Below are 570,288 nucleotides of genomic sequence, written 5' to 3'. Positions count from 1 at the left end.
AAAACTGGAACTCTAATTTACCTTTAGACCTAAACAATAAACCCTTTATACTATGCTTTTCACTTGGTTACTAGATAAAATTGAGGAAAATTAATGTAGGTAATGAATAACATTGATTCAAGGAGTAAGCATTGTTCATCTTATAAGATGGTTGATCTAAATTGTTGATTACAGTGACCTGTGATGATACTCTCTTCCTTGTAGTAAAACTGGAACTCTAATTTACCTTTATACCTAAACAATAAACACTTTAAGCAATTCACTTGGTTACTAGATAAAATTGAGGACGTTCTTTATCTTGTAACATAATTATTAATGTATGTGATGAATAACATTGATTCAAGGAATAAGCATTGTTTGTAAGATAATTAATGTAGGTGATGAATAACATTGATTCAAGGAATAAGCATGGTTTATCTTATAAGATGGTTGATCTAAATTGTTGGAACTCTAATTTACCTTTATACCTAAACAATAAACACTATATTCAATTCACTTGGTTACTGTAACATAATTAATGTAGGTGATGAATAACATTGATTCAAGGAATAAGCATTGTTTGTAAGATAATTAATGTAGGTGATGAATAACATTGATTCAAGGAATAAGCATGGTTTATCTTATAAGATGGTTATCTAAATTGTTGGAACTCTAATTTACCTTTATACCTAAACAATAAACACTTTATGCAATTCACTTGGTTACTAGATAAAATTGAGGAAGCAAGTGTTCAAAGAGTAAACGTTCTTTATCTTGTAAGATAATTAATGTAGGTGATGAATAACATTGATTCAAGGAATAAGATAATGTAGGTGATGAATAACATTGATTCAAGGAATAAGCATGGTTTATCTTATAAGATGGTTGATCTAAATTGTTGGTTAGAGTGACCTTCACTGTGATGATACTCTAAACGTTCTTTATCTTGTAAGATAATTAATGTAGGTAATGAATAACATTGATTCAAGGAATAAGCATTGTTCATCTTATAAGATGGTTGATCTAAATTGTTGGTTACAGTGACCTTCACTGTGATGATACTCTTCCTTTCCTGCGACTTGAGTTGTTTTCAAACTCAACCTTGTCATTACTTGGATGTCATTTGGATACCATACCATAAAGATGAGGCTCAGTATTTCTTGTATACAGACTTCAGATTTCTACAGTTTTAGAGTGCTTCAGATCAGCATTCTTAGATCCACAAATTTTCAAGGAAAACAGGTGCCACATAACTCGGCCAAGTTATAGGGATATAATGTCACTGATACGCATTGTCCCACGGAGATTTAGTGCCTTTGATTTCTACTCGTTCTTATAGAAGCTCTTGAGCACGGGATGTGAGAGAGAGATGTGTGTCCAATCATTACTGCTCTTGCTCTCATAGGACTCGAATGAAGGTAAAATGATCATGTTTATAGATTCAATAGATTTGAACTTTGTTTCGAAGGAGGGAGGCACGGTCAAGTTACTCATCATAGAGATATCCACAGGGAGGAACTTTGAATCATAGAGATGCTTGTAACTTGGATCTCATCACATATATCTACATACCTTATCACATACCTCATCACATAAATGTGCGTCAAATGCTTTTTATTTAAGACTGCTCTGCAATTCTTTCTAGTTCTGATACTATGTTGAAATTCTGATGTAATGTTGAATTTCATATCATGATAATTATTGGTGATTGATTTATACATATTTTTTTATCAGTTACTTCTTTTATACTTCCGTTAGGATTAAAACAGTTGTGTTTTTTGGTTTATTATTATTAGTTTTTTTTATCATGGAGTATGATGTATTGATTTGTGGAATAAAGAAATATTGAATAAAGAAAAAAATTGTTTTCGGTGGTTGGAAAATTGTGGAAGCAATAACACCGGAGTAAAGGATGCTTGCTTGAATATGAGATGAATCAGGTTCAAATTTAATTTCCTAAAATAAAATATATGGATATATATTGCACACTTGGTGGGAGATAAAGACCCAAAGACCCAGAAGAAAATCATTGCAAAAAATAAAACAGGCTTTTGCTTTTAGGGAAAAGACAAAAAAACCTATAAATCCTAGGTTAAAGAGATAAGACGCTGCCAAAAAAAAATCCTTGAGAAAGATAATCTTAAATAGACATTATCAAGGATCAGTAGAGGTTACTGAAGCCCGGCAAGATCATCATAGCTCGGGGAAGCAGAAGTGATTTAAGGTTGAGTGGATTGGTGTTGCAAGCCCAAATTTTCCAGAATCAAGCTGCTGGTGTGAGGTTACTTTCGTTTTTATTAATTGGTGTGAGGTTACTATTTTTTATATTAATTAGAGTTGTTGGTTGTAGTTATATTATTTACTTTTATTTCTGGTTAATAAGAACTATTAGTAGTAAGCATATTAATATCCATTGTTGGTTTTGTTAATTGGACTGTTAACAGTGATAACCAAATTCTAGTATTTAAGGTTTCCTGTAGCATTCAAATAAATTTCGAGTTATGATGAGCCTTAAAGGAATAAATGTGGGTTGTTTTTATATATATTAGATGCATGCATATCTTATATAACTACATTAATATGAAGGCAGAGAAGAAAAGGAAGTAACGAATGTCATGGTCAACAGAAAATAATCACTCAGAGAGCTATAATTGAAAGCAGAAAAACTGTAAAACTAGCTTCTGGAATGCACTGTCTTTCACGAAGGATAACAATAGTTTCTTTGCTTAGATCAGATTAAGAAGCAATGAATAGGAAAGAGGAAGGGGGATGTTTCGCAGGAAACCACATGCATAATCTTGCATGTCGTTGTAACTTGTTGTATGGATGGAGAGGAAGATTATAGAATAATATTCAATTTGTGGTAAATTAATGAACACTATCATGGTAGAACATCATGCAAGGAACTCAACCACAACCATCAAGTATATCCTAAACAACAGAAAATGAAATGGCTTCCACCTAATTCATCCGTATAATCATTTGATAACATGAAGAATTTCAGCACTTATGTTTATTATCTACACTAAGATTTAATATACAATGGCAGCAAACAAGATTTGTTATCTACATTAAGATTTAATATAAAATGGCAGCAAACAAGATTTGGATAAGCCAGTACCATTAAATAACCAAGAAGGATCATTCCAGATACTGTAGTTACAAAATCATAATTACTGGGTGAACCATGGTCTATTGGTAGGAGAACTCAAGTTCTTTTAAATTAAACAAGATTACCACGCTAACTATAAAAAGAATGCTTTGTTATTTATAAAAAATATATAACAACTGAAGAATGATATTCCTGTATAATCGTAATTGAGCATGCAATAATTCAAATCCGGCTATACTTAATTAGCTGAAACCACAACATGCATTGGACAAGAGAAAGACTGTCAAAACGACAACACTTACAAAACAAAACACACACACACGCATATATATATATTGAATAATTATTGCCAGGTTTGTATCAGAACACAATGTCGAACGTTTACATAGAAAAACATTTAAGCAAAAAGAGTAGGAGATCCCAACTAGTCTCAAGCAAATATACACTAAATAAAAAGACAATGAATCGATATTGTTCCACCAAACTGCAGGAAGGCACTCTGAGGCCAAGCATGAATCACTGAACAGAGCAGTATCCCCTTTTCACCTGTAGACAATGGAAACCAACATTTCAACATAACAAACCAATTCTTGAATATGGAAAATAGAAGGAAGTGGCTAGAGCGAGACAATCACTAAAGTGTCACATTCATTGCTCCTTTGCAGACTAACCAGAAGAGAAGAGGGGTATAGTGACCTTGAAGCAAAACACATACCTACGAAGGGACGAACTATACTCTGTTCGAAATAGGAATCTAAACCCCTTTCGTCTTACCCTACGGGCCCAACAAGAAAGCAAGTACCCTAGACCCCGATTTCTCAAGTGCTGGAAGGTAACCAGAAGGTAGGAACATAACCAACATGGATAGCGCTAACCGTTAGTTAGTAAATGGAAAAATAGCAGTGTAAAGTCGTCAATGAAGTATGTAATTGGTCCAACGTGTACCTGCAAGCCCACGCAGCTGAGAGGTTAAGCATAGCATAAACTTTGATAGGAATATATGAATAACCAGTTTATGAAATATGAGGAGGAGACCACGGTTAAGGAAACAAGTTCCATTACCTGAGTTTAGACAATAAAGGACCAGATGCAAGCTAAACTTGCGAGGCAAAAGTCATGAAACATGTTAACTTACATAACAAGGTAGGGGGACTGTAGAAACAAGACTAGCAGGCCAAACTCCATAAATCAGTCACTTACCGTTGTAGGATGAGGAAGGAGGCCGGAGGCACAAATTGCGAGTCCTCCGTGTGAGATTACTAGTAGGAAGAAAAAAAAATACTTGCGGACCAATAAGATAGGAGGAACGTTCAGCGTTACCTGAGGCGAAGACGAAATGTTGTCGTAGATGGCAGGTCTGTGATGGGATCTTTAGCTTAGAAGAGGGGACCAACAGATCCTCTTCTCTACAACCACGAAGGGAAGACGTCACACTTGGCCATGAACTCAATAGAAACCCCGTGGCAGTAAACCAGAATGCGAGGTCGTCCTAGGGATAGGAAAACTCGAGTGCGGGATAAACCCTAGAGCCTCTAACAGCAGTATGTTCACAACAGACCATTGAACAGTGTAGGACAGAGGTCTCGCGGTGAATGAACTGGGTTCGAGCATAGGGAGGGTCACCAACAAGGTAGCACCAAATCCCTTCTCTGCGAAAATCCAAGCAGAGGAACAACAGAGCTTCTGAGGGTCGAGATAGGGTTTTGCAAGGAGTTAGGGTTTGGAGAAGATAGTGACAACCGTTGATGAGAACGCAATACATCAGAGCCGTTGATGTCCCTTTGGGAAAGTAAATGCAGAGACCAGCGTACATAGGTATGCCATCACGTGGGCCTGGATGATGTGGAAATCGGTGTGTGGAATGAACCCAGGGGTTGGGACATTTGTCACCTTTATGTGGGCACGCAGAGTAATTGCCAGGGTGTCATAGTGGTGGCCAGAGAAGAGAGAGTTGTAGGAGCGGAGTGCCTCCAAATCACATCGATGTGGAATTAACTAACTAGAAGTAAAATGCGAAAACCAATGTGTATGAACACTAAGGCTACTATGACAGCAAATTCCTATTTCCACCTCTATAGCATTATAAATGCCCTCTGACATGTGTCCTCTGACATGCGAGGGAAATAGCGCTGGCCCTCTGAGTGACAGCATGTGAAGAGAGAGGGCGAGTGTGGAGAGAGAGGGACAGTGTGTGAAGAGAGAGGGCGAGCATGGAGAGAGAGGGCGAGCGCTATTTCCCTCGCATGTCAGAGGGCATTTATAATGTTATAGAGGTGGAAATAGGAATTGCCACTCTGACATCCCTAGAATGAAGAAAATATAAACCTTTATTTCCAAGCATAGCTCATGATAGAGTATCTACATGGGTTCATATAAATTGGTAAGGTTAGACTTGGAATAGTATAAACCATAGTAAAGTTACCCCAAAACATGTATAAATACAATGGCGCCCTACTAATGTTACACATAGATAAGAGGTAATGAAGAGTTACACAATTACAAGGTAAAGAAATTACATTATGAAACATATACAATCAAAGGGGGAGAAGGGTTGTAGGGAGAACTTGTTGTCCCTCACCATCAATAAATTATTGTAAGACAAAAAAATAAAAAAATAAAATTGGTAATATCAATGGGTTCATTACAAATGTTGTTAGAGCTCAGAGTTCTACTTTGGGCTTGAAAAGAGGCATCACCATTAACAACGATGTGCACAAGAGTAGTAGTAATTGACAAGTTTATGATATGTGTTGGGTTGTTTTGTAGGATTTTGGAGTTCTGAGCAAAGATGGAAAACCTCCAACTGTTATTGGTGGGGAGGATTTGTACACGGAGCTGGGAGAGGGTAGTACTACTCTACCGTCCCAGCTTGTGGATATGGTGAAAACTCCGCAGCAGGAAATAGTGTAGCTCCGCAATAGTAACGAGCGGATCTTGAAGGCCAGTGAGGAGCAAGAAAAGTTTATCAGGGACTGGACTGAGAAGTCCAACCATAAAAGTGTGGAGATAAAGGGAATGAGAAAGCAAAAGGAGGAGATAGAAATGGGAAAATATGAGAGCAGAGAAGAATCTGATTGTAGTTCCCCAAAAGTATGTGGGAGAAGGAAGAGAGTGGAGCTACAAGGGGAATTTAGAAAGATCAAACCCCCTACGTTTGACGGGGAAAAAAAGGAAGATGCAGAAGCATGGTCGCTGAACATGATTAAGTACTTCCAGGTATATGAATATGAAAGTAATTTAAAGGCACACCTGGCTATCTATTAGCTGCGGGGAAAATCTACTTTATGGTGGGAAGAGTTGAAAAGTGTCTAGTTGTTAGAGGAAAAGACAATTTCGTGGGAAGAATCCCAGAAATAATTCAAGTCGCGCTACCTTAGTGAATGCTATTACGATGACCGAGCTAAAGAATTTCACGAATTAAGGTTGGGATAACTGACCATGGATGAATTTGTGAATTAATTCACGAATCTACTAAGGCATGTACCATACCTTAAGGAGGAGAAAGCCAAAATACGATGGTTTTTAAATTGTTTATCAACTACATACAAGGAAATAATTAAGATCGATAACCCGAAGACCATGGATGAGGTGGTAAGGAAGACTAGGTTATGTTACCAACAATTTAAAATTAAAAGTGAAAGCGGTAAGTCCTGGAAGAGTAAGGATGGAACTAGAGTGGGAGGGGGCATGAAAAGACAGAAACCATATTACCTCAAGAACTTTGGTAAAGATCACCAAAGAAAGAAAGTGACTAAAGGAGATGCACCCCTACTTGCACAGTGATACACTGTTCGAGAATCACTAAGCATAACAACAACAACAAAATAGCAATGCGAAAGAAAGAGAACCGTTGAAATGTTGGGGCTAAGGAGAGTCGCATTTGCTGAGGGATTTCCCACACAATCCCAGGGTTTTTCAGAATATATAAGTGGTTCATGAGGCAACCACCGTAAATGACGTTGCTCGGAATATTCCCAGAATGAATGTAGCCTTAGAAAATCAACAAGCAGAGCACCAGTCTAATATGCTAGAAATTGAAGGTAATATCCTAAACCACCCCATGTCTATTTTCATTGATCCAGGAGCTAGTTTAAGTTATATCAGCCCTCGCACGGTAGAAAAGTGTAATATAAAAATAGAGAAGTTCAAGAACACATGGTTCGTTCAGTTAGCAACTGGAACCAAAAGGAAAGTTTCCAGCCAAGTGAAACAATGTTTATTAAATTTAAATGGGTATCCTATAGTGGTAGACTTAAATTTTCACCCTTTAGGATCATATGATTTATTAATAGGCAGGGATTGGTTAGAAGGTCAAGCCGTTATTATAAATTGTTTAGAAAAAACAGTTACATGTGTTAGTCCTAAGGGATCCACTATAGTGATTAAGGGAAAGCCAAAAATTGTGTCGGTTCGATAGATTTCAACCTTGCAGCTAAAAAGAAGTGCCAGAAAAGGTTGTGAAACGTATCTAGTACAGGTAAAAACCAGTGAACAATTAATGGAGAAAGAAATTTTGGAGACGATACCATTCATTAAGGAATTCCCAAATATCTTTATAGAAGAGATCCTGGGATTACCCCCACAACGAGATATAGATTTTAATATCGATTTGGTACCCGGAGTGGTCCTTGTGTCCAAAGCTCCATATCATATGAGTACCCCGAAACTACTGGAACTGAAAATGCAGTTGCAAGAATTGTTGCATAAAGGTTATATCAAACCCAACGTTTCACCGTGGGGGACACCGGTGTTGTTTGTGAAAAAGAATGATGGTACGTTCAAAATGTGTATCGACTACTGTCAATTGAACAAATTAACCGTGAAAAACGGATACCCTTTACCACGGATTGATGATCTTTTTGATCAGGTAAGGGAGGAAATTGTTTTATCCAAGATTGATCTGCGGACTTGATCCAGGTGGATATTGATGGCCACCCACCAATTCCACTTGGACCCCCACCATTGTTTCTTTCAGTTTTTCAGTTTCCTTAAATGTAGCATAGTTTACTATTTTTAGCAATTTTCAAGTCCTAAACTTACGAAGCCATTTTGAGGCCATAAACGAAATTATTTTGGAAATCTACCACTAGCAATATTTGTAAAATCAACTTTTCCGTTGTATTCCTCAGAGAGATCTTTCCAACGGGGTATCATGTGCGTCAAACAGAGATGATATGACCAAGTCACAACCCCAGGAAGTTGGTTGTCCAACTAACCCCAACAGGGCCCATAAACTCTTGGTGTTACATCTCCTCGGGTTAGGGTTTTGGTTGTTTAGGGTTTGCTCTTATTTTTAAATAATAAAAAGGCCCTTGAGCCTCATCCTAATGCAGTTTAGAGGCATGTAGCCACCACATCTCTTCTTAGAGATAAGCTACCATTGCCCGAGTTAGTTTATTTCCACTTCTGCTTGTAAGCATATTTCAGTATTTTACATTAATGAAATGAAGTATTATTTCTATTGCATTGTTGTATTTATGGTTATGTTTGTAATTTGTTGCGTTCCTATTTAAACCTGGATCAGTGGTATAAGAGCAGTCTTCTCTTTCTTTGCTTTTCTTTGCATGTCCCCAACGACGTCGAGATATAAGGAGTTAGGGCTTGAACAGGTCTAACCTTTGCAAGACCAGCCTCGCAAAACTCGATGGCCTCCCATGAAAAATGAAAAGAAAGATGAGGGGGTAGGAGATCCTATCAAAATCTTGCTCGAAGAGGCCCTTGAGCGACAAAGGAACGCAATGATGGACAACATTGCCTCGATCCTTCAGCGGCTACCCAGGGGCGACACATCTACTTCGAGTAGCTACTCTGGAAGCGCCACACCCTTTAAGGTACAACTTAATTTTGAAATCCCGTATTTGAGGGTCAGATAGATGCAGACGCTATAGATAAATGGTTAAATCTACTTGAAGGGTATTTTTCTATTCATGATTTTTCCAGGTAGGAAAAGATTACTTTTGCTCTTCTCAAAGTCGCCCCCCACGTCAAGCACTGGTGGGAAACCTACTGCGAGCAGAAGGATGAAAGTACGACCTCATTGTTTTCAACCGTATCCACTTGGAATTCATTCATAGTTGCCATTAAGGAGCAGTACTACTCTGTCAGAAGCTACGAAGATAAATACATAAAGGGGACCACGCTGCAGCAGGGAAGGGACTAAGACGTGCCGGAGTTTACCAATATTTTCCATACCCTTCGCACAAAGTTGGGTATCAAGGATTCTGAGTAGCATTTGGTACTCAAATACCATGACTGCCTACACAGGGACATCTAGGATGAGATGGAGTTCCTGAACATCTCCTCGCTCGGCACGACGTACCGATACATTGTTAAGATCGAGCAGAAGTTTAAACAGAAGAAGCGAGACTTTGGATCTACGAATCCGAAGTAAGGGAAAGGTGCCTCCAAACCGCAAGCAAAGAACAACACCGTAAAGCCGAAGAAGGACACAGGAAAGTGGTGTGAGTTCCATAAGAGCTCCACTCACAACACAAGTGAGTGTCGGGCCAAGCAGTCACTGGTGGCCGAGCTAAAGGCTTCAAAATCATATGCATGTTTCGACTCCGAGTGAGAACCTGACAAGGGGAATGACAAAGGGAAGTAGATTATCGATGCTGAACCCAACGCCACCGTCGCCACCATGAAGATCCAGAAGGAGGAACCTAAAGATCCAGAGGAGGAGGAGCGCCTATTCCACTCCGAAATGTGGGTAAAGGGTTCCCTGGTACAGTTCATTATCGATAGCGAAAGCCAAAAGAACCTCATTTCAGAAGAGGTCATGAAGCGTCTAGACCACATCACATCCCCAACCGTACACCATTGGGTGGCTTCACCAAGGACGAGATCTTCGCGCGAGCCAGCAATGTTGCCTTCCATACAACATCAAGCCCTTCACAGATGAGGTATTATGTGACGTTGCTCCCCTTGACGTTTGTGATATATTATTAGGCCAACCATACTTGTGGAAGCGACATGTCGTGTATGAGTCAAGGTCTCGTGGTGTTATTGTTACTTTGGGAAATAAGCTGTACAGGATACCGAAGGTAGCACCGCCTATCGCCATCTCTTTGGTTACTGTAAAACAATGCAGTAAACTCATTTACAAAACCGAGAAATTTGTTTTCTTGATGATACACCCTTAAGGAAAGAAGAAGATAGTGGCCACGACCTCCAGATAGGGCCCCTTCACATGACAACAACAGATGGACAAGGTCGTGGAGGAGTACGAGGACATCTTCACCTCCCCCGTAGGGGTGCCTCTGCATTGTCAGGTCAAGCACTCCATCGATTTGACCCCAGGTGCGTCGCTACCCAATGGACCAATTTATCGGCGCTCTGTTCTGGAGAACGACGAAATCAAGAGGCAGATTCAGGAGCTGTTGTAGAAAGGTCACATCTGACCATGTTCATCGCCCTGTGGGAGCCCGATCATGTTGGTACAGAAGAAGGATGGGACTTGGAGACTTTGTATTGACTATCGGGCATTGAAAAAGATCATTATCCGGAATAGGTACCCGATCCCATGGATTGATGACCTTCTAGACCAACTGAAGGGGGCAAAATATTTCAGCAAGATCGACTTGAAGTCAAGATATCAATAGGTACCAATTGAACCCTTTGATGTGTGGAAGACTGCCTTCAAAGCCAAGGAGGGCCTTTTCAAATGGTTGGTCATGCCTTTCGGGTTGACAAATGCTCTTGCAACCTTCATGAGGATGACATTTTGCAGCCATTCAACAACTCATTTGTAGTGGTATACTTGGATGACATCCTGGACTTCATCCAAAGTTGGGAAGAGCACCTCCACCACATCTAACAGGTTCTCCAAACACTGCGGCAACACAGGCTATGTGCCTATTTGGAGAAATGCACTTTTGGCATGACCCAAGTTCAGTATCTGGGATACATTATTGATGAACGGGGGTGCATGTGGATCCAGCCAAGATCTAAGTCATTTGGGATTGGCCATCTCCAATCACTCTGAGAGAGCTCCGCAGCTTTCTGGGTCTTTCCAATTTCTATCGCAAGTTCGTGTTGGGATTCTCTTATATCACTTGGCCCTTGAGTCAAGTCACCAATGGAGGAGCGAAAGAAAAATTCTTTTGGTTTGAATCTCAACATAAGGCATTCACAGAGTTGAAACATCGCCTTTGCTCAGCACCAGTGCTCGCATCACCAGACTTGGAGTAGCCATTTGAGATTGAGACAGATGCCTCTAACTATGCTATTGGGGCAGTCCTTACTCAACAATGGCATCTAGTGGCATATCACAGTGAGACACTTTCAAACATAGTCCGGAAGTATCCCACTTACAAAAAAGAGATGTATTCCATTGTGTAGGCCTGCCGACAATGGAAACATTACATTTTGGGGAAGGAAACGGTCATTCACACAGACCATCGACCCCTGCAATTCATACAGATGCAAGGGGAGTTGCAGAATGATCGCCATCAGAAGTGGTCCACATACCTACAACAGTTCCATTTGAATATCAAGTATAAGAAGGGCAACACCAATAATGTTGCAGATTTCCTCAGTCGACCACCGATCATGGCGTTAACCACCGTGCTCAACTCTTGTGGGCACGAGACTTCTGATTGGCCACTTCTCTACAAAAGCGACCCAAAATTTGGCCACACATACTAGACGCTCTTGGAGGGTCAGCATGTTCTAGATTTTCACCTCTAGGATACCCTGTTATGGCACCTGGGTCACCTTTGTTTTCCTTCAAGCGAGCGTGCCTAGATGATTTGGGAAGCGTACTACAGTCAGGTTGTTGGGCATTTTAGGGTCGAGAAAACGGTCACAGTACTGCAGAAGTATTTCTATTGGCCGAATCTTCGAAAGGATGTCGAGAAGTGCATTAGATCCTGCACTGCTTGTGCCATTGCCAAACCGACCATCAAGAAGCAAGTCCTCTATACTCTGTTGCCCACCCTTAGTCGACCTTGGGAATCTATCTCCATGGATTACATGTCGGGCCTTCCTTCTACTAAGCATGGAAACAACTGTCTTTTTGGGGTCGTTGACAGATTCTCAAAGATGGCCATTATGGCGGTTTGCAAGAAGAATATCAAAGCAGAAACCACTGCTAAACTCTTCTTTGAATGAGTGTGGGTACACTTTGGGATCCCACAGTCTATCATCTCAAATCAGGATAGCAGGTTCCTCAATACATTTTGGTCCAATCTTTGGTTGATGTTGGACACCAAACTCACTAAGTCCATAGCTTTCCATCCCCAAACTAATGGCGAGACAAAGGTCATCAACAGGATGATCATACACATTCTGCGCACGTACAACTCAAAGCATCCATGCACATGGGATGAGAGCCTCCCCTATGTTTAGTACAGCTATAACTGGGCTCTCCACAACTCGACTAACCACAACTCTTTTCAGGTGGGCTTGGGATTCCAACCACTATGTCCCATTGATGTGGCCATGCCATTTGCAGCTACTCAGGTAGATTCGGCTCATGTCTAGTCTGAAACTGATAAGGCAAACAACTTCATTGTGAACATCCAACATATCCACTAGCAGGTCGACGGAATTCTGGAGAAATCAAATGCCAAGCACAAGCAACGACATGACCAACATCGGGTGCCGCACAAGTTTCAGGTGGGAGACAATGTCCAGTTGAATTTGCCAAAGGAACACCTTACCAGAGCCTATCAGAAACTCAAACCACTCCGATATGGTCCTTACACCATTACCAAGGCTGTGGGAGACAATGCATTTGAGCTCAGCATTCCCCCATTCCTTGGCCTGCACGTAGTGTTCAATGTGGACTTCCTTCGGCCATACTTTCCACCATTACTAGACACACCCAACATTGCAAAACATCTCACACCAACAGAGTTAAATCCAGATTGCATGGAATAAGATGCAACTGATCGGATCATGGACACGTAGATCAAGCACACTCGCCAGCAGAAGATCCAACTGTATCGAGTTGTCAAAGCAGGCCAACTCCTTCACCAGGGCAAGTGGCTCACCAGGGACCAAGTTCAGCAGAAGTTTCCTCATCTCATGGAGGAACTCAACGCAATGGGGACCATTGCTTCCTAAGGGGGAATGATCCAGGTGGATATTGGTGGCCACCCACCATTTCCACTTGGACCCCCACCATTGTTTCTTTCAGTTTTTCAGTGTCCTTAATTGTAGCACAATTTACTATTTTTAGTTGTTTTTGAGTCCTAAACTTATGGAGCCGTTTTAAGGCCCTAAACGACGTATTTTTGGAAATCTACCACCAATGATGTTTTGATAAAATTGTCTTTTTGTCATAGTCCTTAGAGAGATCTTTCCAATGGGGTATCATGCGCATCAAATGGATATAATATGACCAAGTCATGACCCCAGGAAGTTTCCTGTCCAACTAACCCCAATGGGGCCCATAAACTCTTGGTGTTACATCTCCTTAGGTTAGGGTTTTGGTTTGTTTAGGGTTTGATCTTATTGTTCAATAATAAAATGTCCCTTGAGCCTCATTGTAATGCAGTTCAGAGGCATGTAGCCGCCACATCTCTTCTCAGAGATAAGCTACCATTGCTCGAGCTAGTTTATTTCCACTTCTGTTTGTAAGCATATTTCAGTATTTTACATTAATGAAATGAAGTATTATTTCTGTTGCATCGTTGTATTTATGGTTATGTCTTTAATTTGTTGCGTTCTAATTTAAACCTCGATTAGGACTGGTTATCATCAGTTACGCATAAAGGAGGAAGATATTAAAAAAAATAACATTTAGAACACAGCACAGTCATTATGAGTTTGTGGTGCTACCTTTTGGCCTCACCAATGCACCTGCAACCTTCATGTGTCTCATGAATAACGTAATCCATAAGTATCTTGATCAATTTGTATTAGTTTTCATTGATGACATTCTTGTATACTCCAAAAATGAAGAGGAGCACCAAGAGCATCTTAGACTGGTGTTGCAGACACTAAGGGAGCACAAATTGTATGCAAAAGGCAGTAAGTGCAAGTTTTACAAAACCGGAATTCAATATTTAGGCCGCATTATCTCCAAGAAGGGATTGGTGGTAGATCCAGAGAAAGTTAAAGCTATCATGGACTGGCCAATACTAAAGGATGTAGCTGCAATTGATTCATTTATGGGGATTTCTAGGTACTACAGAAGATTTGTAGAGGGATTTTCAAATCTAGCGTATCCCATTACCTCCTTATAGAAGAAAGGAGTGAAGTTTGAATGGATGGAAAAATGCCAAGTGAGCTTCGATAAGTTGAAGCAGATGTTAACAACAACTCCTATTTTAAAAATAAAAAACCCAAATAAAGAATTCACGGTAGGCACGGATGCTTGTATAGAGGGTTTGGGTGGTGTGCTACTGCAAGACAATGTTGTTATAACATACGAGTCTAGGAAATTAAAAAAAAAAACATGATCATAACTATGTTGTTTATGACCTGGAACTAGTTGCCATAATACATGCCTTAAAAATGTGGAGGCATTATTTTCTAGGGAAGAAATTTGTTTTGGTAACCGACCACATCAGCCTAAAGTATTTCTTTAGCCAACCTCATTTAAATGCAAGGCAGGCCAGATGGTTAGCCTTCCTTCACAAATTTGAATTAGAAATTAAGCATATTAAAGGGAAGGAAAATAAGATAGCATATGCATTAAGTAGGCATGCTCATTTCCTGGTGGCAGGTGTAAGGAGGAGCATAAAGATAGATTTTGAGGAGCGGGGGAAACTAGTCGGGCAACAAGATTTCCAATATCAAGAATTGTAGAGAAAAATACAAGGAGGAAACCCAGGGTATGGGGTTAACCAAGAAGGATTAATTACCTATCAGGATGGATTATTTATTCCCAATGTGGGGGCACTAAAACAAATGATTTTGGATGAACAACATAAAAGATCATATGTTGGTCACATAGGGTACCAGAAAATGATAACAACCTTGAGGAAGCATTTCTTTTGGCTAGGCATGAAAGAGGAGGTAGCCAACTATTTAGAAAAATGCTTGGAATGCCAAGAGGTGAAAGTGGAACATCAACACCGCTACCCATTTCGGAATGGAAGTGGGAGGTGATTTCTATGGATTTAATAACAGGGTTGCCAAGAACGAAGTATCAAAATGATTCCATTATGGTGGTGGTAAACACACTGACTAAGGCGACACACTTTATCCTGTACAGTCTACCTTCAGGACAACACAAATTGCAAATGTTTTTATGAAGGATATTTTTAGATTGCATGGTGTACTGAAAATGATAATTTTGGATAGAGATGCGAAGTTTACCTCCAATTTCTGGAAGGCACTGTTTGGGAGCTTTGGAACTAAATTGAACTTTAGTATTGCATACCATCCACAGACATATGGGAAAACTGAAAGGGCTAATCAAATTTTGGAGGATCTTCTCCGAATGTATGTAATGGATAGACCCACCAAATGGGAAGATTTTTTACATTCCAAGTTCTCCTATAACAACAACTATCAAGCATCCATTAAAATGAGCCCCTTTGAAGCTTTGTATGGAAGAAAATGCCATACCCCACTCAGTTGGAGCCAACCTGAGGATAAGTTGATTCTCGGGCTAGATGTGCTGTAGGAAATGGAGCAAGCTATATGGAAAATTCAACAGAATATTAGAACAGCCCAAAATGGTCAGAAGAGATATTCAGACAAAAAGAGGACCCATAAAGAGTTCTAGATTGGGGAGCATGTGTATCTAAGGGTTAAGCCTCAGAAAAGTACCCTTAGAACAAGCAGTTGTGTTAAATTAGCACCACGGTTTTGCGAGTCGTTTGAGATTTTAGACTGAGTGGGTCCAGTAACATAACAATTAGCTCTACCCTCTCATCTTAAAGTGCATAATGTATTTCATGTGTCCTTATTAAAAAAATATGTACATGATAGTTCTCACGTAATTGATTGGAATCTGTTACAGGTGGAACCCAAAGGAGATTTCCTTCCCAAACCACTCTACATCTTGGAACGGAAGGAAACTGTGATTTAGAATCAAGTCGTCACTTAGGTTAAGGTGTAAAGGAATCACTTTGCGCCTAAGGAGGACACCTGGGAAAGGGAAGGCGTTATGAAAGAAGTGTACCCAATACAATTTTGGCAGGAGTAATAAACACTGAGGACGATGTTAGTTTTAAGAGGGGGAAGATGTAATACCCCTTTTAGGATTAAAACAATTGTTTTTTTTTGTTATTATTATTAGTTCTTTTGATTATGGATTATGATGTATTGATTTTTAGAACAGAGAAATATTGAATAAAGAAAACAAATATTTTCAGTGGTTGAAAAATTGTGGAAGAAATAACACCGAAGTAAATGATGCTTGCCTGAATCTGAGATGAATCAGATTCAAATTTAATTTCCTAAAATAAAATATATGGATATATATTGCACACTCGGTGGGAGATAAAGACCGAGAAGAAAAGCACTGGAAAGCATAAAGAAGGCTTTTGATTTTAGGAAAAAGACAAAAAAAATTAAAAAGCCTAGGTTAAGGGGATACAGATTCCTAGAAGGCAGGACACTGCCAAGGAAAAATATGTGAGGAAGATAATGTTAAATAGACATTATCAAGGCTCAGTAGAGGTTACTAAAGCCTGGAAAGATCATCATAGCTCGAGGGGAATCAGAGGTGATTCAAGGTTGGGTGGATCGGTGTTGCAAGCCCAAATTTTCCATAATCAAGCTGCTGGTGTGAGGTTACTATTGTTTTTATTAATTAGAGTTGTTGGTGGTAGTTATATTATTCTCTATTGTTATTTCTGGTTAATAGGAACTGTTACTAGTAATCATATTATATCCATCGTTTTCTTCGTTAATTGGACTATTAACAGTGATAACCAAATTCTGGTATTTAAGGTTACCTGTAGCATTCAAATACATTTTGAGTTATGATGAGCCTTAAAGGCATACACGTGGGTTGTTTTTATATATATTAGATGCATGCATATCTTATATAACTACATTACTATGAAGTCAAAGTTATGATTGTTGCATTAGTTGATAGAGAAGAAAAGGAAGTAACGACTGTCATGGTCAATAGAAAATAATCACTCAGAGAGCTATAATTGAAAGCAGAAAAACTGTAAAACGAACTTAAAGAATACATTAACTCTCTTTCACGAAGGATAACAATAGTTTCTTTTCTTAGATTAGATTAAGAAGCAATGAACATGAAAGAGGAAGGGGGAGCGTTTCACAGGAAACCACATGCAGAATCTTGCATGTCGATATTGTATGGATGGAGAGGAAGATTATAGAATAATCTTCAGTTTGTGGGAAATTAATGAACACTATCATGGTAGAACATCATGCAAGGAAATCAACCACAACTATCAATTATATCCTAAACAACAGAAAATGAAATCTCTTCCACCTAATTCATCTGTATAATCATTTGATAACATGAAGAATTCTGATAATGATATTTATTATCTACTGAGTGCCATAAAATAACCAAGAAGGATCATTCTAGTAAATTTTTTAGTTACAAAATCATAATTACTGGGTGAACTATGGTCTATGAAACGCGGTGGTAGGAGAACTCAAGTTCTTTTAAATTAAACAAGATTATTGTGCTAACTATAAAAAGAATGCTCTATCACTTATAATAAATATATAACTACCGAAGAAAGATCTTCCTGTAGAATCGTAATTGAACATGAAATAATTCAAATCCGACCATACTTAATTAACTGAAATCACAACATGCATTGGACAAGAAAAGACTATAAACAAGATAACACTAACACTTGAAGGGCCAACATAACGACCATGGAGGACAACGTTTACAAAACAGAGCATATATATAGATATTGAATAATTACTACCAGGTTTGTATTAGAACACAATGTCCAACGTTCACATAACAAAACATTTAAGTAGAAAGAGTAGGAGATCCCAGCCAGTCTTAAGCAAATATACACTGAATAAAAAGACAGTGAATCGATATTGTTCCACCAAAATGCAGGAAGGCACTCTAAGGCCAAGCATAAATCAATGAACATAGCAGTATCCCCTTTTCACATGTAGACAATGGAAACCAACATTTCAACATAAAAAACCAATTCTTGAATATGGAAAATATAAGGAAGTGGCTAGGGCCAGACAATCAATTAATTGTCACATTCATTGTTCCTTTGCAGAATAATCGGAAGGGAAGAGGGGTATAGTGACCCTAAATCAAAACACTTACCTATAAAGGGATGAACTATACTATGTCCAAAACAGGAACCTAAACCCATTTCGTCTTACCCTACGGGCCCAACAAGAAAGCAAGTACCCTATACCCCAATTTCTCAAGTGCTAGAAGGTAACCGGAAGGTAGGAACATAACCAACCTAGATAGTGCTAACCATTAGTTAGTAAGTTGAAAAATAGTAGTGGCAAGTCGTCAATGAAGTATGTAATTGGTCCAACGTGTACCTGCAAGCCTAGGCAGCTGAGAGGTTAAGCATAACACAAACTTTGATCAAAATATACAAATAACCAGTTTATGAAATACGAGGAGGAGACCACGGCTAAGGAAACAAGTTCCATTACCTAAGTTTACACCATAAAGGACCAGATGCAAGATGAACCTGTGAGGTAGAAGTCATGAAACATGTTAACTTACATAATAAGGTAGGGGGACTGTAGAAACAAGACTAATAGGCCAAACTCCATTAACCAGTCACTTACCGCTATAGGATGAGGAAGGACACTAGAGGCACAGATTGCAAGTCCTCCTCTGTGCCTCTGACGAACCTAGATGCATCCCCTGCAAAATAAAAAAAAATGGGTGAGATTACTAGTAGGAAGAAAAAAACAATACTTGCAGACCAAAAAGATAGGAGGAAGGTTCATCATTACCTGAGGTGAAGAAGAAATGCTGATGTAGATGGCAGGTCTGTGTTGGGATCTTTAGCTTAGAAGAGGGGACCGATGGGGCCTCTTCTCTACAACCACGAAGGGAAAACATCACACATGGCCATGAACTCAGTAGAAACCCTGTGACAGTAAACCACAAAGCGAGGTCGTCCCAGGGATTAGAAAATCTGAGTGCGGGATAAACCCTAGAGCCTCTAACTGTAGTATGTTCACAATAGAATATCGAATAGTGTAGGATAAAGGTATTGCAGTGAATGATATGGGTTTGAGCGTGCGGAGGGTCACCAGCAAGGTAGCACCAAATCCATTCTCTTCGAAAATCCAAGCAGAGGAAAAGCATAGCTTCTGAGGGTCGAGAAAGAATTTTGCAAGGAGTTAGGGTTTGGAGAAGATAGTGACATTTGTTGATGAGAACGAAATACATTAGAGCCATTGATTTCCCTTCGGGAAAGTAAATGCAGCCATCATGTTGGCTTGGATGATGTGGAAACCAGCGTGTGGAATGAACCCAAGTGTCAGGACATTTGTCGCATGAAAACTAGGTTATGTGGGAACATAGAATAACTTCCAGGGTGTCATTGTGGTGGCCACAACAAAGAGAGTTGTAGGAGTGGAGCGCCTCCAAATCACATCAATGTGGAATGAACCAACTAGTAGTAAAATGTGAAAACCAATGTGTATGAACACTAAGGCTACAATGGCATCCCCCGAATGAAGAAAACATAAACCCTTGTTTCGAAGCATATCTCATGGTAGAGTATTTACATGGGTTCATATAAATTGGTAAGATTATAATTGCAATAGTATAAACCATAGTAAAGTTACCCCAAGAATACAATGACACCCTACTAATGTTACACATGGATAAGAGGTAATGAAGAGTTACACAATTACATGGTAAAGTAATTATATTATGAAACATATACAAATAAAGGGGGAGAAGGGGTGTAGGAAGAACTTGTTGTCCCTCACCATCAATAAATTATTGTAAGACAAATAGAAAACAAAAAAATTGGTAATATCAATGGGTTCATTACATCATTCAATTATGTCATCAAACAATTATACATTTAATTATGCAAAAAAGTAGAGATCACAATACACATGAGAAAAGGGACACAAGAAATTATGCCAACGACTAGGGAAAAACCCATAAGGAGAAAACCCAACAATCCTTTCCTTATAGAATCTTAGTCAACAAGATAGAAATCTAAGTCATAGAAAAACTGACTAGTAGATCAATCTCCCAATTGATAAGTCAACCCTTCAAAGATCTGTTGAGAAGATGTCACATGCCTATTCTTTGATGCTACATGCCATAGAGATGAGGTGCTTCAGAATCTTGCATAACCAAAGAAAAAACTCACATAACCAAATAAAGAACTCACATAACCAGAGATGAGGTGCCTCCATAATTCGCATAAGAAAAGAGAAAGAACTTTATATATCCACAGAAAAAGCTTCTACATAACTTCATATATATGCCTCAGACATGATTGTTCAAAATACTCATAAGTTAACCTCAGAAACCTCGCATTGCTATCTTAGGAATCTCGCATTACTGGCTTAGGAATCTCACATTTCTGCCTTAGGAATCTCACATTTCTTCCTCGGGAATCTTGTTCTTCATCCTCAGATCAGATCATCAAAGTGTTTGTTTGATGTAGATGAATTGGCTCTATTTATAGTTCATGCAAAGGGGCACATCTCTTGGCCAAGCCGACTTGGTCTACTTGGATACATTAAAAAATATACTTTTCAAGTTACATTTTCTTTCATTTGAATGTTCATATGGGACATGATAATTTTTTTTTCTTGTGACTCAAATAAATTCTTTCTTACTAATTACAAAATCATCATTATGAATACCGAACCTAGTTATAATTTCAACATACCCAACCAACATTTTAACCAAAATTTCATAAGAATCCTAAAGTCATGTTGTATATATATATATATATATATATAGATAGATAGATAGATAGATATATACAATAAGGAAATTTGGTCTAGTGGTCACAAACACATTGATATATGAGGTGAATCTACACAATGCTTTCCATAAGAAAAACACACACACACGCATAAAAAAGAAAAAGAAAAAAGAAAATAAAATAAAATCACATGAAGTATAAATCACATCTGTGATGTTCAGATACATGAAGAAAAACATAGAAATGTTAGAAATAACATGAATTAACTAATTGTCTAGTTTATTACAAGAGTTTGTAATCTTACTACATAAGTATGTAATCAACACTACATTAGAATTAAAAGATAATAAGAGATGCATATAGAAGTTCTCAATCCTCTCAATGATTGTGCCATACTCAAGGATTCTCCTAGAACACTTGTTTAAATGAGCACCACTAAAATATGTAATATAACTAGCTTATTCTCTTACTTAAAAATTATCATAATATCAGGGTAGTAGGATCCCTTCTACTACAACTCAAATCACTAGTAGCACTAGAGAAATGATAACATATAAATATGTACGAGGTTCCTAATCTGTAATCTATAATTGTATGCTTTTATTTATGCTAGAAGGGGAAACCTAATTGAATACTCCCAATCACTTCCTTGATCAATATTATCCTTAAAAATTTGCATTATGTTTTATGGGATCTAAACCTCCTTGTGAAAATTTATTTCTTTGAAAGAAGCTAATTCAAATTGCTTAGAGGTCATCCCTTTAGGGTTGCTCACTTGGAAAATCATGTACACATGTTATGTAAAATATCATGAAGTCCTTGGTTTGATCCCCTAATTAACCAATGTCCATGTTAGCTGCAGGTGCGCTGCACCTAGTGGTTATAGTGGTAGTAGAAGGAATTGACCCCATGTCACATAAATATGAGACCACCCCAATTGACAATTCCACTAGTCACAAAAGCAAAAAAAATCCTTAGAGGTTAACAATGTCACTTTCTGTGTTGGTATCTCCTAAAGTGGGAAAATGGAATGAGATCCCTTAAAATATGCATGATGCACTTGGTTGGCTTAAGACATAAGCGAGGAGGATTCAATTTTGACATTAGTGACTTTATTTTTGCACTCCTAACTTTTGAACTTAATAGTATTCATATGAAATACATGCAATAATACTCAAAACAATTCAAGAATAATGCATGTCACTTCATAAATAATAATTTAAGAAAATCATGTGTCATCATAACCTTAGTAATCAATAAAAAGGCATACTATTGTTCTATACGAGAGTCAAGTCTTTGGAAAAAAATGTATTAAAGGGAGTAAATAAAAGATGAAATGAAGGCACATCACCATGAATGACCTATGAGGCCCAAAATTAGTAATTTAAAAAGGAAAAACCTTGTTTTTGGCCCTAATCCATGTCTTGAGTCATGAGACGCATCCCCTCTATACCCAATCACAAAAGTTAAGTGGATAACATTCATGCAGGGAAAATATTCCTTATATATAGGTATTATATTGTGGTCTTAGCCTACCTCGGGCCATGAGATTAAAATTCATTTATTAGGGCCAAATCCCTTGTTTTCCACCTAAAATAATGACTTAGTCCATGAGACCCATCCTCATTACTCTCAATATTTAAAATATACTATTTTTCTTGTATGGAAATGTTCCCTTCATTAGGGCCTTTGTTATGGTTTAAATCCACACAAGGACCATAAGATTAAAAATGATGAATTAAGAGCCAAATCACTTAATTTCACCCTAAACAATGACTTGGGCCATAAGCCCTTCTCCTATTATGCTTAAGCCTTAAAATTGTGTTGGTTTTTATTTGTAAGTAAAATAAATTTTCAATATACTCTATTTCATAGTCCAATGCCCCATCCAAATAATCCTCTTTCTTAAGGAAATAATTTAAAAAAAAATCAATAAGAATTCAACCTTGTCACATAAGGAAAGCTTATCATTTCATAATATTTCATAAGGTAGTAACTCATTTCTAAGAAAGTCAAGTTGGCCTTCTCATTCTACCTTCGTAAATATAGTTAGGATGAACTTAGGCTTAAGAGAAATAAAAACAAATATCACAAAATAGGTATTATGTAAAATAAACCCATCCCTCTTAGGATTTCAACACAAAATCAACTTAGGAAGCATTTTCAGGTCAATATATCCTTCGTAGAATCATAAGGCACTAGATATAGGATATAAATTATCTTAGAGAAAGAGTCCATTCCCTTAGGTATGATTTCCATTACATGGTTAACATTTTTTAAAGCACTCTCAATACTTGACCTAGCATAAAGGAAATAATGAGTCCATAACATCATCTCCCATATAAGCATTACAATGTTCATCACAACTTAACTGATATTTTACACAATTAAGTATAAGTAAAATAAGTAAGATGCTCAAGAATACGGTGTTACAACAGTCACCTCCCCACCTTCCCACATAACACTCCTCACACCCCTCACACCCTCACACACAACAAAAAAGGTACGGGGGCAAGCCAAGTCATCAAAATAATAAGGATAGAGCTTTCTTATCTCCAATTCATGTTCCATGTATTGTTTTCTTTTGAGTAATGTTGCTAATGGACCTAATTAACAACTCATCTTTATAGGCGTTGCTACTTAGTGCTTATGATTATCCTGTAAGTTTTAAATATTTACAGTAAATAAATGCACAAATATATTCCTTTTAAAATAGAAAATTAAATTATTAGCATTCACACATAATACTCATATAATTACCCTAAAACCCCTTAATTAGGAAAACTAATAAATGTTTAGAACCACACCTCTCTCATTGTTTTAAATTCACCATTTAAAATACAATAAATACGATCTCCCAACATCTAAGGCTCTAACCTAGTGACTTGAATTATGTTATAACCAAAAAGAGAAAACCATGCGTTGAAAAATCGTGTGTCAAAAACTACCAAAAATGGAACAAAAAACTATGCCCATTTTTTTTTAAAAGGGATTTGGACCCTTGGCACAAGGGGGTCCTATAAGCCCCACCAACATGTCCAAATCATACATACAACACGTGGGGATAATCATGTAAAGAATATAACACAGATCCAAATTTCTCCACCTTGGTGTTTTCTTCACATACAAGGGTCCCAAGGATATCAAGGGAAACAACACCCATTTTTCTCTACACCAAGAAAATTTCTTGGTGGTAACAAAATTTGTCAATGAACTTGCAACATTCTTCAAAGTGTCCACCTTCGCCAATAACATTTTTTTTGTCTTCAATAATTTCTCTCACAAAGTGATACTTAACATAAACATGCTTTGTGTGTTGGGTGTGTTATATTCTTTTCATGACTTATATGCACAACAAACAAAAGGGGCTCAAGGGGGCGAGCGGAAACCCCCCTTGGTTGGGGGGTATGTAGGGGGGGTTTTAGTGCGCGAGGTTCAAGGTAATGGCTCAAAAGAATTTTTTTGGGCGGTTTTGCACATGGTTTTACACATGATGGTTTCGTAAATGGTTTTGTATATCTAGTCGAAGGAACTACAATTATGTTCTAATCCAAGGTTAATGGATTGGGGGTTTGTGAATGCTTCGACATTTATATAATGTATTGTAACATTGAAAGGATTATAATGAAAAATCAATCGTATTTTCCTAGTTTTGGATTCCAGGAGAAAATATCTTTGTGTATATTTTTTGTTCTCGCCATTGTATATTTTCTATTTTTAAGAATTCATTTGCAAGTATTATCTGTACAGGGTTAAAATATTCATTGTGTTAGAATGATAAGTTGGGTTATTTTTCAAAAAGATTGCACTCTAATTATCACAATTTGATCTATAGCTTGTTGTACAAACTTAATACCTAAACACAATCACTATAATCATACAAATTCCTTACTTGCAGGAGTGGCTACCATGTATTCAACATCTATAGTTGAGAGTGCAACTAACATTTTCTCCTCCAAATAAGTTAAAAATATAACCACTTGTAGATAGTCTACAATCTAGATCTCCACCCAATCTATGTCATCAAATCCATGTATGTGAAAAAAAATATCTACTGTGTGTCTTCCCTAGTATTAGATTCCATAATTTGTAGTGTCAGACAAATAACTAAAATCCCTCTTTTCATTTGTCCAAATACCTTTCCCTAGTTTTGACATATATTTTCTCAAAACTCTTGCGACATGTGTGTTCATTCTAGTATATCCCATTGAATGCATCAAGCTTTCAAGAATACTAGCTTTGTGAACATAGAACATGTCCTCTTCCTCTCCCTATGTATTGGGACACTAATCTACAGATGAATTTAGACCTATATGACTAGGGACTTTAACCAATTTATGTTCTTTCATATTAAATCTCTACAATATTGTCTCAAAATATCTCCTCTCATCCAACCAAAGTTTCATGTTTGTCTTATCTCTTTTAATTTTTGTGCCCAAAATAAAATTTACAACACTAATATCTTTCATATCAAATTTAGAGGATAACTAAATTATGACATCTTTGATATTTCATGGTTATTTCCAATCAACAACATATCATCAATACTCAAGACCACATAAATTTAATGTTTCACAAACTAATTTGAAATTCAAATACTAATCATCTTTGCTCCTTGTGAAACCAAGCCCCAACATATAAGTATCAAACTTTTGATACCACACCTTTGGACAATGTTTTAACCAATATAAGGATTTTTCCATGTTAAAACAATTTTTTTTTCCCTTCATCATTTCCCTTCATTACAAAACCTTGTGGATGTTTCATGTAGATTTATTCTTTAATATCCCCATGTAGGAATGTTGTATTTACATCCATATTCTCTAATTCAAGATCAAAAGTAGTAGCAATAGAGAAAAAATATATAATAAAGGTTAATTTAGCAATAGGAGAATTTTTATTTTACCAAATTCAATTCCCTCTACTTGGGAATATCCATTTGCTACATCTCCTCTTAACCTTTTACATTTAACTTCTTCTTAAACACCCATTTTATACCAACAAACTTTCTTCTAGTCAACAACTCAAGTTAATCCCAAATGGCTACCATATCTTCAACCATGACCTTCTTCCAGAGTTTACCATTCTCCGAATCCACTACCCCCTAACAATTCTAGGATCACCATGGGTAATAGGAAAAGAAAAACTATAATGAAAATTAGGTGGATTATACCTTTGTAGTTTCCTTCTTTACTATATTTCTCTCCTCAATACTAGAGTATGAGGTTTTTTCTCTTTTTATTCTTGTCATTCTATTGAATTAGATTTTTCATCCTTAAATTCCAATTCTATTTTGGTTGGTTCTTTTTCACTTGGCATGACTTCAATTTTGGCAACATATTTAACCTCTCTAATGACAACATCTTGATTGTGAACAACCTACTTAGTTACAGTTTCCAATGTTTATAACTTTTTCTACCATATTTATATCCAATAATGATCCACTTTTCATGTTTATTATCCACCTTACTCCTATTTTCCTTTAAAACATGTACATAAGAATCAAAACCAAAACCTATGATATGTTTAAAAGAGGGTTTTTAGCATTCGTCCCTGTGCAGAGTCTTCTCAAAAAATAATAATCAGGGTGATCGGTTTACCATATAATATGTAGTATCCACTTCGTTTACCTATAATTCCTATCATAACTCAACACCACTGAGCATGCTCCTTGTATTTTGCATCAACATCCTATTCATCCTTTTTGCAAAATCATTCTATTGAGGGGTGCACAAAGTAGTGTTCTACCTTTCTATACTGCAATTCTTACATAATTCCTCAAATTTACCCCCCTAGAACTCTTCACTATTGTCTATTCTTGACACCTTTATTTTCTTATTTGCCTAATTCTCCACAAGATCCTTAAAATCTTCAAATTTATCGAGGAATTCATATTTTTTCTATAGGGAATAAATACATGCGTTCCTTGATAAATCATTATGAATAAAACATAGTACATATATTTACATGATGATGGAATAAACACATGTCCAAAGACGTAATTGTGTACTAATGGTAAGATTCCCTTTGTTATTATCGCACTAGATGACAATATTACCTAATTCTATTTACCATAAATGAAATGTTTATAGAAATCCAAATATAATGTGCAATTAGACATTCATTCAACCATACCTTTTCCATGTCATTCTTGAAGGTCCTTTTGTCCAATACATCCCAATATTTTATGTAATAACATTGTATTTTTTTACAAAGACAATAATATTTATGACTTATTCATTTCCACCCTCAAGAACAATAGAATTGTTACACCTATCAATGGTAGTGCTTTTAAACTCCCCTTAGCATGACCATTTCTCCTCAAACCATTTTGTATGTTTCACTTTCAAACACAACTTGTACATCTACATCATTGCTCTTGCTTATAGATAGCATTTCTATAGCCAACTCTAGAATGTAAAAAGCTCGAAGGAGTGTTCTAATCCTTCTATCCTTGAGAAAAACCTTTAATTTACCTCTTCTTCATATTCTAATTATTGAGTCATATCCTAGGAAAGTATCATCTACATCAAAATTTTCATATTCAAAAAGCCATTCTTTATATGGAGTTGTATGAAAAGAAGCACACAAGTTGATCAACCATATATCATGATCTGAATGTGTACTTGAAGAAGCCAAGTAGACGTCCCCTCCTTCCTCTAAGAAAGCAGAGGTGCACAACATCTCCTTTAACAAATCTCACCACAGAGTTGTGCAGTCTCACAGAGTACCGACTCCAGAGGACCAAACATCCCCTGTACAAGTTGAAGAACAAGTGAGCGTGACTGATGTGCACAAGCATCCAACTGCTTTAGCCGATGCAACTAGAGTGTATGCCGAAGCCACTAGCTCTAGTGTTCATTTCCTCATAGCTGAGAATGAGCGAATGGTGAAGGAACTACAGGTGGCCAAGCAAGGAGGATACTTGGTGACAATGTCTGCCCGAGCTGCACTGGAGAAGGCAATACTAGATGAAGTATTGTCCCTTTACATAGTTATGTGAGCATTGTACTCCAAGTTTGGTACCGTGCACCAAGAAGTCGTCCATCTCCATGGATGGCAGCAATGATGTGCGAGAAGAGCACGGATCTTGAATAACATACATGCAAGCATGGATGATGAAGTACAAGGGAGCCTTGCTTCACTTTCCAAACATGACGAGGGCCAATGCGGTCGAGATGCAAGCACGTATCCGGAGTTAGATTCGGAACTATGAGGACCTACCGCAACTCATCACTAGCATACAAGCTTCCCGTGCACGAGTATTCAAGAGCACGGATGTGGTGGTGCACACACATGTGATCCCATCACTTGGGACTCTCACTTAGGCAAAGACAAAGAAGCAGGTCTGGCAGGAGCTTGACTCGTACTTCGACGAGTTGATGTGCATCGCCACCAGCCCAGACTTGCCTATCAATGCAAACATCATGCGCAAGTATGTCGTTGGTCTGGCCACATTGAAGAAAATGATGCACATTCTTTCAGAAGAGTTGGACAGAGGAGCCCAAGCAGTGTACCAGGATGCCATGGAGGCAAGGTTCAGGTTCCAGACAGATGTCGCAATGGAACACACGAACATTATCAAGGACTACCAAACTTGGTATCAATACGTTACCGTTGATTAGCATGAGGATGTCGATCAATTGGACTTCTATAGTTGTCTAAGTAAGAATGATGTCTACTTTGGCTTGTTCAATCCATTGTTCAGATGGGTACATGTGCATTGTAATGTTGAGTCATGTCAAGTGTAAGTCAAGTGTCACAGTGGATGTAACAGTCATAGAGTAGGTGAAGAGTCATGAGGGTAGTTGAATGGTCACAAAGGGGAATGTCAAGGGTCACCCCACCCTTTGTTATAAATAGTCCCTCATAACTCATTGTAGAGGCTTTTGGTCAGCCAAGATTCTATTGAGACTATTTTGAATAAAGCTTGGACAATATTGTAACATGCCTTGGCTTCTCCATTGCACGGAGTTAGTACATCTCTTTGGAGGATCAGGTGGATGTGGCTATAACATTTCACTAATGCGGCTAACAGGTTTACATGGATGTATTATATGATTGAAACTTACACTTCTTTATATAATAAGAACTAGCACATTTTCATGCATATGTTGTTATTGTAGTTGGAATGTTCCGGTTGCCTTAATGATGTATGTTGTTTAACTTACGTATTTGTGTATGAACTGATTCGTATGCAATTATGATAATCTTGTTGCAACTGTGTCATTGGTTTAAACATCACTTTGGATTGTCGACTGTTCTTCTTTCTAGCTTGTGATGCATCTTCGCTCGTGTGTTCCCTTCCCAGCTGAGTACTGATACAGGTTGTCATGGGGTGCACTCATCTCACCCCCTTTGTGTTAGAACCTTTCATGCATCTTCCTTGACTCATTGCAGTGGTCACACCCTTGCTAGTGACAGAGTTCTCTTACTTTCCTCTGTGTGACATCGCGGTCAAGGCATTACCTTACGACCCACCGCTGGGACTCCTATACCAAATGGTCTGAGGTCTAATTGGGACTTCTTACCGGGGAGATCCCCTTGACATGTTGGCGGGTCCATCACTGCCAACATATTGATATAACAATGGCATAATCATCATAATACAAGCCTAAAGAACCAACACATTAAGCTAATAACTCATACAGGGTATCAAAATAAATTACAAGGGTTTTATGTATCAATTTTATTATTTTATGTTGGTTGTCATATAATTTTCAAGGCCTGATTTAAAATTGTAGAGCTCTGATCTAAAAGTTTCAGGTCTAATATAATTGTTACGACAATGTATTCAGGGCATAAGCACACATAAAATAAGCCTATATTCATTAACAATCCACTTAAGGCATTGAACATTAATTTTGTGGTTAAATTGATTGCATATAAGTTATTTTTTACGACTGTTGGGCAATTTCCAGATCTAATATATTTTCTACAACCATTTATCGAGTCATATAAAGTAAATAAGAATCATCAAAATTTATTGAAGATCATCTAAAAATCACTCAAATTAATTAGCTACTCATTGAAGCTTATTTGGCATTAATATTTAGGCTCCATATTAGTTTATTAAGGACTGAATCACTGATTTTCTGAGTTATTCAAGCTGATATACATCATTTTGAGGTTTGATCTGTGCATAATAAATCTGATCTATAGTGTCTAAGCAGTCCTATAATAAAATGAATATCATTGGAAGTTGTTGTGCTATTCAACAACCCCCCATTTATTAATAGCAGTAGCTAATATTACATTAATAAGTAGGGAACATTTAAAAAATATCCTCCCAAAAATAAACTTATCATTTAGGCATTTTTCTTATTTAATTTTGGAATAAAGCAAGATATCAATCAAACCCTTTTTCAAAGGAACTACTAAATGCTTGCCTTCCCGCGTATCTCATGATTAAGCATCATCAAAAACATTGCTAACCCACCAAATCTAGTGAAAAACAATTAAAAGAGGACTCCACGCCTTATACCTCGAAGCTATCATATTTTTGATATAAATTAGGTCCTAAATCTTTTATTGCCAAAACCAAGTCTCGTATCGCATATCAATATTTATGAAGAGCTCGCCCTAAAAGGTTATTTCAAAACAAGCAAAATGCGAAACTGCGATGGCATCGTAACCTTTATCGCATTACATTTCGAGCATTTAAAAGAGTACCGCAAACTTACCATCAATTGATATTGCAAAATGAAATCAAGACCCGGACCCACTCCTTCAATACATTACGAACAAATGTTTAGGTCCACCACTTATTAAAAAAAAGGTCTTTACATAGAAAAACCTGACAAGTAGCTATGTTTTGAGGCAATAAACGAGTGGCTCACATCTCGCAGAAATGTAAGGGAGGAAAAGAAAAGCGAAAAGGCTTAATGTGATATTGCGATTTGTGATATTGCTTTGCAAATCGCACAATTGACATTATCGCAATTCAAAAGATCGCCATCCTAGAAGCTTTCTTCCCGACTTACGATGCAGACATTTATGAGCATTAAAGTTAAGAGATAACGAAGCATTAATGGGCATTTAGTAAGAGTTAACTGCACTTATGTGTGAAAATCCATTTAACGTGATATGATATCTTCTTACGTGCGTTCAAATAAAACTCCTCTTATCACCTTTACAAGTTATTCACATTATTCCATTCCACGTTTATTGTCATCTTTGTGTATCCGATAACTGTAGTTCTTCACTTTCAGGAAAAATCCACAGAGCAAATCATTGGGAGAAATGGTGAAGAAAGGTAAGGCAGTCGTCTCTGAGAAATTAGAAATGACTCCTCTATTTATGGATACTACATGCAGTAAAGAGGGAGGAACCTCTATGTGGGAAGCCATGTATAATATACTAGAAGAAGAGCAACCAAGGATTTTGGAAACGAAGGTCACAGTTGAGGGATGTGATTCCTTAGATGCCTCCATGTTTGAGACAACATGCTCATTTTTTCATCGCATAGCTGCGCGTCCAAAGATAATTCCTTATACATACATGGTTAAATGGGCTATTGATGAAGCCGACATTTCAGACAGAGAATTCAAGACCAAAAGGCAAGGGGTTATGGGATCATTTACGCCAGACAACCTGCGGCTTATGTACCACCTACCAGAGCCACAAGTCATCTACAACAAGAGGTTCATCGAGACGTTTTCCAAAGAGAAAAAGGACCCAGCAGACTTCACTTAGACCTGGTCAAATAATGAGGGAAAAATAAAAAAAGACAAGAATGGTATGTACTTGTTGTAGCCGCTGCAACAACCCCTCCAAAATTTTCAAACTCTTCTAAATTTTGGAGCCCCTCCACCTTTTCCAAAGCTACTACCTATCCTTAGAGTCTATTCAGAAGCCAGGAAACTCCAAAAAGGTCTAGAAAAGACTCACGTCTCTTTCACAAGCCAAACCAAGTCGCACAAGTTGCAAAGTCGCACAGGTCCCAAAGGTCGCACAAGTCGCATAACTCACAGGTCGTAGGTCGCATAGGTCACAGGTCACAAGTCGCATAGGTCACAGGTCGCGCAAGTCGCAGGTCGCATAGGTCGCAGGTCGCATAGGTTGCAGGTTGCATAGGTCGCAGGTCACATAGGTCGTAGATCGCATAGGTCGCAAAGATCGCACAGGTCGCAAGGTCGCAGATCGCATAGGTTGCAAGGTCGTGCAGTTGCACCTCCAACCGCTCAACTATCATGCGACCCCATGACCCCGTTACCTTCCGAGTTGCAAATTTGCAAAGTCACCTTCATTACCGTCAGTCCATCATGTGACTATGCGACTATGCAAGTCGCAAAGGTCGCATAGGTTGCATAGGTTGCATAGGTTGCAGGTCGCAGGTCGCAAGTCGCATAGGTCGTAGGTCACAAATATCGCACAGGTCACAGGTCGCATAGGTTGCAGGTCGCATTGGTCACAAGGTTGCGTAGTCACACCTCCAACTGCTCAACTATCATGTGACCCCGCGACCCCGCGACCTCCCGAGTCGCAAAGTCGCAAAGTCGCCTTCATTACCGTCAGCCCCTTGTGTGACTATGCGACTCCGCAACCCACAAAGGTCACATAGGTCGTACAATTCACAGGTCACATAGGTCGCAAGTCGCATAGGCCGTAGGTCGCATAGGTCATAAAGGTCGCAGGTCACATAGGTCGCGGGTTGCATAGGTCGCAGGTCGCAAAGATCGCATGGGTCACACAGATAGCATAGGTCGCAAAGGTTTCACAGGTTGCATAGGTCGCATGGGTCACAAAGGTCGCATACTAACCTACATCAGGCCCTGCGACCCATGTGACCCCACATGTGCGACCTAAGACTATAAATATAGGCCTCAATCGGCCATTTACTTAGTACCTTTGTAAATGTTTAAAAACAACACAATGCAACAATGCCCAACATGTATGACGAGGATGAAAAGGAGTGTCTAACCACTCAAGGAAAGAAATGATTGATGCCAAGACATGGAACGTATCAACGCATAGATTTTTGACCATGAAATTGCAAGAGATGTCAAGGCTACAAATTATGGCCCGTATTAATTGTGATATTTATATCTTATAGTTCATCAAAGTACATTTTTTCTTGATGATTAATTTATGATTTTGTACATGTGTAGGATTGAAGTGGCGAAGGTAAGTCCCTGTCATTTATGCAGACACTTGAGCCTATTTGTTGCTAAAATGACCCAAAGGATCGTTGTTGCGGAAATGCATGATCTTGGTCAACAACAGATATTGAAGTCAAGCTAGCTCCAAGGCAGAAGGAAGGTAGAGAGATATCACCATCTTTTGCAGTAGCATAGAACATTTTTGTGAATATGAAAGGTCACGTGGAATACCAAAAGTCACCAGGTAGATGGAAAGTCATGAGGAAGTTAAAGTGTCAAGGGTAGGCCAAGAGTCACTCTCACCCTATAAATATACCCTCATGCCTCATTTGTAAAGGGGAGGGCTTTTGAGAAGGACTCTTTTGGAGATATATACACATTTGTTAAGAGAATTTATGTCCTTCTAATTGATACAAGGAGTATTTGTACGTTTCCACTATTGGATTCTTCAGATCTTTTATGTTCTAATGTGATGAGTATTTTGTTCACTTGATGGATCGGATGTTCCTGAAAGCTCTTTGATGTGCGGTTTCCTCATATGCTGTCTCATACTCCAAACTTTGTGTTGCTTAGTATGAATGGTATTTGATTCACTAACTCTATGCTCATGCCAGTGAACTATTTCTTTGGTATTGGTATAATTTGTTTAACTACACCTTTGTTTATGCTCATAAATGTTTGATCATTGTGAACTAATCTACAATTAATAAGCATTTTATCTAGGCAAACATGAGTCTTATTTGAAGCCTGCTAACAGTAACTTTACATAAGATTTATGTTGTTTATAGTCTGGCTATTCATGGTTTATGTGGCATAAAATATTTGTCAATTATTTCCTTGTATTTATTGAGGTACATGCTTTCAATTGAGTTTATATTTCGCCTCCTTCCGAAGCAAGCTCAACAAAACTAAATGGCAACTAGGCCTACATACCAGAAGGGACCCCTATCACAAACAGTGCAGGCTCTAGTTGGGAACTTACACTGGGGAGGTCCCCCTTGCTGTTGGCGGAGAATTCCAGCCCGTCAACAGATTTGGTGCTAGAAGGAGGGCTATTTGACAAGCTAAGCCCTTGGAGCCTGCAGTTTAGCCTCATATCTTTTAATGGTTCTGACCAAAATCTTGCTCCCAGGGTGTTTATATGGTTTGTCTATTTTCCGATTTTCCATCCCCCAGGAGCAACTCCATCACTTGTCTCAGTTAACGTTTGATGGTGAGGATGGAACAACCTTAAACAAGCACATTTTTTATTTTCTCGAGTTTTGTGAATCTTTTGAGATCGACGATGGAGTTTGCTTGTGCATTTCTCTCCCTCACCCTTGAAGGTCATGCCAAGCAATGGTGCCACACGTTGCCAGCGGCATCCATTCATTCGTTTGAGCAACTCGTCAGTAAGCTCCAACAAGCATTTGGCAGGTACGATTTTCAAGATGTATTAAAGAGGATAAATGAGATTAGGATGAAACCTCAAGAATCTTTAGAGGATTTTTCTTTCAGATATGTGCATATTTTCTTTGAATTTCCTGAAAGTGATGTCAACTGGGTGAATTTGAATATAACTTTTCAATGATTGGTTCTCATTTCTTTACAACATTTTCAATTAGAAACAAGTCATGTTTCACATGAGTATCATCATAATTTGCATATTACAAAGTGTCCAGATTCTTCCTGTAATTTTGTTTGGCCTATCTCTTTGAATATGGAACAACCTTAGACCCTCGTGAAAGAGATTACTGTTTGTGGGATTTCTCATCCTCCTCTTGACTTGTTACATAATAATATTGTGACCGTAAATGGTTCAAATGATGAATAGTGCTTTCTGGGAAATGGATCTGATGGTCTCATCTCTAAATCCCTCATACATTCTTTTGGTTTGGAATCTGAAAATCACATAACATATGTTCCGATTGAGTCCATTCAACATACGTCGCACTATATCCTGGGATCTCATTCAACTGTGCATGATGGTGTTGGTCTTGTCTCAAGTAATGTTAACTGTCTTATCAAATCCACGGAGAATATCAGGCCTTTAAATCCGTCTTTCTCTTTAGCGAACATAAATGGGCCGAATGCGGGTCTGGGTCCTATTGGCACCCCTTCATCTGACCCTGCGCATCCATTCTACCCTAATTTAGTCCATGGGTCTACTGCACCGGCGGTTCCTTCAAATCATTCACATCTTTATCTTTCTCACATCGATTGCAATCATGTACATGGGGGTGATGTTTCACAGTCAAGGGATGCAGAGTCTAAATCCCTTATGCCTGATCTTTGTCACTCGTAGTCTTTAATAGGTGAAGGACAGGGCCATGCTTCTTGCCCAGCTCAAGTTGTTTCTCTCATTAATCCCTTTTCACTCCTAATCCAAGAAAAGTCTTATGTGTCAGATACCCAACTTGATCAAACCGGTGATTTCATAAATTATCATTTTACTGGGAATATATTCACTCACGCCTCTGGTGATTATCCTACTTATCTGTCTGTTGATCCTACGGAGCCACCAAAATTTGCTGACCCACCTTTCGAACATATAGGGACTCATCAGGAAGTTGAGGCACTTCAACTTCCGCTGATGGTTATGTCAGGTTCTCATGTTCCTGATGGGACCCCTGAACCAAGTCGAATTAGGGTTTCTAAAATTAGGGCTTTTTCACATCACACTCCTCTCAACATCACCTCGTCGGATGCAAACTCATCTTGTAAACCCTCTAATTCGAGCAATGTTTCTTTGAGAAAATCTTTCCATCACCTTTTGACCGATGCACATCAACCTCTATATCCTAATCTGTTTATTGAAGGGGGTGCTCTGGCCATTGTCACGAATATTTTTTATTACCTCCCAACCAATACATTCTGTCAACATACATAATCAAATGATGTCTTACAATCCCCTATAGGGGAAGGGGAAAATCTCCTAACCTCCCCTCTACCTGAGACTCTTTCGGTTGATTCAGTTCATTTTTGGGAATCTAAAGAATCTAATTTGTCGAGTTGTCGATCTATTCATATTTAGACGATGAATCCAATCCACAATATTTTCACTAATAGTTATCTGGTCACAACCAACAATAACCGTATACACCCATCTACAAACCTTGCGAAGCTACCAATATTGGATGGCGTGTCGTTTGAAGGTTCAGAGGTTGTCTAGGATGATGAGGTACTTCAACTTTCGCTGATGGTTATGTCAGGTCCTCACGTCCTTAATGAATTCCATGAACAATTTCAAACTAGGGTTTATGTGTTTGAATCCTCAGGGATCTCAAATACACCTGATATAGGTCCCTCTTTTTAGGGTTATCAAGTTGATCATCCTCTTCACAATGATAGGGTTGCTTATCGGATTAATCTGCAGATTCCTTCATTAGCCGGCAGCATCTTGCCTTAATTGCATTGGATTTAGGGTTAATCATAAACGGATGTATGTTATGGCTGGATGACTATAGCTTTCATGCTTGTGGTTCGGTTTACAGGATTGGGTTGCAGTTTGCCTTGAAAGATCTTCTCTGACACATTTCCTTGTAGGTGGACAAGATATTCTTGCTGTTGTGCATTCTTTATAGGTAAACATGTTATGTTTTGCACAATTCTTTCCCAAAATTATAATTGTTTTCATCTTTGTTTTTGCAGGTTGGGAACTGCTGCATTGGCTGCATTGGAAGTTTGATTTCACATAACCCGACCTATGCATTGGTTAAACTAGGATTTATGGTTTTAGACTAGCTAGGTTTTAGCTTTGCTTATTAGTTGGCTGATTAGAATTTTCTTTATGATTTAAATTTGTCATGCTTCATTTTCTTTACTGAAGGTAGTTAGTTCCCTACATGTTTATTTTCCACTCATGTTCTTGCATTTTCTTATTAGTACATGGAATCTGTGAAACCTATGCATATGCATTGCATTGGTCTTTTAATTGCAATTAGCTTATCTCTTCTGTACATAGAATTACCATGCATCATAAGCCCTGTTCGCTGCATTACATCATACATCTTTTTCTTGCTTAACCAATACTTGCCTTGGACCTAACCTGGAAATTCCCTCTATTTGGCATACCACCTGATTAAGCCTCCATGAACTTGAAGCTTTTGAACCTTTGGTACTGTGAATAATTTCTCACGCCTTTTTTTCACTTTCTCAACCCTTAAACTATGTTACTTCGACCTTTTTGCATATGTTGAAACCCTAGGAGAGTTTGCCTAGTCATTGAAACCCTAGAATTAAAACCTGAGCACTAATGATTATGTGAAGTTGTGATGGTCACGCCAAAGGGTAACTTCTCTTAGAACCAACCATCAAAGTTGCCTACTCGATATCTTTCCTACGAGTCTAATTTAATTACATGGAAGATAAGAACATATTGCTCGTGGGGAATCCTTATCAGTTTGAATGACCTATACCCTTAACCTGAACCTTGTGCTCACCATGGTCGTGACTATTTCAATGACTTGTTTTGTTTGTTCACTTGTTAACTGGAGATGAGATGAGAAAGCTTGACATGAAGGCAAACCTATATCAGGATATCTTTTAGTTTCTGCCAAACAGGAAATGACCTCTCTTGCTCATAAAATAAGTCGGGATCCCTTGTCTGCCCTAGCGCAATGAATGCCTAGTAATAAGTGTAAATTTACACATAAAAGAAAATGAAGTTAAATAAAGGGTAAAGGATCAAGAAAGGTTTCCTGCATAGAGAGGTAATGGAACGACTCCGTCAAGTTACTGTCTAGGCTCGTTGGCAGCGGAGCAACATTTGTGATTTCTTGGAGTGGCTCCACTGAGGTACTATCCAGGCCTGCTCGCAGTGGAACAACACTAGAAACTTATTTTAAAATTCTGAATATATTAAGCGCTCTGCCTCATGCTTTGCATCATCATCGACTATTGGCACGTGTGAACTCCTACGTGGATGTTTATTGACTAACATGACTTGGATGAGATACAAAGAGAAGGCATATCTATAAAGGTCAAGGTAACAGGTACCCATAGTAACTATTCAATATTCCCTTGCATTGTTATCTAGACTCGAGCTATTGTAGGGATGTGGGCTGAGATGTTGAATTCTACCAGTGAATTGCCAATTGTTGTAGCCGCTACAACAACCCCTCCAAAATTTTCAAACTCTTCTAAATTTTGGAGCCCCTCCACCTTTTCCGTAGCTACCGCCCATCCTTAGAGTCTATTTGGAAGCTGGGAAATCCCAGGAAGGTCTAGAAAAGACTCACGTCTCTTTCATAAACCAAACCAAGTCGCAGAAGTCGCAAAGTCGCACAGGTTCCAAAGGTCACACAAGTCGCATAAGTCGCAGGTCGCATAGGTCACAAGTCATGCGGGTCACAGGTCGCATAGGTTGCAGGTCGCATATGTCGCATAGGTTGCAGGTTGCATAGGTTGCAAGTCGCATTGGTCGTAGATCGCATAGGTTGCAAAGATCGAATTGGTCACACAGGTCGCATAGGTCGCAGGTTGCATAGGTCAGAGGTCCCATAGGTTGCAAGGTTGCCTAGTCGCACCTCCAACCGCTCAACTATCGTGTGACCTCGCGACCTTCTAAGTCGCAAAGTTGCAAAGTCACCTTCATTACCGTTAGTCCATTATGTGATTATGCAACTCCGCAACTCGCAAAGGTCGCATAGGTCGCAGGTTGCATAGGTGGCAGGTCGCATAGGTTGCAAAGATTGCACAAGTCACACAGGTCGCAAGGTCGTATATGTCGCAGGTCGCATAGGTCACAGGTCGCACAGGCTGTAGGTCACATAGGTCACAAGGTTGCGTAGTCACACCTCCAACTGCTCAACTATCATGCGACCCCGCGATCCTGCGACCTTCTAAGTCGCAAAGTCGCAAAGGCACAAAGTCACAAAGTCACCTTCATTATCGTCAGTCCCTCGTGCAACTATGTGACTCACAAAGGTTGCATAGGTCACACAAGTCAGAGGTCATATAGGTTGCACAAGTCACAGGTCGCATAGGTCGCAGGTCGCATAGGTCGCAAGTTGCATAGGCCATAGGTTGCATAGGTCGCAAAGGTCGCAAGTTGCATAGGTCCCAAAGATTGCACCGGTCGCACAGATAGCATAGGTCACAAAGGTTTCACAGGTCGGATAGGTCGCATGGGTCACAAAGGTTGCACACTAACCTATATCAGGCGCTGCGACCCATGCGACCCCACATGCGTGACCTAAGACTATAAATATAGACCTCAACCAGCCATTTACTTAGTACCTTTGCAAATGTTTAAAAACAACACAATGCAACAATGCCTAGCATGTACAACGAGGATGAAAAAGAGTGTCTAACCACTCAAGGAAAGAAACGATTGATGCCAAGACATGGAACGTATCAACGCATAGATTTGTGACCATGAAATTGCAAGAGATGTCAAGGCTACGAATTCTGGCTCGTATTAATTGTGATATTTATATCTTATATTTCATCAAAGTACATTTTTTCTTGATGATTAATTTATGATGAAGTGGCGAAGGCAAGTCCCTGTCATTTATGCAAACACTTGAGCCTATTTGTTGCTAAAATGACCCAAAGGATCGTTGTTGCGGAAATGCATGATCTTGGTCAACAACATAAATTGAAGTCAAGCTATCTCCAAGGTAGAAGGAAGTTCGAGAGATATTGCCATATTCTGCAGTAGCATAGAACATGTTTGTGAATATGAAAGGTCATGTGGAATACCAAAAGTCACCAAGTAGATGAAAAGTCATGAGGAAGTTCAAGTGTCAAGGGTAGGCCAAGAGTCACTCTCACCCTATAAATATACCCTCATGCCTCATTTGTAAAGGGGAGGGCTTTTGAGAAGGACTCTTTTGGAGATATATATACATTACTTAAGAGAATTTATGTCCTTCTAATTGATACAAGGAGTATTTGTACGTTTCGACTATTCGATTCTTCAAATCTTTTATGTTCTAATGCCATGAGTATTTTCTTCACTTGATGGATCGGATGTTCCTGAAAGCTCTTTGATGTTCGGTTTCCTTATATGCTGTCTCATACTCCAAACTTTGTGTTGCTTCATATGAATGGTATTTCATTCACTAACTCTATGCTCATTCTGGTGAACTATTTCTTTAGTATTGGTATAATCTGTTTAACTACACCTTTGTTTATGCTCATAAATGTTTGATCATTGTGAACTAATCTACAATTACTAAGCATTTTATCTGGGCAAACATGAGTCTTATTTGAAGTCCGCTAATAGTAACTTTACATAAGATTTATGTTGTTTATAGTATGGCTATTCATGGTTTATGTGGCATAAAATATTTGTCAATTATTTCCTTGTATATATTGAAGTACATGCTTTCAATTGAGTTTATATTTTGTCTCCTTCCGAAGCAAGCTCAACAAAACTGAACGGCAACTGGGCCTACATACTGGAAGGGAACCCTATCACAAATGGTGCAGGCTCTAGTTGGGAACTTACACCGGGGAGGTCCCCCTTGCTGTTGGCAGAGAATTCCAGGCCGTCAACAGATTTGGCGCTAGAAGGAGGGCTAGTTGACAAGCTAAGCCCTTGGAGCCTGCAGTTTAGCCTCATATCTTTTAATGGCTCCAACCAAAATCTTTCTCCCAAGGTGTTTATATGGTTTGTCTATTTTCCGATTTTCGATCCCCCAGGAGCAACTCCATCACTTGTCTCAGATAAAGTTTGATGGTGAAGATGGAACAACCTTAAACGAGCACATTTCTGATTCTCTTGAGTTTTGTGAATCTTTTGAGATCGACGATGAAGAGTTTGCTTGTGCATTTTTCTCCCTCACGCTTAAAGGTCGAGCCAAGCAATGGTGCCACACGTTGCCAGCGGTGTCCATTCATTCGTTTGAGCAACTCGTCGGTAAGCTCCAACAAGCATTTGGCAGGTAAGATTTTAAAAATGTGTTAAAGAGGATAAATCAGATTAGGATGAAACCTCAAGAATATTTAGAGGATTTTTCCTTCAGATATGTGCATCTTTGCTTTGAATTTCCTGAAAGTGATGTCGACTGGGTGTATTTGAATATAAATTTTCAACGATTAGTTCTTGTTTCTTTACAACATTTTCAATTAGAAACAAGTCATGTTTCACATGAGTATCATCATAATTTGCATATTACAAAGAGTCTAGATTCTTCCCATAATTTTGTTTGGCCTATCTCTTTGAATATGGAACAACTTCAGACCCTTGTTGAAGAAATTACTTTTTGTGGGATTTCTCATCCTCCTCTTGACTTGTTACATAGTAATATTGTGACCGTAAATGGTTCAAACGATGAACAATGTTTTTTGGGAAACGGATCTGATGGTCACATCTCTAAATCCCTCATACATTCTTTTGGTTTGGAATCTAAAAATCACATAACATATGTTCCGATCAAGTCTATTCAACATACTTCGCACTATATCCCAGGATCTCATTCAACTGTGCATGATGGCGTTGGTCTTGTCTGAAGTAATGTTAACTATCTTCTTAAATCCATGGAGAATATCAGGCCTTTAAATCCGTCTTTCGCTTTGGCGAACATAAATGGGTCGAATGCGGGTCCTGGTCCGATTGGTGCCCCTTCATCTGACCCTATGCATCCATTCTACCCTAATTTAGTCCATGGGTCTACTGCATCGGTTGTTCCTTCAGATCATTCACAACTTTATCTTGCTCACATTGATTGCAATCATGTACATGGGGGTGATGTTTCACAGTCAAGGGATGCAGAGTCTGAATCCCTTATGCTCTATCTTTGTCACTCGCAGTCTTTAACAGGTGAAGGAGAGCGCCATGCATCTTGCCCAGCTCAAGTTGTTTCTCTCATTAATCCCTTTTCACTCCTAATCCAAAAAAAGCCTTATGTGTCAGATACCCAACTTGATCAAATCAGTGATTTCGTAAATTTTCATTTTACCAGGAATATATTCACTCACGCCTCTAGTGATTATCCTACTTATCTGTCTGTTGATCCTACGAAGCCACCAAAATTTGCTGACCCACCTTTCAAATGTATAGGGACTCATCAGGAAGTTGAGGCACTTCAGCATCCGCTGATGGTTATGTCAGGCTCTCACGTTCCTGATGGGACCCCTGAACCAAGTCGAATTAGGTTTCTAAAATTAGGGCTTTTGCACATCACGCTCCTCTCAACATCACCTCGTCAGATGCAAGCTCATCTTGCAAACCCTCTGATTCAAGCAATGTCTCTTTGAGAAAATCTTTCCATCACCTTTTGACTGATGCACATTAACCTCTATATCCTAATTTGTTTGTTGAAGGGGGTGCTCTGGCCATTGTCACGAATATTTTTTATTGTCTCCCAACCAATACATTATGTCAACATACATAATCAAATGATGTCTTACAATCCCCTATAGGGGAAGGGGAAAATCTCCTAACCTCCCCTCTACCTGAGACTCTTTCGGTTGATTCAATTCATTTTTGGGAATCTAAAGAATCTGATCTGTCAAGTTGTCGATCTATTCATATTCAGACGATGAATCCAATCCACAATATTTTCACTGATAGTTATCGTTCACAACCAACAATAACCGTATACACCCATCTACAAACCTTGCGAAGCTACCAATATTGGATGGCGTGTCGTTTGAAGGTTCAGAGGTTGGCCAGGATGATGAGGCACTTCAACTTCCACTGATGGTTATGTCAGGTCCTCACGTCCTTGACGAAGTCTATGAACAATTTCAAACTAGGGTTTCTGAAATTAGGGTTTATATGTTTGAATCCTCAGGGATCTCAGTTACACCCGATAGAGGCCCCTCTTTTCAGGGTTATCAAGTTGATCATCCTCTTCATCATGATAGGGTTGCTAATCGGATTAATTTGGTAGATTCCTTTATTACCCGACAGCATCTTGCCTTACTTGCATTGGATTTAGCGTTAAGCATAAACAGATGTATGTTATGGCTGGATGACTATAAATTTCACGCTTGTGGTTTGGTTTACCAGGATTGGGTTGCAGTTTGCCTTGAAAGGTCTTCTCTGACACATTTCCTTGTAGGTGGATGAGATGTTCTTGCTGTTGTGCATGCTTTACAAGTAAACATGTTATGTTTTGCACAACTCTTTCCACAAATTCTAATTGTTGTCATATTTGTTTTTGCAGGTTGGGAATTGCTGCAGTGGCTGCATCGGAAGTTTGATTTCACATAACCCGACCTATGTTTTGGTTAAATTAAGATTTAGGGTTTTATACTAGCTAGGTTTTAACTTTGCTTATTAGTAGGCTGATTGGAATTTTCTTTGTGATTTAAATTTGTCATGCTTCATTTTCTTTACTGAAGGTAGTTAGTTCCCTGCATGTTTATTTTCCACTCATGTCCTTGCATTTGCTTATTATTACATGGAATCTGTGAAACCTATGCATATGCATTGCATTGGTCTTTTAATTGCAATTAGCTTATCTCTTTTGTACATAGAATTACCGTGCATCATAAGCCCTATCCGCTACATTACATCATACATATTTTTCTTGCTTAACAAATACTTGCCTTGGACCTAACTTGGAAATTCCCTCTATTTCGCATACCACTTGATTGAGCCTCCATGAGCCTGAAGCTTTCGAACCTTTGGTACTGTGAATATATTTCTCACACCTTTTTTTGCACTTGCTCAAACCTTAAACTACGTTACTTCGACCTCTTCGCACATGTTGAAACCCTAGGAGAGTTTCCCTAGTCATCAGAAACCCTAGAATTAAAACCTGAGCCCTAATGATTGTGTGAAGTTGTGATGGTCACGCCAATGGGTAGCTTCTCTTAGAACTAGCCATCAAAGTTTCCTCCTGGATATCTTTCCTATGAGTCTAATTTACTTACAAGGAAGATAAGAACAGATTGCTCGTGGGGAATCCTAATCATTTTGAATGACCTATACCCTTAACCTGAACCTTGTGCTCACCATGGTCGTGACTATTTGAATGACTTGTTTTGTTTGTTCACTTGTTAACTGGAGATGAGAGGAGAAAGCTTGACATGAAGGCAAACCTAAATCAGGATATCTTTAGTTTCTGTCAAACAAGAACCAACCTCTCTTGCTCGTAAAATAAGTCGGGATCCCTCGTTTGCCTTGGCACAATGAACGCCCAGTAATAAGTGTAAATTTACACATAAAAGAAAATGAAGTTAAATAAAGGGTAAAGGATAAAGAAAGGCTTCCTACGCAGAGAGGTAATGGAATGACTCCGCTAGGGTACCATCTAGGCTCACTGGTATCAGAGCAACGTTTTTGATTTCTTAGAGTGACTCCACCGAGGTACTGTTCAGGCCTGCTGGCAGTTGAGCAACACTAGAATCTTATTTAAAAATTATGAATATAATAATCCCTCTGCCTCATGATTTGCATCATCATCGACTATTGGCACGTGTGAACTCCTAATTGGATGTTTATTGACTAACAGGACCTGGATGAGACACAAAGAGAAGGCATATCTATAAAGGTCAAGGTAACAAGTATCCATAGTAACTGTTCAATATTCCCTTGCATCATTATTTGGACTCGAGCTATTATAGGGATGTGGGCCGAGATGTTGAATTCTACTAGTGAATCACTAATTGTTGTAGCTGCTGCAACAACCCCTCCAAAATTTTCAAACTCTTCTAAATTTTGGAACCCCTCCACCTTTTCCATAGCTACTGCCCATCCTTAGAGTCTATTCGCAAGCCGAGAAACCCTAGAAAGGTCTAGAAAAGAGTAACGTCTCTTTCATAAGCCAAACCAAGTCAGACAAGTCGCAAAGTCGCACAGGTCCCAAAGGTCACACAAGTCGCATAAGTTGCAGGTCGCAGGTCGTATAGGTCGCAGGTCGCATAGGTCACAGGTTGCATAGGTCGCAGGTTGGATAGGTTGCAGGTTGCATAGGTCGCAAAGATCGCATAGGTCGCAAGGTCGCAGGTCGCATAGGTCGCAGGTCACATAGGTCATAGGTTGCATAAGTTGCAGGTCCCATAGGTTGCAAGGTCGCGTAGTCGCACCTCCAACCGCTCAACTATCATACGACCTAGCGACCCTGCGACCTTCCGAGTCGCAAAGTCGCAAAGTTGCCTTCATTACTATCAGTCCCTCGTGCGACTATGCGACTCCATGACTCCAAAAGGTCGTAGGTTGCATAGGTCACAAGTCGCATAGGTCGCATGTTGCATAGGTCGCAAAGATCACACAGGTCGCAAGGTTGCATAGGTCGCAAGTCGCATAGGTCACAGGTCGCATAGTTTGCAAAGTCTCATAGCCACACCTCCAACCGCTCAACTATCATGCGACCCCCATGACCTTCCGAGTCGCAAAGTCGCAAAGTCACAAAGTCGCCTTCATTACCATCAGTCCCTTGTGCAACTATGTGACTCTGCGACTCACAAAGGTCGTATAGGTCGCACAAGTCACAGGTCGCAGGTTGCATAGGTCACATAAGTCGCATAGGTTGCATGGGTCACAAAGGTCGCACACTAACCTGTATCAAGCCCTGCGACCCATGTGACCCCACATGCGCCACCTAAGACTATAAATATAGGCCTCAACCTACCATTTACTTAGTACCTTTGCAAATGTTTAAAAACAACACAATGCAACAATGCCTAGCATGTACGACGAGGATGAAAAGGAGTCTCTAACCACTCAAGGAAAGAAACGGTTGATGCCAAGACATGGAACGTATCAACGCATAGATTTGTGACCATGAAATTGCAAGAGATGTCAAGGCTATGAATTCTGGCTCCTATTAATTGTGATATTTAAATCTTATATTTCATCAAAGTACATTTTTTCTTGATGATTAATTTATGATTTTGTATATGTGTAGGTTTGAAGTGGCGAAGGCAAGTCCCTGTCATTTATGCAAACACTTGAGCCTATTTGTTGCTAAAATGACCTAAAGGATCGTTGTTGCGGAAATGCATGATCTTGGTCAACAACATATATTGAAGTCAAGCTAGCTCCAAGGCAGAAGGAAGTTAGAGAGATATCACCATATTCTGCAGTAGCACAGAACATGTTTGTGAATATGAAAGGTCATGTGGAATACCAAAAGTCACCAGGTAGATGAAAAGTCATGAGGAAGTTCAAGTGTCAAGGGTAGGCCAAGAGTCACTCTCACCCTATAAATATACCCTCATGCCTCATTTGTAAAGGGGAGGGCTTTTGAGAAGGACTCTTTTGGAGATATATATACATTACTTAAGAGAATTTATGTCCTTCTAATTGATACAAGGAGTATTTGTATGTTTCCACTATTGGATTCTTCAGATCTTTTATGTTCTAATGCCATGAGTATTTTCTTCACTTGATGGATCAGATGTTCCTGAAAGCTCTTTGATGTGCAGTTTCCTCATATGCTGTCTCATACTCCAAACTTTGTGTTGCTTCGTATGAATGGTATTTGATTCACTAACTCTATGCTCATGCCGGTGAACTATTTCTTTGGTATTGGTATAATCTGTTTGACTGCACCTTTGTTTATGCTCATAAATGTTTGATCATTGTGAACTAATTTACAATTACTAAGCATTTTATCTAGGCAAACATGAGTCTTATTTGGAGCCTGCTAACAGTAAATTTACATAAGATTTATGTTGTTTATAGTCAGGCTATGCATGGTTTATGTGGCATAAAATATTTGTCAATTATTTCCTTGTATTTATTGAGGTACATGCTTTCAATTGAGTTTATATTTCGCCTCCTTCCGAAGCAAGCTCAACAAAACTGAATGGCAGCCGGGCCTACATACCGGAAGGGACCCCTATCACAAACGGTGCAGGCTCTAGTTGGGAACTTACACTGGGGAGGTCCCCCTTGCTGTTGGTGGAGAATACCATGCCATCAACAGATTTGGCGCTAGAAGGAGGGCTAGTTGACAAGCTAAGCCCTTGGAGCCTGCAGTTTAGCCTCATATCTTTTAATGGCTCCAACCAAAATCTTGCTCCCAGGGTGTTTATATGGTTTGTCTATTTTCTGATTTTCCATCCCCCAGGAGCAACTACATCACTTGTCTCAGTTAAAGTTTGATGGTGAGGATGAACAACCTTAAACGGGCACATTTCTGATTTTATCGAGTTTTGTGAATCTTTTGAGATCGACGATGAAGAGTTTGCTTGTGCATTTCTCTCCCTTACCCTTGAAGGTCGTGCCAAGCAATGGTGCCATATGTTGCCAACGACATCCATTCATTCGTTCGAGCAACTCGTCGGTAAGCTCCAACAAGCATTTGGTAGGTACGATTTTCAAGATGTGTTAAAGAGGATAAATGAGATTAGGATGAAACCTCAAGAATCTTTAGAGGATTTTTCTTTCAGATATGTGTATCTTTGCTTTGAATTTCCTGAAAGTGATGTCGAATGGGTGTATTTGAATATAAATTTTCAATGATTGGTTCTCGTTTCTTTACAACATTTTCAATTAGAAACAAGTCATGTTTCACATGAGTATCATCATAGTTTGCATATTACAAAGTGTCTAGATTCTTCCTGTAATTTTGTTTGGCCTATCTCTTTGAATATGGAACAGCCTCAGACCCTCGTTGAAGAGATTATTGTTTGTGGGATTTCTCATCGTCCTCTTGACTTGTTACATAATAATATTGTGACCGTAAATGGTTCAAATGATGAACAATGCTTTCTGGGAAACGGATCTGATGATAACATCTCTAAATCCCTCATACATTATTTTGGTTTAGAATCTAAAAATCACATAACATATGTTCCGATCGAGTCCATTCAACATACATCGCACTATATCCCAGGATCTCATTCAACTGTGCATGATGGCGTTGGTCTTGTTTGAAGTAATGTTAACTGTCTTATCAAATCCACGGAGAATATCAGGCCTTTAAATTCGTCTTTCTCTTTGGTGAACATAAATGGGTCGAATGCGGGTCCTGGTCCGATCGGTGCCCCTTCATCTGACCTTGCGCATCCATTCTACCTTAATTTAGTCCATGGGTCTACTGCATCGGCTGTTCCTTCAGATCATTCACATCTTTATCTTGCGCATATTGATTGCAATCATGTACATGGGGGTGATGTTTCACAGTCAAGGGATGCAGAGTTTGAATCCCTTATGCCCAATCTTTGTCACTGGTAGTCTTTAACAGGTGAAGGAGAGGGCCATGCATCTTGCCTAGCTCAAGCTATTTCTCTCATTAATCCCTTTTCGCTCCTAATCCAAGAAAAGCCTTGTGTCAGATACCCAACTTGATCAAACCGGTGATTTCGGAAATTCTCATTTTACCGGGAATATATTCACTCACGCCTCTGGTGATTATCCTACTTATCTGTCTGTTGATCCTATGAAGCCACCAAAATTCGCTGACCCACATTTCGAACGTATAGGGACTCATCAAAAAGTTAAGGCACTTCAGCTTCCGTTGATGGTTATGTCAGGTTCTCACATCCCTGATGGGACCCCTGAACCAAGTCGAATTAGGTTTCTGAAATTAGGGTTTTTTTACATCACGCTCCTCTTAACATCACCTTGTTGGATGCAAGCTCATCTTGCAAACCCTATGATTCGAGCAATGTCTCTCTGAGAAAATCTTTCCATCACCTTTCGACCGATGCACTTTAACGTCTATATCCTAATTTGTTTGTTGAAGGGGGTGCTCTGGCCATTGTCACGAATATTTTTTATTATCTCCCAACCAATACATTCTATCAACATACACAATCAAATGATGTCTTACAATCCCCTATAGAGGAAGGGGAAAATCTCCTGACCTCCCCTCTACCTGAGACTCTGTCGATTGATTAAGTTCATTTTTGAGAATCTAAAGAATTTGATCTGTCAAGTTGTCAATCTATTCATATTCAGACAATGAATCCAATCCACAATATTTTCACTAATTGTTATAAGTCACAACCAACAATAACTGTATAAACCCATCTACAAACCTTGCGAAGCTACCAATATTGGATGGCATGTTGTTTGAAGGTTCAGAGGTTGGCCAGGATGATGAGGCACTTCAACTTCTGCTGATGGTTATGTCAGGTCCTCACGTCCTTGACGAAGTCCATGAACAATTTCAAACTAGGGTTTCTGAAATTAGGGTTTATGTGTTTGAATCCTCAGGGATCTCTTTTCAGGGTTATCAAGTTGATCATCCTCTTTATAATGATAGGGTTGATAATTGGATTAATCTGGCAAATTCCTTTATTAGCCGGCAACATCTTGCCTTACTTGCATTGGATTTAGGGTTAAGCATAAACGGATGTATGTTATGGCTGGATGACTATAAATTTCACGCTTGTGGTTCGATTTACCAGGATTGATTGCAGTTTGCCTTGAAAGGTCTTCTCTAACACATTTCCTTGTAGGTGGAAGAGATGTTCTTGCTGTTGTGCATGCTTTACAGGTAAACATGTTATGTTTTGCACAACTCCTTCCACAAATTTTAATTTCTATCATCTTTGTTTTTGCAGGTTGGGAACTGCTGCAGTGGCTGCATTGGAAGTTTGATTTCACATAACGCGACCTATGCTTTGGTTAAATTAGGATTTAGGGTTTTAAACTAGCAAGGTTTTAGCTTTGCTTATTAGTTGGTTGATTGTAATTTTCTTTATGATTTAAATTTATCATGCTTCATTTTATTTACGGAAGGTAGTTAGTTCCCTGCATGTTTATTTTCCACTCATGTCCTTGCATTTGCTTATTAGTAAATGGAATCTGTGAAAGCTATGCATATGCATTGCATTCGTCTTTTAGTTGCAATTGTCTTATCTCTTATGTACATAGAATTACTGTGCATCATAAGCCTTGTCCGCTGCATTCCATCATATATCTTTTTCTTGCTTAACCAATACTTGCCTTGGACATAACCTAGAAATTCCCTCTATTTCGCATACCACTTGATTGAGTCTCCATGAGCCTGAAGCTTTCGAACCTTTGGTACTATGAATATATTTCTCACGCCTTTTTTTGCACTTACTCAACCATTAAACTATGTTACTTCGACCACTTCGCACATGTTGAAACCTTAGGAGAGTTTCCCTAGTCATCAAAAACCCTAGAACTAAAACCTGAGCCCTAATGATTGTGTGAAGTTGTGATGGTCTTGCCAATGGGTAGCTTCTCCTAGAACCAGCCATCAAAATTTCCTCCTGGATATCTTTCCTATGTGTCTAATTTACTTACAAGGAAGATAATAACAGATTGCTCGTGGGGAACCCTAATAAGTTTGAATAACCTATACCCTTAACGTGAACCTTGTGCTCACCATGGTCGTGACTATTTCAATGACTTGTTTTGTTTGTTCACTTGTTAACTGGAGATGAGATGAGAAAGCTTGACGGGAAGGAAAACCTAAATAAGGATATATTTTAGTTTCTGTCAAACAAGAACCAACCTCTCTTACTCGTAAAATAAGTTGGGATCCCTCGTTCGACCTAGCACAATGAACGCCCAGTAATAAGTGTAAATTTACACAAAAGAAAATGAAGTTAAATAAAGGGTAAATGATCGAGAAAGGCTTCCTGCGTAGAGAGGTAATGGAACGACTCAGCCGGGGCACTGTCTAGGTTCGCTAGCAGCAGAACAAGTTTTTGATTTCTTGGAGTGACTCCACCGAGGTACTGTCCAGGCCTGCTAGCAGTGGAGCAAAACTAGACACTTATTTTAAAATTCTGAATATAATAAGCTCTCTGCCTCATGCTTTGCATCATCATCGACTATTGGCACATGTGAACTCCTAATTGGATGTTTACTGACTAACAGGACCTGGATGAGACACAAAGAGAAGGAATATCTATAAAGGTCAAAGTAACAGGTACCCATAGTAACTATTCAATATTCCCTTATATCATTATTTAGACTCGAGCTATTGTAGGGATGTGGGCCGAGATGCTGAATTCTATAAGTGAATTGCCAATTTTTGTAGCTGCTGCAATGACCCCTCCAAAATTTTCAAACTCTTCTAAATTTTGGAGCCCCTCCACCTTTTCAGTAGCTACCGCCCATCCTTAGAGTATATTTGGAAGACGGGAAACCCCAGAAAGGTCTAGAAAAGACTCACGTCTCTTTCATAAGCCAAACCAAGTCACACAAGTCGCGAAGTTGCACAGGTCCCAAAGGTCGCACAAGTCGCATAAGTTGCAGGTCGCATAGATTACAGGTCACATAGGTCATAGATCATGCAAGTCGCAGGTCGCATAGGTCACAGATCACGCAGGTCGCAGGTCGCATAGGTCTCAGGTTGCATAGGTTGCATAGGTCACAGGTTGCATAGGTCGCAAGTCGCATAGGTCGCAAAGATCGCACAGGTTGTAACTTCGCATAGGTTGCAGGTCGCATAGGTCATAGGTCGCAAAATCACATAGGTCGCAGGTCGCATAGGTCACAGGTCGCAGGTTGCATAGATCGCAGGTCGCATAGGTCGCAAGGTCGCGTAGTCGCACCTCCAATTGCTTAACTATCATGTGACCCCGCGACCCCGCGACCTTTTGAATCACAAAGTCGCCTTCATTACCGTCAATCCCTCATGCGACTATGCGACTCCGCGACTCGCAAAGGTCGCATAGGTCACAGGTCACAGGTTGCATACGTCGCAGGTCGCATTGGTCGCGGGTCACATAGGTCGCAAAGATCGCACAGGTCACACAGGTCACAAGATCGCATAGGTCACATGGCCGCACCTCCAACCGCTCAACTATCATGCAACCCCGCGACCTTCCGAGTAGCAAATTCGCAAAGTCGCAAAGTCACAAAGTCGCCTTTATTATTGTCAGTCCCTTGTGTGACTATGCCACTCTGCGACTCGCAAAGGTCGCATAGGTCGCACAAGTCACAGGTCGCATAGGTTGCAGGTCGCATAAGTCACATAGGTCGCATAGGTCGCAAGTCGCATAGGTTGCAAAGGTCGCAGGTCGCATAGGTCGCAGGTTGTATAGGTCGCGGGTCACATAGGTCGTAGGTCGCATAGGTTGCAAAGATCACATAGGTCGCACAGATAGCATAGGTCGCAAAGGTTTCACAAGTCGCATAGGTCGCATGGGTCACAAAGGTCACACACTAACCTATATCAGGCCCTGCGACCCGCCATGCGCAACCTAAGACTATAAATATTGGCCTCAACTAACCATTTACTTAGTACCTTTGCAAATTTTTAAAAACAACACAATGCAACAATGCCCAACATGTACGACGAGGATGAAAAGGAGTGTCTAACCACTCAAGGAAAGAAACGATTTATGCCAAGACATGGAACATATCAACGCATAGATTTGTGACCATGAAATTGCAAGAGATGTTAAGGCTACGAATTCTATCTCGTATTAATTATGATATTTATATCTTATATTTCATCAAAGTACATTTTTTCTTGATAATAAATTTATGATTTTGTACATGTGTAGGATTGAAGTGGCGAAGGAAAGTCCTTGTCATTTATGCAGACACTTGAGCCTATTTGTTGCTAAAATGACCCAAAGGATCGTTGTTGCGGAAATGCATGATCTTGGTCAACAACAGATATTGAAGTCAAGCTAGCTCCAAGGCAGAAGGAAGGTAGAAAGATAACGCCATCTTCTACAGTAGCATAGAACATGTTTGTGAATATGAAACGTCATGTGGAATACCAAAAGTCACCAGGTAAATGAACAATCATGAGGAAGTTCAAGTGTCAAGGGTAGGCGAAGAGTCACTCTCACCCTATAAATATACCCTCATGCCTCATTTGTAAAGGGGAGGGCTTTTGAGAAGGACTCTTTTGGAGATATATATACATTACTTAAGAGAATTTATGTCCTTCTAATTGATACAAGGAGTATTTGTACGTTTCCACTATTGGATTCTTCAAATCTTTTATGTTCTAATGCCATGAGTATTTTCTTCACTTGATGGATCAGATGTTCTTGAAAGCTCTTTGATGTGCAGTTTCCTCATATGTTGTCTCATACTCCAAAATTTGTGTTGCTTCGTATGAATGGTATTTGATTCACTAACTCTATGCTCATGTTGGTGAACTATTTCTTTGGTATTAGTATAATCTGTTTAACTGCACCTTTTTTTATGCTCATAAATGTTTGATCATTGTGAACTAATCTACAATTACTAAGCATTTTATCTGGGCAAACATGAATCTTATTTGAAGCCTAACATTACATAAGATTTATGTTGTTTATAGTCAGGCTATTCATGGTTTATGTGGCATAAAATATTTGTCAATTATTTCCTTGTATTTATTGATGTACATGCTTTCAATTGAGTTTATATTTCGCCTCCTTCTGAAGCAAGCTCAACAAAACTGAACGGTAGCCGGGCCTACATACTGAAAGGTACCCCTATCACAAACGGTGCAGGCTCTAGTTGGGAACTTACACTGGGGAGGCCCCCCTTGCTATTGGCAGAGAATTCCAGCGCGTCAACAATACTCTACTACGTCTATTTGTCCCCCCATAGTTTTTCAGCTACCATGCTATGTAGAATATTTGGCAAACTCGATAGCACTAAATTCTCCCTAGAATGGTTGCCATTAATAGATGCAGCCGTAAATGCAACTATAATGAATTGGGCACAAATTTTGTCTGATAATTTAGCAAGAACAATAATGGAGTATAGAAGGAAAAGAAGTGTTGCTTCGAGGGTTTACCCTCCATTTTTTATGAGTGCCTATGTAATGGATGCAATTTGTTTTGGTTCGAAATTTCCTGTCATGGGATGGAAGTGGACTATCAAAAATCCCCTTCCCATTTACATATACCATAAAGACATGTGGGAATCTCAGTTTCAACCACATTTTTAGAAAATTTGTTATGGAGTCATGCTCCCTATCCACAAACAACTTTATAACCGATATGCCCCCAGGTTTTCTAAAGAAGCCGAGGTAGATATCCTCGCAGTGGCCAGATGGTTTGGGGAGGAAACATTCACGTAAACCCTCCATTTTTTATGAGTGCCTATGTAATGGATGCAATTTGTTTTGGTTCGAAATTTCCTATCATGGGATGGAAGTGGACTATCAAAAATCCACTTCCCATTTACATATACCATAAAGACATGTGGGAATCTCAGTTTCAACCACATTTTTACAAAATTTGTCATGGATTCATGCTCCCTATCCACAAACAACTTTATAACCGAGATGCCCCCAGGTTTTCCAAAGAAGCCGAGGTAGATATCCTCCCAGTGGCCAGATGGTTTGGGGAGGAAATATTCACGTATATCAGGGTATTTGGCAACATTACCTCCCCCCATGTCATCCCATACTATGTTTTGACAAGTTGATGGCTAGAGAGATAGCCTATCAAACAGCTAGTGAGGATGGGATGAGAAAAACATTAAAGGAAGCAAAAAAGACCATTTGGCCTACATTCCCTTCACAGTGTGGAGCATTTGCATTGCACGACTTGGGGCATGCATTCAAAGAAGCAAAGATTATTTTATCATTGCAATTACCTAAATTCCCAGGAAGGCAATATGACCCATTCGACACTGTCAAAGACTTTACCACCATGGTAAAAATAAAAATATTCAGTAATGAGGAAGATGCATTTGATTACATCTTTTTACAGAAGAACACCTTCACAGAGGTGAAGCATGTGGAAAAATTACTTTTTGACCGTGAAGATCTTGAAGCCTTTTACAAGTAGAAATAAAGGAGGCTAACGAAGGTCCCATTGGACCAATTATTAATTGAACCAATAAGGGAGCCTACTCCCAGTGTGAGTCTAGAAGGAGATTCTAAAGAAGATTCTAAAACTGATTCTGGAGTAGAATCCCAAGAGAAGTCTACCAAGGAGTCAGAGCAGTCAGAGCAACAAACACAAAATGGGAAAAGTAGAAGCAGGGAGTTGGATACAGCCCAAGCCATAAAAAAGACAACTGAGCAAACTTCAACTAACAAACAGGCTGAAATCCATTCCACCTCCACCTAGCCAATAAAATCCCTGGTGATTGATTTAGAGGAAGAATGGGAGAACTTCAATGAATAGCTCCATACCAAGGAACAAACGCCAAAGTTGAAAACTCCACAACAGAAAGAAACTCAAGAAATTACCGCAGAGGAGACTGTAAATACTCAAGAGGTAGAACACATTTCTGTCACTCCTACCTCTGAAATTGTTTTGAGGATTGAGAAGATTCCTCCTTTATATTTATTCTATAGTCCACAACACAAAGCGGTTGTTAAAAGACAAAGGAAGAAAATGAAATTGGATTCTACAGTTGTTACTAACCTTGATAATGAATCGATGGATGTTGTCTGGAAAGACTCACCCATCGACCCATCCGCCAACCTTACTAGACTGTCACAGTTTGCAGGTGCCTATGCTACAGTGGCCATCAACAAAGCAACAGAGGTGCAGATGTTGCTTAAGGAAAAAGAAGATAAATTATGTCGCTTTAACAACAATTAAGCAAGCAAAATCCAACCATCAAGAAGAAACACAGTTAGCTAAGCTTCAACAAGAGTTTGAGCAGATGCAAATAAAACATCAAGCGAGCTTAGTAGAGAAGGAAGTGCAAATACAAGGAATAAATGATCTACATAAAGATGATCCAACAATTGATCAGTTTATTACTGAAGCACTTGGCCTTAACTCCCAGCTGATGCACAAAAAGGAATTATTATGCCAGAATATTTCGCAATGGAATTCTTATTGCAAAACAAACGACAAATTGATGATTCAAGTCGTTGAAATGAGGCTTGAATATGATGAAATATTGAAAAAAATCTCCGACTTCATCACCTGGCAGAATTCAGAAGATGGGATAAAGGCTAACCTACCTAAACTAGAGGAGTCACACAAAGAAATCTTATTTGAAAACTGGGATTCTCAACTTAGAGAGGCAGAAAAGGAAACAGCAGATGCAGCAACAACAACAAATAGTGTTATCGAGAATATTAGCGAAAATTTACAATGTGCCAACCTGGTAGCAGAGTCCATTCCGGGTTTTCTTCCTAATGTAAAACAACTTGAACTACAGTGGAGGCAGGCAATAGAAGAAAAAGAAGAAGCAATTAGGAAAATGATCAAGTTAAACTGGGAAGCATATTGGCGACATTTAGTGAAACCTCACGGCCAGTGGATGACCTTGCGATGCCTAACCACTTCTACGGATAAAATGGTGCCAGCACTAATCGACGCTATGTTCACTGGGCAGTTGAAAGATGAAATCGGCTAACCGACGCAACTCAAGCCCATGACGGACATTTGTGATCTAAAAGATAAAATGCAGAACAATTAGTCACCATGCTCATTTCTATTTTTGTTTTATTTTCCATAATTTGAAGAAGGTTGTTTAAACCTCCTCAACTATTTTTTTAATAATCTATTTTTAGTTTTATAGTTTAGTATTTAAACCTCTCTCGTGCATCTAGAGAGGGGTCCTGAAATTTTATCAGAAACAATCTTCAAAACATGCACTTCTGTCCCTTTGAGGAAGTTCTAGTGAAATGAATGGAACATGATTTATTTTTATCTTATCTAACATCTTCTACTGAAATTGCACGTTTGTACTCTTAGATGGTGTTGGATGGATTGAAAGTAGATCAATATTGCTGAAGCACATGATTAGGACTTATTACAAATGGTACTTTTATCTCGTAATTCTCTTTTACTTATGTACTAAGCAATAATTTCTCTTCAAGTTGTTTATGTATGAAAGTTTGAATCTTGGTTAGCATTATTGCACTTCTGTATGATGATGGCCTATATTTTATGCTGAATACATGAATAATTTATTATGTGATATATCTTTCACAATCGTTTCGACTAACTTTTTATACGAAATGATTATTGTTAAACAATTTCACTTCTTATTGCAATTGAATGATCTTTATTACCAATTGCTTTTGGACATTATTGTAGATCACATACTTCAAATTTATTCCTAGGTATAGTCAGAATTAGATACTGTTTAAATTAGGATAAATGCATGTGATTATTAGTTTAGGTTAGATTACCCCATCAGCACAATCATAAATTAGATTGGGAAATTGGTCCCATTATCCCCAGTCGAAGCCATTAATCCAAACGGAAAAGATGCTGCTAACCAAGGTCCAGAACGGGTGGTTTTCCCCATGTTGAAGCAATGGTTTTCGAGGCTTCAACAGAAGTTAAATGCATTGATTTTATAGCTTATCTTTGGCATCACATCACTTCTTGATTGTTGGTATAAAATTTGCAGACCTATGAAAATAAGGTTGCAACAATAATAAATCACACATAAGTCTTTAAAATTGGGTAAGTAAATTTTACAATTCATAATCATTCATGGTTGAAGTGATTTGGGCTTAATTTTAGTCATTGGCATCTTGTATTGGAAATCGTTGGCTAATTAGATAAGTGCTCTAAGTTTCTGAAATTTCTATCATTGTTATCACTTGTTTGTCAATATCTTTGTGGAATTATTGTAAGAATATCTCTTATTGGTTGTTGGCACATGTATCATTGAGCACTTGGCCTTGTTTAATTTTTCTTTCAATACAATGTTAAGTACTCTTGTTATAATATAATCAACATCAAATACTTTAATCACATAAACAATCTTAACTCAAGACTCATTCATAATCCTTGCATATCATTCTAGTAATATTTTTGCATCAAATAATTTACCTCCAAGCATATGCTTGGTTGATAGAAATTTAGGACAACCTTTCTCAGCTAGCTTGAGGAGCCTAACACCTCTTTAGTGGTTAACATGGTGACGTTGTAGTCGTTAGAGCCATAGTCTTTGCAGCATCAGAGACATGTGGCGGTTAGAACACAAGGGGAGGTATCATTAATCAAGTATCTGCTTGTTTCCCGTTGGATTTTATCCCACAACCTACTCTACAGACTAATTCAAAAATAGTTAAGAGGAAGGAACTATCTAGAATAGGCATATAATTAAAAGTAACCAAGATTCTTGCATTTCACCTAAGTCTTAGGATTTTCATAACATATAGGTTAGTTAAGCATTCAAGAAGTAGTTGTTCATCCTTTCATTTAGTCCTTAATTGATATAAAGCAAGTAATTTGACTCCATAAGGCACTAGTCTCATTGATAATTAAATATAATCTCTAAAAGCTTGCTAAATGAACCAAGGGGTGTTATACAACAAATTGACCTCCTCATCAACTCAGAGGGAAAAGACATGATGACTAAAGCAAAGAACACAATTACAGGCCTTGATTCCACACTAACGCTGGTTGTACACTAACAACATGCTTTATAAATCTTGTTACCAAGCCTAAGGGTGTGTTAGTGACCCTGCTAACTCAAGTTTCTAGTCAGGGGACAACGTTAGTAAAACTTGGTGAAGTTCCAAGGGTCAAAGGAATGAATTGACTCATAAATATATAAATATTTGTTCCTAAAATTACTCAAGAAAAGCAAGGAAACATCCAAAATCGACCTATTTGGAGAATTTCTAATCTAAAAGAAGGAGGCAAATGGGAAAGAGCTGAAAAGCATGGCATGTTCATTGCTTTTTCCCTAGTGAACTCAAGGAGGAACTTGGCAACCCTAACTCAATTCCTACATAAGCAAAGTTAGGGTCATTATGAAAGAGATAAGAGCATTTAAAAGGATAGCATACTTGATTGTTGAGCATTGACTCATATCGTAAGAAGTGAGCAAGAAGGGGGAGAGAGAGAGAAGCTGGAGGGGTAAAGGAAGGCTGTTACAACAGATGGTTGTAATCACTCTTCCAACATTAATATAGAACTGCAGTTGTATTGTCTACTCGTGGTGTTGATACTATCATTCATTTAGTTGTTTGTTCAATGCCTATTAGCATGAGTAGCTTAGTTATATGCAAATAGATGTTCTTTTATATATTCATGTATTAGTTATTAGAGTTGTATGTTGTGATTACACTTGTCTCTTCTATGTGCAAGACTTGATTTGGAGCCGGCTTTGAGGGAGTTCCGCTTGGCTGCATTGTGATCTCCAAACAAATCTACATGGAGACTTGAGGTAATCTACTTCTAATGCTTTGATAGTTAGTTATTGTCTATGAACATGCATGTAACTTTGTGCAGTTGCAGATAATCTTATAGTCTGCTGAAGGTCCCGGGAAGGCCTTTGAGGGTATCTACATTCTCCATACACCGTGCATTTTACCCCATAGCAGAATTGGCGACTCCGCTAGGGACTATACATCTAGTTCCCGGTTTACCCAGACTCTTCTCTGTTTTCTCCTCCTTCTAAAAGCTCCCTATACTTCTGCAATCCCTTTTTGACCCACCAAAAATCTTGCTGCATCTTGCCTAATCTTGAAAGCCCTTTGTTTGACTGATTTCCCACACTAACGCAGGTTAGCAGGCTACACAGAGCTTTATAAAGCATTGTGCCTGTTCACAGGGAGCGTTAGTGGACCTATTAACTCTCTGTAGCCACTGTTACAGAGCGTTAGTCTCCCAATACCTTGATTTTTAGCTATGTCTGGAAGCCAAAAGGGATAGGAAGCCTTCTCATGGACTGAAAGAAGATCTGTAACTGCATTTTGCTAGCAAAATAGGTGTCCTAGAAATTTATTTTTAGGAAAAAAGTTTTGTTTTTCTTTCTTAAAAGCATTTTTTACGAAAGAAAGACTCACATTTTTTATTCATCCTTCTGTTTAGCTGGTTAAAAGCTGCTCTATTTTGGTTTCAAGTAGTTGTTAAGAAACATTGGAAAGAAGTCTTTTGGTTATGCATGTGTTAAATGACTAAGATGCATGGAACGAATATGAATATGTAGAATACAACTTGTTTTCATCGAATTGAAAATTTTTCAAAGCATTGTTTTGTGCATGATTTATCGAGTCAGAGTCTCATCACATTTCATACGTCAACTCCCCTACCGAAGATAATAATCAAGTACACATAAAATTTACCTAAAATCAATCAGTAACTCTTTATTGAGCAAACAAACATTAGTGCAGGCTAGGATCTTGGGCTAAGCAGTGTGAGTAAACTGCCCAAGGTCGAAAACCAAACTAGTGTCATTAAAAGAGAGAAAAATTCCTTCTACACTCATACTACCGGGACCACTCCAGTAAAAGCGGAGCAAAATACGAGACAACATCGGACTATAAGTGAAGGTAGCCCGCCTTCTCTTACAAATCCTTTGGGTATTCTATGTATTGGGGATCCCTTCGGGGATTTCGGAACTGAGTCGGGGACTCAGGTATCCTGCCCACACAGCGTGCTGTCTATGACTATGTCCCCCCTGGTGGTGTCTGTGATCTGAGGTATCTTTAGTGGCCAAACTTTTAGGGACTTACACAAGGTGACTGGGACGGGCTGTCCTGGTACCTAACACGGATGGATCTACTCTGTCTTCAGTTTTTGGGAGGGTGCTTGTCTTCACGAGAGTACTTGGCCCCTCAATCTGAGGTTCGGGCAAAGCTCTAGAGTAACCGTAACCATACATCTAGCCATCCTTCTCTGTTATTCATTGAGATATTGGGTTTCATCTTTGGTGATCAGTGCTTATCAGACAGGGAAATTTCCCTCTGTTTGCTAATTGATCCATTTAGCGTTTTTTTTTTTTTTTTAATTATTAGGCACTCGTGTGTTATCATTTTGAGACTTTAACAAATATCACGATAAAATTTATTGATCAAAATTAACGATCACCGTGGCTACATCTGGCCCTCGTCGTCAATCTAGATGATTGCTAGGACTTCCTCCACTCATTATGGAAGATCCGCCAAGCTCTAGTGAACCGGATTCCCCATCTTCGGGGAATCAGTCTCCTAGATCTCACTCAGGATCTATTTGGACAACCGATGATTCAAGTTTGCTAGAGAATTTCTTTACCGAAGGATTCCTTCCTCCCTTAAACCCTCCGCTTACGAATCTGTCGGACCCAATCTTGGATCCTGTGGTACCTGTACTTCCTGCTTCAGTAGTTGGAACATTTCCATCTATCCCGTCGACGACTAACGGGTTGTGGGACTTTAGGGACACTTTTGGTCCTCCACCACTTCCCCAGTCGACAATCACCACAACACTGGTAATGGCGAACCCCGCTATCCCATTTGTCCCAGGTACAACCACTCACATGACACCCTCTACGAGCGGGACCTAGCCGATGCTGGGTTCCACTCCTTTCGTGTCAAACTGCATACCTTCGACAAGTGCCACATATAACGCTCCCTATAATGCTCAATGTGGCACTATGGGCGCGGTTCCCATCTACCAACAACATGGTCGGCCGCCATTGTATAGTTCAAACCCCCAGATCCATATACCTAGGGGGGTTCCCACTATGCACATGCTGGTAGGGAACATAACAATTCCCCCTCCATTCTCAGGCATGCATGGTCAGTCGCTAATTGACATGAGAATTCCCTCTGTCAATCAAGGACAAATGGTTAGTTCTGTGTCGGGCGGGAATCCTCAAGGGGTTCCTAACCAATCCATGGGGGCACCCTACTCACATATTCAAATGAGTCAAGAGGGCATCGCTTATCTTGGGGGCAATTCTATACCCCAGTATCAAAATCCTCATGGAAATCCACTTTACAACACCATACCTCAAAGAAACTGCTACACCACGCAACCCATGTATAATATTGGGAACTAAACGATGGGAGGAGCGCAAAGCTCCTCAAGTCATCCATCATCACCATGGTCCGAGTCGAGGCACCAAACTCTATACCTTTCTTGGCAACGTTGGATATACTCGACTTATACAAGCTGACGAATGAACCCATCTATCACAACTTACAATGGCCGCCAATCCCACATAAGATACCAACGGACATCCCAAAGTTCGATGGAAAGCAAGGGGAGGATCCAGGCACCCATATCACCACCTACCATCTTTGGTGTGTTTCAAACTCTATGGTGGATGATAGTGTCCGGTTACATCTTTTTCCCTGCACCCTCACTGGAAACGCAATGAAATGGTATATTGAGTTACCACGCACGTCAGTAAATACCTTCGATGCTTTAGTGATGGAATTCCTAAAGCACTTCTAGCTACCCATCCGCTATGAGACTGGGATAGAGCTCCTCACTTCATTTCGTCAGGATACTGCCACCCACATCTCTGATCATATACATGAATGGAGATGTAGGCAGAGGTTAGTCAAAGCTCCCCTCCCAGACTTTCTCTTAATGGATTGGTTCTGCAAGTCCTTACTCCCGCAAATCACTAGAGATGTCGCTCTAGGTGGTGCGGTCACAGAAGACCAATCCATACGTCGTGCCCAACACTTAGATCTGATATATTCACAGTCTGGCACTCTTTACGACATAATCCCCAATGCCCCTGGCAACCCCAATGTTTCCGCTACTCAGCACCCCAGAGTGCACGCCAACGGGATTGTCGGTGCAACCTCTGGGGCTGCTGTAAAACAACTCAGTGGTCACATTGCCGAGATGTCGGTGGACCCCTCTACCAAATTGACTGCTCTTCCTGCCACCGTGATAAACTCTGTGCAGTCTACGCAAAAATCTGGTGGCAAGAACAAGAAGAATAAGAAAAAGACCGCTCCTTCTAAGGAGCAGTCAACAAAGCAGCCAAACCCAAAACAAAAGGTCGCTGTGCCTATTGACGAGGAAAAGGATAAACCCACCAGATATCCATGCAAACTCTGTGCTGAAGACCACATGACCTGGCATTGTCCGTGTCTTCAGGAATGCACAAAATACCTTGCCAAAAGGGATACTAGTAAGACCCCCACTATCCTTAGAAATCCTTTTCCCACTCAACAGCAACAAAATCTTATTGCAAACCAACCACAACCCCCACAAGGGGGCAACGATGGTTCGCAACATCCTTCAGCTAGTGAAGGATCTTCTACCATTTACACATTTGAAATGATAGAACTCGCCACAAGAGCCAAATCTTATGGAGCTCCTGTTGCTCATGCAGTGGAACCTTCCTCAAGTCCAAACCCACCGCCGCCCAACGATTTGCATATCGAAAGGCCGGTTGCGGACCTTGTAATTTGACCCCCAAAAGGGGCACTTCGATGCACAATGCACAATACATCTGCACGTGCCACCCAAAACTACAACATTGTAGAAGATTTGGCGCAAGCGTCGTCGGCTATGTCGGCGCTCGAAGTATTACAAACATGCCCAACACAATAGAAAGCTTTGCTTTCGGCTATTGGTGGTATCGACCCAGAGGATTCCATGCTTGCTATTTTTGACATGGACAAGTGTAAACCTCCCCTTTCTCACTAGCTTGCATTCCAGGTGCATATAACTTCGAAAGGTAAAGGTATACACAAAAATTTCATTGATGAAGGTGCTTCTACCTATGTCATGTCGGCTTCATGTTGGCTCGCCTTGGGTTCTCCAACCCTATCCCCACCGTCAAACTCCCTTAAAGCTTTCGATGGCCACACCTTTATCCCAAAAGGATACCTAGCCAATTTCCCCATCACTTTGTATGGGAAAACCGTAACGGTGGACATAGAAGTCGTAGACAAAAAACTCGACTATAATCTCTTGCTGGGTCGTAGTTGGACATATGCCATGATGACCATCGTATCTACTATCTTTCACATCATCCTATTTCCATTGGATGGAAAGGTAGTTATAGTAGATCAGTTGTCTTTCTGTACCCCTGATTATTCACCATTACGAAGTGGCTCTGTACCCCTAGTAGGAGGTGGAACTGACTCTTATATCAGTTTAGGTATAGGTCTACTGAAGGCTTCTTCCCTCATGGGTTGTTTTCCTCTTCAACCGCCCAAGGCTTCATTGACGGTCAACATGCTTTCATCTATTCCTCGTGAACAGACCGATCCATGGATCCTAATGGCTCCTTCAAACCTTGACAAATACGGAGAACAAATGTTGTTGTCACCAGCTGAATTGGCTTACCAAGCCATTCAAATTACATCCGCATCTCCGATCACATTGGTTACTGCCAATGGTACCACCACCCCTTCCATAACCCGCCTCCTTTCGATCTACTCGATCAAGTCCTAACTATGGACGAAGCTGTTAGAGAAATCATGAGTTTAAAAGAGCGACCTTGGCAGGATTGGCATCATCGTGTTTTGATATCTGATTCAGACACGATGCCTCTTAAAATACTGTCCCATGACATACCAGAAATCGTTTCCTCACCCTATACGACCATCTAGACTTTGGAGGCGGAAGGAAACATGGGCAATATTTCAAAAACATTGCTCATTGATATTTCCGTCAAGACAGGCATCGTGGAAAACATCCAGATTGGAGACGATTGCAATCCTGAGGAAATTGCAAGCTTCACTTGCCTATTTAAGGAATTATGCAATGTATTCGCCTGGTCTTATGAGGAAATGCCCGGCATAGATCCTTCTATCGTCGAGCATGAGATCAAGCTTTACGATAATGCAAAACCTATCCGTCAAAGACTTCGACTGGTCCATCCCCGCAAAATGGCAGCCATAAAAACCGAAGTGGAAAAATTGTTACATGTTGGTTTCGTCTATCCTGTTCCTTTAATGGAATGGGTTTCCAATCTGGTTCCTGTGGATAAAAAACAAGGAACCATCCGCGTATGTGTCGACTATCGAGACTTGAACGCCGCGTGTCCTAAGGATAATTATCTGACACCGTTCATCGACCAAATCAGAAAGGAGTGCTGTATCTGTGGGATGATCAAGCTCAACGATCATTTGATGCCTTGAAAAAGGCACTTATATCAACCCCACTCCTCAGCGCTCCTGATTATAACCGCGACTTTCTTCTTTACCTAGCAGCCTCACCATCCTCTCTTGGAATGGTCCTAGTTCAAACACACGATGACCAGAGTGAACATGTGATCTATTATTTGTCCAAAGGCCTAGCTGGGCCCGAGCTCAGATATTCGCATGTGGAAAAGCTGTCATTGGCAGTCGTCTTTGCTGTCAACCATTTCCGACACTACATAATGCTGCGACAGACTATTGTCATCGCCTTGGAGAATCCCATGAGACATATTTTGTCTCGTCAAGTAATTGGAGGAAAATATTCAAAATGGATCGTAATCCTCCAACAATTTGATCTGGTTTTCATAACTGCCAAGGCAAAGAACTCCTTAGTCTTTGCCGAACTTTTGTCGGAACTTCCCATCGTCGATTTGAATGAGATAGCCCATGATCCTCTCCCAGATGAGGCTATCTATCTTATCAACACCATTGATCCTTGGTATGGGGACATTCTTGTCTACCTCCAAGCACAACGGTTCTACCCCAAACTCACGACAGGCGACCGTCGTCGCATCCGTCACCAAGCGTGACACTATCTAGTGATTAACGATACGTTATATCGTCGCGGTGCAAATACAGTTCTTCGGCGTTGCCTCACTCATGAAGAGGCGGAGCATGTTTTAAATGACTGCCATGCTCGCTATTACTAGCTGACCTTGTTCAAAGATTGTGTCAAGGCCATCCGGCAATGCCATCCTTGTCAAGTATTCATAAAGAAAATGCGCGCCCCTCCAACCCTACTACACCCGGTGATCTCCATTGACCCTTTTGCCAAATGGGGGATAGACTTCATCACCTGTAATCCCGTTTCTTTTGCTAGACACAACTATATCATAGTAGCTGTGGAATATTTTACGAAATGGGCCGAAGCCCTTCCTACCTACAACATCGATGGAGAAACTGCGGCGCTATTCTTGTTTAATCAGGTTATCTGTCATTTTGGTGTACCCCACACAATCGTAAAAGACCATGGATCTCACTTCTAGAACCATATGATGTCTGATTTAACATCACTGATTGGTTTTCGTCAGGATCAAACATCCTCTTAACCCCCAGGCTAATGGTCAAGTGGAGGCCGTAAATGGCGTCTTAAACACCATGATCCATAGGTTGGTATGAAACCATAAAACCAATTGGCACCGAATGTTATATTCGGCGCTATGGGCGTACTGAACTTCAGTAAAGACTGCCACGGGCTTTACACCTTTTCAACTGGTGTACGACCTAGAAGTAGTTCTACCCATTGAGTGTCAAATCCCTTCCCTGAAACTAGCCATTGAAATATTGCCCGGCACTACTGCCGAAGAATAACGCTTACTATACCTTGATTAGCTGGACGAAACCTGTCGAGATGCCAAATTGGCACTTGAAGCTCACAAGCGCTGGGTAAAATCCCAATACGACAAAAAGGTTAAGCTTCGTTCTTACCAAGAGGGCGACCTTGTTTTGCTCTATGATCAGAAACATGATCTCTTGGGGGCAGGAACGCTCCAACCATTATGGCTAGGTCCCTATATCATCAAGAAAGTCCTCTCAAAAGGGGCATATGAACTACAGGACTGGGAAGGAGTCCCACTCAAGGAGCCCAGAAATGGGCTCTACCTGAAAAAGTATTATGCCTAGTATTGCACTAGGCATGTGCTGTGTAATTTTATGCAATTCTCAATAGAGCACTTTTTGGGATATTTTATTGCTCTTTAAAAAATAGAAACATCTCCGAGCCTTTCATCGTTGGGCTCGTTAAACATATACGACGATGGTCTGAGCAACTCTTTTTTGATCTTTTTCTAGCTCATTAAACTGAAAAAGACCAATTGAGCATTCTTTTTAGGTGCTTTTTCTCGCTCGTTAAACTGAAAAAATCCCAAGTTTTGTCTTTAGGCTCGTTAAAAACTTTATAAAGATGACCCGAGAATTCTTTTAGGTACTTTTCTCGCTCGTTAAACTGAAAAATCCCGAGTTTATGTCATGGAGCTCGTTAAAAATATACGGTAACAGCAAGAGCACTTTCTTTTTTGGGACCATTTCTCGCTCTTAAATAAAAAAATCCCTGAGTTTTTCGCCTCCTTTGGGCTTGTTAAATCTACGAAGAAGGAATGAGCAGTTCTTTTACCTCTTTTTCCTCGCTCACTAAACTGAAAAAGATACCCTGAGTTTTCTTCATTTGACTCGTTAAAATTTGATGAAGGTATTGAGTTTGTTGTCACGTGACTCATTAAAAATTCACGACGAAAAATGAGTTTAGTCCGTCTCCTCGTACTCGTAACAAAATGAGGTCAACATCTATTGAACATAGGTTTCTCTTTATCTGGATTCAATAGATTAACTCACGGAAAAGTAACTGATCCGGGTATACTATTAACATTTTGTCGCACTCGGTTAATAACTATGATAAAGGGACCACCATGGAGTTGCTCTTTATGATCTTTTCAGATTCTCTAAAAATGAAAAGACCACCGAGTTGTCTAGTCTGGACTCTTTAAATTACACAGACAAGATATAGAGTCACTCTTTTTACGATACTTTTCAGACTCTTAAAACATGAAAAAAATCGACGATTTTGCCTGTCTAGACTCATTAAACTAATCAGATAGGGCAGAGGGTCGCTCTTTTTGTGGTCCTTTTCAGACCCTTTAAATATGAAAAGATCGATGAGTTTACCCGTCTGGACTCATTAAACTAAACAACGGGGAAAGTGGACAATACAACTGTATTATGTATTAGAAAGTGTGGTTTGACAACAATCGTTCCCCTGAACATGGCACTCCCTCAGATAAACCTTCCTTGTGATGGCCTCTCAATATGAACCATACCATCCTATGAGTTTAGCCTATATACCCCGATGATTACATCTCTGTATCCTAACACTCTTTGGTGTTCATGAGTCTAGGGCTGTCTGGTTAAATCCATTGTCGTGCCTTCTATTGTTCAAGGGTTAACCTTTTGTTTCTTCCATCAACCCATCAAGCATATTATTTCATCATGCCCTCTTTTTTTTAGACCCAAATGCTCAGAAGATTCATCAAAAAACAAAATCATTCTTGTCCCGTTTCATGTCGACTGATGTAGGACACATTATTGCCTACCTTTTGAGAGGTTTTTCCTATCGACTTCAACACTCTATCTAGGAAGATAACCCAGAAACACATTCAGTGCCTTGGTACTTGTAGACATTAGTGGTAGGTTTCCTTGTGTTTGGTCAGGGGTTCTCATTATTGGCTCCTGGTTAAGCGATTCTATGGGTGTTCGACAACAAAGACATCTTTCACACTCGCTAGATTGTACTGTGCATCTTGGAGACCATCACCATTATCGGTGGCCTTCCTTGCATCTGTTAACGGTCTCCATTATTGACTGGTAATCAGATGATTTTGTGCATGTTCGACGTCAACGCATATATTCACATGTATCGATCTATGCTGTTCGGTGAAGCGGAAATCAAGACCTTGGGTAGAGGCTTGCATCATTCAGCCTTGTTTCCTCTCCCAAGCTGTGGATATTGTTTTTTGGAGACAACTGTTTCAGGATGATTCTATTATGACACCGGATCCGCATTATGCTTATCGGCGGCCAGTATTGTCATATCTCTTTGGAGAACATCACTCTGACATAGCTACTGAGCATGGGAATGCCCGACTCAGGACATGATTTTAGCAGTTTTATATATATGTGTTGTATCAGGTTTCCATTGCCGCCCGAAGCTTCGATCCTCTCTCTCTTTTTGAAAGGAAAATTATAGTTAAAGTAAAGTATTTCGGCCATCATCGCAACCTCTAATCTCATACTTTAGGGGGCATCTGTTATACAACAAATTGACCTCCTCATCAACTCAGAGGGGAAAGACATGATGACTGAAGCAAAGACCACAATTACAGGCCTTGATTCCACACTAACGCTGGTTGTACACTAACAACCTGCTTTATAAAGCTTGTTACCAAGCCTAAGGGTGCGTTAGTGACCCTGCTAACTCAAGTTTCTAGTCAAGGGACAACATTAGTGAAACTTGGTGAAGTTCCAAGGGTCAAAGGAACGAATTGACTCACAAATATCTAGATATTTGTTCCTAAAATTACTCAAGAAAAGCAAGGAAACATCCAAAATCGACCTATTTGGAGAATTTATAATTTGAAAGGAGGAGGAAAATGGGAAAGAGCTGAAAAGCATGGCAAGTTCATTAATTTTTCCCTAGTGAACTCAAGGAGGAACTTGGAAACCCTAACTCAATTGCTTCATAAGCAAAGTTAGGGTCATTGTGAAAGAGGTCAGAGCATTTGAAAGGATAGCATACTTGATTGTTAAGCATTGACTCATATCATAAGAAGTGAGCAAGAAGGGAGAGAGAGAGAGAGAAGCTGGAGGGGTAAAGGAAGGTTGATACAACAGATGGTTGTAGTCAGTCTTCCAAAATTATATATTATTGCAGTTGAACTGTCTACTCGTAGTGTTGATACTATCATTCGTTTAGTTTTTTGTTCAATGCCTATTAGCATGTGTAGCTTAGTTATATGTAAATAGATGTTATTTTATATATTCATGTATTAGTTATCAGAGTTGTATGTTGTGATTACACTTGTCTCTTCTATGTGCAGGACTTGATTTGGAGTCGGCTTTGAGGGAGTTCCGCTTAGCTGCATTGTGATCTCCAAACAAATCTACACAGAGACTTGAGGTAATCTACTTCTAATGCTTTGATAGTTAGTTATTGTCTATGAACATGAATGTAACTTTGTGCAGCTGCAGATAATCTTACAGTCCGCTGAAGGTCCTAGGAAGGCCTTTGAGGGTCCCTACATTCTCCATACACCGTTCATTTTACCCCATAGCAAGGGGCTAGGCCATTTAATCGTGTCTACCCGACTTTTTGGTCTCCAACTTGTCTTTCATTTCTATCTTCCATAGGGACTACCTCCAATAGACTGTTGTTGGGAGACAACTAGAATGGAGATATTAGGGATCAGAGTGACAACCCCAGACCTGAGTCGTTGTCACAATGTTCGTACAATCTGAGCGACAACATTTTTTGGCACCATTGTCGAGGACAAGTTTCTTGTTGTTGGGGCTTATGAAACTCTTCCTAATATTCATAATCTTCTAATCCATTCATCTTAGCCAACAATGCCACGACATTTTTTGGCTCCTTTCTTTCATCATTCTTCATCTTTCCATCACCTTATATTTTCTCTTATCACTTATCCTTTCACCTTATTTATCTGCACCTCTAGCACCTAGATATTCCAATTGGTTTCATGTTTGGGTGGTGACTCCACTTATTCATCCATTTTTCTTAAAAAAAAATATTTCCTTGATATCCATCTACTTGATCCTTGACTAACTTTTTGGTTTTTTCTCTTTTGGATCTTGGAGCTAGATTCATGTTCAAGTGGTGCCTCCACTTCTTTCATTTCTTACAATAATTTATACTAGAAGCTCCCTTCTTGTGGATCTCTTATTTTTCTTGAACAAGGATCTCTCTCTAACATCCATTTGGCCTGTTTTCCCCTCAAGCAAGTCATAATGGATGAATTTTTCGCCCCTTTTCGTTTTACTAACATTCTTCATGATATTTTGAGAATTTCCATTGATAAATTTCCTTCTTTCACAGGTAATGATGCCATCACTACTAAATATCATCTTGAAAAGTTCACTCATTGTATGTTGAAGTTCGGTGGCCAGGCATATGACAAGCATGAAGATGTCAAGCTGTGACTCTTTGCTTTTTCTTTGGAGGGTGATGCTCAAGATTGGTATTTTGATTTGTCTGATAATTCTTTTGATTCTTTACAAGCCTTCATCAATGCCTTTAAGGATAGATATGAGGATCAAAGGATTCACCTTGTGCCTCTAATGCTATGAAGAAGGATGAAAGTGGTCTTATGAAGGACCCAAATATCATAGAAAGGTGTGAAGAAAATGTGCCATATTGCAGAAAATGTGACCATTCTCATGATGAATCCACTTGTGTCATTGTAAGAAGAATCAACGATAGTGGAAGGGTGGGGACAAGGATCAAATTAATATTGATGATGAGAAGGAAAATGTTTAGCATCTTATCAAGGAATTAAAGAAAAGGATTAAAGACATGAAATTCAGTCAAGCGCAGTTTATGAATACCATGGAACTTAATCAAGAGATATTGATAATAGATCACGCCAAGGATATGAGAGCCATGTACACCAAATTGTTAGCCATAGAAGAGAAACATGATGAGGAGCTAAAAATCAAGGAAGAAAATCATAAGGAGGAAATGAGTTCTATTCAAGAAATTCATGATAAATTGATAAAGGAAATGAAATCTAGTCAGATATCACTTTAGAACAAGTTACAAGTAATGGAAGTGACTCAGTATAATCGGAGAATCACCTTTCAGGACATGATGGGGAACATGGAGGAAAATCATACCAGGGAAATCAATGCTATAAAGGATGAACATGCTAATCAAATGAATTCCGTGATAATTACGCAGATCACTCTATAGAATAAGTGCAAGTAATAGAAAAATCATAGGTTCAGGAGCTCTAGATAAGACAAAAATATCTAGAGCATGAGCCTCCCAGCTCACTAAAGTGACCTTCATCTTATTATGAAGAAGTCATTGGTTCCATTGATAAATGGTTAAATGAAGATGATCTAGGCAAGAAGGAAGCTGAAGGAAATCAGATTGATTCTTACAAGATTTATCCAATAGCTTTGATAGAGCAAGGTCATGAAAATAAAGAAGAGCATGTCATAGAAGTCTTGGACATTCCAAATTTTCTATATGAGTGTCTTTTGGATGAAGAAGGAAGTTGTGTGCCGACCACATCATCATAAATGTCACATCCTACCGAAAGCAAACATAAAAATAGAAAGAGAAGAAAGAATAGGTTTGATGCATCCGATGGTCAAGAACAAATTGATATTCATATAAGACAGAGTCTTTCGATGTGCAAGATTGGGCATGACACATCTGAGAAGCAACCCACAAACTTGTCAGAAAGTTGATAGATGCCCAATATGCACTATGTTGAAGACATCTGATGCCATGAATAATATTTTTTATAGTATCTCTAACCCCACTCCTTTTCATTTATGTCATTAGTTAGTTTGATTTCACACATTTAAGTTATATGTTTTTTCATTTTAGTTTGTTAGAGTAGATTTTTCTATTCCAATAGATATTTTATGTATGCATGATGATTTCAATCTTGAATGGATATCTATTCAATAGACTTATGTTTTCTTGGATATAGGATTCTAGATTCTCACATTTCTACATTGAAGCAATGTGTCCTCATATGGAGCCAAATGTTGCCAGTCCTAGTGTTTTAGTCGAGTCTATTGTAAAAGTGATTTGGGAATAACTTAAGCTAATTGACTAAATTATTTTATTACAAATCACTTGGTCTATTAGATCATATTGTGTTGCAAAATTGGGTAAGTATTTTGAGGGTAAAAATATTTTAGTGCACAATCCATCATACTTAGACACCATGGCTAAAATATTTGAGGGTAGACAAATAATTATTTCCCTGATGAGTCAATTAATTAGTTTTTCTGTTAGAAATAAAATTAATTCCTATGCTACAAAATTAATTGATTTATAGTCAAAATTAAAAGGTTAGAGAATTAATTTTTCCAAGTGGAAAAATTCGTGGGTCTAAAAGAAGTTAATTTTGGAGGTCCCCCACCAAGGGAATATTGGAAATTTCAAGAAAATTTGGACCCTTGGACCTTGATGGTTAAGTCAAAGTCAAACTTTTGAGGAAATTAGTTCAAAATAATTACTTTTGAACTAATAAAAAGTGGATTTCATGAGAAATTTAAAATTTTCTCAAAAATAAATATTTTCGATGGTAGAGATTAAAAGTTGATCAAGTAGTCATCGATGGTTGAGATTATTTTAATGAGAATCAAGCCAACTAGCAATTATTTTCCAATTGGAGGAATTTATCTATAAATAGAAGATATTTTTCTTCTATTGGGATCATGATTGATCATTAGTCTGATGTAATTTTGTAAATGATAGTGTGAAGCCATTGTTCTACTAGGAATGTTTAAATCTCATAATAAAATACTTTGGGGTACATTTCATGGTGTCTTTGTCTCATTGATATGTGTTATGTGTTGGGTATGTGCTTTCATATCTTGTGCTTCAATATCATATAAATTGTTATTTCATTTGTAGATGATAGAAATATTCTATTGGTAAGTTTTGGGTCTATCTTAGGTGATCTGAATCACTGTATGATCTAACGATTTTTATTAAGAAATATATATAGAGTTTGTAAGTTCCTCGACCCTTGGTCTCCAAGTTCACATATTGTGGGCATAGATTGACCTTGTTTGGACTTCGAATATTTTATGTGATTTTATTAATTTGCTAAGGCTGTGGTTAATATCTATCTTTCCAAATATATCTAGCCATTGTCAAATATTTTATAAAAAATATTTTTCAAAAAATCTTTCAAACATTATATATTTGTATATAATTTGTAAATTATTTTTGTAGGATAAATTTTTGTAAATAAATTTTTATAACCCTTGTTTTGCAGCAACTGGGGTTTTGTTTTATTTTTATATATATTGGGGTCTTTTTGGGAAATTTTCTTTTATTTGTATAGGTGAAATCTCTCAAGGGATCAAAGAAAGGAGTAATTTTTTTAAGTTTCCAGCGCTTAAAAACCCTATACATCTTGGGTTTTTGAGCCTATTTTTGCAAGTTGCTTATTTTAAAATTGGGGAAGAAATCCATTTTCAAAAGGCCATAGCCCTTACCGAACCTAAAAGACTAGTGTTTGGGACCTATTTTCCAAGCATTAAGAAGGCCATAAACCCTACAAGGGCTAGATCTCATTGCAAACAAAGGCTTCTTCAATGGATTGGTATTTTATCTCTAATAATTTGTGATTACATCAATCATAAAGGTCCTATATTTGGGGTTTGAGCTAACAATTTGTGAGTGAAAGTGTTGAGGAGTGATTTCTCTCATATCTCCAAACTTGGCATAGGCCATTAGGCCATGGGATTTGTTTTTATTGCCTTCATCTCTCATTTTAATTCACTGCATAATTTATATAAGATATGATATATTGATATAACAGTGACATAATCATCATAATACAAGCCTAAACAACCCACACATTAAGATAATAACTCATACAAGATATCAAAATAAATTACAAGGGTTTTATTTAACAATCTTATTATTTTATGTTGGCTGTCATATAATTTTCAAGGCCTCATTTAAAATTGCAGAGGTCTGATTTGAAAGTTTTAGGTCTGATATAATTGTTATAGCTATGTATTCAGGTCATAAACACACACAAAATAAGCCTAAATTCATTAACAAGTAACTTAAGGAATTGAAAATTAATCTTGTGGTTAAATTGACTGCATATAAGTTATTTTTTAATAATGTTGGGCAATTTCCAGAGCTGATATATTTTCTCCAGCCATTTATGCAGTCATATAAACTAAATAAGAATAATCAAAATTGATTAAAGATCATCTAAAAATCACTCAAATTGATTAGATAATCATTGGAGTTTATTTGGCATTAATATTTAGGCACCTTGTTGGTTTATTAAGGACCGAATCATTGACTTTCTGAGTTATTCAAGATTTGATATACATCATTTTGAGGTATGATTTGAGCATAATAAATATGATCTATATTGTCTAAGAAGTCCTATAATCAAATGAATATCATTGGAAGTTAATTTCATTGATTTTCTAGCTTATATTTGGCATCTTGCAACCCTTCTTGACTGTTGGTATAAAAATTGCAGACCTATGAATAGAAGGTCGCAGTAATAATAAATCACACATAAGTCTCTAAAACTGGGTAAGGAAATTTTACAATTCATAATCATTCAAGGTTGAAGTGCTTTGTGCTTAATTTTAGTCATTGGTATCTTGTATTGGAAATCATTAGCTAATTAGATAAGTGTTCTAAGTTTCCTAAATTGCTATCATTATTATCCCTTGTTGGTCAATATATTTATGGAATTATTGTAAGAGGATCTCTTGTTGGTTGTTGGGACTTGTATCACTAAGCACTTGATATTGTTTAAGATTGTCTTTCAATATATTGTTAAGTACTCTTGTTATAAGATAATCAACATCAAGTACTTGAATCACATAAACAATCTTAAGTCAAGACTCACTCATAATCCTTGCATATCATTCTAGGAATATTCTTGCATCTAATAATCTACCTCCAACCATAATATTGGTTGATAGACATTTAGGACAATATTTATCACCTATATTAAAGAGCCCAACACCTCTTTAGTGGTTAACATGGTGATCTTGCAGTCATTAGAGCCATATTCTTTGTAGTGTGGGAGGCATCAGGGGGTTAGAACACAAGGGGAGGTATCGTTAATAAAACCTCTGTTTACTTCCCATTGGCTTTTATCCCACAACCAACTCTAGAGACTAGTTCCAAAATAGTTGAAAGGAAGGAACCATCTAGAACAAGAATATAATTAAAAGTAACCAACATTCTTGCATTTCACCTAAGTCTTAGGATTTTCATAGCATATAGGTTAGTTAAGCATTTAAGCAATGGTTGTTCATCCAATAATTTGGTCCCTAATTGATATAAAATAAGTAAGTTGACTCCATAAGGAACTGATCTCATTGATAATTAAATATAATCTCTCAAATCTTGCTGAATCAACCAAGTGGCTAGGCCATTCATTCATGTCTTCGGGACTCGTTGGTTGCCAACTTGTCTTTCACTTTTACCCTCCATAGGGACTACCCCCCATAGCTTGTTGTTGGGAGATAGATAGAATGGAGAGGTTTGGGATCAGAGTGAAAACTCCCGACCTCAGTCGTTTTCGCAGTCCTTGTATAATCTGAGCAACAATACTACCAAAACCCAAAAATGGTTTGACCTAGTTCAGACCCCTGAAATTACCCTCAATTTCAGTGTCCTCCTCCAACCGCTGGGTAATTCGACTCACCTGGAAATGTTGCTAATTTTTCCTCCCAAAAATGTTGAATATTTCCCCTTAAATTTCTCCTCAAATCCCCCAACCAACTCAAGTCCCAAATCACTAACCCAACCTCATGTTGAAGAATCTAGGGAAGTTAACATTAGTAAGATTGTTCTAGACTTGATAACAAATTGTGAAGTACTTTTACAATTTATCTTAGCTTGATTTTCTTCTTATTATTGGTGTGTGTGTTTTCTTCATCAAACTGCTACCAAAAACAAAGAGACAAGAAATCAAGAGGTTGGCATTCTTCTAGGGCCAAAACCTCTCCCTCTTGGAGAGGAAAATCCACATGTAATTCTTCTTATAGAGATTCCAATTGATGAATACCAAGACCATGACACTTGACCTTCTATGCCATTCCAAGACCAAGACACCACTCTTCTTCCTTATCACTGCTGAGATCATCATTATTGCTGCTCCATTGAGACCATCATTGTTGCACCACCAAAGTCTTTATTGTTACTGTAACACCATTTCTCTGCCTTTATCGAGTTTTTCACCATCACTGCTTCCTTTGATTTAGATCTTCATCTTGTGGATATGTATCTTTTAAGATTGAGATCATAGCTATGCTTGTGATTGTATCTTGAAGCATGTCAAGATAGCGTGTGCTTTACTGAGACCATAGATGAATTTTTGAGGTATGTCAATACAGAGTGTTCTTAATTGTTTTGCTTGCAATCTTATTCTTTGAAGGATGGTGCTTATCTTGGAGGGCTACTTGACACTAGGTTGAACCATGTACATTACATAAATTCTCAAGAAGATCTCTTTGACATGATTTTGATTCTTTGAATTTCCTAGACTTGTGGAATGAGCAAGAAGCTCATTCATATAATTTATGAAAATAATATTTCTTTTTCAATGGAAGTACAAAGATCAAAATTACATTGACAAATACTGAACCTAGTTACACTCTTCTTCAAAACTCCCTCTTAACTAGGGAGGTATTTACAATGGTACTTAGTTCCTCTCAATCTAAAGAATTTCTCATAAGAATAATCACATTGGTAATCCCATCTGTATGGCGTCATATCAACCAGCATTGTCATAGTGCAAGACCTTGACTAACATTTCCATCTCTCTACGAGACCATGAGCTACAATGCTGGCGAGACCAATGATTTATAGACACCTTCATCATTGTCTCTCAAGGTACATACCCACTCGGGTGTTCACTAAGTATGACCTTCTAGGACTATTCTTATCTTGGGTTCCCAACCCTCAAAGAATATCGGTCCTCTTTCCTACTCTTATCTTGGATGCCCTACATATCCTCAAAGAGTATTGGATGCCATATGATTACCCAACCCTCCATTCTCTATTCCTAGGAGAAGACAAGAATGTTGTGTCTATCATGTGTCTACATTTCCATTTATGGCCCTTAGTCCCGGTCTAGTGCATGACACACGAAATAGAAAAACACAATTTTCACTCCTTTGTAATTAGGGGTGATATAATTCAAGCTCCGTCTTGATCAGGGACCGGTCAGAGCTCCTTCTTAACAAGGGACTCTTCTTTTCATTATCAACTTCTTCTTCGTGGGTCCTTCATATGCTTGATCAACTTCTTTCCTTGATTTCATATAGTTAAGTTGAGCTTCTTCCTTGTAGGGCATCAGTCATCGATCACTCCCTTCTTATTCTGTCATTTCATTCCTTTCTTCATGGAAAATGACCTTCTTGGTACATTTTTGGAACCTTTTTCATATGGCTACTTCTTTTCTCTCTGTGCTTCTTTCTGGAGTCCTCATCCACCACATCAATGCTACTTGTACTTACAATTCTTGTTCTAGTAGGCCTGCATGAACTCATCCAGATATTATTCAAGAAATCAAAATATCATATTAAATTAAATCATACCTTACGAGATGGATCTTCATCATGAAATCTTCTTGTAGGTATCATCATCTTGCACACATATTGTCACATCTCCAAAAGATATTCATTGTCAAGGGTCTTCATATTTTTCAGACTTTCATCAGAGTCTTCATATCTTTCTGGGATATTTTCTAGTCAAATATTCTTGGTCTTTTGGATATTGATTGCATTCATCGTGGTTTCATATCTCACGATATCTTCCTCACACATTCCATTCCCAATGTCTTTCATTCATAGTTTCTTCGTTGTAGTCAATCACCTCATACTTCATATGAGGACATATTATGTTGATTTCATCTAATGTGACTTATGCCTTCATGCATCCTTTCAGAGGAGGAGATCCTTTTTATTTGTTACCTACAACCATATGACATGAAATTATAATATTAAACACAATCATACATACCTTAGTTTCCATTTTGTTCATCGAGGCTTCTTCCAGTAGCTTCCTTGATTGAGAAGATCTTCAATCCCTTGATCTTCTTTATGTCATCACATCATTATCTCATGGATGCCATAAGTTGGAATTCTTGTTAAAATACTTGCTTCCTCTATAGATTAGTGAACCCTTCGATGAGGATTCCATCAAAGAATTTTGAGGTCTTGTATATTCCCAACTAGAATATATTTCCTTTATGAATTGATATATGATGAGCCTTGTCCCATATGATTCCTTCCTTTTCATCAATGTGCACTGAGGTTCCCAATAGCTATATTCTTCATGTTTGTTTGCAATGGGTTTCATCCTTCATGATTCCCATGGTGATGTCACGAGATCTTGTTTCTAATGCTTCCATGATGCCATGATGCATCTTATTATCTTGGTCATATCTATAACACAAGATTTAGGAGCTTATGATAGGATCCTTTAATGAGGGATAACATCTTACTCATAGGAGAGATTTGTTACTCCCTCTTTCCTTGGTCCCTTTCTTCAACTTCCTCCATCTTTCCAATGATATGAGCTTCTTTCTATAAAATTTCCATAGCATTAAATCTTAGTTATACTTATTCGGTCTGCTTGAGGACCAAACTTGTCTTTCCTTTCTGCACATGTTTGAGTTCTTTTAACCTTCAATATTTTTTCCATCAACTTTCCTTTCTCTATCTAGCATAGAGACCACAAATTGTTGAATGAGGTAACCTTCTTGTTCATGGAAAATTGTTACCTTGCTTATCAGTTAGAACGATGATGATTATCTTCCTTCCTAGATCTTGTAGATGGGATCTTATGAAGATATCCTACATCCTTTGATACCTTTACTTTCATGAAGATTAGATTTCATGTGACCTTCTTTATTGCACCTTCAGAGAATGACAGGGGAATTTTGAGGTCTAAAATGGGCCTCCTAAGGAAATTATAAAATTATAGTGGAAATAATAAAATAAGATTATATTACATCATCAAATTTTAGAGGGAAAAAAGAAAAAACTACTTTTTCAACTCGTATTTTCAACTCATCTCCCTATGGGCTCACTCAAATTTCGAGCAGGAGCACTCATTGGATGCAAAATTTGATTTCTCGTCCAAGGTGTACCCATGTTGCATACTTTTGATTGACCCTGCTACATGAAAAATGATAAATACATGGAAAACATGATTTCAATCACGATTTTTCATATATTTCTCATTTTTTGTGTAGATTGAAAGTATGCCACACGGGTACTGTTGGAAATAATATTGAGAGAGGGGGTGAATCAGTATTATCAAGTCAATTATTTTTCATTTCATAATCATATTTGCATACGCTACTTCAGTTAGTGAAAATGGCGTATATACGCAACTGCAGTTAAGGAAACTCGCGTATAACTTGCAGACTTATAATTTAATTTATTCTTCAGATGTTGATCATTAATCTGTGTGTCAGAACCATATAAACAGTAACCAGGAACAGTAAAATAGAACAGATAGTCACACACAAGAACAAAATATATAAGGTGGAAACCCAATGTGGGTGAAAACCACCTGCTGCAATTCGTCTCTATCTTCTTTCAATTAGAAACTTCTTTTTACAATGTTTCTGTACTGGTGCAATCCTATACCAGTATGAAGGCTTCTACCTGCAGAAGGCTACAACCTTCTCTCGTTTTCTAGTTTCTCATGGAAGGGAGCTACAACACCCTTAGCTCTTGTACTAGCTAATGTACTAGTATGTAGGAGTTGACCTACAGAAGGCTACAACCTTCTCTTTTCTTCCAGGGACCACGTTTCATAAATTTTCAAACTGGATCCATCAATAACAATAATCAAACATCAAATACATCTGCATCAATCAATCTCCTTTGCTCCAATCAAAACTAAATCAAACAATTACTTCTCTGAAATCTGTAACCAGAATACAGTAACAGTAACCAGAAACTAATCCTGAACCCAGAACACTGCAACAATAAAAAGAAGTAGCTAAAACATATTTCATGAGACGTACGCTACTTCAATATGTATAACTGGTGTGTATACGCTGCTGTATTAAGGCCAACCTACGTATACGCTATTTTGAATTACCGAACCAGTGTGTATACGCGCCTTTGCTTCGTTGAACCTACGTACAGATCTATAAAAGATAATCTTACCCTTTTCAGTTATTCAGACATTAGTAATACCCAGACCATCAGATTTATAGATCAAGTAATGCACCAAATATAACAGATCAAATCACACAAATATACTTCTCTTCAAGCCTTAAGATCTTGACCCATCAATAGAACTTATCCTTCTTCTTAAGCTTAGGTTCCTCCTTGATTTAGATCCAGCTATGCACCATAACCCAATGACCAGTATTCTAGATCTTGCTCTTCATAAGATATTCAATGCTTGAGTGAATGCCTTTGCTTAATGATCTCCTTCCCCTTTTATAGTCTTAGGCGTTACTCAATACCATGGTCCAAAACCATAGAGAATCAATACCATGGACCCAATACCTGGGTTTAACACTTCGGATGAAATACCATGTCCAAAACCATAGGTTCAAATACCAAGGACAAAATACCATGGAACAAAAATAAGTTTTTCCACATGTACGCGCTTTTCCTTGAATGAAAGTGTTTGCATACATATACGTGCCTTTTGATCGTCGATCCCGCATGTATACGAGACTTGGTTAAGAGGAACCTGCGTATATCACTTTTTCCTTCATTCTGAGAGCCTGAACTATGATCTGTCATTTGAGTGAGTTTCCATCAAGGACAACACCTGTGTCATAGCGCCAAAACTGTGTCATAATGCCAACAATCTCCCCCTTTGGACTTGAGGGCAACCCCAAGTCACTCATAGTCATTCTCCCCCTTTGTCATCAAGGGCAAAGGGTTATGCTCCCCCTAAGTACATGCCGAAATCTCTGCTTTGCTGCGCTGTCCATGCTCCCCCTGACTGTAGGAAAGGTCTGCAAGAAGATGTTTTACAAGAAGAAACATGACTTTATACATCATAAATTACCTTCCTATCACCAAAGACACATACATACATCCATCTCCCAACCAAGTGGGGATATACCAATATTGACTTATCCGCCCAACCAAGTGGGGATACACCAAAAGTTTACACATGATAAAACAAGAACATTACATCATCCATCCCAAGCATAGTGGGGAAACCAACATAGGCCGTTACATGACCTTGATAATATAAGAAATACATGATATAGAGACTAAATATCTAAGACAAGACTATGATAGTCATCAACAACTAATCATCAACAACATCTGTCAATCATCATTTAGACTGGCAACAATGATCTTCCTCTGCACTTGTTCCACCTGAACAAAAAAAAACAGCTGTGAAATTGAACCAAGATCTTCTAAGATAATGCCAAAAATGCATTATTAGAAGTATATGCTCCCCCTGAACCTGTGCCAGATGATCTCTGTCACACCCATATCAGACTCTTTTCATCCTGAGTCTGGCTCCACTGCTTGTCTTCAATCCAACATATACGTGACTGTATCCACAGAAATCAGCATATGTACGCAGATATGCTTCATCAAACTCGCGTACAACCATTTGTATCTGAAACAGATAATTTCAACAGCAAGATGATGCATCAACTACTCCCAGCTTCTGTCTGAGGTATTCAAATGTCTCCCTGGGCAGTGGTTTGGTGAATGTATCAGCAACCTGTTCCTTGGAGGGAACATACTCTAACTTGACCTTTTGTTCAAGCACTTGTTCCCGGAGAAAATGATATTTGATAGGTATGTGCTTGGTCTTCGAATGCATTATTGGATTCTTTGAAATACTGATTACACTTGTATTATCACAAAAAATGGAGATAGGTGGAGTACAAGTGATTTGAATGTCCTGCAAAGTTTGCATCATCCAAAGGAGTTGAGTGCAGCAAGATGCAACAGCCACATATTCTGCTTCAGCTATAGATAAAGCTATTGAGCTTTGTTTCTTGCTGAACCAAGATACTAATCTGGAACCCATAAAGAATGCACCACCACTAGTGCTTTTTCTGTCATCCATGCTTCCTGCCCAATCTGCATCTATATATCCATGAAGTGCGAGATCTGTATCTCTAGGATACCATAAGCCATAATTTTGTGTTCCTTGAAGATATTTGAAAATCCTTTTAACTGCCTAAAGATGAGTTTCCTTTGGATTTGCTTGAAATCTTCCGACTATTCCAACTGCATGCATGATGTCTGGTTAGATACCTGTTAGATAGAGCAGACTACCAATCATGGATCTATAGGTTGGTTGATGTACTTCTGTTGATTCATCATTTGCGCTGAGGCTGCATCCTGTTACCATAGGGGTACATACTGGTTTTGAATCTTCCATGCCATATTTCTTCAAGATCTGCTTGAGGTACTTGGTTTGTGATAGAAAGATGCCATCTTTGTTTTGTTGGACTTGTAAACCAAGAAAGTATGTAAGCTCACCAAGCAGGGACATTTCAAATTCTTTTTGCATCACCAAGGCAAAGTTTTGATTCATGTTTTCTTCATTGCTACCAAAGATGATGTCATCAACATACACAACAAGTATTAGCTATTTATCATTCTCTATTTTTATATAACGATTGCTATCTGCTGATCCTTTTGAAAAACCTTGTTGATGAAGGTATGTGTCCAGACAATGATACCAAGCCCTTGGAGCCTGTTTAAGACCATAGAGAGCCTCTTTGAGTTTGCATACAATTTTTGGATCATTTCCAAGGATAAATCCATCTGGTTGCTCAATATACACTTCTTCTTCTAAGTCTCCATTTAGAAAGGTAGATTTCACATCCATTTGATATACTTTGAACTTCTGAAAACTAGAAAGAGAAAAAAACATTCTTATGGCTTCAAGTCTGGCAACCGGTGCAAAAGTTTCTTCAAAGTCTATACCTTCTTGTTGAGCATAACCTTTGCAAACAAGTTTGGCCTTGTTTCTAATAACATCTCCATTCTCATTCAGCTTGTTTTTGAATATCCATTTTGTCCCTATGACATTCTTATCATTTGGTCTAGGAACCAACTCCCAAGTGTTATTCTTTTCAATCTGCTCAAGTTCTTCATTCATGGCCTTGACCCAGCATTCATCTTTGCATGCTTCACTTACATTTTGTGGTTCAGTGGAGGAGAGCAATGCTAGATAGCTTGAAGCTTCTGAAATAGTTCTTCTTGTTTGTACACCTGCCTCTTTCTGTCCCAAAATTTGAGTCTCTGGATGATTCTTCTGGACATACCTAGATGGAGTCTTTTCTTCTACCCTTATCTGTTCTTCTGGTGCCTCATAGGTTTCTTCTTCATCATTAGTCTGATTTGATGTTGAAGGATAGTCCTCATCATCTTCGAAATCTTCAGATTTTACCTGCCTTGGATTGTTTCCTTCTTCATCAACCACTACATCAATACTTTCAACAATTTTTCCAAGTCTTTTATTGTAACACTTATATCCTTTGCTTTGGGAAGAGTAACCAAGGAGAATGCCTTCATCTACTCTAGGTTCAAACTTGCCAAGGTTTTCATCAGTCCTTTTGATGTAACATTTGCTTCCAAAAAATTTGAAGTATTTTACTGTAGGAGTCTTACCATACCAAAGTTCATGAGGAGTTTGAGTGCTGTTCACCTGAACGTTTGTCTTGTTGAGAATAGTAACGACAACAAATGCAGCTCCCCAGAAGGTTGCAGGAGTTCCAGATTCATCAAGCATAGCTCGAGCCATTTGTTGAACCGTTCTGTTCATCCTTTCTACTACTCCATTTTTCTGAGGAGTCCTTGCAGTAGAGAATTCCCTTCTTATTCCATGTTCTTCACAAAAATCGAAAAATTCATCTGAGGTAAATTCCCCTCCTCGATTAGACTCGAGGCATTTGATTCTGCAATCTGATTCGTTTTCAACCAAGGCTTTGAATGCTTTGAACTTTTCGAAAGCTTCATATTTATGCTTTAGAAGTCCTATCCAACACATCCTGGAAAAGTCGTCAATGAACAATATGAAGTATTCTTCTCCTCGAGGTGACCTTTTCCTGGATGGACCACATACATCAGTACGGACAAGTTCAAGTGGCCTAGTAGCTGATCCTTCCTTCTCAGAGAAATTAGTTATGGTTTGCTTACCAAACTGACATGATTTGCATATTGTATTTTCTGGAATTTTGATGTCAGGGAGATCATGAACCGCCTGATATTTGCATGCTTTCCTTATCTGAGAGAAGCTTAGATGCCCCAATCTTCTGTGCCATAGCCAATGTTCATCATTCTTGCGTAGATAGCATTGTTGTTGTCCTCCATTGAGTATGTATAAATTATTTGGAGTTCTTATGCCTTTGATCAATGTTTCTCCTATATCAAGTTCACGAACAATACATCCATTTGATCGAAATATTACCTCATTTCCTTGATCACGCATTTGACTGACACTCAATAGATTATGCCTTAAGCCATCAACATACATAACATTTCCATCTTTGACCTTTTCTTTCAAAAGAACAGAACCTTTACCTTTTATGAGTGCAGGGGTGTCATTTCCAAATGAGACCTTTCTTTCCTTTTCTAAGGCATTATATGACTGAAGTATTTCTTTATCACTTGTCATTTCATAATCAGATTTGCATACGCTACTTCAGTTAGTGAAAACGGCGTATATACACAACTGTAGTTACTGAAACTTGTGTATAACTTGCAGACTTATAATTTAATTTATTCTTCAGATGTTGATAATTAATCTGTGTGTCAGAACCATATAAACAGTAACCAGGAATAGTAAAAAAGAATAGACAGTCACACACAAGAACACAAGATATAAGGTGGAAACCCAATGTGGGTGAAAACCACCTGCTGCAATTCGTCTCTTTCTTCTTTCAACTAGAAATTTCTTTTTACAATGTTTTTGTACTAGTGCAATCTTATACCAGTATGCAGGTTTCTACCTATAGAAGGCTACAACCTTCTCTCGTTTTCCAGCTTCTCCTGGAAGGGAGCTACAACCCCCTTAGCTCTTGTACTAGCTGATGTACTAGTATGTAGGTGCTGACCTACAGAAGGCTACAACCTTCTCTTTTCTTCCAGGGACCACATTTCATAAATTTTCAGACTGGATCCATCAATAACAATAATCAAACATCAAATACATCTGCATCAATCAATCTCTTTTGCTCCAATCAAAGCTGAATCAAACAATTACTTCTCTAAAAGTTGTAACCAAAACATAGTGACAGTAACAAGAAACCAATCCTGAACCCAAAACACTACAACAGTAAATAGAAGTAGCTAAAACATATTTCATGAGACGTACGCTACTTCAATATGTATAATCGGCGTGCATACGCTGCTATATTAAGGCCAACCTGCGTATACGCTATTTTAAATTACCGAACCAGTGTGTATACGTGCCTTTACTTCGCTGAACCTTCTTACAGATCTATAAAAGATAATCTTACCCTTTTCAGTTATTCAGACATTAGTAATACCTAGACCATCAGATTTATAGATCAAGTCATGTGCCAAATATAACAGATCAAATCACACAAAGATACTTCTCTTCAAGCCTTAAGATCTTGACCCATCAATATAACTTATCCTTCTTCTTGCGCTCAGGTTCCTCCTTGATTCAGATCCAGCTATGCAACATAACTCAATGACTAGTATTCCAGATCTTGCTCTTCATAAGATATTCAATGCTTGAGTGAATGCCTTTGCCTAATGATCTCCTTCCCCTTTTATAGTCTTAGGCCTTAATACCATGGTCCAAAACCATAGAGAATCAATACCATGGACCCAATACCTGGGTTTAACACTTTGGATGAAATACCATGGTCCAAAACCATAGGTTCAAATACCAAGGACTAAATACCATGGAACAAAAATAAGTTTTTCCACATGTACACACTTTTCCTTGCATGAAAGTGCGTGCATACATATACACACCTTTTGATCGTCGATCCCACATGTATACGCGACTTGGTTGAGAGGAACCTGCGTATATCGCTTTTTCCTTCATTCTGAGAGCCTGAACTGCGATCTATCATTTGACTGAGTTGCCATCAAGGAAAACACCTGTGTCATAGCGCCAAACCTGTGTCATAAGGCCAATAGTTACTCCTTGGATGAGGAATTAAATTTTGCATCCAACGAGTAATCCCGCTCGAAATTTGAGTAAAACCTTAGAGAGATAAGTTGACAATACAAGTTGAAAATTTAGTTTTATTATTTTATTTATTTTTAATCTTTTTACCCTTTTACCCCAAAAATGGTGAATCATCCGCCATGGTTGACATCATCATATTGAATCCTATTGGTTCTTATAAAGTTTATTTTTGTTGTAGATTTTCTTAGGAGACCCATTTTAGACCTCAAAAATTCTCTAATGGTTTATCATCTACAACACTTAGATGTCTCCAATATTTCTATGTGAGGGGATCTTTCATAAGCATCCCTTTCCATAAATTCAGAGGATACCTATTGATATGTTTAATGACTTCACCTTCTTAGAGGACTATGACTATCCTCTTTCTTCATGCAAGGAATCTTGACGACCCATCCAACCTATAGATGTCCTGGAAATCATGAAGTCATTTAACCAAACTTAATTATATAATGAAAATATACTTGTCATGTGAAGATGAAATCTTCACCTTGATCATGTTGGAAGTGGTTGAAGCAGATGCATTGATGCTTCCTCTAGATGAGATCCTTATTGTACTGATATGAAGATTGCCTTCTTTTCCTTCGAGTTACTTCGACTTATACATCTGACAAATTGTTGATGTACTTGGGATGGCACTACATTTCTATCTCATAAGTAGACCATGGAACCTTGTAGTATGTAACATTGTGTAGAGTCATAGGGTCTTGATGTTGCTTGTTATAATGATCATTGAGACCTATCAACAGACACCTTCATTTTATATTGAGATCACTGTGGTATGACATAGACTAGGACTATGAGAGGGATTGAGACTGTTGTCATGAACTTGTAATCTAACATCGAAACTTCATTATTTGACTGAGATTGCTTATCTTATTGTGGCACCAAGATCTTAATAGCATAGCACCAAGACTGTGGGTAGTATATACTGTTGAAGGTTATCTCCTTGATTACATAGACAAAAATCCTTTACTATTGTAGGCTGATATTTCAATTCCTTCAACTTGCTTTGATGCCCTTCTTGAAGACTGGTCCTTGTATGTTTCTTTTGCTTCCCTTCCTTTGACTTCAACACCTTAGCTATGATACCATGTTGAAGAATCTAGGGCATTTAGCATCAGTAATGTTATTCTAGACTTGATAACAATTTGTGAAGTTCTTTTACAATTTATCTTAGCTTGATTTTCTTCTTATTATTAGTGTGTGTGTTTTCTTCATAAAACTTCTACCAAAAACAAAGAGACAAGAACTCAAGAGGTTGGCATTCTTCCAAGGCCAAAAACTCTCCCTCTTGGAGAGAAAAACCCACACATAATTCTTCTTATAGAGATTCCAATTGACGAACACCAAGACCATGACACTTGACCTTCTATGCCACTCCAAGACCAAGACACCACTCTTCTTCCTTGTCACTACTAAGATCATCATTATTACTACTCCATTGAGACCATTAATGTTGCACCACCGAAGTCTTTATTGTTGCTGTAACACCATTGCTCCACCTTCATCGAGGTTTGCACCATTGCTTCTTCCTTTGATTTAGACCTTCATCTTGTGGTTATGTCTCTTTTAAGATTGAGATCATAGCTATGCTTGTGACTATATCTTGAAGCATGTCAAGATAGTGTGTGCTTTACTAAGACCATAGATGAACTCTGGAGGTATGTCAAGACAAAGTGTTCTTTAATATATATATATGCTGAAACCTTTACTGTATTTCCTTACTACACCGAGATCTTCATGTAGTTGTTCACTATGCTGAAATTGTGATCATTAAGAGGCTTTACCCATAGGACTATTGTACTTATCAAAGTACTGAACCATTTCTCTTTGACCGAGGTCCTGAAACAATGTAATTTCCTCTGAGAATCCAAGTTTTGTGTGATTGTAATTCTCCAAAGTTTCAAATAGAACTGAGGTTACGGCTCCTCATTCGATGTTATAATTCTAGTCCAAATTTTTGTTCTCAATGTGCCATTCGAGATCCTGTAGTAGACTTGCAAAATCTCAGACAGGTCTGAGATTCTTCCTGTGCTTTTGTGGATACCCTAGCTAGGTATATATAGGTGTTATGTCTTCATTTTGAGCCGACTTGTCCAGGTGAACTATCGTGTCTTTTATATGAGCTGACATGACATCAATATATATATTTTGAGGTCGACATGATGTTCTCTTCATTGTTTTGCTTGTAGTCTTATTCTTTCAAGGATGGTGCTTTTCTTGGAGGGCTACTTGACACTAGGTTGACCCATGTACATTACATAAATTCTCAAGAAAAACTCTTTGACATGATTTTAACTATTTTACTTTCCTAGACCTATGGAATGAGCAAGAAACTCATTCATATAATTTATGAAAGTAATATTTCTTTTTTCTTGACAAGTACAAAGATCAAAATTACATTGACAAATACCGAACCTAGTTACACTTTTCTTCAACACCTCCATAATGAGCAACCTCCACTAAGGACTACACAAGCCCTAGACAAGAAACCTATGTGCTTCCCCGGAAGAAATAAATTCGGCCTGAAGTGTGGCCTTTCCAAAGATCTAGCAAAACCCCGCAAAATGGATGCTAATTCACCTTAGTGATGACCCATCAAAGCCTGGAAAGATAGTTGCAATGTCACTCGCTTTCCCTGGGAAAGCGTATCTCTTTTTTGCACCCTCACTGCTCCAGATAGCCACGAATCTGCCTGAAAAATCACCTTTGGAACACTCCACCACACAACAATAGCTCTCCTAGGATGGCACTCAGAGTCCATCGAAGAAGAGTTGAGATTTCTCCTTAAAAACCTCTTGTTCTAAACAACACTTGCAGACTTGGCTCAACAACTCAAGCGTGTTAAGTGAGTGAGTTGTCTAAGTGTCAAAAAGTCCCAAAATGATGTGTGCTTCCTCTATTTATCCTTGGGCTGCCTCCTCCACATGTGGGACCCATGCATCGAACTCCTTCATCCAAAAAACATGAATTTCCCAAGGGGTGCGTATTTCCCTCTTGGGTGGCCCCCACAACCCACTAAGTATTTGATTTGCCTCTTTCTCCCTATGTGAGTGCCTTCCTTGGAAAAAAATTGAGAGTGGGGTCCTCCAACCCACTTCTCCTAAGTTGGAGATCCAAAATTATAAAAAATTGAACAAAATTGTATTCTCACCTAGCAATAGTTGCTAAGCGGGAATATCACAGTCCTCCCCTCCCAAATGTTGCTTGTCCCCAAACAACTGCAATGTCGAATGTTGTAGTATGTGCTCACCCTCCCATGTGGCATCCTCATCTGGAAAATTATTCCACTAGACCAAATACTCTCTGATAATCTTACTCCTCAACATTCTCTCCCTCGTCTCCAGAATGGCCTTCGACTCAAGTACTAAATGTCCCTCATTGTCCAATGGGGGTAACTCAGTGACTGTTGTCACATGTTATCCCAATACCTTTTTGAGGCATGAGACATGAAAAACGTTATGAACCTTGCTCCCAGGTGGAAGCTACAACTCATAGGCTACCTATCCAATATGCCTAACCACCCTGTAGGGCCCATATAAATGTGGTTGTAGCTTCTCGGCCCCCTTTTTCTTTGGTGTGGACTGTCTATATGGTTGGAGATGCAAAAACACAAAGTCTCCCACCACAAAGTGCCTCTCGAACCCATGTATGTCTGTGTACATTTTCTGTTGATTCTAGGCAATCTGGAGGCTGTCTTTGAGGGCCTTAAGTATGTATTGGTTCTCCTAAACCCAATTCTTGGCCTTTGGGGCCCGACTATCTCCAAAAACAAGGTCAACAAAAGACAAAGCATCATACCCATATAAAGCATGAAAGGGGGACATATTGATGGACATATGGTAAGTCGTGTTATAGAAATACTCCCCCAAGTGCAACCATCTCATCCAATCTCGTTGCTGCCCTGTCACATAGTTCCTCAAATATCCCTCCAACCACTTGTTGACTATCTCAGTCTGCCCATCCATCTCAGGGTGGTAGCCAGTACTGGGAGTGAGCTCAATTCCCACCAACTTGAAGAGCTCCTTCCATAATGCCCCTTTTAAAAAGTTGTCCCTGATGCTAACTATGTTTTGGGGAGACAATGCAAATGAAAAACCTCCCTGAAAAATAGCTTTGCAACTTGAGAAGTACAGTACTTCAAGGGGATAGCAAAGAAATGAGCATACTTTGTCAATCTGTCCACCACCACGTATATGCAGTCATGACCCTACACCATGGGTAGTCCCGTGAGGAAGTCCATCGAGATGCTATCCCATTTCCCCTCTAGAATGGGAAGCGGCTGTAGTAACTGGGAAGGATGGATCAACTCCCCCTTGTTCCTCTGGTAGGCCTCACACTCTTACAGATGCCCCAAAATGTTCCCCTTGAGTCCCTTCCATGTGACACACTCTCTGACTTCCATGTAATTCTTCAAGAACCCCTAGTGCCCTAATAGTGGTGAAACATGTGCTGCATGGAGAATCCTCTCCCTCAACTGCGAGCTTGGTACCAAGAATATGCGACCCTTATCGTAAATGACATCATCCATCACCCTGTAATCCTTGGAGTATTCTACCAACAACTATGCCTTCCAATCTGGGTAGATGCTCATGAGTGAAAGTGTCCTTGTACTCTTGGATAGGGCATCTGTCACCACGTTATGCTTTCCTTTGACATACTTTATGTCAAAGTCATAGCCATAGATCCTGCTAACTCACTTCTATTATCTATCATTAAGGCCCTTTTGCCCCAGAAAGTGGTGAATATTTTTGTGACCAGTCTTCACTCTGACCCTGTTGCCCACCAAGTACTATCAGTGATCCAAAATGGATTTTGGATAGACTCCTAAGTCTAAGTGTTCCTCACTGAGGAAAATGAAAATCCAAGGAAGTTCCTGGACATAGCCCCATTGCAGAGATCTTTTCATTCTGAATATACTACAACTTGAATGGGCAAAAATGGACTTAGGATGCAGAAGTTATCACCAAAAGAAGATGCCTTATGTTCTATAGGAAAAGAGGAAACATCCTCTAAAATGAGCAAAAACCCTTATAAAGGGAAATCACATTGGAGGCAGGCCTGCACATATAACATAATGTAAGGACCCCCCAGGCCGTTGTCAAAATTGGCAGATCGACATCAGCGATGGCATGGGACTTAAGGTGGGACCCCGGGCCGAGTGACATTGCGATCACCAAAATAGGAAGATCGGGAGATCGGCTGTCCCCAATACACAGGGCCGATGCGATGAGCGATGCCGATAAAAAGGTGGACCCGATAAGTTTTCAGAGCCGGATTGTATAAAATTTCAGATCCGGGAATTCAGATTTTCACGTATTTCCCATGTATTTAGGATTTTAACCAAACACATATGCGATGCGATAAGCGATAAAACTGGACCCGAAGGGGAATTTAGGCACGATCTATATAATTTGAGTTCCGTAAAGGCAAATTTTGGGTGGGCCTTAAGCGGTAAATGGTTTTGGGTTGGCTCCGCCCGATCCCACACAATGAACGATGCGTGGCTTGACGAAGGAACAGGGAAACCGTGGCTGGGCAGGTGGGTAACCCCCATACTCCTAAGCCGCCCGAAAATGCATGGTGACCGTTGGATCAGAGATCCCGTAGATCGATGGTGGAGAGCACGATAACGGCCAAAGGTGGACCCGATGCAATATTAGGGTGGATGTGATATAATTTGAAGTCTGATAGGCTGCGTTTTGGTAGATTTTCCCGTGTTTTACAGTGTTTCTCTGTGTAAACAAGGAACTATTGTTTCCGGGGATTTCAAGTGTCAATGGTTCCTTCCGTTACATAACAGGTGACCACCATACCTGAAGGCGTTTAGCAATGATTGCTAACGCTCAAAAGGGGATTTGAGCAGACAGAGGCCGGGAACCAGAGAGCCTAGAAGAGGAAAATGAACAGACAACGTCGATTGGCTTAAAAGCCACAGAATAACAGGGACAAAAAAGGTAGGGGCTAAGACAGGAGTGCAGAAAGCTAAGCCAAAGCAAGAAGCCAAAGCCAAACCCAAAGAGAAAGAACCAGAGCCAAGAGCTAGAGCTGAAGATCCAGAACAAGAGCCAGAGCCAAAGAGCTAGAGCCAGAGCCAAGAGCCAGAGCCAAGAGCCAGAGCCGAAGAGCCGGAGCCAGAGCTAGAGCCAGGAGCCAGAGCCAAGAGCCGGAGCCAGAGCCAAGACCTAGAGCCAGAGACGAGAGTCAGAAAGCCGAGAGCTTCAAGAGCCAGGGATAAAATGGTGTCTAAACCCATTGTTTCTGTGTAAAACAGTGGAGTTGAGCCAAGATCTTGTAAAAGAACTTAGACCATAATCCCAGAGAGCCTAGTTGAGTTGACTAGAGCTCAAGGAGACGTATCCCAAGAGTTTTGGGTGAACTCCATATTAAATTGTTGTCTTATGTGTTTGCTTATTGCTGCATTTGTCTACTGTCATATGTATTTACATATTAGCACAAACAACAAAATTTTAAAGGCACATAAACAATTTAAAACAAACATAAGCATACACCTATATTTTCAAGCATATTATCAATTCTGCATTGGTTAATCATAAAGACTTGGGAATAAATAAGCTTTTGAAGTGGGAGAGGTTCTTGTAGGTTAGACAAGAAGCCTAAGTGCCCCATTTTCAGATAGGTGGTATCAGAGCCTGAGATTGATTAACCACACCTTCAAAGAAGGTTATATCAGAATGCTTGATTGACAGGGCAAAGATTGCTTGTCTGAAAGGTGTTTAAACAGACAGAGATTGATTGTATGCTTGTTTTGCAGACTGACTATTGTTTAAGTTTGCAGAGGTGAAGGGAAAGCTATTGATAGCTCAGTCCAGGAAGGGCAAGAAGGAAGAAGGGCTGAAGGCATTCTTCTATCCCAAAGGACCTCAAGGCAATCATTGGAGCACAAAAGGTTTGTTGCAAAAGGTTGTTGAATAAGCTCTTTGTTAATCTTGTTTGAAGTTCTTTTGTTCATTGGTATAATCACGACTTCTACAAGTGAATCTTCAAATTCCTCCTTCATCACAAGACTCTATGATGGAGACTTTAAACAAGACTTGTTAATCATGATGGACAAGGTGAGAGAAATGTATGAGGATGGAAGAAAGAGTATCATACTTAGAGAGTAGCTGAATTCCAAGAAGGAAGAGAAGCAGATGCTTACTAACAAATTGCAAGAAATGGAGAGGCAAATTCATATTGCAAATATGAACCTAAGAAGGATGCATGAGTTGGAGACACAACTCTTTGTTTCCCAAGAAGCCTTAGTCAAGTATCAGCTTGAAGAAGAGGTAAACCATTCCAGTTTGTCTTCAAATTCCTCTAAGAATGCTCTTATTGGTTCTTTTGAAAAACATACCAAAGGCATAGGTTCCAAGCTAATGTCCAAGATGGGCTATGAAGGAAAAGGCTTGGATAGACATGCACAAGGTATTGTTGAGTCAATAATGATTGAGGAAAGGCCTAAGTATTTGGGTCTTGGCTATGAACAAGCTTATGGAGAAAGTTCCAAAGTTTCCATGAAGGCCATTAAAACAACTCCAAGAAGGGGTTGCATTGCAGAGTGTGAAGATTGTATTCAAGAGGAATGCAATGGCTTGAAACATCATTTGCAGGATGCAGGTGTTCAAAAGCACACACTTGAACCAGAGAGTTGTGGAAACTCTAACAGCCTTGAAGAGAGTGATGATGTTCCAAAGGGAGCCACTTCTTCATTTGCTTCACCTCCTCATGAAGGCAATAAAGGTGAAAGAGGCAGGTATAAATCTGGTTCTAAACATTTTCCTTTTGATTGTGCAAAGCATGATAAATTTCCCCATATGTATGGGAAAAGAATTGCATGTTCCTTTTGTGGGTTGGATAACCATAATGTTTCTAGATGTTGGAAGAGAATGGCCACATACAGGAAACTTTTGAAGGAAAAGAAGCAAGAAGCCAAAGGTCCATTGGACAAGGCAAATCATGTTGTCAAGAGGATGCACATGCAGTGCACTTACTGCCATAAGCAAGGACATCTTGCTGCAAAATGTTGGACTCTGAATCTAGCAATGCTTCCACAAAAGTTGAAGAAAGTGGAAAGAGAAGATGGTAGAAATGGAAAGGAATATTCCATGAATGATGTGTCTCAAGATGATTCACATGATGATGCTGATGTGCAGAAAAAGGTAGTACCTTTGAAAATGATTGGTAAGAAACGGTTAGAGTTTTTATCAGATTAAGATTGCATGTCTATTGATGCATCCACATTATATTTCATTTCAGCTTCGAAAGTACAGTGTGCTTAAGTGAAAGTTGAAGGATGAACTGCATGGATACAGGGATGTTGATGTTTTCCTTGTTTTGAACATGTATGTGTAATTACCTTGTAGGGTTGATTGCTTTGACATGCATGTGATGCAATGTTGACTTGGGAGAAGTTAACTTGGTCTCCAAGATGGAGATAATAATGAAGTGTTTCATCTTTTGAAAAGAGTCCTAATGGTCTTTTTCTACATGCTTGACTTGAAGAGTCATTTGTTTAAAGACATGTTTTATGGGCTTGTTATCTAGTCTATCATTTGTATGAAGATGTAAGACATGGAGGTGTTCACAAGCTGTGAAATCTGTTTCTTTGGTTGAAGCAGGAGTTTAGGCCATCCAGTTGTTGTCTGTATTTCTGTTGTTGTTAACAATTGTTGTTGACAGCTTGTCAAACAGATACAAATGAAAGTTTTGTGGAGTAGATGAACTTCACATTTATTTGAGCCACCTTGGATCAATGATCAAGGCAAAGAAGTTCAAACCACCTTCTATGACCATTTTAGCAAAACTTCTGTAGGAAGGCAAGGAGGAAGACATTTCTTCCCAGGAAGACTAGCCCATCAGGGAAGGGAAGTAGTTAGAGACTTTGGTTCAGAGGCACTATGCAAGGCAAGTGTGTGGAGGCTGAAAGAAGAGGGTGATGTTACTTTTAGGTACTGTTCAAATCAGTATATAAGTCTTTTGGAGACCAAAAGTTCTTTTAGTGGGAATGCGTGATCCAAAATGGATTTTGGATAGACTCCTAAGTCTAAGTGTTCCTCACTGAGGAAAATGAAAGTCCAAGGAAGTTTCTGGACATAGCCCCATTGCAGAGATATTTTCATTATGAATCTACTGCAACTTGAATGGGAAAAAACGGACTTAGGATGCAAAAGTTATCACCAAAAGAAGATGCCTTATGTTCCTTAGGAAAAGAGGAAAAATCTTCTAAAATGAGAAAAAACCCTTATAAAGGGAAATCGCATCGGAGGTAGGCCTGCGCATATAACATAAGGTAAGGACCCCCTGGGCCGATGCGATATGCTGACCGTCGAAATCGGCAGATCGACATCGACGATGGCATGGGCCTTAAGGCGGGACCCCGGGCCGAGTGACATTGCGATCACTGAAATCAGGAGATCAGCCGTCCCTGATACACAGGGCCGCTGCGATGAGAAATGCCGATAAAAAGGCGGACCCAATAAGTTTTCGAAGCCCGATTGTATAAAATTCAGGTTCGGGAATTTAGATTTTCACATATTTCCCGTGTATTTGGGATTTTACCCAAAACACATATGCGATGTGATAAACGATCAAACAAGACCCAAAGGGGAATTTAGGCGTGATATATATAATTTGAGTTTCGTAAAGGCAGATTTTGGGCGAGCCTCAAGTGGTAAATGGTTTTGGGCTAGCTCCACCTGATCCCACACAATGAATGACGCGTGGCTTGGCGGAGGAACAGGGAAACTGCCTTTTCGGGCAGGTAACCCCCGTACTCCTAAGCCACCCGAAAATGTATGGTGACTGTTCGATCAGAGATCTCATAAATCGACGGTGGAGAGCGCGAAAGTGGCCAAAGGTAGACCCGATCCAATATTAGGGTGGATGCGATATAATTTGAAGTCCAATAGGCTGCATTTTGGCGGATTTTCCGTGTTTTACAGTGTTTCTCTGTGTAAACAGGGAATGACTGTTTCTGGGGATTTCAAGCGCTGATGGTTCCTTTCGTTACAGAATAGGTGGCCACCATCCCTGAAGGTGTTTAGCAATGATTGCTAATGCTCAGAAGGGGATTTGAGCGGACAGAGGCCAGGAGCCAGAGAGCCCAGAAGAGGAAAACGAACAGACAACACCGATTAGCTTAAAAGCCACAGAATGACAGAGACAGAAAAGGCAGGGGCTGAGACAGGAGCACAGAAAGCTAAGCCAAAGCAAGAAGCCAGAGCCAAAGAGCCAGAGCCAGAGCTAAAGAGCCAGAGCCAGAGCCAGAGCCAAAGCCAAAGAGCCAGAGCCAGAGCTAGAGCCAAAGAGCCAGAGCCAAAGAGCCAGAGCCAAAGCTAAGAGCCAAAGCCAAGAGCCAGAGCCAGAGCTGAAGAGCCAGAGCCAGAGCTAAGAGCCAGAGCCAGAGCTAAGAGCCAGAGCCAGAGCCAAGAGCCAGAGCAAAAACTGAGAGCCAGAAAGCCGAGAGCTTCAAGATCCAGGGATAAAATGGTGTCTAAACCCATTGTTTCTATGTAAAACAGTGGAGTTGAGACAAGATCTTGTAAAAGAACTTAGACCATAATCCCAGAGAGCCTAGTTGAGTTGACTAGAGCTCAAGGAGACATAGCCCAAGAGTTTTGGGTGAACTCCATATTAAATTATTGTCTTATGTGTTTGCTTATTACTGCATTTGTCTACTGTCATATGTATTTACATATCAACACAAACAACAGAATTTTAAAGGCACATAAATAGTTTAAAACAAACATAAGCATACACTTATATTTTCAAGCATATTATCAATTCCACATTGGTTAATCATAAAGACTTGAGCATAAATAAGCTTTGGAAGTGGGAGAGGTTCTTGTAAGTTAGACAAGAAGCCTAAGTGCCCCATTTTCAGATCAATCAAAATTTGGCCAATGCATGCATGATGGCCAACATCTCCTTATCATAGATCGAGTAGATCCTCTCATGACTAAGAAGCTTTTGACTCTCGAAAGCTATCGGGTGGCCTCCCTGTGACAAAACAACGCTAATTCCTTCAACTGATGCATCACACTCCAAGATGAAAGGTTGTATAAAATCAAGTAGCGCCAACACCAGACAATTACTCATCACCTCCTTGAGGTGCTAAAACGTTCCCTGTGCCCTTTCCGTCCATGCAAACGCCCCCTTCTTGGTAAAATATGTGAGGGGGGACGCTAGTTGTGAGAATCCCTTAAATAAATTCTTGTAATACGTGCAGATACCCACAAATCCCCTCAACTCAGTTACATTCTGGGGAACTAGCCAATCTCGGATGGCTCTGATCTTCTCCTCATGCACCTACACTCCATCCTCTCCAATAATATACCCCAAGCATACCATCTTTGTTAGCCCAAACTCACACTTGGATAGCTTCGCAGAGAACTAATACCCATCCAAAATACTAAGCACCTCTTATAGGTGTTGCAGGTGCTCCTCCCATGTCTCATTATAGATCAAGATATCATCGAAGAACACCAACACAAATATGCGTAACTGCTTGTGGAACACCTGGTTCAAGAAAGACTAGAAGGTGGAAGGAGCGTTGGTCATCCCAAAGGGCATAATCAACAACTTGAAGTGGCCATAGTGACATATTAATGTTGTCTTGGGGATATCTTGATCCCTCACCCGAATTTGGTGGTACCTCGAACGTAGATCTATCTTAGAAAAGTACTTGGCTCCTCTAAGCTAAGCTCATCCATTAGCTCATCTATCCAGGGAATGGAGTAATCATTCTTTAAATTCTTCTTATTGAGGGCCTTGTAATCAATGCACATCCTCAACATACCATCCTTCTTCTTCACCAGGAAAACTAATGAAGCAAAGGGGCTAGAATTGGGCCTAATGTGCCCCAATGCTAACAAATCTTGAATGGCTTGCTCAATCTCATCTCGATAGGCCTTGGGATATTTGTAAGGGGATGTGATGAATTCCTAGACCCTTGGATATAGCTCAATTGTGTGCTCAAACCCTCTGTCAGGTGGTCGTCCTGGTGGGATGTCCCCAAACACTACAAGGTTCATGTCTAAGATGGCTTGAATATCTAGATGGGGTCGTTGGGGTTGGCTCCTAACCCAAAAAATCCTCAAATCCATCTCCCACTCAATTTTCCCATGCATCAAGTCGCCCTCCTTATGGTGTGCTGATACTGTCTGAGGTGGGTATGAGTGCATACCCTGCAAGACAACTGAATTCCCATCTGGCCCCATGAACTCCATCTCTGACTTTTGCCAATGATTAGTCACTCGTACAAGAGAGTAGAGCCATTGGACACTCATCACCACGTTGGTGTTTGGCACATCCACCACGAAAAAGTGGTTGGTCACTGAGTAATTCTCCATGTTCACCATCAAAGAGGGAAAATATCAGGTGCAATGCATGGTCCTATCCCCCGACATAAGGACAAAAAACCATTTCAAATCCTTTGTAGTAATGCCCTTCCTCTATCCCATTTGTGCATCAATGAAGTTGTGGGTATCCCTGTTGTCTACCAAAAATTAAGACATGTTTCCCTTGCACTATGCTTTAGATCCTCTAGGTCAAAAATTTGGTAACCCCACGCAATGAAGCAATCACTCCCCCAACAAGTGTGAAATGTTATCCCCCAGGTAGTGGAGGTGGAGGTGGTCCCCTTGCTGCATGTGTCTCACTGTCACCCCCATCTAAATCATGCTCTATGTTATCCTCCTGGTCACTATCAGAGAAGAACTCAATTTAATGGGCCTTGCCCATGGTGCATCTTTGGCCTGGTACCCAAGGCCCCTCGCAAGTGAAACATAGCTTCCTCCTTCGTATATCTCTCCTAGTCTCCTCATCCAACTATACATTCCCCTAGTTAGTTCTCGGTGGTGGAGCCTTGGTGTCACAACCCTTGGGAGGAAAAGGAGCTCATGGTGGAATCGGTGCCTTAGTCTTGGGAATTGTGTCCTTTGAATCCCGGGTACAAATCACGGCCTCTTGCAGCATGGTTGGTTTGTGATATCTCACCAACCCACGTAAAGGCTCAAGAAAACCCTCTAAAAAAGTGTAGACCCTCTTAGACTAAGAAAGGTCTGACACCATCACAGATATCCTAAAAATCTATGATATGCAATGCTCGGGGCTACCAATTTGTTTGAGTTGTGTGAGCTCTCTAAAGTGCGCCTCTAGGTCTCTCCTATCAAAATGCCCCACAACCCTCCATGTGAAATCCTCATAAGAAGTTATGCTTGCATGTCCATGTGTAGTTAGCCTGTGGAACCACCAATCGTGGGCTTCTCCCTCCAAGCGTAAAGTAGCCATCTTAATGGCCTCCACCTTTGTCATATGGTTGAGCTGGAAATATGTGTCCATCTTCTCCACCCAAGCGCTAGTTGTGAACTTGGAAGACCCATCAAATGTGGGGAGGTACATCCTCCCTATGGTGCATTGTAGCTCCATGTTTTTCAAGTTGGAACCCCCTGTGCCCCTTCCCTTCTCGTTCTACTTGAGCTGGAAAAAATCTCTGAAGGAGAATGTAGCTCGAAAATCATCACCCATAGACTGCCACTCTCGGAAATAGTCTACCATGGGCATCTCGTCTTATCCACCCTACTTGCATGGTAATAAGGGAAAAAATGTGGGAAAAGTGGTCCTGGTCATCCCACTAAAGGCATGTGGGTGAGTCATTGGTGAATGGTGGTCGTATTGGTGGGAAGACCCCAAAGTTTCCCCAAACAATAATTCTTGATGCATGCCCTTATCAAGATTATGTTGTTTGATTTCTTCCAACATCTCCTTCTACCCTTTGGCCAAGTTATTTAGGGCCTTTAATATGCTATCAAACATTGCCTCCTCTTCTCTTTTCGGCTCCCCCATATCTACCTCCTCCACTGCGAGCTTTGGGGTCTCAGTGTCAAGGGTGAATTATAGCTCTCTTTCCCTACTTTGGTATCTCTGCCTCTGGTAAGTCACGTTTTTCTTGTCCTCCAAGATGATAGAAATAATCCCATAGCTGAGCGATCAAAGCTCTGATACCACTGTAATATTCCTAATGGAAAATCAACAATGATGAACAAAGAATATAATGGTACATGCAATACAGAAACACATACAAAATTAAACGTCTAGAAATGCACCAGAAAATTGCACTAGCTGAGTCATTTTATTATAAATCAATAGGGGTACATATAAGCATGAAATGAGTGCACCTGGGCTTGCCCAAGGCAAGATAAACAAGTCCCAAGTGGAAAATATGTGTGCCTAAATGTTGTAGCTTCAATCCCCTCTGAGTTTTGCGCTGACCCAGTAAAACTACATTGTTGGCTGAAGTAGAAATGATGTTTGACCCACTTCTAGTGCTCAGAAAATTTTGGGAAATTAACCTCAGACTCCTCTCAAATAACCCACCAAAATGAAAAAAGGGTTTGACCTAGTTCATACCCTTGAAATTACCCCTAATTTAAACATCCTCCTCCAACACAGGGTAATTCAACCCACCTAGAAATGCTGCTATTTATGCCTCCAAAAAATGCTGAATATTTCCCCTTAAATTTTTCCTCAAAAACCCGAACCAATGTAGCTCCCAAATCACCGATCCAACCTCCACAATGAGAAGCCTCCACCAAGGATTGTGCAGACCCTAAACGAGACACCTCTACATTGCCTAGAAGAAAGAAATTTGGCCTAAAGTGTGGCCTCTCCAAAGACCCAAAAAAACCTTCAAAATGGTCACTAATTCACCTTAGTGACGACCCCTCAAAGCTTGGAAAGATAGCTGCAATGTCACTTGCTTTCCCCATGAAATCTTAGCTCTTTTCTGTGCCCTCACTGCTCCAAATAGCCATGAATTTACCTAAAACATCACCTCCAAACACAACTCCACCATACAACAATAACTCTCCTAGGGTGACACTCGAAGTCCATCGAAGAAGATTTGAGATTTCTCCCTAGAAACCCCTTGTGTTGAACAAAAAAATTGGCTCAATAGCTCAAGCGTGCTAGGTGAGTGAGTTTGTCTAAGTATCAAAAAGTCCCAAAATGATGTGTTCTTCCTCTATTTATCCTTGGGCTTCCTCCTCCACATGTGGGACCCATGCATCAAAATCCTTCATCCAAAAAGCACGAATTACCGAAGGGGTGTGTATTTCCCTCTTGGGTTGCTCCCACAACCCACTAAGTATTCGATTTTTCTTTTTCTCCCTATGTGAGTTCCTTAGCTAAAAATTGGCTATTAGCTGCTTGTAGGCCTTTTCCTTTTAGCGTCATCATGTCATGTATGAACTTCAAATTCTTCATCATGGAGCCAATTTCTTCCAGAACTTCTTCGTAGGGCTTCGACCCTCTTCCTTGTCACTTCCCTTCAACAAAGTATAGTTTTGAACCAATAGTCATGTCATCCTTCTCTTCATCGAAAATTAACCTTCTTTGTCATCATCTGGCTATCCTTCATACAACTACCTCTTCCAAGTCATGTTCCTTTCAAGATTTTTCCATCCAAGTTTATGTGTACTAGTTGTAGGTGAATTTCTACAACCCTCTTACGGTAGCCCTATTTCAACCTAACCAGATGCTTTCTTTCAAAAATGAAAAAGCAAACTTCAAAAAAATATAGTTACCTCTTCATGATGGCCTTTTGACATAATATCAGCTCCTCCAACATCAACATGCCACATATTGTACAAATCCATCTCCAAAACATTTACTATAAAGATTCTCCTTCATCATACTTATCAAGGTCTTTCATACCTTCTCCATGGAGATGTCATAAGTAATCCTTCTAATCATATGTTGATCAATCTTCTAAGTGAACTATTCTTTCAACTTCATCATATAATGCTTCCATAGGATCTCAATGCATAGTCCCTTCATCATAGGAACGATAGTTACTAACCACCTCATATTCTCCATGAGATCATGTAATGTTGATTTCATCATGTCATTATATAAAAGAGTTCAAGGCATATGATATCTATGACTTCATGTATCATTCATAAGGAAGAGTCCCTTCTTCTTCAATCGTGCTCATGAGATAAAACATTCTAACTATTCTATTTGCAACTAAGTCATGGCATGACTTCGTTTATATTTCAAAGTTAACAAATTGATACCTCTTCCTTTGTGCGGTCACCTAGGATTCCTTCAACATCTTCCTTTCCCTTGCTTGAAGGTGAAATTATTCAACTAAAATGTCATGTTGCACTTCTCTGTCACCATACCTTCATCCTTCTAAACTATGGATCCCACACTAGGTGGAATATAGACTATCTATGTGACACTTTCTTATTCTAAGTAGAGGTGAACCTTTTTAACAAAGATTCCAATGGAGGATCTTGATGATCCTTATTCTACAAATGCTTCTTCCTAAAGATGATGAATCATGACAAACTCTTATCTTCGTATCTTGCTAGATGAATTTTTTTGAACATACAAACTGTTACTTCAGTTATCCTTCTATGATTCTAATGATGATGTCATGAGCTACTTCCTTTCTATCTTTTCCATGTTTCTAACACGATACCATCTCAATCATTGTTGTTGGAAACTAGATCACTACTAGGGTGGGTGAATCAGTAGTGATCACACATATAAACCTTTTCTGCAAATTATTATTCTTTTACCATGCACAAACTGAAACACGAAACCATAGATTAGAGCATCAAAATAAACATGAAACCATAAAATCAATCACCACAATAGACATAAGTGTTTATGGTGGAAAACACTTCACCGGGAAAAAAACCACCCTGATACTATTGTGTTGCTCAATATTTTATTATATGTTGAAAAAATTTTACATGGATAAGATTACATCCATAAGCCATAAGACTCGACTTCTTTCATAGTATGTTGACCCTTTCAGACGGGAAATTGTTTCTCTCTTAGATCGACAAACTACCATCTGTTGAAAGCTCCAACAACCAACAATCCTTGCCCAACTACCATTAGATTGTCTAAATCCTATTGGATGGAGAAAACTCTTCCTACTACTGAATTCCAAACCATTGTCTATACCGAAGCCTCCATGCCTTCACTTCCTCCATGCGAACCACATTTCATATATTTTCAAACTGGGTTCTCAATTCGCTCAACATGAGAAACCTAACAACTTTAACATTTTGCACATAAAATCTAAATTAAAACTTTTCCCACAAAGGGATTTTTCTTCTCTTCTACTCACACCAAAAATACTACTCACAAACACACAATAAGCTGTCAATTCTTCTCTACTCTACAACACATAAGATCTTAAATATACATACACACTCTCTACAATACAATGTGAGTAGCTTCAACAATTTCTACTCACTCACAATGCCCCCACAATAGAATACTCTCACACTCTCACAACAACCAACCCAATAGACTCAATTCCTTCCTCTATTTATCTTTTTTTTTTTGTGTTGATTCACTTAGTAAATGCTACAGGTTATGGATCACTCAATAATCATTTTCACATTATTTAGATTTGGTTGAAATAGGCTTCTTGACAAAATCAACCACTAACTAAACTAGCCCTTTGATATCTTCAACATTGATCAACTTCTAGAGGGCCCACGAACTTTTCTGACCATATGTGAAAAAAATTCGATCAATAACATCGCCACAACACCAAAATTAACTGAGCATAGTGAGGAATGTGGATCAAAACTCGTGAAAAACCTCAGACGCTCCCACAACACAACCTCCATGTGAATGGAAGTCCTAAATCTCTCCCATAGGCTTGGCTCCATGTAACTGGAGCTTTTCATTCGCTCCCATGACTCACCATGCATGCGACTGGGGCTAAGGATGGTCAAAGCTCATTCAACTCTGCTAAAAAATGCTCAAACTTCTTCCAGAGTTTGGCAAGCCTCTGTAGGACCTCTGGAAGTCTATGGCCCCTCTTCAACACTTCATCAAGTCACTACAATATCACCAACATCATCACAAGTCAAATTAGGTTAACTGGGATGCCAACCAACAACCAAACTAAACATCTGAGCCATCAAACTTCTCCACAACATCTATGCCAATAGTATGTAGCTTCCGAATATGTTAGACATCCTCCTACACCTATAAAATCATCTCAAACATCCACTAACACATGTAGATCCTCTCCAAGCCCAAAAAATAACATCATCAACATGAGAGACCTAATTTGGGACATGGAGACCAATCAACAAGGATCCTCAACTCTAGCTCCTGTAGCAGCCACTAAAATTTGTATGCAACGACATGATCAAGGAGATCATCATCATCACCAAGCTAGTTCAAGCTAGTAGACATGCCAAGGACCATCAATCACATCTCCAAGCTAGTCCAGACTAGTAGACATGCCAAGGACTGTCCATCACATATCCAAGCTAGTCCAGGCTAGTAGACATGCCAAGGACCATCCATCACATATCCAAGCTAGTCCAGGCTAGTAGACATGCTAAGACCATCTACACCTCAACCATACACAAGTTGTCTACAACCACCTATACACATGCATATCCAACACACTTGCAACCCAAGCAACCAGATTGACATTAATGCCAACCAACAACATATCTGCAACATTGCAACACACATCAATGCCAACAATTGCTACAATGCATCTTTATCATAATTGTCACGACCGTTATCTTAGTCATAGTAAAGGTCTTTCACTTCCTCCTTTGTCTTCTTCTTTTCTTGTTCTTCTACTTCTTCGGTCACATGGGATTCATTTCTTTCCCTTATTTTCTTGTTGTCCTTCTTGAGTTTAGGACAATTCCTTCTGAAATGCCCATATTCATTACATTCATAGAACTAAATTTTAGACATGTCAATTTTATTTTGAAATTTCTTTCAAGGCTCAAACTTTCAAAACTTCCCTTTCTTCCTTGTCGTATCTGCATAGGTTTGTTTTTCCTCATACGATCCAACATCATTCTTCACCTTCAATCTGGTTTCTTCAATCTTGCATAATGACCAAAAATCATTGAATGGAGTTGCTTCCTTCTTTCCATAAATTCTTGACACAAAGTTGCCCCATTCATCTAGTAGTGCATTGAGTACAAGAGTGGTCATCTCAGGATCTGAAATTATTTCTCCAAGCTCTTGTAGTTGATCTCTTATTTGAGATACATTCATGAGATATGAGGTTACCCCTTCTTCCTCCAATACTTTCATCTTGTATAGTTCAGTTCTTAATGATATTATTTCTCCTGCAATACTTACAAGAAACAACTCTACCGATTTTTCATAGATCTCTTTTGATGTCTTCAACTTTTCTACATAGGGAATGAGGGAATCCTTGATTGACTCAATGAGGATCCTTTGAGCCCTTATTTCTTCTTTCATATAGTTTGATAGTGATTGAGATTTCTCTTGTGGAGGTTTAGAGATTGAGCCCTTGAAATATTAAATAAATTCATTTTACATGAGAGTTAAATCTATTCTCTTCTTCCATGCAAGGCAGTTCGAGGTCCCAACAAGCTTATTGTTCTCCTTGCAAAAAGAAGTCATTTGGCATGTAGATTGAGACATAAAATGTAGTACTTGTCAAATGAAGATACCTCCTTGATGGTGTCTTCCTCTAGATGCTTCCATGATGATGATGTCTTCAATTAGATGTCTTTCTTGATGATGATCTTCCTTCTTCAAGAATGGAAATGCTTCTACTTCAATATAAAGAGATACATTCCTCTTCCTTCAAAGATGATTGAGATGTGATCCTTTCTTCAATGTGAGGGAGATCACTTTTATTTTGATGATGAAGTGCTCTTCTTGCTTCCTTTAGTTAATGATTGTAGAATTTTGAGGCTTCCAAGAGTACTTCAACTGTATAGAGTCCTTCTTTCTTTGAGTGGAGGTAGGGTATTTGAGGTATTCTTCTTCTTCCAAGAGTTGTGAGGATATGATCCTTGTGAGTGATGGATAGTCCTCCTTGATGATTTGATTTCCTTGATGCTCTTCTTATGCTTGACCCTTATGTATCCTTCTTCAATTGGATGATCTTCAAGTTGTCTTTCCTTGTAACCTTAACTTTGATACCACGTTGAGAAATCAAGGGAAACTAGATTAGGGTGATTTCCCTTACTTTGATAATTGCTTGTGATGTTCTTTTACTTAACTTGATGTACTTTGCAGTTAGCTTCTTCTTTACGTGATTATTATAGTGTTCTTATCATAAAACAAATACCAAACTATGAAGATCAATATAACAATAGGACACAAGGTATAGGCCACTAGCCAGGGCCAAAACCTCTCCCTTTGAGAGGAAAACCCATAATAATTCTTCTATTCTTATAAAATCTTTAAATGACGAATTCCAAGACCTAAGACCCAAGACAAAGACCCCTCTAAGACCAAGTCAACCTCTCCTTTGATGAACCTTCTCTTCCTCAAAGTCAACCCAAGTCAAATTGCTTGAAAACTTCAGATTTCGACCTCTACTCTATATTTTCAGCCACTACTTCAGCTCTCTATTTTTTGGCCTCTACTGCAAAAATCCTAACTTTCATGAGTGAGAAAAAGATGGTGAAATTGAACTTCTCTCTCCTTTGCTTGGATTGCTTCTTTCTTCTTGGAAATCATCTTGCAATCTTGACTTTATGGCACCAAAATTTGGCTTCTTTAGAGTACTGAAAGTTCAAGCTTGTAGTTGTAATATGTGCCCTAGTATCTTTGCACATGTGGAGTTATGTAGCCCAAAAACAAACTTCATAATTTCGCTTCTTTCTTTCTTTTATTCTCATTCTTCTTCGCTCCTTTTAGGTATCTTTTCATCCTTGATCAAACTTGTTGGATTGTCTCTTAATGAGGTCGAGTGTCATCTTATATATAGGCTCATCTTGGAGCTCGAACAATCATCATGAGGTCGGATTGATCCTTGCAAACCGACTTTCCTTCTTGTAGGCCGACTTGGTCTTGTAGGGATACTTTCGACTCAATATTTTTTTTTCTTAATACATGATGCCCAATATGGTCTTTTACATATTATAATGACTCTTTGACTTCTTTGACTCTTTGACAACTTCCTAGAAGCACAAAATGGGTGCTTGACCTAAAAAAAAATAGCCTAGAGCATAAAACCCATGCTAATAATAATAATAATTTTTCTTTCTCATTTACATCAAATACAAAATTCAAGATTACATAAGACATTATGAAGACCAAACCTAGTTACATATTTCAACATGAAGAAGGGTATTGAGATTACATACATGTGACATCTTCACTACTACTTATCGTATTTAAGTAGCTCAAGCTCAAATACCAAAGCATGTATTCATCTCCCAAAAGAAGTACATTGGTGAATTGTTGCACAAATTTGGCATAGCTAATTGTAATCCTCTCTTCACTCCAATGGAGCAAAATCTAAACCTTACACCAAAAGAAGGGAATGAATTTAAGGATGCAACTAAATATACACAATTTGGGGAGAATCTTATATACTTTACTACTACCAAACTTGATATTTCATTTGCAGTTGGTATTCTTTCAAAATTCATGCAAAAACCTTATGAAGGGCATAGGTGTGCTACAAAGAGAGTTCTAAGTTATTTGAAGGGAACTCAAGACTTTGGGCTCAAAAATTGTAGGGTGGATGACTTCAAACCAATTGGACATTCAAATCCAGACTTAAGGGGAATGAAGTGTTAGCTTTAGGATACCTCATGAATCATGGATCAATTACTATCTCTTAGTGATCACAGAAACAATTTGTTCAAGTAGATTCGACACTACAAAGGAAGAGTATGTGGTTTTTGTAGAGGCAAAAAAAAGATCTTGTGGCCTAGGAAGATATTAGAGAATCTGTAGGAGAACTAGGTGAATGTTATTCAACTTCTAATTGATAACACATCTACAATCAAGTTGGTCAAGAATCCTAGATTCCATTACTGATCCAAGCACATCAACTCAAAGTACCATTTCATTTGGCATCATTTTGAGGCCAATATTATTCAACTAATTCATTATTCCATAAGTTAGCAAATTGTAGACATCTTCACCAACATGCTTGGAAGAGAAAAGTATGAATAGTTCAAAAAGATGATTGGAATTACAAACACCCATTTGGAATGCAGGGCGAGGATATTAGATACCTAATCTTTGGGCTTATGGTATATTGTGAATATTGTTGTAAATATTAATTTAGGAGAAATATGAAGAGTAGTTGGTGAATATCAAAAATCATCGGACCTCTTGAAAGATGAAACCCACAGTTTGTTAAATCTCTTAATACCAAACCAATTTTTTTTTAATAACAATTTTTATTCCAAGAAACTTATTTATTTTACCAAATAAATTCTAAATTGTTGAAAAATAAAATCACTAGTAATTTTAACTCTAGAAAATTAAATATGCAACAAAAATGAAACAAAGAGAACAATCACACATTACAATAGATAAACAACCACAACAATTATCCTTCATCTATTGATTTGGAAAATCAGGGTTTCAACACATAGAGAATTTACAAAGAAAAATATCAATGATTGGAACCTACAACTTAGCCCCACTAGAATAATTCAACCCAAGGAAATTCAGTTAACTAGAAACTAGCCACTAAATAAATTTAGCCAAGAGAAAATTGTCTCACCTCTCAATAGTAAATTTACCCTGCAATTGCACTCGCTTAGCCTCTATGAACTCAAAAATCATCCCTTGAAAATCGGCCTCTCCAACAATTGTTCCTCCTTCTGGCTTCAAAAATTCGACCTCTCTAATCTATAGCAAATCGGCCTCCAAGAAACACTCATGAAATTATCCATGAATTCTCCTTCCTTCTCCTCAATCTAACTGAGCCTCTCGCTCTAGAGAATTCATTCTATCCTTGATAACATTGTTTTGCCAAAAATGTTTGTATTGCCTCTCTTCTTTGTTTTTTTCTTCACTCTTCCTTAGGTTTTCATTTATAACCTTCATTAAGCCCAAATCCCTAACCCTAATCTCCCTTCTAGAAGATCTAGAAAATCAACAGTTGACCTTCTTTCCAAGTCATTTAAATAATTTTATTATTCATCTTTAGAAAATGAAATAATAGTCCACAATAATTAATTGACTTTAATTATAGTACTTTTCCTAAGTTAGAGTTAGGAAAGAAGACATAAATACCTAAAGAGGCAATAAATCATCTCCTATCGAGACCCCAAACCTATTCAAAAGAATTTTTGAAGCTACCACTGGCTTCAACAGAGTCATCTCTCAATGCATTTATGTATAGCTCACACTGATAATATAGTTGTGGAGTTACTCATCCCTTACTTGATATTGACACATATAAAAGAATGTCAAAGGCTTTCCATCCTCCCTAGCCTCATAGGCCAAATGTCCCTATCAATTTTCTTTCTATGAACCAAAGGGCACAATTATCGCCACTAAGGACATAACTTCATGATTTTGACTAAGAGAAGGAAGGAGGTGTTGTGGGATAACTTCAATCAGGATAATATGGCCATTTGGTGGTGAACGTGGCTTTTCTTGAAGAAAGAAAAGTCCCCCTATGGTAGTATCCATGAGGATGAAATTTTTTCCAAGCCTTATGATGAGATCCATGAAAATGACAAAAAGGAAATGAAAGTTGGAATGAGATCCCAAGAACGTGCACAACCCAAATGGAATATTAAGGAAAAGCACCCTAAAGCTCAACAACCCAATCCCTTAGCCTTGGAGGGAGAAAAGAAAGGGTCATTTATCTTAAGGGCTTCCCAATATTTGAAAACATGGGAACTATCAGATAGGGAGGATAAATCAAAGAGGGGCAATGAATAACTAAGGTACCTAAAGTAAAAGAGAGCCATAAAGGATTAGGACTACGAGTTACTCATGATGCATCAATTTTATCATAATATAGAGTTGTAGTCCACTTCACTCCTTCAATAGATAATAAAGTAGAATCATGGAAGCCAAAATAATATTTGAGAAAGGGTACATTAGTCAGTGTCCCTATGGATCCTCCTCCCTAGTAGTAGTAATGCATCCACAATGGCTAGCAAACCCTTGGAAAGGAAGGTAATATGGGAGACAAGGCCAAAGAGGAGAGAATAGAAATATAATAGGAAACCCAAAGAAAGATGGAATAGGATACAAAGATGTCCATAAATAAATATGCAAGGAAATCAACAAAGGGGGCTATTAAGAACATTTCCATGGAAGAAGAAAAAGGAAAATTGAGGAGGACTAAGGAGGCCATAAAAGAAAGAGAGAAATTGATAAAACTATGGAGATTTCAAGAGAAAAAAAACTAAGATGGATGGGTTTGGAGGAGTGATAGAAGGGCAAGATAAGAATATCCATACAAAGATAAATTACTAGAATTGGTTGGAGGTTCCTATCAAGAATCTAATCTACTCAATTCCCTTCCCCACCCTACCTCACTCACCCTCCATCTAAATATTTAGATATGATCTTCTTAGCAATACTAAGAGGGGTCCCCAACACAACACACAGTGTTATGGCATCTCAAGAAGCCAATTCCACTCCTTCCTAGTCCGATTTTCTCCATCCTTATAATCAATTGGTCAATTTGACTTACTTAGGAAGACAACAGAAAAGATGAGGCCCAACAAATATTTTTCATCTACTCTGGAGCTTGTTGACCCCATTTCCAAGCCTAGATTGTTCCCTACCTATGAGCTCACCCTAACTACTTTAGAAACCCTGGCCTTGAAATCTTATTCAAAGATGAGGGCAGAAGATTAGAGAACCACATAAGTCAGTGTCAAGGACTCTAAAATACCCTTGATTAATAATATCAATTTTGCAAAGGGTGTAAGAAATATGGTCTATGATAAATATATGAGGGATACTTATGAGAATGAGAACTTCAAAAGGAATTCTAGATCTATGAATAATGAGAATCAATATTTGATGGCAAAGGTAAGATTTTGTTGATAGTGCTAGAAATCCGTCAACCAAGGGAGTCTCCCCGATGTGAAGCCCCAATTAGACCTCACATCGTTTGGAATAGGAGCCCCATCCGGAGTATCGGCCTGGTCCATTTATTCTTATAGATTTTCCTTGGCTCTAGTTGTTAACAAGAAAGAGGAATGCAAATGTTCCTTCGAAAAGCAAGTGAGTGTGTCTAGTGAGTGTTTAGTTGTAAGTGTGTCAAGGTTCTTCTACTCCGGAGGGAGAAAGAAAAGTGAGCCTCTAAGAGAGAGGTAATAGTACCATCCTAATAGAGACACACACAACCAAGAAATATTTGTCTAACATCTAGTGGAATAGTCCACAAAGATGCGACGGTCATTACAACCAATCAACAAGAAAAATTTGTCCAATATCCAGCGGAATAGTCCACAAGGATGTGACAACAATAGCAACCATTACAGCACATCTCAATATGATAAGTACTAAAATAACCGAAACAGTTCAAATACTTTAGCATAGATGAAATCAAATATGAATTACAAACATCCATAGAATAGTCTTACAAATATTCATAAACCATGCATGAAGAATGTGTTGGCCATGAGGCTTCTAATATTAAGTAAAAGTTCCAAGACACATGTATACAATGAAGACCACTAACTCCCGTAGTGGAGCGTTGGAACCACTACTTGCTCCCCAAAAGAACTAGCTTGTCTCTCTAATGCATTGTGGGAGGGGCCAAGGTGAAAAGTCCTTTGCTCATACAATGAGGGTGTATATATAACCAATGGGGTGATGCTTCACCTCCCTTGTGACTCTTTGACTACCCTCATGACTGTTTGAGTTCCCATGTCTTTTCAATTTTACATGACTCTTCATCTTTTATACGTGTCCTTTGGACTTCTACTTTACAATACATTTTCGAATAAGAAATTATATAATCCACAAGAATAATGTGGCATATGACGACTCATGACATGACACTGCTGAAAAGGACTTCTTGATGACATGGCAATGCCAAGCCATTCTTTCTGATCCTTTGCCTTCAACATAGATGTGAAATGCTTCATCTTCATGAGAGATATGATTTTTCTTCATATCCACCCTCCAAAGGGTTGTGAATTAGATTGAGTCTTCATGTGGTCTTGATCTTTGATCTTTTGTTGTAATTTAGTGTTCCTTCATCTTCTCACATGATGATCATCTAATCTATTCAACTCCATATGTGTCTTATAGCATGTCCTTCTCCATCTTCTTCATCATCATCTTACCATAGCATGACAGAGTTCCTACATCTACAATCCACTCATGATAAGATGACATCAATCCAATAAACCCCCAGTCTAAGATGTTGCATGATGATCCACTGATTGAGTTGGAACCATGTGGCAGGCTGAGGGAGAGGCTCAGTGACTGTGCAATTGCGTAGCTCAGACACTCAAGGGTCAAGCTTGAGACTTGAGACTACGTAATGCATAGTTCAGGCTTGGACAAAGAAAAAATATTGCGTAGTTGGGGAGCTCAGGGAGCCAGGTTGAGGTCTTGAACACTAATTTTTCCCATTGCGCAATTCTAGAAGACAAAGGAGCCCAGGTGATTGCACAATTACGCAGTTCAAGAGCTCAAGGTTGAGGCTTGAGCCTCAATACTGTGCAATGTGCAGTTCAGGTTGGACTGTGCCGGAAGATTGCGTAGTTTTGAGGCTCAATGAGTCAGGCTGTAGGGTTTTGCACTATTTTTGTCATATGTGAAAGTTTGGTAGGCAAAGCAGACTTGGTGATTACAAAGTTGCGCAGTTCAAGAGCTCAGGGTTTGGGCTTGAGTTCAAATACTACACAATGCGCAGTTGAGGCTAGGCTGGAGGGCTGAATTGCGTAATTTTGGAGGCCAAGGCTCAAGCTTGAGCACTAAAACTACGCAGTGCGTAGTCCTGAAGGAAGGAACTATGTATTGCGCAATGTCAAGAGGCAGGGTTGCAGCTTGAGGGTTGGGACTATGCAATGCACAGTTCAGGAAGGCCAGATGAGGCTAAGTTGCTGGGAATTTTCCGAAATTTGGCTAAGTGTGGGATCAATGAAACTGATGTGAATAGTGATAGGACTTGACTGTGATCACACACTTAGAGTGATTAATGACACAAAATAGATCATCTGGAACACATTAACAACATACTTCCCTTGGTGTGACAACCTTTACAACAACTTACGACAAGTGCGGCGCTAAAGATATACTTTGCGATGACCGTGACGACACTAGTGCGATAGTGCTTAAAACTTTGTAAATGAGTGCAATGGAGGTTTACATGGTAAGATTGAATCATCTACACAAGGATAACCTCTTGAAACTGTTGAAAAGTGTATCTAGGTTCGGTTTTCATAATGACATGTAATTGTGATTTTTATGTAAAAGATGTAAAGAAGAAAAATAAAATTATTGTAATGCTTGCATTATGGGTTTCATGAGAAAGATATTTTATTTTAGTTAAGGCTCCTATTGAGAGCCCTTAGGTATATTTTCATCTAGCCATAAAAGTTTAAAGAGTCATTATCATGTAATGAAGGCATGTTACACATTGTAAAGAGTAATTTTTTTTTTGTAAGTTACCCTCCAAAACCTTGTCACTAGCCCTCACTCAAGTCGGCCTACAACGAAGGGACAAATCTAGAAGATGAAGTCGGCCCGCTCCAAGGGATCATGTTAGCCTAAACAATCATGACCAATGTGTCATGCAATCAGCTCAAAAAATAGAAGAAAAGATAGATCAATGACTTCAAAATCATCCTCTTCGAGTGGGCAACCTCCTTTACATTACACAAATGAACAATTCTTGGATGATACAAATGACAAGACCTCCTTTCTATATATAGGAATCTAAGGGGTCCCAATACAATTAGAGCCTACATAACAATAATATTGTAGGGGCACAACAATAACAATAGTGGGCTTCTACGGGGCACAATAATACAATAAGGGGGTTGCACTAATAAAAATAAGGGGTTACACTAGTAGTATAGGGACCTAACATGCCCCTCTCCTTCAAAAAGTGTTGTCCTCAACGCTTGATTTGTTTTGGATGCTTCTGTATAAAATTCTCATCCTCCCATGTGGAATCCTCAGCGGGTAAGTTCTTCCACTTGACGAGATACTCTGAAATTGATCGATTTCGTAGATGTTGATTTCTTGTTTCTGTGACTTCTTCAGGTTCCAATATGATTTTTCCTTCATTTTCAAGTTCTAGCAATAATTTTTGAACTGGGATCTTCTCACCTATAACCTTCTTTAAGCATGGAACATGGCAAACTGGGTGCACTCGGGAAGATGAAGGAAGCTCCAATTTGTATGCCATAGTACTAATCTTTTGTAGCACCTTGTACGGACCATAATACTTTGGTGATAATTTATTATCCTTATTAGCTTACTTGAGGGACATTTGTTTGTATGGTTGTAGTCGTAGAAATACCCAGTCATCTACATCAAAACTTCTTTCGTTGTGATGTTGATATGCTTGTTGTTTCTTTCCATTATGTGCTAAAGTGAGGTTATCCTTTAAGAGTTTGAGAACTTATTGTTGATGCTCGATGTGATCTTCCACTTCTTGAACTTTAGAATTTTATTTTACAGATGATGTGATGGATGGTGGATGATATCCATAAAGTGCCATAAATGGGGTCATTTTTGCTGCAGTACGGAATTAAGTGTCATACCACCATTCAGCCAGAGGCAACCACTTGAACCATTATGTCTGTTTATCAGATACAAAGCAACGAAGATATGCTTCCAAACATTTGTTCACTATCTCAATTTTCCCATCAGATTGATGATGATAAGATGAGCTATGAGCTAACTGAGTACCTAGACAAGAAAATAATTCTGTCCAAAAATTTCCAGTGAAAATGAGATCTCTATCGCTTACAATAATCTTTGGGTTTCCATGTAGCTTTTGAATTGTTTCCATAAATGAAGTAGAAAATGTATTGGCTTTAAATGGATGAGATAATGTACAAAAATGTGCATAGTTGATAAGTCTATCAACTACCACCATGATGACACTCTTTCCTTCGGACTTGGGTAAACCTGTGATAAAATACATTGAAACCTCCTCCCAATGTTGACCTGGAATGGATAAAGGTTGTAACAGACCCGGGGTCTTAACTATCTCAACTTTATTTTGTTGGCAAACCAAATATTCTGCCACAAACTTTTGAATATCATATTTAAGGCCATCCCAAAAAAATTCTTTGTTAACCCTGTGGTAAGTTTTTAAAAATCCTGAGTGCCCTCCTAAAGGAGAGGTGTGCAATTCCAGGAGAATATTTTGTTTGAGTTGGGAATTCTTACAGAGGTATAAGTGATTTTTGTACCATAACAAATCATTTTTCCAACTAAATGTATCAGATGTACTATGATCTTGCTACAACTTTTGAATGAGTGTGCACACTTCTTCGTTATTCCTCCATTCATCCCTTGCTTCGTTTATCCAATCTAGTTGGATAATAGAAATGGCACAAACTAATGCTTCCACATCCTCATCCTTTCTTGAGAGTGCATCTACAAATTTATTTTGTTTCCCTTTTTTTTAGATGATTTCAAAGTCATAACCCAACATCTTTGTCACCCATTTTTGTTGCTCTTTTGAAGATAATCTTTGTTCTAAAAAGTATTTAAGACTTATCATGATCATTTTTTACCTTGAAGTGTCTTCCCATTAGGTAAGGTCGTCATTTCTTAAGTGCATGTAGTATTGCCAACATTTCCTTCTCATAAATAGCTTTGTGTAAATACTTTCCTTTGATTGGACAACTTTCGAAAGAAATGGGCATTTCTTCTTGCATTAAAACAACACCAATTCCATTTCCTGAGGCATCAAATTCCACAATAAAGGTTTTTGTGAATTTTGGCGTAGCTAAGATTAGTGCTTGGCACATTGCCTCTTTAAGATGTTCAAAGGCCTTCGTTGCTTATGGAGTCCAAGAAAATGCATTTTTCTTTAGTAATGTTGTTAGAGGTGCTGCTATTCTCTGATAATTCTTAGCAAACTTGCGATAATACCATGTCAACTTGAGAAATCCTCATAGAAGCTTTATGGATGTGGGAATTTTCCATTCCTTAATGGCTTTAATTTTGCTAAGGTATACCTTAACACCTTCATGAAATACAATATGACCCAAATATTCCACCTCTTCTACGCCAAAGAAACATTTGGAGCTTTTTGCATATAATTGTTTCTCCTCCAATAGTTCGAGCACCCTCTCTACATGTTGAACATGATCCTTCCAAAACTTGATATAGATTAGTTTATCATCAAAAAATACTAACACAATTTTTCTAAGGAAGGGTTTGAAAATAGAATTCATCAAACCTTGAAATATAGAAGGTGCATTAGTAAGGCCAAAAGACATGACCAAAATTCATAATGACCCTCATGAGTTCTAAATGTTGTTTTTGGAATGTCTTCAGTCTTCATTCTGATTATATGATATCATGAACGAAGATCCAACTTGGTGAAGTAAATTGCTCCATGTAATTCATCCAATAATTCATCAATGACATGAAGGGGCAATTTATCTTTAATAGTAAGCTTGTTGAGCTCCCCATAATCTGAAAACATGTGCCATGATCCATCCTTCTTGTGTACCAATACCATTGGAGCAGAGAAAGAACTTTGACTAGGTTGAATTATACCAACCTCTAGCATTGCTACAACCATACGTTCAATTTCACTCTTTTGGGCATATGGATATTGTTAGAGTCGGTCTAGTAGCCCTCCACCAGAGATCAAAGCTCTTTGCATTTCATGATTAGGTGTCCCATCAGTGTGATCATGTTGCATTCCGTTAGGCATGCCATAATCTTGGTGGAGGGAGTTTGTGTCGTTATTCCCCTCTTGTTTGGCACTGCTGGATCATGTTTTCTTGAGTAAATAAAATCTTCACAAGGTCATTTCCCTGTTTTAAATGTCAAGGTCTTAGGTCTAGGGTTGAGTCAAGCTTTGTCTTGAGATGTCATAAAGGACCAGCAGGCCAGAGGGATGTCCGTCATAAAGCATCATTTTAATAACTCTTATCATTGTACAACTAATTTTTACCTTGTTTTCAAAAACCCTGTTTTTGAAGACAAAGGTCATTATCTCATTTTTGTAAAAATTTGTAAAAAGTTCAAATTCTTCGAAAGTTGGCATGCAGCCTTGGTCTCCTTTGCCAAGACATCTCAGAAGCTATCCCTGCAAAAATTTTCAAGAGAAATCATCATTTCAACCAATTTATTTTGAAAAAAGGAAACCAGAAGTCAGCAACAATTAATTCAAAAAAGTGTCATTTCAAAAACATTATAAAGTGGGTTTTGGGCAAATTAAATTCAAAAGTGAGCCTATAAAAGCCCCTCCCTCCTCATTGGTAACTCATTTGCCTCTCAACACTTCAAGAGAATACTTGTCAAGTCGATTTCAAAGTTCATTGGGCGAATTGGGCAATTACAACGGCGCGCTACGCATCAGAGGAGGCGCGCTACGCGTTGGGGGCGCGCTACGCATCAGCGCGCATTTTCCAGTGCAAATTAACTCAGGCGCTACGCGTTGGAGGCGCGCTACGCATCAGGCTGGGCGCGCTACGCGTAGGGTTTCTTGCTCAGGAAATCGCCAGCAAGCCACCAAAACTACTTCTCTCTCAAAATCTTTTCAGGTAGGCCTCTAATCCATGGTGATTTTGGTTTGGCTAAGATGAATGAGCAATGAACATGCAAAAAATGCCATGCTAATATGGAGTAAAAACCCTACCTTGCTGTGTCAAAATTTAAAAATGTAAATGTGCTAGGGTTTCATTGAAATTTGCTGCCCAAGGTTACCCATTTTCCATTCCTCTTTCCCCATATTTTCATCACCATTTTCCTTGACATTTTTCCATGCAATCATATAATTTCCCTATTAAAAATCATTAAAATCCCTAAACTCTACTAATTCCTAAAACCCCATGTAATTTTCCTAAACCCTACTTCCCATTAAAATCCCACAAATTATGATTGTATATGTTCCATGTTCCTTTCCTAAAATTTCCTTTCACATTTGTTTTCCCTAATCCCCTCAATGTTCCCTTTTCCCTAACATTTCCCATGTGTGTTTTTCCCCTTGGTAACAGCATTTAAACAAGTCAAAACAACAGTCCATTGGGTGCACAGTCAGCATTATTTTTCAGTCACTTGCCTCCAAAACCATGTCAGAAACAGAGTCAGATTATGAGCAGAGCTATGACAGTGATACATCACCAGAGGTAGAAGTGCCAAGGAGGCATCATAAGGGTGGTAAGGGTGGTCGGCATGTCAGGGAGGAGCCCACCTCTTTGGCTTATCTATAAGCTTGTCCACTTGTAGTGACATGTTTCCGATACCAATCATGTTATGAATATTGCGAGAGAATCTCCCAAATTCAACACCACAGGGAATTGGTCCGCTTGTTTGTCCTACATTTGCATAATGGGCATGTGAATCTTGCAGGAGTGGACTTCACATTGTCACCCGAGATTGTTGCTCAAGCAACAAGGATACCCAATATTGGAGAAGAGTGGAACAAGCGCCAACAGTTGGACATATTTCATTATGAGCCATATATCAAACCTGTATATATGAGGCACCTAACTGCTGTTTTTCCCTTCAGATTCTTAAGAGACGAGTATGCACCTTTGATGAGGATCATCATTCGCTATTTCACTTGCGAGGGAAGATTTTCACGTTTATATTCGTACCATATCTGTTTGTTGATGCATTTCACACGGGTACGAATGATGAACATTCCATTCTTCATGTGCCGAAATATAGAGAGGATGGTGCCCTTGGTGCAAAGAAAGAGCCCAGCACAGCAACACAAGAGAATCTATCATTATGCACTGATCAAGCTTGTGGTCATGCATCAGTTGGCACAACAGGGTATTCCATGGGAGGATTTCATTTCTCGTGACTTGTTCACAGTGCCACAACCACCTCCTGAGGTTGTCCGTGATGAGGGAGGGCCTTCACATCAGTTTGACATTCCAGAGCCTGAGCATGTCAGCACTCCTCCTTATGTTACATATCAGAGAGGCCACAGGGTCTTATTTGCATCTGCACGGCGAGTATTATCTCCACATCAGGTGGAAGGGGTGTCGCCTTCTTCATCAGCACAACGAGTGTTATCTCCACATCAGGTGGAAGGGGCCTTGCTTTCGACAGCAGCACAGGTACCAGAGAGAGGCAAGTAGCCCAAGATTGATGAGGGGCCATCAGGTGTTCCAGGCATAGATGTTGTTGACCTTGATATCATTTCTCCTAGCCTAGAGTCAAAGGAGATCATCCAGCAACTAAGGGCTGAAAATGACTTGTTGCAGCAAAAGTTGGAGATGAAAAATTGGAAAATTACTTATTTAGAGCAGCGGAACAAGCAATTAGAGGATGAACACTCTCTTGATGAGTTGCGGAGGATCCGAGAAGACCCGAACTTGGCTCGCAAGAGACCCGGTGATTTGACACCTAAGGAGCAAAGCTCTATGCTCATTCAGGTGAACACACATTTAGAGAGGTTGATAGCAAAGGAAAACAGGGACAAAGACATGCTCCACCACATGAAGAACCATTATTGGGCCCGCATGCATGTATGCAAAGCAAAAATGAAGGTACTTAAAGCACGTTTGGCTAAGGCACTAAAACGGAGGAAACGGTCCGATCCGCTTCATATTTTGGCTGAGGCTTCCTTGAAGGAGCATGGCACTAAATGACACACCTTCAGCTCAAATTTCAGAGAATTTGGAGCAATTTTGGTCATTTTTGAATTTTTTTGGTCAAAAAACAGGTTTTTGCCCTCAACGCGTAGCGCGCCGCGCGCTACCCTGAAGATGGGCAAGTCCATTTCTCAAAAACTCAGCATTTTTGGATTTGTCATGACAAATTACACTTGCTCAGCAATTGCCAAGACATTTCATCAGGTTTTGAGCCCTCAGAAGGTCAAAAAACATGCAAAAAATGACTTTCTGCCACTTTTTGGACACACAGGAAGCAGTCTTGGGAGATTGAAATTTTGGAGGGGCAAATGGACACCAAATTGAGAAATTCCACTTGGGTTGGAAAGTAGACATCCAGACCTTTCCAACAAGCCTACTTTTGCCTCATTTGGATGCTGGGAAGTGCCTCAAAAGTTGGCTCAAAGGCGCGCTACGCGTAGAGAATTTGGGCGCTACGCATCAGGGAAATTTGCCAGATTTTCACCTACAGCTCAGCAAAACGCAGATTTGACTAGTTTTGACTTTTTGGAGTGATTTTTCATCCTCCTTGATATAATTGATGTAATTTTATTATGTCATGGCACTTATTTATCTCTTCTAGAAGATTCATTCATAAAAAGTCAAAAATTTAATGAATGAATTAGTTTCCTAGCTTATAGAGGCAAGTTGTTTTGACTGCCTAGATTTTAGTGCTCAGTTTAGAATTGGTTGAAATATCTCCTAGAAGGATGAGCTCGACCCCTAGAGGCAAGCAAAGGTGTTAGCTTGCCTATATTATGTATTTTCTTAGTCATTTTCAGGGTTGGACTCTTGAGGGATAAGCTTAGACTGTTTTATACTTTGTATCTCTGCAATTTTGGCAAAGGAAAGACCAGGGTTTTGCTACACTATTTGGGATTCTTGTGGTTATTTGTGTTGATGGTGTGTTTCTCTCTTGTACTTGTAAGTGTGTTATGTGTATCATTTTCCAACTTCTCTTTTCTGCACATTAAGTAAATGAAGTGTTAAGGTAGAATTCATAATTTATATGCTCTGCCTTTAAGTTTGCTTAATATCTATGTTTTCCTCTGTCTAAAGAGAACTCTCGAAAGTTTCTTGCTCTCTTTAGCTCCTCACCGGTCATTTCTATCCATTCACTTAATTCAAAGGCATCAAGACAATCTCCTACCTTGCCCCAAAAAGACCTCTGCAAAAACTGTGTCTCATCCCCGCACCCAAAATTGTTGTGCTCAGTTTTCCACCAAAACTCTAAAAATTTAAAATCAAACTTTCCCTATCAGTTTACTAGCCTAAAATCAGTGTTCTTAATTGGTCATCTCCGCCCTTTGAAGACCTTTCGCCGAGATAGACCCGGAGAGAGCCCTCTCCTGCCCCGTAGGGCTAGCTACGAGGCTAAGTGGTTTGATGTTGCCTTGGATTTTGTCTTTTTCAGCCTGAGGCCAAATTCAAGCGCTAACAGATATCTGTAAAGCATGATGTTTGGGGAAACACTTCCTGGAATCAAATGAATAGCATGATCATGATCAAGAATAGGTGGGAGGCCTTTGGGAGTCTCAAATACCTTGGAATGATTGTCCAAAACTTCTTGGATATCTAGAGAAATAGATGATTTCGATGTGGGAACCTCCAGTGAACATAATTGTGCAATTACGCCTCGTTGTCATTTCATTAGCAGCTTGTCATGTTGTTAGAGCTGATTATCTTTCCTGGTTTCCCTGCGACACCCCTTAATTCAACTTCCTTTTCTCCCAAAAAAAAAATTCAAGAAAAGTTTTTGAAAATTAAAAGCTATCGTACCCAAAGATTGTAGCCATTGGACTCCTAATACAACATCAGCACTACCCACTGGAATGGAAATAATTCAACTATTCATTACATATTATCCCATGTATAGCTTGATATTATGGCACTTTCCAGAGAAATTTATGGTTCCTCCATTTTCAACCATCACTTGACATGATGGTGCTAGATATAGGAAGAAATTCAATTCCTTGGCTATCTTACAATGAATAAAATTATGGGCACTACCCGAATCAATCAACACTATTACATATTTCTTCTTGATATGTCCTTCTATCTTGAGAGTTTGAGGAGTGGTAATTCCTGCCAATGCATTACAAGATATGGTTGTATTCATTTCTTCTTTCTCTAGGTTTGGTTATTGGTGTATATCCTCTTCTTTCCTTTTCTTCCTCCTCTTCACAATCTATGTAAAATAATTTCTTCCCAACACACTTATGAGCTTTAGTGTATTTTCTATCACAACTGTAACAAATCCCTTTTGCTATTTTTTCTTCCAATTGTTGTGGTGTCAACGTTGTAGGTTGTGGAAGGCTAGGGGGAGCAACACTTCCGTATTTATAGTTGTGAGTGGTAGGCTTTCTTGTTGCAATAATTTTGCTTTCAATTTTTCTTGCCAACCTGGGTGCCTTCTCCAATGAATCAGGTTCCCAAAGGCGAACCTCATGTTGGATGTTATCCTTTAAAGTCCCTATGAACACATCAATTATATGCTCCTCAAAAATATCTTTTACCGTTATATTTAGTTTTTGGAATTTCTCAATGTGCTCCATCATTGAACCCTTTTGTTTAAGATTTATCAATTTGCTAAAGAAGGTGTTTCTTTTTGTATACTCATAATGTGCTATCATTTCCTCCATAAAAATTGACCAAGTGACAATTTGTTTATAAGAGCAAACCCATATGATTGGGTTCTAAATATAAAGTTGCAATGCATACCTTTTGTGTGTTTTGCACATTATGGAGATCGAAATATTGCTCCATCTGTAGTATCCATGTTACGAGATCCTTGCCATCAAACTTCTTCATATCGATCTTTGGAACATGGTGGGTCTTGAATCCAACATTAGATTCTATGGAATTACGATTAACGTTTATTTTGTTCTCATCATGAGTTTCCTCTACTACCTTTTCGCCATTAGGAAGCATTTCTTGAAGCAACTTTGCCAAACCTCCTTTCAAACCTTCCATGTCTTTCTTCAAATCTTCAATGTTTACTTCTAAACCATCCATATTAGATTCCACACCATCAATATTAGCTTCCACACCATTCATCTTAGCTTCCACGCCTTTATTTAAACCATCCATCTTAGCTTCTGTTACTTTTTGTGAGAGTGAAATTTGCTGCACTTGGTCTCGTAATTTTTCTATATCATGTTGCATTTCTTCCTCTTCTTCATGAGTCATGCTAAAGATTTCAAGTTGTTTACTAGGTGTTTCCATTTTCTTTCTTCGAGGCATCAATTAATGATAATTATGCTTCACTATGCCCTTTGAATTACTTCAAACTAATTTTTCAAACCAAACTTATGCAAAATTTTAAAAAGACTACATACTTTTTTTCGCTTTGTAGGAGTTCGATATTGAATCTGTTGTATCTCCATAAGTTCGGATCTCCAAGGTCTAAAATTTCATCCTATGGTAGCCCTCTAAGTCCTCTTTCCAAACCCACAAGTTTGATCAAGATAGTATTCTCCAAGAAAGAGCTATTTCAAATATCCCACGATGGCTTGATTATAGACTTGTTCAGTAGAGCAAACTTGTACAAAGTTCCACGTGTCATTATTTCGACCTTCGGACCTGAAAACGATATACAGAAAACTACAGTCCGTCCTCTTTTTGTAAAATTTTATGAAATTTAAATCTGATGCTCCGAGAGAAAGTTATGACGATTTTTCCCAGGTCACCTATTTGAGATATAATTCAGGAGCTTGCAAAAAACCATAACTTCCTTTGATCATATCTCTGAAAATATAGCACGAAAAGATCTGAAATTTAGACCCAAGGTTCATCAAGATTTTGGCTCAAATGGGTTTTAATTTCAGATTCTGAAACATCGTAGAATTTTTTTTTTATAGCGGAAATGCTATGATGGCCTGTTTGAAGTAGCGAAACCCTAGAATCCAAAGCCCTGATACCAAATGTTATGCAACCAGCTCACAAAATAGAAGAAAAGATAGATCAACGACTTCAAAATTAGTCTCTTCGAGGGGGAAACCTCCTTTACATTACACAAATGAACAATTCTTGGATGATACAAATGAAAAGACCTCATTTCTATATATTGTCTAAGGGGTCCCAATATAATCAGAGCCTACATAACAATAATATTGTAGGGGCACAACAATAACAATAGTGAGCTTCTATGGGGCACAATAATAACAACATGGGGACTATATGGGCACAATAATGCTATAAGGGGGTTGAACTAATAATAGTAAGGGGTTACACTAGTAGTATAGGGACCTAACACAATGATTATATATACCAGTACTCGGCCTCATTTGGAGGCAATCAAATTCGGTGAAGAAAGTCTCCAACATCAAGTGCGCAAATCATCTTAGAAAAATCCTTAAAGCCAACAAAGAAGGAAGGAAGGATAGCGAAGGAGAGGATCATCATTGGAGGACTGTTTTCGGCTAAGTTTACCCTCTCACGTGCGAAGGTAGCAAATATGAAGTTGTCAAGAAGAGGCTGAAAGATTGCAGTCACCTAGAAGTGATCTTGTTTGGGTGGAAGTCTTCACTTAAGGAAGCCAAGTTAGAGAGAGAAGAGTCTCTCTCAAGGATGAGATTATTTTAAGAGCCAAAACAGATCTATGGTCTCTGTTGTGAAGATAAAGGGTTACATACCTATAAGAAGAGGCTGAGAATATGAAGGAAGTCGAGAAGAGGAAGAGGAAGAGCAACATTGATCTAGGGGAGAAGAGGAGGCTTGTGACTTGGTCCTGGAACGACTCTAGTGTCAAGGGTCTTTGTCATGGTCTTGGTATTCATCAATTGAAGGTTATATAAGAAGAATTTAGTTTGGGTTTTCCTCTCAAAGAGAGAGGTTTTGGGCCTCACTGATAGCCTATATACTATGTCTCTTGTCTCTTTATTGTTCATGATTTGTAATTATCTTGATTAAAAGAACACAATAATAACTCAAGAAGAGAAGATCGTAATCAAGAAGTAAAAATACTATCATAAGCAATTATCATAAGTAGAGAAATCACCTAACTATTGATGCCCTAGATTTCTCAACATGGTACCAAAGCTAAGGTGGCAAAGTCAAGAAGGGGCATCTAATCAAGAAGACACACAAGGATCGATTTTCAAGAAAGGGATCAAAGTGAGTCAGAGAATACCAAAGCGAAAGTTCAAGATCTACTGTTGGATGGTGTTGTCATTGATGTCAACCCATGGAGTTGAATGGGTTTGTCTTTGACCAAAAACACCAATCATTGATGTCAAATGGTTAATGAACGCTTCTTAGTAATTTTCAGATTACATCAAGATAGAAATTATATTGTTGGATGGTTGAAAACCCCAAGCCTTATGGTTTGGGTTCCTTGGACTAAGGATGTACCCTGACCTTGTCAAGGGTTTTTGAAGGGTAAAATCATTGAGTTTGTGTTGAATATATAGGTCATTAGATTCTCCTCGAAGAGATGTTTCTGTTGATATGTAGTATGCCCCATGGTTCCTTATGGTTTGAGATAAAATTGAGTTTAAAGTTGAAGACCCAGTTTTGTGGGCTAAAACCCCAGGGGGTAGAGACATGACACCTTATTCACCAATGGTTGTCAATATATGATAGGGATTCTCACCATAATCTCACCCCGTATAAGTTACATAACTTCAAAAACCAAAGACAATAAATCAATCATTGACTTAATACACTCATGTGTCACCTACAAAACACACCAAAGAGGGTTAGTGTACAATTACTTAGAGTTTAATAAACAAGTTATTAACAATTACTAAACTAAATTAAATTTATTAAACATCTAACTTAAGGTTTGAAAATAACAATTATATTAAGAAATGGCATCAAACTACCTTCACTCACAAGGAGTGTCCCTTTCTTGATTTACAAGTCTAATCTAATTTTTTTAATGGAAGTGGCTCTCTTGATTAAGTTACAAGGCTTACAAAATCATTTTTTAATAACTAAATCCCTCTAACGTCTACCTTAAAACCCTCTAATGTTTTGTGCCTAAGTATCCTCCAACAAGTACATCATAAGAAGCCCCTACCATACACTATAAAAAGAACTTTAAGATAAGCTCACAAATCATAACTCAAAACACTCTCTTGTGCATCAACTCTGTGATTTTTGTCTTAGATAATAGATTCCTGAGGCAAGATATTTTGGCCTGCTTGAGGCACAATCCAACAAATATTTAGGGATCTCTCTTAGTGAAACTCAGAGGTAAGGTCTCTCTTTGTTTGACATTTTTCTCATTGCTTTTATGGCATAATTCCTCCTCCAAGACAACAAATTTTTTTCTTGATATATGTATGTTTGAATCATTTTTTTTACGCTTATGAGACAATAAAATGTTGGCTAGGGAATCTATGTTTCCGGCCTCCTTCCTTCATTATTTCAGACCCTCAAATCAGTAATAATTTCTTATTGTATGTATTGCCTCCTTTAGTTTTTTTTTTTAAACACTGTGATTAGGGCTACTCCTTGTGGCCTTATCATGATAACTTGAAGTTGACCTAGAACTGTTTAGGAAACTATTCCAAAAAAAGTATTTGGTCTCTCTTCTAATGGTTGGTGACCTGCAAGTTATTTTAACAATCATGACTTAGTGTGACAATCTATTGATTCTTATATTGGAACATTGACTTTACACTTAGAAAATAAGTATCATGACCTTGACCTATACACAATGACTTGATATATAGAAAGTTGTATAATGGCCTTGTAATACAAGTGCGACAGTGAATGTGTTTTAATTTGAGACAAACTTCTTTACAACAGAGGTTGTGAATCTAATACTAACAAATAGGCAGTGTGATAATGTTATGATACAATGACTTGTTGCCTTCATTGATATATTGACAATGATCTTATGATAATAGCATATGTGTACAGAGAATTCATTGTATTATCTTTAGATTGAAGCAACTAGATAAGGACATTGACAAGACAATTTCTATATGATAGTAAAATGCTTTGAATCTCATGACAACTGCAGATGATGACACATTTGTGATATTGCATGACACCTTGACATTAACCTGACTATGAGATAAGTGACATTTTAATGACAATACCTTGATAATGAAGTAAAACACTAATTGATAAAATGACCTTTCTATGATGATATGCTTAACATGTGGGAAACAAAGTAGACAAGTTCATAAATTCAATCACTATCTAGGTGTTGTGTATTAGGAGTAAAAAAGAAGACTTGTATTTCCATGGACACAGAATTTGCACAACGAAACAACACCACTAGAACAATACAGACAAGAAGGCCATAACAATAGGCACCCAAATTGTCACTTTCATGAGCAATATGGAATCTCTAGTGGACTATGTTGAAGAATCTAGGGCAATTAGTATTAGTAGGATTCTTCGAACTTGATAACAATTTGTGAAGTGCTTTTACAATTTATCTTAGCTTGATCTTCTTCTTATTATTAGTGTGTGTGTTTAGTTCATCAAACTGCTACCAAAACAAAGAGACAAGAACACAAGACGTTTGGCTTTCTGCCGTGGCCAAAACCTCTCCCTCCTAGAGAGGAAAACCCGCACAAAATTATTCTTATAGATATTCCAATTGACGAACACCAAGACCATAACCCTTGACCTACTAGGCCACTCCAAGACCAAGTCACCAATCCTTCTTCTTACTGTTGATATTATCATCAACACTGCTGCTTCACTGAGTTCATCATTCATGCACCTTCACTAAGATATTCATCACAATAAGGAGAACATATCTGCGACACCATATCTCCATCTTCTCTTAGATAATTATTGCACTTCTCACTGAGATCATCATCATGTTGATGAGACTTCCATACTGAGATATGTGAATGCTTCAATGATGTCTAGTGTGTATAGCTGAGAGCTTCTTGTACTAGGATCCTTATCATGATATATATGCCAAGACTGTCCTAGTATGCCGAAACTGTAATCATGATGATCATCTGAAATGCTCAACCAAAATTGTAATTATGATGCTCAACCGAGATGCTATACTCCTGTACCCTGTCCGAGATATTGCCCTTTCTAGGCCATCCGAGATTTTGTACTACACCTCCAAAATTTCAGACAAGTCCGAGATACTATTTGAGTTTTTGCGGACACCCCAACTGGGTATAGATAGTGGTTATGTCTCCATTTTTTAGCCGAATTTAACAAGTGAATTGTTGTATCTTTTATATGAGTCGACATGACATTTTTATATATATTTTAAGTTGACATGATCTTCTCCTTACCGTTTTACTTGCAAACTTCTTTGTGCTTGTTTTGGAGGATTATGTTTGGTCTTGGAGGGCTGCTCTAGGCTTGTATACATTTTACATAGGCTCATGAAGAGATCCTTATTCATGACTTTGACTCTTTAACCTTAAATATAAATCCTAAGGCTCTCAATGGGAGCCATCTATAAAACTTCTTGCTCATGAAACCCATGCAACAAAGAAAAATAAATTTATTTTCTTGTTTTACAAAAACCATAATTACAATGTCATGGAAACTGAACCTAGTTACATTTTCTTCAACACTTCCTCTTAACTATCTATGTAAACTTTGAAACGGGAACTATAAACTCAAAACGGGAACTTTGGCCAAAAAACCCCGAAAAAACATTAAAAACAATGCTAAAAATGAAAAGTGTGTATACTGGAACGATGATTTTATTTTTTAGGGGTCAATTTTGAACATGTTTTAAAAATGGCAGTGACTACGAAATTTACTACGAAATTTTCATGCAAAATATAACTTCAAAACGAAAGTGATGATACTAGAACAATGATTTTTTTTTTGGGTCAATTTTCAAACTTTTTAAAAAATGTTAGTAAAACCAAATTTTTATGTGCCAAACAAAGTTGTTTATGAGGAAAAAAACACATTAATGTTTCTGGTAGAATATCATTTTTCTTTCCTAAGTATAAATTCAACATGTTTTCAACCATAACATGTTAGATACAAAAGAAATTGAATTTTTTTCAACTATAAAATTAAAAAACCATGACATTATGAACGAATTACATCACTAAATGAATTCAAAAGTCATTATTTGTATATTGAATAAAACATACATTATATCTCTAATTTAATATTGCATTGTAGATATTTTAAATAATAAAAATTATCATAACGAAGACATATAATCCAACAATATAAAAATGCCTCATAACTTCTCATTTAACACCATATGGAAATCATTAATTTTATTTCAAGATACGATGCATACATCAGTTATATAAACTGTCTTAAACAATTATTCAAAATCACTCATATTTTCTTGCACACCATCAGAATTCACATCTTCAGATGAGTGACTAGATGTTGACGAAGATGTTCCATATTCTTCTCTTTCATCAACTAGTGCCCCATCTGAGTCCACATGCATGCCCAACACTTCAGGTTTCAAAATTCTTCTAGATCTACAACTGGTTTCAGCAGACTCCCATCTCAGCACTGTTCCTTCTGGTAACAACCTTTTCAAAATCTCTATCGTCTTGAAGCGAAGAGTTCCTCTCTTTGTTAAATTGAAGTCATAAATAAGTATGTTAACATCCTCCAATTTTAATATGTCTGTGCGGCGACGATTTATATTTGTACCCTTTCTTTTTCTCTTTCCGCCATTTTTTTTGTCAACTACCATCTCTGGCTTATACACACCATTGAATGGGTGTGTATTTGTGGCATACCAATGTACTTCAACACTTGTAACATCCTCATTTTCTGTAAAGACCTTTATAACTTTAGCAACCCAAAATGGATAGCCATTGGGATCTCCATCTGCTAGCACTGCAATCATGCAACCCTCCTTAATATCCTATACTGAACCCCTATAAAGGTCTTCCATGGCTGCACGTTGTGCACGAGATCTTCTGGAACCAATATACATCTCTCTTTCCACTGCCTGTGAAGAATTAATAATACCTTGAGATTGTTGCTGTTCAACAATGTTTACTTTCTCATGTTCATTCGACACATTTTGTGACGAAATAAATGGATTTTTCAAAGGTATATCTTCATTTGTTGTTGTTGAAATGATATCACTTTGATTATTGAAAAATGACTCCCACCAAACTGAATCAACAATGTCAAAGTACTCATATGTATATCTAATACATTTTTTAATTTCTTCCAGGCAATCAAAATAATTTATATCTCTATTTTGTCTGCGTGCATTCTAAACTTCACCAACTGATTGTAATAACAATATTTTTGATGCAAATATTGAATGATCTGGAATGAACTTCAAAAATTGCAAACTTGATGATGGTGCCCATTCTGTAGTAGTTGAATACTTCTTGCCCCATATTAGTGTTTTCCCATCAATTTTTTTGATACGAAATTGATGTTGGACGCTAATGTCATTAAGTTGTTCAATGCATTTCCCGTCACCATATGATCCCAGAATAAACCTTCGCATGTCAACAGTTTCTTCCAACACATCAAAAGTAGGCTCTGGCATGTATGATTTCTTAAGACATTCAATTAGTGATGGCAAGCTCCCAACTTTCTTCCTCCTCAATTTGACTGAAAAACGAATGAGCATCTGATCAATATGGTCATGAGTGTGCCCAACAAAAAGGAAACCAACCTTTACCTTTTAAAAAATTCTCAATTCAACAAGCATGTTTAGGTATCCAAAAACAACATGATTTTTGTTTTCACGACAAGTGTTGTCCAAATGTAGATACACAACTTCAGGAAGAGTACCAGACCAATGAGAAATCACATCATGAATTATGGTTATGGTCAGATTTGCATCATTATGAATATTTGGAGCTGTGAAGTACACCCTTGGCAACATTTTCCCATTGAAGACCATACAACCGACAAAGTGAAACTGAATAAAATTTTCCTCCTGTAAATTTTTGGGTGTGCGAACAAAATGTGGTAAAAGTGTTTTCTTCTGGTCCATACCATCAATTATCAAACCCAAATATTTATTTGGATTATCATAACACTTTTTTTGATGCTTGTACAACTTATTCCTTTCGTTTGTTTGTTGTTCACGATGATCCTGAAGTTCTTTGAAAATTAGATCTACACAACATAAAAGAAATTCATTAAGAAATATGTTTTCATAGTTGATGATTATACAATTTTAAAAGTTAAAGTTATGAATTCTTACATCTTTCTGACCCTTCACATTTGTCCCTTTTTTATTTTAGAGAAGCACATGTACTGCAAATCCCCATCCTTGTCTTCTTAGGAATACAGACATTGTTGAATTCTTTCTTCCATACTTTCACAAAATATTGATATGTAATAAACTGGCCATGTCCCTCAGCACCTTCTGCATATTCTTTTTATAAGTTGTAGATTTCTCGTCTTGAAAAATTATCTGGAATATGTATTGTCTCTCTATTTGGCATACACTCTCCATGCTTTGAAAAGAAATCTTTCATCCATGACATTGCAGTGTTTGATAATGGCCCAAACTGTCTTTTATGACGTACTTCTGAATAAAATGTGGGATCCTTTTCCAAATTTTCTTGAATTCTCAAGAGAAGAAAATTCTCAATCGAATGAAACATTTTGAAAGCTTTTCTACAGATGAATAAAGTCCCAATATGATAATCATAACCTGACAATGTAGATTGCATGCACCCAACTAAATATAAATTTTGCATGCTTTTATTCATTGACAAATATCTCTTCCTGCTTTCTAATGCAAATTTGAAATCCATATGTTTCAAGCAATCTTTTTGGCAACATTCACTTGAAATGAGAGCACTGATAGAACTTCTTCTCATCAGATATTCTGCTCTACCCCTTGTATAACTAGAACAACTTGCATTGATACGAAAAGGTCTGCTCCTACTCCTCGATACAATATTTCTTGGCAACATCTCCATCATTGGATCATGCAACATCTCCATCATTGGATCATCATTTGTATAAGGCTTTTCATCATCATTAAGAAGAATGTTATCCACACTATGATCAGCTCTGCTTTTCAAATATTGACTTGGAGGATATTCTAAGTCATCTTCCGCTTCTTCAATGCTACTATTATAGTCCTTAGAATTCGGACTGAATGGAAAATCTGACTCGATGTTTAATGGATATTCTTCTTCATGTGCATTGTCAGTGCTACTCTCATAGTCCATAGAATTAGGACTACGTTGAAAATGTGACTGTTTACTTATTGAAGATGCTACATCTTGTCCTTTGTCACTGCTACCTTTATACTCATTAGAATTAGGACTAAGTGCATCATCCTGTCCTTCATCACTGTTGCTCTCATAGTCCTTAGAATTAGGACTAAGAGGACACAGTGACACTCCATTCTTTTGAAATTCATCATCATGCTCTTCAAAACTGCTGCTCTCATAGTCCTCAGAATTAGGACTAAGTGGACACTGTGACACTCCATTCTTTTGAACTTCACCATCATGCTCTTCAAAACTGCTACTCTCATAGTCCTCAGAATTAGGACTAAGTGGACATCGTGACACTCCATTCTTTTGAACTTCACCATCATGCTCTTCATCACTGTTGCTTTCATAGTCCTTAGAATTATGATTAAGTGGACACTTTGACACTCCATTATTTTGAAATTCGTTATCACACTCTTCATTACTGCTGCTCTTATAGTCCTTAGAATTAGGACTAAGTGGATATCGTGACACTCCATTCTTTTGAAATTCGCCATCATGCTCTTCAAAACTGCTGCTCTCATAGTCCTCAGAATTAGGACTAAGTGGACACCGTTACACTCCATTCTTTTGAACTTCACCATCATGTTCTTCAAAACTGCTACTCTCATAGTCCTTAGAATTAGGACTAAGTGGACATCGTGACACTCCATTCTTTTGAACATCACCACCATGCTCTTCATCACTGCTGCGTTCATAGTCCTTAGAATTAGGACTAAGTGGAATCTGTGACTCTTTATTTATTTGAAATTCTCCATCCCCTCTTTCATCAGTGCTGCTCTCATAGTCTTTAGAATCAAGACTAAGTGGAAGAATTGACTTTCTATTCATAGTGGAAGAATTCCCACTATATCCATCAATATGAATAGAGTTGTTACGCGATGAAGATGTTGATGGTGTATAAATCGAAACTTCACTATCAGAACAATCCATCCCTTTCAAATAGAAGATGTTGAATGATACAAATGGAGTCTCCTAAGGATATTATATAGCTTAAAGAATGAAATTTTCCCTCCAAAATATTTCCCTCCAAAAATTTTCGCGAAAATATTTCCCTCCAAAAAGTTTGTTAGATTTATTTACCTTCATTATTTTATTCTACAATTTATTGAAAAATGTAAACTAAATTTTTTTATGAAATAAATCACTAAAATTAAAATTGTAAACTACAATTTCTAGATTAAGTATTCTAATAGTTAAAGTATATAATATTTACTAAACAATTGATTTTTTTTTTTTAATTTTTATAATATATTCTAAAACAAATTATCCCACATCAACCCGTTGTAAAACAATTCTACAATATTCGCTTTATAATATTTTAAAACAAATTATCCCACATTCAACCCGTTGTAAAACAATTCTACAATATTCGCTTTATAATATTTTAAAACAAATTATCCCATATTAACCGTACGGTAAAACATCTCCGTAATTTCACTTATATATTAAAATTTCATTATCACTATTACTCACATCACATCCAGGCTTTCTGAAAATCGTTGAAAGACTCGTGAATTTGTGGAGCAGCTACATCGCTATCAACAACATATTCACCGAAGAATTCTCGCAATTGAAAGGTAAGTTAAATTTTTCCTTGAAAATTTTCATATTAAATTAGTTTAATATATATATATATATATATATATATATATATATATATATTTTAAATTAATAAATTTTTTGAGCCAAAATAACAATTACATCCGTCGTGAGCATGGTGGGCCTGATCAAACTCAATCGCTCAATACCTGTGGGTGGGCCGCTATGGTGTCGCGGGGTGGGCTCCTTCCCTTACTAGCCCCTTCACCTCCCCTTCCCCCCTCAACCTCCTGCGCCCATCCGCCCCTCACTCCCCTCTCACCTCCCCCCACCCCACTGGGCGCCCTCGCCCCTCCTGCACCCATCTTTCCCTCAGCCCCCTCTCTCACCACCCCCAACCCCTCGTGGGCCCCCCGCATCTGCCCCCCCTCCTCCCCGGGGCGCCCTCCATCTCCTTCACCCACCCCCCGGCGCCCGCCCCCCAACCCCCCCCCCCCCCCCAACCAAACCCCCAAGCGCCTGCCCCCCATCCCCCCCCGGGCGCCCTGCCCAACCGAACTCCCCGGCCCCTTGAGCGCCTGCCCCCCAACCCCCCTAAGGCGCCCCACACCCCCCACACCAAACCCACTAGCGCTCCCACCCGGGCGCCCGGCCCGCCCCCCCCCCCCCCACTCGCCCCCCATTCCCCCCCGGGCGCCCCACAACCCTCGCCCCCCAAACCCCCCCCCCGACGCCCTGCCCAACTTAACCCCCCCTCCCAACCGGTGCCCGCCCGCCCGCCCACCACCCCAATCCCCCACCCCCGGCGGGCGCCCCATCCCTTCCTCCCGCCCGAGCGCCCGCCCCCTGCCTCGGCCACCAGCGCCTTCCCTCCCTCCCCCGGGCCGCATCCTTCCCCTGCCCCACCCACCAGCACCCAACCACCGACACCCCCCCGGGGCGCCGCCCCCCCTGCCCCCCACTCCTCCCTCGGATGCCGCCCCCCCCTGCCCCCCACTCCTCCCTCCCCCCTCCCTCCGCTTCCCTCCTCCTCTCCCTTCAGCGGCCCGCCCCCGGCTGGCGCCCGGCTGGGGCGTGGGTCGCTAGGGTGGCGCTTGCCTCGGCTGCGCCACACCAGCAGCCCACGCCCCCGCCCGACAGGCGACAGGGCGATTTCGGGAATTGCCATGCCGCCTGCCGGGCGGGGGCGCGGGCCGCCGGGGTGGCACGTGCCTCGGGAATCGCCCTGTCGCCTGCCGGGAAGGGGCGCAGGCCGTAGGGGTGGCGCGGTCGAGGCACGCGCCACCCCGGCAGCTTGGGAATCACCCTGCCTCCTGCCGTCGGGGTGGCGCCTGCCTCAGCCGCGCCACCCCGGCGGCCCGCGGCCCCGCCTGGCAGGTGGCAGGGCGATCCCTGGAATTGCCCTGCGGCTTGTCGAGCGGGGGCGCGGGCCGCGGGTCGGGGGCGGGCCACAGGAGGGAGAGGAGGAGGGCGGCGGAGGGAGGGGGGAGGGAGGAGTGGGGGGCGGGGGACGGGCGCCTAGGGTGGTTGCCGGTGGGTGGGGTGGGGCGCATGGGCGGGGGAAGGGTGTGGCTTAGGGGAGGGAGGGAAGGCGCCGGTGGCCGGGGTAGGGGGCGACCGCCCGGGGGGGGTGGCGGTGGGTGGGGAGGGGCACCTGGGCGAAGGGAAGGGGTGGGGCACCCGGGCGGGGGGAAGGGGTGGGTGCGGGTCGGGGGTTGGGGTGGGCGGCGGGCAGGTGCCCAGGGGGGGTTAGGGGGTGGCGCCGGTGTGGGGGGGGGGGGGGGGGTTGGGGGGCGTCCGAGGGTGGGGGGGTGGTGTTGTGGGGCGGGCGCCCAGGGGGCCGGGGGGTTGGGTTGGGCAGGGTGCTAGGGGGGGTTTGGGGGGCGAGGGTTGTGGGGCACCCGGGGGGCGGGCGCCGAGGGGTAGATGGGGTAGGGCGTCAGGGGTGGGTTGAGAGGCGAGTGCCCTCGGCGCCCGAGTGGGGGCGCCAGTGGGTTTGGTTGGGAGGGGGGGTGTGAGGGTGTCCGCGGGGGGCAGATGGGGTAGGGCGCCGGTGGGTGTGGTGGGGCGCCAGTGGGTTTGGTTGGGAGGGGGGGTGTGAGGGTGTCCGCGGGGGGCAGATGGGGTAGGGCGCCGGTGGGTGTGGTGGGGCGCCATTACATATATTTTTTTTGTACTTATTAAAAAAATCAGACATTTCATATAATATATACATAGTTAATTTTGGAATGTTTTATTCGTGATTTACTTTTTTTACACTAGAATGTTAATGCATACCCTTTTAGAATGTGAGGGGCGGTGGGTGAGGGAAGGGGCATGGGCAGGTGGAAGGGTGGTCGCAAGGCAGGCGAGTGAGGGGGGCGACGTTGGCGGGGGCGATTCTGATCATACAAAAAAAATTATGATATATTTTCGTTCTTAATTTAAGTTAATATGTTTTTATTATTTACTGATTTATGTGTTTCTATTTTTCAGGAAAATGGCATCAAAGAAAATTTCAGTGAATCTTTCTGGACCAAAGACTCTTAAACGTGCATCTTCAAGAAACATTGGTGAACGAACTCCACTTGAGCTCATGGCTACAAATCTTTCAAGTGCCTCAAGTGATAAGAAGATGATTTCACACTGGAAGAATTCGAAAGATGTGAAATTTCTATCAAGAATCTGGTATGTGAAAGAAAAAGAAAGCACAAATATGAATATATATCTATATATTGATATACCGAATGATAATGGAATTTTTGAAGTGATGGGAAGAGTCGTAGATATGTGTTCGGTACCGGACACTGAAGTTGTTTACATACTTAAAGAAGCTCCCAAGTCACATGACATGATTAAATACCGACTATCATATTCATTGTATGACACGAGAGAGGCATCTACAAAGTTATGTAAACAAATCGTAAATGAGATGACACAAAACATCGTAAGTATTGTTATTTATATTTGTATTTTGTGTTCTTCAAAGTGTCTCACTATATTTTTTAGCTTTGTTTTTTATTGACATATGATATTTTGTTTGGCAGAATTTTGTTGAAAGTTGTTCAATTAGGTTGGGAGGCATTCATTTCATAGAGCATGATATCATGAAAGTTGTCAGCAGTTTTTACTCAGTGTCAGAAGAAGATATGGAAAATAAGAAAAATATAGTAATTGATGATGCTACAAAACTACATCCAAAGAATCAGAAAAAAAGGCCATTGGTGAATAAATCTAGCAAGGGTAAACATGTTACTTTTGAGGACGATGAAGTAGAAATTGACAGTGAAGCATATGTTGCCATTACTGAAGATGACATTGGAACTGAGAAGAGCCATAAAAGACCAAAAGTAACAATGCCCAAGAATAAATCTGTTGGGAATGTTATGACCAAGAAAAGTAAAGTTGAAGATTTTGTAGCAGTCATTACTAGTAGTCAAGAACCTAGTGAAACTTTAAAAGAAAGCAGAGAAATCATTACAACATGAGCTGATTTAGAGGATGGCATTATCAAAACAAAACAAAATGCCATTCGAGAGAATTTGACAAAGAGAAACTTAATTGATGGTGGTCGTACATTTCAGCTTAATGTCAGGCAAACCTATAAAGCAAGTGAAGGACAATGTTAATATCAAGTTAGAAAGCCACATCATCTGCATGTTCACAACTTGAAAACATTGATGAGGTACAATCCATATGCTCATGTGGTTAGTTATGTGCTTCTTGTTGATCCACTTTAAGTTCCCAACAAAGAAGCATTTGATAAGTCAAAATGTTTTGAATACAATTATTATGTGCTTAGGGGGAACCATTCTGTAGAAGCTCAAAGACAATTGATGGAGGAATATCCTAATAACCCACGTTTTGAAACAATGAAATGTATCATTTACGCCGATTTATTAGATACAGAAGCAAAGTTAGTGGCATGGGATCATAATTCAGATAATGAATATAGGATGTCTATGACTTTCATCCAAAGGGTTAGATTTATTCATAGTGAATTTGAAGAAAAATGTGGCGGGGATAGGATAAATGTTACTGTAAATTTCCAAAAAGAATGTTGTATGGAAATAGGCTATCAAATTGAAGAGAAATCCAATTCAAAAGGTGGAAAAGGCAACAAAAATAGTGATTTATTCAGAGATGTTGATAACATTTTCCAATTGGCATTTAGAACTGGAGATGTTTGGAAGTTGATTGATGAGATTTTTAGCACGTGGGAAGACATTGCCATTAAAACTAGAGGGTCAAAAAGTCTAAGCCATTGATATGTGGCAACACTAAATCAGCTCCTGAAATGAAGCAGCTTTCAGACGATATGACTATCACACATTGGAGGGCGATGCAAGGAGTGAAAGATGAAAAAATTGTCAAAACAATATTATCTCGTGTGAGGTCAGGGCAATTATCATTGGAGAAAATGTCTGAAGAATTTCAAAAGTAAGTTTGTTGAATTATTTTTATTTATTTCTAGATTATAATTATATTTTAAATAAAACATGTTGTTCTTGGTAGTATTTGTTATACATATCACTATATTAACTTTTTGTTACTTTATCTATGCAGTCACAAAGTTTACATGAAAATTCAATAACAAATGGTTAGATTGTTGAATGAAGATAGTTGGGATGATGTTGTACGCAACTATCCAAATTCAAGTTCTACATCAACATTAAAATCTTTTTATCTTGCATTTAAAAAGGTATCTTGATTTATACATTCATTTTTATTCACCTGTGTACTATTTTTAATTTATAACTTACACATATTTGTTTATTTTATAGAAGATGAAGAAGGATGATAATGGAGCGCCAGATAGTTTCAAAACCTTTATTGAAAAAATAAAGATCGAAAGACTGAGGGAGCAATGTATTAAGAATGTTCAACTTGATCCAACTCTTAATCATTTCATTTGAAATGGGCTAGACACCATTCAATATCAAGTAATACAAGGCGACTGTGAAAACATTGCTAAACTTATACCTAAAAGGGATTATGCCCTAGTCATTGCAGATATTCCCCATGGTTTCAATATTCCAAACATTGACTATGATAGTGACCCTTATACTTATCAAACTCTTAGTAAACTGGTTGCGGGATTTGTAGAAGTCATGTCATCACCATTATGGAGATTTGTGACATTTCATTCAGACACACAATTGGCAATGATATTGTCAAGCTTCAAGGGGAAAACAAATTCAAGGATGCAGCTTACATGGTAAGACGTTTAAAATGTATATTTGATTAATGTTGAAAAATTTATCTATGTACAAGTTAATTGAACTTTTACTATTTCATGTTACAGGAAAAAGTAAAATCTTTTTAACAATGAAGATCAACAATTTATAAATGATTGTGAGTTCATTCATATTGATAGTTGGACAAAAGATGATAGCCATATGTTTATGATTTTTAATCGGGTAGACGGAAAGAGTCATAGCCAAATACTGACTTATGATGCTGTTGCGAGAAAACTAACATATGAAGACAAAGAAGCAAAAGGAGAGATAGTTAACATTTATCAAAAACCACAATTATTGATTAACTATCTTATAGACATTTGTTCAAATGAAGGAGATTGGGTTCTGAATTTATTTTCTGGCTCAGGTAAGTTTTATTATATGGAATTGAATTTCATTATGTTATTTTTTAATTAGTATGTCATTGTATTAATTTAATTCATTATTTCTTTTGTGCTTGATAATTAGGTACAACACTAGCATGTTGCCTTCAAAAAAGAAGAAATTGCATTGCAATTGAAAAATATCTAGTACAGTGCAATTTCATTCAGCAAAGAATTAATGCTCTTAAATTTCTTCCAGATGCAATGCAAGAAATTAGGTTGAAGAAAGGGGACTTTAGTGAATCACGTGTGGCAAAAAAGGCAAAGGAACGCCAACCACCATTACATGAAATGTTTGGAAAGACATACGTTGGGAGATTTACAGACATCAAAGATCCATTAGAAGAGGAAAATGAGCAAAAGGAAACAAAAAATATTGTGGAAGAAGACAATGATGAAACTCTAGAGGACAAAGAGTTTGGATTACATGACATTGTTGATTAAATTTAAGTTATGCTTGTAAATCAAGCTTTGCAATGTTTTGACTTTGACATTTTATGAGAAGAATAAACACTCAATTAGGGTTGTTATACGTTCAATATTTGTAATATGTGATTTTCGCATTGATTTTTAAGTTAATCATTATTTTTTGAAAAAAAAGTGATTATTATTATTTTTTGACATGAAATTCATAAAAAAAACTATTATTTAACCATTTTTAGTTAAAATTATCGTATAAAAATTGTGATTTTGACATGTCAATTCTAGCAAAAAATTATCAAAACGTGTAGTTTTTTAGTTATATTTATGTTAAAAATGGTTATTTTTATGTCCATTGTTAAAAAATATTGTTTTTTAGAAACAATTATTTCATGTGGATTGAAAAATTAATTAAGGATGTATAAATATGTAGAATATCGAAAATTCTAAATATTGACCTTCTAATTTAAAAATACAAAACAATAAAAACTTCACTAAAAAAAATAAAATAAAATAAAAAACAAGAAAATGTGAAGAAAATAACCACTTCAAAAATTATCAAATTTACAAAATAATTATTTACATTTTATATATTAGAAAATTTAAAGCCAAAAACAGGGTTTTTAAAAAAAGGGTGTGATGCAGAATACTCACTTTTTAAAATCAACATGAAAATCACTACCATTCTAAAACATAATGTACATAAAAAAAATTAAAGTGCCAAAAACTATGCTTGAAAAAAACATGTGTGTTCTGCATCACCATTTTTCAAAATCAGGTCACTTTTTTGCTATCTCTACGAAACGGGTAACAATATCAGTTCCCGTTTCAAAGTTTACACAGTTTAACTAGGGAGGTATTCATGATGGTACTTGGTCATTCTCAATCTGAATAGTTTCTCTTAAGAAGAATCAAATTGGTAATCCCATCTATATAACATCATATCAATCAACATTGTCATAGTGCAAGGCCTTGATTAACAACTCCATCTCTCTAAGAGACCATGAGCTATAATGTTGGCGAGACCAATGATTTATAGACACCTTCATCATCGTCTCTCAAGGTTCATACCCACCCGAGTGTTCACTGAGTATGACCTTCTAGGACTATTCTTATCTCGGGTTCCCAACCCTCAAAGAATATTGTTCCTCTTGCCTACTCTTATCTTGGATGCGCTACACATCCCCAAAGAGTATCAGATGCCAGATCATTACCTAACCCTCCATTCTTTCTTCCTAGGTGAAGACAAGAATGATGTGTCTACATTTCCATTCATGGCCTTCATCTAGACTTATGGTTGTTAGTCCTGGTCTAGTGCATGACACATGAAATAAAAACACACAATTGTCACTCCTTTGTAATCATGGTTGATTTAATTCAAACTCCCTCTTGATTAGGGACCTGTCAGAGCTCCCTCTTAGCTAGGGACTCTTCTATATATCAACAACTTCTTCTTCGTGGGTCCTTCAGCTGCTTGATCAACTTCTCTCTTTGATGTCATGAAACTTAGTTGAGCTTCTTCCTTATATGGCATTAGCCATCCATCACTTTCCTTCTTGGTTTGTTATGTCATTCCTTTCTTCATGGAAAGCGGCCTTCTTGATACATATTTGGAACCTTCGTCATATGCCTACTTCCTCATCATGTTTCTTTCATGAATTTCCATCCACCACATGAATGCTAGTTGTACTTGTACTTACAACTCTTGTGCCAGTAGCCCTGCATGAACTCATCCGTATATTATTCAAGAAATCAAAACATAGCATTAAATCAAATTGTACCTTTCGAGATGGCTCTTCATCATGACATCTTCCTATAGGTGCCAACATCCTGCATACATATTGACACATCTCCCAAAGATATCCATTGTCAAGGGTCTTCATCTTATTCAGACTTTCATTAGAGTCTTCATATCTTTCCGCAAGATTTCCTAGTCAAATCTTCTTGGTCATTTGGATGTTGATCGCCTTCATCATGGTTGCATATCTCACTATCTATTCCTTCCTCACATATTCCATTTCCAGGATCTTCCAATAAGAGTTCATAGTCAACTACCTCATACTTCATATGAGGACATATTATGTTGATTTCATCTAGTGTGACTTATGCCTTCCTGCATTCTTTCAGAGGAGAAGATCTTTTTTTCTCTTGATCATGCTTTTCATGATAGAAGTAATGATCCATGTTACCTACAACCATATGACATGACATTATAATATTAAATACAAGCATACATACCTCATTTTACCTTTAGGTCATCTAAGCTTCTTCCAGCAGCTTCCTTGATTGAAAAGATTTCCAATCCCTTGATCTGCTTCATGTCATCACACCATCATCCCATGAATTCCATAAGTTGGAGTTCCTGATGAAACACTTGCTTCCTCTCTAGATTAGTGAACCCTCTAATGAGGATTCCATCAGAGAACCTTGAGGATCTTGCATATCCCCATCTAGCAAATGTTTCCTTTTTGCCTTGATGTATGATGAGCCTTGTCCTGGATGACATATGTCTTTCCTTCAATGTTCAATGAGATTCCCAAGAGCTATATCCTTCATGTCTAGCCGCCATGGATTTTTTCCCTTTTTCCCTTCATGATTCCCATGGTGATGTCACGAGCTCTTGCTTCTAATGCTTCCATGATGCCATGATGCATCTTATTATCATTGTCATATCTTATAACACAAGATCTAGGAGCTTATGATAGGACCTTTTTGTGAGGGATATTATCTTACTCATAGGAGAGATTTGTTACTCCCTCTTTCCTTGGCCCTTTTCTTCAACTTCCTCCATATTTCAGTGATATGAGCTTCCAAAATATGTCTATAGCATTGAATCTTAACTTTACTTATTTTGTCTTGCTTGAGGACCAACCTTGCCTTCCTTTTCTGCACATGGTTGAGTTCTTTTAACCTTCAATATTTTTTCCATCAACTTGTCCTTCTCTATCTTGCATAAAGACTACAAGTTGTTGAATGAGGTAACCTTCTTGTTCATGGATATTTGTTACCTTGCTAGTGCATCAATGATGGTTGTCTTCATTCCTAGATCTTGTATATAAGACCTTGTGAAGATATCCTACATCCTTTGATGCCTTTTTACCTTCCTGTAGATCGGATTTCATTTGACCTTCTTCATTGCACCTTAAGAGAATGAGTTTATCATCTACATCACTTTGATGTCTCCAATTTTTCTATGTGAGGGAATCTTTCATAAATATCCCTTTTCATAAATTCAGAGGAGACCTTTTGATGACTTCAGCTACTTAGAGGACTATGTCTATTCTCCTTCTTCATGCAAGGAATCTTGATAACCCATACAATTCATAGATGTCCTTGCAATCATGAAGTCATTTAACCAAACTTGAATATAGAATGAAAATATACTTACTTGTCATGTGAAGATGAAATCTTCACCTTGATGCTTTCTTGAATGATCTCCTTCAATGAGATTATTTCTTGAGCTGCCTGGTACAATAGAGTTCCAAAACCTTTCTTGAGACTTCCTTGCATTGTTCAACACCAAGCACTACTACCTTTTATGATATGTTGATATTATTTGATTCCTTGACTGTGAGGGTATGGAATCGAAATCAAGAATTTTGAGAGCACTGTCATGATGTCCACCTGAGATGTGGCATTGTGTTCTCTTTCTAAAGTGATAATGTTGTAATGTATGTTGTGACTATATATCTTTGTAACCTTGTTGCAATGCTCCTTGTTGGAGTAGAACCTTGCTTGAGTTGACTAGCATGAGCAAAGATCTTTGTGGCCTTCGAGCATTGTTCAATACCAATCATCGAAACTGCTTAAGTCATTAAGATTGTTGTGGTATGACATGGGTTGTAATGACACCCAAATTTTGAGCCTAGCATCGAGACTGTGAAAAGTATTGTGTTTTCCTTTTGTTGTAGTGTAGATTAGAACTACTCAGATTTTCGGCCTTCTCCAAGATGATAATATTTGACTTTGAGTTATATGTCTTTGTAGTCATATTGATAAGGTTCTTGGTGACCTTTTTGATGATGACTGTGGAGAAAAGGTTCTTTGCTAATGTAGACTACTTGTTGTAGACTTGATCCTTGACAAAACCCTTAACCTTACTTTGATGCCCTTCTTGAGAATTGATCCTTGTATGTCTCTTTTGTTGCCCTTCCTTTGACTTCTGCACCTTAGCTGTGATACCATGTCGAAGAATCTAGGGAAATTAGTATTAGTAGGATTCTTCTAGGCTTGATAACAATTTGTGAAGTGATTTTACAATTTATCTTAGCGTGATCTTCTTCTTCTTATTAGTGTGTGTGTTTACTTAATCAAACTACTACCAAAACAAAGAGACAAGAACACAAGATGTTTGGCTTTTTGCCAGGGCCAAAACCTCTCCCTCTTGGAGAGGAAAACCTGCACAAAATTCTTCTTATAGAGATTCCAATTGACGAACACCAAGACCATAACCCTTGACCTACTAGGCCACTCCAAGACCAAGTCACCAATCCTTCTTCTTACTATTGAGATTATCATCAACATTGTTGCTTCATCGAGTTCATCATTCATGCACCTTCACTAAGATATTCATCACAATAAGGAGAACATAGTTGTTGCACCATATCTCCATCTTCTCTTAGATCATTACTGCACTTCTCACTGAGATCATCATCATGTTGATGAGACTTCCATACTGAGATATGTGAATGCTTCAATGATGTCTAGTGTGTATAACTGAGAGCTTCTTGTACTAGGATCCTTATCATGATATATATGCCAAGATTGTCCTAGTATGTCGAAACTGTAATCATGATGATCATTCAAAATGCGCAACCAAAACTGTAATTATGATGCTCAACCGAGATGCTATACTCTTGTACCCTATCTGAGATACTGTCCTTTTTGGGCCTTTCGAGATTTTGTACCACACCTCCAAAATTTCAGACAAGTCTGAGATTCTATCTAAGTTGTTGCAGATACCCCAGCTGAGTATAAATAGTGGTTATGTCTCCATTTTTTAGCCGACTTTAATAAGTGAACCATTGTCTTTTATATGAGCTGACATGACATTTGTATATAGATTTGAGGCCGACATGATGTTCTCCTTATCGTTTTTCTTGCAAACTTCTTTGTGCTTGTTTTGGAGGATTGTGCTTGGTCTTGGAGGGCTGCTCTAAGCTTGTATACATTTTACATAGGCTCATGAAGAGCTCCTTATTCATGACTTTGACTCTTTGACCTTAAATATAAATCCTAAGGCTCTCAATGGGAGCCATGTATAAAACCTCTTGCTCATGAAACCCATACAACAAGGAATAATAAATTTGTTTTCTTGTTTTACAAAAGTCATAATTACAATGTCATGAAAATCGCACCTAGTTACATTTTCTTCAACAAACTATGGCTTACCTTGTCCTTGGGACACCCAATTCACCTTACATTGCTTTAGGAGGTACACCAAGATGATGTAGTGACAGATCAATTAGGAGTAGTGGCTAGTAAAGTAAGCACACACTGATCCTTAAGCATTTTGCCTCATGTTTGTTTGTCTATCACATCTTAGACTTTAGCATGGAATTTTCATTGTAGCTTATCACCTATAGACCATATGCAAAACAAGAAGTTAGACAATATTTCTAGCTTTTGAAAAGGGGGAAGGTACTCAACAACAAGGATTGGCAAAGTGTTCTCTATGACTATGACATCAAAAGGAAAAATCCTCAAGTCTTACATCCATTAACCACAACATCATCAAGAGAACAAGCCTCATAGAAAATGAGGCTACCTACGCAAAAGGGGAATTAGTTCAAAAGAAGTATGGCAACAAAAATTGAATTTAACTATTTTGAGTTATTATTGACATGATGGACCCTAACTTTATAACAATAGAAGGAATGGTTCCCTGAATGGACCTGTTACCCACTAAAAGTGGGTGACCCCTAGGAGTAACGTTTCTCCTATTCATCTCTTCTAGCAGGTAACTAGTAGTGCCTGAGAGCCACTAGTAGCCAATAAGGACATGTCATTCACATCTCTACCACCTACATTAGTGATATGTTTCCTCACCCATTTTCCAAGAGCACGTGTTGGAATGACCATGGGCTTCTAATAAAAAAGTACTTTATTCATTTTGCAATTGGGTGCTTATGCTTGTTTTTATTTGGGAATTTTGACATCGATTATGGGGTAACTTGGAAGAATAAGAGTATTGGTCGTGATCTTGTTCCATCACTTTAAATCGAGGGCTAATTTTCAATCCTAGTCCGGTGGGACCTCCTCTAATGGCCCAACGGGTATAGGAGGGGCACTACTTGGGAAGCCATGATTGATATAATGAAGCCCCATCTCTCCTTATTCCATACTTACCACTTTCCATCTTATATTACAAGCCCCCTTACCACCTCCATTCTTCGAGTTCAACAAACACTAGTTCATTGGGACTTGGAACCCACACATCCTCATTTACCTAGGTAGGGCCTAGAAATGTGTTATGGGAGGTTGATGGAGCCAAAAAAAAAGGAGAGCATATGATGGCCACAATAAAAACAAAATGAAAAAGATGGTCGGGACCATTCAAATGAGCATGTGGGAAAAAGCCAAGCATGAACTCTACCTCACTCAGTTATGGCCTTCACCCAGTTCTTGGGTCAATATTTCCCTATCATATTAATGAAATTGAACCATTGCATGTTCCAACCCCTGCTGGGCAATGAACTACCACACCCTAAAGGGGGGTAATAACTGCAAGCTCTCATTCGTCGAACTATGAGCAGTAATACAAACAAGAATAAAGAAAGAACAAAAGGCATAAGAGGGGTTGAAAAACAAAGGCTGAATCGGTAACTCCTGCATCCATGATTTCTCCTTCCTCACATCTATACACCCAAGATGAGGTGATCCACCATAGTTGGTCCCTTTCACCATGACACTAGGCCATGAAGTCTTTTCCCCCTCCATTCCATCATTATTCACATGGAACCTATCGATTGAAGGGTGGACCTAGGACATGTCACTTCCCCTTGGGGGTTGAGAACACCTAATAGGGCTTTCTATTAACCACTCCTACCTTGGGAGGTAACACCATTACGTGACTAACGCCACAATTTTGGAAGGAAATCCTTGTATGAAGTGTTAATTTTCCAAATTATTTCAAGCTTGGTTCACTTAGATACAATAATGATTAAATGTACCTAATGGTGAAATTTACAGCACTAGATATTGCGTAATTGGTGGGTGATTCCATCTATAGGTCTAGGAAACTTAACTGCGGTACAGGTCCTCTAGAGGGGCAAATTGACACCCCCAAGAGAGGTGTTGAGAGACATAGGCCTCCAAACAGTTGTAGAGCATCACTCGTATCCATTGGTACCTTCAACACTGACAACATTCCTACACTTCGCCCTACATCATTTACTTTTATGGGATGATGCACCTGGACTAGCATGACCCCAACTGACTTAACAATGATCTTAGAGGCAGGCAGTTGATCTAGGGCGCAAATGAGGATGATCTCATACCGTGAGACAGGGAGGGCTAACACCATCTTGAGATCCCCCAACATTAGAGCAGAGTTAGGCATGCCCATGAGACCCATTTTGTGCCCCAAACCAAAAACTATAGTCCAAAAGGTGTTTATGGCAGAGATCTCGGGGCCAACCCCTAGACCATGATTTTAGAGAGCCTCTACACTTGCTAAGACACATATTGCCCTCAATGGTTTCCCTAAGCAAGCTTACGCTAGCAGGATGTCGGCATTTCGACATGCATATGTAGAGTTTTACTCAATTTGTCAAAGGCTACTAAGTTGGCTTATGACCTACACATTGTTTTCATGTTTAGAGGGGCTTGTAGGTTAAATAGGCATTTGTATGCCTCATAAATTTAGAAACATGTCATTGTGATCTCTCATCATCACAACTCTTGATATTTCCAACTTAAATAGTTGAATTTGAACTTTCTCTCTTGTGGAAGATTTGGATGTTGTGGATGCATTTTGATATTTGGAGTTGATCTTGGTTATCTTTGGAGCTATTCTTTGGTCTAATGGATGGAAATCTTGCATGTTATCTTGTAAGTTGCACCTAATTGTTGAATATTTATTTCTCTATGTCTAATGTATGGAATAATTGATTCTAGGTTATGCTAAATTGTGCCCTAATTTGTTGAAGATTAATTGAATTGTTATCTAGATGAATATTGCATGCATTACTCATACATAACATGTAATGAATTGTCCTAGTGGTGAACTCCTAGAAGCTCTCCCATGAAAAACTATTTTTCCATTGCATAGGTAAATGCTTGAAATCTTGTTGCTAGGGCATCAAATTTCGACCTCCTTGGAAACACTATTGGTTGATCTATCTCATCCTAAAGTCCATTCCCCCAAGGAACAAGGGAACAGTCTACTTGGTTGGTGATCACACCTTACTTTTATCCATAAAATTTTCTCTTGCAATTTTAGCCCCTTTAAGGCTTGGTGTGAATTCCTAGGGAGAGAAAATTTAGGGGACTGGAGAGCCTAAACATCAAGGGGATATCATTTTCCACAAAATCTATGCTTTTGGTGGGAATCCACTTCAATCTTAACGATATATTTTCTTACCCTAGTTTTTTCCCTAAGGTCAAATCTTAAGCTAGTCTTACCTCAACTTGGGCGGCTTATTGAGAGTTCATGAGCCTTGCATTTGTAATATCATCTAACAATAAACTCTTTCTCTTTGGCCTTGATCTTTGGATACTCCAACACACATCAAAATCATTAAACCCTAAGTCTTGTCCCTTATCTTATAGGACTCTCCCTTTAGAAAGTGAATTGCTTCTTTGTGAAGCTTTGAACCTAAATTGTGCCTTTCTTATTGAGATCTTACTTAGGTCACATTGTTCATCAAGATTAGAATACCAATCTCAGGGGACCTCTCTCATATCGAGACTCCTCCCATTGATGAAATTTCGTAAAGAGAATGGGATATTGGTGGTGGTGATAGTGGGCCACTATCCCATTGTCGACACTTGGTTAACTATAGCTTTATAGGGTCTCCTCTCCAAGGCCTACTAGATTTTGTGGCAACAAAACCCACTAGCCCTACAGGTGTTGAAATGGTTAAGCAACCCTAACATGAGGCAATTTTGATAGCCCAAGACCTTTCATTATATAATTGTAATAACTTCAGGTTGGGAGGATGTCACACTGGGTCTAATTTTTCCTTTCCTCTCATTCTCTTGCCTTTTGTAAACATATTTGTAAGCCCCTAATTTTGGGAATAAAGTAATAAAGGCTATTGATTGATATTTCATCGTCCCTCTCCATTGCCCTCATTATAACAAAAAGAACTATTGAATTTATTCTACAGTTAAGACTAAAGCACATTTGCATTGATAAAATTATAAATTTTAAGCAAGTTATGCTAGTTTTATTTCACTTTTTGTCTTGTTCTTATGTTGAATGAACAAATCTACATCTACTTGCCTGTATCTTTTCTCTTGTGAACATGTTAAGTGGGAAAGCAATGTTGAACTTCCTCTTATGATGTATGTTCATGTTTTCCTACATTATGTCTTCCAAAGATACGATGGAATTGTGATTCAGACATCCTTCTATATTGGGTTGATGAAATTTATGTCTAGCAATCTCTAGTAATATTTTCACTTTCATTATTTATAGCATAAGCAAAATATTTGTCACTTGTCGAGACTACTTTCCTACACCACCTACTCTTTGCAATAATGTAGCCAAATCTTCATAGATAATTGTTCTCTTGTATGACATGTACAAATAATAAATTTAGGAAAAATGAGGGTAGTCCCCTCTAGCACAAGGGCTAGAATGAAGACCTAGAGTGGTGCAAAAAGTTACTCCTGCACATTATGCCACTACATTGAGCCTTGTGAGAGAGGAAACAACCTAGGGGTCAACACATACAACCAAGGATAACCACCAATTGAGAAGCAATAGGTCACATGTACATATCTTATCAAGTACCTTAGGGTTATAAATGGTTATTGTGGCTAGCGGTTAAACCACCCACCATCTTAGATATTTTGGGGAAAAGAAGAGATCTAATAAGATTTCCCTCCATCATTGTAGATATTCTGAAGAAAAGAAAGGGTCCAACAAGTGATGAGATTTTCACTCATAGGTAATGTTCAATTTCTCACGAGGTTAATCCTAGAGCCACAAGGTAACCTTGGGGTAGTGGTCTAATCTTTGCTTGCCCGTAAAGAGAGACTATATTATCTGATCTTGTGACTCATACAGACAAAGTGGATCAAAGCCCATGCTCATGCCCATGTCTGTCAGGCCCCTATACTACCAGTGTAACCCCTTATTGTTATTAGTACAATCCACTTATTATATTGATGTACCCATGTAGTACCCATATTGTTACTATTGTGCCCCATAGAAGCCCACTATTGTTATTATTGTGCCCTTACATTATTATTGTTATGTCGGCTCTGATTATGTTATGACCCCTTAGACTCCTATATATAGAAAGGAGGTATTTTCATTTGTATCATCGAAGAATTGTTCATTTATGTAATGTAAAGGAGGTTGCCCCCTCGAAGAGGTTGAATTCTAAGGCGTTGATCTATCTTTCCTATCTTTTCTTGAGCTGGTTCCATAACATTTGGTATCAGAGCTTTGGATTCTAGGGTTTCGCTACTCCAAACAGGTCATCGTGGCATTTTCGCTATAACTTTTTTCTGTGACGTTTCAGAAGTCGCAAAAAAAACCCATTTGAGAAGAAATCACGCTGAACCTTGGGTCCGAATTTCAGAGCTTTTCACGCGATATTTGCGGAGATATGATCTGAGGAAGTTGGTCTTTTTGCAGACTCCTGAATTACATTCAAAACAGGTGACCTGGGGAAAATCGTCATAACTCTCTCTGGGGATCGGATTGAAATTTCGTAATAAGGTAAAGAAAGAGGACGGACTGTAGTTTCTTGTATACATTTTTCAGATCCAAATGTTGAAACAGTGACTCGTGGCACGTCGTACAAGTTCGCTCTACTGAACTAGTCTATACTCAAGTCATCTTGGGAGATTGTGCATAACTCTTTCTTGGAGAATCCAATTTGGATCATACTGGTGGCATTGGAAAGAGGACACAAAGGGCTACTACAGGTCACAATTTCAGAACTTAAAGATCCGAAAGTACAGAGTTACAGTCGTTTCAAGGTCTAGCTCCTAAAATCAAGAAAAAGCAAGATGAAGAAGTTTGATGGCAAGGATCCGGTAAATTGGATACTTCAGATGGAACAATATTTTGATCTACATGGTGTACAACTGTTACAAAAGGTATGTATTGCATCTTCATATTTAGAACCAGATCAAATTTTATGGTACAAAGGGCTTTGTTCTCGTAAACAACTTGTTACGTGGTCAATTTTCACGGAGGAAATGATAGCACATTATGAGGATACAAAGAGCAACACCTTCTTTAGAGCAACACCACAACAATTGGAAAGAGTAAAAGGGCTTTGTGACATAGTGGAAAGCAAAATTATGGAAACCAGGAAGTGTACCCCTCACAACTATAAAGATGGAAGTGTTGTTTCTCCTAGCCTTCCACAACCTACAAGGGTTACACCACAACAATTAGAAGAAAAAAGAGAAAAAGGGCTTTGTTACAATTGTGATAGAAAATGCACTAAAGGTCATAAGTGTGCTGAGAAGAAATTATTTTACATAGAATATGAAGAAGAGGAAGAAAATGATCAAGAAACAACAAAAGAAGAAGATATACGCCAGGACCCCACCCCAGAGAAAGAAGAAATGAATCAGATGATATCTTGTAAAGCATTGGCAAGAATTACCACTCCTCAAACTCTCAAGATAGAAGGACATATCAAGAAGAAAAAGGTGCAAGAAGTGAAAGATCACATCGAGAAAGAAGAAATGAATCCAACCATATCTTGTAATTCATTGTTCGAAATTACCACTCTTCAAACTATCAAGATAGAAGGACATAAAAAGAAGAAAAATGTTCAAGAAGTGAAAGATCACATCGAGCATCAAGAAATGAATCCGATCATATCTTGTAAAGGATTGGAAGAAATTACCACTCCTCAAACTCTAGAGATAGAAGGACATATCAAGAAGAAAAAGGTTCAAGCAGTGAAGGATCACATCGAGCATCAACAACAAGTTCTCCAACTTTTAAAGGATAACGCCACTTCGGTGCAAAATCAAAGGAAACAACAGGTAGATCAACATCGTAGTGAAAAATGTTTTGATGTAGGTGATTGGGTATTTTTACTGCTACATCTCAAGCAAACTATTTATGAGAAGGAAATGTTGGCAATACTACATGCACTTAAAAAATGGCAACCTTACCGAATGGGAAGACTCTTCAAGGATGAGGATGTGGAAGCATTGTTTTGTGCTATTTATATTATCCAACCAGATTGGATAAACGAAGCAAGGGATGAATGGAAGAAGGACGAAGAAGTATGGCCACTTATTCAAAAGTTTCAAAAGATCCCAATTCAAACAATATTGCCAAAAATTGAAGAAGAAAGAAAAATCATATTGGAACCAGGAGCAGTCACAGAAACAAGAACCCGACAGCTACGAAATCGATCAATTTCAGAGTATCTCATCAAGTGGAAGAACTTACCCGCTGAATATTCCACATGGGAGGACAAGAATTTTACACAGAAGCATCAAGAACTACTCAAGCGTTGAGGACAACGCTTTTTGAAGGAGAGGGGCATGTTAGGCCCCTATACTACCAGTGTAACCCCTTATTGTTATTAGTACAACCCACTTATTATATTGATGTACCCATGTAGTGCCCATATTGTTACTATTGTGCCCCATAGAAGCCCACTATTGTTATTATTGTGCCCTTACTTTATTATTGTTATGTCGACTCTGATTATGTTATGACCCCTTAGACTCCTATATATAGAAAGGAGGTCTGTTCATTTGTATCATCAAAGAATTGTTCATTTATGTAATGTAAAGGAGGTTGCCCCCTCGAAGAGGTTGAATTCTAAGGCATTGATCTATCTTTTCTTGAGCTGGTTTCATAACATTTGGTATCAGAGCTTTGGATTCTAGGGTTTCGCTGCTCCAAACAGGTCATCGTGGCATTTTCGCTATAACTTTTTTTCTGTGACGTTTCAGAAGTCGCAAAAAAAATCCATTTGAGAAGAAATTGCGCTGAACCTTGGGTTCAAATTTCAGAGCTTTTCGCGTGACATTTGCGGAGATATGATCTGAGGAAGTTGGTCCTTTTACAGACTCCTGAATTACATTCAAAACAGGTGACCTGGGGAAAATCGTCATAACTTTCTCTCTGGGGATCGGATTGAAATTTCGTAAGAAGGTACAGAAAGAGGACGGACTGTAGTTTCTTGTATATCGTTTTCAGAGCCAAAGGTCGAAAAATTGACACGTGGCACTTCATACAAGTTCGCTCTTCTGGAAAGGTCTATAATCAGGTCATCTTGGGAGATTGTGCATAACTCTTTTTTGGAGAATCCAATTTGGATCAGACTGGTGGCATTGGAAAGAGGACACAGAGGGCTACTACAAGTAGCAATTTCAGAACTTAAATATCCGCAAGTATAGAGTTACAGTCGTTTCAAGTTTGAGGTCCTAAAATCAAGAAAAAACAAGATGAGGAAGTTTGATGACAAGGATCCGGTAAATTGGATACTTCAGATGGAGCAATATTTTGATCTACATGGTGTGCCACTGTTACGAAAGGTATGTATTGCATCTTCATATTTAGAATCGGATCAATTTTTATGGTATAAAGGGCTTTGTTCTCGTAAAAAACTTGTTACATGGTCAATTCTCACGGAGGAAATGATAGCACATTATGAGGATACAAAGAGCAACACCTTCTCTAGAGCAACACCACAACAATTGGAAAGAGTAAAAGGGCTTTGTGACATACTGGAAAGCAAAATTATGGAAACCAGAAAGCATACCCCTCACAACTATAAAGATGAAAGTGTTGTTTCTCCTAGCCTTCCACAACCTACAAGGGTTACACCACAACAATTGGAAGAAAAAAGAGAAAAAGGGCTTTGTTACAATTGTGATAGCAAATGCACTAAAGGTCATAAGTGTGCTGAGAAGAAATTATTTTACATAGAATATGAAGAGGAGGAAGAAAAGGATCATGAAACATCAAAGGAAGAAGATATACGCCAGGACCCCACCCCAGAGAAAGAAGAAATGAATCAGATGATATCTTGTAAAGCATTGGCAGGAATTACCACTCCTCAAACTCTCAAGATAGAAGGACATATCAAGAAGAAAAAGGTGCAAGAAGTGAAAGATCACATCGAGAAAGAAGAAATGAATCCAACCATATCTTGTAATTCATTGGTCGAAATTACCACTCCTCAAACTATCAAGATAGAAGGACATATCAAGAAGAAAAATGTTCAGGAAGTGAAATATCACATCGAGCATCAAGAAATGAATCCGACCATATCTTGTAAAGGATTGGAAGAAATTACCACTCCTCAAACTCTAGAGATAGAAGGACATATCAAGAAGAAAAAGGTTCAAGCAATGAAAGATCACATCGAGCATCAACAACAAGTTCTCCAACTTTTAAAGGATAACACCACTTCGGTGCAAAATCAAACGAAACAACGGGTAGATCAACATTGTAGTGAAAAATGCTTTGATGTAGGTGATTGGGTATTTTTACTGCTACATCTCAAGCAAGCTATTTATGAGAATGAAATGTTGGCAATACTACATTCACTTAAAAAATCGCGACCTTACCGAATGGGAAGACTCTTCAAGGATGAGGATGTGGAAGCATTGTTTTGTGTTATTTCTATTATCCAACCAGATTGGATAAACAAAGCAACGGATGAATGGAAGAAGGACGAAGAAGTATGGCCACTTATTCAAAAGTTGCAAAAGATCCCAATTCAAACAATATTGCCAGAAATTGAAGAGGAAGGAAAAATCATATTGGAACCTGAAGCAGTCACAGAAACAAGACCTCGACAGCTACGAAATCAATCAATTTCAAAGTATCTCATCAAGTGGAAGAACTTACCCGCTGAAGATTCCACATGGGGAGGACAAGAATTTTATACAGAAGCATCAAGAACTACTCAAGTGTTGAGGACAACGCTTTTTGAAGGAGAGGGGCATGTTAGGCCCCTATACTACTAGTGTAACCCCTTATTATTATTAGTACAACCCACTTATTATATTGATGTACCCATGTAGTGCCCATATTGTTACTATTGTGCCCCATAGAAGCCCACTATTGTTATTATTGTGCCCTTACTTTATTATTGTTATGTCGGCTCTGATTATGTTATGACCCCTTAGACTCCTATATATAGAAAGAAGGTCTGTTCATTTGTATCATCAAAGAATTGTTCATTTATGTAATATAAAGGAGGTTGCCCCCTCAAAGAGGCTGAATTCTAAGGCGTTGATCTATCTTTTCTACCTTTTCTTGAGCTGGTTTCATAACAATGTCCTTCAAACTTGTTTTTCACTGATGGACAAGATTTAATTCCTATGAGGGCTTTTCTTAGAGCCATGGTCACATTAATGTAGTGGTCAAACATGTGGTTGCACATAGAAATATAATATTAAATGTTTTTGTGACCTATGCACATATAAGTGAACCAATAGCAATCCCCATGTCCTTCAAATTTAGAATCCCGAAGGATTAGCCTAAGCAATCTTGAGCCAAACATGAGATCTCTACCCACAAAGTAGGGGAGGCCATCGAATCGAGTATGTGGATCCCCTTAGGGTTAGGCTCTATAACCAAGGCTCGCAATTTACCTTGGTTACAACACATTGACAATTGTGAAGTCTTCAAGGGTCGCACCCCCTCCCGCACACACACAGATTATATATATATATATATATATATATATATATATATATATAGATAACAAGCACGAGATGAGAATACTTCAAAAATGGAGGATATTATTACATCCTCTTATTTTCATGTTGAGTTTAATGGTGATAAGAATGATGATGATTAAATAAGAATGATAATAATCCCTCCTCTCATTGAGAAAATTTATACAACTATGGACTAGGCTATGACTTATTCGCCATTGTTCCCCACACACAGAGTCATGATAGGGGAAAGGAGAGTTTCAATCCCTACTCATATATTAGTGCAAAACACCATAATGATATTGCAATAATACTGGGTAATTCCTTTTTAAAAACCAATGGTCTTAGTGCAAAAATCTATTATGATAGTTGCAATAATACTAGAGCACTGCCTTTTTGAAAATTGAAGTTCTCCAAATTTCATTGATTAAATGACTACCTTTCACTATTTGAACATTTCAATTTCAAAAAAGTACAAAATGTCAAAAACCATTAATTTCTTTACTTTGATAATTTAGATATCTCTATAGCACGATAAAATAATGTTTTCAAAAATGTATCAACTTTGATGTCATTTATAAGGTTTTTATAAGAAGTCATTGGTTTTCAAAAAAAAATTATTAACCTATGGAATTTTAATAATAATAATAATAATTTTTGAAACTAAAATATGAAATAAACACGAGTTTTCAAAAAGACACTCACATTTTTTTTATGTCAATGTCATTTTAATTTTACAAGAGAAAGCATCCACCTTTCTCTATGCCGAAAATTTGTGATTAGTTTTTAGGAGAGGGGATCCCTTTAGGGGATTATATATATATATATATAGCGAGAGAGAGAGATTTCTCTCATATGTATGGTCTACATATAAAAGAAAAAGTGGTGTTATTGGCAAAATTCACAATACACTACAATGAAATTCTTCTTCAAAAATACCATCATGTTGATATCCAGTTTTTATTGAAATATATATATAGAAAGAGAGATTTTCCTATCATATGTATGGTCTACATATAAAAGCAAAAGTGGTGTTATTGGCAAAATTCACTATACACTACAATGAGATTCTTCTTCAAAAATACCACATGTTGATATCCAATTTTAATTGAATTTTTTTATACAAGAGGGTGGTTTTGTTCCATCTAATATTTGAGCTTAGCTTATTTTATTTGTGTACACTATCTATGAGTAAAGAACTATCATCTATCTCAACACCATTCTGTAAAGGTTGTCATAATGTTATTCTTGCAAGAATGAACATGACATCCTAAATGGCATGGATCCATTGTATGTCATCAAGATCAATCTCTTACAGCTGAGCAAAGGTTGTCTCAGTGCTATTAATGCAAGAATGAACAATATGGCATCATAAATACCGTGAGTTCATTGTATGTGGTCATTCTCATTTTGGGTATTACAATTTCATTCTTAATATATTATGCTTTTCCATGCAGATTTTCTCTTGAGTTCACTATGTGCCACACCCCGCAAGGGAATGCCATGATTGGTAGGGGGAACACGTCCCTGGTGAAAGAGAAGGAAGACCCCCTACCCTTCTTTAAAAAAAATACCTTTATTTATTTCACTATTAAAGAATGGCTTCCCTTCCAAAAATATCAACATGTTTATGAACTTTTAAGGGAATAGGAGACTTGCCTCCCTTCTCATCTCCCGGATTTTAGCGGTAATATAAATACTCTATGGCTAAGAGTGGAGATGTAATATTTGTTGGGTCACTTTAGCACTCAGTTTTAAGTTTTAACGCTCCTACCTAAAAATGTTATATTCCTTTCTTCTTCCTTAAATAAACTTTAAAGAAATGCAAATTGAAATCTAGCATCACCATTAGCCCTTTGCTTGGTCTATAAGGAATTCAGGCAACCAAAACAAAACTGAATGGTCTAAAAGAAATTTAAACCAAAACTACAACAAAAGAAAAAAGTATAAAATAATGCCTATGTAGTTATTAATTAGAGGTGGACGGGTTATAAGAGTCAAGCTAGCCCAATTTAAGATATTCTACAATTGTGCCTTACGTGGAATTAAAGAAGCCATTGCCCTTACATTTTGGAATTGTCATCATATGAAAGCCCTTACAAGGTACTTGGAGGTTCATGTTCTACCTCCTCTCTTCAAGCTTCCAACATGGAAAACGGTTGCTTTGGCAATATGGCTTATTGATTTCTTTCACGCCATTTGAATTTGAGTTTTGTGGGTCATATGGAAACATAAAATGTAAAATTGCTAGAGATTCCTCTGTTCAGCTTCGAACATGGAATATGGCTGTTTTGGGCAATATTTAGGACCAGTGGATGTGGGTCTTAAATGATTTCTTTCACACTATTTCAATCAAAGAATTGTGGGCTATATGGAAATTTAGAAATGTAAAATTGCTAAAGATATTTCTAGCCTTACTGTTACAGTTGTGCTACTTTATTTTTTCAACTTCTCATGCAAATCAGAGAAGTAATGGATCACGTGATGTCCTAGATGATTTGGTCAAACTCTTACTCACCAAATGTCTACCTCTTTCACTGCATCGAATCACCCAACGCATTACAGTTGTCATGTGACTTTCCCTCCTCGTGATATTGACTACCCATAGCTCTTACCTTCAGCGATCCGAAGGTCTCTGCCCATACTAACTCTATAATCTCTTTACAATATTTTCAATGTCTTTGTAAAATTCTATGTTTCTCTATGCTGGGTATTCATATTTCGTTGTTCACGTCTTCTCTTGTTTACACCCCTTCGTCTTGAGGATGTAATTTATGCTACATTTCAAGGGCTATTATGCAGCCATGTGATAGATATTAACAAACAATTTATTTTTTTCTAAGAATCCTTTCTAACAAATATAAACTTGTAACCCTTGGGTACCATCAAGATAAATTTTCTGTTTTATTGGTAGGAAAAGAAGATTTATTTTGACACGCATCATTTTCCTGTTGAGACTCGAGAGGATTGATCCAGAATGAGGCCCCGCTTGATAACGGTTTACATCACAATTTCAAATGACGAAAATTGTCCTAGCATAACTCAGCCAACTATAAAAAGACTGCACTATGCTTTGCTGAAGTACCTATTCTTGATATTTTCAAAGTTTTTCATCGAGCACAAGGCAGCTATCAAAGCAGCCTGTTACATCATAGGGTTTCAATGAGAATATGAATATTTTTTCTTCATTTTGATGGCCGTAACAATAGCTTTACAGAGCAACCCTCCAACTGCGGTAACTTCATTCTGGATTTACAAAAACCTGTACAGACATAAAGAAATCAATGCCACTCCAAATGACCATAAACTAGATTGAAAATGGCTAGAAATATCATTTACAAACATCTTGTATAAGGCTCAACAAATCTGTAAGAACAAAAGGGAAACAGTTTATTGTAGTTTAACCCTCCTGTATAACGCACCAACACTTCTTTACCTAAAGCTGATTTTCTTTATAGTGGGATAGACCTGACTACCTACATTGCATATGCTTGGTCTTGGGAACTTTCAACCGTACTTAATTAACTTCCACAAAACTTCTGCCTCTGCTAATCCACCCTAAAATCCATATATGCAATGTATCCCATAGGGATTCAAACACTTTTTAGTCCACTGAAATCTGCAGAAAATTTCAGTGCTCTAAAATTTCTGCCTCTGCTAATCCACCCTAAAATCCATACACGCCTTAGGGATTAAAACGCTTTTTAGTCCTCTGATCAAGTAAATTTCAAATATCAAGCAGCTAGAGTGAAAAACTGGCATGCAGTTTAGGTCTCTATGGGTGCTGGCTTGTGTTCCCTAGTAGAACGTGGGGAATATTCTACTATGTTAAATATGTCTCCCTCTATGATCAAGCTTGCATAATCAGTCTACCCGAAGCATTATTTGGCAGGTCCAGATTATAATCTACCAAAAGATCAATCTTTTGAACTACAAAGATTAAAGAGTGAAAAACTGGCATGCAGTTTAGGTCTCTATGGGTGCTGACTTGTGTTCCCTAGTAGAACGTGGGGAATATTCTACTATATATGTCTCCCTCTATGATCAAGCTTGCATAATCAGTCTACCCGAAGCATTATTTGGCAGGTCCAGATTATAATCTACCAAAAGATCAATCTTTTGAACTACAAAGATTAAAGAGTCCCAACATTTCTAATTATAGAAGATAGTTGCACGTAAAAAATGTTACAAAACCTGTTTGATAAGGAAGAAAATATCCAATTTAGATTAGATAAAATAGAAGAATTCACAAGGATATAATATAATTGATAATAATGAATGTGATGATTGAGACACCTAGTTACTCATGACATAGGAAACAGGACACATCCCCTAGCACCTATAAGTCAACATCCCACATCTCAAGCATATGACACACTATGACACATGTCCTAAAATAGGACATGTGTCAAACATGTGTCCAACACATACCCTAGCAGCATCCCTACATGTAAAACACCAATGTGCTTTACTAAATGAGGACCAAGTGGCTGAAAGGAAACTTAAAGATGTGGGATGTAGTACTTAATGATATCAGTTTGGACAGAAGTATTGAGTTGGCATTAGCTAACTTGGATCTTAATGAACCAATGCTAGAGCTGGTCACTTTCATGATGGTTATCTTCTTGACGATTCATCTTCCACACCAACAAATAGAGATCTTAGATTGGATATAGAGAATGGAGGAGAGAGCAATGGCAGTGGTGGTAATCTTGATCATCCTAACATGTGATGATTGAGACACCTAGTTACTCATGACATAGGAAACAGGACATGTCCCCTAGGACCTATAAGTCAACATCACCCACATCTCAAGCATATGACACACTATGACACAAGTCCTAAAATAGGACATGTGTCAAACATGTGTCCAACACATACCCTAGCCGCATCCCTACATGTAAAACACCAATGTGCTTTACTAAATGAGGACCAAGTGGCTGAAAGGAAAGTCAAAGATCTGGGATGTAGTTCTTAATGATATCATTTTGGACAGAAGTATTGAGTTCACATTAGCTAACTTGGATCTTAGTGAACCAATGCTAGAGCTGGTCACTTTAATGATGGTTATCTTCTTGACGATTCATCTTCCACACCAACAAATAGAGATCTTAGATTGGATATAGAGCATGGAGGAGAGAGCAATGGCAGTGGTGGTGATCTTGATCATTCTAACATGAGGAGGATGACTAATCATATGTGAGATTCTTCCATCTATGGTTCTAGTATCTACGCCTATTTGTATTTTCCATTGGCACTCCAGTCCATAGTATCGGCGATTCAGTATTTATATAATACATTTTGATTTTGATGACATTAAGCAACTCAATGAGAAAATTGCAGTTCATGCTCTAACTTTTATACCTCTATTTTATGTGTATTGAATTCTCTTTTAAGTCTGATCATCATTGATGCAATAACTAGTTGTATCAATATTTTGTAAATGTAACAAAAAAAAATGAATCATTATCTCTACACACACATAAGATCATCATTTTTGTATTTTTGTAGTAACTAGTTGTATCAATATTTTGTAAATGTACAAAAAAATTGGATCATTGTCTATATTTCATTTTATATTTGTAATATGTGGGTGTGCCGCTTGTCTTGTGTTTTGAGGGCTAATGTGTCCTATTACCCACCATTTTGTGGGTAATATCCCAAGGAGATTTCCTTTTTCTCCAAGATGGTTCTTAGCCAGCAGCCACCAACTAGCTCATTGTGCCATTTCTCCGCCACCTAAGCCAGCCATGTGGTCCCTCGCCCATATGCTATGATCATATGTTTGAAGGTGGGCCTCCCGAACCGAAAGGTATGCCTTGTCATTTGGAAATTGAGAAGTGTAGTTTGCTTATCATGAACACTTCTGGGCATGGATTAATGGGGAGATTTGGCGGAAAGAATGGGCTAGGTCTATGCTCTTGTCCCCTAAACCTGTTTTGGGTATTAACCTTGGATTTTAGTCCCGTGGCATCTCTTTCATTGACCATTTGGCTCTAGGGATGATATTTCACGGGAAACCCTGATTTTGGTTGCGCGGTCCCGCTCCCTTATCCGCTTATATCACCCTCTTTTCATTCATTATCACCCTATTCATCATTTCTCCCACCTGGGTCCACATTCCTCCACTGGGACCGCATAGGGTTAGCATGCCCCTTCCCCTTGCCCACACCGTGGGTCATGGCCTGGAATGAAGCCCGAAGGTTGATGCAGCTAAAAAGAAAGGTAAAAGCATACATGGACACATTCAACAGGAAAATGTACCACAAAATGCAAAAGATGGCCGAGACAAACACATTTAGCACGTAGGCAAAAGCCAATACATGAACTCTACCCCATCATCATGGCCATCACCCTGGTTCCTACAGGTTCTATGAACCTCCCTCATCATATAGGAACCCATGATTGTCCCAATTCCTTAAGGGCAATGAACCGCCCTACCATAAAAGAGGGGTATTCACTGCTTTACCTTATGCATCATGCTCTTACCCCTTGAGCCCCGAGCAGTTAATCAAAGAAAATCATGAAAAGGCAAAAGGTATAAAAAGAAAGGTGGAAAAATCAAGGTCAGGGCATCTCATGTACCATGATTGCTCCCTCCTATACATTATAAACCCAAGTGTGGGCTTCCTTCCATTAGCTACCCTTGTACCCCAGCATGTGGCCCACAGCTACCTCTTCTCATCCCCTACTTCATTCACCCATTTGTCACATGCCACCACCTTTTAAAGGATGTACATTTAATATATTATCCCCTTTAGAAGTAGAAACCACCTAATAGGATACCTGGTTAATGCCATTTGGAGTTTAGGAGACATTGGCACATCTCAAAGCCCATTACGGAAGGGCAGGCCATTATGAAGTCCCCACCTGTGGTCCATGATTAGTAAACTCATTTACTTGATTTCTCTAATGACTTGTTGTATTGGAAGGCCAGGGAACACATTGAATCTTATGTAGGATTAAAGATGGTCTCCATTTTGGGTTTGGTCTCCCTGTATGAGGTCCTAATCCTCTAGAGGGCTACATTGGCACATGTAGGGTGTGTTGAGAGCCATGGGCCTCCATAGCAACAAACAACACTCCATGGATCCCCACAGCTAGTCAAAGAATGCTTGTGGTTCACTTATTGGATGAGGAAGATGCACCTGATCCATCATGCCCAGATGGCCCCAGTTTTACACCATACACTTGGTAATTGATCCAGACCTTGCACAATGATGTGGCACCACCTACACCATCATCCTAGCCCTTGCAAGTGATCTACAGGCATCTTCGATTTGTTTGGAGACACATGAGGACACTTGTGTGCCTCCACATGTCATTTGAAGCACCACAGGTTATTAAAAATGGAAAAACCCCTTCTCCACTGCTTTTGAGGGCCCTATTCTTCATTGTGGCACCCATCAACCTCATTAGACCTCTTAGAGGGCCCTACAACATGCATAGATTATTACTTGACCTCTTGAGAGGCTTACCTTTTCATTTATGAGCTAGTTTGGTGGGCTTGTCACCAAAAGTTGAATTATTAGAACATTATTTTATTTTTGGGGCTTATGTAGGCCAAGGAGGCTAATTCAAACTCATAAGTTGTGTATAAATACAAGTGAGATGAGGTCATTTGCTCATCATCACTTTTGGTTTGGATCTCTTATCTCTCTTCAGATTTTCACACTTTTTCTAAAGGATGAATTGGATCTTTATGGATGAATTTTGATGTGTGGATATTCGTCTTTATTCTCTTGGAGCTTCTCTATTGTCAATTGTGAATGGTTGGATATACTCTGTTACATATAAGTACATGATTTTAATGTTATTCTTGTTTACTTTTGCCATATACGTTGGACTAGGATTTTCGTTGTTCTAGGGCTAATTACTGCATGCATTTACTGCTTAAATTTGTGGAATTCTGAATTTGTCTCTATTATAGCATCTCTCAATGCATGGGCCATGTAATATGAGCGAAATCTCCTAGGAGTAATTATATCAAAGAATTTGACCTTGATAAAACATTCCTTTTGCACATTGAAGTATAAAAGCTGCAAGGTTGCTTCTTCTTGACCTAGAAGGAAAATGAAGTGATCTTGAGGCCTCCTTGACTGGGAACTAAGAAATCCTACTCATATTCATCATAGACTCCATTCTCCCAAGGATTAAAGCACCGACCTACCAAGGGTGGTCACTAAAAAGCATATTCTTTCACCTCCTTCCAGGTCTAGCCAAATTAGGGTACCTAGGGCATCAATTTCCTGACAAGCTAGCCACCAAAAAAGTTTGATCTCCTAGGGTCTTTTGCGCTGGCGTTTCCTCAATATCTCCAATTTTGAAGCCATTCCAATGGTGGAATTGGGAGAAAAGCCAAGCCCTAGCTCCAACATCAAATCTTGCCCTGCCATCCCCAAGGCTAGCACCTTATAGGGTCAAAACAACATCTTCAAGTGAAATTATTTCTTTGATCCTTTCTCCCACCTTGTCTAGGGTCAAAATATCATTGGTTGCTACAAACTTTCCTCATACCCTAGACTGAGTCCACTTGGCCCCGTGTGGTCCCGCTCCTTTGAAAGATCATTCTTCGAGAACCATCCAGGATACCATTTCTAACAAGGATTAAGGGATTGGGGAACTCCTTCACAAGTCATATCCCATAAACCTAACCCTCAAATCCTCTCTCTCTTTCCCTATAATACATAGTACCTTTCTTAGAAAGCAAGCAAGATCCATCCTTCAAAATCCTCTGGGAAAGGGTTTATTTGGGTTGTTGAAAAGTGTAACTAGGTTCGGTCTTCATAATGACATGTAATTCTGATTTTTGTAAATGATGAAAAGAAGAAAATAAAATTATCATTGTAATACTTGCTTAATGGGTTTCATGAGCAAGAGATTTTATTTTTGGGTGGCTCCCATTGAGAGCCTTAAAGATTTGTAATTAAAGTCAAAGAGTCAATTGTCATGTATGAAGAACATGACAAGCACAAGTGTTCCTCTTCATGTCGGCCTCAAGATGAAGTAAAAGATCATGTCGACTCACCTAAATGAAGACACACCTATTCGATGCACATGTCGACTTATTATATAGGATAAACTACTATAGATACGTGGTTGGGGTCTTCACAATTCGATAGTTAGAAGTTCGGACATATCTCTAAGATTTCGAGTCACAATTACAGTAAAGCAGGTCGGATCACTTTTGAAATTCGAATGACCATTTCAGGAGGAAATTTTGGTGTCACATAGTTTGGTGAAGGCTACAGTTTGGATCTCTCTTAAGTGTGAATAGGATCATAGTCAAGAGGAGTTCAGATCTCTCTGAATTCGGTGACAAAGTGCAAAGATAAGTTCAAATAGGTGATGAAGGAATAGCGAAGAAGGGCTAACCACATGAACAACAATTTGGATTTCAAAGGGAAAGTCTTAGTGTCAGTAGAAGATCACAGATCGAACAAGGGTATAATGATACCACAGCTCGGTGCTGTGTATAAGCTACAATTCAGTGCTTTGATTCAGTTTAAGATCCCTCACAGTTTCAGTGCTATCTCCTCGATGCAATCCTTAGTTTTTGGTGTCATCACAGTAAGATGATCTCGGTGATAATGATTAGATCTTAGTGGTGAAAATGTTTCAGTGCTAAGAAGATCGAAAGGGAAGATGAGTCGAGAAGAGGAAAAGAGCAAAAGACAATCAAGAGAACTTGTGTCTTGGTCTTGGAGTGGCAACTAAGTCAACGGTCTTGGTCGTATTCGTCAATTGGAATCTCTATAAGAAGAATTTGTGTGAATTTTCCTCTCAAAGAGTGAGAGGTTTTGGCTCTAGCTCATAGCCTACATTTTGTGTCTCTTGTCTATTTATGTTCATGCATTGGTAGTTGTTTGATGAAGAAGAACATTAATAACTTAAGTAAAGAAGATCCTAATCTAAAGTTGTAAAAAGCACTCATAAGCAGTTACTAATTGAAGAGAAATCACCTAACTGTTGATGCCCTAGATTTCTCAACATGGGTTACTCATATTCATTGATTTATCCTTCATTAGGTACTCCATACATACCGGGACGCCTCCCATCAGTGAAAGTCCATAAATAGAAGGGAGCCTTAGCTGAGGTGATAGTAGCCTAAGTCTCCCTTTGTTGCCCTTGGCCTAGCATTCGCCCTTTAGGGATCCCCGTTAGGTCCCCTGCTAGTTTGAGCGGTAACATTTTGGCATCGTTGCTAGGGACACGAAACATGTGCTTTGTTCCCCATACGACATTATTGATATATCATTTGGCGACTCCATTGGAGGAACGAATTCCTAGTTCCTCATTGAACTTCAAAGTCAATGCTTGTAGGGTGAAGCAAGCATTTGTGACGGCACTTTAATTCATCCCGGCAACTCCATTTTCACATTATATCCAAGATCATGAAAAATGGTTAAAGAAAGTATCCACGACATTAGCCCTAAAGAAGAACATGATATTAGGGAAAGATTGGATTCGTGGTCTAAGCTTTGTGATCATCTGATAGAGCACAAGAACGAGGACTTCATACTCAATTTTTATAACAAGAGCAGGTCAAACCTCAACAACATAAGGAAGGAGTATGAAGAAGGGCCCACAGATTATCTCTTCTTGGAGCTTGCCTATTATACTGGTGCATTTAATTCCTTGTCTCACAAGATCAAGGAAAAATTTGGCTCATTACCAGATGAGGATTTGGATGACCAGGATGACCAAGAAAATGAGGATGATGAGAAAATAACAGTTATGGAATTGGACGCGAATAGCAGTGAAGCAAAAGACATCTCCTCTAAGAAGGAGGAGGAGTTGGATCTTCAAAGCCTCCAAATCACGCAAGAAAGAATGGATGAATATAGTAGGTCATGCAGGGGGTTAGTAAGGGAATGTAATTCTAATGAAGTATTCTCCCGTTTATATGATGAAGAGGTGAAGCTTCATAAGATGAAATGTGAATATAAAGAGAACCCCACTAATGCTCTCCTCCTAGAAGCATATTACCAAAATCATGTAACAAATACCTTAGCCATTGTTCTTCAAGAGAAAAGATAAGAAGATGGGTCTTGCTTGTCAACCAACCAAGATGAAGATCACCTTGAGAATCTTGAAGATGAGCCCTTGTTGGGCCCGTAGGATGGACAGGATGATTCTGAGAGCACATGTGTTGAGGAGAATGAGGCTATGGAAAGTAAGGCTGAGACTGAACTTACCTTTCTCAAGGGTATCACTCCTGATGACTCTCCTTTTGAGAACCTTGAGGAAGGTGATCCCATGAGCTCCTTGGAAGATGACATTGGAGATTATTTCCACATTGAAAAGGACAAATGGGAGATTTTTGGGCCTCAATTTGATCGTGCTGCCATTTATGATACTAACAAAGAAGATGAGATTGGGATTGGATTTTCCTTTATCTCGGGCATTACTTGTGATGACATCTCCATCGATACCCTTGGGAAGGAGAATTATTATTTTCCCTTGCATAAAGAAGGACAATCTTTGATGGAAGTGATTGACTCTCCTTTTAATGAAAGCCCAATATTTGATGCTTATAATGAGGAAAGCAACGAGGCTCTTACCTACCCACCTTATGATTATGTATTCGAGTCACTTGAGCCTTTAGATTGTGGGGAAGGAAAACCTGTTGAATATGACACTTCACCCTCCTCTTTGCCTTTGCCTCTTGTCCATGACCTTGAGTCATCCCTTTGGTATAACTTCGAGTGACCATGCCCCTTTTCCCCTTTCTGAATATGCTGTCAAGAAAGAAACCTTCATTGGATATACTTTATCCCCTTTGACCCATCCTCAGGATTATGATCACTCCACGACCTCCCCTCTCTGATGTGACCATCACATTGAGAGACCTATTTGATGCATTCCTTCTTTCTCTCACCCTTCATTCCCCTCTCATCACAAGCTTGTGATATCTTCAAAGCATGATATTACAAACAGGGATTGTGATGAGAAGTTCTTGAGAGTGATCATTCATTCAACCATTGTGCACCTAGAAGGAAAGTCCGGGACCTTTAGATTGACATGTTTTCTTTCTCCTAGGACTTCCCTTTACCTCGGATGGAGATCATATTTTCCCGCCTCCCACCCGCTTCATCTGCCATGTGACTATGTCCACATTCGACTTGGGAGTTGCTGCATGAGTAATCATACTGACAAGCATATGTATATTGATGTGATGATATGTTGGTTGCATTGGCATTATGATTACACTTAGTATCAACCTTACTATATGCATGTTAGAGTAGGATGCATTGCATGTTGATTTCCACATTAGAACTAACATCATATGATATTTCTCATGGTAGATAGATGCATATTTGCATATTTTATTTTCTTTTGATTTTATGGCCTAACATATAGCATGTGTGATCATCAGACACCGTGAAAGCATCATGCCTCGTTTTTTCCATATATTGTATCTGCAGGTGACATGTCTACGATAACCAACAGATTGTTGGAGTTCTCGTGACCTCCCATTCGAGTAGCTTCATCCACTTCTTCGAGAGATCACGTCCCAGTTGGGGCTAGATGCTACCCACCATTTGTGGGTAATATCCCAAGGAGAATTTTTTTTCTCCAACATGGTCCTTAGCCAGCAGCCAGCAACCCCTTGCAGCCACCAACTAGCCTATTGTGCCATTTCCCCGCCACCTGAGCCATCCATGTGCTCCCTCGCCCATATGCCAAGGTCATATGTGTGAAGGCGGGCCTCCCAAACCTAAAGGTATGCCTTGTCATTTGGAAATTGAGTAGTGTAGTTTGCTTATCATGGACACTTCTGGGCATGGATTAATGGGGGGATTTGGTGGAAAGAATGGGCTAGGTCTATGCTCTTGTCCCCTAGACCCCTTTTGGGTATTAACCTTGGATTCTAGTCCTGTGGGATCTCTTTTACTGACCATTTGGCTTTAGGGATGGTATTTCATAGGAAACCCTGATTTTGGTTGTGTGTTCCCGCTCCCTTATCTGCTTATATTACCCTCTATTCATTCATTATGGCCACATTCATCATTTCTCCCACTTGGGTCCACATTCCTCCATTGGGTCCACATAGGGTTAGCATGCCCCTTCCCTTTGCCCACACCTTAGGTCATGGCCTGGAATGAAGCCCGAAGATTGATGCAACTAAAAAGAAAGGTAAAAGCATACATGGCCACATTCAACAAGAAAATGTACCACAAAATGTAAAATATGGTTGGGACAAACACATTTAACACGTGGGCAAGAGCCAACACATGAGCTCTACCCCATCATCATGGCCATCACCCTGGTTCCTACAAGTTCTATGAACCTCCCTCATCATATAGGAACCCATGATTGTCCCAACCCTTGGTGGGCAAGGAACCGCCCTACCATTAAAGAGCGATGTTCAATGTTATATCTTATGCATCATTCTCTCACCCCTTGGGCCGCAAGCAGTTAATTAAAGAAAATCATAAAAATGCAAAAGGCATATAAAGAAGGGTGGAAAAATCAAGGTCGAGACACCTCATGTACCACGATTGCTCCCTCCTATACATTATAAACCCAAGTGTGATCTTCCCTTTTATTAACTACCCTTGTACCCCAGCATGTGGCCCAGGGCTGCCCCTTCTCATCCCCTACTTCATTCACCCATTTTTCACATGCCACCACCGTTTGAAGGATGTACCTTTAATATATTATCCCCTTTAGAAATAGAAACCACCTAATAGGATACTTGGTTAACCCCATTTGGAGTTTAGGAGACATTGGCACATCCCGAAGCCCATTATGGAAGGGCAGACCATTATGAAGTCTCCACTTGTGGTCCATGATTGGTAAGTTCATTTACTTGATTTCTCTAATGACTTGTTGTACCAGAAGGCTAGGGGATGCATTGGATCTTATGCAAGATTGCATATGGTCTCCATTTTGGGTTTGGTCTCCCTATACGAGGTCCCAATCCTCCAGAGGGCTACATTGGCCCATGTAGGGGGTGCATTGAGAGCCATGGGCCTCTACAGCAGCAGACAACACTCGATGGATCCCCACATCCATTCAAAGTTTGCTCGTGGTTCACTTATTGGACGAGGAAGATTCACTTGATCCATCATGCTCAGATGACCCTAGTTTTACACCATACAGTTGGCAGATGATACAAGCCTTGCACGATGATGTGGCACCACCTACACCATCATCCTAGCCCTTGTAGGCAATCTACAGGCATCTTCAATTTGTTTGGAGACCCATGAGGACACTTGTGTGCCCCCACGTCATTTGGAGCACCACATGTTATTACAAGGGGCCAACCCCTTGTCCACTGCTTTTGAGGGTCTTATTCTTCATTGTGGCACCCATGGACCTCATTAGGCCTCTTACAGGACCCTAAGACATGCATAGATTATTAATTGACCTCTTGAGAGGCTTACATTTTCGTTTATGAGCTAGTTTGGTGGCCTTGTCACCAAAAGTTGAATTATTAGAACATTATTTTATTTTTGGGGCTTATGTAGGCCAAGGAGGCTAATTCGAACTCCTAAGTTGTGTATAAATACAAGCGAGATGAGGTCATTTGCTCATCATCACTTTTGGTTTGGATCTCTTATCTCTCTTGAGATTTTCACACTTTTTCTAGAGGATGAAATGGAGCTTTATGGATGAATTTTGATGTGTGGATATTGGTCTTTATACTCTTGGAGCTTCTCTATTGTTAATTGTGAATGGTTGGATATACTCTGTTACCTGTAAGTACATGTTTTTAATGTTATTCTTGTTTACTTTTGTCATATACGTTGGACTAGGATTTTGATTGTTCTAGGGCTAATTACTGCATGCATTTATTGCTTAAATTTATGGAATTTGTCTCTATTATAGCATCTCTCAATGTATGGGCCATGTAATATGAGTGAAATATCCTAGGAGTAATTATATCAAAGAATTTGACCTTGATAAGCCATTCCTTTTGCACATCGAAGTATAAAAGCTGCAAGGTTGCTTCTTCTTGACCTAGAAGGCAAACGAAGTGATCTTGAGGCCTCTATGACTGGGAACCAAGAAATCCTACTCATTTCATCATAGACTCCATTCTCCCAAGGATTAAGGCACTGATCTACCAAAAGTGGTCACTGAAAATCATATTCTTTCACCTCCTTCCAGGTCTAGCCAAGTTGGGGTACCTAGGGCATCAATTTCCCAACAAGCTATCCATCAGAAAAGTTCGATCACCTAGGGTCTCCTGCGCTGGCCTTTCCTCAAACTCTCCTCCAATTTTGAAGCCATTCCAACGGTGGAATTAGGAGAAAAGCGAAGTCGTAGCGCCGGGATCAAATCTTGCCTGCCATCCCCAAGGCTAGTACGTTATAGGGTCAAAACAACATCTTCAAGTGAAATTATTTCTTTGATCCTTTCTCCCACCTTGTCTAGGGTCAGAATATCATTGGTTGCTACATATTTTCCTCATACTCTAGACCGGGTCCACTTGGCACCATTTGGTCCCGCTCCTTTGAAAGATCATTCTTCAAGAACCATCCAAGATACCATTTCTAACAAGGATTTAGGGATTGGAGAACTCCTTCACAAGTCTTATCCCATAAGCCTAATCCTCAAATCCTCTCTTCATTTCCCTAGAATACATAGTACCTTGCTTAGAAAGCAAGCAAGCTCCATCCTTTAAACTCCTTTAGGAAAGGGTTTATTTGGGTCACTCATATCCATTGATTTATCCTACATTAGTGACTCCATATATACTGGGTCTCCTCCCATCGGTGAAAGTTCGTAAATATAAGGGAGCCTTAGCTGAGGTGACAGTGGACTGAGTCTCCATTTGTTGCCCTTGACCTAGCATTCGCCCTTTAGGGATCCCCCTTAGGTCCCCTGCTAGTTTGAGTGGTAACATGTCCAATGTTAGAAATTCACATCCACATATCCTATGGATCCTATTATGCATATTCCATGTCCCCCTGTCATATGAATTAGCTCATGACATTATAAATACCATTTAATGGAAATCTGAAAGGACACCACTATTGGGGAATTAGTGCATATATTATATATTATATATTCATATGTTTATATGAGTATTAGTGATATCAATTATTTTCATTACATTTCACCCATTTAAGATGTTTTGTCCTCAAAGTAAAACCAAGGACAAATGTTAGCAATTTTGATCGCCAGTCAACAACAGAGCATATTCTTGGTATAGGAAGTGAAAACCTTTATCCATTATAAAGATGGGTAACTAAGCTCCTCAAGCAACCAAAAAGGATGTTGTACATACTACATGGATTTGAGAAATAGAGAGGAAGATAATGCAACAACAATAACACAATATGGAAATCAATCCAGGAATTTAGTAGTTGAGATAGAATTCCAATGAATGTTGTCTCGGTTAGTTGAAACTTATCATGAATATCCAACGGAGTGATTGATAATTCCTCCCTGATTCTTGATTTTAGCATCAAGAATATTCATCAAATCAACTCATTGTCTTTGTGCAGTTGGTGTCGAATGATCTGTGGAAAGAAAATCAATAGTTCAACTAATGTGCATGGAAGAGGAACCTTTGTAACTAACTCTTTGGACAAGGCCCATAACAACATGGACGACTAGAGATTGAAGTTTGGTAGAAGTTTGCTAAAGAGAATGTTGTAGAAGCAATGCAGAGGTTGACACAGATTGGTAGCAAGCAGAAGTTGAGTAGAATCTATAACCAAACCAATATTGTTTTGGTTAGCATGTGGAATCCATGGAGAAGCCAACATAAGAATCCATATCATAGGTTGGAGATTAAACGATCAAATTGTGGAAGTCAATTGAAGGATCATGATTGACAAAGTGTTTTATCATGCAACCTTGAACTATTAGATATTTTGAATGTCACCCAATGGGCAAGACAAATTCTCGAATAAGAAACTTCAAACAATTGACAGTTAAGCAATTTCTCTAGAAGATTAGTCGTGCAAGGAATTTGTCTATGCAACATTGTGAATGTAGAATTTGAGGGATGCAAATTTGCATTTGTAAACACTTACTGGTCGACTTAATTAGACCGAAGAATATGTTGGAGTTTCCTCCCTATGAGGGTTGTCCTTCCAACATCAATTCCTTGTGAATAAATGGCATGTGAATTTTGTCCATCTCTTGTCATGTTGAATGCTTAATAATAATCTAGACCAAAACAATTCTTGCAAGGACATTATTTTGTTTTAAATTGAAATCCAATTTGATTGTCGTTGGGAGATTTTGACTTGCCCACTAAGCTACCATTCAATTTGGTATCAAAAAAGAAGATCTTTGAGTATGTGAGTTGCAGGAAGGCAATATGAAAAAAGATCTCAAGAGAGGAAGCCTTCAGGAACTGCACAAGATAACTTTGCAAATCCAAGAGGATAATGATAAATCAACAACTCCAAGAGGATAATGAACTACCGAGCAAGGTAGTACGGTTGGAGGAGAATGAAACATTGTAGAGATCTCTAGAAAATCATGTGAAGCTTTGTTGAAGCTTGTGGTAGCTTCGGAAGGTCTTCTACATGAGCTTGGTGTCTTAGCATGTAGGAGATGGTTAATTGCCTCTTTAGGTGCTTGCTTGGTGGAGTAAGTGATTTATGACTTCTTTCCTAAGTCTAACTTAGGAAAAGTACAATAATTAAAGTCAATTAATTATTGTGGATTATTAAGCCAAAGTACTAAGGATAAATAATTAAATTATTTAAGTGACTTAGATATGATCTCAATCGTTGATCTCAAGTGAGGTGAGATCTAATCTCAACCGTCAATCACTTAGGAGATTAGGGTTAGGGATTTGGCTTAATGAAGATTATAAAGAGAAGCCTAAGGGAGAGGTGAAGACACAAGACAAGAGGTAGCTACTGCATTTTGAGAAAGTGATTTTCTCAAAGAGGGAGAGAATGATTTTCTCCAGAGCAAGAGGCTCATCTAGACTAAGGAGAAAAACAAAGAGTACAAGGTGACTCAAGAATATATCCAAGAGGCCAAGATTTGGGGATCAAGGGAGGCTGAATTGTTGAAGCATGAAGGAGGTTGCAAATTAGAGTGGTTGATTTATCCAAGGTTGAATTGTTGGTGAGAGGCAGGCTGAATTCTCCAAACCGAATTTCTTCAGGGGTTAATTCGAAGGGGTTGAAATTCCTTAGGCCGAATTATTCCCAGTGAGGCTTGTTACCACAAAATCCAACAAGCCTTGGAGAGGGAAACCCTACAAGACAAAGAGCTAGACCTGTTGAAAATTGGCAGCTGAGGGAGCAATTTCCCGGTTGGGGAAACCCAACAAACCCTAAAGGGACCCGTCTTCCACTTGGGAAAAATATTATTTTTATGTTGGTCCAAGTCAACATGAAAAGTACAAGTCGACCTAGAGAGAGATTGACCTTCCATCACATATAAATTGACTATCATTGACTTCACTTGGAGGCATCACACCACACATCTCTTCTTGATCATTTGGTTTGTACACTTCTGAAAATTGCGGGTTGACTTCACACGTGCGAAAGGAGGACTTTTATTTGACTATCGTTGACTTTCTATTTTGGGCATCTTTGACTTCGCTTAACTTGGACTTGGTTTGACCAAATTTTGATCTATTTTGCAAGGCCACATTGACTAAGGCGTTGACCTAACTATTCTAGTCACTTTGACCGAAGGTCTGAAGCTAGGGTTTGACCAAACTGTTGGCAGATTTGTGGATCGTTTTGACTGGGTTTGACTAAGGAAGCAAAGCCAAATTCACTACTAATCAAAGTGAACTTTTCTAAGTTCTTCTGACCATTGACTTTGACTAGTTAGTGTTGTCGTTGATTGTTGTTGACTGCACTTTGACAGGGCCGAAAATTGTAGGATTGGTACTTTCACCAAAGTTGACTTTGTCTAAATCATTGATTGGTTATTGGATTGTTGCCTTGGATAGTCAAGGCTTTGACCTTTGACTTGTTGATGAATGTACTTGGATTATGTATCTTTGTTGAACATTTGATCTAATAGAAGAAGAATCTAGTTGGGTTTTTCCCCTTGTTGGGTTTTTCCCTGGTCTCTGACCTAAATCTTTGTGTCTCATTGATCTTGGTTGTCTTCTATTATGCATATTGTTTAATGTTCTATCTAAAATTGTTTACTATTATTGGGTGATTGAAAATAAAAATAAAATAAAATAAAATAAAATAAAAAAAAGTGATTGCTATTGATAGGAAAAATTGTTTAAGTGATTGTTACAGCATAGAACATTGTGATAATTAACAAGACCAAGTACTTACAATGGGGACAATGGCCCACTGTCACCACAACCAAGGCCCATTGCTCTTTATGGATTTTTACCAATGGGAAGAGTGTCGGTAAGCTGGGATCACCTATGAAAGGTATTCTAAGGTTGAGGTATAAGATGATAGGATAGAATCTCTCAAGAAAGACTTCAATTTTAGGTATAAAGCTTCACTAAGAAGCAATATCCTTTCTATGAGATACCTAGGAATAAAATGCACAAGACCTAGGGTTTGTTGATTTTTCTTAAGTATAGGAGCTTCGAAGATCAAGGCAATGGAGAGAAAAGGCTTCTTAAGATATACTTCAACAAGTACTAAGTTCATATCACCTTCAAGAAAGTCCTCAAATTGAGGAAAAGAAGCTAGCGTTTCCCTCTTAGGGAAACACCTAGGGCAAGAGATTTTACGAAGGAAACTTAAGTGGATGCCCACCAAAGTTGAAGGTCAAGTAGCCAAGACCCTTCACTTGATGATTAGGGTCTTAAGTTTCCACAAAACTTCTCCCTACGGATTTTGCTCTAAGCCATAGTATGATGTACTAGCCTTAAACGGGCCAAAATTTTAAGGGAAGAATTTATGGATGAAAAGTAAGAATGATCACCAAGGACTTGGACTAGTGCCTTGTCCTTTGGGCATATAAAGTCAAGGATGTGCTAGATAAGCTAAATTTGTCTTTAAGGAAGCCAAGAGTTGATGCCCTAGGTATCGATTCCCAACAATTACCCACTTCTAAGGAGAATGGAATTTGATGGAGAATTATTAAGAATTCCTCCACTAGGAACATTCATTACATTTTATACAATGAGTGACATATGCAACTCTCAACTAGATAGCTTTTAAAACTTATCTTTAACAAATTAGGGCACAAATAAGCATAATCTAGAAGCAGCAATTCCATACATTAGACAATTTCAAAATAGAAAATATTCAACAATAGGCACTTACAAGATAACATGTAGTATACCCATCCATTCACCAAAGTAATAGCTCCAAAGGTAATCAAAAACAGCTTCCAAACATCAAAATACATCCAAGAAACTCCAATAGCCCAAAAGGTAACAAGTACAAACTCTTCTAAGAGGACCGAATTCTCCAAGTGATGATGATGAGAGATGAAATGATCTCTCTCTAATTTATACATGTCCAATGATCTCTAATTTTAGCCTAAAAGCCCCTCAAGTCATAAAATAATGGGCAAATATTAAATGAGGTTACAAGCCAACCTCATAGCCAATGTAAAAACATAACAATTAACCCACTAGGAGGTCGAAATGTTGACGTCATGTATGCATAGGCCCTTCTAGGGAATGCAATGGGCTCCTCTAGTGCCAAAGTGACTATAGAGGGCTCCAAAAATCATGACATAGGGGTTGGCCCTTAAATCTCCATGCAAATCATCCTGTGGACCCTAGTTTTGGATTTGGGGCACAAAATGGGTCTCATGGATCTCCTGGTGATAGAATAGCTTGGTTTTGCTCCAATGTTGAGGGATTTGAGGATGGTGCTAGCCCTCCCATGTCTCAAGGAGTGAGACAAACATCATTTCGGCCTTGGATCAATTGCCAAACAATGTGATCATTGTTAGCCGACTAAGGCACACTAGTCCAAGTACATCATCTCATGAATAATGTGGGTAAAAGTGCAGATTGTTGGGTGTTGTAGGTGCCCATGGAATGGAATGATACTTTGCAAGTGGTAGGAGTCCCATGGCTCTTAATGCTTCACCTATATGGTGTCATAATGCTCCTCTAGTGGACTTGGGCCCCAATTAAGTTGTCCAAACCATGATGAAATCCACCTGCCAATCACACATAATGTTCGGTGTTGCATCTTCACCATTAGGTACAATAACCATTACTGCATCTAAGTGGACTAAGCTTGTTAGTCAAGGGCAAATCGACACTTCATATGGGGCTTCCCTTCCAAATTTGGGGCTTTGATCACGTAATAGTGTTACCTCCCTAGGTAGAAGTGGTTAATAGACGACCCTATTAGTTGTTCCCAACCCCTAAGGGGAAGGACAGGTCCCCGGTACATCCTTCAATCAATAGGTGGCATATGAATAATAATGGAACGAAGGGGGAAAAGGGGTCCAGGGCCAAATGCCATGGTCAAAGTGATAGCAATGATGGTGAAATCCATATTTTGGACATACAAATGTGAGGGAGCAATCGTGGATGCATGAGTTACCCTGCCCTTTGTTTTTCCACCCCTCTTATTACCTTTTTCCTTTTCATGATTTTTCTTTGTATTATTACTTGAAGTTCTAGGAAATGAGAGCATGGTGTGGATGATGTATATTAGTGGTTTACCCCATTAAAGATGGGACAGTTCATCGCCTACCAAGGGGTGGGACATGTAAGGGTTCCTTTTATGATGTGATGGGGAAACATTGCCCTAGGAACCAGGTGATGGTCATAATGATAAGGGGTAGAGCTCATGCTTGGCTTTTGCCCACGTGCTAATTTTAATGTCTCGACTATTTTTTGCATTTTATAATTTTCTTTATTTTTTATTTCTTGATTGTGGCTATGATATGCTTTTTTACTTTTCTTTTAGCTACATCAACCTCTGGGGCAACATTTCCAGGGCCGACCCAGATATGTCGACAAGGGGAGGGGGTGTGCTAGAACCTAATGGACCCATGCTCATGTGGACACAAAGAAGGGAGATGGAATATAGGACTCGTAATGTATGGAGGAAAGTGATAAATACGGAATGGGAAAACAAGACCATGCTATCTCAATCGGGGTTTCCCAAGTAGTGCCCTTCCTAAAGCCATGGGCCATTAGGGGAGGTCTCATTGGACTAGGATTGAATATTAACCCCCCATTTAAGGTGAGTGAACAAAACCATGGTCAAAACCCTTCCTTCTTCCAAGTCACCCAATAATCCATGCCAAATTCCCAAATGAAAAAAAGCATAAGCACCTGATTACACAATGAATAACATACCTTTGGATCGAATCTCCTAGCTTCTAACATGTGCTCTTGACAAATAGGTGAGGAAACATATGGTTGATGTGGGTGGTAGACATAAAAAGGCACATCATATTAGCTACAAAGTGGTTGTCAGGGGCTACTAGCTGTCAGCTGGAGGAAGATGATTAGGAGAAAAGTTTTCCTAGGTGTTAAAATTGGCAACTAGGGGCAAACTCCATGTGGGTCATCTTATTTATGGCAGCTGATATTTTTGTTGGATTCCTCTCATCGAGAGATGTAGGATTGATCTAAAGATCATCCGATTCCGACATGTATTCATGGAGATATGAATTTATTTGTGTTATGGGACAATTCGTCAAGGTTAGCCAGCAACAAAATTACCCCCACTTGTCCTCAATGTTTTACCATAAATAGAGGTGGCCTTCAAGTCATTTGGTCACTCATCTCTTGTGATCCCTCTCTCCACTCTTTTTGGTTTTAGTGGAAAGAGAGGCCTAGAAGAGAAGGTCTATACGCTGCCCTAGAGGAGATGCCCTAGACCTTAATGCTGTCATGGAGGAGAGACCTTAACGTTGTCTTGAAGGAGAGACCTTAACGTTGTCCTGAAGGAGTCATATAGCCACAGAGGAAGAAGATACCTAGGCCACAGTTAATGAGGGTTTTATGCAGCAAGAGGAGGATCCTTATACGCTGGATAAAGGAGGTCTTAAAAGGCCTTAGCCGCAGTCCAAACAAGTGTCCTATGCCATTGTTCTAAAGTGCCCTAAACGCAAGTCTAGTAGAGACCCTAATCCGCTATCCTAGAAGGCTCTTAGCCGCAGGTCTAAAGGGAGTTTTAGACGTAGTTGTGGAGGAACTTTAGAAGCCCTATACGCAGTAATAAGGAGGCCCTGATCCACCGTTCAAGATATGCTCCTATCTACAGCCAGCCGCAGTCAAATAGATGTTGTCATACACAGTTAAAGATGGCTTCATTTCGGTGTTACTACTCACTGTCAAGAGGAGAGTAAATTCACTGTTCTAAGTGGTCCAAATCCGCAGCCTAAAAGGAAACTCTAATCTGTTGTTTAGAGTTGCCCTAATGTGCCCTAATCGCAGTTGGTTGTCAGCGTGAAAGTGGCATGGTTTGTGATAGTATAAGGTTGGTTTCTTCTTGCAAGAGGACCGAGTTAAAGGAGCATAGCATCAGACCTGTTGGGGTGTTATTGAAGGGACATGCCATAATGAATTTAAGGGACATGTCATAATGAATATGCTGCCTGAAGACTGTGTGTTAGGCCGCAGGCCATAACACCACAGTCAAGCATTTCATATGAGTGTATGAGGGCCTATATATGCCCAGATCTTCAGCATAACCTAGGAGCTGTCTTGTGATATAATATTGCTGGGATACTCTAGCAGCTCAATATAAATAGAATTGCCCATTTTGGCATTTGAGTAGCATTTTCCATCTTATGGGTGTTTGCCGATTTTTTTTTTTTTTGTTGAATTTATTGCATGTCTTTGGTTATCACTGTAAAATTTCTATTAGGAACATTACAAAACAAACTGAAATGGGGGTGGGCTACAGCAGACCTTAAATTTTCTATAATCCCTACCAAGGAAGCCTCCCTTTTGTTGGATTGAACCCTTCACTAAAGAGAAGGGCATAGTTGTTGAGGTGACAGTGGTGAAACTTCCTTATCTTGCACATTGCCTAGGTCACATAGTGAGGCTTTGCACTAGATGTTAGGTTTTATTGTAACATGACCATAATCTCTCCTGGAGAGGGTCTCATGCCTCGAGTAATGAATATATACACAATTCAAGTATTATTTGTGAATCATCATCTCATGAGTTATTTGCAATTTTGCTCTAATATCAAGTGCTTTAAGCCTACAGGGACTTATACATGGCATTTCTCCCTGTTCTTGTTGTATTTTATGAATGGGTTCATCACCTACGTTGTGAAGTGTTACTATGGTGTATTTACCATATAAAATCTCAACACAGCCTAGGTATAACCATCCTTTCCTATCAGTTCCCAGCCATCATCAAGGACTTCTACTTGGCAATATATAAACTTAATGAACAGTTGACTCTCTTCTCCACAGTAATGTTGGAGCCTTCCCAAACCAGTTATATTCCACCTTGCTCGCCTCTGAAATCCAGGGCAACCAAAGAAAATGGACGTATAGATTGAGAAAATAAAAGGAAATATTGCCAAAATTAATAGGCTTCCAGTTTCACCAGTCTTTTTGTTTTACAGTTGCATTTTGAAGCACTGACAGTACTTCATTGTCTTTAGAACTGCCACTTGTTTTAGGAACAATAGAAATGAGTGATGTTAGTAAGAACTTATTTTTCATACCTTACTATAGTCTATGAAAAAAGAAAAAGCTAGGAGAAAAAGGGAATGAAAAAATTGAATACCTCTACTGATGCCAAGGAATCATAAAGTCTCTTTTCTCTCAAATCATAAACGACAACCCCCGAAATCTTCTGAACTCCCAAGCTGGTGGCTATAAGGCTCTGTACAAGGCAAGAAGATAATAATGGTGAAGTAGGTAACAAAAACATAGAAAAGTAATAGCAAAGGAAACTGATGATTCATGTCCACAATAACATCAAATGCAACAAGAAAAATCAAACAAATTATTTTTAATCTATCACATCTGTGAAGTCAAGGAAAACCATGGAGTGAGAAGCCCCAGAAATTACTTGGTCTTGAAGTGATTTCAGATAAGTTACCAACCTCGGAATCTTTCTGAAATGCAATCCCACCTGTAGCCAAATTTGTTTAAACACATCTATAGCTGTGAGGACATAGCCAGATTATAGTGTATTGATGTCTTTAGGAATAAGAGTGTAGCATGTTTCATATTTCATAAAACATGACTGTAGCTACTGTTGGTTACAGCAATAGACCATGTAAAAATGGAATGCCATTTGCAATAGATTCTGACACTTCTCAGTAGGTATCAACAGCCAAAGCTAAAGACTCCACCAACTATTCGATGATCAATTACCAGATTACTTGTAATGACAGTTTAATTAATCCAATGTTCATATTTATGATTTTATATAGCATGCATAGTCTAGTATTTTTGAGTTAGTGGTCAAATAAATGACTAAAGAAATTAATTAAATCACGTGTGCTTTTTAGTTATGTCATGCTGGTTGCCACCAAATTCCGTCTCACAAGACATCAATTTTGTATCTCTTTCACACATCAAATTTACAATCAATCATCTCTCTGTGTTTTGGAACTCCAAAGTTTATGTGCAAATTTTATAACTTGATTAGTAAATTAACCATAGCTTGCTATTCCAGAGCAACACTGATATTCAATTTGCTTCACACAGAGAATTTCTTGAAGAGAAAAGCAACTCTTTCAAGAAACCACACAAAACAACTCCTCATACCAATACATTCTTATCAGGATAATATAAAGTAAACACAAAGAATCGGTGCATACTCTGTAGAAAAGCAATTGAAGGTGCCATTGTTTGTCATTTGTTGACAAATAATCCTTCTCAAGTTTTTCAATGGCTCTACTAGTAAGCTAAAACTCTTCTTAGAGTACATATTGTCTAAACTTCATATAACTCATACGAAATTTTGACGCTAGCAATTAGCTTAAATAAAATTTGGTCTAATCTGATATTTAGTCTAGTGCAATGTTGCATGAAGTGTGGACGAAGTGGTGACCTTTTTTGGAAGCAAAGCATCGGAAGTGTCATTTTCCAAAAATCCTCGGAAGTGAAGTGTTCTGGAAGCATTTATATATATATATATATATATATATATATATATATATATATATATGCATTTATATTCAAAAAAACATCTGAAATCTGAAATTAGTTGCAGACTATGTCAAAGCATGCATATTGTACACAAATCAAGATAGAAATGGCATCCATAGTACAATAATGATTAATTATTCGAGTATCAACCATCTTAAATCTAGATTCCTCTCCTCTTGTCTAGCCTTTGCCTCTACTTTGATTCTCTAGGGATATTAGTCAACATTGCACAATTTTGATAAACTTGCCTAATCCAAGCCTTATAATATGCTAGAAAAAGCTTAACATGCCTAATCAATGATTTTGACTTGAGTGAAGGGTACATCCTTGCTAAGGCCATGACAAAGGAGTTCAACAATCAACACGACCAACATTGGGGTATAGAGAGGGCATGGTGCTCTTAATTAAATGTCAATCACATACTATTGAAAATGTAGCGTGTGAAAGTCTTCTAGCTTGTGCCTTAGCCAGTGAAAACCATTGATTTGTCTTTCTCTAGCATGAGTGTGAGCTCATGAGATAGACTTCAGTTACGATGAGTTTAATTCTCGTTTACTAGAATGATCATCAAGATTGCATGCATAGAGTTGGAGCTTCAGTTACATGGAGTCTTTTTCAGTTTGACTATAGGATGAGGTGGCAGTTACAAGTTCAGTTAGAACGAGCTAGTCTTCATTCTTGATTGAAGAGAGAATGAGTTAGTCTTCAGTCTTGATTGCAGAAAGGACAAGTAGAACTCTCAGTTAACTCGCAATCACAACTTGAACTTCTAAATGGAGTTAGGCCACTTGCATACTCGAATTAGGTCTATAAAGAGGAGGAAGAAGGCATAGGATAATCACGAGTTTGTGAGATCAATTCTTTGTTTATGAGTTGCACAGAATTGAGGAGCTTGTGTCCTAAGAAATAGGAGATCACAAGTGCACAAGGAAAAAGGGATTTGCACTAAAGAATAGGAGCTCCCTTGTGCCCTAGGCAATAGGAGAAATGTGGAAGGAAATAGGAGGAGGGATCAAGGGATTCTCAGGGCAAGTCTAGGCTATTTAGCAAGAGAACAATTGTGTTCTCAGAGACAAATTGTTGGATGCAGAAAGCAGTGTGAATTGTAATAGATCCAATTGCTCAATAACAATCAATAAAATACCACAACAAAGAAAGCATGTTTTCCCTTTTGGGTTTCCCGGGCAAACAAGTGTGTCAATTTGTGTGAATGTGTTTTTATCTCTCAATTACTTTTCGTTGCTTATAAATTGTTAAGAAACATTGTATCTTGGTGAAAGTAAATTTGGTTTCAGTTTTCAGTTGCCTTGTTTTCAATTATTCATCTAAGTAGTTGCAAAATTTCAAGATATTAACATGGTAGTAGAGCAGAGATCAGCATAAAGACCAGCACCAGATTGACCAACCAATGAAGAGCGCAAATCGGGCAGAAGGCTTGCACTAGAGTTTGAAGAGCAGTTCTTTGGATAGCAAGATGGCGCTCCAAGAACCAAGGGAAAATCATTGTTTAGAGGGAGCCTCAAACTTTTGCTCACGGAGAGAGCGGATCTCAGTGGTGTTGGAAGATAATGGGGTGCTAGAATTTGCGAAAAAACAAATAGTTCTAGAGTGAATCACTCTGAATAAATACATATATTATTGATAAATTGAAAGATGATTACAAATGTGGGAGGCCCCTAGCTTAAACACTGCCTTGGGTGCCTCTTGGTGAATGGTCATGATCTTTGATCATGCCCTTTGCCTAATTAATTACTAATTACAGACTTGATTAATTTTTATAGATTAATTTTTATATAACATTCCCTTCCTCTTGAAAAGATGCTTTGTCATCAAAGCATACACAATGACGGGTGCTATTGATGAAAATATTTTGTCTCCCAAGAAGCTTCTTCTTTTGGTAAGTCCTTCCACCTGATCAAGTATTCTTTGATTACTTGTGATTGCAGCTTTTTTTCCTTGATGGAGATAATACCTTTTGGTTCTAGAATGACCCTTCTTTCATCATCTAATGTCGGAAGTGTTGTTTGTGCTGATTGATGTTCGCCAAGTGCCCTTTTAAGGCAGGATACATGGAAAACGTTGTGAACACGAATTTTATCAGGAAGGCTTAGACTGTATGCTACTTGGTTGATCTTTTTTTTGATCTGGTACGGTCCATAGAACCTTGGTGTCAATTTGTTTTTTCCGTTTTGTTTTAAGGACAACTGCTTGTAAGGCTGAATTTTAACAAATACCCATTCTCCAACTTCAAATTCTCTCTCTGTTCTATTTTGGTCAACTTGCTGCTTCATAAGATTTCTTGCATTATTTAGATTTTCTTTTAGAGCTTGGATGACTTTTTAGGTTTCTTCTAACTGGTCTTTAACAGCTGGAAGTTTCGTCTCGATGATAGCAAAGTCCTTCCATTTCAGAGCTTCGTAACAGTACAAAGCTTGAAATGGAGTCATTTTCATTGATGTGTGGTAAGTAGAATTTTACCACCATTCAGCCAGATGTAACCACTGAGCCCACTTATTTTATTTGTCTGTGGCATAACAACATAGGTAGGCTTCTAAACATTTATTGACAACCTATGTTTGCCCATCTGTTTGAGGATTGTAGGCTGAACTCATGTTGAGCTAGGTCCTGTATGTTTGAAAAATTCCTTCCAAAAATTACCCTTGAATTTGGCATCTCTATCGCTCACAATGACCTTGGGAAATCCACGTAATTTGTAAACATTTTTGCAAAATATCTCAACGATTTGTTTTGTTGAGTTTGATTTCCTCATTCTAATAAAGTGAGCATACTTGGTGAGTCTGTCGACTACTACAAGAATTTTATCCTTGCCGTCAGACGTGTGTAAATGTTCAATAAAGTCCATTGATATTTCCTCCCATTTCTGATTCGGGATATTTAAAGGATGAAGTAGTCCAGGTGTCATAATATTTTGATATTTATTCCTCTGGCATTTATCGCATTCTGCAACATATTTTTGAATATCATTATTCGTTCCCTTCCAAAAAAATGATTGTCGTGCATTATAGTCGGTTTTAAAGAATCCTACATGTTCGGCAGACAGTGAATCATGCGGCTCTATGAGAACCATGGCTTTAAATTTGGAATTTGAACTCAGATAAATTCTTCCCTTGACCATAGAATATCGTTTTCCATTCAAATTTGGAATTTTGAAGAAGGTTATTGATTATAGCACTTGTTTCTGGATCTTTTGCATATTCAATTCGAATCTCATTCAGTCATTCAGGAACAACAACTCAAACTACAAGTAATGACGGTTCTTCGTCTTTCCTAGACACAGCATCATCTACTACGTTATCTTTTCCTTTCTTAGGTAATATATCCATGTAAAACGCAGTGATTTTTTCGATCCATTTTTGTTGTTTTGTAGATAATGTTTTCTGTTGGAGGAGATGCTGAAGACTACTATGATCTATTCGTATTAAGAACTTACTTCCCAAGAGCTATTGTCTCCACTTTGTTAATGTGTGCATAATAGCAAGCATTTCCTTGTTGTATGTAGACTTGAGACGTTCTTTCTTATTGAACTTCCTACTTTCAAACGTGATTGGGTGACCATCCTGCATTAGTACTGCTCTATGCCAAAACCTATGCATCACACTCAATTACAAATGGTTTTGAGAAGTTTGGAGTTGCCAATACAAGGGCATTAGACATAACTTCCTTCAAGTCTTCAAAACACTTTTTTGCTTCATCATTCCATTCAAATGAGTTTTTCTTTAGAAGATTCGTTAGGGGTGCGGTTATATGGCCATAGTTTTTTATAAATCTTCGATAATACCCGGTCAATCCTAAGAATCCTCTTAGCTTGGAGATATTAACTAGTTTGGGCCATTCCCTTTTAGCCTTGATCTTATTAAGATATACTTTTACTCCTTCCTTGGAAATTATATGTCTAAGATACTCTACTTCTTTCCCAAAAGTGCATTTGGACTTTTTGGCATAGAACTGATGCTCTTCTAATATAGTAAGAACTTGCTCCAAATGTTGTAGGTGCTCCTTCCATGTTTTACTATAAACTAGAATGTCATCAAAGAACACTAACACAAACTTCCTTAGATATGGGTGGAATAGCTCGTTCATAGTAGCTTGGAATGTTGTTGGTGCATTGGTTAAACCAAAAGGCATTACCTTACACTCGTAATGACTTTGATGTTTTCGAAACACAGTTTTTGCTATGTCTTCCAACCTTATTCTGATTTGGTAATACCCTAACCTTAAGTCCAATTTTGAAAAGTATTTAGCTCCATGTAGTTCATCCAACATTTCATCGTTAAAAGGGATTGGAAACTTGTTTTTAATTGTTATTATGTTTAGTCCTGGAGCAGCATACGGACTTCTACTTTTTGTGATAATGCCACATTTTAAAAGATCCTAGACTAATCTTTCAATTTCGGTTTTTGGATGATGTGGATATCCATATGGTTTAATGTTGATGGGATTTCATCCTGATTTGACTTCGATTCTATGCTCGATTTCTCTTTTAGGAGGCAACTTCATTGGAAGGTCTTGGAACACCTTTCCGTCCTTTTGAATTAGTTCTTGAACTTCAGGTGACTCTTCGTTAATCATAATTGAAGTTAGCATTTCTAATTGATGACACTGCACTAAAAAAGTTTGTGCTCCCTTCTGGATCATTTTCATCCTCTGAGATGATGATACAATTTGACTCTCATGGGACTGGAACCCATATAACTTGTATTTTTTCCCTTCCTATTTAAATTTTATAAATTGGTTCGGATGGTTGGCAAAGTAAGTGCCTAGGGTTTGAAGCCATTGGATACCTAGGACCACATCCACTCCTCTTAATGGTACAATGTAGAACATAGATTCTAGATTATAGTCTTGAATTTGTAATTTGACTTTATGGTATTTCCCTACTTTTTCAATTTTCTTACTGTCAGCTACCATAACCTTCATGTCGGGCATGGGAAAAGTGAAAATGTTGAGTCTTTTCGCCATAGTTGAGTCCAAAAAGTTGTGGGTGCTTCTGGTCTCGATCAGAACCATTACGTTTCTCTTTTTGATGTGTCCTTTTAACTTTAATGTCTGGGGATGAGATATACCTGTCATAGCCAATAATGACACTTGCGGAATATTCTCGTTATCTGATTCTGGAGAAAATTCTAGAGAATCTTCGATTTCTTCTACGTCTGATTCTTCACTGACTAAATCATTAGTTGCTTCACATTTATACAAGTTCACAAGGACCTACTTCTTCATGATTTGAATCCTCTTCCTCCCTGGTACATTCTTCTTCAAATATTGGAAGTTCTTCATCATCAAAGTCAATCGGGAGGTCCTTTGATTTCTTGAATGCAATACTTACATCGAAGATTACATATTGGCTTATTTATTCAGTGTCCTTTTGTGTAGATCCTATATGCCTTTGAAGTGTTATTATAGCCAACAAATATTCCCTTCATGCTTGTTGGATCTAACTTCTTCCTCTTGTCTTTTGAAATGTGAATATAGATAAGACAGCCAAATATTCGGAGATGGTCTACACTGGGTTTCTTCCCAGTGAATGCTTCCTCAGGAGTCATGATGTCCAGTGATCTGTGAAGACTTTGATTTTGAACATACACAGTTGTTTTTGTTGCTTCACCCTATAGAAATTTAGGCAAGTCTTGATCATGTAACATGGCTGTAACACTTTCCTCAATTAATCGATTCTTTCATTCATCAACTCCATTTTGTTCAGTATTATATGGGACTATCAACTCACTCTTAATCCCAACCTCCTTACAAAAAGCTATGAGTTCTTTATATGTGTATTCTCCTCCATTGTCAGATCTTAATACCTTGATCTTCCTTTCTGTAAGGTTCTCTACTTCAGCTTTGAGTTCTTGAAATTTGTCGAATACTTCATCCTTGGATTTCAACAAATAGATCCAAGTTTTCCTTGAGTAGTCATCAACGAATGTTACATAGTATGGATGACCTCCAAGAGATTTTGTAGACATAGAACCACAGACATCAGAGTGAATGAGATCCAAAATTTCTGTTGACCTTGAAGCACTGCTTCCAAATGGTCTCTTAACATTTTTACCTAATGCACATCCCTTGCATACTCCTTCATGATCCTCCTTGAGTTCAGGGATGCCATTTACCATTGAATTTAGAGTTGGTAAGATTTTGTAGTGAAGGTGTCCAAACCTTCTATGCCAAAGTTCACATGGACTTACTTCAATGTGAACCAAAGCTTGAGAGAGGGGTCAACAATCTGTAGAGTCTTCCTTCGTGAATCTCAATGATCTTTGCATTTTCGATGCTAGAGCTTTTATCCTAAACCACGGCTTTTCCATCTATAAAAGCAACTATATCTCCCTTAGCTTCTAGACATGAAATAGAAAGTAACTTCTTTCGCAAACCTAGTACGAACAAAATGTTATCGAGATGGATGTTTCCTCCATTTTCTAGCTCTAGTGAAGTTGATCCAATTCCTCTTACAGGATAACTCTTCTTGTCACCAAGTTCAACAGAGTAGGAAGATTTTCCTCTTGAAAAGGTCTTTAGTTGTTTGTGCTCACCTGTCATATGTCTTGATGCTCCACTGTTGATTACCCAAATATTCTCATTCTCAAAAGTGCCTGTAAGTGCTGAGAACAACCCTTCGTCCTTTGAAGAAGTCTTGGTCATACTATTCTTGATGGATAATAGGAGATTCGATAATGCCTTGATACCTTGCTTGAGATGACTTACTACCATAGAACACTGTTTCAAATATTCCTTCAAGGATGTAGTGATCTTCATCATACCCTTAGCCAACCTTAGCTCTAATACCATGTTGAGAAATCTATAGGACTACAACTAGGATGATTTCTCTTAAACTTGATAACTGCTTGTGATGAATTTTTATTTTTCTTGATTATTAGCTTCTTCTCTTATTACTATGGTGTTCATATCATCAAACAGCGACCAAAACAAGAAGATCAACAATACACAAGAGCACAAGATGTAAGCTACAAGCCTGGGCCAAAACCTCTCCACTTGAGAGGAAAACCCGCAAATCTCTTCTCTTCTTATAGATTCTTCAAATGACGAATTCCAAGACCTCTAGACCAAGACCAATACCCTTCCAAGACCAAGTCAGACCTTCTTGATGATGTGCTTCCTTTGTCCAAGCCAAACCCGCTCAAATCTCTTCCAGCTGCACAAATTTGACACCCAGCGATAGAATTTCGACCTCCATTGCAGGTCTGAAATTTTTGGCCCCTAGAACAGTTGTTGCTTCCACACACATGTGAGGAGTTTCAGCGCTTCCAGGGCTTCCTTTGACCTTCGCTTGGGTTTCTCCTTCTTCTAGGGCTTGTAGGCGACCTAATAGACCGTCCTTCGACCTTCCTGCAATTTTCTCACGTTCAATCTTGCATCATCGAAACCCTTGTGTTCCTTCTTCGCACGTGGGAGGGAGAGAGAGAGAAATAAACCAAACTTTCACCCTTCTTCTACTTCTCCTTCGCTTAGATGATGAGAAGATGAGTGAGTGTCCATAGGAGGTCGAGTTCCCTCCTATATATAGGCTTCCAAGGAGGATGACATGCCCTAATGAGGCCAACTTCGCAGTTGCCAAGTTGACTTGGTCTTCAAGGGAATTTTGACACTTTTAAATACAAAAATAATTCTTTTTACAAGTTACAATGTGCCCGATGCGTCTCCTTCATATGACAATGACTCTTTTGACTTCCTGACCCTAGGACAAACCCTAAAAGCACTCAATGGGTGCTTGACCTCTAAATAAAAAACCTTGAGCATTAAACCCATGCTACAAAAATAACAATAATAAATTTTCTTTCTTTTTACAATATACAAGAATCAAAAATACATTTCATATTTATGAAGACTGAACATAGTTACACATTTCAACACCATGCCCCTCTCTGTCTCAGCTTCCCTTCTCTAGCTCGAACTCTTTTGGAAACTACTGCTGCCCTCTGGAGAAATCGAACTACCCAAGAAAATCAATCTCAAGTGACACAAGCGTGTTTCTCCATCTACCCATCGACGACTTCTTATAATCTCATTGTGGGACTCCAATGGCGAAGATTAAATCTTAATCAATGGATGAGATTGTTTCCTAATCGATCTGTGTGAGTTTCTAGATGATTCACACCTTTCTCAATTAATATTGATTAATTAACCCCTTTTCCTAAGTTTACACTTAGGAAATATTTAAAAAATAGGCTAATAATCTAATTGAGACACTTCTATGTGGAATTTCCAGAAACAATTCTGGGTTTTGGAGAACTCTTGTGTTTTAGCCTCTCTAGAAAGTTTCGAGACTAGAACACCACCGATGCTACAAAAACTAACATCACTGAGATATAATTATGGCAAGATGCTTCAATGTAAGAAATATTAAATCACTTATAGCCAAGATTATAAGATTCCAATAGTAAACCAATGAAGCACTTCAAGATTTACTCAATGAAACAATGACAACAACTCAAAATGCCTTTAGTTATAGTGCTTATTAGGATGTTCTTCACTTATATGATATAACAATTGAGACAAGTGAGAATTTAAATGATGCAAGCACAAGTAAATAATGGCAAATGAGACTGCTAACAAAATGAAATGAGAGAAGATGCGACTCAAGGACTAGATCTAACCTACGATATGAATGAAAATCGTATCTAATCAAATGAGTGCAATAGAAGAGGGTTAGTATCCAAATCTAAGACTAGAACAATGAGAAACTAACTAAGAAGATGAAGGCTCCTCCCTTTTAAATAAGGAGGGGGATACCAGATTGAATCCCAAGATCCCTTCAAGCAAGAAGATGAATTTTATTATTGATTTTAAAATGAAGAAGAAGCCGCCTAGGACAATGAGAAAGGCCCTTCCAACACCTTGAGAAGATTACAAAGATGATTACCAAAAATTGAAACAATCAATCCTCAAATCACCAAATGTCAAAGATGAGGGCACAAGCCAATAGATAACAAGCTTCAGTGAGGAAAGAGTTGCTCCAAACCCTCAACAATCCCACGGCCTTTATGAAGATAACCTAAAAAGCCCACGACTTAGCAAGGAGAGAAGGCTAGAAAATTTTTAATAAATTTAAGTGATGAATTATAAGTGTTTTCAAGCCTTAAACCTTCAAATTAAAATGTGACAACCCTCTAAACAAAATCGCTTTCAGATCAGAAGGTATGTCGCCTCCTCAAGCTCACAGCTAAAGGAAAGAAGCCTCAAAGGCCTTGCGGATAGCCTTAAAAAATTGTCTCAAGTGATCAACTCCAAGAAGCAAGTTAGTCCTAAGCCCAAAAAAGAAAGGTGAAACCCCTTTTAGATGTGAATATAAAGCTGTGAAAAAATCCAAGGGTTAGCCTTTAAAATCAAATGACAAGATGAGAAGCACTAAGAGGTTTGTGGCTAGGAGAAACAAGCCCAGATAGGCCTGCGGCTAGGCTAGAAAAGGATCAAAAGGCTAGCAGCTAGCCAAAGGAAGATGTATGATGAAGACTTGGGCCACAAATAATGTCTATGAGCCTGCAAAATCGAAACCCAAGTCTGAATTTTAATGGAAAATGGAGAAATAATTTGAAAAATTATTTACAAAAAATATTAAAATGAAAACCCATGCCAAAAATCAAATTTTGAAGTGAAATAAGGGCCTTAAACCCTAGCGGCTCCCTTAAAAAAATTATTTGATGATCACAAGCCACAAAATGGTGAATCAAACCCCTTTAGAGGCCTAGAAGAGGTCTAAATCCTTGTGGCCCTAAAGAGAGAAGGTAAAAGGCTATACGACCCTCAGGAAGATGAGACGTTGAGCTAGAAACCCTAGTTGTCTAGGCTAGGAGGGGGCTAGAGCCTTCACAAATCGATTCCTCTTTGACCCTTGAGACAGATCCACCTGCAAACAAAACTAGAGAGAAACCCTAGATGTCTCCTCATATCGCAAGAGAAAACCCAAATCGATATGTACAAAATATACAAATTTACACAAGGGTTACAAATTATATACAGGAAATTCATTTACAAAATTATAAGGGCTAGATCAAGGAATGAGGGCTCCTTGATTAGCAAGTAATAGCTCTTATTAGCATATGTATTCAGTTAATGCACAAATAAATAAAGATAGATGAGTAAAATAATATTAATGGATGAGCAATGGCCAAAATCTCTACAAAACAAATCGTCAGATAAGTCTTTGAAATTTAACAAAGTAGGCTCTTAAACTTTCTTGTCTTGGGAGTAGGCTTGTCCAACCAAAGACTTCCCCTCACACCCATGATTTGAATACCAATGAGATCTCTACACACTTAAGATCAGGTTATTAAACAAGTAAAGGTTAGATAACATAATAAATCTCAAGATCTAGAGATACTTGCTAGATCAATTGAATTAGAATGATTCTCTAAACCCAATAACTAATGCAAGATACCTGTGCAAATAGTTAATCCAACAACTGGCTAATGAAATAACAACTTTTAAAATTTAATTCAGTAGAGCATTAAGAACATGATTCAGAAAAATATTACCCACAAGAAGCAAAAGAGGAACACCACCATGAATAAACTCCAAAGTCTTATTTATTATTTCCAAAAAAACTATTAAAGACCAGCAGAGCTTGACTTAGAGCTCAATGATGATTTTCTAATAATACAATGAGGAGCAATAGCTTCCTTATATAGAAAAAATGAGAGCAAGAGGCCCATCCAAATGAAAAAACAGCTAGTTTGCTTGATCTATGGCTTGATCCCTCTAAAAAAAAATTGAATCCTTCATTACTGTTGGACAGATCTCCAGAAAAATTCGACTTCATTGATGGGTGTGCTAGATGGGCCAATCTTTGACTTTTGGGTGGTTTTAGATTGCTGGAAAATCTTCAAAAAATAATTTTTTCAAAATTCCCTCATTCAAAATAACCACCTGGACCAAAAAATTCAATTTTCCTTGAGAATTATTTTTCTTCTGGCCCAACGAATGTTTTGTGGCTTTTTTCTTCCCTGGAAAAGTGACCTTTCTCATTTTTTGACTTGATTCCTTTGTCAAGAAAGGTCCTCGTCAATTTTTAATAACTTTTCGACATGCAGAGAATTTAATTTTCTCATTTTAATTTTTTGACAAATTTTCAACTAACTACTTCGACATTTTTCAATGGAAAATAAAATAAATGACTCAAGAGGGGTTTTACATGTATTCTCCACCTTCAAAGTGTGTCTATATAGAATGTTTAAGAGTTGAGGTGTAAAATCAAGTACTCATACATCCTATAACTTCTATAGATAACACTTTTTACATCAAATATTACATAAACATCCCATTAGAAGGGGAAATTTGACAATTAAAAATAAACCCCTAGACATAACCAAATTTTGCGACACTTGATAGATTATCCAGTACAATGTTGCACGAAGCACCCCCCCGGTTTCAAGCCCGGAAGCGTGTCCCGTACGGAAGCGCCTAGGAAGCTTCACCAGAAGCGCGCTTCTGAAATTTTTTGCCGCTTCCTGGAATTTTGGAAGCATGGGTCGGAAACGCCGCTTCTAGGCCTCCGAAGTGCTCTTCGTACAATGCTTCGGGCGTCGGAAGTGTGGCGCTTCTGTACGATTCCGGAAAAGCTTCGCGCTGTTTAGAAAATCGTTTTTTTTTTTTCAATTTTTTTTTTTAATTTTAGGTGAGTTTGCTTGTTGGGGGTGGGTCCACCTTGGGTTAGGGTGAGGAAAAAAAAATATAAATATAGCAGATGCTCCCTCATGGTAATGTTAAATTCTTAAAGTAAAAGTGACATTCTCCTTTATGTTTCATTTTCATCCTTTTACTTAAATTTTTAACATTACCATGAAATGACTCAGGATGTTTGAGAGTGGTTCCAGCCTCATTGGACTTCATATGGAGAAAATATAATTTCATATCCTATTCAAAATTCAGCGAACTTCACAGTTTTCAGGAATTCAGGATCAATGGGATTGTGGCATTTCATTAGATTATATCAAGTATGAAGGTATGCGATTAGCATTTAATCAAGAGCACCAAGCCCTATATGTACCCTAGTGTTGGTGGTGTTAATTGTTGAACTCCTTTGTCATGCGGCATGCCCTTAGCAAAAAATTACCTTTCAATCAAGTCAAAATCATTGATCAAGCATGTTAAGCTTTTTCTACCATATTTTAAGTCTTGAATTAGGTAGTTTGATCAAAATTGGGCAATGTTGACTAATATCCCTAGACAATCGAGGTAGAGGCAAAGGCTACAAGAGGAGAAGAATCTAGATTCTAGATGGTTGATGCATCTAAATGGTTGATGCTCGAATAATTAATCATTAATGTACAATGGATGTTATATCTATCTTGATTTATGCAAAAATATGCATGTTTTCATGTCTTCTACAACTAATTTAGTATTTGGGATGTTTGTTTTGAGTATAAATGCAAAAAAATATAAATATAAATATATATATATATATAAATATAAATATATATAAATATATATATATATATATATATAGCAGACGCTTCACTTCCTAAATTTTTGGAAAATGACGCTTCCACGTCCCCGCTTCCAAAAAACGTCCCTGCTTCATCCCCGCTTCATGCAACATTGATCTAGTATGATAATATACATAGAGTCAATAACACTAAGACTCACCTGTGACTTTACCATCAAGCCTTACTCTAGATTTGGGGTATGTGTGGGAGAAAAACTCTACTAATTATTTGCAGTTGAAAAACACAAATAATTAGCGGAGGAAAAAACTCCCTAGAGTGAAACTCTTTGCTAAGAATCAAAGGCTTACCTAGATGTTTTACATGGCTTCATAGACATACTAGAATAATTTTTACAATAATGGCCCATAGGGCTACAAAATTTGGGATTACAATGAAAATATGGAAGCTGCATGATGATGATGACTTTGAAAATTTTCATTTGTTCTGCCACGTACTCTGCATCTTGGGGGAGTTGACATATGTGTGGTCAACACTAAACAGGACCATACAAGAACTTTGCCATCAACAAATGCTACTCTATCTCCCTTATCTTCCAAGCATGAAATGGTAGCCAAATTCTTTTTCAAACCTAGCACATGTAGGATGTTGCTAAGACGAATGTTTTCACCTGATTCCAAGCTCCACCTGTTTGACTGCATATTTGTTGTTGTCTCCAAGCTCCACCTTCTGAGATAATCTTCTTTCCATTAGACTTGTGAGGTTGTCATGATCTCGCATCATGTGTCTTGAGGCACCACTATCTACTAGCCACAAATCATCGCTATTTGCAATAGAACATGTAAGAGCAGAAAAGTAAAAGAAATCTTTGGCACTTGAATCTTCAATCTTAAGTTTCTTTGGTAGTTCAGCAATGTCTGTTGTAGTGGTATGTTGTTTTCCCTTTCTCTTTTTATGACCAAATTTGTGACAATGAAAGCATTGAACCTTTGACATATTATTCTTTCCTTGAGGAGCAGGTCTTCTTCCTTCAAGTCTTCTACCTTCATTTTTTCTTTGGAATACAAATTTCTTTCTTCCTCCAGCGTTCTTGAAATGTGTTGCATATGCTTTAGAGTCACCTGTTGATTTCGGGTAGCATCGGATGTGCTCTAGCCACGAAATTTGGTGGAGAGGTTGGGGCACATGAGGTCTCCAATACCCAGAAATTGTTTGGGCAAATTCTAAACAGATCAAGAGATATTAAAATAATTAATATTTTTAATGGAGTCCCTAAGTCCCTAAAGTTTAAACTTAGGGAAAATAAAATATTAATGAGTATTAATATGAATATGTGTTAGAGTGGTCCAAAATACATGGATCAAAAAAGATCTAAACTTAGCCATTGATTAGGGACTTAATCTCGGCTGTTGAATCGTCAACAAGAAAATTATAAGAGGAGGCTTAAGGGTCACTTGGAGATCACACCAGATGATCAGTCATTCTATTCTCTAGAGCGGGGTTTGCTAAGAGAGATAGAATCAATTATCAGGAGAGTAGCTGAGGGGCATTGAGTACAGAGAAACAGAGAAGGCAGAGATTGTGCTGGGAGAGAAGCGTAGCAGCTAAGGAGAGTGACGCAGAGCCAGCGAGGGTTCACGCAAGGCCACGCAGAGGTAGCAAAGTGTTGCACAGACCACCAAAGGGGCCAGCGTAACTGACGCATAGGCTTCCAGAGTTGACGCAGGGCCTCCTGGGGCTAACACAGGCCAAGAAAAGCTGACGCAGGGCCAACGTGAGACAGAGAGGGGCTGACACAGTCCAGATTGGGCAGACGCTGGGGTTGCAGAGCAGTTTTGTGCTGAAGAGCTGCCGGAAGGGTTTTCCGGAGTTTCAACCAGAAGATTTCTCTCAAACTGTGAGGTATAGCTGCTAAGGAAATTCTCTGTTGGGTAGGCCAATTTCGGCACCCAGATTGTACTATGATATTGCTTAATAAGAAAACCCTCAGATAGCTGCACTGATTTTCCCGCATTGTGTTTTTCTGGGGACATTGGTCCAAAAATAATGGTGTCATGTGGTGTGTTTGTTCTTGTTTCTTTTAGTTGTTGATCTGTAATATGTTGAGCATGCACTGGTGTTTATTTTCAGTATTTACCTTGTAAATAACTTGTTAAAGAAAAATTAACAAGCAGGTGGGAATAAATTAGGAAAAGTGCATGAAGCGTTTCTAAATTAAGTAAACTTAGAAACTTCAACATCACCTTCTTCGGATCTCTGAATATTTCCTTTTGACATGAGCCTAGATTTTCTACAATACAAGCAGTCCATAGTTCTACAGTACATATACTTGATGCAAATGAGTCCCATGAATCCGATAGACAATAAAGTGTTGTAATTACTAGTTCTCTTTTAGAAATGACTTCATCAATTGCCTGAAGTTGATCTATCAATTGAGAAATCCGCATGAAATATGAGGCTATGGTGTCATTTCTTGTCATTCTAACATCACGAAGTTCATTCTTCAAACTAATTGCTTGACCAAAGTTGTTGATAGTATATAATCCAATTATGGCATCATACATTTGCTTTAAGAATTCAACACTTGCAACATAAGGAATCAAATGATCTAGAATAGAGTCTACAATAATGCTCATAGTTGTGATGTCATCCTTCTCATATTTTCTTTTGCCTTCAACGTCTGAAGGTTTAGTAACATTTCCTTTCACAATACCTAATAGATCATTCTTTGCAAGAATAAGGCCAATCCTAGTTTTCCAAGCCCTAAAGTTTGTGTTGAAGGAAATGTAACTAGATTCGGTCTTCATAAATGTACTTTTGATATTTGTTTTTATTCAAGAAAAGAAATATTATTTTTATAATTTATGTCAATGAGTTTCTTACTCATTAAAATAGGTCTAGTGCATGTTAAAGTGCTATAGCTGAGTCAAAGAGTCAAAAGAATTATGTTGAAGACCTTAAGGGCATGTTACTATAGGTATACTTATGTATTAGAGGTCAAAGAAGACACCTACAAGCAAAGTCAAGTCTCCTCCAAACAATAGCACTATCAAAAGAAGCAATCTAAAATAAATAGTGCAAGTCGGTCTGCAATCTTCAAGTCGACCTAAAGGAGAAGAAGAAGATTAAGCTAACAAGAAAAAAGTAAAAAGACTCCACAAATTGTTATCAAGTCAAGAAGAACCACATTACACCTAATTGCCCTTGATTCTTCAACATGGTATCAAAGCTAAGGTGACACATCAAGGAAAGGGCATCTCAAGAATACACATCAAGGAAGGACATCTACAAAGTTGAAGCATCAAGCCAAGAAGTATCTATGACATCAAGGACAAGAAGGTCTACCATCCATCACTCATCAAGGAAGACTACAAAGCAAGAAGAAGAGCCTTACATAAAGTCATCGACAAGAAGAGCAAATCAAAGAAGGACCTACATCAAGCGGCAAATCATCAAGCAAATCACATCATCAAGCAAGTCTTCTTGAAGAAAAGTAACTTGAAGAACATCAAGATCTAAGGAAGGGAAGCCATCAAGTCTTCAACGAGAAAGCAAGTCCACTACATCTCAAAATCTATCAATTAAGTATATGTCCCCTTCTGAATATACATCAATGTCTTTTTGCAAGGAAAGCAACAAATCGGTAGGTACCAATAGCTTTCTTGCATGGAAGAAGAGGATTGATTTACTTCTCAAGGATAATGAACTCCTAGAACACATCAAAGGGAATGTCACTATTCCTGCTAAGGAACAAATTCAAGCCTTAGCCAAGTATAATAAGGATGAGACAAGATCTCAAAGGATTCTAATAGAATCCATCAAAGACTCTCTAATTCCTTATGTCTCCAAACTTGAAACATTAAAAAAAATCTATGAGAAACTAGTAGAGCTATTCTCATTAACCACAGTTGGAGAAGTGATATCTCTACGAAATGAATTGTACAAGATGAAGATATGAAAGGAAGGAATAGCTTCGTACTTCATGAAGATCTCTGAGATGAGGGATCAACTTCAAGAGCTTCAAGAAGTCATGTCCAATAGAGAAATGACAATTGTAGTACTCAATGCTCTACCTGGAGATTGGGGCAATTAGACATCAAGCATATGTGCCAATAAGCAAGCCACCACACTAAGTGAAATGTGGCCTCTATGCAAGATAGAGTAAACAAGACTCAAAGCAAAGGAAGATGTGGGATCAAAGGAGCAAGCATTTGCTACCATGGCCAAGAGAAAGGGAAAATTTGGCAAATTTGGTTTGTTGACCACTACGTGTCAATGACCCATAGCAATACACCCCCTTTTTTCACAAAAGGGGTAGCGCATGATCAACGTGTCTGTGTCGTTCAACTATCATCATCAGCTTGATTATCATGTTATAATGTAAACCCATTCTGCATGTGTATAATTTAAAGAATCTCAGCAGATCCGTGTCATGTAAGACTTAAGTAATTGCCTAGGTAAACCTACTTTTCTGGTGATGATCTACATTCCCGGAGGTTTTTTGTCCCACCGGTCCATTCTCGAATGGTAGACAAAGTTTTCCTTCAGACTTACCTCAAAGCCGGAATGGATTTTGTCACTGGGATCTTAGGCGAGTCCTAGTGTTATAAATTGAGTCTATGTAAAAGTGATTTCAGAATAATCCTAACTATTTGGTTGGATATTTTATTACAAATTGCTTGGTTTGTTGGATTGTATTTATGTTGCAGAAATGGATAGTCTGTGAGGGTCTTTTTCAAATGGGTTTTCCCACTTATGATGTAAAAATATGAAAATTATGATGTAAAGTGTCTTGAGGGTTGGAAAAAATAATTTATCCCCTCATAAATTAATTAATTAATTTTTCTAGCCAAAAAAATTAATTAAAATCCAAAGTCAAAAATTTAATTACTTCTAGGTCCTAGGTAAATTTAAATTCTTCGAAGGAAAAATTCATCGGTCCTTAAAAATTAAATTTTAAGAGATCCCGGAACTAAGGTAAATTGATTATTTTGTTAAATTTTAAGCCTTTGGTCACTAGGGTTAGGTCAGAGTCAAAATTTTGAGGAAATCAATTCAAAATTTTAATTTTTGTATTAATTAAAATGCATTTAATTGAAAAATTCGAATTTCCTCATGAATTTAAAATTTCGACGGATGAGATTAAAAGAAATTTTGATCCTCATCAACGGTCAAAATTGCTTTGATGAGGATCACTCGAACTAGACATTGGAGGATTTATCTTTAAATAGGAGGTCATTTGTCAGTCAATTCATCCGACCTCTAAGTCGTGTGCTAAGTTAAAAGCTCTCGTGTAATCTTTTTTTGGACAATAAATAAAGACTTTGGGGTTAATTTTCATGCGTAAATTTTTTTTTAGCCATTGATAATAGATTTGAATACATGTATCTTGCTTAGTCATTGGAGTTTAAACGATAATTTAAGTTTTGAATATAATAGCAAGTATCTCTATTTATTTGAATTTTATTATTGTTTTCTCGCTCTATTTTGATGGCTCAATTGAGTTTTGCACGAAGATCTTTATTTTTAAATCATCGGGCATTCGGGGAAGTTTTCAGTTGAACCAACCAACTCCCGATTCATGTTTTCAGAAGAGCCCAACTTACTTTGACCCGTGCTTATCATAAGATTTTTAGTGGTGATGCATGAAGGGTTTCAAGCTCAGCACCTCTTTTAAACTTTAAAAATTTAAATTTTTTTTTTTTTCTGTGTGAAATTGATGAATCTGGCTATTAAGAGCCTTAGATTATCAGATTTGGGAGCGGAGTTGGACTCACACTCCCTGGATCTAATAGATTTTTCATTCATGTGCATAGATCTGTAATTATTTTCAGTTTTCTGACTTGGGTTTTCTGGGTTTTAGTTTTTGTCATTGTATATATCGTTTAGGTGTTTTCTTGTTGTGCGGCTACAGATCTGAAGAAGAAATTTGTATAGAGTCCAGATCTAAGCCCTGGAGGGTAACATATAGATCTCTGGACTTCATCAGCATCATTTTGCAGGAATATTATTCAGCCTTTTGCAGTCAAGGGGTTTAAATTTAAAAAAAAAAAAAATTAAGCTGGAAAAATTTACAAGGGTTCCAAAAAATTCTTAAATCTTGAAATTTTGTGAGGGTTTCATGGTTTCATTAATGAATGAGAAGCAGAACATATCAACTAAATCAGAAGTTTCTCAGGGTTCATTGAGCTACCATCAGCTAGATTCAGAATTTCTCTCGCTCTGAAAAGCTTTCGAAGTCGTTTTTGCTTACTGGGGTTTTCAACAGAAAATTTCTGAATTTTTTGTTTGTTTATTTGTTGTCTCTGCTACTAAGTCTTTTTTCATCACTGCTAAACCTGCAGAAGAAAACGAAATACGCAGCCAAACACTCCATCCATCCGCGGCTCCGTCTGCCATCGCATTCCCTCAAACGTTGTTACTTCCTGCGTTTTTCTCTTATTCCCATACTACTCTTCGAATCTCCTTTTTTCCATCATCACAGTCCCAGTTGTTTCCCCTCAGCCCTCAAACCTGTGTCCCTCTATTTGCTAAATCGCAGCGTTCGAGCTTCTCGCCCCATCCCTCTCGCATTGCCTCTTGCGTGCCTCTTTTGGCTCGCCACACGAACAGTGCAAGACCCAACGCGTTTTCTGCCCATCCGCACTCATCCTTGCTCCTCCTTTCTCACTGCACTGCTCTTCCACACCTCCTGTTCTTCCAACCTGCATTCTACCTGCAAAACAAACACATCCATACTCCCACTTCTTTTCATCATCCGGCTAGCCTGCGTTCACAAAATCTGACTTTCGATTTATTTTTGATCTTTCGTTTGTTGGTTAGGTAGGGTTAGATAGGTTTAACATATTTTGTTTTAATTTTTTTTTATTTAGTTTTCTTCTCTTTTTTAATTTTGAAATTCGAATTTTTTTTGTTGTTTTACAATTTCTTTTTAATTCGAATTCACTTTTGTTTTCATTTTTTTTTTTGAGTTTGATTTTTTTTATTAAAATTTAAAAAATCTAAAAAATTCAAAAATTCAAAAATTAAAAGAAAGGGTTTCATTTTTATTCTGACTTCGAGACCATCTAAAAAACTTAAATCAAAGGCGATTTTTCACATTAGAAGACTTTAAATTTTTTATGTGGCCTCTGGCCCATTAAAAAATTTAAAATTTATTAAATCTTTTGATTTATTTTGGTCACATTAAAAGGTCTTAATTAATCATTTACCACATTAAGTCTTGTTTCATAAAACTTAGCGCATCAAAAAGTTTTCCTAAGGACTAATTAAATCGTCAATTTTAGAATTCCTTTTTAGTGTCTTTTGTGCCAAGGGTAAAATCTAAAAGAGAACTTTTGTGGTATTGACATCTTTTCATTTCTCCATAGTTAAACCATTTTATATCTAAAGGTTAACTATAGGAAAGTGGTAAAACTTCCCTAGATTTGAGTCACTAAGCATAAATCATTTTAATTCTAGGATTGGAATTGATCAGCGTTTAAATTTTATGGTTGTTTAAAGTATTTGGATCTCTAGAAATTTAATTGCTAGAACATTGCGCATCTATTGAAATTGATTGTCATTGATTGAATTATTTAATGCTCATTACATGTTAGACATTTTGTGAATATTTTTAAGCAATTGTTAAAGAACTCTGTCGTGGAATTATAATAGATTGCATATCTTTGTTTCCTAAGCTGAGTACTTTTGACCATCTGTTGACATTGATATTAATTGCAAAGAAGTTTTTGTTCTATTTGAGCTATAATTGTATCAAAAAGATTTGAAACAAGCTTGTGTTTTAATTGTAATACCTTCAGGAGTTTATTTTTTAAGTCTTCATCCATAAAAATAACATTTCATTTGGGTAATTGAGAGCTTTTGCGACACAAGTGTTTTTGATCCTCGAGTCTAACTTCATCCCATCATCTAGTGCATTCACATATAAGTTAACTTTGCATAGATAAAATTTACTTCCAAGCATAAGCTTGGTCGATAGGGAGATAGGTATCCATCAATCTTTGCTTGAGAAGCCTGTTTTAATAGTACTTAAAGTGATGACCTTGCAGTTGTCAGAGCCATAGCTCTCTGCAGTGCCGGAGGCACCAGGCTCAACACAGAAAGGATTAAAGGATTCACATTTAAATAGGCATTTAACTAAAATTAACCAAGATTCTTGCATCTCATATTAACTTTAGGATCTGCACTTCATATAAGATAGTCATTCATCCAAGCCGCAGTTGCAAATCAATTACTTGGTCCTAAATTTCCTAGCAAGATAGTTGACTCCATAAGGCACTAGTAGCAATTGCTTAAAATCTAATCAAATCCTATAAGTCTTGCTAAATCTTAATCAAGTACTTGATCGCTTCACTATGTCTCCCAAACTGGTTGGTTCCCAACTAGTTCTTCTTCATTCCATTTTTCCATAGGGTCTACCCCCCTTAGCCTGCTGTAGGGAGACAACTTAAACGAAGAGATTGGGGATCAGGGTAACAACCCCCGATCTGAGTCGTTGTCGCAATGCCTAGACATTCTGTGCGACAACGCTTTTTGGCGTCGTTGTTGGGGAAGAATTTATTGGGCCTTGGCTCTACGACATTCATCTTTCATCTTTCTATCATTCATTTTAGCCGGCAACAACAATATCCTTTGGCATCGTTGCCGAGGATCGATTTATTGGGCCTTGGCTTTATGACATTCATCTTTCATCTTTCTATCATTCATTTTAGCCGACAATGCCAACATTTTTTGGTGTCGTTGCTGGGGATATTTTATTCTTGGCGTTTCAACGATATTTCCTCATCATTCTTCTCATTTCTCATCTTTTCATTTGAGCCGACAACAACAATCCTGCCCCCCCCCCTCCTCGATCCTGCTCCCAATCCGCGCTCCGAGTGGGAGCGACTCGGGAGCGCGCTCCCTTAAAAAAAATTACGCTCCCTGGTTTTTTTCAATTCGATATAGGGAGCGTCGCTCCCATCACTTTGGGAGCGATTTTTATAACTTGGGAGCCGTCGGGGAGCGATCACTCCCAATCGCTCCCGGAGCAACTGCTCCCGATCGCTCCCGGAGCGACACAACAAAAACAAAAAAACAAAAAAAAACAAACAAACAAACAAACAAAAAACAAAAAAACAAAAACAAAACAAAAAAACAAAAACAAAACAAAAAACAAAAAACAAAAACAAAAAAGAAAACAAAACAAAACGATTTTTGTGAAAATAAAGTGAGGGAGGGAGAGAGGGAGGGTTAAATAGACCCTCCCTCATTCATTTCATCATTGTAATGAGAGTGAGAGTGAGAGTGAGAGAGAGAGGGTGAGGGTGAGGTTGAGAGTGAGAGTGAGAGAGTGAGAGCAAGAGAGTGAGGATCAAGGAGATAGCAAGGAGCAAGGAGCAAGAGAGTGAGAGAGCAAGAGAAAGCAAGGAGCAAGGGGAGATTGAAGAGCTTGCAAGAGGAGATTGGACGCCAAAGAGGTAGGCTCTACAATATTGAATAGAGTGTCTAGCAAATTTTTTTCTAATGTTCATTCTTAAATAAATAAATAATTTTGTTCTCTATTACCCATTCCCATTCCCATTCCATTTTTTTAAATTTTGCAGATTCAAAACTTCAAATTTCAAACATCCTGGTGGCATTTTCTTCTTCTTGGTTCCTTTTTTGGTTATTATGGTGTTGGAGAGTAGAAAAATGAGGGTTGAAAATGAAAAAGGGGATGAAGAAGGGGGTCATAGTGGATTTGATGAAAACCCCGGTGAGGAGGAGTTGGAGGAGAGTGAACATGAGTCAGCTCAAAAAACTAAACAAGACCAAACTCCATTGTGGAAATATGTTAATAGGCCTGAAGCAGGGAAAGGGGGTGGAACCACTAAATTTCATTGCCCCCATTGCAACAATAATTACACAGGTTCATACACCCGTGCCAGAAAGCACCTTTGCGGAAAAAGGCCATGGGATGGAGATAAACAAATCAGAATCAAGATTCAAAACTTGTTCAGGTGTGTCAACAGCAGATAGAGCCAAATACATAAGGGAAGAGGAGGAAGCCCAATACAAATCTAAAAAATCAAAGGGTTTCTTTGAACCAAGCTCACAATCACATGCACAAAGAACTCCTTCAGCATCCTCCCAAGGTAGTGGATATGTAGGCACAGGGTCACCAGGTTTAAGGCATAGAAGCATATCAGATTTCCTTGATGAAGCGTGTAGGAATGATGTGGATTCAAAAGTTTACAGGTTTCCCTATGCATGTGGGATACCATTCAATGTTCTTCGCTCACCTTATTGGCACGAAATGGTTTCTGCCATAAATGATGCCCCTAAAGGATACAAGAGCCCTGGGTATGACAAGGCAAGAACCATTGGACTTGATCATGAAAAAGCAAAAATATCACATTCTTTGAATAGAATGACAAGTTCTTGCACTGACCATGGGGTGTCCATTGTATCTGATGGATGGACAAATGTAAAAGGCAAGCCATTGATAAATGTTCTTGTTGTGTCTGTTAGTGGTGCCATCTTTCTTTCAGCATATGATTACTCAGACAAGTTCAAGACTGGCATCAACATTGCAGAACCATTACTTGAAACAATTGAGCATATTGGGCCATACAATGTCATCCAAGTCATCACTGATAATGTTCCTAATTGTAAGGCAGCGAAAGCAATTATTGAGGATAAATACCCCAACATATTTTGGTCTGGGTGTTTGGTTCACACAATGAACCTTTTGATGCATGATATTGTTAAGAACAAAAACGAACAATACAAATGGATTGGTGATTTGTACAAGAGAGGCAAACAAATGATAAAATTTATTACAAATCATAGCAATACCCATGGCCTTTTCTGTAGTCACTCAAGATTGGAGTTGTTGAAAATTGCAAGGACTAGATTTGGTAGCTATTACCTCACCTTCAGGCGCCTTTTGAAGGTAAGAGAGTCATTGGCTAGCATGGTATCAAGTCCACATTGGCAAGTATTAAAGGAAAGGGCTACAAATGCAGCTGACAGGCAAGGTTTTGAACAGGTGGAGGAGGCCGCTCTTGATGGTATGTTTTGGGCACGTGTGAGGCAAGTATTGGATTTCACCAACCCCATTTATCACATGATTCGGTTTGCAGATACAGATAGACCAGTGATTGGCAAGGTGTATGAGCAGATGGATACCATGTTGGGGCAAATAAAAGATATTGTTCATAACAATGATCCCTACTTGTATAAACTGATTCACAATTGTGTGTATACGGTGGGATAAACTTAATGTTCCACTACATTACTTGACGTATATCCTTACGCCAAAATACTACTCTACATCTTGGTTGGGCCAACCTACACCAAGGGGTGGGGTTAGGGTCAAACCCCATATAGATGAAGAGGTATCTACAGGATATTTGAAAGCATTAGAAAAGTTGATACCTTACAGGAAGGAATGTGCTAGTGTGCGTCTTGAATTAAGTAGATACTTCAATGGCACTGGTTTGTTTGGTACCTTTCATGCAATGGAAGATAAAGACAGATTTGATGCTCTCACATGGTGGGAATCATATGGCGGCCATGGAATTTTGCCAAAATTGGCAAAAAAAGTTATCTCACAGGTTGTAAATACTTCTTCTGCAGAGAGGTGTTGGAGCACCTACAGCTTCATACATAATGTGAAAAGAAACAGACTCAATGAAAACCAAGCAGAAAGCTTGGTTTATGTGCACTACAACTTGAGGTTGTTGAGTCATTACTGTGATCGGGCTTATGAAGATCCAACATATAAAATTTGGGACAACCACCCAGAGGATGATAATTTGGAGGATGGCACTATACATCTTGAAGAACTGCAAGTGGAACTTATGAGAGAGGAAGATGAAGCAACAACCATGCCACCTCCACCATCCAGTAGCAGTGCTCGAGTTCCAAGTCTTGTTCCTTTATTGTCACTGCCTCCACCTACACCCTCACGTGGAGGGCATGTGTGTGTGCCTTCTGGTTCTGGTCATTGGTCTGTGCGGGAGGAGACTCCTAGAAGACCACCACGACCTGCTCATACATCAGACACTTCTCGTGGCAAGGGCCATGTGAAGTAGTAGATAATAGATTTACAGTTTACTTGTCTTTTCTAGTTTCTATTAGTTTTCATAACTGTTGAGTCTTGACTCTTTCATATCATAATGATATTGTTTGTAAACAATATATGACTGTGACAATTTAAGTTTGAAGTTTGAAGTTGGCAATTATAACTCATTGGTAATGATTCTGAATTATGAATATGATGCTTCGTGAAAGTTGTTTCATTTCATTTCATAATTCATTTTATAACATTTCATTTCATGTTAGAATCTTAGATATTATTTCATGTGATGGTTAAAGTTTAAACTTAGATTACAAGTACAACTTTGGTGATCAATGATGATAAATGTTATATATTAAATTTTCAATTTTGAAAGCTTCAAGTTGAAACTTTAAGATTGATGAATCATGATTCACGAGACTCAATATGTTGTATGTTACTAACTTGTGGACGTGGTTGATGAAGATTATAACTTCTAGATGATTGATGTTATATGGTTCAATGATCAATCTATGTTTTTTTATGTTTTTTATATCTAATTCATCATTCTACATGTTTTTGTTGACATATATGTATCAAAATATAAAATAAAATAAATAAATAAATAAATATATATATATATATATAACGCTTCGGGATTCGTTCCCAAACCAGGAGCTTTTGAAAATGTTGCTCCCGCACCCGTTTTCACTCCCACTCCCCACTTTCGCTCCCGTTCCCAAGTAAGACTGTCAGAGATAGAGGTTTATGTCCTTGGTCCTCACGACATTTTTTCTAATCATCTAATCTTTCATCTTTTATTATCCCATCAGCATAATATTTCCAGGCATCATTTGATCTTTTCATCACTTTATCTTTCATCATCTCATTAATCATTTCATCTGCACTTTTAGCACCTAGACATTTTGGTTCGTTTCTTGTTTGGGTGGCGACTCCACTTCTTTCATTTCTTACAAGAATTTCTACTAGAAGCTCGCTTCTTGTGGATCTCTGTCGGAAATACTGAGGGGGGGGTGAATCAGTATTTCTTTTAATTGTTAATTTTTCAGTTAAATCATTTATATTTAGAACACAGAAATAAATAACAGGAATGAATGCTTTTATTAATATAATCTTTGCAATAAATCAAGTACAATGTATATATAGCTTCAACCAGTTGCCAAGCACCAACTTGGACTTTTTGTGAGGCTCCAACCTCCAGAACACCAACCCTTTCTTGTCCAGGCACCAATCTTAGATTTAGGAGCACCAACTCCCAAGACACCAATCCTTCCAGTTCTGAGGCACCAACCCCAAGGGCTCCAACCCTCTGCTGTAAATTGTCTGGATCTGTTTGGTAGTAATTCTTTGCTCCCAACCCTGCTGGACCTATGACTTACTTTTGTCCTCCTGCTTCTTCCACTTCTGCCAGACCTTCGACTTCCTCTGTTTCTTATAGTTTCACCAACCTGTAAACTTTCCTTGTTCTCTGTTATATATGCCTGATACACTGACCTTTGGCTTCCTTTTCGCTCGCTTGATCTTTTGGCTTCCTCTGCGCTCGCTCTTCGGCTTTCCTTTGTCTCCATATTGGAGATCCACATGCCGCATCATTCCTTTAATCGCAATCGCAGCTTCCAGAGGTCTTTTACAAGTCGTGCCCATAACATACTCTGTCCTTCGATATCAACATCATCAATCTTCATATATCAACATAGTTAAAAACAAAACATATAATGGGTGGTCCCACCAGCCACATCATCACCTTAATCGCAATCGCAGTTTTTCGGAGGTTCGCACATAACACAGTGATTCCACTACTGCCGATGGAGTGGATGCGATGTGATCTTAAGCAGTTGTTAATAACCCCGTCAGGTCCATAACCTTATCGCAATCGGCGGTTTTCCATTGTTACATCTCTTCAAGACTTGCGATATGTGACGGATGCGATATTTCTTTAGGGCGTATTATAATGGTGCAGCGGGTCCGCATACTTATATCACAATTAGGGTTTTAATGTGACAATAGCTTTAAAAAACTTGCAATGTGGCGGATGCAATGTTGTATTACAACGTATTGTAATGGTCCCATGGGTCCGTATATATATTGCAATCGCAGATTTCAAGTGGCATTCCTTTTTAATACATGACTTCCAATGCGGATGCGATATAACATTAAATCATGTTGTAATGGTGTAGCAGGTCCACAATAATATAATGAGTCCACGCGGATGCGATATTACAATAGGGTGGTTTATAATGGAGAGATCGAGTGCGCTCCTTATATTGCAGTCGGGGGATTCAATGTGACAAGCCTTTCATAACTTGCGATGCGGTATTCCAATAAGCTTCTTTTGATAACTCAACCGGGTCCACAACTTTATCACAAACGATAGTTTGCGGGACTTCACGAGTGCGGGACTTGAGTCATACTTTCCTACCCCTGCTCTTCTGACAATTGTTGTTCCTGTTGGCTCTTTCCTCGCTGTGTGTTCCTCTTTGCTCCTTTTGATGAATTCTTCCTCTTTGCGGGACTTCTTGGGCATATATTACATGCGATACTCCCGATATGGCTCCTCCGATGTTAACTCCTTTGATATGTTGGCTCCTCCGATATTTCATGCAATATCTTAATAAGAACAGTTTGTAACAGACTCTTACTCATGGCTTGGCTTCGCTCCTTGGCTTTCCTGTGGCTTCGCTCCTTGGATTCTTGTTCCAGTTTCTTCACGGATCTGCTCTGCTTCTCCTTGGCTTCATATCATTATTTAGTATCTAGAATATTGCCATATTGACATCAATGACAATTTAGATCAACAATCTCTTGATTTTCTTGAACAGGGGTCTCTCTCTAGCATCCATTTAGTCCCTCCTTATCCCTTCAAGCAAGTCATCATGGATGATTCGTTTACCGCGTGTCATTTTACTGATTTTCTCCATGATATGCCGGAAGAGGCCATTCATAAATTGCCTTCATTCTCGGGTGGTGATTCAGTCGCTGTTAGAAAGCATCTATGCAGGTTTGCTCATACAATAATTAAATATTGTAGCTCTCCCCAATATAAACATGAAGATGTCAAAATGCGTCTATTTGCCTTTTCTTTAGAGGGTGATGCTTTGAATTGGTTTAATAATTGTCCTGAAGATTTTTTCGCTTCTTTACAAGACATCATCAATGCTTTTACAGATAGATATGGTAATCAAGGTAGCTCACCTTGTGCCCCTAAAATTATGCAACAGAATGAGAGTGATCTTGTAAAGGATCCAGCTGTCAATGAAAGATTTCAAGACAATTCTCCATATCAGAATGTGCCATCCACTTGTACTGTTGCAGGACGAATCCATGATAGTGGAAAAGCAGGAACAAGTTATCAAATCAATGTCGACAGTGAAAGGGAGAATGATAATCATCTTATAGAAGAACTAAAGCAGTTGGTTAAAGACATGCAGTTCAGTCAAACACAGTTGGTAAAAAATATGGAGCTTAATCAAGAAAAATGTATAACTGATTATGTCAAGGATATGAGAACTTTGTACACTCAACTAGAAAAATGTGATGAAGAGATGGAAATCATGAAAATTAAACACTCCAATCATGTAACCACCATAGTAGAAAAGTGTGCTCAAAATATGGAGGATATGAGGACCAACATGCAAAGTCAGCATGCTAAGGAAATGGAAACCATGAAAGCTAATCATGACGGGGAAACTAATTCTATGCAAAGCAAATTATTAGTCCTAGAGGAAACTATGACAATCATGGAATTTAATCATTCAAATCACATGACTGCCATGGAAACAGGTTATCAAGAAGAAATAACTTCGATTCAGAACAGATTGTCAACTATGGACGAAGAAATGACCATCATAAGATTCGATTATAATAATCAATTAGCTATCATACAAGCAAATCAAAGGAAAGAGATAAACTCTATGCAACATTGCTTGACGACCATAAAAGCAAATAATGACAAAGTAATAAAAAATATGGAAGCTGGTCAGATATGTCTTCAGAATAAGTTATTAACCATGGAAGAAAACCATGCCAAGGAAGTCAATGCTATGGAGATTGAACACTCTAACCAGATGGACGCCATAACACTACAGGTACAGAAATTTTAGCATCAATCAAAAGATGAAAAAAACAAGGAAACATCGACAGATCATAAGCCTCCTTGTATGTTGTAGCAAGCTCCATCTTATTATGAGGAGGTCATTTGTTCCATTAAAAAGTGGCTAATTGAAGATGACCCGAATAAAACAAAAATTGATAAGAATCAGATGCAGAATGAAAAAAGACATGTCATGCACAATGTTTTAAAACTCCGACTCGGACTCCGACTCGGCCGAGGGTCAACTCCGACTCGATATCGACTCGGCCGGCTCGATTTCAGTGACTCGGTCGTTGTAAAAAATACATTAAATATTTATTTTTTATAAAAACAGATAATTTTAAAGATTTTCATTCATGTTTCCAAACACATAGCATTAGAATATAGATAGAAGACAACATATGATCAAAGTAGGCTCATGCATATATCCATTATATCAAAATGGCACCCAGTGCACTGTCCAATACATACATGATGATGATATAGAGATCAAAACAAAAACACATAACCAAGGAGGCTATAAATGGCCTCTACAACAAAAGTCTGTGACCAGTACTACTGGCTATTGCTAGAGTTGCCAACATCATCTGGCTCAGTGTTACTTGGGAGCGGGAGCGAAAGTGGGGAGCGAGAGCGAAAACGGGAGCGAGAGCGACATTTTTAGAAGCTCCTGGTTTGGGAGCGAATCCCGGAGGAGTTCGACAACCAATGTCACTAACTCAGGTACATAGAGGGATTGGTGCTCTTGATTAAATACGAGTTCCATACCCTAATACATGACAAAATTCAATGGAAACATTGCAATCCTCCAATCCTGGAATCCTGAAAAAATGATAAGTTTGCTGGATTTTGAATGAAATCTAAAATTCTACTTTCTCTATATGAAATCCAATGAGGCTGGAACCACTCTCAAACATCCTGAGTCATTTCACTGTAATGTTAAAAATTTAAGTAAAAGGATGAAAATGAAGATTAAGGAGAATGTCACTTTTACTTTAAGAATTTAACATTACCATGAAATTTGAATAGCATATCAATACTAGGAGAGGGGAATGGACCCCAAATAGCACTTAACCAATTTAGAAAACACCTTGGAGTCCCCAACAATCAGCTAAATGTTAAAAAGTTAAAAAAAATAGAAAAATCGTTGTTTTTTTGGGTGACTAGCCGGATTTAATGACTCGGCCGAGTAGATGCGGAAACGGTCGGGTTGACCGAGTCATGACTGGCTCGGCCGAGTCATGCAATAACTCGGCCGAGTCAGTCATGACTCAGCCTCCCAAACCGATTTTTTTGCCAAGTCATAAAATTCTTCAATGACTCGAATCAACTCGGCCGTTTCGGATTCAATTCGGCCGAATTTTAAAACAGTGGTCATGCATATCCTACATACTTCATCTAAGAGTTTTGAAGCAGAATGTTCCACATCATTAGTGATATAGCATGCCACAAAGAAAAAACACAAGAGAAAGAGAATGAGAAAGCGATTTGATACATTAGATAGCCGCGAGCAACTTGATTTTTGGATAGGAAAAAATCCTACCACATGAAGGATTGGACATGGCACATCTGAGAAACAACCAACAGATTTGCCTGAAAGCAGGAAAATGCTCAATATGCACTATATTGAATGCATCTAATGCCATGGGGCATCTTTGTATTGTATTCTAACCTTATGCCCTGTTATTTCAGTATTTCATTTTGCAGTTAGATTTATGTTTTCCATGTTATTAGGATAGTTAATAAATGAAGAGCTTATATCTTTCCTGTGCTTAACGTTACATGATGATTTTTGGATGGACGCTACTTACGTTATATTGTGTGTTGCATGGATGCAGATTATGGATTTTCACATTCCTTTGTTGCAGCAATGTGTCCCCAAGTAGAGCTAGACGTTGACCACTACGTGTCAATGACCCATAGCAATACACCCCCTTTTTTCGCAAAAGGGGTAGCGCCTTATCAACTTGTTTGTCTCGTTCAACGATCATCATCAACCTGATTATCATGTTATAATGTAAACCCATTCTGCATGTGTATAATGTAAATAATCTCAGCGGATCCGTGTCGTGTATGTAATTGCCAAGGTAAACCTACTTTTCTGGTGATGATCCACATTCCAGGAGGTTTTTTGTTTCACCAGTCCATTCTCGAATGGTCGGTAGAGTTTTCCTTCAGCCTTACCCCAAAGCCGGAATGGATTTTATCACTGGAATCTTAGGTGAGTCCTAATGTTATAAATCGAGTCTATGTAAAAGTGATTTCGGAATAATCCTAACTATTTGGTTAGGTTATTTTATTACAAATTGCTTGGTCTACCGGATTATATTTGTGTCACAGAAATGGGTAGTCTGAGAGGGTCTTTTTCAAATGGGTTTTCGCCTTATGATATAAAAATATGAAAATTATGATGTAAAGTGTCTTGAAGGTTGGAAAAAATAATTTATCCCCTCATAGGTTAATTAATTAAATTTTCTGGCCAAAAAAATTTATTAAAATCCTAAGCCAGAAATTTAATTAGTTCTAGGTCCTACGTAAATTTAAATTCTCCGAAGCTGAAATTCGTCGGTCCTTAAAAATTAAATTTTAAGAGGTCCCTGGACTAAGGTAAATTGATTATTTTGCTAAATTTTAAGCCTTTGGTCCCTAGGGTTAGGTCAAAGTCAAATTTTGAGGAAATTAATTCAAAAATTTAATTTTTGAATTAATTAAAATGCATTTAATTGAAGAATTCGAATTTCCTCAAGAATTTAAAATTTCGATGGATGAGATTAAAAGAAATTTTGATCCTCATCAACGGTTGAGATTGCTTTGACAATGATCACTTGAACTAGTCGTTGGAGGATTTATCTTTAAATAGGTCATTCAGTCAATTCATCTGACCTCTGAGTCATGTGCTAAGCTAAAAGGTCTCATGTAATCTTTTTTTTGGACAATAAAGAAAAACTTTGGGGTTAATTTTCACCGATGTTACTCTTCATGGAAGTATTGTAAGATGTATCATTTTTCATATGTAAATTTTTTTTTAACCATTGATAATAGCTTCTGAAGAGTGATTTGAGTACAAGTATCTTACTCAATCGTTGGGGTTTAAATGATAATTTATGTTTTGAATATAATAGCAGGTATCTCTATTTATTTGAATTTTATTATTGTTTTCTCGCTCTATTTTGATGGCTGAATTTAGTTTTGCAGGAAGATCTTGATTTTTAGATCATCGAGGCGTTCGGGAAAGTTTTCAGTTGAACTAGCCAACTCCCAATCCGTGTTTTCAGAAGAGCGCAACTTAATTCAATCTCAGGTTTATCGTAAGATTTTTAGTGGTGATGCATGAAGGGTTTCGAGCTCAGTGCCTCCTTTAAACTTTAAAAATTTAAATTTTTTTTTCTGTGCGAAATTGATGAATCTGGCTGTTAGGAGCCTTAGATTATCATATCTGGGAGCGGAGTTGGACTCACACTCCCTGGATCTGATAGATCTGTCATTCATGTGCATAAATTTGTAATTATTTTCGGTTTTCTGACTTGGGTTTTAGTTTTTATCATTGTATATATCGTTTGGGTGGTTTCTTGTTGTCGTGCATCTATAAATCTGAAGGAGAAATTTGTATAAAGTCCAGATCTAGGCCTTGGAGGGTAAGATCTGGATCTCTGGGGTTCATCAGCATCATTTTGCAGGAATATTATTCAGCCTTTTGTAGTCCAGGGGTTTAAATTTAAAAAAAAATTAAGCTGGCAAAATTTACAAGGGTTCCAAAAAATTCTTAAATCTGGAAATTTCGTGAGGGTTTCAGGGTTTCATTAATGAATCAGAAGCAGAACATATCAACTAAATCAGAAGTTTCTCAGGGTTCATTGAGCTACCTTCAGTTGGATTCACAATTTCTCTTGCTCTGAAAAGCTTTCGAAATCGTTTTTGCTTACTGGGGTTTTCAACAGAAAATCTCTAAATTTTTTGTTTGTTTATTTGTTGTCTCTGCTGTTAAGTTTTTCTTCATCACTGCTAAACCTGCAAAAGAAAACGAAATACACAGCCAAACCCTCCATCCATCCGCAGCTCCCTCTGCCATCGCATTCCCTCAAACATTGTTGCTTCCTGCATTTTTCTCTTATTTCCATACTGCTCTTCGAATCTCCTTGTTGCCATCATCGCAATCCCACATGTTTCCCCTCAAACCTGCGTCCATCTATTCGCTACATCGCAGCATTCAAGCTTCTCACCCCATTCCTCTAGCGTTGCTTCCTGCGTGCCTCTTCTGGCCCCCCATGCGAATAGTCCAAGACCCAACGCGTTTTTTGTCCATCCTCGTTGCCCATCCGCACTCATCCTTGCAGAATCCTTCTCCTTTCTTGCTGCACCGCTCTTCCACGCCTCTTGTTCTTCCAACCCGCGTTCTACCTGCAAAACAAACACGTCCATACTCCCTCTTCTTTCCGCCATCGGGCTAGCCTGCGTTCACAAAATCCGACTTTCGATTTGTTTTTGATCTTTCGTTTGTTGGTTAGGTAGGGTTAGATAGGTTTAACGTATTTTGTTTTATGATTTTTCTTTTTAAATTTAGTTTTCTTTTCTTTCTTAATTTTGAAATTTGATTTTTTTGTGGTTTTTCAATTTCTTTTTAATTTGAATTCACTTTTGTTTTCATTTTTTTTTTAGTTTGATTTTTTATTAAAATTGAAAAAAAACTAAAAAAATTAAAATCTAAAAAGTTAAAAAATTCAAAAAATAAAAGAAAGGGTTTCATTTTTATTGTGACTTCAAGACCATCTAAAAAACTTAAATCAAAGGCGATTTTTCACATTAGAAGACTTTAAATTTTTTTATGTGGCCTCTAGCCCATTAAAAAATTTAAAATTTATTAAATCTTTTGATTTATTTTGGCCACATTAAAAGTTCTTAATTAATCATTTACCACATTAAGTCTTGTTTCATAAAACTTAGCGCATCAGAAAGTTTTCCTAAGGACTAATTAAATCATCAATTTTAGAATTCCTTCTTGGTGTCTTTTATGTTAAGGGTAAAATCTAAAAGAGAACTTTTGTGGTATTGACATCTTTTCATTTCTCTATAGTTAAACGTGCTTAAATTTTTATATCTAAAGGTTAACTATAGGAAAGTGGTAAAATTTCCCTAGATTTGAGTCACTAAGCATAAATCATTTTAATTTTAGGATTGGAATTGATCAGCATTTAAATTTTATGGTTGTTTAAAGTATTTGGATCTCTAGAAATTTATTTGCTAAAACATTGTGCATCTATTGAAATTGATCGTCATTGCTTGAATTATTTAATATTCATTACATGTTAGACATTTTGTGAATATTTTCAAGCGATTGTTAAAGAACTCTGTCGTGGAATTATAATAGATTGCATATCTCTGTTTCCTAAGTTAAGTACTTTTGAACATCTGTTGACATTGATATTAATTGCAAAGAAGTTTTTGTTCTATTTGAGCTATAATTGTATCAAAAAGATTTGAAATAAGCTTGTGTTTTAATTGTAATATCTTCAGGGGTTTATTTTTTAAGTCTTCATCCATAATGTTAGATGATTCAAAAATAAAATATTATCATAGGTTATAAAGTTGGAATTAAATAATTATTAATTTAAGATACTAAATTAATAATTATTATTCTAGAATATTTAATTATTTAATGGAGACATTTAGAATAAGTATATTGTTGTAACAAGATATTACTCTCCAAATGTGTCGTATCTTAGGCTCTATTTTAGGAGATCTGTTAGCTAGTTGTTTTGAATAGCATTTATTGTAAGTGGACACTTGTTATTTAATAAGTGATCCATAATTAGATGTAGTTAGGACATTGAGCTTATAAATAGCTCATTGCAAGAATGATTTGTTGTTCGGGTGTAAACTCTTGCAAAATCAATATGTAATTGTTTTTTTTATTAATAAAAATTACATGTCTGAGGACACTTCTGCCATTATTGTGGTATCAGAGCTTCAGTAATGTTGCAGTGGATGTGAAGAGATTCCAGCTCTACAAGTTTTTGGAAAACTCCACTGAATTGATCAGCGAATGATTGGTATGAAATTGTCCAGTTTTGTGTTCAACAAACAAAAAAAAAATTCTTATTGATTTTAGATTTTTAATCTGCAAATCAATTTGTGTATTATTATTAGATTTCTTTTACTGCTATTCACGTTCCATGATTGTCAGTGTTTGCTGCCATCTGTTTTCCATAATAAGCTTGCGATAATGAGAACCAATGTAAATGTAAAGCTTGTGATAATGAGTGTTTGGTTAGCCACAAAAGTTGGTTGAGATCTTGTTGCATAGTTGTGCCCTGCAAATGCTACCATATCGCCATCCTGTTACCATAGACAGTAACAACTCCGTCGCTTGCCATTTCGACTCCAAATAAAGAACCTTCCGGATTGCCAATTGAATGAGAATTCGGCCAGCCATGGCGCCATACTGTAGCATTGTTCCTGAACTTGATTCTGTTTTCGTTGTAATATTGAATGTTTGATACGTTAATCCAAGCGTTGAAGAAATGAGGCGTTGAAGTCTGAGTTAATAGTACATAAAGGGAATCTAATGAGGAGTTAGATATAACACTTCAACTTGCAGTCAACTTTCCAGTAAATAATGAATGGTTAAATATTTGGGCAAATGATTGTGTGAGAGCCAGCCAGACAGCGCCAACAAGTGACAAACCACCATCTACTCCAGCCATCAAACAGTGTCAACAAGCCAAGGGTTGAGAAGAGCCCCAACCAGTACGTTCTGGAAGCCAAAGCAAAAGCTGCATAAGACCAATATTCATGAATTCATATATTTATTGAAGCGATTTCCGACCAGGTTTATCAGCATATCTGAGGGTTTTGTGGATCAATCTCTGTGCACGCCTGCTCTTCGCATCTACCTTCATGCTCTCTGTTCGATCCATTTTTATGTACACCTTTTTCTTCAATTTCTCATCCTTGAACTTGGATTTCAAAGCTGAAACGAAGTTTATCAGATGGCCTCCCATGGATAAAAATGTTGGATTTGCCTCTGTAACACTCCACTATAAACTCTGAATTAAAGCGTTTCGAATTCAATGACTAGTCTCAGATTATACGACCTGCATCGTTCCAGATCTCCACAGGAAAACCTCAGCATGCCATAGCAGAGCAGAAACTCATGGAAATCTGCTATGATTCATCCACCAGTGTAAGAATTCTGTAATTTTTTTTTTGGAGAGATAAGGAATATTTTGTTTTTGGAGAGATATGGTGAGTTTTTGAATTTTGGGAATTTATTGTTTTTGGAGTAATAAGGTCATTTGTAAATTTTTGGAGTAATAAGGAGATTTTATTTGTAATTTTTTATTTGGAGGGATAAGTGTCACATTGTAACTCAAAGTAATTTTACTTTGAGGAGGGGTAACTTTTTTTTACCAAGTTTTGCAAGAGTATCGTTGTAAAAGTCAAATTTTGAAAGTTACCTTGTAAATATTTGAGAAATTGACTAGAGCCAACTGCAAAGCTCAGTCATTTTTCTCCTGTTTCAACAACTATACGAGGGTCAAGGCCAAGCCCCGATAGATCGTTTTTTTGCATAGTGTGTTGCATGGTGTGTTGCCCATCTTGATATTTTTTTTTCTGAGCCTGAATCTTGGTGCAAAGCTTCAACACTACAATGTCAAAGTTGATTAATTTGTTTTCTGATTCCGACAAACTTGAAGGTACAAAATCTTATAAAACATGGCAACGCCTCATCGAAAGCACTCTCATTTATAATGAATTGTGGCAGGGAATATGTGATGGTGATATTAAGCCGAATAAACCCACAGATGCAGCTGCACTAGCAAAATGGGAAGTTAAGAATGCCAAAGCATTAGCTCTCATTAAATCTTCTGTCAATGATGAAATGTATGTCCATATAGAAAATGCTATAGATGCATGGTCTACTTTGAAAACTTTTAAAGACTTCTTTGATACTCAGCCTGAATCAAAGAAAGTTGATCTACAATTAAAATTGTTGCAACAAAAATTGACTGAAGGAGGTGATGTTCTTGAATATATCTCAAGACTTAAGAATATTAGGCAGGAAATCATTAATGTTGGGTTTCCAGCAGTAGATGATAGTTTTATGGTCACAATTTTAATTGCTAGACTTCCTTCTTCCTAAACACATTTTTTGGAGACTCTACAATTAACTATAAAGTTAGAGAAACTAAAGTTTGATGAGCTCTGCGAAATGTTGACCCAACATGATAAAACCTTTGGAAAGAAAAAGAAAGTTGGTGAAGATGTCCTTTTCACATAGGCCAGCACTAGTAAATCATCGACTGACAGTTCTAGAAACAGAGGCAGAGAGAATTTCAATCAAAATCAAGCAGCACATAATGCACACAGTTGAGGTCGAAGCCAAAGCAGACGAAACAACTTTAATAAAGGCAACAGTTCAGGCAAGAGTAATTTTCAAGGTAGAGGAAACAATCAAGGAAGAGGCAATTTTCAAGGACAAGGAAATAATAATCAAGGTAGAGGACAACCTCAAAATAGAAGTCAAAGCAGAGGCAGAGGACAATCTTCAGGAAGAGGAAGAGACTTAAGTCAAATTGTGTGTCGAAGATGTAACAAAGTTGGACATTATGCTGAAGATTGTCGAACTTCTCTTAATAAAATTCCCAAGTTTCATCAGCACTCAGCACAATTTGCAAATGATCAAGATGATGATAACTCAGAATATGTTTTTACTTCCTCGCCGGCATTACAACTTTCATCCCATCTTAGAAGTGATTATGAAGATGCCTGGATCTTGGATTCAGGGGCAACTCAGCACATGACTTGTCGACGTGATTTTTTTTTGGAATTTTCAAGATTGCCAACTTAATTCCATTTTTCTTGCAGATGATACAAAACATACTCCTTATGGAAAAGGAGCAGTTAAATTTTTTCTCCCTGGCATTGGAGAAAAAATGATTTCAAATGTATGGTATGTACCAACCTTTAAGAAAAATTTGTTGTCTTTAGTCACGATTCGACAAGCAGGACATCAAATAATTATGGAAGATGGCTTAGTTAAGATTAAATCAGTTGCAAACAGTGATGACAGGTTATGAAGATGGAAAACTGTTAAGGATGAAAAGGACAGTTATTCCAAGGCATTCTGATTTTGCCGGGGCAGTGACTACAGGACTTTCACCTATAAGATTATGGAATGTAAGATATGGACATTTAAACTTTGAGAGTCTTTCTCAGTTGCAGAAACAAGGGATGGTTAAGGGACTTCCAACTTTCAGAAAGGAACATGCAAAATGTGAAGCTTGCATCTATGGAAAACAAAGTCGAGAAAGTTTTCCAACAAGTTCATGGCATGCAAACAGGCGGCTACAACTAGTTCACAGTGATGTTTGTGGACCACTACAAACTTCATTTGGTGGTTGCAAATATTTCTTACTATTCATTGATGATTTCAGTAGAATGACTTGGGTTTATTTCTTAAAGAAAAAGTCATAAGCATTTCAAAAGTTTAAAATTTTTCGCCAACTTATTGAAAATGAAGTCAAAGAAAAGATAGGTACTCTCAGGACAGATAATGGGGGAGAATTCACTTCAAATGAATTCAAAACTTATTGCAGTGATAATGGCATAAAACATCTTACCAATGTTTACACTCCACAGCAAAATGGAGTAGTAGAAAGAATGAATCGCACCTTGTTAGGAATGGCAAGATCCATGTTAACTTTCAAAAGGTTAAGTCCAACATATTGGGCAAAAGCAATTCACACAGTTGTCTACTTAAGAAACAGATCTCCAACTGCTTCTTTAGACAGAATCACACCATATGAAGCTTGGTATGGTTTCAAACCACGAGTTAAACATCTTAGAGTTTTTGGATCAGTATGTTATGCCTTAGTTCCGAAAGAAAAATGAACTAAGCTTGACTCAAGAAGTTTAAAATGCACAATGATTGGCTATTCTGATGAGAAGAAAGGGTACCGTATTTTGACCAATGGAAAATTTATTGTAAGCAGGGATGTAATTTTTTATGAAACAAAGAGTAAGAGTGTTGAAGAAATCAAAAGACTTCTTCAAAAGTTAGAAACTAAAGGCAGTCGAAGAAAAGGACATACACAAAGTCAACCAAACTCACCAAATTGGTATGAACTTGATTTTTCTTCATCTGAAGATGATTCATTTAGTCCATCTACTTCAACAACACCATCTGGATCTTCTAACAGTTCATCCGTATCTCCAAGCAGCAGCAGTTCTTTTGACAGTGATTCTCCACCTCCAAAATCTCCAACTGATCGACAAACATCAGTTTATATTAATCCTCTTTACAATGATGGAGACTTTTTAGAATCTCAAACAACTGAGCATCAACTACCAAAATGGGTAGTTCAACTTTTGAAAGATGTAAAGCTTGATGAGCAGAATAAAACAGGCACCAGAAAGTCACATAAAAGTGAAACCAATTTTGCCTTAATAGCAAATGATTTTACTGAACCTTCCACATACAAAGAAGCAGTAAAACATTAAGAATGGCAACAGGCTATGGTTGAAGAAAATCAAGCAATAATTGATAACAACACTTGGAAACTTGTTGATTGTCCACAAAATGTTAAACCCATAGGATGCAAAATGGGTTTACAGAATTAAGTATAATCAAAAGGGAGAACTTGAAAAGTATAAATCACGACTTGTCGTCAAAGGTTTTGCACAGCAGGAAGGCATTGATTATGAGGAAACGCTTGCTCCTACAGCTAAATGGAACACCATCCGATTAACACATGCATTGGCCGCTCAGAAAAGATGAAAAGTTCATCAAATGAATGTGAAAAGTGCTTTTCTTAACGGGGATTTACAGGAAGATGTGTATATGACACAACCACCAAGTTTTGAAATTGAAGGGCAAGAACATAAAGTTTGCAAATTGATCAAGGCTTTATATGGGTTAAAACAAGCTCCTTGAGCTTGGTATGCAAAAATGGATGAATACCTTAAGAAAGTTGGTTTTCAACAAAGTGAATCTGATGATACTTTGTATGTGCAACAACAAGGAAAATATCTGGTGATTCTTATTATGTATGTAGATGATTTGATCATTACTGGCAACCATGATGATCATATTGCACAAGTCAAAAAGGAGTTACATGCAGGTTTTAAAATGACAGATTTGGGATTACTTCACTACTATCTTGGAGTTGAAGTCTTCCAACGTCCACATCATATTTTCATTTCTCAGAGTAAGTATGCAGCAGAGGTTCTTCAGCGCTTTGGAATGCAGGATTGCAAGCCTGTTCTTACCCCCATGGAGCAAAACTTGAAACTTTCAAAATTTGAAGGGGGGAAGGTGGACAGTACTACTTACAGACAGTTGATTGGCAGCTTGATTTATTTGACAAACACTCACCTTGATCTATCTTATGCAGTCAGTATTCTTTCACGTTTTATGCAGGAACCACGAGATAGCCACTGGAATGCAGCCAAAAGAGTTCTTCGATATATCCAAGGAACAAAAGATTTTGGTCTTCTTTGCACAAAGACTAAAAACTTTGTACTTGGTGGATATTCCGATGCCGACTTTGCTAGAAGTATCGATGATCGAGCATCAACATCAAGTTATTTAATGAACATGGGGTCAGCAACAGTATCTTGGAGTTGTAAGAAACAAGCTACAGTGGCCACTTCTTCAGCAGAAGTAGAGTACATTTCAGCATGGGAAGCAACATGTGAAATTGTTTGGTTGCGCAGAATTTTGCAGGACTTGGGCATTTCTCAGGCAGAAGCTACATCATTATTCATTGACAACCAGTCAACCATCAAACTTGCCAAGAACCCAGTTTTTCATTCAAAGACAAAGCATGTGGACACCAAGTATCATCATATCAGATCTCTCATTGCCAAAGATGTCCTCAAGCCAGTTTATTGTCCTTTCGAAGATCAGATCTCCGACATTTTCACGAAACCGCTTGGCAGAATAAAATTTACTAAGTTCAGGGATGAACTTGGTATCTGTTGTAATGTATCTTTGGATCATAGGGGGGAATGTTAGATGATCCAAAAATAAAATATTATCATAGGTTATAAAGTTGGAATAAAATAATTATTAATTTAAGATATTAAATTAATAATTATTATTCTAGAATATTTAATTATTTAATGGAGACATTTAGAATTAGTATATTGTTGTAACAAGATATGACTCTCCAAATGTGTCGTATCTTAGGCTCTATTTTAAGAGATTTGTTAGCTAGTTGTTTTGAATAGCATTTATTGTAAGTGGACACTTGTTATTTAATAAGTGATCCATAATTAGAGGTAGTTAGGACATTGAGCTTATAAATAGCTCATTGCAAGAGTGTTTTGTTGTTCGGGTGTAAACTCTTGCAAAATCAATATGTAATTTTTTTTTTATTAATAAAAATTACGTGTCTGAGGACACTTCTGCCATTACATAAAGTGAACCTTTCATTTGGGTAATTGAGAGCTTTTGTGACATAAGTGTTTTTGATCCTCGAGTCTAACTTCATCCATCATCTAGTGCATTCGCATATAAGTTAACTTTGCATAGATAAAATTTACTTCCAAGCATAAGCTTGGTCGATAGAGAGATAGGTATCCATCAATCTTTGCTTGAGAAGCCTGTTTTAATAGTACTTAAAACGGTGACCTTGTAGTCGTCAGAGCCACAACTCTCTGCAGCGCCGGAGGCACCGGGTATGTTAGAATTTCAGGAGAGGTATCGTTAATCACACCTTAGTGTGCTTCTCCTTATCTTCTCTCTGCCAATTACTACGAAATCAGGCTCAACACAAAAAGGATTGAAGGATTCACATTTAAATAGGCATTTAACTAAAATTAACCAAGATTCTTGCATCTCATATTAACTTTAGGATCTACACTTCATATAAGATAGTCATTCATCCAAGCAACAGTTGCAAATCAATTGCTTGGTCCTAAATTTCCTAGCAAGATAGTTGACTCCATAAGGCACTGGCATCAACTGGTTAAAATCTAATCAAAACCTATAAGTCTAGCAAAATCTTAATCATGTACTTGATCGCTTCACTGTGTCTCTTGAACTGGTTGGCTCCCTACTAGTTCTTCTTCATTCCATTTATCCATAGGGTCTACCCCCCTTAGCCTGTTGTAGGGAGACAACTTAAATAGAGAGATTGGGGATTAGGGTGACAACCACCAATCTGAGCCATTGTCGTGGTGCTTAGACATTCTATGCGACAACATCGTCCACGAAGAACAAACAACAAAGATATGTCCAAAATCCAATGCTATGGATGCCAAGAATATGGACAATACAAAATGAATTGTCCTAAATGGAAGAAGGACAACAACAACAAAAGAAAAAGGGAAGAGGTTCATGTGACTCAAGAAATGAAAGAAGAAGACAAGAAGCAAAAGAAGGAAGATCCTTCGGATCTCAACTATGACTAAGTCTACTTCTTTACTTAAAATCTTCTTTCAAAGTTTTGAGTAGTATAGGAGCATGTAGGAATAAAATAGAATTGCAGGGCTAGAAACATCGTCTATAATCTAGAAGCATGCTATACATAGAGTTCAAGATACTCACGTAGAAGGAGCATCTATAAACAAAATGCATGGTTAGAAATATCTTCTAGAATATAGGAGCATGGTAGATATAGCTCAAGATATTCATGTAGGAGAATACCTAGTATAGGACCTCATCTACAATGAAAGAAAATTGATCATGATTAAGAATCTTAGAAAACCTCCATCATCAAAAAGAAAGAAACATTTGTAGGGTAAGGGTCTTTAAGATCCTCTGATGGAATCTTCAAAAGAAGATTCATAAACAAAAGCAGATCTCTCATTGGGAGTCCCATTCATGGGATTCAAGAAAAATGATGATATGCAAACAAGCTAAGATGAAGCGAGAAGGGCCACCCCAAGGACAACCAATTGAAGATAAGATGATCAAAGGAGAATCAAGATGAGGTATGTATGCATCAACGTTAATTCATGTTATTATGTGTATAGTATTGAGTCATGTGAATAGTTCTATGACATGATCAAGTATGAAAGAATCTCTTTCACCAATGACATGCTCGAAGGCATGTACTAAAATGCAATGAAGGTCAACAAAAGGAAATACTCACATAAGGAGTATAAGATTATTGACTAAGAAGCAAGAAGAAATGCTGACTAGTCCAAGATGAAGAAGTGCTCACACAAGGAGTAGAATATGGTTGACCAATCTATTCAAGAAGAAGAAAATGAAGAAAGGGATCAAGCATGTGAAGAACACCATGATCACAAAGAATCACTATCTAACAAGATACTTTGAAGACATTTCCCGAAAGAAGGCACGACAACTCTGGCAAAGGAATAAAAATATCAAAGGACCCTTAACACCTGTGAAGGCCTTGGAGATATGAAAGGTGCAGATAACTGATTCTACTCTACAAAGATGTCATGATGAAGAAGCCATCCAGCAAAAGCACCATTTAATGTTGAAGCAATATCATGATGAAGTCATGAAGAGCTACTAGATCAAAGCATGTAAATAAGCAAGTACAACGAAGCATCCATGAGAAGAGTATTCTGAAGCATGGACAAATGACAAAGGAGTAGCCAAATGACAAGAGAACCTGATATATGACAAGAAGGCCACTTTCCACGAAGGAAGCAATTACATGACAAACCAGGAAGGAGAGCGATCGATGGATGGTGCCCTACCAGGAAGAAGTTCGAACGAAGACTTCATGACATCAAAGGAAAGAAGGAGATCAAGCATCTAGAGGACCCACAAAGAAGAAGTTGTTGATGAATGAACAAGTCCCTAGCTAAGAGGGAGTTATAACAAGTTCCAAATTACAAAGGAACTTGGACAAGTACCTTGTCAGAGGATACTTGGGCATGTCTTCCTCAATTGAGAGGAAGAGATAGACACAACATTCTTGTCTTCACTTGGGAAGAAAGAATGGGAGGATTGGGTAATCATCTGGCATCCGATACTCTTTGAGGATGTGTAGGGCATCCAAGACAAGAGTAGGCAAGAGGACCGATATTCTTTTAGGGCTGGGAACCAAAGATAAGAATAGTCCAAGAAGGTCATACTCAGTAAACACCCGGGTGGCTATGTACCTTGAGAGACAATGAATAAGGTGTCTATAAGTCATTGGTCTCGCCAACATTGTGCTCTGATCTATTGACAGAAAGAGTTGTCTATTGATTTGGGGTAGCATTGGATGTGCTCTAGCCACAAAATTTGGTGGAGAGGTTGGGGCACATGAGATCTCCAATACCCAGAAAGGGTTTGGGCATATCCTAAACAGATCAGGAGATATTAAAATAATTAATATTTTTAATGGAATCCCTAAGTCTAAACTTAGGGAAAATAAAATATTAATGTGTATTAATATGAATCTGTGTTAGAATGGTCCAAAAGACATGGATCAAGCTAGATCTAATCTTAGTCGTTGATTAGGGACTTAATCTCAATCATTGACATGTCAACAGGGAAAGTATAAGAGGAGGCTTGAGGGTCACTTGGAGAACACACCAGAGTGATCAATCATTCTATTCTCTAGAGCAGAGTTTGCTAAGAGAGATAGAATTAGTGATCGGGAGAGCAGCTGAGGGGCATTGAGTACAGAGAGACAGAGAGGCAGAGATAGTGTTGGTATAGAAGCAGAGCAGCGAGAGAGAGAGACGCAGAGCAGCTAGTGCTCACTCAGGGCCATGGAGAAGCAGCTAAGTGTTGCGCAGAGCACCAGAGGGGCCAACATAGTTGACGTAGAGGCTCAAAGAGCTGACGCAAGGCCTCCTAGGGCTGACGCAAGGCCTCCTAGGGCTGACGCAAGGCCTCCATAGGCTGACACAGGGCCTGCGTTGGGCTAGGAGAGGCTGACGCAGTCCAAATTGGGCAGAGGTTGGGGTTTCTAGGGCAGATTGGTGCTGAGTAGCTGCCAGAAGGATTATCTGGGGTTTTAGCAAGTAGATTTATCAAACACCGAGAGGTATTACTGCTAAGGAAATTCTCTGTTGGGTAGGCCAGTTTCGGCACCGAGATTGTACTCTGATATTGCTTAATAAGAAAACCCTCAGACAAATGCACCGGTTTTCCCGCATTGGGTTTTTCCGGGGACATTAGTCCAAAAAATAATGGTGTCATATGGTGTGTTTGTTCTTGTTTCTTTTAGTTGTTGATCTGTAATATGTTGAGCATGCACTAGTGTTTATTTTCAGTATTTACATTGTAAATAAATTGTTAAGGAAAAATAACAAGTAGGAAGGAATAAATAAGATAAAGTGCATGGAGGGTTTCTCACTAAATAAACTTAGAAACTTCAACATGGTATCAGACCGTGATTGCAGATCATAGAAGGACTAAAAGACATCAGCCAAGCGGAGCAATAACAGTAGAAAACAGTTGTCCCGAGGTGACAGAAACTGTTTCTAGCAATGCAGAAGCGAAAGAGTGTGACGCAGAACCAGCCAGGGCCACGCAGAGGAAGTCGGGAGCTGCGAAGAACCCCAGAAAGGCTAGCGTTGCCGACGCAGAGGGCCAGAGGGATGATGCAAGGCTGACGCAAACCCATTTGGGGTGACGCAAAGCCAGTGTGAGGCAGAGAGGGGCTGACACAGTTCATAGAGAGGCAGTTGTTGGGTCTAGAAGGCTACAGGAATATTGCAGAGTGGAGCTGGTGAGGTACTGTAGTCAGAAAAGTACCTGACAGAACAAGCCCAGAGGAGTTGTTACCAAGGGTTTCTAACCGAGGAACCCGGATCAGCAGTGCAATTGCACGAGTCAATCAGAGTAAGGGGCATCTCGACAAGCGGTAGAAGGATTTCCGGGAGGGAAATCAGGACTCAAAAGGAGTCTAGAAGAGAACTTCCAGATGGGAAGTAGAGACTTAGAGGAGTCGAACAGAGAACTTCCAGGGGGAAGTAGAGGAGCATCATGGCACTACACGGGGTAAGAGACCAGGATAGACTGGACAGAGCATCGAACTTCGCAGTCTGGAAGGCCAAAATCTTATCAGTGCTTGACGGGAATCGTGTCAAGAACTTCGTCTTGAAGATAATAGCTGTCCCAGTCGACCCCAATGATAATGACAGGTACGAGGAGGCGATGGCAAGGGCCAAGTGCATTATCCTTGATGGGGTCAAGGATCATGTGGTACCAAATATAGCCGAGAAGGAAACAGAATTTGAGATGTGGGAGGCTCTCAAGAAGCTATACCAGCATACTTCTGTGAAGAGAAGAATGCTACTTGAGAACCAGATGAGGTCATATCAGATGAAAAAGTGTCAATTGATTGACACCTTCCTCGGAGGACTGAATGAGATCCGAGACGAATTAACTGCTATAGGAGCGACACCGAATCAGGAGCTTATGGTGAGGACAACCCTGAATGCTGTCTCAGAAGATTGGGAAGTATTTGTCCAGAGTATCCTGGGCAGAGGAACTCTCCCACCTTGGGACGAAATGTGGGCAGCTCTTCGTCAGGAAGATATCAGATGGAAGTCGAAGACTGGTAGCAGCAGCAAAGGGATCAAGGTCAAGCAGGAGGAGGATGTGGCCCTAGCATCTGAGGGAAAGCAGGAAAAGGGGAAGAAGAAAGATCTCTCCAAGATCAGGTGCTTCCACTGTGGGGAGCTAGGTCATTATGCGACCCAATGTCCAAGGAAGAAGAGTAAGGGAGAGTCTTCCGAGACTAAGGCAGCGCCAGCACGGGCAGAGAAGGAATTTTTGATAAACAATGATTATCCCATGAGTGCACACACACCACTTGAGCGAAAGTGGGGAGACATTGAGTTGTGGTTAGGCGGACTACAGGCGATGAGGGGCAGGATCCTCGAGGTAACCAGCCTCTTGGATTAGACCTTGCTACGAGAGCCCCGTCAAGGAGTAGCAGGACTCGCTGATGTGGGTAGAGACGAATGCGAATGGAGCGACAGAGAGAGCTACAGTGCAGGAGTCCTGAGACAACGCAGAGCTAGCAGGCTGTAGGGGTGCAAGAGGCACAGGGGTGTTGCACCAGTGCATGAAGGCACAGAGAGGTGTGTAACGGTGCAAGATGCAGGGAGTTTTTGCAACAGCGCAGAGGTCAGAGAGGGAGCACTTGTCAGTGGCAGAAGGAGCTTCAGCATCAATGGGTGTTTCTAGCCCAACAGGGAGGTTAGTTCGGAGATCAGTTACTTCTCAGTAACTGAGTTGCAATGCAGCAGTGGGCAGCACGATGCAACATGATGAGAGGAGGTGCAGTGCAAATGCAGTGCTGAGAGGAAGGACCACTAGTAGCACGGATGCAGAGGTAGATGTCGTACAGATGCAGTAGTGCTAGTGGCAGAACCATGGGTAGCAGTACAGGATGCAGTGGTGCAGAGGATGTTGGGCAAGAAGGCCTAGCATTATCACAAGTACCGATGCCGGATGATCAGAGTAATACTCAGTGAGGAGTATTGCTAGAGCACAGTCTTCAATAAGAGGGAGTGTTGATTTGGGGTAGCATCGGATGTGCTCTAGCCACGAAATTTGGTGGAGAGGTTGGGGCACATGAGATCTCCAATACCCAAAAAGGGTTTGGGCATATTCTAAATAGAACAGGAGATATTAAAATAATTAATATTTTTAATGGAGTCCCTAAGTCTAAACTTAGGGAAAATAAAATATTAATGTGTATCAATATGAATCTGTGTTAGAATGGTCCAAAAAACATGGATCAAGCCAGATCTAATCTTAGCCGTTGATTAGGGACTTAATCTCGATCGTTGAGATGTCAACAGGAAAAGTATAAGAGGAGGCTTGAGGGTCACTTGGAGAACACACCAGAGTGGTCATTCATTCTATTCTCTAGAGTGGGGTTTGATAAAAGAGATAGAATTTGTGATCAGGAGAGCAGCTGAGGGGCATTCAGTATAGAGAGACAGAGAGGCAGAGATAGTGTCGGGATAGCAGCAAAGCAGCCAAAGAGAGAGACGCAGAGCAGCCAATGCTCACGCAGGGCCACGCAGAGACAGCGAAGCACTGCGCAAAGCACCAGAGAGGCCAGCATAGCTGACGCAGAGGCTCAAAGAGCTAACACAGGGACTCCTGAGACTGACACAGGGCTTGCGTTGGGCTAGGAGAGGCTGACGCAATCCAAATTGGGCAAACGTTGGGGTTTCTGGGGCAGATTAGTATTGAGTAGCTGCCAGAAGGATTATCCGGGGTTTCAGCCAGTAGATTTGTCAGCAACCGAGAGGTATTACTGCTAAGGAAATTCCCTATTCAGTAGGCCAGTTTCGGCACCCAGATTGTACTCTGATATTGCTTAATAAGAAAACCCTCAGATCGTTGCACCAGTTTTCCCGCATTGGGTTTTTCTGAGGACATTAGTCCAAAAATATTGGTGTCATATGATGTGCTTGTTCTTGTTTCTTTTAGTTGATGATCTGTAATATGTTGAGCATGCACTAATGTTTATTTTCAGTATTTACATTGTAAATAACTTGTTAAGGAAAAATAACAAGTAGGTACGAATAAATCAGATAAAGTGCATGGAGGGTTTCTAACTAACTTAGAAACTTCAACATTATCAGTCAAGGCCTTGTTGTGGAAACAATGTTGGTTACTCTGATGCTATAACAAATGGATTTCCAATCTGGTTTCTCTTATGTGAATTCTTCAAGATTGAAAAATAGCCAAACACCTTGTAATGTTGTATAAATACCTCCCTAGTTAAGAGGGAATGTTGAAGGAAATGTAACTAGGTTCGGTCTTCATAAATGTACTTTTGATATTTGTATTTATTCAAGAAAAGAAATATTATTTTTATAATATATGTCAATGAGTTTCTTGCTCATTGAAATAGGTCTGGCACATGTTAAAGTGCCATAGATGAGTCAAAGAGTCAAGATAATTATGTTGAAGAACTTAAGGGCATGTTACTATAGGTATACTTATGTATTAGAGGTTAAAGAAGACACCTCCAAGCAAAGTCAAGTCTCCTCCAAGCAATAGCACTATCAAAAGAAGCAATCTGAAATAAATAGAGCAAGTCGGCCTGCAATCTTCAAGCGGGCTTCAAGTTGGCCTAAAGGAGGGACAATCCTCTATATATAGAGCTTGTCCACTCCTCTAAAGAGAACGCAATTCCTCTCTAAAATCAATGAAGGCAGAAGGCAAGGAAAAGGGTAGTTAAAGGACAAAAGAAGAGTCTCCCAAGGAAGCAATGAAAGGAGGAAGAAAACTGAAGTGTTAAAGGGTTGTTACAGTCACACGTGTGAAGAAAGGAACCTCTTCCTGCGGTCATCACAGCACCACTATCATAGTCATATAATCTTGTTGGTTGGGCTAGATCATTAGGCCTATAAGGCCTCTCACTCAAGCGTGGAAGAAGGCTATACAAGTGAAGGGAGAAGGAGAAGTCTAACATAGTTCTTGTGAGGGTATTCCCTCACACGTGCAAAGAACTAGGGTTGCATTACTGTTGCTCTAAGTCTGCAATATTTGTGAAAGAGAAGAAGGCTCGGTTGGGAGGCAACAAGGTCATCTCCTTAAGTTAGAAAGGCTCCATCACAAGCAAAGGAAGAAAAGGTCAAGGGTCATTCTAGAGTATACAATCTAAGGTCTCTACAGTTGCCGGAAGAAGTGCCGAAGGAAGAAATACAAAGTGCTGGAAGGAAGAGGACGAAGTGCTGCAAGAAGTAATCTTGAAAGGACTTGACTTGTGCTTGGAGGATATCCTTGTCAAGGTTCTAAGGTTTGGCATTGATCAATAAAACACTTCAATAAGAGAAATTTACCAAAGGGTTTTCCTCTCAAGAGAAGAGAGGTTTTGGCCCTGGCAGAGAGCCAACATCTTGTGTTCTTGTTCTTATGTTTTAGTAGCAGTTTGATGAAGTTGAAACACATGCATTAATAAGAAAAAGAAGAAGATTAAGCTAACAAGAAAAAAGTAAATGGACTGCACCTAATCACACTTAGTCTCACCGATCCATGGATCGGCAGAGTTTTCCTTCAAACCTGACCCCAAAGCCGGGATGGATTTTGCCATTAGAACTTTAGGAGAATCCTAGTGTGTTGATCTGCTAGATTATAGTTGTGTCGCAGAACTGGGTGATTTGTGAGGGTCTGTATTAAGTGGGTTTGTCCCCTTGAGATGTAAGTTGTAAAAAAATCATCATGAAATGTGTCTTGAGGGTTGAAAATGTTTTAAATCCCCTCATGAGTCCTAAGTCCTAGGTCCTAGGTGATGTCTCCGAAGGCTTAATTCGATGATCCATTTTAAAATGAATTAAAATAATAAAATAATAAAAAAAAAATCATAAAACAGAGCAAAAACCCTAAAATAATAAAATAATAATATTTTAAGTGAATGCATGCAAAATATTATTTTTTAATAAATCGACGGATGAGATCAAGAGATGTCTTGATCCTCATCAACGGTCGAGATCATTTCAGCATGGATCACTCGAACTAGCCGTTGGAGTCATTTCCTTTATATAGGGTGCTAGGGGTCAGTTCAGATCATCTGATCTGTGAGTCTAAGACTGAAGAAGCTCTCTTGTAAATCTGTTCCTGGTTAATAAAAGAAGACTTTGGGGTCCATATCTTGCTGGTGTTACTCTCTTGAAATGCTGTGAGATTGTTTAATTTTCTGTATATGTTATTTTCAGCCGTTAATAATAGCTTTTTGTAGAGTATTGTGAGCACAGGTATCTTGTTCACTTGCTAGGGTTTGGGTGCTGTTAGGGTTTCTGAAGTAATGGCAGGTATCTCCATTACTTCCTGAGATCTAGCAGCATTTTTGCCCTCTTTACTGATGGTTGTTTTGAGATGTGCAGAAAACCATTTTCTGAAGGAATATTGTGGGCGTTAGGGGAAGTTCTCGGCTGAACCAGCCAACTCCCGCAAGCATTTTTTGCTGGGCCCAGTTGGATTTGATCCTGGGTCTATCATTCAGTTTATTTTTAATTTGCATGAGAGATTTTCTGAAGTTCTTCACAGTGAAAATCTGAAGGCTTTATTTCTTTAAAATATTCCTGTGCTCATTGCTGAATCTGGCTGTTAAGGGGCCAAATTTGTACATTAATCAGCTGTTTTAGGGTTTCAAATTTTTTTTTTGACCTAGGGTTTTAAATTTCTGCTTTGCACAGATTTTCATTAGGGTTTTGTTGTTCTTTTGTGTTTGCAGGTATAGGATTTTGTCACTTTGCAGTTGCAGGACCACCGTCAATCTGCTCAGCCCCACGCACCTGCAAACGCATAAGGGGTCTTGCTGGCTCAAGTGTAGCGTCAATGAAATTCACGTGTTTTGTAAACCACATAACTGCTGGAAACCACAGTTACGCAGAGACGCCTGAAGGGGTTACGCACAGGATTTGAAATTCGACTGAATAAGGTCTCATTCTCGTGATACTCGGGTCGATTTCTTTTTCAAGCTGGTCCACGTTCTATTTACCGCCGACAGCTCCAGAGGAAGCGTGCTTTTTACAGTACATTCTCCGATCGACCTGCATCTGCGTCGTCCAACCTGCATTTATACATTGCAAACCTCTACCATTGAGAGAGCTTCTGCCGTCAAGCATCTGGGAGTCAAAGCGTATAGCTGGTTTCATCGTGGGCACCAATCCAAAACACGCCAGATTCTCTGGTAAGACGCAGGAGGTTTCACGTTTCATCATCACAGGTGAAGTAGTTTCCCTTTCTATGCATTCAGTCCTCTGCGGGTAATTTTCGAACCAGTTCATGCCGTCTACGCAGCTAGTCATCGCCACAGGTATCGTTTTCGATCCGCATGTATCCCATCTGAGTAGTTACGTCTTAATACGCTTCACCATAGGGTTTGTATGTAGTTACGATTCATTTTTTTTTTTTTTTGACTTCGATTTTTCCTTTGAAATATAAACTTATAAAAAAAAGGGGCGTAGTTTGTGATTTCATTTTAATTTAGTTTTGTAGTTTTATTTTAATTTTATTTCTTTTAAAAATATATGTGAGAAATAAAAAAGCAAAAAAAAAAAGGAAAAAGAAAAAAAGGTTTAGTCGTAGGTTTTAATTAGTTTTTTTAGACTTAAGTTTATGTTTTTGTATAGTTGGTGTTTTAGATTTTAGTTTGGTTAGACTTTGGTTTATTTTTTTTTTTAGATTTTAAATTTTTTAATAAATCGTTTAGTTTTTTATAGATTTTTATTATATGAAAATAAAAAATAAAAATAAAAAAAATAAAAAAGGGATTTATTTAAATTAATTTAGGTTTAGCTTTATTTTTAATATAGTTTAGTTTTTAGAATAATTTCTAGTTTTCATTTTTTAGATTTTATTTAAAAAAAAAAAAATTGAAAAATAAAAATTTTGTGGAAAATTATTTTTGCCAGATTCAGTTGTTTTCATGTTATATCTTTCATGCTGAGATCTGAATTTTCAAGTCGAGATACGAATATGATATCTGGTTAATGGTTTATGACTCGTGGTGGTTTAAAGCATTCATCTTTTTAAATTTTCAGTTGTTGGATATCGTTTTGGTCATTCTAAGAGCATTGTTATTTAGCTGATGACAAATGATTGCGGTTCACGGTTTATTTTTCTATATCATCTAACAAGTAATCATTTTAACAACAATATTTTAAGGCACTGGTCTTTTAACTTCTAAATCCATCTAGTGCTTATCTTATCGTGTCTCGTGTCTCCCAACCAACTGGTTGACAGTTGGTCTCATCATCTCATAGGGTCTAGCCTCTTAACCGCGGGAGACAGGCTTAAACGGAGGGATCGGGGATCAGAGTGACAGCCCCCGGTCTGAGCGTTGTCGTGTCAATCCGCGCGACAACATTTTTTGGCGCCGTTGCCGGGGATAGAGTTTTTCTGTCCTTGGTGTTTCAACATCTTTTCATCATTCATCGCTCATCTGTCTATCATTCGTTTGAGCCGGCAACGCCAACATTTTTTGGCGCCGTTGCCGGGGACTTTGTTTTCTCGGCATTTCAACGACAATCTTCCTTCTCATTTCTGTCTTTTCATCTGGCCCGGCAGTGCCAACAATTTTTGGCGCCGTTGTCGGGGATAGAGTTTTTCTGTTCCTAGAGTTTCATCGACATTCACCTTCTCATCTTTCTCATCTCTCATTTTGAGCTGGCAAATTCAACCTTTTGGGTTATCATTTGGATCTTTTATTGCCTTATTTTTCGCCATATCAGTAGCATCTCTTCGGTTTGTTTCTTGTCTGGGTGGCGACTCCACTTTCTCATTCTTCCCAGACAAGAAGCTTTCCTCATATCTGCTTGTGGTTACTTTTTGGATCCTAGAATCAGATTCATTGTTCAAGTGGCGACTCCACTTCTTTCATCTCTTAATTTTCTTGAGCGGAAATCTCTTTCTATCATCCATTTGATCCCTTATTGTTCATCATGGATTATTCATTTAAACCATGTCATTTTACTGATAATCTCCATGATCTTCCGAAAGAGGCCATTTCTAAATTATTTAAGTTCTCGGATGGTGATTCGGTCGCTGTTGGAAAGCATTTAAACATGTTTACTTGTGTAATGATCTTATATTGTAGATTTCCTCAATATAATCATGAAGATTTCAAGATGCGTCTATTTGTCCATTCTTTAGGGGGTGATGCCTTGAATTGGTTTAATAATTTTCCTAATGATTTTTTCACTTCTTTACAAGACATTCTCAATGCTTTTAAAGATAGATATGATAGTCCAAACAGCTTGCCTTCTACCTCTAAAATTGTGCAAAAGAAAGAAAGTAATCTTATAAAAAATCCAGCTGTTGAAGAAAGTTTTCAAGATCAGAATGTGTCATCCACCGGAAATATCGCAGACCAAGTTCATGATAGTGAAAAATCAGGGACAAATAATAGTGAAAGGGAAGAACAAAAGCAAATTATACAAAATCTAATGATGCTGGTAAGAAATATGGAAAGCAATCAAACTAGTCTTATCAATGATGTTAAAACTTTATGCACCCACCTGGAAAAACGTAATAGGGAGTTGGAGGTCACACAAAATCAGCATGCTAAGGAAATTGAGGCCATGAAAATTAAATATGAAACAGAAATTAGAAGCATGCAAAGCAAGATGTCAGTCTTAGAGGAAAATATGGTGACCATGAAAGCTGATCATGATAGGGAAATTGACTCTATGACGTTCAATCATAACAATCAGTTGGTTGACATGCAAGCGAATCATAAAGAAGAAATAAATTTCATGCAACATTGCTTGATGGACATAAAGGAAAAGAATGATAAAGTAATAAAACACATGCAAGAACACCATGCCATACAAATCAGTGCTATAAGGGATGAATGCTCTAGTCAGATGGATGCCATTAGAATACAAGTTCAAAAGATTCAACAATGGTCAGATGATAAGAGAAACCAGGAGCCTTCTCATTTGCCGCAACAAGTTCCATCTTATTATGAGGAGGTCATTAGGTGGTTAATTGAAGGTGATCCAGATAAGCTTAAAAACGATAAAAATCAGATGCAAGACACAAAAAGACTTAGCATGCATATCTTACACATTTCATCTGATAGTTTCGAAACAGAAAGTTCCAGGTCATCAGTAATTCGACTTGCCAGAAAGAAAAAGCGCAAGAGAAAGAAAATAAGAAGAACATTTGACGAATCAGACGGCCGCGAGCAGCTTGATTTTCGGATAGGAAAGAGTCCTACCTTATGCAAAATTGGACATGGTACATCCGACAAGCAGCCGACAGATTTGCCTAAAAGCAGGCAAATGCTCAGTATGCACTATATTGAACACATATGATGCCGTACGGCATCCTTTGTATCGTATTTCTAACCCTACTCCTTGTTTTTTCCGCATTTTTATTTCTGCTTTAGATAGTTAATAAATGAAGAGCTTTTATCTTTCCTGTGCTTAATGTATATGATGATTTTGGATGGACGCTACTTATTTGTGTGTTGTATGGATGCAGATTCTGGATTCTCACATTCCTGCAAGCAGCAACGTGTCCCCAAGTAGAGCCAGATGTTGACCACTGCCGGTCAACTACCCATGCAGTACACCCCCTTTTTCTTTATAAAAAGGGGCAGCACCTGATCAGCATGTCCGTGCCATCCTGCCATCATCAGCAACTTGATCATTTTGATTGTAAACCCAGTCTGCATGTATGAATTGTAAATAATCTTAGCAGATATGAGTCATGTATGTAAAATTGCCTAGGTGGACCTAACTTTCTAGTGGTAATTTACGTCCCGGAAGGTTTAGACTTTGGTTTATTTTTTTTTTAGATTTTAAATTTTTTAATAAATCGTTTAGTTTTTTATAGATTTTTATTATATGAAAATAAAAAATAAAAATAAAAAAAATAAAAAAGGGATTTATTTAAATTAATTTAGGTTTAGCTTTATTTTTAATATAGTCTAGTTTTTAGAATAATTTCTAGTTTTCATTTTTTAGATTTTATTTAAAAAAAAAAATTTGAAAAATAAAAATTTTGTGGAAAATTATTTTTGCCAGATTCAGTTGTTTTCATGTTATATCTTTCACGCTGAGATCTGAATTTTCAAGTCGAGATACGAATATGATATCTGGTTAATGGTTTATGACTCGTGGTGGTTTAAAGCATTCATCTTTTTAAATTTTCAGTTGCTGGATATCGTTTTGGTCATTCTAAGAGCATTGTTATTTAGCTGATGACAAATGATTGCGGTTCACGGTTTATTTTTCTATATCATCTAACAAGTAATCATTTTAACAACAATATTTTAAGGCACTGGTCTTTTAACTTCTAAATCCATCTAGTGCTTATCTTATCGTGTCTCGTGTCTCCCAACCAACTGGTTGACAGTTGGTCTCATCATCTCATAGGGTCTACCCCCCTTAGCCGCGGGAGACAGGCTTAAACGGAGGGATCAGGGATCAGAGTGACAGCCCCCGGTCTGAGCGTTGTCGTGTCAATCCGCGCGACAACAGGGCTAAAATATAAATTATGAAGACCAACAATAGCTACAAAATTCAACACCATTGAAATTATGTCCAAGTCACTTAAAAAAATTTATTATCTATCCTAATAGTCCATAATAATTAATTAGATGAATTATTGTACTTTTCCTAAATTAACCTTACAAAAGTAATCATAAAATCACTTACTCCACCAAGAAAGTATCTAAAGAGGCAATCAGATATCTTCTACATCTTAAGACACTAAGCCAATGTAGAATACCTTCCAAGGCTAGAAAATCAACAGTGAAAAAGTGTTCCATTTAGTGATTCAGTTTAATTTCATATTAAGTGAAAAAGTGTTCCATTCACTGATTCAGTTTAGTTTCATGGTAAGTGAAGAAGTGTTCCGTTCACTGAATCAGTTTGGCCATCCACATTTTACCAACATAACAGGTCCAAATACCTTACTATGTGAGGTCAACAAGAAAACAAGAAATTTGAACCTTCCAATAATAATAAAATTCAGCAGATGAAAATCTGCTAAGCATAGAATAGAAACTTTGTTTTATAAGCTACCCATATTCTTTAAATAATCAAATTACCCATGTTATTGAATGTAATAAAACGGCAATATCTCAATTAAACTCAGACCAAGTAATAGAAAAAAAAATTACCAGATTGAATTCAGTAGTTCCAAAAGCTTCCAACTGTGGCACAACCTGCAAAAAGAAGTTGTCAATGATGAGTTACATTGAATGACTATCTAACAAAGGTATGAGAGAAACCGGTGTTAGAATGTATGAGATTAGACGGATCCCTATAACTAGGTACTCTAGTTTCGTGTTTTAAGTAATCTAGTTTAAACTAGACCCAGATGCTTGTTATCTCGCTTGAAAGGCTGTTGTTTTCACTTTGATGATGATGCAAATTGTTTAACACTTGCTTCTCATAATGAATGGGGTTAAAACGTTCTTGAAATCTAGGTGATCTTCTAGATTTATTCTTTATCTTATATCAGAAGTCTTCTTGCAGATTTGTCAGAAACACTGTTTTTCCCATTCTTATATAATAGTTTTTTTGTTGAAAATTTGCAAATGCTAAGCTAAATGAGAATGTGGAAATCACATATATTCAAATAGTAAATCTTCTATGGGACATATAAGCCAACCAATGAATCCTTTTCCATTTTCAGTTAATAGTGATTCAGTCTTTACCCTTATCTCACCAATTCATTGAAGTTGTCCATTTATAGCATGGCACTGTTCAACTTGCTTCTTTCCTGGAACTCAGGTCAAATCTACTAGTATTTCCTATCATATTATATCTTCGACTTCAACATTATCAATGGCATAGTTCTTTAGACCATAGAGAATGTTCAAAGGAAAATGAGACAAAATTAAGAACATTAACAGATTAACAAATATATGCAATGTCAACTACTGCATAGTAATTAACACCTGATAGAGAAGGCATGGCCAGGAAATGCTAAAAAATATTCAGACTTAACAGCATTAAGATCACCCTTACCAATGTCCAAAGACCATGGACAACAATGGCTCTTTTTCCTCCATGTTCATCCTCTTGTGATAAAGATATCTCAAGCGGTCCAATTCTCTTCTCAGTGTGATTTCTTAGTCTTGCCTGTACCTGCAGCCACGCATTTACCTTGATAAGCTAAATAGTTGTAGCAGAATGTCAATAAATTGTTGAAAAAAAAAAATTGGTCAAATTATTTCAAATAAGCTTTCTTAATATGTTATATGATGATTGATAAATGTTAAAAAGTACTTTGTAAATTATCGTAAAGCAATTTCCATAATTGGCGCAGGGCACGATAACTAAAGCAACTCAATCAGCAAACATATCATGTAAGCAGTGGAGTGCAAGAAAAGGCTAAGAAGGATAATAGAATAAGAATCAAATTCATCTCCAAAACTTGAAACGTATCCTTGATGTTGGAGAAGTACAACACTCAAATAAATACATTGTTATGAAAAGTGTTGGTATTGTTGAAATTTTGATGTTCTATGATGTAACAAACACTTATTACAAAACTTCTTTATGCTTCAATATTAGATAAGCAATTGTAGATAGAACATGAATCAAATGCACAATAGAAGACATCCAAGAATACAATGAGACACGGAGAATTCAGGTCCAATGAACCCACAAGGGGAAAACCCAACCAGATTCTTCTTCTATTAGAAATCAATTGTTCATCAAAGATACAGAGTACAATGACAAATCAAGAGAATGAGTAAGTTCACCCAAATCTAAACAAGTTGTAGCATGAAGATCATTGGTAGCAGCAACAGATACACACACTGAATCAACCTTCCTTTCAACTGAATCAACACTGAAAAACTGAAGCACTGAATCAACCATAGCTCACCAAGTTTTGCTCTTACTCTCCAAGCCCCTCTCTCTCTCAATCTTCTTAAACTCTCTCCAACACTTTCTCAAGTTCAAATTCTTCTTTCACAATGCACAAGTAGTGAGGGAAGAAAGAATGAGGCACATATATATAAGAGGAGCAAAGAATCCATGCCATAAATGAGGAGTAATTCGCATTCCAAGATGTCATATCCCCAATAATTAAAGTTTTGTCCAAGGAGTAATTCTAGTTTTGCAGTTTTGTCCACTATCAAAATATTTTGGCATTGGACTTTAGGAGTTGGGTTAGAAGACTTGGAATGAAATTTTGCAAAGAGGGAAAGAAGGCAACTTACAAAAAGTGGGTCAAATCTTAAGGGGTGAGTGTGGGGGCCACACAAAAGGGGAAATCAAACCCATAGGAGGAATTCGACCCACATGGAGGGAAAACACTCAAAGGGGCTCGATTTGGTGGGGACCACATGAGGAAGAGGGGAGCAGCTACAAAAGGCAAAGGCAAGCTCAATTTTGGGGTTCCTTGTTCATTCATCTAACTTAGAGTTTGCTTGTGCTGATAGCCAAGTCAACTGGTGCTTTGAGCATAGGAATTTCCAAGGAGAAATTCCAGCCTCTCTTTCGGTGGACTTCAAGTGCCACCTTAAGGAGGAATTTCTGAATTCAGTGGGAGGTGAATTTGCTAGAGTTTGTGGTACCTTTCAGCCCATTTCTCAGCCAGTTTGAACTTCCAGGGAGGACGTAGAGTCAAAGTCGTACAACTGAGTTGGGGAAGAGAAAAGGGGTATTTTGGTTGGAGAATTTAGCAGAAATTTTGCTCAAGTTGGACCAGCGTTTGTGGAGATTTTCAGAGTTGGGAGTTGTAGCTTTTGAAAGGGTCAAACGTGCCATTCTAGGGCCTGTGCAGTAGTGTCATTGGGCAAAATACGTGGGGTTGGATACTTCACTCTTGTGTCAGGTTTTGGAAGGAAATCCACTCACTTCTTCCGAAGGTAATTTCCAAGGCAGTTCTACAGCATATTGAGGAGGGCCAAGTGCCAAATTCAGCAGTTGAAGTTGTGGGGGACGCAATTTTTGCCAAGGAGGGCGTAGCACAAAAAATTGGGTAATTACGAGAGGTCGGAATTATCCCAATTCCTTTATGGGTTTTGTTGCACTAGCCTTCAGGAATACGCGCCCAATTTTACAGAATTTTTGAAGGTGTTTTGGGTCCACAAATTTCAGTTAATCTACAGCAGCAGTGCAGGAAATTTTCTAGGTGGAACATACAGCCTTTTGGAGCCACTTGTGGGGGGAATTCTAGCTACTCTCACCTGGGTATTTGTTTGCTTTTCATAGCAAGCCCAGGTGCACACTTTCCATTCTCCATTGTACTCAAATTTCATGGCTTCTTAATAAAATGGCTCAGAATTCGTGTCGCTGCCCAATGGAGACTTAATTTGTTGTTGCATGTGTTATTTGTCAGAATTTTATGATTGTTCCTATGTTGTAGCTAGTGCATGTCTTTGGTATTTTACTGTAAATTTCTATTAGGAATATTACAGTGGTATCAAAGCATGTTCCTGGCCAGTCTGGGGAACAAGAGCGGGTGATGCCACCCAAATACCAAGGGGTAGTCTTTCAAAGGGGCAGTGGGAGAGGAAGAGGCAGGGGTCAAGGTAGAGAGGAAGCACCAGAACAATTTTCTGATACGAAGGTGGAAAACATCAGGGAACACATGGATAACCAAGAGGACAACAAACAGCGCAGACAAGGAGGTCAGAACTAGATCGTGGAGGAGTTGTTGAGGACGAATCAACAGATGTTGAGGCAGGGGCAGCTTATGATGGACATGATGTAGCAGGTGATGGGTTTACAGGTTAATGGGAGGCCAGAGGCAGAACCCCAAGGTGATGGGAGTTCCAGAGTAGGGGAGGAAGTCGTACATATCAGCCCACTCACACCCCTCTGCGTGGCCAAACAGGTCATCCTACCATGCTCCATTTTGTGGACAAGCTAGAGCAAGAGAGGGAACCTAAGCCAGTCGCAGATTTGGTTAACTCGGTTGCATCTGGTATTGATGAGTATGAGGGACTAGACCCCAAGATCAGGAGAGTGATGTCCTTTGGGAAATACATCCACCTCAAAGAGAGACGCACCATTGGGGTTGGAATGCACTATAGAGGGGGACAGTCTAATAAGGAGATGCAAAAGATAGCAGGGAAGGTCACATTCCCCAATTATGATGGGTTGGCCAAAAGCTCAGCCAAGGCATGGGTTCAGAAGTTAGATACCTATTTTCACTTGAACCCCACGTGAGAGACGAACGCGATCCGGTTTGCTACACTACACCTAGAGGGAGATGCACAAAAGTGGTGGTACCACGAGTTGATTACATTAGGGCACATTCATATCACCTCTTACGTTGAGTTCACTAGGCGACTGATTGAGTGGTTCGAGAGGAAGGACCCTGAGCAACATTTCAAGAAGTTGGCCCACCTGAGGCAGACAGGTAGTGCAGAGGTCTATATTTCAAAATTCCAGAGGTTGGTCATGATGGTGTCGGATATATTGGAGCCCTGGTTAATCATGTTGTTTGCGAAGGGGCTAACTGAGCCATTACGTGGTTGGGTGAGGGCCTACAAGCCCACGTCCTTATTGGATGCTATTTCCAAGACCCGAGACATGATTGACGCAGTGCCCAAGACCAAGGCCTTGGCACCCACCAGACCTACCACCCCACAGGGGACTGAGACTAGTGTTGACAATATCGCCGATATATCCCCGATATTCGCATATATCGCGATATTTTTGGGGAGACGAGATATTGCCGAGGAAATATCGCGATACTTTGTCTCCCCGAAAACACCGCGATATTTCCGAAATATTGATGATATCTCGAGAAAATATCGCGCTATGACACAAAATATCGCCCAGGCATAGAAAAAAATTGCTGTCACGGCTAGAAAAGGCCGATTTTGTTTTTTTTCATTCATTTTCATTTCTGATTGTTGGAGAAGGAAGGGGAGAGCTATGTGCTTGCTGCCAAGGAGGATTTGAGTGTTGAATAGCCATTATCGCCACCAACAACAAAGATTTTGTTGAACTAAGATTGAAGAACAGTGAGACAATTTCATTTCTTCCATTAACAGGGATGTTCAAATAAACCCCTATGTTAATGAATTTTTTGATAGTTTTAGGATTATTCTTGCTTACCTATTTGCCTACAAACATTTTCCTTCTTTTTTTTCCATTTGCTATGATTTTCATGCCCATGAGAAAATGCAAAGGTTTTCTCCACATTTGGACAGAAAAATCCATTTTTTTTTAACTTTCAAATGCACCCTCTTATTGTCATTTATGGTTTTTCAATGAATTCACATTGCAAATAATGTAGCAAAAAAAAAATTGTAAAATGAGGTGGTTATTACTTATTAATTCCAAATTTTTTTTGGTGCCCTAGGTTTGAGTTAGCTCACTACAAAATTCAAATATGCCAAAAGCCTTGGACCCATTTTGGGAGTATGGGGAGCCTGATGGTGGGACAAATAGGGCATATCTTACATGCAAATTGTGTGGGACCAGGATGACAGGAAGGGTTACACGATTGAAATAACATCTGGCTAGACTCGCTAGACTCGCTAGACATGATGTTGGGATTTGTACAGTTTCTATTCCAGAGCTTATACAAAAAGCTCTTGAGGCAATTGATGAAAAAGACAAAAAGAAGAAGAGACAGGAAGAAACAAGGTTGAACGTGCAGGTAGATCTTTTGGGATATCTTCTCCTGATTTTGATGCTGAGGGTAATGGGAGGGACTCCACAGCATCATCTGCTACTGCTAGTGTGAGATCATTTTTTGTTCCACGAATAGGGCATGGATCACAACCTGGCATAAAATCACTTGTTAAAAAAAAGGAGAAGAAAGAAGCAGATAGAGTCATGGGGAGGTATCTTTTCTGGAGTGACTTACCTCTCAGCATCACCAAAACCAATCCATTTTGGTAGCCAATGTGTGATGCTATTGTTGTTGTGGGCCCAGAGTACAAAAGTGCTACATATGAGGAGTTGTGAGGGCCAATTCTTCAAGCAGAAAAGCAGGACACCAACTCTAGATTGGCGGAGTTGAAAACATGGGAAGTTACTAGATGCACAGTGATGTTCGATGGTTGGACAGATAGGAAGAGTAGGACCCTTCTAAATTTCTTGGTACATTGTCCTATAGGTACCATGTTTATTAAATCAGTGGATGCATCAGAACATATCAAAGATGCAGCAACGATATGTGAGTTGTTAGATGGGTTCATTCAGGAGATTGGTGTGCAGAATGTGGTGCAAGTCATAACAGACAATGCAGCTAATTATGTGTATGCCGGCAAGATGCTTATGGAAAGGCATCGCACATTGTTCTGGACTCTGTGTGCAGCACATTGTCTCGATTTGCTACTTGAGGATATGGGGAAACTCTCCTTCATCAAGGAGGTGGTTATGGCTAAGAGCGTCCCCAAGTTTATTTATAACCATGCTTTTGTTCTTAGCCTCATGAGGAAGTTCACTAGAAACAAGGAGTTGCGGCGTCCTGCGATCACACGTTTTGCCACAAACTTTATTACTCTTCAGTCTTTGCTTCGATATCAGTTCGAGTTGAAGCAAATGTTTGTGTCTGATGACTGGTGTAATTGTACATACAGCAGGAGACAGGACGGGAAAGCCATTGCAAAAATGGTGTACTTTGAGATGTTTTGGCGTTGAGTAGAAGAAGCATGCTCATTTAGTGAACCTATAGTAAAGGTTCTCAGATTGATAGATGGGGAGAAGCCTGCAATGCCTTATTTGTATGAGGCCATGGATAGGGCCAAGGAGGCCATTCGTTCTTATTATGCAGACAAGGGTTCTGCTGGCCTTGATAGGCATATGATGTTATGGGATGTGATTGATAGTCGGTGGATAGGGATGCTTCATCAACCCATTCATGCAGCAGCACTCTTCCTCAACCCCGCATTTTCATACAAATGCGGCTTTGATTTTTGATAGCGAAGTGATGGAAGGGCTCCATTCCTGTATTCATAAGATAGTACTTGGTCTTGAGCTTCATAGAAAAATCAATCGCAAGATACAATTTTATCGGGATTGTGTTGGCCTATTTGGCTTTGATGATGCTATTAGGAAAAGGACCCTCTTCATGCCACATAAGTGACAAGTCATCACTCATTAGAAATTAGAATTTTCAATTTAGAATTTTCTTACTTATAATTCTATTTTTTTTAAATTCAATTATGTAACTTTTATTTGAAAGTTTAATTATGTTTTAAGTTTTTGAAATTTTTATTTCTTTATTTTGTTGTAGATATTTGGTGGCGAAGCTATGGTGTAAGGGCACCAAATTTGCAGAAATTGACCATAAGAATCTTGAGTCAAACATGTAGCTCTTTAGGGTGTGAGCGCAATTGGAGTGTATTTGAGAAAATACACGCAAAAAAGCGCAACAGGTATATCTTTGAACTCCAGCCTTCAGTTGAGCAATTACACTTATTGTAATTTTTAATTTTTAATTTATGACCTTTAAGTGTCAAGAGTCAAGAGTCAAAACTCGTTAGTTTTTTTGACACTCTTATAGGTTAGAGTTTGCACGCCTCAATGATTTAGTGTATGTGCATTACAACATCCGACTTTGAGTGAGGCAAATAGAAGCACCAATGGATCCAGATGCCATTTCCTTGGACAATATTGATGTATTGTCTCAGTTGAGGGTGGAGTCTAAGGAGCCCATCTCGGAGGAGTCACCTTCATGGTTAGAGCCAGATGATCCACTAGAACAGGGGCAGCAAGAGGAGGACTCGGAGGAGGAGTAGCACTCGGAGGAGGAGGAGGACACCGTGGGAGCATCAACGTCAACACCATCTACTATAGATATAGGAGAGCACAACTCCATACCTAGCACTCATTATTTGACATTAGGTGCAAAGGCAGGGCCACGGCCTTCTATTACTAGGGGCAAGCCTGGCAAACAGCCCATCATGTTTTCCTGTAAAAGGGAGAGAGGGCAGTGATTTCAGATAGATAGTTGCTAGTTTTATTTGTTTTGCTACATATAACTGATAATGATGAGATACTTTTATATATGTGATGTTATTTTGTATTGGTTCTCCAAATTTGAGTCCTTGATTGGACAATTATCAAGGATCAGCAGGATTTGGTATCGCCGTTGATTTATCATTTCTATTTGACATCATATATATCAATACTTTCTTCATATTTATGTGCCAATGTGTTTATTTCATGTTGTTATTGCTTTATATGTTTAAAAATCTGAAGAAAAAAAATGAATATATTATGCATTTTTTATGCTTGCCGGTATTTGTCGATATTGTCGATAAGATGTTTTCTGGACCCTCGTCGATATTTTGCCGATACTGATATTTTCAACACTGGCCGAGACATTCGCCTACCTCAAAGGGAGAGTGGACGTGGCCATTTGGATGAGGAGCCTAGGAGGGATCTCAAGAGGAGGAAGCTATGCTTCATGTGCCAAGAACCTTGGGCACCAGGGCACAAGTGCACCAAGGGCAAGGCCCATTATATCAAGGTATATTCAGATAGTGAACTGGATGAGGAGATTGAGCTAGGTGCAAACCAAGGAGATGAGGGAGCGTAGTCATTAGGGGGAGCACCACCACCACCCCATGGAGGAGGACTAATTGCTCCATCTGGGGAGTTCTCGCTTCACTTCGAGGAGTCTCGAAGTACTTAACTCTCAAGATCGGAGGTACTGTACAGGGGTTGCGTGTGTCAGTCCTAGTAGACAGTGGGGCCACCCACAACTTTATCGATGCCTAGATAGTGGAGCGGAGGGGCATTCACACAGAGACATTTGAGGGGTTCTCAGTATTGGTGCCAGGAGACCGGACGATGCAATGCACGAAGTATGTCCCTAGCTTGACTCTGACGATGGGGAACTACTTTGTCACTAACCATTTCTTTATGGTTGATGTTCCGAACACCAACGTGGTGTTGGGTGTCCAGTGATTGTATTCATTCGGGAGGGTCACCATCAGGGTTGCAGGAATCGCCCCCCCCCCCCCCCCCCGGATCCTAACCCGGAACCGCGACCCGTGCGGAAGCGTTCCGGAATCGACAGAGGAATCGCGATTCCGATTTTTAGGTTGCGCGCTTCCGCATTTTTGAAACGACTCCTGCCAAATGAGGTTGCGGCCCCCCGGAATCGCGCTTCGGCATGCGGTTCGGGCATGAGGTGGCGCCACGCAACCTGCCCGGAAGCGCACGCCACCCGGGCGCAACCCGCGGATATCAAATTTTTTTTTTAATTTCATTTAAAATCTAACTTAACTAAGCATGAGGGGGTGGGTTAGGGGTGGGTTAGGGTCACTTTAGGGTGAGTTTAGAAAAGAATAAAGCCCCCATTCTCTTCTCATTTTCTCACTTTGAGTTTATGAGAGTTGGAGAAGAGAAGAGAGGAGAGGAGAAGAGAAGAGAGGAAAGGAGAGGAGAAGAGAGGAGAAGAGAGGAGAGCTTGGAGGAGTGAAGAAGGAGGAGCTAGGAGAAGGAGGAGGAGCTTGGAGCAAGAGCTTGGAGGACTTCATCTACAAGAGCTAAAGAGGTAAGTTCAAACCCCAAACTCCCTTGTTTTTTTGAAAAAAAAATTGTATTTTTCTCCTCCCTCTCCTACTCTTTCCCATTGTTTCTACTTGCTCCTTTATTTACAAGTTGTCCACCACCTATATCCATATTCCAAGATGGTGTTCTTTTGGCTTCTATGTATCATTCCACTCTTGGTTTTAATGATGGCAAGGGTGAGGAATAGAGGGGAAGAGGAAGGGGATGAACTTGGTGACCCAATGTATGATGAGGAGGAAGGGTTTGAAGAGGAAGGGGATGAACTTGAAGGGGACACTGAAGCACAAGATGGGAAAGGTACATCAAATCCCTTGTGGAACTATGTGACCAAACTTGAAGGGGGAAAGGGTGGTGGATCTTACAAATTTTTGTGCCCTCATGGTTGTCATGGAGGAAAACCATATACGGGTTCATATACCCGTCTGAGGAGGCATCTTTGTGGGGTGCTGGACAGTGATGAAAAAAAGGGTTCTGTGGGGGTAACCATTTGCCCAAACATTTCAAGTGAACAAAGAGAAAAATACATCCAAATTGAGATGGCTGCACAACGAAAAAACAAGAAACAAAAAACTCATTCTGAATCAAGTGCAACCTCTAAATTTGGTAGTTGCCCATCTCCTCATGGTACTTTTGCAACCTCTGGAGGTAGAAAAACAATAGGGGATTTCCTTAATGTTGCTGGGAGGGATGATGTGGATGGAAAGATAGTCCGTTTTCTTTGTGCTTGCGGTGTACCATTCAATGTGCTTCGCTCTCCCTATTGGCATGAAATGGTAAAGGCCATCAATGAAGCCCCAAAAGGATACAAGGCCCCCAACTATGAGAAAGCTAGAACAGTGTTATTAGAAAGAGAAAAAGCTAAGGTTCAAAGAGCTTTGACACGTTTTACACATGAGTGGGTGGATTCTGGGGTATCCATTGTATCAGATGGGTGGACAAATATTAGAAACCAACATTTGATAAATGTTCTTGGTGTTTCTTCTAGTGGTGCAGTATTTATTGCATCTCATGACTCCTCCATCAGTGCAACTGCACCAAACATTGCAGATCTCCTATTGAAATCAATCAAAGATGTTGGTCCGAATAATGTGGTTCAAGTGATCACAGATAATGCAGCAAATTGTAAGTAAGCAGGAAAAATTATTGAGCGTACTCATCCACACATCTTTTGGTCTGGGTGCCTGGTTCACACATTGAACCTTTTGATGCATGATATTGTGAAACACAAAGATTGTGGGTGGATTGCTGAGGTTTACAGGAAAGGGAAGCAGCTCATTAAATTCATCACAGGGCATACAAGGGTAAACTACTTCTATGGCACTTACTCCAAGTTGCAATTGCTTAAAATTGCAAAGACAAGATTTGCTAGTTATTACCTCACCTTTAGGCGGCTAGTGAGGGTGAGACAAGCTTTAACTAATCTGGTGTGTGCTGAAACATGGGATGAAATTAACACTGACACAGATGGTGCTAATGAAGTCAAGGACACTGTTCTTGACAGTTACTTTTGGTCACAGGTTAAATATGTTTTGCAATTCACCAAACCAATTTATTACATGATCAAGTTTGCAGATTCAGATCGACCAGTAATTGGGGAGGTGTATGAGCAAATGGATAGCATGTTGGGGCAGATTAAAGACATTGTTGAGCCTAGAGATACCACCTTGTACAATTATATTCGTGAAGAGGTGGAAAAACGATGGGATATGCTAAATGTTCCATTGCATGCATTAGCATATGTTTTGACACCTAAATACTATCATCCATCATGGCTTTCAAAACCAGCACCTGGGGGGGGAGTCAGGAAAAAACCACACCAAGATAAAGAGGTTCACGAAAAATATATGGCTGCATTGAGTAGATTAATCCCTGATAATGAGGAGGCTGCATTGGTACGGAGACAGGTGAGCAACTATACGAGCAACACTGGTCCATTTGGGAGCATGCATGCAATTCAAGATCGAGAGCATTTTTCTGCTCTTGAGTGGTGGAACATGCATGGAGGGCCTACTCCACTTCTACAGAGTTTGGCATTGCGGGTGCTATCACAGGTGGTAAACACTTCTTCTGCAGAGAGGTGTTGGAGCTCTTATTCTTTCATCCACAGTGTTAAAAGGAACAGGTTGAACTTAGACCGGGCAGAGAGCTTGGTTTATGTTCATTACAACTTGCGATTGTTGTCCCATTACTGTGAAGATGCAAAGTCTAATAAAGACTTGTTGACTTGGGACAAGAATCCAGAGGAGCCCAATTTGGAGGATGGAGTGTTGCGACTAGAGCAATTAGAGGATTCTCTTATCCAGGTATGTCCATTGTGGTATGAATTTTCCAATTTTCCCTTATAAAGCATTTCTCTAATTCATGTTTTTAATTTTTTTGTTAACTAGTGTTTTTTTTTTTGCATGAATTTTTTGAGCGATTCTAGGATGATGACACGGGTGTTGATATGCCACAACCCCCACCCCCATCTGGTCCCTTGGTTTCTAGGTTCCATGGTTCAACACCAACGGCAGGGGGTTCTTCTTCATCAGTTCCAGTGCCACGACTTACACAGGGACCATCTTCTTCATTGCCACCACGTGGAGGCCCGCCATCACGTTCTATTCGTGGTGGAAGGAGGAGAGATTAGTAGATATATTCACAATCTACTTCTTTTTGTCATAGATTACTCATTAGACTTGTAGACTTGTGAATTTGAATTTTGAACCTTTTTGGCTTGGCGGTGACCAAGTGACATATTTTGTAAACATTATTATTTGAATTTTGGACATGACAAATGTTGACAGTTGCTCACTTGCTAGATAAATCATAATATGCTCTATGTTTTATGTTTTATAATATGCTTAAATGTTTTATGTTTTATAATATGCTTAAAAATTTGATGTATGTTTGTAATAGCTAGAATATAGATGATTGTTGTACATACTAGTAACTACAATGGAATCATGGATGCCATATCTATCTTGATTTATGCAAAAATATGCATGTTTTCATGTCTTCTACAATTAATTTGGTATTTGGGATGTTTGTTTTGAGTATAAATGCAAAAAAATATAAAAATATATATATATATAGCAGACGCTTCCGCGGACGCTTCGCTTCCTAGATTTTTGGAAAATGACGCTTCCGCGCTCCGCGCTTCCGCTTCGCTCCCGCTTCGTGCAACATTGGTCACCATTGCTTGGCAGAAGCTGGTGATGGAGTTTACAGGTCCAAATAGGAAGTCGGTAGTGCTGAGGGGAATGCACTCCTACCCACCCCAGACAGTCTCCGCTCATCGAAAGGAGGCAGATTTACGACATGGGGACATAGAGTGGGCAGTGGAGCTCGGGATTTCAGAGACAGGGACTCAAACACGACCAGTGCATCCAAACATATTAGCCTTGATGGAGAGGCATTAAGGGGTTTTGGGGAAGATTCCTCCAGGCAGACCACTAGACAGAGGGTTCGAGCACATTATTGAGATGGAGGAGCAGGTGCACGCAGTCATTACTACTCCCTATAGGCACCCCGAAGCCTATCCCAACGAGATTGAGAGGGTGATACAAGAGCTACTGAGATTGGGACACATCAGGCCTAGTTCGAGTCCCTTTGCTTCTTTCGTGGTGTTGGTGAAGAAGAAGGATGGGACTCTCCATATATGTATAGACTACAGAACCCTCAATAAGAAGACGTTGAAGAATAGATATCCCATCCCGCACATTGATGAGTTGATGGACAAGCTTGGAGGAGCGAGGTACTTCTCTAAGATAGACTTGTGCTCGAGGTATCACCAAATCCAGATGAGGGAGCAGGACATCCCCAAGACTACCTTTTGTTGTCACTATGGGCACTTTGAGTTTTTTGGTGATGCCCTTCAAGCTAACCAACACGTCAGCCAAATTTCAGCCTTGTATGAACCATGTGTTCCATGGTTAGTTGCGATGTGTCGACCCTACCACCTACACCTACCTACAAGTCAGTGAGAAAAGCCTTCAACCCCACAAGGTGTGGTTGGTGGCAAGGGAAATAAGAGACGGGGTTGTCACGCTAAATCCCCTCTCTCTGTGTTTAAGCTATCTCCTAGGTTAGCTATGGGGGGTGGTCCCTAATATGGAAAACTAAGATAAAAGGAATGTGAGGTTCTAGGAGAGATGTTAAAGTGAAAGTGGATTACTTTTAAGAGTTATGAGCAAAATATGATATGAGCAATAAAAATCAATAACATAATAAAACCATAAAACCAGTGCCTTAAGATAAATTGCTCAACAAGAATGAAAGATACATTTGCTCAAAATAAAAGTAGAATGCTTCGAAAAATGAAAGCAAAGCAATCCTGAAATGGAGAGAAAGATGTTAGCACAATAACCGATACAAGATATAAAATGCTTTCAAAAATATAATCAATGCCTAAATCAAAGCATATAGAGATATCTTGCAAAAGGAAAAGCAATTAGTGTTCTACTTGCAAAAGGAAAATGAAACAATGCTTGCCAATATAAAATATTCAATAATTACAAGTAAAATGGACAATTGCAAGTGAAATCAGAAGATGTGTTAGCATGAGATGCACCTACACTAGATTTGAATGCAATTAATCTTGGTTATTTTTAATCTAAAATGCCTAATCTAAATGAGAAGTCTTCCTCTTGAGCTCTTACCAAAGGGTAAAAATTGGGGTGACTGTAAGAAAGAGGGGGCGAGGCACGGAGGTGTTATTAACGATATCTATCTCCTGAGTCTTACGAGCCAACGTGTGTCTTCGTTCCTACAAGGGAACAAGACACCTTCATAACTGCAAGGTCACAACGCTTTTACCTTACTTCGTACTAGATGAAAGAACTTTCCAAGAAAGTCTTTTTTCCTATACTTTCTATCAACAAGCTTATGCTTGCAGGTTAATTGAGTTAAAATGTAAACTATGCTAGAATTTGTAAATAATATGGAAGTAAGTTTTCCCAAGGAGATTTGCAATGCTTCAAAATAATGAAAGTGAGATAATGTTCAAAATAAATTGCAAATGTAACTTCAATTGAAAAAAGGAAATTAGCTTGTAAGTGAATTAAAGTGATGGAAGTAAGATTATTTTGCAAAAAAGGAAATTGCCTCAAGTAGATGGAAATGTTCACAATGATGTAACTTGAAAAAATTCTCTCAAAGTTGTACAAGACATATAAACATAAGCTTCATAAATAAATGGAATTGTAACTTGCTCCAAGTAAATGTCATAACCATAAACTTATAGCAATTGAAAATGAAATGAAGCTAAAAAGTGAAAGCTTGCTTATAAAGTATGCTTTGAAAGTAAATGAACAAAACCACAAATGAGCCTATAGTGAAGCAAATTGTAAAAAGAGAAAATGTAAGACAACTAAATTAAACTTGCTACACAAATTGAGATACTTGCATGTAAGAAATGAGTTGCTCTAAAGAAAAATATCAACTTATACTTCAAAGCAAAAGGAATGAAAGGCAAAGCATCAAATGAAACTTGTAGCAAAATTTAACTTAGAAATTGAAATGTGATGGTGAGGTTGTGTTAATTTTAGAGCATGCAAAATGAGCTAAAAAGGAAAGTTAGAAAAGATGAGATGCCAAAATTAATCCACCCACACAAAATCCTCCTAAATAAGGAGAAAGGATGCCTTGGGTAAACCCAAGCTCCCACAAAAAAAAAAAAAAAAAAAAAAAAATATTAAGATATTACAATGGTGTAAAAGCCTCTTAAAGGGCTGCCCAAAAGATGAAGGAGATTTGTACAAGATGAGAGCTAGAAATAGCTAGAATATCCCTCCAAACTATAGCAACCTCAAAGGGCAATGAAGTCCTTCTAAAATCAGAAAATTACAAGCTCCCAAAGGCCCACAGTCTAGCCTTCTTTGCAGCTCCTTCTAGTGTCCACGGCCTCCTTAGAATAGATCTTGGGTGCTTGAGAGGTCCTACAAGAAAGATAGAGTTTTCAATGGTCTTTCCTCAAGGCACTTGTTGTCAAAACTCCAATAAAACTCCAACTATGGGCTGCAAAACCAAGACAAAATTAGTGTAGAACGCATATAAAATGAACAAGTATGATACAAAATAATGTACAAAACCAAATCAAGTGATGGGAGTGAAGTTTGAACCCCATCACTTACCTAGCTTGGAAAATGCTCTTAAATAGCTAAATAAATCAATGAAAGCACAATTTTTTAAAAGAGATTTAAATTTAGAAGTATTTGCTTGTACACAAACTACGTCCAAGAAAATATCTGCAAGAAACCACTTTATAAGATAAAACTATGGAAATTCAAAGAACCAATGAGAGTTCTTTGGAAAATGTGTCAAGACTCAAGAGTGGGTTGGTCTCTCCAAAGACTTCCCCTCACATTTGATATTTGAATCCCAACAAGATTGTTAAACACATACATGGCGGAGGCAGAATATGACAGATAAACATTGAGTTGCGTATCTTATTCACAATGATACATATTTATAATACATAAGAGTGACCCTTGGTTTCATATTCCAAGTAGTCCCTTGGACTCCCTTTGATTGTTCAACTTCCACACCAACCCGTAAAGGATTAGGTGTCCAACATTCCGCCCCTTAATCCGAAGGGGTATGTATGAGTCCAAAAAGAGAGTTGTAATACAAAATGTGCAAAAAAATGCATGGCAGCATTAGGTTGAATGTGCTCTCTGAAATGTTGGTATAAGGGGGATGGTTTAAGGATGACCACCAACACAGGAACGCTTAGTGCAGTTCCCAAAACTCTTCCAAATCTGGCATGGAGCTGAGGTTTTCTGCTAGAGGAAGTGCTCCTCATGTTTTGAAGAGGTAAACCTTCAACCTTGAAAGGGAGGTCTCACCCTGCATAAAAAGGGAGAACCTCAACCTGAAAAGGGAGGTCTCAACTTGTGATGGTTTAAGGCTCATCATCGAATGAAGACATGCTCAGGGGCATCTTTGTCTCTGGCTACAACTCTGAATCTAGTATGGTAGGTTGTGGCTCAGGCTCGCTTGATGTGGCTTTGATGCTTGTAGATGACCATCACTTCCCCCCTGTCAAATACAAGGTAAGAAGATGACAAAAACTCAACTGCAAGATTGTTCAATACTCTAGAACAAGTTCGCACATATGACTGAAATATCTTCTTGGATGTTGAAGTCCATTGCCAAGAAGCGATCCTTCCAAGATGAATCTTTGTTCTTGCAGGAAGCTTGTTTTTGAAGCATTTGTTTGAAGAATGAGTAGTTTTATGACAGTGCTCACATGGATGAAGATCAAAACAGTGATCTTTCATATGGCCAACTCAGTCACAATGTTGGCATTTAACAACTTTTGACTGCGAATGTGGAGGAGCAGAATCTAGAATAGGTGAAGGTGAACCGCCATGAAGAAACCCAACACTTTGAAATTGAATGGGCTTGGAATAGTCTAGAATATGAAAGGACGCCTCCTTATCATATCCAAGACCTGTTTTGTGCTTGTTGTGGACAAGCTCTTCCCAAGGTCTGATGATTTGCTTGGGAAGTGTAGGCTGAATTTCTACTTCTGCATGAAATTCTGTTGCTTCATTGGGTATTGGATCTGAATCAACCTCAATCTTACTAATTTCATCACTTGTTGGCTATTGATGGGTGTTTGTTTTAACCTTGAACAAAAGATTGTTTTGAGCATAAAACAATTTAGAATGACAAATCTGTTGAAGCTCATCTCGTTGGAACTAAGATTCAAGTTGCAAAAAATCAATCTGTTCTTGTGCATCTTGTACACAAATTCTAATATCAGACATAATATCCTTGCTGATTTTTACCATCCCATCAACACTGGAATGTATTAGAGTATTCAACAACTCTAATATTCCATCAAGTCTAGCCATATTTCTAACAAATCAAGAACAAAAAAGGGGAGCAGCTAAAAATATCAGAGGCTTCAAATCAATGTCACCAGAAAATCAACTTTTACCAAAAAATAATCCTTTTTTTTTGCAAATTGCAAACTCTTCTCTGTGGCAGTGATTTCAAATTCTAGGAGCACAGTTCTTCAGACTCTAGAAGTGGTAGCACCCATAAATGGAACGACCCTTCAATGCAACAACCAACCAAACAACCTTTTCAATGCAACACAGACGCACAGAGACATGCATTTCACAATTTTTTATTGTGACTGTGGAGGAGCAAGATCATGAACCAATGCATCAGTATACAACTCCATTTAATAACTCCATTCAACGTTCAATGCACATAGAACTATGCGCATCCACCAACATCGATGAAACTATGATTCGTGTCACGAACAACTTTTGAAATATAAATCTTCGTTCAAAATAAAAGAGAATTAGAAATGCCAACCGTCACTAATGAAAGCAATATCATTAAGCCAACGTTTATTAAGACCATCGTTGGAATATTAAGCATTTTACTGAACAATGTCATTGCAATGGATGGATGAAATCTTAGTGAAATTTTTCTTTCTCACATATTTCCTCTCCAGCTCTCACACTCACGCTCTCAGAGCTCAGGTCTGTCAAAAATTTGAAATCAAGATAAGGTGTCTCATATAAATACCATTAATAATGTGCACACTGCAATGATTGAAAATCCATCCATCTATAATGTACAATAGCTGACTATAGCATCTCCAACTATGTTCTTTCAATAATTCATTCCAAAACGTGGTTGGCTACACAAGGCTTCTCGCAATTCTAGCCTGTTAAACTTCACTGGTTCTAAGATAGGAAATTGTTTCTGCCCAAATTTCCTTTCTGAAGAAAGTGACCAAATGTCCTTGCATGTAAATAAATCACATTGTAAATGATCCTCCTTAAAGTCAAAGTTTTGTTCCAAAATAATTTTCAGGCTTCCGCCTGTCCACTACCACTGTACATTAAATGCAAACATAGTGTTTGTTAAACAAAAAATAGCCATAAAACTGATTAGGTCAAACACCTTGCAAAAGCATAGGAACAAACAAATACAATAAAAAGGAATGGCATTCAGCAGGCCGGGATATAAAAACTCCTATACTTATACTCAGTCAAATGTCATGAATCCCAAACATATATAAACAACTTTCAAGCTCGGATAAATTGTTTGTGGCCACATTGATACACTCCACTAAATTACAAACATTACTACAAGGAACCTAGCAAAATTTTTGAAGCTGATCGTTTTTTTCACTTGCTCCGTCATCAAACCCTTTTGAATCTAAGTCTTGATAGTCGTTTCTATTAAATAACACCCTTCTGAATCCCTTTGTCGGGGATTCCAAAAATTGCGTTGTGTTAATAGGAAACGCAAGTGTAGTCTCATGGGCCGAGTGAATGACAGAAGAACATTGAGTAGAATGGCACACAGAGAAAATAAATAATTTACCAAACACCGAGGTGGCGCAAAGTAACATTATTTTTATAGCTGACAGGCCAAACAGAGAAATGGCAGACAAGTTATGGAAAGGATGCAGAGCTGACAGAATCTAAAAATGCCTAGGGCCTGCGCTCTGATACCATGTTAAACACATACATGGCGGAGGCAGAATATGAAAGATAAACATTGAGTTGTGCATCTTATTCACAATGATACATATTTATAATACATAGGAGTGACCCTTGGTTTCATATTCCAAGTGGTCCCTTGGACTCCTTTTGATTGTTCAGCTTCCACACCAACCCTTAGAGGATTAGGTCTACAACAAAGATTTTCTTCTATAAAACTTCAATCAAAAATCCCATATAGATTTAGCGAATAAGCAATGATAAGAAAACTCTAGAAATTTATTGGAAAATAACTAGAGATTTCCACACCTAGAGCATACTCCTAAATCAATTGCCAATGCAAGATAGCTTTACATTAACAAATCTACAAGAGCATATAGAAATAAAATAAATCAAAGCATAGGCAAAGGAAATTATACCAATAGTGAGTCAATCATCATACTCCAAAAAAACAACTCATAAATGAACCCTAGAGTCTTATTGCAATTGAGAACAAGTGGACATAAGAGCAGAGCTTTGCCAAGCACAATAGCTCATAACATCATACAATATGAGAGCCCATGGCTCCATTATATAGAGAGTTGGGAGCAAATCCCAATGTAGAAGTGATTAAACAAATGGCATGAGGTGACAATCCCAAAGAGAAATTCAAATTTGTTGAATGGAGCTCCAATGCCAAGTGTAAAAATTGAATTCTAGCAAGTGGACATCATTTTCTTCTTCCCTTATGTGCCAAATTCGAATTTTATGATGGAATGACAAGTGTAGATGGGTGGTAACCCATGTGGGGACAATTTCCCACAAAAATCTCCACCAAATATTCTCCCAAATCCTCCCAAATGTGCATTAACTTCACAAATTCGAATTTCCAAGCAGCGTTCTCATTTAATGCCAAAAATTCGATTTTATTTGAGCACATGTCCTTTCCTTGATTTTAGGAGTCCACATCACCTTGGGACTTCATTTTAACTCTTCCATAATTTTCCACCTCATTTCCACAACATTTAGCATGTGTGGATATTTATTTTTCTCCATTTATTTAATTTCTGGCTTAATTAATTGCCAGATTTCCCACTAAACTTAGGAAAAGTGGGTTTTGAGGGTTCAAAACACATTTTTAACCCCTCAAAGTGTGTCATAGTAGAATGTTGAGGGTGAGGGGTGCAAATTTTATTACTCATATTCCATACAACTTCTCTAGGCATTACTTATTACATTACAAATACAATTTTTGTTGTAATTTCCACAGTGCGGAAAATCTAAAAAATTAAAAAATGACTACCTAGACTTAACCAAATTCCACAAATTTTTTTGCGTGATCTAGTATGGTAATATACATCGATTCTAGACACTAAGATGTGTTAGGGGATCAACCTTCAAACCGTCACCCCAGCTTTGGGGTAAAAAGTGAGTGAAAAACGCAGAAAATTATCGGTCTCTGAAAAATAAGGGATAATTAACCAGATAAAAAAACACTCCAAGGTGCATTTGTTTGCCAATCAAGTCCCAACATCCTAGGCATATTACAAACTCAAAACTCATCATTACTAGAATCACTTATTACATTCCCCACAGAGTGTGGAATCTAGGTACAAGAAAGATGATGAGAAAATAGAAGTAGAGTTAAAAACTTTGTTGAATGATGATATTTGATAGTACAAATGTCCTCTGGATCATCCCTTGGCATGGAGTCTTCATATAATTTGAATCATCCTTAGGCATGGCATGGTGAAGGTTCAAGGAGGACGTCTTGAGGCATGTGCAAGAGTGCAATACTTGTCAAAGGAATAAGGTAGAGAACACCCATCATGCAAGGCTTTTGTAGCCTCTCCCTATTCTTGAGCAGAAGTGGGAGAGCATATCGATGGATTTTATCACGGGGTTGTCGAAAGTTCAGGGTTGAGATTGCATTTACGTGGTGGTTGACAGGCTAACAAAGTTCACCCATTTCTTTGCCATTACGGCCAAGTATTTAGGATCTCAGGTGGCCGAATTAATTTTCAGGGAGATGTTCAGGCTACATGGGCTGCCTAAGACTATTGTCAGCAACAAGGATAGCAGGTTCATGAGTGGGTTCTAGCAGGAGCTTTTTCACTTAGTGGGTAGTGAGCTCACCCCCAATGTGAGTTACCATCCCCATACAAACGATCAGATAGAGATCGTGAACAAGTGGTTGGAGGGCTACCTGCGCAACTATGTGACCGAGCAGCAGAGAGCATGGGTGAAGTGGTTGTACCTTGGGGAGTACTGCTACAACACCACGTACCATATGTCCATAGGTATGATGCCCTTTCGTGCTCTTTACGGTTATGATGCACTAACATTTGTTGATGTGATCTTTGGAGATAGCAGGGCCCCAGGGGCAAAGGATTAGGAGAAGGAAAGCCAAAATATCCTTAGAGCTCTTAAGGATAATTTTCAGACTACACAAAACCGGCAAAAAATATTTGTAGATCGGGGTCGCGTGGAGAGGCAGTTTGATGTGGGTGACTTGGTATTCTTGAGGTTGCAGCCATATAAGCAGTCCACGCTCAAGTAGAAGGGAGCTGAAAAGCTCAAGCCTCACTTCTATGGACCATACAGGGTGACTAGGAGGGTAGGTGAGGTAGCATATGAGCTGGAGCTACCAACCAGGAGCAAAGTGCACAACGTCTTCCATGTTTCTTGCCTGAAGAAGGCCTTAGGATAACAAGTGACACCCACCTCAGAGTTGTCACCTCTAGATGATGAGGGGCACTTGGTTTTGACACCAGATATCATCTTGCAGGAGAGGGAAAGGAGACTTAATACCTACTTGGCAACGACCCAATGTACATGGTGAGGCTCGGTCATAAACTGGCTCAAAGTGTTAACTGTGGAGCATATGTCAGAACGAGTGTTCATGAAGAACATCAGAGCACCAACCAGTTGTCTATACTCAGAAGGGTTTGCTAGCTCTAGTCCGGCAGCTTCTCCACATAGCTTCTTGAAATTCATCTCCATAGGTATAGGCAAGGACTTGCATTCAACCATGCCAAATTTCTCTAGCAGTTGCACAACATATTTTCCATGTGAAAGGAAAATCTCATCGGACCTTAGCTAAACCGCTCGTCCCAAGAAATAATGCAACAAACCAAGATCTTTCATCTCGAATTCAGTTGCCAACTCCCCCTTACATTCAAGAATGAGAGGGTATGCACCTGTCAAGAATAAGTCATCAACATATAATACCAAAATGAGAAGCATACCTTGGACTATCTTGAAGTAGAGGTTGGGATCAACGGTACTTCTTGTGAATCCAAGCTTCACCAGGTAACTATCTATGTGGGCATACCATGCTCTAGGGGCTTGCTCCAGGCCATACAATTCCTTCTTCAACCTGCAAACCTGTGTCTTTCGATCCTCTACTTCAAATCGTTGTGGCTACTCAACGTAAACTTCTTCTTGTAACATGCCATGGAGGAATGTCTTCTTCACGTCCATCTGATGAAGATTCCATCATTGACTTGCAATAAGGGCAACCATCGAACGAATGGTGGTGTATAGGGCCACGGGAGAAAATATATCATCATAATCTTCTCCTCTTCCTAGGAGAACCCTCAGACTACAAATCTTGCCTTGTATTTTTTCAATGCTTCCATTAGCTCCATGCTTTATTTTGTAGAGAAATTTTGAAGTCACCACAGATTTCCCTTTGGTCTCAACAGAACATCCCATAGGTCATTCTTCATAATTGATTCGTATTCTTCACCCACAACATCCTTCCAAACTTATTCTTTTACGGCTTCTTCAAAGATGTGAGGATTGTTATTGCTCAAACTAGTAGGGGACCTAAAAGGGGTTTCTATGAGGGCAACTATTAGGCCAAGGGGAACTATGAAGACTTGGCCCATTGTCACCATAGTTAAGACTCCCTGCTCTTTACAGAATTGCACCGTTGTGAGGATACCTAGAAGTTAGGAAGTCACTTATAAAGTGTAGATCAATAAAGAGGTGGAGTGACCCAAATGATTCCCTTTCCAGAAGAGTTTGAAGGATAGGGCTTGATTGCTCTTTAAGCAAGGGACTTGATCTTCTCAGGAGAGGGGATGAGGATTGCAGGGCTGAGGGAGAGGATAAGACCTATAAAAGATGTTCTCAATCCCTAAAATCCTTTTTGAGAACTTGCTTTCTCGAGTAGTCCTTGATAAATAGGCTCTGGTGAAGAATGGAACCACACGAGGCCAAGTGGACCCAACCTAGATTAGAGGATGGATTTTGGCAAAGGATCAAACAAGAATTTACTCCCAAAGATGTCAAATTGATCCTACTAGGTTCTAGCCTTGGGAACACCTAGGCAAAACTTGATCTTAGAGCTAGGGCTTAGGGTATCTTGAGGTTCCACCATCAGAATTGATTCAAATTTGGAGAGCAAGGGGACCCACCAGCACAGTTGCATCTAGTAGATCAAAGTTTTCTTGTGGCTAGTTTCCCGGGAAATTGATGCCCTAGGTGACCTAATGGGGCTAGACCTAAAAAAAGGGAAAAGGGTAAAAAGAGGGTTAAAATGATCACCCTTTTTGAGGGACAAATGCCTAATTCACTTGGGGATATGGAGTCAAAGATAATAATGAAGAAGGATTTAGTTTCTTGTTCAAGGAGGCTCCAAAAGTCAACTTCATCCAATGTTAGAGGAAAGAGAAGAAAAGTGACTTTCAAGCATTTATACTTCATACAAATGGTGCAAGCTTATCAAGATAACATGATCTCTAGGACATTTCATTCATCTAACAATGGCCCATACAAAGAATAAGTTAAAGGGATACATAATTCAACATTTCATACATGCAGCAATTAGCCCTAATCATAGCGAAATTCAAACGTATGCAACAACAAGCAAAATAGCGTAAAATTTGCACTTACAATGTTAGAGAGTATATCCAACCAACATCACATTTGCAAATAAGAGGCTCCAAGATAGAAATAGCCCAAATCCATACATCAAAATTCATCCATCATCCAAAATAATCCTTCAAGGAAAAATTGTGAAGTTCTCTAAAGATTGAGAGATCTCCAATCAAGTGATGATACAAATGAATCCAACTAACACGTATTTATAAACTAATTAGGAGTTCGATTTAGCTAATGAGCCTACATTAGCCCCTAAAATAAAATAATGTGCAAATGACCTAACTTTGGTGACAAGCCCACCAAACTAGCTCACAAATGAAAAGGTAAGCCTCTCAAAAAGACAAATAATAATCTATGCATGTCGTAGCGCCCTCTAAGAGGCCTAATGAGGTCCATGGGTGCCACAATGAAGAATAGGACCCTAAAAAGCACTGGACAAGGGGTTGGCCTCCAAATCACTGTGGGGTAACACAAGTGTCCTCATGGGTCTCCAAACAAATCGAAGATGCCTGTAAGTTGTCCTCAAGGGCTAAGATGATAATGTAGGAGATGCCACACCATCATAGAAGTCCTGGATCATCTTCCAAGTGTATGGTGTAGATCTCAGGCCAGCTGGGCATGATGGATCAGGTGCATCCTCCTTGTCCAATGAATGAACCATGAACAATCTCTGAATGGCTGTGGGGATCCATGAAATGTAATCTACTACTGTGGGGGCCCATGGTTGTCAATGCTCACCCTATATGTGCCAATGTAGCCCTTTGGAGGATTAGGACCCTGTATAGGGAGACCAAACCCCAAATGGAACCATCTGCAATCCTGTATAAAATCTAATGTGTCACCTAGGCTTCCAGTACAACAAGTCATTAGAGAAATCGAGCAAATGAGCTTACCTAGTCATGGACCACAAGTGGGGACTTCATAATGGTCTGCCCTTCCATAATGGGCTTCGAGATGTGCTAATGTCTCCTAAACTCCCAATGGGGTTAACCAAGTGCCCTATCAGGTGCTTTATTCTTCTAAAGGGGATAATGTAGTCAAGGTACATCCGTCAAAGGTGGTGGCATGTGGCAGATAGGTGAATGAGGTAGGGACAGGGGGCAGCGCTAGGTCACATGTTAGGGCACAAGGGTAGCTAATAAGAGGGAAGCCCACACTTGGGTTTATAAGGTGTACGAGGGAGCAGTCATGGTTCATGAGGTGCCTCGGCCTTGGTTTTTCCACCCTTCTTTATATGTTTTTTTCTTTTTAATGATTTTCTTTGATCAACTGCTCGGAGCTCAAGGGGTTAGAGCATGATGTATAAGATATAGCAGTGAATTTCCCCCTTTAAGGTGGGGCAGTTCATTGACCACCAGGGGTTGGGACAATCATGGGTTCCTATTGAGGAAGGTTCATAGAACCTGATGGAACCAGGGTGATGGCCACGATGATGGGGTAGAGCTTCATGTAATGCCTTTTGCCCACGTGCTAAATGTTTTTATCCCGACCATATTTTGCATTTTGTGGTACTCTTCCTAGTGAATGTGGCCATATATGCTTTTGACTTTCTTTTTAGCTGCATCAACCTCCGAGCTTCATTCCAAGCCATGACCCAAGGTGTGGGTAAGGGGAAGGGGTGAACTGAACCTATGTGGACTCGATGGATGAATGTGGACCCAGGGGGGATAAATGATGAAAGGGGTAATAATGAATCGAAAGGGGCTGATATAAGCAGATAAGGGAGCGGGACCACGCAACCAAAATCGAGGTTTCTCATGAAATAACATCCCTAGAGCCAAATGGTCAGTAAAAGAGATCCCATGGGACTAGAATCCAAGGTTAATACCTAAAAGGGGTCTAGGGGACAAGAGCACACACCTAGCCCATTATTTCTGCCAAATCCCCCCATTAATCCATGCATGCCTAGAAGTATCCATGACAAGCAAACTACAACACTCAATTTCAAAATGACAAGGCATACCTTTAGATTCGAGAGGCCCACCTTCAAACATACCATCATGGCAGATGGGCGAGGGACCACATCGCTGCCTCAGGTGGCAGAGAAATGGCACAATGAGCTAGCTAATGGCTACAAGCAATGTGGAAAAAGTCGAAGTCGGGATTAAATCGGCAAGGGTCCAAAAGTTGAAAAAGTCGTTAAAGTCAGGAGTTTTTCGAAAAAATCGGCAAAAAGTCGGCAAAATTTAAAAAAATACAAAAATATTCATTTTTTTTTAAATCCGGACTTTTTCAATAAAATCCTGATTTTTTCAATAAAATCTCGATTTTTTCAATAAAATCCCAATTTTTTCAAACAAAAAGAAATCATTAAAAAATACCACGATTTTTTGGAAAAAGTCCCGATTTAATCCCGACTTTTTCGACTAGGAAAAAATCGGCAAAAAATCGGCCGATTTAATCGGCCAGCCAAAAAAATCGAAAAATCAGGATTTAATCCCGATTTTTTCCCGACTTTTCCACACTGGCTACAAGGGTTTGTTGGCTGCCGACTAAGGATCATCTTGGGGAAAAAAATCTCCTAGGGATATTGCCCACAAAATGGTGGGTAACATCTGGCTCCAACTAGGACGTGATCTCTCGAAAAAGTAGGCAAAGCTACTGGAACGGGAAGTCATGAGAACTCCAACTAACTCTTGGTTAACGTAAACCTATCACCTGCACCTATAATAGATGGAGAAACACGGGGCAACATGCTTTCATGGCATCTCATGATCGCACATGCTAATATGTTAGGCCATAAAATCAACAAAAAATAAAATATGCATCTATTTATCATGAGAAATATCATATGAAGTTACTTCTAATGCAAAAATGAGCATGCAATGCATTCTACCCTAACATGCATATGAAGAAGTTTCTATTAAGTGTAATCATAAAGCTAATGCAACCACCATGCCATCAAGGCAACATGTCATCAAGTCAATATAAATATGTCTGCTTGTATGATTACTCACGCAGCAAACCCAAACACATGGAGGATGTTGCGGGCGGGATGTGGGAAAATATGATGCCCACACATGGATGATTATGTGAGAAGAGGTAAGAAAAGGATGCAATCTAGTTCATCATATCTTCTCTTGCAACCAAAATATAGAGATGTCAACAACCAAGCTCATAAACTTTTGGCGGATGGCCACCTCTAGCACATCACTTCCACGATTGTCCATATTATTTATGACATGGCTTATGGCCTTCATCGGGTTATGATTAGTAGGAAAGGGAGGCCAACGAGATGGAGAGACACAAGTAGGTTGCACATGATGATCACACTGGAGAGGGGATACCATGGAGTGATTAAAACCCTGAGGGTACATCCAAGGAGGAAAAGTATAATCAATGAAGGTCTCTTCCTTGACACTATACTCAGGAGGGAGGAGGGACTCACAGTTACTTGAGATCATATGACTAGAGGTGAGGGAATCATTTAATGAAGACTCAAGATGATGACCAATAGGAAAAAGGGAGGAAGAAGTATTGTATTCAACAGGTTTTGCTTTCCCAAGATCATAATCTAAAGGCTCAAGTGATTTGAACATAGAATCATACTCATGAGAAGTGGGAGCCTTATCAGTTTCCCTAGTATCAAAGATAGGGTTTCTCCTAAAAGGAAAATTTATCACTTCCAACTGCCCCTCTTTATGCAAAGGAAAATGAAGATTCTCCCCCCCAAGGGTATCAATGGGTATGCCATCACAAATAGTGCCCGAGGGGAAAGGAAGACCAATCCCATCCTCATCCTCCTTGTCGGTGTCGTAAATGGGAGCACCATCAAATTGAGGACCAACAATTTCCCATTTCTCCCTTTCAATGTGGAAATAATCCTCAATGTCATCTTTCAAGGGGCTAATGGGATCATCTTTCTCAAGGTTTTCAGAAGAGGATTCATCGGGAGTAATATCCTTGAGAAAGGTAAGGTTGGTCTCAATTTCACTTTCCATAAATTCATCCTTCCTAGCACATGTGTCCTCAAAATCATTATTTTCATCATGTGGACCCAAGGAGGACTTGTCTTCTTGCTCATTACCTAGATCCTTAATGTCTTGATGATGCTCGATGGAGGTCTCCTCTTGGATGCTTAATGCAGGATGAACTTGAAAATATCTAAACAAGCCATCAATGAACTCTGTTAGTTTTTCGTAGCATCGGAAGTGCTCTACCCTTGAAAATTGATAGAGAGGCTAAGGCACATGAGTTTTAAAAAACCCAAAAACTGTTTCGTTAAATTCCTCCCAGATTGTATTTTAGTAAAATAATTAAAATTTTTAATGGAGTTCCTAAGTCTAAACTTAGGAAATTTAAAATATTAATGGGTAGTAATCAAAATATGGGTAGGAATGATGTAGAAGGCAAATCAAGTCATGTTTTAATCTTAGCCGTTGATTAGGGACTTAACCTCGGTCATTGAAGTCTCAACAGGAAAAGTATAAGATGGAGGCTTGGGGTTCATTTGGAAACACACACGGAGAGAACGAATTGATCTAGAGTTCGACTTTTGGGGCTAGGAAGCTGAGAAATTCGAACTAGGTGGTCATTTTGTAGCAGAAGGGCAGTGAGAATCCGAGAGGACTTTCCGGAGAATACGAGGCAGGAAGAGGACAGAAAGACGTCCAAAGGAGGGTTGACGCTGGCCTACGCAGTGCTGACTCAGAGGCAGCGCAGTCAGTGAGGGGAATTCGAAATTCTGCAAAGGAAATTCGATTTGCAGTTGCCGGGAACCAGGGTGTGAGACTGGAGGAAAGAAATTTGAATTCTCTACCAGCAGAAGATCCAAAGCAGAGAGGTGGCGTAATACCCAGCAGGGGTGATGCAGAATCTGCCCAAGGTGACGTAGTTTGACGCAAAGGCCATCAGAGGGTGACGCAGAGCCTCCCAGAGCTGTGGATCAGTCACTATTCCTTCAGTGACAGGGTGAGAGCATTTCACCAGTCCTTTGTCCAATATTTTCTCTATAAAGGATTGCTAGTTGATCATCCTAGATTTGTATTCAGATATTTCTCCTGCATAATAATAAACCCTCAGAGTTGTTGCACCAGTTTTCCCGCATTGGGTTTTTCCAGGGACTATTGTGTCCAAAAATAAGTATGTCCTATGTATCTTGTTCTTTGCTCTGTTTTCTGTTTCATGGGATCAAATATTTAATTAGTGTAAGCTGCAAAAGTAATTTGCGTCAATATTTAGAAGAATAACTTGATAATGTATGTTAAAATAAAGTAGGTGAAGTAGATTCAGTTTTGCTGCAGTAGGGGTTCCTTGGAATAGGAATTTTCACATGGTATCAAAGCATTGATTTTCAAACAGGAAGAGCAGATCCAGTGTAGAGCAATGAGGCCGAAAGCTGCACTTAGTAGCAGTTCGAATCCCCTTGAAGGGATTGCGCAGTCCTTGTCGAGAAGCATATCCGAGGAAATTTCTCTCTGACAGAGACAACAGAGAGGTAAGATTTTTGAATCGTGAGCTTGTAGAGGCAGAGGGAGTGACGCAGAGCCTCAGCGCAGTGCTTGAAGGGCACAATTTCTGCCAGGGCAGAAATCCACTGGAAAAGAACGAAGACACGTAGAAGGGGAATTTTCTCCTCAGAGAACTTTCTGCGAAAAAGTTCGAATTTCTCACTTGCAGAGCAGCTGAGCAATGCTAAGAAGTGACTAGAGGAGTCAGTTCGACAATTGGGTGAGATGGCATCACATGGGCTCAGAGATCAAGACAGGTTGGATAGAGCCTCCAACTATGTCATATGGAAGACCAAAATCTTAGTTCTGGAGAAATATGATCTCGAGGCCTACGTCAAAAGTGTTGTAGTTGTTCCTACTGACAACGATCAAAAGAAGAAGTACAAGGCCAAGCGGGGGAAGGCAAAGAGGCTTATTCTCGATGGAGTTCGAGATCATGTGGTCTCACACTTTCAAGGCAAGGATACAGCTCGGCAAATGTGGGAAGCCTTGTCGTCTCTGTATGAAGGCTCTTCCGAACAATGGAAGATGCACTTAGAGCAGAAGTTGCAATGGACTTTGATGCAGAAAGGAGTCGGGGTGAACCTCAATCTTCAACGTCTTCAGGACACTAAAGACCAGCTTGCTGCAGTGGAGTCCACTCCTCAACCAACCACGATGGTGAGGATAGCCCTGAATGGAGTCTCGAATGAATGGCAAGTTTTAGTCCAAATCATATTGGGCAGGGAAAAACTACCTTCATGGGAGGAAATGTGGGCGGCTCTTCAATAGGAGGAGTTAAGGAGGGACCTAGTGAAGGTTAACCTCAGTGGCAGCAGTGGGAGTGGCATAAAGACGAAGGAGGAGGAGGAGAAAACAGCTCTAGCATCGAAGGGACAGCAGAAGCAGAAGCGGAAGGACATTTCGAAGGTGAAATGTTTCAAATGTGGTGAGATGGGTCACTTTGCATCTCAGTGTCCTTTGAAGCAAAAGGATAAGGATGAGAAGCATGATCCTAAGGTTGCAACCGCGAAGATTAACATGGAAGAGTATGCCATGCGTACCCACGCATCTCCAGGAGAGAGATGGGGCGATATTGAGCTCTAGTCAGGAGGACTACATGTGGGAAGGATCCTTGAGGAGTCCACCTCTTGGATCAATTCCTTGCTACAAGAGTCCGAAATTCAACAGTAGTGAGATGGACTTAGTGTCAGATGATGCAGTGGATTGTTTGGGGAGACAGATGCAGTAGCCGGAGACCAGAGACTGATCAGGGCAGAGCAGGGTTGGCAGCAATGCAGTAGGCACAGTGCAGGAGTCAATAGCGTAGAAGATTCAGAGGGACAGAGACTAGAGCAGTGAGATTCCAACATCCATGGTATTGTGTTGAACATAGTTAAGTCAGTGTTCCACGGGGACGCATCCCCACGGTAGGGGATGCGCTTCCTCGCTCCCCCACGCTCCCGAGACGGGGAAACTCTAGGGGACGCATTTTTCTGATGACGATATGCATCTCTCTTGTGGGGGGGACGAAGGGACACTGGGGGGATGCAAGAGGGATGCATCGCCCCAAATTTTTTCGCTAATAACAATTTAAAAAAAAAACAAATTTTGTGTTTCGCTGCTTTCTATGTTTATTTTTAGTTTAGTACTCTATTGTTGTTTTAGACTTCAACATAATGCCAGTCATATGATAAATTTATTTTATTATGTGCACTGCGTAATTTCAATTGTCAAATGATGAATTTAATTTAGATGTACCTTGCATAATATTAATGCCCATTGTCAAATGATGAATTTAGATGGAACATTGCATAATGACAAATGATTGATTCAATTAAGTAATTTATTTTAAGATTTATAATGATGATTGCAGAAATGTCAAATGATAATTTTGATTCATTACAGTCTAATAGACTAATATGAAATGATGATCATATTTAGATGTAGTTTTCATAATTAATAAGATTTAATATCTACTAATTTAGTTATTGACATATTATTGGGATTTTATTTTTTTATTTTTATATATTGAACTTTTAATAATTATACAAATTTTATGACTCTGACGTCCCCTCGTTTCCCCGAAATTTTCCTAAATTTTGGGGTTGCTTATATATGTCCCCCTTGTGTGTATCCCTGCTCTCGCGTTTCCCTGTCCCGAAAACTCGGTGGAACATTGAGTTAAGCTCAGTTAATTTTGGATGTTTTTCAACTGCTTCTCTCAGCAACTGAGTTGCAGTACAAATGCAGTGTTAGCAGTGGCAGTGCTAGCAGCATAGCAGATGCAGCGTTTGAGAGGGAGTTGTAGTACAGATGCAGCAGTGGCATTGTCATGGGCAGCAGTACAGTAGCAGCAACAACACAGTGTTGGTGGCAGCAACAGTGCAGAAAGGAGGTGCTCCAGAGACAGAGCAGCATTCAGTTGAGCATTGTTGCTAGAGCACTTTCCTCGCTAAGAGGGACTATTAGTTTTTGGTAGCATCGGAAGTGCTCTAGCCTTGAAAATTGGTGGAGAGGCTAAGGCACATGAGTTCTAAAAAACCCAGAAACTGTTTGGTGAAATTCCACACGAATTGTATTTTATTAAAATAATTAATATTTTTAATGGGGTTCCTAAGTCTAAACTTAGGAAAATTAAAATATTAATGGGTATTAATCAAAATATGGGTGAGAATGATCTAGAAGGCGGATCAAGTCATGTTTTAATCTTAGCCATTGATTATAGACTTAATCTCGGTCGTTTAAGTCTCAAAAGGAAAAGTATAAGATGGAGGCTTGGGGTTCATTTGGAAACACACATGTAGAAAACGAATTGATCTAGAGTTTGATTTCTGGGGCTAGGAAGCTGAGAAATTTGAACTAGGTGATCATTCTGCAGCAGAAGGACAGTGAGAATCCGGGAGAAGGACTTTCCAGAGAATATGAGGCAGAGAGAGGACAAAAATATGTCCAGAGGAGGGTTGACGCTGGCCTATGCAATGCTGACTCGGAGGCAGCGCAGTTAGTGAGGGGAATTCGAAATTCTGCAGAGGAAATTCGATTTACAGTTGTTGGGAGCCAAGGTGTGAAATTGGAGGCAAAAAAGTCAAATTCTCTGCCAGCAGAAGATCTAGAGCAGAGAGGCAGCGTAATACCCAGCAGGGGTGACACAAAAGTTGCCCAGGGTAACACAGTTTGACACAGAGTCCATCAAAGGGTGACACAGAGCCTCCCAAAGTTGTGGATCAGTCACTATTCCTTTAGTGATAGGGTGAGAACATTTCACCAGTCCTTTGTCCAGTATTTTCTCTGTAAAGGATTGCTAGTTGAGCATCCTAGATTTGTATTCAGATATTTCTCCTGCGTAATAATAAACCCTTAGAGTTGTTGTACCGGTTTTCCCACGTTGGGTTTTTCTGGGGACTATTGTGTCCAAAAATAAGTGTGTCCTATGTATCTTGTTCTTTGCTCTATTTTTTGTTTCATGAGATCAAATATTTAATTAGTGTAGGCTGCAGAAGTAATTTGCTTCAATATTCAAAAGAATAACTTGATAATGCATGTTAAAATCAAGTAGGTGAAGTAGATTCAGCTTTTGTTGCAGTAGGGGTTCCTTGGAAGAGGAATTTTCACAAACTCTTCAATAGATGAGATGCTCCTAGGTTCATGGTCATGCAGCCATGAGTTATGACCACCAAGAGATCCCACGAACAATAGCATAAGGGCATCTTGGTGGACAACCTTCTCTCTTGAAGCGTGTGCATTAAATTTTTCCACGTGGTCAATTGCAGAGAGTGCATCACCATCAAACACGGACATCCCACATAGCATCCTTCCCGCGACATGATTAGGACGTCCAAGGACGCTAGCAATGTCTAAAGCAGGAAATTTATGAATGAATGACAACCTATTTGAGGTATACATGAAACATATGTAGGAGTCGCCAGGGTGAAATTAAAGATGCCTAGAAAAATGCTTGCTTCACCCTACAAGCATCGACCTTAAGTTCAATGAAGAACTAGGGCTTCGTTCTTCCAATGGAGTTGCCAATAATGATATGTCAATATGTCGTATGGGGAACAAAATGCACATTTTGTGTCCCCGACAACGGCGCCAAAATGTTACCACTCAAACTAGCAGGGGACGTAAAAGGGGTTTCTATGAGGGCAACTGCTACGTCAAGGAGAACTATGGAGACTTAGCCCACTATCACCACAGCTAAGACTCCCTGCTCTTTACGGACTTTCACCGATGAGAGGATACCCGGTAGTTAGGAAGTCACTTATAAAGTGTAGATTAATAAAGTGGTGGAGTGACCCAAATGATTCCCTTTCCAGAAGAGTTTGAAGGATAGGGTTTGCTTGCTCTTTAAGCAAGGGACTTGATCTTCTAGCCTCTAGGGAGAAGGGATGAGGATTGGAGGGCTGAGGGAGAAGGATAAGACTTATAAAAGATGTTCTCGATCCCTAAAATCCTTTTTGAGAACTTGATTTCTCGAGTAGTCCTTGATAAATAGGCTTTGGTGAAGAGTGGACCCAACCCAGGTTAGGGGATGGATTTTGGAAACCAATGATGCTCTTAACCTGGCCAAGGTGAGGGGAAAGGATCAAACAAGAATTTTCTCCCAAATATGTCAAATTGATCCTACTAGGTTCTAGCCTTGGGAACACCTAGGCAAAACTTGAGCCTAGAGTTAGGGCTTGGGTTATACGGAGATTCCATCGTTAGAATTACTTCAAATTTGGAGGAGAGCAAGGGGACCCACCAACGCAGTTTTATCTAGTAGATCAAAGTTTTCTTTGGCTAGTTTCCCGGGAAATTGATGCCCTAGGTTACCTAATGGGGCTAGACCTAGGGAAAAGGGTAAAAAGAGGGTTAAAATGATCACCCTTTTTGAGAGAATAGTGCCTAATTCACTTGGGGATATGGAGTCGAGGATAATAATGAAGAAGAATTTAGTTTCTTGTTCAAGGAGGCTCCAAAAGTCAACTTTGTCCAATGTTAGAGGAAAGAGAAGAAAAGTGACTTTCAATCATTTATACTTCATACAAATGGTGCAAGCTTATCAAGATAACATGATCTCTAGGACATTTCATTCATCTAACAATGCCCCATACAAAGAATAACCTAAATAGACACGTAATTCCACATTTCATACATGCAGAAATTAGCCCTAATCATAACAAAATTCAAATGTATGCAACAAGAAGAAAAATAGCGTTAAATTTGCACTTACAATGTTACAGGGTATATTCAACCAACATCACACTTGCAAATAAGCAGTTCCAAGATAGAAATAGCCCAAATGATAAATCCATACATCAAAATTCATCCATCATCCAAAATAATCCTCCAACGAAGAAGTGTGAAGTTCTCTAAAGATAGATAGATCCCGAGTCAAGTGATGATACAAATAAATCCAACTAACTCCTATTTATACACTAATTAGGAGTTTGATTTAATTAATGAGCCTACATTAGCCCCTAAAATAAAATAATGTGCAAATGACCTAACTTTGGTGACAAGCCCACCAAACTAGCTCACAAATGAAAAGGTAAGCCTCTCAAGAGGACAAATAATAATCTATGCATGTCGTAGGGCCCTCTAAGAGGCCTAATGAGGTCCATGGGTACCACAATGAAGAATAGGACCTTCAAAAGCAGTGGACAAGGGGTTGGCCCCTTGTAATAACTTGTGATGCTCCAAATGACTGTGGAGGCACACAAGTGTCCTCATGGGTCTCCAAACAAATCGAAGATGCATGTAAGTTGCCCTCAAGGGCTAGGATGATAATGTAGGAGATGTCACATTATCGTAGAAGTCCTGCATCATTTGCCAAGTGTATGGTATAGATCTGGGGCCAGCTGGGCATGATGGATCAGGTGCGTCCTCCTCGTCAAATGAGTGAACCACGAACAATCTATGAATGGTTGTTGGGATCCATGAAGTGCAATCTGCTACTGTGGGGACCCATGGCTCTCAACACTCACTCTATATGTGCCAATCTAGCCCTTTGGAGGATTAGGATCTCGTATAGGGAGACTGAATCCCAAATGGAAACCATCTGCAATCATGCATAAGATCCAATGTGTCCCCTAGGCTTCCAGTACAACAAGTCATTAGAGAAATCGAGCAAATGAGTTTACCTAGTCATGGACCACAAGTGGGGACTTCATCATGGCCTGCCCTTCCATAATGGGCTTCGAGATGTGCTAATGTCTCCTAAACTTCCAATGGGGTTAACCAAGTGCCCTATTAGGTGGTTTCTACTTCTAAAGGGAATAATGTAGTCACGGTACATCCGTCAAAGGTGGTGGCATGTGGACGATAGGTGAATGATGTAGGGAATGAGAAGGGGCAACCCGCGGTCACATATTGGGGCACAAGGGTAGCTAATAAGAGGGAAGCCCACACTTGGGTTTATAAGGTGTAGGAGGGAGCAATCGTGGTTCATGAGGTGCCCCAGCCTTGGTTTTTCCACCCTTCTATATATTCCTTTTGCTTTTTATGATACTCTTTGATTAATTGCTCGAAGCTCAAGGGGCTAGAGCATGATGTACAAGATATAGCAGTGAATTTCCCCCTTTAAGGTAGGGTGGTTCATTGCCCACTAGGGGTTGGAACCATCATGGGTTCCTATATGATGAGGAAGGTTCATAGACCCTGTTGGAACCAGGGTGATGGCCATGATGATGGCGTAGAGCTTCATGTAATGGCTTTTGCCCATGTGCTAAATGTTTTTCTCTAGAGCGCCTTTTGCATTTTGTGGTACTTTTCTGTTGAATGTGGCCATATATGCTTTTGACTTTCTTTTTAGCTGCACCAACCTCTTGGCTTCATTCCAAGCCATGACCCAAGGTGTGGGCAAGGGGAAGGGGTGAGCTGACCCTATGTGGACCCGATGGAGGAATGTGAACCCAAGTGGGAGAAATGATGAAAGGGGTAATAATAAATGGAAAGGGGGTGATATAAGCGGATAAGGGAGCAAAAGCACGCAACCAAAATCGAGGTTTCCCATGAAATACCATCCCTAGAGCCAAATGGTCAGTAAAAGAGATCCCACGAGACTAGAATCTGAGTTTAATACCTAAAAGGGGTCTATGGGACAAAAGCACAGACCTAACTCATTCTTTCCGCTGAATCCCCCCATTAATCCATGCCCAGAAATGTCCATGATAAGTAAACTACAATACTCAATTTCAAAATGACAAGGCATACCTTTAGATTCGGGAGGCCCACCTTCAAACATACGATCATGGCAAATGGGTGAGAGACCACATGGCTGTCTCAGGTGGCGAAGAAATGGCACAATCAGCTAGTTCATGGTTGCAAGGGAATGATGGTTGCAAGGGGCTGCTAGTTGCCCGCTGAGGACCATCTTGGAGAATTTTTTTCTCCTAGGGATATTACCCACAAAATGGTGGGTAACAAGGCTCAGCTTGAACCATATTGCTCATTGCTACAACATATCCCTAGTACCTACATAGCTTCTTGCTTTCTCTAAAGGTTCCTCTTGCGGGAATGTGTCTCTCAGCATCCTATAATGAGTCACAAAGCCAAAGTGGCCTCTTCCTAGTAAGAGGATCACTTGGAGGAGGATCCAAGGGGTCCATGGGCTCCATGGATCATCAACAATGTCTCTCGGATTCAGGCATGGACAGGCCTTCTAGAATATCCATATCATCACTCTTCTTTTCGGGAGGAGGAGGCGGAGGAAGGTCCCTTACTTTTCCAAGGGCGACATCTTCATCGAACGTTACATCCCTGCTAATTTCAACCTTCCTTTGACCAGGAATATATATTCTAAATGCTTTAGAATCTTCACAATATCCAATAAACATACATTTTCTTCTAGTGGCTTCCAGCTTGTTTCTTTTGTCCTTCCGCACATGGAAATATATGGAGGTGACCAATGTCGGGTTTGACAGTTGTGAAAACTTCTTCGAGGTTCTAGTTGTCTAATGCTTGATGAGGCACCCTATTTTGAACATGTACTGATGTATTTGTTGCTTCACCCCAAAGGAACTTTGGCAACTTTTGATCATGGAGTATGGTTAGGACAACTTCTACAATAGACCTATTCTTTGTTTCAACCACTCCATTTTGTTCGGGATTGTAGGGCACGATAGTCTCCTTCTTGATTTTTTCCTTCTTGCAAAATTTCATGAACTCGTTTGAAATGTATTCCCCATCATTTCAAGTCATTCCATATGTTTCACGTGTTCTTCATCATCTTAATGTGTCGTCGCATTGATTAGAACATCTCTAGTGCAGTTCATGGTCCTAACACCTTTGTTGTTGTAAAACATCACTTTCTGGTCGCAGTCACACATACTTTGTTAAAATCTGAAAGTTCTATAAAAAAATTTAAAAATTATTTGCAGAAACTTGAAAGTTCTATGCAAGAAACTGAATGTACTTGCAGAAAATTGAATGTTCTATGTTGTTACAATTACTTAGATTGCAGATTTTTTCTACACAACTTTTCAAATCAGCAAATGTAGATAGAGCATAAACTTAAGGACCATATGAAGACATCCAAGCACAAATATGAGACACTGAGAGTTAGGTCCAATGACCAGGGAAAAACCCAAATGATTCTTCTTCTACTAGATTTCTTCAATTTTTTAGCAGAGTACAGAGAGAGAGAGAGAATGAGAATGAATAAAGTCACCAATGTTTGATCAACTTGTAGTTGAAATGTTTTTGCTCTTTGCTTGAAGATCTGCTCTTCTCTTCATCAAATCTTGTCCTTCACACTTGCTCCAGCTCTTCCTTTGCTCTTACTCTTCACTTGCTTTCACACTTCTCTTACACATACTCAACACTAGCTCACCTTCTTCATAATGAACATGCTACTCTCAACTCTCACTTGCTCTTGCTTAAATAAATGAGAAAGGAAAGGAGTTACAAAATGAATTCATGCCTTGAGCCTTAAATAGATGAGAAAGGAAAGGAGTTACAAAATGAATTCATGCCTTGAACCAAAAATAGGAGAATTGAATTCCATGAGGTAGGAGTTACTTGAAGAGACGTGTAACTCATCCCAAGAATAGAGAGAGAGAAAGTAGCACTTAGACATGAGAGAATATTTGGTGAGCGTTACAAATCAAATTGAATGAAGGAGTTACAAGTGCATTTAATGAGGAGTTACACTTTTGCCATACATTGAATTAGTGAGGGGCAGTTACAATCTCTTAAGTGTGGAGTTACTATTTTTTCCAAGAGAGAGGTTTGATTTTCCAAGAAAGAGATTCTTAATTTAATTTACTTATTTCATGAAAATTCATTTTTATTAATCCATTAAAGGTGAATGACTTTAGACTATTTTATAAATAAGAGTGTCATAATAATAACAATACTGGTAAGGATAAAAATATTAATTTTTGACTTGTATAGTCATGATTGATTTGATTTTAAAGTGGATTCCATATGTCAAGATCATCCTTGATCATTTAGACATGACTTTCTATTTTTGGAAAGTCACTTCAAAATTGAGATGTGACTTACTATTTTTGGAAAGTCATATTAGAATTATTAAAAACGAAATTTTATTATAGGTGGTTCAAACAGAATTGAAAGATATGATTTCTTCTAGGAGAAATTCTTCCCTAAGCTGCCAAATTTTAACACCTCCTCTTAGCTAAGGAGTAATTTCTTTCTACAACAAAGATTTTTGCTTCTTCTGATCTCTTTCATGCATCTCAATTCAACTCTGCTCTATAACGTCTGTAACAATGAAGTCACAATCTAAAGAAGAATCATCCATTTGACACAAATTTGGAAAGGAAAGGATCATCACATGTCACATAGACAAGGACTACACTCAACCAATTTTCATCTCAAAAATTAGGTGATAAAACACAGACAACACTCAAACAAGTCACACAGACAAGAATCAAACACAACCAAGTGTCAAATGTTGGAACACCTACATCCTAGACAAGTCACACAGACAAGTCTCACTACACCTATTGGTCAGATAGGTGGCTCTTCCCACATCCCAGACTATGGGTCAGATGCATACTGAGGTCTACTCTTGTGGCACACACTACACAAGAGGTCCCTCATCCTCAAGAGCTTTCCAGCATCATTCCCTAATCCTATTAGCTATGATAGGGGGGGTAAGGCAGCTCAATGTTCTCAATCAGTTGTGACCGCTTCCCAGAAGGGTCATGTCCATAAGTCCAAGTTGCTCTCTAAAAAGCAAGAACTTTCCTTTTGGTAAAGGCTTGGTAAGAATGTCAGCTATCTGATCATCAGTGGAGATGTCATAGAGCCTCACTGCTCCTCTCTGCACCATATCCTGGATATAGTGATACTTGATCTCAATATGTTTGGACTTGTCATGAAACACAGGATTTTCTGCAAGACGAATCCTGCTCTCATTGTCACAATATATAACTGTTGTGTCTGAAACTTGCTCAAATAGTTCCCCAGAAAAATTTCTCAGCTAAATTACCTCACAGCTAGCCATGCTACCAGCAATGTACTCAGTTTCAACTGTACTCAATGCAACAGACTTCTGCTTTCTTCTCATCCAAGAGATCATGGCAGATCCCAAGCTAAAGCAACACCCAGAAGTGCTCTTTCTATCAACAAAGTTACCAACCCAATCAGCATCAGTATATCCATGAAGTCTTACATTTTTAGCAGTGTATTTCAATCCTAGATTGATAGTTCCATGCAAGTATCTGAGTACATGTTTTGCAGCAATCCAGTGGGCATGAAAGGGATCAATCATATATTGACTTAAAGTGTTTACAGCAAAGCATATGTCAGGCCTAGTGTTTACCAAAAACATCAAAACACCAATGAGCTCTGTGGATTTTCCATATAAGGTCCTGCAGCTTTGTCACATAATTTCTTAAAGTTCATTCCCATAGGAGTATGCATGGACTTACATTTTACCATAACAAATCTTTCAAGAAGTTTAATAACATATTTTCCTTGAGAAAGATCAATTTCACCACGTCTTTGCTAGACCTCTAGACCCAGAAAGTAATGCATCAAACCAAGGTCATGCATTTCAAACTCAGAAGTTAACTCCCTCTTACACTGGAAGATAACAGGTTCTCCTCTTGTCAAGAATAAATCATCAACATTTAATATCAAAATTAAAGGTATACCTTGGACTGTCTTTTGGGTCTGCACCACTTCTTGTGAAACCAAGCTTTATCAAGTAGCTATCAATGCAAGCATACAAAGCTCTTGGAACTTGCTTCAGCCCATATAAGGCTTTCTTCAATCCGCATACATGATTTTTCCTGTCATGCTCTTCAAATCCTTTTAGTTGTTCCACAAATACCTCTTCCTTGAGGAAGTCATGCAAGAAAGCAGTTTTCACGTCCATTTGGTGAAGAGTCCATCCCTGGCTAGCAGCTAAGGCAACAACGATCAAATAGTGGTATATCAAGCTACACGTGCAAAAATCTCATCGTAATCTATTCCCTCTTTTTGAGAGAAACCTATAGCTACAAATCTAGCCTTATATTTTTCAAAACTACCATCTACACCAAGTTTAATCTTAAACAACCATTTGGAAGTGACCACAAATTTACCTTGAGATCTAAGAACCACTTCCCAGACATTATTTTGGATGATGGACTCTATTCTTCAGTCATGGCATCTTTCCAGACTTGCTCTTTTGCAGCTTCTTCAAAGGAGCATGGTTCTGCCTGAATGATGTTGCTCAGGGCAGCAACATACCCTTGAAACTAATTTGGCTTCTTACTTTCTCTGAATGTTCCTTTTCGGGCAGCGTGGTGTTCAACATCTTGCAAGATATCTCATAGCCATAGTGGTCTCTTTCTATTAGGAGGATCATGTGGTGAGGATCTAGAGGATCCATGGAACCCATTGGATTATCAACAAGCTCATTCTCAGCTTTCGGCTCAGACTCAGATGCAGCCACTTTTTCATTAATAGCTTGTCTTTCAACAATGGCAGGAGCAGCAGAGTCTCTTGCTTTCTAAGAGCTGCATCTTCATCAAATGTAACGTCTCTCCTAAAATCTATAATTCTTTGACCAGGTATTTAAATTCTACAAGCTTGTGAATTATCACAATAATCAACAAACGTACATTTCTTACCTAAAGCTTCTAGTTTGTTCCTTTTCTCTTTTGGCACATGGAAGTATACAAGACTGTCAAAGATTCTCAAATGACTCACCTCAAGCCTTTTACCAATGAATACTTCTTCAGGAGCCTTAATGTTTAAGGCTTGATGAAGAATTTTGTTTTGCACATAAACAGCAGTATTTGCGACTTCTCCCCACAAACACTTTGATAACTTTTGATCACGCAACATGGCTCTGACTGCTTCCATAATGGTTCTATTCTTCCTCTCAGCCACACCATTTTGTTGTGGATTGTATGACACAGTGGTTTCTTTCTTTATTTCAGTGTCATTGCAAAGATCATTAAAATCATTAGAGATGAAATCTCCCCCATTATCAGATCTAAAATCTTTGATCAGCTTTCCAATTTGATTTTCAATCAGAGCCTTGAAATCTTAGAACATGCCAAATGCTTCCCCTTTCTTTTTCAAAAAGAATATCCATGTCTTGCAAGAAAAATCATCAACAAAAATCATGAAATACAAGTAGTCACCAAGAGAAGTAACAGGCATAGGTCCACATAAATCAGAATGTATGAGTTGAAGTACTTGACTAGTTTTTGTTCTGCTTGAAGGGAATGGTCCCTTTATATGCTTTCCACTTGCACATCCTAGGCAAACTCCTTCATGATCCATTCTGATCTCAGGCATTCCAGAAACCATCTTCCTTACATGAGGTAAGGCTTTGTAGTGTAGGTGAGCAAATCTTTTGTGCCATAGCTCACACTGAAGATCGATATCATGGATCAGTGCATGAATGGGTTTACCATTGACTTTGTAAAGCCCTTCACATCTTGATCCAAGAGTGAAGGTTTCTCTCATACTTGAGTTCAAAGGCCAAGTTAGAACTTTTCCATTAATAAAAACAACTTTCATTCCTTTATCTTCTAGAGCAGATATGGATACAAGATTCTTTTTCAAACCAAGTACATACAAAATTTCTTGCAGAAAAATAGATTTGTCATCATCTAACTGAAATGAAACTGAACCATAACCTTTAACTTGGTGAATAGAATTATCTCTAAGGATAACATTTAAATTAGTCTCCCTCTCAACCAGATTAGAGAGTGCTTCTTTGTAACCAATAAAATGTTTGGAAACACCACTATCAACTAACCAGCTATCAAATGAATTTGCAGAAGAAGAACTAGAAAGAGCAGAAACAAGAAAATACTCTGATTGACTTTCTGTTGTATTATTTTTATACTTTGGATTTCTTGTTTTCTTAGGATGGTTTTTTCTTTGATTTTCAGAAGTGTCTTTTCTATAATCAGATTTGTTTTTGAATCTAGGTGCTCTTCTTCTTTCTTTATAGTCACGAGCAAAGTGACCATGCTTTTGAGATTTTTTTTATTTTTTCTCCTCCCTCTCCTACTTTTTCCCATTCTTTCTTCTTGCTCATTTATTTGCAAGTCGTCCACCACCTATATTCATATTCCAAGATGAGATATTTTGTATTTTCTCTCCTCCCTCTCCTACTATTTCCCATTCTTTCTTCTTGCTCATTTATTTGCAAGTCGTCCACCACCTATATTCACATTCCAAGATGGTTTTTTTCAGCTTACATGTATCATTCCACTTTTGGTTTTCATGATGGCAAGGGGGAGTAGGAATAGAAGGGAAGAAGAAGAAGAAGAGAAGAGTAGTCCCCATATGAGTGACCCAATGTATGATGAGGAGGAAGGGTTTGAAGAGGAAGGCGATGAACCTGATGAGAACATTGAAACACTAAAGGGGAAAGTTGCATTGACACCCTTATCGAACTATGTGACCAAACTTGAAGTGGGAAAAGGTGGTGGAAGCTACAACTTTTTGTGCCCTCATGGTTGTCATGGAGGAAAACCATATAGTGGTTCATATACTCGTGTGAGGAGGCATCTTTGTGGGGTGATGGACAGTGATGAGAAAAAGGGTGTCGTGGGGATAGCAATTTGCCCAAAGGTTCCAGTTGAGAAAAGAAGAAAATACATCCAAATAGAGGAGGCTGCACAACAAAAAAACAAGAAACAAAAACTTAATCTGAACCAAGTGCAACCTCTAGATTTGGTAGTTCATCTCTTCATGGTACTTCTGCAAGCTCTTGAAGTAAAAGGACAATAGGGGATTTCCTTAATGCCGCTGGGAGGGATGATATGGATGGAAAGATAGTCCGATTTCTTTGTGCTTGCAATGTACCATTCAATGTGCTTCGCTCTCCCTATTGGCATGAAATGGTAGAGGCCATCAATGAAGCCCCAAAAGGATACAAGGCCCCCAACTATGAGAAAGCTAGAACAATGTTATTAGAAAGAGAAAAAGAAAAGGTTCAAAGATCTTTGACACGTTTTACAAATGGGTGGGTAGATTGTGGGGTATCCATTGTATCAGATGGGTGGACAAATATTAAAAACCAACAACTGATAAATGTTCTTGGTGTTTCTACTAGTGGTGCAGTATTTATTACATGTCACGGCTCCTCCTCCATTAGTGCAACTTCCCAAAACATTGCAGATCTCCTATTGCAATCAATCAAAGATATTGGTCCTAATAATGTGGTTCAAGTGATCACAGATAATGTAGCAGGAAAAGTTATTGAGCGTACTCATCCACACATTTTTTGGTTTGGATGCTTGGTGCACACATTGAACCTTTTGATGCATGATATTGTGAAGCATAAAGAATGTGGGTGGATTAAAAATCTTTACAAGAGAGGGAAGCAACTCATTAAATTTATCACAGGGCATACAAGGTAAACTACTCCTATGGCACTTACTCCAAGTTGCAATCGCTTAAACTTGCAAAAACAAGATTTGCAAGTCATTACCTCCCCTTCAGGCAGCTAGTGAAGGTGAGATGAGCTTTAACTAATATGGTGACCTCTAAATCATGGGAGGAAATTAACACTGATAGAGATGCTGCTAATGTAGCCAAGGACACTATTCTTGACATGTTCTTTTGGTCATAGGTTAAATATGTTTTGCAATTCACTAAACCAATTTATTACATGATCAAGTTTGCAGATTTATATCGGCCAGTAATTGGGGAGGTGTATGAGCAAATGGATAGTATGTTGGTGCAGATTAAAGACATTGTTGAGCCTAGAGATATCACCTTGTACAATTATATCCATGCAGAGGTGGAAAATGATAGGATATGCTAGATGTTCCATTGCATGCATTAGCATATGTTTTGACACCTAAATACTATCATCCATCATGGCTTTCAACACCAGCACTTGGGGGTGGGGAAGCAAGAGAAAACCACACCTAGATCCAGAGGTTCTAGGAAAATATATGATTGCATTGGATAAATTAGTCCCTGATGAGGAGGAGGTTGCCATGGTACAGAAACAGTTGAACAACTATATGCTCAGCATTGGTCCATTTGGGAGCATGCATGCAATTAGAAATCAAGATACTTTTTCTTCTCTTGAGTGGTGGAACATGCATGGAGGTGCTACTCCACTTCTGCAGACTTTGGCATCGTGGGTGCTATAACAGGTGATAAACACTTTTTCTGCAGAGAGGTGTTGGAGCTCTTATTCTTTCATCCACAGTGTTAAAAGGAACAAGTTGAGTTTATACCAGGCAGAGAGCTTGGTTTATGTTCATTACAACTTGCGATCGTTGTCCCATTACTATGATGATGCAAAGACTAATAAAGAACTTAAGGTTTGATACAGGAATCCAAAGGGGCCCAATTTGGAGGATGGAGTGTTGCGATTAGAGCAATTAAAGGATGCTCTCATCCAGGATGATGATGATCGAGTTGATATGCCACCCCCATCTGGTCCCTTGGTTCCATGGTTCAACACCAACAACAGGGGCTTCGTCTCCATCAGTTTTAGTGCCACAACTTCCACAGCCACCATTTTCCTCATTGCCACCATGTGGGTCCCATCGCCACGTACTCTTCGTCGTGGAAGGAGGAGAGATTAGTAGATGTATTCACAATTTACTACTTTTTTCATAGATTAGACTTGTAGGCTCGTTGTGAATTTGAATTTTTTTGTCTTGGTGGTGGCCAAGTGGCCTATTTTGTAAACATTATTATTTGAATATTGGACATGACTAATGTTGACAGTTGCTCACTTGCTACATAATATGCTTTATGCTTTATGTTTTATGTTTTATAATATGCATAAAAATTTGATGTATGTTTGTAATTGCTAGAATATAGATGGTTGATGCTCGAATAATTAATCATTGATGTACAATGGAATCATGGATGTCATATCTATCTTGATTTATGTAAAAATATGCATGTTTTCATGTCTTCTACAACTAATTTCGTATTTGGGATGTCTGTTTTCAATATAAATGCAAAAAAAAATATAAAATATATATATATAGTAGACGCTTCTTAGATTTTTGGAAAATGATGCTTCTACATCCCCGCTTCATGCAACGTTGATTTGGCTCTCTATTTCTCATTTTTACATGTATATTGGCTGAAGGATTTAAAGAAATTTTGATTTTGAGAAGCCATTAGCCTCACCTATCCTAGACAACTAGGGTTTTGAGGGTTTCTAAGCTCTTTGAGCAAGTCATCCAAGCTGAAGGAAGAAATCATTGGGGTTTTGAGGGCTGATCTAGGCCCTAGAGGGTAAGATCTAGCCCTTCCAAGCCCTAGTTGCTCAACACTCAACAAGGAAAGGAGGGTCGCAGCCCTTTGATGCAATTTTGCAGTGATTTTTGTGGTACAAGCTTAAAATTTTGTTGTTGCAGGGGTGTCATGGCCTATTTTGGCTAGCCACAAGGTTTTTAATTCCTTTTAAGCATGGTTGCAGCCCTTTATGGGCTTATCTTGCTAGGCCACAACCCCTAGGGGGGCCTAATTCCCCTGGTCGCGGCCCTTTTGAGGGCTTTTCCCTCTAGCCGTAGGCCCTAAAGGCCTTTTTCTTAGCAGTCGCGACCCTTTTGGGCTTGATTACCCCTTGATGCAAGCCTTTGTGGGCTTGTAGCGCTAGACCGTAGGCCTAGGTGGCCTTTTCACCCTAGCCACAAGTCTATTTGGCCTTCTATCCCCTAGCCGCAGTTAATTTATGGCTTATCTCTGAGTTTGGGACTTGATTTTGGCACTAATATTTGTGGTTGCAGGCTTATGGTAAGTTTGGAAGAGGTTTGAGTTGATTTCCATAATTATCTTGCCATTGATCCATTGTGTTTTCAAGCTAACACTTGGTTTTGCAGACTTCTCATAGTTTGAGGAAGCATCTCAAGGCCTTGAAGCTTCACTAATCTAGGTGGCCTTTTCACCCTAGCCACAAGTCTATTTGGCCTTCTATCCCCTAGCCGCAGTTAATTTATGGCTTATTTCTGAGTTTGGGAATTGATTTTGGCACTAATAATTGTGGTTGCAGGCTTATGGTAAGTTTGGAAGGGATTTGAGTTGATTTCCATAATTATTTTGCCATTGATCCATTGTGTTTTCAAGCTAACACTTGGTTTTGCAGACTTGTCATTGTTTGAGGAAGCATCTCAAGGCCTTGAAGCTTCATTAATCTACCAATCAGCCCTAGAAGCCCTAACTTCAAATCATAAGAGGGTTGATCTATAATTTTCAAGCTAACATTTTTTGTTGTAGGTGGTTGAAAGGGCCTAACTCAATAAGGGAAGCTCATCTATCCATTCACAAGGCCTCTAGGCCTAGGGTTTTCTCTCTTACCCCTTTATTCTCCTCACTATTTTCATGATCAGATCTGAAGTAGCCTTGTAGCAGTGGTACTATTCACATATAATCATCTCTAAAGTGCTTATAAAGACTCCACATAATCCTAAGAACATTGCACACTTAACATAAAAGGCTAATCAATTTATATGCTCTCAATCATTGATGTGCTAAATGAAATTGGAAGTCTGATATAAGTGAAAATAGATCTGATATATGTTCATTAAAGTCTGATATACAAGGTTACAGCAGTAATAAATCATTTTGCTAAGGCTTGACACTCATGAGAACTCATAAATAAGTGCTCTTAAACTAGTGGTAAAGTGTTGAAGTGATTGCTTGTATAAGAAGTTGATTATTTTCAAAATGGTAATCTCATTGGAAAATCATTGTTGGCAATCTCAACTTTAAGATAATTGTGTGGCATAATCATTGTAGTGGATGCTAATTGATCTTGTTATTAAACTCATAGCATATCTTGTCATTTGTTTCAATTGTTGGATTGCTAAATAATTGGATATCATTGGTAAGCATTGAATCATTGGAGTAATTCAAAGTATTTTCCTTTGAGAGATCTTGTCACTTTGGGCATCATATCTTAAAGCATTGTTACTTCAAAGGTTTCTCTTGTTAATTGTATAAGCAAGCCTTGACCATATAATATTGCCAATCTTGTCATAAGTCCTTTGGCTAATTGTGCTCTCTCTTGTGTTCCACCTTGCTTCATTTGAGATAGTTGTCAATTTACTTATTAAGTGCTTCATCTAAATTACTCTCATATTGAATATCTAAAATATTGGAGTACTTACTCTGATTAATTGTCTCATTGAAGTCTTCACTCACATTTTGCATTTCATTCTAGGATTAGAAATGCATATTTAAAATATACCTCCAAGCATAAGCTTGGTTGTAAGAATATAGGTCACCTTTCTGATCCAACCCGCGAAGTTTAGACCCTCATTTGTGGTTAACATAGGTGACCTTGCAGTTCTCTTGTGGGCAATCCCTTGTAGGAACGGAGGCACTTGGGTGGTTAGAACTCCACGGGAGGTATTGTTAATGAGGCCTTAGCCTCCTTCCTTTGGACTTCTCTCTACAACCTACATTCGAGACTAACTTCAAAACAATTGAGGGAAAGGATTCACCTAGAATAGGCATTCTAACTAAAATTAACCAAGATCTTGCATCTCACTTAGTTTTAGGTGTTGCATCTCATATAAGTTGCAGGAAACGTAGGGTAGGAGGCCGTTTCTGTACGGAAACAAGTACGAAACGTTGAAACGCGTGTGGTACAGCCGTGAAACGCATTTCAGGCGTACTGCCATGTTTCATGGAAGTAAACCGTGGCCAGTACAGCCGAAAACGCGTTTCATGGCCGTACGACTCACGTTTCAGCTTTTTACTTGTGTTTTTTTTCAATTTTTTTTTAATTGGTTTTCTAATTTATTTTTAGGTTATCCTAGTGACTTCTAGTAGCTTCTAGATGCCTGTCTAAAGTTATAAAAGTGAACTTTTGCCCTAGTGTTGATATGTAGTTCATCAGGAAGTTTTAGGCATATGCAGTTCATGGTAATGTTAAATTCTTAAAGTAAAAGGATATTCTCCTTTATTTTTCATTTTCATCCTTTTACTTAAATTTTTAACATTACCATGAAATGACTCAGGATGTTTGAGAGTGGTTTCGCCCTCATTGGATTTCATATGGAGAAAGTAGAATTTTAGATCTCACTCAAAATCCAACAGACTTATCTGTTTTTCAGGATTTCGGGATTGGGGAGATTGCAATGTTTCCACTGGATTTTATCATGTACTAGGGTATGGAACTTGTATTTAATCAAGAGAACCAGCCCTCTATGCAGGGGAGACTCCCAATAATCAAGAGCATGTAGGGTACTAGGGTATGAAACTTGTATTTAATCAAGAGCACTAAGGTCGTTCGACTATGTAGGAGGAGACTCCCAATCAAGCACGAGACAAGAAATTAGAAATTTCTCATGGCTGATTTTGGATATTTCTATTTTCATTATGTGATCATTCATGAGTAAATGTGATGTAAATTTAGAGACTTATAGTTTATGCATTGACAATTGACAATTTTATCATAATGTAATAAATTATAATGTATCATATATGCTTTATGATTGCACATATTTCTTAAATGTCCTAATATATATATATATATATATATATATATATATATATATATATATATATATTCGCGTTTCCCCGTTTCCAAAATTTGGGGAGGTCGCGTTTCGTATCGGTTCCCATTTCAGAAACTCGCACCCGTTTCCCCGTTTCGTGCAACCTTGTTTTCATCCTAGCAGCAATTGTTCATTCAGTAACTTGGATTTTAATCTATATTGTGAAAATTAATAGTTTGGAATTTGAAAAGGGACTCGTCTCACACTTAAACATCCTAAAATCTAATCAAGTTGTGCTCAATAATCAAACTTGCCAATTATCCTTAATCAAGTTTCTAGGCCATTCAATTGTGTCTCTGAAACTCATCATCTTATTCATAAGGACTACCCCCTTAGCCTACTTTAAGGAGACAACTTAAACAAAGAGGGATGGGATCAGAGTGATATCCCCTACCCTGAGCGTTGTCGCATTCTTGTGTACAATTTGAGCGACAACATCGGTCTAGTTTTCTACCAAGGCCTTAAACTTCATGACCTTGGAGAAGACCTCCTCCTTCTTCATAAAGAAGATCCAGTTTTTTGAGAATAATCATCTATGGAAGTAACATAGTACCTGTGTCTAATGAGAGACGGAGAAGAGAAGGGCCCACATACGTCTTAATGTACCAGCTCCAAAATCTCGTTGGCTCTGCTGTCTCAGCCCTAAAAAGATGACTTGGCATACTTACCAAGTGTGCAACCCTTGCACACATCATGCTAGTCAAATATGCTCTATGGTAGTCCTATGGCTATCTGTTAAACGATCTTCAGTGCCCCATGATGCAAGTGTCACATGTGTATGTGCCAAAGTCCTCCCATGTCTCTGCCTTGCGCACTTCCTGCCTTGTTGCACATGTCTCAACCTACATCCTCATACCAATCTACTTCACTGATCCAGAAGCTAAGTGCTTGAGGTAAGCCTTACCTTTGTTGAAGATGACATCATAATCCTTGTCCTCCAAGGTAGCCACTAAAACAAGGTTCTTCTTCAGGCATGGTACATAGAGGACATCCCTGAGATGAAGAGAGCTACCAGAATCCCTCTCAAAGCTAACAATACCAACTCCCCTAGTCATGTACTTGCCATCACCTCCTAGCTCAATGTGAAGCGGCATGTCCTTCTCCTTCAGCTGACTAAAATACTCCTTGTTCCTGGTCATGTGAAAGGATGCTCCAGAATCAATGTACCATACGATACTGCTCACTAAGCTTGCCATGCCAGCTATCAATGAGAAATATTTCTCGAACTGGGAAGAAAACCCATCTATCTCATTTGATACAACCACATGATCCTTATTGGACCCCTTCTTCCAATTAGGACACTTAGTGGCATAGTGCCCAAACTCATGCCAATGGAAGCACCTGATCTTGCTCAAATCTTTCTTCTTCTTCTTGTCCTTCTGACTAGAACCGGCATTTCCTTGGCACTTCTTGCCCTTGGCTTTGCTACCTTTGTCTGCCAGGGCAAAGTTTTCCTTATCCTCTTTCTTTGTTGATCTTCTAGCTTTCGTCCCTCTCTATATTTCTTCTTAGACACAGTCTAACCACAACCTTTCCTAGCTAGGAAGATTCTCTTTGCCACTAACTGCATCCTAGAAATTCTCCCAAGACTTATGATGTCCCAGAAGCGCAAGACTTACAAGGTCATTGTTTGCTACATTATTGCCCACTCCGGCTAGCTCATCCCAAACCTAGTTGAACTTGGAATGATACGTAATGATGGGCTCTCCTTTGCTCATCTGGATAATTCTTAGCTTCTCCTTCAAGGCAAGTTTCCTGACACCATTGGAATCCTGATACAGATCTAAGATGGCTTTCCACATCTCATATGTTGTCTTCTTCCTATGGAAATGAGGGATAATATGGTCTTTGACCCCCTCAAGAATGATCCCCCTCGCCTTGATGTCATTCTTATTATGTTGGATCAACTATTGGGCATCTTGACTGAGTCTTCGCAAATTCTAACACCCCATTGTCTTCCAACACTGGGACTTGCTCCTTCCATGTGCAGAAGTTCAAGGCTCCCTCTAAACAGTGATCTTCCCTTAGTCCTTGGAATGCCATCCTGCAATCCAAACATTGATCTTTAAAACTCTAACAGAGGCCTCTTGCTTGAACTGCACTCTTCACTTACTAAACAATTTGGTTTTGGTCTTTATGCTGATCTCTGCTCTAAAACCATGTTAAATTTCTTTGAAACTCTACAACTACTTAGATGAATTATTGAAAACAAGGAAACTAAAAACTAAAACCAAATTTACTTTCACCAAGATACAGAGTTTCTTAACAATTTATAAGCAACAGAAAATAATCGAGAGATAAAAACACATTCACACAAATTGACACACTTGTTTACCCAGGAAACCCAAAAGGGAAAACTTGCTTTCTTTGTTGTGGTATTTTATTGATTGCTCTTTAGCAGTTAGATCCATTACAAAGCGATTTGTCTCTATGAGAACACAATTGTTCTCTTGCTAAACTAGCCTTGACTTGCCCTACAAATCCCTTGATCCCTGCTCCTATTTCCTTGCGCATTGGGGCCCCCATTTCCTTGCACACTTCCTCCTCTTTCCCAGTGCACAAGGGGGCTCCTATTTCGTAGCGCAAAGCCCCTATTTCCTTGTGCACTTGTGGCCTCCTATTTCCTATTGCACAAGCTCCTCAATTATGTGCACACACACACAAAGATTGATCTCACAAGAATATAATGACCCTGTGCCTTCGTCCTCCTCTTTATAAACCCAATTCGAGCATGCAAGAAGGCCCAATCCAATTTAGAAGTTCGAGTTTTGATTGTGAGTTAACAGAGAATTCTACTCGTCCTCTCTCCAATCAGCACTTGGGGTCTTAACTCGTTCTCTCTCCAATCAATACTGAAGACTAACTCGTTATAATTGAACTTGTAATTGCCACCTTGTTCTGTAGTCAAATTGAAGAAGACTCCACATAACTAAAGCTCCAACACTAGGCAGGGAAACTTGATGATTATTCCAATAAACTAAAAATAAACTCGCCATAATTGATGTCTGTCTCATGAACTCATGCTCATGCTGAGAGAAAGACAAGTTGAGGTTTTCATTGGCTAAGGCACAAGCCAGAGGACTTGGTAATGTAATGAAGGCCTAAAAGTTCATTCGAGTTAAGGTTATTCAATGTATGGTGGCTAAGTAATATAAGGTGGCCAGGTCATTAACAAAGGCCCATCATGTTAGTTATGATAAGGTCCTTTAGTGGTGGATTACGGTTAGTGTAACTAAGGAGCCTATAAATAAAGATGTAATTCTCCTCATGTGATCATCAATTATCTTCTAGCTTGTATCCATGCTTTAGCATTGTACTAGGAGGCTTCCCCCTCAAATATGTTAAAAGAGTTTACCCCTCTTGAATACTCTAGATAATATGGTCCATTGTTGTTGCAATGTTGGAATTTCATTGTTGATATGTTCTTATGTGATTCTGGTTAAAGTAATTCGGTGGTAGACTTTAGATTTAACTAGTATCAAAGCAACTATTTTGGAAAGTGAAAGATTTATTTTTTATTGTTGTAAATTATATTGCAGGGCAATTTTCTTTCTGCTTGTGAACCAAATTGAAGTCAAACCAATGCCATTTGAAATACAGCATTCATAACATTTCTGAATTAGGGTCATCATAGCTATTGTTATTACAAGAACTACATTTATTTTAGGTGGCAGATTTATTAAGCCCCAATGCCCTAGTGTAAAAATGTTAGTTTCTCTAGCATCAGAGGTGTTCTAGTCTCAAAACTTTGTGGAGAGGCTAAAAAACAGGAGTTCTCCATAACCCAAAAATTGTTTCTCAATTAGATTATTAGCCTATTTTTAATTATTTCCTAAGTCTAAACTTAGAAAAAGGGGTTAATTAATCATAATTAATTGAGATAAGGTGTGAATCATCTAGAAACACACATGAATTGATAGGGAATTAATTTGGTCCCTTGATTAAGTTTTAATCTTGGTCGTTGGAGGTCCAACAGAGGATTATAAGAAGAAGTCGATGGGTAGATGGAGAACACACTTGTGGAGTTCGATTTTTCCAGAGAGCCATCAGTTGCTGGAAGAGTTCGAGCTTTAGAAGGAAGAAGAGACAATGAGGGGCAGGGACAGTGAGCAGGAGGAAGTTTTCCAAATCTAGTGAAGTGGATTGCAGAGGCAAAAAGAGCCACAGTGAGCCTAACAAAGGGGTTGCGCAAAAGCTTCTAGAGGCAATTCGATTTTACTGGAGAGCAGCTAGATTTCAATTCCAGAGGTCGGGAAAGTGTTCCAGAAGGCCAGAGAGACAGTTTCTCTGCCAGTAGCAGAGAGGACAGATACAGGATCAGTTGATTCAGGCAAAGCACAGAAGGAACTACACAAGGGTGATGCAGGCCAACACAAAGGTTGTTTGGACGACTCACTTGGAGCTGCAATTAGAGCCCGCATTGCTAGTGGGGGTGAGGAAAATTCCTCACAATATTTTTGCCAATAATTTCTCTGTAGGATTGCCAGTTTTTAGCATCCAAATTTTAGTCTGAATTTCTCACTACTGCATAATAATAAAAACCCTTAGTTGTTGCACCGGTTTTCCCGCATTGGGTTTTTCTGGTGACAATTGTCCAAAAGTGATTGTGTTAATTTTGATGTGCGTGTGCTAGCATATTTCCCAGTTTCCAGCGCTATTATTTATCGCAGTTTTATTTGTGAAGGTTGTAGTGTGATTTATTCAATATTTGTTGTAGCAAATAAGTTTTTAAATTGATTAACAATTAGAAGAATAATTTATAGTTGCTTCAATAGGATTTCAATGGTGAAATTTCACATGGTATCAGAGTGTGATTGATCAAACAGGGAAGCTCAGAAGCGGAGGCAGAAATTTGTTGTTCAAAGGGAGCAGCAGGACGAATTTCTAGAGGCCACTTAGAGCCTGAGCCAGGTAGTTCAAATTGTTGGGCAGATCAATTTTTCAGTGCAGATTGGCAAAAAAATTTGGCTTGCCAGATTCAGTGATTCCAACAAGCAAAGAAGTAGCTCAAATTTTCGCTAAGCAGATTCCTCGTTTGGGCGCAGAGGATTTTGCAGAAGAAGAATTAGCATCAGGTGGAAGAGAAATAGCACACACTGAGGGAAAATTTCTCTCAGGGGATCTCGAGTTTTAGAGATCTAAATTTTTCCAGTTGCAGATTGATAGAAGCTGTGAGCATAATTTCTCACTCCAGAAGGGAGTGCGTGTAGCAGACCCAACAGCCAAGCAAAGGGAAAGAGGGAGATTTTCGACCAGATTTAGAGATGGCCACAGCAAGGCTTAGAGATCAGGATAGGTTGGAGGGAGCCTCCAACTATGTCATCTAGAAGGCTAGGATGTCCTTCCTTCTGGATGAATATGGCCTAAAAGCCTATGTGGAGAATGTAGTAGCAGTACCCCAAGATGTCAATCAGCTGAAGGAGTATAGAAAGGAAATGGTGAAGGCAAAGTGGATGATTTTGGATGGAGTCTGAGATCATCTAGTCTCACATGTGGCAGACAAAGGTACGACCAAGGAGATGTGGGATGCTCTCTCCGAGCTATTTCAAAGTTCTTCCAAGCAGCAAAAGATGTTTCTCCAAGAGAAGCTAAGGAGCATAAGGATGTAGAAGGGGAAAGCATAGATGGCTTCCCCACTAGGATTCAGGAAGTTTGAGATCAGCTTGCAGTTATTGGGGAGGCACCCCAACCCACAAAGATTGTATGGGTTGGCACTGAATAGTGTCTCAAATGATTGGCAGGTGTTTGTCCAAAGTATCTTGGGCAAAGACACATTGCCTAAATGGGACAAGATGTGGTCTGATCTACAGCAGGAATTGAGGCAGGCTCTAGTAAATAGTACCATCAGTGGCAGTAGTGGCAAGGACGTGAAGGGTGAGAAGGAAGAAGAAAATGTGGCCCTAGCATCTAAGGGTCCCAGTTAGGGGCAGGGGGAAAATAAGAAGAAGAAGGACCTACCAAAGGTCAAGTGCTTCAAATGTGGTGAATCCGACCACTACAGTACGCAGTATCCTCTCAAGAAGAAGGACAAGTAGGAGAAGCAGGACCAGGAAGCAGCGTCCGCTAAGATTGATAAGTTGTCCTCCAAGCTGGAAGAAGATTTTGCGACGTTTGCAGCTATACTTCCAGGAGAGAGGTGGGGTGATCTAGAGCTATAGTCCTAGAGCAGCGCAGACATGGGCAGGGTCCATTGAGGTGTCCTCTTCATGGATAATTACCTTGCTACGGGGGACCACTGTATTCAGTAGTAGGATGGATTAGTGTCAAATGCAATCAGATTCCAGAGTGACAGTTGTAGACTAGTGGCAGTCAGGTGCTGAGGAGTGCAGTGCAGTGTTGGCAGCAGAGCAAGAGACTCAATATCAGAGTCAGCACTAACGCAGATTCTTCAGTGGACAATGCAGGTGCTAGTAGCAGTGAGATGCTCAGGATACAAATGCAGAAGACACAGTTGATTCAGTATTTAGGATGCTTCTCAGTTGCAGCAACAACAGTTGAGAGGGAGTTGCAATGCAGATGCAAGGTTGGCAACAGTATGGCAGTGTCAGCAGTAGTGCAGATGTGGCATCATAGTTGCACAGTGGTTGGTGGGTAGTAGCCAAACATCAGTAGTGTGACAGAGGGTGGTACAAAGACAGAGTGTTGTGGCAGAGTGTGCAGCACTAGAGAGAACACCTTCCTTGCTAAGAGGGAGTGCTAGTTTTTGTAGCATCGGAGGTGTTCTAGTCTCAAAACTTTGTGGAGAGGAATTAATTTCGGCCCTTGATTAAGTTTTAATCTTGGTCGTTGGAGATCCAACAGAGGATTATAAGAAGTCGATGGGTAGATGGAGAACACACTTGTGGAGTTCGATTTCCTTGGAGAGTTCAATTTTTCTAGAGAGCCAACAGTTGCCGAAAGAGTTCGAGCTTTAGAAGGAAGCAGAGACAGTGAGGGGCAGGGACAGTGAGTCGGAGGAAGTTTTCCAGATCCGATGAAGTGCATTGCAGAGAGGCAGAAAGAGCCACAGTGAGGTTGATGCAGGGGTTGCGCAGAAGCCTCTAGAGGCAATTCAATCATACTGGAGAGAAGCTGAATTTCAGTTCCAGAGGCTGGGATAGTGTTCCAATAGGCCAGAGAGGGTTTCTCAGCCAATAACAGACATGGCGGCTACAGGAGCAGCTGATTTAGGCAGAGCACGGAAGGAACTGCGCAAGGGCGACGTAGGCCTATGTAGAGGTTGTTTGTACTATGTACAGCTCACTTGGAGTTACAATCAGAGCCCAGATTGCTAATGCAGGTGAGGAAAATTCCTCACAATATTTTTGCCAGTAATTTCTCTGTAGGATTGCCAGTGGTCGGCATCCAGATTGTACTCAGAATTTCTCATTGCTGCATAATAATAAAAACCCTCAACTGCTGCACCGGTTTTCCCACATTGGGTTTTTTCGAGGACAATTGTCCAAAAATAATTGTGTTAATTTTGATGTGTGTGTGCTAACATATTTCTCAATTTCCAGTGCTATTATTTTCTGCAATTTTGTTTGTGAAGGTTGCAATGTGATTTATTCGGTATTTTCCATAGCAAATAAATTGTTAAATTGATTAACAATTAGAAGAATAATTTCTAGTTGCTACAATAGGATTTCACTGGTGAAATTTTCACAAAAAAGAGATCCATTGAATATGGATATATTAGCCCCTCCCATTGAGGATTCAGGAATATACATGTTTATGGGAAACCTATGTGGAAGAAAGCCTTGATGAAAGCTTCCCCAAATATGCTATGGCCTATGCAGAGCATAACTGGGGATTTTCCATGCAACTTGTAGAAGTGGCCAAGGAGCACCAAGATCACTAAAGCCTTGAAGTAATGTATAATGAAAAACTGCTTATGGTTCACCAACTAAACAAAATGAAGCGTGTCTTCTCCTTTCTAGCAGGAAGCGGCTTCAATTATGTTTTAATGAGTTTATCAACACACAACCCATGGTGACCGATATATTCAATGCATTGGGCATTAATCTATCAATGTTGACTTCAATTATCCAGCTTTGCTAGTTAAAATTGTATACTCAGTCCTTTCAAGTTTCAACCCACTTCATTAGGCAATCACATTTCACCAATTGAAAATCAAGGTTGAAACCAATATATAGGACCCTTGCTTACAAATGTGCCTTGTGGACTTCTTCACTGTAAGTTGAGGGTAACGATTTTTTATGGGGGGGTGGTATGTTATCACCAATGTTACCAGGAGCATCCTAATGTCTGTCACTCTCAGTCTGACACTACACTCCAATAGCCATGCAAGGAATGCTCCAAGTAGTGTTTAGAGTAGGTTTAAGATTTGCAACTATTGTCCCATTATTGTGGAGAGTCAAAGATGGATAAAACATCAAATACTTAGGACAACAATCCAAAGGAGGATAATTTGGAGGATGGAGCCTTGGCTTTGGAGTGGCTGGAGAATGCTCTTTTTGATGATGATGATCGTGGTGAGATGCCACCCCCATCGATTATCATGGTCACTTTGACTAGGACTCCAACAGCAAGAGCATCATGTTCAATTTCATCTATATTCTACATAGCTACCTCCGACTTTGGCTCCACCAGCATGTGGAGACTCAAGGAGAAATTGTGGTGATGCAAAGAGGAAAGAAAAGCAGATAGAAATTGAGTTTATAGTTTCTCCCCTTTCAATACTTACTCAATTTAATGTTTTGGATCTTTCAATCTTCATACTTCAGTTAAATTATGATTTAGAGCATACACAGATGACCTCTTTTGTAAACACAACTCTTTGTTCTTGTTGATAATACGCGAATAGCCTATTTCATTTCATAAATTAATGGTCTGTTTTCTATTACAAGGCTTATAAATCTGTATATTTTTAATTGTTAGATGGTTGATGCTCGAACAGTTGATCATTAATCTACTATGGATGACATTTCTGACTTCATATTAATAGTATTCAGATATAAGTAGCACAAATATGCATGTTTCCATATATTTGCAGCTAATATGCCATTCTACGTGTTTTTTTCTTAATATTAATGCATTATAACATATATGAAGTATATATTACATAAAAAAACACTCACAAGATGCTCTACTCCTGGGGCTTTTTATGGGAAATGGTACGTGCTCCTGTTCCCACATGCCATGTTCTAGCAACCTTGGTTATGACCCTTCCTAGTTGAGGCTAATAGATGTATGGTGGCTAATTAACATAAGGTCGCCCAGTGATTAATAAAGGACCTACATCAGTTACTAAATCAGATCCACTACTGATGGATTAGGGTTAGATCAGCTACAATATCTAAAATAAAAGATGTAAATCTCTTTATGTGATTGTCAGATATCTTCTATTTCATATCTTTGCTTCAGCATTTTACTAGAAGGTTGCCCCTTGAGGTGATTAGGAGAGTTTTCCCCACACTCAAATAGGGTGGATAATACAATTCAGTGTTTTTCTTTGATCGCACTTCTTTGTCAATATGTTCCTATGCGATTACGATTAAAGTGATTCAATGACAAACAGTGGATCTTAACAAAATATAAGAGTATTCGAGTAAAACCACCCACAGAATCCACCCCACTAGTTAAATCAATCACAAAAACGTTGGTCCATCACAACTTATTACAAGGACTGATGGAGGTCAGCTCTATTGTTCTAAACAGGCTATCTTATTTACTCATATCTCTTCTCTCCGATCTTTTGGTTCCCAAAGAATGAAAAAAATGTAATTCATATTTACTAAGTTTTTAACCATGTCATACTCATACATAATTGCACTTAGCTGCCTAATCAAATAACAAAAAATAATGCATTCTTACAATGAAAAAATATGTTTATTTGACTAACTGTTTTAACAATTTTCATTTATATCAATCAAAGAGTCAAAGCATTTGAAATTTATTTGATGGGTCAAAGTAGATACCAAAAATGGCCGCTCTAATATAATGTGAGGGGGCAATTGCACAATCTGTACATCAACATCCTTGTGTGGTATAGACTACAAAACAAACAAGACCTTGTTAAATTTACATGAGTTTAAGAATTTGTTGGGAACATTCTCAAGGAAAGAACCAATAATCCTCCAAAGTAATCTCTTAACCATTTCTAATGCAAAGGTATGCAACACAATTGGAAAAAAATTTCATATACCATATAATATAAAGCATAAATATACTAAAATCCAACAAAAATATAAAGACAAAATACTATAAGAGTCTGTATTTCTAAAAGCTAATTATATTCAGATGTAATGTTGATATAGCCTAGATAATTACCTCCAAAAGATAAAAATAACTGCTGGTGTAGGTTCTATATGTTTACTTTAGACTTTAGTCAACTATACTTTGCTCGCTAATTACACTTGCATTAAAATGAAGCCCATGGAACCATAGTTAAATTATGCTAATGCCATAGAAACTTCAATGATAATGTTACCTGCACTAGAGAATTGAGATCAACCACACAAAACAAACTATTGTTTAAAAATAGCCATAGGATATGGTAGGTGGCCAGTAAGAAAATACATTGTCATTATAAGTAGTAGAGTGTTAAAATAGTAGTAGTGTTAAAATTTGGACGATAAGAAGTGTCCCCAAGGTGAGTAGCAACATACACTACATGCTCATTAGAGGATGCCAAGGACACTAAGACAAAGATGTACAATACCCTCATTCATTTGCTTTGTTCATCATTATATTTGGGTAAAGTATAGCATTATTTTAGGAAATCTGGGTTGTATCTACTAAGATCATTGGATCCATTGTCGAATTTGAATGGAGGAATGGAATATCTATCATAGAATATACAATTTTGGGTGTTTCAAAATTATCTACTATTTGATCTCGGAGATTTTCAATTCAAACACCTCAATGGCAAGAAACAATCTCACATGTTCTACATTTTGCCAATAGAAAAACATTGAATCGAATTAACTCTCGATGGGTAGTAACTTATATCTTCAATTCAAACATCAAAGTGGCAAGAAACAACCTCAAATGGTCCATATTTTACCAATAAAAGAACTTTGACTACGATTCACTTCTTGAAGGGCAAATTAAATCAGATTGACAGTTCAGTGTTTTGATACTATGCTCATTTACATTGATGCATATAGATGGGATCTTGGTAATGTATTCTTGACTAGAGACTTGTTACCCACCCCCTGTGGGTAGTTTATATAGGAGAAAAAAATTCTCCTAGATGGTCCTCAGTTGGCAGCCCCCAGATAGCTCGATGTGCCATTTTCTTCGCACTTGAACCAACGATGTGATCCTTCACCCATCTGCTATGAATGTATGTTTGAAGGGGGGCCTCCCGACCCCAAAGGTATGGCTTTTCATTGGTATAGTTGAGTAATTTTCCTTACTTGTCATGGGCACTTTTGGGCATGAATTGGTGGGGGGATTCGGCGGAAAGAGTGGGTTAAGCTTGTATTCTTGTCTCCACTACCCAATTTCGTGGTTACCCTTGTATCCTAGTCCTGTGGGTACTGTATATAGGAGAAAAAAATTCTCCTAGATGGTCCTCAATCAATAGCCCCCAGATAGCTCGATGTGCCATTTTCTTCGCCACCTGAGCCAGCCATGTGATCCTTCACCCATCTCTTATGAATGTATGTTTGAGTGTGGGCCTCCCGATCCCAAAGGTATGGCTTTTCATTGGTATAGTTGAGTAATTTTCCTTACTTGTCATGGGCATTTTTGGGCATGAATTGGTGGGGGGATTCGGCGGAAAGAGTGGGTTAAGCTTTGTATTCTTGTCTCCACTGCCTAATTTCGTGGTTACCCTTGTATCCTAGTCCTATGGGATCTCCTTTACTAACCATTTGGCTTTTGGGTTGGCACTACATGGGAAATCCCGATTTTGGTTGCGTGGTCCCACTTCCCGATACCACCTACATCACTCCTATTCCACTCATTTTAGCCCCATTCATTTATTTTCCCATCTGGGTCCACATAGGGTTAGCCTCCCCCTCCCCTTGTCCACACCTTGGATCAAGTCTGGAACAATGCCCGGAAGTTGAACTTGATACAACTAAAAAAAAAAAGGCATAATTTGGCCACTCTCAACACGAAATGTACCACAAAATGCAAAAGATGGTCAGGACATACAAATTCAGCACGTGGGCAAAAGCCAAACATGAGCTCTACCACTTATCCATGGCCATCACCCTGGTTCCTATGGGCCCTAGATGAGGCCTCCGCAATCATTAAGGAACCCATGATTGTCCCAACCCCTGGTGGGCGATGACCGCCCCACCTTAAGGGGGTATCCACTGCTACATATCACATATCATGCTCTCATCCCCTGGAGCCCCGAGCAGTTATGAAGAAAAACCAATAAATGCAAAAAGGCATATGAAGAAGGGTGGAAAAACAAAGGTCAGGGTAACTCATGTACAATGATTTACTACCTCCTACACTCACATACCCAGGTGTGGGCTTCCCTTATTATAGCTACCCATGAACCTTGACATGTGGTCTGGATGACTCCCCTGATCCCCACTCCATTCCATTATTATATCATTTGCCACCTACCACTTAAAGGATGTACCATGGACATGTCACCCCCTTTAGAGGTTGAAACCACCTAATAGGGTCCTTGGTTAAACCCCTATTGAGCTTGGAAACACTTGTACATGCCAAAGCCCACTATGGTGTTGATTTTGGGGTAGCATCGGATGTGCTCTAGCTCCGAAATTTTGTGGAGGGACTAAAATACATAATATCTCCAAGTTCCAGAAATCGTTTGGAGAAATTCCGCCCGGATTGTGAGCTATTAAAATAATTAATATTTTTTATGGGTTCCTAAGTCTAAACTTAGGAAAATAAAAATATTAATGGGTATTAATAAAAATATGGTGAGAAGCTTCTAAGAGGCGAGGATCAAGTCTGTTTTAATCTTAGCCATTGATTAGGGACTCGGTCGTTGATTCATCAACAGGAAAAGTATAAGAGGAGGCTTGAGGGTCAGTTGGAGATACACCAAGTGATCAGTCAGTTCGATTTTTCTGGGGCATGGTTTGCTGAGAAAATCGAACTAGTGATCTGAGTTGCAGTGAGAGGGGCAAAAGCAGAGATTTGGATCGGAAAGGAGTTTCGAGCCAAAGAGTACCAGTCAGAGAGGCAGCAATAGCATCAGAGAGGTAGCGCAGAGGCCTACGCAGCCCAGAGAGGGGCTCACGCAATGCTGATGCAGGCCAAGAGGGTCTCTTGCAGTGGCAGTGCAGGATATTCGTTAGAAGTTTGAGATTTTGCTAAAGAAGCGAGGTTCTGAGCCGGGAGGGCTGAACAACAATCTTCCTCTAGCAAATCAATCCAACAGAAAGGGTGACACAGTCTCCTAGAGGCAAGACGTTGGCCCAAGCAGTGATTGCGGTAGGATTTCGCAGTGTTTGTCAGAGTCAAGCCACTCAGTGGATCAGTTGTGACTTGGAGAACGAGGTAAACCCTTATATGTATTTCTTGCTGAGTGATTTCTCTGTAAGGTTAGCCGGTGTGAGAGGCAACCTGTTGTACTCAGATTATGCTTGCTTAATAATACAAACCCTCTATCTATTGCACTGGTTTTCCCACATTGGGTTTTTCCGAGGACGTGTTGTCCAAAAACAATGTTGTCCCTTGTGTGTTTGTCTCGTATGTATTTCAATTTATGATTGGTATGTCAGTGTAGTCTGCAGTAGTGTTTTTCAATAGTATTTAAATAATTAAATAACTTGTTGAAAGTAAAAAACAAGTAGGAGATGATAAACCAGTGATTGCAATAGGATTTATGATGTGTAAATTCAAAAATTTTCACATGGTATCAGAGCATTACATATCATAGGATACTAAAGCCATCAACCGGGAGATCCAGCAAATCTGTTGTAGAGAGGCAGCTATCCCGAGTGACAGCATTGTTCCAGAGCCAGAGACGCAGAGGGAGAGTGACGCAGTGCAGAAGAGGTGACGCAGAGGCTCACGCAGTGCCTACATCAGCATTCTGAGCCAAGTGAGGGTGACACAGTAGCTGGGAGGAGCCCACGCAGTAACTGCGTCAGCTATCTAGGCCAGCGCAGAAGCAGAGAGGGGCAGATCAGGCTCACGCAAAGCCACGTCATCTTTCTGAGCTAGGAAGGAGTGACGCAGTGGCCAGGAGGAGCTGATCTAGCTCACGCAGTGACTGCGCAGAGCCTGAGGAGCTCAGATTCTTCAATTGTTGGGGCAGAGGGAGCAGTGCAAATCGAATCTAAGGTGTTGGTGGGACGTTGTTGCTATTGGTGCAAAACAGTGTCTAAGGAGACAAAGCTGAGGTAGAGGGAGTCACTACCTTAGCAGATTTCTTGCCAAAGAAATCTAGATCTGGGTTGCTGAGCAGCAGCAAAGGAAGATTGGAGAGGAGTGATTCGACATTTGGCGGGAGGATTTCCGTGAAGGAAATTGTTAGAATTTAGATTCTAAATTGTTGTAGACTGATAATAAAACACCAGATAAATTCTGAATGTAATATGTATATATATATATATATATATATATATATATATATATATGTATATATATATATATATATTGATAAAAATTTAATGTTGAATACAAAGTTGAGGCAGTGCTCCTTGTATAGGAGTTGACTGGCCATGCCTAATTAGAGAAACATGTCCCTTGGGGACTGATGTCTCTTCATTTAACTAGTTATTTGCTAATTAATTGATTATAATTAATAATTTATTTATTTAAATAATATTTTAATATTTATTTATTTAAATAATATTTTAATATTTTAATATTTATTTAATTGTTATGACTTTAAGTTCATAACTTCATAACATTGCCTTCCCCTTAAGATGCTTTGTCCTCAAAGCATAGGTAGGCCTGGGTGTTGATAAAAAAAATGTTCTGATTCCCAAGACGAATCTTCCTCTGGTAACCTCTTCCATTTGATGAGGTATTCCTTTATTGTCTTAGATCGTAAAACCATTTCTCGGGTAGCGAGTATACCTATTGGTTCAAGGATTATTCTTCCTTCTTCATCGGTCTCTGGTATTTATGTTTGTGCTATTTGGTTTTGCCCTAATACTCTTTTGAGACTTGATACGTGAAAGGTATTATGGATTCGGCAGTTGTCCAGTAACTTTAACCCATAAGCTACACTACTTATCTTTTTGATTATCTGATATGGTCCATAATATTTAGGTGACAATTTATTCTTCCCTTGTTGTTTTAATGATAGTTGCTTATAAGGTTGGAGTCTAACAAACACCCAATCTCCCTCCTCGAACTCTCTTTTAGAGTGGTGTTGGTCAGCTTGTTGTTTCATTCTATTATGAGTCGTGGTTAGATTTTCTTTTAGTAAGGTGATGATCCTTTGACTTTCTCCTAAGTGGTCTTTAATTGCTGGTACCCTAGAATCAAGGAGTGAAAAGTCCTTCCACTTGGGTGGCTCATAACCATATAAGGCTTGGAAGGGTGTCATCTTGGCTGACGTGTGGTATGCGGTATTATACCACCATTCTGACAGGTGTAGCCACTGTGTCCATCTGTTTTGTTTGTCTATAACGAAACAACGAAGATATGTTTCCAAGCATTTATTAACGATTTCGGTTTTCCCATCTGTTTGGGGGTGATAGGCCGAAGTTGAACTCATATTGAGGGATATTCCTGCTTGATGGCAAAATTCCTTCCAAAATTTTCCTTTAAACCTTACATCTCTATCGCTGACTATGACCTTAGGAAACCCGTGTAGTTTGTAAATATTTTTACAAAACACACCAGCGATTTGTTTAGTTGTGTCAGTCTTTTTAATAGCCATAAATTGGGCATATTTAGTGACCCTGTCGACTACTACAAATATTTTATCCTTTCCTTCAGATGCAGGTAGTCCTTCAATAAAATCCATCGAAATCTCCTCCCACTTCTAATTTGGAATGTGTAGTGGATGTAGCAATCTTGGAGTTGGAACATTTTCGCTCTTGCTTCTTTGACAAATATCACATTCTGCAACATATTTCTGAATTTCCTTGCTCATACCCTTCCAATAGAATGACTGTCGGATGTTGTAGTAAGTCTTGTAGAATCCGACATGTTCGGCTGCTAGCGAATTGTGAGACTCCTTTGGTATTTTCACCTTAAATTTGGATGCGGGTGTTAGGTAAATTCTACACTTGTACCATAAGATGTCATTTTCTGCTCGAAGTTGGTATACTCACTGATATTGTTAATCATGGAGTCACAATCCTTATCCTTGGCATATTCGGCTCGTATTTCATCCAACCATTCCGGAACAACTATCATGGCGGCACATGTTGTGTGATCGTCATCTCCACGTGAGAGTGCATCAACTACAACATTCTCCTTTCCCTTCTTGTGTAATATTTCTAACTCAAAAGCGGACAACTACTCCATCCACTTCTATTTTTTTGTTGATAATGTCTTTTGCTGAAGTAAGAATTGAAGACTGTTGTGGTCGGTTCGAATTGAAAATTTACTTCCAAGCAAATATTGGCGCCACTTCGTCAAGGCGTGTATGATGGCGAGCATCTCCTTTTGGTATGTTGATTTTAAGCCTTCTCGTTTATTAAGTTTCCTGCTCTCAAATGCTATAGGGTGGTTGTCCTGCATTAATACAACTCCAATTCCGAACCCAGAAGCATCACATTCGACTACGAACGGTTTGGAGAAGTCAGGAGTTGCTAGTACTGGTGTGGTTGACATCACTTCCTTTAATTTCTCAAAACACTTGTCTGCTTGGTCATCCCACTTAAAAGCATTTTTCTTTAACAAATTCGTCAAGGGTGTTGTCAGATGTGCATAGTTTTTTATAAATCTTCTGTAATACCCTGTTAAACCTAAAAATCCCCTCAGCTTAGATATGTTCTTGGGTTTGGGCCATTCTTTGATTGCCTTGATTTTGTTGGGATCCACTTGGACTCCTTCCCTCGATATAATATGTCCTAGGTATTCAACTTCCTTCTGCCCAAACGTACATTTTGATAGCTTGGCGTAAAACTAGTTCTTTTCCAAAACAGACAACACTTCTTCTAGATGTTTGAGATGTTCTTTCCACGTCTTACTGTAGACTAGAATATCATCGAAGAAAACTAATACAAACTTCCAAAGATAAGGGTGAAAGAGCTCATTCATGGTTGCTTGGAAGGTGGCTGGTGCATTTGTTAATCCAAATGGCATGACCTTGAACTCGTAATGCCCTTCATGAGTCCTGAATGTTGTCTTTTCAACGTCTTCTAACCTTACTCATATTCGTAGTAGCCTATCTTAGATCTAACTTGGAAAAAATATTCTGCACCATATAATCCATCTAGCATTTCATCAATGAACAGAATCAGAAACTTATGCTTACTAGTGATTTTGTTTAAGCCTCTGTAATCTATACATAATCGGAAAGATCTGTCCTTCTTTCTGACCAATACTACGGGTGCAGCATATGGACTTCTACTCTTCGTAATGATTCCATGCTTCAACAGGTCTTGTATTAAGCGTTCTATTTGTCTTGTGGTGATGGGGATAACGATATGGCTTAACATTATGGTGTTGAGTCTCGTTTTACTTCAATAATGTGTTCAATTTGCCTTTCCGAGGGTAACTTCATTGGTAGATCTTGGAAAACCTTCTCGTATTTCTGGATCAAGAATGAAATCTTTGATGGTTGATGAGTCCCTTCTATCGATAATAATTCCAAGTGCTGACATTGTGCAACAAATGTTGGTGCCCCCTTGCGAATAAGCTTCTTCATCTGTTGAGCAGAGATGACTTGTGTTGGTGGTGCTTGAAACTCAAACAACTAATATTTCCTTCCATCCCATTTGAATCTAATGAACTGTTTTATGTGATTTGCTGAATATGTGCCTAGTGTTCTTAACCACTGTACACCCAAAACAACATCTACTCCTCCTAGGGGAACCGTATAAAAACTGGACTCCATTGCATAGTCGCTTAATTGCAACTTAACCTTATGGCACTTGCCCACTCCATCTATACGTTTTCCATCTGCTACCATAACTTTTAAGTCTACTACTGGGTAAGCAAAGATGTTCAGTGTTTTTGCAACATTGACATATACAAAGTTGTGCGTACTTCCTGAGTCCACTAGAACAATAACGCTTTGCTTCTTGATGTGACCTTTTAAGCTTTAGTGTCTGTGGTTGAGCTATCCCTGTAATGGCTACTATGAAAATTCGTGGTATATCGTCTTCTGATTCTGGACTAGGGTTTGCATTTTCTTCATTGTCCTCTTCGTCAGAGCTGTCTTCTAAAGATCCCTCTTCTTGTTTAGCTTCACAGTTGTACAATTTTTGTGTTGCGCACTTGTGTCCTATGTAATACTTGTCTCCACACTTCCAGCATTTGCCATCCTTTTTCCTTTCGACATTAGATTGTTGTTTTCCTTCATTTCGCAACGGTGGTGGAACGTACTTGCTAGTATTTTCTGACGAGGTTTTACCTGTCTTCCCCTTGGAATAGTTGTTAGTCCTGTCGTTACTGGCATATGGTGCTTTGTGAAGTTTATATTTCCGCTCGTTGATTATGGCTGCATGTCTGGCCTCCTCAATGGATTTGGGTTTATGCAATTTTAGTTCTTCGCGAATGTAATCTTTAAGGCCACAACGATACATTTTTAGCATCTCCTCATCCGAAAACCCTTTCTGCCTTACTACTAATACTTCCCATTCGTGAGTGTATTCACTCACTGATCTTTTTTGCTTCAGGTGAACAAATCTCTCATAGACATCATCCTCCTCCTCCTCATGAAACCTTTTTAACAGAGCGTTTTTAAATTTTTGCCAATTGAACGAGCAACTCGTGCATTTAGATGACCACCACAAAAACCAATCATACGATTCTACTTCTAAGTAGTTGGATGTAGTCATGACTCTCTTGTTCGTCGAGCGGAGGGTTTGCCAAAAAATCACATCCATCTTATTTACCCATACGACGGCGCCTTTAAAGTTCTTACCATCATACTTAGGTAATTCATTTTTGTTTCTTCCGGAAGATTGAGTATAATATTGGCTTCCTTTGAAGTGAATTTGGGGTATTTGTTGCTTCTCACACCTCAGGAAGTCATGCTCTAGAGAAGTCTCACCTTCTGGAGTCTTGGGACTCTATGTAGCTGAAGGTGGATCGGTCTCTCCGAAGCACCGGCTCATCAAGTATTTTAAGTAAGAGATATCGTTGGCCATCTGGTCCTGCTTACTGACTGACTTCTCAATACAATCTATGCGTTTATTTAGCTTGCTGATGTCCTCTTGAATCTTTTTCATACCGTCATTGTTGTCGCTCATCATTTTGTTTCGTTTTTTTCTTGAAGACCCAATTTTTTTCAAATAATAATAATAATTTTTGTTTTTTTATTTTATTTTTTTTAATTAATTAATTAATTAAATCACAATTATATAATATCGTTATATATATTCATGGCCAGTCATTCCTTCTGTCGTATCCGAGGACATAACCTGTTCAGTCCGCAACAGCGAAACAGTCGAACAAGCCGGAAATGGGAGGCCCGTAGGGCCTGAGAGCCAGCAAGCTATCGTGGGTGTCACCAGACAAAGTCTGGCTCTGATACCACTGTTAGAATACAAGTAGACTGATACTAAAACACCAGATAAATTCTAAATCTAATATATATATATATATATATTGATAAAAATTTAATGTTGAATACAAGGCTGAGGCGATGCTCCTTAAATAGGAGTTGATTGGCCATGCCTAATCAGAGAGACATGTCCCTTGGGGACTAATGTCTCTTCATTTAACTAGTTATTTGCTAATTAATTGATTATAATTAATAATTTATTTATTTGAATAATATTTTAATATTTATTTAATTGCTATGACTTTAAGTTCATAACAGAAATCAGGACTTAGAGGGAGTCAGGAAAAAACTTGTTCCTTAGAGGATTTCTAGCGCCAAAGAAATCCAGATTCAAGTCTTGTTGGGGCAACACTAAGAGAGGGAGAAGAGAACTTGTTTGAGCAAAGATGGTAGTCAATGCACTGAGGGATCGGGACAGATTGGATGGAGCATCCAACTTTGTCATCTGGAAGGTCGGGATCCTAGCAGTCCTAGACAAAAATCACATCAAGGACTATGTCTTGAAGGTAGTTGTTGTTTCGATCGACGTTGATCCGCTGAAAAAGTACAAGGAGGCCTAGATGAAGGCTAAATGCATGATTTTAGATGGGGTCAAAAATCATGTGGTCCCACACATTGCTGAGAAGAAAACAGCAAGGGAGATGTGAGAGACGCTAACCACCTTGTACCAAGGGACTTTCGTTCAATGGAAGATGCTATTTTAGAATCAACTGAGACAGTACTAGATGCAGAAGGGAGAAGAGATCGATCCCTTCCTTCTCAAGTTGCAAGGGATTCGAAACCAGCTGACTTTTGTGGGGTCTACACTAGATCCTAAGTTCATGGTCAGGACTGCCCTAAATGCAGTCACTGATGACTGGGAGACATTTGTCCAGAGTATCTTGGGCAGAGCTTCTCTCCCAAGTTGGGAAGAGATGTGGGCAACTCTTCGACAAGAAGAGATCAGGAGGCTGACCAAGGCAGGGAGTAGCGACAAAGGAGCCCAAGTCAAGAAGGAGGAGGAGGAGGATGCAACTCTCGCATCATCGAGACAGCAAGGGTAGCAGAAAAGGAAGAAAAAGGATATATCCAAGGTCAGATGCTTCAAGTGTGGGGAACTAGGACATTTTTCCACTCAATGCCCCCAGACGAAGGGCAAGGAAAAGGCTTCTAACTCGAAGGCTGCTCCAACGAAAGCTGACAAGGAGGATGATGACGATGATTGCGCCGTGAGTGCTCGTGCACCTCTAGAAAAAAGATGGAGCGACATCGAATTGTAGTCGGGAGGACTACATAGGGGCAGGATCCTTGAGGTGCCCAAACTCTTGGATCACATACGACTACGGGAGCCCTTAACGACAGTAGCAAAATGATGGGAGTCAGTTGGTGCGAGGGATGATGGAGCAACAGTGGCAAAGCTAGAGTACCAGAGTCTGAAGCAACATAGTGGAGGTTGCAGCAGTGCGAGAGGCACAGAGTAGATTGCAGTAGCGCAGTAGCAGCAAAGGGTTAGCACAGATTAGCAACAGAGGTAGCTTCAACATCACGAGGCATCCAGACTGACCATCATGTCAACTTTTTGGGTGGATTTTCAGTTGCTTACTTCTCAACAACTGAGTTGCAGTGTAATAGTTAGCAGTGGCAGTGCTATGGGCAGCATGATGCAGCATTTTGAGAGGGAGTTGTAGTACAAATGCAGCAGTGGCAGTGGCAGTGTCATGGGCAGTAGTACAAGGTGCAGCAGTGCAATGGATGAAGGGCAGCAGGCCAAGCATCAGCAGCACAGAGGACCGATGTCATGGACTGATGTAATGCTTCTAGTTGGATGTATTGCAAGAGCACATTCCTCGCTAAGAGGGAGAGTTGATTTTGGGGTAGCATCGGATGTGCTCTAGCTCCAAAATTTTGTGGAGGGGCTAGAATACATAAGATCTCCAAGACCCAAAAATCGTTTGGAGAAATTCCATCCGGATTGTGGGTTATTAAAATAATTAATATTTTAAATTGGTTCCTAAGTCTAAACTTAGGAAAATAAAAATATTAATGGGTATTAATAAAAATATGGGTGAGAAGCTTCTAAGAGGAGAGGAGCAAGTCTGTTTTAATCTTCGCCGTTGATTAGGGACTTAATCTCGGTTGTTGATTCATCAACAGGAAAAGTATAAGAGGAGGCTTGAGGGTCAGTTGGAGATACACCAAGTGACCAGTCAGTTCGATTTTTCTGGGGCGTGGTTTGCTGAGAAAATCGAACTAGTGATCTGAGTTGCAGTGAGGGGCAAAAGTAGAGATTTGGATCGGAAAGGAATTCCGAGCCAAAGACTACCAGTCAAAGAGGTAGCAATAGCATTAGAGAGGCAGCGCAGAGGCCTACGCAGCCCAAGAAGGGGCTCATGCAGTGCTGACGCAGGCCAAGAGGGTCTCTTGTAGTGGCAGTGCAGAATATTCGTCAGAAATTCGATATTTTGCTAAAGAAGCGAGGTTTTGAGACGAGAGCATTGAACAGCAGTCTTCCTCCAACAAATCGATCTAGCAGAAGGGGTGGCACAATCTCCTAGAGGCAAGACGTTGGCCCAAGCAGTGATTGCAATGGGATTTCGCAGTGTTTGCCGGAGTCAGGCCACTCAGTGGATCAATTGTGACTTGGAGAACGAGGTAAACCCTCGTATATATTTCTTGTTATCGTGATTTCTCTGTAAGGTTAGTCGATGTGAGAGGCAACCTGTTGTACTCAGATTCTGTTTGCTTAATAATACAAACCCTCTAACTGTTGCACTGGTTTTCTCGCATTGGGTTTTTCTGGGAACATGTTGTCCAAAAATAACAGTGTCCCTTGTGTGTTTGTCTCGTATCTATTTCAATTTATGATCTGTATGTCAGTGTAGTTTGCAGTAGTGTTTATCATCAGTATTTAAATAATTAAATAACTTGTTGAATGTAAAAAACAAGTAGGAGATGATAAACCAGTGATTGCAGTAGGATTTCGGATGTGTAGATTCAGAATTTTTTACATATGGAAGGGCATGCCACCATGAAGTGCCCCATTGATTCCATGACTTGTAAGCTTTATTAGTTGAGTATTATCATGACTTGTCCCCTTGGAGGGCAAGGGGATACATTGGATCTTATGCAAGATTGCAGGAGGATCTTCATTTGGGGCTTAGTCTCCCTATACGGGGTCGTAGTGTTAGAAAATCAGAAAGGCAGAAAGATTTTCTTATACTTGATAATTACTTGTGATGTTCTTGATTTGTTATTACGATTCTTTATATCTTCTTTCTTTTAGTTCATCAAGCAAATTACCAAAGAAATAGCACATAAAACAATGGACACTAGATGTAGGCACTATGCCAGAGAAAACCCCCCCTCGATGGGAAAACCCAGTGAAAACTCTCTTCCTTTCAATAGTATTCTTTGAGACTCTTCACCCTAGACAAAGACCAGACCTTCCCTCCACACCAAGTCAGCCTCCAAGATCTTTGACCTCTCTTCCAGCAACTTCGACTATGTAACAGCTTCCGGCATCAACGAAACTTGGAAGACTTCGATCTCCCAACCTAGGACACGAAACAAAGAGAGAGAGAGAGGCACCAAAATTTCATTTTTCTTCTTCTCCTTAGACTCCACCAAACTCACACTTCCTTTGGCTTCCCAGCTTTGTACTTCGCACTTCCTCCGACTTCAAGAGATATCGAACTTCTTGTGAGAGAGTGTGTTCCAAATGAATTCGACTTGCTTGTATTTATAGGCTCCATGTGAGGTTGAATTAGTGTCCTTAGGCCGACTTGATGTGGAGGATACATAAATTAGATTTGACTCAATACTTAACCTTTTTACATGATTCAAAAAACCAAGAAGGGACTCAGAATAAATCCTAGAAGTCCTCAATGGGGACTTTGACTTAAAACATGGTGACCCAAACATGAAACCCGTGCTTTAATAAGTCACAATAATGATAATAATAATTATTTTTCTTTATTCTTTTGACAAGTACATTACAAGATGACTCAAATACATTAAATGAAGACCGAACCTAGTTACATTTTCCAACACTCCCTCTTAACTAGGGAGGTATTCATCACATACAAGTACAAGGAAGATCTCAACTATATGATCCATGAAGAACTTTTAGACATCGAAATGCCATGGACTAGATTCCTGACCAGGGAAATCTATCCATTGGTCTCTCAACAATTTAAGCACCGCAATGCCGCAGACTATATTCCTAACCAGGGAAATCTATCCATTGGTCTCCCAACAATTTAGGCACTGCAATGCCACAGACTAGATTCCTGACCAGGGCAATCTATCCATTGGTCTTTCAACAATTTAGGCACCACAATGCCACGAACAAGATTCCAGACCAGGGAAATCTATCCATGTGGGAATAAGGTGGACTCAAGCTTTCAGCCCCTCTAGGTACCATCAGGCTTACTTGCTAACCACCAATCCAAAGATCCAGGTGTGTATCCAAAAACAGGGCTCTATAATCAACACCACCTTTCCAACTTCGGGACCTAGACATCAACACAATGTGCCATCTATATGTCCTCCCAGGCAATGCTTCACTTACAAAGCCTCAACACTCCTAGATCCAGCAGATCAAGGATAACCAATCTCTCCCAAACAAACTGATTGGTAACTAGCATGCTATCAAAACCTTTGAGAGATTCACCTGTACAAACACAACTCCAATCAATAATACTTTCATATGTACATAATCAAAAACAAACCTTTAGGGTCTTCTCGACAACTTGATGTTGCTTCTCAACATTACATAGTACAAACTGAATCTTTGATGGAAGATTCCTCAATCATACACCTTTCTTTCCTACTTCTCATGCAACAACATATTCTTCAATCGGATCCTGCTTTCCTTCTTTCAGCAGCACCTCAAAATGCATTCTCCAATTTCCTTCTCCTACTCATGGCCTTCACTAAAACTTATGGCTATTAGTCCTGGTCTAGTGCATGACACATGAAGCAGAGAATCATATCTGTCACTCCCTCTTAAACAGAGAGGATCTAATCATTCCTATACAAGGAATATTCTCAACCATCCTCTTATCCTAGGGAGATTCCTTCCATTCAAGCTCCCTCTTAACCTAGGGAGATTTCATCTAGACTCCCTCTTAACTTAGGGAGTTCTACTTCTTCTTTACGACATCGGAGAATCGTTCATGGCTTCCATCCTTCTTATCTGAGTCATTCATATATCATGCTTATCACATCAATTTCACTTACGATCCCCTTCACCAACTTGAAGATGATGTACCGGCACAACTTAGATAGCAAGTACAACCAAAATTATAGAAGCATCAAGTTAGCCATATCAAAAACTTATAACAACGGAGGAATTTAGACTTTATACATATCAAATACCCAGACTTAATTACAAACAAGAGACATATACTCTTCAACATCTTGCTAGGAACTTATCATAAACCCTAGACTACATCATAACAACTTTCATTACATCTAGGGCTTCAATATTTCTTCCAAAGGTATGACATACCTTACTATAACATATAGCAAACCCTAGAAACAATTCAAACAAATATAGATCTACAAGGCATCTAAAAACTTTTAGAATTCATATGTTAGACTTTCCTCCAGGGATTCATACAAATCCTAGATTTTATACAAAAGAATCAATCAAAACCAATCACAGCTTAGTCATTAACATGACCAGCTTCCACTAGGATTAGTTGAAAACCCTAGATTTTTCAATTAGACATTAATCACAACTAAAACTCAAATTTCAACGATCTTACACAAATCTCAAATTATCACATTGTCATCAGAGATTTTTACTTCTACTAAGGTTTAACTCCAAAACCCTAGAATTTCACAAATACTATCATCCTAGAGAAACAAACATTGACTAGGGCTTAGTTCCAAACCCTAGGATTCATGATCACCGATAAACAGGTCAAACTCATACATCTAGGACTTCATCATCATGCATAGGTATTTCATATCATGTGTTAGTCAAACCCAACTTCACAAATATCAATAAGAGTTAAACATACAACAAACTTGATTAGACTAGGGTTTGATCAGACAAACACACATTCCAAGGAAATCATTTCTAAGACATTATAAGGGTCTTGTTTACACATTCCACCAAACCCTAATGAGTTAGGGTTTCAATATAGGAACATAGCAAACCCAAAATTACCAATACTTCAAAGGTTCGGGATTTTAGACTTTATCATTCAACCCTAACAAATTAGGTTTTCCTGATCATACCAAAATCCCAAACATAACATCATTAGTAAAACTTCAAATAGCATTTCTCAATAACCCTAAGAATTTTAGGGTTTCAATCATTCACATTAGCATACCCTTAGGTTAGGGTTTTCCAGAACCTGTCTAGGGTTCTACAAAATCAGTTAAGAATATGAGTTGGGTGGGTAGATTTGTCAAGTGATGAATCACCCAAAACAAGAATCACTATGATTCAATATAGCTAGACACAACAATGTTAGTAATGGATACTAAATAAACATTTATTATAATGAAATCATTAGTTTAATACATACATTTATTTCTTGACAAACCTTTCGTTAGGCGGCATTCTTCCATACTCCTTCAGGTTATAGCAGATGTCTTCCTAGTCAAGGCAATAAAGGGAGAATGGTGATTAGTATTTAATATAATCAAAACTAAATTAGTACATGAAACCAAAAACTGAAAGGAAATGAGATACTTATCTTTGGGAGTTGTTGGGGGCTCCCTCCAAAGCTTGAGGGATACCTATAAACTTATAAAACAAAAGAAAATGTATTTTCCAAAAACATGTTAAAACCTATAAATTCTAAACATACAAAATAGAATATCTAAGACTAAAAGCAAAGGACTTAATAGTGTAAGTCCCTTATATCAGATTCTTCGGGTTTTGCTTTCTTTGAGTCTCCTTCCTCAACAATGTTAGCATGATCTCTATCTCTCTTCTTATTCTTTGGATTGTCGGGACAGTCACTCTTGTAGTGACCCTTCTTATGGCATTGATAGCATTCTATCTTGGACATGTCAACTTTCTTCCTTGGTCCTTTCAATTTCCTTCCTTTGTGTTGAGCAATGTAGGCATTTGATACTCCTTCAGGATTGGCGACTAATGAGATCCTTAATTCTTCTTGACTACAGGCAGTCCATAGTTCTTCAAAAGTGGGAGCTTCCTTCCAACTGTTAAGACCTGCAGCAAATGCACCCCAAGAGGGTGGCAATCCTAATAGGGCAGTGATCACGAGTTCTGTCTGGAACAATTTCATCAATGGTCAAAGATCATCTTTGATTCTTGCTATCTTCACAAAGAAGGAGGTCACTGTATCTTCTTTAGTCATCTTTGTGGTCCTTAGTTCATTCTTCAAGCTTGCCACTTGACCAATGTTCTTAATAGTGAATAAATTTGACAAGGCTTCATACATTTCCTGAGCATGATCGATGTTGGCTATAAATGGGACAAGATTGTCCTTTATTCCTTCTACCATTAGAGTCATGGCCACCAATTCTAATTCTCTGAATTTTACTTTGTCAACATCACTGGAGTCATTTGTAGGCTTCTTTACTTTTCCTTTGACCAAGTCTAATACGTTGTTCTTTTCAAGGATGAGGTCAATCCTCTTCTTCCACGACCTATAGTTTGAGGCCCCTTCAAGTTTGTTCTCTCCCTTGATTGTGTTAGACATCTTCCTTGAATATAGTCGACATCTTCCCTGAAATAACCCTTTTGAATGGTTCCTTGATCAGGTGCTTGAGACTGCCTTTTTCTACTTTCTTCACCAAAGCTCTGATACCACGTTAGAAAATCAAAAAGGCAAAAAGATTTTCTTATACTTGATAATTACTTGTGATGTTCTTGATTTGTTATTACAATTCTTTATATCTTCTTTCTTTTAGTTCATCAAGCAATTACCAAAGCAATAGCACATAAAACAATGGACACCAGATGTAGGCACTATGCTAAGGCAAAACCCCCCTCGAGGGGAAAACCCAGTCAAAATTCTCTTACTTTCAATAGTTTTCTTTTAGACTCTTCACCCTAGACAAAGACCAGACCTTCCCTCCACACCAAGTCAACCTCCTATATCTTCGGCTTCTCTTCCAGCAACTTCGACTATGTAGTAGTTTCCAGCATCAGGCAGCTTCCGACATCAACGAAACTTGGAAGACTTCGATCTCCCAACCTAGGGCACGAAACAGAGAGAGAGAGAGGCACCAAAATTTTGTTTTTCTTCTTCTCCTTAGACCTGATCAAACTTGCACTTCCTTTGGCTTCCCGGCTTTGTACTTCGCACTTCCTCTGGCTCCAAGAGATATTGAACTTCTTGTGAGAGAATGTGTTCCAAATGAATTTGACTTGCTTGTATTTATAGGCTCCATGTGAGGTCGAATTAGTGTCCTTAGGCTGACTTGATGTGGAGGATACATAAATTACATTTGACTCAATACTTAACCTTTTTACGTGATTCAAAAGCCCAAGAAGGGTCTCTTCAAAAGTACAATGACTCTATTGACTCAAAATAAATCCTAGAAATCCTCAATAGGGACTTTGACCTAAAACATGGTGACCCAAGCATGAAACCCATGCTTTAATAAGTCACAATAATAATAATAATAATTATTATTATTTTATTTATTCTTTTGACAAGTACATTACAAGGTGACTCAAATACATTAAATGAACACCGAACCTAGTTACATTTTCCAACACCTACCCCTCTAGAGGGCCACATTGGCACTTTAGGGTGAACGTTGGCAGCCATGGGTCTCCACCATAGCAGATATTACTTCATGGATCCCTAGCACCGATCACTGATTGCTCGTGTTCCACCTTTCTGGATGAGGATGATGCACCTGGTCGACCATGCCCAGTCGGCTCCACACTTGGCAGATGTTCCAGGGTCTAGAGCATGTCTCCCACCGCAGAGGGAGGGATTACATCACCATTCTAGCCCTTACAGATGGTCTACAAGCATTTTAGATCCACTTGGAGACCCATGAGGATGTCCTTGTACTCCCACACCCACTTGGGAACACCACAGGTACCTGCTTGGAAAACAAGGGGCCAACTCTTTGTCCACTATGTTGGAAGTCCATTTCAGCATCATGGCACCCCTTGGACTTCATTAAGCCTCCTCAAAGGCCCAACGACTCACTTTATTGATCATTTGGCCCTCTTGAGAGGCTTATTCATGTATTATTGAGCTATTTGGTGGGCTTGTCACCAAAAGTATTGTTATTATGCACATTATTTTATTTTAGGGGCTCAATTAGGCCAATTTAGCTAAATCGAATTCATTAGAGAGTGTATAAATAGAAGTGAGATGATTCATTTTGATCATCATCACTTGGATTGGGTTATCTTCTCTTGTGAGATTTTCACTATCCTTCTTGGAGGACGAGTTTGGATGAATGGATGAATTTTGATGTTTGGATCTCTTTAATTTTGTCTTGGAGCTTCACATATAAGCACTATTTTAATGCTATAATTGTTATTTTCTTTTGTCACATGCATGTTGCTGGGATTTTCGCTATACTAGGTTGAAATTGACTGCTTTTCTAATGAGAAAATGTGGAAATTTGATCTTTTATAGTGTTGCATCATGTCCTGTGCCAAGTACGAATGAGTGAATATTCCTAGAGATAATTTGTGTCAAAATTTTATCTTGATAAGTCATCAAATATTGCAAATCGAAGTATAAAGACCTTGAAGCAGTTGTTCTCATGCCCTAATGCCATGTGAAGTTGTTTTTAAGGCCTCCTTGACTAAGTGGATCCATTCCAAATATTAAAGTCTCATTGACTCCATCTCTCCCAAAGGACAAGGCAATAATCCTCCATAGGTGCTCACTCAAAAGCATATATTTCTCACCTCTCTTTCTTCCTTTCAAGGCCTAGCCTCCATAGGTGACCTAGGGCACAAACTTTCTCACAATTCACCCATCAAAAAGGTTCGATCTCTTGCCCACTACTACATTGTTGTGTCTTCTAGAGGCCCTTTGAATTTGAAGCAATTTTGACGATGGGATCTTGAGATATTTCAAGCCCTAACTCCAAGATCGATTTTGGCCCTTGGTTTCCCTTGGCTAGTGACCTCGTTGGGATCATTGCATCAAAATTACTGAAAATTTCTCCTTTGATCCCCTTCTCCTCCTCAATTAGGTCAAGCACACCTTTGGTTGATCAATTCCATCCCCTTGACCTAATTTTAGGTCCACTTGATCATGTGTGGTCCCACAACCTATTGAAGTTAATTTCACAAAGACTATTTGGAAACCAAGTTTTCACAAGGATTTCTATGACTAGGTATATTCCTTACAAGTCTTATCCTCAAACCCTAGCCCTTGAAATCCCCGTGGCCCTTCCTAGGGAGCCTTATACCTTGTTTCTCAAGCAAGAAAACCATACAATTGAGTCTCTCTTGTGAATAGGCCTTAGGAATCACTCCTCATCCTTTCATTGACTCATTCATCTAGTGATTCCCTTTATATCGAGTCTCCTCCCATCGATGAAAGTCTGTAAAGAGCAGGGAGCCTTAGCTGAGGTGATAGTGGGATATCGCTCCATTGTTGCCCTTGACCTAGTAGCTTCCCTTCAGAATCCCCTCCTAAGACCCCTGCTAGTTTGAGCGGTAACATTTTGGTGTCGTTGTTGGGCACACGAAACGTGTGTTTTGTTCCCCACACGACATATTGACATATCATTAATTGCGACTCCATTGGAAGAACGAAGCCCTAGTTCTTCATTGAGATTCAAAGTTAATGCTTGTAGGGTGAAGCAAGCATCTATCAAGGCACTTTAATTCACCCTGGCGACTCCATTTTAATCCTAATATGAAAAATCATAAAAAATGGACTATTGTAAAAGAGAGATTAATCTTGGTTCTACATTTGCAAAACTCAATGACCAAGACATTCAAGAACTGCAAAAGAATGTGGATAAATATGCATAATTTTATCAAGATTTATTGGAAGATATGGATAAGGAATTCATGCTCAGGTTTCATAGGTCAACACAAGTGCAACTCGACATAATGAGGTGTGCCTATGAGAAGGATCCTAGTCGTCTCCTTGTTTTTGCTGACCTAACCTAAGCTTTAAATATTCTGACTAACCTAATCAATGACAAATATTCTAATCAGTCGCAAAGCCCCACAAAAAGTAATCATTTGGATGGTCAAGGTGACATTGAAGAAGGTTCAAGTGTGCAGGATCATCATCAAAGTGAGGAATGGAATCAGTGTAAAAAGGTTGGAGAGGACCTTGGGAACCTAAATAATGAACAAAAAGATGAGTCCTCCTTGGGTTAGCATGACAAAAAGGGGGATGATTTTGTGAGCACAAGTGTTAGGGAAGATGAGGCTATGGAAAGTAAAGTCGAGGCTAACCTTACCTTTCTCAAGGATATTACTCCTAATGACTCTTTTTTGAGAATCTTGGGGAAGGTAATCCCATTAGCCCCTTGGAAGTTGATATTGGAGATTATTTTCATATTGAAAAGGAGAAATGGGAAATTGTTGGTCCTCAATTCGATTGTGCTCCCATTTATGATATTGACAGGGAGGATGAGGTTGGGATTAGTCTTCCCTTTATTTATGATGACATATCCATCAATACCCTTGGGAAGGAGGATCATTATTTTCCCTTGCATGAAAGAGGGCAATTGGAAATAATTGATTCTCCCTTTTGGGAAAACCCTATCTTTGGTACTTATTGAGCACTCCGTGTCAACTACCCTATAGCAGTACACTTTTTTCACAAAAGGAGTCCATCATGTTCGAGCACTCAAATCATCCTGGATTCATCATCATCAATCGTCAATTTGTCAAAGCTATAAACCCATTCTGCAAAATGTTAATGTAAATGATGCTAGTAAGACCGTGTATGTATGTAACAACCTATGTAAACCTATTATTTTGGTGACAATTTTCATCCTAGGAGGTTTTTCGTCTCACTGATTCATCTGTGTTTCTAAACACAGATAATCGACAGAGTCTTTCCCTCCAATTTCACCCCAAAGCTAGTGTGGAATTTGTTGTCAATATCTTAGGTGAGTCATAGTTTTCTAGTCCAGTCTTTTGTAAAAGTGATTTGGGAATAATTTAAGCTAATTTGCTAAATTATTTTATTACAAATCACTTAGTCTACTAAACTGTATTGAGTCACGGAATTGGGTATAAATTGAGGGTCTATAACAAACGAGTGTTCCCCCTTTGAGGGTTCAAATGTAATTATCTTATGTAAATAATATTTTAGCACCATGGCTAAAATATTAGAAGGTGGAAAAAATTATTAATCCTCGCATGTGTCAATTAATTAAATTTTCTGACAAAAATAAATTAAAATCCTAAGCCAAAAATTTAATTAATTAGTCAAATTAAAATCCTAGAGAAAATAAATTCTCCAAAAGGTAAAACTTGTGGGTCTTAAAGAAATTAATTTTTGGAGGTCCCCCACCAAGGGAATATTGGAAATTTCAAGAAAAATTGGACCCTTAGGCCTTGGTAGTTAAGTCAAAGTCAATTTTTTTAAGAAATTAGCTCAAAATAATTAATTATGAGCTAATAGAAAATGGTTTTATTATGAAATTCGAAAATTCCTCAAAAATAAATATTTTCGACAATGAAGATTAAAAGATGATCAAATATTCATCAACGGTCGAAATTATTTTGACGGGAATCAAGCCAACTAGCCATTTGGAGAAGTTATCTATCAATTAGGAGATTTTGCTTCTCAAGTTACAGAAAAATTTGAGAAAGTTATGAGTCAAGCTCTGCTATTGTAATATTTTCTGGAATTAATAGAAAAGACTTTGGGGTTTATTCATGGTGGTGTTCCTCTTCTATCTACTGGTAATATTTTTCTGAATCATGTGCCTAAATGCTCTATTGAATTAATTTTTGTAATTTTATGTTTTATTAGCCATCAGTTGGATTATCTATTTTGCACAAATATCTTGCATTAGGTATTGGGTTTAGAGAAAACGTTCTAACTTGATAAATCTAGCAGGTATCTCTAGATCTTGAGGGTTTTAGTGTGGACCTAGCCCCTTTTGAAACTAAAAGTTTAATCTTAAGTGCGCACAGATCTAATCGAGATTCAAATCTTGGGCGTGAAGGGAAGTCCTTGGTTGGACCAGCCAACTCCCAAATCCAGAGACCCAAGAGCCCACTATGTTAAATTTTTAAAAGTCTAACTAACGATTATCTTGCAAAGATCTTGATCAAGGCCAAAAAAATTTAAAAACTTTATTTTATTCGTTTATCTCCAATAATATTGTGCTCATTTGATAGATCTAGCTAATAAGAGCTTGTTTCTACTAGTCTGGGAGCGGAGTTGTACTCATACTCCTCAAATCCAGTAGATCTGTATGTTATTTGTATAGATCTGATAGTTTTGTAAATAATTTAGGCTTCTAACTTTTGTTTGCAATTCGGGTTTTTGGGGATTTGGTGTTTATTTATATTCTTTGCATATATTGGGATCTGGATTTTTGAGATTTTATTGTGCAGGGGGATTAAAAAGCTAGATCTGAAGAATTTTCAAGGGTTTCAGCCCTTGGAAAAAAAAAATTGAAGGGTTTCTAAAGGTGGATCTAGGAAGGCAAAATCCACCCTCTATTTTCATCCCCAAGCTCAAAATTCAAGATCTGGAAAAGGACATCAAGTTTCAAGAAGATTTTTTGGCTATTTGAAATAAAATTCAAATCTCAAGAAAACTTAAAATTTGTGTAGGGGTTTTGAAATTGGTTTGGAGTCTCCTTGGTTGACTTATCCTAGCCACAGTTCTCTCCTTATCCCTTGGCTAGACACTGGCCTTTTAGGGCTTTGAACCCCCTGCCATCAGCCTCATTTTTCTTGCCTTCAGCCTCAAGGGGTTGCTGCCCTAGGCCACAGAACCTCTTCTCCCTTCGCTGGCCTCTTCTTTCCCCTGTCAGCCTTCCTTCAGCCCTCTGCTATCCCTTCCTTTCTCCTCGTCTTCCTTTCTCCTTCACCGTGAGCCTTTTCTTGCCCTTTCCTTCCTTGCCGTCTTCCCTTAGGGGCTTTTCCAAACTCCAGCGTGACCCTAAGGCCTCATTTCTGCCTGCCGTAAGCCCTTTTGAGGACTCTCCTCATCTCAGTCTTGTTTGCTGTTGCCTCTAGGTCCCCCACCTCTGTGACGCAGCCTCAGATCTGCCCATCAACCTAACGTTGCCTCAAACCCTCACAGTATTGCCTCTTTCAATCACTGTGATATGATTTAATTTTCACTAAGTCATTGTCATTTATAAAAAAAATTGGCATCAGATTTGTGTAGTGGGTGATTTCATTGAAAGATCTGGAAAGTGTCTTCAAGCCCTAGGGCTCTCTGGTGTGCATTTTCTGAACCTTACCTACTTATTTCAGTCAATTAATATTGCATACCAGTGGTAAAATACTAAGAAAACACTCAAAAAAATTAATCATAATTGCCTCAAAAAGTAAGGGATTGATTTAACAAATTTGGCATTTTATATCTGGCGAAATCTAAAAAAAAAATTGGACTGTTAGCCCTGTTCTGAGATCTGATACATAACAGTGACTTGAAGCATCAGCGTGCTTCTTCATTTGAGTGTGCTCCTGAAGAAATAGTTAAATTTGGGACTGTCTAAATACATTTGGCATGAAAAGTAACTCACTAAGATTCAAGTAGTTTACTGCTGTCCTGAGGTTACTCTTTTGTCTCATAAATATCTGAATTGCGCCTTGTTGAATATTTGGTTCTCATTTTCAAGCATATTAACTCTAAGGCAGAAGAAGTAAAGAACTTAGGACTGTCTTGATTTTACTAAGCTCATTGGGCATCTTAAATAATCTCTGCTGTCCCAATCATCACTCTGTATAAACGGCTACTGTCATAAACCTATTTGCTGATCTCTGAAACATAAGTGGTTTTGAGTGCTTTAATTAACTCATAAGATTTGCCTTGGCAAAATTCTCATTTTAGTTTCATTGCTAATGCATCTTGCTGAAAAATAACTTTATATTGGCACTTTGAGGGTCTTCTTGGTTATATTAGATATCTTCTAAGTTGAATATTCATTGGAAATTACTTAACTAAGAAGCATTGGTCGCATTGTTTGATATCATTGTTATCTTGAGCACATTAGCAAAGCATTTGTCTTGTTTGGTATATCTTGGAAAGTTAAGGGAATTGAGTAATCTGGTTACATTGTATTGAAAACCATTGGCTGATTGTTTGAAGGGATAAGTGCTCTAGTTGCAATTTGACTTACGGTTCATGTTTTAAGTGGATATCTATTTTCTGAATTCTAAGTTAGTGCATTACTGTTGAGAGCATTCATTTTATCTTGTACTCATCCTCCCATTCTTATAGTTGAGATTGCCTTCTGAATATAGTTAATAAGTGTTTGTCAATATAATTCAATATTAACCATAATCTAAGTACTTGAAGAATTAACAATCTCGTCTTACGAATCTTTCTCTATCTCCACCTTGCATATCATTTTAAGCTATCTTGCATATAAAAGCTTGCCTCCAAGCATAAGCTTGTTTGATAGATTTCTAGGACAACAGGGGCCCAGGCAACTCTTTGATGATTAACACGGTGACCTTGCAATTGTCAGAGCCACAGTGTCTGCAGCGTCGAAGGCATCGGGTGATAGGAGCACAATAGAAGGTATCGTTAATCAAGCCCTTGCTTGCTTCCTGTTGGCCTCCTTCCCACAACCTACCTTGGAGCCCAGCTTCAAAATAGTTAAGGGAAAGACAATCTTAGATTAGGCATTTAATTAAAATTAACCAATATTTTTGCATTTCGCATGGGTCTTAGGAATTGCATTTCATATAGAATAGTAATGCATAAAAGCAGCAATTGCCCATCTGATATTTGGTCTCAAATTTATAAAGCAAGAGTGTTCACTCCATAAGGCACTGGTCTCATATATATAAATTCAATCTAATCCTTAAAATCTTGCTAGATTCAAACAAGTACTAGGCCACTCAACCGTGTCTTCCCGACTAGTTGGTTCCCAACTTGTCTTTTATTTCATTTCCATAAGGTCTACCCCCCATCACCTGTTGTTGGGAGATAGTTAGAACGAAAAGTTTGGGGATCAGGGTGACAATCCCCAACCTGAGTCGTTGTCATAGTGCCTATATAATTTGAGTAACAACAATACTAATAATGAGACCCTTGCTCCTACCTCCCTCCCTTTTGATTCTGAGAGTATATCCAAATCACTTGAGCCTTTAAAATATGATTTTCAGGAAAGGAGCCCCATTGAATACAATACCTCATCTTCCCCATTGCCTTTCCTTCTTGTTCATCATTTTGAGTCATTCCTAATAATGAGGCCCTTGCTCCTACCTCCCTCCCTTGTGATTCTGGGAGTATATCCAAATCACTTGAGCCTTTAAAATATGATTTTCAGGAAAGGAGACCCATTGAATACAATACCTCATCTTCCCCATCGCCTTTCCTTCTTGTTCATCATTTTGAGTCATTCATAAGTGATTCCCTCACCCTTGTCATATGATGTCAAGTGAGCATGAGATCTTTCCCCCTTCTGAGTATAGTGTCAAGGGAGAGCCCCTCATTGACTATACTTTATCTCCTTGGACACACCCTCAAGGTTTTGATCACTCCATGAACTCCCCTCTCCAATGTGACCATCACCTTGAGCAACCTATCTGTTGCACTCCTTTCCTTCACCCTTCATTCTCCTCTCATCACAACCTTGTGGCATATACAAAGCACAATATTATGAGCAATGATTGTGATAAGAAGTTCTTAAGGGTAATCATTCATTCCACCATTGTGTACTTAGAGGGAAGGCCCCGCACTTCTAGATTGACTCATGTTCCTTCTCTTAGGGATTCCTCTTACCTCGCATGGAAACCATATTTTCCCACCTCTCGCCTGCATCTTCTTCCATGTGATTGGGTTTGCATTCACTTTGGGATTTGTTCCATGAGTAATCATATAGGCAGGCATATTTATATTGATTTGAAGATATGTTGGTTGCACTAGCTTTACGATTACACTTAATATTAGCTTTGCCGTATGCATGTTAGGGTAGGATGCATTGCATGCTTATTATCACGATATATTAGTTGCATTTAGATTAAATTTGCACTTTAATTTCTTGTTGATTTTTACAGCCTAATACTAAGCATGGGTGATCATAAGACACCACAAAAACATGTTGCCCCGTGTGCTTGGTCTTTGATATGTGCAGGTAACAAGTCTGTGGTACCAAGAGATTGTTGGTGTTCTCATGACCTCCCGCTCAAGTAGCTTCGCGCACTTTCCCGAGAGCTCATGTCCCAGTTGGAGCCAGATGTTACCCACCACCTGTGGGTAGTGTATATAGGAGAAAATTATTCTCCTAGATGGCCCTCAGCCAGCAGCCCCTTGCAGCCCCCAAATAGCTCGATGTGTTATTTTCTCTGCCACATGAGCCAACCATGTGGTCCACACCCATCTGTTATGAATGTATGTTTGAAAGTGGGCCTCTCGACCCCAAAGTTATGGCTTTTCATTAGTATAGTTGAGTAATTTTCCTTACTTTTCATGGGCACTTTTGGGCATGAAATGATGGGGGGATTCGGTGGAAAGCGTGGGTTAGGCTTGTATTCTTGTCTCCACTAATGAATTTCATAGTTACCCTTATATCCAAGTCCCGTGGGATGTCCTTTACTTACCATTTGGCTTTTGGGTTAGCACTACATAGAAAATCCCGATTTTGGTTATGTGGTCCCACTTCCCGATACCACCTACATCACTCCCATTCCACTCATTTTAGCCCCATTCAATTATTTTCCCATCCGGGTCCACATGTGTCCATTAGGTTCACATAAGGTTAGCCTCCCCCTCCCCTTGTCCACACCTTGGGTCCAGCCTAAAACGATGCCTAAAGGTTTATGCATCTAAAAAGAAAATAAAAAGCATAATTTGGCCACTCTCAACAGGAAATGTACAACAAAATGCAAAAAATGGTCGGGACGTACAAATTTAGCACGTGGGCAAAAGTCAAACATGAGCTCTACCCCTTATTCATGGCCATCACCTTAATTCCTATGGGCCATAGATGAGGTATCCTCTATTATTGAGGAACCCATGATTGTTCCAACCCCTGGTGGGCGATGAACCCCCCCACCTTAAGGGGGTATCCACTGCTACATATTACACATCATGCTCTCATCCCCTGGAGCCCACTGCTACATATGAAGAAGGGTGCAAAAAACAAAGGTCAGGGTAATTCATGTACCACGATTGGCTCCCTCCTACACTCACATACCCAGGTGTGGGATTCCCTTATTATAGCTACCCATGAACCTTGACATGTGGTCTGGATGATAACCCTGATCCACAGTCCATTCCATTATTATATCATTTTCCACCTACCACTTAAGGGATGTACCATGGACATGTCACCCCCTTTAGAGGTTGAAACCACCTAATACGGTCCTTGCTTAACCCCCTATTGAGCTTGGAGACACTTGTACATGCCAAAGTCCATTATGGAAGAGCATGCCACCATGAAGTGCCCCATTGATCCCATGACTTATAAGCTTTATTACTTGAGTATTCTAATGACTTGTTGTATTGGAGAGATTGGATCTTATGCAGGATTGCATGTGGGTCTTCATTTGGGGGTTGATCTCCCTATATGAGATCCTAGCCCTCCAAAGGGCCACATTGGAACTTGTAGGGTGAACGTTGAGAGCCATGAGCCTCCACCATAGCAAATATTACTTTATGGATCCCCAACAGCGATCATTGATTGCTCGTGTTCCAGCTTTTTGGATGAGGATGATGCACCTGGTCCACCATGCCCAGTTGGCTCCACACTTGCACCATACACTTCACAGATGTTCCAGGGTCTAGAGGATGTCTTCCGCCGCGGAGGGAGAGCTTACATCATCATCCTAGCCCTTACAGATTGTCTACGGGCATTTTTGATCCACTTGGAGACCCATGAGGATGTCGTTACACCGGCACACCCACTTAGGAGCACCATAAGTTTTTGCTTGGAAAACAAGGGGCCAACCCCTTGTCCACTATGTTGGAAGTCCATTTTTGCATCATGGCACCTCTTGGACTTCATTAAGCCTCCTCAAAGGCCCAATGACTCACTTTATTGATCATTTAGCCCTCTTGAGAGGCTTACTCATGTATTATTGAGCTATTTGGTGGGCTTGTCACCAAAAGTATTGTTATGCACATTATTTTATTTTAGGGGCTCAATTAGGTCAATTTAGGTAAATCGAATTCATTAGAGAGAGTATAAATAGAAGTGAGTTGATTCGTTTTTATCATCATCACTTGGAATGGGTTATCTTCTCTTGTGAGATTTTCGCTATCCTTCTTGGAGGACGAGTTTGGATGAATAAATGAATTTTGATGTTTGGATCTCTTTCATTTTACCTTGGAGCTTCACTATTGGCATATGTTGATGATTGGATATACTCTTTCTTACTTGTAAGTACTCTTTTAATGCTATACTCGTTATTTTCTTTTGTCACATGCATGTTGCTAGGATTTTCGCTCTACTAAGTTGAAATTTACTGCTTTTCTAATGCGAAATTGTGGAAATTTGATCTTTTATAGAGTTGCATCATGTCATGGGTCATGTATAAATGAGTGAATATTCCTAGAGATATTTTGTGTCAAAATTTTATCTTGATAAGTCATCAAATATTGCAAATCAAAGTATAAAGACCTTGTGTTAGGATATACTAACACATAGGAAATAATTAAGTATAACTTGGTCTAGTGTATAGTTATGTAAAGTGTGTTTCTTTAGTATGTACTTTTTGTAGCTTAAAATCTGACAGTCACGATATGATCTAACGGTTCATTCTCTCCTCGGTATTACAGACACTTGATCCATGGCTTAACACCCGATTGGTCCATGATCTCTATTTAAAGAGCATGGAGGGTCATTTGTCCGGTGACAGTTTATGAGAGAAGCTTATGTAAATTTTATTTCTTTTACATTAATAAATTCCCTGAAGTGGTCGTGTTGGCTCAGGCTGTGGACTGTTTTCCAATTTGAGGGTTTTAACCACGTCAAGAATACTGGTGTACTGATCTGTGATCTATTTGAGCGGTGTCCTTTGGGGTTCAATCTAAGGAAGTTACCCCGTAAATTCCTACATGGTATCAGAGCTATTCGAGGGTCGCATCCATTGGTGATCCAAATCTGAAGCCAGTACAACTGCATCTAACTGTCGTTTCCTAGATCTACTGTTTCTGACTACTTTTAGAGAGAACTGCTCTATTGTGTTAGGAGCATCTGTTCCAGTGAGGAACCCCTTTTGTTTCACACGAAAAGATTTTCGATAGCCCTAGCTAGGTCACTTTTAAAATCTGGAGGTATACAATCTTTATTTGCAGTTATAGTTATTTATCTCTTTGTTTATTTCAGTTTATAATGATATATAATTTTTTTATTACCAGATCTATACCTTTCATTTCTGCGTATGCTCTTTGCCCCGCAACTCTGTGCGATCTAAGCAAACCAGAAACAAGAAGAAATGATTTTTCTCATGCGTATGGTATTTTCTGCTGCGCTTTAGTGTGATCTCAGAAAATCAAAAACATTGAGGAAAATATCTAGTTTTCGGTCAAATCTAACTTTAACTCGTAAGGCCTTGATACTTTTGCTTGTTTGTTTGGTTTGTGTGGTTGTTTTTTTTTTGTTTTGTAGGCAAAAATGGGTTTTTCAAGTAAGCACGCACCCCAAAGCTTCAGTGAACCAAAAAAAAACCCCTTCCTCCTTTCCAAAAATTACTAACCTTTAAACTAGCTCACTTGGTCTAAAGTTACTTTATGAGAATAGAGGTCTTAGATTCAATTCTTTCTTTTTGTTGAGTTACTTTTTCAAAAAGCACATGTAACTTATGTTTTAAAGTTACTTTCTGTAAAAGTGTTCTCACCCATTATAAAAAGTGAGTCACTTATATTTCTAAAGTTACTTTATCTTCTATTTAAGTTACAATTTAGTGGATAGTTCATAAAGTACCATTGTAAAAGTGACTCACTTATTTATAAAAGTGGGTCACATAAAGTAATCATCTTTTAAAGGTGAGCTAATTAGATTAAGTTTGGAAAGGGGGGATTTTTTTTTTAAATGGAACACTATCATCAACTTCCAAACATTCACATGGTTCGTTGGCATCTTCAACAACTTTTCTTCAAAAAGCCATAACTTCTTCATCTGAAAGCCATTTTTAGAGCCATTTTTTTAATCGGCCTAATTTTTCAAAATCTTTCCATTGGAACACTTAGTTTCAGCATATACAGTTTCAGTTTCTTATAAAATGGAAAGTCCATGCCTAGTTATTCTTGACAGCACCAACTACTTCCAATGGCTACCCTACATGGTGGATTTACTTAGAAGTAAAGGTCTTTATAGAATAGCCTCAGGCCAAGACTCTAAACCTCAAGATGAAAATAAGCAAGCCAAATGGGAAAATAAGCAAGATCAAGCATGTGGATTGATAGGGATGTCTATTTATCCAGACCTTAGATTCCATATCCCAGAAATTGATACCCCTGATGACGCAATGAAAAAGCTCAATATTGTTTTTAAAATTAAAAATGAAATTACAGTCCATCAACTCGAAAATGAGTTGTTTACGTTGCACCCCAATAATTTTTCTTCCATTGAAGATTTTTTGTCCAAGTTCAAGACCCTTAGACTTCTCTTGGATGGTGTTAAGGTTAAGAAAGAAGATGGTAGCCTTATCTATTCCATTCTTACTAAGTTATGATCCGCCTACTCTGTGTTTATTTCCACCCTCCATTCTACTAGAGAAGCCTTTATTTCTCAAGGACAAGCCTACAAGTCCCCATCTTTTGATGCATTTTGTGATTCTTTAATAACAGAGCAAGAAAAACTCTTACATCTTGGTCTTCTTAATACTAGAAACTCTTCTAAGAGAGTCTTAGCAGCCCAACAGCAACCAAGTTCAAAGAATCCTAACAAGCAGCATCGAAAAAAGAATCGTCCTAAACCAAACAAGGGTCCTAAGCAATTTTAGTCTCACAATGAAAAATCAACTCAACAAAATGATAAGGCAACTAAAAACAAAGGGAAGAAGACTGATAGACATTGCAACTTTTGTAATCGTGATAGCCACTTAGAATCCAAACGCTTTAAAAAGATGGAAGCAACAATGAAGAAATATAACATCCATTTGGAACACTCTTCAACTTCAACTTCATCTTCAAGAATAGCACTTTACGCATGTCGTTGTCAAGCATCTTGGTCTAGTTATGCACTAAATGTATCTTCTTCTTCTCATTATCATGAGTGGCTTATTGATTCTAGAGCTTCTTATCACATGGAAAAAAACAAAGCCCTGTTTTCTTCTTTAAATGATTGTAACACCAAAAATATATATGTTGGTGATGATAGATCTCTTAGTGTTGTAGGGATTGGAACCATTCATCTAGACAATGCTCAATTTAATGATGTATTATGTGTTCCTACCTTATCCTGCAACTTTCTATATGTATATCAGATAAATCATTCAGGTGAAGGTAAAACCATTGAATTTTCACCTCATGATGTTGTAATTAAGGACCTAAGAGATCCTAGACATATTTTAGCTACTGCCATTGCTGATGATTCTACAAGGTTGTATAAGTTTAACAACTTTGGGTCATCAACTCTTCCCTCGGTATTTGTTTCTCTGTCTCATAATGATAAAGTGAGTAAACTTTCGCATGAGAGATTTGGTCACTTAAACTATCGCTCCCTTCAAAATCTCTGTAAATAAAATATGGTGACAGGTCTTCCTATGGTATCTTGCTAAGATGGTGTTTGTTCTGGATGTGTACTCGGAAAACCTCATGGGGATAGTTTTGAAAAACGTGCATCTTGGCACGCCTTAGCCCCTTTACAACTTGTGCATAGTGATTTATGTGGTCCACTTCCAGTTGTTTCATTCTCTGGCTACAAGTATTTCTTAACTTTCATTGATGATTTCTCCAGACGCACTTGGGTATACTTCTTAAAACTCAAGAGTGAAGTCTTTAACATATTCTTGGCCTTTAAGGCCTTTGTTGAGAAACAATTTGGACATCAAATTCTTAAGCTAAGATCTGATAATGGCGGAGAATATGTTAACAACAAATTCATCAACTTTTGCCCTGAGAATGGAATTCAATTGCAACATATTGTTCCATATACTCCACAACAAAATGGTGTAGCTGAAAAGAAGAATCGCACCTTAAAGGAAATGGCTAATTGTATGCTTCAATCTAAAGGACTTAGTCTTAATTTTTGGGTAGAAGCAATTAATTGTGCAAATTACATAGTAAATCGCACTCCTACTAAGGTTTTAAAGAATATCACTCCAGAAGAAGCATGGGGCTCAATTAAACCAAATGTAAGTCACTTTCGTGTTTTTGGAAATGAAGCATGGGCCCATATTCCAGATGAGAAACATAAAGCCTTAGAACCTAAGAGTGAAAAATGTATTTTTGTTGGACATTCTGAAGATGTCAAAGGATATAGACTTCTTCAACCTAAATCCAAAAATGTTATCATTAAAAGAGATGTAAAGTTTGTTGAAAATATATGGGCCTACGAGCCTAGTTCGGCGGATGTGCCACGTCTCTCTATCCCTTCTACTTCTGAAAATATTCCTTCTTCAGATGATGATAGTGAGGATGACAATTCTCCCCCACCTTCTTGGGATCCTCCTTCAGCTCCTCAGCTTCCAAAATGTGTCCACGTTACTCGAGATGCAACAGGTGCTCTTGCAAGCGATCCTACAGATCAGCGGCGTACACGTTCTCAGTTCAATCAAGCCTCTTCTTTACTAGCTCAAGCTTCAGCGAATTATGAGCCTGACACCTTTGCAGAAGCTTCAGGCCATCCAGATTGGGACGCAGCTATGAATAAAGAATATCATTCATGATTGGCAAATGATGCATAGGACCTTGTTTCTCTTCCAAAGGGACGAAAACTTTTTAGATGCAAATAGGTTTACAGAACCAAGTTTGGACCAAATGGAAAAGTTGATAAACATAAAGCTCGTCTTGTTGCTAAGGGTTTTTCACAAGTTGAAGGCATTGACTATACTAAAACCTTCTCCCCTGTTGCCAAAATGAACTCTATCTGCCTTGTTCTTTCCCTTGCTGCCTCTTTCAAATGGGAAGTCCATCAGATGGATGTTAAATCTGCCTTCTTGCATGGGGACTTGCATGAAGAAATCTATATGGAACAACCTCCTAGCTTTATATAAACAAACTGCAGCCTTGTATGTCGGCTTAAGAAATCCCTTTATGGTCTCAAGCAAGCCCCTCGGGCTTGGTATGCCAGAATGGATCGCTTTCTTTTAGGTAATGGCTTTTCTAGGTGTCATTCTGACAATACTCTCTACACCGAGAAAGTGGGTAAGTCCCTAATTATTCTTGTTCTTTATGTTGATGATCTTATCCTTACTAGTAGTGATCCCAACCTTATAAACCATGTGAAGTCTAGCCTTAAAAAGCAGTTTGAAATGACAGACTTAGAACACTTGCATTATTTTCTTGGCCTTCAAATCTTGCAATCCAAAGAAGGTATTTCCCTTTCCCAATCCAAGTATGCATGTGATCTTCTACGCCACTTTCACATGGAAGACTGTAAGCCAGCCCCTTCTCCCTTTCAGTCTGGAGTCAAACTTTCAGTCACTTGTACTTCCCCTGAATTTGATGCTACCTTATACCGTCAGCTTGTTGGAAAACTTTTGTATCTGACCCATACCCGTCTTGACCTTTCCTTTGTTGTTGGCCTTGTTGCTCAGTTTATGCACAAACCTCATGAAAGTCATTGGAAAGTAGCTAAAAGAATACTTCGTTATGTTCGAGGTATAGTTCAGTTTGGGATTCATTACAGTGCAGAAGAATCTCCTCTATTGGTTTGTTTCACTAATTCTAATTGGGTTGGTGACCCTGATGATTTGAAGTCTACTGCAGGTTATGTCTTCACTCTTGGTTCTGGACCTATTACATGGGCTTGCAAAAAACAAAGTGCCATTTCTCTTTCTTCAGCAGAAAGAGAATATCGTGACGTCATTGAAGCTAGTAAGGAAGCCCTGTGGCTTCATCAGATCCTATCAAAGTTTGGTTTTCAACATGCTTTGGTGTGATAATCAAAGTGCCATTCAACTATGCAAAGATCCAGTCCAAAACCAGCGCAACAAACACATTGAACTACACATGAACTTCATCAAAAAGCTCATTCATGACCATTTCTTGAAGTGCAATATTGTTCAATCGATGATCAAGTTACAAACATCTTTACAAAGGCACTCACAGAGGCGAAGTTTACTAAACTTCGATTTATGGTTGGAGTTCAGGAAGTTGCCACAAAGAGGGGATACGTTCTAATGCGTCCTTCCTTCTCCTATTGTGTCATCTTTGTACATCCTTCAATCCTATCCCAAGTTGTTCTTAAGGGGGATGTTAGGATATTCTGAAACATAGGAAATAATTAAGTATAACTTGGTCTAGTGTATAGTTAGGTAAAGTGTGTTTCTTTAGTATGTATTTTTTGTAACTTACAATCCGACGGTCACGATATGTTCTAGACATGAAGTGATCCGACGGTTCATTCTCTCCTCAGTATTACCGACACTTGATCTGTGGCTTAACACCCAATTGGTCCATGATCTCTATTTAAAGAGCATGGATGGTCATTTATCCGGTGATCATTTATGAGATAAGGTTATGTAAATTTTCTTTCTTTTACATTAATAAATTACCTGAAGTGGTCGCGTTCGCTCAGGCCGTGGACTGCTTCCCTCTTTGAGCGTTTTAACCACGTCAACAATACTGGTATACTAATCTGTGATCTATTTGTGAGCAATGTCCTTTGATGTCAATCTAAGAAAGTTACCCTGTAAATTCTTACCAGTGTTGTGAACATCTCGATAACATCCCGATTTTATCTTGAAATCACGATTTTTTGGCCTAGCCGATGTTTGCCGATTTTTACGAATATTTTGGTGGTATCTTCATTTTGTTGATGTTTTTCCGATTTGTACCGATATTTTCCTATTTTTTACGATTTTTTGGTTTTTCGGGCCCTTGCCGATTTTATCCCGATGCCGATGTTCACAACATTGATTCTTACACCTTGAAGCAGCTATTCTCATGCCCTAATGCCATGCGAAGTTGTTTTTATGGCCTCCTTGACTAAGTGGATCCATTCCAAATATTAAAGTCTCCTTGTCTCCATCTCTCCCAAAGGACAAGGCACTAATCCTCTGTGGGTGATCTCTCAAAAGCATATTTTTCTCACCTCTTTCTCTTCCTTTCTAGGCCTAGCCTCCATAGGTGACCTAGGGCACCGATTTTCTCACGATTCACCCATTCAAAAGGTTTGATCTCCGAATTTGAAGCAATTCTAATGATGGGAACTTGAAATATTTCAAGCCCTAACTCTGAGATCGATTCTTGCCCTTGGTTTCCCTTAGCTAGTTACCTCATTGGGGTCATTGCATCAAATTTACCTAAAAGTTCTCCTTTGATCCCCTTCTCCCCCTCAATTAGGTCAATCACACCCTTGATTGATCAATTCCATCCCCTTGACTTAATTTTGGGTCCACTTGGTCTCATGTGTGTAACGACCAAAAGTCATATACGCAGCGGAAATATTTAAAAGACTTCATAGACAAAGACATCCATTGTAGGACAGTGATTGTAAATTTGTATATTGTATAAAGAATTGATGTAGGATGATTCAAATGAGAATGAGGGTCCTGTATATATAGCCAGGTAAGTACCCTTTCACTAACAGTTATGTCCTTAAGGACATACCTTTTCATTAATTGCTAACTAATTAATCATTAATCTTATTTGTTGTCTTTTACATTATTTGTGTTTATTTTTATATAAATTTAGTTTGTTACATTGCCTTCCCCTTCAAAAAGCTTTGTCCTCAAAGCTTACTGATGACGGATCAGATCTCTTCTGTCGTTCGGAATATTTCTTGTTTTCTAAGCTTTCATCTTTGTTGATACAAGACGATATGATGCTCTGAGCAATAGACAAAATTGTTGTACTGAAAACGGATCGCACCATCCTAGATTAATCTTTTGGGGAATCTTCTAACCCTTGGAGATGTGTGGTGAATAGTTATCGTATGACTGGATTGAGCTTATTTCAGTATTCTTCAGAACATAAGTTTGTTTATGTTCTGCATGATATAGATTTGTAGATTTATTAAGGCGTCTACTCTTGTGATTCGGATGTAGATAAGGAATTTTTCTTGTTTGAACTTCCTTAAACGTTTTTATGGCAATTTCCTGACTTCTATCAGGCATTGTTGTTGTTGACTTAACTACTAAATCCTTATTTGGGGTGTCCTCTATTTGAACAACAACCTCTAAGTACATTTTTACTTCAATAGGGTTTGGATTTGCCTGAACTACGAGATTAGTGGTAATGACGTTTGTTTCTTCAATTTGGATTGTTACATCTTGAGATTTTGATGTTTCCTTTATGACAAGTTCTTTGAACCTATTCGTCAATGATTTCTTTTCATCCATGAGTTTTTTAATCTGTTTGAGCATATTTTGACTGATTTTTGAGACGTAAGCATTCCTCATTCTCTGAGTCAACTTTATTTTGGCCTTCATGCTTCTCGTCTTTTAAACACTTGATTTGTTCTACTAATGTTTGGTTAAGGCTCTTTAAACGTAAATTTTCTTCTTCTTGTTCTAATAAATGCTCCTTCAATTCCTTCTTTGATGCTTTAGCGTTCTTGACTTGTTTGAGTAGTTTTTCTCGGTGATCTCTGAGGCGCAAAATTTTTGTCTTTGTTGTAGGTGACTTCTTCAAGCTCTTTTTGCTTCTTTGATAGCTTTTTCGTTATTTTGAAACATCAAGTCTGAGATATCCTTAAGGTCTTTTAATGAAGAATTTATTGATTTTGATTTACTTGCTATGTCTCGAAACATGACCATCTTCCCTTTATAAGGAAACGTCAAAACTTGTTTCTCTATGTTTAACATGAATGTACCAAAATCCTTAAACCAGGGTTGACCGAATATGATATCAGTGTTTTTATCCGTTCTTACAACATGAAATTGAGATATGTACTCATAATGACCTATTGTCACTTGTAGATCACTAATTTTATACTCTTTTTGGTCAAAAATATTTTTCTTTACACCAATGCTTAGCTCTGGAATTAATAGTTGATTTGCCACGTTGATGTTGATATAATTTTTATCATTGCTTGGGTTGATGGCGACATTAACTTCTCTTCATTGTATACTTCCTTTTAATGTAATTACTCTGTGATTTGTAATTGAAAGACCATCATAGGAAAACCTTTCTTCCTTCGTCATTTTAGAATTGAGCTCCATTTTTTTCAATGATTGATCCCATTTTTTTTTGTCGAGATGACTTTAGGTATTATGTAATCGCCTTCTTTTTTTCTTTTTTTCTTAATATAAACCTTTTTTTTAAATAATTTTTTTATTTAATTTTTTTATTATAATAATAATATATAAATTATTTTTTCTTAAAATAATTTTATTTATTTTTTAATATCTTTTCTTTTTTTTCAATTTTTTTTTAATTTAATTAATTAAATTGATATATAATAATTATTTATTTATTTAAATAAATTAATATATAGCTATATTATATGAGATAGTATATATTAATATATGTTTAATATAATAGATTTTATAAATAACCCAAAATCGTGATTTCAATGACTTTTAAAAAATCATGACGTACCTGGCAGGACGCAGCACCGTATTGAATGTTTCAAGGTCAATGGGGTTTGTTTGGGGTTGATGCAGTGAATGTCTGCAGGCGGCAGCGATGGCAAAGTGTCGGAATAAGGAATGGTGGTGGTGTGAATGGTAAGGAACCGGGCGGCGAAGCTGGAGGCGGGTCTGTCGAGCTGCTATTCGGTGGCAGGGACGGCCAGGTTCGTAAGGAATGGCGTGTAGTTGCAGCGAAGAAGAGTGGTGGTGTATGTAATGACCCATCATTAATATAGAGAGCACAAGAATATTAGCATCCCTATGATGCATGCATATGATAGCTACATATGCATGTATTGCATGCATCGCACTAGTAACTATATTTTAAATTAACTAAAAATATTAAATATCCTAACACTCCTTCAAATAGAAAAGTCGCATTCACCCATCAGCACACATATTACTTAATGCATCATGATTAATGAGCAATTACCAATGATATTAAGTTAAGAAGTATAAAGTAAAAGGGTTATAAAAGAAATAGATGTAAAAATTAAGTGAATTCTTAAAAAAGGTTATATAATTATCTACCCCAGAATTTTAATAAAGTATATTAATAAATTATTAAAAGGATAAATTCAACCAAAATAAAGTTCTTTTGTATGAACTTACGACATGTTAATTAAACAAATAAAATATTTAATCAAGACAAAAACACACATGTCAATATATCTTTAAAAGAAAGATAAGACTCACGTTACATTCAAGAGGTGTCACTGAGAAAGGAAGCGGTGGGCTCGCTGGTGGAGAGAGCGACCACCGCCAAGGAACAGTACATAAGGAGAGGCCGAAGCTGAAGACGGGGGAGGAGAAACAAGAGGAAAATTTGTACACAGTTTATCATCAAGAACAATTGAGCCTTGCTTGTTCTGAAGTTTCTAGGCACGGGGGAACAGTCTACTTCAACTGAGAAGCTCACTGGACTGAGCAGCGAGGTTCTGCTCAGTTTGGCTGGGTGGTTTCAGTCTTTTGGTAACGCAGCAGAAGCAGGAGTCGCGACAGAGCAGACAGGTTGGTACTCAATAGAAGAATAGATAATTTGTATTAAAATTTCATATTTGTGAGTAGAAATATTGTTAAACTCTATTAAATATCGAATTGAAAGGCTTCACAGTTTTTCTGAACATGAATTTGTTTAAAATTCTGAATTTAGGGCTCTTACAGTGTACGCCGGCTGGGTTGGCGAATGGCTTGATTAATTCACTGTGGCGGCATGTAGAACAGGCGGCGCGGAAGTCGAGGTGGTCGCTAGTCAAACAGTATGGATTGCCTCGATTTCTATGCCCAGAAATGCGAATTGGCCAAACAAAATTTTCCCCAACAAAAACGCAATCAAACAAGTCAATGCTGGACAAACCCTTCCTAAAATTCGGTCAACGCTGGTCAACGTCCAAAACAGAAAATTGTTGTCCTTTCCTTCAAATGTGTGGAGAGAGAAGTTGCCCAGAAATTCGTACCCAATCAGATGAGTAGGGAGAGGTGTGTGAAGGCAAACATTGAGGATGAACAGACGTGACTATTGGGCTTTTGAGCCTACATGAGCTCGCTGGCCGACCTTGATAATTTGTCCATAATCAAAATAAATTCATAACTTCATTTGCACATGTCATAATGGGATGGTATTTAGATCAATCCTACACCTCTCGAAGAGAGGAATCCAAGAAAAATATCAGTGGTCATAAATAAGATGACCCATGTGGAGTTTGGCCCTAGTTTCCAATTTTAACAGATAGTTTCATCAAAATTGGGTAGTGTTGGCCGATGTCCCCAAAGGATCGAGGTAGAGGCAAAGGCTAAACAAGAGGCAAAGTTCAATACTAATAATGAGTATCCCAATATAACTGATGGTGGAACATTGTTTGTCATTTATATTTGTCATTCAATTGTTCTTGCTCATTTATTCATAATGTTTTCTTTCAAAGTTTAATTATATTGTGCTATTTATAATATAGCATTATATATATATATATATATATATATATATATATATATATATATATTGGGTTTCCCTGTTTCCATATTTTTGGGGTGGCATGTTTCCATTTCTGAAACTTGTAGCAGTCTCCCCATATCATGCAACTTTGCTTGTTAGCAGTGAGTACCATCCACTTTCAAAGAGAACACACACTTTCATGCCAACATCTATTTCCATGAGGCATCTCATTATAAGCAACCTTGAAGACCAAAGAGTAAGCAGGCTCTTGCATAAAGAATAAGTAGGCAATTAACTAAATTGTTTTAATCCCAACTTTTCCGTGAATATGTCATTTGAATTTGATAAGTACATTATTTCAACTTCTACAAACAAACCATCACTACTTGAACAATTAGAACTCAGAGTTTACAATCAACTCATTCAATATATAAGATACTGAAATTTGCAGTCTAGTGCTACATGTGTGCTAAGATCTTTCTCTACTCTGATTGCAACATTAAATATCTACCACCAAATTAAGTTGTGTTAGCTTTTGGAAACCGAAAACAAAGAAACAAGATCCTACATTTCCAAGGATTTGCTGTGTCTGCAGGCGGCCTGGTTCGCCCAAATTTGTCCTCCATGTGAGTTGAAGCTTGCCAAGGCTGTTGCTTCCTTCAACTTCCACTAATCTAGAGTCAACAGAAGGCTGTCTCAATTGATATAGGTAATTTCGAATTCCCCCATTAGCTCTAATGAGATCTGGTGCCTTGAAGATGTCCCTGATTAGTAACACACACAAGTATCAAGAGAGAAACTAGAAGATAAACAAAAGTCATTTTTTATATATCTAATCAAAAGCAACATCTCAGAAAGGAATGAAGCATTACTCCTTGTGGTTTTCCAAGTTTTAACTATAAAAATCATGTATGATGATGTGAATGAAAAGGAGGGCAAAGCTATGAATGATAATGTTTAATTAGTTATAAAGTCCAGGGATAGTTCTCAACTTCATTATATGTCAAAAAAACCAATATCTTGCATATAAGGCAGCACCATTACCTAATTTTCGAATCAACTTCAGAATTATCACCATCATCTGTCAAAGCAGTTGCAGTCCAAGGTTGAACAGGCTCAAATTGGACCTGATCCATGTAAAGATGTGACTTTGTGTGATTTTCAATGCAAGCTTCCAAAAATGTGCTTTCCTGTACGAACATTTTTCGAGCAAATGAGACAGACAACCAGTATGTTATCAATCAGGCACTTGATAAAAGTGCAATTCCTTCAGTGCTTAACACAATTAAAGTTCTTCACAAAATTTTCAGTAAAACAACATATGAAACATATATGCTTAAGATAACATATTAATATTAACATTTAATACCCAATCCAACCTTGGGCTACTGCAGCTGGGATGTCAAATCACAATACTTTGACCTCAGAGGCACTCAAGGGAAACTCAATGACAGGAGGAACAACCAAGTTCACAACTCTGTAGATGCTTAATAATCACAAAAAACATGACAGCAAACAAAAACGCTTCCAAAATATTCATGAACCACACCAAGAGTGGCTAAAGCCATCACTTGTTGCACAGATTGCAAAACATCACTCAATATAGCAATGTAAATGGAACCTCACGTTTTATGACCATGCACTAACACATGGAATTCTTCGTTGAGATCTTGTTTCAGGGTAAACCACATTATATTACTTCTCGTCTAGATGAAAGATCGCACTAGTCCAATTCTAAAACGTGGACTCTACAAATAATATCAACGCAGTTTACCCAAAACAAGATCACAACCCATATGATATATCTAACACAACAGCTTTGGAAATAATAACATTGAAGCCTTCCTATAGACATAGTTGGGACTGAATTCTAATGCATTTCAACAAAAGGGAAAAGAAAGATTGTATTGTTCATAGATGACCACAAGTGATTAATCAAACTATTCAATGTATCATCATTACAAACAGCATTGGAAATGCACGTAATATTATCTCTATAGAGGAGAGTCGATCTCTAACTTTTTTCACTTTCAGTTGCTTCACCAAATTTTTCTACCTATTTCTCTATTTGTATTTTTCTTATAGTATCTATTTGTATTGAAGTTACAATATGCACTCTTGTGGCTTAAAAGTTAAATTGTTCTTGGATTTTTTCAGGTCCCGATAACCTATCTTGATTCTTGATCATCGGTAGTCATTCATCTTTTGATTTAAAATAATGAGTCACTGATGTAGCACTACAACATTGAATAGAAGTGATTGCCAAAATTAAAAATTAAGAATATGGCATGCATTAGTATATACTATTGCAAGGCACTGCCTTGAATTAAGGAGGGCTCACATCCAAATACAGATTTTTCTAATGCAAGCACAAGTGTTGCTTAAATATTATTAAGACGAACACAGAACTCACAAGGAGAGAGAAGATCACAAATAAGAAATCAATGTACTTTTTGTTGTACTGATTAATGTTCTTGAAAGTTGAAATAGGTGATAAAGAGCATTTCTCAGAACCAGTTCCCCAAATATCTAGTCGTTCACGAGAGAGTTTTGAACTGACTATTCAAACATGTCATCTATATAATGTATTCGTTTGTCCTTCTAGCTTGGGATATCATTTGTTATTTGTTTCAGTTAACCGTCAAGAGTACCACCATCCAGATTCCAGAGTTTGTATTTAAGGAGTGATAAAAGATACTAATGCATTGTACTCTATAATTCCTTCTTCTTCCACCAAATTATATGGCTTGTGCATACAATAATGATCTCTGTATGTAAAGTACCATAATACATAGTTCATAACTATAGTTGACTGATAGAGAAGAGGGCTCTACATATTTTGCTCTATCTATGAACAAAGAAGAATAATGTTTTACTCCAAAATCGTGGTTAAAAACCATTAAGAGCCAGCCTTTGTAGCTAGACAACATTGCATACTAACTTCTCAAGCACTAGAGGTATGTGGCTACAACGACCATTAATGTTTAATCAGTGTTCCACGGGGACGCGTCCCCACGGTGGGGGACGCGCTTCCTCGCTCCCCCATGCTCCCGAGACGGGGAAACTCTTGGGGAAACTTTCCCCACGTCCCCTTTTTTGGAAAACTTGGGGAAACTCAAGGGGGGCGTTTTTCTGATGACGAAATGCGTCTCTCTTGTGGGGGGGATGAGGGGACGCAGGGGGAATGCAAGAGGGACATGTCCCCCCAAATTTCTTCGCTAATGACAATTAAAAAAACAAATTTTGTGTTTCACTGCTTTCTATGTTTATTTTTTGTTCAGTGCTTTATTGTTGTTTTAGACTTCAACATAATGTCATTCATATGATAAATTTATTTTTTTATGTGCATTGTGTAATTTCAATTGTCAAATGATGAATTTAATTTAGATGTACCTTGCATAATATTAATGGTCATTGCCAAATGATGAATTTAGATGGAACATTGCATAATGTCAAATGACTGAATCTTTATTCAATTTAGTAATTTATTTTTAGATTTATATTGATGATTGCAGAAATGTCAAATGATAATTTTGATTCATTATAGTCTAACAGACTAATATGAAATGATGATCATATTTAGATGTAGTTTTCATAATTAATAATATTTACTATCTACTAATTTAGTTATTGACATATTATTGGGATTTTATTTTTTTATTTTTATATATTAAACCTTTAATAATTTTACAACTTTTATGACTCTGACGTCCCCTCGTTTCCCCGAAATTTTCTTAAATTTTGGGGTTGCTTATATATGTCCCCCTTGTGCGTATCCCTACTCCGGAGTTTCCCTATCCCGGAAACTCGGTGGAACATTGTGTTTAATGGTAGTTAGCATTGTTATTTCTTTAATAACATAGGCAGGCTTGAAGTTGGCATTGTATTAATTTTAGGTTAACATGTTCTTTGCTTAGGACAGTTACTTCAATGTTCCATATTAGCCCATTTTCAATCCATTTCATTTCCATTAGCAATCACATAAAACATTATCACATTGAGAGTAACTGAAGAAAGAACATAAACGTTAAACGCAGGAGACAAGTCAAGACAAGATAACACAAGAATTTGGCTCAAGCCGGGTAAAAACCCCAAGATGGGGAAAACCCCTGATCAATTCTTCTTATTATCAAATATCAAATGTTCAGCAGAGAGAGAGTACAATAATTCAAAGCCAATTTTAAGGTCCAATATTACTTCCCTTATACAAAAAGAAGGCCCAATCAAAACTGCAATTATGGCACTCTGTCAACAAGAAACAAATTGTGCCCTCTTGAGCTGGTAACATACTAATATAGAAGTTTGGTATGATTAGAACTGCTTACATTTCTTTGTTGTCCCATATAACTGCTAGAAAACTCCTCCTCTCAACTGTGGCTCTCCTTGACATACAAGATGTTGCCCTTCGTTGGCCCTTAGGGCTGGTCTGTACCCAAAATTAGGCCTCTTGCCCCATTATCTAGGCTAGTATAGACCTGTGGCCCTACCTAAAGCAACAGATCAAAAGTGCAACCTCACAAGGAGAGAATTTCTTCCTTAAGTTGACCACAAACTAGCCCAGAAACAATACACAAACTCGGCCTGCCTTTCTGCTCCTGAATTTGGACCTGCAAGGACAAATTTACCCATACAAACTGCCCAGAATTTTCCTCAAGGACTATGGTTATCCATCTGAAGTATCTCAGCCTTGTTGTAGAGGTAAAACCCAAAACTTCGTCCTCCTCCTAGAGCTCGGCTTCCTCAGACATATATTTGCTATAGAATGAAGCACTTGGATGTGAGACGTGACAAATGAGATAAGAGGTCACCTCTATTTTGTTGAAATTTGATGACTAAAAAGTTTCCTGCAATCCCAACCCGGTTTTAATTTCACATTGTCACTCCCATTCAGTTAAATGCCCTTTCCCATAAACATACATTCATCATATAGAATTCTGGAAATGAAATTTTCAAATTAAAACACATGGGACTATCAACACATGTTGAAAAAAAATATGGACATAAACAGACCAGCAACACACATGAAAATACACACATATTATTGGTCAACTTAGACCCGGGCAAAACCCCTTCAATCTTCTCCTAGGAAACCCTGTTAGAGAGCTCTTCAAATTTATTTATCTTTCAAGTTCAGGAAAAATACATTTGCAGACAAAACAAAACAACAAAATACAACTTATCTCTTCAGCCCACAACTCCTTGAAAATCGTGCCCACTTTGCCTTGATTTCGATGCCCACTTGAAGCTGAAAATATGTGTTGTACGGATACGGACTGTACTGTACGGATTCCGTACGGACTGTATGGATTTTTCAAAAAAAATCTCAAAAATTTCTCTCGAACGGTGTGCAACTCACAGCGTTAAATGTTGTTCGTACTGTACTTTCTGTTATCTTCTATGCCTTGATTTTTGTGCCCATCTTTGCCCAAAAATCGCTCCTTCAGCTTGTTGCAATAAATTTTTCCTTCAGAACTTTCCTCCAGCTCTCAGCTTCCTTTCTCCAATCTGCTCATGAAGAATGAATGCCTCTTTTCTTTTCCCCCTTTTGTTTCCCTAAATGACTTGTCAGCAACCCTAAGATCTAATGGCTCAGATTCATTTAGATCAAAGGATGAGAATAAATGTGCATTTAATTCTCACTTTCTATTTTTTAACTCATCCATTAACTAAAGTACCCACATTGTACTTTATGCCTAAAGTCACTTTTCACTTTATAATTTAACACTGACTTTATCACTTATAAAGTCACTTTCACTTTATAAAGTCACACTTAGGAAAAGAATTATTTTGGACACTTTTCTCTAGTTAGAGACTAACCCATGGGAAACCACTTGTCCAAGGTACCTTAAAAATCAACACTCCCTCTTACATAGGAAAGTGTTTCTCACCACACCCATCTTGTCCCTAAAATGGACATGCTTGCCTCTTGGCAAGGACTTTGTGAGAACATCGGCCACCTGCTCATCTGTCGATATATACTCCAGCTTCACTGCCCCCTTCTGAACATAGTCCCTGATGAAATGATATCTGATGTCAATGTGTTTTGACCTGTCATGAAACATTGGATTCTCCATGAGTTTAATGCAACTCTGATTATCACAGTGAATAACCATCAGTCTCAACTCCTGATCAAATAGGCCATACAACAACTTGCGAAGCCAAATGGCCTCACAACTAGCCTAGCTAGCAGCCATATACTCAGCCTCAGAAGAGCTCAAAGCAACTGACTTTTTCTTTCGACTGAACCACGACACAACTGTCAAACCCAATCTGAAGCAACACCCTGAAGTGATTTTCCTATCAGAAGCACACCCTGCCCAATCTGAATTTGTGTAACCTACCAACCTCACTCCATCTCCCCACCTATAGTCCAAACCATAATCAACATTCCCCTGCACATAGCGAAGAATGTGCTTTGCAGCTACCCAGTGCACCCTCCTGGGCTCAACCATGAACTGGCTAAGTGTGTTCACTGCAAAGCATATATCTCACCTAGTGTTGATGAGATACATCAAGGACCCAATAAGTTGCCTATACAATGTGGGATCCACCAAACTAGAATCTGAAGCATGAAGCTTCTTCCAGTTGGCGATCATAGGTGTAGACATGGGTCTACAGTCTGCCATGTGAAATCTGCTCAACACATCCACAGCATACTGCCCCTGCCCCAGAAAGATATGCCCCTTCTCTTGCCACACCTCAAGCCGCAAAAAGTAATGCATCAGCCCAATCTCCTTCATCTCGAACTCCATAGCAAGATCCTCCTTGCAACCACTAATTAGTCTCTCTGCCCCAGTAATGAACAAGCCATCAACATACAGCACAAGAATGAGCGGATCATCCCCTACAACAATGTAGTATAGGTTCGGATCTACAACACTCTTCGTGAAACCCATCTGCTGCAAGTATCAATCCTTGAACACCAAGCTCTCAGAGCTTGCCTAAGTCCGTAGAGTGCTCGTCTCAACTAGGATACATGGGTCTCCCACCCAAGTACCTTAAATCCCTGTGGCTTCTCAACATACACCTCCTCCTCTATAACTTCGTTCAAAAATGTGGTCTTCACATCCATCTGATGGATCTTCCAACCCATTTCTACAGCAATAGAAATAAGGGACCAAATAGAAGTGTACCGAGCTACGAGAGCGAAGGTCTCATCATAGTCAATTCCCTTTATCTGTGAGAACCCTCTAGCCACAAACCTCGCCTTGAACTTCTCAATGCTACCATCCATAGCATGTTTGATCTTGTAGAGCCACCTAGAAGTCACAACTGACTTGCCCTCAGGCCTAGGCACCACTTCCCAGACATTGTTCTTAATGATAGAGGCATACTCCTCCACCATAGCCTCTCTCCATACCTCCTGGCTGGCAACCTCCTCATAGCTAGTAGGCTCAAAGTCAACAATGCTAGTAGCCTTGGCAACATAACTGCAAAACTGCTCAAGGGGCACACTCTTCCTGTTCACCCTCTTCAGAGGACCAACAGACTCTACTTCCTTCAAGAGTCTTGAAGCCACTTGGGCCTCCTCTTCCCTGAAGAAGCTTCGCCATAGGGAACCTCATCCTCTGCCCCCTAGTCTGGTGAACCTAAAGGTCTGCCAACTGACCCTGGTGTGCCTGTACCAGCACCTGTCCTCGAAGAACCTGTACCGACACCTATCCCTATGTCATTTGAAGTGCCATGTGAACTTTGTACCAATGGACTCCCTAAAGAAGTGCTCAGTGAACTCGCCACTAGTGCCCTAGATGTCACTGACGTTGAATTACCTCCTGTACCAGTCGATCCAGAACCCTGAGGTCCTGCTCCCTGGACCTGACCTCCCTACTGAGGAGAAGTCTGTGACTCTCTCCCATCATACTCCCTTGATCTCCAATAGGCCCTCACCTAAGAACTTCACATCCCTCCTAATCACCACTCTACGTTTAGAAGGAATGAAGATCTGATAGGCCCTCGAAGTCTTGTTGTAACCCATAACGATACCCTTCTCTGCCATGGGTTCCAACTTCATCCTCTCCTCCTTGGGGATATAAGAATATGTGAGACATCCAAAGATACGAAGATATCCCACATGAGGCTTCTCTCAAGTGAAAGCCTCCTCCAGAGTCATATTCTCCAATACTTTGTGAGGACTCCTGTTTTGAAGATAAACAACAGTGTTGCAGGCCTCAGCCCACAAGAACAAAGGCAACCCCTGATCATGAATCATCGCTCTAGCAACCCCAATAATAGCTTTGTTCTTCCTTTCAGACACCCCATTCTGCTGGGGGTTGTAAGGAACTGTGAACTCTCTCCTAATGCCCTCCTGTGCACAGAAGTCAGAAAACCCACCATCGGTGTACTCACCACCATTGTCTGACCTCAAGACCCGAATCTTCCTACCTGTCTGTTTTTCCACAAGAGCTTTGAACTCTTTAAAGCGACTGAAGACTTTACCCTTGGTCTTCAGGAAATATATCCAAGTCCTCCTAGAGTAGTCATCAATGAATATAACATAATACTCATAACCACCCAAAGACACATGAGACATACAACCACTAACATCAGTATGAATCAAGTCTAGTATACATGTAGATTTGTTGTCGCTCGTTGGGAATGGTAACTTGGTGTACTTGCCCAAAGCACACCCTCTGCAGACCTCATAATGCTCGACACTGAAATCAGGAACTCCAGTAGTGATCTCCCTCAGTATTCTCAAATCCCCATGATGCATATGCGCCATCCTCTGGTGCCATACCTCACACAAGTCTCTACTGCTCGTGGTACTAGTGTGAGTGCTACCAGATGTGCTACTCACCAATGTTCCTGCTGACTGGAAATTGAACCTATATAGTTTCCCAGAGCAAACTCCAACCACTTTGGCCGAAGTGATGGAAGCTCCCCTGGGATGCATCAATACCTTCCCTCCCAAGAAAGTGATGTAAAACTCGTTCTCCTCCATAACAGACACTGATATCAAGTTCTTCTTCATCCCCGGAACATACAAAACATCCATGACCTTCAAAGGAGGCAAAGACTCCCTCTCAAAGGTCACAGACCCCACACCAACAGCTCACACAGTGAGGTCATCTCCTAGTACAATCTCAATATCAAGTGCCCTCTCTGCAAGCTCTAAAAATAACTCCGTGCACTTGTCATATGGCGGGAAGCCCCGCTGTCTATGTACCACACATCAGATGATGTACTCCTACTAGATGTAGAAGTAATAAATGCAAAGTCCTTGTCAAACTGTGAAAGCAAACTGCTCCACCTCTGCTGAAACTGCAATACCCTTCTTCCCCTTGTTCTTCCTCTCGGGACATGTAGCAACATAGTGTCCCATCTTCTGACATGCCCAACATTTGACTTTGGACATATCCGTATCTTTCTTCTTCTTCTTCTCCTTTCCCTTAGCCCCATCTGATGAAAACCCTTTCTTGGCCTTCCCTTTGTTCTTCCCCCTGGTTGTAAAGGCTACATCCTCCTCATCTACTATCTTCACCCCACCACTGCCAGTGTTTTGTATCTCATGTTGCAAACAATCATCCCAGAATCTATCCCAATTGGGAAGATTATCCCCAGATGTAACAGCATCTCCAAAGACCTCCCAAGACTTAGGAAGTCCCGCTACAGCTATCCTGACTAACTCTGTGGGTGCAACTGCCTCACCAATAGCAGTCAAATCATCACATACCTATTTGACCCTGCCAAGATAATGAACTACACTTTCAACATTTGTCATCCTGATGTTCTTCAATTGTTCTTTGAGTACTATCTTCCTGCTCTCATTGGTGCTCTGATAGAGAGTGGTTAGAGTTGTCCACATCTGATATGCATGTGTTTCCTCTCACCTGAAAAACCACATGATCCTTCAGACTCTCCATCAAAACCCTTTTTGACTTGCATTATTTTTTGAGAATTCAATAAGTTCATCTGCAACAGTAGGAGGTACAGCCACTTATTGCACTATGTCCCAAACTGTTGCCTCCTCAAACACTGTCTGAATTCTATCCTTTCAAACGGCATAGTTGTATATCCCACCCAATTTGTCCTCTATCCTTAAGAACATAGCCATGACTACTGTCCAAAATTTACAAAACCAAGAAAATGGAGAAATGAACTTTCCAGCACACCTTGTTGTTCCAAAAGTTCAATCTGTGTGAAATTTCACCTTGTTGTCCCAAAATATCAATTTGTTGTCCAAACTAAGTTTGCTATCCAAAAATTCAGTTTGTTGTCCAAACCACTGTTTGTTGTCCCAAACTATTGTATGTTGTTCAAACTGCAATTTTCAGCCTGTAGCTCCGATACCATGTTGAAATTTGATGACTAAAAAGTTTCCTACAATTCCAACCCGGTTTTAATTTCACCTTATCACTCCCATTTAGTTAAATGCCCTTTCCCATAAACATACATTCAACATATAGAATTCTGGAAATGAAATTTTCAAATTAAAACACATGGGACTATCAACACATGCTGAAAATAAATATGGACATAAACAGACCAGCAACACACATAAAAATACACAGATTTTTGGTCAACTTAGACCTAGGCAAAACCCCTTCAATCTTCTTCGGGGAAAACCTATTAGAGAGCTCTTCAAATTTATTTATCTTTCAAGTTCAGGAAAAATATATTTGCAGACAAAACAAAACATCAAAATATAGCTTATCTCTTCAGCCCAAAACTCCTTGAAAACCGTGCCCACTTTGCCTCAATTTCCATGCCCACTTGAAGTTGAAAATATGTGTTGTATGGATATGTACGTATTCTATACAGACTGTACAGATTTTTCAAAAAAATCTCAAAAACTTCTCTTGAATAGCATGCAACTCACAACATTAAATTTTGTTTGTACTATACCTTATGTTGTCTTCTATGCCTTGATTTTCATGCCTAGCTTTGCCCAGAAATCACTCCTTCAGCTTGTTGCAGTAAATTTCTCCTTCAAAACTTTTCTCCAGCTCTCAACCTCCTTCAATCTGCCCATGAAGAAATAATGCAGTCTCTCTTTTCTTTTCCCCCTTTTGTTTCCCTAAATGACTTTTGGGCAACCCTAAGATCTAATGGCTCAGATTCATTTAGATCAAGGGATGAGAATAAATGTGCATTTAATTCTCACTTTCTATTTTTTAACTCACCCATTAAATAAAGTACCCACATTGTACTTTATGTCTAAAGTCACTTTTCACTTTATAATTTAATATTGACTTTATCACTTATAAAGTCGCTTTCACTTTATAAAGTCACACTTGGGAAAAGTATTATTTTGGACACTTTTCCCTAGGTAGAGACTAACCCATGGGAAACCACTTGTCCAAGGTACATTAAAAATCAACATATTTATAGAGGATGGGGAGGGGTTCAACTTGTCTAATTAACCCCAAGCCAACCTTGACAAATTACACATGAGTGGGCATGCCTTCAAAAATATATTTTTCCTTGTCCAAATTTAGTGATGTTTAGGTCGATTTTGGTCCTCTTGAAAAGAGGAATTCAATGCAATAATTATCTCAATCAAATGAGTTGTCCAAAGTAGAATTTGGCCCTAGTTGCCAATCCATTTGTCATCATGTCATACTGTCAATCTCCCAAATTAAGTGGTATCTGATGCCAATATACTTGGAACAGTCGTGGAACACAAGACTCTCTGAATCCGGCTGTGAAAATTTCATGTCTAAAATCCTATAGTAGCAACTGGAATTAATTCTTTTAATCGTCAATTAATTAATAATTTATTTGCAACGGAAAATATCGAATAAATCACGCTGCAACCTTCACAATTAAACCTACAGAAAGTAATAGCACTGGAAACTGAGAAATATGCTAGCACACAAACATAAAAATTAACACACTTATTTGTGGACTAAAGTCCCTGGAAAAACCCAACTCGGGAAAACCGGTGCAGCAGCTGAGGGTTTTATATTATTATGAAGCAGTGAAATAATTTGACTACGATCTGGATGCCGAATACTGGCAAAAATAATCTGAGGGAAATTACCCTCACTCTGAATAATCCTGGCTCTTAACAGGTCCTCAAAAGCAATTCGTCTGCTTAGCTCTACGCAGGCCCTACGTCACCTCTGCGCAGTCCCTCAAACGCTTTAGCTCAGAACTTCTGCAAATCAAGTCATCCTGCCTGCTATTGAATGGGAAAACGCTTCTCCGACCCTCTGGTGTTGAAATATGTAACTAGGTTTGGTCTTCATAAATGTATTTGAGTCACAATCAAAAGAATGAAGAAAATATTATTATTATTATTATTAATATGACTTATTAAAGCATGGGTTTCATGCTTGGGTCATCTGTTTTAGATCAAAGTCCCCATTGAGGACTTCTAGGATTTATTGAGTCATTAGAGTCATTGTCCATTTAAAGAGACCATTCTTGGGCTTTTGACTCATGTAAAAAGAATTAATATTGAGTCAAATAAGCTATTTGTCACCTCCACACCAAGTCGACCTAAAGGAGATCAAGTCGGCTTCAAGAAGGACAATTTGAACTCATTAGAAGGCTATATATACAAGTCAGTTCGAATTAATTTGGAGCATTCATTCTCTCTCATAAGTTCGATATCCCGAAGGAATAAGCTGGGAAGTGCGAAGTTGGAAAAGAGTTGGAAAAGAGTGTGAATTATGGTGATTTAGTCCTCCTCTCTCCTTCGCATGAGAACACTTCTACTCCTTATCAATTTAGCTTGCAAGGGAGACTTCCTTTTGACCCAAAACTCAGTTCTTGTTGATGACTACAATTTTGATTTGCTGCAACTTTAGAATGCCCTAGCTCCTCTTCGCACGTATGAGAGTCATGACCCAAGAGAGTCCAAAATCATTTGATTTTTTTCTCTTTATGCTTCCTCCTTCACTTGGATATGAGGCTTCTTCTTGTCTTCTTATCGAACTTTTGTGATCTCATTGGATGATCTTTACAAATGAGGTTGAGTCCTTTATATAGGCTTCTTGTCACATCTTGTAGGTTGACTTGTCACTATCCCAAGGCCGACTTGTCACTTGATAAGGCCGACTTGTTGTTTGCACATTTGACAAGGTCTTGGAGGGTCTTTGATTCTATTTTAACTCAAATAAAATTTTCTTTACAATATGTAACATGCCCAAAAGGGTCTTCCATACATGACAATGACTTAATTGACTTATAGACTCAATAACAAACCCTAGGAGCACTCAATGGGTGCTTGACCTATAAATCAAATAACTTTGAACACGAAACTCATGCCTCGAGAATGACAATAATAATTTTATTTTTCTTTTTACATTAATTACATGTCATTATGAAGACCGAACCTAGTTACATATTTCAACAGAAGAAACCTACACAAGTATAACATCAAAACATATCTATAAAACTGTGACAAACGTACAGTGACACAAAACACTAAGTGAGTTTCAACAACTCAAGAACTGGTCAACACAGAGAGAGTGAGAGAGAGAATAGACAATGAGGTTGATGTTGTCAAGGTCTCTTGTATCTGTTGGTTGAGGGCAAAGGGGGAGAATATGGCATTGGCTTGATGTCGGAGTCCTCTTCAACCATGAAGGGGTCTTGTTGTATGATCCTATGGGGAATATATGAGCAACGGATACTCCTAGTATTTGAGGTCGAAAAAGGAAACTATGAATGGATCTTTGGTTGCTCTTTTGGGTCTAGGAAGTAGTCGGACGAATAGGAGGTGCTCTACTCTAATTCTATCTAGAGTTGATCTCTCTAATGCTCTGAGAGTAGACCGACACCACTGAATCGCTTTGGACAATATTAGTTGGCTTCTTGGACGGGAGGCTGAAGAGAAACCTAGGGTCTCACCATTCTGCTTTTGGTGAAATTTGGAGCTTTGTCGATCGATTGTTCTCCAATCTCATGAATCAATGAGGAAGTATGAGGTGATTGGTTTGGTCATCCTAGGGTGGGGCATGGCTTATAAGAGTTGGGGTGTGGCAAAGGATCTCCCTAATGAAGAGGGCTAAGCATCTATGGTCTTGATATCAAAAGAAAGAAGAGAGGAAGCCCCCCGAATTGCTATAGAGGCAATGATAACATCCTTTGACCTCACATTGTAGGGGATGCCAAAAAATAAGGTGGATCTCTGTCTTTGGCTGTTGAAGGTGCCACACCTAGCAGATCCTATCAGATCGTGGTATATGATGATTTGTCTTTGTGCGAAGTCGATGGGAGTTAACCCGAAGTTGGCACAGAGATCCTGAGCAATTGCATCCAATGTCTACGCATATAAGGGGGACAGATGATGATTTGATCTCGCGGCTCCAAAAAGTGCTCTAGGTAGAAGGACATCTTCGAGTCCAAGCTCATTGGAGGTGAGGTCTAAGTGACTTGAATGTAAATAGATATCCTCTTTGATAGCCCAATTTAGTACATATCTTGTTGGCAAGAGATGGATAGACTCATAAAGGGAGAATTCAAACAGGGGAAGGCGCTTTGGGGAGATAGTAATAAATTGGAGAAGTTGAGACAACTTTGAGAACTAATCTTGTGCTTGGCTTGAGGGTGGATCTGAAGCGAGAGCCTTCGAGGAGTAAAGTGCAAGGTAAGGATACCTCTCTCTCCTAGTAATAGAGTCTCTGAGTGATAAGACTCTATGAAGAAAAGAAACCAAATAGAAAATGACCTCGAGGAAGAAAGCGTGGATGTCGAACTCTACCTAGATGATGGGTTGTAGAACCCTTCACTTGAATTGATGATGCACTTGAGAATCAAGGTTTGTACTCTCTCTAGCCTATTCTAGTTTGTCTACAACAAGTTTGGTCTCCAGATCTTAGAGCATAAAGAATTGTGGATTTGATAATTGCCTCCATGAGATAGAGTTTAGTCGAGATGTCTTGAAGCTGCCTTTGGAAGCACTATCTCTCGATGAGTGCCATAGAACCATACCCTTTATTGAGCTGAGGCTAAAGGGATTATCACCAACCAAAGGAGGTCCCATGAACTATACCCCTAGTTAAGTGTAAGCTGTGGTGATCTCGACCTTTGTCTCTTAGTGGTAGAAATGTAAGTCTGTAAAGAGCTCTTTGAGGCATGAGCTATTTCTCTTTGTTGTAGGAGAGAGTTGGGGTGAGGGGCTGAGCCACAAGACCACTTCAATGCACAAAGCCCAAATCTTGGTGTATGGAAAAAAAGAATTTGTGGGTGGAGATAAAAATCTTGTTGAACCAAACAATGGGTGAGACTTGATCTTGAGTGGGATATTGATTCAATAGAAGAACCAGCATTAAAATTCTAAGAGGCTCTTTCAAACTTCATGATACCAACTGATATGTGCATGAAATGACAAGAAGAAAAGCAAAGTAAAATGTAAGAAAGAGTGCCGCAATTTTGCACTCCGTTTGTATACCTTATATTCCACTAGATAGGGTACAAAAAATGGTAGGTGGGGGTTGGGCCGGGGCAGTATTAGGTGTTCGTAGGTGAAGAGGTAGGTAAGGTGATAGGTGGAGTGTTAGATTAATTTCACAAATATCTACAAGAACAGGAATAAAATAAAAATATTCCACTTTTCAGTGCACTAATTCTTCTGAAATGCTTGAGCAAGGAATGGGCTGTTCATAATTATGAAACTGGTGTGATATTTTCCATGACAAAATTTCACAATTTTGTAAGGAAATCCATTTGTATCTCTTCTTGTAAGGTATGTGTTTTGAAGTTGGAGGTGGTGAGCAAATAGATGTGGCTCTTGTACAAAAGAATATTTTCTTAATGATAACAAATGGGCTGCAACTGATAATTGAGAGCGCCATATTTGGTGTGGCAGTCCTCTTGAAACTCAAATTTTACAATTCATATGCATTAGGAATTAAAAGCAATATTGCAACCATGGATGATTCCACAACTAGACATGATAAACCATGCACATTGACATTTTCCTTGCCTAGCTAGTCTAAAATATCAAAGTGGAAAGCTTGAGCTTTTATCCATCTTGTTACTCAAGAGATAAGTTCTAGACACATCATTTAGGGTTGTCAAATGAAGAGTAAATTCCAGCAAAAAAAATAGTGAGTTGAGTAAATAAAGTGGATGAGTGGATTGAAAATCAGTGTCTTATCATTGGGTGCATGGAGTCAAAACAAGATTCAAATGGGAGGTGATCCTGATAAGGGAAAGAGGAAAAATATTGCTGAAAAGTACAAGCTATATGAACCCTTTACTTGCTTTTGCAAATTGCAGAAATATAACCAAAGATAGTACTAGAGTAGATATAATACAATACTATGGCCATTGAGAGTAATGTGCAAGTGCATTTATTCTAAAGTTGAGAGAAAGTACGATCATAGACAATAGCCCATTGATGACATGAAAGAAAACAGAAAGATTATACCAGATTTGCACTCCATGAGCATATGTCAAAAAAAATCCAGCAAGAAGAATAGCGATAAAAATGTGGAAGATTTCCTCACCCACAAGATTTTGCGTTGATCCTCCAAACACATGCAATAGATATTTCATTAAGCTCCAAGGGATTTCTCCCAAAACCAACCATGAAAATGGACAGTGAACCTCATATGCTACAAAATTACTTGAAAATGCTAGAAATTATTACAATACTGCCCAAGTGGCCTTGCTATGACTAAAAATGGCCATACAAAGTACTAAAGAAAAGATGGTAGATGATTTTGATTTAACAAGTCATCTTCCTCGAACTTAAGCTCAGGCAAGGTGCATGCAAAGAGCCATTAATCCTCTTCGTGTACAAGGTGCTCCTCAAAAATAACCACCTCAATAAAATAATATACATTTCCAAGTCCATGAGGGCACATTCCAAGCTAAGTTTATAGATGCCAAGTTTCATGATGAGGGTGCTCAAATATAAGCCTTTTGATCAAGAATAGTATAAAATATCTTCCACAATAGGTGCACCCTTGGGAACCGTTGACCACTTTGACTTAAGAACATAAGTAATAACCTTTATCAAGTACACCCTAGGAGAGAGAAACCTTGGTCCACATTGAAACCACCACCACAATTAAATACTCAATGCAATGAATGCACCCTTGAAGAAGGTGAGTGGTGCACCCTTGGAATTTATGCACTCATAACCCCCTATGACAAAGTTGTTAAAATTGGCAACTAGGGCCAAACTCCATGTGGGTCTTCTTATTTATGGAAGCTGATATTTTTCTTGGATTCCTCTCGTCGAGAGGTGTAGGATTGATCTAAAGATCATCCAATTCCGACATGTATTCATGGAGATATGAATTTATTTGTGTTATGGGACAATTCGTCAAGGTCGGCCAGCAACCAAATTACCCCCACATATCCTCAACGTTTTAGTATAAATAGAGGGGGCCTTCAAGACATTTGAACAATCATCTCTTGTGATCTCTCTCCACTTATCTTTGGATTTTGGTGGTAGGAGAGATCAAAAGGGATACGTTGTCCTAAAGGGTTTGCCCTAGCCCTAGACGTTGTTTGAATAGATCCATACGCTGCCCTAAATCGCAGTCATGAAGGCTAACGCAATCAAGGAGGAAGGTTTCATAACGCAGCAAGGGAGTGACCTAAATGCAGGTCTAATGTTCTGTTGATTGGTTTGCATATCTACTAGTTCGTGGAATATAGAAGTTCGCAGGTGGCTTCATAACTCTGTATCGAATGCTCTCGCATCTCTGTTACAGGACTGTCTCACATATGGTATGATCGCAATCCCTTTTCGCATAAGGCATATCCATGTATGTCATAATCTTTGGCCGACATATGGAATAACCAGTGACTCGCTGAAAAGCACAGTCATGCTAGCATCAAATTTCCGTAGAACATATGTAATTACAACACACTGTAATACATGTATGGCATTTCAATATGTATGGTATACTCTGTGATTTGTAATTAACATCGCACTCATTGTATAAACTCGCATTGCACTCTGTTTGCATTATATATTATCATCACACTGTGTATCGCATGGTACAGCAAACAACATATGGCAGACAGTGTTTCTTTGACATGGAAGACAGTGTCATGGTATGGCAAACACCATGTATATACATGATCTGGCAGACAGTGCTTTGACATGGCAGACAGTGAACAACATCTATATACATGGTATGGCTGACAGGATTTTGGTATGCCAGACCATATATATATTATATGACATGGCAAACATAGTATCCATGACAGGGTAGCCTCCCCAGTGACATGATATAGTAGATGTGGTAGACAGCTTGATGTATCACGATCCACAATATGTATTCTTTGTTTCTCTATAATATGGTTGGCATCAAGATGCTTTGGTTTTCTTTAGATATGACATCAACTCACATTGCTCCTCTGTATGGGAAGCATCATTGTATGGAGAGACCTAGTTGCAGTTAACTGCCGGGCTAGGCCATAGACCATAGCCAGCAGTGGAGACCTTTTTAGGAGCTATGTTCATAAGCAGTCCTATAGTGCAACACAGTAACAGTAAGGTGCATAGGCAGCATGGTGCAGTGAGGTGCATGGAGAAACATGGTGCAGTATGGTGAAGCACAATGGATGCAGTATGATGATGGGCATGGATGTATAGCCACAGCATGATGTATTGCAGTATGCATTGAGTGTATGTTGGGTGCAGCATAGTGCAATGAAAGGTACAACAAAGTGCAGCTCAGTGTTGGGTGCAGCTTGGATGGATGCAACATGGACAATGAACGCACTGACTGTTGGGTGCATCATGGTGACAATGAATGCAACACGCTGTTGGATGCAGCATGGTTAATGCAGCACATTGTTGGGTGCAACATGGTGATGGAATCACCTGTGTTCAGATCAGCTACCTCATGTGTTATCTTCTTAGTGAAGATCTCTGCTCTTATTTTGTCAAGTCAAAATGTTGAATTTTGATGTATATGTACTATCTCTCTCTCTGTTGAACTATTGAAGAACATAAGAATGATTGATAAAGGGTTTCCCCACATTGGGGTTTGTCCCTGGCTGGCGCCACATCCTGTGTCCTCCTGTCTTGGCTTGTTTTCTGCGATTTATGTTTATGTTCTATCCGCATTTTACTATCATGCTAAATGTGATTACTAATCTGGAATTGATATTGAGCTAATATGGAAAATTGAAGTAAATTTGCTCTCAGCATAGAACATACCTAAAATTAACACAAGTCAACCATAAAGAAGCCATCACAAGAAGTGTGCCATAGGAAGTTATGCAATAGGGCCACCTAATCTTAATGAATGTGCAAGTGGACCTCCAACGAGTTACAAGTCACTTTAATTTCACACTGTACAAGGTGTGAATATGCTCATGCATGGATGCAAATGGAACTTCATAAGGGAGCACATTATCTAATGCCCTAGGAAAGTATGTTCAAGAGTGAGTGGATGAATGAGTGAGGTGGATGGATGAAACCCTAGGGTGCGTGCATGACTATACCCTTAGTCAACTTGTAAGACCAAAACAACATCCTTAATGTGTGTTGAGGGATAAGGATGTGACATGGCCAAATAGATAAGTTGGCATGTGTAAAAAAGATTGAAATTGGGCTCAATGAATTTGCTTAGTGGGTTGCCTTAATACGTGTGCCAAAGGGGAAACGTTACCCTCGTGTGTATCTCACAGGCGTAAAGATGCATTCCCTAGTGATAAATTTAGAATAAAACTTAGTGAATGGGGCCTTACTGTAAAATTATAACATGTGAGTATTAATGGGCAATAATATAGTGCTCACCCTAAGGTTTGGGATTAATTTTAATCAATCATGAAATATCCAAATGAATTTGTTGTGTTTACATACTGAAATGGTGAAAAGTAGAAATATGACAAATGAGAGGTTATTATGAAATATGACTTAGGGAATTACAACCAAAAAATTCCATGCACCTTCTAGGAAAGGGGATGTGGTGAAATGTAGGTGAAATGTTGGTTTTACCTATGTGAAAAGCAAAGATGTGATGAGATATGCAAATTACCTAGGTAAAATGTAATGAAATATGAATGACACTACATAATCACTAGGCAAATACACCACCATGATAGAGGACACTTACAATTGAGACATGAACTAACCATGCAACAACAAAGAGAAAAAAATGACAAGAACATGATTAGGTGATCTCCATAACTTTGATCCATGAGGAACATGATGCACAATTGAAGCGACTTTTACCAATTCCAACCTTTGGAAGGCTAGAATCACCATACCATCCTAAAATTATTTGAATCATGTGATCAGAATCACATGTTTAATCCTCATATTTGACCCTCTCTTGTGAATAGGCTTCTAAGATCATCTTTTATCCTATCATTGATCCATTCATCTTTGTGATCCTTATTATACTGGGTCTCCTCCCATCGATGAAAGTCCGTAAAGAGCAGGGAACCTTAGTTGAGGTGACAGTGGGCTATCGCTCCATCGTTGCCCTTGACTTAGTAGTTACCCTATAGGACACCCTCCTAGGACCCCTCCTAGTTTGAGCGATAACGGGATCCATTGTTTAGAAGGGCGATGGTATGGTGACAAAAGAGTGAAACATGTCAAGATGGTTGAAGTACTTTCAATCAAGGAAAGGAAGTTGCGGAAGGAAGTCTAGATGACCAAAAGGTGAAAAGAGGTATGTATATATTTGATAGATTAAGTCATGTCATCATATAGTTGGAGATGGCATGGGTAAATGCTCTAATTCATGAGCATGATCAAAGACAAAGGATCTCTTCCTTTGGAAAGATGCATGAAGGCATATGTTTTGAACTAGTTCACATATTTTCAAAGATGAAATCAACATCATATGGAATATGAGGTGGTTGACAAAGATAAAGGAACTATGTATAGAAGTTCTTGGGAACAATATGTGAAGAAAGGAAGAGGAGTTCGTGAGAAATGCAACTATGGTCACATAAGATAAGATAAGTGATCAACATCTGATGACTAAGAGAATTGGCTAAGACATCTCCATGGAGAAGGTATGAAGACTCTGATAAAGTTTGTAAGGAAGGAGACCCTTGACATTGAATGTCTTGGAATGTGCAGGATGTTGATGTTGCAAGCAAGCAAATGTCATGATGAAAGGCCATCATAAAAGGTAACTTTGATTTGATGTTCATTTTGATTTTTGAACAACATCTGGTTGGGTTGAAACAGGGCTACCAAAAGAGAGTTGTAGATGTCACCTACAACCAAGAATGGATGGAAGATCCTGAAAGTAACATGACTTGGAAAAGGTAGTTGGATGAAGAAAAGCCAGATGTGGACTAGAAGATCACTTTCCGATGAAGAGAAGGATGACATGACTGATATGGTTCGTGAAGGAAAGTGATGGATGGTCGATGCCCTATGAAGAAAATCTAGAAGATGAAGGCTCCATAATGATGAAGATGAATTCATGACATCGAAAGGAGGAGCTCTACAAGTAGCTGAAGGTACCATGATCTCCACCAAAGAGTAGAGAGTTGTTATTGGAAACAAGTCCCTAGTTAAGAGGGAGCTTGGGCAAGTCCCTGGTTAAGAGGGAGCTTGGGTATAATCCTTTATAGTAATGAATATATCTTCCCTAGTGAGAAAGTTAGACACATCATTCTTGTCTTCAGACGAAGAAAGAATGGAGGTTTGGATAAGCATCTAAGATTGATTCTGATACTCTTTGAGGATGTGGTAAGGTATCCAAGATGTAAGAGTAGTCAAAGAGGAAATTTCTTGAAGATGTGTTATTCCAAGATAGGAATTGTCTTAAAAGGACAAACCCTGTGAATACCCGGGTGGGGTATGTGTCTTGAGAGACAATGTTGATGGTGATTATCAGTCTTTGGTCTCGCCAACATTGTGCTCTGATCTTGTGGAGAGATAGAGTTGTTAGTCAAGGCCTTGCTATGTGACAATGTTGGTTGGTATGATGAGATGCTCTAGTATAAGCTGATAAGATAGCTTATGAGATGGCTTACCAATCTGACTCTTCTTATGAGAATTCTTCAGTTTGAGAATGTCCAAGTACCTTGTATAGATTATGAATACCTCCCCAGTTAAGAGGGAGTGTTGAAATATGTAACTAGGTTCGGTCTTCATAATGACATGTAATCATGATTTTACATATTTTATGTGAAAAGAAAAATAAAATTATTATTGTCATTCTTGAGGCATGGGTTTCATGCTCAAGGTTATTTGATTTATAGGTCAAGCACCCATTAAATGCTCTTAGGGCTTGTTATTGAGTCTACAAGTCAATTGAATCATTGTCATGTGTGGAAGACCCTTTTGGTCATGTTACATATTGTAAAGAAAAAATTATTTGAGTTAAACTAGAGTCAAAGACTCTCTAACACCTTGTCAAATGTGCAAACGACAAGTAGGTCTTATCAAGTGACAAGTCGGCCTACAAGATGTGACAAGAAGCATATATAAAGAACTCGACCTCATTTGCAAAGATCATCCAATGAGATCACAGAAGTACGATAAGAAGTAAAGAAGAAGTCTCATATCCAAGAGAAGGAGAATGCATAAAGAGAAGAAAATTGAATGATTTTGGACTTACGTTGGGTCATCACTCTCAGACATGCGAAGAAAAGCTAGGGCATTTGGAAGTTGCAACAAATCAAAATTGCAGTCATCAACAAGAGTCGAGTTTTGGGTCAAAAGGAAGTCTCCCTTGAAAGCCGAATTGATAAGGAGGAGAATTCATCTCAAGTGAAGGAGAGAGGAGGACTAAATCACCATAATTCTCTCACACGTGTCACCTAGGGTTTCTGCAGCAGGGGCAGAAAACTGCAGGTCGAAATTGCAGTCAAAGTTGCAGGTCCGAAATTTTGGTCAAAGGTGAATTGGAAGTTGTTGGAAGGCAAGTTTGACTTGGGTTGTGAAAGTGCTTCAAGGAAAAAGTTTGACTTGGTCTTGGAGGGGTCTTGGTCAAGGGTCATAGGTCTTGGAATTTGTCAATTGAAGTTCTATAAGAAGAGAAGAGTTCTTGTGGATTTTCCTCTCAACAAGAGAGGTTTTGGCCCTGTTACCACTCAAACTAGCACGAGTCCTAAGAGAGGATACCATAGAGAAACTACTAGATTGAGGGCAACAATGGAGCAATAGCCCATTGTCACCTCAACTAAGGCTCCCTGCTCTTTACGGACTTTCATCGATAGGAGGAGTACCAGTATGAGAGGAATCACAAGGATGGATGGACCAATGATAAGATATAGAGTGATTCCTAAGGCCTATTCACAAGAGAGGCTCAGTTATATAGCTTACTTGCTTAAGAAGCAAGGTGATGGGCTCTCCAGGAAGGGCTAAGGGGATACTTGAGCCTAGGTTTGGGGAATATGCCTTGACAAGGGGCTTCCTAGACTTAAGGATCCTTATAGAGGAATGGATTCTATGTAATCTTCGTGGAATTTGAGTTATGAAGTTGCGAGACCACAAAGAACCCAAGTGGACCCAAACTAGGTCAAGGGTGTGGAGTTGACCAATAATGGAGGGGCTTGACCTGGTTAGGGAGGAGAATAGGATCAAAGGACTAATTTTCTTTTGAAATCCAAATGTAATGATCCTAATGAGGACACTAACCCAAAGAGACTTAGGGAGGAGAAAGGTCCCTAAGCTAGGGCTTCCAATATCTCGAGATCCCGTAGTCGAATTGACCTCAAATTTGGAGGGCTCCTTGAGAAGACCCCAGCACAGTTGTGGAGCAATTTTCAAGGGTTTTGGATGGCTAGAAAACATTTCGCTTTATGCCCTAGGTGACCCTCTAAGGCTAGGCCTAGAATTTGGAAACGTGAATAAAAAGGGGGAAATTTGACCACCAAACGTGTCAAGACTGTTTCTCCATTTCAATCAAATGTAAAGACTGATATCCCATTTCAATCAAATGTAAAGACTGATATTAAGTTTTATATTTTAATCAGACTGACAGATTTCCTTTTTCAAAATTCTATCAAATTAAATGCATCTGCATACCTGATTCTCCCGTCTGGTGTTGATCACATTGCTCCAAGTTTTTTGATTCCATTACCAAACCAACTTATTCCTCCCTACCTATCTGGGATCAACCTCTGCGGTTCCCAGATCCAGAGAACTTCGAAATTGGAAGTCCACTGGCCCCCGTGCCCAAAACTCCAAGAACAGTTGAAGACTTTCCAATTTTCAGTTCCAAAATCTCGCCTCTGGCTCATCCCTCCAACAGATTTATTTTTCCCTTTCCTCTGTATATTTCTTCCCCCTTCCCAAATCACTGTCCCGTGGTTTTATCCTGTTGTTTGGCGGTGGCCGCTCTTCCATCTGCAGCCCACCGCTCTGTTTGCTGGTGACACACTCCATGTCATGTATCATTCCCTTTATCCTTTTTTAAAGGAGACGTATATATATGTTTTATGTTTTAATAAATCATATTATGTTTTTATTAAAATATTCTTTTAATATAAACCTTATATCGTATATATATGTCTTATGATTTAATATATCACATTGTGTTTTATTAAGTATTATTTTAATATAAACATTATAACTTTATACTTAGTGCCCCTTTTTAATTAATTTCTTATATATATTTTAAAATTTTATTAATTTATTAATATAATTTTTAAATAAACTGGAATATACAATTTATATAGTCCTCTTTTAATATTTACCCATACATTAAGCACTATTGATGGATGAGTAGAATCTCCATTCAAGGAAGTGTCATGGTATTTAGCACTTATAATTAATTTAGTATATAATACTAGTGCGGTGTATGCGACACATGCATATGTAGCTATCATATGTATGTACCATATGCCCGCTATTATTCTTGCGTTCTTTATATTTATAGATGGGTCATTACAAAACGGATACAAGGATCAGTGCCTTATTGCTTGGGTTTAATGGAGTCAAGATACACAGATTGAGAATTTTCATAAGCTAAGGAACCCTAATTAACCTATTCTAGCCTTTTCAAGGGCAACAACTAGGTAATCATAGATTTACACTTCAAAATTGCCAAAGAGATAAACTTATAAAGTTTTGAGGCTTAAAATATATTAGGTGCCTATAGGAACATTCACCCACTCTCTTAAATACAACGCATGCATTAAATCACTTATTCAAGGTTCCCAGAAGAATTTTGCATTTACTTTAACCCATGCAAGAATAATGATAACTATAACATGCATTAAACAATAAAATAACAAGAATAGCATCAAAATTCGACTTACATGAGAGAGAGAGTATATTCATTCATCAACTTTGCATTAAAAAGAAGCTCCAAAGACAATAGCAAAAATCCAAACATCATAGTGCATCAAGAATACTCCAAAAAGTTTACCCAACAAAAAGTACGAAAATCTCTCAAGAGATACTAATCCAATCCAAGTGATGATGATGAAAATGAATCACCTCACTTGTATTTATACAATCACTAATGAGTTCTATTTGACTAATTTGGCCTAATTGAGCCCAAAATAATAAAATAATGTGCAATAATAACATCCTTTGGTGATAAGCCCACCAAGATAGCTCAACAACACAATAATAAGCCTCTCAAGAGGGTAGAATGATCAATAAAGTGAGTCGTTGGGCCTTTGAGGAGGCTTAATGAAGTCCAGAGTGTGTCGTGATGTGAGAATTATTAGATGGACACTTGTTAATCCACAGATGCAGTTGCACTAGCAAAATGGGAAGTTAAGAATGCTAAAGCCTTAGCTCTTATTAAATCTTCTGTCAATGATGAAATGTATGTCCATATAGAAAATACTACAGATGCATGGTTTGCTTTGAAAACTTTTAAAGACCTCTTTGATACTCAGCCTGAATCAAAGAAAGTTGATCTACAATTAAAATTGTTGCAACAAAAATTGACTGAAAGAGGTGATGTTCTTGAATATATCTCAAGACTTAAGAATACTAGGCAGGAAATCATTAATGCTAGTTTTCTAGCAATAGATGATAGTTTTATGGTCACAATTGTAATTGTTGGACTTCCTTCTTCCTACACACATTTTTTGGAGACTCTACAATTAACTAGGAAATTAGAGAAACTAAAGTTTGATGAGCTCTGTGAAATGTTGACCCAACATGATAAAACCTTTGGGAAGAAGAAGAAAGTTGGTGAAGATGTTTTTCTCACAAAGGCCAGCACTAGTAAATCATCAACTGACAGTTCTAGAGGCAGAGGCAGACCGAATTTCAATTAGAATCAAGCAACACATAATGTACAAAGTCGAGGTCGAAGCCAAAGCAGAGGAAACAACTTTAATAGAGGCAACAGTTCAGGAAGGAGTAATTTTCAAGGTAGAGGAAACAACCAAGGAAGAGGCAATTTTCAAGGACAAGGAAATAACAATCAAGGTAGGGGACAATCTCAAAATAGAAGTCAAAGCAGAGGCAGAGGACAATCTTCAGGAAGAGGAAGAGACCTAAGTCAAATTGTGTGTCGAAGAGGTAACAAAGTTGGCCACTATGCCGAAGATTGTTGAACATCTCTTAATAAAATTCCCAAGTTTCAGCGGCACTCAGCACAATTGGCATCTTCATAATCACTTTAGTCATGATTCGACAAGAAGGACATCAAGTGATTATGGAAGATGATTTAGTCAAGATTAATTCAGTCAAACAAAGCTTGAAAACTGTCATGACAGGTTATGAAGATGGAAAATTGTTACGGATGAAAGGGACAGTTATTCCAAGGCATTCTGATTTTGCAGGGGCGGTGACTACAGGTATTTCCCCTGTAAGACTATGGCATGTAAGATATGGACATTTAAATTTTGAGAGTCTTTCTCAATTGCAGAAACAAAGAATGGTTAAAGGACTTCCCACTTTCAGAAGGGAAAATGCAAAATGTGAAGCTTGCATTTATGGCAAACAAAGTCGAGAAAGTTTTCCAACAAGTTCATGGCGTGCAAACAGGCGGCTACAACTAGTTCACAGTGGTGTTTGTGGACCACTACAAACTTCCTTTGTTGGTTGCAAATATTTCTTATTATTCATTGACGATTTCAGCAGAATGACTTGGGTTTACTTCTTGTAGAACAAGTCAGAAGCATTTGAGAAGTTAAAAAAATTTCGCCAACTTGTTGAAAATGAAGTCAAAGAAAAAATAGGTACTCTCAAGACAGATAATGGGGGAGAATTCACTTCAAATGAATTCAAAACTTATTACAGTGAAAATGGCATAAGACGACATCTTACAAATGTTTACACTCCATAGCAAAATGGAGTAGTTGAAAGAATGAATTGCACCTTGTTAGGAATGGCAAGATCCATGTTAACTTTCAAGAGGTTAAGTCCAGCATATTGGGCAGAAGCAATACATACAATTGTCTACTTAAGAAACAGATCTCCAACTGCTTCTTTAGACGGAATCACACCTTATGAAGCTTGTTTTGGTTTCAAACCTCGAGTTAAACATCTTAGAATTTTTGGATCAGTATGTTATGCCTTAGTTCTGAAAGAAAAATTAACTAAGCTTGACTCAAGAAGTTTGAAATGCACAATAATTGGCTATTCTAATGAGAAGAAAGGGTATCGTCTTTTGACCAATGGAAAATTCATTGTGAGCAGGGATGTCATTTTTTATGAAACTGAGAGTAAGAGTGCTGAAGAAATCGAAAGTCTTCTTCAAAAGTTAGAAACTAAGGGCAGTAAAAGAAAAGGAAGAATGAAAAGTCAACCAGCTTCACCAAATTGGTATGCACTTGATTTTCCTTCCTCTGAAGATGAGTCATCCAGTCCATCTACTTCAACAACAACATCTGGGTCTTCTAGCAGTTCATCCGCATCTCCAAGCAGCAACAGTTCTTCTGACAGTGATTCTCCAGACTCTTCACCTGAACGAAGAACATCAGACCTCTTTACAATGATGGAGACTTTTCAGAATCGCAAACAAGTGAGCACCAACTACCGAAATGGGCAGTTCAACTTTTGAAAGATGTAAAGCCTGATGAGCAGAATAAAACAAGCACCAGAACGGCACATAGAAGTGAAGGCACTTTCGCCTTGTTAGCAAATGATTTTGCTGAACCTTCCACATACAAAGAAGCAGTAAAACATAAAGAATGGCAACAGGCTATGGATGAAGAATATCAAGCAGTGATTGATAACAACACTTGGAAACTTGTTGATTGTCCACAAAATGTTAAACCCATAGGATGCAAATGGGTTTACAGAATTAAGTATAATCAGAAGGGAGAACTTGAAAAGTACAAAGCACGACTTGTCGCAAAAGGTTTTGCGTAGTAGGAAGGCATTGATTATGAGGAAACTTTTGCTCCTACAACTAAATGGAACACCATCCGATTAACAATTGCATTGGCCGCTCAAAAAGGATGGAAAGTTCATCAAATGGATGTGAAAAGTGCTTTTCTCAACGGGGATTTACAGGAAGAAGTGTATATGACACAACCACCAAGTTTTGAAATTAAAGGGCATGAACATAAAGTCTACAAATTGACTAAGGCTTTATATGGATTAAAACAAGCTCCCCGAGCTTGGTATGCAAAGATGGATGAATACCTTAAGAAAGTTGGTTTTCAACGAAGTGAATCTGATGATACTTTGTATGTGCGACAACAGGGAAAATATCTGGTAATTCTTGTTATGTGTGTAGATGATTTGATCATTACTGGCAACCATGATGATCATATTGCACAGGTGAAAAAGGAGTTACATGCAGGTTTTAAGATGACAGATTTGGGATTACTTCACTACTATCTTGGAGTTGAAGTCTTCCAATGTCCACATCATATTTTCATTTCTCAAAGTAAGTATGCAGCAGAGGTTCTTCAACAATTTGGCATGCAGGATTGCAAGCCCGTTCTTACCCCCATGGAGCAAAACTTGAAACTTTCAAAATTTGAAGGGGGGGGGGAGGTGGACAGTACTACTTACAGATAGTTGATTGGCAACTTGATTTATTTGACAAATACTCGCCGCCCTGATCTATCTTATGCAGTCAGTATTCTTTCACGTTTTATGCAAGAACCACAAGACAGCCACTGGAATGCAACGAAAAGAGTTCTTCGATATATCCAAGGAACAAAAGATTTTGGTCTTCTTTACACAAAGACTAAAAACTTTGTACTTGGTGGATATTCTAATGCCGACTTTGCTGGATCGATCACCAACATCAGGTTAATTAATGAACATGGGGTCAGCAGCAGTATCTTGGAGTTGTAAGTGGCCACTTCTTCAGCAGAATCAAAGTACATTTCAACATGGGAAGCAGAGTGTGAAATTGTTTGGTTGCGCAGAATTTTACAGGACTTGGGCATTTCTCAAGCAGAAGCTACATCATTATTCATTGACAGCCAGTCAGCCATCAAACTTGCCAAGAACCCAGTTTTTCATTCAAAGACAAACCATGTGGACACCAAGTATCATTATATCAGATCTCTCATTGCCAAAGGTGTCCTCAAGCCAGTTTATTGTCCTTCCGAAGATCAGATCTCCGACATTTTCACGAAACCACTTGGCAAAATAAAATTTACTAAGTTCAGGGATGAACTTGGTATCTATTGTGATGTATCTTTGGATCATAGGGGGGAATGTTAGATGATCAAAAAATAGAATATTAATCATAGGTTATAAAGTTGGAATAAAATAATTATTAATTTAAGATATTAAATTAATAATTATTATTCTGGAATGTTTAATTATTTAATGGAGACATTTAGGATTAGTATATTGTTGTAACAAGATATGACTCTCCAAATGTGTCGTATCTTAGGCTCTATTTTAGGAGATTTGTTAGCTAGTTGTTTTGTATAGCATTTATTGTAAATGGACACTTGTTATTTAATAAGTGATCCATAATTAGAGGTAGTTAGAACATTGATCTTATAAATAGCTCATTGCAAGAGTGTTTTGTTGTTCGGGTGTAAACTCTTGCAAAATCAAATATGCAATTATTTTTTTCCGACTAATAAAATTATGTGTCTGAGGACACTTCTGCCATTAGAAATGGACCTCAAACATATTGGACAAGGGGTTGGCCCCTTGTTTCCAAGCAAATCCCTAAGGTGCGCCCCCAAGTGGGTATGAAGGGCACAAGGACATCCTCATGCGCCTCCAAGTGGATAAAAATCCTTGTAAACCATCTGTAAGGGTTAGGATGATGTCATAAGCCCTCATCTAGACCCCAGATCATCTGCCAAGTGTATGGTGCAAGTGTGGAGCCAGTTGGGCATGGTGAACCAGGGGCATCATCCTCATCCCAAAAGGTGGAACACGAGCAATCAATAAGTGGTGTTGGGGATCCATGAAGTAGTCTCTGCTATGGTGGAGACCCATGGCTCTCAACGCTCACCCTACAGGGGCCAATGTGGCCCTCTTGAGGGCTAGGACCCTGTATAGGGAGACCAAGCCCAAAATGGACACCCACCTGCAATCCGCCCTTCCATGGTGGGCTTTGGCATGTACAAGCGTCTCCAAGCTTAATAAGGGGTTAATCAAGGACCCTATTAGGTGGTTTCAACATTTAAAGGCGGTAACATGTCCATGGTAGTCCATCAAATGGTGGTGGCATGTGATATAATGATGAGATGGAGTGGGGATCAAAGGAAAAACTCCAAGCCACATGTTAGGGTACAAGGGTAGCTAAAATAAGGGAAGCCCACACTTGGGTATATAAGTGCAGGAGGGAGCAATCATGGTACATGAGTTACCTTGACCTTTGTTTTTCCACCCTTCTTCATATGCCTTTTTCCTTTTAATGATTTTTCTTCATAACTGCATGGGGCTCCAGGGAATGGGAGCATGATGTGTGGTATATAGCAGTAGGTTCCCCCTTTTAAGGTGCGGCATTTCATTGCACACCAGGGGTTGGGATAATCATGGGTTCCTTGATGTGGAGGGGCTCATCTAGCGCCTGTTACACACCACTTCGTGGGTGATATCCCCAGGAGAAATTTTTCTCCATGATGAACTTCAGTCGGCAGCCAGCAACCCCTTGCAACCTCCTACTAGCTCGTTGTGCCATTTCTCTGCCACCTAAGCCAGCCAGGTGGTCCCTCACCCACCTGTATCGATCGTATGTTTGAAGGTGGGCCTCCGGAATCTAAAGGTATGTCTTGTCATTTGGTAATGAGTATTGGGTTTACTTATCATGGATATTTCTAGGTATGGATTGCTAGGGGGATTTGGCGGAAAGGGTGGGCTTAGTTTGTGCTCTTGTCCCCTTGATCTCTTTTGGATGTTACCCTTGAATCTTAGTCCCGGGGGATCTCCTTTATTAACCATTTGGTTCTAGGGTGGTACTACTTGGGAAACCCCAACTTTGGGTGGGTGGTCTCGTTCCTTTATCCGCATATATTACTCCCTTTCCACTCATTATACCCAATTCATCATTTCTCCCCCCTGGGTCCACATTTCCATTCTGGGTCCACATAGGGCCAGCCTCCCTATCCCCTTGCCCCCACCTTGAGTCAGGCCTAGAATGATGCCCCAGAGGTCGAAACAGCTAAAAGAAAGAAAAAAAGTAATTGGCCATATTTAATAGGAAATTGTACCACAAAATGCAAAAGATGGCCAAGACAAAATAATTAGCTTGTGGGCAAAAGCCAATACATGAGCTCTACCCCAATCCATGGTCATCACCCTGGTTCCATAGGCCCTAGATGAGCCTCCTTTATCATTCAGGAACCCATGATTGTCCCAACCTCTAGAGGGCAATGAACCACCACACCTTAAAAGGGGTAATCACTACTATATCTTACATATCATGCTCTTGTCCTTTAAGCCCCGAGCAGTTAATTAAAGAAAATTCATTAAAGGAAAATGGACTATAAAGGAGGGTGGAAAAATCAAATTCGGGGCACCTCATCTACCACGATTTCTCCCTCCTATACATTACATACGCAGGTGTGGACTTCCCCTTATCTAGCTACCCCTATGCCCAAATATGTGGCCCAGGATTGCCCCTCTCATTCCCTACTCCATTCCACTTATTTATCACTCGTCGTCCCCCATTAGACGGATGTACCTTGGACATACTATCCCCTTTAAGGGCTGAAACCACCTAATAAGGTACTTGGCTAACCCCCTTTGGAGCTTGGAGATACTAGCACATGCCAAAGCCCACAACAGAAGGGCATGCCATTATGAAGTGCCTATCCATGATTTGTAAGCTCTTTTACCCGATTAGTTTAATGACTAGTTGTACTAGAAGACTAGGGGACACATTGGATCTTATGCAGGATTACAGGTGGTTTCCATTTGGGTTTGGTCTCCCTATATGGGATCCTACCCCCAGAGGTCTACATTTGCAAATGTAGGGTGTGCATAGAGAGCCATTGGCCACCACAGCAGCAAACAGCACTCCATGGATCTTCATCGATGCTCAAAGCCTACAAGTGATCCACTTTTGGGATGATGGTGATATGCTTGGTACATTTTGCCCAACAGGCCCCCACAGGAGCCCCACACTATTGGCAAGTGTCCCATGACTTGTACGATGTCAAGGCAGCATTCATTCCACCACTCAGACCCTTGCAGAGGATCTACAGGCATCTCCAATTCATATGGAGACCCATGGGGTCATTTATGTGCCCAAAGACCCACTGAGAGCACCACATCTCTACTACCTGGAGAATAAGGGGCCACCCCCTGTCCATCATATTCCGAGGAATTTATTCCTCAATATGGCAGCTCAGGACATTATTAGGCCTTTGGAGGGCCCCACGACATGTACATATTATTATTTGGCCCCTTGTGAGGCTTATTTTTACACTTGTGAGCTAGTATGGTGGGCTTGTCACCAATAGGGGCTTTATTTGCACATTATTTTATCATTAGGGGCTAATGTCGGCCCATAGGCTAATTCCAACTCCTTAGGAGGCTATATATTGGTGTTAGATGCATTCATTTGGATCATCACTTGACTGGGGATCTCTCTAATCATAGAGAACTTCGCTTTTTTTTTCCTTGGAGGATGTGTTTTGGAGATGGATTAATTTTGACATATGGATTTGGGCTATTTTTCTGTTTTGGAGTTGTCTTGTAAACAAAATGTTGGTTGGATATACTCTATAGAGTTGTAAGTAAATTTTGATGTTATTATTCTTGTTACTACATACTGCTAAAATTAGGGCTAGTTGTTTCATGATTGAAATGCGGAATTGAGCATGTTTTAGCTAATTTAATGTATGGGCAAATGTTACATGAATGAAATGTCCTAGAGATTATTTGTCTCGATAAGCTTGCATCGTTTGATTTGAAATATAAATGCTTCAAAGTCACTTTTCTTTTCTTTCTCTCAACATTGGATGAAGCTAACTTTCTGGGCCTCCTTGATCAAGAAACCAAGTTCTTACTCATCATCATCCTTGACTCCATATCCCCAAGTGAATTAGGCATTGATCCCTAAAAAGGGTGGTCATCCCCTTCACCTTTTTCACCTTTTATCACTTTTTCCCAGGTCTAGCCCTCAAAGGTCACCTAGGGCATCAATTTCCCAAAAACTGACCCAACGAAAAACTTTGATCTCCTACAGGCTACTGCATTGGTGGGTCCCCTCCCTCTCCTCCAAATTTGAGGCAATTCTAACGGTGGAATCTCCGGCAATCCCAAGCCCTAGCTCTAGGATCAAATTTTGCCTAGGCATCCCCAAGGCTAGACCTCAACATGATCATTTTCAACCTTTCGAATTAAATATTCTTGTTTGGTCCTTTCCTTTCACCTTGTCCAGGATAGGAACATCACTAGTTGCTATATTCCATCCCCGAACCTGGACTGGGTCCACTTGGCCTTGTGTGGTCCCACTTCGCAATAAATATTATTTGTCAAGAACCATTTGGGAATCCAAGTTTCCCAAGGAATATAGGGATTGAGAACCTTGCCTATATGCCTATTCCTTCTCCCTCAACCATCCAATCCTCACCCCTTACTCCTGGTGGACCAAGTCCCTTGCTTAAAGAGCAAGCAAATTCCATTCTTCACTATCCTTAAGAAAGAGTTTCCAAGGTCACTTCTCACCTATCCATTGACATATACTTTACAAGTGATCCCTACACTACCGGGACTCCTCCCATCGGTGAAAGTCCGTAAAGAGCAGGGAGACTTAGCTGTGGTGACAGTGGGTTGAGCCTCGACCGTTGACCTTAACCTAGCAATTGCCCTCTCAAGAACCCCTTTTAGGTCCCCTGCTGGTTTGAGTAGTAACATTTCTGGCGCCGCTGCCGGGGACACGAAACGTGTGTTTTTCTCCCTATACAACATATTGACATATCATTACTGGCGACTCCCATGTCATTAAGGACCCAACAACATGTTGACCACATATTTTCCCGCCATAGATATGACATGGACTCCAAGATGCCCTTCATCAAAATCCATGAAGAATATGCCAATGTTCGATGGGGATACGCATTTCGCAGCCAACCACATGGTAAGGTTCATAAGGTACCTTTCAAAGCAAAATATAACTCAACCTTGTGACCAAATGGAATTGTTTGTCCTATCCATTACCTCAAAAACTGATTGGCTTGAATCATGTAAACCTAAAAACATTCTTTCTCTTCCGATGTTGATTACGCAGTTCTTGTTGCATGAAGGGCCAATTCCAATCTCATGAAGACATATCCCAAATGTTAGATATGGCCTTTCGAGAGGAGGAAGTTATTGAATATGGTTTCATGTTTGGAGAAGGGCCTCTTATTGATGCTTACTTTAATAATAATGCCAAGAGAGGCTCATGAATTGGAAAGCATATCCTCTCAAGATGATGAGGAAGATCTCAACCTCGAGAGCCCTCAGACATTGCAAGAATGGATGACGGAATATGAAAAGTCTTGTATGAAACTGATGGCCATATGACTCTCAAGAGATTTTCTCCCACTATTGTGAGCAATCAAAAAGGCTTTGTAACACGATGAGTATATATAAAGAGAATCCTAACGATGACCACCTTCTTGAGGCATTTATTCGAAATCATGTAGTAAATACCTTGGAGATCATTCTTCGAGAACGAATGGAGGAGGAAAAATCCTCCATGTCTAAAGAAGGGAATGAATCACATTCTAACCAACACCAAATATATAGTAAAGAATTTGAGAATTCTGAGGAAGATCACGATAGTCAAATAAACGGAGAATCTACGAGTGGCTTTGGGGCTATTGATTGGGGAATTAGGTATGATTATAGAAATGAAGACCCCATGGTTCCTCAAGTCCATAAGAATGAGAGTAGGGAAGAAGAAAATGCTCTGCCACTTCCGAATAACAATGTTGATTCTTGTGAAGCCCTTCCTAGTGATTGGAAAGGTCTTTTCTTTATGTTCCAAGATGATTCAATAAAAGAAGAGCCTTCCAAGATTGTGGGAAATTATGATGACTCTAATATAGAAGAAATTGAGGAAGATGCTTCCCTAGGCCATGCCACCGATAAAGGGTTTTTCTCCATGTTTGAGCGTTCTTCCCCTACCCTGGAAATAGATGTTTGTGATGATGTTCATTCCCCTAGTCTTGATGAAGAGCTGATTTCCGTTATGAAGAACCAAGAATCATGGTTTTTCCCCAAGTACAATGATGAGTCCACTTCTTGTTTTCCCAACGACCAAAATAGTATCATCCTAAATATGTTTGAATCTTTCACTCCTTACCCTAAGGATGATAGGTCTGAGATAACTCTTCATCAAAGATTCATGTACATGATCGTTGACATTTCTATCTCCTGGTTAGAAGACCAAACTCAATCTTCTTAGTTGATGTCTTTCCTCTTTTCTAGGGTTCCTTTCTCTATAATATTGGTTTCTTGTTTTCCCTCTTCTAGCCCCCGTAACTCCTCACATCATTATTCCCATTTATATTGTCAAGTCCATTGCAAAATTAATCATGGAAGCATGCATTCTTGTATTGATCAATTGACATGGTTGGTTGCACTGGGTATATGATTATACCTAGCACTTGAAATTGCATCATATGCATGGTAGAGTAGGGTGCATCTCATGTTGATTTCTGCATTAGAAATAACATCATATGATTTTTTTCATGGTAGATAGACACATATTTGCATATTTTATTTTCTTGTTGTTTTATGGGCTAACATTAAGCATGGATGATCATAAGACACCGTGAAAAACATGTTGCCTTGCGGCTTTGATCTTTGACATGTGCAAATAACAGGTCTACGGTGACCAAGAGATTGCTGGAGTTTCGTGACCTCCCATTCGTGCAGCCTCGTCCACTTCTTCAAGCTATCACATCCCAATTGGAGCTAGATGTTACCCACCACTTCGTGGGTGATATCCCCAGAAGAAATTTTTCTCCATGATAAACTTCAGTCAGCAAGCCCTTGCAGCCTCCTACTAGCCTATTGTGCCATGTGGTCCCTCACCGACCTGTATTGATTGTATATTTGAAGGTGGGCCTCTTGAATCTAAATATATGTCTTGTCATTTGGTAATTGAGCATTTGGGTTACTTATCATGGATACTTCTAGGTATAGATTGATGGGGGAATTTGGCGGAAAGGGTGGGCTTATTTTGTGCTCTTGTCCCCTTGATCTCTTTTGGATGTTACCCTTGGATCTTAGTCCCGTGGGATCTCCTTTATCGACCATTTGGTTCTAGGGTGGTACTACTTGGGAAACCCCGACTTTGGGTGCATGGTCTCACTCCTTTATCCGCATATATTACTCCCTTTCCACTCACTATACCCCATTCATCATTTCTCCCACCTAGGTCCACATTTCCATTCTAGGTCCACATAGGTCAACCTCCCTATCCCCTTGCCCCCACCTTGGGTCAGGCCTAGAATGATGCCCCGGAGGTTGAAGCAACTAAAAGAAAAAGAAAAAAGCATAATTGGCCACATTTAACAGGAAATTGTACCACAAAATGCAAAAGATGGTTGGGACAAAATAATTAGCACATGGGCAAAAGCCAATACATGAGCTCTACCCGAATCCATGGTCATCACCCTGGTTCCATAGGCCCTAGATAAGCCTCCTTTATCATTCAAGAACCCATGATTGTCCCAACCCCTAAAGGGCAATGAACTGCCCCACCTTAAAAGGGGTAATCACTACTATATCTTACATATCATGTTCTTGTCCTTTGAGCCCTAAACAATTAATTAAAGAAACTTCATGAAAGGAAAAAGGCATATAAAGAAGGGTGGAAAAATCAAGGTCGGGGCACCTCATGTACCACGATTGCTCCCTCCTATACATTACATACCCAAGCGTGGGCTTCCCCTTATCTAACTACCCCTATGGCCCAATATGTGGCCAAGATTGCCCCTCTCATTCCCTACTCCATTCCACTTATTTATCCCTCACCGCCCCCCATTAGAGGGATGTACTTTGGACATACTATCCTCTTTAAGGGCTGAAACCACCTAATAAGGTACTTGGCTAACCGCCTTTGGAGCTTGGAGACACTAGCACATGCCAAAGCCCACAACAGAGGCAATGCCATTATGAAGTGCCCACTTTGTTATCCATGATTTGTAAGCTCTTTTACCCAATTCTTTTAATGATTGGTTGTTGTTATGAATAAAATATATAGAAAATAATGTAAATGATAATAATCATAAATAAAGATAATTAGTTAGTAATTAGTACTAGAGAGGCATGTCTAATGGGACGTGACCTTCCATGAAGAGACACCTGCTTAGGTATATAAGTGAGCTTCATTTGTAACATTGATTATTATCATTCTTATTCATACATTTTAATATATATATATATTTTTGTATCTCAATGGAGATCTACATATTCCAAGTCTTCTGGAGTATTTAACGTGAAGAACGAACTTTGTTCACTTCATTTGGTATCAAAGCAGTTCGATCCTTTGGCTGCTTCACCACTGCACAGAGCTCGTTCTCCGATCCAAGCCTTTGGCCATCGAAATTTGTCAACTTCGTTATCGTTGAAGCGTTTCACTACAAACTTTTGGAGGGTCTCCAATTCGCCAGTTGGCCTTTCGCTATTAAAAAAAATAACAATAATAAAAAAATAAATATTCAAAAATAAAATATAAAAGTCAATTGGAAATAAAAATTTAAAAGGGACATAAAAATATATATATAGAACTTGTATCAAAAAATATTAGAAAAAGAATACAGACAAGAAAAAAAGGGGGTTTACATAGAAAGAAAAATATTGAAAAAAAGAGTCGTATATAATTAAAAATAAGAATTAAAAATTTGATTAAAAAATAAAAACCCCAAACCTTACCTGGACACGGCCACCTGACTAGTAGTCGACTAGTCGTAGAGACCCTACCACCAGATTCTCTGTTGAGTTTTGAGTGGTCATCGTCGTATAGCAAAAATGCCAACAGAGATCCAGCTGCACACCAAACCAATGAAACTTCTCACAGTCATTCGCAGCACCTGATCTTCTCCATCGCGTGCCAACCCTGTGACCAACTCGTCATTCACCCAAGCATTGTAGCAGTGGACTGCAGTACTCTAGCCGCCACCAACTCATGTTTCGCGCCGCCACAACTATTAAGAGGATCACTGCATCCTGCAACTAACATTGTGCAGTCGTTATTCGACAATTGCCATTCAACCTGTCTTGAGATACAACAATCGCTAGACAAAATTTGTTGCCACTTTTTGTTCTTCAGCCATCGCCGACTTGTTCCATCACTGTATAGAACCTCCACACCCCTGATCGAACTCCACTCCACTCTTACAACTACATGACAGACTACCTCTATCGCATGCCTTTTCCATAACCTCTCTGGATATAGTCAACAATGGTCATTAGTGATTAGTACGATTTGTGAAAAAAATCATTGCTCCATTGTCCAAATATGTACAATTGCTCAACCATCTACAATTCAGCTGCTGGAAAAAATTGGGTTGTGAACAGTCGTACCTTACAAGCATTGGTTCATAACTATACACATTAGAAAAATTAATAATTGTTATATATATTTAAAAAACAAAATATTATACATATTCAAGCAATATATAATATACAAAGAAGTTAGGAAAGGGGAATATAATTGTATATATTCCTAAGTTCATTAAATAGTTTATAAAGCTACCCAGCAATATATTCGTGTGTAAAGATACACAAAGTTAATTTTATATATATATATATATATAAAGGTGAAAAAAATTTATTAAAAGGGATATTTTGAAATAGTGAAGAGAGATATTTGAGTAAAGCAAAGGCTATTGGAGGAATTTGAAGTAAGTTTATCTTGACAAAGAAAAATGGCATCTAATTCATAATTGAAGGAAGGGAGATTTTTAGGAGCCTTACGCTGCACTGCTCTAGTGCTATTCAAAATTAAAGGGACTCTTGCAGGAAAAGATGTTATTATTTCTATCTCTCCCACTGAAGGGAAAAATTATATAAACTCTAACCTTGCTAACCAATTGGTGATTCCGGAGTCAAATATAATTGAAAAAATAAACTCTAACCTTGATAACCAATTGGTGATTCCGAAGTCAAATATAATTGAAAAATTAGACTGCTTGGGTAGAAAACAATATGACATAACCGAATTACAACTAAACATTGGAGATTATACTTTTATATCGCAATTATCTGTTTGATTCCTATGGAATGACCAAGGTGACATTATTCTAGGGGCGCCATGGATGGAAACCCTAGGTTCCTTCATCCTGAATACGAAAAAGAAGGTTTTGACATTTTCTTACAAGAAGAAAAAAATAACACTACAAGATGTTACAATGAAGCCAAATTCAGTGACACCAAAAGACATCTAAGATATCTCAAAAGTAATTTTTCAAGAAGGTAAAAAACTATTACAAAATATGCAAAATAAAATTTATAAGATCACCATTAACAAAAATGAAGAAGCTTCTCGGCTCAAAGACCATAGCGAAAAATTACTAACACAAATCAAGAAGCTTAAGAAGGACAAGAAGTCATTAAAAGACAAGTTAGAGCAACTTACTCAAGAAGTATCGAAGTCTCCAGTCGTAACAGTCTAGGTTGAAGATAAGGGAACTAATACCGATCCAGTCAATATCACAACTCAAGAAGAAGACAAACTAGATGAAGTAAAGATGTACTCAGAAATTGCAGTTTCAACAACAAAAGATTCTAGTGAAGATCCAGAAATTAACCATGCAACTTCCATAGCTAAAGGAAATCAAATACTTCAAATACATCAAGAAAACAACACAAACAAGATAAAGGAAAGTCAAATCACTAAAATTCCTTATCGACATCTGAATCACGAAAGTAGACAATTCAATCAAGCTACTTATTTAGAACATAAACAACAAAATGTTCCAAAGAATATTGAAGTGCGCACAACTCAATCCAGTGATAATAATTCATCATAAGTTTCTAGTCACCACAAGATGTTGAAGTTTATAAATCTAACAGTTAGAAACCCTCCATGTACTTTCTGATTTATTCCTTCCTACTTATTCTGATTAATTAACAAGTTATTTACCGTGTAAATACTGAAAATAAACACAAGTACATGCTCAACACATTACAGATCATCAAGTGAAGGAAATAGAAACAAGCACACAAATGACACCGTTATTTTTGGACTAATGTCCCGGGAAAAACCCAATGCGGGAAAACCGGTGCAGCGATCTAAGGGTTTGATTTATTAAGCAGTTTCAGAATACAATCTGAGTGCCAAATCCGGCTCACCCAACAGAGAAAAATCTCAGCAGTTCCGGCTTCTGCCCTCTGCGTCAGCTTTCCCGAAGTTCCCGGTAGTTCCAGCTATTCCCGGCAGTTCCGACTTCTACCCTCTGCGTCAGCTTTCACGGCAGTTCCGACTTCTGCCCTCTGCGTCAACTTTCACGGCTGTTCCGACAGTTCCGACTTCTGCCCTATGCGTCAACTTTCACAGTTGTTCCGGCAGTTCCCCGCAATTTCGGTTGTTCCTTGCAGTTCCGGCTTCTGCCCTCTGCTTTTGTATCCATTGCCCCTCAGCTGCAACTCCGTATCACTCTCTCAACTTTCTCAGCAAACCCAACCCCAGAAAGTTGAAATCTTGATTTCTTGGTGTGTTCTCCAAGTGACCCTCAAGCCTCCTCTTATACTTTTCTTGTTGACAAATCAACAGCCGAGATAAAGTCCCTAATCAACGGCTAGGATTAGATCTAGCTTGATCCATGACTTTTGGACCATTCTAACACAATGTTATATTAATTCATATTAATATTTTAATTTCCCTAAGTTTAGACTTAGGGACTTTATTAAAAATATTAATTATTTTAATATCTCCCAAACTGTTTAGAATCTACCCAAACTTTTTCTGGGTATTGGAGATCTCATGTGCCTTAACCTCTCCACCAATTTTCGTGGCTAAAGCACATCTGATGCTACCCCAAATCAACACAAGATTACACACAAAATTGATCTAGGATGGTTTGATCCCTTCTCAGTGCAACAGTTTTGTTTGTCACTTAAACGATCATGTCAACGTGTATCAACGAAGACGACAGTTCCGAGACAGGAAGACATTCAAAACTGAAAAAGAGATCAAACCTTTTTCATCAACAAGCTTTGAGGACAAAGCTTTTTGAAGAGGAAGGCAATGTTATGAATAAAATATATAGAACATAATGTAAATGATAATAATCATAAATAATGATAATTAATTAGTAATTAGTACTAAAGAGGCATGTCTAATGGGACATGACCTTCTGTGAAGAGGCACCTGCTTAGGTATATAAGCGGGCCTCATTTGTAACATTGATTATTATCATTCTTATTCATATTAATATATATATTCTTGTATCTCAGTGGAAATGTGCATATTCCAAATCTTTTGGAGTATCCAACGTGAAGAACGAACTTTGTTCGCTTCAGTTGTATTGGAAGCCTAGAGGACGCATTGGATCTTATGCAGGATTACAGGTGGTTTCCATTTGGGTTTGGTCTCCCTATATGGGATCCTAACCCCCAGAGGTCTACATTGGCACATGCAGGGTGTGCATAGAGAGCCATTGGTCTTCATCGATGCTCAGAGACTACTAGCGATCCACTTTTGGGATGAAGGTGATATGCTTGGTACATTTTGCCCAGCAGGCCCCCACAGGAGCCCCACTCTATTGGCAAGTGTCCCATGATTTGTACGATGTCATGGCAACATTCATTCCACCACTCGGACCCTTGCAGAGGATCTACAAGCATCTTTGATTCATATGGAGACCGATGGGGCCATTTATGTGCCCTTAAACCCATTGGGAGCACCATAGGTCTACTACTTGGAGAACAAGGGGCCACCCCCTTGTCCATCATATTCCGAGGAATTCATTCCTCAGTATGGCACCTCATGACATTATTAGGCCTTTGAAGCGCCCCACGACATGTACATATTATTATTTGGCCCCTTGTGAGCTAGTTTGGTGGGTTTGTCACCACTAGGGGTTTTATTTGCACATTATTTTATCATTAGGGGCTAATGTAGACACATAGGGATTGAGAACCTTGCCTATAAGCTTATTCCTTCTCCCTCAACCCTCCAATCCTCACCCCTTACCCCTGGTGGACCAAGTCCCTTGCTTAAAGAGCAAGCAAGTTTCATTCTTCACTCCATCCTTGGGAAAGGGTTTCCAAGGTCACTTCTCACCTACCCATTGGCATATACTTTATAAGTGATCCCTACACTACGGGACTCCTCCCATGGTGATAGTGGGCTAAGCCTCCACCATTGCCCTTAACCTAGCAGTTGCCCTCTCAGGAACCGCTTTTAGGTCCCCTGCTGGTTTGTGTGGTAACAGGGCCCATAGGAACCAGGGTGATGGCAATATATAAGGGATAGAGCTTATGTTTAGCATTTGCCAATGTGCTAAATTTGTATGTCCCAACCATCTTTTGCATTTTATTGTACATTTCATATTGTGAGTGGCCAAATTATGCTTTTTCTTTTCTTTTTAGCTGCAACAACCTCTGGGGCATTGTTCCAAGCCCAACCCAAAGTGTGGATAAGGGGAGGGGGAGGTTAGCCCTTTGTGGACCCAATGGACACATGTGGACCCGAATGGGAAAAGAGATGAATGGGGCTAAAATGAGTGGAAGGGAGTGATGTATATGGTGTCGGGAAGCGGGACCATGCAACCAAAATTGGGATTTCCCATGTAGTGCCAACCCTAAAGCTAATAACCAATAAAGGAGATCCTTGGAGACTAGGATATAGAGCTAACCACAAAATCGGGCAGTGGAGACAAGAGTACAAACCTATCCCACTCTTTCCGCCAAATCCCCCCCAATCCATGCCCAAAAGTTCCCATGACAAGTAAGGAAAATTACTCAACTATACAAATGAAAAGCCATACCTTCAAGGTTAGGAGGCCCACTTTCAAAGATACAGTCGTAACAGGTGGGCGAGGGACCACATGGCTAGCTCAGGTGGCGGAGATAATGGCACATTGAGCTATCTGGTGGTTGCAAGGGGTTGGTAATTGCCGACTGAGGACCATCTAAGAGAAAAAAATTCTTCTATATACACTACCCACAAGTGGTGGGTAACATTTGGCTCCAACTGGGACATGATCTTTCGGAGAGGTGCATGAAACTACTCGAATGGGAGGTCATGAGAACACCAACCATCTCTTAGTACTGTAGACCTGTTACATTCACATATTAAAGACCAAGCACACGAGGCAGCATGTTTCTGTGGTGTCTTATGATCACCCATGTTTAGTATTAGGCCATAAAAATCAACAAGAACGTAAAATGCAATTTTAATCTAAATGCATCTAATATATCATGAAAATATCATATGATGTTAGTTTTAATGAGAAAAGTGAGCATGCAATGCATCCTACCCTAACATGCGTGTTAGATCACCCAAATACTAAGTGTAATCATAGACCCAATGTAACCAACATATCATCCAGTCAATATGAAAGCAACTGCCCTTATGCTCAGCCATGCCATCGATCCAAAGACAGGGATGGGAATAACAACATGGAAGGTCACAAGGTCAGGAGGTGGGAAAATGAAGTGAGCATGCATGGAGTATCACGGGGAAAGAGGTAGCTAGGGGATGCAATCTATTCCACAGGATCCTTTCTTCCAACCAAAATATAGAGATATCAACAATTAAGTTCATAAACCTTGGGTGGATAGCAACGTCAGGCATATCATTCCCATTAAGGTCCCCATCATTAATGTCATGTTTTATGACCATCATAAGGTCATGACTGGGAGGAAAGGGAGACCGATGACAAGGGGAGACACAACAAGCAGGTTGCTCATGATGATCATATTCAGAATCCTGAGGGTACGAGGTGGGAGGAGGGATACAACTAATGGATAAATCTTCCTCAACATCATACCTAGGAGGGGAAAAAGGGCAAGATGCGGGTTCAGGGGTAATGTAGCTATGCTATCGAGATCCTAGGGAAGGTATGGGAAAACAAGGCCTTCGTCAATATCATCATTGGTGTCATAAATGGGCCCTACCATGTCCAATAAACCTTCTGTGTGAGGGAAAACCATAATCCTCCCTTTCGATAGTGTGAGTAGGGATATCATTATGAGTAATGTTCTAGAGAAAGGGAGAATCAATTTCAACCTCATTTTCCGTGTCAGTGTCATAAATAGGGTCACTTTCAAAATGATGGCTGTCCACATCCCATTTTCCCTCATTAATGCACAAGAAATGAGAAATCGCATCTTCACAGTAAGCTACAATACTCATATCTTCAAACACCTTTTCTTGAATGTAAGCCTCCATTTCAGCATGTTCATCCTTATGATCTTCAATGGGATTCTCACTTATGTCATGCACATTCTCAATCCTTAGGTATGCATCCTAAAGTTCTGTTGTGGCATTATGGCTATCATGATCTTCTTCATATGGATCCCCTTCTTTCATACATTCCTCACTTTCATGATGGTCCTTCACACTTGAACTTTCTTTAATGTCACCTTGATCATCCAATTGGCTACATTGTGTGGGATTTTGCGATTGATTATAATATTTTCCATTGATTAAGTAAGTCAGAATATTAAAAGCACAGGTTAGGCTATCAAAGTCAAAGAGATGACTAGGATCCTTCTCATAGGCACACATCATTATGTAGAGTTGTTTTTGTGTTGACCTATGGAACCTGAGCATGAATTCCTTATCCATGTTTTCCAATAAATCTTCATAAAACTCAGCATATTTGTACACATTCTTTTGTAGTTCTTGAAGATCTTGATCATTGAGTTTTGCAAATGGAGAACCAAGGGTAATTTCTTTTTGACAATAATCCATTTTTCATGATTTACACATTAGGATCAAAATGGAGTCGCCAAGGTGAATTAAAATGCCTTGATAAATGCTTGCTTCACCCTACAAGCATTAACTTTGAAGTTCAATGACGAACTAAGACTTCATTCTTCCAATGAAGTCACCAAGAATGATATGTCAATAATGTCGCAAGGGAACAAGACACACGTCTTGTTCCCTGACAGTAGCGCCAAAATGTTACCACTCAAACTAACAAGGGTCCTAGGAGAATATCCTATAGAGCAACTACTAGGTTAAGGGCAACAATGGAGCAATAGCCCACTATCACCTTAATGAAGGCTCCCTACTCTTTAAGGACTTTCACCGATGGGAGGAGTCCCGATATGAGAGGAATCACAAGGATAGATGGACCAATGATAAGATATAGAGTGGTTCCTAAGGCCTATTCACAAGAGAGGCTCAGTTATATACCTTAATTGCTTAAGAAGCAAGGTGATGGGCTCTCCAAGAAGGGCTAAGGGGATACCTGAGCCTAGGTTTGGGGAACATATTTTGTCAAGGGGCTTCCTAGACATAAGGAACCTTATAAAGGAATGGATTCTATGTAATCTTTATGGAATTTGAGTTGTGAAGTTGCGAGACCACAAAGAACCCAAGTGGACCCAAACCAGGTCAAGGGTGTGGAGTTGACAAATAATGGAGAAGATTGACCTGGTTAGGAAGGAGAATAGGATCAAAGGACTAATTTTCTTTTAAAATCCAAATGTAATGATCCTAATGAGGACACTAACCCAAAGTGACCTAGGGAGGAGAACAGTCCCTAAGCTAGGGCTTGCAATATCTCGGGATCCCACTGTCAAATTGACCTCAAATTTGGAGAAATCCTTGAGAAGACCCCAGCGCAGTTGTGGACCAATTTTCAATGGTTTTCGATGGCTAGAAAAGATTTCGCTTGATGCCCTATTTAACCCTCTAGGGCCAAGCCTAGAATTTGGAAAAGTGAAGAAATAGAGGGAAATTTGACCACCAAAGGGATACGAGGATCAATGCCTTATTGCTTGGGCTTAATGGAGTCAAGATACACAGATTGAGAATTTTCATAAGCTAAGGAGCCCTAATTAACCTGTGCTAGCCTATTCAAGGGCAGCAACTAGGTAATCAGAGATTTACACTTCAAAATTGCCAAAGAGATAAAGTTTTGAGGCTTAAAACCTATTAGGTGCCTCTAGGAACATTCACCCACTCTCTTAAAGTACAACGCATGCATTAAATCACTTATTCAAGGTTCCCAGAAGAATTTCGCATTTACTTTAACCCATACAAGAATAATGATAACCGTAACATGCAATAAACCAGTTAACTAACAAGAATAGCATCAAAAATCAACTTACATGAGAGAGAGAGTATATCCATTCATCAACTTTGCACTAGAAAGAAGCTCCAAAGACAATAGCGAAAATCCAAACATCATAATGCATCAAAAATACTCCAAAAAGTTTCCCCAGCAAAAAGTGCGAAAATCTCTCAAGAGATACTAATCCAATCCAAGTGATGATGATGAAAATGAATCACCTCACTTGTAATTATACAATCACTAATGAGTTCAGTTTGCCTAATTTGGCCTAATAGAGCCCCAAATAATAAAATAATGTGCAATAATAACATCCCTTGGTGACATACCCACCAAGATAGCTCAATAACACAATAATTAATAAGCCTCTCAAGAGGGTATAATGATCAATAAAGTGAGTCGTTGGGCCTTTGAGGATTCCTAATGAAGTCCAGAGTGTGCCATGATATGAGAATGGACCTCAAACAGTGGATAAGGGGTTGGCCCCTTGCTTCCAAGCAAATCCATGTGGTGCCCCCAAGTGGGTATGAAGGGCACAAGAACATCCTCATGGGTCTCCAAGTGGATCTAAAATGCTTGTAAACCATCTGTAAGGGATAGGATGATGTCATAAGCCCTCATCTAGACCTCAGATCATCTGCCAAGTGTATGGTGCAAGTGTGGAGTTGGCTGGAATGGTGAACCAAGTGCATCATCCTCATCCAAAAAGGTGGAACATGAGCAATCAGTAAGTGGTGTTGGGGATCCATGAAGTAGTCTCTAATATGGTGGTGGCCCATGGCTCTCAACGCTCCCCCTACAAGGGCCAATGTGGCCCTCTCGAGGACTAGGACCTTGTATAAAGAGACCAAACCCAAAATGGAGAACCACCTACAATCCTTCATAAGATCCAATGCGTCCCCTTGCCCTCCAATACAACAAATCATTAGAACAATCAAGTAAAAGAGCTTACAAGTGATGGAATCAATGGGGTATTTCATGGTGGCATGCCCTTCTATAGTGGCCTTTGGCATGTACAAGTGTGTCCAAGCTCAATAAGGGGGTTAATCAAGGACCCTATTAGGTGGTTTCAACCTTTAAAGGGGGTAACATGTCCATGGTAGTCCATTAAATGGTGGTGGCATGTGATATAATGATGAGATGGAGTGGGGATCAAAGGAAAAACTCCAAGCCACATGTTAGGGTACAAGGGTAGTTAAAATAAGGGAAACTCGCGCTTGGGTATATGAGTGCAAGAGGGAGAAATCGTGGTACATAAGTTACCCCGACCTTTGTTTTTCCACCTTTTTTCATATGCCTTTTTCCTTTTATTGATTCTTCTTCATAACTACTCGGGGCTGCAAGGAATAAGAGCATGATGTGTGGTATATAGTAGTAGGTACCCCCTTTTAAAGTGGGGCATTTCATTGCCCACCGAGGTTCGAGAGAATCATGGGTTCCTTAATGTGAAGTCGGCTCATCTAAGGCCCATAGGAACCAGGGTGATGGCCATAGATAAGGGATAGAGCTTATGTTTGGCTTTTGCCCACATGCTAAATTTGTATGTCCCGGCTATCTTTGGCATTTTATGGTACATTTCTTATTGTGAGTGGCCAAATTATGCTTTTTCTTTTCATTTTAGTTGCATCAACCTCTGGGGCATCATTCCAGGCCCAACCCAAAGTGTGGACAGGGGAGGGGGAGGCTAACCCTTTGTGAACCCAGTGGACACGTGTGGACCCGGATGGGAAAAGAGATGAATGGGGCTAAAATGAGTTGAACGGATTGATCTATACGGTGTCGGGAAGCGGGACCATGCAACCAAAATTGGGATTTCCTGTGTAGTGCCAACCCTAAAGCTAATGGCCAGTAAAGGAAATCCCACAGGGCTACGACACAAGGCTAACCACAAAATCGGGCAGTGGAGACAAGAGTACAAACCTAGCCCACTCTTTTCGTTGAATCCCCCCACCAATCCATGCCCAAAAGTGTCCATGACAATTAAGGAAAATTACTCAACTATACCAATGAAAAGCAATACCTTCGGGGTCGGGAGGCCCACCTTCAAACATACAATCATAACAAGTGGGCGAGGGACCACATGGTTGGCTCAGGTGGCGGAGATAATGGCACATCGAGCTATCTAGTGGCTGCAAGGGGCTATTGGCTGCCAGCTGAGGACCATCTAGGAGAAAACATTTCTCCTATATACACTACCCACAGGTGGTGGGTAGCAAGCCCTGGCTGATCGCCTATATCTTGTGTCCTCTTGTCTCACTGTTCTTTATTGTTTTAGTAGTTATTTGATGATAAGAAAACTAACTATAATTAAATGAAAGAAGAAACTAAACAAGTTAAGTAAAAAACATCACAAGCAATTATCAAAGTAAGAGAAATCACCTAATCTAGCTGCCCCTAGATTTCTCAACATCTTCTCTCTATTATTTTCGGCATCTCTAGGAGTTGTGCTTGCCTTCCCACATTGTACTCGTACTTGTACTCTTCATTCCCACTAACCTACTCTTGTGGTCATTCATCGGACATTAATATAATTATCTTACCTTATCTTGGTTTCTTGAAAATCTAGGCCTTCTACATGGGACCACCCTACTCTATTTTACCCCCGCCTAGGGTCTCCATTGATTCAACCTTTGGAATTTTGCAACTTGTTCACCTCCCATCTAGGTTTCCCCTTCGAGCTCCTCGTCTTATGTTCTCTTAAGTGTTTTTTCAACCCTTGTCTAAAGTTCCTACAATGAACTTTTGTCAATTATTTCTTCAACCAAAAACATCTTCCATATGCCTTTGCAAGCAGCTAACACATTTTATTTCCTCATTTCTCAAGCATTATATCAATATTTAGCAATTTTTCTTCACCAATGCAAATTTTCATGCAATGGAAATAATATTGTCATGATCTATGACATACCAATAAATTTTCCTCCAAATTTAGGATCCCCACTGGAATAATGGTTCCATTATGCATACTCACAGTTGTGCTCTACAAACTTGATTATAGATCTAAAATTCGCAATTTTTCCCTACAAACTTATGGTCCCATCTACAAATTTGCACTTGTTTCCTTGCAAATTATGGTTCCTACCTTGCAAATCATGGTTCCTTCCCTACAAATCATGCTTTGATACTACATAGCCCTTTGCATCCACTATAGACAAACAAAATAATTCTTTATGACTTCACCACATTCTTCGGTCAACCAATGGAAAGAGGAAAAATGGCAACAAAATGCATTCTTAAACAAGCAACCTTTTTTTGTAGCAATTTTAAACATTGAGGTCTATGCAAGAAATACAATGTGTCCCACTCTCTAGCCCATAAGCAAGGATTAGTGTTGGTACCTTGCCCACGACCATACTAATATCTACAAACATATGCTTTCTAACATATACGCACTCCAACCCCCTCTTAAATTGAACATGTTAACATTGAGGAGAAAACCCATGTTCTTAACCATTAGGCCCACTAAAGCTATACCTTAGTCAAGCAACCTATAGAATGAAGGCAACAATTTACATCACAAAGGTAGCTCCATAACAAATTTCAAGCAAAAATGATGCACAACATGATGGCCATGTTCCAACATTTACTAGGATAACAACAACATGCTTACAATCAAGATGTTTTACATCCTTCGAGAATTTTTACCTCTCCTTTTGCAGCAATGTTCGCGCCTTTTGCACTTGCACATGTTCAACAAACTAGTCCAACACATTCAACATACTACTCTTTTCAAAGAAAGCCTCAACCATATCCCATTCCTATGCCCAGAGTCCTCCATGAAGGTACTTCATCATACTTTTTCAAGATACCTAGACAATTAAGATATACCAAATTATTCCAACTCCGATGTTGGGGGCTCATCCAAAAGTGGTTTGCACATCGTGCTCTAAGATCATCTTGCATTCACTCGACATATTCCCCTTCATTCAATCAGAGTTGCACTAGCAACCTTATACTCTCTCAATAGTTTTCCACATGAACATGAATCTCACACTTGCAAAAAGGGCTTCTAGTATCCAAAAGTTTTCTAGATCCTCGTGTTGAAGAAAAGTGTAACTAGGTTCTGTATTTGTCAACATAATTTTGATCTTTGTACTTGTCAAGAAAAAGAAATAATATTTTTATAAATTATATGAATGAGTTTCTTGCTCATTCCATAGATCTAGGAAAGTCAAAGAGTCAAAAATTATGTTAAAGAGCTCTTCTTGAGCATTTATGTAATGTACATGGGTCAACCTAGTGTCAAGTAGCCCTCCAAGACAAGCACCATCCTTCAAAGAAGAAGACTGTCAGCAAAACGATGAAGAGATCAGTTAAGTCGCCCTCAATATATATTTATATGACACGCCAGCTCATATGTGGAGACACAACAATTCAAGGTGACACGTCAGCTTATTTACAAAGACATAACAACTATAAATACCCCAACGACAGAAACTAAGAATTTCGGGCAAGTCTCTGTAACTGCAGAAAAGAACAGAACCTCGGCATACTTTGAAATCTCGATGATAAGCACAGTGACATCCTCGCATTCTTATCTGAAACCTCGAACAAGTAAAGTGACACAGATTTCGGATGGAGACACAGTCATTCAGGTTTTCGATGGAGAAGGATACTTGTAGTTTCTCGGATGACATAGTGGCTCAGAATCTCGAGTGAGTACAGTGGTTAAGTGTTTCTTGGGTGATCACTGTCTCGAAGTACAATACAGTATCAAAGCAGCACTACAGTATCTCGGTGCAAGGAGTGCACAGTCATTGAAGAAACAACAGTATCTTCATGCAAGAAGTGCATAGTCATAGTCTCGATGAAGATCACATGACACTCTGTCTCGGCATCTGGACAATGATAATCATGATCTCAATGAAGACATTGTAACAAGTAATGAAGATCTCAGTGGTGCAATGATGATGATCTCAGTTGTAACAAAGAAAAGGATTGGTGTCTTGGTATTGGAGTAGCTCAGTAAGTCAAGGGTCATGGTCTTGGTGTTCGTTAATAAGAATCTATATAAGAAGATTTTGTGCGGGTTTTGGCCCTGGCAGAAAGCCAACATCACGTGTTCTTGTCTCTTTGTTTTTGGTAACTATTTGATGATATAAGAAGACACTCTAATAAGAACAAGTGAAGAATGTGCTAAGAAGAAAAATTAAAAATACCTCACATGTAGTTATCATGCTAGAAGAATCACACTAATTCTAAACTGCCCTAGATTCTTCAACATGGAATCAGAGCTATGGTTAAGGAAGGGTAGAAGAATCACATTAATTCTAAACTGCCCTAGATTCTTCAACATGGAATCAGAGCTATGGTTAAGGAAGGGTAGAAAAGAGACATACAAAGATCTGTCTTCGAGGACATCAAAACAAGTTGGAAGGTTTGAAGGAGCAAGTCTACAACAGTACATGAAGTATCAACTTCAGTGATTACAGTCATGCACTCAACTCATGTTCAGTTTGATGGAATATATCAGTACCATTCTTGGGATCCTCATTTCTTGATCACTGAATCTTCCCTATGAAATAAATTACAGTCTTGGCATATATGGCAGAATTGATCCAAGGAGTGCCTCTCACAATCCATATTATACCACTGTCTCAATATAGTCACTGCAAGAAGGCAGTTTTGGTGATAAGATAGTCTCTCTATTCAGTGCCTCTCTACACAAAGACATCATTGTCTCGATACAGTGTCATAGATACTTCACAGTCTCGGTGCTTCCAATGATGAATGGCTTAATGTAACAACAAATGATACTTCACAATAATGCTACATGATCTCAGTACACAAGGATGCTTTATGTCTCAGGCTCATAGTGATATTCTATACTACTTCATGATTTAAGGATGCCACTACTGCAAGAACAATAATAGTCTCGGATCTCCTCAAGAAGAATTCAAATCGGTGGCATTATAATCTCACTTTTTGGTGTCAAGATCACAAAATACAAATATCTCGGACAGTTCAGTTTCTCACTTACAATATATCTTGGTTTTGCAGCATGCAGTCCTGATGACATCACAGTATGCTGAGTATTGCATACTACCTTGGTAAAATAACATTTTATGATTTTGGAGACAATGTTGCTAAGCAAAACTAGGATAAATCTACTTGGGCTAAAGAAGTGTTAGCTCCTCTATTCTGGGCAAGCAATGCTAAGTGCCATAAAGAGATGATCAGTATCTACACACTGCTGCTAATACTCCACAGTCTATTTATGTGTCAGCAATACAGTACCATATATCAATAACCATAAAGACCTGATAAGGAGTCAAAGTGCCTTAGAAGTTAAAATGATGAAGCAATTTCAAACATCATAATAACATATAGGCTGGAGCAGTCTTTGTCATGCTTGGTGCTGGACAGTGCAAGGAGTCTTGAGGTTTTCAATAATGCTCTAGCAAAGAATCTCATTCAAAGAAGCATCAAGGTAAGGATCTCCTCTTCATGTGCCAAGTAAGTATCTTTCATGGTTATGATCTATCTTTGATTTAAATGACTTCGTTTTACAAATCGATATGTTGGTCCTTTCATAAGGAGGATAGTCTCAGTCCTTATAGATAGGTGAAGTCATTGAAATAGGTCTCCTTTGAATTCATGAGAAGAAACTTTTAAAGTTCTCTCACATAGATAATATTGGAGACTTAAAAGAAGCTGGAAGAAAAGATGGTCCTTAAAGGACAATATCAAATAGAGGAGAAAAAGAAAAATCATTCAACTAGTTAGGATGAAAGGAGCTGAATGGATTCCATGATAAGAGGGAGTAGAATTCTTTAAGTTAGCCTCTCTCTATAAGTCTCTTTCTAGGCTCCTAGATCCTGCATAGAATAAGACTACAATATGTTATAGGATGTGGTGTAACATTATGGAAGTATTAGAAACAAGATCTTGTGACATCATCACGAGGGTGACTATGATCACAAGGATAAGTAAGATGCCTCTGTCAACAACTTAGGGTTTCTATGAAAGAAGGCAAGTTGTAAGCAACAACTTTGCAGAACTCAAACATTTGAAGAATGCTCATCATGCAACAAAAGGGAAACATCTGTTGGATAGGGATCTTTAAGATCCTCAAGATTCTCTAATGGAATCTTCACTAGAAGATTCATTGATCCAGGGATGAAGCAAGTGTTTCAATAGAAACTCCAACCTGTGGAGTTCATGAATAATGATATGATGACGTAAGAGCAGTTCAAGGAGTTGAAGATCTTTCAATCAAGGAAGTTGTTGAAAGAAGCTTGGACAACCTAAAGGTAAAATGAGGTATGTATACTTGTATTTAAGTTTTATAATGTCATGTCATATGGTTGCAGATCAATACTTCTATCTTGAGAAGCATGATCGAAGGAAAAGGATCTCCTCCTCTGAAAGGATGCAAAAAGACATAAGTCACACCAGATGAAATCAACATAATATGTCCTCATATGAAATATGAGGTGGTTGACTACAATTACATAACTCTGATTAGTAAACTCTAAAAGGACACCTGGGAATGGAATGTGTAAGGAAGGAAGAGATCGTGAGATATGCAACCCTGATGAAGACAATCAACATCCAAAAAGATCAAGAAGACTTGACTAGAAAATCTCCCGGAAAGATATGAAGACTCTGATGGAAAAGATGTAGACCCTTGACAATGGATATCTTTGGGAGATGTGTCAACATGAATGTAGGATGTTGATACCTACAAGAAGATGTCATGATGAAGAGCCATCTCATAAGGTATGATTTAATTTAATATGATGTTTTGATTTCTTGAATAATATCTGGATGAGTTCATGCAGGGCTACTAGAACAAGACTTGTAAGTACAAGTACAACAAGCATTCATGTGGTGGATGGAAACTCCTGAAAGAAGCATGGAGAGAAAAGAAGTAGCCATATGAAGAAGGTTCCAGATATGTACCAAGAAGGCCACCTTCCATGAAGAAAAGAATGACATGATGGAATAAGAAGGAAAGTGATCGATGGATGGTGCCCTACCAAGAAGAAGTTCGAAAAAAGACTTCATGACATCAAAGGAAAGAAGGAGATCAAGCAGCTGGAGGACCCACGAAGAAGAAGTTGTTGATGAATAGACAAGTCCCTAGCTAAGAGGGAGTTATAACAAGTTCCCAATTACAAAGGAACTTAGACAAGTACCTTGTCAGAGGATACTTGGGCATATCTTCCTCAATTGAGAGGAAGAGATAGACACAACATTCTTGTCTTCACTTGGGAAGAAATAATGGGAGGATTGGGTAATCATCTGGCATCCGATACTCTTTGAGGATGTGTAGGGCATCCAAGACAACATTAGGCAAGAGGACCGATATTCTTTGAGGGTTGGGAACCAAAGACAAGAATACTCCTAGAAGGTCATACTCAGTGAACACCCGGGTGGGTATGTACCTTGAGAGACAATGACTAAGGTGTCTATAATTCATTGGTCTTGTCAACATTGTGCTCTGATCTATTGAGAGATAGAGTTGTCAGTCAAGGCCTTGTTGTGGAAACAATGTTGGTTACTATGATGCTATATAGATGGAATTACCAATCCAATTCTTCTTATGAGAAATTCTTCAGATTGAGAATAACCAATTACCATTGTAAATACCTCCCTAATTAAGAGGGAGTATTGAAGAAAAGTGTAACTAGGTTGGGTATTTGTCAATATAATTTTGATCTTTGTACTTGTCAAGAAAAAAAAATATTATTTTTATAAATTATATGAATGAGTTTCTTGCTTATCCCATAGATCTAGGAAAGTCAAAGAGTCAAAATTATGTTAAAGAGTTGTTCTTGAGCATTTATGTAATGTACATGGGTCAACCTAGTGTCAAGTAGCCCTCCAAGACAAGCACCATCCTTCAAAGAAGAAGACTGCCAGCAAAATGATGAAGAGATCAATTAAGTCGGCCTCAAAATATATTTATATGACACGTCGGCTCATATGTGGAGACACAACAATTCAAGGTGACACATCGGCTTATTTACAGAGACATAACAACTATAAATACCCTGCTGGGGTCACCACAGAAGCTAAGAATTTCGGACAAGTCTCTATAACTATAGAAGAGAACAAAACCTCAGCATACTCTGAAATCTCGATGATAAACACAGTGACATCCTCACATTCTTATCTGAAACCTCGATCAAGTAAAGTGACATAGATTTCAGATGGAGACACAGTCATTCAAGTTTTCGATGGAGAAGGATACCTGTAGTTTCTCGGATGACACAGTGGCTCAAAATCTTAGGTGAGTACAGTGGTTAAGTGTTTCTCAGGTGATCACTGTCTCGAAGTACAATACAGTATCAAAGCAGCACTACAGTATCTCGGTGCAAGGAGTGCACAGTCATTGAAGAAACAACAGTATCTCCATGCAAGAAGTGCACAGTCATAGTCTCGATGAAGATCACATGACACTCTGTCTCGGCATCTGGACAATGATAATCATGATCTCAATGAAGACATTGTATCAAGTAATGAAGATCTCAATGGCGCAGTGATGATGATGATCTCAGTTGTAACGAAGAAAAGGATTGGTGTCTTGGTCTTGGAGTGGCTCAGTAAGTCAAGGGTCATGGTCTTGGTGTTCGTCAATAAGAATCTATATAAGAAGAATTTTGTGCGGGTTTTCCTCTCCAAGAGGGAGAGGTTTTGGCCCTGGTAGAAAGCCAACATCGTGTGTTCTTGTCTCTTTGTTTTTGGTAACTATTTGATGAATATAAGAAGACACACTCTAATAAGAAAAAGTGAAGAATGTGCTAAGAAGAAAAATTAAAAATACCTCACAAGTAGTTATCATGCTAGAAGAATCACATTAATTCTAAACTGCCCTAGATTCTTCAACACTTCATCCTCTTTTTTAAGGAATCAAATTCAAATCTATGTACACATCAACTACAAAGCACATCAATCTCCCCTCCTCATAATACATGAATCTTTGTGTAGTTCCACACTACATTAACAATACGTTTCATGTCACAAGAAAGAAATATTATGCATCAATGCTTAACTCCCTTCTAGATTTATTCTTCAACAGAAGACACCCAATGGCTTTCTTCCTCGAACCTCTTCCATTCAACAAATTGTTTCATTGTTAGTTCAAGCACTACTTTTTTGGCATCCACGTGGATCTATACCAAGACAACTACAAGGCCAATGCATTGTTTTGCCCTCTATTGTAAAGCTCCTACCATTAGCAAAAATTGGGCACAATTTCTTCTGAGCACAGAAGATATTATGAGAATTAGTTAAGTAAAAAGTGGAATATTTGTATTTACAAATCCTACTCTAGGAGATATTTTTAAATCTCACCTAAAACTCTACCAACTTACCGAACTCTTCACCTAACTCTGACTACCTCTAGCTTAGATTGTACAAAGAGATTTTGCACAGTTACAACAATGTGTATTGCATCTTACTTTATGGTGAGTACTATTCTTATGTCTTTTTTCTAAAAAATACTTCTTATAATTACAAAAAATATTACATCAAGAGAAAACAAAAACTAGAAAGGTAGATACAATGGTATTTACACCCTCTTCCTTAAAACAATAAGCATGGTGATTAAAAATATCCAATTCGCTGGAGTGCGTTGCGCTGAGCTTCCCGCCTTGGCATTTTCAAAACCTGTGTGCGCCTTCCTCTCTTGGTTCTCGGGGCCTGCTATCCCGCGGCCAGCCAGTGATGGCCCTTCTGGAATCTCCTCTGAAGGGTGGTTCGATCCCTGCTACTCTTCCTAAATCTTCAGCCCAGATGGGAGAAAACGCAGAAGCCTTTGCCTCTCTAATCTCCTCCCTTGGACCGTCTCGAAACAGGCCTTCAATTTCCAAGTTTGTGAAGAAGATTGATGAAATCCCTGAAATTATCCTCCCCCCTTCCCTCCCCCGACGCGCTGCTCTGTCTCTTTCTGAGCGTGGGTTGGTTGGTCAATTTACTGGGCTCTGGCCCTCTCCCCAATCGGTTCTCAAATGGGTGGAAAGAAATTGGGCCTCCTCCATCTTGGGGAAAATCTCGATCAGATTCTGTGGAAGAGGTTACTTCACCTTCCATTTTGAATCAAAAGAGGACAGAGACTTAATCTTCAGAAATGGACCGTATTTCATGGACTCAAGAGGGCTTTATTTAAATAGATGGACCCCAGACTTCGATCCAGAGTTGGACATGCCGAATGCAGTGCCAGTGTGGGTAAGGCTCCCACATCTTCCTCTACATTGCTGGGGAGATGAATCTGTTAAAGCAATAGGAAACGCAGTGGGGAAATATATTGATAGAAGTGAGCCAAAGGAAAACATGCATGCCTGCACAAGAATATGTGTGGAAGTCGATTTGGGGAAAGGACTACCGGAAGCAGTCAAGATCAAAGTTGATAGTTGGGTTCACATTCAACAGCTGGATTATGAACAAATTCTGTTCAAATGCAAGGTATGTCACGAATATGGTCATTTTGCAAATAGATGTGCTAAAAAACAGGAAACAAAAGAAACAGAAAACCAGGAACCAAAATGGGAGCAAGTCAAGAAGAAAAAGACAACAAATAAATCATCTTCCCAACCCTCTTCAGTATCCATTCTCCCTCCCTTGACCCTCCCCTCTCTCCCCCTCCTCCTCTCCTTCCAGGCCTATTCCTTCTAAAGATCCCCTCATCCCTCTACACCCCTCCCTCTGTCTACTATCCCTCCCCCCTTATCGGATCTTTCGGTTTCTAATCCCTTTGGCTTCCTTGCGGACCCTGATCTCCCCTCCTCACACCACTTCCTCCCCTCCTCTCCTACCCTTCCCCTCTAATCCCTCCCCTTCCTCTCCCATCCCCTCCCATAGCCTTCCTCACTCCTCCTTCGACAGAATAATCACTACTAAAAAACAGGAAACAGAAAATCAAGAACCAAAATGGGAGCAAGTTGTTTGGTCAATTTAGAGTGTCCTAAATTGCTATATTAATTGTCAATCCGGGAGTCGTAAACTGTTGAAGTGTGGCGCACTATATGTGCAAGATAACCTATCCCTTACTTTTTGTCGTTTTTGATTTGTTTTTAATTGTTTTTGGGTTTATCTTCGTTGATTTCCTAACGTGAGATGGAAATTCTATAAGACAAGTATGGATATAAATGTTCAAGGCAATGATGTCCTTTATAATGATTTCCAAAACTTCAAACTTCAAAAGATCTTAGAACATGCAATGATGAAATTAATTCCTAAAAGAAAATGAAAATGTGTCACTATTCTAATTAAACAAACAGTGAACTATTGATCATGAAACCCATTATCCCTGCTGCTGTCTAAATACAAAAGAAACTGTACTCAAAGAAATCCAAAAATTGCAAGTAAAGTAGAGCTAAAATCAAATTACGTCAATTCATATTCTGACCCCTCACCATTAGTCTCGCTATGGCTTTCGGAGGTAATCATAAACAACTTGAGCAATCTGATATCTAATTTGCAGAAAATAAAACTAATATCAAATTACACACTCATACTTCAATCCCTCACCATTAGTCTCGCTATGGCTTTCGGAGGCAACTGATAATGACATGAGCAATTTAATATCTAATTTGCAGAAAAATAAACTAATATCAAATTACACACTCATACTTCAATCCCTCACCATTAGTCTCGCTATGGCTTTCGGAGGTAACTGATAATGACATGAGCAATTTAACATCTAATTTGCAGAAAAATAAACTAATATCAAATTACACACTCATAGTTCAATCCCTCACCATTAGTCTCGCTATGGCTTTCGGAGGCAACTGATAATGACATGAGCAATTTAATATCTAATATCTTCTTTACCAATGATACTACGACACAGTCTAGAGATCAACAGGCGCGACCGGGATCGGAGCTCCATACGCTCTTCCCAACCCGCGTCGTTTTTAGTTTCTATCTTCCTTTCAGCATTTGTCTTTCTGAGGAGACCGATTGGTTATCCTGCTGGGCACGGCCCCTTATGTAACTGGCAGTCCCATTGACTTACTTTCTGGTCATTCGTTGGACATTAATAAAATTATCTATCTTATCTTTGTAGAAAAATAAACTAATATCAAATTACACACTCATACTTCAATCCATCACCATTAGTCTCGCTATGGCTTTCGGAGGTAACTAATAATGACATGAGCAATTTAATATCTAATTTGCAGAAAAATAAACTAATATCAAATTACACACTCATGCTTCAATCCCTCACCATTAGTCTCGCTATTGCTTTCGGAGGCAACTGATAATGACATGAGCAATTTAATATCTAATTTGCAGAAAAATAAACTAATATCAAATTACACACTCATACTTCAATCCCTCACCATTAGTCTCGCTATGGCTTTCGGAGGTAACTAATAATGACATGAGCAATTTAACATCTAATTTGCAGAAAAATAAACTAATATCAAATTACTCACTCATACTTCAATCCCTCACCATTAGTCTCGCTATGGCTTTCGGAGGTAACGGATAATGACATGAGCTATTTAATATCTAATCTAACTAATAAAGCCAATGTACAATCTTGAAATAGCAAAACAGAACTGAAATTAAAAGCTAAGAAAAATAAATCAGCAAAAAGATAAGACTGATTCCATGTCATTAGTCATTGTGAAAACTATATGCAAATGCCCGGGTTGCCTACTCTAATCTGAAACAAATACACTGATCAGCGTTAGCAATGTAAAGCATGTAAAATCATGGACAAAAATAAAACGTTAGCACCATAAGAAATGCAACATTTACAAGTGAATAATTATGGCATAATGAACGTAAGAAACGCAATAGGAAACTATACAAAAAATAAACAAAACCTCGGCGTGTGCAGGGGCCCTCTGCACAACCTCGGGCAACAGCTATCAACCACGAATTGTGCTTATAAACAGAGTCTTCTCATATATTCAAAACGCAGTCATAACAACGAAACAGTGTCACGGCACAGTGGGCTTTCTTAACAGCAAAATTACATTACAAAGACTAACTACTATGCGTATGGAAACGCATTATTTATAGCAAACGTTTACATAACTGATTTCCTAAAAACTGCGCTGACAGAGGACACGTGAACAACAACGTCCAGGGATCTAGCATCATGGCTGCCATGATGATTAAATCTATTGAGGGTGGTTGTTGGATTCGCCTTATGGAGCAGTCCACAGGTGTTGATATGTCCCCAGAGATCTAGGAACGGCCACGCAAGTCTTCACGTGTTGAAAAACGGAGTCCTGTTGCTGTAAGACTCTTATATTTGACCACAGCCTTCTTTGATGAATTTGACTGAGCCAATAGGACTCAGTCCATGTCCACGTCATTTCCAACTTGCCCATGTGGCTCGATTTGCTTGAAGACACCTACAATATAGACTTTAACAAAAAGGCTGCGGAAAGTTGAACTGGCTGCGGAAAGTGACAAGATTCCACAGCTCAATGAGCAAAAATCTAATTCAAACAGCAGACACAAAACATAGTTAGGAAACCACTTTATGTGCTCTTTTAAACTCAATATGCAATGATGTTGACAGCTTAGGAGGTCCAGGTAAATGGAAAAAAGTCTAGAAAGGTGTATAGGAAAGATGCAAGTTTGGGGCTCAACATACCCCCACTGTGAAGGTGTTGCATGTCCCCATGCAACCAAAATTTTGATCATCCTCCCTTTAGTCCATGTGCTCTGAAACTTCTGCCAGTACATCCAGCCCTCTTCTCCTCTTCCTTGGTACTACTACCATCCTGGGCTTCCTCATCAAGCATCTGAATTTGAGGTTGACAAGTGTTGTATTCAACCTCTTGCATTTCTTCTTCAATTTCCTGTTCTTTTTCTGCCACAGTCCCAGATGTAACATAGTGTTGTCATGAATGATCTTGTCCAATCTGCTTTGCTCCTTTAATGCTTCATTTTCATTTTTAATATGTCTATTTAAAACCTCCAATTCAAAGACTTCTTGTTTCAACGATTGGACTAGAGCTTCTTGTGCTGTGTGAGGCTGAGTGGATGACGTGCTTGGACCTGCAGCTGTCTTCTCTAAGGATTCTATATAATCATACATCTCCTGCTGATTTGGGTCTACCTCGGGTGTAGCCTTCCTTGGGCTGACCCCAAAATCCTGTTGAGAAGGACTGATTTCAAACTCTGGCTGAGAAGGACTCATGTCAACATCTGGCTGTGAAATGGAAGTATGGTGTGGGCTACGGTCAGGAGAGGTTGCTGGAGGCTTTTCTGGGGTTTCCCCCCCCAAATCAATAAAGTGGGGCCCTTTGGTTTTTATTGTCTTTAATTTCCCTTTAAGCCTAGAGCTTCTTCTTACATGCTGTGGACTAGTATCTTCCTCCATACTCTGCTTTCCTTTTCGTTTCTTCTTGGCTGCAACCGCTTGTTCTCGAAGATAAACTAATCTTTCGGACAGTGTTTGGTGGTCTTCTTTTTTAGAAGGCTCTGAAGTTTGATATACAGCTTCTATGTTTCGTTTCCCTTTTGATTTTCTTTGGTTTCTATCCTTTGTTCTTTCCAGCCTCTCTTCTTGATTAACTTCTTTGGTTTTGCTAATAGGAGGGTCTTGAATTCTTGCACTTGTCTCCTTCCTACTCCTTCTTGCTGTATTGCTCTCAGGTACCTCGAGTGGCTCTTGAAAGTAGTTTCTCACCAAAAACCGTTCCCAGGTGTCCCTATTTTTCTTCAATTGGTCTTCAATTAGAATTTTCACAAGCCCATGATGATACAAATGGGGCTCTATGTCTTCTATATTCTTTTGGACTATTGTGCACATCTTTTTCAAGCTCAGCAATAAAAAGTAGGGCAGATTGAGGGTTTGGTTTTCTAAAAAGTTCATCAACAACCGGGTATGATACATATACATTGCCCCAAAATGGCCTTCACAAGTAATGAACTTTTGAATAATTAACAATAAACTGGCCCACTCCTCTTTTAAAGCATGGACAGGAATTCCTCGTTTGAATATAGTTACATCCATACCTGGATTGCGTAGTATGACTCTCCAAGCCTTCTTGTCAAAGCTCTTGTTCTTGAACCAGCGTTCACCTTCCTGGGGGAGTTCTGTAGCAACTGCTATGGATGCCTTGGTGATTGTAAACTTAAGGTCCCTAATTTCCACCTCCTGGCCGTTGAAAGACCTCGCAAAAGCCTTTGTAATATCCTTATTGTGGCCTTTGAATTTTTGTATAAACCGTAGCCATCTTGCCTTCTTCAGTATGTCTTTCACTTGCGAGTATCCTTCCAAAAACTTGGGCCCTTCCGATTCTGCCCTTAACAACAGACCCATCCTTCCTTCTGTTCTTAAAACTCGTCTACGTGAGGAGGGTTTAGCGGAAGTGAGACGGCTGGGTTATAGGAGTGAACAGAGTTTATGGAGACAACCAGTGACTGTGAGCGGAAAACAGAGGACAGGCAGCGGAAGTGAATTCGTGAAATGGGGTGAAGGCTTATGTGAGCAAGGTGGAAATGCAGTCGTGATGTCAATAGAACAGTAGGGAGAGTACAATGCATCCGGCGGAATTTTAAATTGGGTGGCTGCAGAGTAGACGCAAACATGTTGATGAAACGGCTGCGGATTTTGTGCGGTTGAGAAGAGCCGTAGTCAAATCGACCACGTTCTCATGATTACAGGTGGAGTGTTAAAATGCAGCCAACACAAATTAAATCCGAAGGCTAATCATAAGACCGTTTGGAAAATAAATGCATGGTTCGTGGAGGAATGTCGTGGAATGATTATGGAGGCTATCACGGCAATCATTGCATATAGTGGAGCTCATGGTTTAATAACTATGCAAAAATGTGCTTTGATTGCTATTTGAAATAAATTTCTACTCATACCTTGGAATTTTTGCCATTTGTTGTCCATTAACCCTTGATCAACTGCTCCTTGTTGATGCCTTTAGGTGCTCCATGTCTTCATAATATGTCCTTGGTCATACATGCATTTGCTTTCATGATTATTGAACTAACATCTTAACTGTCAATTTGAAAAACAGAGTGGTGGTTGCGGAAACTGCTTCTAGCTGCGGAAACTGGTTTCAGCTGCGGAAACTGACACAGCAACCACTTGATTGAATGGAGATGGAGAGATGATAACTGACTGAGTGAAAATGGTCATGAAAGAAACTTTTATTGGTGAAATGAAATGAAATGGATGAAATGGAGTGGAATGAAGTGGAATTAAATGCAGTGGAGTGTCACAAAATTTGTGAAATGAGAGAAAAAAAAAATTTGGAAAATATAGGGTGTCAGGTGTTCCTGATTTTCGCTCTATATTTTTTGTATAAAACTGCCAATCAGTGATTGGTTTTCAGGCTTATACATTTTTTTTTTTAACAGAAAAGAACAAAGGCTAGGCTGGTGGAGAAGAAGGATTCTTCTTCACCAGCCTTATTGCAGAACTATCTTGAAACATTTTGACAAATTCTTCTTTTGAGAGTGGCTTATGATAGACCTTTAATCTGTGGCCATTCACAATAAGAGGAGTTTGAAATTCATCAATGGTTTTGATTCTTACCGCTCCATTGCTAAAGACTTTGTCAATCTCATATGGCCCAAGCCAATGAGTCTGGAATTTACCTTTGAAGTCTTTAAACTTGGAATCAAATAGCAATGCCCAGTCTCCTTCTTGAAACTTTTTCTCTTTGATGTATTTATCATGCCACTTAGCTCTTTGATACTGAACTAGATCAGTTCTTAGGATTGCTTCTTGTCTGATCTCATCTAGCTCATTCAACTGCTCCATTCTATGCTTTTGGGCTTCTGATAGATCCATCCCCAACTGAACTGCCATCTTGAAAGTTTTGACTTGAAACTCAATGGGGAGTAGGACTTCTTTCCTATAAACAAGTTCATAGAGAGAATGTCCTGTTGTATTCCTCTATGTAGTTCTGTAGGCCCATAAGGCTTCAGGAAGCCTTTCTGCCCAATCTCTTCTGTGTAGATGAAAAGTTTTGGTAATGATGCCTTCAATAACTTTGTTTGTCAATTCCACTTGGCCATTTGCTTGCGGATGGTAAGGAGTAGACTTTCTGTGCTTGATTTTGTATTCTTCCATCAGCTTCTCCACCAGGTTAGATGTGAATTGACTTCCTTGATTTGTCACAATTTCTCTTGGAACAAAGCGAGTAAAAATATCCTTATAAAGAAAATTAACAACTGAATTTTCAGTAGCAGAAAGTAATGCTTTGGCTTCTACCCATTTAGTGACATAATCAGTACATACCAATATATACTTCTTTTGTTTAGATGGTGGATTAATAGGTCCAATGAAATCTAAAACCCATTTTTCAAAGGGTTCGTTGAGTACCTGCGGTTGCAATGGCATTTCATTTGAAAGGGTTGGTTTCCCTACTCTTTGGCAACTGTCACACCTTTTGACATATTCTTTTGCATCTTTGAAGAGGGAAGGCCAATGACATCCTAAAGAAAGGATTTTATAGGTTGTCCTTTTGTCAGCAAAGTGTCCGTCGCATGGTTTATCATGACATGCCTTGAGGATGTCAGGCATTTCATCTTTCCTAACACATCTTCTGATTACAAGATCTGTCCCTGTTTTAAACAATTCGTTAGAAATCCATGAATATTTTGAACTTTCCTAAATAATCTTTCTTCTTTCACTAGGAAATAGATGTGGAGGTCGTTTCCCTGTAACCAAATAGTTAGCAATATCTGCATACCAAGGGGTCTTAGTAGTTACTAAAAATAAATATTCATCCGGAAACTTATCCTCTACAGGAGAATCTTCTTTAGTATTCTGGATCCTAGATAAGAAATCAGCGACTATATTTTGTTTCCCTGGTCTATCCAACACAATAATATTGAATTCTTGTAAAAGTAAGAGCCATCTTGTAACTCTGCCATTAGTAACAGGTTTGTTCATTAGATATCTAATCGCAAAATGAGCAGTATGGATAAAAGTTTCATAGCCTGTTATATAATGTCTAAACCTATTGATTGCATGAACAACAGCGAAGAACTCTTTTTCAGTCACAGTATAGTTCAACTCAGTGGGAGTTAAGTTTTTACTGGTATAGTAAATGGTATAAGGAACTAAATCCTTTTGACCCAACACAGCCCCTAGAGATGTATCTGAAGCATCTGTAGAAATATGGAAAGGAAGTTTCCAATTTGGCCCTCTCAAGATGGGTGCTTCAGATATTCTTGTTTTCAAAGTTTCAAATGCTGATTGACAATCAGGATCCCATTTGAATTCACAGTCTTTTGTAAGTAATTTGAAGAGGGGAGATGCTATTTTAGTGAAGTTCTCTATAAATCTTCTATAGTACCCAGTAAATCCCAGAAAACTTCTAACATCTTTTTGACAATTTGGAATAGGTAACTTGGAGATGACTTCAACTTTTGATCTAACAACTTTAATCCCATCCCCTGAAATGTGATGTCCCAAAACAATACCTTCAGTAAACATCATAAAGCATTTTTCATGACTCAATGAAAGGTTTGTTTATTTACATCTTATAAGGACTTTTTCCAAATTTTCTAATGCCTCTTCAAATGAATTACCATAAACTGTAAAATCATCCATATAAACCTCTACACAATCATGGATTAGATCAGAAAAAAATCCTAGTACTGCTCTTTGGAATGTTGCAGGTGCATTACATAATCCAAAAGGAAGTACTCGATAAGCAAAAGTTCCCCATGGACAGATAAATGTGGTCTTATCTTAATCTTCAAGTGCTACCTGATTTTGATTATAGCCACTAAAACCATCCAAGAATGAAAAGTACTTTTTGCCTGCTAAGGTATCTAATACTTGATCGATAAAGGGCAAAGGAAAGTGATCCTTCAAAGTTGCTTTATTCAATTCCCTGTAATCAATGCATACTCTCCATTTACCATTCTTTTTAGGTACTATAACCAAAGGAGAAACCCATTGGCTATCTGAAATTGGATAAATGAAGTTTACATTGAGTAGTTTTTGGAGCTCTTCTTTAACTATCTCCCTAAGGTTTGGATTCATCCTTCTCTGAGGTTGTCTGATTGGTCTACTGTTTTCCTCGATGTAGATGTGATGAATGCAAGTCTTAGGGTCAATACCTTTCATATTAGTATACTCCCATGCAAATGTAGTAGAATGTTTTTGCAAGATTTTGGTTAGCTCTTCCTGTTGTGACTTTTCCAAATTTTTATTAATATTCAATATTTTACTTGGAAAAATCTCAATGGCGGAACTACCGAACTCTTCCATAGAGTAAAGAGACATTTGTCTAGATGATAGATACTCAATGTCAGAATTTAACTGAAATTGTGTGTGGTCATATTCTGAAGATGTTTCAAAATTTTCTAATGTGTTCAAAATTTGATTATCTTCACTGATTTCAGAAATGGTAAAAACAGGTTGTATAGTGTCCTCATCATCGACCCATTCATTATCTCCCACTTCTGTAATTGCTTTTGCTAGAGAATACAAATTGAACTTCTTTGTCGAATTACCATCAGAAATGTACATATCTCCAGATCTACAATTAATGAAAGCATCAGCTGTGGCTAGCCAAGGTCTTCCTAAGATGAGTGGGTGCCCTCCTAAATTACTCTTGGGAGTCAAAATCATGAAATCTACTGGATATTCCCAAGAATCTAAGGAGACTGAAATATCTTCTAATACACCATCTGATTCGATTATTGATCTATCTGCAAGTTACAGTAAGGTAGGTGTAAAAAGAAGATTAGGAAGTTTTAGTTGTTCCATAGTCTGTCTACTCATAATGTTGATAGCAGCCCCTAAGTCAATCAAAGTATTTGGAATTTCTACCCCATTTATATGTGTTTTGACAATTGGACTACTAGGATCTACATATTTCTGCATGGTAATTTTTCCCATCATGATATCTGCAATTTTTCCTACCAGGTGGATTCTTCTTGTATCTCTTGGTTTCCTTCCTGGTCTTTTGAGACTCAACTCCTTTATTGTTTTTGCTAGAATAGGAATCTCTCTAATGGCTTGTAGCAAGGGAATCTTGATACAAATATTCTTTAATTCATCTAGGAAATCATAGTCAGGCAACAAGATCTGTTTTTCCACCCCTTTATCAATTTGTAATCTTTCAGGGAAAGGAGGTGTGGATGAAGATGCAGGTTGCTCAACTATAGGAGTTGTGGGGGTTGACTCTTTTTCTTTTTATTTTTGAATGTTTGGGTTTTCAAGAGATGCTTCAGAACCTTAATTGGCTTCAAGAGAATCTTCCTCAGAAATACTTTGCTTTTGAGCATCTATAGAAGGTTTTTCTAAGACTCTACCAGATTTGAGTTGTACATCATTGAGAGGAACAATCATATAGGTAGGAAATTGTTGTCCTTCTACCATGTAAGCATTCTGAGGATTTTTATTATTGGGATTTGGCAATGGCTGGGATGGTAGTTGATTTGTCTTTTGTTGGAATGGAAGCAAGAGTTGAGAAATTGGGTTTTGTTGAGAAGGTTGTTGTGGTTGTGGAAATGGCAATGAAAGTTGTGGGTTTTGATTTGGAAGTTGTGGAGCTTATTGATTTTGAAAAGATGGAGGATATTGATAAAATTGAGCAAATCTCCCATAAGGATTTTGCATACCTTGTACCCATGATTGATATGGATTTTGAGGTTGGGACCAAGGTTGTTGCCAAGGATTCCAATTTGGTGGAGGTTGAAAGTTCATGGGGTTGTTAAACCCTTGATTTTGTTGCCCCTGCCAAGGTCTCCTTGAAACAAAATAGAGAGACTCTATTGAATTTGGATCTTCTTGAAAGACAGCTTTGAGCCCAAGAATTGAAGGACAATCCTTGGTCTCATGGCTTTCTGAGCAAATCATATATGTTTCTACAACTTTTGCATGCAATAGTCCAAGTATCTATCCAAAAATGTTTGTTTCATATCATTCCAAGTCCTAATAGATTGAGTGACTGATCCCATGAACCATTTCAAAGCAGCTCCCTTCAATGCTGAAGGAAACAATTTGAGTTTTTGAGAGTCTTCCATATAGTCATAAGTTCGGCACACGACTTCAAACTCAAATAGAAATGTTTCAGGATCGTCACTTCGCAACCCATAAAAGTTTGGGAGAACAGATGGTGAGATGTTTTTCATTGTTGTACGAGATTCCTCATCAACTATAGGAAATCCAAACGAGTTATCTCCATCCCTATTTCCCCCATTGTTACCTCTACCTCCTCCATTGTTTCCTCCTCCTCTACCTCTACCTCTACCTCCTCCTCCTAATCCGTTTACTACTTCCTCTGTCATGATAGTTTCCTTAGAGATTTCAGAGTCCTCTGGTTCTTCTATTAATGGCGAACGAGGAGGAATTTCTCCCTCTTCTTCTTCAGGTGATTCTACTTCTTTGATTACAATATGTTCCCCTGTAAAAGTGAAGAAAGGTTCTTTTCCTAAGTCAGATTTGGTGGATAGTGTGGGAGAGTCTCCTAATTCAGCTGCTGCCCCTTGAATTCCAGGAATCCTAAGGCTAGGAGTGTGAGTTGGAGATGATGGAGGTGTATCTTGTCTATGCCTTGAAGTAGATGGAGTTGTAAAATCGAAATCTTGGCCCTAGCTATAAACCTTCCCCTAGAATCTCTTGCTCTATGCATGTCATTTTTTTATTTTTTCTTCAAGTCGGGCTAATAATTCTCTTTCTGATCTTCCAAATCACACTAGGTGCAAGAAGAGAGCATACTCAAAAAATTATTAAACCAATAACTCTCTTTTCTAATCCTCCAGATCACAAGTGGTGCAAGAGGAGATCATACTTTGAGAAGTTATCAATTTTTCCCTTCTTAAAATTTTCCTTCTTTTTTTTTAAGAAATTGGCTACCTAGTTACACTTCCCCGGCAACGGCGCCAAAATGTTTGGTCAATTTAGAGTGTCGTAAATTGCTATATTAATTGTCAATCCGGGAATCGTAAATTGTTGAAGTGTGGCACACTATATGTGCAAGATAACCTATCTCTTACTTTTTGTCGTTTTTTTTTTTTTTTCGTTGATTTATTAACGTGAGATGGAAATTCTAAAAGACAAGTAAGGATATAAATGTTCAAGGCAATGATGTCTTTTATAATGATTTCCAAAACTTCAAACTTCAAAATATCTTAGAACATGCAATGATGAAATTAATTCCTAAAAGAATATGAAAATGTGCCACTATTCTAATTAAACAAACAGTGAACTATTGATCATGAAACCCATTATCCCTGCTGCTGTCTAAATACAAAAGAAATTGTACTCAAAGAAATCCAAAAATTGCAAGTAAAATAGAGCTAAAATCAAATTACGTCAATTCATATTTTGACCCCTCACCATTAGTTTCGCTATGGCTTTCGGAGGTAATCATAAACAACTTGAGAAATCTGATATCTAATTTGCAGAAAATAAAACTAATATCAAATTACACACTCATACTTCAATCCCTCACCATTAGTCTCGCTATGGCTTTCGGAGGCAACTGATAATGACATGAGCAATTTAATATCTAATTTGCAGAAAAATAAACTAATATCAAATTACACACTCATACTTCAATCCCTCACCATTAGTCTCGCTATGGCTATCGGAGGTAACTGATAATGACATGAGCAATTTAACATCTAATTTGCAGAAAAATAAACTAATATCAAATTACACACTCATACTTCAATCCCTCACCATTAGTCTCGCTATGGCTTTCAGAGGCAACTGATAATGACATGAGCAATTTAATATCTAATTTGCAGAAAAATAAACTAATATCAAATTACACACTCATACTTCAATCCCTCACCATTAGTCTCGCTATGGCTTTCGGAGGCAACTGATAATGACATGAGCAATTTAACATCTAATTTACAGAAAAATAAACTAATATCAAATAACACACTCATACTTCAATCCCTCACCATTAGTCTCGATATGGCTTTCGGAGGTAACTGATAATGACATGAGCAATTTAATATCTAATCTAACTAATAAAGCCAATGGACAATCTTGAAATAGCAAAACAGAACAGAAATTAAAAGCTAAGAAAAATAAATCAGCAGAAAGATAAGACTGATTCCATGTCATTAGTCATTGTGAAAACTATATGCAAATGCCCGGGCTGCCTACTGTAATCTGGAACAAATACACTGATCAGCATTAGCAATGTAAAGCATGTAAAATCATGGACAAAAATAAAACGTTAGCACCATAAGAAATGCAATATATACAAGTGAATAATTATGGCATAATGAACATAAGAAACACAATGGGAAACTATACAGCAAATAAACAAAACCTCGGCGTGTGCAGGGGCCCTCTGCACAACCTCGGGCAACAGCTATCAACCACGAATTGTGCTTATAAACAGAGTCTTCTCATATATTCAAAACGCAGTCATAACAACGAAACAGTGTCACGACACAGTGGGCTTTCTTAACAGCAAAATTACATTACCAAGACTAACTACTATGCGTATGGAAACGCATTATTTATAGCAAACGTTTACATAACTGATTTCCTAAAAATTGCGCTGACAGAGGACACGTGAACAACAACGTCCAGGGATCTAGCATCATGGCTGCCGTGATGATTAAATCTATTGAGGGTGGCTGTTGGATTCGCCTTATGGAGCAGTCCACAGGTGTTGATATGTCCCCAGAGATCTAGGAACGGCCACGCAAGTCTTCACGTGTTGAAAAACGGAGTCCTGTTGCTGTAGGACTCTTATATTTGACCACCGCTTGACCACCTTTGACCACGGCCTTCTTTGATGAATTCGACTGAGCCAATAGGACTCAGTCCATGTCCATGTCATTTCCAACTTGCCCATGTGGCTCGATTTGCCTGAAGACACCTGCAATATAGACTTTAACAAAAAGGCTGCGGAAAGTTGAACTGGCTGCGGAAAGTGACCAAATTCCGCAGCTCAATGGGCAAAAATCTAATTCAAACAGCAGACACAAAACATAGTTATGAAACCACTTTATGTGCTCTTTTAAACTCAATATACAATGATGTTGACAGCTTAGGAGGTCCAGGTAAATGGAAAAAGTCTAGAAAGGTGTATAGGAAAGATGCAAGTTTGGGGCTCAACACAAGTCAAGAAGAAAAAGACAGCAAATAAATCATCTTCCCAACCCTCTTCAGTATCCATTCTCCCTCCCTCGATCCTCCCCCCTCCTCCTCCTCTCCTTCCAGGCATATTCCTTCTAAAGATCCACCCTATCCCTCTGCACCCCTCCCCCCGTCTACTATCCCTGCCCCCTTATCGGATCTTTTGATTTCTAATCCCTTTGGCTCCCTTGCGGACCCTGATCTCCCCTCCTTCCCCCCTTCTCCCCTCCTCTCCTACCCTTCCCCTCTAATCCCTCCCCTTCCTCTCCCATCCCATCCCATAGCCCACCTCACTCCTCCTTCCATAGAATAATCACTCCTGCTCTCTCCAAAGAGCTTCTCTCCTCTCTCGACCACCCTAAAACGACCGACAGAAAAACCAATAGAGAAATCAGAGATGAGTTTGCGGCAAAGGAAATGGCTCTGGGCACCCAACAACCTCTGGATACTTTCTTAGAAAAAAAAAGGAGAAAATCGCTCACCCCATCAGAGGGAAAGGTCCCTCCACCCATAACATCAAGTGATAATGATATAGTCTCCTAGAATTGCAGAGGAATGGGAAGTATGCCAAAAATTAGGGCAATTAAAGATTTAATAATTTAAGAGAAACCAGATGTTTTTATGATCCAGGAGACAAAGACAAATGAAAAGGAAATTGAAACAGTGATACAAAAAGAAAAAAATTATCAAGGAACCTCAATTCCAGCGGCCAGAGCTTCAAGAGGAATATGCACACTATGGAAAATAGAAAATTGGGAGCTCATTCAGCAAAAAAAGAGTTACACTAGATAAAAACAGACTTGGAAAACATAAAAACTAAAGAGAAAATTTGTATTATAAATATCTATGCGCCAAATCATTACAGGGATAAGGAAGTCTGTTCGTCCACCTTAAAAAATTATCTTATGCAGGACCAAATCAAAGGCATAATCATAGGAGGAGATCTCAATTTGGTATTGAATGCAGAGGAGAAGTTTGGGGAATATACAATGTTGATCCTTATAGGGAAATGTTAGAATCTATTATGGAAGCATGCAAATTAATGGACATGCCTCCTAGCAATGGAAAGTATACATGGAGCAACAAAAGAATTGGGAAAAATAACATAAAGGAAAGGTTGGATAGATTTCTAATACAAGACAAAATTGCCAATGCATTCAGCGAGATAAAATCCAAAATCATTCATAATATAGCATCGGATCACAAACCGGTGGCGCTTTCACTTGGGAAGTTAGAGAATTTCGGCCCAGTTCCTTTCAGATTTAGCTCCACTTGGAATGACAATGAAGAAGTTAAAAAAATCACTGCTGAAGTATGGACAAATCCAATTACTGGCTCTCCTAGCTATGTTTGGGAAACTAAATTAAAAGCCCTGAGGAGAGAGCTGAAACATTGGGCAAGGATCAATCAACTAGAAACACAAAAAAGAAAGCTAGAAATAACAGAAAAAATAGATAGAATCCAAGTGGAAAAAGAGCAGCAAGAGGAAACGCAGGAGAGCATATGGCAGGAAAAACAAGCGTATTGGGAGATGTATAGGAAAAACAAAAAGGAAGAAGAAGAGTGGCGACTAAAATCCCGAAGTCTATGGCTCAAAGCAGGAGACAAGAACATTGCGTTCTTCCATAATACGACCAGGATAAGGAGAAATCAAAATCAAATAGACAGCATAAAAGATAACGAAGGCAAAGAAGTTAGAGGTCAAGAGGAAATAAAGAAGGAGGCTTATAGATATTACAAAAATCTATTATCATCCCCAACATCAAATAACGAGTATGAAGATTATCTTCAGCACATTCCCAGTAAAATCAGTGAAGTAGAAAACAATGAATTCACAAGAGCAGTTGAAGAAAAGGAAGTTGTTGTTGTTGTTTGGGATTTGCATCCGGATAAGGCCCCAGGCCCGGATGGGTTTCCTATTTCCTTCTATAAAAACAACTGGAACATTATCAAAAAAGATTTGATAAGAATGATCAGAAATGTTTTTGGGAAATTCAAGATTGGAGGATTCACAAACTCTTCCTTCCTTGCCCTTGTTCCAAAAGAGTCGAAAGCTAATTCATTTAGTAGATTCAGGCCCATTTCTCTGTGTAACTCCTACAAAATCATAACAAAGATTATGGCAAACAGAATAAAAGTATTGCTTCCAGAAATAATATCATAAAACCAAGGAGGATTTGTTCCAAAAAGACAAATCCTTGACAACATTCTAATAGTTCAGGAAGCACTACACTCTAGTCTTATGGAAAAAAAAGGAATGATTGTCAAGCTTGACATGGCAAATGCTTTTGATAGGGTTAACCTGGGTTTCCTTGCAACTGTCCTACAGAGATTTGGTTTCTCAAAAAAGGCAATAGATCTAATAAAAGCCTATGACTCTCTGAGTAGAAACCTTGAGAAATGCAGACAAGATAGGACTATCACAGGATTTTCAATCTCTCCAGAAGTAAAAAGCATAAACCACTCTCTATTTGCAGATGACACCTTGGTCATGGGAGGGGCCTCTTGCATAATGGCAAGAAGAATAAAAAAGGTACTAAACAGTTTTATGGAAGCCTCTAGAGGACTACTAAATAATCAGAAATGCAGAATCTTCAGTTGGAACACTACCCCTCGCACTCTCCAAAAAATCTCAGAAATACTGGAAATCCCTTTTCAAGAAAAATGGAGCCATTTTCAATATCTTGGTCTCCCTATTTCAAAATAAAATCTGAAGACCGAGATATGGAATAAGTACATTGAGAAAATGAAAAAAAAAGTGCAAAATTGGGGTATGACCTGGCTCAATATGGCAGGAAGGGTGGTACTAATTAAGGCTTTACTCACAGCTCTCCCAATTTACCAATATGCAGCAATACTTGCCCCGGCAAGTATACACAAACAAATTGAGCTAGTAATCAAGGGGTTCCTATGACAAGGAGGTAAATTAGAGACAAAGAAGTACAGCCTTGTGAAATGGGATGAAGTAACTCTGCCATACGAGAAAGATGGGTTGGCAATAAGACTTCTTGGGATAATGAACTTGGCACTAGGAGAAAAAATAACATGGAGATTTATAACAGGAGAAAGCAGCTGGTGGAAGCAAACCTGGAAGCAAAATACATGAACCACAATAGAATCCACTTATTGGGAAAAGGTTATCCAATCAGGCCATGCACCAAGGTCTGGAATCTGATTAAAAAAATTGTTTCCCTCATCAAAGAAAACTCTTCCAAGATCCCTGGGAATGGTAAACTCATCAAAATATGGAAGGACAGAATAATGGGAAATCAGCGTATAGCCTGTCAAGAAAATCTTCAGGATCTGAGAAGGTGGATGAAAACAAAAGGAATCATTACTTTGGATGACATATCTCTTTGGAGAGGTGGAGAATGGGGGGATTGGAGGATTCTCAACCTCCCTCATGGCCTTGTCCCTCAGTGGAAGTCCCTAATCTCTCATCTTAAGGGGGTTGCTCCTCTAAGTCTGGACTCAAAAGATTCTCTTCGTTGGGATCCAAATGGAGGGGATTTCTTAGTCAAATCTAGATATGCTACCTTACATCAGCATGGAAATCGAGACTAGGATTACTGGAGGGAGGCATGGAAAATTGAAACACTGCCAAAAATCAAAGTTTTCATGTGGACTCTGCTCAAAGGCAAAATTATGACCGTTGATAATCTTAAAAAGAAAGGTTATGAAGGCCCATCACGCTGCGCTATGTGCCAGGGGAGTGAAGAAAATATTCAGCATCTCTTTGTGGGGTGCCCTTTTGCTAGTGTCTGCTAGCAAGGGCTAGTTAGTCCCTTGGAGGTTAGTATTCTGCAATCGTTGCCTTTACATGAACTTTTATCAACCTGGGGAAAAAAATACCCATATTCTTTCAAAAATAAAGAAACAGTAAAAAGATATTGGTTGAGTTTGCCCTCATTTATGTGCTGGCAAATTTGGTTAGCAAGAAACCAGAGGATCTTTAAAGATCACACCCCAAACACCAGAACAGTTCTGGCTAAAACTTGGAGCATGTCATATGAATTCATCAACTCTAAAGGAGCTAAAGCAATAGATGTCAAACACATGCAGCATGAGGAAAGAGATTGGGTCGAATTCGCGATGAGCAAGCAACAAAAAATAAACATTAGCAAATCTCCTAACAGTATCCAGAACTGGACAATCAGAATTAAAAAAGAGGAATTCAAAACATGGTCAGAAAACTTAAATAGGTAGTGCCTACTGTTTGACGGAGCTTCTAAGTCCAACCCAAGCAAGGCTGGAGCGGGAGGTAAACTTTTCGACCGAGGAGGGAAAAATCCTATCACTTATGAATGGGGATTAGGAGAACTATCCAACAACAGGGTAGAAGCATATGGCCTCCTCTTGGGAACGAAAATCTTAAGGCAGCGAAGTATGAAGAATCCGATCATAATGGGGGACTCTTCAATAATAATCCAATCGATGGTGGAAAGTAGAAACCTCAAGAACAAGGCTTTGAGTCAAATAACAAAAAGGGTGGGAAAAAATTTGCAGTTTCTAGGTGAAGTCACCTTCAAGCATATCCTTAGAGAAAATAATCATACTGCCGATATGCAGGCTAATCTGGTTGTCAACCGTCCTATGGGAGAATCTAGAATTGATAATGAGATTGCTCAGAAACCGATTCCATAGGACCTCTCGCCTCCATGTGCAGAGAATAGCACTCAAGACTAGAACATCAAGGTGGGCAACAGTCACTTTAGCTCAAAAGTTTAGAACTCAGAAGATCAGGAAATCCCAAGAACAGACAGCATAGTCAGTCTATAGCTATCAAGCGAATCGCAACTACTCAAGCTTCTCGTGAAATGCTAATGTTCTCTTCCCTGATGTGGCCTGCTCTGCAGCAATATATTCTCTCCCTCCGCTCAATTTATATTATCTCTGCCATCTTCGCCCTCCCTTTCTTTCCTCTCTGTCTCAGAAGTAGTAATCTAATATCCTGTAAATGTCGTTGCGCCCCTTGGGGGAATGAGATTATCTACTCTGTCTTAGTCTCGCTTCTCCCCTTCACGCAGCTCTGGTGGTTGTTTTCTAGATCCTTTTGCCTTCGCGTAGTTCTAGTGGCCCTCACCTTCACGCAGCTCTTATGGCCCTCGCCTTCGCACAGCTCTGGTGGCCCCCATCTTCTAGAATCTTTAGCCTGCGCGCAGCTCTGGGCGCTTCTTCGGAGCTCTGTTTCCCTCTCTCTAGTAGTTATTGGTATTCGCGGATCTGTCTAGAGGTCGTTCTCATCTCTATTCTTTGTTTCTTATCTCCCCTTCTTTACTCTGTTGGAACAGTCGCTTTCTTCCCTCAAGAAAAATGGAATGGAACCCGCTTGCAGATGTTCCAAAGTGCGAAAACTGCACAGTCTATAGAGCTAACAAATTCATGATTGAACAGGTCAGAGAAACGGTCAAAGACTACAAATTTGAAGCAAAATCTGAGAATTCCTTCCTAAAGAGACAAATGGAAGAGCAGAGGAAAGAAATGTCAGCTCTAAAACAAAAGTGTAGGCATATGGAGGATACGATCAACTATTTGAAGAGCTTACTTATTAATCAGACAGGAGAAAATTCTAACGTTCAAAGCAGCAAGAACTGGCCTCAGTCCCATCAGGATCCCTTAGTCAACAAAAATTAGTTGTAATTGCTTCATTCCTCTCTTTTCTGTAAAGGTTTTCCACTACTAGTTCTTTATGTTATGTAGGTGTAAATCACTGTTGAATCAGTGTGTAAGTATTTATATGGATAGTGCAATTAGTAACCTCAGAAACAAAAGGGGAAGAGCTTGGAAGATAGGGATTGTTTGCCCTCTGTTTTTCTTCCAGGATGCCTCCTCCCATTTTGCCTTGATGTAATGGGAGCATGTCTCCCTCTTTTTCTTTTTTGGAATAGAAACCCAATAACCGACTTTGTTAAAAAAAAATAAGCATGGTGATAAAATCTGAATAGGAACTAGAGTCTAAGACTCTAACATCTTGGCATCCTTAATGAACATAAAAACTTTTTCCAGCGGCTGCACAAGTACCTCATCTCTCCACAAAAGGCAAAAGGCAGTCAAAGAGCTAACTTCATTTCTCAAAAACATATTTGCATCAAAGCTTACAGAGAACAAACAAAGCAAAAATTCCTAAGCAGAGCCAAATACCGCTAAGAGAGGAATAGACAATCAATACAGAGTCACCCAACAACACTGCATGCCAATGAAGATCCCCCTAAAAAATAGCGGACAAATCATTCTAAACATGCCCCCAACACAACCTGGCCAAAGGGCAGTCCCAAAATAAATTCTTCAACATTTTCGCCCCGAGACAGGAAGGCCAAAGCCCATATGAGAAGCCAATCTTGGCCAGGTGGAACTTGGAAAGAAGGCCATGATAAATTACTGACCAAGCAAATACTCGGAGCCTCTTCACTTACTACAATATAAATACGTACAATCCAAGCTATCTGCACTTGAGAATTTTTAGGATAAAGGCTTGAAAATTAATTTATTATTTAGATTGTATTGGATATAGAATATTGTAATTTAACAGAAAAAAATTGTAAGTGAATTGCAACGTGACATTTCCCAAGCAAGCCTGCAGCTTTCTATGCATTCTACGTTCTCTTAAGACATTGAAAATAGCACGTGTGAATCCATCTATAGAAACTATATTAATAAGTATAGGAAGTACGATAGCTATTTATGAACATACCACACTAAAATGGTAAAAATGCAACGAAGAGTCTTTATGGGGCAAGCTTTGTGAGTTGTTAATGTCTTGACTGACTCTTATCTTGTATTAGGTGGTTTAGAGATCATGAACTTATTTCTACATCCTTTTTTCTTTAATTTTTGTACTTTGGGTCTATTAAATTAAATGCTTGTTCTTGTTCCAAAACTGACACTAAACAGATTACTATGAATGAATGAACAAGATTTTAACATCCACGAAACTAAAAATAGTCTATGGGACCACCATCCTCCATGCTTTTAACCTTTTGCAATTCAGTCATTTTCTTATTCAAATTGATAATGAGCTGGCCCATCATTCTAACAGTTCCCTCACTGAAAAGACAATGCCAAGAAACTGTTGCTAACATATTGCCATAACTGTCCCTGATGTCCCTCAAAATATCACATTCCAAAATGAAATGTTTTTCCGATTCCAATGCCCCGGAAATGCAAAAAATACACACCTAATCTTCCCAAGCTTCTTTAGGTCTTTTCCTTCTGACATGTTAAACTAGAGAAAACTTCTGACATGTTAACATCAGTGTTTTTAAAACCGGAACCGGTGACCGGACCGGTCCACCTAATGAACCGGTTTACCGACCAGAACCGGTCTAACCGGGACTGGTTTGGTCTAAACGAACCGGTTTTAAAAAAATACATTAAATAATTAATTTTTAATGAAACAAAACTATTTTTAAGATGTAAAACCATGATTCCAAGCCAATAGAGACAAAATATGCAAAGTTTGATCATTTATATACCATGCAAAGGTGATTATATCAAAATGGCACCGAGTGCAATACATATCATCGACAAAATAGCAAAATACATAAGAAATGAGGCTCTAAATGGCCTATAAAGTCCAAAAACAATGCTGCAAGCTATGAGGCCATTGGCCTACTACAAGTCTACAATGTACACATGATCAATCATCAAGTCCATCACCACTACTAGACACAGGATCATCATCAGGAGCTACATAGACATCATCTGGTTCAGAGTCTGAGGATGCCTCAGCCTGATCTGCAACCTCAGTATCAATGCCACCAATGACATCAAGGAGAGTGCACAAGAATTTGCTCAACAATAAGCTCAGTTATGTATGATGTACATCCAACATTTAGCAGGTAAACCTGGAAGGTAGTACAAGACTCCCCAAGTCTAAAGATATGCAGAATAAGTCTGCAGGGGTCTTCAGTTTCCTTTACAATCAATCAATTCACACATTCATTGCTACTCTATGACTGCTACCTACTGCTATTCTCACTGCATCTTCCTTTTGCACTTCCTGCTCCCTCTATGCAACTTTTCACTGCTCCCACTGATCCAACTGTCCACTAACACTGCTGTCACTTGCTTACTCGTAATACCAGGTTACTGCCATCAAGAGGATTACTGTGTCATTGCCACTTTCACTGTCCATAGATCATAGCCATACCTCTCTGTCATGCTGCAGTCATCACTGTTGCACTGTTTGTGAAGTCATTGTCATGAGTCAAGCCATACAATCCTGTCATGACTCACTTGTGCTCATCACATTTTGTAATATTATAATATTTCTTTGTGACTTTGTCTTGTTGTGACATTGTAAGTTGTAACTTCTAGTACAATTTGTCGTCTAGTATAGTGTTTATCATTTAGATTCTCCAGCTGTATGCATGACTCTTATTTATATATTAAATTGGTATGTTGGGGAGTTACATAAGGTGTCAAATTTATGATAGGGTTCCTTTTCTATCTAAGGACCCTCGCTTCACTTTTAATGGATAAGCTATGTTCTCCAAGTTAATAAAATTGAAGTGCTTTTGCTTCCCATCTTGCTCCCACCTTTAGCTTATACCTATTTTGGCATCAGAGCCTAAAGATTAGGTCTCTTTCACTCCAGTTGGTCTATGTTTAGATAAGTGCTACAGTTTACTATATCCACATTTCTCATCCTGTCACTTGTTTTGTAGAACTTGGGTATTTGTTGGTGCCACATATCTGTGTATTTATCTACCATATTTGTAAATTTTCATCATGGGCATGAGCACACTGAATGTAGTACCGACTCTGATCACAGGTCACAAGTTGTGCCTAAAACCGGCCGGTTTAGGACAAAACCGGCCGGTTTGTTACAAACCAGCCGGTTTTGTCCTAAACCGGCCAGTTTTTACCAGTTAGGTCAAAAAATCGGGCAAGTGATGGGTTAAACCGGGTTTTTAGGCCGGTTCCGACCGGCCAGCTAGCTAACCGGCCGGTTTGACCGGTTACCGGTTTTTCAAAACGGTTTTTAAAACTATGGTTAACATCTTCATCACAAAGTTGACAATCATGAACACTTTTGATGTACATATCGATGCTGACTGTTAAGAAATATCAAAACAAGTTCCTTTTGATATTTGAGTTATGCTTTATGCTGCCCAATCAACATACCTGGATGTGCGTTAAACCAAAAGTGTTTTACATGTATTCTATATTTAATTAAAGATGAACAATAATATGAAAAATGCACACGCCAAGATGTAAAATATGTGTTCATGAATATGCTTAGAATTGTTGCATTCAACTTTTTACTTCGGATCTTACCTTGACAGAGCGCACCTGCAGCAACAAATGAAATGCCACCAAACAAAAGCCAACATAAGTATTCATCAGAAATTGGATTACCAAAGAATAAAGACCAACAATAACAAACATCTAATATTTGCCACCTAATGATCCAAATACACTTTTCCTTTGTCCATTGTTATGTTCCCTTTTTCTAATTTAGGTCTCACACTGTCCCTACCTTTGTTCTCACTGAAAGTGGATTAGCCACCACAAATTTGAAAAACTGAGGAAGATGCTTCCGCTCCCCATCTGCATCAGTGTACACCGCCATACAAACCAGCCTAAAACAGATTAAAAAATAGAAGGCATAAGCTTCCTCTTTACAGTACCTTGCACATGCAAAAAGGTATTTCCACAAAAATTTGACAACAAAAGATATTCTTGTTTAACAATCTTATAAAAACTCTACGAGGTCAAACAGTATGATACGAGCACACAAAGATTGAAAGAGGTAATACAGCAGTCCTTATAATCACAAGTACACAAAAAGATGTTCAATTTTTGCTGAGGCATGTGCATCCCTGAAATGCCCGTTAGTACCCTCCAAAAGACCTCAGTTTAGTCTTTCGGTGTGACTCATTAACCAGTACAAAGGCTGGGGTTTCAAAACAGCTACTAGGTATTAGCAACAATGTGGAACTTCACCTAACCACAATGCCAAGAAAATGGGGATACACTTAGGGGTTGCACCAACTTTGCAAGTACCTCAGATTGCTTTCATCATAATGTTGTTGGAAAAGAGTGTTTCAAAATAGATGGAAGAAAGACTATTCTTCACAACTGTGTAAAAGAGGAATCCCAGATTTTGGAAGAAAAACCATCCTTTTTCAATCCTGAGCCATTTGAAATTTTGTCACCAACATGCCAACAGTCGTCCAACTGTCAAAAATCAAACACCAAATAGGGTAGCCAGAATAGTTTCAGCATACCAGAAAATAATGGAATTACCAGCTGTATTTTCTCCATTGATTTCACAAGTGCATTCACAGCAGACAGCTTGAAACATATTGCTCATAATCCACTAAAGAACCCCCCACTAAAGTCATGTGATTTGTGTTTGTGTTTGTGTCCATTGTCCAATGACCATGAAGGTTGGAAAAAATTCAGCAGTCCAACAGAATGTGAGAAAATCGGGATAAAATTTAATCAGCAGTATGTTTAAGAAAAATATATAATTATAAATTCAAATTTAATGCAAATTTAATCTCAATTTAAACGAGTTTAATCTAATTTTAACAAATCTAAACAATTTGAAATCTGAATTGAATCAAAGTTGATTTGATTTATCCACTAAACTTGCATGAATTTATTTGGCCACGCATTAAATTCACTAAGCCCCCCATAGCCTACAATATAGGAATAGAATAACATTAACAGTTCAAATCACAGCAATAAAGATTGCAGGAGTGTTTAAATCTTTTGTTTTCTTTTCTGTTGTCTTCAAAAGTTAAAACCATGTCGAATTCGCCTGGGAGTAACATACTAGTTACTATTCATACAGTGAAATTAAAAAATGACAAATTATCAAGATATTTGGAAATATGAAATAAACAGTCCATAACCAAGACTTTGCGAGATGGATACGATAGACAATATCTTAATGGTATTTTCAAATGAAATCATAGAGGTCTTAAGGATGCTAAACTTCAGAAAATTCTTCAAAATTCAGATGCATGCAGAAGAGAGGACAAGGCACACAATATGAGAGGAGTTAAGAGCTGTCAAAATCCAAACTATGGTGAGCAGATTCTGCACTCTAGAATCTAACCTAAACTTATAGATCAGTAAAACTGAAAATTCCAATCAAAATTTCCACTATAGATTAAAATTAACCGACAAACACATACTGCTCATCATTAAAATAGCAAACATTCTAAACAGAACACTCAAAACAGCATCACTAATTTTCTAATAAATCTAAAAACAGAAAGCTAAGCTACAACTCAAAACTCAAAATTCTTGAACCACAAAGTGGTGCACCTTGTTTCTCCTTTATAGCCTAGGAAGAAGGAAAGATACAGTGGATCTGGAGACTTGCACAACAGTGCCTTAACTAAGAATGTAAAACCCTAATCCTAGATATCCTTCCTTGCATGGATAAATGAGGCCAACTAACTGTGCCTCCACTGGGGATGAAGTGAACAAAGGCAAGCAAGCATGCATCTTCCTAGATATATATGCCCCTTAATTGAGACTGAAATCCTCATGCATGAGTACCTTGCGGACTGTACCATCAAACAGTGCATGAAAAACTAAATAAAGCAATAACTCAGAATTAGAATTGAACTGCTAATCTAGGAAAAGCATCTAACTGGAAATTAACTGAGGATGGTGCATACATGCTTTTGGCATGCACACACACCCTATCTCCTCAATAAATGCTAGTGCACCCTCATAACTGTTGTACAAATTGCTGAAAATAGGGCTGTGGTGCTGCTGTATCGAACTCTGTTATAAGCTGCTCCACTGGAAGAAAAATGATATCATAGCTAGAACATCGTCCAAGTTATAGACAGGTAAACTAACACTTCCTCTTAGCAAGGAAAGTGTTCTCCACCACACCAAGCCTCTCCCTAAACATCTTGAACTTCCCTTTGCTAAGGGCTTGGTCAAGATATCTACAACCTGTTGATCTGTAGGAATGTACAAAAGAACTACAGCCCTACATCTAATGAAGGAGTACCTTATCTCAAAATGCTTGAACCGATCATGAAAAACTGGATTCTCAAAGTGTTTGATACAACTCTGATTATCACAGTGAATCGTGGTGGCGTCCAAGGTCTGATCTGGTAACTCTATTAATAACTTGTAAAGCCAGATGACTTCACAACTAGCAGAGTTGGCTGCCATGTACTCTGCCTGTGGAACTAAGTGACATTGAAGCCTACTTCCTCCTGCTACACAAAACCATACCTAAACCCAAACTGAAGCAACACCTTGAAGTGAACCTCTAGTCATTAACACCACCTGTGAAATCAAGATTTGTAAACCCACGAAGCATCAACACTCCACCAATATATCCCAAACCAAAAAGCACTGTACCCTTCAAGTACCAGGGCACGTGACTTGTAGCAACCCAATGAACCTGCCTTGGCTTCACTGTATATTGGATTATGTGATCATCATCTTCCAAGTTCGAACCACTGATGACCACCCAGCAAGAAAACCCTAAGATAGTCCCTGAAACAATAATTAGCACTAGAACAACACTATCCATCTACAACAATCCCCATTGACAAATAATTTTAGAAGTTAGATACTAAGTTTTCCATCCTCAAATTTGACAAAGTCATAAATGGAAACAAGGTAGACGACTTCACATTTTGGAAGCCTACTTCAAGAGTTACTCTACTCTAACAAACACTAAAAAGATCCTTGTCATTGAAGTTTGCATGAAAGAGCAGGCCCTCACATGGTGGCAGAGACACACCCAACACCTGGTGACCAATAATCAACCTTCAATCAGCACTTGAGATAACTTAAACACTGTTTTAGGTTATAAGAATGAAATGTTAGCACAATGTATACAACTCGGGTGACTCCTAGACAAATGGTCATCTTACCCACCAAAAAGTGGGTAACCCATAAGATAAATTTTTCTCCTCCTTGAACAATCAACCAGCCAGTAACCCTATTGATCAGCACTTGACATGAAGCCATGGACCCTCCAGACATATGCTCCAATCAGATTTCTTTCCCCCATCTGACCTTTCTCCTTGAAGGAAGGTGAGTCATCCATCAGAAAGTACTTTAACCATTTTGTAATTGTGTGCTTTTGTTTATTGCTTTGGAGCACTCTAATATGAATCAAGGGGTGATCTAGATGATTGACCGATCTTGACTGCATTATTGTTCCCTCACTTCACCTAAGAGGTTAGACGTTGATCCTAGTCCAGTGGGACACTACTGGGAGCTATTATGCTTGGAAGTGGGAGTGGGGAACGACAATTTTCAGAAGCTTCCAGGTGGAGAGCGATTTTGGGAGCATTTTTTATATAACATATATTTTATATTTTTTTATGCATATATGTCAACAAAAGCATTATAAAAAACATAAAAACATGAATTAAGCCATATAACATCAATCATCCATTAGTTATAATCTTCATCAACCACAGGTCCACAAGTTACAACATCTCGATTCTCATCATGTTGGATATGGACCTTGATTATCTTCCAGATTCAGGGGTCTTGTTTCGGCCGCGTTTGGATTCCCAATCCCTGACAAGGTGTGGGAGGACTTGCCACCAAATTTTTAAGAAAATTGCCTTGTAAAATATTGTAATTTTGTAGTCAATCTAGACCATTCATTAGGCGGAGGATCTGATGGTAGAAGTTATGTTCATTTAGGGTTCTTTTCCCTAGAAGGCAACCAATGGTTTGTATGAGGGAGTTGTATTGCAGTTGAGTATTACTTTGTATCTATTCCTATGATCACAAGTTTTGACTCGCACATTCTTATTTTCATTACATGCCATAATCTTGTAGACATGCTTTCTTACACAAGTATATTAACTAGTGTACGTTATTTTACAATGGGAGCATGTAAAATTTGTTGTTCCAACCCCTTTCCTTTTCACTAGATTTGTTGCATATTTTTACAAGGGTGTTGAACAGTAAAGCGAAAAAAATTTGCAAAGAAAAGAAAAGAAATTTGCTTCCAACTCTTCTAAATTTAAGGCTCCGTCCTCCAAATTATTCTCCTCCGGGTTGTTGTCCCAAGTGATATATGTTCTATCAAATTGAGCCAGCTCATAATAATGCGCCAAGTTGTCAACAACCTCAAGTTGACATGTACATAAACCAAGCTTTCTACCTAGTTTTCATTGAGGCAGTTTCTTTTGACATTGTTAATGAAGCTATAAGTGCCAACACCTCTCTGCAAAAAAAGTATTAACCACCTATGAAAGCACTAAGGAGGGAGCAAATTGTTTTTGGCGAGAGCGACCAAGGAGAGATTTTTCTTTGGCGAGAGCGCTCCCAAATGGGAGCGATTCAAGAGTGCGGTCCCTAAGTCACTCCCTAAGCGTGCTTCTGGAGTGGGTTCGTAGGGGTGGTCGCTCCCCCACAACCCTGACTGGGAGGATTTTGATTGAAGTAGTGTAACAAACTAAATTCATATAAAAATAAACACAAATAATGTAAAAGACAAGAAATAAGATCAATGATTAATTAGTTAGCAATTAATGAAAAGGTATGTCCCTAAGGACATAACCATTAGTGAAAGGGTACTTACCTAGCTATATATACAAGACCCTCATTCTCATTTATATCATCCTACATCAATTCTTTATATAATATACAATTTATACTTACTATCCTACGATGGATGTATTTGTCTACAAAGTATTTTAATATTTTCGTTGTGCATATGACTAGTGGTCGTTACATTGGTATTAGAGCTACGTCTGATCCGACTTTTGGCCATCAAACTTCGTCAACGTTGTTGTCGTCAAGATTCAAGCGTTTCGCTACGTAGTGGGAGGTTCTCCATTCTTCCAATGTTGCTACCTGGCCCTTGGCCATTTAAAAAAAAAAAAAAAATTATTAAAAAAAAGAGATAAAAATAAGGGAAAAAAAATTATCATAAAAAAAAGGTGTTAGTAAAATTTAAAAAATAGATTATAATAAAAAGAAAAAATATATACAAAAGTTATTAAAAAATAATAATTAAAAAAATTTACAATAATATCAGGAAAAAAAGCACTACTGGTTTTGAAAACAAAAAAAGGGAGTATTTTAAAGAAATTAAAAGAAAAAAAAAGGCAGCCACAAACCAACCGCATAGACACCTCATGGACCTATTGCTGCTTAACTGGACCAAACTGCCACCAATTCCGCTCTATTTCACCGACCAAAACCATCGCCACCTCTACTCTGTTTCATCAGTCGCCTTATGAAGGCATCCAAGCAATCTCACTCGATTGACTGCCAGGCTCCTCTCATTGTTGCAACGGTTTTTTTCTCTGCCACCGTCACGAATTCTATAGTCGCAACCCCGTTGCTCATTACAGCCGACAACGTTCGCTCAACTGCCCATGACCATTACACCCACCTTCACCAACACCAAAGGCAACCTGCAGAATTGCTCATAACCATTAATCGACGCCCTGTCTCCACCATTTACATACCACACAGTCTTCGCCAACCCTCCCTGCCGTCACTTTTCCTGACCATCGTTTGAACCCTGTGGCGTTAAAACGTGGTCCACCGAATAAATCGAGTCGTCGTGACTCTTAGGATCACGTTTAATTTTCAACTTTAATTAAGTTAAAAATATAGCATATACTATATTATATAGTTATATATTAATTTAATTAAATAAATAAATCATTATTATTTAAACAAAAAAAATATTATTAATTAATTAAATTAATTCAAATATATATATATATAAAGCTAAGTCACAGGACACGTCCTCTAGGGTCCCGTGTCCCGTATTTTACGTACTGGACACGAAAACGGCCCTAATACGTGTCGAATACGGTTTTTAACGTGTCCTGAAAAATTGAATACGTATTCGCCGGTTTTCATCGTGTCCTGAATTTAGAAAACGCGTATTTCATTGGTAGAAAATGTGGCCCTAACGTATTTCGACAGGTTGAATACGTACCCCGCAAAAAATGTAATTTAAAGCCTACGCGATGGATTTTTCTCGGTTATTTTCGTCCTGCTGTCGTCTGGAGCAGGGTGTTTGAAGTTAGCACTGAATTTGGAGTCTGGAGCAGATTGTGGTGCGGCTGGTGCCCGTGCCCATTGCTGTGCAGCGTTCAAGACCGGCCCGTAAACCAGTAAACCGGAACCCCTAAACCCGTGGAGACAGATCAATCTTATCGTTGGGGTAAGTCAAAGGAATCTGAGTCTATATGGCATGGGTGAGATTCTGTTATTTCTCTGACTTTGAGATGCTCTTTCAAGGAATATGTAGGTGAATCATAATCAATAAACCATAACGATTGGCTGTCCTGAGTACATTATGGCAATATGCAGGGTTATGATACTCTTTCATGAATAAGATATGGGGGTTATTTTAAGTAACTAATCTGCCACAGACAGAGTCACACTCTCATTGGGAGCAAGATATCTTTTGACTTTGAATCTTGATCGAATGTATGGTTATGAATTCATGTCCATTGTCAACGCATTTGATACATATAATTCGGTGTTTCTGGATAACTTACTATGACATTCAAACAACCCTTTGATTCAACATTATTTTGTCTCTAAATTGTGAGCAAACCCTTTGACATATTTAACATCATTTGGATACTGCATTAGCTGAAGAGTAGGTAATGTTGATTTTGGGCATATACCATATGGCCCACAACTTATACTGTTATACAGTTATACCTTTTATTCCGTGGAGGGAGTCAGGGATGTAGTTGAGTCTTGACCTTTTGGTGTTTTAGACAATACTAGAGTTTTCATTCAGATTCATTTGGCATGTTGAAACCTTTCAACTTCAAGGATGGCTGGTCTACCCCATATTATGTTGGAAGAGCAATCAAATGCTTAACTGTAATTTAAATCAGCCTGCACTAAGTTGGCAATAACACTGTCAGGCTGAAGTCCTAAATCCTTGCATTTGTCAAAGTAAGAAAGGACACAGTCTAAGTTCTAAATTTATAATTAGTAGTAAGTACTTACTACTTAGTTTCTTATGTGCTTGTAAGTTGTAAATTTTGATTCTATTTATTTTTTTAAAGTGAACTATGAACTTTGAGAAGTAATTATATTTAATTTGATTAGATAAGCTGCAACTTGCAATTTAATATGGATAAAAAACTATATTTCGGTATATATATATATATATATATATATATAACGTGTCCCCCGTGTCCTGTTTCCAGGTCACTGCGTTTCGTATTGAATACTCGTATTTACATGTCCTCCGTGTCTCGTGTCATGTGAGTTAGATATAAAGCAATTACATAATACCTTAAGTCATCTCGACAAAACAAATGGAATCAATCATTGAAAAAAAATGATAGAGCTCAATTCTAAAATGACGAAGGAAGAAAGGTTTTCCTATAATGATCTTTCAGGTACAGATCACGAAGTAATTACATTAAAAGGCAGTGTCCAAGGAAGAGAAGGTAATGTCGCCATCAGCCCAGGTAACGATAAAAATTATATCAACATCAACTTGGTAAATCAACTATTAATTCTAGAGCTAAGCATTGGTGTAAAGAATAATATTTTTGACTAAAAAGAGTATAAAATTAGTGAACAAGTGGCAATAGGTCATTATGAGTACATATCTCAATTTCATGTTGTAAGGACGGATAAAAAGACTGATGTCATACTCAGTCAACCCTGGTTTAAGGATTTGGGTACATTCATGTTAAACATAGAGAAACAAGTTTTGACGTTTCCTTATAAAGGGAAGATGGTCACGTTTTGAGACATAACAAGTAAATCAAAATCAATAAAATCTTCATTAGAAGACCTTAAGGATATCTCAAATTTGATGTTTCAAGATAACGAAAAAACTATATCAAAGAAGCAAAAAGAGCTTGAAGAAGTCATCTGTAGCAAAGACAGAAATTTCGCGCCTCAGAGATCACCAAGAAAAACTACTCGAACAAGTCAAGAAAGCTAAAGCATCAAAGAAGGAACTCAAGGAGCGTTTATTAGAACAAGAAGAAGAAAATTTACGTTTAAAGAGCCTTAACCAAACATTAGTAGAACAAATCAAGTGTTTAAAAGACGAGAAGCGTGAAGGCCAAAATAAAGTTGACTCAGAAAATGAGGAATGCTTACGTCTCAAAAATCATAATCAAAATCTACTCAAACAGATTAGAAAACTTAAGGACGAAAAGAAATCATTGACGAATAGTTTCAAAGAACTTGTCACAAAGGAAGCATTAAAATCTCCAGATGTAGCAGTCCAAACTAAAGAAACAAACATCAATACCACTAATCTCGTAGTTCATGCAAATCCAAACCCTATTAAAGTAAAAATGTACTCAAAGGTTGTCATTCAAACAAAGGACACCCCAAATAAGGATTCAGTAGTTAAATCAACAACAATGCCTGATGGAAATCAGGAAACTGCCATAAAAATGTTTATGGAAGTTCAAACAAGAAAAATTATTTATCTACATCTGAATCACAAGAGTAGATGCTTTAATAAATCTACAAATATATATCACGCAAAACATAAACAAACTTATGTCATGAAGAATACTGAAATAAGCTCAATCCAGTCATACGATAACTATTCACCACATAGCTCCAAGGGTCAGAAGATTTCCCAGAAGATTAATCTAGGATGGTCTGATCCATTTTCAGTACGACAATTATGTCTATCGCTCAGAACATCATATCGTCTTGTATCAACAAAGATGAAAGCTTAGAAATAAGAAGATATGCCGATCAACAGAAGAGAACCGATCCTTCATCAGTAAGCTTTGAGGACAAAGCTTTTTGAAGGGGAAGACAATGTAACAAACTAAATTTATATAAAAATAAACACAAATAATGTAAAAGACAACAAATAAGATCAATGATTAATTAGTTACCAATTAATGAAAATTTACATCCCTAAGGACATAATTGTTAGTGAAAGGGTACCTACCTGGCTATATATACAGGACCCTCATGTTGAAGGAAATACAACTAGGTTCGATCTTCATAAATGTACTTTTGATATTTGTATTTATTCAAGAAAAGAAATATTATTTTTATAGTATATGTCAATGAGTTTCTTGCTCATTGAAATAGGTCTAGCAATGATTAAAGTGCTATAGGTGAGTCAAAGAGTCAAAAGAATTATGTTGAAGAACTTACGGGCACGTTACACTAGGTATACTTATGTATTAGAGTCAAAGAAGACACCTCCAAGCAAATTCAAGTCTCCTCCAAGCAATGGCACCATCAAAAGAAGCCATCTGAAGCAAATAAGTCAAGTCGGCCTAAAGGAGGGACAGTCCTCTATATATAGAGATTGTCCACTCCCTCATAACGTCAAGCAAGTATCTCTGAAATCAACGACGGTAGAAGGGAAGATAAAGGGTAATTGAAGGACGAAAGAAGAGTCTCCAAGGGCAGAAAAGAAAGGAGGAAGAACACTGAAGTATAAAAGTGTTGTGACAGTCACACATGCGAAGAAAGAAGCCTCTTCTACAGCACCACTATCACAGTCATATAATCTTGTTGGTTGGGCTAAATAATTAGGCCTATAAAGCCTCTCACTCAAACGTAGAAGAAGGCTATACAAGCTAAGGAAGAAGGAGAAGTCTAACATAGTTCTTGTGAGGGTATTCCCTCACACGTGCAAAGAACCAGGGCCGCATCACTGCTGCTCTAAGTCTACAATATCTGTGAAAGAGAAGAAGGCTCGGTTGGGAGGCAACAAGGTCATCTTCTTAAAATAGAAAGGCTCCATCTCAAGCAAAGGAAGAAAAGGTCAAGGGTCATTCTAAAGTATACAATCTAAGGTCTCTACAATTCCCAGAAGAAGTGTCGAACGAAGAAATACAAAGTGTTGGAAGGAGGAGGACGAAGTGTTGCAGGAAGAAGTAATCTGGAATGGGTTTGACTTGTGCTTGGAGGACATTTTAGTCAAGGGTCTAGGGTTTGGCATTTATCAATAGAAGCTTCAATAAGAGAAACTTACTAAAGGGTTTTCCTCTCAAGAGAAGAGAGGTTTTGGCCTTGGCAGAGAGCCAACATCTCGTGTTCTTTTTTTTATGTTTTTGGTAGTAGTTTGATGAAGTACACACACATGCATTAATAAGAAGAAGAAGAAGATTAAGCTAACAAGAAAAAATAAAAAGACTCCACAAATCGATATCAAGTCAAGAAGAATCACACTACACCTAATTGCCCTTGATTCTTCAACATGGTATCAAAGGTAAGGTGACACATCAAGGAAAGGGCATTGCAAAAACACTCATTAAGGAAGGACATCTACAAAAGTTGAAGCATCAAGCCAAGAAGTCTCTATCACATCAAGGACAAGAAGGTCTACCATCTATCATTCATCAAGGAAGACTACAAAGCAAGAAGAAGAACCTTACATAAAGGCACCTACAAGAAGAGCAAATCAAAGAACGACCTACATCAAGCTACAAGTCATCAAGCAAGCCCACTTGAAAAGAAACTTGAAGAACATCAAGATCTAAGGAAGGCAAACCATCAAGTCTTCAAGGAGAAAGAAAGTCCACTACATCTCAAAATCTATCAAGTATATGTGCCATTCTGAATATACATCAATGTCTTTTTGCAAGGAAAGCAACAAATTGTTAGGTACCAATAACTTTCTTGCATGGAAGGAGAGGACTGATTTACTTCTCAAGGAGAATGAACTTCTAAAACACATCAAAGGGAATATCACTATTCTTGCTAGGGAATATCACTATTCCTGCTAAGGAATAAACTCAAGCCTTGGCCAAGTACAATAAGAATGATACAAGAGCTCAAAGGATTCTAATAGAATCTATCAAGGACTCTCTCATTCCTTATGTCTCCAAACTTGAAACATCAAAAGAAATCTATGATAAACTAGTAGAGCTATTCTCGATAACCACAGTTGGAGAAGTGATATCTCTACGAAATGAATTGTACAAAATTAAGATATCAAAGGTAGGAATAGCTCCCTACTTCATGAACATCTCTGAGATGAGGGATCAACTTCAAGAGCTAGGGGAAGTTATGTCTGACAGAGAAATGACAACTGCAGTACTCAATGCTCTACCTGAAGATTGGGGCAACTTCACATCTAGCATATATGCCAAGAAGGAAGCCACCCCACTAAATGAAATGTGGTCTCTATGCAAGATAGAGGAAACAAGACTCAAAGCAAAGGAATATGTGGGATCAAAGGAGCAAGCTTTTGCTACCATGGCCAAGAGAAAGGGAAAATTTGGCAAATTTGGTCCACGAAGAACAAACAACAAAGATATGTCCAAAGTCCAATGCTTTGGATGCCAAGAATATGGACACTACAAAAGGAATTGTCCTAAACTGAAGAAGGACAACAACAACAAAAGAAAAAGGGAAGAAGCTCATGTGACTCAAGAAATGAAAGAAGAAGACAAGAAGCAAAAGAAGGAAGATCCTCCGAATCTCTACTATGACTAAGTCTACTTCTTTACTTAAAGTCTTCTTTCAAAGTTTTGAGTAGTATAGGAGCATGTAGGAATAGAATAAAATTGCATGGCTAGAAACATCTTCTAGAATCTAGAAGCATGAAGTACATAGAGTTCAAAATACTCATGTAGAAGGAGCATTTATAAATAGAACAAAATGCATGGTTAGAAATATCTTCTAGAATATAGGAGCATGGTAGATATAGCTCAAGATATTCATGTAGAAGGAGCATACCTAGTATAGGACCTCATCCACAATGAAAGAAAATTGATCATGATTAAGAATCTTAGAAGACCTCCATCATCAAAAAGAAAGAAACATTTGCAGGGTAAGGGTCTTCAAGATCCTCTGATGGAATCTTCAAAAGAAGATTCATAAACAAAAGCAGATGTCTCATTGGGAGTCCCATTCATGGGATTCAAGAAAAAGGATGATATGCAGGCAAGCTAAGATGAAGCAAGAAGGGCCACACCATGGACAATCAATTGAAGATAAGATGATCAAAGGAGAATCAAGATGAGGTATGTATGCATCAAAGTTTAGTCATGTTATCATATGTATATTATTGAGTCATGGGAATAGTTCTATGACATGATCAAGTATGAAAGAATCTCTTTCACCAATGACATGCTCGAAGGCATGTACTACAATGCAATGAAGGTCAACAAAAGGAAATACTCACATAAGGAGTATAAGATTGTTGACCAGAGTCTAGTCCTAGAAGCAAACAATGAAGAAGTGCTCCCACAAGGAGCATAAGGTGGTTGACCAATCTAAAATGAAGAAAGAGATCAAGCATGTAAGGAACACCATGATCGCAAAGAATCATTATCTGCCAAGATACTTTGAAGACATCCCCCGAAAGAAGGCATGACAACTCTGACAAAGGAAGAAAAAGATAAAAGGACCCTTGACACCTGTGAAGGCCTTGTAGATATGAAAGGTGCAGATAACAGATTCTACTCTACAAAGATGTCATGATGAAGAAGCCATCCAGCAAAAGCACCATTTAATGTTGAAGCAATATAAAATCAAGTCAAGAAGGGCTACTAGATCGAACCATGTAAACAAGCAAGTACAACGAAGCATCCATGAGAAGAGTATTACGAATCATGGACAGATGACAAAGGAGTAGCCAGATGACAAGAGAACTTGATATATGACAAGAAGGCCACTTTCCATGAAGGAAGCAATGACATGACAAACCAGGAAGGAAAGTGATCGATGGATGGTGCCCTACCAGGAAGAAGTTCGAACAAAGACTTCATGACATCAAAGGAAAGAAGAAGATCAAGTAGTTGGAGGACCCACGAAGAAGAAGTTGTTGATGAATGGACAAGTCCCTAGCTAAGAGGGAGTTATAACAAGTTCCCAATTACAAAGGAACTTGGACAAGTACCTTGTCAGAGGATACTTGGGCATGTCTTCCTCAATTGAGAGGAAGAGATAGACACAACATTCTTGTCTTCACTTGGGAAGAAAGAATGGGAGGATTAGGTAATCATCTGGCATCTGATACTCTTTGAGGATGTGTAGGGCATCCAAGACAAGAGTAGGCAAGAGGACCGATATTCTTTGAGGGTTGGGAACCCAAGATAAGAATAGTCCTAGAAGGTCATACTCAGTGAACACCCGAGTGGGTATGTACCTTGAGAGACAATGACTAAGGTGTCTATAAGTCATTGGTCTCACCAACATTGTGCTCTGATCTATTGAGAGATAGAGTTGTCAGTCAAGGCCTTGTTATGGAAACAATGTTGGTTACTATGATGCTATAACAGATGGATTGCCAATCTGGTTTCTCTTATGTGAATTCTTCAAGATTGAAAAATAGCCAAACACCTTGTAATGTTGTATGAATACCTCCCTAGTTAAGAGGGAGTGTTGAAGGAAATGTAACTAGGTTCGGTCTTTTGCTCATTTAAATAGGTCTAGCACATGATTAAAGTGTTATAGGGAGTCAGAGACATAAGAATTATGTTGAAGACCTTAAGGGCATGTTACACTAGGTATACTTATGTATTAGAGTCAGAGAAGACACCTCCAAGCAAATTCAAGTCTCCTCCAAGCAATGGAACCATCAAAAGAAGCCATCCGAAGCAAATAAGTCAACTCGGGCTAAAGGAGGGACAATGCTCTATATATAGAGGTTGTCCACTCCCTCATAATGTCAAGCATCTCTGAAATCAGCGAAGGTAGAAGGTAAGATAAAGGGTGATTGAAGGACGAAAGAAGAGTCTCCAAGGGCAGCAAAGAAAGGAGGAAGAAGACCGAAGTACAAAAAGGTTGTTATAGTCACACGTGCGAAGAAAGAAGCCTCTTTCTACGGTCATTACAGCACCACTATCACAGTCATATAATCTTGTTGGCAAGGCTAAATATTAGGCCTATAAGGCCACTCACTCAAGCGTGGAAGAAGGTTATACAAGCGAAGGGAGAAGGAGAAGTCTAACATAGCTCTTGTGAGGGTATTCCCTCACACATGCAAAGAACTAGGGTTGCATCACTGCTGCTCTAAGTCTACAATACTTGTGAAAGAGAAGAAGGCTCGATTGGCAAGCAACCAAGTCATCTTCTTAAGTTAGAAAGGCTCCATCTCAAGCGAAGGAAGAAAAGGTTAAGGGTCATTCTAAAGTATACAATCTAAGGTCTCTACAGTTCCCAAAAGAAGTGCTGAAGGAAGAAATACAAAGTGCTGGAAGGAGGAGGACGAAGTGTTGCCGGAAGAAGTAATCTGGAAAGGGCTTGACTTCTGCTTGGAGGACATTCTAGTCAAGGGTCTAGGGTTTGGCATTTATCAATAGAAGATTCAATAAGAGAAACTTACTAAAGGGTTTTCCTCTCAAGAGAAGAGAGGTTTTGGCCCTAGCAAAGAGCCAACATCTTGTGTTCTCATTCTTATGTTTTTGGTAGCAGTTTGATAAAGTACACACACATGCATTAATAAGAAGAAGAAGAAGATTAAGCTAACAAGAAAAAGTAAAAAGACTACACAAATTGTTATCAAGTCAAGCAGAATCACACTACACCTAATTGCCCTTGATTCTTCAACACCTCATTCTTATTTGTATCATCCTACATCAATTCTTTATATAATATACAATTTACATTTACTACCCTATGATGGATGTATTTGTCTACGAAGTATTTTAATACTTCCATTGCGTATACGACTAGTGGTCGTTACATTGATTGCACATGATATTCCATACATACCACTTTCCATCATTCCCTTTATTCTATATCCATTCTTCGAGCTAGCAGTCATTGGTCATGGGGACTAGCACCCTCTTGTCCTCATCCTTGGGTCTAGACCCAAAAACAATGCCTTGGAAGTTGATGCAACCTGTTGTCGCACAAAGTGTCTAGGCAACGCGACAACGCTCAGAGTAAAGGTTGTCACTCTAATCCTTACTCACTCTATTTAGACTCTCTCCTAAACAAGTCAAGGGGGTAGTCCCTAATGTGAATGAATGAAAATAGCCTATGAAACACAGGCTCTAGGAGACTTACAGATAGACAACTTGACAAGTGTAAACAAGTCCTGGTTAACTGAGATGGATAGATCTAATAAAATAAGACACAACCACAAAATAAAAATGATTTTAGACGAGTGCCTTATGTTCAATTACCAAAGACTAAATAAAAACAAGTTAGCCAGAGCAGTTTATAATGTGGCAAAGCGACGGTCATGAATAAAAATGCTCAAAACTTTAGCATGTAGGATAATCTAGCAAGTTTATCTTTCTCCAATAGTCAATATGATTTTTTTAAATATTTATTGCTCTTGACAATAGAAAAATCACAAAAATTAAGATTTTGCACCGAACACCAAAGACACCAAGGAACTTTAAATTAGAATTTTAATTATTCCTTAGGCAACTAGTTGAATGTGGTAAATGAAGAAATCAAAATTTTTAATGTGGCGGAAGTAAAACAAATCAAAGGGATAATAAAATTTTAATGGGCCATAGGCCACATTAAAATTTTTAATGTGAAAGCGCAAGACATCCTTTAATTTATTTCATTCTCAATTCTAAAGTCACTAAAAAAAATAGATTTTTTAATTTTTTAGTTTTTTAATGTTTTTCAAATGAAAATAAAAAAGATCAAAATCATAAATAAAAAATGAAAAATGTAAAACAAAAGTAAAATCAAACAAATAAATAAAATCAAAAAGCAATAACAAAAAAATCGAATTTTAAACTAAAAGGCCTAAAAAAAAATTTGAAGTAAAAAAGATTAAAAATAAATAAATCAAAACAAACAAAAGCAAAACAAAAGAGATCAATGAAATGAAATCGAACTCCAAAGAACCTAACCCTAATACATAAAATATAAAACAAAACAAAAAAGGAAACAAAATCGAAAGCTTGAATGCTATGCAGGTTACAACTTGTGGCGGCAAGGAGAGGAGCTCGAAGAGGCAGCAAGCAAGCTTCGACGGAGGAGGGAAGGACTGCGAGATCTTGTTTGCAAGTTTGCGTGGAAGGGAGAGGTAGCACGCATATGGCAAAGGAGGAGCGACGGGCAACAAAGGGATGAAGGGGTAGGAGAGAAAGGCGAGAAGATTAGCAGACAGGTGAGCTGCAAATATGAGGGAGCTATGACAAAACGCAGAAAACAAAGGGAGAAACGGCTGCGAGCAGGGATTTGAGATGCCTAACGACTCTACTTGGGGACACGTTGTTGTACCGGAGGAATGTGAGAATCCAGAATCTACATCCATGTAAACACACAAGATAACATAAGTAGCGTCCACCCAAAATCATCATATAATATTAAACACGTGAAAGATATAAGCTCTTCATTTATTAACTAGCCTAACAACATGAAAAACATAAATCTACCTACAAAACAAAATACTGAAATAAAAGGGCGTAGGGTTAGGAATACAATACAAAGGATGCCCCATGGCATCAAATGCGTTCAATGTAGTGCATGTTGAGCATTTTCCTGCTTTCAAGCAAATCTGTAGGTTGTTTTTCAGATGTGCCATGTTCAATCGTGCATATGGTAGGACTCTTCCCTCTCTGAAAATTAAGCTATTTAGATCTGTCTTCCGCAAAATTTACCTGAAAACCCTAAAACTTATCCAAATTATTTAGAAAGTGAATAACACGTGTTTCATGCCCATGTTCAGATTTATCTGGGATAGAAGGTTTAAAAATGATATCCGTCTTAGTTTTATCTTCAATTAATTTATCAAACAACTGCATGGTAGAAGCAGCAACAACTAACTCATCAGCGAAAATATTTTGCTCTTGGAATAGCTTCAAGATTGATGGCATCAAAATACTCCATGGCATCAAAATACATATAAATTTATTTATTTTTTGCATGATAACTAAATCTGAATCACCCTTGATACTTAGCAATTTAACTTTCAAAGCTTTTGCCAATTCAATACCCAACAACAAGGCTTCATATTCAGCCACATTGTTGGTCGCTTCAAATTCTAACCGATAGGCAAATTTGAAAATATGACCAAGGGGAGATTTTAGGACAATTCTCGCACCTTTACCATGCCTAGATGTTGCACCATCAAAGTATAAATGCCAAACCTTATCCTTTAAATCACCCTCTTTTTTATCAACCTTGACCTCTACGGGAATGATTGAATTAGATAAAATAGCATGATTCCCAGGGTTAGGTTGCTCACATATTATCTCATTATGGGGACTTTTAGGATCTTCGACATGGAATCTCCTTTCAGGCTCTCTGTTTAATTTAAGAAATCCTTGACCATTAGGGGAAGGAATCGTAGCATATGACCAATTCATTTGAATGCTTCCTCCTAAATCAGAGGCCCATTTCCTAGACAAAAGCATACCCCAAGCATCAAGCACGTCAACCACAACTATGTCCATAACAATCATGATATTAGGTAGACAGACAGATGGACTTGTAAGTCCTTAATCAACCCATGAACTTCAATTTTCTTCGAATCCATGGCACATATGTTATAGTAAGGCCTAGATATCCTTAAGTTAAGCTGCTCCATGACTCTCTTAGTCATCACACAAGCGGAAGCACCAAAGTCAAGCATGCAGTTATATAACTGATAATTATTAACAAGCAAAGTAATGAAAAAAGGAGAATGCCCTTTGTTATCAGATTCCATACTTTGCAAATACACGAGAGCATCCTGGTAGAAAGCCTCATGAGTTTCCTCTTGAGTTGCATTCACCTGGGTACTGCCAATAGCACTTAGTAACTTGGCCTTCTGGGAGGGGATCTTCACTATTTCAGTGACAGGAACCAAAACTTTAGAATTATTAAACCAACCTCCTAAATCAATATTCATACCAAAAGCTGATCTGGGGTTAAGACTTCGAGAATTAACTTGATTATCATTTTGACTTCTCTAATAGGTTAGCCCCTTGTCCTTAGCAATTTCAAGAACTCGCTTAGGAGGAGGCTCCTCACTAAAAAGTTTAACCAAGACATCAGTTTCTTGACCAAAATTATTAATGCTATATGAAGATGTGAAAGGTCTGACAGGTTGACTATTTTCCTTGACCTCTTCCCAATTCTCTTGTGATAAATGATATTCTTTACCAACCATGTTTATCTGATTATTTGTCCCAAGCATCTCATGATGCATGATTCTCTTAATAATAGGACAAGTGGCTTCTTCATGAAGCTCATCACATGCTCTACAATAAGGCAGGGTCTCCTCCACAAGATTATTCGTTTCAAGAGGGTGAGGAGGCCTCTGCTCACTAGACTAACCTTTCTTCTGCCAATTATTTCGATTATTATTATTATTATTATTATTATTATTATTCTGACCCCTAGGTTGATGCATTTGAGCTTGTTCCATTTGAATCAACCTAGACTGTAATGTAGTTATCTCCTTAGCATGATCAGCAATCATCCTAGCTTGATTTAACTCCATATTTTCTAACTTCTTAAGCAATTTTTGCATAGGTTCTTCTTCAGATTCCTTTTCTTTTCCTTTAGGTTCTTTTAATTTAACAGTAGATCTATCAAACCTAGGAATTTCAGATTTGCCAGAAGCCTTCTTATCTTTTTCCAGCTCTTCAGCTATGATTTGACAAGCCTTGTAGTCACCAGGCTTGGACCTTCTTAGTTCATAAGAAGTGTTAGGATTGGAAGCATCGAGATAGTATTCAAGAAGCATTTTCTCGGTTGGTTTGTAATCAGTAGATATTTCTTTAAGCATAACATCAAACATTCTATTAAATTCTTCACACGTCTCATTTTCTTTCTTTTTAATGGCGTTGATGGCTTTTGCTAGAAATCGATCTTCTTTCTTTTCACGAAATTTCTCTCTAAAAGCATTAAGGAGAGAATCATATGAGTCAATGTTATCATCAAGCCTATCCTTAAACCAATCCATAGCATCTTGCTCAAGGGTCAAGACGAAGCATTTCATTTTCACATCCTCATAATTTTGTGCCTAAGCAAATTTAGCCCACCAAGTCTAGAAAGCATATAAATGATTTTTAACAGTGATTGCATTATTTCCTTGGAAAGCGGGTAGCTTGTTTAGACAATTATTAGGAATGGTTATGGGGATAACCCTCGATGTTAGCAAAGTTAAGAGGCCCATAGATATCCATGATGTCTGGGGTGGGAGGATTCAAGAAGAGTGAATGGATGTCACAGAGAGCTTCCTGGCCGAGATTGTCAAGGAGTGTACAAGAAGAGAGCTTGTGTAATCTAGCTCTAAGAGCCCTTTCAGGATCCAGAGCAGGATTAGCCAAGCTACTTGGGTTCCTCCTAGTACACGCCCTTGTAGAAGATGAAGGAAGTGGAGTCGCCACCCGGACAGAAATCTAACTTAGACATAGAAGATGATATGATGAAAATGAGATGAAGATGAATGAGTGAAGATGAAAGGATCAAATGATAGGAAGAGATTGAGAGAACCAAGCACAGAAAACTCTGTCCCCAGTAACAGTGCCAAAAAATGTTGTCTCACAAAGTGTCTAGGCACCGCAACAATGCTCAGAGTAAGGGTTGTCACTCTAATCCTTACTCACTCTGTTTAGACTCTCTCCTAGACAAGTCAAGGGGGGTAGTCCGTAAGGTGAATGAATGAGAATAGCCTGTGAAACACAGGCTCTAGGAGACTTAAAGATGGACAACTTGATGAGTGTAAACGAGTCCTGGTTAACTGAGATGGATAGATCTAATAAAATAAGACACAACCACAAGATAAAAATGATTTTAGACCAGTGCCTTATGTTCAATTAACCAAAGACTAAATAAAAACAAGTTACCCAGAGCAATTTATAATGTGGCAAAGTGACGGTCATGAATAAAAATGCTCAAAACTTTAGCATGCATTATAATCTAGCAAATTTATCTTTCTCCAACAGTCAATATGATTTTTTAAAACATTTATCGCTCTTGACAATAGAAAAATCACAAAAATTAAGATTTTTCACCTAACACCAAAGACACCAAGGAACTTAAATTATAATTTTAATTATTCTTTAGGCAACTAGTTGAATGTGGTAAATGAAGAAATCAAAATTTTTTAATGTGGCAGAAGTAAAACAAATCAAAGGGTTAATAAAATTTTTATGGGCCATAGGCCATATTAAAAATTTTAATGTGAAAGCACAAGTCCTCCTTTAATTTATTTCATGCTCAATTCTAGAGTCACTAAAAAAAATAGATTTTTTAATTTTTTAGTTTTTTAGTTTTTTAATGTTTTTCAAATGAAAATAAAAAATATAAAAATCATAAATGAAAAATGAAAAATGTAAAACAAAAGTAAAATCAAATAAATAAATAAAATCGAAAAACAATAACAAAAAAATCGAATTTTAAACTAAAAGGCCTAAATTATTAAAAAAAAAAACAAAAGCAAAACAAAAGAGATCAATAAAATGAAATCGAACTCCAAAGAACCTAACCCTAATGCATAAAGTATAAAACAAAAAAAAGGGAACAAAGTCGAAAGCTTGAATGCTATGCAGGTTACGACTGGCGGCGGTAAAGAGAGGAGCTCGAAGAGGCAACGAGCAGGCTTCGACGGAGGAGGGAAGTACTACGAGAGCTTGTTTGCAGGTTTGCATGGAAGGGAGAGGCAGCATGCAAATGGCAAAGGAGGAGCGACGAGCAGCGAAGGGATGAAGGGTAGGAGAGAAAGGCGAAAGGTTAGCAGACAAGTGAGCTACAGATATGAGGGAGCTATGAGGAAACGCAGAAAACAAAAAGAGAAAGGGCTGCGAGCAAGGATGTGAGATGCCTTAAAAAAATCAAAAAACGCAGGCAGGGTTAGCAAGGATTTCGAGCTGCAAAGAGAGGAAAGGAGGTTGCGGTTTAGATGACGCAGCAATGGAGGAGAGAAATGGAAAATCCCAGGCAATGATGGAGAGAATGCAGCAAAGACAAGGAGCTGCAAAAGGATTCTCTCACAAAAAAATTTCGAAATTTTTTACAGCCAGAAGAAAAACCCAGACAGCATTTCCAGGCAACCAATGGTAGCTTTAAAAAACCCAAAATAAACCCAGAAAAAACGAATATTACATCAATACATTTTTTATGCTTCAGATTTGGCAGTGAAACCCTTGTAGAATTTCCAGATTAAAATTTTAAAACCCTTGGACTGCAAAAAAAAATGTGGATAATATCCCTGCAAAAAATGATTTTGAGGCCAGATCTTACCCTCCAGGGCCTAGAGCTGGCTTCAAATCAAACTTCTCTTTCAAATCTGCAACATATACCTACAAGAAAAACGAAAACAAAAACACCCAGAACCCAGATATACAAAAAATAAATAAAACCCTAAAAACCCAAGTCAGAAAACCAAAAAAAAAAATATAAATCTATGCACAAGTATGGTAGATTTATCAGATCTGAGGAGTATGAGTCCAACTCCGATCCCAGATCTAATAATCTAAAGCTCTCAACATCCAGATCTATCAATTTCCAACACAAAAATTAAATTTTTAAATTTGAAAAGAGGTGCTTAACTCAAAACCCTTCATATATCACACATAAAATCTTATGATAAGCCCAAAGCTAAATTGGTTGGGCTCTTCACAAAATACAGATCGGGAATTGGTTGGTCCAATTGAAAACTTCCCCTAACGCCCGAGGATCTAAAAAATCAATATTTCCCTGCAAAACTCAATCTAGCCATTAAAATAGAGCGAGATGATAATAAAATTCAGACAAATAGAAGTACCTGCTATTACATTCAAAATTTAAATTATCATTTAAACCCCAACGATTGAGCAAGATACCTGTACTCAAATCACTCTTCAGAAAATATCATTAATGGCTTTAGAAAAAAATTATGCATGGAAACAACACATCTTACAATATTCCCATGAAGAGTAACATCAGCGAAATTTAACCCCAAAGTCTTTATTTATTATCCAGAAAAAGATTACACAAGAGCTTTTTACTTAGCACACGACTCAGAGATCAGATAGATCGACTGACAAATGACTTCATATTTATTAAAGATAAATCCTCCAACGGCTCGTTTGAGTGATCCTCGTCAAAGCAATATCATTCATTCATGAAAATTAAAATTTCTTTTAATCTCATCCGTAAAAATATTTAATTCTTGAGGAAATTCGAATTTTTCAATTAAATGTATTTTAATTAACTTAAAAATTAAATTTTTGAGTTAATTTCCCCAAAATTTGACTTTGACTTAACCCTGGGGATCAAAGGTTTAAAATTTATCAAAATAATTAATTTACCTTAGTCCCTGGGCCTCTTAAAATTTAACTTTTTAGGACCGATGAATTTTGCCTTTGAAGAATTTAAATTTACCGAGAACCTAGAATTAATTAAATTTTTGGCTTAGGATTTTAATCAAATTTTGGCCAGAAAATTTAATTAATTAACATGTAAGGGGATAAATTATTTTTCCAACTCTTAAGACACTTTACATCATGATTTTCATATTTTTTACATCACAAGGGGGAAAACTCATTTGTAATAGACCCTCACAGACTACCCATTTCTGTGACACAAATATAATCCAGCAAACCAAGCAATTTGTAATAAAACAACCTAACCAAATAGTTAAGATTATTCCCAAATCACTTTTACATAGACTCGATCTAGAACACTAGAACTCGTCTAAGATCCCAACGACAAAATCCATTCTAGTTTTGGGGTAAGATTGAAGGAAAATTCTGGCGAACATCCGAAAATGGATCAGTGAGACAAAAAAACTTCCCAGAATGTAGATCGTCACCAGAAAAGTAGGTTTACCTAGGCCATTATATACATGACACAAATCTACTGAGATTATTTACATCATATACATGCAGAATGGGTTTACATTATAACATCTTGGAAATCAGACTGATGATGATAACTGAACGGCACAGACACATCAATCGGGCGCTATCCCTTTTGCGAAAAAAAAGGGGGTGTACTGCTATGGGTCGTTGACACACAGTGGTCAACACAGCCAAAATAAAGATAAAAGCAAAGAAAGCCACAATGAAAGAAAAAAGATAAAATGCAAAAGATGGCTGCCACAAAAATTAGCGCATGGGCAAAAGCCTAACATGAGATCTACCCCCCTCATTAAAAATCACCTGATTCCTAGAGTACTTGATGCTCCATTTATTAAAAGGAACCCTTACATTGTCCCAAACCTGGTGACCAATAAACCACCTCATCTTAAGAGGTAATAAATGCTAAATCTCTCAAATGCAAGCTTGGGCTCTTGAACTATGCACCCATATCAAAGCATTATCATAAAGAAGTAAAAGGTGCACCAAAGGGTGGAAAAAGTAGGTTGAGAAAATAGGTAACTCATGCCTCCGCGATTGCTCCCTCCTTATGTCTATATGCTCAGGATGTTGAACCACCATTAGCTAGTGACTATGCTATGGCACCTGCCCTAAAGTCATGCCCACTTCATTACAACCATCTACACTTGCACCCATGGATTGATGGGTTAGCCTAGGACTTGTCACTTCCCCTTGGGGGTCGAAAACACCTAATAAGGTTATCTATGAAGCCATCCCAAGCATAAGAAAGGGAACACCTATATGGGACTTGGTCTAGTTAGATATTTGAAAGTGATCTTTGTGTGAAGTTTTGGTTGTGCCCCTAACTTTAAGTATGGTCCACTACGATGCATCCATGGTTTTAGTTACCTAATGATTAATAGATTTACACTTGGCCTTGAGGAGGCCTTTTCAAGTGGTCCACATCACAGCAGAAGAGGCTTCTAGAGGTGATTGACCCACCTCCTCATCAGAGCAATAGAGGTTGTACTATCTAGTGCACATAGAGAGAGAGAGAGAGATTGACTTTGATGGTGCAGCAATGCCTACCTAGGGTAGAGCATTGGGCAATTTGAGGACTTCACTTGATGCTTGACACCTAGAGGAACCCCTAGATGCTTAAACATTGAGTCCATGGTGCTTAGCATTCCATATATTGATGATGTGCCCAGTGGACCTATGATGCCCTCAGGATGGCGTTGACATTTTTTGATGGGCATCACTTAATCTAGAGCCTAGATGATGATGGTCATCCTTAAGGTGACAAGGGAGAGCTTGTATGTCACCATGGAGCCCCAATACTTGAGATATTTGGTACCATGTCACTCATTTTCCTTTTATGAGGGTTATGTAGGGCATTTTTGGGCATGGCGTGTTGGCATGGAGACTTTAGATGGCTTGCACGTGATCCTTGAGACACTTCCTAGAGTATGTAAATGTGTTAGAAAACCTGCACAAATGAACGGAGTTGCTGAGAGAAAGAACCGTTCTGCTGCGGAGTGTATGGCACTGTGTACTGCAACTGTATGCCAGACTCACGGCAAAGGTTTTGAAGTGTTGTGTTAACATATTCCCCCCCATTGTCTGTACGGAGGGCTTTGATCTTTCTCTCTGACTGTGTCTCAACTAATGCTTTGAAATCTTCAAAGTGCGCAAAAACTTCAGATTTGTTCCTGAGAAGATACACCCAAGTATACCGTGAGAAATCATCAATAAATGTAAGCACATACCTTGCTTTGTTGATGGAAGAATGAGGAAAAGGCCCCATGAGATCACTATGGATCAGATCTAGAGGAGAGGATGCTCTGTGAGTCTTGCCAGTGTCAAACTTTTCTCTAGGATGTTTGCCAAGGACACACCCTTCACAAAATCCATTGGAGAAACTGATATTTGGCAAGCCTTCCACCATCTCATGCTTGCTTAGCTGCTGCATATACCTGTAATTTAAGTGACCAAACTTCTCGTGCCAAAGCCTACTACTATCACCAGCATGTGTAAGCAATAAGGAGGATTCAGATTCAATAAATTCAGAAAATGTATATAGTCTGGCTCCATTGTTTACCTCACTGGTTGCAATTTTGGAGCTGCTATGTAGGTCATATATGTTCACTGCATCTGGAGTGAATTCCACTCTCTTTCCAGTGTCGAAATGAGTGATCTGATAAACTGAAAGCAGGTTTACCAAAAGTTTTGGAACATGAAGCACATCTTCAAAGCTTCCGTGTAAAAGTTCCACTCTACCTTTTCCGGTGACCTCAATAGGTGAGTCATCTCCCATGAGGATGGGAGGTCCTTTGCATGCATCCAAAGAGGAATAGACTTCCTTTGCAGCAGCCATATGATGTGATGCACCAGAATCTATAATCCATGCATCAGGGGAAGAATTAATTGCAACTAAAGCATGAAAATTGTTACCTTTCCCGTGTGGCAGATCCTCAGTTTTCTTCTTGGCGCCCTGAGGGATGTGGTCCCCAAGGTTGTGCTTCTGAAGGATTTCTGCCATTTGGTCAATTTGTTTCTTCATGCAAGAGGATTCTAGATGGAATCCTCTTTGACAGTAGGTGCATCTATTTCCTTTCTTCCCTTTCTCATTTCTCGAGCCGGAGGAGTCATTGAAGGGCTTGGTGTACCCTTCCTTCTTTGGATGGGAATGTGTTTTTCCCTTGTCTTTTTGCTGTTGATTTTTCTTATTTGAATCAAATCTGTGATTTTTATTGTGGCTTCCATCATGCACAGCAAGTGCATGCGCTTTTGGAGGTTTGATTTTCCCCATGCCAATGAGTTTATCTTGCTCAAAAGTAAGGGACTCCATGAACTCTTTGAGAGAAGGCATAGTGTAGGATTTACCTGTTGCAAGCCTTATTGAATGAAATGTAGACACAAAGACGGAGTATTCCAGTCCGAGCTTTGACATAATAGAGATAACTTGGCGACTCTCCTCCTTGGATTTGTCAATTCCACAACCCTTGAGTTGCAGCAATAGATCATTATATTTGGTGAAGAAGTCTTGAATTCTGTCATAGTTTCGTGGATCCAATGACAGCAGCTCCACTTCGAGCAGATGTCCTTTCATCTCATCCTGTTTCCCGTAGAGTTCTTCAACCTTTTTCCAAATCTCATTGGGAGTATTGCAGGCAGATAGATGAAACTGCAACTCTGGAGAGATGCACATGCATATGGATCCGTGGGCCTCATCCATACGGTTGAGGTACTTGGATTTCTCTATGGCTGAAGTGGGTTCCACTGCTGCAGCCATGGTAATCCTGTACAACCCATTTTGACGAAGGTATCGAGCCATTTGGTTCTTCCATTCGTGATAGTTGTATGATGTTCGGATCGATGCTTTGGGAAACTCCATTTTCCTATTGATCTTCGATCTGCACGCTGTAATACCTGCAAAATAAAGTATTGGTGTGCCTTTTATCTAGCAACCTGTGGGCTTTGATACCATGTAAATGTGTTAGAAAACCTGCACAGATGAATCTAGCTAGTAAAGGTTGAAAACACAGCTTTGCAGAGCAAAAACACTAAAAGAAAATCGAAAGAACAAAAGAATGATTCATTAGAAAATAGGTTACAATGCTCATGATATAGCATTACTGGGTGAAGATCCCAAGGCAGTGCACCATAGTGGTGATCAATGAGAAGATTCAACACCTACAACAAGTTCCGGAGAGAACTAGCCAGTTGCGGAGTTAAAGAAGGAGCAAATCAAGGAGTAAATCATGCAGAAGAACTAACCAGTTGCGGAGTTAAAGAAGGAGCAAATCAAGGAGTAAATCATGCAGAAGGAATCTTGCATGTAGTCCCATGCTCTAACCAAGAGTCCGCATGTAGGTGTGTAGTAGTTCCAACAGAGTATGGAGCACTCATTAGCCCTTATCTCACATTTTGAAGGCTTATTGAACTCCCGTGGAGAGTGACGTCATACTATTGGAGCATTTATTCCCACGTGTGGGCTTTTATGGCATATTTGTCTTGTTTTTTAGTTGAGTTTGGTTTGTAACCTCTTTCTTGTGGAACAGTCAAAGTGAATTTGTCTTTACAGTTTCTTAGTCATTCTATTTGTAAATTGAATGGGAGAAGGTTCATAATACATATAAATAGAACCTCCCCCACTTCTATTTTCATCATCACATGTGAATTCAGCCTCTATAAAAAGAGTGTGAACTAGCTTCCTTATTCGCTACTTGGGCACAATGTGATCTTTTGTGGATGCAACTTGCTATTGGATGTAACTTTTGCTTGGAGACACTATTATGGGATTGAAGAAAGTGCTATTGTGGAAGATTTTGTGAGTTTATTGCTGATTATTGATATTTTGCATGCTTTCAAAGCTCAAAGTAGAATTTCTATTGTTCCATATTTAAATGCTTATCATTGGTGAAACTTTGCTTCATAATTGCATGTAAAATTGTCTTCTTCATAGCCTATAAGGAAACTCCTAGTGTGCAGACCTTATAATTAATTTCTCCCCTCACAAGAATAGTAACTAGGGTTTTGGAAGTGGATGCCCTAGAACACCTCCCTTACTCCATCAAGGTCCTTCCTTCGTATTTTGCTCCATTATGAATCCATTTTCCCTTGTAGGTTAAGGCACTAGTCTAGAAGTGTGTTGGTCATCTCAAAATTAAATAAATTTTCCTTAAACTTTCTCTCTCCTAGACAGCAAGGGCAGTTGCTAGGGCTTTAGGTGAACATTTGTGGTAAAGAATTGTTTTATTGCATGAAATGGCTCTAAAGTGTTGGATAATCTGTATAAACCTTCCAAAAGCAAAATATGGCATTATAAATTGTCTTGCATGACCTAGATGTAGGAATTTACAGGGTCAGTTCCTCAGACAGAACACCAAAGGACACCGCTCACAAACAGATCACAGATCAATACACCAGCATTCTTGACGTGGTTAAAACCCTCAAAGAGGGAAATAGTGCACGGCATGAGCCAACACAGCCACTTCAAACAATTTATTAATAAAAGAAATAAAATTTACATAAGCTTCTCTCATGAACGGTTACCCTACAAATGACCCTCCATGCTCTTTAAATAGAGATCATGGACCAATCGGGTGTTAAGCCACAAATCAAGTGTCGGTAATACCGAGGAGAGAATGAACCGTCGGATCACTTCATGTCTAGAACATATCGTGACCGTCGAATTGTAAGTTACAAATGTACATAGTAAAGAAACACACTTTACCTAACTCTACACTAGACCAAGTTATACTTAACTTTTTCCTATGTGTTGGAATATCCTAACACTAGAAGGGCTGACATCACCTCCATTTATTGATGTTTATAGTATATACTATATACACGTCTAACAGCCCTAAAAACTGTTTGCTTGAATCAGCCCTAATCTCTATTGGAAACACTTGTTCCTTTCTTGTCAAATATCATTTGTAGGGTTTTTCTTAGGCTGTTATATGCCATTGCATGCCTTATATTGAATATCGTTCAAACCCTAACTTATAGCAGCCTTGTCATTAGTCTAACCTTAGAATGCTTGAACCTTAGGTTTGAATATCTTAGTCATCTTTGGCCCTGCCAAGCCCTCTATCTATCCTTACACCTTCAAAGTAAGTCACCTTGAACCTTAGTATTAGAATACCTTCTAGGAGACATAGGGTTGCCTCCCTTGTGGTTGAAACCCCACTAAACAGCAGGAGTAAGGTTGCTGAGGTGACAGTGGCAACCCTCCCTCATTGTTGCCATAAGGTCTGACCCCTCGCCCAGTGAGTCCTTTCACTAAACCTGCTAGATTTTGCAGCAACAAGTCCCACAATCCATCAAGGACTTCAATAGACCTTCCATGAAAGTGAGGTGACGGGTTGTAAAGATACTTTTCATGTTCAATTCATCCTCATTAACTAAGGGAAGCAAAAATATTGATTTTATCATAAGCAGTATGGTTATTATTATCATGAATTTCAAGCTTTGCCCACGAGATGAGCCAAGGATCTCCTAATCGAACTACAAGTAAACAAAGAACTACAAGAAAAGCCACAGAAACCTGATGTCCACAATCCTAGTTACTCCAACCTTTCCTTTTTCCTTATGGTTAAGTATTGTACTAATCATGAGCGGGAAGCTCCCTTCAATCAAACTTTCTAGAGTGGAAAAAGATGCAGATAGCCAATGATGGATAATGGCAACCAAGAGAAACTTGGTTTCTTAGCAAATGCTCGACTCATTTCAGCTCCCAACCACACGACATCATCAACCATGTCATCTTGCTTCATTCAAAGAAGCAATTTTGTCCATGGCTATTACCTGTAGATGTTATGTTAAGTTTTGCACGAGACCTTTCATTGATACAATTGTCTATGATATTACACCCGTGGATTTTTATAACATGTTTCTTGGCAAGCCCTACCAATTTAACAAAATAGCACAGAATATTGGGTTTACAGCACCAACAGACTTCAAAAAGATGGTAAAAGCTTCTAGATCACCTCATCTTCCCGACAATGGGCAAATTGAGCCAATACCTAGCTCCTGTAGACTATGATGTTCTTCATTGGAAAGTGTGTACAATCAGTAGAAATCGAGGACAATGCCTCTCAATAGGAAGGAGTTGATGAGACTTAATCCCTAGGTTTTTCATGGACTTAGTTTGTATTTTTCTTTTGTATTTCTCCTATGTCCTAAATAATTCATAAGTGACTTAATCAAACATGATCAGTCACCTAAATATATATTTTTTATCAGAACCCTAGGACTTGGTTAAAACATATTCCATCCCCCAGATCTGTCAAACCTTGAGAGGTAGCCCAACCCCCAGTAGTGGGAACCAAGCAGAGTTGTCATATGAGGTTTCAGGATAGTTTAATCTAGACTAATACTCTTGCCAACAAGTCACCCCTTCAAGATAGAGATGCATCCCTCAGGCCAAATCCAACTCCAACCAATTTTCTATACAAAGACTTTCATTCAGCCTCAGATGGTAGAAGAGCTTCCCATTCGACTTCAGAGGAGGACCCCCTCTCTCCTTTGTCTAACAGCAGGCACTTGGAGCATTGAGGCTCTTTTCCTTGTACTTGGCTCTAGAGCATTGTATTTCTTTTTGGCATTGTGACAGCTGCCCTGGATTATATAGATTAGCTTTGATTTTTGCTTTTATAGGAGTGGCACTTATGTACCAAGTAGTCCTGTTGACCTATTATTGGTCATCTGTTGGACATTAATAAAATTATCTTATCTTCTCTTCAATAGTTTTGTAATTCTATATATACATAATACACCATAGAATGTACATATGTCTACAATACACCAATCTCCTTTGTTACTTGCATACATGCTCTTCGACTCCCACCTTGTGTAAGTGATTTTTGCATTCTTGTTCAGTGCCCATATCAAAAATAAACAACCTGAAGCCCACAATACAATGACAGTAAATTTGGAAATTTAACAAGCGTTCAAGGTTTCCTAAGGAAAAGAAAAAGGGTGTCAGTCACATTTGACAAACATCAAATAGCCATGCAATATGTAATTTACCTTGTTTCTTTTAAAGTGAAAAGTAAAGTTTCATTACATGCTCAAATCTAGATATCGTAGATGTTTATCCAAGATGTAGTTTATGAACTCCATGACTAAATAGAGGATTGTAACCAAACTATAATAACATTTCTTCTATTAAACAAAATTCTTTGGTAGCTTCCTCCTTTTACTCAGCCTTTGCCACAATGCACTTCCTAGCAAATATTTCACTGGTCCATTTTACTACCCAAAGCATTGAGGAGCTTCAAAAGTAAATAGGAAGGACCAGATCTACAGCATGTCGAAGGCATCAATGTATTTAAATAGACTCACGTGTGTGCTCCTAATTCTTTAATGTCGTGTTCTATTATGAAATCATAGCGTCCCCCTGCTCTTATGGACTCAACGGGTGACTTTGAAGTGTCTGAAAGTACCAACCGCTGTCGTTCTGTTTGCATTTCTGCCTGCACACAATCAATGCCATAAAACTTTAGAAATTGTTTTAGAAGCATTAAGACATCAAAATCCCTTGGAAGCAAGGAAAAAATAAATAACCACACAAGTACTGTTGGCAGAATGAACAGACAACAGATGCATCTAACAAGGAACATAAATATATGAACATGCTTGCTCACATTCGAGACACCTTTCGCAAAGAACACAACATTGCATGTTTCCACTGTCTTCATGTCACATTACACTGAAAATATGGATTACGTCATAGATATCATCACACTAAAACTTCAGAAATTTACTTCTTGGCCCTTGCATTTATGCTATTTCAGGTTTTGGTTCTAGCAGATTGCTATAAATTTTGAATTATTCACATTGATGTTTGGGAATAGTGAAATCTGTCTTAAAACACATGCTAACATGATGGCATAAAACATTGCATCCTGTATAAGAAACTTGCATGATAACAGTGAAACCCCAATATGCATGGTGATTGCATTAGTAGGCACTGTATTAATGTGGAATTCAATCCTTCAATCCTCGTTACTCTCCAAATGTAAAGTATGATGCCTGCTAACTAGCCATGATTAGTTACATTCTTCTATTGAAGTACAGGCATCCATTACAAGTTAGCTGTATGAAATCTATTCAAGAGCCAATAAAATAAATAAAGAAGCTTCACCATAGAAAAGGAAGACTAACGAGAACTACTGTAAAAAGAGTCAGTACTATGCATCTTTAATGTACTAATAGACAACCTACATCCACAGAAAAGATGGTCTGTTATGTCAGAATTCCAGTCGGAAATGTAACACAGGAGGAAATACGATTAGGCCATTCCCTTGATGAATCTTAAATAAGGAATGTGAGCGAACTTGCTACAAGAGAACATTGCTAGTATAATACATCCAATATAGGCCATCATTTTCTCCATGTTTTCACATTTTTCTGTGTCTTATTCAATGTACATTCCTTAAATCGAGCAATTCCTGCTATATACAAACTTGTATCATTGCTGAAATATTTGGACTACGAGAGAGAGAAGCCATCTCACTAGCAATGTTATTTTATGGAATTACTGTTCACATATTTTTATCTACGTATTTTTACTTTATAAACAAAATAAAGTCGTCATTCAGGTTGTAATTTTACATTTTTTGTTTTATACGAAATATAATCATTGGCAAAAATGCATTGTCATGAACTCTCCCTCTATTATTTATCATTTCTTAGTTACCAGCACCAAGCAACAATGACACCCTAGGATACCATTTATTATTGATGTGAGTTTACAAATACATCTTTTGATATCATTCTTCATTACTAGGGTAAGCTCACAACTACAGCCCCAGAAAACTGTTCATACTAGGGCATGCTAGGAATGACAAACCTCAATCAATTACATTAAATGAGTGATGATAAATATGGTCAGTTGGTGGAACCACAAATTAGTGAGTCAAAGCAATGTAAGATAAGATAATTTAATTAATGTCCAATGAATGACCATATATAGGTCAATGGGACTGAAGAATACAACCAGCGTGATCCATCTTAACTCTGGATCTACCAAGCGCTGAGATGGATCAAATTGTTGGCATTATGATACAAGTGTTGTCCTTGATGGCAACTCACTCAGAGACAGGTACAGGTGATGGCAACTTAATCAGAGGACAGATCTTAGTACAGCAGGCCAAGAAAGTTCATACACGCAGGTTCATTAAGCCCAAGTCGCGTATACACGCTGGTTCACTATATACCAAGTCGCGTGTACGCAGGTTCGCTATATACCAAGTAGGGTATACACGCAGTTTCATAAACGGAAAAGAGCGTACATGTCGGAAAGCTTACTTTTGGTCCGTGGTAGTTAGTCCTTGGAATTTGTGCCTATGGTTTTGGACCATGGAGTCTCGACAAACGTGTTGATCCCTAGTATTGAGTTGATGGTATTGGGTTACTATAGTTTTGGATCGTGGTATTGTGAAGGGCCTAAAGCTATATAAGGAGAAAGATCATTAGGCCAGATTATGTAGTGTGAGTGTGTGAGTAATGAAGATCTGAGGAAGTGTGAGATCCAAGTGCTGGTTATGGGTTGGTGATCTGAACCAAGGTTTCACTCATGTGGAGGATGATGAATGATGGAACAAGATCTCAAGGCTTGGAATGATTATCTTCATATGGTTTGACTGTGAATAGACTAGATCTATTGACGCATGTTTATTGTTATGATCTGGGTATGTTTTGATGTCTGATATAGCTGCGGAGTTTTAAGTTTGAATTTACAGATCTGTACGCGGGTTGCCTTTGGTAAAAGAGTGTATACACGCAGGTTGCGTTCGTCGAAGTAGCGTATACAATGTGAAGTATGAAGATGGAGTTGGATCTGGTTGTTGTTATGTTGTCTGTGTTCTTGACAAGGTTTCAGTGATTCAGAGATTGATGATGCAGGTTGTACTACAATAGTGATTGTCTTATGGATCCAGTATGAAAATGTATGAAACGTGGTCCCGGGAAGATCGTAGGCCGGCACCTACGTACTGGTAAACATATCAGCCAGTACAAGAGCCAGGGGGTTGTAGCTCCCTTCCAGGAGCAGCTGGAAAACGAGTGAAGGTTGTAGCCTTCTGTAGGGTTGGCACCTACGTACTAGTAAATGGATCGGCTAGTACAAGAGCTATGAGGGTTGTAGCCCTCTGCAGGTTGTAGCCTGTGTGCTGGTAAAGGACTGCACCAGTACATTGTAAAAGAAGTTTCTTATTAAAGAAGAAAGAGACAAATCGCAGCAGGTGGTTTTCACCCACATTGGGTTTCCACCTTATATCATGGTGTTCATGTGTGTGGCTTTTGTGTGATGATCTGTTCTGTTATACTGCACCTGTTTACTGCTAATATGGTTAATAATGTTCTGATGCATTTACTGAAGATAAGCTAACTGAATCATAAGATTTCTGGATATACGCTAGTTGCTTTAGACACAGTAGCGTGTACACGCGGGTTCACTTAACTGAAGTAGCGTATATGTTTCTGAGTATGAAATTGAAAAGTTTTATCTGATCTGATAATACTGATTCACCCCCCCCCCCCTCTCAGTATTATTTCCAACAATTGGTATCAGAGCAGGTCCTTCAGAGAAGCTTGATCGCTTGAAGGAGATTCGTAGAACAATGGGGAAGAAAGCACGTCAGAAGAAGAAGACAGCTCAAAGGAACAATGACAACCTACCGTTGAGTGGAAGCAAGTATTCAGATCCTGAATCACCTCAGATTGAAGATGGACAAGCAAATGAAGCATCAGATCAAATCATAGATCAGCAAGATCTACCTAGCAAAAGGGAGAATGCCCTCAAAGAAGAAATCATCATTGTAAAAGATCAGTTGGAATGTGCATCCAGAATTCGACAAATGCTGCTAGCGCTGAATAAAGAGCAAGAAAACGAGATCCTCGAACTAAGGCATCAGTTGGATGAAGGAAGGAAAGCTGAAGAGACCTTGAAGAAGCAATGTCTGGAAAAAGAAGAACAACATCAAGTTGAGGTAAATATCTTGAAAAGTAAATTAGAAGAAAAAGATAAACTATTACGATTTCAAGATAGTACTAAGATCTTGGATGATATTCTTAGTAGTCAAAGGTCCCCTGCTATCAAAACTGGTCTTGGTTTTCATGAGTCTATTGAAGGTGAATCTGGTTCACAAAGTAAGACAAGAATCTCTAATGCAAAATCTGAAAGGCTCTACAAGGAGATGAAAGGACAACCCCATCAACAATCAAGGAAAGAGACTCCTCAAAGAAAATCTTTTACTCCTCCCATGAATAATGTTGAATGTTATGTATGTCATAATCTTGGACATGTTGCAGCCATATGTAGAAGAAGAAGGTTTCAAGACCATCATGCAGAAAGATCATCACATTCAAGGTACTTTAATGGATATTGCTTTTCTTGCAATATGTTTGGTCACAAAGCTGCCGATTGCTATAGGAGGAATATGAAACATGTAAGATGCTATGCATGTAACAAGTTTGGACATAGAGCAAACGATTGCAGGAACAAAGCTCATGATAAAAAGAAATCATCAACATGCTTGAAGATATGGAAGAAGAAGGAAGTTCAGTCAGAAAAATATGGCACAGCACAGGGTACTCAGCACAGCACAGACATAACAGACTCAGGGGGAGCTGAAGGTGTAAAACTTCAGTGTTCTAATTCTCATACGCAAGTTTCATGAAGGAAAGCCGCGTATATACGCGAGTTTCACACTGCAAAGTCGCGTATATGTCAGTTTGTGAAAAAGCAGTGGGGACAGACTCAGAAAAGGGGTCTGATATGATCCAGTCCAGTATATGCTCTATTGGTTAACAGTTACAGTCTGCTGAGGATGTCTGGAAATGTCTTGATACTTATGGCACAGGCTCAGGGGGAGCATATACTTCAAATAATGCATTGTTGGCATTATGGTTAGAAGTTGTTGATAAAGTCTATGAAGCTAAATGATACATCTTGCTGTTTGATCAAAGGAATGGTATTGCAGGCTGATGCTTATGGTACAGATCATGATGCTGCTGGTGGCTTTCATAAGTCTTGGTCTAGATATTTCATCACTATGTCATGTATCTCTTTTGTGATATCTCTTTTATGATGTCAAGGTCATGTAACAGCCTATGTTGGTTTCCCCACTATGCCTGGGATGAATGATGTAATGTTCATGTCTTATCATGAGTAAACTCTTAATGTATCTCCACATGGTTAGGTGGATGAGTCAATATTGGTATATCCCCACTAGGTTGGGTGATGAATGTATGTATTGAGTCTTTTGGTGATAGGAAGGTCTTCTATGATGTATAAGTCTTTGTTCTTCTTGAAGAACATCTTTTGCAGATCTTGCCTACAGTCAAGGGGAGCATGAACAGCACAACTCAGCAAGAGCAGGATGGATAGATTGGTACACTTTGGCATACACAAAGGGGGAGCACATTTGGAGATTTCAGCAGGTACTCAGGGGGAGTATGGACGGCAGAAGGTATACCAAAGAAGAGAATATCTTGGTCCGCCCTTTGCCCTTGATGTCAAAGGGGGAGAGTGACTTGGTGTGGTGGTTGCCATCAAGTCCAAAGGGGGAGATTGTTGGCATTATGATACAAGTGTTGTCCTTGATGGCAACTCACTCAGAGACAGGTACAGGTGATGGCAACTTAATCAGAGGACAGATCTTAGTACAGCAGGCCATACACGCAGGTTCACTATATACCAAGTCGCGTGTACGCAGGTTCATTAAGCCCAAGTCGCGTATACACGCTGGTTCACTATATACCAAGTCGCGTGTACGCAGGTTCGCTATATACCAAGTAGGGTATACACGCAGTTTCATAAACGGAAAAGAGCGTACATGTCGGAAAGCTTACTTTTGGTCCGTGGTAGTTAATCCTTGGAATTTGTGCCTATGGTTTTGGACCATGGAGTCTCGACAGACGTGTTGATCCACGTGTTGATCCCTAGTATTGAGTTGATGGTATTGGGTTACTATGGTTTTGGACCGTGGTATTGTGAAGGGCCTAAAGCTATATAAGGAGAAAGATCATTAGGCCAGATTAGTGTGTGAGTAATGAAGATCTGAGGAAGTGTGAGATCCAAGTGCTGGTTATGGGTTGGTGATCTGAACCAAGGTTTCACTCATGTGGAGGATGATGAATGATGGAACGAGATCTCAAGGCTTGGAATGATTATCTTCATATGGTTTGACTGTGAATAGACTAGATCTATTGACGCATGTTTATTGTTATGATCTGGGTATGTTTTGATGTCTAATATAGCTGCGGAGTTTTAAGTTTGAATTTACAGATCTGTACGCGGGTTGCCTTTGGTAAAAGAGCGTATACACGCAGGTTGGCTTCGTCGAAGTAGCGTATACAATGTGAAGTATGAAGATGGAGTTGGATCTGGTTGTTGTTATGTTGTCTGTGTTCTTGACAGGGTTTCAGTGATTCAGTATTGGGTGATTCAGAGATTGATGACGCAGGTTATACTACAATAGTGATTGTCTTATGGATCCAGTATGAAAATGTATGAAACGTGGTCCCGGGAAGATCGTAGGCCGGCACCTACGTACTGGTAAACATATCAGCCAGTACAAGAGCCAGGGGGTTGTAGCTCCCTTCCAGGAGCAGCTGGAAAACGAGTGAAGGTTGTAGCCTTCTGTAGGGTTGGCACCTACGTACTAGTAAATGGATCGGCTAGTACAAGAGCTATGAGGGTTGTAGCCCTCTGCAGGTTGTAGCCTGCGTGCTGGTAAAGGACTGCACCAGTACATTGTAAAAGAAGTTTCTTATTAAAGAAGAAAGAGACAAATTGTAGCAGGTGGTTTTCACCCACATTGGGTTTCCACCTTATATCATGGTGTTCATGTGTGTGGCTTTTGTGTGATGATCTGTTCTGTTATACTGCACCTGTTTACTGCTAATATGGTTAATAATGTTCTGATGCATTCACTGAAGATAAGCTAACTGAATCATAAGATTTCTGGATATACGCTAGTTGCTTTAGACACAGTAGCGTGTACACGCGGATTCACTTAACTGAAGTAGCGTATATGTTTCTGAGTATGAAATTGAAAAGTTTTATCTGATCTGATAATACTGATTCACCCCCCCCTCTCAGTATTATTTCCAACACAAATCTCTTTTCACTCTAAAAGAGGTTTGCATCTCAAGGGATTTGAAACCTCTCGGCACTTCGTAGATCTGGAGTTGAGAAGGATCTAGGCTAGTTTATTTTATTTTATTTTTATTTATGTAATTTGACTGAGTCAAAATTAAAATGTTTTATTGATAATTATATCTATTATTTTTTATTTTTTTATGTAATTTGACCAAGTAAAAATGTTAAACAGGACAATACATTACAACATCTCTACCACACTGCGCTGGAGAGTGCCTCTTAGCGCAACCAATACGAGTACAATGTGGGAGTCCAAATGCAACTCCTAGAAAATGCCAAAGCTAAATCTAGAATAAAATGAAGTAAAAAATGATTGTAATGTTCCTAAACAAGAATTTAAGTGATAAACCAATTAAACAAACAGTGCAATAGTGGAAAATTAAAAACATTTAGCAAACACCCATGAAACACTGTAATACTAGAACTGTTGAGCAATATATTATGAAATATGAGAGCATGAGTACAATATTTAAATGTAGTAGTACACCTAGGCTTGTCTCAAGGACAAGTTGGACCAAACCCAAGTGGTAGAATAGCTGGAAAGATGGTTGTTCAGCTATTGCTCTATTATGCTTTGCAATGTCCCAGTACTGAGTAAACTGTTGATCAGTTGACTTCAGCCTGCTAGAAAGTGCCCAAAAACTGCCCAGAAAATTCTGCCCTTTTAGCCTTAGACTCATTGGACAAAACCCAGAAAAACCCAAAAGGGAATTTCTCTGATTTTGACTTTGGATTTTCGGCCTCTTGGGAGCTTCTCTCCGACTCAATGTTTTAGAACTCCAACTCCGACACCAACTCGGTTGAGGGTCGACTCGGCCAGCTCAATTTCAATAACTCGGTCATTGTAAAAAATACATTAAATATTTAATTTTTTTATAAAAAAACATAATTTTAAAGATTTTCATTCATGTTTCCAAACACACAGCATTAGAATATCGATAAAAGACAACATATGACCAAAGCAGGCTCATATATATATATCCATTATATCAAAATGGCACCTAGTGCACTGTCCAATACATACATGATGATGATATAGAGATCAAAACAAAAACACATAACCAAGGAGGCTAGAAATGGCCTCTACAACAAAAGTAAACTATGACCAATACTACTGGCTACTGCCAGAGGAGCCAAGATCATGTGGCTCAATCTCTGGATCATCATCAGAGTCAGACAAGGGGCCCCTTGGCTCCTCCTCATCATCATCTCCAACCGCAATTGTAGAAGTGGTAGCACTAGCAGGCTGTGCAGCAGCTGCAAGCTGAGACAGACGAGATATGCGCTTCTGTCGTGGCTCCAGAGAAGAAGCTCCTGCAACTAGAGGACTTAGGGCTGGCCTTGAGGCTAGTACAAGTGGATCAGGGTTTGCAATCAACTGAACATTGTGTTCGAGTGATGCCTCCACCTGTAAATCCAAATCAAGATCCTCATCAGAATCAAACTCTGCTGAATGACTCTCCACTACCCAATCTGATGTTGGATCAATGTCTTCCAACACAATGGGATCAGAATCAAGTATTTTGTTCAGCAATTGGTTATGTCTGAGCCGGAGGTTGTATTGGACATAGACTAGATCATTTAACCGTTTTTTATCCAAACGGTTTCTCTTCTTTGTGTGAATCCTCTCAAAGACAAACCAATTGCGCTCACACACAGTAGCACTGCAAGTTTGACTCAAAATACGAATCGCAAACCTTTGCAATTCAGGACAATGGCTACCAAAAGCCTCCCACCATTGTGCTGCAAAAAACATAGGTGTGTAATGAGTTAGCTCAACAAAATTACAAATTATATCCAACTTTCAAATTATAAACGATTTAACGAAATAAGTATTAAGAATTTGAAAATTGAAATTTTTGTTTACCTGGCTCATCTGCTTCCCTTGCAATCTTTGCTAGGTTCTTCACAAAGGTACCTGAGACACTGCTAAAGGTTGTGGCCTGTCAGTGTATCTCCAGCTGATCACACTCCAATGGGATCACGCGATCAATGCAGTCAATCAATTTATCTCTAACCTCCCCCTTCAAAGCTCCTGTCGCCTTCGCTTTATAATGATACAGTGGGTTCAAAAAATACCCAGCTGCATGTATAGGGCAATGGAGTTGATTGTTCCATCTTTCATCAATGGTTGCCCAAATGGGCCCATACTTAGCCACTTTATCCTTGTATGCCCTCTTTATTTGTTCCTTTGCTTGATCCATAGCCTCATAAATGAAGCCCATAGCCAATCTTTCCCCATCCACCAACCACAACACCTTAACCAATGGCTCAACGAGCTTCACAATCTCTGTTGCCTTTCTCCAAAATATTTCTTCATTAACTTTCTTTTTCAATTCTTTGCCTTCCAGTTTGTGAGACCACTGGCTTTGATTCCATTCTTCACAGGAAAAAATCTTTTGCAAGTTTCTATGTTGTGAAAGCATAGATTGCAATGTCAAAAAATGAGTAGCAGATCTAGTGATGGCAAGCCTAATAATATCCCTGCCCCCTATGTGTTTCCTCATCAGGCTCAAAATCCATGAATGGTTGTAGATAGATTTTGTTATGCTTTTGGCATGATCTACAATGTTTTTGACCCAATCTAATTTGCCAATATCCTCAAGCATGAGGTCTATGCAATGTGCAGCACATGGGGTCCAAAATATGGTTCTGCGCTTTTCCTTTAACAGTTTACCAGCAAGAACATCGTTAGAGGCATTATCTATGATGACTTGAACAACATTAGCCACCCCCCACCTCCTCAACAACCTCATCCAATAGCTGAAACAACAATTGTCCATCTTTTACCTTATCAAATGCATCAACTAATTTTAGAAACATGGTTCCCTGTGGGCATAAGATAAGAAAGTTTATGATGGTATGATTTCTTTGATCAGTCCATCCATCTGACATGATGGTACATCTTCTCCTTGCCCATGAGTCCTTGAAATCTTTCAAATACTCATTAATGGAGGCAATTTCTTTCTACAAACGATACCCCCTTATCTCATGCATAGTAGGGCCTTTGAAGCCTTTTCCAGCAGCATGTATGGCATCAAACATAGGCTCATAATATGGTGAACGGAAAGCATTGAAGGGGATATCAGCATCATACCACCATCTAGCTATGTAATCACAAGCAGTCTCCCTCAATTCTTTCTTCCAATGGTCATCTAAAGTGGGCTGCAAATGACTTCTACTAGCTTGAGGACCATGTGCATCTGATGGAGAGGAGGGAGTGAAATAACTTTTGATATTCATATCACCCTTTTTCATTTTACCCTTTCCCTTTTCTTGAATAGACTCAAAAGAGGGAGGAACATATCGGAAGGGGTTGGATGCATCAGTACAAAGGATAGAGGAAGAACCCTCAAAATCAAAATGGGGGTTGGTAGCCAGCTTTTTTTGTATATTCCTCTTCCTCCCAATTTCAACCTCTAACTCTTTTTGCCTAGCCTTATCTTCTTTAAACTTCTCAAAGCTGGCTAATAAATCCTTCCTAATCTCCCCAATTTTTGGTGAGGTACATGGAGTAATTTGGCCTCTAATCCCCGCCAAGTGTTGTTTCAGCCTATTAATGCCCCTAGGACCTTCCTTAATTTTCCTATGGCAAAATTTGCAATGCATTTGACTATCAACCATTTCAACATATGCCCAAGCAGCATCTTTCACTTTAAGTGCCATTTTTGACTTGGAAATGAAAGCAAACAATCTAAAAATGAAAACAAAACAAAAAAAGCATTGATTCAATGTTCATTTCTTTCACAAAAAATACTCTTTAGGATTTCCAGATTTGCACATAAAATTTAATAAGCAAAAACAGATTTTTACAAGTGAAAAAAAAAATACCTCCAGACACAAATTGCCTCCTCAAGCTTGCTCCAAGAAACCAACTCCTCAATGGCAAATGCTGCTCCAAATGGTTGCCCAAGAAGCTCCTCACTCCAGCTACAATGCTTGCCCAAGACTCAAGAAACAAACAAACTCAACAACTCCTCACAAACTCTCACTAAAATTCTCACTCAAATGCATGAGATAAATGTGAGAAAATGAGAGGGGAGGGGAATGGACCCCAAAGACAACATAGGCAAAATAAGAACTGGTTTGGAGTCCCCTAAAAGAACATTAAAAAAAAAAATTCGTTGTTTGACGGGTTGTTGGGCCGCTTTTTCTAACTCGGTCGAGTTAATGCGGGCTCGGCCGAGCCGACCGGGTTAATACCGAGCCAGCCGAGTTGTTAGACAACTCAGCCGCCCGAACTGAATCCAAGGCCGAGTCAAATTTTTTTGGCTTGGCTCGGACCAACTCGGCCGAGTCGGTTCCGAGCCGGCCGATTTTGAAAACAGAGCTCCAGTTACATCTGCTGACTTTTGGCCCGCTGGAAAGTGCCCAAAAAATTATGTCATTTTAGCCTTAGACTCCTTGGACAAAACCCAAAAAACCCCATAAGGGAATTTCTCTGATTTTGACATTGGATTTCGGCCTCTTGGGCGCTGCTCTCGGGCTACATCTACTAACTTTTGGCCTGCTGGAAGTGCCCAAAAACTGCCCAGAAAATTATGTCATTTTAGCCTTAGACTCCTTGGACAAAACCCAGCAAAACCCAGAAGGGAATTTCTCTAATTTTGACTTTGGATTCTCGGCCTCTTGGGAGCTACTCTCCAAGTCTCCGGCTACATTTGCTGACTTTCGGCCCGTTGGAAAATGCCCAAAAACTGCCCTAAAAATTCTTTACTTTTAGCCTTAGACTCCTTGGACAAAACCCAGAAAAACCCAAATGGGAATTTTTCTGATTTTGACTTTGGACTTTCGGCCTCTTGGGTGGCTAAATCAACCTTTGCGTATTTCTGGTTGCCCAGAAAACACGCAGATCCTTCCTCTGCATGGCTGGCTGAGTTGTGAATCGCTGCTAGAAACCCCTGCAATCTCTGTCGAATAGCCTCCCTAGGGCGAGCACGGATGGTCCCCCGAAGTAGAGGTTGAATCTTCCCTGTGGAAGACTCGTGGCTAAAGCCGATAGACTCGCTAAGCAGCAGAGCGTACAAGAGTGAATTTGTTTGTCAAATATTTAGAATGCCAACAAAATGAGAGTTGATCTCTCTTTATAACTCCTTGGGCCCCCTTAGCCTCATGTGGGCCCCTCCATCCACCCATTCGATTTTCCCTCCAAGCATATCGAATGGCTAATTCGAACTCCTATGTGGGTGGCCCCCACATTCCACTAACAGCTAAATAAAGTCAATTTGGCCCCTAAGTCCCTAAGTCGAAAGTGTGGGGCCCTCTTCCTTAGTCAAAAATGTGCAAAATTGTGTAGCAGCACCCTGTTACTAATGTGTTTGAGAAGGGACATGACAGTCCTCCCCTCCCAAATGTTGCTTGCCCTCAAGCAACCTCAAAGTTGGGTGCTCCAAAATATGCTCACCCTCCCAGGTGGCATCCTCATCTGGCAAGTTCTTCCAATGCACCAAACATCACTTGTCCCCAAGAAATGCCTGAACAAACACCCTCTCTGACTGTGGACCCCCACTATCACTGCAAACTTCACCAGGGTCCCAAATGTGCCATTGGATCGTCCCTGATCGTTGTACTATCCTATAGTGAAGGAGTCCCTCGATACCAGGATCCCAAGCCAACCTGATCAACATGAATCCCCCCTTGCTCCACTCATTATCCTGCCAGATATGGGCATTAGAACCCCTGTGTTTATCACCAATAAGTAGAGCATCCTGACGATGTAAAACTCTGCCCAAATCCTCATGAAGTTGCTCTACCAAATAGTCCATCTCATGCACTACAAGAGTAAACTTCTGAAGATTTAATCCAATCCTGGTGAAATTGAACCCTGTCTACTCGGGTCTCCCTTGATCTCCTCCTGTCGATCACCCTACCACATCGATGAAGTTCCCCACACCATCAATGGATCACTAAAACTAAATGGAAGATCTACATGACCCTCCCCTGTAGAAACCAGCTCACCTCTATGGGTAGTTGAACTGCTCAGCCCTGTTATGCCAGAATCCCCTGCCCATTGCAGAAGGAACCTATCCTGCTGACATTGTGACACTCTGGTCATGAATGACTGCCTAGCATGCTTGTACCAGAAGCTCCTCTCCCATAACTCTCGACCATAATCTATGCGATGATCGAGGCTAGGCCAATCTTGCCAAAGTGACTCAACAATGCCAGCGCCTATCACTCCATGGCTAGCCCAAATCTTTAGCAACAATCTGCCTTGTCCTATAGTGAGGACTTCGATGATCGCCCATGTGTCTGCCTGTGAACGAATCAATCTGCTTGTTATCCCGACCATGCTCACTGAGAAGTGGAGTATCCCACCAATCCATTGGATCCCTGGATCCCATAACCATATTGGAGGTCCACAAACCCCAATCCTCTCTATTTGTCGTTGTGATACGCTGCTAGTTGTTGGGACCCCTTTGTGCCCCGTCTCTGCCTCCTATAGGTATTAGGTATCCAATAGGTAGGCACTAAGCATCAAAAACCCGTGCCGCAAATATCCAGTTGTTCTGTGCCTGCCAAATCACAATGAGATCTGCTATCCCAGCTCCTGATGATGTGCTCGGGTACTACCAGAAGCCTAGGCATCATCATGCCAACAAGGACCACTGTCCTCCGCACATCATGCTCCCCTAACGCCCCAAGTTGTCCAACTGAAAAAGCACCATGTTACTCCCTCTCGGTCACCTCCCCAAGTGTGAACCTAAGGGTGGAACATATGCTACCTCGACCATCAACCATGCCATCCCAAAGTTTGTAACCATCAACTCGTGCAGCTACCAAGTGTCTCAACTGGAGAGTCTCCTCTTGGCCCATGACACGTGGTGTCTCATCCAAGTGCCTAGGGTGAGTCCCCCATGCCCTGTTGCCTGAATGTAAAGTATCAAAGTGAAACAACCAAACTCTCTGCAACTATAAGCAACACTGGAGGATGATGGGTGGGTATGTCCCAAAGAGTATGATCAAGAGTCTGTCGGAATGCTCAAGAGTAATTCTACGAACGATCCGCTCTCTGCCTCGGATCTGCTGATAACTCCCTCGAGGCCCTGCCTCCACTAAACATGGCAAATGCTCGACAATGTCCTCATCAATCCTAGGTGAGTTGTGTCCAATGGTACACCTATTATCCCTATCTATAAGTCTCCCTGTTGGCAAAGCTCCAAGAGCCCGTTGCACCGCGTCATGTGTCACTGCATACCACCAAGTACCACCGCACTCCATGAAATGCCATTGTATGCCGCAACCTATCCTTGTACACCACTGGATACCCCCGACTACGGCTATACCATCCTGTACCCTCCTGTGTCCTACCTGTGTCACTGCACCTGTCACTCCCCGCACGTCCTCAATGCGATGCGAGTCACTCCTCCTACCCCACAGTGTAAACCGGCATGCTATGGTATACCACCATGTATCTCCATGCTCCTCTGCAAACCACTGCTCCTCGTTGCATAGCCCTGCACACCACTGGGTGCTATGGCCTAGAATTGGGTCTATATGCATCAGGCCACATCCCTCTATATAACACTAAACGCTATGACCTAACTCTGTGTAGTCTTGTGTACCACTGCCTACTATCATACCACCCTATAACATATGGTATCTCGCATGTGCCAAAGTGTCTGCCACTCTGATAGTGACCCCACCATGACACGTGTCATGTCCCCTCGTCCATCCTGGTAAACCTGAGCACCCTAACTCCACTCCTGCTAGGGGGGTATCTCTGTTGTGCCGATCGTCTATGACCCCTAAGTCCTAAACCTCAATGGGAGAACATTGTCTCCATACAACATCCGGTCTAGTGGCCTACCCATGCCACCTCCTCGAACCAGCACCTGCCAAAGAATGTTAATCATCTTGCGCAACCAACATGCCAAAACAACCAATGGACTTTGCTCACAAACCACCTGGCCACTAGCGTCAACTGGAGCTCCCCTAAGGAATGCATGCGCTCAGGCATGGGGTTGACTACCTCATCAATGCCATAGCCATCTCGCATGTCTGATATCGGATAGGAAGCCCCGCCTGGATCCCAATGCCAACTTGGGCCTCCAACACCCTCAATGTCTGAGAGCTCCCATTGAGCTTTACTCCGAACTACGACCATCTCCATGAGTCTAGCCCACTCCACCGGGTACCAACTCAAAATCTCTCGCCATCCAACCCCAAGAGAGGGATCAAATGCACAAACTCTAGCACATAGAACAAGCCCGACATGCGGATGTTGCATCTTGTGAAACTCTCGCCGTCTCATCCCACTACCCAGGTCAACACATGAGATCTGACTAGGTAGCTTTGTCTCTCTCTCTCTCTCCAATGGGCAAAGGTGACCTAACAGTGCTTCTACCCTGGTCATCACCTTTGGTATGTCTAGACAATTTCGCCTCTCTCAATCCAATGCGTAAGGAAGGGCTAATAACGCTGTAGATACTGTCAGTGTACCTCTGAAACGAACTGTGCTAAAATCCCAACATGTGGTCTCTATGTTGCCCGTCATCATTGGCTAGCCCAAAGGATGGTTGCACATCCTCCTCCATCATGGGCTCGACATGAGCCTCCAATTGTTCCTCCCTAGACAACCCAACATGAAAGACATGCTCATCAGTCAGCTGTAGGCAACTGTCATCCAACAACTGTGTCATAGATCAGGATGACTCTATATCTATTGGCTCCTCATCAACAATGGGGATGTTTCCTGACACCTCATCAATGGATGGTCCTATGGGTGTATGCTCTACTTTCTCCCACAAGGTGTCAACTGGTGCTATCAAAGAGGCCTCCAACAATGGTGACTCTTGTGCCACATTGGGTATATCAATGTGATCCTCACAGTCACGTGTGTCCTCTACCTCATGTTCAATCCCCTCCTCATGCCCCTGATGTCTAAGACCAGGTCTCCACCAACAAAATTGTCTCCTTGACTCATCCTCTAATTTTCTCTGGCCTACCTACTCCTTTCCAGGAGATCTAGTGCCCTAATTCTGTCAGCTTTCCCCACATAGTGTAGATGGTTGTATTCCCACGGCTTGTGCACCTCTAGTGTCTATGTTGTAAGGACAATGATGGATCTGGTCTGACACCTTCCTCAATTGAGCCAACCTCTCATCACTCCAGTGGGTTCCACCCCAGAATCCCTGCATACTGAATATCCCTTGAGCCATGGGTAGCGTACGGTGTAACTCATCACTGTGCATACCTGCCCAAATCTCCCATGATCTTACAGGTTACCCACAGTCGGGCCAAGATCATGCTTTGATACCACTGTAATGTTCCTAAACAGGAATTTAAGTGATAAACCAATTAAACAAACAGTGCAACAGTGGAAAATTAAAAACATTTAGCAAACACCCATGAAACACTGTAATATTGGAACTGTTGAGCCATATATTATGAAATATGAGATCATGAGTACAATATATAAATGGAGTAGTGCACCTGGACTTGTCTCAAGGACAAGCTAGACCAAACCCAGGTAGAATAGCTAGAAATATGGATGTTCAACTGTTGTTCTACTATGCTCTGCGTTGTCCCAGTAAACTGTTGATCAGCTGACTTTGGCTTGCTAGAAAGTGCCCAAAAACTACCCAGAAAATTCTGTCGTTTTAGCCTTAGACTCCTTGGACAAAACCCAGAAGGGAATTTCTCTGATTTTGACTTTGGATTTTCGGCCTCTTGGGAGCTGCTCTCCAGCGACATCCGCTGACTTTCGGCCCGTTGAAAAGTGCCCAAAGACTGCTCAAAAAATTCTTCCCTTTTTGCCTTAGACTCCTTGGACAAAACCCAGAAGGGAATTTCTCTAATTTTGATTTAGATTTTCGACCTCTTGGGAGCTGCTCTCTAGCTACATCTGTTGACTTTTGGCCTGCTGGAAAGTGCCCAGAAAATTCTGCCCTTTTAGCCTTAGACTCCTTGGACAAAACCAAAAAAACCCAAAAGGGAGTTTCTCTTATTTTGACTTTGGATTTTTGGCCTCTTGGGCGCTACTCTCCGACTACATCTGCCAACTTTCGACCTGCTGGAAAATACCCAAAAACTGCCCAAAAAATTATGTCTTTTTAGACTTAGACTCCTTAGACAAAACCCAGAAAAACCCAGAAGGGAATTTCTCTAATTTTGACTTTGGACTTTCAGCCTCTTGGGTGACTAAATCAACCTCTGCGTATTTCTAGCTGCCCAGAAAACACACAGTCCCTTCCCTGCGTGGTTGGCTGAGCTATGAATCGCTGCTAGAACTCCTGCAATCTCTGTGGAACAGCCTCCAAGGGCAGGCATGAATGGTCCCTCGAAGTAGAGGTTGAATCTTCCTTGCAGAAGACTCGTGGCTAAACAACGGGTAGACTTGTTAAGCAGCAGAGCATACAAGAGTGAGTTTGTTTGTCAAATATTCAGATGTCAACAAAATGAGAGCTGATCTCTCTTTATAACTCCTTGGGCCCTCTTAGCCTCATGTGGGCCCCTCCATCCACCCATTTGATTTTCCCTCCAAGCATATCGAATGGCTAATTCGAACTCCTACGTGGGTGGCCCCCACATTCCACTAGTAGCTAAATAAAGTCGATTTGGCCCCTAAGTCCCTAAGTCGAAAGTGTGGGGCCCACTTCCTTAGTGAAAAATGTGCAAAATTGTGTAGCAACACCCTGTTACTAATGTGTTTGAGAAGGGATATGACAATGATACAATAATAGGACAGCCTCATGATTCTTTAGTGGGCTAGACGAGGAAATTGATTTTGTTTCCTATTGGGAAGCTTTGCGAGGGTCTGCGAGAATGGTCGTTTACATTTGCAATAGGGTTTTTGTCCCCAGCAATGGCGTCACTAAGAAATGCAGGGCAACAGAAATGTGTAAGGGCTAGAAACGCGAAATTGTGGAGTTGAGGGGTGTATACCCTCGTGCAAAATGCAAACGCCAGATGCGGCTCCTCCTGAAGACGATGGTGGCAGAGATTCCCTTTGGTGAATTCAATATCAAGGCTCAAGTGGAACTCACAATAGATGTGACATGTTTTTGGTTTGATCCACCATGCAAATATAATTAATTGTCGATATCTACGCTAGAAAATTTCTTTCTTGAAGCAAATCTGCTTTTCCTGCTCATATATCTGGAAGAAATCCACCCTGTAAGACTAGATCTGTGCTCTCCAAACCGTTTTCTGGAAAATCTAGACAAAGGCAAGGAGGATGGCCATACAATATCTACAAAATCACAGAGATTTGAGCATGAAATCGAGAAGGAAGCAAGGTCATCGGCATCTCCGAAGCCATGGCATCCATGGGTTTCGAAGCCAGGGTTAATGGATTATTTTATATCCTCAGATCTGGGTGCGAAACAATTCATGCAGCTAGATTTGATCGTTGGTCAAACCTTCCAGACTAAATGCCCAGATATGGATTTGTCAATTAAAGATCTGAATCATAAAACCTTGGATCTGGCAGATCCAGTGACGAGACAGCAGAGGGAGGAAATTTTTCAAAATTTTATAAAAAATCTGAGTGGAAAATCCTTTATTTTCTGGATTTGGGATCGGGATCTTGTGGAAAACCTGAAGTATGCTATTTAGTCTCATATGCGTCTACCAACAGGTTTTCAGTACTTGAATATGAGGGCAAGGTGCTTCAAGATCAGTATCCGCTGGAAGTTTATGGAGTGGGAAGGAACTCCACTATTTTACTGAGCATGAGACTGAGAAGAGGGTCTCCCAATCTAAACCCACAGAAACATAACGGATCCACATCATTCAAAGATTTCCTCAAAGGGAACATTGATGCTTCAGTCAAACCTAATCAAACTCTCAATATTCTTGGTCCCTACATAGTGGAACAATTGAATCAGGTCCCGGAAATGGCAGTAGATCTTTCAGAGGTTAATGATATTAGTACAATCTTCCAATTCCAGGCAATTATATGCAGATTGAATGGCTTCTAGCCAAAACCAATGGATCTATTTCAATGGATTTTTACTACTTGAACTGTAAATTGTGATATTCGTTTATGCTCCAGGGGCTTTTTCATTGTTAAATTTGAAGCATTGAAGGATAGGGATTTTGTCTTGAAAGAGTGCCCATGGTTTTGGGGTTTTGCAGGTCTTTTAATAACTCCATGGTTCCTGGAATTTGATGCCAATATAATGGAGGCTTCAAAAATGTCAGTTTGGTTCAGATTGCATAATCTCCCTCTTCAGTCTGGCACCATAAAGTACTGGAAGGAATTGGAAATAAGCTTGGGAAGTACATAAAGACAAATACACAAAGAAATGAAGAAGCAATATTTACTTTCACTAGAATTTGCGTGGAGGTAGACCGTAGTAAAGGCTTACCTGATCGCATTCATCTGTTACATGACAAAAAGTGTTGGGCACAGTTTTTAGATTTTGAAAATACAGCATTTAGATATTGAATTTGTCTACAAATAGGTCATTTACAAAATTCTTGCCCTCAAGCAAAGAAAGATTCAAGAAGGAAAAAGAAACAAGCAAAAAAGCCCAAGGGATGGTAGTTTCCAGACGAGTCAAAAGAAGAGGACAAAGGGGAAATGGGTAATCCCACAACTAATGTCAATCAAGTTCCACAAGAAATATTATCAGATGGAGGGGACAAACAAGAAGGAATAATGGTACCAAGCCCGACAGTTTCGGAAGCAACAGGATCTTCAATACCAGTATTGCACCAGGAGAATATTACAGAAAAGGAGATGGGAGGTTACAAAAGGCCTCATGCATTTGAGAGTTCAGACTCAGATAAGGAAATCCCGATGATAGCAGAAAAGAACCAATTAGTAATTGTAAATGCCACTCCTAATCTAGGAGGTTGTCAGAAAGTAGAAAAGAAGAAAGGTAGAAAAGGGTAACTAAGTATTTTTACTTAGTCCCAAGTTGTTTTTATTGTCTTATGTCTTTGTTTTTTAGGAGACCAGTTTTGACTGGTATGATTGAATGCTCCTGGAGCATATACAATATGTAATTTTGTTTTTTAAAATAAAATTACGATTTTTCCCCTTATAATAGGACAGCCTCATAAACATGTATATAACTGGATCATGTAGAAGGCCAAGTGAATAAGTCTAGGGCTAGAGGTCAATGATGTCGAGGATGCTCGAGTCTGATAGCAACAACAAGGGGGCAACAATGGCAATGGCTCCCTATCGAAGTCCTTCGAATCCAATGAAGAGTTGTGTTGCATGATCTCGGGGTGGGATGTAGGAGTGAGGGATACTCCTAATATCTGAAGCCAAAGGAAAGAAGCTCTAGATAAATCTTTGGTTGCTCAACTGGGGCTGGGGAGGAACCCGTCAGGGGGATGGCCTGTTCGAGAACCGTCTCGTACTAAACCCTCTGACATTCTGGGTGTGAGTGAACTAATGTGTTGTTCGGCACCTCTGCAACAATCTCAAGGGTACCAATTGCCCTACTAAAGGGGAGGGTTGAGGAGAGTCCTGAGGTCTTGCTGCTCTATTATCTGGAATACTCTGAAACTCAACTCATCGTTTGTTGCTTTGATTAACCAAATCAACCTGAAAGTGTGATGTGATCATCCAAATCGTCCATGAGTGAAGCAAGGTATGTAAGATATGAGATCTATGTCTAAATATCTACCTAATGAAGAGGGCTAGGCATCTCTAGTCAGGATACTGAAAGAAGGTAGAGATGGATCCTCTGGACTCTTTAACCACATGACAGTGAGAATGAAGTTTGAACATCGAGTGGTGTTGTCCATGTGTGTTTCAAACTCATGGGAAGTTTGTTTGACTATATTCAATCTCCTCACTAGAGTTCATAATTACATGATTGATTATATCCCCCCATGTTGTACCACCATACCCATATCTTGATTACTTTATCCCTTACAAAGGATAATTGGCATGACCCTCTAGCCATAGTCCAAAAATTTTTATCCTTATCACACCCATATCCAAAAACAACATAGTCTAAGGTAATCAATAGAGCATATTTATCACCAATTATTAAGTGGAGGAACCTTCCAAAGGAAGAAGTGTCATCAATAAATGAAGCCCTTCATGTTCAAGGCCTCCTCTTTCACTACCTTAGGAGCAAAGCATAATTAAAGAAAGGGTCCTCGTTATGAACTTGCAACTTAATTATATAGATAATTGTTTATTGAATGGAGATGTTCCTTGGATAATGTATCAGACCTAAAATTGTATAACTCCACTACTATCACAATTCTAGAGGATCTCATAATCATCTATTAATGGAATATTTGTCATTATATAGTCATTTCATTTGGGTAATATTTCTTCACCAAACACTATAGAAGATATGTCTCCTCCCACAGACATATTCGCCTCCTAACCAAGCCTCAAGGTTTTATAAGATGCTACCATAGTAACAAACTCTTATCTGAATGACATCCTCAAACTAGTATTGAATGATTGTATGATATCTGTAAGGTTTGATGGTCATATTATTAAGAATCATTCCCTTGTCACCTTGCAACACAAAACACACACACATAAAAAGAAAGAAGGAAAGTTGTTAGCATGCAATGCAACTTACTTAAACTTTATAGAAAAATTAGCAATCCATCCATCCCACTCAATAGCTTGAGTAAGGGATAAAGTATGGCCATCATCAAATCTCCCATGCAGCCAAAACTAACACGCTCGATGTCATTCAACATTTATTGCCATTCTTAAACAATTGAAACACGCATAGTTCTCACACACTAATTTATGGCTCCACCAACTTTCCATATTTATCATCACTCGTAAAATTAAGGGGCTATTGTGGCTAGCTTGTCTCGATAGTGAACCGTAATAGTTACAAAGTTTGTAATGACGATTTTTTCGTGTTAATTTTGAAATGGTCTGTAAGGATCAATCTCAACCTATTAGATCTAGCTCACCTCGATATATAAGAAACAATAAATGATAAATCAAAAAGGGTATTGCCAATGTGACTTCTAATCACTGATTTTGAGGCCAAAACAAAGGCTCGTGATGATACCTTTATGTAAACTATCTTCCTTCTTAAAGCTAGAGCCACTATCTTCCTTCTTAAAGGTGGAGCCACTGTATCTTATAATCACTGATTCGGGGGCCAAAACTAAGGATCGTGACAATGCATTTATGTGAACTATCTTCCTTATTACAAGGGAAGATACTCAATATAATTATGCAATTTATTTTATGCTAATAGTAAAGCTAAAAAGATGGATCGATACCTTAGCAATATGATGCAAGAAGTGAGGCAAGGCCTCTCTCTTCATTAGGACAGCTCAATAAATATCATGGAGGTAACTCATCTGTTTTGAAGGATGTTCATAATAATGATGCCAAATTGCACAAATTGAAGAACGATTATTCAATTGTATGTTGTAAATGAAGTCACTCATGTGAAGAAGAAAAAGAGTGCAATAATAAAGGAGAGGAAGTCATGTAAAATCTATGGAAATGGCATCTACTTTTAGGGTATCTATACATGTTAATTACTCTTATCTTAAGTTAGCCTAATATGCACAATTAGGTTCCCACATGAAATTTATGTTGAGATTTGTAGCTTGGGAGGTACTCCAAGCCCTAGGTTCGAGGTTTGGAGGTTGGAGTGCCACAAAAGCACTTGTGGGCGTGAAACCCAAGCCTGTGGGATTTGCACCCAAGCATATGGGTGTGAATCCATGAGGATATTTCTACATGTGATGATTTGAGTTGATAGAAGACTCCGAGACTAACCGAACGCAACGAAAATCACTCGAATCCGAGTTGTAGAAGTGGAGATATTAATTTTTGAAGTTATGGTGTGGGCTTGTGGCACAAAGTTAAGGTCGGCCTAGCTGTTAGGAGGCCTATGACAAGTTGTCAAGCCCTCAAAGGGCAGTACGTTGGAGCCCTTAGAAAATGTATAAAAAGGAGTGACGTTGGAGGTCATTCCTCACATCCAAGGAACATTCATCATTCAAGAAACCTCTGAAATCAGGTGTGGATCTAAGGCAGACTAGCAAGGAAGCTTGAGGACGAGTTTGGAGTACACTTTCTCTGTTTTTTGGTATAGATTACCTGTGCAGATAGGCTGCAGGTGTCTGTGGTCAGAAGCAGCAAGAAAGGAGGCATGTTGAGTGAAGATCCTCTTACAGTGCTAGGCCGCAGGCCTGAGGAGAGGAAGAGGTATGTTTGAGTAGTGTTTTGTGCATGTATTGGTGTGATTCTTCTCTGTGCAGGGTCACAGATCAATGGTTGTTGCAGCGACATGGTAGAGGGACTGTTTTGAGGGCCGTTAGGCCTAGTGAAGCTCTGTCCCTTAGGCCATAGCTCCTAGAGATGAATGCACAGGAGTACAGGGTGCTCTCCATGTGGCAGTGAAAGGCAGCGAAGAAGGGCAGCAAGTTGGGAGAAGATCACACAGTGTTGGAGCAGTGGGTTAGGGCTAGTAGTGTGCTCTAACCAATCTTCTAGAAGCACAGAACCCTAGGCAAGAGGGCAGCAGCAAGGAGTTGCAAGTGGTCTCTTAGTGATGGATGGATGCTAGGTGATGTAGTGTCCTAGAAGAGGACAGTTTGAGCATGTTAGCAACCAAGAGGAAGGGTGATCCTAGTGTTTGGATGCCCTAACCAGTGGGTAGATGCTACAACAGTCTATTGGAGCCTAGATTTGTGCAATAGCTCCTCTATTGCAGAACAAAGGGCATATCTTCAGAGCTCTAGTTTGATGATGATTGAGCAGATATGAAGGACATGATGTTTGGTGTTGTATTGGGCATTTGAGGTCTGTTGGAGGGCAGCATGAAAGTGCCCAAGTGTGGAGCCCTATGTGCAGTGCATTGATGGACTAAGGGCTACTAGGAGAGGCAATTTGTTGGAGCTCATAGGTCTGATCAGCCAGAGGAGCAGTTTGTTGCAGCCCATGTTCATCATTGGAGAAGCGACATTTGATGGTGATAGGTGGCAGCCCTCCTACCCTATGTTAGTCTTCATTGGAGCAATGCAGGAAGACTATAGTGGGAAGAAGTCCCTGAGTAGCTGAGGAGAAACAGTGGACAGTTGTGAGTTGTTCACAAACAGAGTTGTAAACAATTCGACAAGAGACTCGATGTGTTGATAGTAGATACATTGATGAACAAACAATCAATGAGAGAGCAGATTGGATAGCCGAGATTCAGTGGCCAGATGAAATTGGAGCATTGATAGAGGCAGATGCTGCAGATGGGGAGCCGAAGGACCGAGCAAATGTGTACAAGGTACACCAAGGCAGTTGTGAGGAGCTCTACATCAGCTAGATGATCAGAGTATCTTGTATTGGGTAGATTGGTGGTAATCATGATAAACACCAAGCCCTAGTTGTTGTATATCTTGTATCAGTGGATGTATGAGGGCCATTATCCCTGGTACGGGAGCCCTAGACTGTTGTATTATTCAGTTGGATTAATATAACAAAGTTGGGTTATTGTACATATCATGTAAAAAGTTGTGTATTTTTTGTGCACTAGTAGATTTACTGCTGTTTATATTCTACTGTGTAAAGTAGACTCGATGTGCTTCTTTGTTTGGTAGCCTCGGTGATTTATGATTCTATCCTAGACACCAGGATTGTGGAAAAACAACAATTTATATATCCTGTGTTACACATCAGCCCTGTCCAATATTCTTCTGCAACGTATTTCTAATGTTTAAACTCAAGTCCACGTACTTTTCTTCTATAAACGTCCGTCCTTTATGTAAATTAGTACATGGAAGATGTATAATGCTAATTCTGTTCTCATCAGAGTTTCCCAGGCCCCAGTGGTAGCTCATCTATCATTTGGTGATATCTTTTATCTGGCAATAGCCTTACACTTACCAATTTACCCTTTGATCTTGGGATATGTATTTTGTCTGCACATTATTTTTGTATTCTGATGGGGTATTTAATATGATCTATTAGAGATGGTAGATATATTGAGCCTAGCAAAGGTATTGCAGATATTGAATTATTCGAAATTTAAAAGTTCCTGCTGCAGCATGGATCACAGTATGGGATTTAATGAGGTTAAAGAGTACTGACCTTAATGACCACGTCTCTGACTTCGTAGTTAGAGTGATTACCAACACTAACATAGCTGCAGAATATCTCTCCCAGATATATTGCACTGTGCCACCCAATGAATAAATAAGTAAAAAGCTTTGCAATTTTTGCTTGAATGGAACGATAATGGTATGTATGTATGAAGATGAAGGAAATGCTGCGTACCCAAATGCCTGTGGGAGTACCAAGAGGCCGGAGAGGCCCATTGCATCTAGAGGGCTCTCCAGTTCAAATCTCCTCCAGTAGGTATCCTTCTCTTTGGATTGATCATCCTCTGCAAGCAGTGATGACAGAGCTGTAGGCGATTGTAGGTCATCATCGAAGAAATCTTCACCGAGCATGAGATCAAATGGGTCGCATCTCAATGGATGGTCTATCTGGAATGAGGGCCTGCAGAGACGCATCACCCTGAAGGCCAAGGAATGGGATCCCCCTTGCCCTCCGCTCATCCTTGCAGAGTCAATTTCAACTGTCAACCATCAAAATACACTTCAGCCACTAAGAAATCGATGCCGGCGGACGAACATCTGAATCTCCATTTCTCCGTTTTATACACGCTTCTTGAAATGTTTGAATCTCATGTCAAAAACAAAATTGCCCCGAGTAAAAATGCATTCTAACTATATCTTATTTTAGGAGAAAGGGATAAATTGTTCCGTTTTCATAGATAATAAAAATTATAAACACGTATAAGCGTGTTGGACTTCTTTCTTTCACTTGGGGTAAATGTCTAATTATAGAGGGGTAGTATTATGAATGGGAGTTGTCTATAATGTGATTTTTTTGGAGATTTTGGTGACGGAATCCGGTGGAAAAAATTGAGGTTAAATCTTGATTTGTATTATTTAAAATGGTTTTTTAACTGCATATTTGGATTCAGCACCCTGAAAAACCCCTGGGACGCTTTGATTGTGCAGAAACTAGCTATCAAACTTGCGATTCCAATAAATTGCTGCCGGATTTTGACCGGAAAAACCCACCGGAAAAGCTTCCAAAAAGTGGCATTATAGACCACTGCTTATGATAGGATATGTGTTTCAAGAGGTTTTTTTTTTTTTTTTTTTTTTTTTTTTTTTCAGTGGAAAAATCGGTAACCTTTTATTTAAAAAATGAAAAGTTACTAAGCTACCCATTGGGCACGAGTGCTTTCGCACCCCTCGCAACGTTACAAAACTAACGTGCAATTTGAAGAAAAAGAAAGAAGAAAGGGAAAGAGAGAAGAAAGTAGGAGGCAAGAAAAACTGAGTTTCAGTAGTGAGTAAAACTCACACTTCAAGTTTTTCTTCCCTTTTTCTTTTCGACCTTGCGCCACTCTCCTTGGGTGGGCTCGATCGAAGTTATGACTAACTGTGTTTCTGCTTTCTGCAAGCCTATTTCCTTGTCTGAATCTGAAGTATCTGATTGGTGGTGCCGTTTGATCCCGCCCATGCTCTGATCCTCGTTTGTCTTCTCTGCCTGATTTGGGTGAAGCTGTGAAGCCCTGTTGTCTGATGTGGTTTCCTTCTGGGTCCCCATTTCTTGGGATACCGCAGCATTCTCTGTGGGAGTATCTTCCTCTTCTGCTTCTGATTCTTCATAGCCTATTCAATGTGTAATGGGATTGATTTTACTTCAATTATTTTGTGAGAGAGTAAACAAAGTATAATTAATGAATGGGATGGTTGAGGGTGGTGGACGTCGTAGATGATGACTACTTGGCACTAATACCATATGTTTTTTTAATGTAGATGGGGATATCACATTTACATGTTGGAAATGAGTGAACATGGACTTTTGGATGTTGGAAATGAGTGAACATGGACTTTTGGATGTTGGAAATGAGTGGATGGTTTATTACGGTGGCTTCTTCTTGAAGTCGTAATATTATAGCAATTGTGTATGTTTGAAATGATTTTATGGTTTGGATAGGAGCATTTGATATTCAAAACTCTATAAATGAATAAATGAATCCAGTGAGAAATATTATAGGCTAGTAAGAAATATTATAGGTTTCTGGTTAATTGGAATTCTCTGTATTTTCATAGATAGGTTGATTGTTTGAGTTCGAACGTTCTTCTGTTATTTGGAAACTCATCATGTTTCTAGTTAGTTTTATTTCTTGGGTTAGTGGAGCTCCTTGCAAGTGTTTTCTCCCAGGTTAATTTAGTGAGTTATTGGTGGAGGAGTTTCATTTGTTGGGTATTCAAGCATTTGCCTCCATCTTGGAAGCAGTGGGCTTTATCAAAGTCAGTGGCGCAACCTTCTATTGTTATTTCAAGTGGTTTTCAATTTGGGTTTAATCAACCTCTCTCCAAGGTTGCTTCTAACACTTTGATTTGTGGACTTTTGTTGTGTTTTGACTCCTTTAGGTCCTCTCCTAGCTCTCAATTTTGGTGCCTTCACTCTTAACCAGAGGTTTTCCCTATTTCCCTCTAAAAATGTTTCCTTTCTTCCCAACTTTCTATGAACTAAAGTCTCATTCTTGCTCCTTTTTCCTAACTTTCAAGCCTACTTTTAACTCTTTGTCTATTATTTCTTTCATGTCCAGCTTGGTGGGGGTCCTACAATATTTACTTATTTGAGATACTCTCTTGTTCCTTGGGTTAGATCACCTGGGTTGTGGACTCCCAACTCCTCACTCCTCCCTTTTCTTTGTGATTTCCTTCTCCTCTCCTAGATTATCGTGGTCGCCACCCAAATCTTTATTGTTTATTGTTATCACCCTCCTTGTTACTTGGTTTTTTGGTAGGTCTTTTGGTTGCCATGGTTCACCCTTATTGCTCCAGAGGACGCAAAAGTGAGAGGGTTCAACGTAACCCCTCTTGCTCTAGAGCTCATCGTTTGGCAAAGTGATTTGCAGCAATGTATGTGCATTCAACCCCTCTCGATATTCGCAATGAAATAAGTAATACAAAATGAGAGGCCAAAATTCAAAGAATATGTATTAATGATGTTGAGGTAGAGGAGGAGGTTGGTGGATGGCTACCAAACACTGGCAACACGAGAAATTGATAGACCAAGTATACGCAAATAGTAGATATCTATTGGTAGTTTAAGACCGTTATGGGTAGAGTTTTAGTGGAGCAATTTGAAACCTAATAGGAGATTCTTTTGTGTATTGATGAAATGCAAAAGCAAACTAGGACATTGATTGACAAGGTTTCAATCATGGCCAAAAAGTTGGCAGACCTAGAGTTATTTACCTTCAATGAGGAGAGTGACATACCAGACACCATTCAAGTGGACTCTCCATCTAGATAGATGTTTCTTCTTTTCTTTTTGCTACATATGCTAGCTCCAACCTAATTGTAATCATAAGTGTTGATAGCTTTAAGTTTGATAGTAAATCCCTTAATTGTTATGGATAATATTATCATTTTGGTTTTGTTATCAAGTTTAAACAATTAAAAAGGACAAAAGTTCTATCGTTATACTACTAGTATGGTTTCTCTAATGGCGAGCCAATGCACATAGAGTATGATGTAAACTTTTCATTAATGTGTAATACAAATACTACTCGACTTAAAAAGAACAAAATGTGAGAGTGTAGTGTGAATTTTTTTTTAAATAATAAATAAATCTTTGGATTAAGTGGATGAAATTTCTTTTCACTTTAATATTAATATTATCGTAGCCATGAGGGTTGGCTCAATTGGTCGAGTCCCTATCGTTAAAACACCTTTGTTATTGAGAGGTCACGAGTTCAATTCTCTCAACACTATTGGGGTCAGGCTCCGTGGTTGAGCCGACAGGAAGAGATCCCTTTGGGTGGATTTGTCTGGTACAAATATTGTGTGGACGTAGCAGTTATCATCTCCGGGGTTCGTGAACCCCATATATATATATATATATATATATATATATATATATATATATATATATATATAATGTGAATTATGATCCCAGTAATCCATTATATTTGATAAAAATATAAGGATCAGGGTTAGTTCAAAAGTGTCAAAACCCCTTTGAAAGACTCCACCTTGAGTAAAACTTGGATTATAGTAGAACTATGATAGAGATTGAAGTTTTAACTGAAGCATAGATGGATTTTTTGTTGGAAAATTGTTGGTTTTCGATATTAGTTATCCTACACTTGGTACTAACAGTGATAATCTAGAAGTTGGCTTTTGGATACAAGTTGATGTGATAGTATCCCATCCTCCCTTGCAATGGTACTAACATTGCCAATGATTTCAATGGCATGCCTTATGGACACTATTTGACTTGTGGTTGGTAACTATGTGATGTATATGTCATCCATTACAATTTTTACTTTTGGTGTTCTATATTGGGTATGTGTTATATTCATTGCACGATTAGCCCTATGTTTCATTTTTTGTACCCATTTTTTGAGATTTTTGGCACACAATTTTATTTTTTGGCTATTTTGTTGTGTGTGGATTTTTAGCCCATGGTTTTCTAATTATAGTTAAGGAATTAATGTTATCTTCTAATCTAGGTCAATGGATTAGGGATTTTGGATGCCATAGGATCATATAGTGTATTGTAAATGATGACTTTGATTGATGATAAAAATTAGAGATGTGACTCTAAACATTTTGTTAGTTTTCTTGATTAAGGGTTTCTAAAGTAAATCTATGAGTATTATGTGAGACTGTCATTGTTTACTTTATTGTTTACAAAGAATCTATGTATGCATTACTTCTTATGAAGGTTTAAAAGTTAAATTTGGTATCAAAGTGATTATTGGCTTTAGGGGGGTGCCTTCGTGGCTAAGGATTTGGTTATCTTAGGTCTATGATAAACCCAATTTCAACGAGAGATCTATGGTGGTGTTTCTTGTGCTAGAAAAGAATGGAAAGAAATTCAAAAATAGAGATCAAGAAATTTAATGGGAAAATTAAGCTCGAGATGGCAGATCTTATGGTAGACAAACATTAGTGGGTTGTTGTGGATCCATGTACTACACCTATGGTAATGCCAATAAAAGACTAGTAAAAGTTGGATCGGAATGCAAAGAGCACAATCTGGTTGTGTCTCTCAAATTCAATATTACTAAATGCTTCAAGAGAAGTTACAACCAAGGCATTATGGGATAAGTTAGGGGCTTTGTATCAATCTAAATCCATGGTAAACAAACTTTTCCTAGGGAATAAGTTGTGCAATCTAAGGATGAATGATGGAGAGTTAATGACAGATAATTTGAATGCCTTTAATACTATGGTGAGCCAATTATTGTCTATTGATATTAAAATTTATGATGAAAATAAGTGTATTAGTTTGTTGTGCTCTCTACCACACTTATGGGATAGTTTAGTTGTAGCCATAAGGAGTAATGCAATTGTTTTAAGTTTTGATTATGTGGTATCATCCTTGTTATCTAAGAAGATGAGGCAGAAAACACATGGAAATTTATAGCACATATGCCTAATCTATGAGAATATTCTCCCTAAAAAGAAATAGAAATAAGTCATCAAGTAGGATATCTAAGTCTAGAATTAGATCTAAATATCCAAGAAAAATAATAAGAAATATTGGAAATGTGGTAAAGAAGGGCATTCCGTGAAGAATTGTAGATTCAAAAGTGTTTAGAGAGGGGAGGAATTTGATGATGGTCCCTCCATAGAGGATAAGACCTCCCCAATGGAAGGAGGGGATGTGTACTCGACTTCTTGAGCACACATGCAGATCATGATGTATGGTTGATCAAATCAGGAGCCTCTTTTCATCTAACTCTCTATAGGGAGTGGTATTGGAAATATGAAAAGTATGATGGAGGTGTTGTTTTCTTTAGAGGTGACTCAATGACCAAGAACACATGACAAGGAAAATCCAAGTTAATGCTCAAAGATGGAAGGATTAGAACTTCCTCACGTTCTACACATTCTAGTGCTAGCTAGAAATTCGATATATGTAAGCAAGATTAGTGATGCAAGTGTAAATATTGTGTTTGAAAAGGAAACCTATAACATGGTTCAAGTAGCAATGGTGTTGCTAAGGGGAGTTCAAATTGGAACTTTGCACAAGTGTTGGGAAGTATTGTTATTGTTGGGTGTAATAGTTCTGTTGTTTGTGAGGGTGGAAATGAATAAGACATAATTCCTATTATCTCTATAAAAAATGATGATGTTGTGGCATCAAAGATTGGGTCATATTGGAGACAAGGACCTTCAACCACTACATGGTAAAGGTATGGTTGAAGGTATCTAATTACACTGCAAATCATGATTTTTGTGAACATTTCATTTATGGTAAACAAAATCAAATAATATTCTCACCAAGTGTTACAAGAGCCAAGGGAATTTCAGAGTTAGTACATAGTGATGTGTTTGGAAATGTTCTCACTCCATCACTAGGTAATTATGTGTATTTCTTCCAAAAGAAATATAATGTCTCTAGTAAACTTGAAGAGTTCAAGGCCCTCATGGAGAATTGGGAAAAGAAGAAATTCAAGGTGTTGAGGATGGATAATGATAGATAATTATGTGGAATGACTTCAAGGAATTATGTAAGAAGTGTAATATAGCAAGGCAAAAGACTACTCCATACACACTTCAACGGAATGGGGTTATAGAAAGGATGAGCATGACATTGATGGAAAAAGCAAGAAACATGCTTAGTGGTGCCATGCTATGACAAGAATTCTAAGTAGAGGTAATGGATACTGCATGTTACCTAGTAAATTAATCACCTTCATCAACATCGGTTGACAAGACTCTACATGAGGAAAGGATGGGTAAGAAGCCCTCTTTTAAACAGCTCAAAGTTTTCGGCTATGATGGTTATGTATATGTTCCGAAGGAAAATAGGAGTGCATTGGAAAATAAAGCTGAAGTGTTTCTTTATTGGTTATAAAGGTGTTTTAAAAGGTTATAAGCTTTGGAACCCAAAAACTAAGAAGGTTGTTTACAATCAAGATGTTGTCTCTAGAGAGGTCAAAGATGTTTCCAAATAGGAAGTCATAGCAAGGGAAAAAGAACCAAAGGTTGCAAAGATTGAGTTGTGGGATGAAGAATCTAACTTAGTAGAGGAACATGATTCAAAAGAATAAGAACCTCATACTCCAATATAGAGGGGATTAATTCTTGAAAGAAGGCAACTAAAAAGGTATACTCCACCTAATTTTTATTCTAGCTTTTGTTTGTCTATGATTGATGATGTTCTTAAAATTATTAGGGAGGCAATGGATTTAGAGGATGGAAAACTTTGGAAGAAGGCCATGGTTGAAGAAATGGTAGCCTTGTATAAGAATGAGACTTGGGATATAATTGAGTTGTCAACTAGAAGAAAGCCCATTGGTAGAAATGGGTGTTGAAGAGGAAGTCGAATGCAAATAGTAAAGTGGAGAAATACGAAGCTTAGTTAGTAAAGATAACATTCCTACATGGGGATTTGGAAGAAGAAATATATCTGAAACAATAAAAAAAAATTGCTTGGAAAGGAGATAAAGAGTTTGTTTGCAAGTTGAAAAGGTCTATATATGGGTTAAAGCAATCTCGAAGGATGTGGCATAAAAAATTGTATACTTATATATTAGGAATCGTTTTCACAAGGAGTAAAGTCGATTAGTATGTGTATTTCAAATTAGTTTATGACCATTTTATTTAAGTGGTTTTGCATGTGGATGATATGTTATTGATTGGAAACAATAAGGAAATCATCAAGGATGTGAAAACTCACTTATCCTCTAAATTTAACATGAAAGGTCTTGGTGTTGCAAATTTTATTTTTGGGATGTAAATTAAAAGACATGGGCATATAGGAAACTTTAGTTGAATTAGAGAAATTATTTTAAGGCAATATTATAGAGGTTTAATATGTAGGAATGTAAATTAGTCAAGATCCCTATTCATATTAGTGTAAATTTATTTGTAAATTAGTGTCCCAAGACATAGGAAGAGAGAGGGAACATGTCCCATGTGTCCCTATGCTAGTTTTGTTGGTAATTTGATGTATGAAATGGTTTGTACTAGACTAGAAAGTGCACATGTAGTGGAAGCTTTGAGCCGGTATATGTGAAAACCTGGGAAGGAGCATTAAGTAACTATAAAAAGGACCTTTAGGTATTTGCACGACGCTATAGATTATGGAATTTGCTCCCAAGGAAGACCTATACAAGATAGAGTGTTGGATGTATACGACTTTGTTGACACATACTGGGGTGAAGATTTAGATCACAAAAGATCTACACGTGGTTATGTGTTTAACCTATTTAGATGAGTAATTAATTGGATAAGCCAAAGATAGGTTGTAATAGCACTCTCAACTACAAAAGTCAAATACATGGTAGTCACTCATGAAAGTAAGAACATTTTATGGTTATAGAGATTTTGTTCAAATGATGGGTTTGTAGAGGAAGTTGTAAGGATATATTATGTTCAGGTAATGGGTTTGTATATGAAGTTGTAAGGATATATTGTGACACTAAGAGTGCAATCTTTCTAGCAAAGAACTTGTTTATCACTCTAAGACAAAGCATGTTGATGTTGAGTATCACTTTGAGAGAGACATGGTTGAATACAATAAGGTGTTTGTTGGTGAAGGTGGACACTTTGAAGAATGTTGCAAATTAATTAACAAAGTTTATGAGCATTGAGAAGTTTTCTTGGCGTAGAGAAACAATGGGCATTGTGCCCCTGAATTATTGTGTAATCCTATGACACCTTACATGCAAAAAAAAAACAAGTGGGAGAATGTTGGGCATGTGTTGTATTCTTACTAGCCACGCATGCGATTTGTATGCATCAAGTGTAACAGGGGGTTGAATGTCAAAAACTGCCAAAAAAAGAATTGGGCGGTTTTTATGTTTGTTTTGTCGGTTTTCAACACATAGTTTTCACTTTTCACAATTTTGTGGCATATGGTTTTTCAATGCACGATTTTCTAATTTCAATTTAAGGAATTAAGGTTGTAATCCAATCTAAGTCAATAGATTAGGGGCTTTGCATGTGATCCTATATATTGTACCATAAATGATGAAGTTGATTGATGATAAAAATTAAAGGTGCAACTCCAAACATTTTGCTAGCTTTATGAGTTAAGGGTTTCTAGGGTAAATTTCTAAGTATTATATGTGATTGTCATTGTTTACTTTTCTATTTATAAAGAATTTGTGTATGCATTACTTTCTTTAAAGGCTCAAAACTTGCAGTCTACAACCCAATATGGGGGATATATTTTCATGTCATGTAACATTACATTAAAATTAAAAAATAAAAAATAAATTAAAAAAATAAATAAATAATTGCATATGTACATATGTACATGACAACATCTAAACAAATTAAACCTACCTAGATTCATTTTAAACCTAGATATATTAAACATCGAGAGCAATCAAATTTCTTGGTGTGTAATTTTTTTTAATCATTTAATATGAAGGAATTAATACATGACATCGAATTAGATGTTTAAAACAACACCATTAAGGAATTTGATCCCTCTCGATCCTTGATAGACTCTAGGTTGGCCTTAATTCTCTCCTTCTAACTATGTGTTTAGCAATTGTATGTTGTAAATAATCTCACATCTATATTAATTATGAGAGAAAGGTAGTTTATAAGGCACAACTACATCAAAAGCTCAATTAATCTGGAAAATATGATAGCATTATTCCTTGTGTTGGCACTAACATTACACTTTGGCATTGACATCACTAACAATTTTGGTACCATGTATTGTGGACCATCTTTTACTTGTGGTTGTATATATATGCTATGAGTTGTCTTTAGTGCGACTTTTTGGAAGCTTTTCCAGTGGGTTTTTTCGGTCTAATTCCTCTAAAATCTAGCAGGAATTTATTGAAATCACAAGTTTGATGGGTAACTCTTGCACAATCTAAGTGCTTTTGGGGGTTTTGAGGGTGTTGAATCTATATATACAGTTAAAATACCAGTTTAAATAACACAAATCAAGATTTCGCCTCAAATTTTTCCGTCAAATTCCGACACTAGAAAATCCAAAAAATCGCACTAAAAACAATTCCTATATGATATCCTAATTATGACTCTTATTGAATAACATATCCCATGCGTGTATTGAGAATTCTCTCACACGTATAGTATAGTGAAATATAGTGAAATATAAGTGATTTATAAGGTATTACTTCCATCATCATTATCATCACTTTAGCATTAGCATCATTTCCCTAAATTTACAAGGTATTCACTCACTTTAGCATTAACATCATTTCCCTAAGGTATTCACTCACTTTAGCATTAACATCATTTCCCTAAATTTGGTATTAAATCATATCCTTCACGTTGGTACTAACATCGTTTATTAAATCATATCCTTCACGTTGGTACTAACATCGTTTCAAAGTGATGCCTTGTGTATCATATTTGATTTATGATTATTATCCTAATAAATACAAATGCTACTACTACAACTACATATCCCATGGGATTTCAATCCATTTTAGTATTTGAGTTTGAGAATATGAAGATAATAGAGAAGAAAATGAAAATAGAGGAAGTAATTAAGAAGGAGATTATTTGGAAACATATATCCAAGGTTTAATATCTAAAAGATAAGAAACACAAAATTCTTCATTGTCATGACTATGTTGAGAAGGGATCAAAATATCATTAATAATATTAAACTATGAGAATCATAACTCAAATCAATGTAATGACTATGTTGAGAAGGAACCAAAATATCATTAATAATATTAAAGTATGAGAATCATAATTCAAATCAATGGGAAAATACTTTTTTTCCAAAACATTATTCATATAGGATCATGAATCAAAATTTATGATTTTGTCACCCAACCAGCAAAATAGTGGTTGAATAAAATGTATTATTAAGAAGGAATTAAAAGAGGTCAAATCTCGCTCTTAGGATTGGACATTGTTTCAACAGTGTTCTTTTCGTAAATGTGGTTTATTGTTAAAATACGCTTAGTTGCAATAAATGGAAGTGAGATCTTCATGTAGTATAGTAATGTAAACTTTGAAACGGGAACTGATACGATTACCCATTTCGTTGAGGTAGCAACAAAGTCAACCGATTTTGAAAAGTGGTGATGCATAGTACAATATATTTTTTCTTTCAAAGCATATTTTTGACACTTTAATTTTTCTTATGTATCAAATATAAATATTTGTTTTTACATGCTAGTGATTTTCATGCTCATTTTGAAATGCGTTGATGCAACATCAACCCTTTTTTTAGAGGGCTTATTTCTTACACTTTAAATTTTCTAAAGTATTAAGTGTGGATATTTTTTTTAAATGTTACATTTTTTTACACTTTAAATTTTTTTATGTCCAATTGTTTTTTAAATCATGATTACTTAACAAATTTTCTAGTTGTTTTATTTTTATTTTTTAAATGTTGATTACTTAAAAAAAGAATATAAAAATATATATAAAAAGGCAAAAAAAACATTAAAAAATGTAAAAAAAAAAATACTATCTCGGTAAATGATAAAAAAATTTGGAAAAAAATAAAAAATAAATATAAAATTAAGTAAATAAAAATACAAAAATATTTAACAAAAAATATAAAATTAAGTAAAAAAAAATTGAAAATTAACCCCAAATAAAAAAATAAAAACACCAAAAAAAATTAAATCTTAAATAATTTGTAAACATTTTTTTTTAAACTGAAACGGTTATGTTTTATTTATAGAGAGAATCAGGTTGGGCTATGCCAAACAACCAAAATACATTCTTCAGAAAGTCAGAAGCACAACCTTCCCACTCAGGGGATTATTGCCTTGATCGGGGAATCAACATTTGTACTTATCATCCCAATTTGCAATGTACATCCTATATTTGCCAATCTGTCCGCTTCCTTGTTTAAACCCCTGAGAATATGGTAAAATTGAACCGAGGGAATTTCTCTCAGAATTCTCTTTAGTCTTGTTAGCAGCTTGTTTAGCACCGGATCCTTTAGCTCTTTCTCACTAATGAGCGCTTTTATCAGCACTTCCGAGTCTCCAAAGACTAAGATTTCTCTTGGATTTTCCTCTCTCGCCATTTGACAAGCTTTCAATAAGCCGAGAATTTCTGCTTGGTTGTTGGTTCTCTGACCAAGCCCCCAGCTGAAACTATCTTCTTTGTTCCCATTCGATGAAAAAATCACCCCGCCTACTCCTGACTTTCCTGGGTTGCCTTTTGAAGCACCATCAAAGAAGATTGTGCACTTGCCCTGGGATCTCCACCAATGTTGAAATTTGTCCTCTGAATCTCGGATTTGCCATCTTTCCTTTTGAATTGGGCGAGGATTTGCTTTGATTCTGACCCTGCTGGAATAAGCATCCAGCCACGTCCTTTCTTCAATTAGAAGGGAACTGTCATCTTTGACGGGGAAATGATTCAAAGTTTCTAAGAGCAGGCCCTTTGCTCGGGCAGCCACCATTGCTGGAGACCAATCTGTATTGTTGAAAATGATATCATTCCTGGCGAGCCAAAGCTTCCAGCAGACATATTTCAGGGCAGCAATCCACACTCGGTGCCAAAGAGACTTGCTAGTGATGCTATGAGGATAACTATCTTTCCAAGAGGTAAACATGGAGACAACCGAGACCTGAGATGGAGGGCAAACATTCAGCCCATGCAGGAAAAAGGACCAGACCTCCTTCGTGAACTCACACTCTATAAATAAGTGATCAGAAGTTTCCTTTGCGCATTTGCATAACACACAGCGATGGGGGCCTACTATATTCCTTTTGCACAAGTTTTCTCCGGTCAGAATTTTCTTGTGCATCAAAGTCCAAAAGAAGAAATTAATTTTGGGGATGCTGAAGCTATCCCAAATCTTCCAAAAAGATTCCTGGTGAGTCAATTCCTTCCTAGTTTGCATCTGAATGTAGCCTTGAGCTGCGAATAAACCCCAGTCTTGCCCCAACCCCAGGAATCTTCTTCTTCCTTGTGGACCGGTGCAAAATCATAGATTGCTTCAAAAAGAATTTCCAACTGCATTTGTAAATGTTCTGGAGTTCTAGGAAACTTCCATCGCTGCCAGTTCCCATGGCTGTCCCATTCCGAGATGTCTTCTATTTTCCTGATTCCTTTCGCATGTAACCATGCTCTTAACTTAGAGATTTCGTTAACTTCTGCAAGAGGAGGATGGCCCATAATGTTGTCTCTCCATAACATTGTGTTTTTTCCATTGCCAGGAATCTGATATAGGTAGGATCTAAAAAATTCAATGCCTCTGCTACACAACTTCCAAGCCAAAGATCCTTTTGGATTTTTCTCCATCGTGAATTGCCTCAACGACTGATTGTTGAGATATTTAAGTTTGATTAATTGGCTGACCGGGTGGCTAGGCTTTGCGTGGATCTGCCATAATAACTTGCATCCCATTGCTAAATTGGCATGCGTGGGGTCTCTAATTTGCAATCCACCTTCCACGATAGGTTGCTTCACCATGTCCCAGTTTATTAAGTGAAATCGGTTATTGTTTCCACGACCTCCATTCCACAGGAAATCGCGAATGAGCCTTGAAATTTGATCGGAGATTGCTTTTGGAGCCAGCATTAGAGAAGCCTGGAAAGTGGGCAGTGCCAAAAGAACATATTTGATTAAAGTGAGCTTGCCTCCTGTGGAACCCAGAGTTAGAGGAAGGCCTAAGTATTTTATTTTTTCCCAGGAAACGTGCCCAACAAAGCCTAAATGGTTTGCAATTTTCTCAATTGTGTGTTGATCTGTGTTCCATCCAAACACAACGCTTTTCCTCTCACTTATAAGGGCTCCTGAGATGCTACAAAATTTTTGGAGGATGACTTTAAAAGAATTTTCTATTCTCAGAGAAGCTCCTCCAAGAATTGAGGAGTCATCTGCGAACAAAGCATGGTTCATGGGTTCAATTCCTTTTACTATTCGAATCCCAGGAATGCTGCCAGCTTGTTTTTCAAAAGAAAGCTTTCTACTCAAGGAGTCTGCCATCAGAATATAGAGGAAGGGGGATAGAGGGTAGCCTTGCCTCAATCCCCTGGTGGCTAGGAAGTAGTTGGCAAGCCTTCCATTTACCAAAGGCACGGTCTAGATCTTTTCTATGTAGGCTTTGATGAGATTAATGAACTCCTGACTGAAACCAAAGAATAAAAGAACCCTGTACAAAAATGAACGGTTAACTCCGTCAAAAGTGTTAGACATGTCCAATTTGATCAGCATACCTTGTTCTTTTCGGGAATTGCTGGAATGTAGAGCTTCTTGGACTTGAATTACATTGTCCAGGATGTGCCTTCCTTTCACGAACCCCCCTTGAGCTAGAGAAATTATTTTTTGCAGCAGAGGTTTGATTCTATTCGCTAGGAGTTTAGCGAGAATCTTGTAGGAGGCATTGCATAGCGAGATCAGCCTATATCTTTCAAAAGATCCAGGGTTCTCTTCCTTGGGAATTAAGGCAAGGAAGGTGGAATTGATTCCACCTCCGAACTTAGCTTTCCTCAAGAATCCATGAATCATTCTCAGAAGGTCTGATTTAATTGTCTCCAAGCATAGTCTATAAAAATGAATTGAAAAGCCGTCTGGCCTAAGAGCTTTGTCGGGCTCCATGGACCACACTATTCTAGATATTTCCTCTTTTGAGATGGGATTCAACAGCATGTTATTGTCATCTATGTTAACTAGGTTTGGGATATGAGTGAGGAAATCATTTATGTCCTCTTCGCACCCATCCCTTTCAGTGCTGAGATGAGTCTGAAAGTGTTTCCCAGTTGCTTCCTTTATCTGATCAAAACCTTTGCACATCTATCCATTGGAAGTGGTGATTTCAGTGATGTGGTTTCGTGAAAGGCGAGCCTTATACTATCTGTGGAAGTATGCAGTGTTTCTGTCTCCAGCTTTTAACCACAAGCTACGAGACTTGATTCGCCAATATTCTTCTTCTCTTCTGAAGTAACTGTAAGTATTCCTTTGAGCAGATTTTTCTTTGTCAATGTCCAATGAGGAGATTTCAATATTTTCCAAATCAAATTGGATTTCAGCCAGCTATTGGACAACTTCTTTCCTCTGGCTGGTAGGAGTTTTTAAAGCCTTCTTTATCCAATCTTTCAAGGCATACTTTGCATTTTTTAACTTTTGCTCCCACACAAAGCTTGGGGAGCCTGTTACTTCTTTTTGCCAAGCTGTTTGAACTGTTTCGAAGAACCCTTCTCTTTCAGCCCAGAGAGGACTAAATCGAAAAGGAAGTGGGCCTAAGTCCTCTTCTTCTTTCAAACAGAGAAGTATTGGCTTGTGGTCCGAGGTTAATTTTGGAAGAATCTTGGAGAAGATGATTCTTCTATCCATCATGATTGAACTGTGGGTGAGAAATCTGTCCAACCTAGCTGAGATATGATTCTCCCCTATTCTATTGTTGGTCCAGGTATATTCTCCTTTCACTGGCTTGAAATCTACCAGATCCCATTGAAGCATGAGGTTTTCCACTATGTAGAGCATAGGATCCCTGGTATAAGAACCTCCTCTCTTCTCTTTGGGATCCATAATAATGTTCAGATCTCCTCCTATGACAATGTTCTTTGGATTATGAAGTTCTAAAAAGTCCGAGAGTGACTTCCAACACTCTCTCTTTTCAGCATAGTGTACAGGAACATACAAGTTAAAGAGAGCTAAGATGAGATTGCTTGAGGTATGTCGAAGCTCGGTGAAGATCCAATGTTGTGTCTCATAGGATCTTTCTAACGAGAAGATTTTTCCAGACCAAAAGGTGCCTATTCCTCCAGCCGAGCCTCTGGCGCTTACTGCCTTCCCATTGTCAAATTTCCATTTTGTGCTGCTTGTATTTAGAAGGAGCTCCCCTTCTATTTTTGTCTCTTGGAGCATGAGAATGTCTGTGGGTTCCATTTTCAATAAGTCTTTAATAGCTTCTGCCTTTAAAGGATTCCCCAATCCCCTACAGTTCCAAGAGACCAGCTGCATTACTTAGTGCTTGTTGGGATGGGTCCACCTCCCTTGGGAGGTCTGGTTCTGGTGCTTCTCCCGAGAGTCATCTCGATGGTGGCTTGGCTCCCTAGGGTTTTTTGTCTTTCTGCTTCTTCTTCTCTAGTTTCCTTGTGAGTTCTCCTTCCGGTTCTCTTTGAGGGCCTCTCGAAGGTCTCATCCTCCGATGAGCCAGAATTCTCTATGGTCTTTTTCTTTTTTTTTTTATAATGTCTGCATATGACGGAGAGGAATTACTACCTAGAACCGGACTTGAGGGAAGGATTTCCACATTACCTGAAACCGGAGAGGCAAAGTCATTCGTTTGGATGAGTCCTTCCCGATCTACTTCTGATCGTTCTAGAGGAGTGTGAGAGATTCGAAGGAGTTTTTATCTTCCTCGGTGTTGTTTGGTTCCATTCTTCCTAAGATTTGAGGGTTTCCACTGTCTTGCCCGGATCTTTTCCTCGTCTCTTTGCCTTTCGATTTATTATTCTGCCTGTTGTGTGTTGGTTTCTTTACTTGCTTCCATTGTTCTCCTTTATCTTTCTTCGCTGTCTCCTCGCTCTTCTTCTTGCAGCACCTTGCGAAATGCCTGTACTCGTGGTAGTGTCGACATTTGAAGGGAAGCTGTTCATAGTCAAGCTCTTGGATGTGGGTCCAGCCTGCAACCGAAAGTTTGATGGCTTCAGGTAAACCGACTTCCAAGTCAACTTCGACACATATTCAGGCATAGGAGTATTGGTCCTTTCTCACCGCTTAGTCTATGTATTTGCCTAGGGCATTGCCTATATACTGCAACGATCTCTGGCTCCAACAATGAAGAGGGAGATGAGGAAGACACACCCACACTGGAACTGCTGTGGGCACATCCTGTGTCGGATCGAAATCTGGTGACCATTTATTCAAATAAATCCCTTGAGGGCCCATAAAATATGGCTCGTTCCTAAAGATCAGACTTTTGTCTTTCACATTATCGAACACAAAGACGAAGAACCCTTTGCCAATGAAGTGACTTTTAATTCCTTCTAAAACCAACGGAATCCAGTTTCATTTTACCCATTCTTCTATTGCTTTCGGGGATGGCCATAGCCCTGTGAACTGGCCAATAAGACCCATTTTGGCTAGATTCAACGCTGATCTGCAAGTTTCTTCCACCAGCAAAACCACCGTGGGGATATTATCTAGTTTTTTCACAAACTTCTGCTGTGATCTGGAGATCATTCTTTTTCCAGCTGCTGCTATTAACTTCCTAAATGCTTCGACTTTAGGAGGCGAGGAAGGAGGGGCCTCAGGGCCACCTCCAAGATCCATTGCGGCAAGGAACCGCTCGATAGGAAGGGAGAATGCAGCTAGGGTAGTTGTAGTCCAGCCATGCACATGATCAAGAAATGTTTGTTCTTTTATAAACAAAATTAACAAACAAACAAAAATTAAATTAAAAACATTTAAAAAAACACAAAAAATTATAATAAACCTAAAAAAAACTCAAATTTAAAAAAGAGAACAAAAAAACCATTAAAAAAAATTATAAAATTTAAACTTACAAAAAAAAATTTGCGCCCCCTTGGGCTGCCGTGCGGCCAAGGGTCGATTCTCAGAATCGGCTCTCAGCCGCCCGGGGCCCATGCGGGCATGGCCCTGGGTGGTAGAGCTGCCCACGGGCCCCGGGCAACAGAGCTGAATGCAACAGCTCCGCTGCCCAGGGTTGCGTCCCCATGGGTTGTTGGGCGGCTGAGGGTCGATTCTTAGAATCGGCCCTGAACCGACTGACGACCCGTGGGGGCGTAATTTTTTTTTTTTATATAAGTTTGAAATTTTTATTTTTTAAATTTTAATGTTTTTTTGTTTTGTTTTTATTTTTTATTATTTAGGTTTATTATAATTTTTTTTGTGTTTTTTTTTTAAATGTTTTTAATTTAATTTTAGTAGCTTTTTAATTTTGTTTATAAATTATTTAAGACGCTTTAATTTTTTTGGTTTTTTAAAATTAATTATTATTATTATTAATTTTTTTTAATTCCAGTTTGTTTTTATTTTTTGTTAATGGTTTTTTAAATTTTTGTATTTTTATTTACTTGATTTTATAGTATTTTTAAATTTTGTTTATTTTTTATTTTACTTGATATATATATATATATATATATATATATATATATATATATATATATAATGTTTTTTTTTTTTTTTTTTTTTTAAATAGGTTTCTGTTATTATTTATTTTTTTATATTTTTTTAGTTTTTTAATTCTTACCTTTTATAGGTTAATGTTGTTTTTCTTTTTTAACATTTTTATGATTGATTTTTTTTGGTCCTTTTTTTTCTTCAATTTTATGTTTTGTTTTAATATATATTTTTATTTACGCTTTGTTATTATTTTTTTGTTATTTTTCATCGTTTTTGTTTTTAAATTTATGTTTTTATTATTCTTTTGAAATTTTAATGTTTTTCGAGTCATGATAAAACATTTTATGCCATTATTTCAAAATGTTGAAAATTTATCTTGGAAATATATATATATATATATATATATATATATATCTTATTTCATCAACACATGTTGAAAATTTACCTTAGAAAAAAAATTGTTATTCCAACATCAACACTTTTCGTTTTGAGGGTGTTTTTTGCACAAAAATTTGGTTTTCACTGCCATTTTTAAAACATGTTAAAAATTTACCCTAGAAAAAAGTGTTATTCCAGCATCAACACTTTTTGTTTTTAGCATTGGTTTTCATGTTTTTTGGCTAGAGTTCCCGTTTCAAAGTTTACATTGTTGCATGTTAAAATATTTGATTTTGATTCTATTAAAATATTTGAATATGATCCTATTGACTTTAATTCCAAACAAGGAAAACCTAGTATCTTTGCAAATTTCAGTTCAATTTCTCTATGTACTAAATCTTGTAACTTTATACAGAAAAAAACATTTTAATTAGGTAGGAAAAATTTTGATGGCACTATCATTATCTAGGAGCTCATTCATTCTCTAAAATCAAGGAATAACAAAAGCGTGATAGTGAAACCTAACCTAGAAAAATGTTATGGCAAGGTAAATTATGAGTTTATGACTTGATTGTTGGAGAGGTTTGGTTTAAATAATGATTGGATAGAATGAGTATATGAATGATTCTTTACAACATGCTTCTCAATCTTTACCAATTGCTCGTATGCCGCCTTCTTTAAATATTCTAGAGGCCTCTATTAAGGTTTTATTCCTTACTCCATTCCTTTTCATTATGTGGTACAAGACCTTGGGAAAGCTATCTTGGTAATGAATTTTAGAAAGGAGTTTGAAAGTATTAAAATTGCCCCATATATTCTTCTTGTGTCACACTGATGGACCTCCACATTGGATACAAATTAATGCCCATATGATCATCCTTCAACAAATTTAACCTCTCTCTTTGCATTTGATGACATTTTTTGAGATATAATGTGTTCATTAGGAAGGTCTAGAGATAATTGCATATTATGTGCCTAATATTATTTATTTTTGCATAATATTGAGTAAATTATGAGTGAGATAATATATGGACTTGCTCTCAACTATAGGATTGATCTGGACTTATGCAAGAACGCAACAAAATATAGAAATACACATATACACAAAGATGTAGCAGAAATAAAACTTCATTTCATTAATATCAAAAAATGGAAATGTGCTTACATACAGAAATGGAAATAAACTAGCTCGGGCGATGGTAGCTTATCTCTGAGAAGAGATGTGACAGCTACATGCCTTTGAACTGTGTTACAGTGAGGCTCGAAGGCCTATTTATTATTGAGAAACAATGGAAAACCTTAAACATCCAAAAGCCTAACCTTAGGAGATGAAGCACCAAAATTATGGGCCCTGTTTGGGTAAATTGGTACATCAACTTCCTAGGGTCGTAACTTTGGCATACAATCTCCGTTTGAGAGGCACAATACCTCATTAGAAATATCTATCTGAGGACTACAACTTTCAACTGCAAACATAAGTTATCATTTTATGATTGCTTGTTTTCCCCAAAAAAACGTCGTTTAGGGCCTCAAAACAACTCCTGAAGTTCAGGACTCGAAAAACTGCCAAAAATAGTAAATTGTGCTACAATTAAAGAAAATGAAAAACTTAAAGAAACAACGGTGGGGGTCCAAGTGGAATTAGTGGGTGGCCGCCAATATCCACCTGGATCAAGGATGGACCAATATTAGATAATAAATGAATTGGATATTACGAAATTATTGAACATATTCTGGAGATCCAAATATTGAGAAAATCTAGGAATGTGTTCCCTATCATTGAATGAAGATTCCTACTGTTGGGAACCATATCCACATTTTGAGGTATTTTGGAGGGGAAAGATATCTCCTTTCAAGGAGGATGTTTCCCTGTCAATTTTTATAAGTAGCATTTCGAATTAGCCTCTAGGGGCATGCATTTTTTAGTCTTCTTATGAAGAAAACTTGTTATTTAGTCGTTCTACTTTCATTTCTAGCAAGGATGTACTTGGATTGACTCTAATAACGAAGTTTGGTGTCATTTTTAACTTCTAAAGATTTGTTTCCTTCATAGGAATTTGATTATACCTGGGCTTGGCCATCACAGGAGGCTCACATCCCTGCTATACAATTTCTTTATCTTCTTTGCACTTTTTATTCACTTACATCTCTTATTCTTGCTTTTCCTATTTATTGATTTAGTATTCATGCTTCATTTGTTGTAGGTTAGCTTGGTTAAATCATTGAAGTAAAAAAATTTTCGGGTCATTTATACAGGTACAAGTAGGATGCATCCTCAGAACAACTTTGAAAAGTCATATTCATCATTGAGTTTCTTGGATTAGTTTACTAGTTCACAATTTTGGAATTTCTGGGCATATCTTGTAGCAAAATAGTAATAAATTTTGGTTGAAATTTAGCACATGTTAATGAGCTTCTTTCAAGTTGATTCCACTTGGATTGAAGCCTAAAAACATCCAACTTAATAATAATTTTTTTTTTTTTTTTTTGACGAAAACGGGTATGGGATATTTATATTCCTCTTGGGCTGAAAGCCAGTAATCTGATTACATAGAGGTCTTCTGTATTCTGATGCAGGTCACTTTTGTGAGTAAGCGTGCATCTTATTCTTACAAAGTTCTTCCTTGATCTAGAGTCTATGTTTTTTATTATTTCCCCCCACTTGGAGATACAGACAAATTTCTTTAAAAGAAGGCAGTAAAACATTGGAGCTTGCAGATTAGGGGATGGGATCCCATGATTCTTCTTTGTCTTTCTGTTTGATTCCTGCTGAGAGGAGAGTGGCTTTATTGGCCTCTTTGTCCGCCTCTTTGTTGAGGGCTCTTAGCACATGAAAATAGTCTAAACTCTGGAAGCATTTTCCAAATCCCTTGATTCTAGTTATCAGTCTAGAAAGTTTAAGATCCTTCACTGCAGAGCTGGATATCATTGCATCTATTATAACTTGGGAGTCTCCGATTACATTGGTTGTCTCAATACTTGTGTCTTGGAGGATCTTGAGGCCTTGGTATAGAGCTAGAGCCTCAGCTTGCACGCTGGTTGTATGTCCAAGCCCCCATGCGAAGGAGTGAATTATTTCCCCTTTTGGGTTTACTATGACTCCTCCTGCACCAGCTTTGCCCGGGTTTCCCTTGGCTGCCCCGTCAAAGAAGAGGGTATATTTTGAGAGCGCAGTGAGCCATTCTTTAAATTCGTCTTCAGATTTCCTTATATGCCAGTTTTTGTGAGATGGGGCAGCCCTGTTCGCTGGATGGAATTGTAAGCCAATGAGTGAACCCCAGGAGATATCTTGATTACTGAGATTTGAATCATCTTTAATGTCAGCAAGGCATTCCTTGATTTGGCTTTTAACTTTGCTCTCTATAATTTTGCTGTTCTGGTTTGTGCCCCTGAATAATCTTCTATTTCGTTCAAGCCATATTTGCCAGCAGATTGTCTTTGGTAGTATGTCCCAGGCTGTTTTAATTACCTGATTTCTTGGCGGCTGACCTGGATATCTGGCTGTCCAATTTGAGAACAGCTCCACAATGGTATTTGGCATTAAGAAGGTGCTGCTCAGGTTCTGCACGAAGGAGCTCCAGATTTGTTTGGCAAATTTACATTCCAGCATTATGTGCGTTGCTGTCTCAGAATTTTCTTTGCACAGGTGGCAAATAGAAGGGCCGTAGATCCCTTTCCTTTGCAGAATGTCATATGTGAGAATTCGTTCATGGCAGAGCTGCCAGGCAAATATATCAGTCTTCGGCCAAGAATGGGTGCGCCATACTCCATGCCACGGTGCTGGATCAGGTGGCACATGTGGTTTCTCTATTAATTTTCTGTAACCCATGGCGACTGTGTACCCTCTGTCCTGCGTTCCCCATCCCTTCTGATCCTGTTTGCGCAACTGCGTGGGGGCCAAACCGTGAAGGTGCGCTGTCAGCGTGCTCCAATCTTTTCTCAGATGTTCCGGCACCGTTTCACTCTTCCAGCCCGCCCAGTTCTCGTCTTGCCACCGTGAGATATCCCAGAGAGTGTGCAACTCGTTGTTTTCCATCCACCTGCGCAGTTCCCTGGTGACAAGTCTGTTTTCCAAAGGCTCCTTATTCATAATACGATCAGTCCATATATTTATCCTCCTGCCATTCCCGGGGACCCAAAAAGAGTGCTCTCTGATTAGGGGGCCTGCTTTAGCGAGAATTTTGTGAAATGTTGAGTTCTGTGTGATGAGAGGTGAGTTCTGAGCCTGAGTTTCATTTTCTAGGCATCTTAGACGAGATCCCCTGAAATACTTCTTCCATAAGGCGAGCTGAGCCCAACCTGGTTTGGGCGCAATGATCCTCCAAATGGTCTTTGCTGCCATGGCCACGTTCTGGTGACCAATGCTTTTGAAGTTCAGTCCACCTTCCCACAGCGGCTTGGCAATAGTTTCCCAGCTGATGAGAGGGATTTTCCTTTCATTTTGCTTTCCGCCCTTCCAAAAAAATCTGCGCATGAGCTCCTCCATCTTGTTAAGAATGGTTAGAGGGGCAAGGAGACCTGCAAAATGGAAAATAGGGAGACTGGAGAGCACAGATTTCACAGACTTGCCAGCAGCGTTGAGCCAGCGGAAGCCCCAGGATTGAATTTTAGTTTTGAAATTTTCAAGCTGAGGATGCCAGTCTTTGACAGAGAGCCTTCTATGGCAGACAGGGAGGCCCAGATATTTAAAAGAGGTCCAGGAGGATGAGGCAGCAAAGTCCAGACACCTAGATATAGCGGAAAGAACCCTTGGCGGGGTATTCCAGCTGTAAATATGACATTTATTCTTGTTAAGGGCACTGCCAGAGGCCTTGATGGAGACATCCAGGGCAGCTTTAAACTTGGAGGCGGAGGAAAGGGTGGCGCTGCCTAACAGCAGGGTATCATCTGCAAATAAGGCATGGTTTAAGCTTTTGACCCCTCTAGCTATACACAGACCATTGATTTCTTGATCATGCATTTTTTTATCTAACAGGAAACTGAAGACAGAGGCTTGAATGACAAAGAGCAGGGGGGAGAGAGGGCATCCCTGCCTGAGGCCCCTCGAGGCTTTGAAAAATTCTGTGGCTCTTCCGTTTACTAGGGGGGCAATCCATGGCTCTGAAATGGCAGCCTGCACCCACTTTATAAAGTTTGCCCCAAATCCAAATTTATACATGACTTTTAAAAGGAATCTATGATTGACTCGATCAAAAGCATTTGCTAAGTCGAGTTTGATCACCATACCTTGTTCCTTTCGGTGGAGACTTGAATGTATTGCCTCTTGAACGAGAGTGTAGTTGTCCACGATTTGCCTTCCCTGAATGAAGCCTCCTTGGTTTTCCGGGATTATTTTTGGCAGGATGGGCTTCAGCCTGTTTGCAATGACCTTGGTAATTAATTTGTACCCAGTGTTGCAAAGCGAGATCGGGCGAAATCTGCTGAAATTGTTGGCTCCTTTTTCCTTTGGTATGAGAGCTAAGAAAGCAGAGTTTGTGCTGCCTCCTATTTTCTGAGAATTTTGAGACTTTTGTACCATTTTAAGAAGGTCCTTTTCCACAATTGGCCAGCAGACTTGGAGAAATCTGGCTGAGAAGCCATCTGGCCCCGGGGCCTTGTCCGGCTCCATGTCAAAGAGGGCTTTTTTAACTTCCTCTTTTGTGATTTTGGCCTCTAGAACCCTGTTCATACGAGGAGAGATTGCTTGAGGGATAATGTCTAGCAGCTCTTGGTGCTGGAGCGGCTCCTGATCATCAGTGTATAGCTTTTGGAAATGTAAATAGGCTGCTTTCTTGATGTCTGCAAATTCCTTGTGCGTATCATTATCTTCCTTGATCTCAGAAATAGTGTTGAAGCATTTCCTAGCCTGGGCTTGCTTATGAAAGAAGCTCGTGTTCCTATCTCCTGCTTTTAGCCAGAGGTTCCGCGATTTTAGTCTCCAATATTCTTCTTCAGCCAAGCAGGCTTTATGGTAGCGCTGCTGAAGATTAATTTCCTGGTCCATCATCTCCTCTGTAATTATGGCGCTCTCCATGCAAGTTTGATGAGAGGCAAGGGAGGATTTGATGACTTTCCTTTCTGTTGCTGGATTTGGAAGGGTTTTTGCCCAGCATTTCAAGACTCCTTTTACCCTTCTGAGTTTTTCCTCCCAAATGAAGAAAGGTGAGCCTTTAACAGGCTGGCTCCAACAGTCTTTGATTGTTTGCATGAAGAGGGGCTCCTTTACCCAGAGAGGGCTGAATCGGAAGGGGATGGGTCCCAGATCTGAGTGGGCAAGCAGCTCTAGCTTAACCGGCTTATGATCCGAGATGCTGCAAGGAAGAATATGCATTCTAGGTTCTAGACCAAGTAGCAGAAAGGAACTTTGGATGAAAAATCTATCAAGTCTGGCAGCTATATGCCCCGGACCTACTCTTTTGTTAGACCATGAGAACTTACCTGATGAGGGTTTGATGTCAAGCAAGTCCCAATCTTGCAGAAGATCCTCCGCCCATTCTCTTGCCGGGTCTCGGACTATGCTTCCTCCCCTTTTCTCAGATGAATGAAGAGTGAGATTGAGGTCTCCAACAATGATTACATTTTCCAGACTTAGCAGATCTGCCTGTTGTTTTATAGTATCCCAGCATTCCTTTTTCTCCCTTATGTTGACTGGAGAATATACATTGAAGAGAGTAATAATTTCCTTTGTGTCTAGATTCTGCATTTTTAGCATCAACCAATGAGTGTTGCTTGCTTCATAGTTGAGTGCATATTTGTTGGGGTTCCATAGAGTACCGATCCCTCCTGAAGCACCCCTGGCTGAGATTGCTCTTGCTTCGCTTCTGGGCCATAAATTTTTGCTTTTTTGCAGGAAGAGTTTGTCTTCCAGTTTGGTCTCCTGGATGAGAAGTATGTCTGGGGCTTCTGTTCTTGCTAGACTTCTTATTGCTTCTTCCTTGACTTTGCTCCCCAAACCTCTACAATTCCAGGAGATGACCTTCATTATTTATGTTTCTGATGGGCTCCCTTGGAGCCTTGGGGCTGATTTTTCATCATTTTAGGCTTTGAAGCAAGGAGCTTTTCCAGCATTGGTTGGCTGCCCTGTAGCTTGTCTTTGTAGGTCTGCTGCTCTCTTTTCTCTTTGTCTGTTTTGCGCCCTCTTGCTGATCTTCTTACCGAGGTTTGGGATTCTCCTATTTCGCCTTCTTCTTCTGACTCCTCTATTTCTTGATCTTCTTCTTCGTCTTCTGGGTCCGTGTCTTTGAGGTTCTCAGCTTCTTTTGGGGAAGCTGGAGGTGTGCTTTTCCTTGAGGATTCTGGCTTTTGGGTCTCTGCCTCTGGAATGTCTTCTGTCGGTTGGCTTAGGAGGATAAATTTGTTTTCTTGCGTCTTTTTTGTAGGGGGTTTCTGGGCATTTAATTTTCCGGATAGTCCACCCTGCTTCTAGCCCTTGTGATTGGCTCTAGTTCGTCTTACTTGATTCCATCCCTCTTCGTTTCCTTTCTCTGGCTCTGGGTTAGTCGGGCAATTTCTAGTGAAGTGCCCATACACATGGCATTTCCTGCATTTGAAAGGCAGCTGTTCATAGTCCAAGATCTGCACATGGGACCAGCTGCCTACTTTGATTTTGACTGCTTCTGGTAAGCCCTCCTCTAGATCTACCTCCACGCAGATCCTGGCACAATCGTATTGATCCTTGTTGCTTGCCCGATCGATGAATTTCCCGAGGGAGTTGCCGATGTGTTTCAATGAGTCCCAGTTCCAACAGTGAACCAGCAGATTTGGGAGACGAACCCATATTGGAACAACCTTAGGAACATCTACAGTTGGGTTGAAATCCGGCGTCCATTTATTCAGGTAGAGACCCTGAGGACCCATGAAATACGGTCCATTTCTAAAGATCAGGTCTTTGTCTTCTCTGGAGGTAAATTCGAATAGAAAAAACCCTCGCCCTAGAAAGTAAGAGGTAACACTTTGGCTGATCAGAGGCGCCCAGTTCCTGTTAACCCATTGCTCTGTAGTTTTCGGGGATGGCCAAAGTCCTGTGAATTGGCCAATGAGTCCCCAATCCGCCAGCGACAAAGCTACCTGCATGGGAGTTTCCAGAGGCAGAGAGATCTTTGGAATCTCATATATTTTCTTGACGAATCTGGAGGCTTCATTTCTTTTTTTCGGAGGCAAGCCTGCCAGGAGCTGGTTAAATGCCTCAGCGGCAAGTCCGGAGGGTGGATCGTGGCCCTGGGTCTCCATCAGGCTTGATGCCGGCCGCCACAGGGGCAGCGCAGCAGGGATCACCTCCTAGCCAGAAGGGCGACTAACTTTCAAGATCCGATCAGATCTGAAATCGTTGGAGGGTCTATCTGGCAGGATCCGATCAGATCTTAGGTCGAAGAGCCGACAGAAGGTGGATCGCTGGGTTAAGGGCCCGCAGGGGGCAGGTCACGGAGCCGAGGCTCGTAGCAGAGAGCTGGTCGCGCTCTCCTCAGCGACCGATTCTTCTTGTATAACTTGATAATAAAACTTATCCCATAGCATTTCCACTTGATTAATTTAGACATTTGGTAGGGTAACTAGCTCACTGATTCTTGAATTTCTGATTTTTAGTGTAGTAATTTTCTGCTAATTATTAAGACATGTTAGCAAGGGGATTTTTTGTGTGATTCCACTTGGATTGGGGGGCTAGGAAATCCTACTTAATAACTTATCCGAATTGGAACATTATATTGTTAGTCATCCATCTCGATACATTTGTAGTGGAAAACCTGGAGGAATCAACTCACGGGATAGTTTTTACCGGTGGGGCCCAGTTTGGCAAAACGGGGTTTGAAACCTTCCAAGAGTGTTTTGAGGCATCAAATGACGTTTTTTGGGAGTAAAAATTTCCCACTTTATCGTAGCACATCTTTATGCTATTCTACACACATAAAATTTTCCAACGACGCAAGAATCGCGTCAATCGGAGTCTGTATGCAAAAGTTATGTCACTCAGAAGTTAACCTTCCTGTTTTCACACCTATAGTTCGGGAGGATGTTGTGTCAGCTCCCATTATTCATGGAAAAGGGGCTATCCACGTGTTTGTGATGTAAAAGACTCTAGAAGAGTATATTTTGTAACTCTAGTTAAGGGTTGATGTAGTCAAACTTAACCACTAGTAGGCTATCGGGCTGTGTTATAACCGGGCCACTAGGAGGAAGAGGCATTCCATTCTTTCGAGAGAATTTGTTCCATAGATGAGCAAATATAGCCATGAGAGATAGGAGGTAGAGCACACAAAGGGGATATGTGCACTGTAGCAGCCCATGGGCCATAGGCATTACTTCTTTATACCTGCAACCATATTTCCAAACAGAGAAAGAGAGCGAAGCGGCCTCACCTTCCAATTGGGTTTTTTCTCGAAAGGGTTTCCCAAAGAGCATATATTGTGTCTTATTTGTGTGTGAGATTATTTTTTCATTCTCTTATTTTCTGCATAATTTACTTTTACATACATGCACTAATTACAGTAAGATCTACAGATGTAGAAATTAAATAAAATTGTAATAGTGGAGAATCTCAGATTTTTAATATAATATTATCAGATTTGTTGTGATGAACTGTCCAGTGGAATATCCACGGAATTTTATGGATCAATAAAAAAATTTACCCCATCTCATTTGCATTCGTTTTGCTTTGTCATTTGGTGAGATAACTCGAAGGACATACTAGCTAGAAGACTAGGTATTTTAGTCTTTTCATGTATAAAAATCATAGTATTTCTTGTGTGCAAGTGAGATTATGGGTTTGTAGGGCTGAGCATTGTTATTTGCATTGTCATCTTATCATTTGCACCTTCCCTCCTTCCTCAACAACTCCTCCAAAACACTATTCATCGAGAGTACATTTATGGGTTGTTGAAGGCCACAGTGTGCATTGGTCCTTGTGAAAGATGGGCCCTTCAAGGGTACTAAGCTTAGTGAGAGCCTCATACAACCTTCATCCACCCTCCATTACCCTCTCCTACCTTCAAATCACCTTTCTCACCTTTAGAATGCTCACGAATTCAATCTTGTAGCAAAACAAGGCAGTCTTGTAACATCCTATAACAATCTTATAGCACTATGTAAAAGCCCTCCAAACTTGACCATAATTTTCCTTGAAGCTTGATTTTTTCCTCCTAGCCTTGGATAATGTCCCTTAGGCTCTGAAACCATGATTGAGGAAGACCAGAGACCATTTACAATTCGTCTTTGCACCACTTTAATACGTCTTTGCAATTAGGGTTAGTAAATAGGTTCATGAATTGAATGGTATGTGGATGGTTTACATTATTACATTTTGAAATGCTTAATGAATGTTGTAACAAGCATATGGTCTCTTTGAATGCAGTTACATAGAGTTGGCTCACTCTTTTTCTTTATGAAATTATAATAGGTTTTCTTTCCCTATCTTTTATTTCTTGCAATAGGTTAAGGTTTCCATTTCAAGCTTTTCCATTTCTACAATTAGTTTAGGCTTGATTTCATGACATTCACTTCATTGCATCAGATCAACGAAAGAAGGACACATTGCATATTGCACATATAGTGCTGACACTTCTTAAGTTTGTACGAACCTTGGGTTGATAATTTAAGTTGGTAGCCTTGGGAATTGCAACATTCTTGTTGCAATACTGGATCTCATCACTTTTTGACGTCATTGTCGGGGAGGTGTCAAAGTATGCATTGTTTTATTCCATAGTTGATTCACTTCTTTTACTTTCTGCAAAAACACAATTTTTTTTCATTAGTCATCTTTCATTTAAAAAATAGAAAATAACATTGCATTAGCATTCTCATTAAAAAAATGTATAAACACAAAAAAAGTATTGCTTCAATACAACAACCCCCATTTGACCACGTGGTGTAGTAAGAACCACATCACCATCCACTTTTGCAGGTAGAAGAAGAAGAGGTGGCAGAGAAGGTAGAAGAAATGGATGGAGATGATGACAATGAGGAAGATCCTCTTGGATTTCCCATTCAAGATATTAATATCAGTGTTCATATGAAGAACATTCCTCCATCTTTCCTTCCCAACTTCCATGGTATGATGTCAAAGGATCTGAAAACCTTTCTCTTTGAATTTGTAATACTTTGTATATCTTATGATTACTTTTTAAACACTAAAAAATCGAGATTGTTTCTGACAACATTGAAGGATAGAGCTCTTAAATGGTTCATTAGTTTAAGGACTAATTCAATAAGATCATGGAATGACATGCAAAATATATTTCTAGAAAAATATAAAGATCATGATCTTAAAGAAGAAATCTTTAGAATGACTCCAATAGAAGATGAGAGCCATGACGATCTAATAGAGTGAATTGTGTGTAATGTTAAGAGGGAAAAATTACATCATTTAGGATCTTACACACTAAAAACCCTCTTACATAGAACAGTTAGGGATAAGTGGATTTGTCTCCTTGATCTAATGAGTAGAGGTGATGTATACCAATTATTATTTGAAGAAATTTTAGAACTATGTAAATGCATCAAGAGGAAGGGAAAGAGTAAGTAAATCAACATCGAGATCAGTAGGTCAAGCCGAACTTAAAAATTTGCTTGATAGCTTTAAAACAAAAAATTCTTAGCAATCTAAGTGAACAAGTAGAAATGTAAAGAATGCAAAATGAGAAAAAAACGGATGTTGATATTTGTGTTATCCATGTAGAATCACATGCTACTAAATATTGGCCATCATTACCAACATTGAAGGAATTTTACCAGGAGGACAGTGGAGCAAGTCAATCACTAAAGCAGCTATGTTATGTAGCTCCAAGAAGAACATGGCAGCCTAGTCAACCTGGTATGGAGCAAGAACCTAATTCACAAATTCAGGGTTATGCACAACCATCTCAAAGTAATTGGAACACACCCTTTCCTTGGCAACCTTGGCCATCTCCACCCCAAAACCAATCTTGGCAACAAGGTTGGAACAAAACTTATGGGAAAAATCCACAATATCCTCAATATCCTCCATACCCAACTCCATGTTATCCCTACCATCGACGTCCACCACAATGACATCCATCTCAAAGATCCACTACCACTCAACTTGTTATGAAACCAACTCACAAAAAGATAGAAAAGATAGATCAACAACTTCAAAATCAGCCTCTTCGAGGGGGCAACCTCCTTACATTACACAAATGAACAATTCTTGGATGATACAAATGACAAGACCTCTTTTTTATATATAGGAGTCTAAGGGGTTCCAATACAATCAGAGCCTACAATACAATAATATTGTAGGGGCACAACAATAACAATAGTGGGCTTCTATGGGGCATAATAATAACAACATGGGGACAATATGGGCACAATAATACAATAAGGGGGTTGCACTAATAAGAATAAAGGGTTACAATAGTAGTATTGGGACCTAACATGCCCCTCTCCTTCAAAAAGTGTTGTCCTCAACGCTTGAGTAGTTCTAGATGCTTCTGTATAAAATTCTCATCCTCCTATGTGGAATCTTCAGCGGGTAAGTTCTTCCACTTGATGCGATACTCTAAAATTGATCGATTTCATAGTTTTCGATTTCTTGTTTTTGTGACTACTTCAGGTTCCAATATGATTTTTTCTTCCTCGTCAAGTTATGGAAATATTGTTTGAACTGGGATCTTCTTACCTATAACCTTCTTTGAGCATGAAACATGGAAAACTGGGTGCACTCAGGAATATGCAGGAAGCTCCAATTTATATGCCATAATACCAATCTTTTGTAAAACCTTGTACAAACCATAATACTTTGCTGATAATTTATTGTCCTTCTTAGCTTGCTTGAGGGACACTTGTTTGTATGGTTGTAGTCGTAGAAATACCCAGTCACCTAGATCAAAACTTCTTTCACTGCGATGTTGATTTGCTTGTTGTTTGATTCTATTATGCACCAAAGTGAGGTTATCTTTTAAGAGTCTGAGAACTTGTTGTTGATGCTCGATGTGATCTTCCATTGCTTGAACATTAGAATTTGATTTTAAAGATGATGTGATGGACGGTGGATGATATCCATAAAGTGCCATAAATGGGGTCATTTTTGCTATAGTATGGAAGGAAGTGTTATACCACCATTCATCCAGAGGCAACCACTTGACCCATTGTGTTTGTTTATCAGATACAAAGCAATGATGATATCCTTCCAAAAATTTGTTCACTATCTCAGTTTTCCCATCAGATTGAGGATGATAAGATGAGCTATGAGCTAACTGAGTACCCAAATATTCCACCACTTGTACTCCAAAGAAACATTCTTTTTGCATATAATTGTTTCTCCTCCAATAGTTTGAGCACCCTGTCAACATGTTGAACATTATCCTTCCAAGACTTGTTGTAGATTAGTATATCATCAAAAAATGCTAACACACATTTCCTAAGGAAGGGTTTGAAAATGCAATTCATCAAACCTTGAAATGTAGAAGGTGCATTGGTAAGGTTCATTCTGATTTGATGATATCCTGAACGAAGATCCAGCTTGGTGAAGTAAATTGCTCTGTGTAATTCATCCAATAATTCATCAATAACAGGAATGGGAAATTTATCTTTAATAGTAAGCTTGTTGAGCTCCCTATAATCTGGACACATGCGCCATGATCCATCCTTCTTGTGTACCAATACCACTGGAGCAGAGAAAGAACTTTGACTAGGTTGAATTATACCAACCTCTAGCATTTCTGCAACCATACGTTCAATTTCACTCTTTTGGGCATATGGATATCTGTAAGGCCTAATGTTTGGGGGAACACTTCCTGGAATCAAATGAATAGCATGATCATGATCAAAAATAGGTGGGAGGCCTTTGGGAGTCTCAAATACCTTGGAATGATTGTCCAAAACTTTTTGGAGATCTGGAGAAATAGATGATTTTGATGTGGGAACCTCTAGTGAACATAATTGTGTAATTACGCCCCGTTTTTCTTTCTTTAGAAGCTTTGTCATGCTGTTAGAGTTGATTATCTTTCCTGGTTTCCCTGTGATACCCCTTAATTCAACTTCATTTCCTTCCCAAAAAAATTTCAAGAAAAGTTATTGAAAATTAAAATCTATCGTACCTAAAGATTGTAGCCATTGGACTCTAGTACAACATCTGCACCACCCATTAGAATGGAAAGCATTGGACTATTCAAGACATATTCTAGCATGGATAGCTTGATATTATGGCACTTTCCAGAGCAATTTATGGTTCCTCCATTTGCAACCATTACTTGACACTTTGGTGCTGGATATAGGAAGCAATTCAATTCCTTGGCTATCTTACAATGAATAAAATTATGGGTACTACCTAAATCAACCAACACTATTACCTTTTTCTTCTTGATATGCCCTTCTATCTTGAGAGTTTGAGGAGTGGTAATTCCTGTCAGTGCATTAAAATATATGGTCAGATTCATTTCTTCTTTCTCTGGGATTGGTTCTTGGTGTATATCCTCTTCTTTTGACATTTCTTGTTCCTTTTCTTGTTCCTCTTCCCCATCTATGTAAATTAATTTCTTCTCAACACATTTATGACCTTTAGTGTATTTTCTATCACAATTGTAACAAATCCCTTTTGCTCTTTTTTCTTCCAATTGTTTTGGTGTCAACCTTGTAGGTGGTGAAAGGATAGGAGCAACAACACTTCCATCTTTATAGTTATGAGTGGTAGGTTTCCTTGTTGCCATAATTTTGCTTTCAATTTTTCTTGCCAACTTGTATGCCTTCTCCAATGAATCGGGTTCCCAAAGGTGAACCTCATGTTGGATGTTATCATTTAAAGTCCCTCTGAAGACATCAACCCTATGCTTCTCTGGAATACCATTTACCCTTATATTCAATTTTTGGAAGTCCTCAATGTGCTCTGCCATTGAATCCTTTTGTTTGAGATTTATCAATTGGCTAAAGAAGGTGTTGCTCTTTGTATCCTCATAATGTGTTATCATTTCCTCCGTGAAAATTGACCAGGTGACAAGTGGTTTACGAGAACAAATCCCTCTATACCATACAAATTGATTCAATTCTAAATATAAAGATGCAATACGTACTTTTTGTGGCGGTTACACATCATGTAGATCAAAATATTGGTCCATCTGTAGTATCCAAGTTACCGGATCCTTGTCATCAAATTTCCTCATATCTATATTCAGAATATGGTGGGTCTTCAATCCAATGTTAGAGTATATGAAATCATGATTAACATTTATTTTGTTCTCATCATGAGTTTCCTCTACTACCTTTTTGGCATTAGGAAGTCTTTCTTGTAGTGACTTTGTCCCACCTTCCTTCAAACCTTCCATGTCTTTCTTCAAATATTCCACGTTTCCCTTCATTTTTTCTTCTATACCATTTATCTTATTGATCATATCTTCAATCACATTCTTCAAATCATCCCTCCAATTTTGCTTACTAGGTGTTTCTATTTTCTTGATTCGAGTCATTCTCCTTCTTGCTTTTAGGAGCTTGATCTTGAATCTATTTTATCTCTGAAAGTTCGGATCTCCAATGTTTGAATTTGTGACCTATGGTAGCCCTCTACGTCCTCTTTCCAACACCACCAATCTGATCGAAATTGGGTTCTCCAAGAAAGCGTTATGCCCAATCTCCCAAGATGACCTGATTATATACTTTTTCAGTAGAGCGAACTTGTACGGAGTGTCACGTATCACTGTTTCGACCTTCAGACATGAAAACGATACACAGAAAACTAAAGCCCGTCCTCTTTCTGAAACTTCTTACGAAATTTCAATCCGATGCTCAGAGAGAAAGTTATGACAATTTTCCCAAGGTCACCTGTTTGGGATGTAATTCGGGAGCCTGCAAAAACCCTAACTTCCTTGGATCATATCTTCGAAAATATAGTGAGACAAGATTTGAAATTCGAACTCAAGGTTTATCAAGATTTAGGCTCAAATGGATTTTAATTTTAGCTTCTAAAACGTTTTATAAAAAAAAATATTGGGAAAATTCCACGATGACATGTTTGGAGCAACGAAACCCTAGAATCCAAAGCTCTGATACCAAATGTTATGAAACCAGCTCACAAAAAAGATAGAAAAGATATATCAACGACTTCAAAATCAGCCTCTTCGAGAGGGAAACCTCCTTTACATTACACAAATGAACAATTATTGAATGATACAAATGACAAGATCTCCTTTCTATATATAGGAGTCTAAGGGGTTCCAATACAATCAGAGCCTACATAACAATAATATTGTAGGGGCACAATAATAACAATAGTGGGCTTCTATGGGGCATAATAAAAACAACATTGGGACTATATGGACACAATAATACAATAAGGGGGTTGCATTAATACCAATAAAGGGTTACAAAAGTAGTATCGAGACCTAACACAAGTCCATGTAATACCATTTCTAAACCGAAACAATAAAGTAACATAGCCCACTTACAATGTTGAGGTACAACACTTCCGAAAAACTCCTCTTAATCTAAATGGTATTCATCTTAGATCATGAAGAGTATTGAAAAAAAATATTTTCTTGATTTCATTGAAGGACAACATTCATAAAAACAAGATTTAAATGAGACCAAAGGATCACAGACTACACTTTATGGAGAGTAGACATTATGATGCAAATAAAACTTAGAATTTATCAGAGTTAGTCCTAATACAAATAATTTTCACAGAATCAACAATTTCTTCAAACCATTTAGGATACAAATCCTGTTAAAAATCACGGTGGGCAGATCTTTTAAAAGTGGAAGGGGTTGGAAGGAGTAGCCAACTCCATGCAAGTATAGCCAAATCTACACATAAAAGTCTTCACCCACTCTGCATTTATATGCTCATGACCCCGGAGCTCGACGCTTTTTTGAAATTCCAATTCCCAAAAGTTACGGCTTCTGACCTTCTAGGTATAAAACCCGCAACCTAGAGACTTCGTGCTTTAAAAATGTTCAGCTCGATGGCTTCAGGTGATCCAAACTTAAATATGAATGCAAAAAATTACAAATATAACCATAAATACAGAGATGCAATAGAAATAACACTTCATTTCATTAATATCGAATACTGAAACATGCTTACAAACATAATGGAAATAAGACTAGCTTGGGTGATGGTAGCTTACCTGTGAGAAGAGATGTGGTGGCTACATGCCTATGAACTATGTTACAATGAGGCTTGAAGGCCTATTTATTATTGAGAAACAATGGAAAGCCCTAAACATCCAAAAACTTAACCTTGGGAGATGAAGCGACAAAACTATGGGCCCCATTTGGCTAAATTGGTAGATCAACTTCCTGGGGTCGTAACTTTGGCATACGATCTCTTTTTGATGTGCACAATACCTCACTAGAAAGATCTATCCAAGGAATACAACTTTCGAGCGAAAAACATGGGGTGGGAACAAATGTCTAACCCAGTTTTTCCAAAAAACGTCGTTTAGGGCTTCAAAACGACTTTGGAAGTTCAGGACTCGAAAATCTGTCAAAAATAGTAAACCGTGCTACAATTAAGGAAATTGAAAAACTAAAAGAGATAGTGGTGGGGGTCCAAGTGGAATAGGTGGGTGGCCACCAACATCCACCTGGATCAGTCCTCCCCCCTTAGGAAGCAATGGTCCCCATTGCGTTGAGTGCCTCCATGAGATGGGGAAACTTCTGCTGAACTTGGTCCCTGGTGAGCCACTTGCCTTGGTGCAGGAGTTGGCCAACTTTGACAACCCGATATAGTTGGATCTTTTGCTGGTGAGTGTTCTTTATTTGTGTGTCCATAATCCGTTCAGTTGTGGCATGTTCCATGTAGTCTGGGTTTAACTCTGTTGGTGTGAGTTGTTCTGTAATGTCTAATGTGTCTAGTAATGGTGGGAAGTATGGTCGAAGGTGGTCCACATTGAACATTGGGTGCAGGACAAGGAATGGGGGAATGCTGAGCTCAAAAGAATTATCTCCCATAACCTTGGTAATGGTGTAAGGACCATATCGGAGTGGTCTGAGCTTCTGATGGGCTCCGATAAGGCATTATTTATGCAAATGCAACCAAACTTTGTCGCCCACTTGAAACTTGTGTGGCACTCGATGTTGATCATGTCACTGCTTGTACTTGGAATTTGACTTCTCCAAGATGTCGTGAACCTGCTGGAGGATGTGTTGGATGTGTTCAATAAATCTAGTCACTTTATCAACCTCAGATAAAACATGTGTGGATTCTATCTGTGTAGTCGCATGAGGAATGTCAACATCAATTAGACACAATGGCTGAAATCCTAGACCCACTTGAAAGGGATTGCGACTAGTCGAGCTATGGAGAGTTTTGTTATAAATATGCTACACATAGGGAAGACTCTCATCCTAGGTTCGTGGATGCTTGGAGTTGTACATGCTGAGTATGTGCACTATCATCCTATTGAAGACCTCCGTATGGCCATCAGTCTGGGGAAGGAAGGCAATCGACTTGGTGAGCTTGGTGTCCAATATTGTCTAAAGGCTTGACGAAAATTTTCTCAAGAACCTGCTACCTCGATATGATATAATGGTTTGTGGGATCCCAAAATGTACCCACACTCGTTCAAAGAAGAGTTTGGTTGTGTCCTTTGTTGTGATACTCTTCTTGTAGGCTTCCAATATAGCCATCTTAGAAAATCTGGCTGTGACCACAAATACATAGTCGTTACCATGCCTGGTAGAAGGGAGGCCAGACATATAGTCCATGGAGATGGATTCCCACCACTGGCTGAGAGTAGGCAGAGGAGTGTACGTGTCTTGCTTCTTGACGATTGGCTTGGCAATAGCGCAGGCAGTGTAGGATTAGAGTTTTAGCTAATACAAGTACTTTTTTAGTACAACCACAATTTTCTCCACACTAAAGTGACCTGTGACCCGACTATAGTGTGCTTCCAATATTAGTTTGGCACGCTCGCTTGAAGGAACACAAAGGTGGTCCAGGTAGCATAATAATGCGTCATGGAGGTGGAAATTAGGAACTTTCTTGCCATCTACTAGTATCTAGTACGTGGAGGTGAACTCTAGATCAATTTTGTATAGTTGCAACCATCCAGAGGTCTAGTGACCACAAGAGTTGAGAACAGTAGTCAGCGTTGCAATTGGGGGCCAGCTGAAGCAGTGAACAATAGGATTGGTGCTGCCCTTTTTGTATTTAATGTTCAAGTGGAATTGTTGCATATATGTAGACCGCTTCTAATGGCGATCGTTCTGCAACATCCCTTATGTCTGTATAAACTAAAGAGGTCAGTGATCGGTGTGGATGGCCATCTCCTTCCCCAAAATGTAATGCTTCCATTGCGGGCAAGACTGCAAGATGGAATACATCTCTTTATCATAGGTGGGGTAGTTCTAAATTATATTGGAAAGGGTCTCACTATGGTTGGCAACTGGATGCCCGTGTTGGGTGAGGACTGCACAAATAACATAGTCAGAGGCGTCTGTCTCAATTTCAAATGGTTGTTGCAAGTTTGGCAGTGTGAGTACCAGTGCAAAGCAGAGGCGGTTCTTCAACTTAATGAACGCCTTTTGTTTGGACTCGGACAAGGAAAAAATTTCTTTCGCCCCACCCTTACTAAATTGACTCAAGGGCCAAGTGATATGGGAGAATCCCAACACGAACCTCCGATAAAAATTTGCAAGGCCCAAAATACTGCAAAGCTTTGTTAAAGTGGTCGGGGCTGGCCAATCCCGAATGACTTGGATCTTGGTCGGATCCACATGCTTGCCACACTGATCTATTATGTAACCCAGATATTGGATTTGGCTCATGCCAAAGGTGCATTTCTCCAAGTTGGCACATAGTTTGTGTTGTCAAAGGGTTTGAAGGACCTACTGAATGTGTTGCAAGTGTTCCTCCCAACTCTGGCTGAAGATGAGGATGTCGTCCAAATAAACAACCACGAATGAGTTGGTGAAGGGTCGCAATATGTCATCCATTAGCCTCATAAAAGTAGCAGGGGAATTTGTTAACCTGAAGGGCATAACCAACCAATCAAAAAGGCCTTCCTTATATTTGAAGGCGGTCTTCCATATATCTGTGGGCTATATTGGAACTTGGTGATAGCTAGATTTCAGATCAATCTTGCTGAAATACTTGACCCCCTTGAGTTGGTCCAGAAGTTCATCAATTAGTGGGATTGGATACGTGTTCTTGACAATGATTTTGTTTTGTGCCGGATAATCAATGCAGAGCCTCCAGGTCCCATCCTTCTTCTTTACAAGTACAATCGGGCTCCCACAAGGTGAGGAACTTGGTCGAATGTGCCCATTTTGAAGCAACTCCTGGATTTATCACTTGATCTCTTCATTTTCCAGAATGGAGCCACAATATATTAGCCCATTGGGTAGAGGTGCTCCGGGAGTTAGATCAATCTAATGCTTGACTTGATAGTGCAAGGGTACCCCTGTGGGTGAGGAGAAGATGTCCTTGTATTCTTCTATAATCGTATCCACCTTCTTCTACTACGTGGAGGAACCCTTCTTGGGAGCCATGGACGTGGCTATGATCTTCCCCTTACTTTGAGAAAAAATCAGAAAGAAAACAAATTTCCCATTCCGAGAGATGATCTTACTGCATTGCTTAGCAGTGATCAAAGAGATGGCGGTAGGCGGGGCTACCTACGGTATCTTGTATAACTTATTACCCAAAGAAATAATAACAGAGCGAGGTCTACACTCATATATAACATGCCGCTTCCACAAGTATGGTTGTGCTAATAATACATCACAAACTTCAAGAGGAGCAACATCACATAGTACCTCATCTGTGAAGGGCTTGATGTTGTAGGGAAGGTGGCACTGTTGGATGACGTGGAGATCTCATCCTTGGTGAAGGTACCTAACGGTGAATGACTACGGATGTGTTGTAGTTGGTAGTCCTAGTCGCTTTACGACCTCTGCTGAAATGAGGTTCTTTTGGCTCACGTTGTCGACAATGAATTGCAGTGGAGAACCCTTCACCCATATCTATGAGTGGAAGAGGCGTTCCCCCTCCTCTAGATCTTTAGGGTCAATCTTATGGATCTTGGTGGTGGCCACAGTGGCACTGGGCTCTGCGTCAATGAGCTGCTTCCTGTTGTCATTCCCCTTGTCAGGTTCCAACTCAGTGTCTGATTCAGAAGCCTTCAGCTCGACCACTAGTGACTGCTTGGCCCAACACTCACTTGTGTTGTGAGTGGACCTCTTTAGGAACTCACACCATTTTCCCGTGTCCTTCTTTATCTTCGTGGTGTTTTTCTTTTCTTACATCTCCGACGGGTTATCCTGGGTCGCCCCACCTTGGATTTTCCCTTTGCTCTGCGGTTTGGGGGTGCCTTTCCCTTGCTTCGAATTCGTAGATCCAAAGTCTCGCTTTTTCTGTTTAAAATTCTGCTCAACCTTGACAACGTATTGGTACATCGTGCCGAGTGAGGAGATGTTCAGGAACTCCATCTCGTCCTGGACGTACCTGTGTAGGCAGTTGCAGTACTTGAGTACCAAATGTCACTTAGAATCCTTGATACCCAACTTCCTGTGAAGGGTGTGAAAAACATTGGTAAACTCCAACACATCTTTGTCCCTTCCATGCCGTAACATAGTCCACTTTATGTATTTATCCTCATATCTCCCGACAGGGTAGTACTGCTCCTTGATGGTGCCTAGGAATGAATTCCAAGTGGGTGTAGCTGAAAACAGTGAGGGTGTACTTTCATCCTTCTTCTCATAGTATGTTTCCCATGAGTCCTTGATGTGGGGGGCGACTTTGAAAAGTGAAAAAGTAATCTTTTCCCGGCTGGAAAAATCATGAACATAAAGTATCCTTATAGTATATTTAACCATTTATCTATGACGTTTGCATCTATCTGGCACTCAAATATGGGGATGCCAAAGTTAACTTGTACCTTAAAGGGTGTGGCGCTTCCATAGTAATTGTTGGAAGGAGATGCATCGCCCTTGGGTAGTCGCTAAAGGATCTAGGCAAAGTTGTCCATCATCACGTTCCTTTGTCACTCGAGGGCTTCTTCGAGCAAGATTTTGAAAGGATCTCCCCCCCATCTTTCTTCTCTTTTGCCATGGGAGGCCTTCGGGATTTGCGGGGCTATTCTTGCAAAGGTTTGACCAGTTCGAGCCCTAAATCCTTATATTCGACCTCGTTGGGGACATGCAAAGAAAAACAGAGAAAGAGTAGACTACTCTGATATCGTTGATTTGGACTTAAACATGAATGCAACAAATTACAAATATAATCATAAATATAGAGATGTAGCAGAAATAACACTTCATTGTTTAGAAAATCTTCGGCAAAATCACATAATCAATCTTTTGTCGACGCGTTTCGAACCAACTAGTGTGGTTCATCGTCAGGACAAGTTGAAAAACAGATCCAGCTTAGCCTGTTTAAATAGGTAGAGCAGAGACACCAACGGTTACCTGACTAAGGGAGCAAGGTCAAATTCAGTTATATTAGGTATAAAATGAATAAATAAATAAATTATAATATAATAATAAATAAATAAATTTATATAAATTTATATATAAATATATAAAATTAGTTATATTAGGTGTAAGATAAAAAATACAAATATGAAGAATTATAAAATAATAATAAATTATTTATTTATTAAATAAATATATAAATATATAAATGAAGAAAAATAATAATAAATTATTTAAATAAATAAATAAATAAATATAAATTTATAAATTATTTATTTAATAAAAATAAATGGTATCATTAGTAGGTAATTTTTTTTTTTTTTTTTTTTTTTTTATATTAGGTGTAAGATAAATAAATATATAAATAAAGAATTATAGATTAATAATAAATTATTTATTTATAAAATTATAAATAAATTATAATATAATAATAATTAAATAAATATATATAAATTTATATATAAATATATAAAATTAGTTTATGAAGAAATATAAAATAAAAATAAATTATTTATTTATTCAATAAATATATAAATGAAGCAATATAAAATAATAATAAATAAATTATTTATCTATTAAATAAATAATTAAATGAAAAAATATAAAATAATTTATTTAATAAAAATAAATGGAATCATTAGTAGGTAAAAATTATTTTTTTATATATAAATTTAGTTATATTAGGTGTAAGGTAAATAAATAAATATATAAATAAAGGATTATAGAATAATAATAAAAAAATATAAATATATAAATGAAGAATTATAAAGTATTCTTAGAGGTAATGAGGGACCATTCCTTATAATAAACAAATAAGATGGAAGAGAATAAAAGTAATAATAGAATTAAGTTGTTAATAATAATAATCATACTAATAATAATAATAATAATAATAATAGTTATAGAAAATAAAAATAATAAAGTAAAAACGATTACCAAATAAATTACTAAACAATAGTATTTAGTAATAGTTTATAAACAAATAAAATAATTAATAATTAAGTTATTAAATAAATAAATAATAAGAATAATCGTACTAATAATAATAATAAAATCAATTAAATAAATAAATAAACAAACATAATAACCCCTAGAATCTAGTTACATTAGGTAAATATCATAATAATTTAGGGTTGTTAAAGTCCATGATTATGGTATATCATAATAAATCCTTTAAACCTAATGGTCAAATAATCAATATTAATTCAAAATTTTTAAAGTATAACTAAGTCAATAGGTAAATATATTATTACTTATAAGGTATAATTTAGGGTTGATAAAGTCCATGTTTTAAAAACGGTATATCATAATTTATCCATAATGGTCAAATATTTTATATTTAATAATAATCCATATTTATTCAAAATTTATTTATTCCAATAAAATTATTAAGGTTAACTATGTCAATAGGTAAATATATTATTATTCATAAGGTTTAAAAAGGTTTTATTAGTTAAAGGGAAACTCAATTCTAATAATATGCCCAATAGAATCATAAACAGGTTAAGGTTAATACACCAGATAGCCCGAAACTAAAACACTCCATAATAATAGGACAAAACTGCCAAAGGAAAAATTCAAGGAGGGGGAAGACAGAAACCCTAAGACCTAACACAGAGGGGAATGAGGAGGCTAGGAAGACAAGGCTGGGACCCAGCAACGGCTAATCTTCCAGCCATCATCCCTATTAAGATTGTTCGGCCTTTTCTCAATCTCCAGGGCCTCTCTAAATTTGCGATGGTGAAACTGCGCAATTTTGGCAATGACTTGAGCCTCCTCTATACATATATGATGCAAAGTTTTCCCCGCATGCTCAGCCAGGGCCGAGGACTTGGTCCTACCATGTCTTAAGTCAGCCGAATGCTCGCTAATCCGTTGATTGATAGAACGACCAGTCTCACCAATATAAGGGGTCCCACAGGAACAGGGGATGACATAGACGCCCTTCGGCTGACTGGTCGTTCTATCAATCAACGGATTAGCGAGCATTTGGCTGACTTAAGACATGGTAGGACCAAGTCCTCGGCCCTGGCTGAGCATGCGGGGAAAACTATGCATCATATATGTATAGAGGAGGCTCAAGTCATTGCCAAAATTGCGCAGTTTCACCATCGCAAATTTAGAGAGGCCCTGGAGATTGAGAAAAGGCCGAACAATCTTAATAGGGATGATGGCTGGAAGATTAGCCGTTGCTGGGTCCCAGCCTTGTCTTCCTAGCCTCCTCATTCCCCTCTGTGTTAGGTCTTAGGGTTTCTGTCTTCCCCCTCCTTGAATTTTTCTTTTGGCAGATTTGTCCTATTATTATGGAGTGTTTTAGTTTCGGGCTATCTGGTGTATTAACCTTAACCTGTTTATGATTCTATTGGGCATATTATTAGAATTGAGTTTCCCTTTAACTAATAAAACCTTTTTAAACCTTATGAATAATAATATATTTACCTAATGATATAGTTAACCTTAATAATTTTATTGGAATAAATAAATTTTGAATAAATATGGATTATTATTAAATATAAAATATTTGACCATTATGGATAAATTATGATATACCATTTTTTAAAACATGGACTTTATAAACCCTAAATTATACCTTATAAGTAATAATGTATTTACCTATTGACTTAGTTATACTTTAAAAATTTTGAATTAATATTGATTATTTGACCATTAGGTTTAAAGGATTTATTATGATATACCATAATCATGAACTTTAACAACCCTAAATTATTATGATATTTACCTAATGTAACTAGATTCTAGGGGTTATTATGTTTGTTTATTTATTTATTTAATTGATTTTATTATTATTATTAGTACGATTATTCTTATTATTTATTTATTTAATAACTTAATTATTAATTATTTTATTTGTTTATAAACTATTACTAAATACTATTGTTTAGTAATTTATTTGGTAATCGTTTTTACTTTATTAATTTTATTTTCTATAACTATTATTATTATTATTATTATTAGTATGATTATTATTATTAACAACTTAATTCTATTATTACTTTTATTACTTTTATTCTCTTCCATCTTATTTGTTTATTATAAGGAATGGTCCCTCATTACCTCTAAAAATACTTTATAATTCTTCATTTATATATTTATATTTTTTTATTATTATTCTATAATCCTTTATTTATATATTTATTTATTTACCTTACACCTAATATAACTAAATTTATATATAAAAAAATAATTTTTACCTACTAATGATTCCATTTATTTTTATTAAATAAATTATTTTATATTTTTTCATTTAATTATTTATTTAATAGATAAATAATTTATTTATTATTATTTTATATTGCTTCATTTATATATTTATTGAATAAATAAATACTTTATTTTTATTTTATATTTCTTCATAAACTAATTTTATATATTTATATATAAATTTATATATATTTATTTAATTATTATTATATTATAATTTATTTATAATTTTATAAATAAATAATTTATTATTAATCTATAATTCTTTATTTATATATTTATTTATCTTACACCTAATAAAAAAAAAAAAAAAAAATTACCTACTAATGATACCATTTATTTTTATTAAATAAATAATTTATAAATTTATATTTATTTATTTAAATAATTTATTATTATTTTTCTTCATTTATATATTTATTTAATAAATAAATAATTTATTATTATTTTATAATTCTTCATATTTTTATTTTTTATCTTACACCTAATATAACTAATTTTATATATTTATATATAAATTTATTTATTTATTATTATATTATAATTGATTTATTTATTCATTTTATACCTAATATAACTGAATTTGACCTTGCTCCCTTAGTCAGGTAACCGTTGGTGTCTCTGCTCTACCTATTTAAACAGGCTAAGCTGGATCTGTTTTTCAACTTGTCCTGACGATGAACCACACTAGTTGGTTCGAAACGCGTCGACAAAAGATTGATTATGTGATTTTGCCGAAGATTTTCTAAACAATGAAGTGTTATTTCTGCTACATCTCTATATTTATGATTATATTTGTAATTTGTTGCATTCATGTTTAAGTCCAAATCAACGATATCAGAGTAGTCTACTCTTTCTCTGTTTTTCTTTGCATGTCCCCAACGAGGTCGAATATAAGGATTTAGGGCTCGAACTGGTCAAACCTTTGCAAGAATAGCCCCGCAAATCCCGAAGGCCTCCCATGGCAAAAGAGAAGAAAGATGGGGGGGAGATCCTTTCAAAATCTTGCTCGAAGAAGCCCTCGAGTGACAAAGGAACGTGATGATGGACAACTTTGCCTAGATCCTTTAGCGACTACCCAAGGGCGATGCATCTCCTTCCAACAATTACTATGGAAGCGCCACACCCTTTAAGGTACAAGTTAACTTTGGCATCCCCATATTTGAGTGCCAGATAGATGCAAACGTCGTAGATAAATGGTTAAATATACTATAAGGATACTTTATGTTCATGATTTTTCCAGCCGGGAAAAGATTACTTTTTCACTTTTCAAAGTCGCCCCCCACATCAAGGACTCATGGGAAACATACTATGAGAAGAAGGATGAAAGTACACCCTCACTGTTTTCAGCTACACCCACTTGGAATTCATTCCTAGGCACCATCAAGGAGCAGTACTACCCTGTCGGGAGATATGAGGATAAATACATAAAGTGGACTATGTTACGGCATGGAAGGGACAAAGACGTGTTGGAGTTTACCAATGTTTTTCACACCCTTTATTTATTTATTTATCTTACACCTAATATAAAAAAAAAAAAAAAAAAAAAATTTACCTACTAATGATACCATTTATTTTTATTAAATAAATAATTTATAAATTTATATTTATTTATTTAAATAATTTATTATTATTTTATAATTCTTCATATTTTTATTTTTTATCTTACACCTAATATAACTAATTTTATATATTTATATATAAATTTATATAAATTTATTTATTTATTATTATATTATAATTTATTTATTTATTCATTTTATACCTAATATAACTGAATTTGACCTTGCTCCCTTAGTCAGGTAACCGTTGGTGTCTCTGCTCTACCTATTTAAACAGGCTAAGCTGGATCTGTTTTTCAACTTGTCCTGACGATGAACCACACTAGTTGGTTCGAAACGCGTCGACAAAAGATTGATTATGTGATTTTGCCGAAGATTTTCTAAACAATGTTATGGATCACAGAAGTCTAAATTCCTTAATAACACTTCATTTCATTAATATCAAATACTGAAATATGCTTACAAACATAATAGAAATAAGACTAGCTCGACTAATGGCAACTTATCTCTGAGAAGAGATGTGGTAGCTACATGCCTCTAAACCGTGTTACAGTGAGGCTCAAAGGCCTATTTATTATTGAGAAACAATGGAAAACCCTAAACATCCAAAAACCTAACCCTAGTAGATGAAGCACCAAAACTATGGGCCCCATTTGGGTAAATTGGTACATCAACTTCCCAGGTCATAACTTTGGCATACGATTTATGTTTGACACACAAAATACCTCGTTAGAAAGATCTATTTGAGGATTACAACTTTCGAGCATCAAACATGGTCAACGACCCATGTCTGCCTCGATTTTCCCAAAAAATGTCGTTTAGGGCCTCAAAACGACTCTGAAAATTCAAGACCCCAAAAATGCCAAAAATAGTAATCCATGCTACAATTAAGGAAATTGAAAAATTGAAAGAGACAGTGGCGGGGGTCCAAGTGGAATAGGTGGGTGGCCACCAACATCCACCTGGATCATCGGGTTGGCCCACCTTGAATTCCTCATGCTTATCCTCTGGTTGTCCCACTTATCTACCTGTCAGCCACTTGTACCTCTGCCTGTCGGCCCCACTACATTATTTGACTCCTAATTAAAATTGTTTTTGGGCTTTGACGATCTAAGGCAATGAAAAAATTTCTCTTCTTCTACAGCTCCGTCAATAGATGGTCCATGGTTCCCGGAGATTTTAGAAATGCAATTTAGAAATGTTACGGGCTTCCGAGCAGTCTTTGTTGTGGGTTTCGTCAGTTGATAGTTCTGGGTTTCGTTAGTTAACAAACTTCACTAAAAATAAAAAAAAGCTAAGTGTTGGTGCCTTCAAGTTATATTATCTACTTTTGTGGGCTCGATACTCTATTCCTCTCACCATGTTCTTGCTCTCTTTTGGCTTTACACCACTCTTCTTAGCACTTTTTTTTGTGCCTTCTCTCATCGACTCTTCTTTCACTCTTCCCACAACGTGATGATATGTGTGTGTGTGTGTGTGGGTGTGTTGTATGTGACTCTAGCCTACAACAATTAAGCTCGGGAATAACTATTGGGCCGTGCACACAGTATATATATATATATATATAGCTTACAACAATTAAGATCAGGAATATATATATATATATATATATATATATAGTTATTCCTGATCTTAATTGTTGTAAGCTATATATATATATATATATATGAGATTGTAGAAGGACTGGTTCATGGGAAACTTTTGCACCCCATACTCTTCTCTCCTTTGTTTTATTAAATCAAAAGAAATATGTAGATTACATGAGAAACTCGATATATATCCACAAATGTAGGATCTAAGGACCAATTTGGAGAAATTAAACAAACTACAACAAATTTGCAATAGTTTCCCTAATTTAAACAAATTACATGGAAATTCTAAATAAATTCTCTCCTAATAAACAACTCATTGAGGAACCACTTCCTCTAATAAATGATTTTTGACCTCTCTGTCAATGAAAATTATGGATGCCCCTTCATCATACTCCCAAGGAACAAAGATTTCTTGGATTCTTGTCCATGAGTTCTTCAATATATTTGCCACTTTTCTATATGAATGTAGAAGTCATCCAAGTTGCATATGAAATTGGATGGTTTTTCCACTTCACCAAGTATTCAAAATATTCTTTGTCCATGGTCTTATTGATCAATCTCTTGTCCAAAATCCTTTCAGGATGCAAAGGTTTAGCTGTTGGTAACTACCTTTCCCATTGTACTAATTGTTGCTTCTAATCATCATTTGTTGGTTATTCTGGTTCAAACTCATACTTGTACAAATCTGCTACATTAAATATTGGTGAAATTCCAACTCCAGGTGGCAATTCTAGTTCATAAGCATTAGCAGAGATTTTCTTCAAAATCCCACAAGGTCCTATCTTCTTAGAATTTTTTTTTACTCACCCTTGGGGAATATTTCCTTTCTCAAACGTGCAAGTACCAAATCTTCCATTTCAAAATTTTTCTCCCTTCTACTAAGGTCTGCTTTGCTTTTATATTTAAGGTTGTTGTCATGTAATTTATTCTTTACCTCGTCATGGATTTCTCGTATGGTGGTAGCAAAGTCTTCTCTTGTTGCACTTCTCTGCTTTGTTCTTCCTAAATTCCTTAGCTCATGCACTCCTCTTGGGTCCATCCCATACACAATGTGGAAATGACTTTGTGCAATGCTCCTATTGGGAGTGTCATTGTATGCATATTCAACTTGTGCTAAAATTTGATCCCACTGTTTAGGATGATCTCCAATCAAACTGCGTAGAATGTTTATGAAACTTCTATTCACTACTTCAGTCTGACCATTAGTTTGTGGGTGATATGCTAAGCTGAAATTCAATTATGTGCCAAATTTCCTCCATAATGTTCTCCAGAAATGTCCCAAGAACCTAGTATCTCGATCTAAAACAATACTCTTTGGAATTCCATGTAATATTACCACTTCTTTAAAGAACAAATTAGCAACATGGCTAACATCACTAGTTTTAGCACAAGGAATAAAATGATCCATTTTTAGACCACAAGGATAAAATCATTACCTTTCTGAGTTCTTGGTAGTCCGAAAATAAAATCCATACTCACCGAATCCCAAGGCATTTTTGGAATTGGCAATGGGGTATACAGTCCAGTGTTTCGACTCCTTCATTTGGCATATTGACAGGTTCTGCATTTATTTACAAACTCTTGCACATCAATCCTTAACTTTGGCAAGTAATAATGTCTTTTCAATAGATCATAAGTCTTGTCCTGTCCAAAATGTCCTCCAAGGACACCACTGCGTTTTTCTTTAATTAAATTATCCCTCGTGGAACAATTGGGAATACGCAACTGGTTGTTCTTAAATAGTAGTCTATCTTGAATCATGTAGTCAAGCCATGGGCTTTGATTTTGAGAAGCTGGGTTTTTACAAGATTCAAAAGATCCTTTTAAATCTGCATCCTTCTCATACAATTCTTTGATAAAGTCAAATCCCAACACTTGAATTTGACTTTCTAGCAACAATAACTGACTCCTACTGAAATCATCTACAATTTTATTAGGTTTTCCACTTATGTGCGTTAAAAATAATGTAAAACTTTGTAAGTACTCGACCTACTTAATGTTCTTTTGATTCAGTTTAGGTTGCTGCATAATATATTGGAAGGCATGATTATCAATATATAAAATAAATTCCCTAGATAATAAATAATGCCTCCATTTCTTAAAAGCTTGAACTACTACATAGAATTCCTTCTCATAGGTTGTATACTTCCTTTTGGCCTTATTTAGTTTCTCAATGTAACAAGTATCAGGTATGTCCTCCTGGCTGAGTACTGCTCCAATCACATCATTGTTAGCATCACTTTTCACTTGGAAAGGCTTATTAAAATTTAGAAGTGCAAGGTTTGGTTGTTCTGTAGTCTTCTTCTTTTGCATTTGGAGCCCCTTTTCAGCTTCAACGGTCCACTAGAATGGTCTTCGATTGTTCTTAATTGTCTCCACAATTGGCGCACTCATTTTGCTGAAGTTCCGAATGATTTTCCTGTAAAAAGTCACCAAACCATGAAAAATTTTGACTTCAAAAATATTTCTAGGAGAAGACCATTAAGTAATAACCTTTACCTTTCCTGGATCCATCTTCAACCCTTCTCTTGAAATAAAAAATCCTAAATATACAAGCTTTGACTTTAAAAAGGAATATTTCTTCAAATTTATAAGTAATTTTTCCAACACATACCTTAAATGTCTCAGATGTTCCTCTTTTGACTGACTATAAACTAAGATGTCATCCAAATAAACAATTACAAACTTCCCTATGAATTCTTTTAGTACTTCATTCATCAACCTCATGAATGTATTGGGTGCATTGGAAAATCAAAATGGCATGACCATCCATTCATACAATCCTTCATTAGTTTTAAAGGAAATCTTCCACTCCCTTTCTGATTCTAATATGATGGCATCCACTTTTCAAATCATTTTGTGAAAACTGACTGGCACCACTTAAACAATCCAACAAATCATCAATATGTGGCTAGGGGAGACAATACCCAATTGTAATTTTATTCAAAGCTCTAGAGTTTATACACATGCACCATCCACCATCCTTCTTTGGACTCAATATTGTAGGCACTGCACACGGACTAAGAATTTCTCGGATAAATCTCTTATCTAACAACTCTTGCACTTGATTCCTGGTTTTCTCATTCTCCTTAGGTGTCATATAATAAGCCACTTTATTGGGGAAACTTTCTCCTGGTATCATATCGATATGATGGATGATTCTCCTTATTGGTGGTAGTTCACTTGGTAAATCATCCACAACAATGTCATGATGTTCCTCCAACAATTCTTGAATATCTAAAGGCAAATAAAAAATAGTTGTGGAAGTAAGAATTACTCTAGGTTTACAAATAACAACAAATTTATCTCCTTGTCTTTCGCTGTTGTAACAACTCTTTCCCTCTCATCAACAAAGCTTTCGGATCACTAGTTTCAAAAGTCCCTTTTTCTTGTAATGGAAGCAAAGTATGATTGATGCCATCCTTTTGAAATTTATAGGTATTCCTCTTACCATCATGTACAAGACCTCTATCAAATTTCCACGACCTACCCAATAAAAGATGACACATGTCCATTGACATCACACCACACAAGATCTTATCCTTGTAGCTACCAATTTGAAGCTCTATCTTGCACTGCTCATTCACCAAGATTTGATGCTCTTTCTACAACCAAGACACCTTATAGGGTGTTGGATGCTTTTGTTTCTTCAAATTTAGTTTTTCCACAACCTATGTAGATACCAGGTTGTTAGTACGACCACTATAAATGACCACTTCACAACACTTTCCTTGAACTTTGCAAATAGTTCGGAATAAGGCTCTCCTTTGGGATCATTCAACAACTTCTTTCTCATGCTTAATCAACATCTTCTTCACATCAAGGCCTCTCCTGTCTCTGACACATTCTCAACTCCCTGCACCTCTGCTTTCACTTCCTCTACTGGAGTAGCAGCAAATTTCCTTTTGCATGTCTCTCTGTTCTCTAGAAAATCATATTCCATGTGTCCAAGCTTGCCACATCTATAGAAACAATCCTCTCTTCCTCTGCCTCTTCCTCGTCCTCTAGAAAAGGATCTTCAGCCTCTGGATTCTCCCTCTTGTTGTCATTGTGGACTTGAGCTACTAGCTCCATCTCTTGGTGCAGTAGATCTCCCTCTGTTTGTTTGTTTCCCTCTTTCTTTAACAACACTCTTACCTCTACCAGTTTGTTTCCTTGCAAGTCTTTCCTCAGCCTTGAAAGCAAACTAATATGCCTCCTCTATTGTCTGAGGTGAAAATAGACTAATCTCATCTTGTATGTCCAATTTAAGACCCTTTATATATTGCGTTGTCTTCTTTGTAGACCCTTCTACATATCCTACCCCGATATTCACCTTGTAGAATTCTTCTCTATACTCTTCGACTACAATAGCTCTCTGCCTAAGGTTCTGCATACCCCTAAACAAAGTAAGATGGTCATCCTTTGGAAAAAACTTACCTCTGAGTTTCGCCACCATCCTGTCCCAAATTTTAATCTTCTTCTTGTTCTGTCTCCTTCTCTCTACCTGTACACCATCCCACCAGAGATTTACATGACCCTTTAATTTGGTTACAACAAACTTAACCTTCCCTTCTTCATCCATATATTCATACTCAAAGAATTTGTCCATTTATGTGATCCAGTTAATAAGCTCCTCTGGGTTCATGCTGCTTGTATAAGAAGACAAATCTGGTTTAGGTTTCATAAGAGATCCCAAAATTGCTTTCGACACCTTAGCTTTTGTAGGTTCTTCTACTACATCTTCTTCTTAAGATTCTTCCTCTTCTACATTCACATCTCCTGCTTATGGTTCTCTCTACACACCAGACTCCATTGCTGCCATTCATGCCTCCAACCCTTGTATCACCTGCAATACTTCTCTATTAGCAACATGCCTTTGTCTTTCTCCTCTTGCACCTTTCCTAATGCCTCGATCACCTCTAGGTGGCATGATTCCTTCTATTCCTGAAGCAGACGTAACGTCCACTATGGTACCACTTGATGCAAATATAACTCATATTTTCTCATATTTGGTCCTAATACAAAGCAATTTCCCATAATTGGCGCTTCCTTGAAAATATTTAAGATACAAATCCCATTAAAAATCACAATGGGAAGATCTTTTAAAAGTGAAAGGGGTCGGAAGGAGTAGCCAACTCTATGTGAGTATGGCCGAATCTACACATATAATAGTCTTTACCCACTATGTGCTACTATGCCCGCAACCATAGAGCCTGACGCTTTATTAAAATTCCAATTCACAAAAGTTACAGGCTTCTGACCTTTCGGGTATAGAACTTGCCGCTTAGAGACTTCGTGCTTTAAAAAATTCTGGCTCGATGGCTCTGAGCTGACCCACCTTGAACTCCTCACACTTATCCTCTAGTTGGCCCACTTGTCCACATGTCAACCACTTGTACCTTCGCATGTCATCCCCACTGCACTGTTTGGATCCTAATTAAAATTGTTTCCCGGCTTTGACAACCTAGGGCAATGAAAAAAATTCCCGTCTTCTACAACTTCGTCAATAGACAGTCCCTAGTGCCAGACAATTTTATAAATGCAATTTATAAATGTTATGGGCTTCCAGAAAATCTCTGTCGTGGGTTTTTTCAGAAAACAGTTATGGATTTCATTAATTAATAGACTTCGCTGCAAATAAAAATTGGCTAAGTGTTGACGCCTTCATTTTATATTATATACTTTTGTGGGCTCGATACTCTGTTCCTCTCACCCTCTTCTCGCTCTCTTTTGGCTTTACATCGCTCTTCTGAGCACTTTTTTCCTGTGCCTTCTCTCCTCATCCCTTCTTTCACTCCTATATTTTATTAAATCAAAAGAAATATATTGATTACATGAGAAACTCGATCCATATCAATGAATGTAGGATCTAAGGATGAACTTGGAGAAATTAAACAAACCACAACAAATTTGCAATAATATGCCTTATTTAAACAAATTACATGGAAATTTCAAATAAATTCTCTCCTAAAAAACCACTCATTGAGGAACCAACTCCTCTAGTAAATGATTTTGACCCCTTGGTCAATGAAAATTACAGACGCCCTTGCATCACATTAGAATCAAAGATTGAGAAAGTTCCATTATGCTTACCATCAGGCCCTTTATATGTTCAAGATAATAATCAACAAAAAGAAGAAGATCTGAATTTCATGGAAGAAGAAGACATACAATAATATCTAGATAAGCAAGAGAACCAAGGGCGTCACAATTATATTGAGATTTGTTTCCAGAAAGTCATTAAGATGGAGCACTACTCTCTTCTTCAATAATTCTTTACATCATCAAAGTAGTTGGTTTCTCATATTCAGGTACATGTCAAAGCATATCTTTCAAGCCTACACACGAGTTTCTCTATCATCTTGATGTGCAGATGGCTCCATTGGAAGTATTCCTATAATTGAAAGAGATTTTTTTTTCAAGTAGAGTAGGATAGGAAAAAAAAGGGGAAAAGGCAAAAAAATAAAAGAAGAGTGAAAACTAAAATCTCAAGTGAAAACCTCCTTTGAGGTGCATGAGATTGGCTTACTGATCGAAAACCTCCATAAGGCAGTCAATGGGTTGAAAAAAAGAAGAAAGAGAAAAAAGAAACAAGATCCTAGGTGAAAACCTCTTTTGAGGCACCTAAGCAGACATGTTGGTTGAAAACCTCATTGAGGCAGCCAATAGACCTAAGAAAGAAAGAGAAAAAAAAGGGAAAGGAAAAAAAAAGAGAGAGAAAGAAAAAACACACATAGGAAATGTCATTCTTACCGTGATAAATGTGCATGCAAATCAATAACACAGAATAAACAAGCCAGCTTGCATATTTGGCTCCAAACCTATTGCATGCATCTTTAGAGGAACCAAGAAGCTTCCTCACATAACTCTCATCCATTTCCTAACCATCCACAACCTTCATCAATCATTCCCAAGCCTTTCCCATTCATTTTCCTCATTGTCCTAAGTTGCTACAGGATTGAAAAAACCACTGGGTAGAATTTTTTTTGACTATGTCTTGAAAATCATGCATCCATTGCCCGAGTTGTTTTATGGGGATATGCATAAGGTTGATGGTAACATGCTTAAAAGATTTCAGCAAATTCCAACACATATTTTACAAGAAATTAGCCACCATCACCTACAAACATTTTTCATTTTTGTCAAGATTTGTGCATACATTAGCCAATATTCCTATGGGGATATTCATAAGGATGATGGTAACACACTCAAAAAATTTCAGGTGAATCCAATTTACCGTTTGAGAGATATGGATTAAACAAGTCTACTATAGGATGTCGCAGATTTGTTGTGGGATTGTGATTGCAATAGAAAAAGGGTTCAGATCTTATTTTTTTCATAGAGGAACAAGAGGAGGGATCCACCACACTACTATCATCCAGCCTCCACACCATTTGGCATCTTTTCCACCAAAATATCCACCTTTGTCCATAAAAAATCACCATTTTCACCCCTTCTTTCATTACTTTCACCAGAACCAAGGCTTCTACTCCTTGTCCATAGATTGATCATGAATTATCAGTGTTTTTGGAAACATTATCTGAAGTATATTGTGGTCATAGAGAGATTTGTGTGACTACTACAAGAAGAGATACAATCCTGTAGAAGTCTGTACAAACCCTACAGGACCACAGTTGAAAGCACCAGAATGAAGAACCAACTATCATGAAGGCATTGGAGAGTCATTTCCTTGGTTTTGGGCAACTATAGGACCTCTGCAAAGCTGCTACATGATCACTTCCAACATATGAAAAACATAGATATGATTCCATGAGGTTACACCAACAAGATGAAGGTTCTATGCACCTACATGACATATTGTAGGGTGCTACAAGATCACCACCAACACGGGGCAACACATTCTTGATTTCAGAGAAGAATGCACCATCAAAATCAAGAACCTCAGCACCTATAGGACCTCCTGTAGGGTGCTACAAGATCATCATCAGAGCAAAAGAAACATGCATGTAGCAGATTAAACAAAATGATTTCTAAAGCAGTAAATACCTTAAGTAGAAGACCATAGATACAACACTCTAAAGTGCATTTAATCACCTATCCAACAACAACGTCTGATTCCAAGATCACCTGCATAAAATACAAAGGAATTGCATCATCAAAGTTTCAGCCAACATAAAGCATAAAAAAATCTTATATTTTTTTCAACAAACTGTAGGAGGTAAGGGAGACAAAGTAATAACCTAACAAAACATACTCAGAAACAACCTCACCCATGTCCGGATCTACCATGCAAACATTAAAGGATCAACACTTTACGAAACAACCACCAGGTAGGTACAGGTATTCACTATCCTTCACCTCTCCTCTTGAGCGTATTATGGTTAAAAATTTGTTTTCAATGCAAGATAGAGAAGGTTTTGTAGTTTCGAAGTGGCTCAAAAGTCTCAACCACCCTCAAATAATTAAGTGGGGTTATCTTTCTCTCTCATCACATGTGGAGGAAAGACAAAGTAAATAAGGCTAATAATTACAAGGAGTGGGCCAATGGGTCTATGAGGAAGTTGTGAAGGTAGTAGGTGGGGCTAGCTAACACAGTGTTGAGTCCACCACCAAACCACAAAAGGAATAAAGAGCAGGCATGCGCCTCATTTGTACCAAACGTCTCATTCCAAAAATGGCAAGAAGGCCCATTGCTATTGTTGGGAGAGGAGCTAGCTACACCAGGGGTCCTATAGGTTTCCATAGAGAAGCTACAAGATCAAAGACCAACTGCTACAATATTTAGGTTGAGTGCTACAGGATACAGAACAGGTGCTACAAGATCCTAACTGGCTACTACAGGATTGACTTGAGAGGTTGAAACAAGCTTAATTTTGTGCAATTTTTCCTCCAAAACCCCAGATCCGTGAAGGAGCCTCTAAGGGAGGGGTAAGTAGAAAATTTTCCTCACTTCCCATGAACAAAAAGCCTATAAAATTGGTCAAGCTTTGTCTATGAAAGCATCCTATAAAAAACTCTTGAAAGTGAAAATAAATTGAAGATTTGAATTTTTCCTGTGAGATAAGAATCATAGTAGGAGAACGACCTCATTTTGAGTTGGGCATGCAAATTTTCTTCCCCTAATCAGAAAAAGAGAACTATTCCTCTTATCTCTGCCTTGGAAAACATTGAATTCCTATAAAACTGGTAGTTGATAACATAATTCCCTTGTAAAACTTTGAAAGAAGCTACAATAGGAGCCAAGGGGGGTGGTTTTAATCGAAGACAACCAAGGATGGATTTGTAGAAGAAGAAGAAGAAGGAGAAGAGGGAGGTGAAGAAAAGGAAGAGGTTGAAACATAATAAAAAGTGGAAAAATAAAAATCAAAGGAAAAGATAAAAGAAGGAGAAAAAGAGGAAAGAACCACAAAGGCCATTGAGGAACATTCTAGACCCCAGAAAAGAAGAAGACAAGACGAACAAGCAAGTGTTTCAGAGAGAAATACCGAGAGAGAAGTGGTTGTCACTCTGACAAACTTGGGAACACTTGTCAAGACTAAAGGAACAAAGCCAAGACTAAACAACTGCAAGAAGAATATGCCATACTAGAGGATGGTATGGAAGTGCTGCAAGAACTGGATGCACAACTACGTGAAGGAGATGAAAGGCCACCAAGGGCAAGAATGAGGTACAATAAGGTGACTAAGTTTCTTAGAGGATGAGCAAAACTTTCAATAAGGGGTATGATGGGCCTCCAAATTAGATACAAATTAAGGCCCATTTGAACATACTTCAACACATTTAACCTCTCTCTTTGAGTTTGATGACATCTTTTTAAGCTATAATGTGTTCATTAGGAAGGTTTAGAGATAATTGCATATTATGTGCCTAATATTATTTATTTTTGCAGAATATTGAGTAAATTTTGAATGAGATAATACTCAACCTAGACTACATGAACTGGCCATAACTGATTGGATCATGGGCACACAGGTCGAGAACACTCTCCAATAGAAGATCCAACTGTATCGGTTTTTCAAAGCTAGTCAACTCCTGCACCAAGATAAGTGGCTCACTAGGGACCAAGTTCAGAAGAAGTTTCCCCATCTTGTGGAGGCACTCATGCAATGGGGATCATTGCTTCCTAAGGGGCTAGGACTGATCCAGGTAGATATTGGTGGCCACCCACCTATTCCACTTGGACCCCCATCACTGCTTCTTTCAGTTTCCTTAATTGTACTATTATTGGTAGTTTTTTCGGGTCCTAAACTTCTGGCGCTGTTTTGAGGCCTTAAATGACGTTTTTTTGGAAAATGAGCATATTTAAATATCTAGAATAGGGGTCTGTAGTTGAAAGTTGTAGTCCTTGGTTAGATATTTCCAACAAGGTATTGTACACATCAAACAAATATTGCATGCCAAAGTTATGACCCTGGGAAGTTGATGAATCAACTAACCCCAACAGGGCCCACTGACTTTTGGCACTTCATCTCATAGGGTTAGATTTTTGGATGTTTAGAGTTTCCATTGTTTCTCAATAATAAAAAGGTCTTTGAACCTCATTGTAACACATTTCAAAGGCATGTAGCTACCACATCTCTTCTCATAGATAAGTTACCATCACCCGAGCTAGTTTATTTCCATTCTGCATGTAAACAATTTTTAGTACTTTTTAATTAATGAATTGAAGTTGCGTTTTCGTTGTAACTTAGTGTTTTTTCTTATATTTGTATTTCATTTCTTTCCTTCATAAATCCAATCAATTTCATGACATTTTACTATGGGAGAAGTAACAGTGAGAAACATTGCCAACTTAGCTAGATTTTCCGAATTATTAAATCTTTTCAATTTAACTAAAGCTGAAGCCATTCAATTATTTTACCTAGAGGGTATGCTTTCAAGGCATCTAGCCATACTTAGATATGTCAACCTATTTACAAGAATTAATGAAGAAAGTGGAGAAAGCCACATCGACCCATCAATAGAAAAATAAATTCCTACCCTTCTATAAGAAGTTTTTATAGAAACCATCACCATTTCAGGAGGACAAAATAGAGAAAGAGGCTAATAAAAATAGGTGACTCCAATAAAAATAAAGGTTAATTGGAGCAATCTAAGAGATGTCAAGGCCCTATAACAAGAAGGTAAATTAAGAAAATTGTAGAGGAGGTTGATACTTCCTTAAATAAACGAGTGATTCTTTCCTCTCCCCTTAATGACAATGAGATGGAAGAAAGAAGAGAAGAGAGAAGAGAAGAACTGATAGAATGACCGGAAGAACGAGATCAAAGGGGAAGGTTTAGAGTAATATTAGTTTCATTGCAAGGGGAACAACACCCCCTTCCCATTTCCAGTTAGTGTTATACATATATTTAATGGAGATTGTACCATGAACCCTAATAAATACATGGGCCAATTTGTGGTGATTTGCGATATCCATGGGATTGTGCATGAAGATGTGATGGTAAGAGTGTTTCTCTAGACTTTTATTGGACCCTCTTATGGTTGGTACTTATCCTTACCCATTGGTTCCATTACAAATGCCTTTGTTGGATGGTATGCTCAGCCTGTAGGATACTGTACATTTCTTACTCAATTCACACAAATCCAACTTCAAAGAGATGAAATTATTAGGGTGTTATGCATCCAGCTCACAAAACATAAGAAAAGATAGATAAATGAGTTCAAAATAGCCTCTTCAAGGGGGATACCTCCTTTACATCACATAAATGAACAATTATTGCATGATACAAATGACAAGACCTCCTTGATATATATATGAGTCTAATGGGTCACAATATAATCAGAGCCTACATAATAATAATAATGTAAGGACACAACAATAACAATAGTGGGATTCTATGGGGCACAACAATAACAATATGGGGGATACATTGGCACAACAATAACAATAGGAGACTACATTAACAATAACAATAAGTGGGCTACACTAATATTATAGGGACCTAACATGCCCCTCTCCTTCAAAAAAGTGTTGTCCTCAATTTTTGAGTAGTCTTGGATGCTTCTATATAAAATTCTCATCCTCCCATGCAGAATCTTCAACGACTAATTTCTTCCACTTAATGAGATACTCTAAAATTGATCGATTTCGTAGCTGTTAGGTTCTTGTTTTCGTGTCTGCTTCAAGTTCCAATACGATTTTTCCTTCTTCGTCAAGTTATGGAATTTGAATTGGGATCTTGTCACCAATAACCTTCTTTAAGCATGAAACATGGAAAACTGGGTGTACTTGGGAAGATGTAAGTAGCTCCATAAATGACATCATTTTTGCCACAATATGGAAGGAAGTGTTATACCACCATTCAACCAGAGGTAACCACTTGACCCATTGTGTTTGTTCATAGGATACAAAGCAACGAAGATATACTTAAAAAAAATTGTTCACTATCTCAGTTTGTACATTAGATTGAGGATGATAAGATGAACTATGAGCTAATTGAGTACCAAGACAAGAAAATAATTCTGTCCAAAAATTTCCAGTGAAAATGGGATCTCTGTCGCTTACAACAATATCTGGGTTTCCATGTAGCTTTTGAATTGTTTCCATAAATCATTAGGGGAATTTTGAGGTCTAAAATGGTCCTCCTAAGGAAATTATAAAATAATAGTGGAAATAATAAAATAATATTATATTACATCATTAAGTTTTAGAGGGAAAAAAGAAAAAACTATTTTTTCAACTCGTATTTTTAACTTATCTCCTTATGGGTTTACTCAAATTTCGAGCGGCAACACTCATTGCATGCAGAATTTGATTCCTGATCCAAGGAGTACCCATGTTGCATACTTTTGATGGACCCTGCTACATGAAAAATGAGAAATACATGAAAACGTTATTGCAATAACATTTTTTCATGTATTTCTCATTTTTCGTGTAGCAACATCCATCAAAAGTATGAAACATGGGTACTCATTAGATGAGGAATTAAATTTTTCATCCAACGAGTATTCTCGCTTGAAATTTGTGTAAAACCTTAGGGAGATAAGTTTAAAATATGAGTTGAAAAGGTAGTTTTATTATTTTATTATTTTTAATATTCTTATTTTTTCACTCCAAAAATGGTAAATCATCCCCCATGATTGACATCATCATCTTGAATCCTATTGGTTCTTATCAAGTTTATTTTGGTTGTACATTTTTCTTAGGAGGCCCATTTTAGACCTCAAAATTCCCCTAATGTGCAGTAGAAACTGTATTGGACTTAAAAGAATGAGATCATGCACAAAAGTGTGCATACTTGGTAAGTCTATCAACTACCACCATGATGACAATATTTTCTTTAGACTTGGGTAAACCTGTGATAAAATCCATTGGGACCTCCTCCTAATGCTGACTTGGAATGGATAAAGGTTGTAACAAACCTAGGGTCTTAATTGTCTCAACTTTATTTTGTTGGAAAACCAAACATTCTGCCACAAACTTCTAAATATCATATTTAAGGCCATCCAAAAAAATTCCTTCTTGAACCTATGGTAAGTTTTTAAAAATCCTGAGTGCCCTTCTAAAGGGGAGGTGTGCAATTCCAAAAGAATCTTTTGTTTGAGTTGGAAATTCTTATAGAGATATAAGTGATATTTGTACCATAATGAATCATTTTTCTAGATAAATGTATCTGATGTATAGGGATCTTGCTACAACTTTCGAATGAGTGCCCACGCATTTTCTTCATTTTTCCATTCATCCCTTGCTTTAGTTATCCAATTAGGTTGGATAATAGAAATGACACAGAGCAATGCTTCCACATCCTCATCCTTTCTTGAGAGTGCATCCGCAACAACATTTTGCTTCCCTTTTTTAAGATGATTTCAAAGTCATAGACAAACATCTTTGTGACCCATTTTCGTTACTCTTTTGAAGATAATATTTGTTCCAAAAAGTATTTAAGACTATCATGATCTGTTTTTACCTTGAAGTGTCTTCCCATTAGGTAATGTCGCCATTTCTTTAGTGCATGTGGTATTGCCGACATTTCCTTCTCATAAATAGGTTCATGTAAATACTTTCCCTTTTTCAAAAGCAATGGGTCTTCCTTCTTGCATTAGAACAACACCAATACCATTTCCTGAGGCCTCACATTCCACAATAAAGGTTTTTGTGAAGTGTGGTGTAGCTAAGACCGGTGCTTGGCACATTGCATCTTTAAGATGTTCAAAGGCCTTAGTTTCTTCTAGAGTCCAAAAAATGCATATTCCTTCAGTAATGTTGTTAGAGGTGTTTCTATTCTCCCATAATTCTTAACAAACTTACAATAATACCTTATCAACCCGAGAAATCCTAGAAGATGCTTTAGGATTGTGGGGATTTTCCATTCCTTAATGGATTTAATTTTGTTAGGGTCTACCTTAACACCCCCATGAGATACAATATGACCTAAATATTCCACATCCTGTACTCAAAAGAAACATCTGGGGGTCTTTTCATATAATTGTTTCTCCTCCAATAGTTTGAGCACCCTGTCAACATGTTGAACATGATCCTTCCAAGGATTTCTCTATATTAGTATATCATCAAAAAATACTAACACAAATGTCCTAAGGAAATGTTTTAAAATGGAATTCATCAAATCTTGAAATGTGGAAGGTGCATTAGTAAGGCCAAATGGAATGACCAAAAATTCATAAGTACCTTCATGAGTTATAAATGCCGTTTTCAGAATGTCTTCAGTCTTCATTCTAATTTGATGATATCCTAAACAAAGATCCAAATTGGTGAAGTAAATGACTCCACTTAATTCATCCAATAATTCATCAATGACATGAATGGGAAATTTATATTTAATAGTGATATTGTTTAGCTCCCTACAAACTGGACACATATGCCATGATCCATCCTTCTTGTGCACCAATACTATTGGAGCAGAGAATGAAATTTGACTAGGTTGAATTATACCAACCTTTAACATTTTTTCAACCATACATTCAATTTCACTCTTTTGGGCATAAGGATATTTGTAAGGCCTAATGTTTGGATGAAAACTTACTAGAATAAAGTGAATATCATGATCATAATCATGAATTGGTGGGAGGCCTTTGGGAGTCTCAAACACCTTGGAATGAGTGTCCAAGACTTTTTGGAGATCTAGATAAATAAATGATTTTGATGTTTGGACTTCTAGTTAGCATAATTGTGCAATTACGCCCCGTTGTTCTTTCTTGAAAATATTTATCATGCCATTAGAGCTCATTATCTTCCCTGATTTCACTACGATACCCCTTAATTCAATTTCCTTTCCTTCCCAATTTTTTTTTCAAGAAAAGCTATTTAAAATTAAAAGCTATTTAAAATTAAAAGCTATCGTCCGCAAAGATTGTAACTATTGGACTCCTAGTGCAACATCGACACCACCCATTGGAATGGAAAGCATTGGACTATTCAATACATATTCTCCCATGGTTAGCTTGATATTATGGCACTTTCCAGAGCAATTTATAGTTCCTCCATTTGCAACCATCACTTGACACTTTGGTGCTGGATATAGAAAGAAATTCAATTCTTTGGCTATCTTACAATGAATAAAATTATGGGTACTACATGAATCAATCAACACTGTTACCTTTTTCTTCTTGATATATCCTTCTATCTTGAGTTTGAGGAGTGGTAATTCCTAAAAATGCATTACAATATATCGTCAGATTCATTTCTTATTTTTCTGGGGTTGGTTCCTAGTGTATATCCTCTTCTTTTGATTCTTCTTGTTCCTTTTCTTACTCCTCTTCACAATTTATGTAAAATAATTTATTCTCAGCACACTTATGACCTTTAGCGTATTTGATATCACAACTGTAACAAATCCTTTTTTCTCCTTTTTCCTCCAATTATTGTGGTGTCAACCTTGTATTTTTTGGAAGGCTAATAACAAAAACACTTCCATCTTTCTATTTGTAAGTGGTAGACTTCCTTGTTGCCATAATTTTGCTTTCAACTTTTCTTTCCACCTTGAATTCCTTTTCCAATGAATCAGGTTCCCAAAGGTGAACCTCATGTTGGTATGTTATCCTTTAAAGTCCCTATGAAGACATCAATCCTAAGCTCCTCTAGAATATCATTTACCTTGATATTCAACCTTTGGAAGTCCTCAATGTGCTCCACCATTGAATCATTTTGTTTGAGATTTATCAATTGGCTAAAGAAGGTATTTCTCTTTGAATCCTCATTATGTGCTACCAATTCTTCCAAAAATATTATCCAAGTGAAAATTGATTTACGAGAACAAAGCCATCGATACCATAAAAAATGATTTTGTTCTAAATATAAAGACACAATTTGTACCTTTTATGTGTTCGACACATGATGTAGATCAAAGAATTGATCCATCTGTAGTATCCATGCTACTAGATTCTTGCCATCAAACTTCCTCATATCGATATTTGGAATGTGGTTAATATTCAACCTACTACGGGAGTCTCTAAAATCATAATTCATATTCCTTTTGTCCTCATCATGATTTTCGTGGAGTACCTTGTCACCACTAGGAAGCATTTCTTGTAGCAACTTTGTCAAACCTTCTAGGTCCCTTTTCATTTCTATTTTTAAACCATCCTTCAAACCTTCCATATTGAAATTCATCATTGCTTCCATGTCGGATTTCAAACCATCCATCTTAGCTTCTAGTTCATTTTTGGTTACTCTTTGTGAGAGTGAAATTTGTTGCACTTGGTCTCATAACTTTGATATATCATGTTGCATTTCTTCCTCTTCTTCATGTGTCATAGTAAATATTTCTCGTTTCTTACTAAGTGTGTCCAATTCTTTTGTTTCGGGGAATTTTGGAATCAAATAAATATATATACTACACTAATCCCTTTGAATCCCTTTGAATCACTTCAAATTGTTTTTTCAAACAAATGTTATGAAAAATTTAAAAATACACACATTTTTCTTGCTTTTTCAAAAGCTCTATATTGAAATTGTTGTATCTCTATAATTTTGGCTCTCCAAGATCTGAAATTTCATCCTTTGGTAGCCCTTTGAATCTTATTTCCAACTCCACAAGTCAAACCAAGATTGGATTCTTCAAGATAAATTTATACTCAATCTCCCACGATAACCAGATTATGGACTTGTTTTGTAGAGTGCAACTGTATGTAATACTACATGTCACTGTTTCAACCTTCGAACCTAAAAATGATACAAAAAAAACTAAAATCTGTGCACTTTCAGTCACTTTTTACAAAATTCAAATCTGATTCCTATAGAGAAAGTTATGATGATTTTACCTATATCACCTGTTTGAGATTGAATTCTGGAGCATGCAAAAACCCTAAATTCTTCGGACCATATCTTAGACAATATAGCGAAAAAATATATGAAATTTCTATACGATGTTCACCAATATTTTGGCTCCATGTGGTCAAAATTTTAGCTTTTGAAGCTTCATAGAATTTTTTTTATAGCAAAAATTCCAAGATCTCTTGTTTGAAGCAGCGAAACTCTAGAATCCAAAGCTTGATACCAAATGTTATGCATCCAGCTCACAAAACAGAAGAAAATATAGATCAACGACTTGAAAATATCTTCTTCGAGGGGGAAACCTACTTTACATCACATAAATGAACAATTCTCGCATGATACAAACAACAAGATCTCCTTGGTATGTATATATATATATATATATATATATATATGAGTCTAAGTGGTCACAATATATTCAGAGCCTACATAACAATAATAATGTAAGGGCACAACAATAACAATAGTGGTATTCTATGGGGCACAACAATAACAATATGGGGGCTACATGGGCACAACAATAACAATAGGGGGCTACACTAACAATAACAATAAGGGGGCTACACTAGTATTATAGGGACCTAACATAGGGACTTTAAACTTAGATTTTTCAAAAATATGCAGCTAACGCCTCAAAAATATCATCCAAATGAGTCTGTATTTTTTGGAAGTTATATGAATGCCATGCTTTCTAATGTTAAATATGCTGTAAAATCTGCCCCTATAAATACTCTAGATGGAGTTATGAGAAAATCCTAGGAAATGGAAGAATATATGTTGAATAACAACATTGACCCTAAAATTATTTTAGGAAATGACCATAGGGAGATGCCTTCCCTCAAAATTTTAGAACTAAAGAGGAGAATTCCTTTTTGGAATGCTCAAGAAATCATGATTGGGAGTGACCTTTTTCATGGCATTCCTCCAAATATAATAAATGTTTTGGTACTTGAAGAAGCATATACTCCAAAGGTTAATTTTGAGATTGCCCAATTAAATCGAATGATGAACTAGATGTAGAATGTGATACTTAAGAATCAATTAAGCCGATGAACAAAAGGATTAAAAAAAACAAAACATCAGATCATCTAATTATGGTCTCAAGAATTAAAATGTTGGTAATATATCATTAAGGGGGCCTAGACCCCCAAGATATTAGAATCCTAGTGCCCTCACCATAGAAGATCAAGAATTTTATGAAGTAGACCCTCCTCAGGCACTTGTAGATACTACTCAGGAGAATAACTTTATTCTTGAATCAATAGAAATAAGAGCTAATTCAATATTCTCTTTTGAATAAGAAGAATTACCACAATAATATGAACAATTTGTACACGAAGAAAACATAGTTAAGACTAGAGTACAATTGAATAAAATAAAGGGTAAATCTTTGATGGGACATCCCATTGAAGATCTAGGGGAAACAATAGTCCAAAGAAACATGCCTCGAGATAATAATATTCCATCTCAATACAATGCTCAAGGTGCCATGAGAATGGCTTATAGTATAATGGATGATTTGCATAAGCTTTAGATTGACTTACCCTTTTAAGAAGTCGTCAAGATTCCTCAATAAAGAGAAATTCTTATCAAGCCTATAAAAAACGAAGAGTCCTCTAGTACGAGAATAGAAGTTGCTATTATTAATTGCTTATAGACGAACCCTCTATTCCAAACCAATATGCGTGGCAAGATCGCTCCTTTCTATATATCAATAGATACTCCAAAATTCATGCTACATAATTGTTTGATTGAGAGCAGTGCTACTAATAACATTATGCAACTTCATATCATGAGTGCAATAGGATTGGATTGCACTAGGAACTATGAAAAATGTGAAATCATAGGTGCAATAGACTCAAGAAAGGTACCTACTTATGGAGATATTAAGTATTTTTTTGCAACAATATGATCTACCCTAAATATTAGAACAATATTCACAATAATGGTGGTTGATTTACCTGTTGCATATGGATTGGTTTTAGGAAGGGAATGGAGCTTCCCTCTTGGGGGATATTTGATGAATGATGGAAGTTGCATGATGCGTCCAAACAAATATGGTTGGTTAAAAATAATACCACGAGAACCTAAGATCTTGTTTTCTTTAACAAAATTAATGTTGTGGTTGAGTATATTGACATAAGTCTTGGAATTATGCCATTCTCAATAATGTAGATATTGCACAAAATAGTGATCAAAATTCATTTTCAAAAACTTGGAAGATGTTCTTTGATGGCGCCACATCGAAAACTTGATCAAGAACAAAAGTGATCTTAGAGGTACCATAAGGTGAACATTTTCTAAGTGCCCTTTCTTTGCAATTTACTTGCACAAACAATGAAGTGAAGTACAAAGGATTAATTCAAGGTCTACTATTAGCCCATAAAAAGGTAATTATAAATATTTTAGTTATGGGATACATTGAATTAATTATTAATTAGGTCAATAAAAAGTATAATACCAACAAGTATAAGCTAAAAGTTTACATGAAAAGTGTTTGGGATTTGATCACCAAATTTGGGTCATTTGAAATATCATTCATCTTAAGGGATTTAAATCATAAAGCTGATTCTTTAACATTTGTTGCCTCACTTTTTGACTCTAACTCAACCTTTTATTCTTTCTACTTGAGATTTTGTTTTAGCTATCCATTCTTGATAATCAAGAATATTGGTAGGTTTTTTACAATGAAGAACATATTATTCAGTTTCTTGCAAATGGTCATGATGTAGAGAATACAAAAATCCCATCAAAAATAAAATATCAATATCACTCGAATCACTCTCCAACCAAAATGATCAAATACAAAGGAATCAATTCATTGAAGAATTATTTGTTAAAGGGGTTCAAGAGATCCAAAAGATAAATATCATACCTCCGGAAGTTCCTAGATGGTTAAATCTTGGAGCTGATTGCTCACAAAGTGAAATTGATCAATATTTAGTCTTATTTAAAAAATTTAAAGATGCCTTTACATGGAACTACCAAGACTTGAATGAATATGACAAGAATTCCATTCAACATGTGTTTCCACTAAAATAAAATTCTAGGATAGTCAAACATAAGCCAAGGATAATCAATCCAAAACTTAAGTCTTTGGTTAAATCATAAATTGATAAAATGGAAAAGGTCAGAATAATCTTCTAAATACGACATTCTGAACATATTTCAAACGCAGTATTAGTTTAGAAGAAGAATGGAGAAATAAGGCTCTATATTGATTTTCATGATCTTGATAAGACCTCACTTAAGGAAAATTACCTGCTTCGGAACATGGAAAGATTGCTTCAATCAATTATTGGATCAAAATTAATGCCTATGTTAGATGGAATTTCTGGATACAATCAAATTTTAGTTGCCGAGGATAACAAGAATAAAACAACGTTTATCACACCATGGAGAACATACACCTATGCTTGCATGCCCTTTGGATTGAAGAATTCTGGTGCAACATTTTAGAGAGATATGGAACATGCATTTGAAAATTTGATTGGAAAAATTAGAGCATGTTATCAAGATGATTTAACAAATTATTCCAAGTCGAGAGCCTCTCATTTGGCAGAGTCTACAACAAGTCCTTCAAAGATGTAGACAATACATGATATCATTTAATCCTAAGAAATTCTTGTTTGTTGTATCAAAAGGAGGATGATAAGCCACATTGTAAGTTAGAAAGGGATATATATTGATCCCGAGAGGATTAGAGCCACAGGGAAATTGAAGGCCCCAACCACTTGCAAAGGAGTATAATCATTATTTGGAAATATTAATTTTGTCACAATATATGTACCATATTATGCCTGTATTGTTAAACGTATCAAGAAAGTACTCAATAAGGATGAAAATTTGAATGGACAAGTGAGAAACAAACAACATTTGATAACATTAAAAATGAAATAGCCTAAGCCCTAGTATTAGTTAGTCTATATTATTCAAAGAAATTCATTCTTCATATTTTTGCATATGATGAGACCATATTTATGGTTTTAACTTAGAAAAGGGAATTGAAGGAAGATTATCCAATTACTTTCATGAGAAAATCCTGGTAAAAAAATGAGTTGAACTATTCCCTCTTAGAGAAAAAAGTTTTTTCCCTCGTTAAAGCTGTGGTGTACTTAAAAAATTATATCTTGACCTCACATATTATAGAATATGTACCATATCCATCACTCAAAATAATGTTGACTCAATAACTCAAAGAAGGAAAATGGGAAAAATGGTTAGCAAAATTACATGAATTTGATATCAAGTTAAAACCATTAAAGGCTGTGAAGGGGAAAGGCCTATGTAAGTTGATAGGAGGAATCAAAGTTATTAACATTGAATCTCACAATGGAGTTGGTGATACTCAGTCATTAACTACATCTACGTGGTACAAAAACATAATCTTCTATTTAAAATCTGGACAATTTATAGTTGGCATGAAAAACAAAGAAAGAAGAGTGTAAAAGATGAAATTCGATTCCTATGCATTTAACTCTGGGGTTTTATTTTGAAGAAGCAGTGATGGATTATTACTCATATGCATTCTAGAATCGAAGACTATTACAATAATAAAGTAAATACATGAAGGAATGTGTAGGATATTTCTTCTCTGCCATAATATCCCATAGAATTATCAGAGCTAGATTTTACTAGCTAACTCTTTTAGGGACTCTTATGCCTTTGCAAAAAATGTAGCCCGTGTCAGAAATTTCAAGGAAGAGAAAAGAAAGTAACCATGTTCCTAAGTACGATAATAGTTGACATTCCCTTTACTCAATGGGGGCTAGATGTTATTGGACCAATCAATATTAGATCAAGAGTAGGGAATATCTATATTCTAAATGTAACCAATTATTTCATTAAGTGGCTTGACGTAGTAGCATTAAAGCAAGCTAAATAGAGAATTTGATCCACTTTCTAGAAGAAAACATCCCTGCATGATACGTAGTACCAAGAAAATTCATCACATATAATGGTTATATTTTTATTGGTTCTAAGTTCACAAAATTTTGTGGAAGGTATGGAATACTCACAGGTCAATCTTCCAACTATTATCCCTAAGAAGATGGCATGGAAGAATAAAAAAGAAAATTTATGAGTATTCCAAAAGATACAATGACTGAACGCCAAATGAATTGGCACAAGAAGCTTTTGGATGCCTTGTGGGCTAGTAGACTCACCCCACGAAAGAGTACAATATAGTCCCCAATCTATTTGGTGTATGTAAAGGATACCAGTTGCTTATACATATGGAAATTAATGCCTTGACATTGATAATTCAATTACAAGATGAAGGCGTTCCCCTATCTAGATAGACTACATCAACTAATGTAGTTGGATGAGAAAAGACAAGAAGATTTTAGAAGTATCCAAGGGAGACAAGAGGTTATTACTAGAAATTTTAATAAAAGGGGTTCCAATAAGAGTTTTTTTCAAATGTCAACTCATTTTTTATGGAATAAAGCTAAAGACAAACCTTTCATGCATAAAAAGTTCGACACATTATGGATTGGACCACATGTTATATACATAATCCATGGTTGTAATTTTTATATCCTTAAAGGGATGGAAAATCTATTGTTAAGTTTTCCTGTGAATGGGAAGCACCTCAAACATCTCTTCACCTAACAATATTTCACACTTCCTTGTATCATAGAAATGTATATAGTGTATATTTCCAACTTGTTTTATCTTCCTAATAATTTTACGTTCAAGTTTTGATTCCATAGCCAAATAGAGTAGGAAATTAGTCATGTTCTGGGCTCTTAATAACCCACAAGGGGCCAATAACATTAGTTAGAGCCAAATGTTGACCTAAAAAAAAATGTGTAGGCCTTTTTGGAGAAAAATTCATCTAAAATTTCTACTTAATATTTGTTTGCATTCTTTCTCCATGCCCAATGCTTAGTCAATTTTCGAATGTGTGGAAAAATTAATTTTCCAATGTGTGGATAAACGATACACATCCCCTCTCTCCACACCCCCTCTCCAAACACTTTGGTTTAACACATTAATACCTCACATACTTTCTTCCAAACAACCACCTTCACACATCATACTCCCACACATACTCATCTTTCGCACAACATGAAACTATGCACAATATACTCACATACACTTCTTGCCTTTACTTAACATTAATTGCGCAAATCACATGTCAGAGAGTCACTTCAACACCTTTACTTTATTGCTTCCTCTTTTTCTCATTTTGAGGTCACTTAAAGGATCAATGAATGAAATTTACCTCCAGGTAAAGAGGACATGATGGGAACCATACTTTGAAACTTCCTCTCCATAATCCCTTGCAAAGCATGGTTGCGGGTTATTAATTTCTAGTTATTGTTTTTCCTTGTCCAATGGAATGGCCTAAGAGGAGATGATATATTAGTAATTGTATTGAGGAATGATGAGTTAATAGCTAAGACTCACTAAATGGCTTTATTGATCAATCATATATTTTTAAGTACAATGAACATATGGTTGCTAGAAGGAAGAAATAGTTGGTTTGTAGTGACACATTCAATTCACTTGCTTGCTTAGATAAAAATTTTCATTAGTTGACTGCATACTGGTGCTATTTGAAATGATCTCTAGACAAGAAGTGAAACAATAATATTTGGACCACCAGAATAAAAAATGTTGCATGAAGAAGTGAAACAACAATATTTGGACCACCAGACTAAAAAATGCTGCATGCATTCCTGAAGTTTTCAATTCAATAGAAATAGTTTATTTATGCACATGGAATTTTGATCCAAAGAACATAACTATTAAGCTTGGAGTGAAGAAGAACCCAATCCCTCTAACTCCAAAGACATTAAAAAATCTTCTAAATTCACCGAAACCCACCAAGTTACTCAAGTTATCTGAAGTTGATACTTTTTTGGATTCTTAAGCTGGTGGAATGAACATCATCCAAGAGTTTATGCTACCTTTTGTACATGTTCCATATGAATTTTACTTTCTTAATCTTTCAATATTTTTCGAAACTTATAGAGTTTTTTTTGGCTTTTTTCCAATATAATTAGGTGTGAAACTACCTCAAATGTCCCTAAGTCAGTTCTCTATGAATTTTATTATTCTTTCAAAATAGATGTCCTTTTCAATTGGGCATACCTTATTTCTAGTGAATTATTATTCCGGCTATATAATCTGTCCAAGACTCATAATTTTTTCATGAAATCATACTTAATCATATCCATGGTCTCGTGTCATACCTTCCACAACCTACCCAAGCAAAAAAAAAAGAATCTAGGCAAAAAATCAGTACAATTTTGGTATAATCCAGGTGGATATTGGTGGTCAGCCTCCTATTCCACTTGGACCCCCACCATTGTTTCTTTTAGTTTCCTTTATTGTAGCACAATTTACTATTTTTGGTAGTTTTTTCAGGTCCTAAAATTCCGGAGCAGTTTTGAGGCCCTAAACAACATTTTCTTGGAAAACGGGCAGACCCATATCCATTAGATGGTATATGTAGTTGAAAGTTGTTGTCCTTGGATATATATTCCGAACAAGGTATTGTATGCATCAAAAAACCATCATTTTCGAAATTTATGACCTCGAGAAGTTGATGTACCAACTAACCCCAATGGGGCCCATAAACTTTTGGCTCTTCATATCCTAGGATTAGATTTTTGGATGTTTATGGTTTTCAATTGTTTCTCAATAATAAAACTATGAACCTCATCATAGTAAAATTTAGAAGGCATGTAGCTGCCACAACTCTTCTCAGAGATAAGCTACCATCACTCGAGCTATTTTATCTCCATTTTGCATGTAAAAAATTTTCAGTACTTTGTTATTAATGAATTGCAGTTCTGTTTTCACTGTAGCTTTGTGTCTCTATTTATATCTATATTTCATTTCGTTCCTTCATAAATTTGGATCAGCGATATCAAATCAGTTCACTCTTTCTCTATTTTTCTATGCATGTCCCCAATGAGGTTAGGGTATAAGGAGTTGGGACTTGAACTGGTTGAGCCCTTGCAAGACTGTCCCCACCGATATGACGACCTCCCATGGTAGAAGAAAATAAAGATGAGGGAGCAGGAGATCCTATCAAACTGCTGCTCGAAGAAGCCATCGAGCCAAAAAGGAATGAGATGATGGATAAATTTTCCTAGATCCTTCGACGGATGCCCACCAACGATGAATCTTCATTTAGCAGTCACTTCAGAGGCATCACCCCCTTCAAGGTACAAGCGAACTTCGATATCCTTATATTTGAAGGTCAAGTAGATGTAGATGTTGTAGATAAATGGTTTAATCTGTTGGAGGGTTATTTTTCAATCCATAGTTTCTCGGATAGGGAGAGTATTACTTTTGCACTACTTAAGGCTGCCCCCCATGTCAAGGACTGGTGGGAAACTTATTGTGAGAAAAGGGCCAAGGAACCCTCTTTGTTCACAACCATACCCACTTTAAATTCTTTTCGAGAAACGGTCAAGGAACAATATTATCCCACGGGGAGCTATGACGATAAGTACATACAATGGACAACTTTATGATACCAAAGGCACCATGATGTGCGAGAGTTCACAAATATTTTTCATACTCTACGCACAAAGATGGGTATCGAAGACTCTAAGAAAAATATGGTGCTCAAGTACCGTGATTGTATGCACAAATACATTCACGACGAAATGGAGTTATTGGACATCTCCTCGTTGGGTGCAACATACCAATATGCTGCCAAGATTGAGCAAAAATTTAAACAAAAGAAGTGCAAATTTGGATATGCGAATTAGAAGTAGGGAAAGAGCCACCCAAACCATTGAACAAAGGACATAATCAAGGTGGAACGGCCCAGGACAACCCATCGAAACTGCAAGCAAAGACTGGAACCATGAAGACAAATAAGGACACAAGAAAGTGGTGTAAGTTCCACAAGAGCCCAACTAACAAAAAAAATGAGTGTCGTGCCAAGAAGTCATTGGTGGCTAAGCTAAAAGTTTAATAATTTGATTCATGTTTTGGTTCTGAGCTAGAATGAGACAAGGGGAATGACAAGGGGGAGTAGATTATTGATGCAGAACCCAGTGCCACCATTGCCACCACAAATGTCTAAAATATTGAGCCAAAAGATCAAGAGGAGGGGGAGTGACTCTTCCACTCACAAATGTGGGTGAAGGGTTCTCTGTTGTAGTTTTGTAAAAAACGAGTCATTAAGTGGTTTGACTTGCTAACCATACCACACCTGCAACCATACACCATTAGGTGGCTCCACCAATGAATAGATCTCTGTGTTAGCCAACAATGTCTCCTTCCCTACAACATTAAGCCCTTCACGAATGATGCACTATGTGATGTTGCTCATCTTAAAGTTTGTGATGTGTTATTAGGCCAACCATACTTGTGGAAGAATCATGTTCTATATGAGTCCAGGATTCACATTGTTATTATCACTTTGGGCAATATTATACAGGATACTGGAGGTAACCCCGCCTAACACCATCTCTTTGATCTCTGCCAAGCAATCCAGTAAGATCATATCCCAGACAGGGAAATTTTCTTTCTTTCTAATTCACTATCATAGTAAGGGGAAGATAGTGGCCAAATCCATGGCCCCCGGGAAGGGCTGCCCCCCCACAATAGAAGGAGGTGGATAAGGTCGTGGAAGAATACAAGGACATATTCTCCTCACTCACAGGGGTACCTTTGCACTGTCAAGTCAAGCATTTGATCGATATGCCTTAGGGAGCACCTATACCCAATGGGCCAATATAGTGCCACTCGATTTTGGAAAATGAAGAAATCAAGCTGAAAATCCAAGAGTTGTTGCAAAAAGGGCACATCTGACCAAGTTCCTCACCTTGTGGGAGCCCGATTGTACTTGTACAAAAGAATGATGGAACCTAGAGGCTTTGCATTGATTATCAGACACTTAACAAAATCACTGTCAGGAACATGTATCCTATCCCATGGATTGATGACCTTCTTGACCATATCAAAGGGGACAAGTATTTCAACCAGATTGATATGAAGTCTGGATATCACTAGGTTCCAATAGAACCCATATATGTATGGAAGACCGCCTTCAAATCCAATGAGGGCATTTTCGAGTGGTTGGTCATGCCTTTCGGGTTGATAAATGCACCTACAACTTTTATGAGGCTAATGGATGATATCTTGCGACCCTTCACCAAATTGTTCATGGTTGTATATCTGGATGAAATCCTCATTTTCAACAATAATTGGGAAGAGTACCTGCAACACATTCAACATGTTCTTCAAACCCTGTGGCAATAAAAAATATGTGCCTGCTTGGAAAAATTCACCTTTGGCATGAGCCATGTCCAATATCTGGCCTACATTATTGACGAGAAAGGAATGCACGTGGATCCAGCTAAGATCTGGGATTGGACATCCCTGACCACTCTAATAGAGCTTCACATATTTTTGGGCCTTGCTAATTTTTATCGGAGGTTCATGTTGGGATTCTCTCATATCGATTAGCCTTTGAGTCAGGTTACCAAGGGTGAAGCGAAGGGAAAGTTTTTCTGGTCTGAGTCCCAACAAAAGGTGTTTGTTGAGCTGAAAAACCACCTCTCCTCCACACCTGTACTCACATTTCCAGACCAACAACAACCATTCGAAATTGAGACAAATGCCCTTGACTATACTATTGGTGTAGTTCTCACCCAGCAAGGGCATATAGTGGCATATCACAGTGAGACATTTTCCGATATGATTCAGAACTAACCCACCTATAATAAAGAGATGTATTCTATTATGTAAGCATGTTGACAATGGAAAAATTAAATTCTAGGGAAGGAGTCAGCCATCCACACAAATCACTAGCCTCTTCAGTTTATACAGACAAAAGGGAAGTTGCAGAAAGATCAACATAAGAAGCGGTCTGCATATCTACAACAATTCCAATTGAACATTAAATACAAGAAGGGAAGCACCAATCATGTTGCAAATTACCTCAGTTGGCCCCCAGTTGTGACACTAAATACTATTCTCAAATCTTGTGGCCATGAGACCTCCAAATGGCCACAACTGTACAAAAATGATCTAGAGTTCACCACAACATACCAGATGCTAGTGGATGGAAAGAAAGTTCCAGATTTCCACCTCTAGGACACCTTATTATGATACCTATCCCACCTTTGTGTTCCTTCAAGTGAGTGTTCCAAGCTGATTTGGGAGGCGCACTGTAGTTGGGTCGTAGGACACTTTGGTGTGGAGAAAACTATGAATGTACTATAGAAGTATTTTTATTGGCCAAAACTCCATCAGGACAGTTGAAAATACATCAGATCGTGCACTACCTGTGCCATCACCAAGCCAAGCATCAAGAAGCGAGGCCTGTACATTCCTCTACTTACTCCCAACCATCCCTGGGAATCCATCTCCATGGAATATTTGTCGGGCCTCCCTTCTACCAAGCATGGTAGTGACTACATATTTATGGTTGTGGATAATTTTTCTAATATGGCTATATTGGTGACTTGCAAGAATAATATCACAACAGAGGACACTGCCAAACTCTTCTTTGAACAAGTATGGGTACATTTTAGGATCCCACAAACCATTATATCAAATCATGATAGTAGGTTCCTGAGCACATTCTAGTCAAGCCTTTGGACATTATTGGAAACCAAGCTCACCAGGTTGACTACATTCCATCCCCAAACTGATGGCCAAACAGAGGTCATCAACAGGATGATAGTGCACATACTACGCATGTACAACTCCAAGCATCCATGAACCTGGGATGAGAGCCTTCCTTATGTGCAACACAATTATAACATATCTCTCCATAGCTCGACTAGCCTTAGTCCTTTTCAAGTGGGTTTAGGATTTTAGCCATTGTGTACGATTCATGTTGCCATGCCTCATGTCCTACACAGATTTAATCCACACATGTATAGTATGAGGCTGATAAAGTAACCAAGTTTATTGAACGCATCTAACACATCTACCAGTAGGTGCATGCCATCTTGGATAAGTCCAATGCCAAGTACAAGCAATGGCATGATCAACATTGGGTGCCACACAAGTTTCAAGTGGGCGACAAAGTTTGGTTACATTTGTAGAAAGAATGCCTTGCTGAAGTTCATCAAAAGCTTAGACCACTCTGATACGAGCCTTACACCATCACCAAGGTTGTGGGAGACAATGCTTTTGAGCTCAACATTCCTCCATTCCTTGGTCTGTACCCAAAGTTCAATGTGGACTGCCTTCAGCCATACTTTCCACCATTGCTAGACGTGTCAGACATTGTAGATCAACTAACACCAACAAATATAAACTTAGACTGCATAGAACATGCCACAACTGATCGGATCATGGACACACAGATCAAGAAGACAAATCATGACATCCTACTTAATCATAGCCATGGTCTCTTGTCATACCTTCCACAACCTACCCCATAAAAATAATTTGAATATAAGCACAAAATGGTATGATCCAAGTGGATATTGGTGGCCACTCGCCTATTCCAGTTGGACCCCCACAATTGTTTCTTTTAGTTTCCTTAATCAAATTTACTATTTTTGGCTATTTTTCGGGTCCTAAACTTCCAGAGCCATTTTGAGGCCCTAAACGACTTTTTTTTTTGGAAAGTAGGCAGACTCGTATTGATAAAAATGGGTTTGTAGTCAAAAGTTATTGTCCTCAGATAGATATTTCTAATGAGGTATTGTACGTGTCAAATAAAGATCGTATGCCAAAGTTATGACCCTGGGAAGTTGATGTACCAACTAACCCTAATGGGCCCCACAAAGTTTTGGCGCTTAATCTCCTAGGGTTAGGTTTTTGGATGTTAGGGTTTTCAATTGTTTCTTTATAATAAAAATGCCTTCAGGCCTCATTATAACACAATTCATAAGGAATGTATCCACCATATCTCTTCTTAGAGATAAGCTACCATCACTCGAGCTAGTTTATTTCTATTCTACATGTAAACAATTTTTAGTACTTTGTTATTAATGAATTGCAATTCTGTTTTCACTGTAGCTTTGTGTTTCTGTTTATATCTATATTTTATTTCGTTCCTTCATAAATCCAGATCATGTACCTAATCTTATGGAAACATAAGGCCCCTTTACATTTTTGTCAAGTGTAAGACTCATTTGTTAGAGAATTTAGTCATATGCCGACTGGGTGAGAGCACAACAAAATCTCAAACGAAGTACATGCTTTTATTTATGGAAAGGGAGTACATGAGGAAAGGGAAGAAAACACCATGGTTCAAATCTATGGATCCAATAGAAGCCCCATTGCTTCCAAAAGATGTCTTGGACAAATACTTCATTGGAAAAATATGTAAGTAGTAACATTAATGGCTAATTTTATTCGAAAGGAAGATTTTTTTCCCTTACCTTTCAATGCGGGAGAAGTAACTATGAGAAACAAGACACACTTAGTTTAATTTTTCGAATAATTAATTCTTTCAATTTAACTGAAGTTAAATCCATTTAAGGATTTGACTTAGAGGGCATCTTTTCAAGGCACCTGGATAGAGTCATATATGGAAATATATTTACAAGAATCATTTAATAAAGTGGAGAAATCCACATCAACCCATTAAGAAATCAAATTCCTACCCTTTCTTGAAGAAGTTATTGTAGATACCATCACTAGATTGGGAGAACAAAACAAAGAAAGAGGTAGAAAACCTACAAATGTCCCACCAAATTCGACACCTAAAGATCACTCGAGTTCATCTTCATGATATGGATTGGATCATTAAATTTTTTCATCCATCCTGATTCTTTTAGAGTGGAAAAAGTGGAGGAATTAACTCACAGGACCATTTTTACCAGCGGACCTAATTTGGCAAATTGGGGTCTGAAACCATCTAGGAGCATTTTGAGGCATCAAATGACATTTTTTGGGGGTAAAACTTTGCCACTTAGCATCAAACATCTTTATCATATTCTACACATATAGACCTTTCCAACGATGCAATAATGCATCAATTAGGGTCCATATGCAAATGTTATGCCACTCACAAGTTGACCTTCCTGTTTCACCACCATAATTCGAGAGGAAGCCATGTTAGCCCCCATTATTCATGGAAAAGGGTATAGCCGCATGATTATGATGAATAAGACTCTATAAGAGTCCATATTGTAATTGTGGTTGAGAATTGAGGTATTTTAACCTAGCCATTAGTAGGCAATTGGGCTGAGTTATAACTAGGTCACTGGGAGGAAAAGGGGTTCCATTATCTTGAGTGCATTTGTTCCATAGATGAGAAAAAATAACTGAGAGGGATATGAGATAAAGAAAAAAGAGAGGATTTGCGCACTGTAGTAGCCCATGGGCCACATACCATACTTATTTGTACTCACAATCATTTTATATTTAGAGAAAGGGAGTAGACCGACCTCACCTTCCAGCTGGTTTTTCTCCTGAAAGGGTTTCCCAGGTCAGAGCTTGTGTCAATTGTGGATTTTGAGTTTTTATTTCACTATTCTCTATTTTATGCATACTTTTAATTATCATGTATATGAAATTAATTGTAATCTACAGATCCAAAAATGCAAAGAAAAATAAAACCCTAATAATGTAGACTTCATATTTTTAAATATAGTTTTACTAGACCTGTTGTGGAACTTCCTAGTGGAGTATCCATGATAGTTTACGAATCATATTGGTATTAGAGCAGCATTGTTTGGGCATATTATGGATATTTATAGGGATCTAAATCGACTAGGCCCAAAGTCATAAAACCCTAATCATGGCCAACAAATATGTTAATGACCCTTGTGATCCTATAGAGGAGAGGTTTTCATAGTTGGAAGCACAAGTTGGAGATATAAGTTGTAATATGAATTTCCTCATGTCAAACCTGAAAAATAATCTTGTGATATTTGGATAAAATGGAGGTTCTAATGTAGAGGACAAATCAGAGGGGAGATTAAGAGATCGGGAAGAATCAAAGAACCAATCAACGGAAAGGACCTAAAAAAGATCAACCCAGTTCAAGTGTCGTGAATCATTCAAAGTCCCTATTCATATGGACGCGAAGGTTGATATCAAGATATGAAAAGGTGAGATCAATGCTCTAAAGCTAAATCATTGGTTGCAACAATTAGAAGTTTATTTTAGTGTCCATCATGTTGATAAAGAAAATAAGATTTCATTTGCACGACTAAAATTAGAAGGCCATGCCCTCACTTAGTGGGAAAGCCACACAAAGACCTAGAGGTTGGAGGGAGAACCTCTAGTGGCTAAGTGGGAGGACTTCAAAACCCTCATAAAGTCACAATTTTACCATATTGGTTGTGTAGAGGACTAGTGGATCCAGTGGCACTACTTCAAGAAAAAGTAAGGGTGGAGCGTACAAGAGTACACCACAAAGTTAAGAAAGATGGCCATAACGTTGGGTATCCGCCAAAATAACCCAAATGTACTTGTCAAGTATTTTGGGGGTCTACACAACCATATGTAAATGCAAGTGATGTTGTTCAATCCTAGATTGTCAGGTGAGGCTTGTGTAGAAACACAATACCTAGAGAACATAAGATTGAAAAAAGCGAAATCAAGTGGATCCAAGCATAAGGAGCAACAAGATGCTTCTAAGGAGGGAAAGAAGAAGTAGAAAAGGGGGGAAATAAAAAGACGACAACCACAACACACTAGTGAAAGATCCCAACAACCACTATAACCATTGCAACATTGATGGCCATACAGAGGAAAAGTGTTGCAAGTTGCATCAAGAGCTTAACATGAAGAACAAAGGAAAGTCAATAAGAAGAAGAACCTCATGGCCACCAATTTGAGTAACCATGTTAAAATCACCTTGGAAATGGCTTAGAAGATTGTCTATACGTTAGTGTAGAAGGAGGTGAATCTGAGTAAACTTTAACAATAGGGAGAGAAAGAAATGACCAAACTCTTCCACATAAAGATATAGGTTAAGAAGACAGATATTGATGCTCTATTTGACTTAGGATCGTAGGAGAATGTCATTGCAACAGAGTTGGTCAACAAATTGGGATTGGAAGTTCATCATCATCCAAGCCCATATCCATTAGGATGGGTAAATAAGGATGCAAAGTTAAAGGTAACAAAACATTGCATAATTAGATTTGCAATTAGTGCTAATTTTATTAATGAAGTAGAACTAAATGTGGTTCCCCTTAATGTATGCAAACTTGTGTTTAGAATTCCTTACATGTACATGTGAGATGTAATATTCACGTGGAGAGCCAATCAATACTAGCTCATCAAGGATGGAAAATAATTTACCATCAATGTGCACAAAGGTAACTAAAAAATTTCATAAGTACCAACCAAGCCAAGAAATTGATCAGTTCTAGCAAGAAGTATGTTTTCTATTTTTAAGAGAAAATTAGTGTATAGAAGAGTCTATAAGAAGAAATTCATCCCTAGAAGGGTGTACTGAGAAATATAAAAATAAAATAAAAGAGTTGCTATAGGCATATACAACTTTTTTCTAGGAGCCTAAAGGGTTACCACCCAAGAGGGAAGTAGAGCATGAGATCCAACTATTTCCAAACTCCCCTTTGTCAAATATTGGGCTATACAAGTAGTATGCTATACATATAAGTGAGGTGAAGAAACAATTGTAGCAACTACCATCATAGTGTATCATTTAATCGAGTACATCACCATGTGGGTCACCCATCCTCATTGTACCAAACAAGTATGGGACTTGGCATATGTGTATTGATTACAAGGTGTTAAACAAAATCACACTCATGAATAGGTACCCCTTGCTTAGGATAGATGATCTACTGTATCAGTTGTAGCAAGCAAAATACTTCACCAAGATGGACTTAAATTCCAAATATCACTAGGTTCCAGTGAAAGAATAATATACCTAAAAAACTTCCTTCAAAACCAAGCAAGGTTTGTATGAGTGGTTAGTCATGCCATTCAACTTATGCAATGCACCAACTACATTTATGAGGTTAATGAATGATATACTATGCCCTTTTATAGATTCATTTGTCATTATCTATTTGGATGATATACTGGTATACAATGCTACTTGGGAGGAGCACATTGTATATTTGATGTAGGTGCTAGAGACATTAACAAAGCACCAACTGCTAGCAAATTCCAAGAAGTGTGAGTTTTCAAAAAAAAGATTTGGTATATCTGGGGTATGTGATAGGTGGGGGAGAGATAAATATAGGTCTTACTAAGATGGAGGCCATCATGAAATGACGAGTGCCTACTAATGTTTCCGAGGTTAGGAGTTTCATTGGGGTAGCATAGTACATGAGGAAACTCATAGCCTCGTTTTCAGCGATAACAACACTACTCCACATCATAATAGCAAGTGGCAAGAGTTTCCAGTGGGGAAAGGATTAGCAAACGACATTTGAGGAGCTAAAGAAGGTGATCAATCAAGCACTATTTATCACATTACCAAAATTGTAACAACCCTTCAAAGTGGAGTCAAATTCAAGTGGGTATGCTATGGGAGTGGTCTTGATGTAAAGAGGAAGACATATATGCTACCATTCTAAAGTATTTCATGGAGCAATTCTTAACTACCCTACCTATGACAAGGAGCTCTATGCCTTGGTGAAAGCTGTAAAGAATTGGTAGCACTATCTAATGGGAAAGGAGACAATGATCCACATAGATCACCAACTACTACAGTACTTGCAACCCTAGAGTAAGCTACAATAGACCAAGCATTACAAGTGGATGGGGTTTTTACAACAGTTTCATTTAGTGATTATGTACAAGAAGGGTAACATAAACAAGTTGTCCAACATGCTTTCAAGGCCACCCACATAAAAAATCATAGCTTTGGGAACTTTGATACACATGGAGCCATTCATCCATGATGCATACAAAGAGGCATATTTAGAGGATGATGACATCAATGAGGTGTTTTAGCAATTGTAGAGTCAGAATCATGTGCACAATGATGATAACACTATTGACTACCATCTCTAAGATGAGTTACTCTATAGGCTGGATAAAATATATGTTCATGAAGGTGGGAGATTATAGTTGATTAGAGATGCTCACACCTCCAAGGTCGTAGGGAAATTTGGTGTAGTTAAGACAATGGCCAACATGCATAGGTATGTGTATTGGCCTAAGATGAAAGAACAAGTAGCTAGTTACACAAGAGGATGCATGATTTGTTGTACCAACAAGCCCAGTAACATGAAACAAGACCTATATCATCCCTTACCTATACCCACTCATCCTTGGGAAAGAATTTCCATGGACTTTGTGGGAGGTTTACCAAAAACTAGGAAGGGACATGGCTACTTGTTGAGGCCTCAACACCTCCCCATAATTTCCAAGGAAATTAAAGGGCTCATCCCTATAAATTTTGCTAATGTTGCTTTTGGATTATTTAGCTTGCTTTGTTTTGAGTGATTTTAATTTTCCGAGATTTATTTTTGATTACTCCATTGCCTCCACCTCTTTAACAACTTTCCAATAGTTGAAATTTTGCATGGCTTCATCCCCCGAATTAAAAATTATGATATTTTGAAACTTAAAATATTTTTATTGCCTAGGTAACTTGGTTCATCTTAAAAACCTTATCCCATGTCATAATAATAACATGTATATATGTATTTTTTAATATGTTTTATAAAAAAATTATAAATAAAATATAGTTTGTAAATATAATTTTAATAAATTATTTATTGATTAATTTTATTATTTAATTAATTTTTAAAACTTTATATAAAGTATACTATAAATTATATAACCAACATATTTTTTTTATAAACCTCACATAAAACCCTCTCCATAAAGACTAATGTATAACCTCCACATTATTAATATTATATATAATACGTGTTAGGTTATATATTAAGTGGGAGGTTTAGGTTATGAAACATAACCGTAAAACCTGACATGCCATATTATATTAAACGTCCGGTTGACTTTTTCCATCAGGCTATCGGGCCCTCGTCCACCAAAACCAATACACCGAGAGGTCGATACACACAAAAAAAAGGGAAACATTTTATGTTTGGGTCTCGACCTCTCGGGCTCATCTCAGGACGTATTATAACACTCATTTCATACCAAGGCTGAGACCGAGATACATTAAAGCCGTCGAGGGTTATAAAATATAGTCTTTTTATTTATTTATGTGGGACCGAAGTTTCCCTCCACGTTGGATGAGCTAAGCCACTCAAGCCTTCAAAGCACGTTGGATAATTAATCAAGCTCATGTTCTTTAGTATATAAAACCATATAATAAAATAATATATAAAATAAATTACACCTTTAGTTTATCCAGTGAGTGTGAGGAATGCTATAAGACTCGGAGTTTGGAGAGCCATATCTCGAGATTTAGGGTATTAATTCAAGCTGGAAGGGAAGGAGTTATTGGAAAGCTTATTTAGGGGAGAATAATTTGGAAGTATATATTTAATCAAATCTTTGCTTTTAATATCCTTAAAATTTAACAAAAATAAGGTTGTGAATTTGCAACCAATTCACTTTCTTATTCTTAAAATTTAACAAAAATAAGGTTGTGAATTTGCAACCAACTCACTTTCTTATTGAGTTTTTTGGAAAAAAATTCATTGCCATAATATTTTGTTATTAGGAATTCATTTCCGGATTATCCATTTGCCAGCAATATCACACAAAACAATGAAGAGCTCAAATTTACCAATTAATTAATTTGTTTTTTCTTAAAATGTTTTGGTTTCAATTATTTTAATTTTAGGTTTTGATTCCAATTTTGTCATGCTTTTGATAATAATTTCGTCAATATTTTTGTAGAGTTTGTTGGTGGAAATCATGACTTGAAGCCTTTTTTTTTCCAGAGAGAAAAAGCTTCATTGTATTATATTGAGTCAATATAAAAGCTCTGGATGATACAAAAAGGTGGTTCAAAAGATGCAGCCACGATTAGAAGCACCGAGGACATATACAACATCACAGATCCATAAAAAAGACATCAGAAGAAACAATAGACAGACATCTGTACATCACAAGCCAGATCATGACAGATTTGAACTGAGGATCTTTTACAGGTCAGCCATAAAGCATGTCAAATGCACCAACAAAAGGATAAAACCAAAAAACATGTCAGAAAACTAAGGAGCATCAAGATTTAATAACCAGGGATAAAGAAATCCTGGACAAAACAGGAATTCTCTCCCTCTTTTACTTCCATAGACCATGACCCTGTGCCTAAGAGCAGACCCTTCTTAGATAGGCAATCAACTTGGAGATTCTGAGCACGACAAATGTGTTGAATGGAACAATCTCTCGTGAGCCCCCATAAGAACATTATCCTGTCCATCCAGCCTGCCAGGTGAGGGCTTCTTATGTGGCAAGCTCCATTTACATGATCGATCACCGACTTGGAATCACCATAGATTGAAATAGCCTGTAAATCAAAGAACACACAGAAGGCAAGAAGACCCGCTAGAGCTCTAGCCTCAGCCATACTATTAGAGCCTGTTCCTCCGTTCCATGAAATTAGAAATTGAAGCTCCTCGTCCATAAAAATGTGAACTCCGCAGCCGCATATGTTTTGTTGTTCAACTCCATCAAAGAATGCTCTAGGAAACCTGTTGAGGGAACATTCTTTTCCTTTCGTGATGGCTTTGTTCATTTTGGGCTGCCTTTTTGGCACTGAATCATAGATGGCTATGATGTGTTGCAAAATAGAATTTAGGGGTTCCTTTGAATCTTTGAAGATTTTACAATTCCTCCACTTCCATGCGCACCATAGGACAATAATAATGAGAGATCTCCATGGCTCTCTTTGCCCACTCCACCATTCAAAAGCTGCATGGGTAGAAACAAAAACAACGTGAGGAAAACCATAAAGAATTGCCAGATCATACCAGATTTGCAGAGAGGATTTGCATTGGAAGAACATGTGATAATTGGACTCCTCAGCTGATTCGCACATCGAACACCTGCTTGGACCGTGCCAGCTTCTTTTCCTTAAATTATCCCACGTCAAATTCTTGTTGTTGAACACCAACCACGAGAAGCAGATTAATTTAAGGGGGCATCCCGACTTCCAGAGGGCCGAAGGATATTTAGAGCTTGAGTGAGAGACCTTTGAATTGATCATATCAGAGTAAATATCTTTTACCCGGACCGGCAGTTGAGCATTTGGCACAGTCCAGATTAAGTGATCAGCCGACCCAAAGCGTTGAAACCCACAACTACCGAGAGCATCTTTGACAGAATTCCATAACAAAACCAGAGACTCTGGCATACGAAGATCGTTGGCATCCTTCCATAAAGGGGCAGGGCCATGCCAGGCAGATATGAGCTTGTCCCATGTAAAGATACCATTCCTGTGAAAGAAGGATAAAAGTCTCTCGGGAATGGATATGTTTTCGTGACCACACAAAATGGGATCGATACCAATTAATATTCTGCTACCAGAATGGATCCTCCACTTCAGATTCTTTAAAAAGTATTGCTCAATTTTCCGAAGACTAAGCCAAATAGCAGATCCATGCTTGGTTCCAATCGATCCTGTTCTGAACCAGTATTCCAGATTTTTACCTTTCATGTATTTCATTTTAACAGTGATACTCCATGGCCCTTCCCCGAAGATACCTCTCCACAGCGATTTACATAGGAGCGCTTTACCAAAAGCCCTTAAATCCATTAATCCCCAGCCTCCAAGGCGCTTGGGTAAAGAGATTCTTTCCATTTTGGCGAGATGGAATTTCCTCTGATCTGACTTACCGCCCCAAATAAAATTAGCTGAAACCTTGTTCATCTTGTGAATGATGCTTGCAGGAAGGAAGAATATATGAGCCCAATAAACAACCAACTGCGATAATACTGCTTGAGTTAAAATAATTCTGCCTGCCAATGATAGACTCCTATATTCCCATGCCGAAATCTTTTTATAATACCTTTCTATTAACCATTGCCAATCAGTCTTGGAGTATCCCTTAGCTTTGAGCTGAAAACCTAGATATTTAAGGCCATCCTTGAGCGATCTTGTCTCTATACCAAACAACTCAGAGATCCATTTCACCAATTCCATGTTGATATCATTGTGAAAGAGGGTGGATTTCGCCTTGTTAATTTGAAGCCCAGTGGCTCTTTGGAATCTATCAAGAATGTCATTTAAACATATCCACGAAACCCTGCAAAGCATTGCAAATATGAGCACATCATCAACAAAGAGGTTGTGCGATATGAAGTTATTTCTGCATATCTTGACAGGCCTGCATCTATTTTCGGAAACCGCTTTGTTTATGTGGATGCTGAGAGAGTTCATTGCCAGGATAAATAAAAGAGGCGAAAGGGGGCATCCTTGACGAAGCCCTCTTTTAGCTGGAAAAAAAGGGGAAGGTATTCCATTGATGATGACCGCGTAGTTCACATTTTCTACGCATGCCATGATCCACCTGATGGAATTAGATCTCATTCCAATCTTAGCCAATAAACATCTAATAAACCCCCAGTCTAAATAATCATAGGCCTTTTGCAAGTCAATTTTCAAGATGGCCGCATCTAAATTTTTTGATATCATAGAAAACAGACACTCCTGAGTATTAGCCACGGCATCCAAAATATTCCGCCCTTTTAGAAAAGCATGTTGATCCTTAGTGAGGAAGGTGGCCAGAGTTGCTTTTATTCTTTCAGCAATAATTTTTGTGATGATTTTAAAAGTAATATTGCATAATGAGATCGGTCTGAAATCATGAAAGGATTCCGCATCCACCTTTTTAGGAATTAGAGCAATCTGAGTGGATGTTGTGAGCTGATGAATACTGCCTGAAATTCTAGATGCTTCAACCATCCTCAGTAAATCTTGCTTAATGATATCAAAAAAATGAGTAAAAAATTCTATTGTCCAGCCGTCCGGGCCTGGGCATTTGTCCTTTTTAAAGGCCTTCATCACTCCAAGAAGTTCATTCTCTGTTACTGGCTGAAACAGGGACTCATTTTTTTCATCATCAAACATTTGAGGAACCAGGTCGATACCCCATAGAATGTCCTGAAAAGCACCGCCATCCCTTCTTCTATATTGACTCTTAAAATGTCTTACAGCTTCCTTTGAGATATCTTGTTGAGAGACGAAAAAACCACCCTTTCCATCACTTATTTTCCATATGGTGTTTTTCTCGCGTCTGGCGTTTGCATACTTATGAAAAAACTTTGTGTTTTTGTCCCCTTCTTTGAGCCATATTGCCCTGCTTTTGAGCCTCCATAAAGATTCTTCCTGCTTCAGCAAAATTTGTTTCTTTCGAGCTCTCTTATGCGGCACTTCATGCTAAAAGGACAAGAGTTTGCATCCATAGTCTTTAAAATGCTGTCCAGCTCCCGTTGTGTTTCCTGAATCGCCTGTCTGTCCCTTTTCCTTTTTTCAAGTTGCCATTCTTTTACCACCTTTCTCACAGCAGCCATCTTGTCTCTAAAAGTCAAAAACGGGGGGGACATAGCTCTAGCAGATAAATCCTTCCATGCTTTGGAGATGACATCATTGAAAACTGGATCTTCTAAACATGTTCTATTGAATTTGAATGGGTACCCCTTTCTGAATCCTTTTTCCCGCCAGCTGAGAAGAATTGGCCTATGGTCAGATACAAATGCATTCCCAACTGATGAGAATGGCATGCCCATTTTATCTATAATGCTTACATGCACTATAAACCGATCAATCCTTTTGGCAATATACGCCTTTTCTGCTCTACCATTATCCCACGTAGGCATCATTTTCGATGGGGCGATATCCACAAGGTTCTTGTTCAGAAGTTCAAACTTTATACGGTCTGCAAGCGGATCCCTTTTTCTGCAACATCCCCAGCATTCATCAGAGCTTAATGTTACGTTTAAGTCGCCTGCAATCACCAGAGATTCAATATCAAAAATTTCTGAGGCAAATAACTTCTCCCAAAAAGGAGTCCTGTTCTTATAAGGCGCATAGGTGTTTAAAATATTTATAGGGAAGCCTTTTCCTCTGATAGAAGCTGAGATAATAATGCCAGCGAAACACTTGTAAGCTTTGGCTCTGATCCATTCAGGATCCCATAAGACTGCCAGCCCCCCTGACAGACCTCTTGCCTCTGAGGCTACCAGATACCATGAAGGGAACATTTTCCTAAAATAAGATATGGAAACATGGCTGCTGTGCATAGTTTCTTGGATTAAAATTATTTTCGGCCGAGCTGAGTAGAAAATATCCTTTAGCGCCAAAAATTTTAGGTCTGCGCCGAGACCTCTAATATTCATAGATATAATGAATGTCATTTGGAAGATTCTCCAGCCACGCTTGCTCTAAGAGGCTGAGACTCTGACATATCATATATGGGAACATCGACCAGGGATAGGTTCCTTACCCCACTGTCTGTAACAGTAGTCCTCCCCCTAAAATGTCTGCTACCTCCCCTGTGCTTCTTTCTCACAGTTATATTCTTTGCAGAGACCGGGCTAATGAAAGGAGAAGCAGGATTTCTTGGTTTGTGGATAGTTAATGGCTCCAGCTCGAGAGATTTTCTGCTAAGTAAAAAGTCTAAATCGCTGTCACACAGATTTGTTGGAGACGAAGCTGGGGAGTTAACAGGAGTGACAGCCATAATTGGCTCTTTTCCTTTCTTTGATGATAAAAGATTTTTTTCAGGTGTCGGCGATGAAGAAGAAATAGGAATGGGGAGGGACCCCACAGAGAAATCCTTAAGCTGAAAAGGCACAGGGGAAGGAACAACTTTGTCATCTCTCGGTTCTGGAATGGGCGCGCATTGAATAGCTATAGGCCTGCTCATCATAGGGCAATCAAACTTAACCGGGCTACCAAGTCTGGATTCGGGTTTATGAGAAAAGTCCTGAGACAATACCCGTGGAGATAGGGAAGCTTTAGGATCCAGATTTATAGGATGCTGTTCATCCAACAGTTCTGTCGCAGATAAGCTGGCAGAAGAAGTAGGGTGCCCCTTTTCTGAGAGCATAGGAGAATTTATCCTAGACTTTCGATGAAAAACTCTGCTTTTTGGAGCCGGATGCCGAGGGCAGTTTTTAATGAGGTGGCCTGTTTTGTGGCATGCAGAGCATCTGAAGGGGATGCCCCAAAAATCCAGTCTTTGTTTTATTTTCAAGTCTCTCCAAGCTATCTCAATGTGATCTGGATAACCCCCCCTATAGGCCTTCTCTATGAGAATCCACGCTATTCTCTTGTCTTTTTCTCCAAGACACCATGGATCTACGTAGACAAATCTACCAATTGAGTTGCCTATCTCCTCGAGGATCTCCTTGGACCACATCTCCAGGGGAAGATTTGGGAGTTTTACCCAGATCAGGTTATTTGAGGGTGTGTTTTTCAACGGGTCATACCCAATATACCACCTATAGAGAGCGAGGAAACTCCTTCTAAAACCCAAGGACCCTTGAGGATTGCTTCGACATCACTGGCATTCAAGAAATGAAAGCAATACCATTCCTTCATGTGGTTAGAGACAATGGGAGTATATCCGATCACTGGTTTCCAATGAACCGCTAGCCATTTTCTCATCGTGACATCGTCCATTTCCGGAAAATGCCACTTACCCACCAAGGCGAGATCCTGTAAACTTTAAATTCTTTTGGTCAGATGAATGTTGTCCAACTTGATAGCAGAAGGCAGAGATGTGGTTTTGACAGGGTTCCGGGATTTATTATAGCGGTTCATATGTTCGTGTATAACCTTATCCTCCTATTGAGAGTTGTCTCTCCTCCAGGATGACCGCCCTTCCCTCTCCCTGTCAGCACCATGCAATTTTGGTTTGATGACCACGTCATCCAGGGTTGATTGCCACCCCCCGGATAGGATGGCGTTCTCCCATGCCTTCTTAGCCATGAGTGTGGCCCGGATCATGGCCTTCGTGGCCGACGCATCGGACCCACCGTCCATGCGCCTCCAAAAAATCTTTCTCCTTGGATTAACAGCCGAGACTCTTATCCAAATTAGATTTCCAAATCCAGTTTAGTACAAGAATTTAAACACCCTCTGACCTAACTCTGAATGAGATACCTGGATTATATAAATGCCAGATGAGGGGAATTAAGTGAGGATGGAACTGATCTGACACAAGGACTGGCGGTTAGAAGAGTCGAGAAAGCGCCAAGATGACACTGGGAAGAAAACTCCAGAATTCAAGGCAGGCTCGAAACCAGAAAAAACGTCTTTTGGCCAGATATCATAACTATGGATGACGACACTGCTCCGACAATTTGACTGAAATGGGATGATCCTAAATTTTTATAACCCTCAAGTACAAGATAGGTCATCTAAAGGACACAACCCAGATCCCAATGAGATTTTGAAATTTCATTCAGTAATTGGCTGAGGGTTTCCGATCTCGTGAAAAATTTCCGGTCCCGAAGAAACACCATGCTTCCGTTAATGGTGGGAACTGCTGGCACTGGACAGGGTGATCTCCAGTATCTTCAAAGGATGAGAGGAATAGCTAACAGGAAGGAGAGTCATGGAAAACTAGACAACAACAATACACCTCAACAATGCACCACCATGCTCCAATTTTAAACCTTATGTCTGAGCAGGGTTTGTAAATTACTATAAACTTCCTCAGTTTTTGAAAGATTGCCAAGAACATTTTGAGGAAACCCAGAGGGAGTAAAGAGGCTAGAAAAATTTACTTGATAAACACAGGCCCTTTCACATTTATCCAGGAAAGGATCTTCCAATTCTAGACATGAATTATCTTAGACAAAATCCCAGAATTATCACACGAGTTCTACACCAGACGCTATATACTAACACTGCATTGCGAGAACAATTTAAGAAGCAATCACAACATTCCATGACCATGCCATTCTATAATTCCGAAGCAATAATAACTATATTCCTTTAACTATAAATTTGCAAATTAACACAAGCTATCAAGGATGAAAAAATAATTGACCTCTTACCGGGCGCATGCCGAGGGGAGAGCGTGAGAAAACCGCCAGCATAAGCGAAAAAACAAGTGGGTTGGGAGCCAAAACGGGAAGCACCAGAGAAGAGTGAAAAACGAGAGCTTCAGCTCTGCCTCTGGCCAGCCAAAATCTTAGATCAAAGCCATAGAGCTGGTTAAATGGCGAAAAGAGGATGTTGCGTGTCTCCCTTAGCAGGAAAGGTTGTATGCAAATGCCGACAGGTGCCTGCACATCGATAGATAGGTATGCATGGGAAAATAGTAGCTAGCAACATGGCGAGAGGGATCGTGGAATCATGCATTGGTCCATCTGCATACCTCCTATCAGTGATTGGTTAAAGCCACGACAATCTGCACTGAGGCGTGCTAGTTGGCCACTTGGCTGCTTTCGGCTCGCTTCCCCTCTCCGGCACGCGCCCTCCTTTCTTCTGAAATCCTAGTTACCATTGTGAAGCTTTCTTCTGAAATCATGACTTGAAGCCTTATATCTTTAGGAGATTAGAGTAAAAGGAGAAACAATGGAAATTTTCATCTAAAAGTTAGAAATGAAATTTTTTATTCAATTGTCATTAAGACATACTTCTATTTTTAAAATTAAATTGTATACTTATAAATAATTTTATAAGAGGCCTGAAAATCACTATGGGGTTCTATTTTTTAGAAAAGAGAATAATCTTTACACTATTGCAAATTTTTTTTTTTTAAATAAGATCTGAATTTTGGATATACTTTATGGACTCTTAATTGTTGTAGCAGAGGGGAGCGTTTCAGATTCAGAAAGGTTGTTTAGAGGATTTGAGGAATCATTCAAGAACCTAAGGTTTTGTTTGTTTTTTAAATTTAAATACTATTATTTGATTTTAATACAATAAATATTTAGTGTTGATTTCAGATCTACATGTTTGAGTTGTGTAAATGTGCAGTATTGTCATTTCACATAATTTTTTTTTTCTTGGTTTGGATGTTATTATTCCTGGAATTTGATCATGTACGCAAATGAATTTTTGGTAATTAATTAATCATAAATTTAGTAATTACGCTGTAAGGCGTTCCCTCTAAAATGAACTGTAAGGTGTTCCCTCTAAAATGACCTCGCCTGGTGTGCCGCTGTATAATTTTATGGGCCATTGATTTTGCTGTTAGACGATGAGATTAATATTGGTAGTTTGATCAAGGTTACATTGGTGCTCAGTGGACATAAGTTGAGCGGTGTCTGAAACGGTTAAACAATTTGAGGGTTTAGTAAAGGGTGGTCACCCTCCTCTTTGAGTTGCTGCACCAGAGCGCATAGTCACCATGGATCTTTACAGAAAAAACACCAGCCCAAGCATGTAAGGGATGAAGACCAAATTGTTTCAGGGTTTGTTCAATGGTTTATCTTCCCCTATTTCTGCTGCTTTGGGGTTTGTTCAATGGCTTATCTTCCCCTATTTCTGCTGCTTCTGGACGGAAGGCGTCTTATTGTAATCTAGATCGTTTTGGAATTTACGACGTCTTATTGTAATTTGGATCGTTTTGGAATTTACAACTCCAACAGTTCCTCTTCAGTACCTGCCGGAGGTACTTGCTGTGAAACCCTATTGTGATTCTCACTATTGTTTTGTCATTGGCTCTTAATAGGAATAATTCTTGGTTTCATAGACATTCATGAAAGGATGGAGGGATTCTGAAGCTGAACACATGCCCTTCTTCAGTGATGTGATTAAGCAAATGATCATATCAATCCACGCTGATGCAAACGAAGTATCATAAGACCAATAAAAAATGAAGCTAGGGCTTTCTGAACTGCATGAAGATATTTTCACTTCGCTCAAAGCAACTGAAAGAACTTAAAATGGATTCAGGGAAGATTGCATGTTTTGGTGGTCGGTCGAATGTCTCTAAAATCGAAAATCATAAGCGGAACTCTTTGAAGCACCTGTAACAAGCCGAAGACCCTCTGTTTCCCCTGCAACAGATCAACATACGAACCTGAGACATCCGACTCGCTGGAATTGATGAAAGTTGAATCTTGTGAAGGTTGAACGAGCTTCTCCCAAAAATCGCAAAAATTCATAAGCACCTTGATCTGGACAAGGGTTTCAGGGAGTAATGGAACCCTCTGAAAGCATAAGTCATTCTGTTAAAAATAGAATTTAGTATTTGACTGTAATATATGGATTGGGTTTGGAATTGTTGGGAATAACCATCAATTTTGTTGTTGTCAAACTTGGAAACTTCTAAACCTGCTTGTGGTGTGTATCCTTTAGTCTCTTGCGGAAAAGAATTGTTGGACACCATGTCATTTTCCATTTCATTATTTATTGACTCATTCTCCTTTGGAATGAGCCCAAAAGGCCATCTCAAATAATTATTTGACTCTACTCGATCTGTTCCATTTCCTGCACTTAGAAGGTGTTGAACATTTCTACCATGAACAAGAGTTTGAGTTGCATGATTATTTCTAATGCTGATTTTTTTTTTACAGGCCCCAACAACATTATGTTGCCCTGATAAACTACCTGATGGGTTCTGTTTAGACCATTCATCTTCATCGGCCAATGCTTCAGTCTTTGCAGAAAATTGGGAAGGAATGTTGGAGGCTTTAACATGTGAATCTCCAATACGCACACCCATGAGTTATTCATTGCCAATGATAGGAATCCTGTTGTAATTTTTGGAGTTCTCCATCGGCCAATTTGAAAGAACATCATGTTCAAAAACATGACATTTCTCTTCATGATTTGAAGAAGCCCAATTACACCTCTGATTCGATGATGTGCACCCACATTCTTCCTTGACATGCGAATTGTGGAGGTCTAATATTCTGTTGGCGCATTTTGCTGGCCTACTGATGCCATAACATCTAGTTGCTATATATCATCCTGAAAAAACATCTAGTTGCTATATTTAGTGGCAAGTTTAAGTTAGGCAGAACCGCAATATAATCTGAGTCCTCCCTTGGTTGAGAGGAAAAGAAAGGATTCAATCTAGGACTGCTAGCTGGAAAATCAATAGAAGAGAACGAATTGAATTTAGATTAAGTTCCTTGATTTCACTTGGACCAGAATGGAAGTGATCCCTCACATTTAAGTTTTCTTCAACTTGTTGTGGAAGCTGCAGATCTTTTCCATAATATGCATTATTTGTCTCGTTCTCTACATGAGAAATAAGCCGCTGAAACATTTCTCTCGCAACCTGCTGAAACGTTTCTCTTGTACAATTGATACTATCATTATCACTTCCATTTCGTGATTCCTCCATCTCATGCTTTCTAAGATATATGTTGGAGGGTTTTGCTTATTTATTGCGAAGAAACTGTCAAGAAAATACCTTTTTCAAGCGGCTTTGATCCTATGACCTACGATATTGATCCGTAATAGTTTGCTATCCACCATATCATTTTAGACTTCATATATTTAACAATATGCTAATTTTGGCAGGCCGACCAGAAAGAATGGCGTGCGTTTTTATCATTACTTTTCCCTCTATTAATTTTGGGGCTCGATTTTTTTTTTTTCATTTCGGCTCCCCCATCCAGATGCCAACAAGACTCAACCGGTTAAGTGGTTTATTTAAAGGTGAGTCAAAATGGTTACGAGATGGGAGATATAAGCACATAAGCATTAATAGATGTTAGATGATTTATTATGTAGATAAACGCTTAAAGTTGATAAATGTGAAGTTTAGCACAATGTGTGGTCATAAAGGTTAGCTCGAGGTGTGGTCGTAACTCTTTGTGAATGGGAGGTGTGTTATTTCACCTCTTTAGTAAAATTGGGTAGGTTATCGAATTTGCCTTTCGTTACTTGATATTTAGGCTTACACAATATAATTTTTTATTGATATTATGTATATATATTTCTCTTTTACATTAGTGCATTGTACCAACAACAATGTACATCAACACAAGAATTCTTGTGCGAAGAAATGTTTAGGATACGCTGTGTGATCACAATTATAACTAGCACAACCAACTAAAGTATGATTGGTGAATGCTGATAGGTATCGATAGTTGAATCTGAATTAGTTCCATCTGGGGAATGGATGGTGAAGCCTTTGGGCATGGTTGGCATTGGATTTTCTTAACTGCTTTGCTAAGCTTGATCATGTCCTTGTTCTTCGAGACAACCATACAATGGATGAAATAATTAGCACTAACCATACAATGGATGAAATAGTTAGCATTTCCTTCTGCCTCTCACTGGAATAGTTGGCACTTTTGCTTGAGAATACATTCGTGGAAGGAGCTGTAGGATAATAATTAACAATCAGATGAATTCATTGTTGAATGGCGGGGATTCAAAAGGAAGACAATGCTTGGATGTATCCCCATCATTTAATCATGTGCCTTCCATCCAATTCCATAATAAGAACACATATAATGGTGGGGATTCAAAAGGAAGACAATGATTGGATGTATCCCCATCATTTAATCATGTGCCTTCCATCCAATTCCATAATAAGAACACATATTCATTTCCATAATAGGAGTTGTATGATAATAGTTAACAATCAGAGGAATTCATTGTTGAATGATGGGGATTCAAAAGGAAGACAATGATTGGATGTATCCACAACATTTAATCATGTGCATTCCATCCAATTCCATAATAAGAACACATATCCAATTCCATAATAAGAACACATATCCAATTCCATAATAGGAGATGCAGGATAATAGTTAACAATCAGATGAATTCATTGTTGAATGGTGGGGATTCAAAAGGAGGACAATGATTGGATGTATCCCCACCATTTAATAACGCGCCTTCCATCCAATTCCATAATAAGAACACATACCCAATTCCATAATAAGAACACATATCACTGTAACAAGCCTTTGACTCCCTCCCATCCCATCTTTCTCCTTTTTCTATGCAAGAAATCCTCGTTAATTTTACCAGTATAAAATAAGCTAAAATAAGGTTCTATGCTCCCCGCCTTATGGCGTTTCCTTGCAACATATGGTGCAATTGCTAGTATATATTGGTTTAACATTCACTTAAGCATGAGAACTATTTCCATGCTATAAATACTTATTCTTATCATTTTTCAATCTGTAATAATTATTTAAATAGAGCATAAATAATATTAAATAATACTAGTTATAAGAACTACTTTTGTAACTTGATATTTTCACAAATATCATGTTTATCCCCATTTTAAAATCATTACAATTGGTATAATAGAAACTGCTTTCAATGTGCCAGGATAGGATTATTTTATTTGTTGTTTGCATATTTATAGTAAATTGCATCTACATTTAGAAATGCACATTTGAAAGTATCCTTTGGTGGCCTAGTTGAGCTCTTATTTTATCCAATTCAAAGGACTATTTCTTTCAAGCATGCTGAGAGAGGGCAAATCTTTCCTTTTTCCTGCAAATACCAACAACCAATATCATTCACTAGTAGGTAAAAGTTATATTTAGAGATAGTTTATGCATTTAGATTAATTTTAGATTAGTTCAGACATTTAGTTTAGGTTAGATTTAGGTTGAGGCAACCTGTCTCGTAACCAATCGAAATCACCAAACCAAATGGATAAGGCTTTAATTAGGGCCTGACCAAGTTATTTGCGTAATATTAATCATGATCAATTTTGGCCATCAACATTTTTGGTGCTAGAAGGAGGGCTATGAACAAGTTGAATCTTTGGAGTTTTTTATTTTAAAGTTTTTATTTATTTTCAGTGGCTCCTTCTAAACTTCATATTTGGAGATGCATCTCTGAACACGCATCTTCCAACACTCTAATAAAGGTAGTAAAATTCTTGTCAAAGAATAAACTTGATGGTAATATAAAAGTTTCTGCATATGGACATGTTTTACAATATATTCAAAATTTTACAAATTGTAATTTCTCTAATATTGATGAAGGTGTAATGTTAAGATTTTACTCTCTCTTTCATAGGCCAAGCCAAAAAAATTGTGTAAATCGCTACCGATTGCCTCCATAGATAGCTGGTATGAATTTATAATAAATTTCCTTCCCACATTCCAAGATTACGACTATAATAACGAGTGTAACGAACTTGAGAATTTATGCAAATTTGAAAGTGAATCTACAATGGAATTTATTATTAGATTCAAATCGATTTGTTTAAAATTTCAATCTCAAGTTAAACCTTCT

The 570,288-nt window shown here is 38.6% G+C and overlaps 2 protein-coding genes and 1 long non-coding RNA gene across 4 annotated transcripts; 1 reads left to right on the top strand and 2 right to left on the bottom strand.

The window, feature by feature from the left end:
- Window positions 1-3,415: 3,415 nt before the first annotated feature.
- On the bottom strand, window positions 3,416-4,935 carry LOC149151220 (uncharacterized). The gene is made up of 2 exons (XR_016263039.1): window positions 3,807-4,935; window positions 3,416-3,637 (listed from the first exon to the last, which is right to left on the bottom strand). It is a non-coding gene; the product is annotated as an uncharacterized LOC149151220 (long non-coding RNA).
- A 153,049-nt stretch (window positions 4,936-157,984) lies between these two features.
- Window positions 157,985-473,752, bottom strand: LOC149151218 (trafficking protein particle complex subunit-like protein). Of its 2 annotated transcripts, XM_089439733.1 has the most exons (12): window positions 473,315-473,752; window positions 473,129-473,213; window positions 448,314-448,444; window positions 417,338-417,440; window positions 417,136-417,150; window positions 337,506-337,651; window positions 337,030-337,225; window positions 296,114-296,188; window positions 238,014-238,133; window positions 237,161-237,205; window positions 179,700-179,798; window positions 157,985-158,366 (listed from the first exon to the last, which is right to left on the bottom strand). In XM_089439733.1, the coding sequence occupies exons 1-12, from the start codon at window positions 473,596-473,598 to the stop codon at window positions 158,346-158,348; spliced, it is 1,320 nt and encodes a 439-aa protein (XP_089295859.1). In that variant the 5' UTR covers window positions 473,599-473,752; the 3' UTR covers window positions 157,985-158,345. The 2 variants fall into 2 exon arrangements, with proteins under 2 accessions (XP_089295859.1, XP_089295860.1); XM_089439734.1 differs by lacking the exon at window positions 417,136-417,150.
- LOC149151219 (uncharacterized) lies at window positions 247,647-249,290 on the top strand. Its single transcript, XM_089441426.1, has 2 exons — window positions 247,647-248,791; window positions 248,914-249,290. Exons 1-2 carry the CDS (start codon window positions 247,694-247,696, stop codon window positions 249,115-249,117), a joined length of 1,302 nt encoding a protein of 433 aa, XP_089297552.1. The 5' UTR covers window positions 247,647-247,693; the 3' UTR covers window positions 249,118-249,290.
- Window positions 473,753-570,288: the final 96,536 nt, after the last annotated feature.

Source organism: Pinus tabuliformis, chromosome 9 (genome assembly GCF_031772625.1).
Source record: "Pinus tabuliformis cultivar Carrire ecotype Pingquan chromosome 9, CPIR1, whole genome shotgun sequence".
Classification (NCBI taxonomy): domain Eukaryota; kingdom Viridiplantae; phylum Streptophyta; class Pinopsida; order Pinales; family Pinaceae; genus Pinus; species Pinus tabuliformis.
The sequence above is the reverse complement of the archived record's forward strand: the minus strand, read 5'-3'. Positions and strand labels throughout refer to the sequence as shown.

What these genes read in the sequence shown, in the direction of transcription:
- LOC149151219 (XM_089441426.1), top strand. Translation starts at nt 247,694, where the DNA reads ATGCATGATATTGTGAAACACAAAGATTGTGGGTGGATTGCTGAGGTT. An exon ending in TAGAGGATTCTCTTATCCAG is followed by an intron (nt 248,792 to 248,913) that starts GTATGTCCATTG and finishes GAGCGATTCTAG; the next exon opens with GATGATGACACGGGTGTTGA.
- LOC149151218 (XM_089439733.1), bottom strand. Translation starts at nt 473,598, where the DNA reads ATGAGCGGAGGGCAAGGGGGATCCCATTCCTTGGCCTTCAGGGTGATG. An exon ending in TATTAGAGCGGCCATTTTTG is followed by an intron (nt 238,134 to 296,113) that starts GTATCTACTTTG and finishes GCGTGGCTGCAG; the next exon opens with GTACAGGCAAGACTAAGAAA. An exon ending in GAACTACTGAATTCAATCTG is followed by an intron (nt 179,799 to 237,160) that starts GTAATTTTTTTT and finishes TGCCTTGTACAG; the next exon opens with AGCCTTATAGCCACCAGCTT.